Source organism: Drosophila pseudoobscura, chromosome 2, assembly GCF_009870125.1.
Source record: "Drosophila pseudoobscura strain MV-25-SWS-2005 chromosome 2, UCI_Dpse_MV25, whole genome shotgun sequence".
Classification (NCBI taxonomy): Eukaryota; Metazoa; Arthropoda; class Insecta; order Diptera; family Drosophilidae; genus Drosophila; species Drosophila pseudoobscura.
This window is the reverse complement of record NC_046679.1, coordinates 11,935,000-12,413,339: the sequence shown is the minus strand read 5'-3', so window position 1 is coordinate 12,413,339 and position 478,340 is coordinate 11,935,000. Positions and strand designations below refer to the sequence as shown.

Here is a 478,340-nt window from a genome sequence, read left to right as displayed (position 1 = left end):
GTCCTTTGAAGAACCCAAAACAGGGCCACACAGAACAAACTTTTTGGGCACTGGCGAAATGAAACAAAAATAAAAACTCGTTAGGCCAGAGCCAAGACGAAGAGTACGTGCCCAGGACTTGGACGTGGACTCCGACTTGGACTAGGACTAGGACCTTCCCTCCCCCCCGGGCAGCGCCGGACTGTGCAGTGTCAAGTGTAAAGAAGAACTACTAATCAGCAGTTAATTCTTATCTTTAATTAAGTGCACGTTTCACCCCCGACCGATCCAAGGAGCAGCCAAAGGAGTCCAGGCATCGGCTCCTTCGGCGTTTATGGCAGATGGCAGACACAGAGGAACTTCCAGTCTGTCCAGTCGGTCCGGCATTTTGCTCAACACTTTTGTTTGCCCTTCCCCACTTTTTGGCATTGTCCGGGACAAAGGCCACTCGCTGGACAGGACACCAGCGCCGGCGTCGGCGCCTTTTGTCGCCTTTTGTCCCGCTCCGGTCAATTTAATGAAATAATCTAAGCAAACACTCTTCAAAATTAAGCAGTGTTTTTTTTCGGCTTCCTTTCTCGAATTAAAAATGTAATGCGTTTGCTTTTGTTTTGTTGCTGCGAATAATTAAATGTGGATATTTTTCGTTGGGTTTTTCTTCTTCTTTGTGTGTGTTGGCCAATTAAAAAGGCCACGCAACAATGGCCAAGGCGCTCATGCATGGCTTATCCCCAACCCTTGGCTAACCCTTCATCGAAGTAGATGGCCTAAGATGCTGCTGGAATTCGACGCGATAAACTTCGACTTGGCCTGGGTCTGGGCACCTCGGGGGTAGTCCATAAGTCATTACCCCCAACTGGAATGCGCCCACAGGTAGGTAAACGGCGGAGAATACAGCGACAGAAGCTGCTCCTGCTGCTGCTGCTTTTGGCCCTCTCAAGTTGTTTGACAAACAATACACAACCCCCGGCCAAGAGAGGGAAGAAGAACAGCAGCGGCAGATGGAAGTGGAGGTGGAGGTGGGAGTGGCAGGTGAAGATGGGCCAGCAGGAGGGGGGGAGCCATGCTACATGGAGATCTGGGCACGAGAGCCGCACTCAAGCGTACCCGTCACATTTTTGCGCTTTTACATGGCCACCCCCCCTCGCATTCCCCCCTGACAGAAGTGCCCCAAAACGTGGCATCATCAGATACATGAAAACAATTTTTTTACAGCAGTGAAAAGCTCCACTAAAAATAAAATAAAAGATATTTTATTGAAGTGGCGCAGGGGAGCCCCAACCCCATCCACCCACCCAGAACCCCTGCCCGGACTCTGGCAGATTAATTATGCATCGCTAAAATGCTAAGCCAGGTAGCACCACACAGCAGAGAGCACACAGCACCACGGTATCGCAGTGCACGGTAGTGCCCCAAAGGCAAGTGGCAAATGGGAATGATGAAAGGAGGGGAGGGGGGGGGGGGGGGGGCCTATAATACGGTGGATGGGGTGACTAGGAATGGGTACAAGAGCCCGCCCGAGGGGGAGTATGTAAAAGCCAAGTACAAGCCACAACAAAATTAAAATCAAAATAAAATCACAAAAAAATGTTTTTGGCAAATATGCAGATAAAATGGAAGGACTTTCAGATAACCCAACCATATAGGGTGTGCACACTATAAGAGGTTGGTTGTATCTATTATACGAGGACCCACTATAGAACTAGAAACTACTATAAAATGGATCTAGAATGGATTGAGAACAGAATGGATGATCAATGATTGCAAGATCAACGGGATTTTATTGGGGCATACAGATGGAAATCTATACAAATCTTTGAAAGCTTATGTGGGATAATATCGGTTTATAATTTAGTTAATATTTATGACTTTATTACACCCCGATTTGGATCGTTTTTTGTTCTTCCCGGCTGATCAGAGAACCATATCTCTAAGTATTTTGGGCCCTGAACACGAATCCAAGGTCAGGTTTTTTTTTTCTAACCTCAAAAAACCAATATGGTCGTAAAATGGTGGAAACATATTTGAAAAATATATCGGATTCGCTTAAAACTCTTCAATCGGGGGTTTTCGGGGTCAATAATTAAGAATTTGAAGTCACAACTTCTTTTTTTTGTGGGGCTCGGATTCCCCTTTAGTACAGTACCGTCCATTACCTAAGTAATGGCCTATCGAAGGTCACACATTCAACTTAGGATCCTTTATAAAATAATAAATGCAAATCTGTTTGGCTTTCGCTGGTGCTGCCTCAAATCAAATGCCTGTCACAGACAGACCCTACAAATCATCATGCCTCTTCACACATGGCACTCCCTCGCACCCCCTCACACCCACACATACGGCTGCCCACTTGCCACCAAATTATTCACATAAATAAAAAACGGTGGAAAAAAAAATTAAGATTAAAATAAAAATTAAAAGCTACAGCTAAAAATCAAGCAGCAAACGTCAAAGCCAAAAGCGTCGAGCTGTCGGAGCTGTCGTCGTGTCACTGCACCCTCGCCCAGGTGAGGGCTGTGACAGGGGAACAGGGCAGGCGGGGTGTGGCAGGCGGGGGGGACAGAAGTGCTGCGGACTCACACACACACATGACGATGAGGTGCGACACACACACACACACATACTCCCACTAGAGACACACACACAGATGGAGGAGGCAGGAGCCAGGAGCCAGGAGCCAGGAGACGACAGCGACAGCGACAACGACATCATAGTACCCACTTGAAGCGCTTTTAACAAAAATTCTTTTAATTTTTCACTCTTCTTTTTTTTGGCAACACCAGGCAGGACGATGATGATGGAAGTGGGGATTGGGGGGATGGCAAGAAAGAGAGTGTGTCGCGAGTGTGAGGGAATACGAGAGGAAGGTGAGCATCAGAGGGTCGAAGCTGGGAATACCCTCGCAGAACTTGCTATTTCTAGGGGACGTATCAAGCAGGATACAGGCCTTGGCAAGATGTTACCAAAAAAGGAAATTATAAAAGGCAATGGTAAATATTTATTGGCTCAACGGATCAACGTAAATGGGGATATCCCCTTCTTGTATATATTCTCAAAATTAATCAGACATTTCTCCCCCCTATATGGTCGAGAAAAAAGTCCATCTTGCGATACCCTCGTCAAGGGTATAATTAAGAAAAATCTCCGAGTCCCGCTGCAGAGCTTCTCAGTTGCAGAGTTGGTTCTGCTCCGATTCTGGTTGGATTCGGGGGCTCTGTTTGTGCAACCCTCACGGAAAATGAAATTTTCCTGCAAGACGCAGAAGAAGAAGACGAGACCGGCGACAGCGACTGCTGAGGGAGCCGCTGCATTGTTGATGAACAAGCAGCACGCTAACAAGTTGTATGCCCCATCTGAGGCCCTGCCTCATGCCACACACACACACAAAAAAAAGGAGCGGAGTGCACCTTTCAGCGCTGGCGTTGGTACGTGGGCGCTTACATTGTTGTACATGCCACATGCCACCACCCACATCCAGCAACCGCTTAGAGATGGCTGGAAAATTATGATGCCTGCGTTTGTTTCTCGTTTGCGGCGCTCCGCTCCGCTCATTTTAATTTCCACTCGTTTTTTGTGCACCTTTTTTTGGCCTTCGAAAATTACAATAAAAAACAACAACCAAAGCCAGAGAGCCCGAGAATGCCAGAATGGGAGGAGCAGATTAAACAGTTAGAGAAAAATAGGAAAATTCAAGTGCATTTTTCACTTCACTTTACGGTGCATTCACATTTCCGTTGCATTGCATTGCGGAAAAGAGTATAAAAACAGTGCGCAAAAAATGCAAAAAAACCAACACAAAAAACCAAAAAAAAAAAACAGAACACAGTTTGAGGGCATCAAAAACCGAAAACGGAGCTCCTGCGGATTTTCACAATTTGTCGTCTGGAGTGGGAGATGGGGCAGAGACAGCTTCAGGAGGCGAGCAGGTATCCGTATCGTATCGTATCCCGTATCCCTTTGTTGAGGAACCCCAATACCACAGTCTCTACCAACCCTCGAGCCCTGCCTCGGCATCCTCTTTTTTGAAGACCTTTAAGGTATTGCTCGGGCCATGCAATTTTTTGTCATTGTCATCGTTTTGTTGTTGCATGCAACTCAGGGTATGGCTGGTGGAGAGGTCAGTCGTCCCTTTCGCTGGCTGCTTTTAGGCGCTGGTTGCAAGAGTTGCACTTTTTGCGGCGGCTGCCACTCGTCGCCGTCGCTGCACTCGGCCCCCGTCGCCCCGCGCTGCCTGTTGTGTTAAATTTTTTATAAAATTTGCATGCAAAGTGCATTCTCCGCTTTTTTTTGCCTCATTTTTTGGCATTTTTTTTTATTTTAATTTCTTAATTAGTTGCTTTTGTGGCCAGACCAGAAAAAAGGGAGCATGGGATGGGAGGCTGGGAGGCTGGAAGGCTGGAATGGGGGCTTGAAAGCAAAAGTCAAGCCGCCTGCATTTAGGGGTTGCAAGGGTCGCTCCGGGGGTTGCGTTGCGTTCTGGGGGCTTTAAGTCCGAGCAGCTTTTCAAATTAGTCAAATTGAAATAGCATTAGGCTTTTGATCCGGGCAGATGTCCAGCCTCCCGCCTTCTGCTTCTGCAACCCCGCAATCAAAACCAAAAACTATTTAAAATCTAATTTGCATTTCGACTGGGGACTGAAGCAGGGGCCGGGGGACGGGGGCAGCCAACAAACAAATGCATAGAATTTTCTTATCCTAAGCCTCTGAGGATGGGTGGGGGGTTGGGGCGAGGCCAGGAGCTGCATAATCACAAAAATTTGTCATAAAACTTTGGCAGACGCAAAAGTTTTGCGCTGCACAAAGTCAAAGTCGTTGACGTCGTCATCAAATTTCAATGCTATAGAGAAGAGAAATATAGGGGTGCCGAAAGGACTATCGGAGGGGGAATCCAAGAGGGAGGAGGGACCTCGAGAATTAGTCGTGAATCAACAGCATGCCAATAGGCTATCATTCCCCAAAACCTTGCCTTTAAAGCGATTACAATTCCTGTATCAGAGCCAATGTGGTTGCAAGCTGCGGTCGCCTCCTCAAAGGGGGGGAAAGGAGTGTGGAAAGTTTTTAATTACCCTCATCAGCGAAATGCAAGGCTCCACTCAAACCAGAGAAGCCAGAGAGATCTAGGCAGGGGGCTGAGAGTTTGCTTTGAGACAATTTTGTGCACAAAAAGTTTCATTGGGGTGCCACTGCTCCTGAGAATGAGACCCAAACTCCTCTGGAATCTATCTATGAACTTTGCTTGTTCTATGATAATTACATTTGAATAATATGCATTTCAGTCACATATACGATACGTAGACCGCAAAGTGCAACTAATTAATATTAATGACACTAATTTGCCTAAGAGAGTGAGGCACCTGGTGGAAGGGGAGGTGCACTTCCTGTTTGTACTAGCAGACAACCTTTGGGATACAACAGGATTGTTCGGGAGAGATAGAATCAGAGTTCCCAGGCATAGGCTCTGAAGGAGTGGCCAGAATTATGACTTAAATGCCACTAATCAGAGGCCTGCCATCAATCTGTGTCACTGGGCAAAAGGAAAGCGAAATGCCATCACCCCCATCAGAGCGAGCGATCCGTATCTCTCGGATGTGGTGTGAAAAGCGAAATTCTCAACACTTGTGCAAACAGAGGACTGGGCCCGGGCCTCTCAAATGAGTCGATCTTATCTGTAATTGCTTTCGCTCTGAAAGATGCTGCTGCCAGAAGAGAAGCCTTCGCTTTCTTGGACACTTTAAGGAAGTGACCCAAATTAGGCTTAGAAATGGAAAAGTTTTTGCATTAGCATGCGGCTTTCCACTTTGTCTTTAGTTTTTAGATTTTCCTCTGGCTCTGGGGTGGGGCCTGGCTTGTGGGTTCGGTTCTCAGGGCAGGGGGTAAACTTCAAGAAATCGACATTTGCTTGAGCGTTTTTGTGCTGGGAGTCACGTAGCTGCAGCTGCCACGCTTCCAGGTACGAGTACGAGTACGAGTGCATATCTCGGTGCCATGCTGCAACACACAGCATATGCACACACCCGCACGAAGCGAGAAAGAGACAGATTCTCACATCTTATCTGTATCTGCAAACAGACGAGGACATCTCACACACCACATCCCGATGTCCCACTCCTTCTCACACACACACACACACACACACAGGCACACGCACGAACGTCATTCCTCAGTCAACACAAACATGAGATGAAGTTGAATTTGTACTTCCGCTTCTTCTACTGCCGCTTCTTCTTATCCACTTCCCTTTCCTTTCTGTTCCTTTTTCTACCTCTGCTCGTTTTGGCCTCAGGCTGAAAAATCAGTTTTCATACTCTTCTTGAAGGGTATTTCTGTTTTAACAGGAGGAATCCTTTCCGAATTTCGAGCGAACATCACAAATCTAGTCTTAAAGACCTCTGTATAACTAGAAACAGCCAGGACATTATTATTTGATCAATCTATCACAAGTTACACGTTCTTAGGGATACAATCCATAACTGAAAACGGGTATCTATATTCAATGTTTCTCCAAACCCTTTCTCTGGCAGAGTATTCCAAGCCTCTGCCTTTCGTCCTTCCTTGTTTGTTGCTGCTGTATTTGTTGTTGGTCTTCTCACTACTGATTTGTCGCACGACTTGAATTCTTGATTATGCCGCCAGCTCCAGCTGGGCATGAATTTTGCCAGTATGTGCATTAAAAAACTGATTTTCCAAATAGAAAAAAATGGAGGGAAAAACAACAAAAAATCGTGAAGGGGCATTAATTATGCGTAAATGAGCTTAATGCATCAATTAATCAAATCAAAGGCGGCACCGGCCAATAGGCAAATGCATTTGCCCTGCCTAGAGTTACAGCTGCCATCGGGGATCCCCAGTACCCAGTCCCAGGAGCCGAGCCGTTACTCAGGTCCCGCTTCTCATCCTTCGCCCTGCGTGCCTTTGTCGTGTCACACAAAAGCGCGAGCTCGCGCCGCGGAGTAACCTAACCCAACTCTCTATTAGCTCAACGGTGGTCAAGCATCCCGTTCAGTGGTTGTAGGCGGGGTCGTGGCTTGCGGCAAAGGGCGTGGGTGTGGTGGTAGCATGTTTTAACGGTCTACTTAGACCATAGCAATGAGCAAGTGTTAGGGCTGCATCAGTCAGCTTTTGTCAGTGCATATCAGCGAAAGCCTTGGCGAAAGCTTTGCAGTAGATGGCGCTGACTAAATGTATCAGTCTGGCAGCACTATTTGATCTATTTTAATGGTGTGGCTATCCTGGAAAATTCAAACAAAAGCTTAACGATAAATCGAATTAAAATGTGGTTTTGTTGGAGAAGAGTTTTTAATTGGAAATAACCCAAACGCACGCTATATCTCTGCAATACGGCAGCCGATCGGGGTGCGGCATGTCTTTCCGTGCTCGGGAGAGTCCTGCCAATCGACTGCCGTTGGAAAAAAGAACATCAATTTTTTTCTCGATTTTCGCAAAATAATAATAAAAACGAAAATCAAGTAAATTCGCGACAGTTTTGATTGAATTCTGAAATTTTATTAGAAATTAACCTAAGCGCTCTTAAAACTAATATGACAAATGGTTTTAATTTCAGCTAAATAACTTATCCTTTCACAGTGTAAATTAACTCTAATTTGGAACTAATTTGTATTACTTATTACAATATATTTATATTTTGTATAATTTTTCTAGCGCGGTACATCTGCCTCGTTTCAATGTGGTTGAACGGACAAGTAATGAGGAACAAAACAAGTCAAACATTTTCTGTAAGTGCAAGCAGTTTATGAAATGCACTGCTTTTCATGACACATCGTGTAAAGAGCTGGCTGCTATGAAATTCGCTAGTGAGCAGAGTGCTGCCAGACTGTTTAATGAAGACTGTTTATTTCAAAATCTGAATTCAAAACACTGAGCAATAGATGCTAAATATTCTTGTTCTAATGATAGCTTAGATTTTACGTAGATTGATTGATGACTATGGGAATTGCGACGAAAGTATAGTCTATAGTTTATTTAAATTAAAACAATTTTTCATTAAACCATGTAGAGGTGGTAGCGTTAGCCCTTTCCACAGTTCTAGGGATTTCTGATCACTTGAGGATTAAAGCTGAATCCAGATAAGGTATAATGCTTGCTCTTAACAATCTTCACCACTTGCTGAAAGATTCAAGGAAAATCAAGGTTTGGATTAGGAATTACTATAGAGGACGACCTACCATCACCAGCTTGATGAGAAAAACAGCGAATGTAAGGAAATTAATGCTCATGATGGCTGCTTCGGGTGGGAAATCTATTGCGGCTTCGTCCATCAGGCCGCGACGCCTACGTCTCTTCCGCTCCGGTGGCTGCCACAGAACCGCGAAATGTTGCTCTGTCGTGAAGTTGGAGAAAGTCAGGTTCGGCATCAGCTAACTATAAAATTGATATTCTTACCAATCATCCGCATTAGATTGTCACGGAGATTCTGGAGGAGTTTGATCTTCTTTTCAATGCTGAGGGCCGACTTCTTGATCCAGCTGTTCTGCATGGTTTTCAGAAACTTGAGGAAGCCGTGCATGCTGGGCATCTCGATTTCGCCACCATTTTCTCCATCTCCGTTGTCTACCGGTGGTTCCGTAGAGTCCTCCTCCTCATGGCTCTCTGTCGAATGCGACGAGTGCCTCCGCGATGTAGTCTCCACATTGGGAGTGACCACGACCACAGTATGAACAGGTGCCTTGGTAGAGCTCCCTAAAATCTGGGAGCTGGTTAAAATATTCGGGTCATTCGGACCTTCACTGAAGCGGATGCGCTGGTATTCAATCCAAGCAGGACTGGGCGTGGTAAAGCCATCCGAATCCTGGCTTGCGGCTGTCTCCAAACACTCTCTTAAGCTGAGTGCAAACAAAAGGAAGAAACTGAATGGTAATAGTTGCATCTTCTTGATTGGAACGTTGTGGAACTACTGCTGCTGGAAAGTGTGGCACGAGTCACAAAGTGCTGTGCTACGAAAAGAGTGTCAGTCGTTGCAAGCCAGCGACTTTGAGATGGGTTTTTCAGATGAAGATGAACTATTAAATACCCTCTGCGTTGATCAAGATCATTCGAGACCACATCACGAATTTGGATCCCCTAGTTCTTGTAGTCTTCGAGATACCTTGGTATAGTACCCTACAATTAATGGGAATCACAGCCATGATGAGGATGACGAAGATGCACAGATGCATTCACGACACTCAAATGTCAAGTTTGTTGTTTATTCATCAGTAGTTTCTTTTCGCTCTTGTGGCAATTGGTACTGCATAAGATCTGAGCTTGTGGTTTTTTTGTTTTATTGATGAATACATGTACGTGTATGTATTTTGCATGTATATTTGATGTACGTAAGTGTTATTCATAAGAGTTGCCATTAGGTGGTTAACAAATTAAAGCTATCGACTAATTTTGATTCTAGAGAAAAATTTAGCACACAGAGTTATCTTGTTTAGCATTTATCAAAGTTATCGTTATCGTTATCGTTATCGTTACGGAGAGAAGCAGCAGCGAGAGGGAAAACTTACAAGTCTAAGAGAAACATCGAGAGTGCGGGACGAAAAAATGTACACTCAAAGAAAGTACACCCATGGTCTACCCAATTTTAAAAGCTGTACTTAAATTGGATTCTGAAATATGGTTCAGATTAGAAAGCTTTAGAACATGTAGGGTACTAGGGTATAGTTTTCTTCAAGTGGACGTTAAAACAGCTAATTGGAACAGCTGCTTGGCTCTGCTCCGGGACTATTTGATGTGGCGACAGAGATGGAAACGGACCCACTTTAGCGCCTTGCCGCTGATGGCCTCCACCTTGGGGGAATTCTCGGACAGACGATGGCAGTCGGCGCAGTTTCCTGCGGATGGATAACTCTCGGTGGTGCTGTTGGTCAAGATGGGAGTGGGCGTGGTTGTAGGTGTGGTGGTGGTACCCACTGATCCACTCAGGTCATTGTCGAAGGTCACAGGTCACATGTCACCCGCACAATCCCAGCGTATGTCGTCCGCCTCGTGTGTGAGATAGCGTCCGCCGCCCACCTGGGTCTCCAGGGTGCGCAGGTCTCGGTAGGTTTGCTTATCCTGCAGCCAGTAGTGCAACAGGCTCTTGTCCACTGTGTAGCGCTTTCGCTGCTTCACCTGCAGCAGGTTGTTGATCAGATCAATGGCTACGGAATGAGAGATGAGATGGTTAGTCAGAAGGACAGAAGGAACTCCCCAGGGCACCTGCTCACCATTGGAGGAGATCTCTTTCCACGGATTGGGGGGATACATGAAGGCGGCATTCTGTATCTGATCGTTGATGTCCTCCTCCTCGTTGAAGGGAAATGTGCCGCTCAGGCTCACATAGATGATCACGCCCACGCTCCACATGTCCAGCGACCGATTGTAGCCCTTGTTTCGGAGCACTTCGGGTGCGAGATAGGCGGGCGTGCCCACCACCGAGCGGCGGAAGGACTTCTCGCCAATGATGCGGGCATAGCCAAAGTCGCACAGCTTCACCTGCGGAAACTCTGCGTCCGAGGAGAGCAGCACGTTTTCCGGCTTCAGGTCGCAGTGGACGATGTTCTGCGAGTGCAGGTACTTGAGGGCAATCAGGATCTGGGTGATGAGAAACTTGGTGACGCGCTCGCTTAGCCGACCCCTCGCGTGCGACAGGATCATCTCGAGCATGTCGCCCTTCAGCTTCTCCATCACGACGAAGATGCGCTCGGGGGTCTCGAACATGCGCTCCAGGTTGACGACGCCGCAGTGGCAGATGTTCTGGAGGATGGCCACCTCGTTCTTCAGCTGGGCCTCCTGCTTCGTGGGGAAGCGCAGCTTGTCGATTACCTTGATGGCCACCTCGCGCTTCGTCTTCTTGTGCACGCCGCCGTAGACGACGCCAAACTGTCCGGAGCCGAGCACCTCATCGGGAAATATCTGATAGAGCTGTCCCATGTCCTGGACCTGCTCCTCCGATTCACAGCATTCTGTGGTAGATGGAAGATTGGTTAGTTCTTAGCACTCAGAATATGGTATGGGTATAAATATGAGCCACTCACGTGTGTTGTTCACATGCATGAAGGCCTGCCGGATGCTTGTCTCCCAGCTCTTGGCGATATCGCTGCCGATGCCGCTATCCGGGGGCGGCAGGCGCACCGCCTGCTCCTCCTTGGCGCCCACGAGGGGATCCTGGCCGACGTAGTAGCTGAGGCTGGGCATGCACAGCTCGAAGCAGTAGTTGGAGTCGGGACGCGGATCGCGGTGCGCCTCGATGGAGAGGAGCTCCGCCAGCGGCAGCTCCTTGTGGTACTTGCTGCCCTGCTCCGAGACGAACAGCGTGACGGTCTTGGAGTCGAGGCGCCAGTAGTAGCGCTTGACGGCCTTGTCCAGGGAGGTGAAGTGGACCAGCCACCCCTCCTTCAGGGCCTGGCCGCCGCGCTTCTTCGTGTGCTTCACGGACTGCACGATGCGCATCAGCGGGATGTTGGCGCTGGGCGAGGAGGAGGACGAGGACTGAGACTGCTCCGACTGGCCGTCGCTGGACTTCGTCTCCCCTCCCACGCTGCCGCTGCCGCTGCCATCGTCGCCCATCCCTCCGTTGACCAGCTCCGGGGGGGAGTTGTGGGCGTTGGTAAGCGCCTTGGGCGGCTCCCTGGGTCTCCCTGCAACCAGATTTACACCGCCTCCCATCGCCCCCTTGCCGTACTTTCCGTACTCCGGCTGCGGACTGGGTGAGTCCTCGAAATCGCTGTCATCGAACTCCTCGCGGAAGAAGTTGTCCCGCTCCTTGCGCGGCGTCCCGTCGCCGATCTCCGCCTGCATCTGCAGCTGAGAGAGCTGCGCCTCTCCCGTGCAGTCCAGCGGCACCTTGTCCATGCACTTCTTGTGCGTATTGTACTGGCAGTCGCGGCACTGCAGCCCCTGCTTGAAGAGCCCCTTCAGCAGCTTCTTGCACAGCTGGCACACCGTCGGGATCCCGTATGTGTGGACCTGGAACGTGTGCGGGATGCGGAGTGCAGTCAGGCCGTTCCGGCTGCCCGACGAGTGAGTGCGCTGGTGTCGTCCGGGTATGTTCTGCGGGTGGAGGGGAGAGACGGGGAGAGACTTAATTAGCAAATTGGGTTCCTCTGGAGAAGCGTCTTCAGTCGGCGTACCACACGGGATAGTGTACAGTCCACTCTAACTAATAGAGATAATTGACTAAAACTAATAGTATAAATTATGACAAGACTGCCTTAAAATGTCATCGGAGACGGAGTGTTATGAATGCCAACTATCCCTCGGGTAATACTGTGCGGAAGTTCATACGAATATGAAATTATTGCCTTGAGGATTCTTCGTTTGAATTATACAAATAGAACAAATTTTTGTGAAGTGTTAGGAACTACACCATGGGAGAATTGATATCCTTTTAGTGGATACAGAGATCATATATATCCCAGGCATTTTTTCTCTAAGCTTTCGCAGAGACTGAAGGGGTACTCCACGAACCCTAAAGAGTTTTCCCCAGGACCTTTAACTCTCTGCTTCGGACACCCCCCTACGAGTATTTAAAAGAGTTAATGAGCCATTAAATGTAAGCAAAATGAAAATTTATTCAAAAATGAAGAGAATACAAAAAATAAGAGGGTAAGTACAATTTTAAATACTCGTAGGGATGCCCCAAACTGTCAACCGTCACCACTACGCACTATTCATTCGCAACACTCACTGGCATTCACACAGATACTCGGTACACACACATATGTGCGTATGTATGCACACTGGAAGGACGAGGGTTAGGACGAGGATAGCTGACGTGCTTTCCCCACACGTCTACACGTCTGTCCACGAACGTGTCAATTCTTAATAATGTCATTCATAAGGTCCGACATGCGCTTTACCAGAGAACTGCTGGAGTCATTCCGGCCCGTTGACTCCTCGGCGGAGGAGAGGAGCGACTGCTGTGAGCTGCCGGACGGGCTGCGTGGCGTCTGCAGGGTGAAGGAGCGTCTCGATGTGGCGTCATTCGAGCGGTTACAGTTGTTCGGTATTTTCACCACACATCGCTTGTGATAGTTCTGACCGCAGCCTGTGGGGGGGGTGCGAGAAGAAGGATATTGAACAGGCGGATTAGTCCGGCCAAAGGAAAACAGTTGTCATAAATGGGCAACATACCATCACACTTGAGGCCCTGACGCACCAGGCCGAACAGCATTTCACCGCAGAAATCACAGAATGTCGGCCCCTTGTAGGAATGCACATTGAGGCTGTGCGGCTTCAGAGTTGGCATCTCGGACGTCGGATACAGGATGGCTGTGGGTGGCAGATAAACGTGGCGGTCAGTCAAAGCCCAGATTGAGGCTCGGTTAGGGTCTTACGGCTGGCTGTCAATACAATTTCCACCAGGGTCTCGTCCACCACTTCCGCTGCCGAATTGATAATGTGCAGCACATTGGGTGTGCTGTAGTCGTGCACGAACAGCAGAATCCGCTCCGACAGATACGTGAGTCCGCTATCCGGTATCTGAAATGTGCCACAAGAGTGTTGGAGTTTTACTGGCCATGTCCATGTCCATTTGCGGTGTTTTGCTTCATTTAACGCTCATTTTTGCATACGGGAGTGCGGGCCTCCCCCCCATTATCATATCATATTCGTATTCGTATCTTAATTGATTGCCTGATAAGATTCAGCGGGCCATATGCACAAAATATCATATCGATTTCAATTGATAGCCAACAACAAAAGATAAATAAAATATGCGAAAGCTAACTGCAGTGGAACGTCGCTTGGAAAACTCTCTTGAAGCTTTTCCCAATGCGGAGGTCTTTTCTTCATTTTTCCTGTCAATTCTATACTAGTCGGATACATATATTGATCCAATGGATCCTCCTGTAAATAAACCTTATCGGACACAAAATACGAGTACGCATTTCCATTTGGGGGGAGGGACCCTTGGCTATGATAGAAGTGGCGCGTGGCTCGTGGCGCCCACATGGTCACGAGAGGAGGTGGAGCAAGTTCCAAGTCAGGAGCAGCTGCCGTTGGCAGTGCCTCGTTATGGGTCACCGGTTGCGGCTTGGTTAATTGAATTGGCCATGGATAGCAGCCCTGCCTCCCCACCACCCCATCTCCCTCACGAGAAAGTAAGCGAGTCATGTCTATGTTACTTGGACTTAATGAAATAAAGCAATTATTCTGCACACATAGACATTTATTAATCTTCCCCTCTCTATCCACATGGCTCTGGCCAGGGATTCGGACTCGTAATCGGACTCGGAGGAGCTCCGGAATGGACTTTGTGTTGACTTGACCGCGTTCCACCTCTGCGCAGATGGCAAATAAAAATATTTACTTATTGACATGACCAGCTCCCAGCTCTGGATCATGCATAATACACGAAAGCAGATGGTGACCCCGACACCCTTTGGGGTTGGCCCTAGTTCTTCCAAGACTGCTTCCATCCATGCAGACTTCCATTTCCCACATCTTACCTTTGTGTTGATGAAATCACAGGCCATATCCTTGAGTGATTTGAGCGTGAGGGCGGTTACGGGCACGCTAACTGCATCGCGAATGCTGCCAAATTGGAACAGAAATGTCACCTCGGGCCCCTCCATGATGACGGGGACGCTGCCAACGCCAACGCCAGCGCCACTGCCAACGCCAAGGCTGGCGCCGCTGCTGCCGTTGGAGGTGCTGTGGTGTCGTTGGGCCACGGTGGCTGTGCTTGCGGAATGGGTGGCTCAATAAAGGATTCTCCCTGCTCCTGCACTGATTCCTCGACCTTCCGCGACCTCCTTTTGCGCTCTGCTTGAGGTGCTTCCTGTTGTTGCAAATGCCAAGGACGCAATAACTTTTGTAATAGTTGCCACCGCTATCCTGATTAGTCTTTCTCTGGCGTTGCCCCTCCTCGGGTTTGCTTCTGGACGATTCCGATGGCTGGTTTTGTTTGTTTTCCTTTGGCTCTGCTCTGACTCTGCGATTGAGGATACGGCGGTCTGCGGTTTCAGGGGTATTTCAGTCGGTCCCGGCTCTCCGTATAGATCCAGCTATCGGGCAGAATTCCCACGACAGTCATAAGAGCAAACTGAAAGGATATTATCGAATAAGCTTTTAAGTTTGACGAAAAATGCACTTTACCTAAGTAAGGGCGTAATTACTGAAATTGGAATGCAATTGGTAACTGTATCCGAAGGGAAAGCCAAAGGGTTGGTCTGGGCTGTGGACTGCTTCGGGTCGTGGTGGTGGGATGGAGTGTCGCAAACTGAATCATTTTCCTGCCTTTGAAAGAGTCATTTGAAACTTTCAATTGCATGCAACTTTATTGCAACTTTTCAGACAAAGGACAGAGTGCAGAGTGCAGAGGACAGAGTGCAGTGGGCGGAACAAATAAATGGCTGATAATTAAATATACAATATGTCATTTAACAACTTTTCCTGCTAAACTCCCTGAAGGATATTTTGGGGAAGGAGTAAATGGAAAGCTTGTGATTTGTAAAATGTTCACAGAAACTGCAGAAACAACCATCTTTTATAGCGTTAAAGCATACTGCAAGATATAATATCTCATTAAAATATCCAACTGCTGATCCAAAAACAGACATATATCATCTTTACAACATTTTCTTACACTGTAAAATGACCTGAGGAGTCATTGAAGCGAGTTTTAAAGCAAAAATACATACAAAAACTCAATTCTAAAAAAAAAAAAAAAAAAACAAACAATAAAAAACTATTATTCATCACAATGATGTGATCGCATACTTCCAGAGTCGACTGTCTGTTGCTTTTTTGAGGAGAGTTAGTAAGTTAGGTCATGGAGCACGGATCATGGAGAATGGAGCGTGGAGCGTGTATCGCTGAGACAATGGGTCGATAAATAATGCGGCAATCGATTCAGCAAGCCGATTCCATTACGTATACCTCAATTGGGCATATTAATAGACATTATTATACCTATTTATATAAAAAAACAGGTTGTTAATGGCGATGAGAAAAGTCGTACTCGTACGAGATTACACAGATACGCGATCGGGGCTGGGAAAATGACAGGATGATTTGAGTTCTTTCCAATTATTTTCAAGTGGCCTCTGTGACCCATTTACAGAGAGGGGAGTGTTTGTGTGTGTGTGAGGCATTAAAAAATAATTTATAAATCACGATGGAAAATATGTGCCTGGCCATGAAAGGAATGCCAGATGTAAGCGAAAGGGAGGCGGCAACAGAAGCGGAAGAACAACAAAACGAAAGCCGAGAAAGAGACTCCAGAGAGCGGCCGCCAAGCAACTTTCTAAATCTGTTTTCTGATATTTTGTTGTCTCTTAAGATACCCTTGGAGAGGGTATTATACATTTGTTAAGATGCTTGAGACAAAAGACTTAGACAATCTACATATTCGTATATAATTAAAATTGTTCTAGGCATATTATTACTAAGGAATGCAAGATAAGTCATAGAATTTTCCTAGAAATGTATAGATACTAGAAATTTTCTAAGTTCAAGCCAGTTCTTCATCCATTCTCATCCTAGAAATTAGGCCAAAAATCGAAGTACTGTATCGCTAGAGGTATCTGGTGATTCGGTACTCGAATTTATCGCTTGCTTTTTTTTCTTTTGTTATTTCTTGTAAGTAAGTAGGTGTATCAGTCAAAAGTTGCCTCGCAGCTGGTAGCGGAGTGCGTTTTGAATTTCAATGGAAGCGCGGGATGGGGGAGGCGGAGTGGAGTGGAGGCTGGATGGCATCTGGAAGCGGAGGCCGCTTAAGACCTCAAGTGTCGGGCACAAAAAAAAACCGAGAAATAACAAAATTGGAGCAGAAAATGACGCAGCGCAGAGGCCTAAAGTCAAGGCTAACACAGACGCTGAGAGGCAGACACACACACACACATAGACGAACACTGAGGCACTAAAGATATTCATCCAAATTGGCATTAAGTCTGCTTGGTATCCATGAGATACAGATACATTTGACATTTACATAACAACAAGCAACAAGCGGCCTGCGAACGGAGAGCCTCCACTCTCCACTCTCCGCTCTCCGCAATTTGTTGTTAATAATTTATTAAGCAAATACCCGCGCACACACTGGGCTAAGTGTTTTCACTGTCTTGCATCCGATGGATGCCACTTGGCCATGCTGACGCCGACTAAGCCGTGCTTCTCAGATGCTTCTTCTCCTTATGCTGCTTCTTGGTAATTGCTTCTTGCCTCTGTTTTTACTGTTACTGGTGTGCTTCTATTCCATTCTATGCGCTGCAATCGGATGTCACTGCCATCGTCGCCGCGGCACGTTCTGAGTTTGTTAAGCCAAAAGAGCAACTGACTTGACTTGGCCAACTGACTGCCAAAGCCGTTGACGATGCCCCTGCCGACCAGGCCCGGACCAGGGACCAGGGACCGGGCAGGGCCAGACCAGGGCAGCGAAAAAGCAAACTCAAAACCCGTTTTACTACACGCACACATAGAATAATGTATAGTGAGCGTGAGAGAGTTAGAGAGCGGCAGAGAGAGCGTCCCAGACGAGTGTGTGTGTGTGTCATGAACCAAAGCACTCGACCCGGCATGGTCTCGCCTCTCTTCCTCTCTCCCTCCACCCACCTCACCATCTGCTTTCTCCTCTCTGTAGTGCTATCCCCTTTATCGTTTGTTTGTTTCCTTTGTTTGTTTGTTGTAACGGCCGCACTCTCACATCTCCCCCCTCTCCCTCTCCCACTCCCTTTGGGCTTTCTCTCTATCGCCTCCCACCCCCCCTCAGCTATTGGCATTTATGCACTCTTTCCACCGCCTTGAGCCAGCCCTGCCCCGCACCGTCGCGCCCATTTAGCGCCCATTTTCTTATTTCTCTGTCATTGTCAAGGCTGTGCGAGAAACTACCTGTGGGGGCTACGGCTTCGGCTACGGCTCTGGCTCTCGCTCTGGCCCTGGCCCTGCCTCTGCCCGTGGCTCTTTGTGCTCGCGTTGATGAGCGATTTTCACCGTCGGTCGGCCCCACAGCCAAGGCCCAAGGACCAAGGGTATGTCCTTTCCTAGAGATTGGCAACAATTGTTATATTTGTGGATGTTCTATACGAATGTGCACCATGTTTTGATTGTTTTAACTACATATGTATGCCCTAGTATTTGCACATGTATTGAGAGCAACTATGTATATGGACATGTATGTATATAATGATTGCTTCATTCGGAATCGTAGGTCTTCTGTTACATATTGACTTCACTGAGGGTTTGAGCTATACAGGACTGTCTTAGTCTTCAAATATGAACACAATATAACAATTCAAAATGGTAGCAAATATTTGAGAGCCTTAAGAGGAGTCCAACACTTAAGAGGCATATCCTATATTCCATAACCTATAGTCCCATATAGTGCTATACTCCAATACTATCATCACTTTAGTATAGTGGCCCTTACGTTCTTAGGGAGCTGTGTGGTCTCCTAATTCTATAAAAACTATGTATTTCCCAATTTAAGGCTGATTATTTTAAAATTGTATTTCAAAACAAGCAAAATAATTATTCAATTACGAAATATTCAAACTATTGCCGAATTTATTTACAAGTCTTTCGGAATTGAGTAAATCAACAAACATTTGAGTTTTTTTTTTTAAATTATATGAAAATGTTCTTGAAATATTTTTAGACCATACATTTTTCCGTTAATAATTTTGAACATACTCAAATAAGTGAATAGAAATGTTCTTGGTATTTTGCAAATGATTGTTTCTATTTTTATTGGCAGAATTTGTCTTGGCCCAGCATGAAATATTTTGATTTCAGTAGTAAAATAAAACAGAATATGGAAATAGTTTTCTGAGGTTTCGTAAGTGTTCTTTATGTGCACAAGCCATTGAATATGGTAATCTATACCGTTTCAGTACTCACGCTACCATCTCTATTCGGGTTGAAAGTTCAATCTTTGGGCAACCTTTGTTCGTGGTAATGCCAAAGGACGGCTGCCAAATAAAAAGTTCGTGGAAAGTTTGTTGTTTCTTTCTATTTGTTTGCTTTTTTTTCGACTCTCCGTTATCTGTTTTTTTTTTAGAGGTTGCGGTGCTTCGAGTGGTGGCTCACCCGTGCTCACATGTTTATTTGTTGGAACATTATTAGAATTCTCGGTTCAGAGACAAAATGCAAATAGCCGAAGACGACGCAAAAGTCGCGCGCTGTGCCCTGATAAGGGGCCGCCTGAAAATGGCATCATCATCATCATCATCATCATCACCATCGATAGATAATTAGTAAGGTGATAATAATTTGAGGGCGCTGAGGGCGATAGCGCGGTGCGATGATGATGCCGGGCTGATCCGAGGCTGATGCTGCCACCACGAGCGAGTCCAAACTCCACCAATGTGGGTGGAGTCCAAAGGGAGGCCCACTAGTCATGAATACAACGCCCCCGGCTAGAAAGGGGATGGGCAACGGTTAACGATAGCAGGACCCGAGCTCATGTCAAGTGTGCGACAGGCTGACGCACTGGCCATAAATACCAAGGCCAAGGAACAACTTGAACGTGTTTTTGTTTGCCTTCCTGGCTAAAGGATAGCTCAAAGAGGGCGGCATTCGAACCGCTACGGGTCTGGGCTCCGCGTCCGGGGCTGGTCTGGCTTGAAGGAGAGAATAAATATTAACAAGCACGGGGGCAGGCAAACATTTGCATTGGAGCGGGCCGGAAAAGATCCCACTTATGAGTGGGGCCACAAAAACAACAAGTGAAACGAACCCCAACATTTTGGTACCTTTGAAGGACCAAGGGTATTGTATGGTTTCTGATTGGTAGCCATTTGATATAGATGAAACAGAAAATAGCTTCAAATATTGAAAGATGCCTCACTTTTCGAATATCTGCTCAAAGAAGAGACCAACAGTTCATTCCACTTATGCTCAAGGTGCTATATGTAACAATACTGCGACCGGAGCCCGAAGAAGGAGAAAACCAGGACAATCCAGTTATGTATGATATAATAGAGCAAACTCAGACATCGGTGAGGGGAGGGGAGGGGTAGAGGCAGCACTGAATTTGTAATGTACATATGTTCGACGGAAATATCATTATGCTGCTGCACGAGTTTTCCCGATTATTTTTGCACTCATTTAAGATGCAACACTTTCGGTCTACATGTTGAATATGTATATATGTATATATAGATGTGTTGAAAATTTCATGCAATTAATTCAAATAATAAATATGCACACACGTACACACACAACGAAACGTTCACGGGCACGGAGACGGAGACGGAGACCGAGACGTAGACGGAGACAGAGAGAAAGGAGCTAGGTACCAACACACCTTCAACTGTGCCACATTACGGCTGGCGCTTTTCTTTAGAATTTTCAATATTTGCTTCTGTGTGAGTGTGTAGTAATTTTTCTTTTACGAGCACGAGTCCGAGCAAGGGGATGAGGATGAGAGTATGTGCCACGGCTAGTGCCAGGTTGCCCGCTGTGGCAGCATCGTCGTCTGCGTCCACGTTGTGTCGCTGTTGTCGCTTCGGTTAACGGTAGAATTTCGCACGTTTTCACTTTGCCTCGGCCGCCGCGCAACTGAAACACAAACTGCGAAAAAGCATTGGCAGAGGCAGCAGCAACAGCAATCGCAAAGCCAGAGGCAGGCAGCAGAGCAGCAGAGCAGCGGAGCACAGCCGAGCACAGCAGAGCAAAGGAAAAGCATCCGAAAAGTAAAATCCAAATAATATGCCAAAGCTCAGCTTTGCTCCCGCTCCCAAATGAGAAACGGGCTTCCGGCTGTTCGTTCTCCCACGCAGAGTAGCTCTCCCAGATGAGAGGCACACAGCCAGCGCGAGAGGAAGGGAGAGCATTGCCATACGACTTCCACACGCTCTTGACGCGTTTCCCTAATCTGTTTTTATTTTAATACGGATTCTGTTCATCTGTTTATTTACTCGTTCTCTTCTCCGAGTTTCGCTTCCCTTCCTTTTTTGTTGCTATCGTCTCCCACTTGGCGTTGTTTACATCAGAGCCGCCAAAGCTTTCGCACAGGTGTTTAAAGCTTTGAAGTTGTAACCAAGAGAGAGGCATATGATTTCTGTTGAGAGAGAGTGGGAACAGCAAAGAAGAAGAACACAAAATGCTTTAACAGGGTTGTCAGGTGATCTAATATGAGCTTTCCTATTGGAAATCCCACGATTTGGTTTAAAAAATAAACATAATTGAAGATAGATATTTTCGCGAATAATTCAAGGGAAGTATAATAAGTTTTATATTTTATTAATATAATAATACTTACTTGTTTAAACAACAAAAGATACCATCGATGGACCACGGTTTATGAAGAATAAACGCGCCAAATATTTGGCGGTTAGAAATAATCCGATTTTTCATTTTTACCACATATGCTTTTCAATTAAACATTTGGCGACGACCAAGACCCAAACTTGTTTATACCACAGAGATATATGGATATATACATATATACTCGTATATATGGAATTGATTTATATATCTTTTCGTGCACATCAAATTTCAAATCGCTTTGTCTGTCGCGCGCTTTCAATTATGAAATATATTATGTACTATACAGTCGCGATCATTTCACTTTTCAGTATAAACGCCTGTTGTGATTTTCATACCTCAGAGAGAGTATAGAGGTATATTAGGTTTGTGTGAAAGTAGATGTGTGTATAGCCCAGAAGGAAGCGTTTCCGACCCACATTGCTTTATTTATCTATTCTCTGCCATGGCTAATTCCAGTTACTTTTTTTCGGCACTTAATACTAGCGATGGTTAAGCCCTAGCATGGTTAGTGGTCTTACGTTCGATTTATCCACCAGTATCCGTGGTAAAGCGCCCGCACTTCTATTAACAGCAAGAACAACACATCATATCGAAAGGTTTACTAGTTTCTACTACCGACTATATAAATGCCATCGTCCTCTTGAAAGTCAAGGTAAGATGCATAGTTCAAAACATCTGCGAAATGGCTTTTTATGGCCAGACCCAGTGCATTTTTATTTAGTTGAGAGGGCCGGCTGGTTGTGGCTCAGCATACTGAAGATGTCGCAATGCTTCAAACCATCGAAGTAGCGTCTCCGGCTCAGTGGCTCGTCCGGTGAAAACAAAACCTTCTTCGACTTCTTCGGGCTGCTGTGCGGGGCCATAAAGTGCTTCTTATGGGGATTTGGAATGCTCTGCACTTGCTGCAGGTTAGGCGTCCTATAGGGCTCGTCGCAGCTATTGATGCTGCTGCTGGCGGGGATCGTCAGCGGGTATTTCTTGGTCCAGAGTTGATCTCTCGAATGGCTGCTGAGCGACGAGGCAAGGCCTTTGGGGATAGCTGTTGCATTGCTGTTCGGACAGTTATCGGTTGCAGAGTTGCATTCCAACAAAACTGGCGCCTCCTCGTTTGAGTTGTTCCGCACTCGAGAGGACATGTAGCCGGACTCGTCCATCTCGGCTTCGGAGGGCGCCCCCAAGCTGGGGCTCTTCTTTTTCAACATTTTCCGACTGTATATTTGCTCTAATATGGTGTACTTATTCTTACGTTTTAGGCATTTGTTACTTGAGCTAGCGAAGAATTTATTTTTGTTTAAGCCTACCAATCGGAAGTATGTTCCGTCCATTTTAAAACACCATCGTTTCAGAGTTAATTTTAAAAATTATAAACAATATTTTCTTGTTTTACGTATAATTAATATTTGATTTAATCAAAAAATCAGTAAAGAGAAACAAAATTAAGAGCAGACGCAAAGAGAGTCAAGAGATTGAGCTTTGGGACTGTTGCTCCGCTCCCTATGCTCTTTAAAGAAAGCTTTTCCTACACTGTAAAAAACAACGCCTGAGTTGTCTCCATCTGATGTTCGTCATCCTTGTGGAGCGGTGCTTTGGAGCGTGCCATGCAGCAAAATTGAAGCGCGTAAAATGCATATTACGCCAACACGTCACGGCGGAAAGGTAACCGGAAACGCAAAGCTTTTGCCAGATGGAGAAATGGGCAACAACGTAATCGCTTTTCCACTCCAGGAGCTTTTCATTTCAGCAGCTAGAGAGCTAGAGCCAGGAGGAGGAAACAGGGAACAGAAAATGGGAAAAGGCAAAGGGAAAAAGAACTGGGGCAGTCCCAACGAAGCAACTTCCAAAAGGGAAGTATAAAATTGCTCTAGCAACACATGGCGCTTACCCGTACTGGGCGGGGGGTTGGCTCCGGATGCCACCTAGAGGGTGGTAGGGTCTATGGGGCTGCCAACTGACAACAAAAGCGCCGCACGTAATATAATAAAGAGATTTTCCATAGCATACAAAGCGGGGCTGCGTCGAGACAGTTGCATGTGTCCTGGTTATGTCCTGGCCCACGTCCTACTGGTTGCCATTGCCATGCCCTGGTCCTGGCCACGTCCGGGCCTAAGCCACGCATTGCACACTCATTATAATGGAAATGGAAATCGGTTCTAGCTGAACTACAAATACTATAATTGGCCTTGCATCTCTCGGCGCACTCCTATAATTGTGTATATGTACGCAGATCTGTATCAACGTGGGTTGCTCTTGTTGGGTGGTAATCAACAGTTTGTTGGCACGCGTTGCCGGCTTGCCCAGTGGGATGTTGCGCCACAGCTAGTGATTGTCCGAAGGAAAGGCATTTCTCAATTGGGGGATTCTATATGTGAAATTCTTGTCTCGGGATTTACACATAAAATTTACAATTCCACAAGAATTCGGCAATTGAAATAATGTTTAGATTGTATTGGTGCACATATGTGTATATCATTTATGAGTTATGAGCTAAATACTGGCTAACATTAATTTCAACATCAAAATCGAGACAGCTATCCCATGGAACATGGTCTTTACAGTATCAGGTCCTGTGATACCCGATTGAATCACAAAATATTCGGTATCTAAGGTCCAAAGCTTCTAATTGATTAGAGTAATCAGTAATCAATGGGTCTTTTTATTACTTGGAGTACAATAAAGTGTATCCTTCCGTTGTCTTTTCTTCTCCAAAGTCCTTCTTAAACATTCGGTTCTTTCGTTTAAGCAAATTGCTTGCGACTGCCCGTTCAGGTCTGTTCGGGGCTCCTTCCACTCAACCGAAAGCATTTGAAATTGGAAATAAATCAAAGACAGCACAGCAGCGGCAACATATTTTGCCTGTTGGATTCCCCATGCCCCCACAGGCCAGCCCTCTCCCCAGGAGAAAGAACATCCCAAAACTGGAACAAAGCACAAACTCAGCAAGTTTTCGCTGCTCGCACATTAAAGTTACATTTATTTGTAGAAAATAGAACCTCGTAAAGTCGGGTAGCCAGTTTCAAAAGGCTTTGGCTTTGGCTTTGGCTTCGGTGGCAGTTGCTGTTGCAATTGCAGACCCATAAAAAGTCTCTCCTAAGTGGCCCGAGTCTGGGCTGCTGCCTAATGCGGCAATTGTTAAACCAAATGCAAATAGACGTTGCAGTGGCAGTCTCCGAAGACGACGGGCCGCGTGCCAGGCATAAATCACTCCAACGGCTGCTGCTCCTCCCTCTCCATTTCCATCTCCATCTCCGTCTCCGTGTCCATGTCCTCCGCCTGGTTCGTTTCCGTTTCCGGTGCTGTCTCTAGCCTCAGCTCTGGCTCCTGCTCCAGCTTCACCGCGTACGCCTCCCTGTCGACTGTTAGTTTGGTAACGCTCTCGAGTGTTTTTATGGTTTGCATATACAATTTCTTGGCCAGCTCCTTGTCCTGGCCAGGCTCCGAACTTGCCGCAATTTCGCAGTCACTGAGACAAAAAAGACGAAAAGATGTAACAAAAAAATGGCTAACAAAGTGCCACTAATGCGGCAAAGGCAACAGCAACAGCAAAAGCAACGACAGTGGCCATGGCAACTCACTTGAAGTACTCGCCGGTGACTAGCTTCAGCTGGGGATCCGTGGCCAGGCGGATGGCGCACTGGGCGCCCTCGTACGGGTTCTTCATGAAGATCCACATCCACGGGAAGGTGACCACTCTCACACAAATGGACGACATCAGAGGCGAGCTGTGCCCAAAACAGAAATCAAAAGTTAGCCAATTTAGTTTCCATTCCAATTAAAAAAAAGATAGAATATGGCAGGTATTACAGAGTGAAGTCTTGCTCACACACATCTTGTTTGCTTCTGTTCCTCGAGTACCCAGCATAAAAAGGACCAACCAGACACGTGCCACAAAATATGTGCAGACAACGACAAGGAGAGGACTTGTTTATTACATGTCGAAATTTGCCAGCTCATCGGAAAAGTTGAAAAACAGCTAAAGGAAGAAAAGTGTCACTCTAATTTCCTTACTCTCGTTTACCCCATAAACTTGAGGACGAAGTACATAATTCACAACAATCCCCCGTATCTTTGCTTCCCTGTGCATATGTTTTTATGGCTTGATAAATAATAGAATTATGCTTTGCTTAAAGCCCCTGCCTTCAATAGGAAAGACTGGATTCAATTAGTTATGGAATCAAAGTCATGAAATTCGAAGGGAGATTACCAAACAAAAAATCACCTCCGCATAGGGAATATCTTCCAACCATTAAATTAAATCAAATCTGTTAAGCTATATTTGGTGAGAATTTAAAAAGATGCATAAAATTATATTTATATATTTCCCTTGCAGTTGGAAAACCAGATAGAAGGTACGAGGTCTAAGGTATGTATGTTCTCGTCCTTACAGCATGGTTCAATAAGTCACCGAGCTCAAAAGTCACAACACACCCATCTGGTAAAAGGCTTTGTAATACTTCCCAAAAAATCTCGTCAGCCGCTCATCATGTATATTTTTTGGCTATGAACATTTTTTGTGAGTTTTTAAATTAAATTACATTGTTTCCTTGAGTTTTTGGCATGGACTGGCTTTACAGTACCCATCGCGCCATCGCTCCAAATGATCGCGTAAAATTTTGAAGACGGATCCTGTGGATATCTTTATAATCTAGCACAGGACTGTACTCTCAAAGACTCTCTGAACTCTATAATTCTTTACTATAAACATATACATATATTATTAATATATTATTGATAAGCGCTGTCGATTTCCAGAGTCTCGGGCCGAGTGATAGCCCATAGTCTTCCTGCTAACAGCTGGAGGCTCCGCCCAGGAACCATTTCTCCAGCAGGTAAGATATTTTTGTCTCGTGCAGTGGACAAAACCACTGTCGCACAGTGTAATTTATATACTTCAATGTTTTATTTGTATATGTCCCTAATAATGAAAATGATATGAATATTCCATTGAATACTTAAAGATAATAAGACCTTAAACGATTAGGGACGGTACACCCATTATAAGGGTAGCCTCATGAAACGCACTGCTTTATTCCGGTGCGAGTAACATAGTGTACAGTATGTGAAACAGCTACTTAAAGCCTTTTGTTTATTCCCTGAAAATGTAGTAGCCATGTCAGACTTGAGCCAATTTGTTTTCGGCATTGTTTTAATGACAATTTCAAGTGCGGCGATAACATTCAGTCGCAGGAGCAGAATGCCGGTTCCGACTCGCATTTCAGCATTTCAGCCATTCGCAGCGTTGATCTCCAGCCTTAGCCAACTGCGAACCGGGCCAATTTCAACGGCTGAGTCCAACGAGTTGTGTAAAATGGTTGGCTGCTCTCAATCCCCCATTCTCACTGCCTGTTTTCCCTCCTGCCAACTGTTACTCCTGGCCGGGTGCCTGTTCCCGTTCCTGCTACTGATGCCGCCTTTTCACGAAGGATTACGAACTTGCGCGCAATTTGCTTAGTTGTCGTTGTTAATGTTTTTCCTTTGGTTGCTGCTTACTCCATTTGCTTTTGTTCTTGTTAGCGGCCAACGAACGGGAAACGGTGCAAGTTCACCGACACTTGAGCATCGTAAAACGATAAATAAATAATTAATGCGCTTAACTTTTCCATTTACGCTTTTTCCGTGACTTGAGCATTAACTGCTTTTCATTTCCATTCATTTCATAGTACACACAGATACGCCGCCGCCGTCACCCACAAAGATCCACACCTACACACGTATAAGTGTAAGTGTGTGCCTGCCACTATCTGTCGGACCCTGTGCCCCGTTCTAGTCCCGCGCGTGTCCCACCGTTCGGTCTGGCTGGGTCTCCTTGCCTTGGGTCGAGGCTGGTGTTGATTCCATTCATCGTTTTACGCCAACGTTTTCATAGATGCGAATATCTGCCTCCACACCCAACCACTGCCCCCCCTTTCACTCTTCTCTGTTCCTGGCCGCACACCACCTGGCACCCAGCACCCACGTTGCCTGCAGTTTTAAAGTGCATAGAAAGCTGCAGGGGCTGCAGATGGTCTGTGGGAAAAAAGAGGAAAAACAAATGGTTGTGGCTGGCTTGGGGTTAGACTTGGGGCATACTCTACGCGTACATAGATCCGTTGATTAATGCTTGTTTACGTATGGAGAATAAATTGAGGTGTTCTCTACAGATTTAACACCAAAATATGGTATATGTGCGGTACATATATGGTGGGAATAGCAACTCGAAGGTGGTATATCCTATGCTGATCACACTTGCAAGTTTCTAAATATAAGTAAATAAAGATACTTTTAAAACGTTTAAGCCTAAGAAAAGATGGGTAAAAATGTTTTTAAATAATGGGTGAAAATGGTGCTTTTATATATCTGAATATGTATGTATATGAGAGACGAATCTATAGCTGAAAATTCAGTCGAATTAAGTATATAGCCTTCTTAAATTATTCTCTATATTCTGTGTCCTTTGGGCATGTCCTTCAACTAGCCTGATATGCCTCTCATGGCCAAGAGGAAAATACAGCCTGACTCGCTAAGCTGTGGCTGTAGCCGGGCAAAGTTCATTTTAAAGCACCGACCTGCACCTGCCTTTAATAGGGTAAATCTTTCACCTCTATGTGTGTGCTTTGTATGTGTGCTGGTCGGGAAATGAAAAACAGCACAGCTAAAGGGCTTTGAGCAGTAAAAGAAAACGGGGTTATCGGTGTATTTTCCTTTAAATCCGCAATAGATGGGCCACGAGCGGAAATTGAATCTGCCTGGGACCAAAAATTAATTGCGTATACGCTCCGTTGTACCTTAATTGTTTTATTAGCCTGCATACTGAGTGGAATGGGAATGCAATAGTTGTGGGGATTATTTATCAGTTGGATTGAAATGAGTGTGAAAACTTTAAGTGGTTATTTTTTTTTGCATTTTTAAATTTACACCAGTATCAGTCCAATCATCATTTACGACAATGACTGGCAGATGCACATGACGAACCATAAGCCACAATCAAAAGGAATAGCTCAATAAAGCAGGATTGATTTCCCACAGAGTGACCTTTGGCGCTCATGGGGCAGGCATCATAAAAGCGAAGCCTGTTGATAAGCGTATGAACCCCAGTCTCAATGGCCTTATAAAAGCCCAGCAGGTATCAGCTTTTCAATCAATGGCAACTGCACAAACTATCAATGGGTGTCGGCAAGGGATCCGGAGAGGAATGGCACTGCATAGATGCGACTGACAGTTGCTTCAGCAGTTGCCAAGACCCGGATACGGGGCAACGAGAGTCGCAGTTATCTCTGGCATATGCAGGAAGGGCAGAGGATGGGGCGGACACGTACTGGGAATCGCCGTGATGATGCTGCGGGAAGCACCAGAAGCAACAAAAGTTCAATTTGGCGCTACAAAGTCTGTACAAAGAAAACAAAATCTACTTGCAAAGGCAAAACATGTAACAGAAAACGTGGAAAACGAGAGCCAGTACCGTGGATGGGAAGGCGAGGGCGAGGGCGGGTGCGGAGGCGGAGGCCAGTGGCATCCGATGGACAGGAAGCGAATGCATGTAAGCTGCATACAATACATGTGCATTGAGGAGTGGAGTCCAATGCATTCGTGCCGGGCCTTATGGCCCACTCACACATACCCATGCATCCACTTGAAGTTGCTTCCGCTGTTCATTTGCCGTTTTATTGCCTCTCCTCTGCCCGCAGTCAAGTCCGGGCCAAGTCCGGGGCCAAGTCCGGGGTGGGCTCTCGGCCACTAGAGGTGAGCATGTAGTGGCTCCTTTCGTTTCATTTGCATGGGCCTAGTTTCCGTTTGTTTTTACAGCCAAGTTACAGCCCAATAAAATCGAGAAAATTTAAGGGGGAATATTAAAAACGTACAACTACAGGTCGTAATAGAGATCATAACATATTTTGATGTTGCAAGTTTCACAAACGAAATGAGTATCAGAATCACTTTTACTAAGATGATATGTCCTTAAAAGCCACTCTTCTATGGTGTGATTGATTCCTAGTGAACATAAATGAGGCCAATCACGAGCCTGGTTTCACGAACGCTGCTCATCTCTTTGACATTTGCTTCGTGGCCATTCCGTGGTTCTTGGCGCAGCGCCTAGGTCACGTGCCACCGACACGGCCAGGACCTATTGCCGCCTGCCGTGGCTCCTGGCTCCATCTCGACGTCCACCCTCACATGCCAGTCCGCCTACCTGTCAAGGTGCTGCGTTTTATGTCCAAATGATTTGTACCTTCGGCAAGGCATTTGATTTCTTTCTTTGTTTCGCCTCTGCTCCACGCCGTCCCTCTTTCTGTGGCCCACTGGGAGGGCGCTTTTTCCTGCCGTACGAGTGCTCGTATTGTTATGGCATTTTGCAAATTGTAATGACGCATGTTAACAATGTTTCTGCTCCGGCAAGGAGCTGGAAATGGAGCTGTATATGGAGTTGTAGCTGGCACTGGCACTTCCATCCGGTAGTTATACATATACATACGAGTATGAAGACATTTCAATTTGTGTCTATGATGGATTATGCTTTTCTGGCTTGTGACAGCTATACTTTTGCCCAATTTCGGTACCCAAATTGTATCCAAATCTTTCTCTCTTTTTCTCTCTGTCTCTCTTTCTTATTTTACATCGTTTATTGCCATTGAATTGTGTAATTTGCTGTACGTGCTGGTCCTGTTAACATCTGCACTTTTATGCGTCTGTAGCTATGTCTGCCACACACTTGAGCACCTGCTCCATTGTGCAGGAGTGGTGCTTCCATTCCACTATTGTCCCTTGCTCGGGGCATTGTTGTGGGGCATTCCCAATCCGCATTTACATGTGTATGCCGCCACTGCTTACACAGATTTTTCTGTATGTACTTGTGGGTGGGCATAGTACACTCGAATAGAAACTTAAAGATACCATTGTATCAGCAAAATCTCACCCAAGCAATTACCCAACGCATAACTAATGAAGGGAAATGAGACTGTGTCAGCCCCATCTAGGTGATGGCCGAAATATTCGGAGGACAGGACATGCCTCCTCTATCCTTCCAGCCTTCCATGATTCACAACTTTACCTTGGATTAATTGACTAAAGCACTGTTTGGCTGTAAAATTGTTCAAGCGCATTAAGGTAGTTGGTAAACTTCTTCACATTGTCAATTAATTTAATCCAATCATAAGTTGATAATACCCTAAATTACAGCCACTTCAAAAAGTACTCAAAATATGTGTACACACGCTTGAATGTGGGAGAATCCAAAAGAGGATTTAGGAGACTTCATCTTTTGTCAGGACAGATAGCCTTCTCTGAGCAGAAAGTTCGAGTTAAAAAAGTTGGGTATGTGCCATTAGAGGAACTATTTTCTCTTAAAACGCACGTATATAACTCGGTGTAATATCCATAGAAGTATGGACAATTTTCCCACACTTGAAATACCTAAAGCTCGTGACTTTTTGATTCCTCATTAATTTTCCCCAACATTTTCATTAAAATCTATTTCAGATTCGCAAGAAACAAACAAGCAGTCATTCATTTTGATATTTAGATAAATGATAGAAAAATATTTATATTCACAAGTGAGTAAGCATTCATACAAATTCATGACTGAATCACCCACGCTGGACATTCGAATAGATTTATTTTCTTGGAAATAATTTCGCAGGCCAGGGCGAACCACCTCCTCGAGGAAATTCTAATTTATAACTGACAAAAAAAAATCGAAAAGAAGGAAAAGAAGCAAAACTTTTGTGTTGGTCGAGAGCATCAATAAATTTCGCATTAATTCCGGGCCATCATTAGAAGATTGAGCCACCGCCAGGAGTCGGTGCTCTGTTCTCCATTCTCGGACTGTGTCACACCAACTTGATGCCGGCGAAGGCAACAAAAGCGGCAACTGTCACCAGGGTGTGCCCGGGTCATAACTCAAAAGAAGAGACCGGGCCGGCGACCAAGTTGAACTTCTGCTCTGACCCAGAGATGGACCCAAGCAGGCAGGCAACATGAGCACGCGCCTGTGTTTGACCCGTGGCCATTTCAATTGCGGCCTAACCCGCGTCTCTCCGACTTGGCCGTTTTAATTACCGCATTTCACTCTTGTTGCACAGCATCCTCACTCCCTGTGTCTCTTTGTGTGCACTGAAGAAAATCATTTCAAATCTTGCTATATATTTTCTGGGCTTTTCAAAGAAATGTATATGCAAATCACACTATGCCATAAGATGGAATCAAAATAGTCTTCTCAAAGCTAAAAGCTGCAACCAGGACACTAGGACTATATCACTTGACCATCTATAGGTTTTAGAGTATAAACATTTATCTTTTGGAGGACTGGTTCTATCAGAGAAGTGATTTTCTTTAGTGGCGCACATTCAGTGATTATTTTTCTAAAGATTTTTTATTCTCGATTTCGTTTGTTTGAACGTTTTCCCTCAGTGTGCGAGTGCCACTCGATGGCAGCTCATCTGCATTTGATGATGAGATGAGGGCGTGGCCGGGCGTAAGTTCATTGCAGATGTTGTCGTTGGCCCCCACTCCGCCGCTCCAGTCGGTTCCTTTTACTGATTGCTGCTCTTGCTTTTGCTGCTGTTGCTGTTGATGTTCCTGATGTTGCTGATGTTTGCTGGCATTTTGTCCTTCCGCAATTTGCAACTGTTTGTCGTGTTTGCACGTCCTTTTCTGTGTATTGTGCAAATGTCCCTCTTTGCTTTCTTTTTCCACCAGCATAAGCCACCCCCCTTCACTACTTACCCACACCCACTGCTGAATGGAAACCCCAGTCCCAAATATTTTGGATGCCTTGAAAATGGATTTAGAACCAAAAATTTAGATATCTCATTTGGAATGTGTTAGGCTAAGTGCTGGCCACTAATGGGAATGGCAATGAAAATCGATGCCAGCCAGAAGTGACCATGAGCCAGGGTGTGAATCCTTTCCCATTGTGAAATCATTCCCTTTGTGTGCTTAATGTGGAAACATACTCGGAATATAGTATATTCCTTGCAAGTCCATGCTCTGCATAAATGAATGCATTATAATTCAAGGCGTAAAGGAGCTCTCCCAGTTAGACAGATCCTAGCTTATGTAAGAAAATGTTCCTCAGGACAAGGAGAATACCGAATATCTGAACGAGTTCTAGCTGAATGCAATTACAAGACCTTCAGCAGATTATAAATATTCATTTAAGAGTAGTGTGCCTTTTTCTATATTTTTTTTGGAGGGTATATTTTAACCAATCCCTTGAGCTACATGGAATTCTAGATACACTTCTCCCGCAAAGTACAATCCAATTTGACAGCCAGACGGAGGCTGGCTCCGTCTATTTGTTTGGCCAACTCATTTGGGATCTTAAATGAATTCGCCCTTCGGCTGCAAATTTTACCTTGATGCGGCTGCCAAAAACGCGGCTACCTCTGCACGGCTGCCTCCCAAATCGCGCCACGCCCAAATGACTTGGCAACTTTTTGATTGCATCAAACTGAGCCGCCCACTCGACCCGACCCCCACGGAGATGGTGGGGCTGGTGGGCGTTGGGAGACGGGAAAAGTGTGGTTGAGCTCGGAACATAGTTCGCTTTTGCTTAATGAAAGTGCAAAACTTTCGCGCGGCCACGGAATGAGCTTAAAATTTAGTTAAAGTTTCAGTTGCAGTTGCATTTTGCACTTAGCTTTGGTTTCGTTTGAATTTTAATTTGGGTTTTGGGTACTGTTTGGGTGCTGTTTGGGCACTGTTGGGTTTTTCGGTGGCGGGTTTGGATGACTTACTTGCGAAAGTGGCGCGTGCCGCGCACGAGTCCGGGCGTGCAGCAGTTGACCGTGACCGAGGTATCTGTGGGGAAACGAGTGGATTTTTGTTTCAGAAATCATGAAAACATGAATGCGTGGCCCTATCGAAATGAATGCATCAATAATTCACACTGCAAACTAGGCAAATTTCAGCAGTGCACGGCGAGAAACCTCACAAAAGGCAAAATTACACTTTAATGAAGCATTCAAAATCTTGTTACCTTCTGGACGTTTATCGGGTATTTTAAAAAGTTATGAATTTCCATTCTTGTGAAAGGTGGCCGCGCCGACTTATCGAAATTAAATCATTAATAATGCACGAGTACGAGTACAGTGCAAGCAATACCATTTTCAGTGCTGCACAGAGACAAAATGATGTGGGCGAAACCTTTAAAACACTCAATATATAGCGGCTGATTGATACGAATTACTGTTGGATGTGACAATACATCTAATAACTAAATAAGGAATAATCTCATACAAAGGTACCACATATTTACTTGCTATGAACACCCTGTATTATGAAGACCTTTACAATAAAATGAATAATCTGTTCTGTTCTGTTGCAACCTTCTTATAATCTTATGCATATCATCATCCAACGTCCAAGCTAATTGTCTTCAAATCCACCTTAAAATTTCCATTTTGTTAGTTTGAAGATACAAATTTTACTCTTTCCAAATGGCAACCCTTAAAATACCAATTGATCTTTAGAAAATGTGAGAGTGATCTTTCCATATTCAATCTAAATGGATTTTCGTCAAAGAAAACTTGTCACTACTTAAAATACATAATCTATTTTGTTGCCAATTTCAAAACACCCTTTTGTCCCCGTTTCTCTCAGTGTAGGGCCTGTTCTTTTGTACCTTTGGGTTTTATCAGCACTTACCTTTGAGCTCCCTGGCCAGCCAGCGCGTGGCCAGCAGAACGGCCAGCTTCGAGTGGGCGAAGGCATCTCGGGCATGGAACTTCACCGCCCAGGTGCCCACATTGAGGGGATCGTCGAAATCGATTTTGGCCGACTGGTGGGCGTGGGCCGACACGAACACGATGCGTCCCTGCTCCGACCGCTTGAGGTGGGGCAACAGCAGCTGCGTCAGCAAAAACGGAGCCAGATAATTTACCTGGCTGTGCTGCTCGAAGCCGTCCGGAGTGGCCAACTGGGTGTTGGCGAAGACCAGGCCGGCGTTGTTGACCAGCACATCGACGCGGTCGAACTCGGCCATCAGTTGGCCTGCGAAGTGGTGGACACTCCTGAACGAGTTGAGGTCCAGGTAGCGGGCCTCCACAAAGTAGCGGTCCGCCGGATTCGTGTCGTCGTCCGGATAGCAGGGGGTGCGGCAGCCGAGCTCCCGCTTGATGACGGCGGCGGCCCGCTCGGCGGCCTTCATGTTGCGGCAGGCGAGGATTATGCGACCCCCCCGGCCGGCCAGGGCCTGGGCTATCTCGTAACCGATGCCGCTGTTCCCTCCAGTGACGACGACAATTTGCTCCTTGATTTGATTATCGTTGGGACATCGTTGGCCGCTCATTATGGTCCTGCAATGCGGGTCATGCAACAGACAAAGTCGTCAAGGGGCGTGGTGTTAGTGGGTGTGGTTTTGGTTTATGAGCCTGGAATGACGTGCCACCGCTTGGTTGCGGCCTGCATTCTTGTCGCTTGTGTGGCATCAACAGCAGTGCACGAGGGCGTGGCAAGGGGCGTATGGGAAACTTGGGTTATTGATAGGCGTTAATAGAATCAGTTTACTCATTTCCATAATGCCTGCGGACAATTAAGGACGTACTCATTCGAATATAACCCCGGTTTCTGGCCTTGTTCGTAGACAATAAATGTTAATTTATTTGATTAATTGCCTCAGGGAACACACTTGGATTAGTCTAATTGAAACTAAATATTTAAGGTACTCCTTTAACCAACTATTAACGCCAAAATCCTACACGATGATGCTCTGAATGTGCTCTTATTAGGCTAAAGAGTGTGTCGAATAGTGCATCCAATTTAAATGTAAACGTTCTAATTAAAAATAGTCTCGTTAGGCCTTCATTAGACTTAATTATTTTTTGGCGAGTGTAAAACAATTTTCAAAAATTAATATCTGCATATATGTATTCCTGTCTCTACTGGGAGTATAAATACAATAGTTCTGGTGTTGTTTACTGAACTTCTGCTACTAATGACTATCTAATTACTAAGGAAAATAACAGATACACTCCGAATATTCATATATTTACTCTAAAGCCCCTGCAGAAGAAGGGCTATAACCACTAATTGAAATAACATCCCAGAAACCCCCCAAGATTTCCCATCCCTCGATCGAGGCTAGTCAAATGTTTTCAGTTTTTTTGTACTTTTCAGATAGTTTGGTCCTCTTTATAATTTTTGCCATGCTCCATTCGTTCCACTTCATTTGTCTGAGACTTATTTTGGCACTTAGCTGTAAGTTCTGGCCCCCAGCCCATCTCGCATTTCGGAATTCATTTGGCATTTCATTTACTTTGAGGCAAAGTTGCACAAATCCACTTTGTAAATATTTTGCAGGGCCAGCCAGTGGCTGGGGTGACGGAGGAGGAAGAATAGCCGCAGTGGCCACTTGCCACCGACCCGCATCCACGCCTCCATCCGTCTTTGGCTTACGCTAACACCTGCAGTGGAGGAGCAAGAGATATATAGGGGTCACAAAAACCGCGAGCAGAGGGAACAAAAAAGAAATGAAAATAATCTTTAGATATTACATATTATCCGACCCTTCTTCGCTTTCTCCATCTCCATCTGGCTCTCTCTCCCCATCACCCTCTATCTCTTTATGGAATCCACTTAAAAAGTTTACCGCGAGTGGCGGGAGTTTTTACTGGGGCTGCTGCGACATTTATTTACGTGTGTCCAAGGGTAAAGTTTTTATTCCGCGTCAGGAGGGGTCTTGGGCTCTGGTCGGGGGTCTGGGGTCTGGGGTGTGGGCAAACAGTTTCCGTTGACCCATCGCACTCACCGCACTGTAATCACGAGGCCCACCGCTAGGGCCGCTATCGTGGGCCACCACGTGGAGAAGGGATCCGCCTCTTCGAACATGGTCAGCAGTCGCTCCATCCTGGCTGTGTTCTCCGCCGCCTCCTCTTCTTATGCACTTATGAATGCTCCCGTTCGGCTCTTACTCTTTCTGTTGCTGCGGCCCTTTCTTTTCCTGTCACCGCTTTTCTTTCTCTTCCTGTTACTGCCGCTCTTTATTGATGAATGAATCTGGGACTCAACTGTCGTCTGCACTGCACAAATGTTGAACGCGAACTGAACCGGAATTGTAGCTATAAATATAAATTCTCATTGCGTGGTCTCTCACTGTCCCACCGTCCACTCCATAGACCCCTAGTATGTGTGGGTACCCGCACCCACACTTGAGCTGCCGTTGCACGATACTTCTTTCTGTCGGAAGCAGTTGCCATTCACACTATTCACAATGGATTCAATGCGTCCCTTAGGTTTTTGTTGTCACGGAACGCGATCTTCGCTGACAGCTTGGAACAGTGTAATTGTGTTTTGCCTCAACATTTCATGGGTATAAAAGATGTCCCCAGTTTTGTCTAAAAAACTCGTCGGTGGAAAACGTATCGTGTTGGAGTACCTTAAGCTCTGATTTCCAAAGCAGAGCGGAGCAGAAGACGCTGCTGACAATTGAATTTAAATGTCCCCCCGAAAACCCACACCCCTGGATGGGATGCGCTTCCTACCGCTTCCCCCCTCGAAACGTCACCGGCATATTTTCAATTTACATAAATGCTTGTTGCGCGGCATACAAAACGAGTGCTAGAACGAGATGGCTAGAGATAGCGGGACCATGCTTCCCCCACCCCTCTCCGACGCTACCTGTAGCCGCGTTTTAAGGTTATGTGCAAATTTGCACAAGCCGCAATAAAGGAGCCTGCGAGATAGAGAGATAGGGAGAGTAGCGAGGAGAAACTCTGTTCGCTATTTACACGCGTTTTCCATTTTTATACACGATACCCAAATGAGTATACGGGTATATTAGATTTGTACTGAAAAAAGATGTGTGTAACGTCCAGAAGGAATCGTAGAGGATGACTATATCTTCGAGAGTGAAAAATCTGAACCAGATCGTATAATTATTATAGCAAGAATCAAGAAAACAATTTCATTCTCTCCCGCTCTGTCTCTTTCTAACACACAGGTTTCATGGTCGGCTTTGCCTATTGCAAAATTTGAGTTCAAGGATCTCAGAGACAATAAAAGCAAGAGCAACCAAATTTGATATCCACACTTCTGTGATATCGGACCTTGACAAGTTAGTTTCAAAATCTCGACACACCCCCTTCCGCCGCCGCAAAATCTGTGGCAACAATATTGAAGATACGAGAAAATATACGAGAATGCACAATCATAGACAATTACCATATCTATCAGATTGCTGTATCTGGATCGGATCGGATTATTATTATAGCCAAAAGTAAGAAATTAGTCGCTACGCAGCGCCCGACGACACGCTCAGACTGATTTTCTGTCTCTCTCGCACGCACTCTTTGTCGTGTCGTGCAATGTTAGCGTCGTCTGGTGGAGGAGAGCCAAGCTGACTGAGTATCGGGTATAAATGTAGAGTTGCGGTCGCCGCAGCAACTCACAACGTACCTCCTCGTTTAATTTGTGTTGGCTCCTTTTTTTTGTACAATTTTTCTGCGGTTTTACGCATTCAGTATGCATATTTTTGTGTGTAGAGTCGCCGACTAATGTAATTCAATTAATCTTCCGGCGTCGGCGTTGGAGTCTGCTCTCTTCTCTCTCCTTCTCACTTCTGTAGTAGATTTTGGTCAGACTGCGTGGCCACAAATTTTAATTACCGTTTAACAGCTGTTGGTGCGGAACAGAACGAGCGTGGGAGAGTGCAGGGGCACGGTTTGGGATTTTTTGAAAGGGATGACATGGGCAGAGAGGGGAAAGCTGATGGTCGGTGTGGATTTATCGAGTTTTTCTTTTAAAAATATGCGGCTTTCTCGTTATTTGAGGGACGACTTTTCTTTGGATCCTGAAATGACTTACCATGAAATGGAACATACTTATCGATGATCACATAGTATGTACCTATGAAGAAGGTCGGTTGATGCTCGAAAAACAGTTTCATTAAGCCTTAAAAGGCAAAACAAATGCACAATGCATTACATTTTTAATTCCCCTTAGTTTCTTTCTCCCTTCTTTCACCACAGAAGTCTTTTGTATTGTCCGTTCAAGAGTATAATCATGCTTTATAATATATCATAGCTTCATGTTTGTGCACTCTTGTGATTCTTTCATTTAATTTGGTTAATTTATGGATTTTCGTTCATTAAGTTTTCCTTTTTCTCGCATGCAGTTGTTTATCTTTCAAACATGGGTTCTTTAACAAGCTGTACCAACAAATATGCACTTTTAAATTAAAAACACTGAAGAGTACATTAAAAACATTTTTAAATATGAAAATATCAACAAAGTGAAATTGTTTTGCATGGAAATACATGATATACACAAGCGACTTAAAAAAAAGGATGTTTAATAAATGAAAATAAATTAAATGCCAATAATTGCTTAACCACCGTAAAAAATGTGCTGAGTTATGAGCATCAGAAAAACAGAGCAGAGAGAATGGTTGGCTGACAAAAAGAATGCTCAATGAAATATTTCAAAAATTTGCATTTGTATCCCCACTATTGAACGGTCTATCGATTAACATGGACTGAATTTTTAGCCAGGTATTGCAGTCATTCAATGCCTCTTTCAAATATTTGCATGTGCATCTCCAAGACTATCCAGCTTCTCCCGCACCTGTCTCGATGCATAAAAGCGTAACGTAATTCCCTCATAATAGAGATAATCTGACATTTCATAGGATGGTGAAATTCGATGCCCGAATTGCGACACAGTCGTCGTGCACAGCCCCTCGAGTCACTCACCCTTGCTACTCCCATTCAATTAGAGCACATCCATTCCGCTCGTACAGTGATAGCATGCGTGCGCGTATTTTCCAGTAATTCAGTTGATGGCCCCCATAGAGACCACGGCTGCAGTCCATATCCGGCTTACCAATTGATGGAGCGAACGGGAGTACGGCCCCTGCCCCGGCCTCTGCCCCTGCCAGAACCAGCAACCAGCATCCGAAGGGGATTCTCCCAACTAAAATAAATGAAATTGCACACACAAAATGGATCCGTACATATGTTTTAATGTTTTTGTAATATTTTCTGTTCGTTTATTTAACGTTTCTTCAATTTACATACTCTCGTATCTAATGTCGCTTATTGGTTGCCGAATTTGCATTTTTATTTGCATTTGCATTTGCGTTGCATTTCGTTTCGCTTCGTTTTCATTTTCATTTTCATTGTTATATATTTAGTTTGTTTTTGTTCCTTTTGCCTAGTCATTTGCTTTAGTTAGTTTGCTTTTGCTCAGACAGTTTTTGTTCATAAATATGTAATGCTAATTGGTAAATTGTTTCAGATATTATGCCTTCTGCATTGATGTGCGTGTCCATACATATGTAAGTGTGTGTGAGTGTGGCATATAGAGCGTAAGATTGTGTCTGTTAGATTTGCTTGGAACTTGTTCACTTTTATGCTGCAAAAGAGAGTCTTCTTAGGCGAGTGTGCTTGAGTGTGTGTGTTTCTATGTATGGGTGTGTGTTTGTTTGGTATACTGACGTATGTGTGTATGTAGGTACAGTACGTTTCAGAGCTATACAAAAGTCAAATCGATATGGTATAGTAGAAAAACTAAATTAAATAGATTTTTCCAAATTATATGCCATAAACTACTTTTTATCTATCAAATAATCTATTGAATCTACTGAACAAAGATCTTATTCCATATAATTTTCATAGATTATGTATTTCAGTCATCGATTTGAATCATTGGCTTTAAGCACCTCAATAAGAATTGCTTGCTGTAATTTTGTTCAATTAAAATATATTTCTGAAACGCACTGTTTGGTGTATGCTTCTTATGTGGTATTCCGACTGCCGGTTGTCTATTAATAGCTAAAGCAGCTTATCGTATGGATGTGGGGAAATAACGCAACTCTATTTACAAATGAAATCGGAACTCGGTTTCGGAAATCAATGTCGAAATTTCATAACAATGTAAACACTTGAAGATCCGCTAAGAATTATCAAACATGGTTTGTTTTACAAATATGTATTTAGTTGTGTTGTTTTTCTCTTTTGTTCATTTAAAATTAGTATCACTAACAAGCTTTTGTTTTATATTTAATAATTTCTGTCTTCAGAGGCGAGTGGAGGAGGCGTGGAGGAAAGTCAGGTACCGTCGTCGAGGACTGGTCCTTTGTCTACTCTTACAGCACTCACGTGTCCTCTCTCTGGTCTACGTTAGTTTGTGTGTCTGTGTGTTGTGTGATTTAGGCTTGATCCTGTCACTAAATATAAAGTTTTACTTTTGCTTGGTCGTCAATTGTATAAATAAGTTTATGCATAGGCAAAGCATTTGTGGTTTCTACATATGTATGTGTGTATATATCTTTCCATATACAATATATGCATGACTAACTCGAAGAATCTATTTAACTTTACTTTCAATTTTCCCATTCTATACAATTTCAAAATGTTCGCTTTTCGTTTTTCTGTGTGTTTAATGTGAGAGTGTTGGCTGTGTGTTTTATCTTTACCTACTTAGAACCTACTCTTAAGAAAAGCAATCTGTGACAGTCACGCCGCCCAACGACACAGCCCGCCCCACAGACCGACCAACATCGTCCAGGCCTCGGTCTCGGCCATACCTATTTAAATACATAAATGATTTACTCGTACTTTCTAGAAATTGTAAATTTTATGCTACATAAATCCGAAAAGGACAATAAAAATAATCTCTCGAATATTTACAGCGGCCTCCAGGGGGTGGGAGTGAGGTGGGGTTGGGTTGGATTTGGGGCTAGGGCTGGGACGCGGTCTTTGGGGGATATGTGAGAACTACCAGGGCGGCTATCATCATCCTCGTTCTCATCTGCATGCTAAACTGGAAAAATGTTTTGCAATATTTGTGTTTGTATGAATAAATTTCATTCCATTCCTGGCTGATGCTCTTGTTTCTGTTCTGAAAATTGTTTTTTCCTGGTTGATGTCCAACTTTTGATGGTGACAACTTTTTTATAGCTCTGTTCTGTTCGTTTGTTTGTCCGCAGAAATTTTTATTAATAATTTATTGATACAACAATCTGTGATATTTTAGAATCGTTCCGTGCCATGCTATTTTATTTATTTATTTACGCAATTTAGTTTTCAGGCTCGTTCCCGTTGACGTTGCCGGGCGTTTTGTCTATGTATGTGTCTATATAATTTAATAGTAATGCGGGGGGATTCAATATATGTACTAAACTACATACAAATTGTTCCGATGCTGAATGCCGCAGACGTCCGCCCCCTTTCGGTGAGGGGGCATGCCGCTGCTGGTTCTAGTCCTGTTGCGGGTGGTGTGGCACCTTCACATCGCTGATATAAGGGTCATATAATCTGCAAATATAGCGAAGCGAACAAATATGAAATTTCGATTAGCGGTCCTCAATTCAGCGGCATAGCAAATACATTATTCAACGGCCAGTCAATGCCATTTTCACTCGATTGAATCAAAAATTCCATAGGTACACAGAGCGGTATGAGGCCCCGTGTCCTTTCAGTGAATATCAAATGCAATTGTATGGAAATATAAAGTCCGTGGTCAAATTGTGGCCCCAACAAAGGACTTCAATGGAGGTCATACTGTTTCTATTTGCTCGTTGGGTAGGTAATAAATATATTATCAGACAGAAATATGCCGTTTCATCGCTATAAATGGTTATCAATTCTCTTCAAACTAATGAACAGCGTAGTTGAATTATGTATCTGAATATACAAATTTAAGATAAGATAAGCTTGAAGTGATTTTGTGGCTTCTCGGGATCATTACCCTAGCTGCTCGACGGGGAAGCTATAGGACGACACCTGCCTCATCTTAATAATAAATAAAAGGGTCTTGATATGGGCTGGCAGCTTATATTGTCCTCAATCTTGTTTATAAACATGTCATTATTGATTGGATAAAGATTAGAATATACTGTGTAAAAATACCCAATTTGTCCAGATAATTTTATACCAACACAAAATGAACACTTCTGTTATCGGTTCATCCACATCCACCACCCCATTCACACTTGTAAAGTAGCTTTTTGTGTTTACGTACTTTGCCGCACCCATGACGGGGCCGAACATAATCATTATGCTATCCAGAACTAACAATATTTAATGGGTTAAATAAATTTAGTTCATGGCCCCCAAATTAATGAACTTTCGCCAGCAATTAGCTCATATAAATTTATTACATAATGCATGAGAGCAATTTCTGGTTGTGCGAATGGGGGAAGCCCTGAAGCCCGAGCCCTGTTTTGCCACTGTCAATACCGGTTGCCATTAGCTCTCAACACTTGCTGGCCCTGGCTCTGGTTCAGACTCATTTCGTATAATGGACCATTCAGTTATTTGTTATTAGCCCAAATGGGCATTCAGCAAACCTAAAACCCGGCCAAAAATATGGCTTCACTCGGGCAGTGCCCAAGCGTGGCACTTCCAACCAGAATCCAATCGATTTTAATAGTCCCAACCCAAAAGGTTTTCTCGAGGGAATAGCGGGTGGATGGATCTACATAGGTACGGTGCAGCTCGAAACTATAAGGCTAAGTCCTACTTCATAACATCTTTTTAAGACAGAAAAATTGAAGTAGCTTCCTCAAAACTGCAATAAATGGTTTCGTCTGAGAAAAAAATGGCATAGTAAAATTAAATTTTATATTTTAAAAATTATATTTAAATATTTTATTTATATTTATATAAATTTATATATTATTGTCAAAAAGTATGAGCAAACATTTCCATCTTAATGGCATAAATTCGGGGCTTATGTCTTTTTTCTTTGGGTGATTTAATTCTATACTAAAGGTCTCGTCTGTTTACAAAATAATCACCGGAAAGTAAAAAAGTCTTAAGTGAAAATATATCACCTGTATTTCCATTTATGGAAACAATATTTATTCTAAGATTATTAGGGTATATTAGATCTGGGGTGGAAGTAGATGCGTGTAACACCCCGAAGAAAGCGTCTCCGACCCTATAAAGTTTATATTTTCTAGATCAGTATCAATAGCCGAGCCGATATAGCTACATCTGTCAGTGCAACCCGATGACCGCCTAGATTTCAGAGACTACACAAATTATCCACAAGTATCCAGACTCCTATGATATCACAAGATATCAGTTAGCCTCCACAAAGAACGAAAATATGTGGCGTCCACGATTTTGAAAATGCAAGATCATAGAAATTTACCAATGCATGAAGGAACCCATGAAATTGCAATGTCTATGCTACCCCGTCCAAGAGCTGACTCATTCTCTGTCTCTCCCGCTTTCTTTCTCTCACACATACTCTTCCTCGTGCAGTGTGCGACATCTGGCAGAGGGGAGCGAGAGTGAGCGAGCGAGTATCGGGTATACACGTTCAATGTTCCCTCTCGTTTCAGCTGTAGCACTGTCCTATTGTTTCGTAACGCACTGTAGACCCGTGGAGAGCTGTGAATAGGGCTGGCTGACAATTTTTTAATCAACACGAGCCGGGCAGCAACAACTGGCACTGGCTCTGGCACTGGGACTGCGACTGGGCAAATACTCAGCGAGGAAATGTCGCTTACAAAAATAAGTAAAAACCAAATGCAAAATATTCCATGACCATTTTGGCACGTGCTCGCCATCCATTGTTGTTGGTGTTGTTGGTGATTGTGTGAACCTTGATTAACGCAACAGGAGATGGAAGGAGGCTTCCCGGTGGGTGGGTGGATGGTGTGGGTGTGCCGTGGGCGGGGTATGGAATATTGTAGCTGTTTGCCAAATCTCTCGGTGGCTGTCTCTCTAAATTTTAACTATGAATGTCGTGGGCTGCCAGTGCCATACAACAGTAACAACGAATGTGTGGTTATGTGTGAGTATCTATGTGTGTATCTGTGTGTGCATGTGGGGGCTGCTTGTGTGTGAGTTGGCAGTAAAATTTGTTTACCAAAACCTTCTTAGCTTGGCTTAGTAGCCCCGCACCGCCATTGTTTGTGTATTTGCATTTCGGCTCCTCTAGTGTCTTGGGCACCCATCATCCGTGTCCTGCCCCCATGCCCCCTATCCACTACCCGCCCCTCTGTTGGTCTGTGGCGGGGTGTGAAATTTCATGCATATATGTATCTATGAGATACAGTGCGGGTGCGGCTGCCTAAGTGAACGTGTGTATGGGTGAGCTGGGTGTTCGTGGAAGAGTTCGTGCCTCGCCTTTGGCCTTTTTGCAGCTTTTACTTTTTACCCGCTTTTGTTTGTCTTGCTGTTGTTGCTTGTTGTTGCTTGTTGCCTTTGTTTGCTGCTCCCACAGCCGCTGTTGTTGCTGCCGCTGCTCCTCCTTGGCTTTGGTTGTGGACAGCCTCGAGTCAGTCGCAGTCGCAGTCGCCGTCGCCGTCCTTTTGACCAGGTCGGATTCGGGAAGGCGCGGCGTCGCATTCAAATATCTCAGCGAGTGAAATGTAAATCGTTTTTTCCGTTTCCCATTCCGTTGTCTAGGCAACTGGCAAATGGTATCGGGTGGGCGCTGAAAGTGCAACAGGCAAGGGAAACTTGGATTGCGGAACCTTGAGATCGTAACATTCTATATTAGTCTCCAAAGTGTATTAATTTTCTCTTTTTTTGTGATCATTTTAGAAGATTTCCCATCCGATTCGAATCCAAGCAACAAGTTGGTCTGCATCATTGGGGTTTTAGGATTCAATGCTCCATTAGATAGGGTACAACTGGATCGGGAGCCCATCCGTTCGGGCTCGCTGCTTTATGGTTATTGCTAGAATTTTATATGCCACCACAAAGAGGGGCAGCAGCTGCGAGCAAGTGAGACAGCGAGAAAGCCAGGCACCGTGGCAGAATGGTAAAATATCGCGCCAACTATTTTCTGTGTGTCCTGGAAGGGAACGGGCACCGCAACGTGTTATGCAAATCTGGCAGCGTGTCTGGGTCGGGGCTGTGGGCGGAGGTGTCCCCGGCCATGTGGCGCACGGGCTGCTATTTGGATTGCCATGAGCTCTGTTGACCATCTGCAGCGCCGACGGTGGCATCAAAAACAATTTAGAAGCTTTGCTTTGCCGTGCCCTGCTGGGTCTTGCCGTGGGTCAGCAGTTTTTACCAAGCGACTAACTCTTCACCTCTATTTGATTCACTCAAAATGTTAATTTAAATTGCAAAAACTCCATTGTTTCGTGCTCATTGTTCTTTTCATGTTTACCTTCCATCTTTTTTTTGCGCTTTCCTCAATTAGCATAAAAGGGGTCAAGTGGCAGCAGGAGGTTGTCGCATTAAAAATGATATCCTAAGTAGATTGTACAAATTGCTAGCAATTAGATTTAATAGCCCCTTCAAATGAGGCCCATAAACGGGGAGCGTCCAGTCAAAGCTTTCAGCAAGCGATGGGTTCTTAAGGCATTTTCCCCCCTTATTCTATCTTTTTACTTTTCAAATTATTTATCAAAAAAAATCGGTCAAGAACACTCAGGTTTCAAAGCTTTAACCGAATATAAAAGTACCAATATAAAAAGACAGAAGCGGTAGGGAGAGCCGTGAGAATGTTTAGGTATTCAAAAGCTGGTTTTAATGAAAGACCAACCAGCGGATTTTCACCGGTCTTTTCAGGCACTAGTCATAACAGCTACGAAAATACGAGAATATTCAGACATGAAAGTCTAGAGCCCCATGGTTGTCGTGTCGTGAAATGACATTGCACAGAATGGCCACAAAAATAACGAATAAAAGAGTAGTTTCTGTTTATTTCTAGTCTTCAGCGCAGAATATTTCATTAAGACGACGAAATTCTTCTGTAAACTCTGGCACTCTGGCCTTTCAAAGCTAGGTTTTGACCTGAAAAGTTCCCCCAATTAGAGATCAGGCTTTAAAATTTATAATTTCCAATAAATTTCATTTTTGTCGCAAAAATTGTCGACATAAATCGCATTCTATTCATGGGGCCACTGGTTGTACAAAAATTCAAGGGCTATCCATTAATAATGAATTATATTTAGAGGTTTTATAGAGTAGTTTTATTATATTTGAATAAAATATACCTTAATTTAATAAATGTCCACTGAAAAATAGTTTCAGTATGCTCTGTATAATATATGGCTGTTTAACAATTTAATATAATATATATAATATTATTTAAGTTTGATTAATTGTTGGCAGCTCCTAGAAATAATTATTATTACCCACTCATTTGGCAATTGGTTTTCGTCTACTCCAAGGAGCCATCCTTGAACCATTTCGGAATAAATTTTTAATTTAAAGCCAGAAAAATGAGTGCCGCTGTCTTGAGTGCTTGCTTTATGCTGTACTTTGGACCTAAGTATCAAATGTTCAATAAAATTGCCTCTAGAACCTCCCTTCAGCTGCACAATGAATTTTACTCTTTTATGAGAAGTTTTTTAACCAAGAAGTGGAACCGAAGTGGAAATTTTACGACTATCTAAAGTACATATTTAAATAGTTTTACGAGTACTTTCCCCGCAAACAGCTCCATGCTTCCTCGAACAGATTGCAAGGAAATTCCAAGTTAATCTAACAATTCAGTCAACTCATTTGCCAATTGTCAAGGAAACTTGCTCCAATTAGCAATTAAATTCGTTCCCAAAGTTCCCGGGGCGAAGCCTCCTGGAGGAGACGTATCCCAGCATAGTCCTTGCCATATATAAGAAATGAAGCACATGTCCAATCACTTGTGCCATTTTGTAGGCCAATCAAAGTTTCTATGGCGCTTGAAAAAGAGCGAAAACAAAAACCGAAAACTGAAAAGTTCGAGAACTTTTGCCCGATGCCTCAATTCATCGACGGTCTCCGGCCACAAAACAATCAAAACGGCCCCAGCTGTGGCCCATGGGGCGTGGCTCTTGCACGCACACACATACTACTCGTACTCGTACGTAGACCAGACCAAAGTGGGGGCTGGGGGTGCAAACAATAACTTCAATTATGAATATTTCAGGCAGCAGAGCAGTGGAGCTAGGGTCAGGCAGCAGAAAGAGTTGGAGCCCGCTCAAGGTGCTGCAGCAGGAAAAGGACAAAGTTTCGTTAGTTGGGGAAACTTTGTGACTGCTCGGCTGAGGTGAGGACAGGTCAGGAGAAATTGACTTTGATCTTGGTCCTGGTGTTGGACGTGCCACCGGGGCCGTGTCCTTTGCCGTGTCTCCGACTCGAGCGCGAGCTCTGGCTCCGGCTCCGGCTCCAGCTCGGGCTCTGACTTTGTTTGCAATTCAAACGCAATTTAACTGGCCCTGGCCTTGATTCTGGCTGGGGGCAGAAAAGAGAAGGCAAAATTAAGTAAACAACTCCTTCAGATGTCCTCTGGCTGGGCAGTGGTGGGTGTGGCACAATTAAATTGGCTTTGCGCCTGGTTTAATAAGCATAATAAGCCGGATGGCCGGGTCACAAGGTCGGGCTAATTAATAATTAAATTAAAGTTCCGTCAGAGCTATAAAAGTATTAATTGCTGTCCACAAATCTGGCTTAAATCAAGGCCCATACAGGCGGCTACCCGTCGCAATCCCTCAAGTGGCCAGGCCCCTCCCCCTTCCAGAGCAACACTTCCGCTGCCAAACCTCGCCGAAGTGTTGCCATGTTGCTTCCGGTGGCAGCTCCAAACCAATTGCAAGCGGAGCGGGGCAGGGATCGGTGGCAGCCCGAGATTGGATTGAGCGATAATAAAAAATGAGCAATGCCCCCCTGATGAAACACGATGCATGTAATGTACGAGTAAGCAAAGAAAAGGCAGGTCTTCCGCTTCCTACCCTCCTCGCCCTGTCACCCTGCCTGTAGGACAACTTCCGGTGGCGGCATTTTGGCGCCATGTCATATTGACAGTCTGCCCCAGCTCTTCACTCCACTCCACTCCCCTCTCCGTCTTATTAATATTGAAGCAACGTGAAACTGTCGTGTGTTTGTCCTCCCAATGGCCGCATAAAATGCTCCAGACGGAGAGTGCTGGGGGTCTGGGTCTGGGTCCGGGGCAAGTGGCAGTGAGAATGAGAGTGGATCTGTAACTGGAGCGCGTGGTAAACATCCGGAGCCAGAAATTGTATTGCAATAAAATGATTTATTTGCCCATATTTCCGTCAAGCAACCGGGGGCAGGGGCTCCAAACAGGAGCCAAGGCGAAACTAAAAAGAGGCGGGGGAGTGGAGGAGGAACATGAAGTGGGAACTCAGTGACATGTGGAAATATGCCAAAGCCTCATTCTTATTGTCTTATGGCACGCGTCAAGGACATGAGCAGGACGGGCTCAGGCATGGGCCCGAGCTCGGGCACGGGCACGGATTCCTTGTGTGGGCTACGGCGTGAATTCCTCATAAAATCGTAATAATTTCAGTCCCAAAAAGGCCTGGCCAGGGCCTAGAGACAGGACATGTGAGTGTGTTGATAAGACCGCCGGACCATAGCAACAGATTTCCCATCCTTCACTCATCCTTCCTACTCCTCTCCCTCTTCCGCTGATCCTGTCCTGTCCCGTCCTGTCATCCGCCTCCGTTTTTATTGCAGCCGCAACTTTTATTAAATAGCCATGGGGAACATGGAAGCAAAGGAGCAGAAGCAAAGGAGACAGAGAAAGACCGGGAGAAAAAAACCATTTCTGGACTACCCAAAAATGTGGAACCTTATCTGCAAATGTCGTTTGCCATGCTCCGGACCCAACGATACTGAGGGAAGGATGCGAAAAAAAAGTAAAGCAAAGCCAAAGCCAGAGCCAAATAAAGAAAAGGAAAGGATTCACTTTGGCCCGCCTTTAATGGCCTTAAAATAGCTGGCATGAATGCTATTTACCCTGTTTATCACAGGCAATGCCGAGCCATTGATGTAGATAAATTTAATTTACCTTCTTTTGCTTGTCTCTATGTATTTATTTAGATGCTGATTTTGAAAACGAATTTGCTTGATGGAACAATAACAGCGTAGCATTGAATTTTACGCAGCTTATCAGAGGCTAAATTGAGTTGGGCCTTCGAAAGAAGGAGACGGCATCCCTCCGACACGCCCCGGTGGCGTATGCGTAACGCACGCACGGATACATCACGCATACACCACATGCGCCCACCCGTTAGCTGGTGGGGAGGGTGCTGTCACGTCTCATCCATATCGTCGCCAGTGTTCGATGGCATTTCAACGAGCAATAGTTGTATTCGATTGTCCACTTTCTGATTGCATTTACATAATTCTTGTTTCATTTATCATCATTCGGCGAGCACATTGGCATCAGCAGAATGCTGGCCCAATTGATGTTCTATTCATTTTATCAATAAATTTGATTACACACCATTGTGCATATTCTATTTGGTATATCTATACGTAACTTTTTAATTGAAATTTAATTTCCGGAAATGGTAATAATAAAACAAATGAACCGAACGAAAAGTCGAATGCTTGATTCAATTACACAAAAAGAAAAAAAATAAGTCTTTTTCGACTGACCCAATCAATTTAAATCGAACAATTTTCTAAGCACTTGAATTTCGATTGTAATCCTTTTTTATTTTATTCAATTATGCAAACCTATTTCCTTTTATGATATATAACAGAATCAACTCAAAGTCTTGTGTTTTCAAAAACCATAAGTCCATGTCTAATTGAATGAATCTATGAATAAGTGCCTCGAATCGATATTGACCTTTTCGGTACACTTTGGAAGGCTCAGACATTCCAGCAGTTGTACTGTTGAAGGTTGTTTCAGTATCGAATAATTGACATGGTAACCAACCATGTAATGTTCTGGTCTGAAGGATTAAACTCATTGCATGGGTATAATGGTATGTTGTTCCTTTGGCACGCCGTGATCCCCATGGATCTCTGTGTGATCCCATTAATCAATGTTGAATTGATAAATATTGATTACATTTTCAATGGCTTTGTCATTTGTCCATGGCTAATTTTATGCCTGACAAACCCACCATTCAAGCTTCTAACCCAATCATTTAATTGCAATTAGAGCTGGCCTTCAGCGCGGGAGAGTGAATGGGAGCGGGAATGGGAGTGGGAGTGTGGCCCCACTTGTCAATCACTTCTCCCGTCCTTAATGTGTGACGCACCGGCCACTCGGGTCACTGCCGCCTTGACGGGCCAATTAGTTCAGTGAAAGAGTTGAGAAACGAGGACAAGAGCACTGAAAAGTACTCTGGAAGGGAAATCATTCAATCAATTTGTGACCAGAATTCGACCCAGGGAAACATTCAATTTTTTCCATAATTAATAGCCCGGCAATAGCCAGCAAGCAGGCGATGGCCCACGGCCCTGATGCACTGAGGGGTAGGTAATCTAATGGCATTTTAATTACTATTTGAAACGCAAAAGGGCAAAAGACCTAAAAACAATATCAAGGCTTCGACTCGGCTGGATTCCATTTTCAGCCCAGAATACACGAGTATGTGTATGTACGTCCATATTCTCTGTTGTTGGTGTTGGTGGCAGCGTTCCGAATGGGCGAGCTATAAATTATCAGAGCCATAGTAGTGTCCATCACGTTGAAATGCTTGAATTTTTCATCGCTTGCATTTCAATTTCATGGGCAGCCATTAAAATTGACAGCCCACACACACACACACACACTGACATACTGACACTGACACCCTCGCTCGCAATGTGTTGATGTGGGGGGCGGCAGAGAAAGAGAGACAAAGAGAGAGCTTAAAAATATTGAAATGTCGTGTCTACGAGCAGAATGCCCCAAAGGGTTTGCCCAAAAAATGACTCGAACCTGATTCGGCTTAGCCTCTTCTTTTTAACACTCGGTATTCGAGGTACAAAGAATACCCCCTTGAACAATATATATTCCTGATCAGGATTAACAGGGTAGGATTCCGCTCCTTCAATTGTGGCTCCCATTGCAATGGGGACTTTTGACTTTGAATTAATTTGGCTATATAGATCTCTGAAGATTCGAGTAGCAGGTATCTTCTGGTCGTAATACTCGACCCCTTTCGCTCTTAGTTATTTTCCCTGTTCAGCTGTTGTCAAATTTTCTGTGTTTCCCTTTTGTGCTGCCATTTTTTTTCTGGTCCCAATTTTGTCTTTGTTGCTGCTCTCTCTTTCTATTTTTTGTTATTTTTTTACAATCCCAACGCGATTGAGTTTCCGTCGTCGTCGCCTCTTCTTCTGAGGCTCTCATCTGCTCTTTTCGCTGCTCGTTTTGTGCAATAATTTCCCTGCGTTCCCTTTTCCGCTGCCACTGCCACTGGCTTAAAAGCATGTTGCATAATTTACGCGCTGCGAGCTGCCAAACATAGGGGCCTGGAGTGGCGGGAGGGACTTCAGTGGAAGAGGGTTCAGCTGATGATTTGCTTTTTGCTTGGTTTTGGGATTTAGATTCGGGTTCCGGATCGAGTTTGAGTTCGGGGTGGCGTCCGGTTGGGTTCTGGGCCCACACGCACATTAAAATGTTTCTTTGCATTTCTGATTTGTGGCTGCAACAACTGCCGCTTCCCCCACGGCAGTCCAACAGCCGAAAAATTCGTCAGAGCCATCATTTAGAGTCAAACTGGGCGTGGAAGCGGCTAATGTCATCGGGCATTACCCATTCATGGCCTGGCGATCCCAGAAGGAATCAGAAAGCATTGGGAGAGGCATTTACTAGCTGGCTGACTGGCTAATTGATTGAAAGACTGATGTACTGACTAAACTAATGGCTACATATGAAATGTGTATCTTGCTGAATACACAACTCCTTAACTATCCGACTTGACTAAATGAAAGGAGTACTGATTCATTCATAAATCATTGGAAAATTTGCTTGACTGAAGAATGTGGGGGCAGATTGGTTGATTGAATAAGTTTTGAATAGCTACGTTACGGTCTAACCAGCAGACTAATTGCAGTATTTGATCGACGGATTAATTCATTGAACGATTTAGTGGCTAACCAATTGTCGGGCTTATTGACCTATTCACTGTACGACTATACGGTACGGATAAAGAGACGCCTTCAGACTCTGATTGATGGACTGAGGGCTGGACATTCTCTATGACGAAGTGAATATCGGATCTAAGGATTGACTGACTGAGTGACCTGAAGGATTAATTGGTGGACACATTGGCTACATGACTTTCTGATAGCACTAGCCACAACGAGCTCTACATTTACACCCCATACTCAGTCCGTACACATGTGAGTACTATACAATGTATTTGATAGATGATCAGATGACTGCCCCATGCTCTCTCGCTGTCTTGTCGGTTAATTCTCGCACTTCGCTTATTCCCCTTCCACCCAATCACCTATAATCACCGCCCCCCATAATTCATATCCATGAAAACAAACTACCGGATCGGAAAAAAATGAGAAAGTTCTGCGACGACCTCATGGGAGCTGAGAATTACGTACTAAGCTACCAGGATGACGGCACAGTCACAGTGTTGTAGGACCCTATCAACCCCTATCAGTACAGCAGCCCCATATTAATAATCTATAAATGTATTGCCACACTAGAGAAATACCGAATGTACGGCCACTGAGAAAAGCATGGAGATCGAAAAGAAAGACGTGTCCGGAGAAGTAAGTATACATTTAAAAGTACATCCAAGTATTAACTTTACTCCCAAATGTAAAACAGATGAATTTGGAGCCGCGGCCCGTGCCACGGTTCACAACGTTCCCCCTTGTTTTCAGAAAAAGGTAGAATGGCATGACTTTCTGACTGATGGACTTAATAACCAACTGGCGACGTGTCGAGGTATCCGACTGATTGACCTGATTATTAACCAAGTGACAGACTGTCGCGGTATCAGCCTGATTGACTGGCTGACTGATTTATTCAGTGATTGACATATTTGGATTGCTTCTCGATTGATTTATGCCAGTGCCAAATATCAGCTAATCGTCCTGCGGCCTTCCAATATGTCACATCAACGCTGACCCACAAAGCTGTTGGGTTATGGTATTACCCTCTAGCCACCGCCTCTGGGGACTGTGCTGTACACCCGGCGGGCTGCCAGTCGCGAACGGAATTGAAACAGTGAAATTCTGCGCGCTAAACTTTATAATTAATTACATTCGCATAATAAACGAACTTAAATATGAAAATGAAGTGCAAATACGAGTACGGGCAGCACCGCCAGCAAATGGAGGGGCTTTGATTGAAGAGGAAAAGAGGGGAAGAGGATGGTTAGCATTCTTGTTAGTGGTTCGGGCCTTGTTTATGCAACAAAGCAGGCCTCAGCGACACCCACAAAACGACAATTTAATGCCGCTTACACGGAAATCATTTGCGCAAAATCAATTTCAATTTGCAGAGCGAAAAAATGTCAAGACATCAGGGGAAAAACTAAGGAAAGACGGGAATCGGAAGCAGCATTAGCCGCTCCGTCCTGATGGCTGATATCGTGTCACAGCGGTTTCGCCGGATAATTTGTTTGCTCTTCTGCATGTCATGCTGTGAAATTCATTTTAAATACTAAATAACCAAACACCGAACACACATTTGGAGCAAATCACACTCGTTCATCATCAGCACACTCCCGGGCAATCGAATGGGTAGATGTAATCTTATATTGATAATAATTCAAAGTAAATTGGAGGACATACCTATGTAGATGTCATTCCAGTCTACTCGTGTGTTAGGCGAAAGAATTTTATAAATAAATTGTATATGAAACTAATTGCACTTTAGTTTCAGAATTAACCGATTGAATATACATAAATATAAAATCAAGGAGCTCTATATATTGTATAGTTTCTTTGGTAAAATTAAAATCTTGTCCTATTGATCTTCAAGAGATCCAAAACTAGCCTTCCATCCTTGTTTATCTTACTGAACAAGTCCTCCTAGTACAAGCTTAATACAATATTTTGAGCCTATTTATGTGAGGCATGCCGTATGCAACACGAAACTTTGATTTAGTGAGCCACATGAGCCGTACAATTTGGGCTCTCTCCCGCTCTCCGTTGGGGCGTAGTATGTTCCGTGTGTCGGGCCAACAAATAATAGAATTTGTCTGTTTATAGCCGTGACAGGTTCTGGCCCAAGCGCAGGATAATGTGCACGTCAGAGAGATGTGGGCCTGGCTTAGTTGTGGCATGACTGCTGCGGCCACGTCTGCCACAAGCGCTCTCCGCCTCTCTCTCTCTCTCTCTCTCTCTCTCTCTCTCTCTCTCTCTCTCTTTGTTCCCCTGATAGGCGCACGTTACGCGTATCATCATCAATCAAGACGGAACGGAACTGATCTGATATGCATGTTATATGTGAAGCTGGGACATTTGCAAACGACGCTCTCGGGCATCCAAATTTGTAGGCACGAACCGAAAGGTCCTTCCTCTGGGGAGATGGGACATTCAAGTGTCTCGAGCTCTACGGTAATATTATTCACATTTGTATTTATTTGATTCTGAGTATGGCATTCCTAGGGGACTGTATCCTAATTTATAGAGAAGCAGTATTATTTTGTGGGGCTAATTTAGTATTATTATTATTTGATTTATTAAGGTATTCGTATTGGCTTTTAACTCTAGCGGTTTGGGTGTATTACCATTTCAGTTAATTATAATAAAAGTCTTAAATACCTTAAATGCTACGGGAGTACAAAATCTGTGGTCTTTTTGCTCTCACTTCTCCAAGGCTTATCCTTAACGTGATAAGTAATCTTTTTGTTGTTTTATCAGCTGCAAAAAGTGGAAAGTAAACTCTGATTTTCGCACCTCCACAGTCCACACAATCACTGAAGTGGAAGGCAAATAGTACGAAATGTAGTTAAATTAATGCATCAGAGTGGCAAGGGCACTCGAAATTGTTGCCCAGATTGCTTTCGTGGCAGGTTTCAAAATGGAGAAACTACTCAAATATGTTGTCTGTCTCCGTGTGCGTGAGTTTGGCAGTGCGTGTGTGTGTGCACTTAAAAATTCCATTGCCTGCTTTCAGGCTGCATTCGGTTAAAGTAGAAGCAAAGGCTACGGAAAAGGCAAAGCGCCTCGGGCCAAAGCCTATGCAAATGTGATCCGAGAGCGGGCTTCCAAGCCAGTCATGGTAATTGAATCACACTGCGAGTTGTAAGCGAGTTGTAATGCACCCCCGAGCCGAGTCCCCGCACAAAGCCCCCCGGGCTAGCCATTAGAAAAGTGCACAAGTGGGGGACATGGCATAGGGGCTGAGTGTTCGTGTTTGACAAACAGCATTTCAATGCTTTCAACGCACACGCAAACTAACAAACAAACAAATAACAAATATCATTACAGCGACTCGCAAATGTATGCAAACGGCAGGCTGACAAGCATGAAAACACACAGCCATCGCAAAATATTCGTGGACCCTCCACAGCCAAGTCTTTGGTCTCTCAGATCTCTAAAGTGGAGAATAATCGTTTCCAAAGCCAAATCGTTACTGAATTTAAAGTGATTTTTGTTATAAATTAAACGTTTGGTCTATCCTTAATACAATGCTGTATTTTAAGACGGTATTTGGGATTTAGCTTGTCTTTTAGGTGTGTACGAATAACTTTTGGCCCGACTGTATATGTATGTACATATATGTATGTCATGTACACTTGAAAGGATATGAAAGCCTGCGACGACAACTTACATACATAAAAGATGAAGAAAAATTGCATATAAATACGGAAAACACATCAGTGGGTTTCGGGAAGGGGTACACCGCATACCGTACACCATATATATATGTACGTGCAAAGATGGAGATGGAGATGAGAGAGCTGCTTGCGATTGTCAAGTGGTTGTATGTATGGGAGACAAGCGCCCAACCGCTCTTCGATTGAACCAAGCGTATACGTAATTTATGCATCAGCGTGCACATACACACAGACGTACATATATGTACGTATAATGTATGCATAAATATCATCTTGGCCGCCGCATACATCTTCATTCAATACTCATACGTACACACATAACCCTTGTCGCAAGCATTTTCGCGTTGATAGCAACAACAATAACTGTGAAATAGCATTACCAACAAAAAGAATGTCATCGTATGAAGAGGCGAAAAGGCGAAGACATGAGGGTGTGGTTGAGGGACTGGCGACAAACTCACAAAAGTCATCAGCGGCTGGATCACGTACCGAAGGGAGATTCGCTTAACCCTTTACCAAAAAGTCACTAGCGGAATATTAACAGAAATCCTCAAGCAAAAATATCTGCTTTGATTCGTAAGAAGGTCGTGTGTAATTGATGAGATGATGAGACTTGTTCGGAACTATTCAAAATACTATAATGATATCTTAAAGATGCAGAATGGGATGCGGCATGGAGTAATTCCTCGTTTTATAACCGCCACTCTTTATATGCTTTTTGAGAGATATTTCGATACTTTAATCTCTAAAAAGTAGTCTTAGACATACATCTATACCGTATAGTATACATACATAGGTATAGGTAGATATGCAGATTCTTGAATTTTTAGCTAAAATCCAAAAAGTTTCACTTCATAAGAGCGGTTAAAAAAGTTAAAAGAATCTGAGCAGTCGCTATCGTATATCCGGTCTACTGCAATGTACAATTTTCCCCTTTTTTCTTCTCTTTTTTCCTCTGCTTTTTCCTCGTTTTTTCCTTTCTTTTTCACGCTTTTGGACAGCATCGTGCTGGCAGAGGTCCACTCTGCATGTTTTAAGCTTTTCTTATCTGTCTTTGTCAGGCCTGTCGCCTGATCGCCTTTGCTTTCATTTTTTCTCCGCTCTCTTTCAGCCCTGCCTCCTTTTCAGCCTTTGCTCTATTTTATTGTTTTTGCAAGGAGCTGTCATGAAAAGTTTGCCTTCAAAGGGTTAAGGCTGTTACATTTTGCTGCATTCTATTTTTGCGTTTAAATGTTGTTGCACTTTACAAGATTCTGTAGCTACATGAGAAGCAAGACTTGCAACAGCACTAGCATCAGCAGCTGCTCCAACGGTTCTATTGACATTGCGTAAACTTTGAACTGCTGGTGGGAGAGGGGGCGACGAGGGGCAAGGCGGTGAGAGCCGAGCGTTGGCGGAGTACATTTGTGGGGTAATCTTTGCATGCACAATGAACTCTCGATGACGTCGCGTGTGTGCTCGCGGCCTATCTGGTGGCCACAGTGGGAGGCAACATTCTGCAGCCGCGTGCAACACAAACAAGAACGAAGGAGTAGCTTCAGGGGTAGAAGCTTTCATACCCTTCTATATCTAATGGATAATAGCATGTCTAAGCCAACATCTACAAAATTTTAAAGTTTTATTGAATAGTTTTTAGATTGATATAAGAAATACCATTCACATGGCAGGTCTCCATTATACTGACCCGATCTTGGAGGCTTCTTCGGATGAAAGAGATAGACTCCCCCTCTCTGAAATAGTACATTCCTATGCAAAATCAGAACACCCTCATATAGGGCATTACAAACCGTAGAGAACGAGGAGACCCTCATAGAGGGCGTAGGGAGCATGTGAACGAGGTAGTAGGTGTATAACAGCCAAGGGCCGATGCGTGGGCGAGGCCCGCTTACCCTGCAATTAAAAGTCTGGCAGGAAAACAAATGCGCTGCAATTTGCAACTCGTTGGCCACGTCGGCATCAGGCTGCAAAACCTAATTAACGTGAATGAGACAAGCAGGATTACCGGCCGGCCAAAATCAATGTTCAGTCTAAACGCGCCACCAATAGCAGCCCAATTGTTCCAGTCCGATTACTTCCAATTAGTGATTTCATGGAGTAGTATACCGTCCGGAATAATTCGGGTTTAATTCCGGCATACAATCCTTACCGATTTTTGCAGATTTTTATAAAGATTCACCCTGACATGGTCACAAAGCTTCAAAGAGGAATAATTTTCACCTTTATTTTCTTTCATTTTGGGAGAGTGTTTGTGCAGATGAATATCGAAGGATTAAGCTTCCTTTGAAATTCGGTTCGAAATCCTCGGTCGACCCAAATTCATTTGGCCGTGCTATTGGTTCCATTTTCGGGAGCTGAAATTAATTTGATGTGGTATTACGATACCAACATCCCCACATACGTATATTTGGCATACTTTTTTCTGCTTTTAGCCCAAAATTTCAACCACAATTCACGCTGAATAGTTTGTAAATAATTTAGTCAAAGGAACCAACCTTTCCAGCAACTCAACTCAATGTTCGTTTCAATTTTGCATACATAGAAATTATTTATTTAATCAACGTGTACATACACAAAAATAAATAAACTCTTGGAGAACATTTTTATCAATATCTAACTATGTTAAACCAAATATTTTGAGCAAATAAAAAACAAAACTTCTAGTGCAGAAAGCCACTTTCAAACGAGTGAAAATAAGAGTACATTTGTGCGTATGTATTTGTTTTATTTGTATTCGATTTAGGAACTATTTTGTTGATGGAAAAATATGTGTGTGCATTTAATCAATTTCATGAAAAATTAGACGGAAAGTTTGAGTCGACGGATACGTGTCGCGACATTAAGATAGTCAGTACTAAAAGTATATAGGCAGGAGAGTAATTGATTCACTCGAGCTCTAATAGTGATTGGGCCGCAACCAGATTATAAAATTACAAATAATTCTTTGCAGGCCTGCTTTTAGTCGCCTTTTTTATACAGAAGACAGAAACAAAAACATTTGAGCCACTAAGACAAATGAAAAGCCACAAGAATTCGTATTAGCTGATTGATAAAAGCTCAGTTATGGCCATTGAACTTTATGTAGAGATACTTATATACGCATTATCCAAGAATCTCGACCACATTCGGCGGGCACTCAAGGGTCTCCGGTTACCAGCTCGGCTTTAGTGCCTTGATTACCAATTCAATCCGCAAACGAGCTGACATCGCCAGTCGGCCCTACCTGCTGCCAAAACACAAAAAGGCGCACTCAAAGTGCCCATAAAACACTTACACTCACTCGCACTCGCACTCGTACTCGCACGTACACTCAGGAGTACAGTAACTGGGGAATGGGAATAATTAAATATGAAAACATATGTATGTTTCCCCATTGTTTTTCACAGAGGCCCGGCAAGGAAGGAGAAAAATCAATAAAAACCCCCGATTCGGAGTCCTTTTACTATATTTACTACAAGTGCGAGGAGATAGGCTGGGCCCAGGCCCAGCTGCATTGGGTAATTTGTATTTAAGCAAGTTAAGTAAATCAGCTGACGAGTCGGCGAACGCAAATCGTCAAATATTTATAAGCCCCGGGTTGAGTACGAAGGAGCGACAGAGACGAGGGGCCCTAGTGGTATTGTCAATTATGGGAATTATGAGCAGTGAATGCGTCATAGTAAGGGCTGTTCAAGCTCATCCACCGCCTCCTGCTGCCCTGCTACCCTGCCCCCGCCATCTCCACCGTCATCTCCCCTGGCAATTGCGTCAGCAGTTAATTTTTATGTATTTTTAAAGCGCTGCCAGCCCCCCTTGACTGGCTTAATAAGTAGGCCCTGGCATATTAACGGCCATGAGCGACAAGCAAGATAAATACTCGTATCAAGCAAAAGTCTGAGCGAGACAAGAGATAGACCCTCGATACACAACTTGACGATGAGTACAAATTTATGCACTCCACTCGAGTGCTGCCCGAAAAAAAATACACAAAGGAGCACAGGAGCACAGGACGGCGAAACAAGAGAGGACGCATTCAACGGAAATGCCGACTACGAGGATACCCGCTACCGCTACTCGGAATAGTTTATTTCGTAATAGAATCTCAAAATTCATATAATTTAAGCAAGGATAAAATGATAACATCATCACAAGGAGAACTGACTTGCCATTACAATTTTTTCCTTGTCAGAGTAAAATATCTTGAAGATTTTACATAAACTTGGGTAACTAAAAATTCCAAATTGAGTGATTTCAAAATCGCATTTTTTGGCACATCCAAGGGTGCTCAATAGGGTTTGCGGTTCGATAAGAGAGGGCGTTGCGACTAGCCCAATTTGTTGTTCTTAAGTAGGTACATCTTTCATATGAACGTGTGTGAAGTTTCATTTCAATCACTCAGTTCTTTCTTTTTTTTACAAATTATTAGGTATCGACGTTTCACAGTACTTTTTCACAACGGAAAAAATCAAGTAATTGATTGAATATTTATTTTTGGAATGTTTAAAAGAAAAGGACATTCATGAACGAATATTGGAAGTGTATGAGGTCTCTTGTGAGAATGTAGATCAGTACATTTTTCAATTCAAAGTTGTCCTCTGTATGCCATATACAATACGAGTATTTAGTATTTTAGAGCGTAGGCATTGTGAAGTATACTTTTCATGATTCAGCTCTTAAGAACTTATAATCTGTGGATCCGATGGGTCTTGCACTCGACTGTTGAGGCCTGTTATACGTGAACGTCAGGTGTTTTGGGCGAAAATGAGGGCATACCCTTGCACTCTACGTGTAATAGGTACATATAAGAAGAGAAACTTTTTCACAGCGACAGCAAAATCTTTGTTGGTGTTATCAGCGTTTAATTAAACCATGTGTGAGTGCGAGAAAAAAGGAAATAAGGCAAAGGAAAAATAGAAAGGAGGAGAGCAAAGCTCATTTCCAACGCACTCGAGAGTGCAGCAAGAGGGGGCAAGGATGTTGTCGATATGCCAAGATAAAGCCTGCAACTTGTTGTTGTTGTTGATGTTGTCGTTGTGGTTGTGGTGGTGCTGTATCTTGAAGTTCATGCACAGACAATTACAAGAAGAGTGAAGAACGAGGAGGAAGAATAGAGGAAATGAAGGCTTCTCCCGTCCCCCCACCACAGGAAAGCATCCGGCAGCTGACTCATTTATACAATTGTTGCATTAGATAAATGTTCGCAATGGCTCGCCAGGCCCTGGCCCTGGCCTGGCCTAGTCCTGTCACCCACTGAGAGCACTCAACTTACTCAGACGATAGCCAGAAGGCACAGGAATAAGTCTACCATTGAGAAAATATGGATTGTGGGGAAAACTCAGGATCTGTGCTGATGAATTGCATTCAACCGTCCTTAAAAGTACGCAAAACACTTACGATAATGGAGTTCCCTCTATTCTATTGTCAGTTACCAAACACCATGTGTTTTATACACATATTTCGAATCGTTTCAATTAAAGTTGGCAAACTGCTTCCTCTCAGTGTACCACAGTAGTGGCAGCAAAGGAAGAAGAACCCTTCCAGGCACATATGTACTTATGTACGTTGATAGATTTGCATGCATGCCCAGGCCCAGGCTCAGCCCCGGATCCGGAAATGGAAGAGTGGCGGCGATGGAGATGTGGATGTGGATGTGGATATTTAGAAAGCTCGCTGATGGCATGTTTGCGGTACAGTGTGCAATGCGTTTTAATGAGTTTTTTGTTCTCCCGTAATTATTTTGCAGTCTGTTATACTTGTATGCGCAAATATACGCTTTCTCCAAGGACCGGCAATCAAGCCTCCAACCATTTTAATGAGAAAACGGAACATTTTCCGCAGCAAACGAAACTCTTTCTCCAACAACCAACACTGCACTTGGTAATTGTGGGGAAATCGTTGCTCTTTTTATATATAAATGAAATAAATGAATGCTTGGGAATATGAAAAATGCACGAAACTGCAGGTCTATTAATCTTAAGTGAAAGTGGAAGTCCGGGAAATGCACTGCACACGATAAAGATGTATTGTTGAGCTCTCAAATTAATCTGACGTGTCTTTTGCAGTTTGGAATTTATATTTGAGTTTTTCACTCCATTTAAAGAGTGAATTGCATTTGTCTGTCAGTTTTCCTTGACTTCAGGGAAAGCTACTCTTAATATTATGTTACTGTTTATGTCTACTCGGTTCATGGCTGATAAGAATCAAAATTTGTTCCCTCCCCTCCCCAGTGAGCACAAAAGATACTTGAATTCTCGTTTGAACAATTCATTGGCCGTCTCGGATTCCCTTCCCCCTGTTTCTGTCAGCATAAAAGGTATGCAAATTGAGCAGAAATAACAAATAAAATTGTTGCCAATAAATACAAATTGCTAATCCCTTTTGTTTTCGCTTCAATTGCCCTTACAAATTTCTCTCGAAGTAAGCAAAATCCCTCTTGGACAAATATTTACAGTCAATAATCTACGACCTGCCCAATACCTGAATGAAATAATTTCATAAATCATAAATTACTATCGAGTATGCTCTGATTAAGGATGCTGCTGCCATGCAATTAGTAAATTAAAATGCAAATGCAGATGCCGTGCAACAATGGGCTGATTTCGATTCAGAATCAGATTCTGCACCAGTATTAATCGCCCCCACATGTTCGACTCGGGCATTATGTTGTTGCCATTTCATATTTACATTTGTAAAGTTGTAAAATAGTAAAATTGAACACATGCTGCCACTCCCCATACCCATCCACAGCCCCATCCCTTTGTGAGCCCATTTTGAGCGCTGCCTGCCTCGGGAGCTGCCACTGGAAAAGCATCTGTCTGGCCAACGTTCCGCCCAACTGGCAGACTGTCCAGCTGTCCAGAGCTGTCCCACATCCCTGCTATTGTATACATTAATTTGATTTAAAATGTACAGCCGCAGTCCCCGTCCCCATCCATCGCGAGGCATCGCTCTGGTGGCATGTCGTCCCTCCCTAAATTGCCATTTGTAAACAATTTGTGATTTGCGAAATTCCGCTGGCTGGCGGGCCATGACGGATGTTTGGTTAATTAAAACGCGATTAAAGGCATCGACAGACACGGCTGAATGTGCAAAAAAAAAAGATTCGACGGCGTCAGGAAAATTTATTAAACGCCATTTATAACGAAGTCAGCGATTTGGCACGACAGAATGTCCTGCTCCTCCTTCTGCATCTCAATAATATTTGCTTAATACATATTCACAGGGCACTTATTTGAATTAAAGTTGGCTTCGCTTCAAGTGCAATGACCCCGAGGGCTTCAACAAAAGATGAAATGATTTTTTAAGCACGAATCAAAAAATCAAATGCGATGCTTTGAGAGATCCATTCAGCCTTAGAAATGCAATCATATTTTTTTAGTATTGTGATTATAATTTGGAGCTTAGTACCAAGTACATTTAGTGGGGATTAAACATGTCTTTTGTATATGTATGTATAATGGAGTCTCTGTATGTGAGTTTCTACCCAAAGATGTTATTTCTGAATTAAATAAGATGTAAAAATGATTTACTTATATTATATTTATATTTCTATATTCTTCGTTTATTTCTTTACGCTGTGGTAATTGGAGCAGGGGGTAGCAGTAATTTTTTGGTTCACTTTAGCACAAGTAAAGTCTCTGCAAATTGTTTAATTCCTTAGCAAATTAAAAGGGAATAATTGCATGTTTTTTGCATATGTAGCCGCATACCCTTCGCCTGAGGCATCTTATCTTTTTTTAATTATTCATAGTCCATATAATGGGATACATGAATGATATCATTGTTCAATGATAATATTACGTAAATCGTTGGGGCATTAACGTATATCGCTTATTCATATCATCCAGTGGTTTCGATTAAATCTGCTTGTGCAACAAAGACAAAGACAAACACGAATATATACTCGTATACTCGAACGAGTACTCGCCTGCACACCCCTCGTCCCTGGCCTCTTCTGACCAGAGAATGCTATTTCCATATTGTTGCTGCTGCCGCTGCAGACGAACCGAATTTTGTTTTCAATTTTCAACACTTTTAATAGCCAATTAATTAAACGGCCAAACAACAACAGACGACGCTACGAAAGTATCACTGAGAAAAAATAAAAGCAGATATCGAAATCGAAAAGAAAATTGGTATAAAGTAAGAGAACTATAAAGGTCCACCAAGGGCCTTCAGAACTGTATTGGCCAAGAGGGATTTCCGTAGTGCTGGATTCGAGTTTCTAGAACTTATTTTAAGTTTTCTTTGGGACAACATATTATTGGAATATCCAGTGGGGCAGACACTGTTTCCTCTACTCCACTGTCTCCACTGGTTTATATCTCCTAAATTTGTTTTCTCTCGGTGTACATGTATATATATGTGTATACATATATATATACATATATGCGGCTTGTGTGTGTATACATATTTACTATGTGGAGAGAAAAAATTTAATTCCCCGCCGGCTTTTGCAGATGTAGCAAACATTTTTATAATTGCTGGCGGAGCTTTTATTATTTCATTGCCAGCTGCCAGCTGGCCGAGAGCCTCCAGCCCAACGGATCTCCTCTTTTCCCACCAGTAGGTGCCATAGTTTGAGCTGAGAAACTTTTCGCTATCGCTGTGTGCATAAATCGTTGAAGTTTCTCATAATTTACGAGTCTGCTGGCCAACAATTGCTAAATAATGATTTTTTAAACAAAAGCCCGGAACAAAGTATAAATTATGAATAGAAAAGAAAGAAGGCAAGAACAGGCGAATCGGGGAGAGAGTCAATTAGGAAGATTACTATTTATGAGATTTACACGCCACACACACACAGAACCCACACAGCTACTGCTAGAGAGAAGAGGACCCCTGTAGACCCCTGGAGATTAGTGGTAATTTGCAGTTTATCCTTGGCCTAGTCTTGGCCCGGCCAGACAGAGAACGGAACGGAGATGGAGTCCCGTCAAAGTTCCGTATTTATTTCTACGCATGAATTATTTATGCGTCAAGAAGCCTCCCAACTGTGCGGACCCAACTTTGGCTTTGTTAATTGGTAAGGGAAAACTTATGCCCTCATACCCTCGTTGACACTCCACGTCACCCTCTACCTCTCTCTGTCCCTCTCTCTCTGTCTGTCTCTTACGTGTTGAAAGTTAAAAGTTTTCAGCATGTGTCAAACGCTCTTAATTTTCTCCGAGCTTTCATTAACGGTTTGAATGAATGAATCAAGACAATACTCCAGAGTTGGAGAACTTGACATTTTATTACGTAGAAGAGGAGACCTGTGACTCGATTCGCACTCGAAAATGCAATCAGACGATATTAAAGGACAACAAGTGGCAGTAACAAAGGCCACAAGGGTTGACAGCCAATCAAATACACGAAAAGGCTGTGTTCTCCAGCAGATATATACATATATGTGTGCACAAAAGGAAACCGAGAAAAAGGGATTTGCACACAGGGCGTATGAGCAACCAACTACTTCAAAAGCGTATCAAGCGGTCAGCCATTGATTTAGTTTGGTCCCCAGGTGGGCGTAACCCAACGGCCAAATGGCTTTGGGCCATTGCCCGGGCAGCAATTAAAATCAAAATCTCATATGCACAATAAAAGGCGGGCAGCCGGCATCCGGAATGCCATCACGGAATCACCCATCAAGGCTTACCGAAGCGGCAGGGGAGGGCCCCAGGATGTGCACACATTTCTGCCTGATTAGAGAAGGGAAAAGGAAAACCTTTAAAGGAAATTGGCGCCACCTGCGACAGGTGACAATTTAATAAAGCCCCTCCAGCCAGTCAGACAATGACAATTCGCATTCATATTGACTTTTGCCCAGAAACAGATGTCCCAGCAATCAATCCGCGAACAATTTTTGAAAGAATATAACAAAAACTGTCAGTAGGGATATTAGATATTGCTTAAAGAAAGCTTAATAAGCAGGAAACAAGCGTTAGGGCGTTGTATTGGTATACGAGTACGGATGAATTTATGAATTTAAAACCAGATTCACTTCTTCATTTATTTATAAATTTCTTTTCAATGACAGTCGAAGGAATACATGTGAAAAGTTGTTGTAGTTCCCAAAACAAATGTATAATTATCCAAAAAAAGACTCACAAATATCTAATTATCCAAAAAAAGACTCACAAATATCTAATGGCAATAAGAGTGCCTGGGTAAAGCTTCAAGCTGCTTTCCGTGTATCTATTTTTATCATTAACTTGATAGATGGTTAGATTTGGTCTACATTCTGGACTTTGGCAAGAAAAAGGACTGTGGGAAATCACATATGAGACATCCACGAAATCGTTTGAGAGGGACTTGGAGTAATAGAACAGATACAAAATGTGGCTACAAGTATCTAAGATTCAGGCAGGAGCTCATAGGGACAGACGGGCATTTCTATGTATCATAATATTATATTGTAGTAGCATAAATCTATTGTTTAAGTAAATCAAAACTGTACTCACACATTGAGAATGGCTCTGGCTCCGAGTGGCCATCGAGGGGCTGTCACTATGTGCTGGCCGAGTCGCCTAGGGGCGAGGCTATGTTGCTGTTGCTGTCCGACGTGGAGAGTGGCCGACAGATGCCGATGCGCGTGAGGCCAGGCGGCATGGCCTTTAGAATGGAGACTGCCTCGTCCAGTTCGAGGCCTTGGAGCAGATGATCGCCGACGCTTATGAGGCGATCGCCCGGATATATCTCGTTGGTTGCCTCCGCAGCACCACCGCGTATCAGGCCGCGTATCACAATCACACTGCCCTCCGAGTCGAGCGGGTCCTGGTAGTCGAGAATGGAGAAGCCGAAGCCCTGCTCCGTCTTCTCGATGTCGATGGCCGTCACCTCGCAGCTCCACAGTGCCAGACCGGACACGTTCTCCAGCGACTTGGAGCGCTGATGACTGCCGTTGCCCGCTCCTCCGGCGGCCTCCGTCAGCGTCGCCGTGCTGGACGTATACAAGGAGCTCTCCGACTGCGCCTTGCTGAGCAGGTTCTGCAGGCTTTGGTGGCCGCCTGGCAGGAGGCTGCGCGTCTCAAAGGCCTCCGCATTCTGCGAGGTGTTGATGACGGAGGGCACCCGCGTGCCCCGGGCACAGACGAGCTTGACGCGCGCGGGCAGCTCCTTTAGGATCTTGACCACGTCGATGTGGCGCAGTCCCTGGAGCTTGTGCTCGTTGACCTGGAGCAGCTCGTCGCCGGGCCGCAGGATGCCCTGGCGGCCGACGGGACCGTCCTCGAGTATGGAGCGTATGTAGTGATGCGGACGCTTCTCAATACCGCACTCGACGTCGACGGTGCCCTCGAGGCTGATCCCTAGACCTGAAAGTTTATTTATTTCGGCAACTAAAATTTCACTGTCGGGAAACTCACTTTTCCAGGCCACCCGCAGCGAGGCGGCGCTCGGGCTGGCAGCCTTCTCGACCCGGTCAGCTTTCACGACTGCTGCCCCACCCTTGACCCCTATCGCCGCCCCATCCAGCTCATTGGTGGGCGTCCGACTCTGGGCGGGATCTGCATCGGTCTCTAAGTCGCGCTCCGGCTCGGGCTCTGGACACTGCTCGTCGGTGTCGTTGCCACTGTCATCCGCCGCCATCCGCCCGTGGCCTCTGCTCCGCACAAGCTGGCCATTGGTCAGAGTCGAAGGGGGAGGGGTACTTGGGACTAGATTGGGAGATTTGGCCGGCCGGGGCCCACTGTGGTCGCTGCGGTCCAGCACGTGCGACATGTTCGACTCGACGGTGTCCCGCGAGGGCAGATCGGCCAACTCCAGCGGCTCATCGTCCGCTGCTCCGGCCTCGCCTTCCGCCTCGCCCTCGGTGGCAATGGAGTCTGCGTCGAGGGACTTGGGTGGCAGCCAGCTGAGCGTGGCTATCGAGGGTGATCCTGGCATCGACAGCTGCGACTGTCCGTCGCCGTCGCCGTCGCCATCGTTGTCCACAGTGCAGGGGGCGGGACGGCCCTTGATCTCGGTGAGGGCCACCTGCAGGTGCTCGAACTTGCGGCCGCGCAGGAAGCGCTCGAGTGTCAGATGCACCTCGATGTCCGTGTTCCGCAGCAGCTCCACGGCCTGATGGTTCGTCACGCCGGATAGGGAGCGGCCATCGACGGCGACGATGCGATCGTTGATCTGGATCTGGCCGCTCGTCTCCGCGGCGCTGCCCTCGATGATGCTCTTCACGAAGATCCCGGACAGGTCCTCCTCCTCGCACACATAGCCGGCCACTGTAATGCCCAGCCCGTAGACGTTCTTGTGCAGCTCCACAACGTACGTCTCCGTCTCCGGGGAGTCCATGTACGAGGGCGAGGCAGAGGCGGAGTCGTCACCATCGCCGTCCCCCTCTTCGTCCTCCTCGTCGGCCAACAGTTTGCCGGCTATCACAGTCTCAATATGCTGATCGTCCTCCTCCTCCTGCCCGTCCCGGTCCCTCGTCCTCCAGCGCGGCTCCAGGGCTAGCTGCAGGGCGGGACGCGGCGGAGGCGAGAGTATGGAGAAGGGCACAATGTCCAGGTCTCGCGGGCACTGCCGCCCGTTGGCCTCCATCGAGCTGCTGCTGTGGCTCCCGATCATGTGCGGGGGAATGGGTGGCAGGGGGAAATCGGCCAGTTCCGTCAGCTCGCCCAGCTGTAGGTGTCCGAGGCCCAGCGGCTCGGCCGTGGCCAGCTCGGAGCCATCTGTGGGTCCGCCCCGCACTAGACCCACCAGATTGGCGACGTCCACGGAGCCCGCAGCTGCAGCCGCAGCCGCAGCGGTGGAGAAGCTCGGGTTCTGGAATAGATGACGCGACAGTTCTTCCGGGTCGGAGAGGAGCTTAGTTGGTATAATCGGCGCATGACTGGCCAGCGTTTGGTAATCGATGGCAGTCGGCTCTACCGGCCGCGCCACTATCAGACGCACCTGAGCTCCGGTCTGACGAAGAACTGTGGCCACCTGCTCCGAGCTGAAGCCGCGCAGGTTGACCTCTCCGATCTGCAGGAGGTGGTCGCCTAGCTGGAGGCGTCCGTCCCTCTCGGCGACGCCACCCGGCGTCAAGGCCTTGATCACCACGCCCGTGCTGCGGCCGCCCACCAGGATGAATCCGAGGCCGTTGCCATCGTTGATCAGATCGATAACCTCCACCTGTGACCATTCGGTGCTCAGGACCATCTTAGGATTGGTTTTGGTGTTGGTATTGTTATTGGTCTCTGGATGGTAGTCGTTGCTGGTTTAGTTAATGTTGCAATTGCTCTAATTACTGATGTGGCAGTTTCTGTTGTTGTTGCTTCTGTTATTTTAGCCTCTAACATGACGCGGAGTCCCACTCTGGTTTTTGGCCGTTATTCGGGTGGTGCTGGTGGCAATACTTTGTTGGTTTTGTCGTTGGTTGGTGTTATATTGTTGTAATTGTTGTTGTTGCATCAAATGTGACAATGATGAATTTGTTGCTACTTTTATTGGTATCGCATAGAGAGTCATTCGAGTGACAATTACGGCCTGGCACGGGAACTGGCACGGACTCCGCTCCTGGCACAGCCAGCGCCAACCGCATTATCAACGGCATTGACAACGACTTTCAATGCGACTGCGACTGCGACGACGACAACGACCGCAACAGCACAGCGTACCTGTAATTATGTTAAGCACGCCCACACGCACCCGAACACGCACGCACACGCAGGCAAACAAAAAGTTAGTGGAGCACGAGGCGTATACGCAACGCCAGGGAGTCAGGGAGTGCTCTCGTTGGAGGAGTCAGGAAAGCGCGATGCGATGCGTAGCAAAGCGATTTGGTGAGACACGGGTGTGAAGCGAGAATTTAAATTGCTGCCCCGCCAGGCATAACATTCTTCATTACTTTCGGTATGCCCTCATTCGAGGTATTCGAAAACGATCAAAAAGCTTGTAGAAATGGCAGGAAATACCCGTGCTTAGGGAAGAGAGGCTACGGTAATGCTTTGGGGGTTCTCTTGATTATAGTTTTCCCTTAGTAAGTTGCTGGGGAGCTAGAAAAGGGGATAGAGATGTACATAGAAGAGATAAGAGTGGAAAGCGAGAGTCGTTTTGGTTGGCTAGAGGCGGCTGTCGGGCTCACTTGAATCAGGATACACTTTGCCCTGGTAGGGTGTTTCAGTAGTAGAAATTATACAAATTATATATTATATTTCAATAGTCATTGGCTCCAACAAATATGTACATATAGGTAGTTACGGAAGCTTGAATTCCGCTTGGAACATAATAGAGTGTTGAAGGTTCCGCACATTTACAGGAAAAGTTTCATGATAGAAGAATTCTTTTATGCTGTTCAACATATGTAAAAAAAAACTGTTTTTACGCCCAGTACTCATAGGGTTCAGGGGTATATAAGATTGTGTAATTGTATATTGCTAAAGGGAGCGTATAGACTTATAAAGTATATACATTCTTGATAGCCGAATTAATTGCCTATAGCCCAATCGATGCAGCGCCTAGATCTCAGAGACTACACGTACGAGTACGAGCAACAGCCATAGGATAAGGCTTTGAAAATCCACGACATGGTCTTGGGCTAAATCGTCCGTACACATTCCGATATTCACTTGAAAAGAGTGCACCTTCGCTCGTGTTCTGGTTTTGTTTGTTCAACTATCTTTTTGAAGAGTTTTCATATAATAAATCACGAAAATCATCTAAAGATTTCAAATGAAATACAAAATACTATCATAAATTATAAAATTATTCAGTTTCAATTCCACCTTTTAAACACACATTATCCTTTTATTATAAATTTCCATTAATGACAAATAGGTTCGTCTTCCCATTTTGTAAGTTCCAACCACTTCAACTTTGGCCACAGCTTGATGAATCTCTTTACGTTCTTATGGAACCTTCCACAAATGTTCCAGCAAGCCTGCTAGGGTATGCAGAAAGCGGCACTCGGTAGGTGACAAACTTTTCACATGTGTTTGCGCTGATGTTTCTCTTTTTTCTCTTTTTTTCGCTTTTAATGGCGCCTTTTTTGCACGATTTTGTAATTTACATGCACACACACGCACTGGGTGAACGGATACTGTGTGTGTGTGTACGTACCTGTGCCGCTCACGTGCCACGCATGTTTGCCACCAAACACCCGGACTCCTGCTCTGTGCTCTACCCCCAAGGCCCAAGGTAGGGCAGGAGCCCCATCAGCCCCCTGGCAGTTCTAATTGGAAAATACCATGCAAAGAGCCTCGCACTAGGTTGTGGTTCAGTGGGAAGCGAATACTTAGTGTTGCATACTTTGCGGCGCCGTTTCAGGCAGTCGGAAAAACAATCTGCAATCGAGCGATAAGTTTCGAGCAGCCCCTCCCCTGCGAGTGCCACCAATCCCTGACAAGCCATATGGCCAATAATCAGGGGAGTGGATTGAAATCGTTCTGCGGTTTTCAATTTGCTTTCTATCGGCTCCTGGCTGCTCCATGAAGCTCCTGGGGCTGCAGCCCGGCTGTTGGTGATGGCCAATGTCAGAGACGTTACCACAGTCACAGCTCTGCGAGGAAGGTTATGAAAAGTATTTGTCTCCTAACAGAAAGGAATAGTGGAGAGCTATAGAAGGCCCCCTTCAAGGCTACCGAAATTAAAGCAGATTTTTCTTCTTACAAAAACAGCCATAATTGAACGTGACTCGATGGATCCTACAAGTTCCTGTTGAAGTCTATAGTATGCTTGTTGTTTGGTATATCCTCTTGCCTAAGTCCTACATTTATTGATTAGAGCAATTAATTGCGAAACAAAGAATAAAACCCTTTGCTTAATGGTCTCCCAAGAGAATTTTTGTTGTGGAGAAAGTTTAGTCAAACAAAAACGAACTTTTGTTCATGTTCCAGCTAATTTACTTGTCATAGATCGATAGATGTATACACTATATAGATCGTATAATTTCTAATGCAATTCAGCAACCAGTGACGACTTTTTAAGCACTTTCCACTAAGGACGAATACACTTCAAGACCAAAGAAACACCACTGCTCCATGTGTTGCTCATCTCTGACCGCTAATGGCCTCCCTCACAGCAGTGGGCTAAGACCTCGAGCAGGGCCATCAGCCTCAGCCGCAGTCGCAGCCGAGCTCGAATCATGGCCAGTTGGTTGCCGTTTTAATTGTTGTTTTCGGCTGCTCCTTGCTGGGCTTTCCGAGTGGGCACAGTGTGGGGCCGTGAGGCTGGAGCCATCCATTGTTGGCCATGTCTGCCAATGACTGCAGCTGTCAATTAAACACTGATTGACTTTGCATTCACTGGACACGGATTGGCACACGATGCGTATGGTTAACGTTGTGCCTGTGCCGGTGCCTGTGCCTCTGCCTATGCCTGTGCCTCAACTCGAGCCTGTGTCCATGTCCGGGCGGCTGTAGTGTAGTCCCACACCGCAACTTTTCACTCTTTGCCTTGGCTTTGGTCATTTGTTTGTGAACATGCCCGCTTGCAGTCTGTGCCCCACTCTAATCCCCCTTTGCGTGTGTGCCTCATTTAACTTGGTTGCGGTCCGGCGGGTGCGCAGGAAAATGGGCTGTGGACGGACGGGTATTTGTGGAGTAGGAGTAGCTGGTGTCCCAGGCCCATTACCTAGAAAGTAGGCCAAGCGCGTTTGAAGTTTGCACTGCGTTTGTGTGAGTGTGTGTGTTGGCTGTGTCTGTGTGTGTGTTGGCTATTTTTATCCGCCTCAAGTTGAGCCAGAGGGTACCCGCTCCCTGCCTGTTAATGCTACTGCGACTGTGACTGCGACTGCTGGCAACGACTGCTGGCTGTGCCAGTTCTCGGTCTTGTTTTCGCTTTCCGCCAACTGCCTACTGCCGTTGGCCACTGTTGCTTCTAACGCACTTCAGGCTGCCGCGACGCTGACCTACTGAGCGTTATTAGCCGGCTCACGGCTCGAGTTGGCCTGCGCTGGCCCTGCTAGCCAAATGGCGACGGCGACGGCGACTGCGATGGCGATGGCGCTGACGCTAGCTTCCATGGCTCAGTCAAGCGTCGAAAATCGATAAACAAAAAACGCGGCGAATAAGAAGCAAAGGTTATGCGAAACATGCCGCACCCCTGCATACCCTGGACAGTACTTCTAAGTCCAGAGATACCCTAGGTACACCAGTACCCTCCAATTTCGTACTACATATGGTAGTATTTTTGTTGTTGGTGGAAAGAAATCTGCACTACAGTCTTTTTCAAGAAGACAGCATATTTCAGACACGATTAGGAAAACCCATTATATATATTGCAGAAAACCTCTGAAATTCACCTTGGAAGCATTTGTTTCGAAGTATGACCGAAACAGACTGCTGCCCCTCAAATCAAGAAGTAAATTTAAGCTCAGAGCAGCACAAAACATCAACAGAATATTGTAGATTTCTTTTCTCGCGGGGCAAACTTATGCTCAGATGTCCAATGCCCCTTCAAATATATTTTTGTTGGCTATAACTCTTCTTTCTAGGGTTTCTAGGGTATCGTCCGCGAGGCGGTTTAATCGTACTCCTTTCAGGGACGGAGTGCACGCCCACGCCCAAGCCAAGGCAAGTCAAGACTTGTCAGCCATCGCTCTTGCCGACGGAGCCTGGTCTAGCCGCATTGTGGCTGGTTTCTGGTGGCTGGTGTCGTGTGGCTGCGCCTTTTGACCTCCTACCCGCCCTGGCCCCACGCAGGCTCTTAGCCAAATTGCTGCAGCCAAAAAGAGAGGCGAGCAGCAACAACTGGGGGAAAGAAACTTGTAAACAGGCGGCACGCAATTCGCAATTACTTAGGCGACTCCTGACGCCCTCCCCCCGCGCGGCAGGGACATTAGCTCAAGCTGGGGACACAGAAATTCCTCCAAACTATTTCTATTGATTTAACAAGAGCGGAAGCGAATCGATCTCTGAGACTTGGCCGCAGCCGGCACTGGCCGTGCGTTGCCTGACTCCTCCTGGGATGCGTATGCGTGTGTGTGGCGGGGATGTTTAATTGGCTGCCGCTTTAAGGCCGACTTCCACTCTCACTTCTGGCCCGGTTAAGGCAGGCAAATGGCAAATTACCCGGACTGGCTGGCCAATTTATGGGCCAGCAAACGGTTTCCGCAACGTTTTGTGGCACTTCATTCACGCACTTCATAAACACATAGCCAGGCGATGGATAACGAGGGATCGGGGGGAGCGGGAACAACGGTCACGGGAGAACGGGAGTACGGCGGAACGACGGAACGACACTCGTATGTTTGCTCTTTGTTCTGGCTCTATTCTCGGTTGTGCTTTGTGCTCTGTGCTACTCATTAATCAGTTTACGCGCGCATTTTCCGGCTCTGCAACACGCCCGCACGCCACGAAGCTTCTTCGCCAAATGAAGTGCCCGCTGGCCAGATAGCCCAGCGCTCCGGTAGCGCTCCCAGCTCTCTGCTGTCCTCTCTCCATTGCCCCGACTTGCGGCACGTGGCGGCCCGGTGGGCTTGGCGGTCGGGGGCTGGTCGGAGGCAGCGGCTCCTCCGCTCTCCGCCCATGCGCAGTCGCCTGCCACATGTCTCCGGGATGCACTGCGAGAGATGTGGCCCGACTATCGCTCGCAATATTTACAAAATGAAGCTGCCATGCGGCGGCATTTGACTACGCTTTGGCTTTCATTCAACTGTCAGTCGGTGGGAGAGAGCACCGAAAAGAGAGCCTGAAAGCTGGCGAGAGAGCCAAAGCACTTCCGCACAGAGCCGCTGGGCGAAAGCTTTCAAAAGGGGAGACAATTAAAGCGAAGGACTCTAAATTGTTGAAAAGTATTCCAACATTATGGAGCTATGTTAGTCATTATTAATATTATCATTATCTGTCAAAATACACATTACATAGTGTTTAATGTGGCTTTTTCCGCCCCAGAGTCAGCGGAAAAGAGTTCGATTGCCAAACCACTATTGACGAGTCACTGTCCAAGTGATCACCATCACTTCGGGTGCTTCCAAGGTACGGAAATCGGTTGTTGTTATCAAACTTGGAGCCAACAAGTGCCGGACTACACGGACATTGGCGACAGCAGTGCGGCTGCTGAGGCAACCAACAAACCGCCTGCGCCTGCTCGGTTGTCAGAGGCAACCGATGGCGAAAATAAATAAATGGTCAGGCGGCAGGTGTCGGGTGGCAGGCGACGGCAGGTGTCCTGCCTCCATTGACCGACCAGTCGACGGTTGGCAGGGCCACCGCAAGGCCACCAAGAATCAAAGCCGAAAGAGTGTGAAATGTGATAAGCTTCCTGGAAAACAAAGTCTCTCAGTGAAAAGGGGAAAATTGCGGTAGACAGTGCGGAGAGGAAAAGAGCAACTCTGGCCAGCACCGGGCCCAAATCGGGGGCAGGCCACACATGCCAATCAAAGCTGTCAAGGGAGTGACGAGTGACGAGAAGGATCCAGGAAAAATGGAAATCGAATTCAGTTAGCAACAAACCACCACACAGATGGCCCTGCAAAGTAAATACTGTATAAATTTCTAGGTCTCCCCATAATACTTCGCAGTTTCGGCAGTTTTTGATAAATAATACAGAACGATACACGTATTCCGAAAGTTCTCTCCGGTTTGCAAAATAAAAAAAATATATACAAGAAACCGAGAGACTATCTATCTAAAAAACTTTAACTAAAACTATTAGCCGTCATCGGAAACTTTCTCTATTCGATTGGCCGAAAAATGGCTGACGTCGATGAGGATTTTTACGTGGACGAGTCCTTTGAGGACGACTCGGATATCGAGGAACAGGAAGACAAAGCGGAGAGGGACAAGGGCAAGAATGGTGATGATGACGAGGACAACGACGATGACGATGACGAAGACAAAGACGAGGACGAGGACGATGACGATGACGACGATGACGACGACGACAACGACGACGACGACAACGACGACGACGAGGACGAGGATAGTTCTACGTTAGAAGATAGCGAAGATAGCGATGCCGACCCCAAAGTGGAGTTCCTGCTCGGCAACGTAAGTCGGGAGGCTGTGCCTCAGGAGGACCTAACCATTAAAGAGTTTAGCCTCGATAGCAAAACCAATGCCCTATCACACCCACAGCCACATGCCCGGCGACAGCTGCTTCGCTCCCTCGTTAGTGCCCGCACTTACGGCCGCAATATTCCAGCCTATTCTAGCTCTTCGTCCGATGAAGAGAGTCAGGTGGTCATTACCAAGACGGTGGCCGAGGTGAATTCGTTGGCCCTCGGCAGGAACGCGTCGGCGGATGATAGCCCGGAATCTGCGCGTACCCTCAAACCAGGCAGTGCCAGGGGCAAAGACGACCTGGACAGTAGCGAGTCGGACGAGGAAGTGGACGATGAAGAAGAGGAAGATAAAATGAAGTATGGGGACGCTATCGAAAACTTGGAAGAAGACGATGAGGACGTGGAAGAAGAAGAAGAAGAAGAAGTTGAGGACCAAGCGGAATATTCGGAAAGCGATGACGCAGTTGACTCTGACGAGGAAGCTCATGAGTCGCCCGATAAAGATATATATGGAACCGATGTCGAAGTGGATCAACAGGAACTGGAAGAGGACGAGGAGATACATCAGGATTCGGATCCGGAAGAGCCTGAGACCAAGACCAAGACTGATCCGCCGACAATTATTGCCCCAGCAACCCAGAACGTCATCACTGTGGAAGATGCCAGCGACAACAGCAGCGAGTGCAGCACCAAGTGTACTCGCAAAGCCTCCCCCCGAGGTTATGAGACGGACATGAGCCTGATCAACAAAAAACATCCGTCACAGCTGCCGGTGGAGGCGAAGCTCGAGGCAATCACCGAGCTCGAGATCGAGATCGACACCGAGACCGAAACTAAGATTAAGACTGATACTAAGACAAAGCCGGTAATCGAGCCACCAAATTTGATCTACGATCTCACTAATGAGCAACTCGCTGCGGCCATGCCGCCCATGTCCCAGCTGGAACAATTTATCAGCGAGATGAGCATGAACGTGCCAGACAATAGCTTTATGATGGCGCCGGATGTGGCGGCCGTCAAGCTTCTGGAACGCCAGATGACGCAGATGTCTGCGATTATAATGAAGTCAATCCGCATGAACGGTGGTGCGGCCAACAATCGAACACTTGATGGACCGTCTATGCCAGCGGACATGCTGCGGGAACGAAGCCCACAAGTGGAAGACGCTGGAGCGGAATCGACTACAGAATCGAGCCAGACGAGCGCTCGCAGCTGTGATACTGGCGATTCTGGTACTACTGCTGAAAAGATGTGGACAAAAAGAATGGATCCTCAGGGCTATGAGGAGAATATGAGCTCAGTGGGTTCGCGTTCCCATTGCCGTTGTCCTTCAACCACAGACTGCATGGAGACGGACCCCGAGCCAGAGACGGTGATGGATGCAGCTTTCTATATGGACGAGTGCGGCCAGGGGGACGGCCTGATGCGTCATCCGCACCAGCGGCGCCCACCCGAGTTTCAGCACAGCCTATGTAGCATCACCCCGAGCAGCTTCACCAGCGATGACTGTGCCCGTGTCATCAATATCCCGCGTTCCCGATCGTCCACCGAAAAGATAAAGTGAGTAGAGTAGAGTTGACCGGTTTGTTTGACTAATGAACTACTAATCCTCTGCCTGTTCGATAGCTACAAGAATCTGGGCCGCAAGAGCTTCAGCTTCACCAATGCACAGATGCGAGAGATCGAGCGGCAGAACCAGATCTTGCTGCGAAAGATGATGACGGTCAAGCCCACGGCCACGATCAAGGCCAGCACCAGCGCCATGAAGTGCAACAACAACGCGACTTCCAAGGTGAGTAATCCACCCATGTCTGATATGTACCATCATGGCCGCCTATTTCTGTTCTATTCTATCAGCTCCAGCCACCTGCAGCAGCGCGTCTGTCCAGTGCGGCAATCAATCGGAAGAAGTACCAGCGCCAGATCGATTTGGAGAACGATTTGATCAAGCGCAAGTTAAATGCTATACACACACGTCGTCCGATATTCAAATGAAGCCCCGTTGCGGCAGCCCAAACTGTGTTCATAGTTTCATGTTTAGTAATGTTTTATAAGAGTTTACGAATTAAAATTTATTGCAAGTTGAAAAATTTATAAAACGATGTAAACTTAATCTAGATGGGTGTAGATGGCTAAATTTGTTAGCTGTTCCTATATTAAAAATTGATTGCAGTTTGAGAAAATGATTAAAAACCTCTAGGGGAATAAATAAATTTGATACAAATTGCCTAAATAACAAGGACAGTCAATGAAATTCGATAATAAAATACGAGTCCTACGTTGCAAAGAGATATAGGTAGATTAAGTTGATCCCATCACAATGTTATTTCATTGATTTTCGAGAGAAACGTTTCCCCCAGACCCTTGACTGCTTTGAAGGCCGCCTCTCCATTCTGTTCCTTGAACTGCAATTCGTTTATCAGTTTTTGCTTTTCGCGCTGCTCCAGGTCGCGATAGATGACTTGTCCAATCTGAAACAGAAGCTAATTTTGAACTCATCTGTTTATAGAATGCTAATGGCTCTACCCACATAGACATCAATGGCGGCGTACATCAGTTGGTTCTCGTCGAGGGGAATGACATGCCATTTGCTCATTCGCACTTTCTTGCTCTTGTCCATGGCCTTCTTAGCTATGAAGTTGGCCAGTCGCTCCAGACTCCAGCGGCCGCCAGTCTCGCAGATCTCGTTGCACCACACGCCCAGATCCACGCACTTTTCGATAAGTGCATCGGCGGACACCTCGGGAAAGTCGCGCTGCAACTTCCGAAAGTCCCTGCAAATTTGGAAAATCATTGGATTAATCAAGTTCAGTTGCAACTTTGCTTTAAAATGTTACACTCACGCTTTTATGTTGACGCCGTGCAGGCGCACTTTGGGATGATTGATCAAAGCCACCAAGGCCGCCGGCAGTTTCTTCAGGTTAGTCAACTGGTAGACGTAGCAGCACTTCTCGTCCACGCAGATTTGAATGACTGAGGATTTGCCAGGTCCGGTCTGGAAGGAGAAGGGCCACTCCATGTCGAATGCCATGGGGACCACATCCACATCGGTCTGTTTGTCCACCCATTGCCTAATGAACAAACGAATAAGGCAGTTAAATATAAACTATCTTTGATTCCATGTTTTGCGTTGCTTACATCACATCATCAGCGGATGCGGCAATGTCCTGGTTCTCTGTGAAGTACTTGATCGCTCCGCGGTACTTGATAAACGGCAGCTTTTCGGGCTTCACCTTCTCCGGCGAGGGTGTTCCCTCCTCGGCCATCGATCGTGTGCTCCGAGTCAAGCGGCCACTGCGACGCTTGGGCGGATTCTCGCTCTCTGCGGTATTCTTTTCCTTATTCTGCGATTCAGAGGGCTAGATAATGAGGGCCCCAAGTCATTAATTGCTACGCTTACCACTTCGAATGTATCTAGATTCTTTCGCTTGGCCGCTGGCTTTGCCGATCTTCCCGCTCTGCCCTGCTTTGGCGTATCGTTCTCCTGAGCGTTTTCCTTCTCTTTAGCCTGAGATGAAGAAATAATAATTAAGATAACTGAAAGAAAACTAAAATGAGCAAAGATGTTGGTGCTTGCCTGAATAGGAGTGTTTTTATCCGATTGTTTAGCAGCTGCCTTGGGAGTCTCCTTTTTGACCATCGGTTTCTGCAACATAAAAAGTTTAACCTGCTCTTCTGTTTCACTTCGACAATGATTAAGTTCATACTTGCTCTGGGGTTTCATTGTTTTTAGGCTTAATAGGCATTTTGATCAAGAATTTATCCATGATCAGGCTACTTGTTTGCGTCGTTTCGTCGTTTCTTTGTTTATATTTTTTTCCCGCCAATAACACATACATACGTCGGTCAAATGAACTAGCTGAACTAAATAGTTCATTCGATTTTCATCCCCTCTGCAGCTCACACACCTTGCTACTTTCTCATATTCCGCCGGTATACTGAAAATATATTAAAAAATACTAATACTACCTACCTACCTAGCGAAATACTACCTATTTCGCTAAAACGTCTTTATACGCAAAATGCAATAAAAACAAGTGGTTAAAATAAACCAGTTATGAAGAAAATTGATTCATTAATAGGATTAAATTTTGTGGGTATGGTTGAAAGTTCTATCTAGCTAGTAATATTCCCCGGAAGATAAAAAACGAGGAATATGTAAAATAGAACTTGAATTCGTCAGTATATTTACGGTATATTTTTTAAATGAGACGATATGTTTCGGTATATTTCTGAGGTTCGGTCACACTGTATACGATAGCAAGCACTTTTGTTTATATTTTATATACCGGGTTAAAGCAGCTAAATATGTCTTTCCCAACGGTCTCGTCCCACTTCGTATCGGAGAAGATATCCGCCGTCCGGTGGCTGCCGGAACAACTGCAGCAGAGCGATCGCTTCGTAACCGGCAGCTGGGACATGGACCAGAATTTTGTTCGCTTGTACCGCTTGCAATCGAACCAGTATGCGGACACCAACGTGGATTTCGTTCCGCGCTGCAACGACAAGGTGGCCATAGAAGGAGACGTCACAGCAATGGAGTTCGCCGACAAGAACACATTGGCCGTGAGCTGCGCCGATGGTGAGTTCTGTCCATTTCATTTAAAAACAAAATTAACTAGGACCCTCCAATTACCAGGCCACCTCAGTTTGCTGAATATGCAGCGTGCCGTGGAGGAGGATCAGCTTCAGCGCACAGCACGCAGCGAGCGACTGCACTACTTCAAGCGCACCAACAAATCCTCACCGTGCACCGACCTTTCCGTGTATGGCGGGGACATTGCCACCGTTGGCGAAGACGGCTGCGTCAACATAATGAATGCCAGCAACATAAAGCAAGTAAAACGCACGATAGAGGCAGATAGCATGTCCCTGCTCTCGGTGTGCTATATCAGCCAGCAACAGTTGGTCACTGCCAATCGCATGGGCGTGATCCGCATCCTCGATGCCCGCGCTTCCACCGCGGCGCAGGAAAAAATTTCCATCATGGTGGGCAGCAAGGACGAAAAAAGGTCCAACTTTGTTTCCGCCCTGGGTACGCATCCCATGCAGCACCACATTCTTCTTTGCGGCACTGAGGAGGGCACTATAACGGTGTGGGATCTGCGCAACTTGCAGTTCCCTGCCTCGTATCTTAGTGCACATGAAAGTGCCATTACCGACATCGCCTTCCATCGTAACGATCCCTCGAAGGTATTCACAGCCGCCGAGGAAGGCGAGGTCTGGATGTGGTCGGAAAACAAGGGGATAGGCGACCGAAACCTTCAAGATGGCAAAAGCGCCTGGCTGAGTGGGGATCGTTTGCGTTCGCTGGTCAATGTGGATGGCGTGTTGACCAGGATTCGCAAGGCCATCAACTCCTTTGATATGAATGGGCCGCGCCTCATATGCGGCGGGGACACAGAAGCTGTTTATTTAGTAGATAATATTTTTTGAAGCAATATCTGTTTACTGCCATTCAAATACAATTTTTCTGTTACGCCTCCTCAGTATACTATGTATTTTTAGAGACAATATCGCATTTCTTTGATTTTGAGTGTGCCATTAGCGATTGGGAATTCGGGAAAAGCAGCTTGCAGCGGCAGCAACTATCCTTCCAGTTGTGGTGTCCCATTATACGTTGGTGTTTCACCATATTGAGTCTAACAAAAGAAAAAGAAAGTAAGCTTACTATTTCTTTTCCGACCGAAAGACTATTTACTCGGTTTCGAAGCCGCGAGAGCACTGCTTCCACGCACATCGGAACTCCTTGAGATAATTATCTTTGTGGTGACACTTCTGATGTTTATTGCGATCGTAGCGGCTTGCGAACACCTCCTGGCAGAAAAGGCACTCGTAGAAATGATCCTCTTGGTTCTCTCTTAGTCGATTGCGGTAATGTTTTTGGCTGGTCGGAGCCGAACCTCTTGCCATATTCGAGTCCTGCACCAAAGGTAAAGGGTCGGGTGGCTTCACCTCCGGCGTGGCATAAACATAATCCAGCACCATGCTCAGGCCCAAGGACATGGATACAGCCATACAGCTGGGAAAAGACGAAAATTCCATACTTCAGTTCTCCTAAAGCCCCGTTTCAAGTAGTCACCTTTTGCACTCAGGCTCGCTGTCTGTCATTGTCATTAATTGATTAGTAATTCCTTTCGACGAAAGCTGTCAAAAATAAATTACGGGTACTCTGTGTTGTAATAACTTTATAAATACTTTTCGATATTTATTATTCATACTTTGCTTCGGTATACGCAAACGTTGGCTTAGATCAATCAAAGCACCTGTCCTAAATGTAAACTTAAACTCTAAAACTATTTATATGATTAACTTGTAAGTGTGTCTGTGTGTGTTTAAATTTTCTCATTTTGGGTGCTGCTGTGTTGTGAGTGTGTATCCATCTGACTTAATGTCTACTTCGTTGGCTAATTTTTTTGAATAGATTTATGCGTGTTTTTCAACTACCTTACATGCGTACGAATGTACTCTATATGTATATATGAATGCTATGCGAATATAATAAATACAATATGTATATATGTCTATATGTATGCATGTATGTACAGTGAAGCACTTAGGGCTAGACCGGATACGGATCCGTCGCGATATTTGCTTAATTATCCTCGATCCAACAGAAACATCAATTTGAGCATTTTCAACTGCATTCTGGGGCGGCACTTGGAGGCTCTCTCTCTAACTCTCTCTCTCTCTGAATATTTAATGTTTACCGTTAACAACTTTTTAAGTACCTACTTGATTTATCCCTTGCAGTGTAATGATATTCTATTAAACAATCCGAAATAATCCATAATCAGTGTGGCTCATTTGAAATTTGAAATTTAGGTTAGAATAATCCAATGCACATCAAATGCTGCTTCAAGAATACCTTTAATATTTAGTTCAGTTTGTGTTTGAATGACTTTGCTGAAACCAATGAAAACTGTTTTTTGCAAGGATAAATCATCTCCACCATTCGAATTTGGCTGTTGGGCCATTGTTCCATTGTTCCATTTTCATGAACTTTGTTCTGGGCGTGTGTACCTGGTAGATGCTACCTATATCTGTATGTGTATATTTATCCCTATAAGTATGTCCCTATATCTCTTATGGGGCTCTAGTAGAAACGCTCGAACTTGGGCGGCTTGTTGAGTGCGCAGAAATAATACCCTGAATAGTTTTGTGTGGCGCCGGGTGGAGTGTAGTCGCTGATGCTGTAGTTCCCGTAGTCGTAGTTGCTCATGTGGGAGTGGCCGTGTGCGTGGGCCTGGTGGTGGTGCTGATGTGCTGCGTGCTGGTGGTGCACATGATGTAGATGATTCGGGTGCTGGTGCGGGGGGTGATAGTGCTGAAAACCGCCTGCACTGCGTGGCTTTTGTCATGTGAGGAGGCTGCTGCCACCACCGTTGCTGCCACTGCCGCTGCTGCTGCCATTGTTGTTGTTGTTGCCATGGACGCGCATGTGCCGATTGAGGTTGCCCGACTGCGAGAACCTGTGTGGGAGAGTGAGGAGTGGTCCGGTGGTACGGAAAAATCAGTTCCAGTCTAGCCATTCGGCAGGGGATTCCCCGGGCTTACGGCACTTACCTGAGCAGGCACAGCTTGCACTGGTAGGGCTTCTCGCCGCTGTGGATGCGCAGATGCTTGGTCAAGGTGGAGCTGTCCGAGAAGGACTTCTTGCAGGAGGAGCAACGGTACGGCCGCTCCCCGGAGTGCGTGCGCATGTGCGTGGTGACGCTGGAGCTCTGCGAGAAGCGTCTATCACAAATGGGACAGCGGAACGGCTTCTGGCCGGTGTGTGTGCGTACGTGGGCCGTCAGGTTGGCGGCCTGGGAGAAGCTCTTGTTGCAGTCCGGACAGCGATACGGCCGCTCGCCAGAGTGGGTGCGTAGGTGCGTCTTCAGTGTGCTGGGCCGGGCGTACGTCTTCCCGCAGAGTCGGCACAGATTCGGCTTCAAGTCGCCGGCGGCGCTGCCGTCCCCATCCTCGGTGCTGTCCTCCCCATCGTCGTCGAAGGCAGACAGTCCCAGCCCCAAGGCCGACGCCCCCACCTGGTACCCGCTCCCGGGGCTCTTGTGGGGCGGCGTGTAGCTCTGGCCTCCACCCACGCCCGCGGCATAGTAGCCCAGGGCGGCGGATGTGCTGGGGGCAGGCGGCGACGGCGACTCCTTGTCACCGACGGCCAGCGGCGGCAAAGACCCCAGTCCAGTGGGTGTCGGGACAGGCGCACGGAAGTCCGCCGTGAAAGAGTAGGTGGCCGAGGCAGGGTAGTGGGTGGGACTCAGCAGCGGCGGGTACAGCACATTCACCGCCGAGGAACTGCTGGGTGGCGTCCAGTTCATCTGTGAGCACTGCATGGGCACTCCTGTGCCGTCGGCGGCCCCGTAGCCGTGGTGCATGGTCATGTTCATGCTCACGTTCACACTCATGCTGGGGTACATGGCCGCTGCGGCTGTCGGGGCACTGGGTCCCGCCTCATAGTAGCACGAGCCGCTTCCGGGACCGCCTCCGTTGCTGCTGCTGCCTTGGAGGAGCGTGTTCCCGCCGTGCGATGCCTGGTTCTGCGCTTGCTGCGAGTGCAGGTGCTGGTGATGCTGGTGCTGGGACTGGTGGTTGCCATGTCCGTGCTGCTGGCCACCGTTGGGCGAGATGAGCATCTGGTGGGGATGGACGGTGTAGGAGAGCGAGGCCTGGTGGGGATTGCCGGCGAAGTTGTAGGAGGCGCCGCACGGCGAGAAGGGGAACAGGCTGGGCAGCGGGTCAATGTCCAGGGGCGGCAGGCCGGGGAAAGTGGAAGCCATCTCGTCGGTGCTCCAGTAGCTGTTGCTGCCGTTGCCGGCGTTGTTGCCGCTACCTGCACCGGTGCCAGTTAGGTTACTGCCGCTGCTAGCCGGCGGAGTGGTGTTGATCTGGATGTGACCACCGCCGCCGCTGATACCGATGCCGATTCCAACGCCGATGGTGGGATCGAAGCAGCCGCCGCAGTCGAAGTCGCTGCTGGTGAGCGAGGAGATGGGCAGGGCGGTGTTGCCTTGGCAGGACAGGCAGCCGACGCAGGATGCAGCGCACTCTTGCTGTGGATGGACGGATACGCGACCGGTTAGGACTTGACAGGACGAGCGGAAAAACGGAAATACCTGCGGACTGTCCAGCGCCAGGCCGAATAAGGGATTGTTGGGCACATAGCCCGTCTCTGGTTCCACGGGACCTCCGTTTGAGACATCGCACGATATGTACATAGCTCCACCCTCTTGATCTTCCAGGGAATCTGCGCAGGTGACAGGACATGCAAAGGGGATAAGAAATCGAGTGGTTAGGTTAGCCCGCTGGAAAGCTGTCAGAGATGCCCGCAGGCCAAGCGTATTCCCCAGGCACGTTTCGCGCGCGTTCCACCGCTGCCGCAACCACTGTGCGCTCAACGAAACTCCGCCCCTTCAGCCGCGCACACAAACGCAGCCACAGAAACGAATACAGATGAATGCCAGCCCGCCATTTGCTTTGCTCTCCATGCGGGGTCTCTGTATCTGAATCTGTGTATCTGCGTGTGTGTAGCTCACAAACACACTCACCCAGAATTATGTTCAAGAGTCTGGAACCTTTATATAACAATCCCATGACATGACTCCAGTTCTGGAACGTTTGAAATCAGCGTTTGGCGTTTTGTTTCTGCTTTTCCTACGTTTCATGTTGCGGCCTTAGTTTCCAACTGAAAAATCAATTAAAAATTAATCAACTGAAAATGATCAATCCTTTATCCGTCATTTGTATTTATTTATTGGAAAAAGGAATGGCTTCTGTATTCTTAAAAAAAAGGTATATACATATATAAATTAATAACAGGGCCCTTCTATCATTCTGGATTGTGCTCGGAAATCCTGAGTGAAATTTTACGACTACATTTTTCATTTCACGTCTAACCAGAAATACTGATATTATTATATACGATTGTACGAATTAAGGTTCGTAAGCTTATTCGTACATGTATGTATATATGTATAACCATTAAGATGCAAGATTGTTTTGAATAATTTGTACTTATATTGAAGAAAGGAAAGATTACAATGGGTAACGAAGCTAAGTAATAAACCCGATTGATTTCATCCGCGTTATGAAAAAATAAAACAATATAATAGACTCTATAGACCAATCCAACAAGCATCCTATTCTGGTTGCGGCCTACAAACGCCCTAGAGCCTTGGCTTTGAAAATGTCTGCCTGATAGCTGTGATACCACGAAATTTGTTCTTGAATATATAGTAGGTATTCTTTCGAATTACATTGAACAATTTTATTCAAAACTATAATATAGGAGGATCCCCTAAACGAGAATTTAAGTTTCAGTACCCTGCACAACCGCCCCAAGAGGAGTCGAACGAAAATTTAAATGGAATATGTTCCTGATGCAATATCTTTTTTGTTGCATAGTATAATACATAATAATTCAAAATAAATAAATAAAAAGCATTCAAAAAAAATTGAATATCATTCTGAAATTATTTTAAAAAAGGGTTCCAAGGTATTTTCTTTACTAAATTTAAATCAAAATTACCAAAGGAACGGTACAAATTTAAAAATGTTTCTAAGTAAGTTCAAGTTGTAATTCCCATTTTTCTTTGGTTTAGTCAAGGATCAATTCGTTTTCTATTTAGCCCTGCGAAAACAACAACAAAATGTCAATTTAAATGGCTTAAATAAAAATACAAAAAAAACTTTTCGTCTCAATATGGAAGTTTGGGTATATTGGTATTAAATGGTTTTCTGGTTACAAAAATCGAAAAAAATATATAATAAATATTTGAAAACAAATTCGTATAAATTTAAAGACTCAAAGACTGCCATTTTAAGTCGTGGTAGTCTATGAGACTCCGATTCATACATATAACAATTTGTATTTCCTCCATCTAATTCTTTACAAAGGCTAAACAAAATATATTACTTTCTCAGTTTTTCTTAAATGTTTCTTTTATAATTATTAATTCTCCCTGATCTAGCCCAACAAACTGAACCATAGCAATTCGAGCATATATCTGTTGTTTATTTAAATGATATTCTTTTTGCAAGTAGCTTTGGTTTTTTCTCGAAAGAACAGTATCTCCCTACAGAGATCCAAAAGATCTTAAACCAGTTATTTTAGTTGTAATCCATATGTCGATCAGGTTTGTTCTTGTGTCCAGTGATTTTTCACCGATAGTGGATGTGATTTTTTTTTGGATAAAACACTTTTTTGGTTCTGCTTTAATTTAAGATTTCAATACTTTTCCATTTTCGCACCTTCTGAATAGATTTGTCGATCTCATGATCTGTGGCACACAGAATATACACTTTATTACAACATTCACAGGTTTACACGAATTTGTTGTAGAACTATATTAGATGGTTAGATTTCGATTATTTTGATGTCGAATTGGGTTTCGGAATATCACACGATCGTTTGGGGGTTCTGTGAGGCTGTGGCTGTGGATGTGGAACTGTGTGGAACTGTTGTGCAAGCTTTGAGTTCTGAGTTGGGTTCAGCGCCGAGTGCGGGGCAAGAAGCGACGACTTTTGGCGACGAGCAGAAGACGGCAACTAATTGTCAGTCCCGGCTCGAGGCGTCTCAGCCCAATATCGTATCGACTGGCAGCAAAGCGACAACCACAGAGGAAGAAGCAGCAGCAGCAGAGGCTAGCGAACAAAAAAAAATACTCACTTAATTACAAACAAGCGACAAAAGGGCGCAAAAGACAGGGCCGCAACAACAGTCTCACACTCTCGCTCGCACTCGCACTGGCACTCGCACAGGAGGAGGCAGATACGAGTGCGGTGCGGGTATAATGACACAAGTAGCCAAGTACCGAGCGCTACACATGAGTGGCACACACATCCCCTGCCTGCCACATACCCATCCCTGGCCGGCAACCACCACAAAGACGGCCAACCAATGCGCTCCAGCAACGGCAGTGCCGGCTTTTGCGGCTACTACCCTGTACCTCTACCCTCTTCCGATACTGACTCGACCCGACCCGTCACCGATCCCGCCCAGCCCCCGCTCAAGCCAGTACCAGTGGCAGTCCCAGTCCCATAGCCCGTCCCAGGCCCATTCATACGTAGAAGCAACAGCAACAGCAACAGCAGCAACAGCGGCAGCAGTTTTCAGTAGTTTTTATTTGTCACCCAATATCTGTACGGCTCGACACCAGACACCAACCAGAGCTGGGATGTGGATGTGGAAAGGAAGGGCTGGACGGGGTCTGGCTCTGTGCTGGCTCTGTACTGGCGACCATTGATCGATCGTCTTCGTCGGCATTCTGCTTCCTTCGTTCCATTCTTTTGTGGTTAAATGCGTTTCTGCCGCCTGACGACAGTCCATCAGGCCAAGTCAGCCACGCAACCCCCTGGCTGCCCCCTGACTGCACCCCCCTCTCTGCTTATGCTAATGCTTCTGTATCTTTGTATCTTTGGCTGCTGATTTCCATTTGTAGCTCAGCCAATGACGATTGTGCATAGGTCTGTCTGTCTATCGATCGTTGCTCTTGTCGCACGGCGAGCAATTGCGAATAGTTTGACTGACATCTGATATTCCGATTTGTGGTTGCAGCAGCCAGAAGCCGGCAGCCGAAGAGGAAGAAAACAGCAGACAAGACATAACAAGGAATAACGATTATGAAATTCGATTGTATTAAGCTTTGAGCCGAGATATTCCCCATTTGAAGAGAGATCCCTGTTTAAGCCAAAAAGTTCACACGCCCAAAACCGAATTCACTCATTGACGGAATCAGTTGAGTGTAAAGGCTTTCAGTGATCTGATACACACATACGAGTACATGTATTGTAAAGACTCCCCCATATCATTTTACATCTGCGATGAGAATTTCAGGTCAAACTGAACATCAACGCCGCGTCGTGTGTGTTAAAATCAAAGTCTGGCCAGATCCGAACCAGTTTTCGGTTCAGCCTAAGTCTCGGTTTCAGTTTCAGTTACAGTTTCATGTCAACAACTTGGTAAGGACCTGCCCGAATCCGCTCCGAGCCTGGTTCTACTGCTGCCGACTGTCAGAACGCATTAGGATCCGATCACGGATCACGGATCAAGGCTCGCCTGAGCTCTGGCGCTGGTAGCCACGTCTGGCCGGGGTATCAATAGCAATTAGAACGCATCTCAGGTGTGTTCAGGTGTCAGCTGATCAAACGGCTATAGCATCACCCTCCGCTCTCACTCCCTCTCTCTTAGTTAACCACAAAAGCCAAAGAATCTGTGAGTTTGTGGCAAATTAAGCAGAAGGGTAAACAAATTTGACCACCCTCTCGGGGACCTGTTATCACACCAGCTCATCAGCATCATCGTCCACCTTATCAACCACCTCATCATCCACCTTCCCTCTATCCGTGGATGAGCACGTGAACTTGTTTGCTGGGAGGCTGAGCCTCGGTTGCTTCTGTTTACTTTGCGTATTTAACTTTGCAAACAATAAGAGGACATGATCCTGCTCTGCTGCTGCTGGTCCTCCGCCCAAACCACTGCACCACCTCCTCCTCCCACCCAGCCGGGACTCTAGTGTTGCCACCAGCAACACGAATTTTCACTCATTTTCCTTTTGCCTTATATATTTCTGTTCTGTTCTGTTCTGTTCTGTTCTGCTCTGTTCTGTTCTTTTCTGTTCGGTTCTGTGTTCTGTTGTGTATTGGCGAGGCTTCAAAAATCAATGAAATACTTTTCGGGTGGCACTGGTGTGGCTTCCCTGGGTTTTGGCTGCGCTTTGCTTTTTATGCTGGCTGGCACTCAAGTCATTCAACATGTTAATGCCATTCGGTCATATTAGATGCCGGCTAAAATGAGCCAAACAGGCGCCCCCAACAGAGACAGGGTGGAGAAGGAGGAGGAGGAGCAGGAGAAGCAGTTGCAGAATGAAGGCAATTTGTGGCGCTTATTTCTACAATATTGTAGGTCTAGACTCTAGAGTAGCACTCCTTTTTCTAATTAAGATTTGTAAGATACAAATTCTATATATTTTATTTTAAAAGCAATCGAAAATTCAGTAACTAAACAGTAGGGTGTAAGGGTATGGAATAAGGGATCCCTATAAATGAATATTATTTTTCAACCCATTTAGTTCCTAAATTTGGAGTCTCAAAACTATGCCGATAAACATTATTAAAGGAATATTTATCACACGTATCCATCACTTGCTTTAGACTTTTAAATCGAATGCATTTTTTCAATATTCTGCTTCTTTCTCGATTCTTCTTTTGGTTCCATTATTAAATAGTTAAAGAGTTCTCCGAGAAACGCCATCTTTTGTTCAGACATACATAGTATATGGTATTTGGGAAGCCCTCGTCAAAATATCTACAACTGGAGTGCAATATATGGTTTCTATGATTACAATTTTGAAGTTATTCGACGCATCCAGTGAGAACAACTGCTCCGACTATACTACACCCCCGCCTCCAGGGAGTATCGATGACCGCTTGACAGGCACAGCCGTTGCCAGAACCAGGACCGAGCCTGATGAGCAGGACGAACAGAAGTCAGCCCTGGTGCCCTGACAGCTGTACGAGCCGGGTTTGGATCGGATCGGGACTGTCGCATAACCCACTTCTTATTAAAAACCTAAGCCTGCTTATTAAATGCGCGCGACTTATTCAAAACCAGAAGGAGAAGGAGAGGGAGCGGGAGTGGGAGGACTGTAAAGGACTCTCTCCCCCACTCGAACTCGAAAAGGAGAAAACTACTTGAATTACAGTTGAACTTGGCCACAACAATGTCCGTCCTGCAGATACACTTGAGTGGAGCGCGCCAAATTGAATTTCTGTAAGTCGATACTTTCTGGGGGGGATATTCGTTGCCAGAAGGAGCAGCAGCAGCAGAGGAAGGAGGAGCAGACCAGAAGGGTTTGTTCGTGTCTTAGTTTCCCTTATCAATAGACGAGGTCTGCTCCGTGTGACAGATACAAGCCAATGCAGCAATATAATGGGATTCTCTGTTTATTTTTTATTAGAGAATCACTTCCGCAAACAACTGAGGAGGAGATGCAATAGAGACAACAGGGATTCCCACAGTAGCGGGTAGAGGGCGTGGACAGACAATTATCTGCGGTGCTGACGTCCGTCAGTCACGTTCCGCTTTCAGCGATGCGTTTTTGGCAAACCGCAAATGATTATCCTGTAATCCTTTGGATAAATATTAAGTTTCAATTAGGCCTGTTAACATATTATTAGCCACCGATCATGATTATCATTATCATTATATTATCCTTGGCGCCGACACCGCCACCGCCATCGCCACTCACCGGCAGCACAGGACACGTGCCAAACGGGGCGAGGCGGTGATAACAATCTACCGCAACCCTCTTCTGGCCCTTGAGCGAGGGAAAGCCGCAGCCGCAGCAGAAGATGCGACTGCAATTTTGTCAGATTATGTCTGCCAGCGAATTCCCCAGTGTACGGGTATATCCCTTGCCTGCCTCCTGCCTCCCCCGACCACCCCTGAATCGCTGGTCCTGCGCTGCCTCGCCTCTTCAACAGGTGAGGAGAGCATTGTGTGAGAATTTTTCGGTCAGCAGTCCAGGTCTTCATCGCTTTCTTCTGTCCTACCATCCCCATCGGATCGGATATATCGGATTACATTACCCGATTGGCGCTGTGATTTGTCGCTTTTAATAATTCTCATGAACTGAAATTGAAACGATCCAACAGTCCTGTCCAGCAGTCCTGCCAGGCAATCACAAACCTCTCTAGAGGTGTTTCACTAGATTTTAATGTAACTAACTAAAAGATTGTTGAGACAGGTACTCGAAGAGTTTAGAGATATATATTGATTTTGTGGCGAGCTTGTCTGTGTTTAAAAAACAGAAGGAATCGTTTTGGATATATTCTTGATATATGCCTAGATCTCAGAGACTATAAGAGCTAAAGAAACAAAATTATGTATTATTTGTGTGCAACTTTTTGTTCCATAGATATTTTTATACCCGATACTCATAATGAGTATTGGGGTATATTAGATTTGTGGTAAAAGTAGATGTGTGTAACGTCCAGAAGGAATCGTTTCCGACCCCATAAAGTATATATATTCTTGATCAGCATCAATAGCGGAGTCGATTGAGCCATGTCTGTCTGTCCGTCTGTCCGTCCGTCCGTCTGTCCGTCCCCTTCAGCGCCTAGTGCTCAAAGACTATAAGAGCTAGAGCAACGATGTTTTGGATCCAGACTTCTGTGATATGTCACTGCTACAAGAATATTTCAAAACTTTTCCCCGCCCACTTCCGCCCCCATCGGTAAGCTACAAAGTGTTTCGGTCTGATTTATAGTTGCATTCATCAGCTTTTCAAAATTTTAAAGTTCAGCACAAACAGATTTAAGATAGCTACGTAAAAAACATAGAAAATAGCGTAATTGCAAAAAAATGCGTCTGTAATGACCGCGTATTCATATTACGTATTCTGTACATGTTGGCGTCTGCTTCTCCAGCTTATTACTGCCATAATACGTAGTCATCTTTCAAAGCTAACCTGTTAATTTCAAAATACTAAATATAATACAAACTACTACATTGAAATAATTACTGATGGAATGTATGATTGTATAGAGCTATACATAGGCACATCCATTGGCTTGTTTTCTTTATCCAGTGAATAATTTTGAATACCTTGAACCGTGACCTTTGATTTGTGTCGAACAAGTACTCTTCATTTCATCACAAACCCAGTTGAATATTTATACAGAACTTTATTTTTTTAAATGAAAAACTTAGGCTACATTGAACTCCCCCTTAATTACAAAAAATCAAATCAGTTTAATGGGCATACGTGGAAAGAATCTATTGCTATGCATTAGCAGACGTAGGTGCTGGAGCCCATGCCAGCTTAGATCTTGGGATCCTGGGGCGTTATCTTGGCGATCTTGAGGGACTCCTCCCAGATCTTGCGGCCCTTCTCCTCGTCGAGGGCTGCGGCATTGAGGGTGGCCTCCTTGCAGTCCATGAAGTACTTGCCGTTAACGTTAGCCACCTCATCGGACGTGGCCAAGTAGATGGTGGTCTGGGCACCAGCCTTGGTGGTCTTGAAAAAGCCCTTCGTGATGGCCATCATTGGCAGGTTAAGGGGGAACGGCACGTTGCGCCAGATGCCCGAGTCGATCATGCCCGGATGCAAGAAGTTCACGGTCACCCTGGTGCCCTCCAGGCGCTTGGCCAGCTCGCGGGCAAAGTAGATGTTGGCGAACTTGGAAACGTAGTAGAGGTAGGCGGCCGGGAAGCTGCCCACGGGGTTAAGCTTGTTGAGATTGACCGACGACAGGCGGTACAGCTCCGAGGCCACAATGACAATGCGAGCTGGGGCGCTCCTCTTCAGCAAATCGATGAGGAGGTGGGTCAGCAGGAAGGGTCCGTAATGATTGGTGGCCATGGTCAGCTCTACGCCGTCCTCGCTGGTCTGGCCGCGGAAGGCCAGAGCCATGCCGGCGTTGTGGATGAGCACGTCTATCTTGGACTCCGTCTTCACGATGTCGGCGGCAAACTCGCGCACCGACTTTTGGGAGCCCAGATCCAGCTTCTTGACCACAATCTTGTTGTTGTTCGTCTCCTTGACGATTTCATCTGTCGATTGGTAAGCATCTCTTAGTAAATAACTTGATTCTACATATTATTTTTAGATTGACTTACCCTTGACTGCATTTGCCGTCTCCAGGTTCCTGCAGGCCATAATGATGCGTGCTCCGCGACCAGCCAGATCCTTGGCGGTCTCCTTGCCAATGCCGCTGTTGGCGCCAGTGATGATAACGGTTTTGCCCTCCATTTTTGTCTATAAACGATGTCAAAAGTCAATCAGTTAATACGGGACCGGCACTGGGACTGAGATGGAATCAACAAGGTCTGGGCGGGTCTGAACCATCTAAACAGCAACAATTATCAAAATAATCACAGTCTCTGACTTGAATGAGGGTCTTCCTGTTTTCATACCCATTAACGGCGCTTTTAATTGCACCCCAGTGGGGAACCCGAGAGCTGAGAGCTCAGAACTTTCCGCTGACTCAAGTTCTCTAATCTGGTAATAGAGACGCAGATGCAATGCATAATATACTGGCGAACAGGTGGTAACTGTATCTATGAGATACAACTTGCGAGTAAATTATACACCTCTCTCTGCACCCAAGAGATGTGACGTACTCGCATCTGTCCGAAGTACATATGTACTGAAATATATGCACATTTAAGTTGGCGCGTCACAGCGGGCAAGGCAATTACGAAATTGCACTGAGATTCGTAGAGAATGCGGTTAAGATTGTTTGGATTGTTTACAGATCGAATAGCCGAGTTCCAGATAGAGGCTCTGCTAAACTCTGATAAATTCCACAATCGGATATCGTTGGTCGTTGATATCGTTATAGATATATCAGTTTTCCTAATAATACTATGTTTATTATCGAAGAGAATCCAAAAGCTATAGTTATAGTAGTTATGGCATGATAACTAATTAAGAATATTGAAACCAGTTCATGTGTCAAGCAACGATTCACTCCGAAACATTAGGCAAAACAACCCCATTGAACTCAGTTTCATGGGGGCCTTTCCACATTTAAAGCCATTTTCCTCAGCTATATGGGTATGGTATAGATGGTATAGATATGCATGTGTGTGTAGATATTTAATACACAGAAAACTCGAATTTTCACAATCTATCTTTAGCATTTAATCCCTATCTGTCTAAGTCTTAGTCTCAGAGTGCATATGAAAGATAGATTCGCACACCGGTCTGAGTATGGAGCCCCTGCCCTGAATACAGAATCTCAAAAGAATTTCAAACGGAAGTGGCTGGGACACAAAGTCCAAGTCCAAGTCATGTCACGATTTGAACGATCGGGGCTGTTTTGGGGGGAGTTTGGGCTGGCTGTTTTGGCTATTTGGATATGTGGGTGCTTAGAGGGGGGGAGGGGGTGGTTGCGTTACCTCGGTGAAACAACGTCCCGCCGTAATGCGCAAGTAGAAGCGAATGCTCATCAGGGTGGCCGCAATGGCCGCCGAGAGTGTCAGGAGAAAGATGTCGCGCACATAGTGCTCGGTTGGCAACCAACCGAAGACGAAACCCATCCTATAAATATGATGGCGTGTTATGTATTTGTGACAATATGGAAATCAGTTTATATAATACTTAGTTTTGAGGCAACACAGGCCAGACGACGACGGACACGACTCTCTTAAGGTAACCCCAAAACCCAAACCAGTTTGTCTTTGGATTATTTGGATTTTTTTCGGTTTACCGGTCCGGTTCGTCTGGACCCAGACATCTATCAGTTTTACAATAGCTATGAAATCGATTTGTAATGTCGAAATTTACACTTTCACTTTGCGTAATTATGATGGCTTATTATTACGTATTTTTAACGCTGTCTGTAGCCGAAATCAAAGTTCATTGGCGTCCAAACGAAAGAAGTTGGGTAAGAAGAGAGAAAGAAAGTCTGAAATTTCATGTTGTGGAGTGGAGTCGAGTTGTGTTTTCGTTTGAGTCGCTGGTGTTTGGTGTTGTGTTTTTCCCTGTCCACGTCACAAAAGATTTCTTTAAGACTGGCTCTGGTTACGCTTCCGTGCGCCGCTCGCTCCCCTTCCAGTGCGCCCAGGCACCCCGCCCCGCCCCTGAGTGCAGTCTCAGCCAGGCCGAGAAAGAGAACTGACCCGTTTTAGTGTCTTGTTGGCTGAATTTGGCCCAGAAGATCACTTGGCCAGAGCTCACGACAAGTTTAATGAACACTCACCTGTTTAGGTCCGGACTGATCTATAGTCTGCTGCAACTGCTTGTGGCCTGCACTTTGGACTAGCTCTAGCTTCGGGGAGCGGTACTGATTGGAACGGAACTCTGGGGATCCACACTGAAATACTGAAACAACCTTCGCCTTGAACGCTCGCTCAGAGACTGACGGATCGGAGCCGAGGCTGCGGATCGGATCGTCTCCACTTATTGGTATTGTTATAGTCGCTATGATAGTTGCTTTCGCTGCTCTTTCCTCTGCGGTTGTTGTTGCTGGCTGTCGTCGTGTTGGCCATGGTAACAGGTTGGCCGGCCCGGCGGAACAACTTAAAGCTTTGATTCAACGCCGCTTCTGTGGCGGAGAGTCGCTTCTCTGTGGATCCTCTTTGTGCCAGTCTTCGGCCAGGCCAGTCGGTCGGCTCTCCCAGTGGGGTCGCGAAGAGCGGCCTCAAAAAGAGCCAAGGTGAGCGAGTCTCAACGGGGGAGAGAGAGAGAGCTCAAAAGAGCCAGACAGAAGCGGGCCCTCTGGCGAGAGCTTTTGCAAGCTTGGAAAACCTCTTGGATAATTACGGAAAAATTATGTTGAAAATAATGAGGTATGTGTCAATTAAACATGGTTATAGCCGTGAGTACACGAGTATCACAGAATGAAACGCAGATAGAGAAAAATAGAAGGCGAGATTGAGAAAAAATCTGGTAAAACTAACTGAAAATGTATACAAATAATCCAAACAAGCGCATTTAAACTTTATTTTAGACACAGAAAGACTGGCCCTGGAGCCGTAGACTGTGAGGTGCATGATCAGTGCTCTCCAGGCCCCATCAACACAGACAGACCTTATTTATCGACAAACAGAATTTGTTTTGATATTTCACTATGTATTGCATATTTTCCAAATTTCGAATACTTAAACATCCAGGTACAAGAATTCTGAAGATTGAGAATTTGGAATTCTGAAGTGGAAAACTTGAAAATGGAAGGGAATCATGGTAACGGTAAAAATTGCTCTCTCTCTCTCTCTCTGCCCAAAGCAATGAAATCCACAACTGAAATAAGACCGTGCGGGAACGTTGTGAGTGACAGTCTTAATTACAGTATAATTATACTTAAGCGCCGGAATTGGTATCGGAGCCCAAGACTGCCGCATACTCTCTCAAACTCTTTCAGCGATCTCTCTCAATTTTGCTCGCACTTGTCATGAAAGATGGGAAAAACATGGAGAGAAAGAGTGGAATCACCGACCGATAGTTGTGTTATGATGCAAATTCTTGCACTTTGTTTATCCCACAATTTTAAAATATTTTTCCTGTTTACATTTTTTTGCTACATATCATCTCAAACCAAGATGTAGCTATATCGACTCGCCTGAACAGAAATATGTATGTATACTTTATAGTGTCGGAAATACTTCCTTCTCTTCGAGTATCGGATATAAGAACCCAGTACGGATGTAAGATCATAGCAATCTAGAAGTCTGACGACCCATAAATCACATTACCCACACCTTTACCAATGCACACAGCTTAGAAGCAGTTATTCTTCCTATGGTAAATATCAATCTTATTAGATTTAGAAACCCCAGAGGTCCCATCTATAAGTACATTCTTTTCCATACATTTTCCAACATATATACGTTCGATACATAGAATTTCCTTCTGACATAACTGAATGGCATGGCAGTTGTTATAAAGCGAAATAGTATGTTAATGTTATAGTAATTTTTAATTGTTTTGTTTCGTGTACAGTGGCATAGTATCTTCGATCTTCGAACAATATAAAAAGCCGATCGACCTAGCAAAAGCTTAATCAAAGCTCACCTAGTTCTCCGGCTTGTTGCTGCGTTTTTATTTGAAATAGATAATTACGGTTCCATTATCTAAAAAAATAGAATTCCACTAAGGTTGTTTAGGTGGTAATGTACATAAATACATATTTACACTAATTGCTAAGTTCACTCTGTACTTAATTTCAATTCCAATCTTCGAATACAAATAGACCACTTCAAGGACTCCTTTTGATCGCATATTAATCGATGGAGTTACCGCTGACGCTCAAGGCAGGCCGGGATGGACCGGTTTCGGTGTCCAGGTGCCTGGTGAGGGTGTTGTACCACTCGCTCATGTGCCGAGAAACGATGTTCATGAAGCGGGAGACCTTCGACTTGACCGTCGACACCAGGGTGTCGGAGAGCGATGTCTTGCGGCTGGTTGTCGGAGTTCTGGTCTTGCTGATTCTCATGATTTTGGAATCTTTGGGTGGCTCCGTGGACTGTTCTGAAGTGGGCTCCTCCACCGGCTGATCAACCTTGTATTCGTAAAAGGCGTAACGTCCCAGGGGCAGCATATCGTCCCGATCCATTTTGTCGATAGCGTTGGAGCGCACCTCATCGTCAGAATGATCGATGGACAGTGCGCGTCGCCGGCGCATAGAGGGCATCTCCCACCAGGACGTGATGCTCTCGTCCGCCTTTTGGGTCAGCCGCTTAGGCTTTGGCACCGGTACTAGCGCATCCTTGGCCCCAAAATATTTCTGGTTAGTGGGTTTTTTAGCTGGCTCAGCCTCGAGGGAACTCTCCTGAGCATGCTCATCGTCCAACGGGATCTCATGCTTGTGGATGTGGCTGAGGAAGTTCTTGCCAAGTTCTCGCTGCGCCTGCAGGAAGTCGTTGGCTGCATGCCCCATCTTCGCGGGACGACGCTTGGCTAGAGGCTCCACCTCCTCCTCAGGCTCTTCCTGCGGCATGGACTTGGTCTTGCTTATGCTGGCCTTGCTAGAGAAGGGTTCGGGAAAGAGCAAAGAGTTAAGGGTGGCTCCGAGACTCAAGCGTTTGCTCTGCTTGGGTGCGGGTAGGGCCTCGAAGAACTCCGTGGGAAGTAGTCGCAGCTTTCCACGTCCCTCAGCCCTCTCCTGCTCCGGCATGGGCGCCTGCTCCCTATCCTGCTCGGGTTCTGTATCCTCTAGAGATCGTTGGATAATTTTGAGCTGTGTCTTGGACTTGGGCTTGTACTTCCTGTAGACAACTGGCTCCGCGTCTTGCTCACTCTCCTCCCCATCCACCGACTCGATGTGCCGCAGAAGGACATCGCCCTCGGGCAGGCGGGTGTAGGACGGCGGCTCCTCAGTCTGTTCGCCGAGCTTCTTGAAGAACTTCTCCTCGTCGAACTCATCGAAGTCGAACAGGGGTTTGGCCTTGCGCTCTGGCTTTCGGATCTCGGTGATCTTCTTGGTCAGCGCCGTCTTCTTTCCGTGCCGGTTGTAGAAGTAGGGACCGCCATAGTTGGCGGCACTGCGCCTGCCGCGTCGCTTGGCCACGTCGCGGGTCTGTTCCAGCACCTGGTGCAACCAGGCCATGGCCTCGTGGGGCCTTACCTGCTGACTGGCTGACTCCTTGTGCGCCTCTCGCTTCGCAGGAGCCAACGCTGTGGGCTGGTTGAACGGCTGCAGCAGCTGGTCCAGCAGGGAGTCCGTTTCCTGTTTGTCCAGCACGAATCGGCGGTTCCGGTTGATGGTGCTCTGCAGGGATCCTCTCGAGACGGCCGTCTCTTCGATCAGACGCTGGAGCAGTCGGTCCGCGGAGCTGTAGCGATTGGAGCGGCGTGCCTCCGTCGATGCCTCGCCGCTGGCGTCGCCAGTCTCGATCTCGGTGAACTGGCAGTGCTCCAGGTCGGCCGTGGGCAGGACCCAGAAGCCCACCGACATGCTCGGCGTGATCAGCTGCAGGGGCTTGCTGGCATCGTTGGCCTTGATCAGGGGCCGCAGTGTGGAGTTTAGGGTCAGCCTCACATTATTCAGCTGCACGCGACCATCCAGACCGGAAAGGACATACTGCCAGATCTCGCTGCTGGCGAGGCGTGTCATGCTCCTGACAGTGATCGTCATGGGCTGGTCCTCCGTGTTGACCACCATGAAGGCCAATCCCCCGGAGACGGCATTGGCGCAGTGCGTGTAGAGCTTGTTGCTGGGGGCGAAGAGGTTCAGCGGCCTGGCCGGGAACACCCTTGAACCCATGACCTTCTTGAACAACGCCGTCACATACAGTGAGAAGGTGGGGCGCTCAAAGTCTACGAGGGACATCCTCTTGAAGATCACATCAAAGCCGCTGCTGGCCGCATCTCCCAGGGTCTGGGCCCAGCGTAGAGCAGCCGTGGTCTCGTCACCCAGCAGTCGCTTGCTGATGGCCTGGGCCGAGGAGGACCGCTCCTCGGGCAGAGTCAGCCACAGAGGGACGCGCAGCTGCTGAAGTGCCCTCAGAGCCGGATCACTGTCGTAGATGTAGCTTCCCAGGCTGGATTGCGGAAGCATATTGGCAGGCCTGATAGAGAAAGGGAAGGGAAAGAATTAGGATCGGTTCTATGGGAACCTTCAATGGAAACACTCACTGCGTCCAGCCAAAGGCTGCATTCAAGTCCTTGGACATGTCCACGTATCTACGCGTCTCTTCCGCACTGCTGCCCGCGGAGATGTCTGCGCCCATCACCCGCCAGTCGTCCACGTACGGCTTGAAGGTGTCCGTCATCAGCTTGAGGGTGCGCAGCTCCTGCACGTAGTCCTTGGCCCGCGAGGTGCCAAAGTCCGTGCCCAGCTGCCAGATGCAGTCCGTGATGCCCACCATGTAGGAGCTGTTGAGTATCTTCAGGGTGTGCATCGAGTCCCACTCGTCCGGGGCATACGGCACGGGGATGATCATGGTCCAGTTAACAGCACTTAAAGATGGGAAAAAGATGCTTCCATTGGAATCCGGAGTCGGAGCGCTAGCCACAAACTTACCGCGTCCAGCGATTGAAGCCCTTCCATATGATCTTTGTGGGATTGCGCAGGCGGGTGGGTGCATTGGTGGCAAAGTAGAAGTCGCCCACGAACTTGATGTGAGCATCGCCGAGCAGAGTGGCCATGCTGGTCACGGCCTTCCTGTTCTTCCCGTCCAGAGCATCGTACAGATCCTCCGGACGCACGGCGAAGCTCACGAACTTCTCGTTCACGTCGTTGTAGGGACGATTCACGTGAAGCTGGACCAGGGTGTCCGCCCTGCAGACAACCAGCAAGGAGCACAGCAGCACAGCCAAATAAAGACACCGCATTTCCATGTATAACATAAGAGAGACCTTTCCGGAGCTCGTTTGGCCCACAACTGGCCAGAGCTGCACTCTGGTCCAAGCTAAATAACCTCGAGCGGGGCGACATTCGCGGGAAATAGTTTCGGATTCCGCAGCTGTGGCTCCACCAATTCCACTGAAATCTGCGGCCCTCGGCAAGAATTTTCCGCTGAGCTCTGCCCTCAATGCGCCGAGATGACCTTTTTACGCTTCGAGACCGTAACCAAAACCGAAACCCGAATCCAAACCCAAACCCATAGACCAAACCAAAAAACCAAACACGTCGCTGAAGTGGGCCGCCAAATGAAAGAACAATTTTTATTAATGGGTTCTATTCGGTGACCTAATAAGGTTACGGTTATATTGGCCAGACCTTCCTAATCGTCCTCGATCACGGTCAAAATATATACAAAGGTGATGGGAGTATGCGGCTGACCTTAGGAATACCTGCTTCAAATAGGTGTTTTCTTGCTTAAAAAATGTTAAGAAATTCAGGGTCAGAATTCTTTGAAGTTGAGGGATAAGTACTTCTTTGCAAATTTCAATGTTTCTACTATCGGAAAGGCCTTTCTCTGTGCATTGCGAAATCAATGAAGTCTAGGAAGTTCTAGAATACATCGGATGTACTCGATGTACTCAGGATGTACTCTATGGTGTGGATAGCCTGGTGTATCCAGATCTCGCTCATGGGCTCGTCATTCTGCTCGACCGATCCGATCAATGGTATTCAGATAACGCTTTACTGAAGGAGAGACCATACCCATGAATGAATTTACATCATCAGTATTGTTACGATTCTACGGCTCGTATTTTCCGGATTGGGAATATAAAAATAGGGAGTACTTTCTACTATATAATCCACTATATGTGTTATTGGATACGTTGCAATATCTATGCCCAAGAAAGTATTTCCTTCCCGAACTAAATATTCTACATTCATATATTAGTGATATGTGAGATGATTGCAAGGTAGGCGTATACCCATTCTCGAGATCTCAGTCCTTCTTCCGTCGCGAAGAATAGCTGTGCATCGTCGATGAAAGGGATGGTAGATATAATAGTATTTTCTATTATCGAGGTTTCACTAGCTTGATTAAGAATATTCTTAATAAACCTAACTAATAATGTAAAGAAATCATGTACGATTATAATTAAAGCGTTAGATAACATACATATATGTATAATCAATCAATTAATGTCATGAAATTCTTATCAAAGAATGCAATATTGAATAAATGTATATATCATAAATGAACGTAATCATTACCATTGATATAGTTTGTAAGCGTTTCGTTGATGACACCTCACAGTAATGATATAATCATATGCTATACACAGGCCCGGCTTTAAGGCCCTTGGCGCCAAAAGTCCAGACTTCCAATATCAAAGCGCCTCGTCTCATGTATGTCCTCGGCATCATAAACAATAAAACCGGCCCTGGCTATATAAATTGATAAAGATTGATTATGATAATGGTGTTCATTGGCCCCAACTCCACCAGATAACTACAAAAAGTTATAATTAATCATTTCAATCGATATTGGCATACATTAAAATAGGGCCTAGGATTATAGACTTTTATAAAGTCGTAATTTGAGCATTATTTATAAATGATTCATAACCATATAGACCATACCTCACACACACACACACGATGATGAGGTGTACCTGGTCCGGAATGACTTAATTGAAAAATAAATAAACAATTGCTATTCTCTTCGTTGCTTTATATTTATTAGAATTATTATTTATAACAATGAATATCAAATTATTGCTTTTGAAACTGTTCCTTTGAGAATACTAGGCACAACTCAGGTGAATACTTGGACCCCGGATGGAATACAAAGCGGAGAATTGGGTACTAGAACGGAGGGAGGGGCACAAAAAACATGGGATGTGGGAAGAGCACCACAATACTGACAATGTCCGAAAAAAAACAAAACAAAAACATTCAACAAAACAAATTAAATAAATTGGAAAAACAAAGCTCGGCTAGTTAATTATTCATGCAGTGGCTTGAACACTTTCTGGTCAGTTTATTCCTCCTCCTCGCCATCCAGGATGGCCTTGAAGCTGAATGGCTGGAAGGCGTAGCCCAGGCCCTCGTAGAACTTGCTCATGAATTCCACCCAGTGAAGACGCAGGGTGTGCAGGAAAGCGGACAGACCCTCCATCAGGACGAGAATGGCCAGGGTGAACAGGCACCAGGCGCCGAAAATGATGTACAGTCCAATGATGCCGCCAACGCCGGACATCTTAAGGCCCAGCGACAACACCATGTTCCACAGCACTTCGGACAGCTCTGTAAAGTGGTTGGTTATTAGCATTAGATGGCTGTAATAGTATGAAGGTTCTTTTAACACTCACGAGCATGGGCCAGGGACAGAGCCCACAGACGGAGATAGGAGGCCGTGTGCGAGATGGTACTGAGCACATATTCGATGGTGTGGATGGCCTGGTGGATGTAGATCTCGCTCATGGGCTCATCGTCGTGGCTGTTGCCGCCGCCGCCGCCACTCTCCTCGTTGCCAGAGAAGCCCGTTGGAAGGGGAGTCTCGCCTTCGGCCACCTCCATGTTGCCAGTCAACTGGCCATTGTGTTTGGACTAAATAAAAGCAGAGAACAAACAGTAAGTAATCATATTAGTGAAAGATATATGAGTGTGCACTCACGTGGGCATTGCTCTTGCGAGTGAATTTGATGTAGAGCGGCTTGCCCAGCAGCATCCATGGGATGCAAATGAGGCCCATGATGACGAAGGTCTTCTGCACATCAGGCTGAGACTCGAACATAAACTCCTTGCAGCCCTTCGGTGGCGGCGTGTTCTTGAACAGCATCATGTTGATGAACATGATCAGCACTGAGGGGGCGCATCCGGGAGTATGGGGCTGGAAGTCTGTGTGGGAGTCGTAGGTGACCCACTTGAAGAACCTACACAGGTTGAAATAACAATTATGTTTTAGCGGATGCTGTGGGTGGGTTTTTTTAACGTATAACTCACATCATGAACACCATGTAACCGAAGAGCAGCAGAAGGAAAAGGATCTGAGGCACGAACTCCAGGAAGATTGAGGCGTACCGCTTGAAGTGTGTGAAGTTCACAACGGACATGCTTACGCCAAACACCATGTGGAGTACACCGAAGATGATCGACAGCTTCATCTTGAAGCTGTTGAGGAAGATGATCTTGTTGTCCGCCAGCTGCCAGACGGGATCCAGGCCAAAGGGATAGACACCTACAGCGGAGCTGTTGGGCGGCAGCTGCAGGCTCGGATTGGTCAGAACCGTGGATCTGTTGTAGTTGTTTACCCATCGCGAACCGAACAGATTCATCGACTTGGAGAACACGTCGTTGTATACGATGCCGGTGTAGACGGCAAACAGACCCATGAGCAGGATGATGTAGCGACCGCCGAAGAAGATGTTCCAGATCTCGCCGCCGTTGCGGATGCGGGCAAGCTTGCGCTCGCAGAGCACCATCCAGGCGCCGAAGAGAACCAGGATCAGGCCGTGGCCCAGATCGCCGAACATCACGGCGAACAGGAAGGGGAATGTAATGCACGTGTATAGGGCCGGGTTGCACTCGCGGTACGAGGCCACTCCGTAGGCGTCGATCAGGTTCTGGAAACCGCGCGTGAACTTGTTGGTGCGGTTGAAGGTCGGCGGCTGCTCGTTGGTGTCGATCACGTTGAGGAACGAGGGAATGGTGCTTCCCACGGCCGCGGAACCGTCGGAGAGCGCCTTCTGCACGACGGGCAGATCCTTGGTGGGCACCCAGCACTCGCCAATGAGGCACTTCTTGGTCACATCCATGTTGAACAGGTTCAGAGTGTGGTAGATGGCCTTCATCTTCTTGACCATGATCGACCACGAGGGCAGATTCTTGGACACTGTGGCCAGGACACGGCTGCGGTGATCCTCGGTCTGGCTAAGCACCAGCTTCAGATCCTCCAGGCGCGTGCGCACATTCTTCACCATCTCCTCACGCTCGTTGTGCGAGCTGGGACAGGGATACAGCGAGGCGTGGAACCCAGTGCACACCTTCTTGATGCGGTTCTTCAGCTGCTCGCCCTGGAAGAAGGCCACGAAGACCGTCTTGTAGATGGGATGACCGGTGGCCGGATCGTTCAGAGGCTCATCCAGGTCGGAGCGCTTCAAGAACACATTGCCGCGCGAGATGCGCCACAGCATGCGCTCGAATCCAAACACACGCTCCCGGTTGATGACACCAGCGACAAAGCCGAGGCGTCCACGATGCTGGGCAGTTGCCTCGTCACCACCGGCACCGCGGTTGCTGGAGTCCAGGTTGAGCACCTCCTGGTCGGAGAAAAAGCCCTGGGTGTTCTCGAGGACCTTGCGCAGCTCGGTCAGCTCCAGGTAGTTGGACTTCATGTTAACCTCGTTCTGGGCCAGCTCGATCATCTCCGACTCGGTCTTCTCCAGATGCGCCTCCAGGTCGATGATCTCACGTGGGTTGGGCGCCCGCGGGATGTCGTCCTGGATGTCGGGCAGCACGATGCCGTCCTTCTTGATCTCCGTCTCGATGTAGCGGATCTTGCGCTCCAGCTCATCGCAGCGCCTCACCTCAGTCACAAACTTGCGCTGGAAGGCGTTCACATTGATGTTCAGCTGTGGAGCAGGAAGCAGCAGACATTAGTCAGGGGTCTGGCAAGGCATTGAGCTAGTCTGAACTTACGTCGCGGAACTGCACACAGCCGGTTTCTCCCAGCTCAGAGACAGAGGTGTACGCAGCCTCTGGTTGTATAAACATCTGGCAAAGTGCCATTTCCTCACTACGGAACATGTCCCCCATCTTGGCGACTTCTTACGTTCCCTGCAGAGAGCGAGAGATCGGAGGGGAGAGGCGAGAGATTAGTAAAGCATTCCGTAGACATGCAATTAAAATAAAGCATACGAATAAGAGAATCGAAGACGTCGCCGCCTGCTCTAGTGACGGGCTGATTCTTTGTCTGCCCCATTTCGGAGGGGCATACAATAAGCAGCTGGCCATACAAAATGTAGATGTGGATGGGAATTGAAAAGCGAAGACCCCCTCATATACGTAATAAGCGACGACTGGTACATATGTTTATGAACAAATTTTGTTGATTTGCTCTGCCGAAGATTCTATTTATTTGTCTTTCCTTTCGTTTCCTTTGTTTTATGGAAAAGCAATTACTCTATTTTGAGCTCCAGCTGGCTGCCGGCACTCTGACTTTGCCGAATGTCATGCGGGAGACCTGAGAATCGAAGAAGCTCTAAGCATTTCGTTTGCAAATCTGTTTTCCTTAAGCCCTGACGGAATAACAAATTGCGACGTCGAGTCACGTTCTAAAGCAATTATAGCCCAAAAACCACGTAACTCACAATACCATAGGTAGTACGAAAATGTACCAGACTTTCGGTCTTACGAGTAGTTTGAAGGACAGGTACACAGCCCAAAAAAGTAGTGTGTTGTTAGAAAGGAACCGATGCTTTCAATACCCTAAGATATCAATAGTTCCTATGGTAGTTGCAAGATATTTTGATCCCATATCGGCAGCTCTTTGCAAATTTGAAATATGTACTAGTTGATAGCCTCAAACCTTGAGAATTCGTTGATGTACAAAGCCCCTCTTTACCAAAAGAATTTCTGTGGACATGAGGGACCAACGTTTAACCGAAACACTTGCTACAATTCAGATTGAAACCCGTTATAGAATGGTCACCAAAAACCATATGGATAAGGATATAATATGGAATTTATATTTCATCTAATATAAATTACACATAGTACATATGTATGTATAAGTACACGAATTCGCGTTCCAGTTCGTAGAAACGACTAATTTATGAGCAATAATTTAGATTATGGAACTTGCTTCTAAAATTCTTTGTTTATTGATGACTAGCCTCACAGACCGCGCCATTACGTACATATGTATGTTTCTGTAACTAATTTAGAAGTAAATTCTTATATTGTTTCCTTGAATCCAAGCGGTCAGAACTTATTATCTACTCCGATCTTGACCCTAAAATTTCATATATTCATTCACATGTGTATGAAGCTCTACAAGGTCAAATTCGTATATTGCATCGTATATTTCGTAGCAATCTGCTGCTTCAGTTATTTGAAGAGCCGATGCAATATTGTTTACAGCCCAAGAAAACAATTCTTATCGCTTTGTTGGCCCCAAATGCAGTACCCGCCCCAACCCACCCATAAACCCACTTGCGAGACAGCTGCGGCACGTAAAACCCACTGAAAATATGCGGGAGATCTGAATATGTTGCCCAAATTACTGATAATTACAATAGTCGTTTAATCAAGAGCTGCCAGACCATATGTAAACACTACAGTTGAGTAGAGTTCTCCCAAAATCGGTGGAACTCGGATAATGCAAGTAATTAATGTTTCTGATTTGATTAGGTCGAAACAACAGTGACGCCCTGGGGGTTGGGCAGGGGTCGGGTCGCGGTCCCGGTCCCAGTCCTGGTCCCGAGTAGGGCGACAGCTTTTGGACAGTGTGTACACACAGACATCAAGGCTTTCTGTGACATCATCGGTCCAAGCAGTCAACGACACGGAGACGTCAAAGTCGACGCTGACGCCGCACATTATCGAGCATTAATGGGCCCCGGACCCAGGATAGAATTAGCTTTTGCTTTTTTGCGGTAGATAAAACGTACGATGATGTACTACTATATATAGAGAAACGGTGCTCGAATAATTTGTAAATTTGCCATGGACATAATGGGCAGCAGCACCCTAGAATGGGCGATGACTCCTTGGCCAGACGCCAGAAAAAGAATGTGTAAAGCTGGCCCACGGAGGAGGGGCTGCATTGCAACGAAAACCAGCCAAAACTAGCACGAGAACCAGCTCGGTGGTTTCCATCGATCAATCACGTGGCAGACTTCTGAGGCAGCCGGCAGTCAGACAGTAGCCGGTTCATATTTCCGCGCGAACTGTGGATATCAAGTGCTCCACCCAATCCACCCAATCCAGTCGCTGCCACTGTTGCCCCTCTCGCCTGTTGCTGCTGATGCTTGCTGTTTTGGACAGTGCCATGCCGGCATATATATGTATCTTGAGAACGGTTTATCAGCCAAACACTTGAAACTCAGCCGCAGTATACAGTCATACTTAGACCAATGATAATTGCTTGTTTGATGGCTCTTTTCGTACTAGCTTTTCGTACTGTCCAAGGCGACATTCATTGTTGCCCACTTGCTAAAAATAGCAATGATATGAATATTCCAGTTCTAACAGCTCTAGTTAATTATTTATAATGCACATACGAATATGGGCTATTGATGTTCATTTTTTATGGCCTTATAAATGACCGATTGGCGTGTGCCCGAACAGAAGCGGTGGGAAAATCCGTATAGACTAACAGACTAACCAATATGCCGCGGATCCCAGTTAAATTTACAATTCCCTAGGGAGCCAGCAGAAAGGCAGGGAACTTCGAGCCATTCAATTAGTTTATAACCTTCATAAATTTAATGGAACAAAAAGTGGAATGTAGAATTTGGCTTTGAACCGTTGGAGGTATCAGAATGAAAGATATTTGTTTTGTTTGCGAAGGATGTATAAAGATTGTGGCTTCGATTACACAGAATCTCTAGTAAAGTTTAATTGTATGTTTCCTGTTTTCGCAATATGTAACAACAAATCTTGAAATATTTATGTGTTCCTGGAAGAGATCGCTGGTTTGCAATCTTTGAGGTTTGCGTGGCACTCCCTTAGCTCGGACACGAACCTATACAGTGGCAACCATTGTTGTTAACTCAGCGATAATGATATCGCTATAAGCATGACTATGAGTGTACTTCAGTACATACAACAAATTCCTCACTACCACACACTGTCTGATGTATGTACATATGTACATAAATACATTTAATGAAATTATGAAAACCTACGATGTTTTTCCTTTTCAAAACCAATTAATGATATGTGGCATTCGCGTTCAATTGAAACTCGCCTCGCAAACGTGGTTGAATAAATTTGATGAGCGCACTCTCGTTAATAATACCGAACACACGCACAGCACGGACCAAGGCGCGGGCCCAGAGTACTACGAGTAACTGTAAACCAGTTCAACTTCAAAACAGCAATCGAATGCGACGTTGCTTTTGGCGTTAGCTTTTCGTTGGTCATTTTCGTGATGTTTGTGCGTGTGTGTGTGTGGGTGTTGGTGTTGGTGTGAGGCGGTATACAAATGTAGGTGTCGAGTGCTTTTCCCTATGTTGTAGTTGTTGGTCCTGCATACACACGCAAGATGTGGGGAAGAGCGAGCCTTAATCACACATCGGCGGGCGGAAGGCAGAGCGCCGGCAACCCCCGTCACAGTGCACGCCCATGTCTGGGCTGGCACCGTTAATATCGCTACCACTAAAGTTTCGTTGAGTTTTTTATTCTGTTTTGTTTGTTTCTCTCTCTCTATTTCTCGCTCTTTGTGTTTCTATCGGAGCTCTCTTGGTCTTGAAACGTTTGGGCTACGTTCTATTTGTTGTTAATTCGAATTACTTCAACTTTTATTGAACAATATTGCTGTGCCCGATTTTATGAGAATTTTTTCCCCATTTTCCACTACGCTTTGTCATTCCCGTGGTGTTGCGGCAATTAACAGGCGATCGTACAAGGCAGACAACCAGGCCACCCCCAGACCCCAGAACAGGCCTGGCACACACTCATCTCATCGTTTATTAACGACAATTGCCGATACAGCAATTGACTTTCCTCAAAGTGCTTCAGCCCCAGCTCCAGAGCCCTCTGACCAGTGCGAATGATAAGCAAAGGGTGAATTGGCAAAGGCTTTGGAACCCCCCCATTCAACACGATTCCGAGTGCAGTGCTCCGCCCATTCGCTGATAAGCACGCTGAAGTTACGCAATTGGAGATCTGCGACTCGAGTGCCTTAATTCCCCAGACGCCGTATACTAAATACTTGAAAATCTAGGCTTTCTAGATTTCTCGACCAGTTCAGATTTTCCCCATTCATAAACAGCTGCATGGCGGGGGCTAATCAGCCAGTTTGATTGATTGATCGGAGTGCTTGTGGAAACGAGATCATAAATCATAATTAAAAGGAATTTATGGATCGGAATTATTGAGTTTGAGTACTACTTGAGTGCTGTTTAAGTTCAGTTCTGTGGAAGATTTTCCACTGAACACTGCAGAACGACAGCAGATCACATGATACGCGATTGCATAAAACTCAAAACTCGACTCTCCGTAACGCCTCTGGAGCGGCGAGCATGACCCACCCATACACACACGCGCAAAATAACACTCACACTCGTGCAGCGGCCCTGACGTCTGTGCGTAACGGAGAGATACTCGCGGCCAGAGACAGAGACAGAGACAAAGCTACGGTAGCAGGTATCTCTGGCTGGGCAGGTGGGAGCGGCGCAGCGTTTACACAATGGGTCCCATGACAGGCGCTCCCACTCCCGCCTAGCAGCAGTTACTAGTATATCACGTGCCGGGGGCCTTGCAATGGAGAAAATGCAGTCAATTTCCATGAAAACTGCCCGATTTCTACGGACACGTGCTTGGCTTGGACTCTGTTCTTCGTTTTTTACCCCCAACGAGACACACGCACACACACAGACGGAAGCACTCTCCCTGCAGTAGCACTTTCTTTCCAAGTCAAGATCACCTTGAACTCGATCGCAAATAATATTGGCCTGTCTGGCACTACATTGTTTGAATTGTGTTTGTGCTTTCTGGTTTTTGATTCGCTTACCTTCACAGCTCCGAAAATTGTTTTAATGCCAAAGACACCAGAGTCCCCAGAGTATGTGAGATAAATTTAGAACTTGTTTTCCTGAGTATGTTGCCGATCACACGAATCCCAAACGTCTGGTCAGTGCCAGCGTTTTCTTGCTTTTAAATTTGGCATTCGGAGAAGCAAGTAAAGCGCGATATAGCGCGGCACTCTGTGTTTGTCTAGCTCTCTCTCACGTAGCGGGCTCTCTTTCCCTCGCATGCTCACTATGTATGATCAGCGTTGTCTGTTATCAGAAATCGGAATACAAAAGTCAGAATGCTCGAAAGTTACATACATACTTACATGTACATAAGTACGTCCGCGTAGTGTAGACATTATCAATTTAAATTAATAACGCTTCAAGAACTAATTCTCGTGTCTAGATAAGAGCCTTTGATATTGATAGTTCTTTGTTTTGGTTTTGTCAGCCTTATAAATCGCCCCCATTACGCGCCTTGGCAACCAACTTATGAACATATGTGTGTATGTATGTATGTATGTAGAACCACCAACGTAGTTGTACCAGAATTTAGAATTAGAATTTTTAGTTCATGGGAGATCTTGCATCAAATTCTGTTGGTACGTTTTCGTTGTATACTGTATATATGTATGTATATCCTAAAGACGTTACACTCGAATGTATCTACCCTATATCGTAGATCTCTTTGCAGCAAGACGGTAACCAAAAGCACATTCCACTCAAAATCGATGGGCTCTGCTTAAAAAAGATTGGCAAAGTACGAGTCCGCACCAAAAGCGCAGGGCATTAGACAAAATATAAAAAAAAGGTATTCATTTAACAAATTTCAGACTTACAAAAGATAAATTTGAATATTTAATTATTAGATATTTAAAAAAGCGGTAAAACCCGAGTCTTTATAGCTTTGACTGTCTGTCCGCCTGTAACTCTTATTTGACGCCTCGCTTTCAGAGACTATAATAGCTTAAGCTTGAAACCAGATGAAACAAATTTCTGTTCTGTTTATTTTCAAAAAATAACGAGCGGTTACGTTCTGATCCGCAGCCACAAAAAACATCAGCGGTGAATTTGGTGCCACCACAGAGCGAACGCATTACTGCCTTTTTGAAACGCGCTAGTGGATTTTCCGAGTATCCCACCAACGGTCCTACCCGTTCTTTGTTTTGGTTTTTTTGCTGCTTAAAACGCATTTAATTTGTCAAAAAACATGTCATACGCCGGCTACAGCCAGCTGCCCAGCGGCAGCGACCACGAGCAGCGCCAGCAGCAGCTGGCTGCGAACACTTACGATATCCTGCAGCGTACGGGCGACAGCATTCAGCGCTCCAACCAGATTGCAATAGAAACTGAGAATATGGGGGCGGAGGTCGGTGCAAAAAAATATGTTCAATGAGTTCCCTGCTATTTAGATAATGCTCAATGCTACATCTACAGGTGCTCGGCGAGCTGGGAGAGCAACGCGAGTCTTTGCTCCGCACCACGCGTCGCCTGGAAGATGCCGACCAGGATCTGTCCAAGTCTCGCGTCATCATTCGCAAGCTCGGCCGCGAAGTCCTGTACAACAAGATTATACTGATACTTATAATCATATTGGAGTTGGGCATACTCATTGGCCTGCTGGTGCTAAAGTTCGCCCACCTGTGAGAGCCACTGGAAGCGGACCCTTGTTTTTATTCCAAAGTTATAATACACCCAGCGATTAATTCGGGCATTTGATTACGTTTATTTGAATTGTTCTACCTGTAACATCAACGTTAAGCCCATGCCTTAGACACACACTAGAGTAAGTTATATTTCGCATTATGATAATAAACACAGATAATATAGTTGGAAGTTCTCCGCCCCGCTCCCATATCCCAGTCCAGTCCAGTCCCATCTCTGTTCTACATCCGGGGTTTGCAGGAACTATGAGAATTCGAATATGTATGTATAATAACCACGACTATTTGGCATAAAAGCAAAGTTAGTTACACTCAGAGGGCGACAAATTTGCATGCGACTCTAAAACACTTAGAACAATGTTTGTATGTATAATACTGGATCTATGATTATGGTTACACATAAGAACGAGCCCCGAATCTAGATCTAGACAACGAAGCGCGGATGATTTGTTCGAGAGATATTCGGGTTCTTAAAGCGGTTATTTTAGATCATAGTTTTCTCTTCTTTGGGCCGTATGACTGCGGCTCAATTTTTGAGTCACTTTCAGTTGTCCTTCGGCAGCACGATGGACCAACCGAAGACGCGCCGATCGAAGCCGCACGAGAACAAATCACAATTCAGCAGTGGCTCCTCTGCCCAGACCACCGACGACACCATGCGTCGATGCCCCTGGCGGCTGGTGCGCGGTAATCGGGCCACGCGCTGTCCATTCAAATCGAACAGGCGAATCTGGCGGTTGTCGTGGGGTATTGCGATGATTCCTCCGGTGGAAACGGCCAGGCGGTTGACGGACGAGTCGGTGCGTATGGTGGCCAAGGCCGAGCGCATGTTGCGCAGCTCCCAAACCTTGACGGTGCGATCGTCGGATCCGGAGACCACCTTATCGTCCCGAGCAAAGACGCTGGATGTGACGGTCTCTGTGTGTCCCTGGAAGACGGAGACTGCTGGTATGGGATCCCTGAAATCCCACAAACGAAATGTAGTATCGCGCGAGGCGGTCACCACCAGGCGCTGGGTGGGATGAGCCGAGACGTGAGTGAGCTCGTGATCGTGTCCCGTCAATGGCTGTAGTGGCTGACTCGTCTCCACGTCCCACAATATGGCGGTGCGGTCCCAGCTGCCGGTGATGATCTGATCCATGCTGGACAGCCAGTCGGCAGCCACCACCACGGAAAGGTGGCCACCCGGCCCGGTAAACTCGCAGAGTGGAGTGCGTAAGGTGTCGACGCGATCTCGGTCCTCAACCTGCTCATCGCTATCGTCGAGTTCCTCCTCGGACGAGTGGCCTTTTCTGTTGAGAAAAACAGAAGGAAAGGATGATGTCAACGTTTCACGCTTATTTGTCGATTACTTACTTGGGCACCTCCCAATTGACGGCCGCTTGCCAAATGTGAGCTGTTCCATCGCCACTTCCAGTCAGCACGAGGTCCCGATTCTGATTGAATTTGATGGAGTTCACGGACCCGGCGTGCCCCTGATACTGCAGCAGGCAACGGGCGCTCTCTATTCCCCAAATACAGGCTGTGTGATCGGCCGAGGCCGTGCCAATGATAGGTTGACCCGCTTTGGCAGCCACCTGCCTCGAAGCTGGAGACAATGCGACTGGTCTGGGCTTTAATTTTGTTGCTCGCCTTTACCTTGCTGCCACCAGTCAAAATTAGCACGAGAACCAGCTCGGTGGTTTCCATCGATCAATCACGTGGCAGACTTCTGAGGCAGCCGGCAGTCAGACAGTAGCCGGTTCATATTTCCGCGCGAACTGTGGATATCAAGTGCTCCACCCAATCCACTAGCTGCCCTGTTGCACTGTTGTCCCTCTCGCCTGTTGCTGCTGATGCTTGCTGTTTTGGACAGTGCCATGCCGGCACATATGTATATGTATCTTGAGAACGGTTTATCAGCCAAACACTTGAAACTCAGCCGCAGTATACAGTCATACTTAGACCAATGATAATTGCTTGTTTGATGGCTCTTTTCGTACTAGCTTTTCGTACTGTCCAAGGCGACATTCATTGTTGCCCACTTGCTAAAAATAGCAATGATATGAATATTCCAGTTCTAACAGCTCTAGTTAATTATTTATAATGCACATACGAATATGGGCTATTGATGTTCATTTTTTATGGCCTTATAAATGACCGATTGGCGTGTGCCCGAACAGAAGCGGTGGGAAAATCCGTATAGACTAACAGACTAACCAATATGCCGCGGATCCCAGTTAAATTTACAATTCCCTAGGGAGCCAGCAGAAAGGCAGGGAACTTCGAGCCATTCAATTAGTTTATAACCTTCATAAATTTAATGGAACAAAAAGTGGAATGTAGAATTTGGCTTTGAACCGTTGGAGGTATCAGAATGAAAGATATTTGTTTTGTTTGCGAAGGATGTATAAAGATTGTGGCTTCGATTACACAGAATCTCTAGTAAAGTTTAATTGTATGTTTCCTGTTTTCGCAATATGTAACAACAAATCTTGAAATATTTATGTGTTCCTGGAAGAGATCGCTGGTTTGCAATCTTTGAGGTTTGCGTGGCACTCCCTTAGCTCGGACACGAACCTATACAGTGGCAACCATTGTTGTTAACTCAGCGATAATGATATCGCTATAAGCATGACTATGAGTGTACTTCAGTACATACAACAAATTCCTCACTACCACACACTGTCTGATGTATGTACATATGTACATAAATACATTTAATGAAATTATGAAAACCTACGATGTTTTTCCTTTTCAAAACCAATTAATGATATGTGGCATTCGCGTTCAATTGAAACTCGCCTCGCAAACGTGGTTGAATAAATTTGATGAGCGCACTCTCGTTAATAATACCGAACACACGCACAGCACGGACCAAGGCGCGGGCCCAGAGTACTACGAGTAACTGTAAACCAGTTCAACTTCAAAACAGCAATCGAATGCGACGTTGCTTTTGGCGTTAGCTTTTCGTTGGTCATTTTCGTGATGTTTGTGCGTGTGTGTGTGTGGGTGTTGGTGTTGGTGTGAGGCGGTATACAAATGTAGGTGTCGAGTGCTTTTCCCTATGTTGTAGTTGTTGGTCCTGCATACACACGCAAGATGTGGGGAAGAGCGAGCCTTAATCACACATCGGCGGGCGGAAGGCAGAGCGCCGGCAACCCCCGTCACAGTGCACGCCCATGTCTGGGCTGGCACCGTTAATATCGCTACCACTAAAGTTTCGTTGAGTTTTTTATTCTGTTTTGTTTGTTTCTCTCTCTCTATTTCTCGCTCTTTGTGTTTCTATCGGAGCTCTCTTGGTCTTGAAACGTTTGGGCTACGTTCTATTTGTTGTTAATTCGAATTACTTCAACTTTTATTGAACAATATTGCTGTGCCCGATTTTATGAGAATTTTTTCCCCATTTTCCACTACGCTTTGTCATTCCCGTGGTGTTGCGGCAATTAACAGGCGATCGTACAAGGCAGACAACCAGGCCACCCCCAGACCCCAGAACAGGCCTGGCACACACTCATCTCATCGTTTATTAACGACAATTGCCGATACAGCAATTGACTTTCCTCAAAGTGCTTCAGCCCCAGCTCCAGAGCCCTCTGACCAGTGCGAATGATAAGCAAAGGGTGAATTGGCAAAGGCTTTGGAACCCCCCCATTCAACACGATTCCGAGTGCAGTGCTCCGCCCATTCGCTGATAAGCACGCTGAAGTTACGCAATTGGAGATCTGCGACTCGAGTGCCTTAATTCCCCAGACGCCGTATACTAAATACTTGAAAATCTAGGCTTTCTAGATTTCTCGACCAGTTCAGATTTTCCCCATTCATAAACAGCTGCATGGCGGGGGCTAATCAGCCAGTTTGATTGATTGATCGGAGTGCTTGTGGAAACGAGATCATAAATCATAATTAAAAGGAATTTATGGATCGGAATTATTGAGTTTGAGTACTACTTGAGTGCTGTTTAAGTTCAGTTCTGTGGAAGATTTTCCACTGAACACTGCAGAACGACAGCAGATCACATGATACGCGATTGCATAAAACTCAAAACTCGACTCTCCGTAACGCCTCTGGAGCGGCGAGCATGACCCACCCATACACACACGCGCAAAATAACACTCACACTCGTGCAGCGGCCCTGACGTCTGTGCGTAACGGAGAGATACTCGCGGCCAGAGACAGAGACAGAGACAAAGCTACGGTAGCAGGTATCTCTGGCTGGGCAGGTGGGAGCGGCGCAGCGTTTACACAATGGGTCCCATGACAGGCGCTCCCACTCCCGCCTAGCAGCAGTTACTAGTATATCACGTGCCGGGGGCCTTGCAATGGAGAAAATGCAGTCAATTTCCATGAAAACTGCCCGATTTCTACGGACACGTGCTTGGCTTGGACTCTGTTCTTCGTTTTTTACCCCCAACGAGACACACGCACACACACAGACGGAAGCACTCTCCCTGCAGTAGCACTTTCTTTCCAAGTCAAGATCACCTTGAACTCGATCGCAAATAATATTGGCCTGTCTGGCACTACATTGTTTGAATTGTGTTTGTGCTTTCTGGTTTTTGATTCGCTTACCTTCACAGCTCCGAAAATTGTTTTAATGCCAAAGACACCAGAGTCCCCAGAGTATGTGAGATAAATTTAGAACTTGTTTTCCTGAGTATGTTGCCGATCACACGAATCCCAAACGTCTGGTCAGTGCCAGCGTTTTCTTGCTTTTAAATTTGGCATTCGGAGAAGCAAGTAAAGCGCGATATAGCGCGGCACTCTGTGTTTGTCTAGCTCTCTCTCACGTAGCGGGCTCTCTTTCCCTCGCATGCTCACTATGTATGATCAGCGTTGTCTGTTATCAGAAATCGGAATACAAAAGTCAGAATGCTCGAAAGTTACATACATACTTACATGTACATAAGTACGTCCGCGTAGTGTAGACATTATCAATTTAAATTAATAACGCTTCAAGAACTAATTCTCGTGTCTAGATAAGAGCCTTTGATATTGATAGTTCTTTGTTTTGGTTTTGTCAGCCTTATAAATCGCCCCCATTACGCGCCTTGGCAACCAACTTATGAACATATGTGTGTATGTATGTATGTATGTAGAACCACCAACGTAGTTGTACCAGAATTTAGAATTAGAATTTTTAGTTCATGGGAGATCTTGCATCAAATTCTGTTGGTACGTTTTCGTTGTATACTGTATATATGTATGTATATCCTAAAGACGTTACACTCGAATGTATCTACCCTATATCGTAGATCTCTTTGCAGCAAGACGGTAACCAAAAGCACATTCCACTCAAAATCGATGGGCTCTGCTTAAAAAAGATTGGCAAAGTACGAGTCCGCACCAAAAGCGCAGGGCATTAGACAAAATATAAAAAAAAGGTATTCATTTAACAAATTTCAGACTTACAAAAGATAAATTTGAATATTTAATTATTAGATATTTAAAAAAGCGGTAAAACCCGAGTCTTTATAGCTTTGACTGTCTGTCCGCCTGTAACTCTTATTTGACGCCTCGCTTTCAGAGACTATAATAGCTTAAGCTTGAAACCAGATGAAACAAATTTCTGTTCTGTTTATTTTCAAAAAATAACGAGCGGTTACGTTCTGATCCGCAGCCACAAAAAACATCAGCGGTGAATTTGGTGCCACCACAGAGCGAACGCATTACTGCCTTTTTGAAACGCGCTAGTGGATTTTCCGAGTATCCCACCAACGGTCCTACCCGTTCTTTGTTTTGGTTTTTTTGCTGCTTAAAACGCATTTAATTTGTCAAAAAACATGTCATACGCCGGCTACAGCCAGCTGCCCAGCGGCAGCGACCACGAGCAGCGCCAGCAGCAGCTGGCTGCGAACACTTACGATATCCTGCAGCGTACGGGCGACAGCATTCAGCGCTCCAACCAGATTGCAATAGAAACTGAGAATATGGGGGCGGAGGTCGGTGCAAAAAAATATGTTCAATGAGTTCCCTGCTATTTAGATAATGCTCAATGCTACATCTACAGGTGCTCGGCGAGCTGGGAGAGCAACGCGAGTCTTTGCTCCGCACCACGCGTCGCCTGGAAGATGCCGACCAGGATCTGTCCAAGTCTCGCGTCATCATTCGCAAGCTCGGCCGCGAAGTCCTGTACAACAAGATTATACTGATACTTATAATCATATTGGAGTTGGGCATACTCATTGGCCTGCTGGTGCTAAAGTTCGCCCACCTGTGAGAGCCACTGGAAGCGGACCCTTGTTTTTATTCCAAAGTTATAATACACCCAGCGATTAATTCGGGCATTTGATTACGTTTATTTGAATTGTTCTACCTGTAACATCAACGTTAAGCCCATGCCTTAGACACACACTAGAGTAAGTTATATTTCGCATTATGATAATAAACACAGATAATATAGTTGGAAGTTCTCCGCCCCGCTCCCATATCCCAGTCCAGTCCAGTCCCATCTCTGTTCTACATCCGGGGTTTGCAGGAACTATGAGAATTCGAATATGTATGTATAATAACCACGACTATTTGGCATAAAAGCAAAGTTAGTTACACTCAGAGGGCGACAAATTTGCATGCGACTCTAAAACACTTAGAACAATGTTTGTATGTATAATACTGGATCTATGATTATGGTTACACATAAGAACGAGCCCCGAATCTAGATCTAGACAACGAAGCGCGGATGATTTGTTCGAGAGATATTCGGGTTCTTAAAGCGGTTATTTTAGATCATAGTTTTCTCTTCTTTGGGCCGTATGACTGCGGCTCAATTTTTGAGTCACTTTCAGTTGTCCTTCGGCAGCACGATGGACCAACCGAAGACGCGCCGATCGAAGCCGCACGAGAACAAATCACAATTCAGCAGTGGCTCCTCTGCCCAGACCACCGACGACACCATGCGTCGATGCCCCTGGCGGCTGGTGCGCGGTAATCGGGCCACGCGCTGTCCATTCAAATCGAACAGGCGAATCTGGCGGTTGTCGTGGGGTATTGCGATGATTCCTCCGGTGGAAACGGCCAGGCGGTTGACGGACGAGTCGGTGCGTATGGTGGCCAAGGCCGAGCGCATGTTGCGCAGCTCCCAAACCTTGACGGTGCGATCGTCGGATCCGGAGACCACCTTATCGTCCCGAGCAAAGACGCTGGATGTGACGGTCTCTGTGTGTCCCTGGAAGACGGAGACTGCTGGTATGGGATCCCTGAAATCCCACAAACGAAATGTAGTATCGCGCGAGGCGGTCACCACCAGGCGCTGGGTGGGATGAGCCGAGACGTGAGTGAGCTCGTGATCGTGTCCCGTCAATGGCTGTAGTGGCTGACTCGTCTCCACGTCCCACAATATGGCGGTGCGGTCCCAGCTGCCGGTGATGATCTGATCCATGCTGGACAGCCAGTCGGCAGCCACTACCACGGAAAGGTGGCCACCCGGCCCGGTAAACTCGCAGAGTGGAGTGCGTAAGGTGTCGACGCGATCTCGGTCCTCAACCTGCTCATCGCTATCGTCGAGTTCCTCCTCGGACGAGTGGCCTTTTCTGTTGAGAAAAACAGAAGGAAAGGATGATGTCAACGTTCTACGCTTATTTGTCGATCACTTACTTGGGCACCTCCCAATTGACGGCCGCTTGCCAAATGTGAGCTGTTCCATCGCCACTTCCAGTCAGCACGAGGTCACGATTCTGATTGAATTTGATGGAGTTCACGGACCCGGCGTGCCCCTGATACTGCAGCAGGCAACGGGCGCTCTCTATTCCCCAAATACAGGCTGTGTGATCGGCCGAGGCCGTGCCAATGATGGGTTGACCCGCTTTGGCAGCCACCTGCCAGATTCCGTCCTTGTGACCACCAAACTCCCGTACCACCGAGCTGACGACCGTCTGCGCCTTGAAGCTGGAGACAATGCGACTGGTCTGGGCTTTGATTTTGTTGCTCGCCTTTACCTTGCTGCCACCAGTGGCACTGCTAAGTTTAGCCTTGAGGCTCTTGTGTGTGCTGGAGGCGGCCGCCAGAAAGCTGGCACCAACTTCGTCTGCTTGTGTGCTCGTCGAGGGTGTGGCGGCGGTGACCGAAGAGCCACCAGTTGCGAGGGCGGGAATGACTGTGCCTGCTGCAAAGCGCTCACGTTCGCGTGGCTCGTGCGAGGTCAGCGATTCTTTGTTGCTGGTGGCGTTCTCAAGTTTCTCTTGCACTGCAACAAAGGCGGAGTTCCCTTGGGTTATTGAGTGGGCTCAGTTTTGCAATTACAATTACTCACAGTTCAGATTCTCCAAATAGAGCTGCTCGAACTCCTTTTCTATCTGCGAGAACAGATAATGGAGGCGAGTTCGGTACGGGGCATCCTCGGGTATGTTGGCCATGTCTTCGGTGAGGCTCGTAAGTCGGGCCGCGCGAGCCTTTGTTGCTGTTGCTTTCATTTTGTGCGGGGTGTGGGTGCACCGTGTATTTGTTTTGTGTATCTACTAGATATTTTTCCTGCCTCCCGCAAGCCGAGCTCTGCCTGTCACTGTGTGTCACTCAATCCAATTAGCAGTTTTGGGTTAGTTTTAGCTTCAGCGTTATTGATCCACCTTCATAAGGCCGTGCCGTGTCGTGTCGGAATTGTTTAGTGCGGAATTGGTTTCTTTATTTTTGCAATGATAACGAAACAGCTGGAGGGTTGTGTGTTTGTATGCTCGTCCGATATCGTGCTGTGACTATCGTTTGTAGCTCATCTCTAACTTGTTGACACGATACCCATGAAAATTGAAACTTGAAAAATTTCAGCGCAGACCAGGTGAACAATTGTTCTGTTTTTTTTAAGTTCAGAGGAAATATGGCATGGATAGACAACTATATAATGGTATATTTGATCTATTTCAGCAATCTATAAAATTTCATTTTCAAAGTTATTTTTAAGAAAATTTTAGAAACTTCTATACGCAGGTGCTTTGAATTTCCACTCTCAAATCGAACTTACGTGCATAATTTGTTTCAATGGATTGCACTTAAATCCTTTTCGCTTATTCACTTTCAAACCATGATGCAATTATACAAGCTGGTCTCGTGGGGAGCCGAAGTTCGTTCGTGTTGTCCCTTATCGTTAGTGCGTGATTGATTATTGATGTAGAAGGTTGTTCGCGTTCGAATTTTTTATACAGTTTTAACCCTTACGTGCCACCAACAAAAATGACATACTGCACTTTTTGCCGAAATCATGTTCCGGGAGTAAAATTTATTCATGCTCCGAAATGTGCAGTGAAGCGGAAGTTGTGGGAGCAAAGCCTCGGGTGCAGCCTTGGCGCTCATTCTAAAATATACGATACTCACTTCAAAGCTTCCCAGTGGAAGTCTGCACCTAACAAAGGGCAGACTTATAAAAGGAGGAGATTGATTGATAACGCCGTTCCGGATAGAGAGGACGAAAGTTTAAAAGATGGTTTCGTCAATTCGAACACGCAAACAGAGTAAGTTTACCGTGTGAAAATATATAAATAAATGTAAATAATAATGCAAATGCTCTGCAGGGACGAAATGATAAATCATGCAATGTTCAAGGAAAACGAGTGCCTGAGACAAAAGATTCGTGCTATGGAGGTGGAAATGCATCGCGTAAGCCAGCAGCTTGAGGACTCGCGCCAATTAGAAAAGTCTCTTGGAAAAATTTTTACGGATAATCAAATCAAAATATTAAAGAATGGTGGAAAACGACAAAAATTTAATTCGGAGGACATATCTGCGGCAATTAGCCTTCATACCGCAGGCGCTAGAGCGTACAAACATCTTTATAAAAAAGGATTTCCTTTACCTAGTCGTGCTACGTTATACAGATGGTTATCTGAAGTAGAAATAAAGACTGGCACCATGGATGTGGTCATTGACCTTACGGAAAATGAGGAAATGGTTGGGGCCGACAATCTTAACAAATAAATATCCATGGAAAGGCAAAAGAAACGTTTGCTTGCAAATCCAAACCTATTAAATATAAAACCATAAAAAACTTAAACTCTTTGTATTATAGGAAATTTGAAATCCCACGGGCCTGTTAAGGGTTAATCAACATCAACATATGCCGTCTCACTCACAATCACTATACTATGTGCCTTTCACTCGCACCTATTGCTAGCATACGTTAAGGGACTGACTTTTACCGACGAGACCACCTTGTATATTTGCATCATGTTTCAAACAATTTCAGTTTGGCGCTAAATTTTGACACTTGCTCTCTTTTTTTGGGATTTGTTCTCTATTTTGTGATGGGATTTTTCCTGGTAACAATATCCCTTTTCAGCTCAATAATGTTTAATTCCACAGAATATAGATACAGGAATCTTTATTAATTACGTTTTAAAACAGTATCTTCATAGTAAAATAAACGAAATAGGGTATGCAAAGGCCCATACTCGGTTGATAAGCAACAAGTATTCAAATATGTATGTATGTACCAGCAGCATCGACGTGACAACATTTCGACCGATTTTTTTAAATCTTTTTTTTATAAATCTTGTTTTAGTCAAAATACTTGTATAAAATTATGATGGCATGGTTAAATGTTCTATATAGCTAGTAATATTCGTCGGAATATCAAAAACGAGGAATATATAAAATAAAACTTGAATTCGTAAGTATATTACGGTATATTTTGAAAATGAGGCGGTATGTTTTCGTATATTTCTGAGGGTCGGACGGTATATCTTATCGATAAATCCGCGGTCACACTGCGTACTTGTGTGTTTGTTGTTTAAAATATGTACGAGGTTTTAACGATCTCGACCACCATACACATCAACAGCTGTGCAATAGTACGCCGTTAGCTTTCCTGGGCCCCTTTCGAGCAGCATTGCGCATACCATTGAACCGGTTTTCCACTGCCGCTTCTCGATTTTTCGGCGTGCTTTGCCCCACATGCATTTCGTTGCACTGATAATTGGATCTCTGAGCCCCACTGTCGGTGCCAACGAACTCCCTCGCTTACATTTCGGCATCACTGTCCGTGCTACCGTCCTTCAATCCTCTATTTGCACTGCTAATAAGATGAAAAACGTTTTAGATGTCATGTCTCTGCAGCAGCACGTGGAGTCGAGCAAAGCCCAGGCCCAACTTAAGCCCCTTGACTACCGGTAAGTCCAAAGCTTAATGTCCAACCAATCCATTCTTAATTGCAAGTCTTGCAATTGTTTGCAGCAAGACGAACATGCCTGGTATCGTGCCTCTTTACATATTCGAGTGCGCCACCAAGCTAAAGATGAAGCCGCTGACTGCCGCGTGTGCCGCCATTGTCTACCATCGATTCTTCAAGGAGGTCAAGCCCACTGATTATGATGAGTTCGTGAGTACAAACTTAATGCCCAGCAAAGTGATATCTCATGAGTACCTTCCTTGCCAGCTAATTGCCGCGTCTTCGCTGTACCTGGCTGGCAAAATCAAGGATGACGATTCGGTGAAAATACGCGATGTCATCAACGTGGCATACTGTACACTGAACCGTGGCAATGCTCCGCTGGATCTGAACGACGAGTACTGGTCCATGCGCGATGCCATTGTTCAAGCAGAGCTGCTCATAACCCGCACCCTAGGGTTTGACTTGAACATAGATCTAGCTCACAAGGTAATCCCTTTGTAAAGATCCTTGTCCTCCCTTTTTAACTGATTCTATTCTGCCTTCAGTACCTTCTCTACTATATGAAGACCCTTCAAGACTGGGTGGGTGCCGAGGTGTGGAACTCGGTGCCGATAGCCAAGGCGGCCGCCTCGTACCTGCAAGACTTTCACCACAGCGCCAACATACTTAAGTACAAGCCCACTCATGTCGCCATTGGCTGCCTGTCGCTGGCTATGCAGACGTACGGCATACAAGTGCCGCTCACAGATGAGGCGGAAGAGGGTTCCATGTGGTACAAGCCACTCGTAAAGGATTTTACCAGGGAACAGCAGTGGGAGATCATCGAAAATGTAATTGAAGTGTACAAGAACGAAGCTCTCCTGAAGGCTGCATAATCTCGCATCGAAGGCAGGACTCTGCTGTAATTGGCATTCCCATTTGAATTTATTTATTATTCGGTCACAAATCATCAAACACTGAAATCTTATACTTTAGTCAGCTGGCTCAAAATGTTTATTACATGCATACCTCCATAAAAAATAGGAAATAGAACCCGGTTTAAGCAAAATAAAGTCTTTTGTATGTATAAAAACCATTCTTTTTTCGATAAGATTTTTATATTTTTAAATCTAATTTTGGTTAAGAAAATAGAAAATGTTTATATACCTTGGAAGGATACCTTGGATTCATTTCAAGCCACTGACCAGTTAGGCTTTGAATTTATTTGTTTAAATCTTATTTTAGTATTTCTTGTAGAAATTACATATATGTTCAGTGCTGAGGGTTCTATCTAGCTAGTAATACTAAACCGAATATCAAAGTCGAGGAATATGATTTCCGATCATGGACTGAAAACGATTGTCCCATTTTCAGCCAGTGGACATTAAAATACACTCTTAAAGAATTATAGCGTTGTTCAGGTGAAAGACATCTCGGTAACTTATGTTGTAAGAAAAGAGAAGGGATGGATATGCCACGAAATTTAAAAACAGTATTATTTTTCGCAGTGTAACTTAAGTTGGCCACCTGTTTAAAGAGAGGGGGTAGAGTGGGCTAGATTCGTTTTTAATTGGTATGGGATCGAGTTAGCTTGAAAAATATAATGTTTAAATTAATGAAAGAAAACAGGGTGTACAAATTTCCATAGTACCGGTTGACGCGCACCAATTGTTCAAATACCAGCAACATGTACAATAGTAAGAAATTCCACAGACACCTATGTCTTATGCTGCTGCTGTTTGTACGAAGTGCCTTGTGCGGCATGCCTACAGTGGATTTGGTTCATACCACCGATCTAAATTAAGACCTGGTTCTTTAATCCAAGAAAACAGCTGGTATTCTTATCGATACATCGATGACGTGTGCCCCGCAGGTGCCTTCACTAACCTCCAACAACAATACAATGCTTCTATAAACAAAACAGAATTTAGTTAACAAAGAATTTTTTATCAAATTAAAATACACAATGCGAAAGACATGGGTGAAGCGTGAGAACATCTACTACAAGCCATTCTACCGCCAGAAATCGAAAATGTTCCTGCTGCTGATCTTCCTGGTCGGAATATCGTTCATCGCCTATCAGGTACAGGTACCCCCCCATTCCGGCATTCTGGCCGGCGTAAATGTGTAAATGTAAATGCGAAATGTGTCCAAAATGTGTATAATATATAAACGAATAATAGGCCTTCTCGCTGAACCAGCTGCCCGCCGTGCCCACGCCCTGGAACCTGCAGCAGCTGCGTCGCAAGCACAAGGAAATGATGCAGTCCCTGGGCAGCAAACAGCGCGACGTGGACCCCTTCGATGGGGGTGGGGCAACGGAAGCCAGAGCTGCGGCCGCGGCTGTTCTGGACGGGTCATCCGCTCCCGATGTGGAGCCCATCAAAATTATTCGGTATGTCCCGTCCGAACAGTGACCTGTTGCACGGCCATTTTTTATGTTTTCCTCTTATCCCGCACAGAGGGACGCGCCTCTTCGACTATGACGCGTACAAGCCGAACTTCGAGGGGAAGTTCAAGTGTCTGGACGGCAGCAAGGAGATAGCCTTCAACCGTTTGAACGACGACTACTGTGACTGCGAGGGCGACGGCAGCGACGAGCCCAGCACGAATGCCTGCGCCAACGGGCGCTTCTACTGCCGCTACCAGAAGCGCCACATAACCGGGCGCGGCCGGGACAAGTATGTGGCCAGCAGTCGGGTGAACGATCACGTATGTGATTGCTGCGACGGCAGCGACGAGTGGACGACACATGCCAAGTGCCGCAACGACTGTGCGTAGTTCCGGGCCCTGCATAGCAGAGCCCTGGATTGGATCGACGAAGTTAACGCGAAGACCTCCTCCTCCTCCACCTCCGCCAAGGACACAAATCTCAAGGATGAAGCAGTCTGGCGAATCACACGCGATATTTTTTTACAAGTACAATAGAATTGTAATTTATTTTAAAGTAAGTAGTAGATTGAATAAAAGAAACAAACTGAAGAGCAAGTGTGTGTAAATGTATTCGTATATGCTTATTCATTTTATTACCAGACTCGCATGGATCAGTAGAATTTACATGAGGGAACTTTATTAATCGTATCATTGGGAAGTGGACTTCACTTCCATTTACCTTAGCACGTTTACTTCGCAGCTTTTCCATTTATAATGTTCATAATAGTAGGGTATAAACACATACACGTTGTGCATCTGCAACTGCAACTACATCTGTATCTGCAGTGCAGGTGTATTGTATGACTGTTTTTTGTTTTTTTTGTTACTATATGTATGTAGTATCTTGTATGTATATTCTTGCCTAAATTGTCCATGTGTGCGTGTGTGAATTTTAAGCCGTACAATTTACTTTACACTGACAAACTCTAAAGCAATTTTGAACTGCAAATTCTACCAAGGTACGAAATTTTGTGTTGTGTATGTACGGGGCCTGGGGTACGGTGGTACTCTCCCTTCTATGCACTATATAATTTAACTTGATTTCTCTTTAAAATGGGCCCCAAGATGGGATCATGACGGGCCACTCTGTCATCTCTTGTCTCTGGGCTAAGCGAAAGCGGTAAGATCCCACATGTTTCCATTCACTATAGTATAAGGAACGCGCGCCACACTATGGCTTGACAAATGTTAATCTTATTCGCATTGAGTAGTACTTCCTACTGCGCAGCACAACCAGAATATACACTACTAGTACACAATACAAATATCAAGGAGATTGACGATTGATTGCTGTCTCTCTAATCAGACGATCAGACGATTTAATATTGCTCCAGGAATGGATCTAGATCTGGGGCTAGCCGCACAACTGATTGAAGCTACTGAGGTTCGTCCTACATTATAAAGTACATCTTCATCTTGGTTGCAACTTAAGAGATATCATTACTAAACGCTAAGTAATACTTAATCAGAGGGTTTGCTTGTTGTGGTTTTTTGGGGATGGTGGAGTGTAGTTTGGGGTGGGGGGATCTACACTGAATATAGCGTATGCGGCGACTGTGCCGGAAGATATCGAATACGTAAATTCCTTGGGAGAGGAGAGGGTACTTAAAACGAAGATTGCTTGATTGCTACACTTACGATTTAGGCTGGATGAAGTTAATTAATGTGCGCAAATCACAAATCTTTCTCAATTATCAATAAATAGCTTGGAGTGTTTGTATACATAAAGTGATGAAAAATTCGATACATACATATATATATATATATACTCGTATTATATATATATATAGACACATATATATATATATATATTTAGGTGTTTGTATATGGTATTGCACTGATGAGATTTTTGCTTCAGTTTTTTGGGCCAATTACGCAAATGAGATATGAGCGGGAAAAAAATTTGAATAAATAAATATACAACATAGAGATACGTATCTTTCGACATGACTTTGAAACTTAAATAGACAAACGGGACGCGCACGATACACATGGATGCGAAGTACTAGAGTACGAGTAAAAGTAGAGGGCTGGCGACGGGGCTGGGGCTGGGGATGGTCTTGGATGCTTCGACTTAAGGTAAGGTTCTAAGAAACATTCTCTCATACAAGTATACATATATAAAGTTAATTAAAAATAAGGGGAGGGGGTGTACGAATCTAACGGCAAAGCGTATAATACAATTTTTGTAGTTTGCGTTTCGAGCGACACTGATGATGGTTGTGGTGATGGTGATGTCTGTGGGAGTGCGACTGCGACTGCTGTTGTTCTTGTGACTGCTGTGGATGTTGCTGCTGCTGCGGCTGCTGTAGATGCATATGCTGGTGGTGGTGATGATGATGATGATGATGATGGCGTGGCAGCACTTGTCCTGGCGGCAGTAGCTGCGGTTGCGTATGGCTATGATGATGATTATTTACATTGGCCGCTGCTGCTGAAGCGGCTGACGACGTAGATGCGGCGCTGAGGGCCACCGCCGATGAAATCAGGGCCGCCGCCAAGCGCGACGAAGACGACGACAGGGACAGGTCTGCGGCCAGCAGCTGCTGGTGGTGCCGTCGCAGCTGCTGCACCTGCTTGCGCTTCAGAGCAGCGGTCCCCTTCCTCATTGCATGCAAGCGACGCCTGTGATGATGTGGATGCAGTTGAAGCTGTCACTTTGCCTCTTCGCTGGCATCCAGAAGATTGTTGCTGCCATTGTTGGTCGCCACCGTTGCCACTGCAGCTGCTGCCGCTGCCGCCGCCGCCGCCACCGCCACCGCAGACTGATCGGTGACTCCCTGCTGCTGTTGCTGCTGCTGAAGTTGCTGCTGGTTCAGGGCATGGACGTGTTGGCAGAAGGCCTGTAGAACCTCGAAATGGGTCATTAGGTTCGCCGGCTGGTTGTCGTAGTGCAAGTGCCTCGTGATCGGCGCACTCAAGCGCCTCAGCATCTCTGTGAAGAGCTTCTCCTCCTTCCGTATCCAGGGTCTGCGGTCATCCTGTACCTGGTAGGGTGTGAGGTGGACGTGTATGTTCATGCCTGGACGAAAATCAGTTTTACTCAGTTAATAATCAACTTTTTGAATGCCCTGAGGGCTCGATCAAGCGCCTACCCATGCGTGTGAGTGTCTCCAGGAGACTCCGGGACGTGATCCATGTGTTCTTCTGGCCCCCGTGTCCACCGTCCAGCCAGTACATGTCCGTTATGCGAGAAAGCAGTCGGCACATGCTGCTGTCATCGGGCGTGAGGGTCTTCAGATAGTGGAACTCGTAGATGAACTGCAAGGAAAGCGAACAAGGAAGAGGACCGTGGTCAGTGAGGATCATGGAGCTTCCCGCTGTTGCGGGGACAGAGCCAAGTATGTCAACGACTTAACGAACCAAACGCGACTCACTTGATTGAGCACGACGCAGCCCTTGCTGAAGCCAATGAGCACCAGCTTGGACTTGTCTAGATTGAGGTTCTCCCGCCACCACAACGGATTGCTATCAGTCGCCACCGGCGCTGTCTGCCGCGCTTGTCCGCCCAGTGCGGCCTGCCCCTGGCCCTGTCCCGTGGCACATTCGCTGTTGCTGTTGTTCAAATTGTTGTAGTGCTCCACGTTGTTGGTGGCTGGCAGAGCCACGGGTGCAGCTATTTTAACTGGCGACGACTCCTGCTGCTGTTGCTGCTGCTGCGGCTGCTGGTTGTTCGACTCCTGATGATTGTTGAGGCCGACTTCGTTGTTCCCGATGCTGCCGTTGTTTCCGCCCCCATTGTTTGTGCCGGCGTCCGCCGTCTCGTCCGCCTCGTCGGGGAGCATGGGGAAGACCACTTCCCCGTCCGCATCCACTGTGACATTTTCCTGAACCTGCAGAATGTCAATGTCCATGTCCTGGCTGTTGTCGTTGGCCGCCAAGGGCGAGTTGCTGTCCGAGGGGACTGTGGTGGCATTGGACAGAGTCAGAGCAGCGGCAGCAGCTGCAGCTTGCACGGCAGCCGCGGCTGCCGCCGCCTGCGCAGCCTGATCGAGTATCTCGTTCTCTGGTATGGAGATCAGACGTTGCGACAGATTCTGCAGCAGTCTGTGAAGGAGAACAGAGAGGGTTAGTGCTCCTCAAGCGTCTGCGCCACTGAGCCCGAACTTACTTTTCCAAGTGTTGCAGCGCATGGTTCATGGGCGTATGGTCCGGGACTCCAGCATTGTTGCCGCGCACAAAGTTGTCAAAGCAGCTAAATGTCTTGAACTCCATGCTGAAGCAAGAGAATCGAATCCCTTTAGATATACGAGAGATTTGATGGCCGAAGATGTACTCACCGAACCGGCCGGATGACAATGATGTGGGATCGGGGAAACGCCTCGCGCAGCAGGATCGCCGAGTTCTCCAGGTTGTACTTCATGTAGCCGCGACTGTCCCGGTTCGTTTCCATGCTCTCCGGAAAGTCCTGGACGTCGCCGCCAAAGTAGACGATGGCCGTGGAGTCCTCGACATGCTGCGACTGCTGCCGCACAATCGGCGGACAGTAGACGATGTCATTGGCGCGGTTCTGGAAGCCGGCCACGGAGAAGATGCGGAACGGACCGGCCGAAGTGCTTGGCGTGCATAAACGCTCCCCGCTGCCGCCGCCAAGCATGCCCTCGAAGTTACGTATCCGCTCTTGAAGTTGCAGAAATTGATCAATGGTGAGCTGCGGGGGGCAGGGCAAACCATATATGGGGGATTAGGCGACATACTATTTGACATTCATCCGATCCTTCCTACCAACAACACTCTCATACACACACACCACACACACACACACACACCACACACTCTGGCCATTCCGGCCTAGTAGTAATCATTCTCGTAGACATCACGCGGATCGCCACAGCAGCCCACGAAACGCAGACGCGTGTCCTCGACACACAGCTTGGCGTCCTCCTTCATCTCCTTGAGCTTCACGTGAACCTCCTCGCGCATCAGGTTGCGACACATGGCCACTAGGCCCATGCCGAGCAGCATGTAGACGAAGTTGATGGCCAGCTTCGAGTGCTGATCGGCTATGGACTGCAGCTCCGAGAGCTCGTTGGGATCGGCGGCGATGTCCTCCTGCAACTTATGCGTGGCCGCATCCACATCGGCGGCGGTGGTCAGCGAGGCCCCAGGCACAAAGTCCCCAAAGCCAATTTTGCACAGCGACGTCATGCAGAAGTAGAAGCTGTTCAGAAAGCTCCACTTCTCCCAGTTGGCGAACATAATGGTCCCAGTCAGCACATAGAAGATGATCACCCACAGGCAGGCGGTGGATGGAACGATGATCTTCTTGCGCAGCGTCAGGGCGCCCAGGCTGCCGTTCTCCAGGGCATCCAGTCGGGTATCGAAGTTGCGCTCCTGTGTACAGTCGTGCATGGAGCGATAGAGAAACTTGAAGGAGCGTGCCAGGACGCGGCCCATGTTGAGGAAGTACAGAATGTACAGGGGTATGCCGAAGGTGGCGTAGATTACGGTGAAGCCTTTGCCCCAGGGGGTGCGCGGCACCATGTTGCCGTAGCCAATCATTGTGATCACCGACAAGCAGAACATCAGGGCCGCCGGGAAGCTCCAGATCTGCTCGGGACTGCGGCCCACGTAGCCGTTCTTGATGATGCCCGCTATCTGGGCCTGGTACTCCCGCAGCACCGCGTTCGTCTCGTTGACCCACATCCGCTTGTCGATCAGGTTGTGCTCCTCGGTTATGTACCACAGAAGCTGCGAGCAGTTCTGTCGCAGCTCCAGCACATGGGCCGCCGTCTTGTCCACGTACTCCCGCTCGATGTTCATGAAGGCGAACGCCCCGCAGATGGCGTAGAGCACGATCAGGGCGCCCACGCCCACTTGCGTGCACATGAAGGTGACGAAGTTTCGGCAACAGCGCTTCACGCGCTTCCGGGGCTGGTTGCTCGGCGTTGAGGAGACGCTCGATGCCCCAACCCCCAAGCCGCCGGGCGCTTGTGGGGAGCTTCTTCTTTGAAATTTGCTGGGCATTTCTGTTCGGTTTCTGTTTGGTTTTTCTAATTTGATTTCCGTCTCTGCCGCTCTTTCTCTCTCTCTATCTCTGGATGGCCCGACCGTCAATCCATTTCCATGATTATATAATGGATATCTTGGGAACTGGACGATGATGGCCCATCGATCTTATCTTATGAACTGGCTGAATGTTTATTGGCAGGCTCCTCGCATTGGCAATTAATTTGGCAGTGCTCTTCCCGATCTGCGATCTATTTGCTGCTGATTTGCGTTTTATATGGAGCGTTCGAACATTTAAAATCGGCACGAAGGCTAAAAATAAATCCACGCGTTTCCACACAGCATTTTCCTTGGACTCTACGAATGCTTTTGGGTTTCCCGAGCCCCAAACTGTTAGACGCGGGCGCCAAAATTCAACTGAGCTACGGGGCTCCAAGAAAACTATTTGGAGAGAATATTGTATCTCTCGGATACAGAAAGAGCGAGTGGGAGACTGCAAGTTGAGGCGAATGAAATTCGTGGGGGGTTGCGGGGTAGAGGGGTGTTTTATTTGATGGACGAAGTAATCAAAATACCCCAGCGAGACAGGTGCAATACACACAGAGAGACAGAGAGACGAGCAGGGGGGATGGGAATGCCGGGCAGAGTGCGCGGAAAAGTTCGTTTCCAGAGTGGGAGGCTTGTCTAAAAATTGATGGCAATTTGATTTATGATTCTGCGGCGGCAGCAGGCCAGAGCATTTCAAGATTGTGTTTTAGTATTTTTATGGGGTTATAAATTATTTCGGGGTGCGGAGCATCGCATTGGGTCGGAAGGAGGAAGACGAAAAAAGAGGAGCAAGCAAAACAAAATACAAGTAAATATAAACAAAGAATTAAAAAAAAAAAACAAAAGGCATAATATTAACGCACACACGCGCAGAGGGAAACGGTAATGCGGCTACAGTGATACACAAGAAGAGGAAGAAGATTAAATGAATACGCAAAAACGGGGGGTGAAATGCGTAGCGAAGAGATAGATTTTTTCAACACCAATACACATATACAGCTGCACTCTGTCCAACACTCGATTCGCACACACACACACAGACACGACGCATACAAAATTTCACAAATTTATGCACAATTTTTCGGTGCTTTTCGCACATTATTTACTAGCACACAGGGTTTTCACTTCTCATTTACTTACGCTGTTTATTGTTGTTAACACAGACGCGTTAAAATAATGGCAATTTATCTGCACTTCCCGCGTATTTTGCTACTCTTAATGTTGTGTCGTGCGTCGCTGCACGGTTGGAAAAAGGTGGTAATATTAACAGTTGCTTTTATCCCTCCGCTCTCCGCCGAATCTAGATATTGGCCTAGCCAAATGCAATTTCTCTAAGATTCTATTTCACTCTTTTTATTTATTATCATTTTGGCTTAAACGCAGAAAAAATTTCGACTTGTTTACGGACGAGCAGTGTGAGCAGTCGATAAAATATACCGTCCGACCCTCAGAAATATACCGAAACATACCGCCGCATTTTCAAAATATACCGTAAATATACTGACGAATTCAAGTTCTATTTTACATATTCCTCGTTTTTGATATTCCGACGAATATTACTAGCTATATAGAACATTTAACCATGCCATCATAATTTTATTCGATTAATGAATCATTTTTCTATTTAACTGGTGTATTCTTAATACTTGTTTTTATTGCATTTTGCGTAAAAAGAGGTAAAAAAGAGGTAGCGAAATAAGTGAAACAAAAAACAAGTAGCGAAATAGGTCAATCAAAACAAACGAAAAAGGAAATTGCTCAATTTTGATATTCCATTGAATAATGCCAACTAACTAAATCACTCAGCAATGCCCACATAGTTTTATCCTAATGAAGAATAAATTTTCTGCAATATTGGATAGTTTTTAATCCTTGCTTTTATTGTATTTATTGTAAAAAAAGGTTTAAACGAAAAAAGAGTCGCTATATTGCGTGTAAGCCGTAGTATAGGTTTTGTATACCCTATTTTGTTAAGTTTATATAAAATTATAGATATTGATATGAAGATAAAACGTAACTTATAAAGACATTTTCTCAAATTGACATTCTTTAGACATATTCATGTATATGATGAGTGATTTGTATATATATGTATCTCGATCCTGATACCTGTTCTTGGTCCCTACAGGAAGACAATAAGCTTTAAAATATCGTTGAAATATTCAAAATAATATTAAATAATATTGAATAATATTAAAATATATTGAAAATAAATTGTTTTTTCCTGGGATGACAAACATATTCACAATTCTATAACATCCATTTTCCCCAGGGTATGTGTGCATGGAATTAGCAACATGTTTGTAATTATTTGTAATTGCTGTCAATCGGGTAAAAGAGGTCCTTACCCGATTCAAGTTCGGTTATCGATACTAGCAACTGGTTACGAGTGGTGCGCGCCAAATCTAACTTTTTTGAATGTGAGCGACAAGGATTTAAATGTTGTCAACCGGGCCATTACCGATTCAACAAATATGACGATTCCCTCAATTTTGATCTTCCATCACTCCTTTTATTTATTATCATTTTGGCTTAAACGCAGAAAAATTTCGACTTGTTTACGGATGAGTCTTATCGATAGCCTGATATCGGTATAGACGGTGTAGCGTCGGTATTTTTGGTTTATGGTTGGTTACTTCGGTCCCATCAACGAACAAAGAACCCTAATTGGGAATTTCATTTTGCCATTAGATAGGAAACTGTATTTTGTTTTTGTTAGCTAATAAGAAACGGTTTTGGAATTTTCGAAATTCTATTGCAGACAAGAAGTCTATTTTCAATGGATTTATCGATGGTGACCCTCAGAAATATGCCGAAATATACCATGTAATTTTTTAACTATACCAGCATCAAATGAAGAACGATCTTAGCCCACTTAACCCCCCTTTATTTAAACAGGTCGACAACTTCAGTTACCCGCGAAAAAATGTACTGTTTGAAGAAAAAAGTTAAGAAAATACGCTGTTTTTTTATATTTCTTGGTTTCATTATAATACCATACAATTTTTTCAGTGGAGAGGTAAACATAGTATTGCACCAACGACCTCAATATATGATTTGACCTCAATGATACTCAATACATTTAAAATTTAAATCCTTCACGGAAGTTAATTTTTGTTTCAGCTGAGCCCGTGTGCTTTTTGAAAACTGAATAGAGACTACGAATTTGGAGAGCTTACTTCGGCTAATCTTCTGCTTAACGACGCTTAATGTTTTTTCGGCATTTCCACCCGTCCAACTTCTTCTTGTAGTTGATCATAGCAAGACAAGCTTGCGATTTCCAATTGTCTTTCTCCTTCTCGTCCATCCCCCTCCAGATCTCGCCCCCACGTTTGCCCATTTGGGGGACGGTGCAATTGGGATGCTCCATCTTTATGCGCTGACGTCCTTCGACGTTCATCCACATCACATATGACGGAGCGGGACGTTTAGGTCGAGAAGCCATGCTGATATTCAAGCTCAAGTTGTTGGCTTTAGGACATTTGGTGGGAGAAACGGAAAAATATATATATATATATTAGTTTTGCAAACTACTAGCCTACTGTGAAATTGAAAGCTATAAAAATTCGTTTAGTTTTGTAAGAAATAATTTGTTGGTCGAGGTTACAGATACTAACGTTATCGTTTAAAATTGCAAAGAATGATAAGCAGCCTACTGTTTATCCAAAAAAGGACTAAATTAATAAAACAAAATTTTTGAAAAAAAAGTTTGTGTGGAGTTTGCAGTGTTTGTTGAGATGTACATATGTTGTGTTCCCAATGAACGCTAACGACATACTGAAAAAAAATAGTGAAAATTATTTTCAAAGGCATCGGATAATCATAGACACAGCCTACTTTTGAGTAAAAACTGATCTACGAGTATCTGGCTGAACATTTTCACAGTACCGTTTTTTTGTTGTGAGTTTCGAAAATTTGATCACACTCAGGTTGCCATTAAACAATAGAAATACATTTATGATGACTGTCAAATCTCATCTGTTTTAATACATTTTTGTCAAATATGGATGATTAGTGCCTTGGATTGTAGCAGAATATCCTTCCTTCCTGGTCTTCCGCAGATCCAAACCGTTTGGGCGTCCAAGAGTTGTTTGTTGTTGTAGGTGAAGAAAGCGATGGCTAAAGATGGTGTACTTCCACTTGGGGGCGGGATTTATGTCGGGAGGAAAGAGGTAAACTGATTGTATATTCCCCTTCCTGGTGTCGGACAGATCGAGCACAATTAATTTCCAGTTACTGCGGTCAGTTCTCTGGGTATTTCATTAATCATCTACTATAAAATCTAATCTAAATAAATAAAATCTAGCTCGCTGCAGTATAAGATCACAGCAGAAACATTTTCTGGGAAATACCGTATACTGTGCGTCATTTAATTGGTCCCACCCAAGCCACCCTTTTCCCCTACAATCACAATCACACCTTGTGATCATACTATCTGTATCATACTATGGCAGCTATATATTAATCAAAACTTTGCGGGCTATGTACGAACATATAGAAACAATAAAGACTTTCTCAGAGTAGCCTTTTTATACCCGATACTCAAAATGAGTATTGGGGTATATTAGATTTGTGGTAAAAGTGGATGTGTGTAACGTCCAGAAGGAATCGTTTTCGACCCTATAAAGTATATATATTCTTGATCAGCATCAATAGCCGAGTCGATTGAGCCCTGTCTGTCTGTCCGTCCGTCCGTCTGTCCGTCTGTCCGTCCGTCCGTCTGTCCGTCCCCTTCAGCGCCTAATGCTCAAAGACTATAAGAGCTAGAGCAACGATGTTTTGGATCCAGACTTCTGTGATATGTCACTGCTCCAAAAATATTTCAAAACTTTGCCCCGCCCACTTCCGCCCCCACAAAGGGCGAAAATCTGTGGCATCCACAATTTCGACGATACGAGAAAACTAAAATCGCAGAATCGTAGAAGATGACTTTATCTTCTAGAGTGCAAAATCTGAACCAGATCGTATAATTATTACAGCCAGAATCACGAAAACAATTTCACTCTTTCTCGCTCTGTCTCACTCTAACACACAGGTTTCATGGTCGGTTTTGCCAATTGCAAAATATGAGTTCAAGGATCTCAGAACCTATAAGAGCCAGAGCAACCAAATTTGGTATCCACACTCCTGTGATATCGGACCTTGACCGTTTCGTATCCAAATTTCGCCACACCCCCTTCCGCCCCCGCAAATGACGAAAATCTTAGGCAACCACAAATCTCAGAGACTATTAAGGCTAGAGTAACCAAATTTGGTACACACACTCCTTTAAGATGTCACTATAAAACGTATATCTCAGAATTTCGCCCCACCCTCATCCGCCCCCACAAAGGACGAAAATCTGTTGCATCCACAATATTGCAGATTTGAGAAAACTAAAAACGCAGAATCATAGATAATGACCATATCTATTAGATTGCTGAATCTGGATCAGATCAGATCATTTTTATAGCCAAAAGGAACAAATCAATTTGCAGTGGCTACGCAGCGCCCGACGTCACGCTCAGACTGATTTTCTGTCTCTCTCGCACGCACTCTTTGTCGTGTCGTTAAATATTAGCGCCGTCTGCCGGAGGAGAGCCATACTGACTTAGTATCGGGTATAACCGTAGAGTTGCGGTGTCCGCAGCAACTCACAACGTTCCCCCTCGTTTATGTTTAATCTAGTACTCCTCAAGGAAGGGTATAGTTATAATAAGAATATATTGCTTTATTTTGCTCCTGGTACTTTCGGAGCCCCATAACCATTTTAAATACAGTTAAAAAAAAAGTTACAAACCATAAGCTTTCACGCTCCCAGGATTCAGCAAATGCCTGTTAAACGTGTGAGATTTCTAGCAATAAAATCGTGTGGCTCGCAACAGAAGGTGTATCCGGCCGTCCCCTCGTTCCGTAATTTAAGTCCTAAGCTTCGGCATGACAATTCTCTGCAAACGTTCGACACGGCTTGTCCAGTCGGCCGTGTGGTTGCATGTGCGTTGTTGTAGGTGAGGAAAACGAATTTGCGGCCTGATATGTGGCTTACAATTTTGTATATCCACTTGGGAATGGGATTCTTATTGTTGTTAATCAAAAACATTGGTATGTCAGCGCGATAAGTGCTCGAGTACAGCTCGAGCACCCCCAATACACCAGTGCAGACCTTTAAAGCATCGAAGTGTCTCTCAGACAACTGTCGGCGTACCCAGTTCTCGATGGTTTTCCAGTTCCCGCGGTTGATGGTTTTGAACTGTGGTATCAAATTGATGTACTTGTTGGTCTGTCCTCTGCTTGCCTTAAAGGCAAAATCAAGGGATGGCGTCAGATGGCCCCGATCGAACATATTTGTGCCAGCTGCAAAATAAGTCTGGCGTCCCAAGAGTGCATTGTATCTGGAATAGATCTGAGTGTTCTGAAAGGATGCCGCAGCTGCTCCACTGATTATGCGGTCAGTATTAAAATGCATTGGACGCTCCACGGCTAGACAGAGGCGCAGATTAGTTGATATTTCCAGTTAATGACCGTTGATCGAACCAAAACTTACCCGAGGTGCTGGTCTGGGCCATGTAAATGGTAAAATGCGCTTGAACTTTATCAGGGTTGTAACAGCTTCTGTAGATCTCTAGAAATGCTACATTTTCGAACCTATAGCCCACACGATACATCTTGTAAGGGCAACTGGCATCGTTGACCTCTTCCACTATTGGGGTTGTGGGCTTTTTACAACCAGCTGTTTTTAGTACTGGATGGAATCCATTTGCAGTGCATGTGGAAATTACTATATCATTGTAATTGCAAATCGAGTGTACTTGTGCACTGTTAGGAACTACATCCTTACGAAAGAGATGATAGCTCAAACCATCTCGTGTGGCAAAAACCCTATTAGTCTGCGATAGGTCATGTTTGCTAAGCACGCAATCAGGCCGAGCACTTCCGAGTACTGCAAAGATAACGGCTCTCAAACAAAATATATGTATGTACAATTTACAGAGAAACTTACAAACAAATAGACTAAGACTTAGACAGAGACACCGCACGTAGATCATCCTCACAGCTTGGGCTTAGAGCTACAACTGATTACCACATGAGAGATTGTCTTGATTTTATTGAACTACTCAAATTCTTGAACCTGATGATAAACTAAGTTTCGCGGAAGTTCGGAAATTCTTTGCTCGGTTTCAAGCAAGGCACAGTGGGTCAAAAAGCTTCTCCTTGTACGAATAAAACTCCCCCGTTGTTAGGTTTTACTTTGGTGTTATATTGTTCGATGTTTTTTACGCGATTGTTAGAAGCCGTGGCAGTTTAGAGGGAGAAAAGCTGTTCCGCTTTCGACGATGTTGTGGACTGCGACTAGCAAGAAAAGTTCGAAGCAATGGAATATAATGTGTGTAGGCGTATGCACTGAGAGCGTAATTAGAATGAGCGCGATAATAGACTATTTAAGAGAATTCGGATACAAGTGAAAACGCAATGACTCAGTCCGAGTGTAAACAGGTGGTCGTTCCATGTTGTAAGCAATATTGGCTCATATCCATATTGTGGTTTAGAAAATATTCCAGTGAGCTAATCGAAAAAAGATTTTAGCTAGTTTTTGAACAAGAGAAATCTAAGTTGCATAATGTTGTGAAGACTGTAGTAAATGCAGAGAATGTAGTGGAACTGAGCATAATGAAGATCTTCAAAGAATATAGATCATAGCTGCGGTATTTTTCTAGAAACTCAACCACTGATATCTAAGCATGATCCAAATACGCTGTTACATTGAGTCCAAATTCCAGGAGATATTACGTGTTATTCAAACGGGGCTTAAAATTAAATGATAGGAATTCTTTCTCGTTATTGGTCATCGAACCTAACATAAGTATGATGCGGATGGTGCAGCTGTAAAGCTCATATTTTCCAAATATTTGGAAAAATATTCATATTGCTAAAAAAAACTTCTTTAAATTTGTCTACATCTTCCTGTAAGCTCCAATTTATGTTATATTAAATACTTTAGGAGGTATAGGTTTTGTTCTGATATATTGATCATTTCACACACTTTGCGATATCGGTGTATTCAGAGGCACCGACAGCGTCTTCGAATCGATCCAGGACGTAATCAGGATGTAGAAACAAAACGGATTAAATCAAATCAAATTGGATCGAACCAGATCAAATCACAAAAATACTATAGCCAGAATGAAGAAGAAAGTTTCTTGTGGCACAGCCCCTTCTGTGTTTATTCGATTTTTGATCGTAGAAACGGTTGAGAAGTCCGTATTCACCAATAGAATTCAGAATTTAGAACTCAGTTAATAGTCATCTTTAAAACTTTTTCCAAAAACTTCCTTTTGCAATGTGTAGTTCATTTGATGAATGTGGTACAGATCAACAATGGACCTACTATTTTGCAAAATGGAACATCGGCTGGGGGATATTTATTCTAATATTTTGCCTAATCTTCATTGTTAGCACGAGCTCGGATAAGTCGATAGAGATAATTTCTGAGAGCACGGAGAATGGAGTATTGAAAGAATCGAGATTCAATATACTTCCAATTCTTTCTTATGGGTCCTGTATATTTGCGGCATCATACATGGTGTCTGGATTATTGATTATAATTGGCGATTCGAAAGTGAGCTAACAATTTCTCCTTTCCAGCTAATATTCAAACATTTTACTCTGTAGAGTAAGAAAACCATGTTCACTATAGGGAAGTACTTAAGCCATTTAATGCCGTGTTGGGGTTTCCTCACCGTATTTTTACCAAGTATGTATTGGATCGAGTGGTTTTTGATATGGATATTGATTCCTTGTATCTGATTCAGTTGTGCATTTCATTGTCTTGCGCAGAGTGTGCAAATATTACCGTGCGCGCTGGCGATGATCCTCTGCGAAATTCTTCGTCTTCAGAGTACTGATATGGCTACCTCCGGTTTCAAGAATATCTGCTTCATGTTCCGAATTGGCTCTTTTATTCCTTAACAAGGAGTAACTTCAACTCAAATGTAATTAAACACCCCCGACAATGGTCATGCGATCATATTCCTCAGCGACAAACCGCTGGGCATGTATTTTTGACCCACACAGGAAGGTACTCGACACAAACAAACATACTCTCTCATGTGAGCACACTCCCTCCCACTCAGAAATGTTTGTATCTTTCAATACACGAGAAATAATAGGTAATAATTTAATAACTTTACCTGGCGGGGTAAGAGGCGGGGATCGCGGCATAGAAGTCTGTGCCCAAAGAGGGTCCCAGCAAGACAATCGATGCATGACGCTGCTTGACGCTTCGAGCACCGACACCTGGTAGCGAAACCGAATTTTAACAAACTTGACCATCGGGGGCGCCCCAGTGACAAACAATGTCATTATTAGTTACTTCTTAAATCAGCTTGGAAAGCTTGAAGTCCATCGATCCACCGTACCCATATTTTGAAGTGGTCCTTGTCCCAAAGGTAGAATCATTGCACCCCCGCAACGATCATCCCCCTCGGAGCGTACTTGAACCTCCGCAACGATTTCAAAAAGCGGTTAGCGGTTGGTCGCTTACAAAATACAGATTTCCCCTTCAGGTGTCGCTTTAGATAATTACATACAAATGTAGTTATTATGTAGCGAATGTGTATATATCGTGTAGTTACCATTCAAGGAAATGAATTTTAAATTCATTTCAAAATTAAAACACTTTAAATTAGCCTTAGCCAATAGAATAGCTTAGTACTTAGCTATTTAGTACAGTGCCCTGCCAGTGAATTTTCCACCATTTTATAATTGTTGTGCTGACGACATCATTTGAGCATATCGCCCAGTGCAGTATCTTCCTTTTGATAATTTTAATTGTTTGGTTTATATAGTTTATTCATCATGTACTCTTATGTTTATATGAGAGACTGGCAATGACTGAGACTGACGGCAATATGCATCAAGCTCTATGGAACGACACAAAATTCATCTATGTCAAGTATTTCAACGTCGATCCCACTACCATCCTTTGTAATATTCGACGCTTGTCGTGCCGTTTATTTGAATTATGAACGGCTAACTCCCAAAATTACAGCCTAAAACTAGGCAGAGAAAAAAAATTCGAGTTGCAGAGCTTGTGAGCTTTAACCATACATAGAGTATCAGCTGTTTTGCGACCAAGTGGCAACACTAAGATATGCAATTTTTCTGCTTTGCACTATATTTCATTAAATATTGCTGTGGCTGGATTCTGTATAACAGAAAAAGACCATAGAAGGTGTGGAAAAAACGTGGGTTGCTGTACCTAGTAGTCCCAGCCTCTGTCTTTGTTACCTCGTGGCCGTCAGAGTGACCGGCAGTGAAAAAAAGAAGTCTGCTTGAGCTGACCCAGTTCTCTAAACAAGGTCAAGCCCAAAGTCAAAGCCTAGTGCAAGTGCCAAGTGCGGCTCAAAGTGATCATTGAATTTGAGTGGACGCGCCCATTTATATATCGCCAATACTGGGGCAGCCGTTCGACCATTTGGAAACGAGCGCCCCCAGTGTATCAACATTTTTCGAAACAGTGGTGCAATTCTGTTGAGGTAATTATCCACCCAGCTGCAGCGACCCGTTGAAAAATGTTCTGTTCTTTCCGTGTAGGATTAGCACCACTAGTATCCACGTATTGAAACGCTGGTCTAGAAGATACGGATTGGTTATTCCCGGAGACCTCTTGGCCACGTGCCCGTACCACCGTTCGGTAGCCGAGGGCATGGACTTGCTCCTCAAGTAAACCCGATCGGTGTGCTCTGCAATCTTCGCCTGGACACGTTCGACCCATGGGGATGAGCTGAGTGACTCTTCAAATAAACCAGTCCCCCCCCACGAGCAATCCAGTGGGCGAGGGTACCTAACCTCACGCCGCAGATGGACCGCGGTCATTGACCCCTGGCATCGGAAGCAGCTGATGTTACCTGCGCCCGGTACAATCGTGTGCCACCTTCAGACCTCGAGTAGGAACTCGGTCTCCAGCCGGGAAGCATCGAACCCGCATCGGATTTAGTTATATTCTCTATCTTTCTTTCGAAATTAGACCCGATATGCGAAACCCTGTTTTTTTTATCCGCTTTCTGTTTAACAATGTTCTTTTTATACGGCAAAAATGTGCAAAAGCCAAGTAAATACGGTATAAACCAAAAGGGAATTCCTGTCCATGGGCTAAGTCGAACTTGAACAAATGAGTAGTGTATTAATACCAATTATTTTTACAGTTTTTGATTTTGGTTGCCACGCATTCATCTCATCATCTATGCAGATACTCATCACAATCACACACATCATCATACTCATCCACCCATCAAATCACCTCATCCAACACACAACGAAAGATCTTTCTGCGTGGGAGTCAAAGTTATTAATCGTCTCGTAAGTGATTATAAGAGAAAAAACAAAACAAGTAAGCAATCTGAAAAGAATGAATGTGCGGTAACTATTCGTTGGTCTTCAACCATGATCACGGTTTTACACACGTAGTACTCATGCCTTTAAACGACTTTCCATATACCCGATTTTTGTCTGGTTTTGGCACTGCCCAAGTACCGTAATGACATATGACGTTTCCTTGTTCATATGATGAACACGTACCTATTTCTTGCCTTTATCTATACATACTACTAATCATTTTTATAGATTTAAGAACCTTATACGCTACCTCGCCCCTATGATACTCTTAATACTAGTAATACCCTATAAATGTAAGACGATACCGAATAGCAGGCTTATATTAGGGACTAGGTTCTATTAGCGTTAGGTTTTATAGGAATTTAAATGAAGAATTATGGATTGTTTAAATAAAGTAGTTTTGGAAATGAACCGTGGCTAAATAGATTATATCGGAACCATGCAACCTCGAAAAACGGAGATGTGACCCACCGCAGTCTTTGTTGGAGGGATCCTGACGATTAATAGGTGGCCCTGAAGGATCATGGTAGGGTGGGCGTTCTCGCCAATGGGCGATACCGCAGCCGACAAAGATCTGACCGGTGATCTTCTTCGTTCACGTGTACATGCTGATCTGTCCCTTTGACCCCCCTGTATCCCGTTTCCTAGTATCCTTTCCCTACTCGTACGCGATTTTTTTTTATAAATTCTTATCTCGACCATTTGCCAGAGCTATAAATGGGTAGTAAAATTTCCTCCATGCCCACACCCCGCCGACCAGAGACAAAAGCCGAAGCCAGCGCGTACTTCCTACTCCCGTTTACTTATCATCAGCTCCTCGACCCTGTACGTTGTATGCTACAGGTAAAGACAAATTTTAAATGGCAATTGGTTCGAAAAGTCTGTCACGATTTTATGGCAGGGTTTCGCAAAGAATTTGTAAAATTTGGCGCCCAACGTGGGGCCCTTCTTCGGCTTGCCCCGACCAAGAAAGTTTTATAAAGTCATCAACACCAATGCGAGCTGCATCTCAATGCAGTGGCACAAGACTTATTCCTTCATCCATTAATTCCCAACAGATATACATGGTCGTGCATTGTCTGGGTGATTGACTTCGAGTAGCTGGATTGCGTAGCAGTTTCTAAAAGACTTTAAAGCCCCGCGCTCGAGGTTAATCAAATTACTAGGCATAGTAACGAACCTGTAGTATCTGGCCGGATAGGCCACTCCGCTAAATAGCGCGTTCTAATGTTTCGGTCGGATTTAGGTTTCAAAGTGGATTAGCTCTACTGCCTACCCACCAAGATGGGAGCGTGTTGTTTGGGGGATGAACTTGTCCATACCGTTGCTGATCATTGTCTGCCGTTTTGGCCTGGATCAGGTTAGTCAGTGGTTTAGAGCTACGGCCTGCCCGCGAACGAAGGCAATAGAATCGGAGATGGTATATTTCCTGGGTCAGCATAACCTTGTCTACTTCTTCAGTTTTTCTATTGTTGTTCCGTTTTTTTTTGTTTGACAGACGTAGGTGGAATGGCTCTACTGTATTGTGGTTCTGGACGACCTACAGTTTTTGCGACCTACAGTATAAGTAGAGGGCCATCGGTTTGTCAGGGTTTCGGATTGCTCGGATATCCGTCAGTGGTGTAGAACTACCGAACGGTCCCAGTTCATCCGATGACTCATTGTACTGCTTGTTGATTGTTAATAATATCACCAGAGTCAGTGGGGGACACACTCCTATTAGACGAATGTTGCATGGTTTCCGAATTTTGTGGATACAGAGTAGATATATCGATCGTTAAAAGTTAATAATCGAGAGTAGAAAAGAAAATCATATATTAGTAAAATTAGGATAGGATGTCATTGGATTGGAGTTTTGACGAGATTGATCAAAACGACCATTCCGATATTATCTGTTGTATTTGCGTAAGACAGGTAGAATATCGGACACAGCTTTTAAGAACAAGTTGTAACCACGTATTTCATTTAGTGTGTTTTAATACGAGAAGAGGTGAAAAGACCGTGTGCCCGGCGTGCAACAAGCCCCTACAATCATCTGCTCCTAGCTTAGCTGAGGAATTAGCCGTAGCGCAGGCGTCCGCCTCGAACGTAGAGTCTTCTCAGCTTCGAATGAGAACCAGATCACAGCGTGTGACAGCAGGTCCAGCTGCGAACACTGAAAATTTACCTTCCGTTGGTCCAACTGAAGTCGGTGTACCAATCATGCCAGTTCAGAGTAGCGAGCCAGCGAATGAAGCAAGCCCAGGCTTGGCTCAAATGGCACAGGCGTTGACGGACGCTATGGGTCAAATCGGGTTGTTGTCTCAAGCCATGACTCAAATGACTCAGACTATGGAAATAGGATTCCAACGTTTGGCAAGTCCAACGGTACAGCCGCCGAATGACCAAGCTGCTGGATCTTCACAGCCTAGTGGAGAAAATCAAACCTTCGAACAGTTGTTCCAAATACCAACTCGAGAGTCCGTAGGTGCCCCGATAAATCAGGCTAATGAGTCTAATGTCTCGGTAACCCCATGGGGATCCCAACAGATAGCGGGACTACGACCAGATAGGATTGGACAAATAATCGCAGGATGGAAGGTGCGGTTTTCCGGAAATTCGTCCATGTCGGTGGAAGATTTCATATATCGGATAGAAGCGCTAACCAAGCAGACCTTAGAGGGTAATCTCGATCTAGTGGCCAGAAACGCCATTTATTTATTTGAAGCCAGTGCGAGCGAGTGGTTTTGGCGTTACCATAAAAGCGTACCATCCGTGACCTGGCCGCAGCTAAGTACAGCCTTAAAAACTCGATTTAGAGATGGGCGTACCGATCTGGAAATTCGTACGGCAATAGTGCAACGAAAGCAGAAGCCGCACGAACTATTTGATACATTTTACGAAGCCATTGTAACCTTGTCCGACAAACTAGTCAACCCCATGTCCGAAATGTCGCTGTTGGAAGTGCTAAAGTCGAATCTCTTGGCCGATATCCAACATGAAATTTTATACATTCCCATTCTGTCAGTAGCACAATTGCGCAACATAGTGCGTACTCGCGAACGGTTTTTGCAATCAGTGGCTAAGCCTATGGGCAGCGCTGAGCCGAAGCGTAATCCTATACGACGACAGGTGCATGAAATTGTGGTACAGACAGACAAGGAAGGCGATGAGGTCGATGAAACAGAACAGCTAGATATCGCTGCAGTAACCCTTTCCTGTTGGAACTGTGGTTGTCAGGGGCATCGGTATCAAGACTGCGTAGGTGATCGCACCGTCTTTTGTTACGGCTGTGGCAAACGGGATACGTATAAACCGTCGTGCTCTAGGTGCAACGATCCAAAAAACTCGTCAAGCCGTGCACAATCGACAGGTGCACGCAAACCAAACAGTTCGAAAGCAACGAACACCATTTAATGGACGTTTCGACAGTTCCATTACTCCCTGACTTAAAAAAACTCTCAGACATTCCTTCACCCACTTGTATTTTACCCCCAAGTGAGGACCGAAATCCATTACCGACTCGATCTCGAAAGCGATTGCTCCAATATCGGCAAACTGTCAAAACCGAGCGCTCTAACGTATTGGCGTCAGTCGTTAATACGTCTAAGGACTGGCGACCCTATGCGGAAGTCACCGTACTGGGAAGGACGCTCAGTGGACTGATGGACACCGGTGCATCCATAAGTTGCATAGGTGGGAAGTTTGCGGCCGACCTGGTTCAGAATCCGAACCAGATCAAGCCTGGGAGAGCAGCAGTACGTACGGCGGATGGGCAGAGCCAGCCAATAATTGGCAAGGTCACCACCGAAGTGGGTTTTCAAGGCCAGAAGAAAGTCTTGAAATTGTTTGTAGTCCCATCCTTGGCGCAAGACCTATATCTAGGCATAGACTTCTGGTCTCGTTTTAATTTGTTACCTGCTTTTCTAGCCAATAAATCATCCAGTCCAGAGGTGTCAAGCTTAGCATTTGATAGTACGTTACATGTGTGTTTGTCGAAGCATCAGCAAGCTCAGTTAGCAGAGACGGTCAACTTGTTTCCCTCCTTTGCAAAGCAAGGTCTGGGAAAAACCGGCTGGTTGTCGCACGATATTGAAGTGGGCAGCGCAAAGGCAATAAAGCAACGACATTATGCTGTGTCTCCAGCCGTTGAAAAGCTAATGTACGTAGAGGTAGACCGAATGTTAGCTCTTGGAGTAATCGAAGAATCAGATAGCGCATGGTCGTCACCCGTGGTCCTCGTTCGTAAACCGGGAAAGGTGCGATTATGCATCGACAGTCGGAAACTGAACGAAGTCACTGTTAAGAATGCTTATCCCATGCCATTGATCGATGGCATTCTCAGTCGGCTTCCTCGAGCTGAGTTCATTTCAAGCATCGATTTGAAGGATGCCTATTGGCAAATTCCGCTGGAAGTAAGCGCTCGTGAAAAAACGGCGTTTACCATCCCAGGGCGCCCGTTGTATCAGTACACGGTCATGCCCTTTGGGTTGTGTAATGCACCCCAAACGATGTCCAAGTTGATGGATAAAGTGATACCGCCATCTCTACGAAATGAGATATTTATTTATCTAGACGATTTGTTGGTGATCTCTGAATCCTTTGAGCAGCATATTCAAGTCCTCAATGTCCTGTCTGCCCGATTACGCGAAGCTGGTCTGACCATAAACGTGGAGAAGTCCAAATTTTGCCTAAAGGAGATCAAATACCTAGGACATATTATAGGCAACGGAACGATCCAGACAGATGTTGAGAAGGTCCAAGCGATTCAAGAGTTTCCGGTCCCCCGATCCGTGAAACAAGTCCGTAGGTTCTTAGGTCTCACTGGTTGGTACCACAAATTCATAAAAAATTATGCGGGTATCGCAGCGCCAATCTCAGATACACTTAAGAGCAAGCGAAAATTTGAATGGACCGATGAAGCACAGATCGCGTTCGATGCCTTAAAATCACAGATGTGTAACGCTCCTGTGTTGCACAGTCCCGATTTTACCATTCCTTTTTCAATCCATTGTGATGCGAGTCACACAGGAGTGGGTGGTGTCCTGATGCAATCAGATGAAGATGGCAACGAGGTACCCATCGCTTTTATGTCACGCAAATTGAACCAATGTCAACGTAATTATTCCGTAACCGAAAAAGAGTGTTTGGCAGCGGTCATGTGCGTCAAGAAATTTAGAGCGTATGTAGAAGGGCATCAGTTTTCCATTATTACCGATCATGCCTCATTAAAATGGCTGATGTCACAGGCTGACCTAAACTCGAGACTAGCTCGATGGGCACTGAAACTGCAAGGCTTCACCTTTCAGATTTTTCATAGAAAGGGTAGTCAGAACATCGTTCCGGATGCCTTATCACGAGTGCATACCGAAGACTTATCGTATATTGGCATTGATAGCCTAGTGGACCTTCAATCGGAAGCGTTTAAATCCACTGACTATCAGGAACTCATTGCGAAAATTCAAGCTAATCCAGATCGTTTACCTGATGTAAAAGTAATGGATAACCTTCTGTATCGTCGAGCTGAACACGCCACTGGTGAGCAAATTAGTGACGACATGTGCTGGAAACTGTGGGTTCCCAGAGCTCTGGTGACAGAAGTGCTTAAACAAGGCCACGAACATCCCTTAGCTTCTCACAGTGGGATCAATAAGACGCTAGAACGAGTTCGACGCTTCTATTATTGGCCAAATTTAGTGGGCGATGTAAAAGCGTTTATCAACAATTGCGAAGTGTGCAAATGTTGTAAGCACCCCAATCGTCCTCTACGTCCCCCAATGGGCAAAGCAGGAGAGACCTTTCGGCTATTTCAGAAACTTTATGTCGATTTTCTAGGTCCGTACCCCCGAAGTCGATCTGGAAATATAGGCATTTTTGTAGTACTCGATCATTTTTCTAAATTTCCTTTCCTAAAAGTGGTAAAGAAATTTACGGCGGATGCCGTAATTCGGTTCATGGAGGAAGACCTGTTTCATTGCTTTGGAGTCCCGGAAGTGATAGTGTCAGATAACGGTGTTCAATTCAAGTCACACAAGTTTAATGATCTGTTAGCGAAATACCAAATTCGACATTCGTACACCGCCGCCTACGCTCCCCAAACCAATGCCTCAGAGCGGGTAAATCGCTCAGTACTCGCTGCTATCAAAGCGTACATTAAGCCCGATCAATCCAATTGGGATGAGCAGATTAGCTTCATTACTTGTGCGTTACGGTCCAGTGTGCATGCAGCCGTCAAAAGTAGCCCATATCGTGTTGCTTTTGGCCAAAACATGATTACTGGCGGTTCCACTTATCAACTCCTACGAAACCTCAGTATGTTGGAGGACCGAACTGTGGTATTTGATCGCGACGATTCCTTCGAGCTAATTCGCAAGACCGCTGCAGAAGCAATGAAACAGCAGCATGTTCGAAACGAAAATATCTATAATCTTCGAAGCCGAGAAGTAAACTTTCAAGTGGGTCAAGAAGTTTATAGACGAAATTTTGATCAGAGTAGTTTTGTGAAAGGCTTTAATGCGAAACTGGCACCTACGTTTCGGAAAGCCCGCATTAAGAAAAGACTCGGGAACAGCTACTATGAGCTGGAAGACTTCCAGGGTCGCTTTATAGGTAAATATCACGCAAAAGATATTAAACAATAAATCGTATCAAGCACTCCAAGTGTGGATCACGCTTTGGTTAGCAAGACCCCAAAGTGTGATTTCAGCGGGGGGGTGTAATATTCGACGCTTGTCGTGCCGTTTATTTGAATTATGAACGGCTAACTCCCAAAATTACAGCCTAAAACTAGGCAGAGAAAAAAAATTCGAGTTGCAGAGCTTGTGAGCTTTAACCATACATAGAGTATCAGCTGTTTTGCGACCAAGTGGCAACACTAAGATATGCAATTTTTCTGCTTTGCACTATATTTCATTAAATATTGCTGTGGCTGGATTCTGTATAACAGAAAAAGACCATAGAAGGTGTGGAAAAAACGTGGGTTGCTGTACCTAGTAGTCCCAGCCTCTGTCTTTGTTACCTCGTGGCCGTCAGAGTGACCGGCAGTGAAAAAAAGAAGTCTGCTTGAGCTGACCCAGTTCTCTAAACAAGGTCAAGCCCAAAGTCAAAGCCTAGTGCAAGTGCCAAGTGCGGCTCAAAGTGATCATTGAATTTGAGTGGACGCGCCCATTTATATATCGCCAATACTGGGGCAGCCGTTCGACCATTTGGAAACGAGCGCCCCCAGTGTATCAACATTTTTCGAAACAGTGGTGCAATTCTGTTGAGGTAATTATCCACCCAGCTGCAGCGACCCGTTGAAAAATGTTCTGTTCTTTCCGTGTAGGATTAGCACCACTAGTATCCACGTATTGAAACGCTGGTCTAGAAGATACGGATTGGTTATTCCCGGAGACCTCTTGGCCACGTGCCCGTACCACCGTTCGGTAGCCGAGGGCATGGACTTGCTCCTCAAGTAAACCCGATCGGTGTGCTCTGCAATCTTCGCCTGGACACGTTCGACCCATGGGGATGAGCTGAGTGACTCTTCAAATAAACCAGTCCCCCCCCACGAGCAATCCAGTGGGCGAGGGTACCTAACCTCACGCCGCAGATGGACCGCGGTCATTGACCCCTGGCATCGGAAGCAGCTGATGTTACCTGCGCCCGGTACAATCGTGTGCCACCTTCAGACCTCGAGTAGGAACTCGGTCTCCAGCCGGGAAGCATCGAACCCGCATCGGATTTAGTTATATTCTCTATCTTTCTTTCGAAATTAGACCCGATATGCGAAACCCTGTTTTTTTTATCCGCTTTCTGTTTAACAATGTTCTTTTTATACGGCAAAAATGTGCAAAAGCCAAGTAAATACGGTATAAACCAAAAGGGAATTCCTGTCCATGGGCTAAGTCGAACTTGAACAAATGAGTAGTGTATTAATACCAATTATTTTTACAGTTTTTGATTTTGGTTGCCACGCATTCATCTCATCATCTATGCAGATACTCATCACAATCACACACATCATCATACTCATCCACCCATCAAATCACCTCATCCAACACACAACGAAAGATCTTTCTGCGTGGGAGTCAAAGTTATTAATCGTCTCGTAAGTGATTATAAGAGAAAAAACAAAACAAGTAAGCAATCTGAAAAGAATGAATGTGCGGTAACTATTCGTTGGTCTTCAACCATGATCACGGTTTTACACACGTAGTACTCATGCCTTTAAACGACTTTCCATATACCCGATTTTTGTCTGGTTTTGGCACTGCCCAAGTACCGTAATGACATATGACGTTTCCTTGTTCATATGATGAACACGTACCTATTTCTTGCCTTTATCTATACATACTACTAATCATTTTTATAGATTTAAGAACCTTATACGCTACCTCGCCCCTATGATACTCTTAATACTAGTAATACCCTATAAATGTAAGACGATACCGAATAGCAGGCTTATATTAGGGACTAGGTTCTATTAGCGTTAGGTTTTATAGGAATTTAAATGAAGAATTATGGATTGTTTAAATAAAGTAGTTTTGGAAATGAACCGTGGCTAAATAGATTATATCGGAACCATGCAACCTCGAAAAACGGAGATGTGACCCACCGCAGTCTTTGTTGGAGGGATCCTGACGATTAATAGGTGGCCCTGAAGGATCATGGTAGGGTGGGCGTTCTCGCCAATGGGCGATACCGCAGCCGACAAAGATCTGACCGGTGATCTTCTTCGTTCACGTGTACATGCTGATCTGTCCCTTTGACCCCCCTGTATCCCGTTTCCTAGTATCCTTTCCCTACTCGTACGCGATTTTTTTTTATAAATTCTTATCTCGACCATTTGCCAGAGCTATAAATGGGTAGTAAAATTTCCTCCATGCCCACACCCCGCCGACCAGAGACAAAAGCCGAAGCCAGCGCGTACTTCCTACTCCCGTTTACTTATCATCAGCTCCTCGACCCTGTACGTTGTATGCTACACCTTCCATCAATCTTAGTAAGAGCTGTTTCGGTCAATCATCGATACCATTCCTAGGTGATATGAGAAATGATATAGATTAGAATATATTATAATGTTTTGCAAGTAAGAACTTAAATTTATATGAATATTAGCGGTTTCTCTTGGTACCTCCGGCTCCCGACGCAAATCTATCTTTGAGCACGGATGCAAGCGACACAGCTGTGGAGTACTCCATAAAATCTTCAACGATGAATTTCAGCCAAGAGAGCAGCTAGCCATATTTCTATATGTATTCTCCAAATAATTTGTAACGCGGAACCGACACTATATCAAATAGAGCGTTCATAAGACGTTCTGTGTCGTTGTGAGAAAGTCAATTAGCTGATAAGGAAAGACTGCGATTCATCGACAAGGGCCGGGCAGCAAATCATCAGGGGGATGGACGTTCTGAAAACTTGATGGATCGGTCAATTATGCACCGTGTCCCCGGGTTTTTGATCCAGCAATTATGCAAGGCAGGCGACTTGACGACTGCTGATAAGCCTGGAAGTTTGTGAAGAACCTTCCTCGTGGCAGTCACTTGACCGGTCGATCAGTTCATCAGCTGCGCCACAACGGTGCGAAGCCCACACCGGAATTGTACCTCGAAAAAAAAGGATAAAAAAAGTAGCTAAAATGCCCAAGTGGTGGAGTTCCGGCCCCAAACAGGAGACCGACAGCATCTTCCGCAGCGAGGTGATGTCCTTGGTGCAGATGTTTCTGCAGCCGGAGGCAGCCTACGACACTATTGCCGAGCTCGGCGAGGTGGGATGTGCCCAGTTTCGTGATGTAAGTCGGGATGTGAGAGTTGATTGAGGGTCCTTTGTGCTTACTGATCCTTATCCCTGCAGATGAACACGGGCGTGAACGCCCAGCAGCGGAAGTTCATCGGGGAGGTGCGCCGTTGCGATGAGCTGGAGCGGAAGATCCGCTATGTGACCCACGAACTAGAAAAAGACGGGCACAAGGTGCTCGACCTGATGGACGATTTCCCGCCTGCTCCAAAGCCCCGCGACATTATCGAGCTGGAGACGCACCTGGAGAAGACGGAGACAGAGATCATGGAGCTGGCTGCTAACAACATCAACCTGCAGACCAGCTATCTCGAGTTGACAGAGATGATCCAAGTGCTGGAGCGGACCGACCAGTTCTTCTCGGACCAGGAGTCGCACAACTTCGACCTGAACAAACGCGGCACCCACCAGGACCCGGAGAAGTCAAACGGAACCCTGGGTTTCGTGGCCGGCGTCATCAATCGCGAAAGGGAATACGCCTTCGAGCGCATGCTCTGGCGCATCTCTCGCGGCAACGTCTTCGTCCGCCGCGCAGAAGTGGACGTGCCCCTAACAGACCCCCGCACGGGCAGCGTCCTGCACAAGAGCGTCTTTGTGGTCTTCTTCCAGGGCGACCAGCTGCAGGCCCGCATTCGCAAGGTGTGCACCGGCTTCCACGCCCACATGTATCCCTGTCCCAGCTCGCACGCGGAGCGCATGGAGATGGTGAAGAGTGTGCGCACGCGCCTGGACGATCTGAAGGCCATCATCAGCCAGACGGAGGACCACCGCAACTGCGTGCTCAACGCGGTGGGCAAGCAGCTGCCCAAGTGGACGGCGATGGTCAAGAAGATGAAGGCCATCTACCACACCCTGAACCTGTTCAATGTGGATCTGGGCAACAAGTGCTTGATTGGCGAGGCCTGGGTGCCCAAGCGGGAGCTGGAGCAGGTTGAGGCGGCACTCGCCGCGGGATCGGCCACCGTGGGAAGCACTATCCCCGCCTTTCTCAACGTGCTGGACACCAAGAAGGACCCGCCCACCTACTACAGGCTTAACAAGTTCACGCGTGGCTTCCAGAACCTGATCGACGCCTACGGCATTAGCAGCTACCGGGAGGTGAACCCGGGCCTGTACACCTGCATCACCTTCCCCTTCCTGTTCGCGGTGATGTTCGGCGACATGGGCCACGGCACCATCCTGTTCCTGCTGGGCCTGTGGATGGTACTGGACGAGAAACGCCTCTTGAAGAAACGGGGCGGAGAGATCTGGAACATCTTCTTTGCGGGTCGCTACATTATCCTTCTCATGGGATTGTTCGCCATGTACACGGGCTTCCACTACAACGACATATTCTCGAAGTCGTTAAATGTGTTCGGCTCCCACTGGGTGAACGTCTACAATCGGACCACCGTGCTTACCAATCCGACGCTGCAGTTGAACCCCTCACTCGCCACTCGCGGAGTCTACCCCATGGGCATCGATCCCGTGTGGCAGTCGGCCTCAAACAAGATCATCTTCCTCAACACGTACAAGATGAAGCTGTCGATCATCTTCGGGGTGCTGCACATGACCTTTGGCGTGTGCATGTCGGTGGAGAACTTTGTCTTCTTCAAGAAGTACGCATACATCATCCTCCAGTTCGTGCCCCAGGTGCTCTTCCTGCTCCTGATGTTCGGCTACATGTGCTTCATGATGTTCTACAAGTGGGTCAAGTATAGCCCGACCACCGACATCTTGGCTGACTCCCCGAGCTGTGCCCCCTCCGTTCTGATTATGTTCATCGACATGGTGTTGTTCAAGACCGAAACCGCAGTGCCCGGCTGTGAAGTTAACATGTTCTCCTTTCAAAAGGAGCTAGAAATGATTTTCTTGTTCTTGGCCATCATCTGTATTCCATGGATTCTGGTCGGCAAGCCCCTCTGGATCAAGTACCAGCGCCGAAACAGGGTGAGTTATTCGATTAGCTCCTTACAGAAGAAAGTTATAGGAAGGGTCCATCAACTCTATTCCTTAGCCCGCTGAGCTCGTGATACAGGTCGATGAAATCGTGGAGAAGATCGAGGTCACTGGGAAAGAAGTAATCATCACGGAAGTGGCCGAGGCCCACGAGTCCGGTGGCCACAATGAGGACGACGAGCCGATGAGCGAGATCTGGATACACCAGGCTATCCACACCATCGAGTACATCCTGAGTACCATCTCCCACACAGCCTCCTATCTCCGTCTCTGGGCCCTGTCCTTGGCCCATGCTCGTAAGTCCCACAAACTGTATCCGAGTTGGGTCAGCAATCTATTGAAATATTCCTTGCAGAGCTCTCGGAGGTGCTGTGGACCATGGTCTTGGCGATGGGCCTGCAAATGCAGGGCTACACCGGAGCCATTGGGCTGTTCATCATCTTCGCCGTCTGGGAGTTCTTCACCATCGCCATCATGGTGATGATGGAGGGTCTGTCTGCCTTCCTGCACACCCTGCGCCTGCACTGGGTGGAGTTCATGAGCAAGTTCTATACGGGAGCAGGTCATGCGTTCACGCCCTTCTGCTTCAAAGACCTGTTGACCGTGGTCGATGATGACTAAAAAGGGTACATACGAAAAGTATTCCTAATCTAAAAGGGCCAACAGGTCCAATAATAAAAAGCATTCCAGAATTAACAATGGCTGCTTTTTTATCATTAGCAATACAAAAAATTGAACCATAGCTGTTGGTCTTTAAGGGGTTTCAAAGGTTTTATTTGCCATTTATTTGCGTGGTCTCAATACAGCCCTCGTGTTGTTGTTAAGTAATTTCCATGACCAAGGTTTTGTTACCTTAATATCCCGTCCATTGTTAGAGCAAGCCAAATCCTGTAACAACAAAAGCAAATGGCTCGAACGGCACTCGATTGAATTAACTTACCAAAAGACTCCAATTACTTACTTCTTTCAATTAAAATCAAAGCAATCCACTGATCCGTGTGTTGACTGAAAAATGAAATGGAAGAGTTCCCCGACAAACCCGAAAACCTCCCCCCGAACCCAGGCCGAACCTAACGATTTGAATTGTGCTTCCAAGTAAGGACGTGGTCATGAAGGGCCAAACATGAAACGAGTGTTATTGATATATGTAATAATAATAATCATAAATTTTTATTTGGTTTTACTTGTTGGTTGTTTGACATTTAAATGCTGCTAGTGAATTATATATTTTGATTTTAGCTTGAATAATTTGAAATATATATTTGCCTGTTTAAATATATATACTATATATATATATATCTTAATGGATTGATTTATTTAAACTGGTAGACGACGAAAAAGTGTTGATAATATTTGCCACTGAACGCATGGGCCATTGTGGCTGTACGAGTATGGCTGTATGGCTGTATATTTGCATATTGATTAATCGAATTTGTAAATGTAGAGCGGAAAAAATAGTTGCAACTCGCTGTTGTTGTTGTTGTCGTTGCGGTTCCCTGCGATGCACGATGGTAGTGGTGGACTCCACGGAGCAAACCCAGCTCTTCAGCACACTCCGTCCGCCGGAGTAGGGCCCTGCCTGCCCTTCAATTAGCCGATTACAATGATGTATAAAAATACTTTGTGTTCGATATATGTTCGTATGCTTACGGGTATGTAGGGGATAAAGATTTTAAAAAAATCCAGCTACGCTCCTCTACTTTTCTTTTGGTTTCTGCTGGTCTTTCTTTTTTTGTGGTTTTTTTTTATATAATTTCATATTTATTACATTTTTGGTACATAAATCTGTGTGTAGTAGTGATTTGCCTTAACATCTGTGCTGTGTTGTGGTGATTCTGTTTCTGTTTCAGTTTTCTTGTGTGTGTTTTTCAGTAGTTTATTGGCTTAAAGTGTCGCAACTAAATCAACGTAAAACTAAATAAAATTATCATCTTGCGCGCATATGTATGTATATATTTTCTCGCAAATATATGTATACAGTACACACACACATGCATACGAGTACAACGAAACAGAGCACGGAACTTAAAATTAGGAAATCAAGTATGTATGTATGTAAAATGTAGGGTCTAAAGTTAAGGTAAAAGTAAATTTAGGGGAAGGGTTAACTAGAAATAATTTTATACATTTTGTGCTTTGGACCGAAAGATAACAATTTTGAATAAATCTATAACAAAAATCTTCACCTAGATAAATGTCCAAAGGGGCAGCAACCTTAGCCAAATGTTGCCTCTCCTTTTCATTTGCCATTTTTTTATTATTTTTTTTCAAAAGTTTTTATGTAAAGTTTTGTGCCGAAAATATCACATTGAATTTTATATGTTATTTTGTTATATTATAGCTTGTTGCTTGTTGCCTACTTGTTTTGCGCCGAAACATAATTTTGTCTATCACAAAATGTTTAAAATTAATTACTTTTGCCGTCTCTGCGGGGACGTATCCAAGAAGCCGGGAAGTCGTTAAATATATGTAAATTGAAAATTACAACGAATATTTTCCAATTTTGTACCGATTGAGCAGACAGTTAAATTTAAAGAATTTCAAAACATAATTTTTATGGTTTTTTTTTAATATTTTTTTTTTGTTACTTTAGCTTCCCATATCATCTGATTTCCATTCTCATTTCTATATGTATTCTTGTGTACTTTAACTAAATAATCATTTGACCATAAATATAAACAAAGCTTAACAAAAAAAGTGAGGTGGTTCAAGTGGTTCAACCTAAGCCTAAAGAACTTAAACTTAACGGACACGATAAAATCAGAAATTTGAGGGGAACAGATCGAACAAACTAAAAAAAAAAACAGAGGATAACTTTGGAGAACTATTAGCTAGACACAATCGGAAAAGATTGAAATAATATGTATAAAGTGCTAACGATTACATAGATTAAAATTAAGCAATCAACAATAAAACTGAAATGCATTTGAGGTATATGAAAATTTCTTTGTAGTTGGTTGAGTAGCCCCATCGCATACTCCGCAGAACGTATTGTTAAAATTACATCGTATCGTATATATATAGTAAGATAAACTAAGCTCTAATGTGACCTTTATATGAGTAGTAGTTGTGGGTGACTGTGGTAGTTCTTGTTGCTGTTGTTGGTGTGTTGGTCTCTCCAACAAAGTAACGCCTACTGAATCAACCTAGTGTTTTCTCTGCTGCGACTCCTCTTCATTATAATAGTTACTACTTTTAGTTAGGAAACAACATTTAGAAACCTTAAAGTTGGTTTGTTGTACCCCTAGAATATGGTTACATCCGTTCTACTTGAACTCCTTTTGTTCTGTCCCCGTCGTGTTTCGGGGGAACTCCCTCCCTTAGTTAGCAACTGAAACCTTTCCTGGTTGATATTGTTTAGTTATACACATTCATATAGCCTGGTATATATAGTATCTATAAGTTGATGGGATCATGTTAGAAGGACAATCTTTCAAAGTTTATCAATAGCTATAGTTAGTGTTAGCATTATCGCTATAATGTTTATGCGTAGCGCAGCTGTTGGCCTGCCGTAGGATTAAGTTTTAGCATCTTCGGTTCTACTAGTTTGGGTTATTGCTTGGGTAGCTCGGATGGGTCTGGGGCAATGTACAGACGACTAAATGCAAGAAGATCCTCTAACGAATTGCGAGAACCCTAGGAAAAATGACATCCTATACTTTGGAGAGGAGCAGCGATCTACACGAATCTTTCGCTCTGTTTGAATCTGTATCTATAGTTGCTGTTGTAGTAATCCTGTTGCTGTTGCTGCTGCTGTGGCTGTCGTTCCTGGGGGTGATGGTGGCGTTGGTGGTAGCTGCTTTGGCCCGGATGGTGGCCCCGGCCACGCCCTTAAATGGACGAATTCAGCTTGAGCAGGCGATCCGGGTGCTTGACGCGCAGGTGCGACCGGAGCGTGTCGATCCGACTGTAGGTGGCCGGGCAGTATGGGCACATGGACCGCTGGGCGGTGTGGGAGTGGAAGTGGTGCCAGCGGTTGGTGACCTCCTTGCCGCACGAGCGACAGCGCCACATCGTTCCGGGGTCGCGGGACGGCGTGAACATGTTGTGATAGGACATGGTGTGATGTGAGTTGTGGCCCCCACCCCCGCCGGCGCCGGTGGGTGTCGAGGCGCCACCCAGGGCGGCGGCCGCGGCCTGGGCCGCGCTGTATCCGTGCGCAGGCGGCGTTCCGGCGGGATTGTTGTGGCCGTTGCCGGCGGCGCGTATGTAGTGCAGCGGATGGTACTCGCTCTTGAGGGCCGCGGACAGGTGCATGCCGAAGACGGCCGGCGGCGGCGAGGCCGACGAGGAGGTCGAGAGCGGTGTCGAGAGGTGGTTCCGAGCGCTGGTGCCTGTGGTCGAGAACGAGAAAGAGAAGAACAGACACACAACAGCCCGTCGAGCGGGACGAAAATCAGCCCAGAGAAATAGATTTCGGTTTTTTTTTGGTATTTTTTTTGGTTTCAATTTTTGGTTTTTCGTATAATAGACAGAGATAGGAGAGTGTGAGAGTGAGTGTGTGAGAGAGAGAGCGAGAGAGACAGACTGATAGATAGACAGAGAGAGAGAGAGAGACATATGGCATAAGACAGAGGTAGAATTTCCTTTTTGTGAGCAAAAAATAATATACTTAGGCGGCGTAATAAAAAAAATATCAAACTAAGAAAAAAATACTAAAAAAAAAAACTCAAACAAACTGGTCTAACTACAATCAAGCAACTTAGGTCAACAGAAAAAGATACAATTAGATATTTGGCAACAGATCGTGAATAACGGGAAACTCATGGCTCTTTATCCTATCTTATCGGAGCTGATCTGTGGGTCCCTCCAACATATTCCAACGTGCAAGTGAAATATTAATTTCGTTTTAAAGTATAATGCATAATTTACCTGCCTTTTCAAAGTAAGCATTTATATTATATTTATAGTCAAACAGTGCGCTGCAAAAGTAGGCAACAGTTGTTGTTCGTGGATTTTATGGGAATTCCGAATTTCTGAAATTGTCCAACTGTTGTATACTCTCCAAACGCACTGTATAATTTACTATTCGTTATAGTTAACTTATAAAATGCCTCCGTTTGTTCCTGCAGAATCCTTTTAAGTTGGTATTTTTTGTTTATATTCAGGTATTTTTTTTTAAATTGTATACAAATGAAATTAGTCACAATCGGCGCATACATAGAGGTGTATTTATGATATATTCAGTTATATGTAATAATATATATATTTGTAGCAAACAATTCTTGTACGAGTCTAGGCGTAAGAACAAGTTCTGTAGGGGCTCTTCTCTTTCGCACATTTTTTCTTTCTTTTTTTTTTTTTTTGGGTGTAACTCGTTTGTGCGATGAATCATCTGGCTTAAACATAACCAATTTTTGGGCTGAAACTCAAGGTAAAATTGCATACATAATAAATCTTAAAAACATATATATTTAGTTGGTAAAATTAAGATATTCGTAAAAGTTAAAAAGAGTTTTACAAATTCAAATTAGAATAGAAAACAAAAAAAAAAACAGGAAATTGGGCCGAGGTTTGAAAATTTTCTGTGTATGTGTTTGTGTGAGTGTGTGCGTTTTCTCGCGCATGTCTGTGTGTGCATGTGAGTGTGTATTGGCATATACTCGTTTATTCTTAGACTCTAGGTTCGACTTTTCATGGGCACCCCTAACGTCTTTGGAAGCACAATTCAAGGCGCACAGCAGAACAGGATTCGTAGTCAGAGGATCAGAAACAAAAATAATAAAGAAAAGTGATCACCATTTCGTTTTGTTTCCATAAAATTCAATTTATTTGATTTAGTTTTGATTCTGTTTCATTTGTTATTTATGTTTTACGAGTATTCTTCTCGCGCGTGTGTGCGTGTGTGTGTGTGTGTTTGTCCTGTCTGTTATGTATATGTAGGTATGTATGTATGTAGGTGTATATGGTTCATCTGGCTGTTCTTCAGTTTTTATTATATTTTTTATATGTTTTTATTAGGGTTTATTCTGGGGTTTAGTAATTCAATTTCAATTTCAATTTCTTTCATTGAAAGGCTGCCATAATGGATAGAATGTTTATTAAAAATCGTTTTAAAAAATATTGTAATATATATTTATGTATAAATTGTAACAAATGCTGCAAGCATTCTCTGGACTTGCTTCAATTTGCTTAACGTTAATTAATCTGATTTTCATTTTTTTTTATTTTTTCCTGCGTTTTCGCTTTGTTTTTTTATATTTTGTTGTTGCTGCTGCTGTTCTTGTTGTATATAAATAAAACTAAAAATAGTTTGTATTGCATTTATTAATACAAAAATTAGATTAAACTAGGTTTTACATTCAAACTAGCACGTCCTTAAAACTAAGGGTTCGAACCACTCTTCATCGACTGCAAAATGCTGTTAAAATTGGTTAAACGAAATCAAAGTCAAGTTCTAAATCGAAATCGAAATCCAAATCAAAAAATCAAAGAGAGAGAGGATTCAAATGTCTCACGGGCTCCCAAATAAATATGCTAGTGTGTGTGTGTGTGTGTGTGGGTGAGTTCTGATTTGATGTGTGTGTGTGTGTGTGATCGATAATTTGATAGGCTTTATGACATTTATTGTAAATAGACACAGAAACTGTAGCGAAAAGTTCTCATTAACTAGCTGCTCTTCCGCCTGGTTCTTCCGATATCAGATATACATATATTTATTTAACCATAATAATCATATTCATGGTGATATGCTAACATTTATTTAGTGTTCAAGCGGCGTCTGCACCAAGCACTGGACCTCCGACCAAGTCCTGGCTGCACTTGGGGCACAACGAGTCGAGTGCATGGGGCAAGCACCGCTTACCGCTTTATACTATATACAATTAGATCTCTTTTTTTTGTTTTTGTTTTTTGCTTTTCAAATAATCTGCTGTGGCCTCTCGTCTATTCCCTATTCTCCCCGCTTGCACCTTAAACGAAAACGAAAACTAGTCATATTGCACATACGATACGATTCGGAGAAAGCTCTCCTTCTACACGCTCCTATTACACTGTTCCTCCTGCCACCCAACCGTCGTCTGCTTGGGGGGATACTTTATCGTTCCTTCGTCGTCTCTCGTTCCGTCGCCTCCGCGCATTTAAAGTATATTTGGATTTAGCACCATTTTGCGTACCACACAAATTATAGAACGTTTTTTTAAAAAAAACCTTCCCTCAATTCTCCAGCTTAATTAACATAATTTCAATCTGTAATGTTTGTGTGTGTGTGTGTGTGTTTTTGTGTGGGTGTGCGTATGTTTAGTTTTACTATAGTTATCACATCATATATAGATAAATTTCTTAAAATTTTTTTTTGTTTAACAAAACAGCGTTAAAAATAAACATTAAACAAACATTAAGTCGGGGGCAGTATTTGATGTAGCATTATTAATAATAATTAATAATAATTACTAAACATTTCATGTTAAGAAGTAGAACAAATAAATATTATGAATATGTGTGTATAATATATATAACTATATATATTTCATAGATTTATGCATTAATTCTTTAGGCAATTAGATGTTTGTTTCATGTGTGTGTTTTTTTGTGTGTGTGTGTTTGTGTGTGTGTGTTTGTGTGTGTGCGCGCACCAACATCGGGGATTTGGCAATCAATGTACAACAACAAATTACAAAAGAATTGAATTTAAATATACATTAACTAGCAGAAATCGTGGGAGAATCATCAATCATATTTACACGGTAAGAAGAGTCTGTCTGCCTGTATATCGTATGTGGGGTATATCGTATAGACTGGATAACAAACACGAAAACCTCAGCTGGATCCGGACCATCATCTTCGTCAGGGCTAACTACTCGTATAATACAACAGATTGGTTCGATCAGCTGCCCAGTCGCCCAGTTCGAGACTCTCCGAATGGTTATAAATAAATTAACATTAGTTTAGCATGTATAATCAATGAATTAGTTTAGTTTAGTTTAGTTTAAAACTGCTTGTCTAAGATTAGGGCTTGCTGTAATGCATGTCTTCAAAGTCAACTAACACGGATCAAACGCACAGATTTGTACATCGTAGATAAATATTTGCAGATAAGTTTCATGTAAATATCGATTAAATTCCATTTCCGTTTCCGTTCCCATTTCATTCTATTTAACAGTTCTCTCATGTACGTCTATTGGCTAAGTGTTATGCATAGGTAACATCGAAACGACATCCACTAGATCGCATATATATAGTATGTATTTATATATAAAAAACAGTAAGATGGTTAGCAGCACAGAAATCTCTTGTACGAGTATGTACGAGTAAAATGTCTTCAATGTTCGTCGCCGGCTCTGAGTGTCGGAGCCACTTCCGGGTGGGTTAAGTATGTGTGTGTGTGTGTGTGTATATGGGGGTGCACATATCAGTGTGTTAAATGCAACAACAAACAGGTGCAAAGAGAGTGCAGCCAAAGGAGTTGGCAATACCACCAAAAGAATTTTTGGCACAAGAGTCTGACAGGTCCAACAATTGCAGTCAGTAATTCGTAAATTTCTAATTCCATATATACGTATGAGTAGATCTTGAAATACATTTAGATTAGGTTTAGTTTAATATTTGAGTGCTTCGATTTCAAAACTGTTTCTCATCTCTAATAGCTTTTCCAACTACCGTCTACCGTCTACCTCCTGGCTAGCTGCCTTGGAAACCCTTTTGCTTGCCCCACGAACAAGACGTTACAATTACAATTGGTTTATGCATAAATTCTCTTACGATACTCGTACTCTTGCCTACAATATATACGACATTTGGGGATTGGCTTTTTGTGTTGTGTGTGTGTGTTGTGGGGATGACTGCAACATCCGTATCCAGTTGAAACCATGATAATGTGTCGCCTCCCGCACAGATCAGCTTTAGATTCCTTCCTTTCCGTTCCGTTCCGTTCCATTCCGTTCCTTTTCCGTTTCCGCTTACATAATTGACAAATAAATTTGGCTTACCATTCAACGTTTTGCATGGTCAATGGTCAACATTTAAGATTTCTGTTTGATTTCCTTATGTATTTTGAGTATCAATTGGTTGCTGTGCTCACGGTGCCGGCTGCCTTTTGCTGTAGTTCCTAGTATTGTTAGCATAACTCTGATTATTATTATTATTATTATTAGCATTATCGTTACTATTAGTAGTAGTTGTAGTAGCTTCCGTTTGATTGGCATTTGTTGCGTTGTTGCTGTTGCTGTTGCTGCTGATATTGCACAATGTCTTAATGGCCTCATGGGGATCTTCTCCGCCGGAGGAGTGGCAGGGGCCAGCAAACTGCTTCATCTGGGCCATATACTGATTAAAATTCTGCCGCTGCTCCTCGTCCACCTCATTTTCGTCGCTCTCATCGATGATGATCGTCTGCGGCTGTTCCCGATGTTGCTGCTCCTGTAGATGTAGATGTTGCTGGTGTTCCTGCTGCTGCTGCTGCTGCCTCATGTTGCCATTGCTAAGAGTTGTTTGGGGCGATTGTTGCTGCTGGTGTTGTTGCTGTTGCTGTTGCTGGAAGTAGTAGTCGCGTGCATAAAAGTTAAAGGGCTGGGCCCTGCGCTGATGTTGCAGTTGTGGCTGTGGCTGTTGCTGTTGCTGATAGTTGCTGTTCGTGGCAAAGTGCGGCGTCGGCTGTTGCTTCATGGACGTGTCATCGAGGCGCCAGGCGCCATAGTTCCAGCCAAGGTACTGACTATATCATTCACTTGTCGCGTTGTGCTGCTGCTGCTGGTGCTGCGGCTGCAATTGTTGGTGCAACATGTGCTGCTGCGCCAGGGCATGGGCATGTTGCTGCAGTTGCTGATGCGGCGATTGTTGCTGCTGTTGGGATTGCGATTGCGATTGTTGCTGCTGCTGCTGTTGTTGCTGTTGCTGCTGTTGCGCTGCACTGAAGGCCGCGGCGGCCGCCGCTGCCATGGCAGCCTGGGAGGCGACGGCCATGTGGCAGGCCGTAGGCGTAGAGGGCGGCCCCACCGAGGAGCCCGACAGCAGATTGTCAAACTTGCGCGTGTCCGGATTGTACATGGGATGCTTGAACTTGCAATGGGTGCGCAGGTTGTCGCTGCGCGTGTAGGTGGCCCGGCACAGCGGGCACTCGAAGCGGCCGGGGAAGTGGACGTGGTAGTGGTTGCGGATGTGCGTGACGACCTTGCCGCACAGCTTGCAACGGTGCAGGTTGCAGCCGCCCGAGAGGCGCTCGAAGGTGAGCCGCATGTGCCAGGCCTTCGAGCCTTTTTATCGGTATTTTTTGATCAGAGTTTGGAATTTGGTTTATTTAGCATATTGCATTTGTTTTGCGGTATATTCGGTATTTTGCGGTATTTTTGGTATTTATATATTTTATTTTTTGGTTTGTTCGTTCAAACGCGCAAAGAAAAAAAGAAGAGAAAAACAATGTTGTTGTTGGTGATTCACAGAAACAGAAAAATCATTTTTATAATAATTCTTAAACTGTATAATTAGATGGTTTCATAGTCTGTGTGTGTGTGTGTGGTGTGTGTTTGTGTGTGTGGTATTTCTGGTATTTTTTCTGGTATTAGATTCGTATTTTTATTCTTTTTTTTTTGTTTTTTGCTATGGAAGGAATGATTAAAACTTAAACAAAGTGTTATTAAATCAATTTGCTTATCCCTGAGACAGGAGACGATGGCTGATGGGGATGTTTGGGAGTGGATTGATTTTAAAAATTAAGCCAAGAATTTTTATTCGTGGGAGAAGCCATTCTCTTGGAGGTTGTTCAATCTCAGAATTCATACATTTTTCGCAATCAAATTTTGTTACACCCAAAAAATATCGATATATAGGGAAATTTGTGATTTAAATTTGTTTTTCTTTCATTTTTTGTATCGGTGAATTTTGAGAACATGAGAAATGTTGACAGCACCCGAACGGGAGGAGGAAGAAAAATAATTACTATATATATATAGAATAATGATGTAAATCAATCCCCGATTCGGGGAGCACTTCTCTGCCCGTTTTGCTTAACATGTATTCACATATTTGGTGGAGAATTATTTACAATAATAGCTAAGAGTTAGGGTTCAACGGGGGACGGGACTGGCTTTTATATAAAAGAACCCATACCAAATTATATATATATTTGTATATGTATATGCAATGATTTGTGTGGTGTGGGACACATAACTAGAATCTATAAATAACTATCTATGTTTTTAATAGATGATTATGTGTGGTTCGATTTTATTCGGTTTCTTTTTAAGATTCGTTGTTAATTTATTCGTCAAGAGAGCCCAAGAACCGTATTAGGGGCTTCCGGGGTGGTGGTGGTGTTTGGTGTTGTGGTGTGGAATGTACATAATTCAGAGAGAAAGACAGAGTGAGAAAGAGAGAGAGAGAGACAGAAAGAGGGACAGAGAAAGAGAGAGAGAGCAAGGGCAGGGACAAATCGAGGATGAGATATTGCAAAATAATGAGACACAAAACAAAATCAAAGATAAGTAAATGACTGATTCTGGATGAACACAAGACCTAGCGCAGCAACATCGATAAGAAAATGACATCGAACATCGAAAAGAACATCGATAGTCGCATATCGTTTATCGAACAGAGTTCATTCAACACCCCTCCTGCCTGACAGAACGAAAACAAATATGGAACATCGCCCAAAACGGAGCGAGAGCGAGATCGAGATCGAGATCAAGTGTGTGTGTGTGAGAGAGAAGGAAATATGTATATAGCTAGAGAGAGAGAGATATCGAGTGAGTGAGTGAGTGAGTAAGAGGCAAGTGTTTCCATTTATAAGTATACAAAATTAAATAAAATTTTCAATCGTTTGGCCAATTCCTGTTTTCTTTTTTTTTCATTCTTTTTGTTTCAATTTGTAGCTTTTCGTTTTTAAAAGTAAATAATTAAAAATACATATATATTTAACTTAGATGACGTAACTTATGGATGACTAAATTATAGTGGGAGGATTTGTGCTTAAGAAGATCTTAGAAATTTCAACTTACCGTTAAGACAGTGCGCTTGATGTTTAAATTTTATTATTGTTTAATTTCAATGTTTTCTTTTTTTATATTCAATTGGGTGTGGGTTTCATTTAGTTTTAATTCATATTTTGAATTTTGTGTAGTTTAGTTATAGTTTTTAGTAAGTACCTAAGGACGGGGCTGGGATTTCTTTTGATTTTTTTTTGTAATGAAAAGAACTGGAATTTGATTTGAAAGAGATTTATTAAGTAAAGTTAAAGATTTTAAAGATTGATTTATCCTTTTTGCATATATATATATTCATATATATGCAGGTGTATTTGTATATATGTTTATAAGTGTTTAATAATTGGATTCATTGCTTGATTGGCTTCTATGGCTAATGTTTTAAGTACATTTTCTCCGATTTGTTTGATTGTTTATTCTTTAGCAAAGCACTGAACTCTTTCGATATATCGATATTCGATAAATTATGATATTTAATCTGTTTGCAACTCTAATCAACATCGGTGGGTGTTTTGCCAAAGATACGGTTACGAATACGGATCAGGAGAGCGCCCCATTTCGTTGGCGGGCTCTGGCCAAACGGCTCGGAATCGGGCGCTGTCCGCGATAATTTCTGATCAGCAAGACTTGTGATATACTCGGGGGATTTCGAGAGAGAGATAGAGAGGGTTTCTCAAAAATAGTTCTGCCTGACAGATATTGCTTTTGGTTCAAGTCTTGTCGTTGCTTGCCTCACTCGATGCATTTCATTTAGTTAATAGTTATAGTTTGTATTTATTTTGGACGTTATGGCCTATGGACTAGAAGAAAGATTAGCTAATATGGCACAAAATGACACGAACAATAATTAGTCAACATTCACTACAGCACATGTTAAGAGTCGAACTAAAGAGCTAAAATAATAACTGACTTGGAAATCGATTGGAATTCTACATATAATACTTGTCAAAGTTTCCCTCCATTGAGTACTGGTCTCGGTATACATAATTTGATATCGTGATATCGTAATATCATTATCTTTTTGGTTTCTTTCTTTCTTTCTTTGTTTGTTGTGTTTTTACTGATCTAAAAAAGCGTCTAAAGGTTCATACGTTTTAACGATAGAGAATTCAATGTCTTGTCTACGATTAGCATTGATATATGCATATAGTTTATAAGATACATAAGTACATCCTCGCTCTAGAGTTATTTATTTATGTATGTTCGTATATTACGTATTCGGTTCTTGGTTTTGATTCGATTATTTAGATAGTTCTGAAAACCTTTTTGATTTGTTTCACTCTTCTTCCGCCCTAAACATTCGTCTAATGGGAGAGAGGGGACATAGAGACTGGGCCCTAGAGAAGTGATCACATATGTACATAGTGGCTGAAGAAGCGGTCCTTGATGTCCGCGTGCTTGATCTTGCAGTGGGCCTTCATGTTGTCCCTGCGCGTGAACTTCTGCCCGCAGACGGGGCACTCGTGGCTCTGGGGCCGATGGATGTTGGCGTGGTGCCACCGGTTCGACACGATCTTGTTGCAGCTCACGCACCGGTACAGGGTGGGCAGCGTGCCCGACAGCTGCACGAACAGCGTGGAGTAGTCGATGTTGTGATCCCTCCGATTGGCCGCTGCGGCGGCGGCAGCTGCGGCTGCGGCTGCTGCGGCCGAGGAGCTCGATCCGCTCGAGCTGGAGCTGGGCTGGGGCGACAGCGGGGCGGACACTGAGGCTGGTGCGGACGAGGATAACGATGCGGATGCGGATGTGGAGGCTGGCTGATAGTGCGGCGAGGCCTGGGTGTGGCTGGGCGGCGGTGGCAGGGGCAACGGAGGCGCATGGTGATGTCCATGGTAGCCGTGATTCGACAGGTCCAACTGCTGGCCGGTTCCATTAGTGCTGCCGTAGCCCTGGTCGCGGTACCCGCTGCTGTGGCTGCTGCTGCTGGTGGCGGGCGGCGAGTAGGCCGCCTCTGCGGGGCAGTCCACCAGGGAGCGGTGCAGCGGCTGGTGGGGATGCGAATGAGGGTGGGCATAGTGGGTGGCCATGTGGTGCTGCTGGCGGCTGCAGCGGATGGCGCGCATGTTCAGCTCCTTGCACTTGTACTCGCAATTGTAGTTGTTGTCCACGTAAATCTCCGAGCCGGACCCAGAACCAGAACCAGAACCCGAGCCGGAGCCAGTACAGGGCCCGTCCTCGTCTGGCGGTGGCGGGGCATAGACCACGGCTCGCCTGTACTTCGGCGGCGTGGCATGGTAGGAGGCGACTGCTGCCACTGCCACGGCAGAGACTTTGTCCTCCGCCTCTTCCGATTCGAGCTGATCCTGCTCCTCGTCGATGTCCATGTCCCGATCGACATCCACCTCGTCGAGAGCCTCCTGCTCCTGCTCGAGGTCCGGCTCCCTGGCCTGATCCTGCTGATCCTGCTGATCGAGCTGTCGCGGATTGTTAAAACACTTAACGCGACCTGCAAACATTTGCTTGTTTCATATTAGGCGTCATCACTGTGGGGGTGTGGAGGGGGGATCGGTGGGGGATCTGGGGGATCGCGATTCCCTTGCATTCCATGCGCACAGTGGGCTAAAGCCAATTGTCTGTGGGGTGTCTATGGGTGGGTGTCTCTAGGTGTCGCTAAGTTCAACGCTAAGTAGCCAGAGTAGGAAGTAGGCAAGAAACTCGTTTATAGGGTATATAAGATATGTGTGTATGGATAGTATATATATAAATATATACTACGAATATATATAGTATATAGGCTGGGTGTGTTTCTGTGTGTGTCGGTGTCGGTGTCGGTGTCTTTGTGTGTGTGTGTGTGAGGCTGTGAGGGCTATGCAAAACGACAACAGACAGCTACTAGAGTTGGTTCTTTTCGGAACAATCTTTGCGTGTACGGGCGTGTGGGGGGGCAGAACATAACGGTAAGAACGAAGGAAAGAAAAACTCAATTCAAGTGAACGGCATTGACAATGACGGTTGGGGTGGGGGTGGGGTGGGGTTGTGGGGAGGCTGCGGCTGCGGCTGTGGAAATCATAATTTACAAGATCGCTCGCTGGCAGGTGGCGGGTGGTACGTGGAGGTCTAGGAGGAAACAAATCAAGAGTCTTAATCTAATTTTGTGGTGTGGTTTTTGGCAATCTATTGTATTGTAAACTGGAAAAAGTATAAACTCAAGTTGTGTAAATCAAGGCTGGTCTTAAAGCTAGGGCGGCATCTCGATTCGGTTCGGCAGGACATTATAGCTCTAAAGTATAACAATTCAGCTAAATTAATTGTACTTTTGCATCAAAGCCAATCAATCAATCAATCAATCAATCAACAGTGTGAAACGGATCGGGAGACTGGGATAAATCATAAATGAACTAAATGTAAATCAAGGTAAAATCAACTTTTGTCTCGTGTCATTTTGTGGCATCAACAATTTTGTTTTTTTCGTTTTTTTTTCGTTTTTGGGCGCTCTTATCTTATAGTTCTGGCATTTGGTATTCAAAACTTTATAATACAGTTCTCATCGTACACAATGATATTATTTCTTGTTCGTTTCATGAGGTGGTGGGAACGGATCTTTCGGGTCTTTTAGTACTTCAATGTTGCAACAGATTTTTAGCCATACTTTGTGGTACACATCAATATATATATATTTATATGTATATGTATATGTGTGTGTGTGTGTGTTTATTATATTATTACATATTTATTTTATATGAGCAAATTCCAGTTCTCTTTTTTCAAAAAAGGGTGATGGTAAAAGGGTTTGGGGGCTTGGTGCGGGTTCTTTTAGCTGTAAGGTAATTTCAATTTTGGTTTAAATTTCGTTTTAATATTTCTGTGATTTTGTGAGGTTTTTTCTTTGTATTTTTCATTTCGTTTGTGCGCTATCTGGAGCCAATGTGCGTGTGTTTCTCTCTGCTTTTTCACTTTACCGTTACGTTCGAGTGGAGCTGCTCTCTCGCTAGCGATCTTTGGGGGCAGACACAGAGATGCAATCAAACAAGCACAAACAGACACATACACAGACACAGTTAAACATAGAGATTGAGAGAGTGACAGAGAGACAGAGATACAGAGAGAGAGAGAGAGAGAGAGAGAGTAGGCAAAAGAAAGGAATAGTGGAATATTGGAATACACTTAGTTAGCTTTGGAAAATACCAATTGGAATAAACAGACAGTCAGAGTTACGGTTATCTCGTTACAAACAGTGATCTTCACATCAAATCATAAATGCAACAAATGTTAGTAGAAAATATTCAAGGGAAGAAAAAGTACAGGTGTCTGTAGCTGTGTGTGTGTGTGTGTTTCTGTGTGTATGTGTCTGTGTGTGTGGCAGTTAAAAAAAAAACAAATAAAACGACATCGATTTGGAAGCTGTTTTGAGGAGGCGTATTCATAATATTTTCTGTGTTGACCAACACTGAAATTCTATCGATAGTTGGCTTGCTTTTGGTTTCGTTTTCATTTCTTAGACAATAAGTTGCAACATTAAAGACGAACAGAGAGATTTTGGAAAAATTTTGTAGCGATTTTGGTTATGAGATATGTTTTTGTTTTACATTTACTTTCTTAAAAAAAATGATGGATAAAAACTGAATGAAATTGGAACAGAAAGCGCGGCAACTTCTACGTTTCGTGTGTGTTTTTTATTGTTTGATTATTCTTTATTATTTATAGATTTTTTTTGTTTAATTTGTTTTTTTGTGGTTTTTCTGGATGTTGTTGTTGTTGTGTGCGCCAATTGATCTATTAAACTGAAATGTTTCATTTGGATTGGATCGGTTCGGGGGTTGGGGATGGCATAACGGAGGCATTTTCGACTACGAACTAATTGGGGGGTGGGGGAAAATTCCGATTGGTCTTAGGACTAAATTATGATAGCAGCGGCGGCGGAATGAAGAAGATGGGAAATCGATAGGTCGATAGGTTAAAAACTAAAAATTATACGTATAAAATTAAAATAAATCGATACATAAACGATAATTGTATGTGTGGGAGTGTGTGTATGGCTGAGGTGGTGTGTGTGTGTGTATGTGTGGGGGTGTGGGGTGTCTATGTCTAGGTCTAGGCGTCTTAAAACATGCAACATGCGGCAAACATACAGCAAAAACTAAACCGTATTTACGATCAAGTCTCGGCTCGAGTGGGGAAACTCATCCTAAAAGCTATTCATACAATACGAGTATATATATATATGTAAATATCAATATCAAATATATAGAAATACCATACGATACGACAAACAACGAAATAATATTTATATTAAGATATGTACGAGTATGTATAGAGAGAGACAGAGAGATAGATAGAGAGAGAGAGATATTCTGGTAGGAGGAGAGGTGTTGATCTGTTGCTCTAGCTAGCACTTTGGGTCGTACTCCTCTTAGGGTCTATCATTCAGAACGAATAGGCTACGGTAAGGCAAAGGATATAGTACTGTACTGTGTGGATAAAACTATGTAGGATTCTGTACTTACAAAGCATAAAAAGAAGTGGGATACTTGTCTCAGGGTAACAGATAAATATATAGAAATGCATGCAGGAACATTCGGGGGAACTACATGTATAGAGTGGAGACAGGCCTTAGTCGGGTTAAGATGAGCAGAGAGAGAGAGCTCTCTGTGTGTAGGATAAACCCTCTCCATTATATACATACATGTACTTCCTGGGGGGCCTTGGGGGAGTGGGTTGGGGGGATCTCTAGGGGGTTTACTCTACTTAATTAAATTAGGATAGTTTGCTCGGTTTGGTTAGAAGATAGTTATGGGGTGTAGAGTGGATGGAGGAACGGAAATTAAGCTACAAATTTTCTACAATTTTTTTTTTAATACAGTTTGTCTTCGTTTTCTTCTGCTTTTGAGTCCAACGTTTGAACAACGGAAAATATATATGTACGTATATGTTTCGACCAAATATATAGCCTTAACACTATATAGAGGGTAGATATATAGTCTTTTGGTTTCGATTTCGAGTGCGTTAGGGTTTAAAAGCTCAGAGAGAAGAAGATCTTGTGTGATTGGTTGGTACTTGTAGTTGTAATTGTGCTAGCTTTGGTTCTGGCCTGCTGATATTCTGATCGGCTGATCTGCTGATCTACTGATCTGCTGATCTTCTGATTCTATGGGGCAGTACTCACCGTCAATGTTGTCCGTCTGATCGAGCTGCATCTGTTTGGCGTCGTTGTGATCGTCGCGCGCGTCCGCCGCCTGCAGGGCGTGCTGCGACAGCAGCGTCGACATTTCCTCCGCGTGCAGCTTCTGCACACCGAAAGGGGGACAGACAGAGGGGAGAGCCAGAGAGGGGGAGAGAGAGAGAGATAGAAAGATGGGGAGAATTGTAGTAAAGTTCTGCTTTTTATTTGACCCAATTGCAAAATGCTGCCAAAGCCGACGCTTATCCTAGATTTACGTTACACAAAAACAGAGTCTAGTCTAGGGCCTAAGGCTAATCCTGAGCGGTGTGTGGGTGGCCAGCCGGCCCAACCGGCCTGGGGCTAAGGGCCGTCCTTGCCCACATTGATGGTGATGATGTCGGGGGTGGTCGACGGCTGCTGCAGCTCCTGGAGCTCCCGCTCGTAGCAGAGCCGGTGCGACTTGCACTTGTTGTGGTGGTTCACGATCTCCAGCCGGAAGTTGGAGTTGCCCTCCACGAAGCTGGTGCGGATGTCGGCCAGCTCGGGGCTCCACTTGCGGCAGTGCTTGCAGAACATCGTGTTCGCCCGCTCGTCGTACTGCAGCCACTCGAACTGGTACAGCCAGTTGGACCGGAAGCGTCCACTCTTACGGGAAGAGCTCCCCGTCGCCACCACTCCGCCCCCCGTTGAGGATGGCGGCAGTAAGTGCTTCCTCTGCTGCTGCTGTTGCTGCTGCTTCTGTTGCTGCTGCTGCTGTTGTTGTTGCTGCTGCTGCTTCTGCTGCTGCTGCAGCAGACGCTGCACGGTGGAGTCGAGGCTCTCCTGCTGGTAGTGCTGCTGCAGGCTCTTCAGCTGCGCCTCCACGGCCTGGTGGAGGAGCATCTGGTGCACGGACTTGCTGCCTAAATACGCCTCGCTCTTTTTCACCTACATGCACGCCGGGGGAAATCAGCTTGAGAAAACATTGTTCTGATAGAAGGAAGGATTTTCTGTTCTTTTGCGTCTTCTGCGTCTTTTTCGCTAGAGACGTAGCATTGTTGAGATTTTTTCTTTTCTTTGTTGGCCGATATTCCGATATTTTGGAAAATGCAAAAACGTTTTTTCTCTACGACAAAACAACCAATCCTTCGTTCTGTTTAGACTCTGCTTTGATTTTCTTAAACAAAAATATACACAAATTTGGCAGCAGCTCTGTGGCTGCTTTGGGAAGCATTTTGCAATTGGCTTACAGTTAGATGGTCAAAAAGCTTTACAAGAATGTTCTGTACTGTACTGTATTATTAGCTGGAACCATCGAACCGGTTCAAAAAAAGAAAAAACCTTAACAAACTAATGCAGCAAAACAAAACAACGATCGTCGAAAGAGGTTCGGTTCATAGATTGACTGATTGACTGCCCCCAGAGTGGGGCACTTACCGGCAAGTAGTCGGGCGGCAGGCCCACATGGTGCTCCCGGTGCTGCTGCTGCTGCTGCTGGGCGTCCATCAGCTCCTGCTTGATGCTCAGCGACTGGCTGAGGCCGCTCAGGGCACTGGTCGCGCCCACATTGCCCCCACCGCCGCCCAGGTGGCCGCCGGTGGTCATCGAGAGCGGCGAGTCGTGACGGCCGCCCGCATCCTCGGACTCCGATGTGCTGCCACCTGTCTTGGGCACGGGGCTCGACTTGAAGTTGCCCTGCAACACGTAAAAGATACGAAAGGTGACATTCAGTAGGCGCAAAAAAAGTAAACACCCAATAAGCAAGCCCAGCATACTCTCCGCCAGGGTATCGTATCGTATCGCTATGACAACAACAATTTGCACGTGTGCCAGCGGTGGAGAGAGCGGCACGTGCCTAGGCCACAAAAATTTCACTCGCTGATAACGGACAGAAATAGCTGAAATACCACACACGCAAACAATATTATTTGATCGTAGATCACTGGCCACAGCTGATAGCAGCCACAGCACACCCCATGGATGGGCAGACGCCCAAGGGGAAGGGCACTCTCATGTGAGGAGAGCGCGCGCGAGGCGCGAGGCAGCTACGCCACAGATACCCGAAAATGTTGATACTGTTTGTTGTTTGTTTGCCTGCCGCCCACCGCCCACCGCCCACCGACTGATAAGCAAAGTTTGGCAAAGCCAACGGCAATGAGGAACGAAGGCCACCCTGTGGGGGTGGCTCGAAACAAGGCATACCCAGGGAATATGCAGTTATTATAGGCTCATCGTATTCGGAAAACGCTAATTCCCAATCGATCTCTTTTGGGAGACATCGATCAGTCGATTATACCTATGACAGCAGCCAGATATGAGTATGTTTTGGCTTTCTTTGGCTTCTTTTTGTCAAGAAATCTACTCAGGTAGAGTGCAACACATATATTCCTCCTTATACTCGTAACATAACTTTATGAATGAACTGGAGAATCAAAATTAAATTGGGGAAAGGTGAAAGAAATACAACGAATACAGATGATATATTGCTGTAGTATCATTAGCATATTAAAGCCAGAATGAAGAAAACTCTTTGAAAACCTGGTTTTTATTCAGCTACTCGAAGAGTATAGGATATACCATGTACATACTTCTCTATTAAGACCTTCCTACAACAAAGTGTTCTATATATCGAATTTAATTTCGGAACACTGCATTTTCGTTAAAAATTTGTTCTATGCGTCTCCAAATCTCCCTATAACGAATATATATATTTTTTTAAATTATCTACGAAAGAAAAAATGTATTTGGGGAAGTCCCAAATTATAAATGTGACGCTAGCAATCGATAAACATACTTTCAGCACTAGTTATTTTTGCGTTAGTTCTCAGTTTTTAGTTAATCTAGAGGTAGAGGTTAAAGCGTATGATAGAGAATAGCCAGAAGGAACAAATAAAAACTGCAGTGGCTCCGCTATGCCTTCCACGCGCTTACTCATTCTCTGTCTCCCTCTCACACAAAACCTTCCTCGTGCAGTGTGTCCGCTCTGGCGGAGGAGAGCGAGATTAAACGGATGTTTTTTTTGTGAGAATGGGGAAAAACAGATAGATACTGAGCATCGGGTATCGAATATCGGCCGGGGCCGCGTATCTTATTCCCTTAGAAAAATAGCATTAAATATTGACAGGTTTTCTTTACAAAACGTCTGATATTACAAAATAAATAAACAAAAGTTCTACTTTTGATTGAATTGATTATAAATTAACTAAAATCATCAAGACCTTGGAATCGTTTACAAAAAACCTACAAAAATCAAATTCAGTAAATTGCGATAAATTAATTAAGAAATTCAATATGGAAATCTGCAAAAAATAATTTCTACAAAAAAGAAAAGGGCAGATATAACAATTTAACAACTTCATTGTCCTGTAACTAATAAATATTTGACGCCTGATTTGATGTGAGATAATTTCTAATTAAATTTAATTGTCAGACAATTAAAATTCCCGAACAGAAAAAAACGCATCAACTTTAAATTGCGGAAGTGCTGAACGCCGGAGCTGGCAGTTGTTTAGGTTTGAGCGCACAAAGAAAAGTCAAACAATTTAATTACAAATACAACAATTATGCGAGGAGACAGTTAATAAAGCAATTAACGAATACTGGCATGTGGGACAAATGCAAATGACAAAAAAAACTGGGGATATGAGCTGTAAGCTGTACGGGATGCATCAGTGCTATCCATCAAATGGGTATTCCATTTCTATCTACGAGAACATATCTTAAACATATTTTGTCAAAATATTTGGTCTTCTCCTGACGATCGTCCCCTTCTATGAAGCTATGATCCATCGTTCGATCGGAACACATTACAGCTCTTCGATTACAGTTCCCTTGTGGATGCTACAAGGATAATAGTAGCGACCTATTATCGATAGATTGCTCACCTGAGAGTCCTGCGGGTAGTGCCTGTCCTGGGCATGGGCCGCGTTCGCATGGTGGCTCGAGGACAGCGAGTTATCACAGTTGGATGATGAGTTCTTACGTCTGCGCTTACTACTACTCAGCTGGTCCACCGGGGTGGTGGAGAGCTCCCTCTCGCGGTCCCTGCTGCTGTCCCGCTCTCGTTCTCTTTCCCGCTCTCGTTCCCGCTCCCGTTCCCGCTCCCGATTGTTGTTGTTGTTGCTGCTGCTGTTGTTGTTATTGTTGTTGCTGGTGTTGCTGATGTTGCTGTTGTTGTTGTCCTTGGTGCTATAATCGAGCTGCAACAGCTCGTCGCGACTGTCGGCCCGCTCGAGGGTGCCCCGCTCGCTGCCACGATCGCTGCATGCATCGCCGCGACTGTTGAGGGCATCGGCGCTGGCACTGCGACTGGCAGCAGCGGCCGCCAGAGCAGCAGCAGCCACCGCGGCCGCCGCTGCCGCACTGGCGCTGCCCACGCTGGGAGATCGTTCGCCGGCACTGGGCGTCGTTAGGCCCAGAGCCGCGGCGGCGGCATTCACGCTGCTGCTGCGCTGCGACAGCTCGTCGCGCAGGTCGCGTTCGCAGCGGGAGCGCAGGGAGTCGCGTGAGTCTCGCACCCCGTCGCCCACCCCGAGGCCGCCGCCCCCATAGCTGGAGGAGGGTCCGCGGCCGGTGGGGGAGCTGGCGGCCGAGTCGCGCAGCTTGTCGCAGTCGGACCGATAGTTCAGATTGTTGTTATCTGTGAGACCGCGCACCTGAAGCAATGCAGAAGGTAGATATTTGTTGTATTAATTTATATTCGCGGATTTTGCAGTGCGACCGGAAGTACAGTCACCGCAGCGAGAATTTAGGAGAATTTTATTAAAGGTAGAGCAGGCCTGTTCAAAGGAGAACTGGTCGGGGTCACCAAAGGTGTCTAGACCAGTATCTTTGCTCCTTATTTGCTTACTAAAATTCTCCTTTTAATTCCCAATTAGTGACTTCGTCTCCCTTGGAGTGTAACCCACCTGCAGGCTTTCGGCCGTCTTGAGAAACATGGGCAGCGAGCTCTGGCCCACATTGACCTCGCCCTTGTACATGAAGTCGAGCAGAGATCGCATCTCTGAGTATCTGACATCTTTCAAGTATATGATGGGATGTGGATGTTGATTCTGTAGGAAAATCGTCTCGAAATATGGACTGCAGGCGGACAGTATGGTCTGATGGGCCTGCAAAACGGGAAAATACATTCGTTATTGATCATCGTCTTGGGGATTCATGACTGTAAGACGTTACCTTGACTGTTTCGCCCTCGCAGGCGAGCGTGACATCGCAGAGCGCCTCACGCTGCAGCAGGGAGGTGAGGACGCCGGTCAGATTTGTGGGATGATTGTTCCAGCGTAAGCAGAATTGCTGGTCCATCGCTCCTTGGTCAGTGTTGTACCTGCAAGAGGTGATAAATGGGTGGAAATTCCATTAGATATCGTGGGATTGCTGATGGGTGTTAACACATTGGACTGGTTTCAACCGGAATCGATTAAGTATTCGCTTGATTAAGTTATTTATCAGTAACATGGTTCGGTTAGGATTGTATTGGAGATTGGTAGGCTCTCTATTTTTGGCCACAGACTGTGTTCTCCCTCTAGGAAACGGAAGCAATTTACTGCTTAAACTGTTATCGTTATCACTCCGCCCATTCCGATGCCGATGCCGTAGCCGATTCCGAGGTCGATTGCGTGGGTGTGTAACAAGAAATGCCAATGATAATTTGTCATTAAACACAATTGTTCATTACAATTGCTGGATGCTGTTCTCAATTATTTATTGCATTTCCGTTTGCCGATAACAGGGACCGCACCCCCCACCCCCACCCCCACCGCACACTTGTGTGGCCAGACTTGGCAGCAGTGTGCGTGGAGTGGCGTGCATGTGTGTGTTTGTGGAGTGTTAATTGCCATTTGTTGCCGCCATGTTTTGCTGCTGGCTAACTGTTAATTACTCAGCCAAATAGACAAGCAATCCATGCAAATTTAGTTGTAAGCCAACCTGAGAATCAGGGAGCGAGGAGCAGCAGGGCATAATTAATGGCCGTTCGGGCTTATCTATGGGATATTTATGGAGCCCTCCGCTCCCCCCGGCCCCGCAAAGAGAGGAAGGTGCACTCGGTGCAGGGGCACCCGAATCTGCTCGATCTGCCCTCGCGCCTACGTGCCTTACACCGGGGCGTAGCCTATCTCTGTGTGCGTTTCTCTTTTACAATTCCCTGGAATCTATCCCTAATCTTAACGGTCTGCGGGCAAAGTTCTAATGGGAAACGTCAGTCCGTTGGCGGGGGGGCAAGGTGGTGGCTGCCGGAGGGGAGCCCGATTTGATAAGAAGCACTTTTGCTTTTCTTTACAATCCATTCCGACCAACGGGCGAGCGTAAACAATCACAACAAGAGAGAGAGAGAGAGCGAGCGAGCGAGAGAGCTTTGGCTTGCGAGAGCTTTTTGCCGGCGACGAAGAACTTTTTCGCAAACGAACGGCAGATGAGAGCCGAAGGCGGTGTGAGGGGTTCCACGTGCGAGAGAGAGATTAGATCGAGTGAGTGCGAGCATAACAATAATAATAATTACAGCTACAGCTACAGCTACAGCTATAGCGGGTGCGTGCGTGTGTGTGTGTGTGTACGTGTGGGGGGCCTCAGCGCTGTCGTAAGCGTTTTTTATTGGCCCGCCGCCCTGCCCCGCAGCCACTTCCACATCCACCGATTACGTTCTTTGTTTGTGTTGCGTTTAGAACCAACGAAAAAAAAACCACACACATCAGCAAAAGCGACTTTCATTTTCATTCGCACAAATCTTAGTTTTTTGGGAGGGGTACAGAGCCCTATATCTGGCGGTAATATGGTAGATTTTGATGGAAGGTTATAGATCTCACTGTTTTAAGAGCTTTTCCAGCACGATTTTCAAAAGAAAAATCATTTTATCTGATTAATCAATCAATTTTCCCTAAGTTTGGCTAATTTGTATAAGCGTGACTTTATTGCATTATTTTTTACAATTTTCTCCCATAAATTAATCAATTTTCCATAAGATTGGCTAAGCGTGTTTTTATTGCATTATTTTTTTACAAATTTTTCAAACGATGGAGTCTATTATCTACTACTGAAACTATAGTTGTTCAAAAGTTTCCAGAAACAAGATGATTTTCCACTCAATAGACAGCAGATAGCAGGTATCTCATAGTCGAAATGGGTGCCGCCTGTCTTGGCGCTCTCTTGTAAATGTTTTTAAATTGTGTGTGAAAACGAATTGCGAATCATTCTCATTTGGTAGTACAATTCGTTTGCCAGATATCTATTTGCATATATCTATATATTCATATACGTGTATATACGTAAATCTTTGCAGGCATTTCACAAAATAGATCTTGGATCTACTATGAAATGCTGTAAAGATGGATATATCGTGGGAGGAGACTAGAAAAACTATAGCATAAATTATTAGTTTATAGATAAGAGGTTTTTGATAACAAATAATATACGATGACATCATAAATCGGTTGTAAATTTCACTAAAATAGGTCTGGGAAACCCGAAAGTTATCTGTGAATATATTTCCGTGGTTAAACAAATCGACAAGCAATGACTCAGTGAATATTAACTATATAACAAGGTACCTTTGGAAGGTTTTAGAGGGAATATACTGGCTAGCAAACCGCTCTGTAATCACTATTATGAACCGACCCACAAAACCCAATTAAATATCCCCTAAATACATCACTTAGAGCCCCACTTCTGGCTGTCATTCTATCCGCCTGTCCCCCCCACCAAATCTTAACTTTTTGTTTGCTTTAATTACTTTACTTTTGGCATAAAAACCAAGGGGGGGGATGGGTAATAAAAGAGATCGCAACTTGGCCAACGCCGGCGCCAACAGCGACACAAAAAAAAAACAACAAGCCAAGCATTTTTTAGATACTTATACCCCCTCCCCCTCCTCTGTTTGCATTCGCTGTCAGCACCAACGCCGGCGTCAACGTCAACGTCAACGCCAGCGTCAGCGTCGCATGCGATTGCAGTTTTTATTTTCACTTGCGCTTTCAATGCAAATTTGCAATAAAAGCAAACAAACTTTTGTTGCCGCTGCTGCTGCTGATGCTTTTGTTTAATTAATGAGAACTTTTACTTTCGCTCGACGCCGGCTGCGCTGCGGGCTGCGCTGCTGCTTACGTAAATTGTTTAAAAATATTTACGCGCTTATCAGCCGGAGAGAAAGAGGGAGGGAGGAGAGAGGAGCCTGGGCTGCAGGGGCAGGCGATCAGCAAATTGCGCAATATGTTAAATGCCGCTCAACTGCTCCCCCCCCCCCCTGCCACACTGCTGTAACGCCGCGAATCAATATCAAGCTGCAGATACAGCGGCAGCGTCAGATAAAGATAAAGATTAAGATAAGAATAAAAGAAAAACATTTTGTCACGCGTCAACAGCATACTTAGATAATCAACGCTAACTGCCAGTCATACAGGCACAGCCACAGCCTCACACAGATACACGCACACGCACACAGAGGCACAGATACACCCCGAGAGCGAGAGCGGACCACGGGGCGTATCAGTAATGGCCTTCAACTTTCAGTTAGTGGCGCCTTATCGTCCGAGGCAGCGATGCCGCCGCGCTGCCAGCGCCTCTCAGCTGTTATGTTCCGCTGTAAGAGCGCGTCCCCCTCCCACCCTACCCATCCCCCTCCGCTACTCGCACTCGACTCGTAGTTTTTCAATTTACACGTTCTAAATAGTTTGAGCAAAGCCGCACGAGTATGAGTGTATCTGAGAGATACACGAGCACTCGAGAGTGGGCCCCGTCGGCAGAGGGGACAGTGGGGGCAGCGGGGGGGGAAAACAGCGATAATAATTATAAATACAAAGTAGTTTGTTGACGTTTGAGGTTCGTTTGTTCGCTCGTTCGTTGTTCGGTTTCCAATTTTCGCTCCGCCGCTGCGCTGCCGCTGCCGCTGCCGCCGTCGCTGCTGTTTATCTTTCGACTTAGAACTTTACATGTTGGCGTAGGTTGACCGCTCCCCGCACCCCGATTTCCCCACCGCCTGTGAGCGCTGTAAATTTACCGTTTGCCGTGCCGTGCTGTGCCGCGGCGGGGTTCAACGAACGCTGAACGAGACGACGGCGCCCACATGGCCATTACGACGCTGGTATCTGTCAGATACAATTTGGGCCTCAGAGCAGATCGATAATTGCTTTCGTTACGCGGCTGCCCTTCAGAGAACATAAATCAATGCTGAAAATCGCACAAAGATGCGTTTAAACCGATAGCCAAATGAATAATTTGAATTTATTAATACACACACACAGATACAGATGCACAGCTACAGATACACTTACACTTACACATATGCAGAAGGCAAACGAGATCAAGATTAGCGCCCCGGTTCGCGGTTCACCTTGACTCAATGGTCAAATGTGCAAAATGAACAACAACTTCATAGATACGTAGATACATAGCTGCTCGGACTACGGGCAGCATGAATCAGCATTTGCAAAAGGTTTGGCCAGCCTCAAAAGCAGCTTGTAAAAGATGAAGGTCGCCTGTTACAGATACAGATACACACACATAGATAGAGATGGAGAGATAGATTCATGATTGATTAAGCTCGGCCTGTAAACAGAGGCCAAAAACTCCATTTAGCCTTTGGCTTGGGGCTTGGCCGGACCGCGAAAACCATACGAATGTTGAGCAAGGTCAAATGTAGGAGGTTGCTGGGCAGAAAGGCCCAGCCGCAAGTGGGTCACGATGCCAGATGCCAGATGCCGGACACCCGATGTGGGGGCGGACTGGGTGTGTGCGGTATTAGGCTAATGGGTCTTACAGGTTTTCGGAATCAGTTACCTTCTTTTTTTTGGGGCCCACTTGGGATTTCCAGTTATTCCAGTCTACAGAATTTATGGCAGGTCTTGAAGGGAAGCCCAGCACAGTGCCTGCCTATTGTTTTTTCTAAGACATAAAATCCTAGGGATAGGGTGATGAATCGAAGACTGACCGTATCTTGGCCCAAATACAGACCAATCTTGGAATGTAATGAGTGTTTTCCCTGCCCAAAGAAGCCATCAAGAGATGGAGAGGCCTTTTCGAAATGATTTCAATTCGCATTTCCACTGTTGACCATTTGTTTTGTCTCCCTGGATGCTCGGTGCCAAATAAAATGGAAATTTCCATGGCATTTACATGGCGACAAGCGGCCAAAAGCTAATAATTTCAGTTGTCGCTCGTTGAGAGATATTTTTAGTGGCAAGCAGAGGAGGAGGAGGCGGAGGGGGTCGACCATTGCAGGCCAGGCCACCAAAAGATACATTTTACATTTTGTCAGATACAAATGTGTTAATTGCCTGGCAGTGCGTGGCCAGGAATAGAACGCCCACACGCAGATGCATCCCCAGTGCACACAGGAGACACCAGTGCGAATCTGTGTCGTGCAGCGGCGTGTGGGCGGCCGAGAAGTGCGAAATAGTGTAAAATGAGCGACAAATGAAATTAGCCGCCTGCTCGCAAGTCGCGACTGTGTTTAGGGGCACGGTGCACAGTTCGTGCTTCCCCGTGGAGATGATGTCATCTCTCTCTCGCTCCCTTACTTTCTTTCTGTAATAATTACAGTTATGCGGTGTTACTCTTGTGGGTGCCCCAGAGCCATAATCTGGAATCCGGCCAAGCGGCAGCCTCTCGCTCTCGAGTGCCTGGCTTGGCTTTGAAGCTGTCCACGCATCTCGAGGAGCTGTCTTTCAGCTGTCTGCCGTGCCGTGGGCCGTACTCGAGATTCGATTGGAGACCCCAAACGGCAGCCTTGGGGTTGGACGGATCTTTGGGGCTTCCTTTAGACAGCGACCAAATTTTATTGGCTGCTAAACGAAGAGCTTGTCATTGGGTCGTGCTGTCGAAATTAAACGAGGCGTATGCTTAATATATTATTGCGCATACGTCACGTGGTGCACGGCAACGCAACTCAATTAACACACGGCGAAGCAGAGGCGTCGCCAGAGCCTGTATGCAAATTGCATTTATCGAAATAATTAAAATTTATCTTTTTGGCAAAGGCAAGGAATTACAAGAAGTATCTACAGACATATGTATCTGCTCGTTCGAGCAGCTATTGCGCCTGGCCAATTGCGTCAAGTGTCTCTGTGCCAGACACTTTTTAGGCAATTAAATTTCGCTAATTTCCCCTTGATACTCGCGCATTCAGTAAGGATGATGCACAAATTCTGACAGTTGTTGGCGTGGGCAGCCGAAATGCATGTCACTCCTCCGCCCCTCCCCGCCATTCCGTCCGTCCCCACTGCCTGCCTTGCCTCGGATATTTGCAATTACAATGACACTCTGGTGGATGGTGGAGAACGCTGCTCGGCTGACCCAAATTCGAACTGACGAACACACTTAGAAATTGTCTGCGAGAGAGCAGCGACAACAACTTGGATGGCACTAAGTACACGCAAACAACATGACAAAACAAACAGCCAGCGAAGGCGTATATATCTTTCTATACTGTGTGCGTGTGTGTGTGTGGGCCCACTTAAACCCGGCCAAAAGCAACCTCAGGCGGCACATGAGCAATGAGCAGCGCGCGCCTCCGCGTGGGCAGACCAAAGCTGCCTCGCAGTCGTGTCGGTGGCAACGTCGATCGCCGACATGTGGCCCTAATTCATGCGAAAAAAAAGAAAAACCTAAACCTCAAGGTATTGAGTGGTTCGAAGGGAAGGGCTCCATGGAGGGATCATCTTCGTATCCTTCTAAAGGTCATCATCCAAGGAGATCAAAACAAAAACATCCCAGTTCTAATATTAAACTTGACCAACAAAACACGCCCCAAAAACAATACTTATAAATAGATGGAAGGAGGCAAGAGGAAGAGCGATTATAAATATGCAATCCATTCGGGGCAAACAAAATAATTTATGTTTTTGTTTGCAAATACTTGGGAGGTATTCGGCATTTGGCGTGTCTTCCGATCTGTCCAAGGTGCGGCGGCGGGATGTAGGTAGAGGTCCATTTCGAAGCTTTTTTTTTCCTTCAGCCTACCCTCTCCCTCGGTCTGCCTCTCTCTTTCACTCTCGAAATTTATTTATAACACACGAAAATAAACTGCAAGAACAAGCAGAATTTGCTAAGGGAGCAAAAAAAAAGGAAGGAAGGCAAAGGCAAAGGCAGCGTAATGGGCACAAACGCTAGAGATGGCAGCGTGAGGCACGAGGCAGCACGATAGAAGATATCTCTCTTCAGACGGTCCATCTCTAGGACTCACAGAAACAGCCGCAGATCCGAGAGGCAGATCATCGTTTCTCTCCCTCTCCTACGACGATGGGTGCCTGGGTGCCTAGGCTGATATGTGTGCCACACACAGAGGCATAACCCAATAGGGTTGAGTCCCAGCCCCCCGGCCCCCTGCCCGCCCTCCTGCTATACTCTTATACATCTTATACAATGGCAGAGTGTGCGGCGGGGCAATATTTGCACAGTTGGTGCGAAACAAAGCTCGCACAGAAAAAATGTTTTGGCTGCGCTGCCTCTTGCGCAGCGGCAGGAAAAAATCCACAAAAATCACACAAAAAAATGTATAATAAAAATATTGCATAAATATATAAATAAATAAATAACACGGCGCAAAAAGGTAACAACAATGCAGTGCCTCTGTGTCTCTGTGCGTTGGCCGTTGAAGCGTTCTGGTTCGGTTCTGTTCGACGTATTTTTTTATTATTTTAAGGCCCCAAATATGTATTGTAGAGCCCCCCACCCCACGGGGGGAGAGTCACTGAAATTTGTCAGCTGTGTGGCGAATGGAACGAGAAATGGGTGTGTCTTGGGGGGCTAATCCTTCTCAAAAATGCAAGCTCTATATAATATTTTGTATTCCATCTCTGGGTAGGAATATCTTGGGTATCTGTAGCACTTTCATAGCTGAAAAACTTGATCAGAACTTCCCACAATCATATTTGTGGAATCTATTGACTCCCGATGAAGAAAGAGAAACGAAAGATCTTGTATTTCTGAAAAGATAACCCCTAGAGGTGGTCTGAGGGTTCCAGCTAAATCTGTCATCGTTCAGTTCCAAAAATATGATCCATAATAAACTTACGAATTCTTTGGAATTCTGGCAAATCAAAACCCAATTTATTCCCAAGAAAAACATCTAAACCGACTAAACCCCAGATTATATAATAAATGTGGAATGAACTCTGACCCCCAGTGCCATTCTGATCAAAGTTAGGGCTTGTAAGCGCCCCCAACCCCCTTGGGCACCCTCTAGATAACCTTTCTTTAAAGGGGGGTTTTATTTTTGTGCTCATGGGTGGGTCGCACAGGGCAGGGGCTGTGAAGGGGCGTGGTCCGTGCTCGTTTGCCTTTAATCTAAATTGGCACACAGTAATGACCGTGTGTGTGTGAGTGTGTGTGTGTGTGTGTGAGCGATCGCCCATGTCTTCCATATACAAATGTTCGTACAGATATCTCTCGCGATCTCTCGCACTCGCCGATCGCCTCTCGCCCTCCCTCTCCCTCTCTCTGTCTCTCTCTCCACTCCTTGGCGCTGTTCTGCCTGGTTCGTGCACACCCTTAATTGTGTAAAATAAATTGGCGCTGCCAGCAAAGCTGTCGCTGTCGCCGTCGCCGTCGACGTTGCCGTTTGACGTCAGCTCAAAGCTTTTTTTCTTTCTAATTTTTTGTTGCTTTTTTTTTGGGTAGCACTCTTTTTGTTGCTATAATCGCGCACAGATTGTAAAAATTTAAATTTATAGATAATTTTCGCATGTTTTAGGTTTTTCGTCCACACACACACACACACACTAGAACACTCACACACACACAGATACTAGTGTAAGTGCTGCGCTGTGTGAAAATATTTCGTGTATATTTTTAGAGATAACTTTTACGCATGACTTGATATGCTAAATTGAATTGTGTGCCAGTGCCAGAGAGGGGGCGGCCAGGACGGCGAAATACCTTTATTTTACATCGTACACATACGCGCACTGCCAGATACGTAGGTAGATAATAGATGGCCATTCGGGCAGATAGTTGGGATCGTATGGGACTCTGATGTAAGTGATCCGAGGGCTGCCACGTCCCTGGGTGTCTGCGGTGTAGTTGTGTTCCACAGATAAGAAACGTCAAATATTCGGAAATTTTAGTTGTAGGACAGTTGAAGGTAGCTTACAAAAACACCCTATCTATAGGGAAGCGAATGATTCTCTTTCAAGAAGGGAAGAAGGAGCCAAACCTAGAGAATCACGATCAGATATTATTTGTAAGGGTTCCTTTCATCTCTTTCGAATATTCCCGATTACATAACACTCGCCCGGCGATGCCCAAGTTCCACGGATTTGTATGGCTCTAAGGATTTTCCCACCCGCACATAGACACTGACCCAAATCGGATGGAATGCCCCATTGAAAATTCCCAGGAAAAATAAACCTTATCTGCACTTGTTCGCACTCTGTATATGCAACACTGTGTATCTCTGTGTCCGTGTGGTGTGTATGTGAACGTATTACTTAATGCGCCGCACACTCGGGAGGGAACTTTCGCTTTCATTTCGTTTTCATTCTATCCGTTCCGCACCGCACCGCTTCCGTTCCATTCCATTCACATGAACATTCCCATTCAGCCAGACCCGCGACTCGGGGCCGGGACTGGGTTGAGACAGGTCGTATACTTGATGTCCGTACGAGCACGGCGGATACTAACCTTTCCCAGAGTGACTGCAGCAGCCAAAAGTCTGTGTAATCCAATTTGATGGGTTTTACTTGGCGGTACTCTGTCGGTGTGTGAGAAGTACAGTTGGTTCCGGAAATGCTATAATCCGTTCCGTTCCTCTTTTGATTTGGCGGCTATCCTTCGGTCTGGGATCGCAGTTTAAACATAAAACTTTACAACTACTACTATATCAAGGCACCACATTTTTCTCAACGATCCACAGTGATCGCTACAGAATTTTGATTTGATTTTGTATTTTTATGGGCAAAATATTTTGGGTATTTTAAGGCACAGATTTCGATTTTAGCACTTTTTTGCCGAGCAGTTTTTTTTTGGTGGAGGGGGGGGGAACTGCAATTTCTTATGAAATTTGAAATTTCATTCAACTTTTTTGTTGTGTATATTTTGGTTTGAAAAGTATCCAAGTTTTTGTTTTTCCGTGTTTTCCCCAGCGGTTGGGTTTTTCGCGCGCGCGTATTTGTGTGCGTGTGGGAGTATGCACCGAGTACGGTGTGTTGTGTGCGTGTGTGTGTGTGTGCGCGTGTAAGTTTGTGTGAGTGTGTGCTTAGAATCCGCGCAACCGCAACCCGGTGTCCGACGCGTATCTGCCGCGCAACATGTTCGTAATGTTCAGTTCGCGAGAAAATAGGTTAAGAGTGCCGCAAAACGCGCCACGGCTGCGTTGACGGCGACGGCGACAGAGGCAGCGGCAGAGCTATTTGTGAATTTTGAGCAAAAACTAGAGGCACGCGAGAGCGTATGTGTAGGCTGATCTCGTGCTGAGGCAGCGGCAGCGGCAGCGGCGGCAGCAGTGGCAGTGGCAATTTGCAAAAACGTCGCCGCAGTCCAACTAGAAAAAGGCGACGCGACGCAAACGTAAACGCAGCAGCAGCAGCAGCAGCAGAACACAACACAACACAACAGAGACACGACGCTGGCGTTTGACGACGCCGCAACGACCTACCAACCGACTGAAGCGGCAGACACGAACCAAATTGCCAAAAACCTTGATACCGATCGTAGCAGCAGCGCAAACACACACACACACACACGCAAACGCACACAGAGAGGGAGAGCCACAAAAATGGCAAACACACAAAATTTGTAAATTGAAAAGAGCGGCAGCGAAGAGAGCAGTCGTAGCATGAAAGAGCTTTTGCAAAAAATGTTTGTGGCCGAGTGCCGACCGAAGCGAGGCAGAACAACGATCTGCACGTTTGCAAAAAAAAAAGAAGAAAAGGCAGCGCTGTCGGCGGCAGCAACATGTGCAGCAACAGCAGCAGCAGCAGCGCCCCCGCTCTCCAGCTATCTCTCTCCCTCTCTATCTCACTAGATAGAGCGTCGACGACTCTCTTTGTAAAATGCGCTCACGAAATTAGATTTTTATGAGACAATATCAACAACAACATATGCACCATAGCGTCATCGTCGTTACTGCTACCTCATCCGCAACCCCTTCCCCGGTTTCTGCGCATGTGTGTGTGTGTGTGTGTGTGTGTGCATGGGCGCAGCCAAAGTTAAAACTTGCAATTTTTTTGGCCAATTTTTGGTGTGGTTCGTCTTCGGCTTGTCGTTCGTCTCTTTTTCTTTTTGGTGGCTGCCTGCTCGTATTTTTTCGGCAAATGTTGCTGTTTGAAGGTCAACTTTACGACCCATAAGCGCAAAAAAAAAATTGTGTTCATGTGTGTGTGTGTGTGTGTGTGTTTTGTGTGCTTTTTTCATGTTTTACTTGGCGTTAGTTGCGTCGATGTCGGCGTCGCTGCCTTATTTTTGGCACATTCAAAAAGAGCGCTGGTGTCTGTTGTGTGTGTGTGTGTGTGTTTGTGTGGGCAATTTTACAAGCGCGTGTAGGGCTCGCTCGCTGCTTTTTTAACGGCCGCTGTCGACGGCACTCACTGCCTTGATCACTCACACATGCACGTCGAGATGGGGCATGCGTTTGTATGAGAGCAAAGAGTGAGAGAGATACAGGCAGGCAGGCGGATAGCTTTGGCTGCCTAATTTGTTGTAGCTGTTAGGGAATTATAATACATACTCGCATACACACGGACATACATATGTACATACATATGTATGTAGATCTGTACATATGCGAAACACATGTACAAATTGGCTGTTGGATGGATTGTTGCTTTTTTTTTATAAATTTAGAATTTTTGCAATTTTTCATTCGCTTTTTGATATGAAGATCGAGCGCCGATCGGTCTGATATAATTAAAATTACGTGATTAGAGTCCTTTTTCCACAAGCTTTTAGTGGTAGTAATTATGATTGCCATATCCTGGACTGGATCTTGCAGATCGCTCCGATCAGGCCATATCAAATGAACGTCATCCGGTTGAAATGAACTTCCATGAATGGATCCATAATCTGGAGGAATGTGTGTATTTGTGCAGATAACGGTACACCATAATCCGTTTGCGTAGGTTAAAATTGTAATCTCAAGGGCCTCCACATGATTATCATAACAGAACAACATGGGAGACAACACGGCAGGGGTTTACCCATACAGAAGCCAGTTATTTGTATGTGAAATCTTTGTTTGACAAATAGAGAGACCCACAAGCTATTACCGTTAAATTTCAACTACACCGGATATCGAACAATCGCTATGCAGTGGTCTTTAATTATTTCTTTCGTAAGAAGTACTCGCGTTGAACCAACTGGACCTGGTCTGTAATCGTTCATCATTCCCCATCTTATACTTTGGAATCGCTCTCTGTTCTTATCTGGTCCGCTGGTCGTCTGACCCTTTTTTGCACACATTATCTGCAGGCGAAGGCGATCGCTTGATGTAAAGGGGGGCCGCATTAATCAATCACGATTGATTAGGCGCTATAAATACGCATTATTATCGATTTGGTTTCGCACACACACACACACACACAGACACACACAATCACGCACGCGTCAATTACATGGCAACGATGTGGGCGTCATCGTGACAACTTCACTTTTTAGCACCTACGAGCTTTGAGAGCGCTTTTATTACCGTAACCGCAGCAACAATGGAACAATGCAAAAAGTCCAATGTGATTAGAAGAGAATTACAACCGCATGCCGCTTAGAAAATAACGCGACTGAGCGACTGGCGCAGTCGGCAGCGGAGCAGCAGCAGAACAGCAGCAGAACAGCAGAGTCGTGGCAGCGACACGCAATAATGCTGGCTACGTCGACTGCGACGCTACGTCTCACTCACATAATCGCAAAGAGTGTGAGGGAGAGGCAGATCCAGAGAAGACAACAACAAAAGCGAATTATTGAATAAACACTCACGCACACAGCGAGAAAAAGTTATGCGAAAATACGGCAAAGACGAGACGTAAAGGCACAGCAGAAGAAGGAGCAGCAGCAGCAGCAGCAGCAGCGGCAGCGGCAGAAGGGAATAAAAGAAAGAACGGTATTTGCGTCGCAGGCAACGCTGCGAAAGGGAGAACAGTGTAAGAGTGGGAAGCTCTCTCTGGCGCGCGCTCTTCAGATCTCTGCGTCAGTGGAAAGCAGAATTAGGACAGCACGAAAGAGAGACACAATGCGATTTCAAATGTAACGTGCGCCAAAAGACCAGCGAGCGAAGAGAGGGACTCGTGGGTGCGAGTGAGTAGGGGAATCGTCCCAAGGAGCACGTGAGTCGCGATGCCATAATCTGCTCTATCTTTCCATCTGGGGCGTGACTGCTATAAATTAGCGAGCATTAAATATGAAATCCAACAACTAAATCCCCTCCCATAAAAGGCAGTTAGACAGATCACAGAATGACTGAGGGAGAGGGGGGAGGCACAGAGGGGGAGAGCGAGTATCAGTTGCAGTTCCAATTGCACTTGCAGTTAAGGCTTTTACGGTGCGACACTGCCTTGACACACTCGCCCAAAACATGTGGCGCATGCGCCGTGCCAAAAAGTGCGACAACCTGAACATTTTTTCAAGCTTTTGTCAAGCGTCGAACCTTCTGGCGCCCATAAACGGCTATTCTCTTGCCTTACAACATGACCCCCCTCCCACCCCGCACAACAGCAACAACACCACGACAATGAGAACAACAAAAACCATATTTTCAAGCGTGAGAAACTGTTATGGCCATGCCATATAGCAGATATAGCCCGTTGATAGTTGCTCCAAAGTTCACGTTTCCCCAAAAAGGCGCGTGGGCGTCTCATTTGCGCCGCTGCAACAGCAGCATATCGCTCCTCCGATGGGGGTGGCAGGGCCCAGAAAAAATAATAAAAAAAAGCGCTAAAAACGCGCTCCACCCGATACCGTTGCTTTGCTGCGGCACACGTACGCCTCGCAGCAGAGATAGAGGGGCGAAAAAATTCACTCGAACCGCACGCAAAAGGTAAACCACAACCTACTCTGTGGCATGCTGGATAAGAGAGAAAAAACTGCAATATAAGAGACCTAGACTAGGTATTACGACTAAAGGATACTCATTAATCAATGTCTAATGAACTGAAGTCAACGTCAAAAGAGAATCCCTCTAGTACTTCCTTAAAACCAAAATCAATGTACATATTTCTTCCTTATCAAATCCTAACAGGATATAGAGATCCACTACAATGTTGGCAGTGTTATGACAATTATAAATATTATTTTAAATTTTAAAATCATAAAGAAGTACATGATACATACATATATCTGGAACGAGTAGCCATAATGACTAGAGTCTTATGGTATGGTCTATGGTCTGGTGTTCTCCTATCGGATATGTGTTTGGTATGGAGCCAGTTCTCTAGCTCTTTCTGTTATAACTTCTTTCCCCCGATTGCATCCGTCTACCCAAAAACCATATACCCTTCGTTCTCAACGAGTACCGGGCACATAAATACTTAATCGTAAACACTCTACTCTATAAAAATGTATAAAAATCTGTACTTAATGAGCCAACATAGTCCGTCCGGTTGGGTCTTTCATATTTACATGGCCGAATGGGTTCCTGGTTGAACTCCACCGCAGAAATGGCTTCATATTTGCACTAACAATTTGACCAAATCAGTGGACAACGTGGGACAGGCCCAGCTGAATAAATTGTAAGCGGAATTGAATCAAATCAAACGAAATCAAATTAGCGTCTCGCTAATAAGCCAAACAAAATGGTTGCGCTCAATGCAATTTCTAATTAACTGCCAACATATTTATTTATTGTCAAATATTCATTCCGGCCGTGTAACAGCCCTGGCTCCCCACCCTATTCGCCTTTCGCCACTCGCTGAAACCCATTCACACAATCAAAACCTAAACACAATAAATGTTTAATTTTCGGTCGGGCACCCGTCTGCACGGTAAATAAACTTTTGGCTGCCAGCGTATTACATTCATCAATGGAAACTGGAAATTTTGGTAGGGTCAATGTAAGGTAAACAACGGCCAAATTGCGATGTACATTTGTTTTCCAGAAACGGACGAGAATTTCCATTCAATGGTGGGGGGAAAAGGGTGGCAGGGTGCGGTATTAATATTGATCACCTTGTTCAATTTATGAAATGCCACAGAAATCATTCTCTATCAACATTGAGTGGCCATTCGATTTGTCAAGTTCTAATACTTCAGCAAATAGTTTGGGAAATTGTCTAAAAACCTTATCTTTTAGATACTTTTTAATTATATTTCCAATATTTACAAAATTCCCTTCTATGCCTATTTAGTTTATGTTATTTTGAAACCGATTTGTTACAACTTTAAACGTAATTCTAAAACATTTAAATACCTTTGAATTTGGTCGTTTCAAAGAGCTTAAAACCCCATTGAAATTCAAAACGAGACCCAGTGGACTGTTTAATTATTTTATACAAATTGGTGGGTCAATTAATTTTCATGCCATGGTCTAGAATGTAAATAAAATGGAAATGAATTGCAAATTTCCGTCACTTCAGAGCCCTAATGAATTTACAAACTTTTGAAGTATCCTAGGGAATAGACGTGCGAAAAGTTCTCGCAAGAGGACGGGCTTTATTCCACTCCATGATACTCGTATTTGAAATAACAAAAACTCTAAAAAAAACTAGTTTAAGTAAATGTTTTTTTGAGAATTTTTAAATACACATTTGTAGTGGAAGAGCCCTTCAAAACTATTAGTTAATTGAAAATTATAAACTCTGGGGAAATGTTAATATATTAAGACTTCTGTTCAAAATAGTTGCACGTTGAATATTTAAACACGTGTTAGATATTCTAGCAATTTTTTATTTGCAGAATAACAATAGCAGCGTTAGTGTACCTATTATTTTGACCACAAGTGTGCAAGAATATAGGAAAAACTATTTTGATATGGGCCAACATTATTTTTATTTGAATAAAATCAACAACAAATTTTTGGTGGCCCACTGAGCAAAATGAGAAAATAAATAAATACCCAAAATGTCTGAGCGTTCCCTGACGAGGCTTTGAAAAATGTTTTTACAACATTTGTACATATATATATAAATGCATATGTGCATGTACGTATAGTATATTTTGGTATTTTTGTTGCCGCTTTGCATTGCATTGCATATTTTAAGGCGTGCGGGAGGATGTGAGGAACGTGTGGAACCCCCTGCCGACTGTCCCTCGAGGCGGCGTCGGGTTGGACAGTGTAAAAAGCAATAAATAAAAGACAAAAAAACCATGGCACACACAAATGCATTTGCTTGTTTAATTTAATTTTTAATGCCCACAAAATATGCATAAAATATTAAGAGTGCGGTTTTTTGTTAAAGTTCTACCGCTCTCAGTCTGCTCTGCGGTGGATTCTTTTTTTCGGTGGCTCGGCCTTTCTTTGGCTGTTGGAAAATTTGCATTTGGGACTCGGCCGGCTCCCTTTGCCACGTCCGATGGAGACCAAACTCAAATACAAACACAATTGCAAATGGAAATGCGAAAATGTGAAAATGCGATGGAAACGGACTCGAGTCGGGCTCAGTTCAGTATGCACATTAAAATCAATTAAATGACAAATTGAATTTCGGCAAAAAATGGCGGGCCATAAAAATTACATGTCCTTCTGCCGGGAATTGCAATCAGCGCGTCATCCAGGCAGCAGGAATGTCAATTTAATAACTCCAACAACGACCAGAACCATAAAGCCCTGGCCCCAAACCCAGACCAAGCCAGGCCAGCCCAGGCCTCACTGTACGGTATGACACTGTCCACAGTGCTGCTTCCCCGGCAAATTAACACAACAATGTTGGCTCATTAACAGCCCAATCCTGGCGCCCACTCCAGCGGCGAAGGCTCCTCTTTACAACTCCACAAAAGTTGGGCAAATAATTAAAAAACAATGCGCGAAATGGACGCGGATTGTGGGCAGGCACAGATGACAGAAGGCCATGGAGCATACAATCAGAAAGGAACAGAACAGAACAGAACAGAGAGGCGTTGACAGAGCAGATCAAAGCAGTGCAAAAGCAGAAGGCAGAAAGAAAGCAAAGCCAGGAGAGCCCGCACCACAGCGGAGAGCGAGAGATGGTCCGGATATGATGAATGATGAGGGCTCCACAGAGTCCTTTAATCCTTGCACGATCCCACATGCAGTACAGGGCCCTCACGAGGCCGCCACTGCGTGACACGAAGAACCGACACTGCCCCTGAAGTCCATCTCTCGCAAAAGCAGCGACAGAACTCAGCTGGATGACACCGAAATTATGGCGTAATTAAAAGTCGGTGGGAGGCCCAGCCCCAGCACCAAACCCTGTCCCCTGTCACAACGGGAGGCAATCGACGATTGCTGTAAATCCCTGTAACCAACTGAAAAGCAACGAAAAAATAAGGACGCAGAACGACAAACAGTTGCCGTTTCAGTTCCGGACAAGTCAAGTGACAGAGCCGGCCATTAAAAATGCTCCAATGCAGCGCCACGCCAGCAGCGAGGGAAAATTGACTTTAATTCCATTGCATTTAATTGTCAGCACAAGAGATTTTCAATTGCCCCCGCCATGGAAATCGTTTATTATTTATGGTTTTCCCTGCCCCCAAGCAAACACACACACAAACGGCCGCTTGGGCCGTCTCTGTTGGGCATTATCGAAAATTTGTCAAAGTTATAACCCGTAATTGACTTTAATGGCTTTTCAATTTGCCCAGACACACACACACGCACAAAATAAAAACCTACCCGAATTTATTGTACATCAAATCGTTAAAATATTGTAATAAACAAACATAAAATTTAAATCAAATAAATATACGTGTAATCAACCAAAAATTGCAATGTAATTTCATTTGCATTTGGTAGAGGATGGTTTTTGTGTGGTTTAATCTGTGTTAATCTTTTGAGAGAAAAGGTCTTAGCTGAAGTCCCTGAGAACCATTTGATAGTCGAGGACAGGACTTAAGGACAGATAGATCCCTGAGGTCCCATGATATTGGGCAGGTTTTTGGTAAGAGAATTCCTTTCTTCTTCCTTGAAGCTGAACATTATTCAAATAAACTTGGATTAATTTATAATTTTGCACACTAGATGTTGAATATTTATGCGAGATAATTTTGTACTCGTAAATCAAATATTTTTTTGTTGCTTGTCTTTTTTTCAGTAATGAATATTCCTGATGGCACAGATAATATATCACCGATATATTTAGACGTACAAATTACAATTCCCCAATTTGTAAATCGTTTTTATGGACGAATCCGCAAATTAAATAATCCGAAAAACGTAATTATAATCCATTATCATGATTTCCATGTTCTGCTGTGTAATATTTATTGTTAAGGTCATAAATTTTCTCTGACCTGGCCATGGCGGAAGGGGAAGTGGCCGTGGAAATGGGGGAAATGCTCGTAAAGGTTTTCTCTTTGAAGGATATGGCAATTCTCAAATTTACATGGCGCTGAAGGCAGCTGCTGAAGTGATGCCGGAGCGGCTAAGACTCAGAGACCGGAGGAGACCGGAAGTAGGGGCAAAACAGCGTCAAAGCGACGCCGCATTGAACTTCCGTTTAGAAGCCAAGGTTGCATTTTGGCCAACAAACTAGTCGGACTGCCAGCCACCCGAACAGCCCGCTTTGTTGTCTTTTGTTTGGCTTAAAGCACAGGGGTTGTCTAACCACATGGCTGCGTGCGACTTGTAAATGGGAAAGTAAGTACAAAACTCTACAAACATATGTACTCAGACAGTGTAGGACATAACTGTAGGTGGGGCGGGGAATACGATTCGACAAGAGACACACTTTTAAATCTTGTTTCAGGGCGGATAGTGGGCAGTAATTCAGATAAATAGATAGACAATAGATAAATATATTCGATATCATTCGAGAAAGTCGATTACTCACTTAGATCGATATCTGAAGCCTATTGGTATTGATTAACTGGTCTTGCTGGATAGTGCTACCAATAAAACAACTCCCAAGATGCTCTTAGCCGATCATGGGGTTCTATAATTCGATAGAATATCTAATTGTAAAGTGGTTCTAAGGTAAATTCTTTCCACCTTTAACCATCTCTGAAACCCAAATTGAAAGCCTTCTTCCGCTATTACTGAAACGTACTGTACCTACCTAAAAAATGTATAAAATACTTGTATACGTAGAGATACAGATACCGTACAACAAACATTCATATGAGGGTGGGATGGGCGCGTCTAAGCCGCGATCTGCTCGCCCCAAAACGCGCTGAACTGTGAAATTAAACTACGCAAAAATGTTGAACGATTTTTTTTCTTTTTTCATCGGTTTCATTTGTTTTTTGCTGTGAAAACAAAAGGCGGATGATTCCCGGCTGAGATTGCTGTGTCTCTGGAGGGAGGGGTTGCTTATGTAAGCCAACGGGCTTAGGGTTCCGACTCACAGGTAGGGCAATCGATGCAATAAATAAAACTATTAATATTCGCCCAATCTGGCAAATTGCCGTCGGATCGAATGCATGGAGGAGGCTGTGCCAGCCCGCATCCGATGAGCGATTTGCCAAAGGAAAGCGAAACGGCGAAAACCTCAAGCGAAGGCAGCAGCTCGTACAACAATACCGCTATAAATTAAATTTGCGGCTCTAATTTCCCATCAACCAGGAACAGTGGGCAGAAAGTGATTTGATTTCGAGCAGGTCTGAAATGAATATTCATTGGATTAAAGGTTTCTCTACCGTTGTTTGAATTTATATCTTTATAAATTCGTTAATTGGGAGTTCGGCTTAGTGTTTACTTTATCCAACTCGGATTCAATTGAGGAAGAGAAAAACTTTCCGGAGCAGCATTCGACACACATATGTACATATGTACAAATTTTGCACACCAATAAATACTAATCAGTCCCACTGTCAGGCGCAAACACAATCATTATCAAGTGACGGGCTGGCTACCTTGACCCCGAGAGCGCCGAGCGAAAAGCGAACAAAGAAAAAAGAAACAGAAACACAGAAGAGAAACGGCGGTGCTGAATGGAAGCGAATGCGAAAACGGGAATGACGGATTGAGAGAGCCACTAAATGGCTGAATGAATGACTGAACGATGGACGACCGGGCGGACGCGGACGCCGACGAGGACGGGCTGTGCTGCGCTGTGCTGTGCTGTGCCTGAGTGTTGGTGGGTGGGTGAAAGAAGCGGGCTGCAAATGAGCAAAACGTGGGTCAGGCGGCCCATGTTGCTGATGGGAACGCTGAGACGAGACGATGACGCTGCTGCCTAGACACCAGGCAACAATGGCAGCAGGAGAGGCGTGACCTTCAGCTCGAGCTGTGGAGCGGAGTGCCGTGGCGGTAATCTGTCTGCTTTGACAGACAACATCAATGCGGGGCGAGTCGAGAGGCAGTCGACAATTGCATTGTTCGTCAGTCGCTCTCGCCCTCCCTCTCCCTCTCTCTCTCTCAGGATGTGGTGCCCCTGAATACGGCGCCTAAGCAGGCGAAAAGTTTCTTTGTTTGCTCTCTGACGCTTGTTGTTGTTTTTGATGCCTGTGTTGGCTCTCTTGAAACGTTTTCGTCGCTCTCTTTGCTGGGCGTCAGAACTTGTTGCACTCAATTAAGCTGCAGTCTGCCGGAGGAGAGAGGAAGAGAGAGAGAGAGAGGCCCTGTAGAGTATGTAACAGGCATTCTCTGTATCGTAAGAGCAACACAGAATAAACGAAAAAGCTAACTTTATTCCTTTATAAAATCATACGAAAATCTCCTTAGCGTGTATCCTAAAGTCGGCATAGCTTCGACTCTTTTCGGCTGTGCATTTTTGTTAGTGGCTCTGCATTTGCCGCTTTGCACTCAGTCTCGTCTGGCTTTTGGCTTTGTTTGCTCTCCTCTCCAGCATCACTTCACACCGAATGCTGTTGTTGTTGCTGTGGCTGTAGCCAGCAGCAGCTCTTGTTTGCTGACGTTGCTGTTGCACTTTATGAATGATGTGCGGCACGTGCCAGCATCAGCACCAGCACCAACAACACCAACACCAACAGCAGCCATTCAGTTCACGCTACAATTTGCAGCTTAATTATCTGGGCTGTGCTGTGCTGTGCTTCGGATACTCGTATCTTGTGCTGTGTGCTGTGAGTGGCTTTGTTTTTGCTGAATTCGGCTTTGATTGCTGGTCAGTGGCCACTTTTACACGGCTCATTGACGGACACGTGTCGACAATGGTCGACTGCCGCATTATCTGACCTCAAAATATGGCCAAATCATTCGGTTATATTGGCCAAAATAGAGTGTTTAATCGGTACAATTTCCTGACGGCTTATTTGGGCTGATATGTATATTGCGAGTACAATGGAAATGTGTGGCAATCAAATTTGTTGTGGGAAATAACTGTTAAGTGCTGTTAACAAAGTTTAGAAGGTTAAATATTGTCTCAAATGGAACAAATATGTTTATTGATAAATAGACATTCTAATGTTGGTTACCAAGCAGTACTATCGATGGATTTTTCCACTAATATCCCTATTATAACTAATCAATGACTGAATATCTAATGCCCCTCTACATATCATCGTAATGGGAACCACTTCTCGTAATCACATTTTATCTTTCAATTGCAATTTGCTCCTGGCACTAATAAGCATTTGATTAACAATCAATTGATCTTCCTTTTGTGATAGTCGGGACCTGGACCAACAGACAACAATGGCCACAGCCACAGCCACTGTTCATTACACTTAAGCTGGATATTAATGCCCAGTCATATGGCGGCCCATTAGCGGACAGCACACAATCCGAACGCAAGCGCAACGCTCTGCCAATTACACATAAATTAACTGCTTACAGCAGTAGCTACTGCTTACTGCGCTGCTTTTTACTGCTTACTGATACTGCTTGCAGACAAGTGCAGATGGATATAGTACTAGTATGTGCGAGTGTGTGTGTATGCACATACTGAACAACCGTTAAGTGGCTGCATGAGATGAGCAAATATACGACTGCAGAACAGACACAGGGACGGTGGAGTGGAGGAGTGGTGGAGGGGAAGAGGGAACGCTGTGAGATATGCAATGTTGATGCGCGCGTTGATTACACGGTTTCCTACTGCTGATTGAATGAGTGCGCCGCATTAGCAGCAGCCAGCAGACAGACGCACGGACACGCGGACAAACACCGGGAATGTCTGCTAAAAAATAATAATCATAATAATGAGCGCAAAGTACGAGCAGAAACAACAACCGGTAAAAAGCCAAAGCAGCCAAGTGCAGCCGCAGCCAAGTTAAATCATGAAAAATCTACAGCCATAACGTGCTCGATGCCCTCTCTCTCTCGGCAGTCGTTCCGTCTCCGTCTCCTTCTCCTTTCTCTCACTCCCTTAACTCTCACCAGACTCTGACGGACTCGTTGCACACGCCCGGTTTCGTTTTATTGATGGATTACCTTCCCAACTGCCTTTTGCCTTTGTGGCTGTAAAAGAAATGTGCCAGCTGTGGTCGTGGCTCTGGCTCTGGCTGTGGTACCCTTTTCCCACTTTTCCACCTCCTTAACCATTCCTCCACGGAGCTTAGTTGACGTTGCATGTGCACTCCCATTCGACACTCTTCAAGGGGGCATCATCATTTTCGTGAGAAGAAAGGATTTCCAGAGCGAACAGCGGAATTTTATATTTTGAGAGCTCGAATACTGATCAGAAGGAGTATAGCTTGAAAGCCAAAAACTTGGGAGATTTTTTATATCATAATCCTACCGATAAAAATAAATAAATTATTAAGAAGAATAAGCAAAAAGACAAGACTTTAAAAATGTCCATTGGAAATGTACTGCTTGAATATCCTTTATTCTATAAAAACTGTTTAGGTCGTCGTCCCTATATTTTACTCAAGATTAGGAGGCCCCCTGCACACGTATGGTAATCGGGAACAAGCCCAACCCCTATCAAAATAAAACTGAATAATATAGTAGAGAGGGATGTAGTGTTATAAGAATTAGTTAGTAATACAGCAGCGACATTTGAGGCATAGGTCTTTGGGGTGGCATGAGAATCGAGTGTGACCTACTCGCTAGTGTACGCGACCGAAGCTAAGCGAGTAAGCCGAGCGAGTGGGTCGGGGTTTGCCCACAGACGAAGCGAGTAAGCAGGGGTCCTGTCTCTAAGTGTCTAGAGTGATAGAGTTATGTGCTATCAAATAAAAGTTCTTCTACATGCTGCTCAATAAGAGCGAGCGAGTGAGCCGGGTGTTTGGACACGAACAAAGCGAGTAAACAGATGGTCGTAATATGTATAATTCATTATAATGATGAGACAATTACATTCCCCTTAAACTACACCACGATTGAGATGTTGCCCAATATTTCCCATAGGAGCAATCAACCTGTAAGTATTTCCCGCTTCGTTGTGGCTGAGCAGGGGTTTTCCTAGCGTTTGTTGGTCGTGTGTTTAGGTTTTCCACCTACCTGGCTCGCTCCCGCCTCTGATATATTTCATTATGTGTGGTGTGTGTTTTTTTTATAAATACTCATATTATTTCGGCGAGCGAGCCGGTGCAGTTCTTATTGTTGTTGCAGCAGTCGATGCTTCTGCCACGATGCTTCGCCCACTGTTGTTGCTATTGTTGTTTTTTGGCTTTTTTCGCCTTGCACTCACTTGGTGGCAGTGGCAGCAACTGGCAACCGGCAACTGGCTGCAACTGCAACTGCAACCGCTTTTGACCCACGAAGCGTGTCGTGGCGCCAGCGATTATGTTTGTTTATATGCCTGCTTTGGTTGCTGTTGTTTCTACTTGCCCCTACTTCTCCTGTTGTTGTTGTTGGTTTTTGGATCGTTGCTTTACTGTTTTTTAGTTGCCACTCGTACTATTGTTGTTGTTGCACGTTGCTGTTGTTGCTGCTGTTGGTGGTGGTGGCACGCTGCAACGGTTTTGATGGCGCGCATTACTTCAGCACCGTTAAAAATATTTACAAGCCGCGTTAATTCTTAAAGTGTGGCCTTAATTTGATTAGTTTGGATTTGCTCCGCTAAACTTTGGGAAGTTCCAGACGCGCACTGGCCTTAAAGGACACGGTTTAAAGAGGACTTCATCTAGGACTCTGCGAAGCGGCACTTTAAAAATAATTTTGAATCATCATCTTGGTATTTCCAAGACCTATTTGTATGCAAACTCCTGAGGATTACCACAATTGCTCTTTGATTTCCATCATGATGATCTTGAGATCTGGAGATCATGATGATGCCGATGATGTATGGAAATGCATTCCCAGAAGCAGCCCCAAAACGATTTCAATAAATCAAAATTATCGGTCACGCAGATCTCGGACGAATATCGATGCTGCTCACACCTAGATGCACACGCACACACACACACACACACACACTCATGGGGGGGGGAGAGGTGACTCCGAATGGGGCAATGGAGAATAGGGTAAGGCCATCGCCATTCGGAGTGCGCACATATGGCCAAAATGGCCGCAGCATATTTGGCCACGTTGCACATTTGGCTGGCCCAAAGTTAAAAGTCAAATGTGAGCTTGAATTACCAGTAACAGCAGCAGGAGCTGCATCAGCAGCAGGCACCACCAGGCAGCACCAGGCAGCACCGGGCAGGCAGGCACTGAGAGAAAATGAGAATTCTCTGGGATTTATGAGCGGCATGCAAAAACAAAACACACACAAAAAACCGGCCCAGAAGGGGAGCCGTGGCGGCGGCGGGATTGGGGGTTTGGGGGCCTCTGGCCTAGGGCGATGTCTAACCAAATACGAGTAAGACTGGCAAGTCAAGTGGCGTGCAATGGATTTTTGGCCAGCTCAGCAAATGCAGTCTTGGCCAAATATGGTGATGTGATCGCATGCTGCGACCCCAAAAGTGGCCAGCAGCGACACAGATACGAGAACTTGGGCTTAGACAACACCGCACCGCACCGCACCGACTCTGACTCCGACTCCGACTCCCGCTTGGACTTGGACTCCGTCTCCGCCTCCGACTCCAACTCAGACCCAGGCTTAGGCCTGGCTAAATGCCGCCGCTGCTGCTGCTGCTGCCGATGCCGCCACTTTGGCCAATTTTTGCACTTGCGCAAAAGGTCTCAAGACAGGTTACGCGCCTGCGGCGATTTAACCGTTTTCATGCGAGCGGCCACAGCAGCAACAAAGATTGCTAGAAAGGCCAGCTCTGGCCAAACCGAAGAGCAGATGCTCCTCCAAGAAGGGGAGAAAGTCAACAACCCAAAGAAACATACAAAAGGGAATCTAAGCTAAGTATTCCTTGTAGGAACCCTTTGGAAGGGAAGCCACGGCTAGCTTACATTCCTTCCTGGCACTTTGTATGCTACCCCTTGATAGGGTATATCTCGGAGGAAGAAGGCATTCTTTATGTTCGTGTCGAGTGGTTTGCAGCAGAGGGCAGCATTAGGGTCTCCTATGGTCACGGCAACGTCAAGCCGTTGGACAGGAGGCAGTGGCAGGCGGCAGGCGGCAGGCGGCAGCGGTCCGAAGGCGGGATTGCTATGCAAAGGGTCAGGCGGCATCGGCTTACATTTGGCATCCATTAGAAAGCAATCCGTCAGTGCGGTTTTCGGCTTGGGGTCTGGGACTAACAAGAGCCGCTGCGGCCCAGCACCCAATGCGGTGTGGTGCGGCTGCGGCTGCGGCTGCCGTTTGTGGCACACCCACGCTATTAGGCCATTGGGCTGGGAGAAGAAGAAACCGGTCGAATGGTCGAACGGTCGCCCAGTGGCCAGTGGCAGTACTCAATGTTCTCCTTGACTCCATTACGAATCACGAGCCTCAGTCCGAGTCCGAGTCCGAGTCCGAGCCCAACCCCCGGCCGGCCAGCGAGAACAATGCCAAAAAGGAGCCTGACTCGGCGGGGTCTCAGTCTCAGTCTCAGTCTGGGTCTGACCCAAAAGCGACGCCAACGCGAGTGGTCAGAAAAGGTTCTTTTCTGGCTTTGGGGCCAGGTAGATGGGCGACACATTTATGAGTAATGCGAGTGAACAGCAACAAGCAACAAGTTGGAGGCCGATAGCGATCGCCGAGGAATCCGTTCTACGTTCTACGCTCTACGGTTGTTGCCATTCCGAATACGTATCTGACAGATGCACGCAGCCCACGCCAGATCCATGTGCACATAATCGTAATCCACTGACTTCTCTCTCCCTCAGTTTTTGTTTTTTTTGGACGCTGACATCATGCAGATTTGCATAGATTCCATCGACTCCACACTCTCCATCTCCATATCCATCTGCGTCTTGGTCTTGTCTTGTTTCGGTTTTGTTTATTTGTTTAATTAATTTGTAGCTGCCACTGTCGCTTTACGCTTTACGCTTTACGGCAGGGGCAGGCATTGGGGCGGGGGCTGCACTGCCCACGTTGCAGTTGCATTTTTGGATTATTTACAAAATGAAGTCATAAAAGAATGGCGGCCATAAACCGAAAGTATGACAGCCAAAGGCAGACCCGTCACCCTACTTGTCCCCTGCCTCATCAGTGCATTAAAAGTTGTCCATACGCCGCGTGGTCCCCGCCCCAAAAGAAGACGGCACGAGCCACCTCCTCGCTTTTGGCTTAAACGAAAATTTATCTGCGCGCATTAAACTTTATTGCATTCAAAATTACAGCAATTATTTGACCAACAATTATGGCAGATGAAATTGTTTTTACCCGCTCTTGTTCTTGGTGTTCTTGGGCGTGTCCAAGTGGGGCAAACACTTTATTATGCGCTTTTTATGACACTTTACTGTGGCTCCTCTTCGCTGTCCCCTTCCCCTTCCCCCTCCGCTCTGCTCGTTTTGCGTTAAGCGTTCTCCTGTTTCCGTTCGGTTTTTGTTTGCCCTTCAGCTGTTGCGCTTTTCTCCACCCTGCCCCTCCCCCCAGGGGGCCAATTCCTTTTTTCCACTCAAGCTATTTTTTACATTCGCCATTTTTTTCGCATTTCTTTTTTTTGGCTTGTGGTCAGCGCTCTCAGGGGGCGTGTAAAAGCGGAATGTGAACAACAGCAAAGGGGAGCGAAATCCTTGGCCAAGGGAATTTCGCGTTAGGGCCGGACACCAACAAAACAGGGGGCGAAATGCCAGAAACTGTTTCGGTTTTGTCTTGAATGTTCATCCTTTTGCAATTAAATTAAATTTGTATGATAATTTACTGTGAATTGTTTCAGGATTGTAGTTGGTTCGGGTTATTCATAGTCACGCGGGCTCTGCCTTTCACTTACTTTTGCGTTTTGGGCTTTGCGTTTTCAGACAAAATGTTCCGCTTTCCCTTTAAGTGCTGTTAAGCGCACAATTTAGTGCATTGGGCACACAACTTCCTCTGTTATGTGTAACAGAGATTGTATTCTGATAAATATTTGACTCATATCGGCGCGAGCTAACATAGCGAGTGAGCCGGGGGTAGTCGCACGAGCGAATTTATTTCGTAGACGCTTAAATTGTTCAATGTATTTTTGTATTTTGTATGTATTTTTAATATTATAATATTCATCTGTTACCTGTTGATATGTCGATTATTTAAGTCTTATCAGTTTGTATTTATAATTACTTAATAGTTTCTAGAGAATCCATCCATCACAAAAACTTACCTAGAAATATAGAAAATTCAGAGTTAGTTTATTCGTATTGCAGATAAATTCCTTTGTGTTCAAAATCAAATGAAAACTGAATGCAATATTGAACTTAAGACTCAACAATGATATCTAAATGGGTGTTGATGCTGTTCGTATGAAGCTATTTGTATATGCGATATATGTTCGATTACATTCAATATCTATTGGTTTTTATTCGGGCAAGACATGATATGGTTTGTGTGGGCCTTTAGGCCAGTTGTATCGCGATCAGCTTAGGACTACACTATAAACTATAGATTAGCTATGTATTTATATATTTTCGGGGCTATCAGGCTCGATCAGCTCTAGTCTTAAGCCTAGGCAACGTACCAGGTGCTACCACGCCCCGACTGCTACAAGCATCGTGTAAACGGAGTGCAAATTACAATCATTTCGTTTATGTCTACTGGTTTTTGTTTTACTTCTTGTTGCTGCAATTGTTATTGTTATTCTTATTTTTATTTTTACAGGCGATGGCTACTTGTATTTCTAAGATCTAAGACCAGACTCTAACAGGCTTGGCCAGCAACATGCAACTCAATTTCCCTCAAATCAAACGATCAAACAGCAGCAAAAAGATCAGGAAACCGAGCAGGAAACCTCTTTTTGTGCCCCGGCCTCCCCCCTTTCCAACACTTGCCCCCTGGGGGTTGGTCAGGACACATTGAATACCCGTCAATCCTCAAATTGACAGCTTCAGCTGCAGATACCGATAGAGATACAGATACAGATACATGTGTTTTTACAGCTCCTACGGTCACCAAACTGTAATCGAAAGCGGGCAAATGCCTGGGAACATGTTGCCCTAGAGGAAATGGGGTCTATTATGGTGTTGTAAGAGCGGGAGATTTTTCTTGGAATTTTACAAATGAGTAAACGCTTGATACTTGTTTTAGCGCAAGCCCTCTGCGCACTCGCTCCGACTCACTTGCTCCTTTTTGGAGGAAAGGTTTTTCATATAATGGAGAGTTTACACTGTAAGAGATCCTACCAATAACCGGATAAGAAATTCCCTTATTAAAACAAATATTGGGAGAATTCTATGCTTAAGTCTAGGGACCCCAAAAAAACTCTACATAATAAGTAATTCTTAAACTTATTCCTAAAACTATGGACCCGCAAAAAACTCCTTATCTTATCTTTCTCTTATCTTTATTAGCAGAGTTTTTCATAGTCATATTGTGATGGATTAAAGTGTTCCCCAACAATCGTTACTGATTGGCATATGTAATCAATTCAAAATTGAAAATCGAACATTCAAATACTTTCCACCCATGAGTGTGATACGTATACTCGCATGTATATCCATTGACCACATTTCAACCAAAATCACTTTTGCATAATCCAACAAAACTGACAACAAAAACGCAGTGCACAAATTGTCGTGTGAAATTCCACAAGCTGGTCACAACAAAGCCACTCGGAGTCGGTGCTGGAGTCGGAGTGGAAGTGGAGCCATGGAGAGGTGGCAAAAGTCAACTCCCAAAGTGTGCACAAGTGCTGCTCGAGTGTATCTGTGTGCGGCAGCAGCAGCAGCAGCAGTAGCGTGTATCTGTGTGGTTGTATCTGGTCTTCTCCGCTGGCTGTTTGCACATCGCATCTCGTTTCAATATTGACTTTCAAAATGTTGCGGTAGCTCAGATTTGCAGCCCACTTGGATACGGAGCCAGATGCAGCACTCGCAGGCCAACAAGACACTCAGATACTCGTACTAAGCCAAGTCCCCCCCCCCCCCCCCCCCCCTTCGCGGCGGTGTTTGCCAAATTAATTAATTGCCCAAATGAAGATTCCTCTTTTTTTGCTGCTGCTGCTGCGATTGTTATTCGCATCAATCAGAGAAGTTACGAGCGGAGGGGGGGAAAAAAACTTGTCAAACTGGCAAATTATTAAAAGGAAATTGTTGACATTCCTGGGTAAATATGCAACTGCAACGGCAACGTGCAACGGTAACTGCAACTGCAACCTGAAGTAGCCCGAAGAAGTCGCTGCTTGATTGCCCCTATAAGGAAGCCAAAGCTATCTCTATTACAACAACCAGTCCGACCTGCAACGGGCTGCAACAAAACAACAAAGCAACAAGACGGGCAGCCAGCCTCGATTCAGCTTTCTTCCTTCGCCTCCTGCTATCCCTGCCACTCCTTCCACTCCTGCCACTTGGGCCTTTGTAGGACAAGCGATTTCCGCTGCCAAGAGAGCTTGCCCCAAGAGCTCGCAACATTAGGAATAAGTTAAGGAATGCCAACCTTTGCAGTTATCATTATTTGATTTCTTTGACTTGTTTGTGTTGTTAGTCTTTGCTTTACAACTCGATCGTGTTTGCCAGTGTTGTGGGCCAAATAAATTCTTATAAATAATAAGCCCAGACCTGGGCCAACGTGGATGTGGATGTGGATGTGGACGTGGCTGCTGCTGCCGTTGCACTTGCCCCAACTGGCCGCAGCAAACACAGTTAGACAACAACGACAGACTCGACTGGTTTTCGAGCCGAGCCAAAAGGCAGCGAACAAGTGCGGCCACCCCACCAGCCAGCCAGCTTCCTCCAGCCTCGTTCTGGCCGCTTTCCTCTCCTGGCTGGCCTGGCTTCTCGGCCTGGCTGGCGCGATACCTTTGGCTGGCTAAATTCTTGGCCAAAAGGGTATTTCGTGCAGCGGCAGCAGCAACAACTTTTTTTTCCGCTCGAGAGCCAGTTCGTGCAGCTCGTTGCAGTTGCAGTTGCTGCTGCTGCTGCCGCTGCTGCAGCTAGATAAAAATGCAGTTAATAAAACTGTAAAAACTGGACGCATGCGCAGCACCCAAACACACACGCACAGAGGAATCAAAGATGCAGATGTGTGCCTCTGTGTATCTGTGTGTCTGTGTGTATACTCGACTTGAGGACGGGGCCGGATCTGGGCAAGTGCAGCCAGCAACGCCATTTAATTGCCTGTTTGCATTTCACATGAGCCGCAACCCCAACGAGGGGCAAGGGGCCGAAGCAGAGAGAGAGACAGAGAGAGATGGCCAATGCCTTAGGCCGGAATATTATCCCAAATCTCTGTGCTGGTATATTTATGGTATTTTCTTGTGTGTTGCTGCATGTTTGCCGAGTGGTCTGCGGCCGCTTTGAACCATCTTTGGATTTGATAGATCGCATGTGAAAGGTGACTTGACGGGGCCCAGTCGTAATCTATGGCGCAGAAGTGAGAATCCAGGAAGAGGCACTGATTTTTTTGGGATCTGTAGGGGTACAACCGAGGACATCTGATGCTGTTCTATATCCCTCTTCCCCTCTTATGTGTATCCACTCCAATAACACCAATTCCCTTGACAGATCTAGCTCATCAATGCTTTAATTGGATCCCCCTCCCCTCCGCCAAATGAGTTATGGTATTTTCTTGGAAATTATACCACATATTCGTGTAATATCCGCTGATACCCGCGGTTCCCAGGCAATAAAAAACCCCCGCGAGTGCAGCTGTTGCTTGGCTTTCCTGTTCGCATAACTAAACCGTGCAAATTAGTTGCCAAACATATTATTTCATATTTCTTTTTTTGTTTTTTTCGGTCCAGCTCAAGCTCGAACTCGCAGCGGACCGGCATAAACATAGACTGACCTTCGTTCATTAACGACGCGACGCCACGGCAGAAGGCATAAACCCAAAAAAAGCTCCACTTTTGGCCAGAAGCAGCACCAAACCAGTTAACTGCAGCGGAGGCAGCTGCTGTTGCCAACAACTATCAAATAGTAAAATTAGCCGGGGTATTTCGCATTTGATTAAATGATTTTAATTTGCCAGTCGGCCAGCCAGCCAGCCAGACAGTCAGTCAGCCAAAAAGCAAGAACAAAGATTACAGAAACGAGCAAAAAACTCGCTGAATTAATTTCGCATTAGAACACGCGCTTGCAACGCGGCCAAAACGCAGTCCGCAGTCCGCCTTTGCCAAATGTCGACGGGCATCTGTATCTACCAAGTCGTATATGTATCTATTTGTTCTTTCGAGAGCGAACCCAAGATGGACGCTCCGCTGGTTTTGCAGGTAAACCAATTTCAAACTTGTTCTCAAATACAAATACTCCAAATATAACTATGATATAAATTGGTCTCAGCCATTTAGTTGGGCTTGAGCAAGTTTTGAATAAACTCGTATGTTTGTGGGCATTGACTTCTCGTAGTTTTAACTCAATGGTCCCAAAAAGGTACAAATATAACTAAAAACTCAATCAGAAATTTGTTAATTGACTTAAATATATTCTGCAAATATTGCAAATAATATATATATTTAAATTCTCAATTTTGAAAGCATAATTGGCTCTTTAGATTGGTTTCTGAGGCCACTAAGTACCCAATGAACCGTTGTACTTTAAACAATGAATATATTTTCTGTGTGCACGAGATTACTATGTATATTCCAACCAAGTTCTCAGCAAAAAAAAAAAAACAGATAAAAACTCGAGTACATTTTTTTGGTCATTTTATGGCCGCATAAGCGTCGCATTACAGCACTTTATGGCCTTGTTTTTGTAACACTGCTTGACCCAATGGGCATATACTCGTAAAAGCATATATATATTATGTAGATATATTCTATGAACGTGTGTTTGGGTAAAATTATGGTTTGCATTTTTGCCGGCGCCTGCTCAGACCTTCGCGGGGGCTGGCGCCAACGAAAGTTGGGAGGCCCCAAAAAGCGGCCGAGCTGTGTCAACAAAAAGCCAAACAAAAAATCACAAAAAATTTGCCGAGAAAGGTGATAACTGCGTTTTTATTTTGAGCTAATCAGCAGAATATTTTTTGTCTTGTTTCGGGCCAAGTCTGCTGGCGCTTGTAAGCGCATTTTGATGACACACAAATGCAGCAAAAAAAAACACAAAATAAACATAAAATCAGCTTTAAATATTTACACTACGAATCGGGTTTTCAATGGACAATTGTTCTGATTTTTTTCGCATCGATTCAGCCATTTTGTTTGCCTTTGTGATAAGTTTTATTGATGTTTGATCTGCATTTATTGGCCATTTAGTGCAGATTGGAGGTAATACTCGGAGTATTTAGTGTTGTAAAAGTCAAAAAATATTCCGCACGCATTTCTCAAGGTCACTTTTGAAAACAAAACAAATAAAATTTAAAACAACAAAATGTAAATATGCCTATTCGCTCGTCGAGTGTAAGTGTGCGTGTATTTGTTTTTGGCAAATTTCGAAGGTTGTCCGAACTTGAAAAAAAACCGAAAAACAAATTATTCACGATGCAAAGTAACACAGACACAGGGAAGTTCCCATTGCCGAAAAAGCATGAATAGCAACAACAAAAGCAGTACTTTCAACAACTACGCCAATTGAACACAACAAAAACAGATATGTGGCACAAATTATATTAGAAATGAGCATATGTATATCAAGATTATTGATTTTGGAAACTACAGAAACAATTCCAACGACACCAACACCAACACCAACCCAGACACAACCCTCACCAACAAACTTAAGAGAGACATCACCAACATACAAATAAATCAACAGTAAAAAAGACACACCAACACCTTGAACAATCCGGTGGCCGTTACCGTCGGCTGCTTAGCATAAAATGTGTGTCAGCAAGGTAAAGGGCGTTCGTTACACCCCCCCAGACCCCCCCCCAGACCTTCCGGTCCCACGCCGGATCGAGCTGTAAACATTTGAATACCTAAATAGGTATACCGCCACCGACTGGCCTATTTCTCCCCGCCTTTTGTTGCTTTTTGTTGGGTTTTTTTTTTGTTGGGCTCCAACGCATGCAAAATTGGGTTTTCATTTTGTTTTCGAATTGAAATTTTACGAGCGGCTTTACAACCAAAAATATATTGTTATTATTGTTGTTAGCCAGTGTGGTTTTTGGCCTGAAGTTAACCTTGAAAAAGTTTGGTTTTAATTATCATTGCTGTTTCTGTTGTCTGGTCAAGAGAGCTTACAGCTAAATGTGGCTGTAATCTGTATGAAATATTTATTCAAATTTAATTTTTGTGCTTGTCGCTTCGTGCTTTAAAGTATGGACTGCTTCTAAGGGGACATTTATTGGCATTTGTAGACCTTTTATCACTTGGTTTTGTTTTATTGAGTTTGAGTTTCAGAATCAAATTCATTAGAGGTAGATAAAAGGACCTGCAGCATCACGAATATGAATCGTTCGGTTAAATCTATTTTGCCTTTACATCTAGCCCCGAAAATCCTTAAAAACGACACATCCCTGGCTGTATCCTGTCAAAAGTTGACCCTTGGCAGAGAGCGCTGACAATGTAACTGAGTTTTTGAATAAAACTAAAACTAAATTTCCTCAGACATCGGACAGCGGACAGAGAGTGAGTCCATGAGTCCTCTTCCATGTGGGGAAACTTTGGCAGAAGCCACAACATTTATATAGCCAGAAGAAGCTGATGCTCAGGCTGTGGCTGCAGCCAAACACTTGTCAGATGGATGCTGCTATCTGCAGCCATGACACATGCCACTTGCCGCTTGCCACTGCGCTGCAACTCCGCTGCGACCCTTAAAAGTTGCCACAACTTGATGCAGATGATGCCTGAGGCTGACGATGATTGCCGAGAGTTGCGGCTTTTGTTTTGTCGTGGCTTTGATTTGCCAGCGACTTGCAGATTTACCCACATTCCCGTATCGCTCCAAGTTGCCGCAAGTGGCAGCCACGAGCCGGCATCTCTCCGCGGCTTGTAAGTGGCTTCGCTCAGCGAAGCGAAGCAGTTTTTATTGGCTTGACTGACTCATCATCACGGGCACCGCGACCGCACGGAGAAGATCTGCTGAAGTGTGTGGGGTCTGGCATGAGTCAATTAATTTATATGCCACAATGTCCAGACGAGTGCACAACACGCCCCGTCTGAGTCGGAATCGGATCAGAGTCGGGGTCTGAGCCTGCTGCAAATCCTTTAAGTAAAAAAATCTCTAAGTTGACAATTCCTGAGATTATGAAAAGTGATCCAGGCATCTTTATAGAAGCTTTTTGTGATTCATTCATCCCAGCAGAAAACAAATACACAAAAATATAACTAAATAAATGTTTACTCATAAAAACCCAGCTGCCCTTCCCTCTCCTCCAAAAATGTGTAATAATTGTTTCCATAAGCAAAAACTGTGGCACTTTGATGACGGCGCTTCCGGTGCAATTAAGCCAACTCGAGCGGCGCAAAATGTTGTCCAGCAACTGACAAGAAATACACACATTTATAAATAGAATCAAATGCTTCCCTTTGGCATAGTTTGACGGGGCCCGAACATACGACTATATGGAAATACTTGTAGAATACTTGCTGGCTAATGACACACGCGGTGGCGGCAGCAGCGGCGGCCTCTCGCTGCCACTTCACACTTAATAAGACATAATTTGATGATTTTTATGAGTTGCAGCCATCGCCCGGTGCACTGGCTGGCGCATTGCCTGCCGCGTGGGCCGAGCCTCCTTTGGCCGACAAAAAAACACGTAATTAAATGGTCAGCAAAGATTGTTTTGCATTTACATCCACTCGCAGAACAGTGCTCCTCTGGGCAGAGCAGAACGGACCAGAACAGAACAGAACAGAACAGAACGCCTTCGCTTTGTGCACTCGTTCTGTCAGCCGCAGGCGACAGGTTGGCCCCGCCACTTAGTTCGGGACAAGTTAATTTTGTTTGTCTTTTGTCTTGTCGGATGCCGAGTGCTGGGTGCCGGCTGCTGGGTGCCGAGTGCTGATGTATTTAATTTCTAATTGTGCCAGACATGGGGATTTTTGCACAACTCGAATGATAAATTACAAGCATGGGCCTGCATGTTGTCTGCCCCGATCTGCTCTCCTTCTGGGGCCATCCTTCACATGACCGTCGACCGTCTTACGCGGCGTATGCGCAATGTGCAATTAATTATACGCCGCGTTGTGCGCGGAGAGGTGTGGCCAGCGATCAGAACCACTCAAAGCCGCTTTAGTTTGACAATTTAATTAAAATCTCAAATGTTAACGCATATATCACACATCAAGCCGCATCCAATTGACATTTGGGATAATTTGAGTAAATTAGCATGTGGTCGGTCGACTGAGTGCATCTTGCGATGCATCTTGCGCTCGTCTCTCGCTTTCATCTCTCAAATGATGCGGAAGAGGCTGCCTGTCACAGCTAGCTGTCATTTGGAAAACGTATCTGACCACTTGACAAATCACCCTACGGCTGACAGTCAGCCCAAACACTCAAACAGCGTCTCTCCCTCGCCCCCAGCTCCCCAGCGATGGCCCAGAATATTTGCACACTTTTTCAGCTGTCAGCCGAATTGGGGTCAAATTAATAACGTATAGTTTGCCCGAGTAATGCCAAGCGGCTGAAACATATTCGGCCCGGCCAGAAGCACTTTTCGAAACGATGAACAAAATTAAAAACTAAATTAAACGCAGCCCGCCAGCTAGCCAGCCAGCCATTCCGAGGGGAAGCGAAGACGTCGACAAATTTACAAAAGAACCAACAAGCTGCCGTGACACTTTCGATTTCAATTCCGTCGCTCTTCGCCCGCTGCTTGGTGTTTGTGTATCCGTGTATCTGTGAGCATCTGTATCTGTGTCTGTCTGGCCGAATTGTCAGTTAAAAGTTTTTATTTGGTTCTGGTTGTTTTTCGGTGGTTGTTGTGGCCATGTCGAAGGTGGCAGCCTGACGCGGCGACAGGTGCAAAAGTTGGCGACAAATTTTAATGAGCTGCAAAAGGCAGCAGAAAAACATCAAAACAGCAAAAACAACAACAAAACTTGCATCGGGCTACATAAAACTATAGAATATATATTTAATAATTAAGTCAACATGACTTGGCCGTGCCAATGTCTGTTCTCTGCTCTGCCTCTAGATGAAAGTGTTTTTATGTAATTTCGAAAATGTTTATTAACTGTAATTACACGAAAATATTGTACCACTTGGAAAGGAGGAGGGAACTAAATGAAACGGGGCGGTCTGAATTGGAAAGTGGTACAAGAAATACGTATAAATATGGATGCGACAAGAGTAAATATAAGTATGTCTATAGGCCATAAAAGGCGATCAAACAAAATGTTTGTAAGAGAATCGAATATTTGTATGTGCCAAATGTAAACCACAAAAATGTGTATGCTTCTGTAAAAAAGAATCACTAATTCTATGCTAGAAATATATGGATTCACATTCAAGAATTTGTAGGGAAAAAGTTGAATACAAAATGAATTTTTTTTTAAGACTTTATCCCGCTGAAAACCTTTAAGGGACGAAGCTCCTAAGTGGACCTGATAAACCCATTTATTTTAACACTCGAGACCATTTTTGGATAATCTACGAAAAGAATTTTTGTTATGTATTTATAAATATATGTACATACATACATACATATATCTTACAGATAATAATAAAATTACAGGTTCCCCCATTGAGAGTCTCAGAATAAATAATCTAGATACATATGTACATATGTAGATATGTAGATATATTATAAATTTAAGGATTTATACAAAAATTGCTTGTCTCGTGTTTACCGTAATTAATTTCAGATTGAACAAAAAACAATCTCCAAAATATGATATATGTACTTTAACTCCAAAAATTATTAAATATCTGATATAATGAATTTCCTGTTTCCTTAATATCTCAATTTTGGTAATAAATGTTTTTGTTTTTTTTGAACTAAATTAATTTAAATAACATTGCAATTGGATATCCAATTAAATGTCCCACGCCTCAAGCCGGGCTAAGTATATGTTGTTTTTTTAGAAATTTAATTGCAACCAAATTAAAATCGGGTTATAAAATGAATAATTATAAAATCCGTAAGCAGAGCGTGCGCTCCATTGTTGTGAATTTCATTTATTTTTTATATATAATTTTTATCTTTATTATTATGTTTTATTATTATTGTCGCCTGATGTTTTTTTTTTGCATTTTGCTTCCTCCTTAACGCACACACACACGAACGCACTCAGGTGCACGTGTGTGTGTGAGTATTCAAATAAAATGTAAATAAGACGAAATCAAAAACAACAGTAACGCAACAACAATGACAAGCAGCAAACAAAACGCAAAAGCAAAAGCAAAGAAAAAATTTCAAGGTCAGCGCCGAAACGTGCATGCAAAAATTAAGCGCACAAAAAGCGAGCGTATAAAATAAAGTAAGCAATAAAAAAAACAAGAGGAAAATAAAAAAGAGAGAAGCACCAACAACGGAATAAGCCAAAGGAGAAATCAAAACAATTTCGTTGTTTTTGTTGTTTGTGTCTTTGATTTCTCTTTCTCTTGTTGTTGTTGTTGTTGTGGCTACGATTTGAAGTTAAAGAGAAAGACAGGAAAGATGAAGATGAGATCGAAGAGATGATGCTGTACATACATATGTGGGAAGCATTTACAAAGGGCCATCAGACCATGTAATGTCCATGTAACACCCTTACATTCAAGGAAATATCTCCCTTCTTTTATTTGGATGGAGAACATCCACTCATTATTTTCGTAATTTTTTGTTTTAATTTAAATATTGCGAAACTCTCTTCAGGCGGAAGTCGATGTTGTTGTTTATCATACATATAACGCCTTTGGATTACAAATGTATTCAAATCCCGGCATGCGTGTGTATTGCTTTGCCAAGAAACCAATTTTCAAGCAAGTCTCATCTTGACAACCCTTTTAGCTCTCTCGACACCGCACAGCCTCCGCTCCGTTCCGCTGCTCCCTTGCTCTGGCCGACTCCAACTTTGAGTCAGAGCCGAAGCGAAACCCAATCGGCACGGCACGGCACGGCACTTGTCCTTGAACGCAGAGTAGCGGCGAAGGAGGAAGAAGAAGATCGGCAAACGCCACGAAATGAGCGATGTTGGCAGCGCTGCCAAAATGCAGTCAACGGCGACGCCATTAGACGACGTTCGTTGCGATGTTGATGTCGTCAGCAGCAGCGGCAGAGGGGCCCTCGTCTTTTGGGCTTGGCTCTCCCGCTCACACTCTATCGCTATCTCTCTCGCCCTCTCTTTCAAATGAACAACTGTCGCTGGCCTGGCTGATGGCTGCCTGTTGTTATACACTTACAGAGGGTATGATTATTATCTTCTTGATCGGATATTCGTACAACATTGTGCCTCCGTCTGTTTGATTGTATGTAAACTAGTGTCCCTTAGTAATCTAGCAGTACGTAAGTCTTTATTGCCTTACTCTTCAAGCAAACACTCAATCGACATTCCATAGTTAAATGATTTAGATCTGCGTTCTACAAGGGTATCAAAAGCTTCGACCCACGGTTCCAGTCCGCCCTTCTTGTTGTTGTCTTTGTTGCTCAGCATAAATTCGCAAAGTATGCGAAATTTATTAAGGTTCTGCTCTTCGCATGTGCCCGCCTTCTGCTGCGGCTGCTGCTGCTGCTGTAGTTGTTGTTGTCTCTGTCGTAGCTCGTCTAATTTAAAGTTCACGGCACACACACACACAGAACACTGCTGCTGTGTAACTGTGTGTGTAACTGATTCGATGCGCGAATACACACACGGACCCATGTTCATATAAAAAAACCCGAAATAGCTAACAACAAAAGCAACAGCAAAGAGCAGCACTACAACAACCAAAGAGAGCCGAGCCAAAGAGAACAAAACAGAACAGAAAAGAACAACAACAGCAGACACAACGGCAGTGCAAAAATGTTTATATTAATTTTGTTGTTGTTGTTGTTAAATTGGTTTTGCTGTTGTTCTTGTTTTTATTTACTTTGCCTTTTTTTATTATTGATATTTGCTAAATTTTTGGCAAAAGGCAAACCAACACAACGGCATCGTTGGACTTTCTGTGTGTGCGTGTGTGTGAATGGAGCTTTTTTTGACAGTTTTTCTGTTAGTGTGTGTGTGTGTGTAGCGATTAATTTTTGCGAATTGATCGCGCGTGTTTAGCTCCGCTCCGCGCTCCACGCTCCACGCTCCACGTGTTGTAAGTAGTACCTGCGTCAGACCCCAAAGAGTGTGGGAAAGTTTTTATACCCCGTAGGTCATCATTCAGGCGGAGAGTATGCCACAGGCAGAAGGATTATTGTATGTAAGCTTCTCTCAGGGAAATTTAATCATATCCTATTCCCATCGAACACTAAAGATGAACCCTCATTACAAAGATTGTTCAATGCACCCTATAAAGATGATACAGCGAATCTTCTTTGGACTCCTCCACTCTCCTACGGAAAATAGCACATTCAGCCTTAAAGAATCCATAAAAATACTTATTTGACTTAGTGCAAGTGCGCACGTACTCATGGTAGTTTTTTCATCGATCAAATATCAACAAATCAAGCTATTGATAAGAAATATTTTCGCTATAAATACAATTTTATTTAAGTAAAAGAGATGCCGTGTGGATTGGGACTCTTGGACTCTTAATGTTATCGGATGGTTTTGACGTGGGAGTTCCAATGAAATGATTGCTGATAGGGCAGTGTTTTTCGAACGTTTATGTTAATAACAAATACTTGGTAGAATGATTAATAAATCTGTATGGGAATAGCCTCTCTTAAGGCATTATAAGGGACTCTCTCAATAGATTCAGCATCGATATATTGTAGCTGTTCAAATACCCATCACTGGCCCAATCATATGCTGTCCACATTTCAAACAACGATAGATATCCATTGAAAAGACTCTTATCGAGTGGCTTTCGTGTCACCTTGCATTGGCGGGTAAAATTGCTGGGCACTTAGGCCACTTGCTTTTAGAGCCTGGTCATTACATAATCGCTTCTTTGGAGGCATGACTGCGGTCTGTGCCACAAACAGGCCGTCAAGAGCACAGCCACAACGTGTAGTAGGCCATTAGGAGCGACAGCGTCAGTCGAACGAGCCACCTAGTTCAAAAACATGTTTTAACCTTTTTCGTGAGCCGAGAAAAGCCCAAGCCAAACAGCCAACAGCCAACAGCCAATAGCCAACTTGGTCAAGCGGCACAGCAACTTTACAAGCTCCAAAATTAACACAGAAAAAAATAAATAAATAAAACATAGCACACACACACACACACACCAGCACAGAGTTGGCAACAAGAACTTGGCCAAAAAAAAAGGGTAAGCGAAGCACGCGAAAAATTTTGCAAAAATGGGCAAGACGAAGTGGAAGCCGAAACCAATTTCTGCGCAGGCGTCGCTGCCAGCGCTGCGCCGCTGTCGTCGCTGCTGTCAAACCTTTGAGCGGGGACTTAGACGTGACTTACAAACCAAATGCGCTCGCTCAAGGTTAAAGCCGTTTATTTGTAAGCCAACGGCAAAGGCAGCGGCAACAAAAACGAAACTGAAAACGCCAAAAGAATCTCGCGAAAAAAACACACACACTCTGAAGTTGATATTTGCCGAAGTTGTTTCTTTTTTAGGGGAATACATTTAAGTGTGAGTATACAGCGCGTTTCAGAACAGTAAAACCGTTGATCGATTGAAGACTTTTCGGATAAGCGATTGATTAAAGATTGATCTATAAGCCTGAATGTTGTAGATCCTCGTCTTTACTCTCTCTAAGCGATTCCTCTGAATTCTTCGATTAGAGGTATGTATAGTGGAAATAGTAGGTAGATCTATAAATCTAAAGAATGATCTATAAGCCTGGTTGTTGTAGCTCCTCGTCTTTACTCTCTCTTAACCATTCCTCTGAGTTCTTCGATTAGAGGTATGTTTAGTGGAAATATTAGGTAGATCTATAAATCTAGAATCTATCAACTGGAATAGTATCAATGCCGTTAGAAATATGGCACAGAGAGACGAGTACCCTTCGTTTTTTGATATAGGCCACATCTAGTCCAAAGTCCAATGTCTTGGGGGACCTACTGTGCTTCGTATTACTGCGTATTTCTATGCCTATGAGACGCACTGTAAGCCGCTATTGTACTGCACTTTGGAGGACTTCCCAACGAGCCTGATCAGCTCCACTCGTATTGGGGCGTGTTCGAAATGCTAACAAAATGCTGCCGCGCATTAGAAGCTGTTGAGGCTGCTGAGGCTGCTGGGGCTCTTTGTTGATCGGTTGGGGGACGGGACTCTAGTGTCCGTTAATAAAACGCATTGAGATCTTTTGTTGGATTTGGATGGGGAATTGATTGCCAGTACGGCTTTTGTCTGCGATAAAATGGGACTCGATTAATTAGCGGCCAAGTCCGCAGCAGCATATCAATGCGAGCTAAGAGAAAAATCGTGTTGCGAAATAAACAAATGATTCAACTTTAACCTGACCCTGCATGTCTGTCACAGATTCGCAGCAGCACCAGCAGCAGCAGCAGCTGCCGATCTGCGGTATGACATCATTTTGGAATCGCGTCTCCGTCTGAGATGCCTGGCCATTTGTTTTAATCGCAGCCAAACAAAAGTGTTTAAAATGCAATAAATTACAATCCGCACAATTGACCAAAAATGTGCATTCGCATTGATTTCACTCCCGGTCGTTCACAATGCAATCAAATCCGATACGGAGCTGTTGCTCTGTGCCAGCCACCCACCCAGAGTGCACCCACCCACGCTCGGACTAAGTCGAGGCTGTCAAAATATCTCCAGAAACTAAATTAGTGAGCCTGACAAATGCCAAACAAGCTGTTGGCTGCTGGCTGTTGTAGGTGCCACAATTCAAATTATTCAATTAGCATGCATTGCGTATTTTCATCTATTTCCAATTGATGACGTCGTCGGCACTCGACTCGACTCGACTCGAGTCTGTCTTGCAGTGGCTGCTGCTCCTATTAGCCAGCTTGTACATACACGATCGAGTCGCATTTGTCCTTCACGAGCCGCTGACTAAATTGGCATCGATTTGGCAACGGCTTAGCGGCAGTCACTCTGACCATATGGGCGCGGGCAGACGACTTACCAAAGTTTAATGGCTTGGCAAAAATCGATTCGGAAAAAGAACATGGACAAAAATCAACTTTAAAAGGCAGCTCAGCTCAGCTCAGGGCAGAGCAGGGCAGGGCAGGGCGCGCCAAGCGGAGCAATCAAGCTGACAGATACTTTTTGGCAATTAGCAATAGTTTTGGGTACTAAAAAGCCAGGCAAACAAACACTCGACCCGCAAGCAGACGGCCAGCCATGGCGGCGAGCGTGGGATAATTAATACTCAAAAATGCCACTAAACCCGAAAGATTGCAACAAAAGTTCGCAACTAATTCGATGACTAAGAGATCTTGGCCATGCCCTTGACAGTGAGTTTATGGGCAGCTCAGCGACTAATCGTCTATTGCTAAAAGTCCTAGATTGTTTAAAGAATAGTCTAGAGACCTGGAGATTATCTTGGGAATGGAATCTGGGTTATGAAAAATATTCTTTATACATCTGGAGATGGTCTTCCTTTCTTCTGTTCAGGTTGGGTTACCTTATAACGATTATATTAAAACATCAACGATAATGATATTCCCAAAACATATGTTAAATGTATTCTAATGTTTCTACAAAACATAAGAACATATCTGCAATTTTCTGGTATTTTTATGGGATCTCAAAGAGATATTTAGAGTCCCTATTTAAAACAGAGTCCCATTCAATGGTGCAGAGTTAGCCAGAACATATAGTGAAATATGTGAGTATTTTTATGTACATATATTATCTTAAAGTATTTGCATAAACATAGAAATGGATTATCATATCAATTGACGAAGATCTCAAAGTTATTTTCCACCTCAATGATTGAGCGATCATCTCAACAGAGGCTTATCCATATCTAGATGATAAACAGTGGTATGCAACAAACCTTGTCATTTCCGTAATCTAGAGTGTGAGTGTGAGGGAGAGAGCCCTTGACATTTGCACTGCGTTTGTGGCCGGGAAAAGTATCTGTTGGTTTTTTTTTTGGTATTTCGCTTCGATTCACGGTTATCTAGAGTATTCAGCTCTGTCAGTATCTCTCAAGTTCGCGCTGAAGCATTTGCGGATAGATTGGGATATTGGGATTTGTTTCGTTCCAAGAGTATCAGTATCAGTATCAGTATCTTTGTATCTCACACACTTTTGTAGCAAACACTCGCGCCCGTTCTCCGTTTGGAATTCTTTTGTGCAAACTATTACACAATGCCTGATGATGGGCCCAGAGAAAGGCCGCAACAGAGTGAGAGGAAGAGAGCCAAAGAGGGAGAGAGAGCAGATGAAAGACTGGTTAAGGTTAAAAGTGTAACCCACTCGAAGCAGTTCGAACCGTCGACTGTCCCACCAAGCGGCAGGCAGCTTAGCCCCAGACCCCTGCCCAGACACAGACACAGATACAGATACAGATACAGGCCGAGTCCCAAACGAAACCCTTAGCCTGCCTGCTGCTCAAGTAAACAAAATAAATGAAATGAAATACTACGAGTATAAAAGCGAAAACTGAGCAAAATATCTAAAGGCGAGAGACTCTTATGTTTTTTTTGTTGTTTTCTTCTTTGATGATCTTTTTGTGGATTTATTTTGCGTTGCCAAAATTCGCCGAGGGGCCGGGAAAGGGATGGACAAAGCTTACAGCGCTGCGGCCGTCTCTTTCTATGCTGCCACGGTCTCTGCCCGCTGCCGCTGCGCGACATTTTGAGGCAAACGATCAAGGGCACTTTGGACACGATGTTGCCGCTGTCGCTGCCTCTGCTGCCGCTGCTGCCGGTGCTGCCTCTGCTGCTGTCGACGCCTCACCCTTGAAGCGCTTACAGCGATCATGCGGATGTATCTGTAGCCGTGGCTGTCTCTGTATCTGTATCTGCCTTCGCAGTATCTGTATCTCTCTCTCATTGGGGTGACTGGGACCGCCAGTGTGTGTCTGTGTGTGCGTTTGTTTCTTTGGAGGGTTTTCGCTTTCAAACGAGCAATTTGCGAATTTCGTCGGCTGCTTATAAAATGCGGTATTTATTCCTCGTTTGCCTGGTTGCCTGCTAACCCAGTACCCCGAGAGCTTTGCCTCTCCATCCATCTTCCCTCTCAGTGTGTAAGTCTCGTTTTGTCTCTTTGTGTGTCTGCACATCCCCATTCCCTGCCCTGCCCTGAACTGCCGTCCCCTTCCAGGTCCCGTATCGCTTTTGATTCTTTGGAATTGTCTGAAAATTAAGCACACACCGAAAAAATGAAAAAAAAAACAACTGCTCAAGCTGGGGTCGGTTCTTTCTTTCGGAAATCGGAAATGTGCTCCTCACATGTTAGACATTCGGCTATAACGATAATGAAGATCGTTGACGATGATCATCAGCTGATTTCTTGTCCCTGCAAAAGTCTTCCTCAGTCTCTGTCGCCATTGTTTGTCCACCTTTGTTATGGCTCTTTCTTTGAACAATATTAATTGTGAAATTCCAGTTTTTGCTTAATAGTGGCATATAGCATTACATTTGAAGTAAGTTCTGTGATATCGGGATTGGATCCGAATCAGTATGCAAATTGGTTACTGCGAACTTCTGGCCCATTCAAATGATTTCCAGGAAAAATGACTAAACGTTGCACTTGATTTCTCTCTAATCGAATGAGTAGAAAGCATTCTAACAGTTCTTTGTGTGTACAGATGTGGGGTACTCCTGAATCCTAGAACCATCTCATATCGTATAGGGTAGATATAGGGATCCACTACCTAGAAAAACTTAGTAGCTTCCTATTTACTTGGTCACTCAACGATAGGGTGGGTGTCCGTCCGATGTTTCTCTCTCTCTCTGGGACTAACAGATACCGTTAGTTGGAATGGATTCTAGAGAGAGGGTGACCCATAACTGTATTCTTTTCCTCCAAGATATCTCCCTTTGAACCCTCACATACTTTGCTTTGATTTTTGATTTCTGTTTTCCGCTTTTGGTGGATCGATTGGATCGTATCGATTTGCGGTTTCAACAAGTTGCGCGGCACATGTTGCACTCTCGTTTGGCTTTAGCATACGATTGTTCACAGTTCACAGTTGTTGTTGTTATCGTTGATGGTAGCATATTCACATCACAAGACGTTAAATGATTGTTTTCTTCCAGTTTTTGGGGAGGAGGATCGTTCTTTCCGTTCTTTTCCGTGGTTGTTGCTTTTTTGCTGCTCGTTCTGCACTAGCAATAGAAACGCGTGCCACAACGTTGCGGTTGCAGTTGTTTTTAGCGAGTGTTCGTTGCAAATGCTGCAAATAATGCTAAAAGTCTAAAAAGAACACGTCCAGCAACAACTTAGACGACGCGACGTCGCGTCGCTGCCTCGGCCGTCGCAAGCAGCCACAGCAGCGGCGGCAGTTGCAGCCGACGACGTTTCGCATGTGGCAAATGCTGGAGTTGCTGCCGAACCGATGCAGTTGCTCTCTCTCGCTCTCCCTCCTGCTTCCTCCTGCTGTCTCTCCAGTTGCGCGCTCCGTCTCTGTCGCACACCTGGCATTAGAATAGGCTTAGACTTAGATGGGCAACGAACGCGGATCGTTCTTGAGACTTCGGGTCTTGGTCTTGGACTCGGGCTGGGCCCTGCCCTGCCCCGTCTTGCCGGTTTCCAGCTGAGCAATGAAAAGCTGTCCCTGTGTGAGTGTCTCTATCTCTTCTTATGTGCATGTGTGTGTGTGTGTCTGTGTGTGTTAGAGATGCTCTGTTCTTGCGGCACATGTGCTGAGCACTTAAGTGGCTCTGGAAGTGCTGTTGCTGCTACTGACTGCACGCACACACAGGCAGAAAACGTGGTCTTCGCACTTGACAGGGCCACGGAAGGGAGAAGACAGGAAGGGACGGGATGGGCTGACAGCGGCATCAAATGCGTAAACTCTTGCAAAAAGCCCACAAAGCGAACGAGGATCATAGCGCGACGCAGGACCGGAGTCCAGTGACTTGGGGCCCAAAAGTGCGGCGCTGATAATCATTCTCTTTAGATGTCTTGCTTGCACCCCCTGTGCCGCAGAGTCCGCCCCTGGCCTGCTGCCAGTAAAAGCAACAAGAAATGTGTGCAAAAATTTACGCGCGAGCTTGCTCTCTCACTCTCTTCCTCCCTCTCTCTGACGACACGACACTCCCCGCTCTCGATCCATCATGTAAAACAATTTGAACGCCCAACACCACACACACACACACACACACTCACAAATGGAGAGCGATGGTTATGCGGTAACCGCGATCGCACGCACGCTGCCGAAGGCGGAACGCAAACCCGAAGCCCAAGCAGAGCGGCAGAGCAGAGCAAAGCAGAGAAGCGAGCGTTAAATTTGCGCTAATTATTTGCAAGCTTTTTGCGAGTATCTCTCTCCATCTCTCGCTCTCTTAGTTGCGGCCGAAGAGAAAGCAGCTGCTGGTTAAATTTAAGGTTCGCATTTAACCTTTAACAATACTAAAACACACACGGAACAACGCAACCACTCACCCACCACACAATCCCACCCACTCAATATGCGGCGCTCATACGCAAACAGAGGAAAGGCTTAATGCGGGACCAGGACCAGCAGGAGGATGGGAACAGAAAAGAGAGAGAGGGGGCAGATGGAAGGAGTGGCACACCGACCATCAGTAATTGGCAAGGTCGTTCCCTCGTTTGTCGTAATGATTGGCAACGTTTACGGATTGGCGCTACGTTTGCTTTTGCTTCGGTTTTTTGGTTTTCCGTTTTCGGTTTTGGCCAACAACGATGACAAAAAACAAACTCTGGATCTGTTAGCATTTGTTTGGGGCGGGGGTTTTTTTTTTCTCCTACAAACAACCGCATTACGTATTAGCCAGTGAGTCGAGAGTGGGCAAACATCAAAGAGTGGAAAAAATATAATATAAATATTTAAGAAACTACTTCAAAATGTAACATTTGACATTGAACTCTGGCGAATAACCATAGTCTGTGGACGGAATGAATTTCAGCTCTGTTTAAGCTTTGACTAACTATAATATTCACGATTTCGAACATCGACTAACAAATTATGTGCTCTAATAATAAAAGGCCATTGACATAAGCTGATTTTTTTTAAATATTTATAAATATTAATTAATTAATGTATACCTCACGCATGATAACAAATACCACGAAGTTTTGTTAAAAATTAATTAAGAAGAATTTATTAACTTTAGGCCGCTTATTTTAGAATTTTCGAATGACGGCTTGCATTTGTCATCTATCACTTTTTTCAATGAACTATCTGCAAGCTATTCCACTCTATTCCACCATATAAAAAGAGACCTTGCCTTCCATTTACTAAAAGTATAGAAGTTTAGTTAGTTGACAACATTACCCCATAATCCTTCTGGCCCAACCTCTCTCCCTCTCTCTCTCTGTCTAGCTGTCGGTGCAGGCGATTTCAGCCATATCTTATCGGAGATATCAATCAGGTGGCACTGCAGCTTAGCGCAGCTTTTGGCCAATTGAAAGTGAGTTTGTTTACCGTTGTTGTTGGCCATAAAGGGGTAATTGGTTTCCGAGACAAAGGCTGTGTGTGGTCACGGCTCACGCTGCGTATGCGCTATATTCTGCCCCTGGCTGGACTCGTGTTTTGTTTTGGCGTTTAGATTGGATTTGCCACCGCCAATGGGCTGAAAATTTCCGCACATGTGTTTCGTTTTATTCAGCAGCCGAGCAGAGCCAAGACTCAGCTAAGACATTAACCATTTTTGCTTTACAAATAAACCCAAATAGATGCCCTAAATTGCGCCCAAAGTTGTATAAGAACCAGCACGGCACACAAATACCTGCGGAAAGTAGGGCGCCATCTGCACACCTTCCCCTCCACTCCGCCTTTTTGCGGATCGAGAACAATATGGTTTTTATCGGGGGTGAATTTTGTTGTTGTTTTGGATGTTGATTATAATGCAAATATTACACGCTGCGGTGATCTGTTTAATAGAGCTATATATTGTACATAAATACCCGTACATAGCAATATGTATGTCTTACATACATATGTAGTTCTTTGTTTACCCGCCTCGTTGTGGGTGTTTAGCTTTTGGCCAAATGCGCGTAATTTACTTAGCCCAATTTCCGATTTTCGGAATATCAAAATTTTGCCGTAAATTTCTTGTTTACTCAAATTATAATTCCTGCGGGTTGATGAACTCCCCCACTCCCCCACAAATAGAACTCTTGTGGCTGCCACTTACTCGGGACTTGGGAGCAAGGCTCCAAGCTCTGGGCTCTGGGCGCTGGACTCTCTCAATTATGTCACCCTCCACCCAAGTATTTTGGGCCGCTCATAAATTACGTTAAATGAATTTAATTGCCACGACGCATAAATCTAAAGCGCTTCAGTTGAGTTTTCGCCGAAAGCGAAGCGCTTGGGGCTTGGCGCCGGGCAATTTATTAAAAGTATTAAGCGAAAATTGCCAAAAAAAAAACCCCAACAAAAATGAGCGGAAAATCGAACGAAAAAATGACGAACATGAGATGCGCTTTGCACATCGAACGGGCAGAATTCAATTTATCTTAGGAGCATAATGTAAATAAATAAATATAATAATAATAATAATAAATAAGTATAAATAAATAAATGTAAATAAATACTATAAATTTGCATTTTGCACAATCTAAAATATTTAAAAAAATATTAATTGTGAAGTATTTTTATAAATGAATATATGTAAGTCTTTAATTAAAAATTATAACAATCGAAATAAAAATCTAAAATATTGTTATGTTGTTATTAATACAAAAAATATATATAAAATATAGAAAATTTCCATCAAACAACAAACGGATAATACATACATACATATGTATAAAGTCAAATAAATTTTTGTTGGCTTTATTTTTAATTAACTAATATTTAAAATACAATATATAAATTGGGGACATGTGATAAGGTAGTATAATGACTGATATGCATTAAAACGGATTAAATATACAAATTAAATTAATTGTATGTGTCACTAAGTCCTCCCTAATTAAAATATCACTTTTATACGTTGCTCATTAATCCTAAAAGTTTCCAAACGAGTCTGAAATATTTGCATTTCTGTCTCTCTATCTATCGTTTTCTTGAAGAAGAGTATTATATTAGTCGAATCACTTGGAGTGGTTCCCAACTTTGTACCGAAGAAACCCCACCCTCAAAATGGCAGTGTATTGAAAACTCAAGCTGATGACGACGCACTGCAACACAAAAAATACAACAAAAAATTCGCGCATTTGCCCTTGAAATAAATTTTAGTTTGCGAACAAAAAATATAAAAAAATGTGTGCGATTTTTGTTGCTGTTGGTGCTTTGTTTTTGTGGCTCCACTCTTTTTGTTGTTGTTGTTGGTTTTTTGTGGGTTTCATGCTCTTTGCATTTTGCTTAAATTTTTGATACACACAAAAAGCTTAAACGCAGGAAGACAACAGCAGCAAAAGCAACAATAAAGACGAAACGACAACAAATGAAAGAAAAAATAAAATCAAATAAAATAAAAATAAATGTTTTAGTTTGCATTTGGAATGCTTTGCATGTAATTTAAAAACTGGTCTAGCGGGGCCCCGGCCACGTCTCCGTCTTCGTCTCCGTCTCGGACCTTCACCCGCAGCTAAATTTGCCAAAATTATGCGAGACTGCCCTCAGCCGCGAATCGTCGTCTCTTGCCTCCTCGTACCGCTCCTTGGCCCAGTCACAGTCCCAGCAACAGCCACAGTCCCAGACACAGTCCCAGCAACAGCCCCAGTCCCAGACACAGCCCCAGACCGTCCTAAGGTTTTCGTAAGTTATTGTATCCACTGACGTAAAATAAAAAAAACAACAAAAGTTCATAAAACATTTTGGCAAATACGGAAGTTTATGCTCGTGTTTCTGACTGCGTTTTCTCAGCTACAACTTCATACGACACCCTACCAAAGGGTGCTACAATTTGGCTCAGAGGTTTGTACAATTCAGAAGGACACAGGTTTAGGCCCGGTTAACTAATTGTACACCTTCATGTGCAATAATTCAGACTGAGTCACTCGTACTGTTATTCCATTTCTGATCTAATTTTCCATAGTTTGAACCCTTCCATAGGTTGTATCTCCCCAAAATAGGGTTCTTGCTGAAGAACCTGTTTGTAATTTATTCAATTCCGACCAAAACCTACGGCAAAGGGTATCCAAACTGCTGCTGTCGAGGCGCTTCTTTGTTTCATTTTCCTGGTTGTTGGGCGCCTTGTTTGGAATGTAATAAATTTTAGTCAAACTCCGAGCTCTGCTGCAAGCCAGTAACGAATTGATTTTGTTGTTGTTTTTAATTATTAACTTGGTTAATGAATCTGCTTTGGCCGCGGACGCAGATTTTGTGTTGGATTTGAATGTGGACCGCGGATCGGACTGCATGAGAACAACCTTCAAAGCGTTGACGTTTCATGCTCGGCCTGACCTTTGCTATTTGGCAAGAGAGCGTTTCGATTTTTGCATATTTTTTGCGATTGGCCCAAAACATGTTTGCCGTTCGCTGGTTGCCGTTTGCCTAGGCCAGGAGGAGCAGCGGATTTATAATTGGCTCGAGTGTTTAGCGGGCTTGGTTCTTTACTGGTTCATTGATTCGCTCCCTGGGCGGATTCCTGGACAAGTGCTGGGCGTCTCTGGTGCATTCACCTCTTGCGTAATGAACACCAACAGCGCCACCAACAGAGCGAAGGACTGGACCTGGTTCTGGCGCGCAGCTGCGTTGTAAAAATTAGAATTCGCCTGCCCCGGCCCGGCCCAGCCTGGCTCCACTCGAAGATGGCCCAAGCCGGGCAGCTGATAAAGCCATGGACAAAGCCAACGCCATAGTAGTCGTCGTAGTCGTAGTCGTAGCCATGGCCAAGTAATTCCTTTGCGCTACAAAAATAATTGCAAATAAAATGCAAGCGCTGCACCTGAGAGGCCGAAGTGGAAGTGGAAGAGAGAAGCTGGCCCAAGAAGAGAAGACATCTCTTGGCCAGCACCTGTGCACCAAGGCGTTTAATTCCATACGAAAACAAACAGCCCAAGTGAAGTGTTGCTGTGTGTGCAACAGAGGCAGAGACAGAGGCTGTGGCAGAGGCATCAGCAGCAAATGTTGCATGATAGCAGCTATGGAGGGGTCTCAGTTGCAGTTGCAGTCCCTGTCCTCGGCCTAAGCAATGCGGCTGTTAAAGTAACAGCATCGAAGAGCCGTTATCAATATCTGGTTTGTCCACTCAGCGGGCGCTGCAGATGCAGCCCAGCATCATCATAGAGCCACAAGGAGAGAGAGAGAGAGGCAGAGGTGGATGGGATTGGGGCAGGACAGGATTGGGCCAATGTACCTGAGTGGCAGCCACTTTCAGCCAGAGGAATGCGTTCAGCAGCACTAGCAGCAGCAGAGGTAGCAAGAAGCGGTCTTAGGGTAACTGCAAATGTTGCCATTTATATAGCACAATAAACATTTGGTGTTGCCTGCTCTCTCGCATGGGTGTGCTGTTGTTGTTCCTGTTTCTCGCGGAGTGTTATCCCGTGCCGGGGCTTAGTTAGCCAACTATTTCTACGCCCAACGACGGGCTTGGACCGTGGACTGGGGACTGCGGACTGCGGACTGCCGGCTGTGGACTGCGGCCTGGGCTAACCAACGGTTTGCCTCGATTTTTTTCTATTAAAATTACCATCAAGATTTACATTTCAGTAGGCAACAGGTTTGGGCTCCTTTTAGGCAAATGTGGGCAGCAGCCCCTTGCCTCATGCCGCATGCCGCATGCCGCATGCCTTCCCCCCCCTCCTTCGCTAAATGCCTGGGCCAGCATCATCTGCCCACTCGCTAAATCTAACGCTCAAGTCAAGTGGAAAATTGTTGCTATTTGCGGTTGCTCTCATTTTGCTTTGTTTAATGTCCATATTTAGTCGGGAGTAGGAGGAGGAGATGCCAAGCCACAGCCACGGCCAAAGCCACAGAGAGCCATGAATGAATTACCAGATCAATCTGGGAACAATGGCTATAGCAAATATAGCTTATCGTGGGCTGGGACACCACAATATAGCCAAGGATTTGGCCTGTTCTCTGCGGCTAATTGTGTTTGCCTCTGCAAAGTGGGGCCGATATGGGTCCGTTACTTTGCAGAACATTGCGATTCAATTACTGATGCCACGAAGACTTAAATAATATTTATATATAGATAGAATATAAGTTGAGATTGTCATACGATCTGCCTCATCAGGTTAAAATTCAGCTTAAAATTTAATGATCTCTCCGATCAGGTTTTACTATTAAATGTTTGGGTAATCAAATTTTGGATTTTTAAGGTTTTTAGAGAACATCTTAAAATTAGCAAATGATTCATATATAATGCTGATATAAATATATGTAAATACATACATTGATACCATAGGTGCAAACTTTATGAGTATGCACATAGAAATCTATATAGTTCCCAGTCATTCTACAGTCATGGGCAAAATAATAAGCACACTTGGCTGTGTTTCAGCAGAAGCTATATAAAATGACTATTTTTTATTTATTTTGCAGGGATTTAATTTTTGTATGTTGGTTTATGTTTGCTCTCCTGAAAGTTAAAGTAAAAAGTAAAGTAGTGGTGGAAAAAATAAAAAAATAATACAGTCTTTTGGCTGTGCCAAATGTTGGTTTCTTGGTTTTAAACTGATTGAATCGAGAGACTAGTTTGCAGAATATTTTATATAGGTAAATACCTCAATAGAATGTAATTGGTATATAATATAACTATTTATTGAAAAAAGAAGACCATGTGATCATGGATGGGAATCATTGGACCTATCTGAGAAGAGGCTAGTACGGTTATCGTAGTCTTTTGAGGCTTTAGTTCAGTCTACCCCACAAATGTTATATGAGCTTACTTTCTTCTTAGTCTTTTACTACTTTTATCTGCATATTGTTAGTATATTAATTAATTAACCCACGCTTCGCCATGACTTCCAGATAAGTGCTTTATTATAGCCCCAATTTAGAAGCTCTAAGCATTTGTCGTACACTTATCCAACCAGCTCTTCGCTTTACAGCCTACAGATTACAAACTGCAAAAGTTAAGAGTATCCGCTCAGTGTGCATAAATTCGCACTCAGGCACTTGGCCAAGTCCCCGAAATAGTCAATAAAGACAAAATACTCTGGTGTTTTAAATAAACAAGTCTAAAAGGTTCCTCCTCGTTCTCATTGCCCAATAAACCTATCGGGATATCGGGGAGTACAGTTAGGAAGGCCAGGCAGTAAGCGGCCAAGCGGGCCTTTTCAAGCTGCAACTCATAATCGCCTGGCACAGTAGTCCCCGCCCGGGCCGAGAGCATTTGGCCATCTCGGTGCTGGCCAGGCCTGGCCTAGTCATGTGCAGACGTCAATCGCTGCCTGCCAGGGCAATAAATTTTAATTTCATTTAACATTTTACAAGCTTTCAAAAGGCATAAACGGAAATTTAAAGCAGCTACAGGTACAGCCAGCCAGCCCAACTAGGAAGCAAAAGCCACGTCCCCATACCCATCCCCACCTCTCCACGTTGCAGCCTTACGCATTAGGACATCCATTGGCCCAGTCAGTGAGGGGCCAGGAGACGCATACGACGACGCAGGATGCTGGGGCACAGGGAGCAACGAGGCGGCAGCTAACAGCACAACGATGTATAAAACAATTTAAATATTGCCGCTGCACTTGCAACAACAGCAACACCAGCCATGCAGCAGGCAGAGAGGGTGAGGGGGAGGGGGTAGGGGCAGAGGGAGAAACTTGTTTGCCAGATAAGTTCGCGGATGCATCTGCAATCTGAATCGGCCAGCCAGCCGACGCTAATCTTCATCATCACGGCGGCCAGCATCATCATGATGTTCGTCAACGGTGTCAGCAATGGGCAACCTATCTGCAATCCTGATCGAGCTATACACAGTTCAAAATTCCATCGGACTTTGATTCAATAACCAAATCCTACTACCAGTACGAATCCTAATTACAGTGATCAGTGATCTCTTTCGAAAACCACTAATGATCAGAGATCTAAAGTCAATAAGTTATTTTACTTCAACAAAATATTGATATATTCCCTAAAAACCAACGGCCTTAATGGGTATTATTTTATTGTAATTTTTTTCTGTGTACAAAGAGACGGGTAGAGAGATGAGAAAGAGCGGGCTAGGAGCGGAAGATCAACACGCATGGGCCTGGGCATTAGCCGATGTCTTGTTGTCCACTCGGCCAGCGCCATGTTCATTTAAATCTACAACTTTTGGAGGGACAACTTGACTGTGACTCGGACTGAGAATGAGAATGGGACTGACTGCAGCAACAACGGCAACGGCAACGGCAACGGCGACCAAGGTAGAGACAGCGACTGCCATGTGAGAAAATTGTGCACTTCGCAGTGCAGAAACCTTCGGGGTTGGTCCGGTTCACTGCGATTGCCTCTTATATAAAATGAAAATTCCTGCCAGCGTATGTTCGGAGGAGGCCTGGCATGCGAGTGAATGGCCCCAACCTGGGGCTAGACAGCGGCCTGGACCTGGACCTGGACCTGGACTTGGACCTGGTACTGAGCTTGGGCCTGGGCCATGGACAAGTGAAGCCAATGCGCTTATCTCGAATTCATTATTGAAATACTCGTACTCCGGCTGGCCCTAGACCTAGACCCGTTCTGTAGGATGCGGATGGCATAACGGTAAATGGCAAGGGATCAGGCAACATCTTAATGAAAATTGAATTTTATGTTTATTACGCAGTGCAAACACTTCAGCTCTTAGCCAGCCAGTCAGCCCTGTACATAACCTTTTAGTGCGATCCGAGCAGGCCCCAAACCCGGACCCGGACCCTGGGCCACGTCTGGTCTGTGTGTGTGTGTGTGGAAGGGGCAGAGTGCAGAGCGAGGGGCAACATGTTTGTGCCTGATAAATGAAATAAAACTAATGGAATCCGAGCGACGACTATCGATAGACCACGAACTGCTAATGCACTTGGAATACTGAAAAAAGGAGAAACACATTAATCTTAAACATTAAATGAAACCTTGTAAGCAAATAGTAGGCTGCACAGAGAACGATTCTTGATAGACAGTCATCGAGTTTAAACTGAAATTTATTCAAACCGCTCTAAGATACATAATTGCAATTTATGACTTCATTCATTACAATTTTTATAAATTAAAAAAAAGTAAATAAATAAAATGCCAATTGAATACATTTCAATAAAATTAAGAGGAAAATAGGATGAAGTGTTTTCTTAATAAAATAAATATTTGAATAAAATTAAAATTTTGTCTATATTTTACTCATATCGACACCAGCGAGTGAGCCGGGGGTTGGTGCACGAGCGAGGCGATTGCCTAGGAGCCTTGCCCTCTAATATAATAAAAACATCAATAAATATATTTATTTATTTATCGTTAATATTTAATAATATTTAATATTATTTAATAATATTGAATATTTAATCTTAGTTTTGCTCAAAGCATAAAATAATTTAGAAAATTATATAAATAATGTCAATAAATAAAATATAAATATATAAATAAAGTAAGTATTCGAAATATCCTTCACAATGAAAAAAAAGAGCTGACAATATATACTGCTGGTCCCCCAAAAATATCCCCACTTTATATGTTGATGCAAGTTGAACCTTTTGAAATCGGGTTGCCCCGATCAGAGCCCACGGAATGGGACTGGGACTTGCGCTTGCGCTTGTGGGATCCCACCTCGACTCGACCTCAACCTGCCTGTCCAACTGTCATGACAAAGTGAATGCATCCTAGGAAATTCGATTAGCCGGCATACCGAGCCAGCCCAAGTCGAAGCCAGCCAAGGGACAGCGACATTCAGAATCAGAGAGCCAAAGAGTCGGAGCCAGAGCCACCAACAGCTAGGCCAAGTCACAGCGAGTGGCCAAGTGGATGCCCCTCCCCTTCCGTCCCCCACCCCCCCCCTCTATGTATCAGACACTCGCACACACACACATATGGACACACAATTACATGGGCCACATGCAACTAGGAAGCAAAATGATCTGGCCTGCCAGCCAGCAGCGGCAGCGGCAGTTGCAGCAACACCACCAACAAGAACCGCTCAAAGACCTTGGTATGGGGCCAAAGCCCATTGCAGCGAGCAACGGGGAACGGGCAACGGCTCCAACGGCAACCTGCCACACGCGGCCTACGTAAGTGGCAAGATCGCACACAGCCTCAGCTCTAAGGATGCCAGGCGAAAGGTGGGCAGGTTGGTTGCTTGGCCGCTTGGTCGGTTGCTAGGTAGGTAGGTCCATGTGGTACGCCTTTATGCTGCTTGCTGCTGCCTGCTGCTGCTGCTGCCATGCCCCCAAGTTGTTGCATTGATTTAGCAAACATGCATTTTTATAGCCTTACAACGCGCCCAGCTAACAACAACAGTAACAACAGCAAAAACAGCAACAACAGCAACAACAGCAACAAGTTTCTCTATTATTTATTCCAAGCTGACGGCCAAAAGACTGACACTGCAGAAAATTTGAATCGAATTTAAAACATTCCATTCTTGATACTTTGGTAATTTAATAATAGAAAAAACTATCAAAATTATATAAAACATAACTTAAATATATTAATTAATATATTCAAAATTTTTAAATATATTTTATTTAAATATATGGCCAGCACAAATGTGACTAATAAATCCATGTTTTTTCTTTTATTTCACGAGAATTCTGAAAGCTTTATATGTTTAAAAATAAACACGTACTGTTGTACCCGAAGATTGACGGCTTATACGTATAAAAACGTTCTCTAAAAGCAGAAAATAAATCAGTCAAGATCACTTCTTGGCTAAAATGCATTTGCCATTTAATCATTGAAATCTAGTTTTTAACTTAACAAGAAATATAAATCAAAAAAGCATCAAGGACTTTGTAGGAAACATTGCGATCAATTCCCAAAGCGGTTTTGGTAATTATTAAACAATATTCCATGTATCTATGATATGGTATTTCAAGGACCGCAAAAAGGGATTATTTTTTTGACTGGTCTGAGAATAATCCATGAATGTCCCCGAAAATGTTTAAATATATAAGTTTACGGTTAGTCTTCCGTGATCTTTAAGATGCATTCAATTTTTCGCTCAGTGTACGAGTGCACTGCTTTAAAGGCATCTATCTACCCTGTCCCTGTCGTTTGCCTGCTCTGTCGCCTATTCCGTCTTCCTCGCTCTCTGATTATTTTGATAGCGCTGGCGCACAGCTGCAGCCGCGCGCGGCATGAAAGTCTCCAACTTGCGGCTTCAATCTTGCATCTCTCCACATGCCACATGCATTGAGCGCATCCCCCAAGCCGAGCGGTCCCCCACCCCACAACCCGCCATGGATTAAAGTGTTATTAATGTTTATTATGGCTGAATGAGTTTTAATGTTCGTCGAGGTTATCATTAAAATGTTGTTAAAATTTGAATACCACGTGAGAACAAACAGAGCCGAGCGAGAGAGAGCCTTTTTGCCTTGGCCTGCTCAAAAAAAACCAGTGGCCCCCAGAGCTGGCCATGGCCGAGTCCGAGTCCGAGACCGAGACGGAGACGGACACCAAGTTTCAGTTGCAGATGGAGATGGAGCAGGAAGAGCGCGTACTTTATTTTGATTGAAGCTGCCATGGAATTTCTTTTGTGTGTTCGCAGAGATTTTTTAATGATCGGTGACAGGATTATTAAAGTCATTAAGCGGCCACTTGTAGTTGCTGTCCGAGCCAGTACGGGCCGGGCCGGGCTGTAGCTGCTCGTGTTGTTGGCGGGGCTGGATCTAATAATGTTAACTGTAACTGGCAATGGCAGTCGTAAAAGTTGCCACTTGCAACACGGCTGCCGCACAGCGTACAGCGTCCAGCTGCAGCACCAACACCATATGCTGATGCTCCAGCCGATGCTGCAAAGTCGCGGTCTGATGTCTGATGCGGTTTGTGCCGCTGATCATAAAGGCCCCAACCTGGCTCACATCTCTGTGGCAGTGGTCTAATGGTCTGGCTGGCGGTTCGTGTGAAATTCTGTTTGGGTTATGGGGTTGCTTTTAATTAGGGTCATCAGCGGTAAACTGGCCTCCAGCCCGAAATTACAGGCAACCGGCCACGGATGAGTCCCGCCAAAATGATGTCTGCATAAAAATAAATGCCCTAATTGCTGGTAATACACATTCTACCCACAAAACTGGGGTGCCACACTGCCAACAGTTTTAGCCGTTTCGAACTTGTCACGAGATCGGATATGAATTATGAGCACTATAACCCAGGATATACATATAACCCCAATTGAGAGGTGATAAAATAGTGATTCTGTTGTCGGGAAAAGATTGCAAAAAGGTGCCATACATATGTCCGCTGATGGGATGTGGTTTTATTGGGCTTAATGTAGTTGTTAGATCTTGGCTAAGGTTTTTGAGGAGTACAAGTACAAGGTGCCTGCACTGAGAGCCACAGATAATTGAGGAGTACTCGGATAGAGATGATAGAAATTATTTGAAATATCTTAAAAGCCATTAGAAGCTGCTGCTCCAAACAGTTGTTTCAAATGCGAGCTAAAAGACTCTGAAAACTCAAGATTCCCTTGAGATGTCTTCCCTCTAGAACTGACTTGCAGCCTGGATAGACCTTTTACCCAAACAATTTAGAGGTAAAGAAAGGGTGAGTATCATCTGATTGCCAACTATTAAAAAAAGGTCCTGAATTCCTTAGCTTTTTTGAGATTTTTGAGTGCCTATGAGATACTTACAGCAAAACCTTCTCAAGTCGCTTTTGTTCTCTACGCACAAAGCACTGAAACAAGCCATGAATCCATGGTCCAATCGGGACCTTTGAAAGGCGACCCAGTTTAATAACGCTGTTGGGGAAAATGCAATAAAGATTCCTTTAGCCCGTGTCCCTACCAAGGGAATGTCCACTCGGGTAAAAGAAACGATGCCCAGCCCAAGGAGGTGTCTGTCCTTGAAGCTCTTGTTTTGCACTTGTTCTGGTCCTTGTTCCTGTTCTTCCTTCCAGCTCCTGCGCTAGCGTCCTGGTGGTATTTTGTGCAGCAGCTTAAAGAGCAATTTTCCCGACAACTTCAGCGCTGGGCGGCTGGCTTTTCATGTCAGGCGGCATTAATGTCGGCACGTTTATCAAATTGCAGCTTAAAGCGGTGCTGCGACGCGGTGGTGCCACGCGGTGGTGCCACTGCTTGGCGGTGCAGCAGCTAAAACCGAACTACGAGCGGGCCAAGTGATTACCGTGAAGCCGTCAGATGACAGCCGAACACGTACACGTGCACGTACACGTCAAATTATTGACACTCAACTTCTGCTCGATTCGATTGGGGATGGATCTGTGGAAAGTTTCGGCAGCTTTCCTCGAAATTTGAAGGTCTGTCGCAGCGGGTTATGTAATGAAAAGTTTCCAGCTCACGCAACTGCCACGCCCACACACGCGCGCACACACACACAGAGGGGCAGAGGGAAAGGGGAGTGCAGTTTGTTGGTCAAGGTCACGAACAGGAGTGGGCGGAATCAGCGAAGAGTAAAAGCCAAGAACTAAAATTACAAACACAAGCCAAACGGGCGGCCCAAGTGGGCGGCCAGCCAGTTATGTTGGAAAATGTTGGAATAATATGGAGAGCATACCAATGGCAGGGGGGGGGGGGGGGGGGGGGGGGGAGAGGAACAGTAGCTGCTATCGATTAAGATTTCAGCCAAGGAAAACAATTGATTTACGAATGAGCGAGAGAGCGAGAGAGCCATCGCAGCCCAGACAAAGGCGGCCCCCAACAGTGGTGGAGGAGGAGTCGACGCCGCCGCCAAAGGAGTACGGGGCACGGAGCCCGGAGAGATGTGGGCTTAGATGGAGTCCGGAGTCGGACTTGGAGTCGGGTGCAATTAGCTGGCGAACCGACTGCAGACTGCAATTTTAATTGCCCATCGCTGGGGCTGTTGGGGCTGTTCGGGCAGCTGGGGACAGCATTTGTGCATTTTTCCTCTTCTTTTTTGACCGTTAGACGCCAACGAAGTGGCCAAGGCTGGGATCGGGATCGGGATCGCTGTCTCATTTTGCAATAATCAGCGACAACGAAATGGAGCACAAACGTGGCTAATTGTAAATTGTTGCAATTTAAATTGTTACCAGCGAACAGTAAACAGAGCCCCACTAACTGGTCGTAAAAGCCACGCAACAGAACAGCGGCAGAAGCAGAAATGCTGTCAAGGCCCAAAAACCAATTGCTGCACCTCAGCCATTGCCACTGCCACTGCCAATGCCACAGCCCCTCCGTAGTAGCCTCATCAATTGGAACTGGAAAACAGTATTTAGTATGGAAGAGACATGGGACGTTAGGTGGGATCGTAAAAAGGTTCCTTCCACTTCGGATCGTAAAAAACATTATGCAACAGGCGACTCTCCGTTCCATTTGCAATCATCTCTCTCTTGGGCTACACTGAGAAAGGATTCACACTTCAAGAGCTGACAATGCACCTCAAGTACCTCTGGAGTTTTCGCTCAGTGTGCCTTTGGTGTTCCTTTGGGCCCGGTTGACAAAGCATCTGCAGCTTGACCCCCCCTGCGGTGTGTGAATTTTATTTTATGTAATAAGCAGTTAGCGGAGGGATCGAATCGGATCGGATCGTGGCAGAGGCGGCCAGTTATAACGAGATTCACTTCGGTTTACGGTTTTTGTCGCTGTGGCAGCGGCTGCGGCTGCGGCAGTGGCACTTAACGATGCGTTTATTAATGCCAGAACGGAGATCGTGATCGGGACCAAGAAGCAACAGGAAAAAAAAGCGACTACAAGGAAGAGAGAACCGCGAACAGAGAGCAGCGAACATTTTTATGTGCCGCCTCATTGGCCTTTATCTATGTTATCAATACATTTAGAAATTGATTTTACGATCGTGTAATTAATTGGAGGGGGCAACTAATATTGCCAACATTGTTGCAAAGTGGCGGCTTCCAGCTCGCGACGGGATGTTCAAAGCCTTTACGGCTGCATTAAGGCCGAGGCAATTTAATGGAGTGCCGAGGGAAGCCTCTTCCTGTCGCTGAAAGTTGCCTGAACCCTGGCCACATTTAGACTTTTTTCCTAATGACAATTGACTCGGGCCATTTGGCCAATTTTTAAGCATTTTATATGGCAAAAGTTATGCAAGCGATGCCCAACCCCAGCAAGGCAGCCGATACATTTCCCAGCCGCATCTCAGCGTCAGCGTCAGCGTCTCGCAGATGCCACAGAGAATTTCTCAGGCCAGGCCATTTATGGCATATGGATTGTCGATGGCATGGCCAATTGTCGATGGCCAAGATCTTGGCGAGATCGATGAACAATTTAACGGGCAGACCGAGTCCGAGACCGAGTCCGAGTCCGAGGCCGTGGCTGCCTTCAGTTCTAACTGTCCCTCTGACAAAATGCCGCAACCTGCAAATGTAACTGACAGAGCGGCAGGCAGGGCCGAAAGATAGAAAGATGTGAGGCTCGAGGAGGAATCGTAGAATGGGAGAAGCGAACGATACTAAGTATACGATGTGCAGGCAGAGAAAAAAAAATAAATCAAATTTTCTCATCAATCTCATCGAACATGAAAATGCACTTTCAAAACGCATTAAATAAACCATAACGGCACGCATGCGCAGCCGAGAAGTTGTATCTGAAGCTGAAGCTGGAGCTGGGGCAAGGGAAGCCGCAGCCGAAGCCGAGTCGAGGCTGAGGTTGAGGCCGCGTAAATCTTTCACTTTGAGCCAAAAGCAGCACAGCACAGCACAGCTAACTGAGGCTAACTGGAAAACTAGCGGCCAAGAAATAACGTAAACGATAAATGCGCATAGGCAAGTGCAGAACCAGCCAGGAGAGGGCGAGGGAGAAGGAGGACTCCAAGTCGAACTCCAAGTCGAAGGCAGCTGGCCAGTGCAGACTCTCTGCATTCGCCATGGTCTGGCCATATTTGGCATTGGCTTTGCCCAAACTGCACGGCAGACACGTTGCGACTGCGCTGACAAATTGCTGTGGTTGTTGCTGTTGTCGCCGGCACCAGGCCGCCGCATCGGATATGCCAGCAGGTCCTCCGGGCAGCCGCGGCACACAAATTTGGTAGCACGCCGCGCACGGCGGCACTCAATAGTGTCCAATAATTCATAACGCAGCCGTCGCCGTTGCCAAAATTGGCAAGACTCTTGATAAGCCGACGCTGCTGCTGCTGTTGTTGCTGTTGCTGCTGTTGCTGTTGTTGCTGCTGCTGCTGTGGCTTCTCCTGTTGCTGCCGCGCGTAATAAATCTGAGCAATTTGTTGCACACTAATCGCCAGAGCTAAAGCAGCGACTGAGGCTGCACCGAAGCCTGATCGGTGGCCAAAATGGGGTTTCGTTTCCCATTTTCAATTGAAAGTATCTATCGGCTTATGGGTTGCAGGTGTTTCGCCAGAGTTGCGCCCAAACAATCGCCGCAGCAGGAACATCAATTAGTGGGCCAGATAAATCAGTTTGGTAATTGCGAAGAAGATATTTCTAAATGTTTTTGCGCTTAAACCATGACCAGTAATAGCTGGGAAAATATCGATAAATCGTTTGAACATGCAGCATATGGAACATCGATTTAGGTGTTCCTAATGAATGCTCGAAAATACATAGAAAATCGATACAATCCGATTACATTTAGAGCAACAATACCTGCTATATTCTTCTAGGCAACCACCTTCCGACTGAAGTTTAGCTTGGCTCGTTTATGGACTGGCTAATAATAGCCATAATTTGGCGGGTAAATGAAATTAGCATGCATTAGAGAACGGCAATGGCCAATAACGGCATAAACCTGCCATTGATCCTTGGGGCGTCCCATTGGGCAACTTTGTGCAGCAATTGCTGCTTGCTTCGTCGCCGCAAAGACGAAGTCGTCGTTCAAGTATTCCCTGCGCATGTCTGACTGACTGACTGACTGCCTGATTGACTTGGCCTGGACCTGGACCTGGACCTGGACCTGGGGGTTGGACTATGACTGAGACTGGAACGGGGACGGGGACGGGGACTGTGACTTGGACCGAGCATCAATGAAACTTGGCGGATGCTGCTGCAGATGCCTCACGCTGCGGCCTAACGGTATCGCAGCAGTTTCAGACCCAACGAGCCATCGAAGCAAGTTCCCGTTCCCGTTCACGTTCCCTTCCATTCCTTCTCGGGCCTTTCCCATTCCCCCATTGGGGATCTTTCTAATGGCGCACGCATCTGCATCTGCGTCGCATTTGCCGCTTCAATGGCCAGCTGAGTGACCATCGAATGGACTGTTCTCTTCTCTCTTCTCTTTTCTTATTCTCTAGCTGTTTATATTTTCTTGTTGTGCTCTTCTCCTCACCCATTTCTGGGCGCCATGGCGTATGCATTTTTTATGTAAATTGATTTTTTCCCCGAGTTTTCTTGTTCTGCCCCATGGACTGTCATTAGTTATGATGGATGATGTTTGGAATTATTTAAATATATTCAATTAATATAAGCAGACACAACATAAACAACAAACGAACGCGGGAATGGAGTACCAAGTGGAAGCGTTTTTTAATTGGAAAAAGTCTATTTGCAGAAAGCACTTTTGAGCACAAAAATATTACTCATGCGCCCAGTGGCCTCCAATCCGCAGATGTTCGATTCCCATTTGATAATTGAAACATTTTCATCTACACTCCGACACTATTAACATGTGGAATGTCTTCATTGGCCTGGGAATAAGTTAATAAAATAATTGAAGTACATGACAGCAACAAGTGCAGTCCGGCATAAGTCCAGATCCAAGAGCAGAAATGGAAGCACGATGGAGAGATGGAGACAACGGTCAACAAGGCGAAAAAGGCGAACAAGGAAAGCGTGAAGCAGACAATCAATAAATTTCTGGCCAAAAGAGTCGGCCTGCAAACAGTGGCAACAGGCAGAGGCAATTACCAATTGTAGGACTGCCCTAGACTCTGCCTTCTGCCTTCTGACGCTGTTGTGGCTGTTCCTTCTGTTGGGTTCAATTTCAAAGATTTCTCTTGAAAATTGAATACCAAATAAAGCGCAATAAAACAGAACAAACTGGAAAGGAAAATTGGCTGCGGAAGGTCGTATCTTTAGATACCCTTTCAGATCGGAAGATCATTGTTTAATCTTGGCCAAATAAAATACAATAAAATAGTAAGCTGGAAGAGAGATCATCGCCATAAATATAAGAAAATTGTGTGATATTTGGAGGACCATATACCGGCTCTATGACCCTGTAGAAGATCAAACAACTGTGTGGCAGACAGACGTGGTCATATCGAGTCAGCTACTGATGGTGACCAATATCTGAGTTCTTCACAGGATATTACAGATTACTTTATTGTGTTGCAACCTTCAGAGAAGAGTTTCCGTAGCCTTTGGCAGGGGGCTTAAACCCAAAACCAGGCAACACACAGACACAGAGGCACAGCGAGAGAAGGAGACGGAATGGCTGGAATATGATTTACATGCGGCACTAACTTGGGAGCGAGTTGAACTCGATGGGAGCAGGACCAGGAGCTGCAGAAGCAGCAGCAGCAGCAGCAGCATCAGCATTTGCCGTTCTTTCATCGTTTGGTCGTGCAACGTTTGCCACCTGTTCCTGATCCGCATTTGCGCCTCTTGCCCCCAGATGTTGCCTCTTCTTGTTTTCTTTCTCCCGTTATTGTTGCTTTCTTAGCCTTGCCTTGCCTTGCCTTGCCTTTATATCGTTAGCTAATTTTATTGTTACAATAACTGTTGTTGCTGCTGCCTGCCTCGGCTTCGGCTGCTGCTGCTGTTGCTGCTGGCATAAATGGCATTGCTTTTGCTGTTGCTGTTGCCTCTTGGCTGTTGGCTGTTGATGGTGGCTATCTTTCGCGTATCTTATGGCCGGCCTTGCTTCCACTCGTATCAATTCTATTAAGCTTGGCAGCAGCTTCAGCTCCCCTCTCCGACTCGTTGCCCCTCCCCCCCTGTGGCTCCATTCAGCATGTGACTAATCATGCAGACCCAATCATGCCACAAGTTTATTTATTTTCACGTTGCAACTGCACAGCTTAGAGGAAGCAAAAAAGAGAGAACGAAACGAACGAAAAAAAAAAACAAAAAAAAACTGGGTAATCCACTTGAAAATTCCTGGATTTTTGCTTCCTTTTCGCTCGGCACCCGTACATATAGATTTTCCATTTTCCATTTTTTGCTGCTGTCGTTGTTGCTGTTGCCTCCCTGTTATCGCCTGAGTATCAAGGCTGCTGTTCTCGTTATTGTTCCCTGTTATGTTGCCTGCCTGGGTTCCAGGGGTTCCAGGGGTTCCAGGGGCTCCATCGGATGCATTAGATGCATTGGATCCATCCATGTGGTTCGGTGGCCGCTTGTTTGGCTTCGCTGGCTGTTCAAATTTTTATAAAGTGAGTTATCTGCTGGGCTGTCGTGTGGCTGGCCCGAAGACGACATTGCCATTGCTGTGGCCATTCCATTCCCAGCTGCACTTGTTGTTCTTGTTCACTCTCCGAGTGCATCTGTGCCTCGGTGTCCCGGTGCCCCTGTGCATCGTGTGTGTGCGACGTTTACCGCTATCATTGCCTCAGCACAGCTGTCACTCGACTGCCCGTTATGTGTCCTTGAAAGATCTCTAACTGGCTAACTGTATCTGATGCTCCACAGCCGCCCCGGCCCACCTGATGCCTTTCCTGATGTGTTGTCTGTGCAGAAATTATAATCCACTCAGCACTCCACTCCACTCCACTCTCTCTCTGCCCCCTGATCGGAGGTATCGTTTGTCCTGCCCAAAACGCTGGACTCCATCGAACATCATCCATCATCTATTCGTGGACGTGACCCGGGAGAGTGTCGTGTAACACAGATTTGCGGATGTAACATTTATATTGCTCGGATCCGGACAGCTTATAACTGGATTTGTCGGGCCGAGTCTGAGCTCTGATTAGATTGGGAGATGGGGATACACGTACTGGTAATGCATTTATCACTTGCCCTTAAAGAAACATTCGATTTTTAGAAAAGGCGCCTCCCTTGTATCCTTTTTTCAGTGGATTTCTGTCTGGGTTTGTTATGGGGGGGGATGCTAGCCTTTTCTACTTTATCTTGTAGAAGCAGATTCCATCTCTAGTGCCGTCAACCCACAAGTTTCCCAAATAAATCTCAATCACACATCAGCTTGGGCTGTCAGCGGGTTGCATAGCGGGGATTAGACATCCTACCTGGGCAGGCAGCAACATCATCTTCGATCTTCGATCGAGAGGAATGGAATCGAGTGGAAGGGGCTCTCGAGGCCTGAGGCTGTTGGAGAGATGTCAAAGTCGATGTCGCTGTCGATGCCACTTGCTGTACTCGCAACTGTGGCAGAGATGCAGAAAGCGGAGAGAGGAATGCAGAATGCAGAATGCAGCAAGCGTAATTGATAAAGACCGACAAATCCGTTGATGGCTATGTTAATAAATACGAGAATGCCCGATCTGGCTGGAAAGGAGGAGGATCAATGTCGTTGGCAAACGATCTTATTGATGGCAGGAAGACAAAGACCCAAGACTGTCTGCTAATGCCACAGTCGGGGCCCTGCAGAACCAGTTGCAGTGCCACTCGATGTTGCAGGTAGCCATGTGGCTGGCTGGCTGGTTGGCTGGCTGCTGTTATTGAGTCGCGTTCGATTTTTATAATGATTATCGCCATTACAGGAACTGTTGTTGCATCTTTGTGATTGCGGTTCTCTGATCTGTTCTGATCTGATCGCAGCTACTGCCACCACACCACAGCACAGCACACAAAAGGCAGCTAACAATGCAACTGCAACTGCAACAAGCTGGCTGCAATTAGGCTGGGCGTGGGGTGTGGGGTGTGGGGCGAGGGGCGCGGCCGGGGCGCATAAATTGCGTTAGGATAATGATCGCGCTTTGGCACAGTAAATCGCATTTCGAAATGCAACGGACACCAGAGATACAGTTCGAATGTGCTTGCTCCTCTTTGGCCGCTCTCCCCGCCAAGGCTGAACTGGTTCTGCAACAAATTTGACGCGCGCTGCTACAAATGAGCGAGCCCCAAGAAAGCAAGATGGAAAGAAAGAAAGAATGGGGGAAAACAGAGGCAAAAGAAAGCTGAAGGAAAACCAGTAGAAGGCCAGCATCAGGCATCAAGCACCGTTTTGGCCACGCATGCTGGGGCGCCATTTAAATTGAGATTTATTGCCAGCCACTTCTGCTGCAGCTGCAGGTGCATCAGCAACTTGCAACTTGCAACAATCGCTGACGCAGCAGCAGTTGCAGCGGCAACGGCAGAGACAAAACTGTAAAACGCTACCCGCTGTCGGCTTCGTCCTGGCCAGCGTTTTGTCGCGTGGCAAGGCTGATATATAACAACCAACAAATCGCCGACCCGGGCCGGGCCGGGACGGGACGGGCCGTCCTGGCCAATGAAGATGAAGTTATTAGGCGACTTATTTCGTGGACGTGTCACCAGCTCTCTGGCCGAGGAAAATCTGAGCGCATTCTTTCTGTTTTTCTCTCCGCTGTGGCGGCAGCCTGCTCGGGAGTGGAGGCAAGATTTAAAGTAATGACAATGCTTAAGAAGAATTTTAATTCAATTTGCTCGATGGCAGGAAATTGCTCTTAAATATTGTCAGCAAAGATTTCATGGAATCCAACAGGAATTAATTTGGAAACATACATTTTCCATGCACAAGAAAACCAGGAAACTGACAGAAATTTCACAGCCCACATCTAGAACTTGTCAAACATGTCCCCAAAAGCGTAGATTTCTAGGGTCTTTCGCTTGGGCAAATAATAATTTAATATAGGAATGGTACATTAACTCTTAAAATCTGTTCGGGTTTCGTTGGACATAGAGACCTTCAGCTTTGGTCCTCTCTTATGCCCGTGCATCTTCGGCATTCTGTTTTTCCATCTGTTTCGCCTTGTTTTTGTTCAGCAACTTTTCCCACATAGTCGCTGCACGAGATACGCGATCGCGTGAAATTGTGCTGCCCGATGCCCGACAAGCTGTGGCACCTATAGCCCTTTTCCTTGGTCTTCTCTCGTTACTATTCTGATTGGTGGCCGTCACGTCGATGAAGCTGTCCTTGAGGGAGAACGTAACGGGCTCCGCATCCATGCCTGCTATCCACTCTTCAGCCGTGATGGCGGCGGTCGCCGCCAGCGTGTTGGGGTAGAGGTCCTCCTGGAAGTGATCCGACTTGCGCGGCACCGTCATCGAAACCACCTGGCACTGGCCGTTGCTCGTCAGGCGATAGAACCTGGCCACTTCGCAGGCGATGATGTCGCAGCCGCGCTTCGGCATCATGGCAATACCGCGCTGCGGCTCCGTCGTCTTGAAGCAGCTTATGTAGTGCACGTAGGGCGGCTCCGGCGTCACCTCAAAGAACTTAATGACGAGGTCGCCCTTGCCGCACAGATATATCATGTTCGTGTCCGCATCGTATATCGGAAACAGGACACCACTCGCCATGTCCAGGTTGCCCTGGGCAATGGAGTTGCACAGATCCTGCGGATCGCGGAGCGAGTACTGGCGGTCCGAAGCGCGATTGAAGCCCGTTGTGAATACCAGGCCCGAGCGCAGGAAGATGGCGCGCGAGGCCCTGGCGCTGTCGTGGCATATGGCTTCGCTGTACAGTTTTGCGGTGCGAGGGTCGAATATACGGATCTTCTTGTCTCTGCAGGTGGTGACCAGCATCGTGCCGTCCCAGTTGAAGCAGGCACTGTACAGGACTTCCGGATGGGAGTCAAGGTGGACCAGAATCTCGCCAGTCCCCACATTCCAGATGACGACCTTCTTGTCCCATCCGGCGGTGAGCAGAACATTGTGGGCCGAGGGATGCCACAGCAGAAGGGCCACCCGACGCTCATGGTAGACCAGGTCGACAGTGGGTTGAGTCAGGGTGGTCGTCAGACCTTCGTCTGGTATCATCCACAGCTTCACCGAACAGTCCTCGGATGCGGAGGCGATCAGATTGTCGTCGTGCGGACACCAAGCGATGTCTAGCACTGGGCTCGTGTGTCCGGACACCAGCGGATAGTCGGACGGAATGCGTCCAGTCTGGGACAGTGGCAGAACGATGAAGGCCCCGCCGCCCGACGTTTCCAGAATAATGGCCAGGAATTTGGGATTGGCGCAGCAGAGAGTCGAGTCCCAGCTGGTTTTTGAGACGCGTATGTTTTCGAAACCGTCCTCTCGCTTCTGGGCCTGTCCAAAGACATGCCGGAATTTCGAGTTCCGTACCATCCGTACCAAGGACATTTCCATGAATCAAGGACGATCTCTGTTTGCAAGTTCTTTGGTAAACGGAGATTTGGGATTTACGGAAATAGTCAACTAAAATTTCGAATTTATCACTTGCTTTCGTTTTTGTTAAGAAATAAAATTACGAATGTTTAGATGTAAATAAAACTTTAAAAATATAACAGCTCTGAATAGCTCGAGTACCAGGAAAATTATGATATTCACAATACATGTGTGACAATGTACTGCTTTTTTGCCTACTTGTTTGGACACACAATCTAAAATATAAAAATCTCGAGTGCCAAACGGCTAGACCGATTTTTATGAAAATGTTTTTGTAAGATCAATGATTTAGTCGATTTGTGTGTGTTTGAACAATGCCATTGGGCCGTCAAATGAATACAGAAAGACGCGTGAGAAATTGTAGAGCAGAAAGAACGAAATGTGTGTGTGAGCATGTCGCAATGGCGTGTATCTTTGGACCGCATTTGGAATTTGGACCGGAGAAAAGTGCGTCTGTTCGTAATTGACACTCACTCACATTTACATCCGCTTCGTTTCTTCGTCTCGCAGTCCAGTACGAACTAGATATTGAATATTCCGCTCATCCGAAATTGATAATTGTTGTTAAGGACAAAGAATGTCCAGATTGTCATGAGTCAACACCAGAGCTATTGAACGACTTGCTCATTAGCATGGATCCAGATTCAAGCCTGTTCCTGAAGTCAATTCGATAAATCAGTTCATGATTCCAAATGACATCTTTCGCAGGACAGAAGTAGTTCACAGTACTTTCAATCAGTACATTCAAAAGTTTCTATAAGAGTTATACTGCTGTTTCACGCTCCCTAAAACACGTAATGTTGGAGTCCCCTTATTGTCCGGGAAAATGTTTTGTTTTCGAATTGTGACTAGGGGCTTAATTGCTCTTATATTTCTCGCTAGCAAACCCTTTCAACTCCTACAATAATTGCCTTTAACCCTTTTTGTAGCCACCCCATCTCGCTCTGGACCCTTTCAAATTACAAATCGCATACCGCTACTTGAGTGGCAGTTTCTATATAAGAGAAATTGAAATCCCATTTGGAGCAACAGGGATTGAGTACAACTTAAACCACTCACAACACAACAAAAAACACTGAAAACCTTAAATTTGTTTATTAATAATTAGCTTTACCAATTTCTATGACATTTTCAAATCCTTCGAAGAGGAATTGAAGTTATTTCAAATAAATCTGGGCGTTGTCTGAATTTGTTAAGAGAATATGGAAAAATCTAAATTGCATAAGTTTTTCGGTGGATCCTGGACCAGTGTGCCCCACACACACACTTAATTGCAATTGACATTGATTAGCATTTGCACGCCAATGCGGCGGGGTGTTAAGTAGCCAAAGGCATCTAATGAGTTTGCCATGTGGCAAAGCATAATTTCTGCATGTCAGTCACTCAGTCGGTGAAATGTGATGGGGAGGAGGAGTAGCAGAGCATCAGAGCGTCAGATGGAGGAGGAAATGCCGGAAAAGTGTGGTATGGGTGCGTTGTCAATGTTGGGGCTAATCCTGCTCATCATCTACATCTACAGTTGCCAGCACGAATGCGATTTTGAAAAATCACCAGAACCGGTTGTCACCATTTGACGGAAAAGTCTTAGCCGGTGCTGGTGCTGTTGCTGCCGATGTTGCTGCTGTTGCCTGGCTGGCACCTGCTGATTTTATCCTGGCCGTTTGGCCGCTTGGCTGCTTGGCCGCTTGGCCATTTGCTTGGCTCGCTGTTCGGGGCTGCCTCTCCATTTGATTGTCTGCCGTTGATTGCCGCTGATGTTCTGCAGCTGTGTAGTCGTCGTCTTCGGGGCCTGCTGGAAATTAAGTTGCTGCCTGACAACATTTACATGCTGGCAACTGGCAGGTTTTGATGTTTTAATGATAAGATTTGCGCGATTGATTTTTCCTGGGTGTCTCGGCTGCTGCTGGACCATCCCAGCACCCACCTCCTACCAACAAAAGAGCTGGAAAATGTGGCGCAAAAACGTGCCACAAACCGATTGGGCCGCAACGCCTCCCCTAACAAGGTCAATGGGTTAATGCGGCATCAGTCGGGATTCGGTAGTCCCAGACCACACGCCCACCTTGTGCCTGGATTACGATAATTGCCTCTGCCGGCCGTTGCTGCTGCTGCTGCAGCGGCGGTCCCCAATCCCCAATCCGCAAGTGCAACTGTAAGTGCCACCGTTTGAGCTGGCGGCACTGGATGGCACGATGACGATTGACAGCGGTGCTGGAGCTGCCACTCAACTGCAGACGGCGCATGTTGGCCATCAAATGTCTAGGCTAAACATTTAGATTAGACGACGAAGACGAAGACGACGACGGCGAGGAGTCTTCCGTCTTCCGTCAGGAATGCCATTTTTATGGAGCAGCAGCCAGTGCTGGATCCATGTAGTCGAGAACAATCGACGCGACGATGGGGGCTAATCTAGTTAAATTGTTGCATGCAACAGTTGCACACAAACACACTTAGATCCAGATACAGATACAGATACACAAACAGATACAGCTACACGATAGCAACAGATACTCGGATAATTTCGTTGAGCTAATTGCGAAAAGTGCTCCCGTGGCTGTGGCTGTGGCTGTGGCTCCACACCGCCCGTCCAGACAAGTGAAAGACAAGCGGGCACGTGCGGCGGGGGCAGGTCGAAACTGGCTCCCGAACTCGATTAGCCAATCCTCCCATGCCAGCCAATGCCAGCCCGAACCGTTGGCCATTTATGTAAGTGACACCTACGTGGAAGTGGATGTGGATGTGGTAGCCGGGAGGCAGCAATTGTGTTCCCTGGGCCCACAAATAATAGCTTCATTGGGCAGCTATGCAGCTAGGCCGCCGTTGCCGGAGCAATTTCAATGCCAGCGGCCTCTGCAGTGGCCTGCAGGCTGCCAAAATGGGCAACCATGTCGGGCAATGGAATCTGGTCTGAAATTTGCATTGTCTTGCTCCGGCCAGAGCCAGAGCCAGAGCCAGAGCCATAGCCAGGGCCGACCAAAAATGGTCGTTGGCATTGCCTGACATTATTATGCTGCCGATGCCGATGCCACTGCCACTGCCACTGCCACTACTGATGCTGATTCGGACCCCTAATGGCTCCGACCGGGCATTTAAATGTCCATCAATTTATCAATTAAGTTTGCAACTAAACAATTAATTGTCATCCAGACCCTGGGAAGCTCTGCCACACTCACTCTGCTCCTCTACTCACTTGGGCCTCGGCATTGCTTTTGCTTCCTTCCCAGCACGAGTATTTATCCATATAGAGCAGGCGGTTTTATGGCCGCGACGTTCCGACATTTACTAACCATGGCCTGGCAGTCCATCCACAGTTTCGCTTCGAATGCCGCAATATGCAGGTGACAATAAGTGGCGAGAATATGTGCATAGTAAAAATTTGTTGAGCTTGTCGCTTGAGCGGAATTTATGGGCCGTGCACATGGCGCCAAAGGTAATGTGGGAGACCAGGTAACTGTGACAGCCGCCTGGCTGTGCCGCTGAAGGTTATGCCTGGCTGTGGCCCAGCAGTTCCAAAACTGCACCGGAATGGAATGCCCCCAGAAATGGGGGGCACTGCAAAGTGTTCAAAATTACTAAAGCCGCTTATGGAGAACTCATGCATACGAGTATTTGTTGGCAGTGTCGCGGAGGTTCTCTCTGCGGCCCGTTAGCGATGCGTTCGTGAGTTGCCAAATGGCCCAAACGGTGGGCGGAAAATGGGTTGGTCTGGGAACACTTGAAGTGCTGATACGAAGAGGTTTTGTAACTCAAATTTGATGGCAAAGAAATTTATCATCTATTATTTTCATTTCAAGAATTGTTACTGTTTTTTATTGAGTCTTGAAAGAATCCAGACAATATGCTGATAATAAAGATAGCCAATAAACAGCTGATAGAATCCTTCATGAATGATAGTCTAAAACTGCGGAATGGGATCGTCAAGTAAGCTCGTACTTCCTTTGAGCCATGTCATATGGTTATACTCGCATTCATATCTCTTATTCAATAAACTTTTGCAAGCACACTCTTCATGTTCACAAGCATCGCTGCTTTAATGTCACCCACTTCAAATGCCATTGACAGAAAGTTATAAATTACAAGAGGAGCGCGTCCTTTGTGGCTGCTAAAGGAAGAAAGATCCCCCTTGAAAAGTAGAAAAATATGAATATTGCTGGGGGAAATCCAATGAATTCATTCATTTATCCAGTCGTTTCTTACATTCAGTCAGTGAAATTGGACTGAACAGCTTCTAAGTAGTCCGTTTTTTCTGAAAATTAGTTATTAATGTTCCCATTTCTACGCCAAAACTTCTTCCACATGCCATGGACTGCCTCTTCCAACGAAGAAGTTCTGGGGGAGACTTAGTAGTTTTTAGTCACTTTTGAATTTGATTATGCCAAATAATAGAAAATCAGATGTTTTGAGGCTGCTTCTCACGGACCCCTCGCCATTTGGCGGTTTTTGCCATTATTTTTGTTTGCTTTTGTGGCACAGTAGTTCAAGCCACGGGTAAATGTCATAAGTTAATTAGATTAAATTGCAGCCGCAATATTGTTACATGTTCGCCTGCCTTCCGCTCCATTCCATTCCACTCTGCCTGTTCTTCTCTGTTCTGTTCTCCTCCTCCTTCGTGCTGTGTCTTTTCTTACTATTCATTTCTCGTTCTACCGATTCCGCTACTGCTGTCAATGTCAGTCGCAGTTGCAGTCGTGCTGCATACTTTGCGGCTGTCACGGCTTGCGCACAAAAGTAGGCAGCAAAACGTGTGGCCTGAGACGCCAAACAAAAGGCGCACATTTACATATGTTTGTATGTACCTTAATGACTGTGTGTGTTTGTGTGTGTGTGCAGGTCTAAGTGCAACTGGCTGCATTAATTAAAAGAAAAAAAATCAACTAAGCCATGCACTCGAAAATTCAATAAGTTGCATTCGGCTGGGGCTGAAACAAATGCAAGCAGCTCGTTGGCCGCAAGTTTTGCATGTTCCCAAGTTGCTGGGCCTCTTGCCAGGCCATGGAAAAAGTTTCACACACAAACAAGAAACAAACAAACGAGCAAGCAGCAAGCAGCAAGCAGCTACGAGCAACGAGCTGTTTGCGAACCGGCAAACAAAAACAGGGGACCCAAAGGCACGGCTGAACCCATCTCGAACGCCCACGCACAAATGACGGCCCGGCCATGGCGATGGCGATAGGGTGGCGATGGCAATGCCTCTCGACTTGCCTGTTAACGGTGCTGCCCACTTACGCACCGCACAACCCTCCACACGCACTCACGCACTTGCTGGCAAGGCGCTTAAGTGTTACGCATGTGTGTGCATTAGTGTGCGCCATTTTGTACTAGTTCAGCATCGGTCTCCGGTTTACGGTCTCCGGCTAAGGGATCGGAGCTCCGTCTGGGCTCTGGGCTCTGGGGTCTGGGGATGCACTGAAGCAGCGAGGACTCCAACGATGGCATGCAATATTTTTAATGAAATATGCAACAGCAACACTCAGACGCATCCCCACAACCCCGCATGGCGCACATGGTGCATGAGGCAGAGCCTCCCTGAGGGCAGACTGCACTGTCTGCTGCTGGCTGGTTCTTTTTATTTCCGTGTAATCATTCTTAACTTGCAACCCGAATGCACGTGCCTGTGTAAGCTGCAAGTCAAGCGCTTGTGATTTGCCATTGTCGAGTTACTCCTCACGCATTTGTCTGGCAATTTAATAACCTAGACAGACGCATATTACATTCCGAATCCGACTCCAACACTAAGTGACCCAAATTGTTGTCAAGCTATGTAATTTATGTCTGTATATATTTCCCTCCCATTCGCCACGAACGAAGGCGCACTGTGCGTATGCGTAATCACGACAGGAGCACCAGCCAGCTCAAGTGAAAATCTTTAACTGGCCGAGGGGCGTATTATAAATAATGTAATTAAATTTCCAATTGCACGCACAATGCAAGTGCTCTCCACGACCGGCCGTTTTCCATTTAATTAAACTAATTCAATTTGCAAATAAACACCTTATTAATACATAGCATGCAGCCCCATTATCTCGCTCTAATTGCAAACTCTTCCGCCCAGACATTGCGTTGGTATGGAATCTATTTGTTTGTTCTTCCGCCTCCCATTGCATCCCATCAGAGCCAAGCCGAAACCGATTCTCCAGACATTTGCCGCAAATAAAATGTAATCAGCAGTAAATCAAGTGCCGCATCAACGGCAGGTGAAAAGTTGGATCCGTGCGGCAAATGTGACAATGCAGGAGTTGACGAGGCAGCCATGGGGGAGGCGTTGCTGTTGACTCTTCTGCCAGTTCATTTGGCCAAATGATAAGTCACACTGAGCGCACATACAGGGAAGCCTTTTGCTCTGCTATGCTCTGCAAAATACGTATATATTTGAAATTATGATTTGTGCCGTTGGCCACACTCAGGCGCACTCGAAGGAGTCTCCACCCGACACCCGACAGCCTTCTGTGTCTTGCGTGTGTCAACGGCATAAAGCCCCAAGACCGTCCAGAGTGTGAACCTTTACTTGCCAGTTGCCAAAAGTTAATTATAAAGTGCACTTTTGTCTGTCTCTCTGCTCTCCCAACGATTACCATTTTCTATATTCTATTTTCAATTTGTTGTTCTGTGCTTAAGCTCCTCTTTGATGGCATTGCTTTAATGAATTATTAAAAGGACCCCGAATAGACTGGCAACTTGGAATCAAATTCATCGGCAATTTGTTTAAATAAACCCCTACAAATTTGAAAAGGCTTCTTTTCACAAGCTGCTAATCTGCAAACATATGAACAAACAAAAAATACTAGTAAAAATGTAGTAAATAGAACTCTGGAGTGGAGCGTTTTGTGAAGACCTGTGCCACTATCTACTTCAGAAAATAAATTTTTTCGAAAATTTTCTAGCCTTCTTTGAACAATGAACAATGAGCCAATGACAGCCGATATCTAATGCTGCCACGATATGTCCATCTCATAAGCATACCTTGTCCTCTACCTTGCCTGAGTTTTTCTGGGTCTATTCGTGAAATTCAGTCGCTTTGACTGGTCAGGACAGCCAAAGCAGACCGCGATCTCATGAGAGATTTTCAAAAAAAAGGAGAGAAAGAGAGAAACCATGACATGAAGTAACATCCCAGTAGAACCACTAACAGTAATGAGCCGTAAGACTGTGGTATTTGTATTTGTTTATCCACCTACTGAAGCTCTTGACCCATCACGAATTTTTCACGACTTTTTTTAAAACCTTTTAAGAGTCAAACTTCTTTAACGACACTGACCTTTTTTTTGTTTAAGACAAACGCTCAGCCAAGGACTTTGTTGATACCATCCGACCCCATTCCCATAATGAGCAGGCGGCGTCGCTTTATTAAGTGCCAACATCTGATTCTTATCCAATTAGTGGGGAATGGCCGACGACACGCTGCGTTTAAGCCAGCGAATGGGACAGACAAACTTTCACCCAAAAGGAAGTGCCAGAGGATGCGGAAGGGCTAAGGAAGGCGGTGGCCAAAACAAAATGGCCCTTTGTGGGTTGGAGGCAGTGCAGCTGGAAAAAAGTTAAGCTGTTTGGCTTGCACCGAAAAACAATGTGGCAATAGCTGTCTTGCCACAAAAAAGTGTAAGCAGATTTAAGTCCGAGGCGGACAGAGAATGCTTGCTAATGAAAAATGCAGTTGGCCTTTTCCGGGCTCTAAGTGCGGGTTTTCATCCTGAGGCTCTCTCCTTCTTTGGGGAGGTGACTTATTGAAATGTGATTTACTGACTTGGCTTTGGCCGCAGGTGTAGGGTGCATCCGTTAGGAGACTGCATCCGCAATTACATTTGACACTAGAAAGTGTTTCCGGCAGGTCAATAACAATTTGCCAGATATTGGCTCAGCTTCCTAACAGATAAGTGGACATAATTCTGGATGGAACACTCAATGAGGGCACACAGTTTTTAATTACAGGTCTTCTGCTGGCCATAACCATGGGCAATTCCTTTCCGAGAAAGATACTCGTGGAGACAGTGGAACAACACCCACATTCCTGTCTGTATCCTGTATCGGTGTCAGTGCGTGCCTGTTTGCCGCCCCAACAACACGGAACTGGGTGTACAACCGAGTCCTGCACTGCCTTTTGTATGCATCCTGTGCCAGTTCCACAGTCTGCTGCATTCATTAGACTAAGCCAAGTGGCGGTGGCGCTCATTGCCTCAGACTCAGCCTCGGCAGCTGCCCTATCCTGGAAGCAGGTTTAAATTGCATTTACAGGCGGACTCTGGGCTCTGGGATTCTACTCCACTAATGGTGTTACATGACTCGGGGCCATCCTCCCGCTATTATGATGATTATGATTACTCGCGGCCTTCAGCTATTAGGATAAAGATGCGACACTTCCAAATTGTCGCTTAGCCCGGCTTATGCCAGCACTAACGAGAAGCTTCTGGCCATGGCAGCCAAGTAAATGAAAAGGAATTTACGTATTTCATTCAATTAAACAAATTGCAGGCTGTCTTGGCTTTAGTCGAAGGACAAAATCAAAATCCTTCCCCTGCTCTACAATTAGCATGTCCCAGTGGACACCTGAGCTGGAACTGTGCTTTTGACAGCTACATATGTTACTTAATCGCACGGCAGCCGTCTGCCACTGCCACTGAGCCGGAAGTGCATGACCATCGCTTGCCACACGACATGCAACACGTCAGGGCTGCAAGCGTCGCGAAACAAAACTTCGCCTCACATAGAGCACAGGTTAAAAACAACTTTTCCGTAAATGAAAATGTTCTGGCAAAAACTCTGTCCCCGTTCCCGTCCCCGCAATGGTAAAGGTAAATTGGGGGCACCCAACACCGAAGACTGTGTTTACTTTTCTATTTGAAAAGTTATAAGTGAGATTGTTTCTTTCTTGTATTCTTGGGGTTAATGCAACACTCCAAGTACTCCGTAAAATTATGACAAGCCGCCGATTTTCATGTTTCTTGAATTCAATTAGAGTTTGGTAATAGATGTGGGAGGGATTCAGGAGGATTGTGGGTACATTGATAATGTTAACGATTTTGTAATATTATTTTTTGCACTGACTCAAACTCTCAAGATATCCAGATACCGGTATATGGAATAGATCGAAGGAATTTATAAGTTTAAATAACGATGTAGAAGAACTTTATATGTATAGAGTTCTTTCTGGGGATCGTGAATGTCCAATCACTGAGTGAGATTGATTTTTGTGTTCCCTTAGGACCACTCTCACCTTTCGGCCGTTACATTTACCATTCTGTAGGTCAAACACGATCCGTTTAGAGTTGTATGTCTTAATTATTATAATCTATATCACACCCTATTCCTTGAAATATCCCTACCATATATACAAAGGTAATTTCAAATAAATAAGAAATAAAACATATAAAAGTGAATGTATTTCACTATTTCTGACCACCATATATCTTAGATCTATGTAGATTAATATGCAAATAATCCAAATTCTTTCCCCCTTAATCTGGAATAATTTCATGCAAGTGTGTCCAAAAATTCCCCATAGGGCTAACCTCACTCAGGGTATCGAATTAATAGTATTATCGCATGCCTGCTTGCCATTGGTCGGCGTGCACATTAAAGACGGTTGTTGGGACATTTCCGCTAGATTTGATTATCGCCTGGCGGGGAGGATCAGTTTCATAACGCGATGGGTCTGATATTGGGAAAGGGGCGCGTATACTCGTAAATCGACTTGAGCATGGTCCTGGCAATAGAATGACTTAATCTGTAGTTGCTGAAATTGCATGTGTAACTGTAACTTCCAGGACTGGAACTCTCCTAAGTATCGTTGCATGTGAGAACTACTCGAATTTCGTTGCATGTTGCTGTGGGTAGGCCTTTTCTTAGAGTTAAGTTTTATTGTTAGTTTATTGTTTTTAAAGGTTCTTTTTTAGGTTTTTTTTTTTGTATGATTGTCATGCGCACAATGCAGCTAAGTAAGTAGTTCGATGGCCTAAAGCCAGTCCGCTACGGTTTGCTCATCGCATGCATCACAGCAGTAGCACGATCATCCTCATAGTCATCATCATCATCATCATCATGAGTAGTAGTAGTAGTAGCGAAAGCAGTATCCACCGTATCCACAGTATCGGCGATGCAGTTCGAGTTTTAGGTGGCTTCTAGGCTGTTCTACATCACTGATGGTCCACTACTTGGACTAGTCAGTGGCTAGTGGCTAGTAGGGGGCTTACAGTTAAGGTAAAATGGCTTCTCACTTACCGCCTTGGCTGGATGGGTGTGTGGGGTGCATGTTGATTGTTGTTTAGTTTTGTTTTTCTTTAGGTTTATAAGAGAGATAGAGAGATGAAAGCTACTTTTTTGGATTGATTTGAATACTAAAATATACGTTGATGGGTTGCCCCGGTTCGGGTTGAGTGTTGATTGAAGAGCAGCTTCTCCGGGGTGGCGTTGATTGATGATTCTCGGTTGCTCCGGGTTTGCGTTGCTCCGCCTCCACACTTCATCGAATTCTCACAGTTTGCTTGATTTGGCTCTGATTAGTTGTATCTTTAAGTCACTTGAAAAGTGTTTGCTTTACAATTTCTTAAGTCTTAAGTCTAATGGGGGGTACTACTGGGTAGAGTTTTTTGGGCTGGCCAATTGTTCAACTTCTTTGGGGGACACTCCTTCACACTTTGTACTCTTGGTAGTTAAATTTTTGCATTTTACATGGTGCATCTCGCCTGGTGCTCGGTCTATGCCTATGGGCTTAGGACTACTAATAGTGATTAGGCATAAACTAAGTAGTCTACTACATATATTCTATATATATTCATTCGATCTACCTTAACTATAGTGTATATAGTGTTAGTTATTGTTTACCGTATTGCTTTGAAAGAGTATGTCAAGAGTGGTTATTAGGAAATTCTTTGATTGCGATTTACGTATACTTTGAGTTGGGATTAGCTAGGATCGATTAAAGTTATCGTTGCGCTACTAACTTGAATATTTAGAATATCATTCGATTATTGTAAGCGATTAAAGTATTTGTTAATGGGTATACTGTGGACCCGTTCAGTTAGCTGTCTGTAACTACTAAGTATTTAAATGGTAACTCTATTCTATGGCTATGGCTATGGCTATGGCATACAACTCCTTGGTTTTGGCTATATAATACTGTATAATATATTTGCTATATGTTGTGTATATCTTCTATATAACTTGTAAATATTCTGCATATGTGTTAATCGAAATCTAAAGCTGATTAAACTGACTGATTCGAAACTCTAATAATTACTAATTACTTGAATCGTATTGGATTGCTAATACGTATACTTCTGTTTACTGTTTACTGTACTTAATCCTAGAACGGTACAAGTGCTTTTCGAAATGCTCTGCAATAGTTACTTGTTTTCTTATAATACTCTCATTACTTTTATCTTTAATCTTTACCTTTTCTTGGTGTCAACTCTTACAGTGGTAGTAGTACTTATCGAAGGAGAAAATACATTATTAACTAGGGATTACATTCTGTAGCGTAGCAAACACTTTCTCTTGCGATTCTCTCTTTATTTCTTTGGATTTGCTTTTACTTGATTTGATGGGTTCAAAGTCCATTGGCAAATGCTTGTGAATAAAAGCTAATATATCCGATATTTGAATGACTCTACATTTTAACTCTAGCTTTTTACTTTATGTTTGATCTTGGGCGTGATATTTTAAGGGCATTTCAACTTTAAACTTTAAGCTTGAATCTTGAATTGCATTGTATAGGAAACGAAATTGGGCTCTTGCGTTTTTGCTGGGTGTCGGTGTTGGTTGATTGAAGATGTGGCAGAGAAGTGGGCTTGACGTGTTGCGGATGATATGCATATCAATTGGTTGGGGGTTCGATTGGGGTGGGGGGCTGGGGTTCACTTCGTTTCTTTGCTCGTCTCGCGCCCCTCTCTCCGCTTAATCCCTTGTGGGGCTTACCTCGGCGATGTGGGCGGCAGCGGCGGCGGCGGCAACGGCGGGGGCGGGGCCCGCACATCTGTCTCGATGTTGCGCTTGTGCGGCGTCTGCAAGTCGAGGGCTGCATAGCCGTGTCCGCTGAGGGCATGGCCATGGCCGTGTCCGTGGCCGTGACTATGCCCATGGGCGTGGGTATGCGCGTGTCCGTGGATATGGCTGTGGGCGTGGGCGTGGGCATGGCCGACGCCTAGCGGGGACTCGCGCGGCCGCAGAGTGGTGGGTGGGCCGCGGAACAGGGCGTACGGATTGAAGTAATCCTGTGACGTGGCCATCATGTTGAGTGCGGTGAACGTGACGCTGTGGAGAAGAAGAAAGGAAAACAATTAGCTCGCAATTGACAAATTATGATAGAGGTATCATGGAACAGGGAGCGGGGAGCGGCAGGGAGCTGCTGAAATTAAAAGCAAACATTGAGCGATTGCTGCCATGTCAATAAACCATTATTATGGCTTACACTGCCCGCCATTCGAACTGACTAAACGATGGACCGTATCCATGTCAGTATCCATGTCCATTATGTCCACGTCCTTTCATGTTTTTTAATTTAATAGTCGTGTCATGTAAATGGGCCCGGCACGCGAATGCATTTAATTCCCGTTGTGAAATGAAATTATTTTAACATGTTCGCTGTGATTGATACTCATGCCAGGACCGGGCCAGGACCCTATATACATCTATCCACTGGCCCCCCCACTCCACTCCACGGAGCCTGTTGCAGATGCAGTACACATGTCGGACACACCATAATTGACAGCAAAGGACATGCCACGAACGGACTGGACTACACATGTAATTAAGTGCCGGCTTGTCGCTTAAAGTGCCAGCCAATTGCCCCCAACACATAACGAGGCGACAAGAGCCGCCGATTTCGAACCAAACGCTCTCCGCAGACAGCCCGGGGCTGGACGGGCCCAAATGATAGATGGCCTCGCCCATTAACAGTTTCAAAAATGTGCCTTTAAGTTCAAGGTTCTCTGTCGGATGAGCTCTCGTCGGCCGAAGGCTCGCTTATCGCTTATCAATCGCTTTCAGGATAGTATTCAAATTAGTATCGCTTTAGGCATTGCCATTACAATTGCAATACCAATCGCTCACCCACATGAAATATAAATTCCTGCAAATTAACCAGCAATCCTGCTAATCCCTCTGATTGTGCCGATTCTGTTGATGTAATCACAAACGGCTCATTATTTCCTGCCCATCAAATCGACCAACACTTGAAGTCACTTGCAATTAAATGCTTACATAGCTGGACAGAGCCCACTTCCCCGACCACACCACACCCACACCCACTTGACGTGTGTTTACGCAATTTCCAACCAATTGGCATCAAGTGGCAAACACATTTGAGCCGCTTTCCGCATGCAAGACGGGCTGTGGCGAGCTCCGGGCCCATTTCTCAGCCGCAATTATGGCGCCCGGAACGGTACGATTACCCCAACAGCAACAGCAATAACAGTAAACACTCGGTGGAGTGACCAATGCGAGCTCAGCTTTTTTAATGAACTCTTCCTTCCTTCTTTTTCTGCACTGCTCCTCGTCGCATGTCGCATGTCGCGTTGCATTGCGTTGCCTTTTTGCATAATTTAACGCGACAACGACAGCTCAAGTGCTGACTGATTTTCCGCCTCGCTGACTGCCTGGCGAGACGTCAGCGATCTTGGGAATGGAGGTGGGGGATTCCTGAGAGGGACTCCGATGGCGACTGCGACTAAGGAGAAGTCGATGATGGTTGCTTTTAACTTTTGCATAATTACGTGTAAGAAAAGAACATTTTCAGCTCTCGGATTTGTCCGCAAAGTTCGGAGATGGTGGATTGTAGATGGTAGATGAAAACTTTACAAGGAGGTGGTGGCAGCCCCAGCATATCAAAGAAACACGCTCCACTCAGCTCGCGGCACGCAGCGTGCGAATTGTTTTAACTTACTTGGCTCAACTTTTTTATGGCAACGCACCGCGACACTAATGGCACACCCCCAGAGTGTCATTGGGGAAGGGGACAGATCGCACACACACTCCCACAAAAAAAAGGGAAAACTATTACGAAATCCATGGTCGACTACAGGTTACCTGGTGCGCCGACTTTGTAAAGGCTTTAATAGTCCCCAGAATTCAAAGGTTCTCCACAGACAGGTTCGCCGAGCAGGGTCGGAATGGCTTCCTTTTCCTGCCGGTTAAATACATCTACGCGAATATACTCTTCGAATACCTGTTAACAAAGAAAAAAAACCACACACATGGGTAGGGGTGCACACACTCTCATGGCCGGAAGAAATGTGGAGCAATAGCGTCAAGTGCACGCAGTCTGCTGCACTGCATCGAGTGTGCACGGGCAGGGGCAGCGGCAGCCGGGAGCCGGGAGCGCCTATATAGGCCAGACGATGTGTGGCAGCAACAGCCACGGCAACGGCAACACCTTCGCGCATTGGTGTCACCTACTAAACTGAGCATTGAGCGCCGAGCACCGAGCACCGAGCACAGAGCACATAACACTGAGGCCCAGCAGAGTACTCGGGAATCAGGGTATCAGGCAAAGTAATCTCTGTTCTGGAACGCTTTTTAGAACGCTGCGTCGCGTCGGGAGACGCTGTGGGGCTGTTAATGAGTCAAGATATGATGCATTTGTATGCGTGCATATACACAGCCACAGTGTATGTGTGTGTGTGTGAGGTAGGGCCTAAGTGCGTTGGCGTCAAGCGTTGAAAGCAGGCAGACGGCAACAATGGCAGCAAACAACGGTGCCGCCGCTTTTTGTTGCCTACATTTGTGCGCGGTAGAGATTGAGAGTTCTGGGCAGACAGACTGGCACACCCACACACATATTTGCATACGTACAACGTACGTGCACTCACATATATTTGGATGAACAGTGATGCGGCCTTTGGCATGAGTTTATTACAAAATAGCGAATTTCACGGTTACTGGATTTCGTTTTTTATTGCTGTTTCCTGAGGATTGTATGTATAATTAAGGAATTTCTTAATTTCTTTAGTGACTTCATAAGGGATGACTTTAAGTTCTAAATCGAACTCTATATATGAATGCAATACTGTTTCGGTTTAATTTAAATTTAAATTCATCAATAAATGCGGCGCTTAGCAAATGAGACACTCCTCTCAAATGAAAATACGAATTCTGAGCCAATTTGGAATCGATTTGGTACTAGTTTGATACAATAGTTCTGCCCTTTGCAGTGACTTGTCTATCCCCTGAATGTGATCACGCACTCATCCCTAATTCGCTCTTGAGACACACTCGTTGCCGGCTTTTGTTGTGGCATCGATGAAGGCGTTTACCCCACAAGGTCTGCATAATGCATGCAGGGAAATATATAGATGGATATTATTATTAAGGGCTCTGCCTCGTGTATGGGAAGTTCGCAGTGGGCTGTCATTATGCCTTTGCCTGAGCTCCAATTAATTGAACCACTTGAGGGGCTGGCAGCAATTTGTATAAGTAATGTCAGGCGTAAGGCCGCAGAGAACTTTCCCAGCATTTAAGAATTGCATTTGTTATGTATCATTATATTCCCCTTAGCTTAAATTTTTTTTTTTGTTTAGTTACAAAAGTTATTTTTTGCTCGCTATCAGCGGGCACAGTGCAACTTTGGCTGACTTTTGCTTGACTCTTTGCTTGTGGCAGTAACTTGGCTGGGGACTCAGGAAGGAACTGTTGCTGCCCCAGGGAGCGGGGAGATAATCCTTTTTAGTGCTTTATTGCTTTATGCCGTTATCCCGTTGCTGGCTGTGGCCTGGCTCTTTAAGACTGCAATAAATTGAATTTGCGGCCAAGGAAAATGTCCTTTCTCAAAGCCAAAAGCCCGAGACCGACCCCAGGGCCCCAGCTGTGGGGCCGTTCGTCAGCGGTCTACTTGTTTAGTCAAATGCTTCAGTTGTTAGCTGATTTGTACTCTCTGAGCTCTGCCCCAGCTCCAGCCCCCGCTGTTGATGGACTCCAGCACTCTCTGTTTGTGGCTTGAAGCTTGGTTGCCAAACGGCTTTGACTGTTTTCCACTCGACTATTTGATTAGTTTTATTGAAAATGTTGTTTTGTTTTCCTTATTACATCATGACAGAGTGCGAGTGCTGCCACGTCTTTGTGCCACCTCCCCACCACCCCACACGCCACACTCCACACGGCTGGGGTGTCGTCACATTTTTGGACTGCAGCAGGACCGCATGTGCGTGGCAGCCAGTGGTGCTGCTCGGTTTGTTTGCATGCAATTCCGTAAAGTCCTGTGCGTGCATTCAGGTTATTCCGCCAGCTCAGGCGTTTGACATGAAAAATGCATTTTATTGGGATTATTTTTATATCGTGCTCGGAGGCCCTCCGGCCCGTCGCTTGCCGCAATTAAATCAGCGTCGCTCGGCACGTGGAAAGCCATTAAAACATATGTTCAAAATGCAAATACAATTAATTTTACATTTATGCTTAGTCCGGCGTATCCATGGCCGTGTGCGTATGCGCTGCGGGGTGCTGCTCATTATTTTAACACGATTTCAGCAAGTTCTCACTCAATTTTCGCACTTTTTAATTCAATTTCTCCATTTTAGCAAACAATAACCATATCTACGCATAACAGAACAAAAAAAGGTGTTAGTCCTTTGTGGAGCGGTCGCTGTTAATAGCCAATTACGTGCCCGGTTTTCACATGCCTGTGTGTGTTTGTGGGTGTGTGGGTGTACGGGCGTATGTGCTCTCGTCCATTTTGGCACACGTCCATAGCCGGATCCGTATCGTGGTCGTGGCCGCGTCCTGAATGTCGCTACGTGCTTGCCTTTCAAACTTTGCGATTTCATCAGGAAATTTATGCCCCCCGGTCCCCTTTTCCCTCCATCACTTTAAAACTATAACTTTCATTGTTTTTGTAATTTCATTATTAGCTTTGGACAAAATTCAGCAGAGTTCCGTTAATGGACACTCATAAATAGGTATACTTCTATATTGTACGCTTTAGTCACTCCTCATACGGTCAGAGGTAATTTTTTGAGCTGAAAAGTTCGATTAGTTCCTACATTTATGAGCAGGTTTTTAGTACATTTAAGCGAATAACAACTATTCAGATCATAGGATTTATTGGGAACACACTAAATCGGACACAAATTCAGCATCACATCACTTGAAAAAACTTGTTACCGACATAAAATCTTGATCAGTGCGCGTTGCAAGCCATGCCTTGGATGTATTGTTCAGGGTGACAGCTGTAACAGAGCGACAGCGATGCAGCGCGCTGTTAGCATTCCAGGTTAACAGCCTGTTATCGCTTCCGGCTTACAGCCTGTTATCGCTACCGGCTTACATCCTGTTACCGCTTCTAGTTACAGCATTTCGTTAACAGCGTAAGGCCTAAGCTCGCAGCTACAACGGATTGTTAACTCTCGCACTCGACCTGCTCTCGAGATCCTCTCTGTCTACCGGCCGGCATTATAATGCGAATTATAGAAGGTGAAATCCGGAAAACTAAGGGCCATATTGGCCTTTGCGTGGCCCTGCTGAGGGCCGTCCGGGTTAACCTAACCTAGAAGGTGAAACATACGACTTATATATATAGCTACACCACCCAGATTTCCTCTTGCGACAATAATTCGGACTCATTCGTCATCTACGTACTCATCGTTGGATTCCGACGAATCGATCCGCCCTCCTACAAAGAACTATTCCTGTGGAAAATCAGTAACTGATTTCAAAGGTTTTTCCATGAAAGTATATAAGATATATAAGATAATATATTATTAAGTGCCAAAAAAGGTACTTTAACAAAATAAATATGAGGGCAAGTATTAAGTTTGTCTAAAATATATCTAAGAGATGGAGTGAGTCCCCTCCCGATATGAGTCGAATACCAAGAGTAGCCACAACTTTTTTAATAAAAAGTCCATCAATTAGGCCAAGGTCTAATTTGGTCAATGTTTAAAGGTCGAAAGTCATCCAATTAATTCGAAAGAGGGAGGAAATCCAATTGAAAGTTGCCAAATATTGGCCAGGCTAGGCGAGACGAGACGGGTCTTACCCCAGATGGTCACAAGTGGTGCAATCAAATGGTGGCAGCCGACGCCGAATGCAAAGACGAAGCCGTTACTTGACTTTCAAATTAAGCGCCGGGGGAGCACGAATCGGCGCTTGGTGCTACCCAACTTTTATCGATAGATGCCTGCCAAAGTTTGGCCATTGCCAATTTGTGAAGATTCCCACACTTACAGCTGTCACAGTCCCTCTAGTCCCTCTAGTCCCTCCAGTCCCTCCTTGAGGCCCTCCTGTTCAGCATAAATAATGTATTTGGGAGTTGGAAAAGTTTGCCAGCCACTGATCGGGGCTAACCAAACACAATCTCTACTCGTCCGAACGACATATTCAATTCGCCTTATTTCGTATGGATTGTAAAGCGATTTACAGATATGGCGTGTGTAATTTATTTTCAAGTGCCAAACTATTTACAAGCTCCCTCAGCCAAGGAGCAGTTCATTTAACATGCTGACGGCCGTGCTCTCTCTGCTGCCCCGGCTCAAGAGCCAGACTTCTGCCGCCCTGCCGCCCTGCTGTTCCTTCTGCCAAATTGCAGTTGTTGCCGGCCAACGGGCGAGGCTTCTGCTGCAGCTGCAGGCTGGGCTGCCGACTGCCTGGAATGGCGAAAGGGTGGGCCAGGAGGCAGCGACCATTACATGTTGCCACAACTGTTGCCATTGAAAATCATTGCAATGTCAGGCAAATCGTTTAAACTCCCGCATAGTGCTTTAAAGCCCGTTTTAAGTGACTCTTGATTCTTGCCAAAGAAGCTATTCCATTGGCTTGGTACTGGCAGGAGCTTGGACTAAACGTTTCCACAGACTTGCAGTAAGTTTTTTGGACGACCACCTAGCCTCAATTTTTTTTCTTTAAATATGTGAATTGATAAATGTATATACCATCTTAAGAATTTACTAATTATATACAACCAATTAAGAAACCAATATAATAAAGTAAAAATAAATATATAAAGAAAAAAACAATAATCAATTAAATCAACTCACACTGTCACTATCCCCCATGCGTCAAAAAACAGCTGATGAGCATCCAATAAAAACATTTGTCTGCATTGTGAAATTTCAACAAGCTTAAATTGATACATTACCGATTTTATTGGCTATAATAAAACTAAACATAAACTGTCAAAACTTCGATAATTTCTCTTCCCTGGTAATTAATGAAAAGCTGATAATCGCCTTTAAGGGAGAGTTGAAACAGTCTAATTAAACCGGAAGTAAATGTAACCTCAAGAAGTTGAGTAGGACGTCATGCGAGTTTTAATGGTAGTTCCGGAGTAGGGTTCCAGGAACATCAATCATGGTAAGGAGAATCACGCAATTTCGTAATTTCGAAAGTCGCCACGCACTCAAGCTATGGTTAACAACGATCAGCACTCAACTTGTGTTGAAACTTACATTAAAAAATCGACTCTTACAGTAGCTTCCTCCTCTGCTTGAGGTCCTTACAGCTCTGGCAACTCTGACTTTGCTGGGCAGTGGAAACGCTTAGTCAGATGACGCCTGGCAGTATGCAATGCTTATGCATTGCAAAATATGCATTAATGGCTTTGTATTTGCATTTATATGGAATACCTCTTTTATTTTGTTGGAATTTGAGAAATGCCGGCACGTGGCTAATAAACCGCAAAGGCAGCGCACCCATAAATACTCGCAAGAATGCCTCCTGCATGTCCGATCAGGCATTTGCATGTCTGTGCGTGAGTGTTTGGGTATCGGTATGGGTTTGGGTATATGTAGGTATGGGTGTGTCAGCTTGCGTATTAACACGTCAAGCGGGGTCTGCATTGACAGGTCCAAATAGTTGCCACATGCCACAGTGTGGGGGAATGGGTATGGGTATGGGAAGCGCCTTCTGCTTTGGACAGCACCTCAAGGAGTCACTCGCCAGGGATGGAGGGGAGAGACGTGGTCCTTGTTAACTGAGTAATTTGTAATGCAAATTACGAATGACGTGTCAGCGTCATCCTTTAGAACTCTCTTTAACTTGGACCGGAAGTACAGTACAGTACGAACAAAAGGAGCGGAACTTCGCGGCACATATTGACAAGGCAATTACATTTTTAATTACCATGTGTGCAAATAGTTGGAAACTTTACGCATTCCTCGGCGCGTGCAGACATTAAAAATTATTAACAGAATTAATGCGAAAAGTTGTCCAAAAGACAAAGGCAGCGGCAGTGGCAAAGGCAAAGGCCGAGACGCAGGCACAGAGCGGCCAAAGCCGCAAGAAGTTGGCCCCGACGCCGACGTCAAAGCAAACAGAAAACAGCAAAGAGAAATTGAAGGCATCAAACAGACAAAGAAATGAGTTAAAGTTTTCCTTTCTTTTTCTCGTATTTTTATCCGCTTTTCCCAAAAAGCAAATTGTGTGCGAGTGTCGTGTCTGTCTATACATTATTCATGTGACCAGCAGAGTTTTCAGCGCTCTGCGATGTCATTTTCTTTAAGAGCTTTCCGCAATTAAGAGGCGCCAGCGGGTAAACTTTAAATCGATCAGTTTCAGAAAACATTTAATTTCGAAATATTTGCGGAATTTCGGAGATGGGTAGGAGAGTGGAGGCTGCGCTTTTGCTGTGACTAAAGTTTAACAGTGAAAGTTTTGTTGAATCAAACCAACCAAAGCAAATGTCGCGGAAAAGCTATCGTAAGCTCTTTCCTACGAAGACTTTTTCAAGCATCTTCCTCGTAGGATCTGCTTTGTAGCCTGTGTGATTGTGACTCATTCAATGAAACATAAACAGTTCCCATTACTATGTTCTATCCATTCATATTCAACATTATTCAGTTTGTGAATACTTCTATCAATGCTGCACCAATGCACTATAAATCAATTAAAATCATGAATCAACACCGCTACGAATACTGCTTGTTCAACAGAACAGAATAGCCTTAACAGAGGAACAAACCTGTTAACACATTTCGGTTAACAGCCTGTTATCGTTTCCAGGTACTGATTCCCGTTAACAGACAGTTACAGCGCTCTGTAGACACTCTCTGCGCCTTGAGCCTTGGGCTTTCCTTACAAGCTAGAACATAAGATAAATTACATTTGGACTTACCTCCGCAGCATCTATTAAATACGAACTCATACTATCTTTTTATGTTAGTCAATACGTTAGCTATGATGGAGACAAAACGGATGGCGAAAGAGAGCGGCACCTGACTTTAACACGAAAGCCAAACACAAGCCAAGTACGAGACAGAAACGCCTTTAAGTTGATTATCTTGTGTAAGGTGTTTACAGCAAGCATAAAATGAGAGTACTTGACGCCGTTTTATGGAAGCTCATTGGCCTGTGGCATCCCACCAGCAAGCCTCTTTACATCCTTGCGCCACTCTCTGGTCCGTGCAAATAAACACCTATGTCTGTAGCTCTTAAGCCCTCAGAATGCCTTTATAGGAGGAACTCGACTCGTTTACGTAATTAAGCATGTAATATAGAGAATATCACGGATACCATGTCAAGCTTAATCCTACAGAAAAGAGCTAGTTTCAAGCTGACTAGCGATTAATTTAATGCTAGCTAAAGTCGCTCAACAAGTTTAAAACTTAAACTTATTTTTTTGAAAAATATTTCTTTCTGCACCACTCGTACATGTGGTCATTCCCACAAAATAAAGGTCGGAAACAGGAATAAATTCCGTGTTAATAAAAATTCGCCACAACCAAATCAGATTTGCATTTTTCAAATATTTTACAAAACTAACGAAAATGGCAGCTAAATTGCACACGCACGCAGGCACCCAAACACAAACACAAACAAAAACACACAAGAGGGTGGGGGGTGAGGGAGGGTGACATTGCTAACTCGTGGACGTCGACAGCGCTTGCAGCCCCGCCGCTGGCCAGGCACGCGCTCTGTCCGCGGACGGAGGACGGAGGATGGAGGAGACAGAAAAAATATATGGCAGAAAACCGAGAGCTCCGAAGCCAGACTGACTGACAGGCCCGCTGTGGATACCGATTGGTGGTGTGGTGTGGGGTGGGGTGGCTTGGTAGGGGGTGGCAGTGGCATAGGTGGAAAGGGTGAAAAGCGGCGTGTAAATTTTCCAACTAAGCCACAGCAAGCAAAGCGCCTGACACTCTCACACGGCCAACTCTCGCGCCTCGCGCCGTATATCTTCATTAAAATGCAATGCATCCTCGGCATAGAGAGCGGGGTCGCCTGGTCGCCTGGTCGCTCGGTTGCCCGGTGGCCTGGTAGCTGGCGGCTGAATCCGAGTTCCGAGACTGAGTTTGGTCTTGTTCCTGTCAGGAGGCCCGAGTCGATCCCAATCCCAAAACTTCAATCGTGTAAGCGTCCGCGCGTGTAATGACAATGGCGTCGCGTGGCTTTGACTTTGACGTGGCCATGGGGCAGTGGAAAGTGGACAGCGGACAGTGGATAGCGGCCACTGGGCCGTGGTGAAGGACCAGGGACGAAGGACAAAGGACGCTAGGCTGACACCATATTTTTCAAATGCACTGCCCCGTGACCAAAGCTGTGGCTGTCAGCTGCGGCTGCTGCTGCGGCTTTTGCTTGCATCAACACGTACGTAAAAGTCAAATCAACTGAAGCTGTAAAATTGGGGCTAGAGATGGAGATGGAGATGGAGCAGGAACTGGAGCATGTGGATGAGCAGCATTAACGAAAATAAACAGCAAACATCTAGACTGGCAGCTAAAAGCAGCCAACAGCACCTTATAAACTTTAAATGGAAAACAAGCAGCAGAGGCAGGGATCTGTGAAAGGGCGTGACATGTGGTAAGTGCAGCAGCAGCCGAACTCCTAGGCGGCGGCAAGGAGGGGATGGGATGGGGAAACGTTTGGGTATCAGGGAGCCATCATAAAATGATGCACCCACAAAATTCACATCCTGGCTAGGTGTAAATCACGTAGCACTCTGACGCCTTTTACAGTTCCAGTTCCAGTTGTTTTACCCACAATAAAATTGAAAAGCAGCCAAAACAACACACAGCACCCAGAACCCAGCACCCAGCACCCAACACCCAACACCAACACTGCAGAAACGAATAACAACAACAACAACACCCGAACAACGACAACGACAGCAGAACGCAAAAGTTTTATAAGTAAAATGACAAGAGCACGTGCGACCTGTTCGGAGAGAGAGTCGAAAGCGAAGGCAAAGTCAAAGTCGAAACTGAAGGAGTTTGTTTACGTCGTCGTCGTCCTCGCCCTCTCCTACCACCCAGTACATCCCTCCACCACCAGCACCACCACCTGACCCAATCCCATCCCTTTCCACATCCACATCCGAACTGGCTTGCTGGCTGACTCCGGCTCTGGCTCTGGCTGAGTTATGGTTAGACATCGATCTCCTGGGAGCCCAGAGCTGAGGCCCTGAACCGAAGCCAGAGCTCCTTCCTTACCTCCTAAAGCCCAAAAACTTTTTGCATTTCTCGTGCGGCTCATTACAACTCCGTCAGAGCAGTAAAAAATACTCATATCAGAGACTGGAATTCCTTCCTTTACTTGCAGTCAACCCGGAAAGGGGTTGCACTACCTACAACCCACACACCAGCAGACACGCAGCGCCCCCTCTCAATCCTTGGGGCTGCTCGTCCACGCGCCGAGTATTTTGTTTATTAAAATTAAGTGCCATGGGCATTGGTCAGCCAGTACACAGTGGTTCGAATATCGCTATAAAGATGGATATCCTAAGATTTCTGATAATTAATTTAAACAGCATTACGTTCCTATACAAAATAAGGGCAGGCATAGATTTGCAGATCTAAATCAATTATCTAAAGTACTCTTATATGCAATTTTATGCGAGCCAACGGTGGCCCTTCGTAGGTATTACGAAGGGTCCCTAAATAAGGATGATTCAGACTGGTTCGCACTCTAACTTTCTGACTAGAAAACTACGAATTATTGACTGAAGCTAACTAGGAAATTCTCTCAGCTTTTCAACACAAATGGTCCACTGTTTGTTGACCAATGTCCAGAAGGATGCACCATCGGCTAAGACCACCAGGTGGTCTGGTCCTGGTCCTGGTGCCCTCCTGGGCTGGCTTTCTCATAATATTATTGCTGGTGCTGGTGAGGTGTGGTGCGGTGTGGCTGCTGTTGTTGTTTGTCGACAGTTGCTATTAATGCCACACGGCAGCCGTTGCCCCATCCCATCCCATACCGTACCGTACCCCTGCTCCAGTGACTGTTGCAACCTGATGCACACTTTTTTACGAGCTGCACACGCACACGTGCCGGGTCCAAGTTCGAGTCCTGGGAGGAGGTAAGGAGGGCTATGTGAGTTGTCCTAGACAGGGCAGCTACTGACCAGTGGATGCTGGATGCTGGATGGTAGATGCTGGATGCTGGATGGTGATGGTGCCAGTGGGCCATGGATACGTGCCTTTTTGCTTTGCCATTAGCCATCCGCTGAGCCGCAGTGGCCACATTAAGTGATATTTGTTTTACATGAAAATCAACTCGTCCGTGCGGCTGTATCCGTATCCCAGTTTTCTGCAGTCCGTGGCTGCCTTTTAAATTTAAATTTCAATTGCAGATCTTGATTGCTAATTGCATTTCCATCTGATTGACGAGCGCGGTTAGGCTGCACTCATCATGGTTACTTAAGGCAATTTTAATCAATCATCAATCTGTGCATAGCAAATCGATATGATTTGGGGCGATGCCTTGAGAGGCCAGGCATTGAGCTGCGTTAAAGCTGGCACATCCATAAGTAAGCATCCATCAGATATGCAGACTTAATGAGCACCAGATGCAAGCCTCGATACAGATGCTCGAAACCATAAACCTCACCACAGCTCCCAGTTGTTATATTTGTGTCAAGCATTACAGCCAGCAGCTGTCAGAGCCATCTCAGCCTCCGAATGGATGCTCATCCAGATGCATCCTTCCCATCTGGATCTGGATGTGGATCCTCATTACCATTACCACAACCTGGCTGCCCAAAAAACTTTGCCTAACCTACATCGCCTGTGAATGCCAGAGCGGAGTGAAAGTTTTCCACTGCGCCAAATTCATGCCACTAAATGCTAATGCACTAATTAGTTCACGCTCTCATCTCCTATCATCTGTCTGCCTGTCTGGCTGCTCAAATTGCACTCCCCTCTACCAACTCCCTGAATCCCTGAATTCCAGCCATTTAGCACTGAGCACTCGCAGACACATAGCGACCGCAGTCACCAGCCCCAGACCGGCACAAAATGATTAAAAATTCGCAGACGGGCCAAATAAAACTGCAAATCTCCATCTCCCAACTTTTGTCTGCCAATAAAAGTGAAAATTATATGACAAAACAACGATTTTGGGGGCCCAAACAGGAGATTCAGGAGCTGCTGGCTGCCATGTTAAAGAGTTGACATGGGATTGAAGCATTTGGCAGCTGCGTCGCCTGAAATGGTACATTTTTAAGGGATTTAGGAACAGTTGGGCCAAATACAGCATAGAAAACACTAACAATATACGTATTCTCGCTGTTTTGAGAATTAAGAAAAACTTAAAGCTGAACATCATGAATCGGAGATCGATGACGAGACGAGAAAAATAATCAGCTGTGGAAAGTTCCAAGTGAATATATGCAAGTGCAGTTTTTAGAGGAGCATTATTCTGAAAAAGTCGTCGTACCTCCAAGGATCTAAGAACAATTTTCCCTGAATATCTGTTATCACAAAAAAATGTCCCACAATTCCTGGTTATTAACTCTTAAAAATTTCAAATTCGATTTGTTAATTTCAATGCTAAATGAAGTATATCAGCCCACTGTGCATCCACAAAAATAAATGCAAATTTTTGTTCGCTGGTAGCCATTTTTATTCCGCCTGAAATGCCATTAGATTGGCTCTGTTTGGCCCATTGAATAGCTAGAGGAGGAAGTGCAGGCAGCCCGTCCAACCAAATATGATTATGTCTGCACTAGGTCAGAGTTTTTATATCTCAGTTAGCGGACTATTCAGAGAATGAAAGATTTATTAATGCTCTTTAAATCGTGCTAAGAATTTACTCTGATTTTACTGATTTGGCATTTACAGAGCATTCGCTAGTTCATGCCAAAATATTGCGTGAAAAAGATTTTAGCTTAATTCTGTTTGTGTTTATTGTGTGTGCATTTCGTTGAATCGAAAATGTGTTGCTAAAAATTGCCAAATTCCAAATCAATTTTGGCTTTACAACACACCAAAATCCACTCAATAAAATTTTTAATTGAAACTAGCGCAAAAAAACTGTTAACACTCCGATTCATTCATACATACATATGTCTGCCTATACTATACGATACTTTATTTATATATAAAATACATACATATTGGTGGGGTTTTTTGTGCTGGAAAAACCAATTGAGTGTTGGGTGCACAAGAATGAATTGGCCTATAAAAATTTTAAGAGTCCAATCGACTGATGTGCCAAATTTTAAATATTTTCCCGCTTTCTATGGTCAGTTTTTTTCCTAAATACTCTTCAAGTTCATTTTGTTGTTCTTGTGGTGCACGTAAAGCGATGCTCATAAAAGCGAAAGGCATTTAAAGTGCCTCAGGTTGTGGTTCGGAACCCGGAAGCGGGGAGCTGTGTGGCGTGAGGTGTGCTGGAGCCTGGCTAGCCAACCCATGTTATAAAGATGTCCAAAGGCTACAATACAAAAGTTTATTACAGTTCGAGGAATGGGTGGTGGGTCACTGGCAGGAGGAATGGATGGAGGTGTGTGTGTGTGGCGGCTGCCGCAGCGTCCCTTTGCACCTTTATTGCTTTGTTCCTTGTCCCGCCGTCACGGTGGACGTTTTTTGTTGCACTTGACTTTCGTGGCACTTGGCTGGAGACAGTCAGACCAGGAAACCCGGCGACACTTTAAAGCCTACACTACCCACAAAAAGAGTGAGCAAAAGTGTGGTAAAGAGTAAATGAAGGAGAAAATGCGTAAACAAGGAAAATAATTTTATTTTTCTTCGTCTGGAAACATGTAGATCTATTCATTCCTTTACTGACTAAAGGGGTATGCTACTTTCAGAATGGTATAATGGCATCTGTTGCAGAGCGTTTCTAAAACTATGCTGTAGCAGATGATCGTGATCTGATGAATGAACTATCGGTTCATGTGACTGAGGATTTTGGCTTGGAATCGATCTAAACTGTACCGACAATGAGGCTACTGATTCTTTCTCCCTAATCCAAGGCCATCAGCGTCTTTGCGATTTCTCTCTACAATATGGAGGGGAGTCGATAAATTCGTTTGAATTTCTGGCACAAAAATGTACAATAATAGTAATACGATGGGCTAAAGATTTGCTAGGTATTTCGTTAAGATCAATGTGCCATCTTTAAGCTTAAACTTTTTTCAGTAATTGTGAAACTAGCTTTATATTCTCCCTATTTGCATAAACTAAACTCAGTCAGTTCAGTAAGTGTCACCACCGAATGTCACTGCTTGTATTCCCAATGTTAAAGCTGCTGTTAGTGGCGCTGTTGTTGCTGTTACCATTGTATGTAGCTGTTGTCTCGCATTTGCCATCGAGGTGTCATAATTAATTTCCATGCCAATTTGTTGTCGCTGTTTTTATCGCTGTTGTTGTCGCTGCTGTTGGCGAGCTGCAAACAAAATTGCTTGTGCATTTGCTGACATCAGCGGATTTGGGTCTCTGATTTATTGAAAAGGGCCACCAGGAACACAGCTACGAGTGGGACATGAACTCTGTGGTTTGTGTCGTTGCCTCTGCTTCAGTGGGTTTGTGGGTAAAAGATGCACTTGCAGTCAATGCTGGCACTCAGACGGCTTTGAGTAGTGCTCCAGTCTTGGGGGCTGGCGGCAACTACGACGACGACAACGACGACTACTACTCGGATTCGGAGATAAGCCAGTAAATGTGAATGGGATGGGTGATGGGCGCCAGGCTGGGGAACACTGTCCTACATTTTCTCATTAGATTGCCATGGCAAATACTTGGAGTTGCCATTTGCCATAAACTTGACGCTAACAAGGCAAATGGAAGGCCAAAACGGTACACGGAAAGTGGCAAGTGTCGAAACATTTTCGGCCACCACTTTGTTGTTCTGTCGAAACTTTTAATTGGCCCGAGCAAAATTGTAATTGTTTTCTCGGGTCCCCTGCCTCATCTAGTCGAGCCTGGAGCATCTTTGGCTTATGTATAATGGTCAGGAGTGAAATAGTTTTTGATGGCACTGTATCATCATATCACACTCACTTATTTCGGGTTGTGCCGCCATGTGCTCGTCGCCTTTTTGTTGGTTAGGTGCGTGCACATCAGCATCAGCGTTCCCATTGAAATTGCGGCCATAAATTGCGTGACACAGTTGGGTGCAAGTGTCAATAAGTGCAATGGGATGGCAGGGGCAACATTGTAATGGTTAAACTTTCCCCAGCCTGTGCCTGGGCGCATTAAAAATGCATAAATAACGGCAAATTTACGGGTTACAATCCACTTCCTCTGCCCCTCTGTGTCCTTTTTGTGCTCTCTTTCTAGCTCGTCTGTCAGAAACCTTAACAGCGCACTGTAAATGCATAGCATTACATCGACATGCATTAACATTAACAGCGCCCTGAAACCAAAGCGGCCTGCCACTGTAATCGTACATTACAGTGCTTCCCCCCTAGCTGCAGACTCGGCTGAGCGAAAACTTTTGTAATGAGATTGCTTTCAATTTGCTAATCTGGGCGCATATTAAATGGATGCCAAGTTAGAGCGACTACATACTTACATTGAATAATATTTAGATTACAGCTACTAGAATTTAGTATCCTCTGATATTATTTTAACTATAAAATTGTGTCTATTTAGAAGATGAGCATGTACCACAGTACATAGTTGTGATTTATTTTTCCAATTTATCTAATTTATTTTATTAAAATATTGATATTTATGAATTCGTAGAAGCATTCAAATCTACGCTCAGATATTGCGCAGATACGATACGTATATTTTGAATACTGACTTTCATCATTTTGGGGTATCCTCTAAAAAAAATATCTAATATATTAATAGAATAGACATTCCACCATAAGTCATTCAATATTCGAAAGAAATAAACCCTAATCGGACAGTCGGATATACTATCTATGTATTCTACCATTTTCATATGAGATTGGCAACTTTGAAGTTGATGATTTAAAGACTTTAGTTTGGTCATCGCAGTGACAAATTCCTCCAAAACCACCGTGCACTTACCCATACACCCATTTTCTGTGGAAAAATTGCGAGCCTCCGCCCTGTCTGCCGGTGGTCTCTGCCACAGGACACGGCCAGCCCGTCTGGCCGACGACACCGATGCATGCCGGCCACGCGCTCATTTCAGTTTAAATTGAATTGAAGCCAAATGCATGCCATGATTTTAAATTGTTTGGTTTGGTTTGGTTTACATTGCATTACGCAGCATGCCCCCTACTGGGGAGGGGGTAAGGGGGGGATATGGAATACGGGGTAGCCGGTTTCATTGCATTTGCTCAGGCGTTGGCTTTCGAGGGGTCCTTCAGAGTGGGGCAGAGGAGCTTGGGGCGCATTGGTGCACAAAACTACACAAATTGCTGACATATTCAAATCAATGAGAATGGGACTCGCAGTCAGAATGTGTGGTGGTGTGTGCCTGGAGCTGAAGCTATAGCTGTGGCTGTAGCTGGAGGATGCGATGGTTGCATCTTTTGCCATTCGCAGCACTTGCGAAAACAAACATCGAATTAAATAAATTGCAAACTGCTCCGATGATGAGCGGAGGTTTATGGAAGAGAACAGCCCTGTGTTTTACCGACTATTTTCCGCCATTTTTTTAAACGAATGCAAATGTGATACGAAGCGATAGTCGTTCGAGCCGATAGTTCGCTCTAAGTTAAGTACGATAGTTGAAACCGCCCCCCCACAATTGTTTACTTCACTGCCACATGCCACAGAGTGTCGCCGCATACCAAGAGGTACACCCGGGGGCACAGCCAGGACGGGGCAATCAATGCACCCGAAGAAATAAAAAACTTTTACGTTGGTGGCTTGTTAAGTGGCATATTTATGTAAGGCGAAGCCCGCTTGATTCTGATTCTGTGCCAAAAGAACTCCGACCGGAATCGAAATGAACCCTGAGCCGGGACCGGGCCCGGGCCCGGGACCAATTACTTGCTGTGGGTGGCGCCCGTCGTGCGGTTTTCTTTTCTCTCGGTACTCTTTGTTTTTCTCCGCGCTCAAATAAAATCTATATAATCTATGAAAATCCGGGGATGAGCAGAGAAGCATGGAAAAAACAAAACAGACAGTAAACATGTCAGAAAATGCAGCTTCTTTCGACGGCAAAGAAAGTTTTCAACGGAAAATTACTAATTTCGCTTGAAGATTTTTGAATACTCTAACTAATTGGCTACGAAGTTTTTTTGTTTTGAGTAATAACAAATTGAGGATTACATATAAACAAGACTACAAAAAATAAACAAAAAGAGCAGATGATAATGAGCAAAAATCTATATTATTCATTGAAAGACCTTGAGTATGGTTCGAGATTTATATGTAATACTAAATAAATAAATAGACAGCGATTTATTGTTATATATTGTAGAAAGATGACTACTTTTACACACATAGATTATGAATAAGCGGACAGAGGACAATCCTCTGCCTCCGGATCACTCGCTTCGAAGAGACTGCACTCGCAGAAGAGTATAAAATACAAAGTTGAAGACGACAATTTATTCAATAGAAGTTGACGAATTTTAGTATGTAAATTATGAGATTTTTATAGGAATGTCTTCCAACGACAACGAGCACAATCGAATCGGCAAAAACGTTCAGGCCCCTGCCAGGATAATTTATAAACTGTAATATTCAATAAAACTAAATTCGTTGGCCAAAATGCAGCATCTTTAAACTCGTAAACAAACAAAAAGCCAAATGAAGGCACCGTAAGTTCCAGCCAGAATGCAACGGAATGACCCTCGACAAACGTCTGACGACGGATGACAACAGACAGGAGAAAGACGGTTAAGCAGCTCAACGGGAGATGCAGAAGGAGAGAGAGAGATGCACTGAGAGACGGAGTGGAGCAGAAAAGAAAGCAGACAAGCAGTATTTTGGTTTGACGAACTAACTGACGGAATGACTGACTGCCGCGACAGCAGCGGGCAAAAAAAGTTGCAAAGGCGTCCACGGCCCACTGTGAAGCCAAACTTAGAAAGGTTTGACAGAAATCACAAACTATCACAGATATAATTCATGTTTTAGGAGATGTTGTGTCCACTTTAAGTATTTTTGGGGGTCCAGAAGACAGTCCAGAGGCCCATCCTAGGCTCCTTTCTTAAGCCAGTGAGCCAAAATTGTACTTCAATTATTATACATAAAGGATAGGGCCGCAGGGAAAGTGAGGACGCCCAGGCAGCACTTACTGAGCCCTTTTTTGAGTATAAAAATATCAATAATTTCACGAAGTTCCTAATCATATATGTTAAGTACACCCTCTAACCATTTGCTACCAGTAGTAATTTGAATTTTTGCAACCTCTTTTTCAAGCACTATTCCCACTGTGCGGCGGCTTCGTTGGCACATCACATACGCCCGCCAATGAAAAATGGCTGCCCTTGGCGCCACACCGACGCCCAACTGCCAGACAGACAGACAACAACAGTGGCAGAAGGGAAAGGATATGAAGAAAAAAAAACATTGCCGGGCAACTGCCGCTGCCGCTGCTGCTGTGCTGCTGCTGCTGCTGTTGCTGTCCCTCTCTGTCGGTTCGGCCCACACTCGACAGCAAAGTTAAAATTGCAAGTAAAGCTTTTATCACGTGTTTATGCCCTCCGTGCCCCTTCCCCTCCATGGCCGGACTCCGCAGCGGAGAGTGTGCCCGAAGTCGTAAGTAGGTTGCTTGCAGCGGCTAGGACTTCGTTTTTGGCATAGAAAATAGCTGAAAATCGAATTCCTTTTGTCTGTCTGTTTACTGTGTCTCCCCGCCCCCGCTCCCTCCATCACCCTCTTCCTATTTCAGTGTGAGTAAGTGTGTGTGCCAAGGAAGCAAAGGGAACAAAGGGAGACTGCAGTCTCCAAAACCAAATACCAATAAAATTTACTGCACAGTCCTGCTGCCTGTCAGTGCTGAGACTCTGTACGATGCAGGATTGGCTTCCTGGCCTTTTCTCCACTCGACAATCAGTTGGTAAAAATAGGAGGAAAATAGCGATTTAAGAGAATTTTATTTCACATTAGGTCTGCTCAAAACAAAGCCAGTCTCTGGGATTTCTTAATTACCAGAAATTCAGCTGTGTTCATGTGAATGCGCAGATAGCCTCAATATCTGTAATGATTAGAACAACGGACGACCCCATTTACATACTTGTAGGAAAATTGTTATAATTCATATTATTTTAGTGGATTGCATTTCTTAATTCATATTAAAATGTTTCCCTTGGAAGTTTAACAAGTAATGAAATCCAAAGATTATATATCTACAGATACCGTGTAATTTTATAGAAATATATAATAATATTTTTCCAAGTGTAAAGATGATGTACTTTCCTTAATTTCTTGTTAATTCCACAACTAAGCGCCTGTTAAATCTTAAATATATCAACCAAGGACAAGTTTTCAGTTTTCTTCCAAACATACTTTGTGTCGATTTGGCAACACTGTCTTCCCTTGGCCATAATCGAGTTGATCATCATAATGCGCTTTGTGACGTTGCGTCAACTTCAAGTGGTTTGGTGCTCGGTGCTCGGTGCCTCAGTGCTTGCCGCTTTCTGGGCGGCCCCAAAGCTGTGCATATTTTACACAATCTTTTGGACTCATCCCCCTGCTCCACCCTCAGCCTCACCGTCAACCTTCTATCCACAGTGTGGACCGCACACAACACAACTTTTGGTTGAGATTTATCGTGCAACTTGGCCAAAGAGTTGAACAAGTGCGATTCGGGCAGAGTTGTGGGACCAGTAGGGTAGGTAGGGGGATTGAGTGGGAATGCCGGCAATGCCTTTGGCTGGCCTGGTCTTGGACCCGTTCCTGAATCCAGATCTGGGCATACTTTCATCCTTTACGACAAAACGTTGCTACCCGTTGGTACCGTTCCGATGTATTCCATTTGAGGCTGGCATTCAGTGGAATTGGCTGCCTTCGCTCATCTCCTCATAAAGCGGGCAATTTGGCGAGCATCGAGAATGATACTGATACTGATACTGACACTGATTCGAATCCCATCAACGATGGGCAAATGAATTGAAAGTTATTTTGATTGCCAATCGATTGGGTGGGATAGGGTTAATTCGGGATTGGGGATAGGCCCGGCCTGGCATGCATAAATTTGGCAAATACGGGGGCGCTGCGATTATTGTATGCATATGGTGTAAGATTTTAGCATTTTAATGACATATTTACGCCATGGACAATCAGCTGGCCAATCTATCGTATTTTCATCTAATTTTCATGTAAATAAGCCAATCCATCCGCTCCGGGACACCGAGCTTGTGCCCACACAGTCAGGCCCCCCGGAAAGTTCAATTGCAGGTCGGCCACAGCTTAGGGTCGTGGCGAGTCAACTGGTGCCATAACCTGAGCCTGCTAAGCATCCTTTCTGGCTATCAAAACTGGCAACAATCCGTTGTTTGACCAACGCACAGCCTGGCCAAGGGGGCTGGGGCTCGCATACCTGATCCACAGTGACTGCACAAAGTAAACTCATACACACACTCATGCAGCGATTCAGGCGCACAGTTTAGTCATGGCTCGCCTTTCCAGTTCCGACTGCTTGCCTCCGAAAAAAAGCAAAGAAAAATGAGGCGAAATCCAACGTAACATGGCTTGGCTAAAAGGCATACCAGCCGGCAGCAGGAACAGCACACGGCCAGTAGCCAGTAGGTAGTGGCCAGGTGCTCTCCCCTCAATTCCCGCTCTCCCTGGGCAACTACTTCGCAGACCGTTTCACAAAACGTTATATGCAAATCGCATTTGGCATACATATTTAGCAGTTCTTGCCACACAGTCAAAGGAGTCAACACTGAGCAAAAATTCAGCCAGCATTGATTCATTTTCCAAGAGATTTGAGCATATGGCAAATGCAGGCACACTTTTAACAACTTTCTTTTATGGGTATTCGATCGGATTGCCGTCTGTGAAGCGAGTGATTCGAGGCTTTCTGCCTGAGATCCGCGAGTAACAAGCTTCGGCTTGGTGTCGCTGCGTATTACTTTCTGAACTTCAACAGGAAGGGTCCGACAGTCTCATATTTGCATTTCTCTCAGTGAGCATTGAACAACCGAGAGCAGAGCCTCCTGGCATTAGCATATGCCAGCGACAGTTGCCTCCTGCAAGGTTACACAAGCAGACGCACACGATAAATAGGATATTCGAGTCACAGTTGTAAGGACTGCAGAGATACCCACTCCGCCCTCTCTCTCTCTCTCTGACCTCCTCCCGAGCTCACATTAAAAGTAAAAGCAGCCTTTTTGTGCCGCTTGGTATTTATAAATGTCCTGGACATCGATCTGTTCCGTGATACGGATATGGATATGGATGAGATGAGGTATCTCTAGCAGTCGGGATAATTGGCTTAACTTAGCCTGATGAAAAATGCAGCCGGCTTTTAGGCGCACCCAAATTCCTCAGAGCAGGGCCCCAGAAGGGGAAGAATCTGGAGCTGGGGCCAAAGCAGGGAAATTATTGAGCTGTGGAACTTTGAGTTGTGCTAATTGAAAAGCACAAGACGGGCGGCGGAAGAAGCCGTTTGGTCAAAAGGAAATTAATTGCAAATGACAAACACTTGACCGTAGGATATCCTCTCAATTTGAAGTTTTTTTTTCTGCCTCCATCAGATATCCGTGTGCCATTTGCCAGGCTCCGCCTCGGTCCGGGGTATCGATGCCATTTAATTTCCGTGCTGGCACCAAACTTTAAACTGTCCCGGGTCCGTGTCCGGGTCCGGACTCGGGGCGTTGCTCAAAGTTTCGGTGAAAACTTGGCGCTCCGGCAAGGTGAGCCAAATTCCGGGCTCTCTCTCACGTTCAATCTCTCTCCCGCTCTCCGTGTTGCCTGAGCCGCTAAACTTGTATAACTAACGGAACAACAAATCATCAGGCATACCTACTATATAAATAATCCAAGCAAACAAAGAACCAGCGCAAAAAGGTGTCCATCTAGGCCAGAGATGAGGGAAGGGACACACACACACAGTAAATGAGAAGGGGACGACTGGGATGGGGTGCTGCGGGGTATCGACATGACATCTCTGTGGCAATCAGGCAGCCAGCCACCTAGTCGCAGTCGCAGTAGCAGTAGCAGTTGTTGGTGCTGTAATTCCGGAAGGGAACCGCTGACAGTCGCGACAGTTTTGTGCTCTACCTTTACACAGACACGCCACCCACGCCACCCACGCCACCCACTAGCTCACCCGCAGCCACTCGCTGTCGCCGCCGTCTGGCATTGCGGTTAATGAAAACTGCGATTTTACTTGGCGAAAATTGGGTCGCTCTGTTCTTGTTTCAGTTTCCAGTCCCTGTTCCTGTGCCTGTGCCTGTATCTGTCCCTGTCTCTTTCTATGCGCCTTTCGCTGTCTCTGTCTCTGTCTGGGTCTGCTGCTGTGTCTGTGTCTGTGTCTGCTGCTCTGTCGGTTTTTACTGCTGTTGCAGCATTTGCCTGTTTTGCATTTACTTACTGGCTGCCATTTACTGAAGCTTTTTCGACCCGACAGAGCTCCTGAAGTGCAAGGGTATGCTCTCTTCTTGCAGCAGTATGTGACCGTCACCGATGGAGATGTGCAGCAGTAATAAAAGCCGAGTCGATATGGCAATATATCTCTCAGATATGAATACAGTACCTCTGAATATTTATACATGTGGCCCATTTGTGTCAGTAAATGCACAAAGCAGCCAAGCCCCAGAAAAGACTTTATTTCAATATATTTTCCTTAAATTTCAATTACATTATTTTCACATTATTTAGCGGGTATTTTATAGTCGGACTAGGCGACTAAACAGTCCTTATACATATTTCTTGTTCGTCTTTGTTTCTCTTTTTGTCGCTTTTTTTTGGCTGGCAGCCGACACCAAAGAGTTGCACGAGGCAAGAGGCAGCGCAGGCAATGGAGGGGAAAACTGTCTGCAGGGTTTTCGCCAATTTCCATACCATTTACTCTACGCGAGCCGAGTATTTGGTTTTTGGAGGAAGAACAAATATGCCAACGGATTCGGGTTAGATCATAAAGCGATATGGAATGCCTGAACAAGCAAATAAATGCTGGATATGTTTTCCGATGCAATCTCTGGGGCACGTACAGAGCGTTTCAGGACTGTAACTGCCAAAACTGCGGCACTTTATAGGGTGAAATTAATCCATTTGATATCAATATCTAAGCCAGGCAGCTCTTGGATATGTTATAGGGCTTAGCTTTCAAATTGGATCTTCAAATAAGTTGGAATATTGAATAATACATATACAAAAACTAAACACAGCTCGTGGGCCAACCCCCGGCTTACTTGCCGACGGACGACGACGACGAATGCCCAAAACTTTATTTTTATATAATAGAAAGATATACATATATGTGTAATTCGAATTTGAATCTGATTTAATATTTAAATGTAAAATAAATTACAGAAAATATAATACTTTTTTAAAATAATACCAATTTTACCTCACAAGCTTCTTAAATTTATTGAGCACATTAATCCTTAGAGTCATTGAAAATGTCAAACATAATCTCAATAAAGAGGTATCCATACTCAAGGACTACTATTCTTTGATCCTAAAACCTTCGCATCCTCTAACGAAATGTATTTAAACTTAAAATGTTTTATAGTTTCGAAACGCATTGTACATATGTATGTATATCTGTAGATGGGCCTGTAGTAATAAAAACAAATAGTGATAGGAATAAAAACGAGTGTACATTGACATCCCAATGGACCCTGTCTGTCGGCTTACTGCACTTACTGAACCATAACTCTGTAAATCTTTTCAATTATTTCATCGCCATGATTTTACAGAGCATTTCATGACGTGGTCAGGACTCCACTTGTACGAGTGCCACAAAAGAAGTTGTGTTTTTGTGCCACATCCCAGTCTGGTTCTGATCACGGCGCCTTTTAGGCTCCGTCTGGCATTGTCTCGACTGTCCTGTCCCCGACTGAGTGTTGGCCTTCCTCTCTCACTGTATGCCTCGGTCCCTGAGGAGGCGATGCTGCAGTTAAAGCCAAGCCACAGTCAAGGCAGTGGCCATAATCAGTGTCGAGTTAGCGTCCACTTTAGTGGCTGCATTAGGTCATTTCCATAGATAATTTAAGAAGTTTCTGGCCAAGGCCATAAATAAACACCGAGCGCCCACACTTTTGACACGGAAAATTACACACGGCTTTAAGAGAAAGAGAAAGAGTAGAAGAGGAGAGAGCGGAAAGGCTCCTCCTTTTGTGTCTCGGATGTATGTTTATAGTGGAATATTTTCACGCCTCAATAGCGCACATTTGTCTTGTGTAGACGAGCAGCGTTTTCAACGTTATCATTTTAAGCAGGCGCACAGGCCCTGGCCGAGTCCCAGTCCCCCTGCCGCAGGACAAGGACGTGAACAGGCCAGCAACAGTGGCCAGAAGAGCTGGAGCTGGAGAGAGCGTGAGGGGGGAAGCTGAACATAAAATGCACTTGGCTGTGTCTCTGATGTCTGGCTGGGACTGGCCTGGATTGGAGTGGACTGGACTGGACTGGACCGGGGCTGGGACTGGACTGCAGTTTAAAGCCCGAACGACACGTGGCAGAGTGCTTAAAATTCTGTAAAATTGGATAAGGCAAAGCTGACGCTTTACACCCCAGCCCCAGAGGTGTAAATGGAGCAAACACAGGTGGACAGACACCCAGAGACAGAAAGGGAGAGAGAGAAAAGGACACTTAGCTGAATGTTATTTACAGGCATTCAATGTGGCCAACTAATCGAGCTTGGCCAGGACTCCGGCCCGGCCACAGAGACACAACACGCATCTAATAGACTTTGACCAGAGCTGGAAGAGCGCTCCTCCAGATGGATGTAGATATTTTAAATAATTTATCAAATGCCATGTCCTGCTGTGGCATTGTGGATGTGGATGTGGATGCTCTTTCGACTTTTTTGGCTTGTAATGAAATTAAATATTGATGCTGGTCAAGAAAAATACTAAATGCCGAAAATTCCCAAAGACGGAGGAAGACACATGCTAAACCACAGGCCTAATAAAACTGCTCATGGGCATTAGGTAATCAAAATGTTAGCCAAGACCGAACATTTTACGCAATTTTACAAATTCAACTCGTCTCGCCCCCGCCTTCGCCCTCCGCAATATCCCCCTATATCTGTATGGCTCTATCGCCTACACTGTCTTGAGGCCTTGTCTGAGTCATTTTATTACTTTGAGCATTTTTGAGCACTTGGTCAAATACTTTTCATGCATTTTTGAATTGAAGCAATTATGAAGCAACTGGCTTAGTACAGACATTTTTGTCTCCTTTAATTGGCAGCCAAGCTGCAGCCCGAGCCGAGTCGCACCGTTCCGTTCTTATGTAAGAGCCGAGTGGATTGTAAAATGGTTGCTCTGCTCTGCGTTGGGCATAGAAATTCATTTAACAATTTGCGGTTGCCGCACTAATTGTTTACCAAAAGGAAAAAACCCAAGGAAAGAATAAAGAATAAATGAAAAGTTCAGAATTTGTATCCACAGTTGAGGTGTTCGAGCAAACCGACAAATTGGTTGGCAATTATAAGCCAAATATTTGCATATCTCAAGTGCAGCCACAACACAACACGATCTTTTATTCACAATTCGAATAGAATTAAAATAAGTTTTTGGAAAGTTGTCATTCAAAAGTTGAAGAACCAATAAAACAAATACATACATATATTGTGAGCTTTCCCAAGGGGGGACTGCTTCATAAAGAATGGCCACAGAACTAGAGGCAAGTTTATCGCACAGCAGATCAACATTAATAGCAACAGCAGTAACAGCAGAACGAGATGAGCAGCAGGTCAACAGCGGATAACCAGGAGATAAGCAGTAACTTAACAGCAGACAGCACTAACAGCAGATCAACAAAAGATAAGCAGCAACAGCAGAGCAACATTAACAGCAGACAGCAGTGACAGCAGTAACAGCAGAATGAGATCAACAGCAGATCAACAGCGGATGGAGAGCACAGCAGGGAAGAAGAGGATTAGCGAACAGCGATCAGCGATAGGAAATGTAACATTCAGCGGTATCAGCAGAAATCAGCCGAGAGTTTTACACTTATCAGTAAACTTTGTGTAGGGTTACGCTGCCCAATATTAGGAAATTATCCATAGATTATAGCCAGTGATGCAGCAGTAAAGTAAGTCCGTATTATTGTTTGTAGTTTGCACTGCCCACTGCGCCTTCTGTATCGCTCTCTTGATCTGTCTAGTTCTCGCTTACATTAGGGTCCTTAAATTTCGTCTTTATCTAGCACTTACTGCTCGTAGTTCGCATAACTGATCTTCAATCTGACACAGTCTTAAATCGATCGATATTGTTCTACCGCTATATTTACTTTACATATGCTATTAGCTACAATAAACCATAATAAGCTAAACAACGCTGCTAAAAAAAAAACTCAGTTGCTCAACACTATCTATTATAAAACATCTTACATGTACATTCAATAATGGCATCACTTAAGTGAAACTACACTGATAAAATCACTGTAATCGCATTTAATTAAGACTTTAAGGATGAATCCATATAGTCTCCATTATACACGTATAATCGGAATTCTATTAATTTAACTCAATCTGTTTCATTTTGTAATGCAAATCGGATGATTAAATATTAATGAAAATAAGTTCATTTTCTTGATGGGATAATTTGGGAAGCTTAAACACTCTCTTAAATCCCAAAACCCTCACAGCTCTTTAAAATCAAGAGCAACTCGCAAGGTCAAAGGGTAGATGGGGGACGAACACTTCAGACAATCCAAACAGAAGACAATCGTTTTGTGCTTTCAACTGCTTTCATTCCACCATATTCCCTTTATGAGGGCAGGGCCTCGGTCGTCAGCAGTCTTCAATGCACACACAAGGAATGGGAGGACATTTTACAGTTACTTAGGCAAGGACATAACATTTTCCAGTGGGCGACGAAAAGTATGCTATCACAGAATATTTAAAAACAGACTTACGAGCTGCTAAAAACTTTATAGACTCTAAAAATGTTATCATCAAATTTATTTGATATTAAATTATTTTAAGGATGTCTGATGTTATATTTTAATTAATTGAAACAGATTTTTGTTCTATTAGCGTCGCTCACTGTTTTTATGGCAACTTCACTGCACTAAATGTAAAGCAAAACTAATTTCTATATAATGAGTGAGGTAATAAAGTCATCGAATATCACAATTAGTAAGTCTCGCACAGAATATTTCATACGTTTTAATCGGTCTTTCCGGCACTGCATTTTCTAGGTCAAAGAGCGGACAGAGCGGATGCCCAGTCGCGCTTATCCGCTTTAAGCTAATAAGCTATGCGAAACTTTAAACGACCGCAAAAACAGAACTTACGAGTATCTATGGCAGGACATTGCCCATTTACGAGGCGAAATAAGAACAATACTACGAGTATAGTGTGTAGTTCATGGTAATCTTTTAATTTCGAAAATGTATTCAAAGTTTCCGTTGCCTTGAAAGAGAAATGAAGTTGTTTTCCATATTATAATCTTTGTATTTTTGCTTCTGCAAGTTGTTTGGTAGAGCTATTTTCTTGAATTATCCAAAGGATAAAAATTCAGATTATTTCGCGGCAAGACATTGTTGTTAATAGAGAATATACTTTAGCCACTCTGCCAGCTTTCCAAGCTCTCCTTTTAAGAGCTGTCTTTTATGTGCAAGACACTTGGAAAATAGTCAAAGAAATTTGAAACTTTGAACTATTATTGAAATACTCGTAGTAAATGCAGGTATTCATAATCGCAGATATTAGGAATGTAATGCAAAATGATTAGAACGTTTATGTACACACATTTATATTTTAGGAATAAAGATATGTTTATATACGGCCCACATTAAAACTAAATATCAAAAACTTTAAAATAAATATATGTATTATATCAAGTTTATAGGAAATAGATTTAATTTGAACATGAAATTTGAAATATATTTAAATCAAATATTTTAATTTTAATATGAGCTCTCGGGGCATAAATATTTAAATCTTGGTGTCGAAATTTGGGTCTTAGCGCTTTTTTCTGTATTTACAGGATATAAAAATATCCCCCAAAATTAATTGAATTTCAATGGAAAAAACGTAATTTTCGCACAAATAAATGACTAATTTGATTATTCAACGTGTAGATTCAATTGCGTGGACACCATTTACATTTACAGTATCCGTTTTTACGATTTGGTAATTTGTAATAAATATCCTTGGGTGATTTACGTGATTTTGCAGAAGCTTTTATCTAATGTGCCCTGAACAAATGGCCTACAACACTCGTTTTATGACAATTTCCGATTCGGCTAAACCACACAAGCAAACAGAACAGTACACACACACACACACACACACACAGACACACATGGAGGTGGAATAAAATCTGTTAATGACAATAAAATGTAAAAACATAAAATGGTATAATTGTCGAGTGCATGAAAATGAAATTTGTAAAGCCCCCGCCCAGCCACAGGATATTTCTGCCACCTCTCTCCGCACACTCGCTTCCTCTCTCTCTCTCTTACCGTCTGTGTTTTCCCCTTTATCTAAATAGTGTAATTGTATAATTTGTACAATGTGTCGCCTGTGGACCGGATTGTGTTTGTTAATTTCCATGTTGTAAATAAATTATTAAATTACTTTGACTTCCATAAGGTTGCCAGGGTCATCATAATGGGCTCTGTGGAGGATGCACCGGAAGAAGACTCAATAAAATACACAACACAGATATTAAGTTGTTTTTAATGTGCACGAAATGTTGTCATCCTGTCGATCTCTGTCTCTCTCTGTTCCTTCTCTCTCATGAATATTGCCTGGGGCACGGAAGCAGGACCTGTTCTGAGAACAATACCGAGTGCAACACTGTCACTGGGGCCCGGCCATGCCATCATCATCAACATGCCAACGAAATCGAATTACTTCCGTATGCTGTGGCTGCACTTACAGGCTCACGCATAACGGCATACATATGTACGGGAATATACCCAATTCAGGCCCAGCCGCCGCACAATTGCAACTCCTTCTCGACACTTCACTTGTCCTTGTCATATTTCACTTCCTACCCAGACACCCACACACCCACACACTCACAGACCCACACACCCACAGAATGGGACTGAGTCGACTGCTAACTTGTTGGACTTTTGTAACGGTTCGTCTGCTTGTTCATCAGACAGCAGCACAGCACTGCACAGCAGTTCGGCTTACACACAATTTACAGAATAACCTCAACCCACTCACTCACCCACACTCCCTCCTTCCCTTCCACTCATTCTCTGTCATTCAGAACTCAAACTCGACCGTTGCCGTCGCCGTCGCAGCCGCCGTCGTCGCATGATGACGTGCTGTCGGGCCCTTCGTCAGTTAGTCATTCAGTCGGACTGCCATTCCATCGGCCTGGGTGAGTGTGTAAATTGTCTTGTGTAAATATGCAAATTTTTCTTATTTTTTTATGTCGTTGTTGTTGTTTGCGTGGGGGCGGTGAAGGCATGGCAGTTCGTGTAAACAAACCAAGGCGTCGGATTAAAAAGTTTTGCATTACAAAGCGCTCGAGAGGAGGCAGCAGAACGGAAGCTTGGGAAAATGTTTTGATTATTTAACTGCAAGTTACGATAAAACTAATTGCAATTACAACTGGTTTCTTCTTTCGGCCCTAATGAAATTGCCAATGCCACTCGGCAGTCGACACAACTCAAATTCGGAGCACAACTCAAAGTCCGGTCGGTCTCTATTGGCTGGGACTGTGGCTGGGGCAAACAAATTCAAACAGTTTCCATTCTTTGCTGACCTCTGCATAAATTTACAGGCATCGCCCGCAGGCAATATTGATTTCCATGAACCCATAAACCAATGCAAATCCAATATCAAACTATGCCCCTGAGAGAGATTACCTCGATTTGTACCTCTTGCTTGCTCAACTAAACCCCTTGTAATTCATCTAAATTGTGGACACAATACACCTAGACAATCTCATAGACTCCTGGCTGAGGCTCTTACAAAAGATTGTTACACTACGGCAACAATTTGTGTTAAAATATGGAAAGAGCTCGATACTGCAGCTGCTTGATTTTTGTTGCCTTTGATAGTTGTACCACAAAACGGTATGGGGGTTTTATTTATTTTAAAATTTGAGTTTATCTCTATGTATTTTTTTGTATGATTTAACCTGCTTGAGGTAATATTTGAAATGATGGGCTATTCAATTTAAATTTATATCCTTAGACTTCCTTAGGAGTGTGACCAGAAATATTAAAAATTTTGTATGGTTCTCATAGTTATAGTTTATGTACTTAATTTGGCTCCCAATTGTTTTCCAAAAGTTTGTTATATTCTTCAATATAGTTTTTAAATTAATTAAAATGGAAACACTTTCTACAATAAAGAAATCACATTTTGAGCTGTTGATTGTCTGTCTATTCATTAATCTGTTTTTAAGCAAATCAAACTCAATATTAGTATTATTATTTTAGAAATTTTTGTCTGAGTATGGAAAAGATTAATTTTAAGATGTTTAAAAAAACGTATTGGAACTATTGCCTTTTATTTTTTGAACATATGGGCATTTTCATGATTGCACTCGTCACATTTTATGTGAAATAAGAAAAACGAATTTTTATTCTAGCAATTGGGAATCACACTTAACTCCGAATTAGTTCCACAATTTAAAGATAATTGTAAAAAACCACTACACAAAAAAAGCGGTTTTCGCGGCCAACGATTCAAATGCCACTTTTAGGACAACTTGAGGCAGGATTTGAATGTAAATTGAATCTCTTAAAAAAGGCTTGGATTTAACCGAAAAATTATCATCCTATTTGTTTTTATTTTATTCTAACCTCATTCGCACGGCAAAAATTTATTGGGTTAGTAAAAGCTACAAAATTTTTCGTTAGTCGATATTTGGCAATTTTTCTGGATTTTTTTTTATATTTGAATATGTAAGAAAGTGTATGTAAGAAGTTTTAATAAAAGAAAATATAATAATTAAAATAAATTTGTTTTCTGATTTTAATATTTTTGCACATCAAAGTCAAAAAACTATAGATTTTTTAAGTTAAATAAGCTTGAAATCATTTAGAAAATAATGTCGAGACAAAATAACTACCCATGGAACTGCCCAATTGCCTTACAAATATTTCAATAAAATCTAATGAATATTAATAAAACATATTTTATTAATAACTATTCTTCAAAAAAATTATAATTCTTTTGTTTCTAGATATCTTAAATTGTGGCAGATCATCCAGGAAATATTTAATTCATGTAACAAATTCCTGAATACTATAAGAAACCCAAGAGAAAAATAGAAAATTGAATTTTTCACATTCCCATTAAACTATTACTCCCACTATGGAAGCCATCTACACAGAAAACTCTTGTGAGATTGTTAACCATATAGCAAACGATATTACAGACACTTCAAGTAACTTCAAGCCCTGCTGTGGCTGTGGCTGTGGCAACAAACGCAAACTCACCTGCTTTTATTTGACGTTATGTGGCTGCAACTTGTTGACTTTAATGAAAATGCACTCTGAGGCTGCACGGGCTGGATGGCAGGCTGGCTGGCTGCACAGACTGGGGCACACAACAAGTTAATATGAATTAGTTTTTCTCTAGTTAGTAACACAGTAGCTCAGTATTTCAGTATCTTGGTAATGTTCACAGACCAAATTGCACACGACACAAAAAAGACAAACAAAACGAGCGTGAGAAACACTGATACAGACTCTGTATCCCTACATACACAAGCGCGAGTCACTAAGGCTAGGATGGTGGAAAGTGGCAAGTGGCAAGGTCTGACTAATTAGCTACTGTGATTCGCTGGCGGAATCTTAACGAGTCTATCTGCGGCTTGCTCGCTTAGCAGTGCCTTAGCATTTATGTAATGCAGGCTGTAAACTGCTTACAGCGTCCACTGCTTGCCGGCTTAGCTGTCCAGCTGTGCTGCAGGACATGGCCGGAATGCGGTCTTCTCTGCTGTTCCGCCTAGCCTTATCGCAGGTGCCACTGCTGAGTGATTTAGCAGATTCCAGTTACAAGTTCGTTTTACACTGCACTGCTGAAGTGACGTCTGGCTGTGGCCTGGCCTTAAGGGAGTGCTGTGCGTCCTTACTGAAGGAGCAGCCGCGTACAACTGAATGCTGGTGGATGTGCAGGCTGCGATTGTTGCAACGACTCTGCCATGGCAAGAAGCGCAGCATTGCCAGTAGCCGCAGACGCAGCGGCAGCAGCAGCACCAGCACCAGTCCAACACATAAACGCCGCACATACAATACATATATACAGGGATATGTACAATGGGCGCTCGGGCACGAAGCTGGTGGCAGGCGAAGGGTTGTGTAGCATGTAGTTGTAGTTGCAGGCGTCGTTGTCCCTCGTGTTGCAACCCACACAACGGCAGTGGCCACGAAACAGTGGCAACACCGACACGACAACGACGTCAACGTCGGCCCACATTGTGCAATTGGCTTAGTCCCAGTCAACTACAAGGTGCTTTACAGTTGCAGCTTACAGTGGAGAGACCTTCGTTCGGCCTTTCTCTCTGCCGTTGGGCGCTCTCCCCAGCTTTGCCTCTCTCTCTCACTCGGTGGATGTTAGCGACCAGCTGTTTGGTTTGCCGGCTCTTATCAGAGCTCTGTTAGAGTGCAGTTGCACTTCCGCGGCCGGCTTCCTCTCCGCTTCCATTCGTTTTCTTTCCTTTCCTTTCCTTCCGTTTGGTTTTGATTTATTTTGTAAAAGTACAAGGACACTTTTATATACATATGTATGTATATCGATGCGGGTCCGCGTGTGCGTGCCAAGTGTTGGGCAAACAAGCCGAGCACTAAAGCCGGAATACATTTGAGACATTTGCAATTGACTTAATTTGATGGAGAAGCAGCTACAGTGGAGTAGCCAGTCAGAGGGGAAATCATTTAATATCAATCGAAGAAATAATCCATCCACATACATTCAACCGGACATTCAAAATGCAAATCGAAATTGCCAATTGCCTCAGCAAGCACGATTATCTGGTCCATCTAGCCAATGAGCAGCAATTAATTACATAATGCTAATCCCATCAGCCCTAGTCGTAAATCGAAAATCCCTTAGAGGATACAGTCTTCCTTAGGGTATCCCCTGATATCTATTATTAGAATCCAAGCAGCGACTGTCCGTTAGTCCAAGCATATCCAAGCAGTGGAAAATTTTCCATCCTGCTTGTTGCCAACGGACCGCCTTAACAGAGCGCTGTTAAGATGGCGCTGTTAAGTGTGCCGGCACGTGTTTCTCTCACACGCACACAGAGGCGCAGATTTTTTGATTCTGTTTTGATTAATAGCTTCGTTGCAGGCTTATCAGGCACACAGATACGCTCAGGAACGCACACTCACAAGTATGATAGACAGGAAATGCAACAATGTCACGTGGCCGGCATTTCGGCGCGCTCGCTCAGTGTTCTCTCCCGCTCTCGGGCTCTGTAAAGTAGGAGAGTCAACGCCTGTGCTGTTTACAGCACAAACTCGGCCACAGTTAACTTTTTTGGCGCCCTGCCCCGCCTGCAATCGAACATGTTCGAACATGCAGCTCTCCCGCTCTAGCATTTCCCCTTCTGTTCACCAAGAAAACAAAAAAAGCAATTCGAAAGCATCAGCAAAAAACAAACGAAAATTGTGCGAACAACAAAAAATAAACTATTACATAAGTCGGTGCTCCACCTACGAGAATTGTTGGGGGATTTATTTACGTATGTGTTTGTGTCGCTCTATATGGCAGATCGGTTTCGGGGGTTATCGGAGCTCGGTTTTTCTGGTTTAACGAATGAAAACGGCGAAATTCGACTGTTCGTTTTAATTGATTTAACTGTCGTCAAATGTAGCATACATTTGGGGGCCTTACGAATCCAAATTGAATTGGCATAGGTCCGGCAGAGAAATCCAAATATTATTAATTCATTAAAGATTCGAATATGTTCGGTCCGCTAGAGCTACATTCGAAAAATGATCCACGAAGCCTAATTCCATTATAGAATTACATTTCTATGACATATGCAAAGGATATTGCATTTTTACCCAAACAGGATAAATTCTAGATCCAGTCTACCTTAAATAGTGTAAAAAACAAATATTTGCTGCTATAGACAATGTAGGTACAATGTACATACATATTTTAACATCACACTTTTGTTTAAGAACAAGATTTTCAAAATCATATCGTTTTGAAAATAGAAACAATTACAATACATCATCAATCTACAAATGTATCCTTTATATTATGTAGATTCTATAGAAAAATCTATAAGCAATGGTATCTTAGCCTCGCCATCATTGGTTTCAATTTAATGCATAAATTTCGGAGAATATAAAATGATACGCAAACTTTTCTAATAGCAATTCAGGAACTTCAATAACATCTTTACAGTGAAATTTCTGATGCAATATGATGTGAACCTTAGAATATAGGAATCATTACAAATCTTACTATAAATAATATAATCAAATAGAACCTTATCCAACATTTAATTAATCATTAGAATCAACAGAGGCCTCTGCAGTTGAGGGTAACAATACTCTAGCTTAAATACTCTACTGCTTACAACGTACAAAGCAGTGTGCTTTAGACTAATTCTTTCAGGCAAAGAAAGCTGCTTTAAGAGCTAAGGACAGTATTTTAATTGAATCCATTGTCAACTTAGTACCGATATAAGAGAGACATTGACCATTCCCACAATATTCTTGTGATAAAATTGAAAGCAGTCAGCCTGGAATCTTCAAGAAGAGAGAGAATTTGTTAAAACCTTTAGCTTCAGCTACGGCATTATACAAATTGACAGCTTTTCGGTTCCATTTAAAATGTATCCAAGGAAAATATTGTCTTAGAAAAACTAAAAAAAAAAAGTACAAATTATCAATTAAACCACAAAATATGGAAGCAGTACAAAAAACAATGTTTGTTTGCTTGTTTTAAATAAAACTAAAATACTATTTACAAAATCAGAAATATTTGATTTTCTATTTGCTGGGTAATTTTGGAAGAAACTGATTTAATAGTAACCATAAGATCATTCCTTTCAGACTTTAATTTACTATTCAATCAATTGGTAGGACTTCTTTCTGACTGGATAGCTGCACTTAAAAATATAAATGTAGTACAATGCAGGAAGATATTTGGTAGAATCTTTCATGGGTGAAATATATATCATTCCAATCCTATAATATTAATTAAATTTCTATAAAACTGCATAGCGTAACTAATGACAAACTAATATTTAGAGAAATGTTTTAGAAAATCAAATGAAAAGAAAATCCATTTAAAATAAAGCCCAAACGCAGCCAAGCTATTCGCCTGGACTCCTCCCCTTGCAACATGTTGCAGCGTAACCGTTTCCCCTACTCGTTGACGATGTTGGTTCTGGCGTTGGTAGTGGTAGTGGCAGTGACAGTGGTGTGGGCTCCCTACAGATTTTGCATTTACTCCGCATGGCCTTTTTGGCCATTGCCATGACTCTTGTTGTAGTACATGTCACCTACATACACACAGATACACACCAACACTAGCACCAACAGAGACACGACGAGTGCGTGCGTGCGTCGTTTACATAGGCTCCATTGGCCGTGGCAGCCAACCAACGACGTTCAGCCATGTCGCCTACAACGCCCGATACATATGGTGGGTGGGTGTTGGCGCGGCGGCTGGGGTGGGTGGCATGGTGGGAAGGTTCGTCATTTTCATTCGTCGGCCGCTGTACGGCCCCTTCACGCCCCACCAGCCCTCGGCCCGCATACAATGTTGCTCGTCTGGCCTCGTGATCTGGCTTTCGTAACCGAAACGCGACGCGACGCAACGCAACGCCACGCAACGCAGGGCAGCAAGGGGCGTAGCAGGACGGACCCGAACGGAGACGAATCCGTAAAGTTTACAAAAAATATTCCTGCAACAAAATGCATTTAAATCTCCTGCTCTTTGGTTTCGATCCTTTTTTTGCATTTGCATTTGCTGTTTGCTCTTGTTTCCCCTTGTTATATACACCCCCACCCCACCTTATCCAGGCATCAACCCATTTATTTCGATTGTTCTGCTCTTTTTGGGTGGCATAAATTTTAATCTTAATTAAATGCGATTTTAATAGCATTTTAAATTGCTTATCCAGTGACATGGATGTGGATGTGGCTGTGAATGTGGCAGAAATGAAGCACTTTTCCTTCCACTCTCTCTCAGAGAACTTTCCAGTAAATCCAGCCATGTTCTCATTAGGAAATTTTCCAATTCCCCGAACGCATAAACTAATTTAGCTGAAATGTTTTTGCTTACAAATGGTCTCCACATCCGAGCATCGTGCATCGTGCATCGAGCATCGAGCAGCCACACAAGCCTTTCATCATCTCATCAGAGGAAACTCCAAAACTCCATTCCATCTCGAACTTGGCTGGGCCCCAGATACTTGGCAGCGTGAAAAACAAGATATTTCTGTTTACAGCTGAGGCAGGAGCTAGGAGGAGCTTCCAGAAGCCAGGATTCAGATGGAAGGCATTCCTTGCACTCGCATTACAGGCGACGACAAGCAAATGAGTCGCCCGACGATGTCGAAGCTGATGTCGAGGATGACGAGGACGAGGACGGGGACGTGGACGGGGATGTGGATGTGAGTTAGTTCCTCCTTGATGAAAATGCCAAATGGTTTGTGTCTCTTTATGGGAATTGTTGTTTGTTGTTCCGGGTTTTAGTTCTAGTTTTGGTTTTGTGTTGTGTTGGGCTGCTGCCTGTTTAGCTGAGCAGATAAGCAGCAATGCAGTTGGAGTGAGCACTGATGATGGAAGTTGGCGGTTTTTGCCTTTTTTTCTGGCTCCAAAAGTTCAAGGGTGCACTGGACTGGAGACAGATTAGATTGGGATCTGCAAAAATTACCGATTGCTGACTCATACTGAACTTCATAAAGGAAAAGAAAAGATGAATGTTTAAACGATCGATTAAAAGTCCACATCCACATACTTCAGGCTTAAACACACATACAAATAAAGCCAGAAGCACAGACTGGCTCCACCATTTTTAATTCAAAGACAAGTGTTCTCTGCCTACAAGATACAAAATGAGTTTTTAAAATTTTTCCGATTGTAGAGACCTGAACTGGGAGTCTAAGATATTCGGCATCGTTTGTGCTTGTATAGCCACAACGAAACTCAGTTAATCACTTTTTTACCATTGAAATTGATAATGCACACTTTTTTTTCTATATTTTCTCTTCAAATTACGAGGAAGTTTGCTATCAAACACAAACAAAATGGATCAGCCTACTGATAGATGCTAGTGTTAATCATTTTAGAGGTCAGCAATTGAATAGCCCTCGCATTATAGACCATTTCAAACGTATACGTATCAATGTATTTTTTCAGACAAAAGAGCCAAATCTCCCTAGATATTTATTCGCAATTAATGCTAGCCAACCTGCCTCTGCCTATAGATTATTCCGTCTGCTTGCCGTCTAGGTCTCGCAACGTGGATTTCGTTGAGAAACTTTCCCAGCCAGCGAATTCGTTGGAAAGTGTTAAATGGAAATGAATTTACAAGCGGCGCATAATTAAAATTAAGCAGCCGTTGCTGCAGATTAAAGTTTTGCAAGTGTTGCACTTCCGCAGACTTCTGTTCTGTTCCTCTGTGGCCTTTGCCGAAAAATTCTTTTGTGTGGCTTGTATGTAAGTTTGGTCTGCGGTTGTGGATCCGCTGGACGGATGGGCATTGTTTGTTCTCTGTTCCCGTTCCCGGATTAATGGGGCGTGCTGCCCGAACCCCCTTCAGGATATGATACTCTCTTCTAGAGCTAGAACTTTAAGATAATAATTTCCACATCAAAGGGGTAATACCAACGACATATCTTTTCCATGGGAGAACTTATCTCGCTTGGATGTAATTTAAATTGAAATAAAGCTTTACAACATATTTCTTTGGAAACATATTACTGCTTATCTGCCAAACAGGCAGGAGCCCCAACCAAAACTAAAACAAAATCCCGGAATAACAAACAACAATTCCCATAAAGAGATACAAACCATTTGACATTTTCATCAAGTAGCACCTCACTCACATCCTCATCAGCCTCGACATCGTCGAGCGACTCATTTGCGTGTCGCCGCCTTTAATGCGAGTGCAAGGTCCTGGCGGAAACCTCCTAGATCCTGGCATCCGCTTAGGTCCATCTAGCTGGGTTTGCTCCTTCCGTCTCTGCTGTAAACAGAAATATCTTGTTTTTCACGCTGCCAAGTATCTGGGGAATGGAGCTGCCTCTGATGAGATGATGAAAGGCTTGTGTGTGACGACCATTTGTAAGCAAAAACATTTCAGCTAAATTAGTTTATGCGTTCTGGGAATTGGAAACTGTTGTCATGAATATATTTACCAGACAATTCTCCGAGAACGGGAAGAATTCGCTGCTGTCGCATCCATGTCCCTGAATCAAAACAAAAAAGTAAGGAAAACATTAGGAAATCGCCGAAAAAGATACGTTTCAGGTTAAAGGTTCAAGTAATTTTTTAAATAAACGAAAGCAATGTTTTCCTTCGATCTGTAGCAGCAGAAAATCATTACATATGTACTTACATATATAAAAGTTTTTAAATCACTTTTGAATAACTTTTCTGTCTGCTAGAGTTACTGAAAATAAAAACAAAAAGAAACCGAAGTGCTGCCAACAAAAGTGCAAATGACATCAACTGGGGGACAATCTGTTGCTGAACCCCTCTATGGCATTTTGGCATTGAGAATATCCACATTGTGAGTGTCAAGGGCTCCGTAAGCCAAAAATTGCTCAGTGAAGGACAAGAGAAGCTCATTGGGGTACGGACCCTCGGCAAGTCCCACAAAAGGGGAAATATTGTCAAATTGGCTTAATTTCCTGATAGCCAAATAACACTTCAGTGCTTTAAAAACACGTGTGAAATTATCTCACACTAATACAAATATCATTCAAGAAGCTGAACCTTAATGAGTCCTTAAATTTCGAGATCTTCTTAACAGGAACTTAAGCTGTTCTGCCTCACGCCTCATTAATCCTGACTTAGAGCAGCTTAGAGTCCACCATGAAACCGGAGACAGGACACATCCGGCCAGAAAACTTACAAGCCACTCAAAGGCGAGTTTCCCTCCGCGGAAGTGCAACACTTGCAAAACTTTCATCTTCAGCAGCGGCTGCCTAATTTTAATTATGCGCCGCTTATAAATTCAATTCCATTTAACAATTGCCAACAAATTCGCTGGCTGGGAAAGTTTCCTGTGCTCCAGACACCCAGCTAGACGCCGAGCAGACGGAATTTTTACAGGATTAGTGGCTGCCAAATGGAAAATTAATCCCCCACTTATGCCAGGAGGACGGGTGCCAAAGACAATGGCCGGGCAGGACAAGGACAAGGACAAGGAGGACAGAGACAGAGAAAGAGAAAGAGGTTGGCCTGTTAAACATGACTCTTAACGTGGCTGGTAAGGCCGCAGCTACTTCAGTTAATGATGCGACAATTGTCCAAAAATTAAATTATTCAAAATGTAATTTGAGGGCCAGCCCTCGACACAAGCACCCAGACAAAGGGCACACACTCTCGTTGCAATCCCAGTTGCAGTCCTCTGAAATAATATTTATTTTTGGGGAAATCCTTTCACTGCCTTGGCCTCAACCTTGATAATGCGGCAATAGTTTTCTTTTCGTTTCCAAAGAAGCCGCGGAAGGGGAAGACGGGTCGAAAATTAAAATTCAAATTCATGTCTGCTAGCCCCAGGCATGGGCCCGACCACAGCCAGCCAATGAAAACAGAAAATGCAGCCACTGAAAGGAAAAGCGAAAAAAAAATGGAATATAGAGTAAGCTTTTGCTGATCCTGGACCCCAAAAGAAATTGAAAATCGTGCCTAAAATCATAAAATATTAACCGGCATGCGAATTGTATTTGGATTAACTCTCGAGTGGCGAAATTTATCCGCTTTCATTGAAGAGACGGGCCCAAGTTTCGCTCGCCGCTTCCGGGGGGCCAATTGAGATTTCCGCCTTGATGAGCGGAGAAAAGAAAAACTAATTTCATGAAAATGGTTTCAAGTGTGAACTAATTTCCACAGAAAAAGCAGCTCGGCCAGAGACCTGGACACAAGGCGGAGGAAAGTCTTGTTATCGAGCAACAACCGTTTCAGTGGCCCTCGGGCGGATGGAATCCTTATTTTTTTGCTGGCATTCTTTGACTGTCACACGGGATCCCCTCTCTCCCAATGGGGATGTTTATAAAAATGTGTGTGCATTGAGGTGACTGGAAAGTTTTTCCATTGCCGCTCAGCTCTGGGCAAAGAGAGGTGCTCAAGTTCTGCAAAATACTGCTGCAGAGGCAAATGAAGAAGTCCACAGGCGGGTATGAGGAAGGCAGGAACTGCATTCAACATCGGACAGCATTCGGAATGATTCTGCTAGCTCTGGAAGAGTATAAGTAACTACAACTCACAGAAAGTTTCAGTTTAAATTTAAGTAATTATTTATTTCAAATGAATCGAAATATTCCAGCGGAAGCTAACTAAATTTAATGTTTTATTTTATATTATAGGTAGAAAATGATAACTATTCTTTCACGATAAATCGCATTAAATTAGCATGTAAATTATAGCACAAATGTTAAGCATGTTTTAAAGACAGAACGCTGGAAATAGAAGAGTCTTAAAGTATCTCAAAGCTGCTCAAAGACCAAGGCTATGCCTCTGTGGCGCTGTCTGTCGAATAGTTTTCAATTTGAAAGTTTTGCAGAATTTGAATGCATAACAAAAAGTGCGGACATTTAATTTCTCATTAAACTGAGAGGAGGAGCCGCCATGGCCGCCGCAACGATGACGCCGTCAATTGTAAAATATGAAAATATGCAATTATAATTTACAGTCTTCCTCTCGCTTCCGCCCGGTCTTTTGCCATCTATTTTTTCGGGATGCTGCCATGAGCTTGCCACATAAATTGCGGAAATTTCTCTCGCTGAAGCAACTTTGTGTTGAGATACTCCCATCTGCCCCCCATCCCCATACCACCTTCCCGATCCGAGGAGCATAAAAAGCGATGGCCAAAGTTCGCCTGCTAATCCCGAAGCTGAAGCTACACTGCAACAAACTGCCTGTCGGCAAACACTTAACAATTAACTTGCCGTGCAACTCTGCAACAACCAAGCCCATGCTCACACACACACACACACACGCACGGGGCACACCTGACAGGATGCGTAATTTATGTTAAGCGCCGCATTTTTATGTTCAAACAAGCGAAGAAGCTGCTTATCATACGAGGCGAAGCCTCAGCTGCATTCTCGACGCACTCTGCGTCTTTGGAGTCATGGCAAAAAGTTAATTGAAACACACGCAAGAATGAAACATCACGTGGATACATCCGCCAACGGTCGTTTATGCGGCAAAAAATACGCGAAGACAATCACGAAAAGTGAGAGGTGGACTATAAAATTTTAAAAAGTGAGGGCTAAAAAAAGTATTTATTAATTTAAGCAGAAATTAATTGCAATTAATATAAGCGATTGAAGCGATCTACATGGATAGACTCACAAGCGACAGAGAAATGCTTTAATAAATCAAATTAACATAATGGTGGTAGTTCGATAATTATGAAAGGACAGTGTTGTAAGTGGATTATAGATCATTGCGAATTTCTACTATAGTGCGCTATGGACTTGAGGCACAACTGAGATTCATCTTTAATTATCATTAAAATAATTTTTATTGATTAAAATGGAAAGCGTATTAAAAACATTTTTGGAGTTATTAAAAATTACTCCCGTACCCTCACTAGAGAAACAGCAACCCTTACTAATTAAGGTAGTGCTTTAGAGTATCGATTGTGATATTCGAAGAAAAAATCGTGGCATAAACACTTCCTCGAAGCTCGAAGAAGAGCTCCATTGTGGCTCCTCTTCCTCCGCCTGTCCCCGTTATCGAATGCAGCTTAATCCTGGACCTGCACTCCGAGTGCGAGAGCGCAGACCAAATTGGGTTCAGGTTGGCTCGATGCGTCTTTGCAGCTACAAAAGCGAATATTTTTAAAGCGAATAATGTGCAATTCAATTATGCATTGGGCAACAACAAAAGGACGGTCGGACGGCGAGAATAATGTAAAAAATATGCAATCACCGCAATGAACACAATCGCCGGATCGCATTTATTTAATTAAGAACAATATTACGCGAGAAAGTTGGAACTGGGGGCCAATTATGGCAACAAAGTGTCTTCATTAAATTATAAATTCACGAGCTTAACATAATTTGCATGCCAATGCATTTTATGAAGTACTTTGCGGCCATGAAAAACACGAAAGCCCAATGAAAAAAAAAATCACTGCATAGCCATGCGAGCAATGGAAAAAACACAACGTGGTCTTCGCTTCGTAATTGGATATGGCCAGCGGCCTGTTGACACTTGCGGCATGTAAATTACCAGTTATTATTGCTGTTTAAAACTACAGTGCAACCAAAGCAACAGCCACTGGCGGCAGCCAGCTTTAAAGTGGCAAATTGATAAATCGCTAGCAGTCCAGGTCCAGGTCCCGGTCTCGGTCCCGGTCCAGCCAGCCACTAAGCCCCGGCGAAATGAGGATTTTTATGCCAGGCCATAAATTATTTGGCCCGATAAGCAAAAACAAATGCGCAACAGATTTGCCAAAACAAATTCTATTTATTGTTATATATGCCTCCCCCTGCCACTACGTTAAGAACCCAGGGCTTTGGCCCACGCTTTATTATTTTATTTATGGTCTACATTTTTGATTTTGGACAACGGTTTTTTTTCTCGTGTTCGTGGTCCTGTCCCTCTCCCACCATCTCCCTCTCTTTCTGTGGCTGCAAAGCCGGAATGAAATTATTAATTTGCATGTGTGATTATTTTCATATAAATAACCACTCATACACAAACACACAGTGAGAGAGAGAAGCAAAGAGTTCGCAGCGAGACTCTATTTTTTCATGCCCTGCGGCGCTGAAAAGTATGCTACGGCTGTGGCTATGACCAGGGCTAACAGTGTGTGTGTGTGTGTTTTCAGTTGAGAGTGTGTGAGCAAATTAAATTCCCATATGCGGCGTATATTTTCTTTACTGTGGGCAATGCAATAAGCAAACACACAAAAAAAACGCCATATTCGTATATGACTTTTTATGTTCACTAAACTAGCCTTTGAATGCCCCGTTTCCACTGAAACACATCTGACCAGTTCACCGGAAGCAGTCATGGCAGTAGTGTTCCCCTGGAAATAAGAGATTCTGGATTATATGGGAAAATTAGCTAGAACTATACGTCCGACATCGAAGCCTGGGCTATCGAGCTTTACTTTTCGTATTTTAAAATTCATTGTACATCTAAATAATACAGAATTTGTGTAGGTTTTAAAATACGAACAGTACCTAACTATTTAAATGGTTATTGTATGGATTTTCACATTAAACAAAGGCTAATTTAGACCCGTGACAATTGACGCTCAGCGATTGATCGAGAAGTTAAGATTACTCGTTCGTTTTACTCGTTAAACAATTTAGATTATGATACCAACGAATATTTAACGTCTATTGCCGATACGAGATCTTAATTACTATTGAACCATACGAAAGCCTGTCCAAAAACCATTCTTCAATCGTCGGATCTGAACCATAATCATTAAAACTATAGCTTATGGATATATAAATTTAATAAGTGTAAATAAATAAATCAATGAAACTATTATTTTAATCTCTTTTTTAAACGGTTGCTAGTGGAAACAATGAATTTCGCATTTTTTTGTTGTTTGCCAACAATTTGTAAAACAGAAACATAAATCCTCTGCGCGATAAGAACTTCTTGAGGGCCACTTTTTCTGGTTAATTCAATAAATATTTATTTGTCATTCGTAAACATTATTATTGCTGTGTAAATTATCAAGCGATTAATGCAATTGCCAATAGCTGGCAACCTTCGACCTCATCCCCAGCCCCAGTCCCAGCCCCAACCCCAGCCCCAATATCCTTGGCCACAGGTCCGCAGCTGCTCTCAATGAGCTAAGCAAACAAACTTGAACAAATAAATTTGGTACGTGCCAGCTATGAGTTATCGCCTGGGTCGGACATGGGCGTGTCGGGGAGACACGGAGAGCATACAAATGGATCGTTGAATAGCCAAAGTACAATGCCAACAATAATAACAATTGCAGGAGCAACAAGCATTTGTCATGTGACAATGGCTTGCAAAAATCTACGAACAAGCCAACCAACCATCCAAGCCGCCCTCCACCCAACCAACGAAGCCATTTCATGGACTAACCACAGAGATAGCGAGTGTTGCACTGGTCGGGTTGGTTGGTAGCTTGGTCCACCACACGGTTGGATGCCATATTTTATTTATGGGCACAATTTCGTTGCACAAATTTGCTGCCTTCTCTCCTGGCCCTGACCTGGCCCCGGCCTGGCCTGGCCTGGCCTGGCTTTCCCCGAGCTGAGCTGTGCTGAGCTGCCCGTTTTGCTGGCCAAGTAATAGACCCATAACGGAGATACGTGTTGGCAAATTTGCTTGTTTGCAGCTTAAATTGAATTTATAAACTACACAAAATTCGCTGCAGTTCGCTTGGAAGTCTCTGTATAACTATGTAGGCGTAAAATCAATTTTAACAAGCAATATTCAGAAAACGACATGGATAGGTGGATATTACTTTCCTTCTTTCCTTAATGATCCTCCATTAATTTTAAATCATTTGCAGATCCATATGTAAGTACTTCCAAACTCTCGTTCTGCTCAACGTAATCACAGCAAATTATATTATCATTATAGTGAGGAGAGTGCCAACAGGTCAGGACCCGACTTCTTCTCATATGTTCCCATCCGCTCCACTCGTTGGCCATTGTTTATGCCGGACACGTATCCCTGGCCCGGACAAATGCAGTGCAAACTTTTGCACAAATTATCAAATTTTCGCCAGAACACACACACACACACACCCAATCACAGAAAACAGTGGAAAATAAAGTTATATTTGCCTATGTCGCAGTTTGTTTATACTCCGGCCCCGAGGTGGGGGCGAGCCTGGATTAGAAGGGAGGCGGTGGTTAGGCCGCAAATGCAGCAAACAATTGTGTTTTTCTTCAGTAAATAACCGGAAAAGGAAAACGGGCTTTGACACTTTTTTGCAGGACACACTTTGCGGCATGCAAATTTAATTGCCAAGCGCCTGGAGCCGAGGCGCCTCGGCGCTGGGGAATTTCCGTCCCTGCTGTCTGTCGTTCGTCCTGTGACGTGTGTCGGAATTTGGTGTACGAGTATTTGATTAAATTATGAATTTTTATTTGGCCAGGTTTTGTTGCATATTAGATGATGACAGAAAAGCCCAACATTTATTCATGATATATTTTCTCAAAGAAAAATTCGGGGCGCATGCAAAATGCAAATGGAGATTCTTATCCTTATCCAGGGAAAAACAAAAATAATTACATTTTAAATGGGAAAGCTGTGACACTGTGAATTTTCTTTCCAGTTGAACGAATCCTTTGCGAGTGCTTTACACAAAAGAGACCTCAAATCTTGCTCTTGTTGATTGGCCTCAGCGTGACTACTTTTTGGGCATCCGGACTTCGGAATCCAGGGATTGACGACAGCCATTGCTTCATTTATATGTTGATGACGAAATTTGAATGCAATCTTAGGCGCTGGCCCTCTGGGAGGCGGCGCACATCCTTCGATTCAGCTTGGATTACCTCCGCCGAACGACACTTGTACGTGGCCTGACTTGGACTTAAAGAAACGATTGGAGTACATATATCCTTAGGCTGGCTCTTGATGACTTTGACGTGGCTGTGACACAAGGGAGCAGAGACAGTCCCGTTTGTCAGAAAGAGACACAAAAAACCACAAACGAACAGCCCCTCTTTAATCCTTTAAGCCTTAAGGGATTACTCGTATGATAGCTAAGTATTACTGCAGATAGCTTGTGTTCCACTCAATAAGTACTATGTATGCTAAAACATTCAATAATTATGCGTGAATAAATACACAAAAGATTTATTTCAGATCTCAAAAATTAGGATCCAAATTGGTCTTGAATTGAGGCATAGCCATAATTCTAAATATATATTTTCGGAATGTACATTTAAACATGATCTACTTCCCTTCCAGTTCCCGAAACTGCTTTAAATAGATTCCAACGAGTACAATTTTTTGCAATCTTAAAGAGAATTAGTTCAGAAAAAAAAGTCTCCAGTGTGCGACCCAAGCTAATTATATTTTTTGCTGTGGGCACCAGCTCATTTGCGGACCATTGTTGACACGCATCTTTGTGGCTGGGGCATTGAAAGAGAAAAGAAAATCTGGAAATCTCATTTGTCATACATGCATATTTAATTTGGAGTCCGACACGAGTATTACTGGCCTTAGAGGCAGCCCAAGAGCTGCAATAAAATGTTTTCCGACTGCAATAAAGCCCGGGCCCGGACCCGGATCCAGACCTCTACAAACGCAATTTCGATGCATGAATGTGCCTGTGCGTCTGTACTTGAAATAGATTTTTAATAGTCCAACTGACATACACAAATAAACAGAGCTGGAAAGCTCCTTTTCAATGGCATTGCAGTCCTCCTTTTATGTCGGCATTTGTTTGGCAGTCGAAAGCATTTATGCGATTTTGTCGTTAGAGCAAAACACAAAGATACACGCACTGCCACCCATCCACCTACTCGTATTAGACAGTCTCTGTGTATGGTATGGCAAATATAAGTTTATGAAAAATGTCATTTGTACGGTCCTACGACGAGTATCCGTACTTATGGAAACGGAGATGCGAGCACAGAGAAAATTTGCTGTTGTCAAAATGAATTAATGTTTAACTGGGACATTTTTGCTTTTGTTTTGTCTGTTTTTCTTGCTGCCATTTTTCGATGTTCTTTTTCTCTTATTGATGCAGTGCGTTTCATAAATGCATACAAGTTTTAGGATGAGGATTTTTGAGTTGTCTTAAGAGTAGAATACAGTCATCTCCAATCCACAGAAACTAGGTAATCATATCTTTACCACAGAGTTGAACTTATATATGGAATTTATTTATTTAATAAATGCGAGTATTTGAGACATGTATATACCAAATAATATCTTGATAAACTCAAGCCAATTCCACAAATTTTGCTATGACAATTTTCACACTTTTATTGAAAATGATCGATCGCTGGAGAGTGTAATATTCAGCAGTTTGGTGAAACGCACTGTAGACGAGATTGATGCACTCCGAAATGACCCAAGTAATTTGCTCGCCCAATATTTTGTGGTCCTTTTGGCCATTTAACAGCCGAACAACGAGCTGGAGGTAATAAAGTGCCAAATAAATGCAATAAAGCTGTTGGAAATGGCTCGTTGTCGGAGATGTCGGATGGGGATGGGAATGAGAATGGGTATGTGGGTGGAGATGAGTACATAAATGTTTTCTCTTCCGGCTTTTATTACAAAACACACTCAAAAACGGCAAATAAAAAATGCAAATAAATAAACGGAGAGCAGCCAAACAATTGAAAACTTCTTCACAATAGTTGAGACTTAAGTGCTTACTGAAGGAGCTGCTCCCGAGCAGAATCAGCAGCAGCGGAACAGCCGAATCTGAATGCTTAAAGCGGGTCCAAGGCGGTGCCAGACCTGGTGGCCGGCCACGGCATGGTGTGGGGCACAGGATTACAGGCAAATTGCAAAACGTCTTTGCATGTCCTGCTCAAACAAACTCACACACACTCGCGGACACAGACACAGACACAGGCACACATCCCAGCCAACTAATTTTATTGCTCAACACATTCGTTCTCGGGATATTGCCTGGCTACTGCCTCGAACCTCAAACCTCCGACCTCGACTCTTCTTCTCATTCTCTGCCTCACCATGAATATCGTGTGCAAAAATTTTAACAAGAAAATTGTTGAAGTGTTTCGTCTTGAGTGGCCCGATGAAAGCGATGACTGAATGCTTGCTCCTTTAATGCCTTTAAGCTTGAAGTCTGTGCACTTGAAGATGGCCGGATATTGATTCGTGGCCAGTAATCACCCCGAAGGGGTCAATGTACAGCCATCCTTAAAGAGCGCTTAATTTTATTAGCCATCAAGCCAGGAAAAAACTCGTAAGATCGCTGTGGTTACCTGGCCACTAGACTAGGTACTCTTATTGGTTTAAATACTGATTGGAATAGGAAAAGGGACATCATACATGTATCAGCATGATATGATGGGAAAATGAAACAAATTATTTTCACATATAGCACGGATAATTAGGTAAACATTCTTAAACAAATTAGACTAATGATTAGCGATGCTACAGGAGTCTGAACACAAAATCGGGTGCCTATGCTCTCTTACACAACCTCGGGCTATACGAAAGTGGTTAACCATTCTTTAATCATTTTGAATGCCTCTGAAAATTTCGTTATTTCAGCCTTCGAATGTCTTCATGAATGAAGGAATGAATTTTGATAGACATGTAATCAAATGGTGCCTGTTTCGTCAGTCTCTGATCGGCACTGCTGAAGGACGATTTCACGGAGCCCCTTGCATCCGGCGCAACAAACCCTGGACATTGCTTCGCCAAGGATGCGCGATTGTTCCTCCTCGTCCAGCACTCGGCTCCCCAGCTTTAACTCGTTCTGCAGACAGTCGCGCAGATCGTCGCGTCCAAAGAGGCGAAAGCTTACGATCCCCGTATCCACTGGAAGCTCCTTCTGCAGAAACTCAAACTGCCGCCAGTAGTCCTTCACGTCCAGATTAAAGATATACAACACCAAAACCGATTTGTTCTGCAAGCCATTGAGGATCTGCCGGTTGAAGATGGCCACAATGCTATGATCGCACGGGGCGAGATTGTCGATGATCAGCAGGTTCTTGCCGCAGTCGGACAGCTGTTCTAAAATCTTCCGTAGCACTGGGCAGTGACGCTCCTCATCCGGACCGCATGAGCTCCCGAATAAGGCATGCATGTTTTCCGGCCAGGGAAAGTAGAGGCGGAGAGCCGAAACCGTCAGCGTCTTGCCCACACCGGGCGGACCGAGCAGCGCCATCGACTGGAACTGGTGATCGCGGCTTAGGGTGCGCTCCATGCCGGCGAGCGCCTGCTCCTGGTTGAGGACCTGTTTGTTTATCAGCTCAAAAAGACGCTTTGTGTCGAGTGGCTGATTGCAGTACTCGCCCGTCGCTGAGAAGCCAAAGCTCATCCCGTCCGCCAGTAACTTTAGCAGTTTGTCCAACAGTGCCTTCATATGGCTGATAGTCCCAGGAGCGTTAGAGTCTTCTGCTGCCACGTCCATGCCGATGACGATTAGCACTCCCAGCAGCGCTAAGCCGCCTGTTGCAATGGCTACGCCTTGAAATAAATAAAACTTCCGGGTGGAGCGTAGCCTCTCGCGAAAGGCTCGGCAGCTGGTGTTGTGTAAGATACCGCGCGTCCGGGGATCCTCCCCGAAGTCCCCCAGCCCGATTGCCTGGGAGGAGCGATATTTAATTGGCATTGCTTTGAGACTTTAAAAAATTGTATACTATTCACGATCTACATATAACTAACTTATCAATAAATATATGCTCTACCTACAGCCTGCTTTTGTGTTTAACAGCATTTCTGAAATGTGGCTGTAGCTTTTATTGTCTTTGAGCACTAGGTGCTCATAGAGACGGACAGAGGGACAGACCGAGTCTGTGAATCGGCGTAGTCTACCAGAGTTTAAATATATATCTGTTCACAAATATATGGGCCCTCGATATCAGAAGATTAAAATTTAAAAAAAGGCGAACAAATAGGTTTGGTCGTGTGTATTCTTTCTAGGCTCGGGTCTAGCTCGCCGGATAGTCGGGGTCCTTCCTCAGCTTCCTCACCTAATTGTCCTATCTTACTCCACTACATACTACTCCACTAAATAGTGCACTTTTACGGAGATTATACAAAACACTGAACCCGCTTCTATTTGGAGGAACTAAGGTGTTAATTGTCAATGAGCTCGAATTCTTACATTGCGCCTTGACCAATCCTTTACTAAGTTTTACCACATTTTATAAGATTCTGGCAAGGAAACTCGACAGACCATTTTTATAATTTTAAAGATTCATTTGAATTTACAACGATTAATATTTTAATATAACGCTAGACTCTAAAAATAACGTAATTTCAGTCTTCAAATGTCTTAATTAATTCCATTAATTGAAGGGACCATGACTTAAAATTGTATTTAAATGTAAACAATATAAAATTCGATTATTTTCTGATCCGATCCTTTCAACATGTAATATTTAAAAAATAAAAATAATAATATCAGCTGCTTAAATTCGTTTTTTACTGGTATGCTAGATTTTTAAAGAAGCATTAAATAGGCAAACTAAAACTCCAATGTTTTGTTTATAATCTTCGTTCTAACATATTTGGATCCATGTCGAATTGTTGTTTAAGTTCATGACCTTTCTATTACCAAAAATGTACTTTTAACGCATTTTCCTGTCTTTAGGCAGAATCTGGCTTGTCCAGAACCATAGGGTCCTCCAAAGTGCTTCCTTTTTCCACTGTTGGCAACGAGTCCGGAAATCCTGTGAAATTGTTCTGCTCCCTGTGCCTCTCATTGGGTAAGACTCCGAGTGCTTCCAACACGTCAATGGCACTCAATGCTCCCGGCGGGTTCATTTCGATCGATTCGACCTGGGGTACCTTTAGCTGCAAATGTAGCACAAGTTAGTATCTCTATGGTTTCCATCAATAAGAATTTCCAAGATCAGACGGACGGACGGACGGACGGACAGACAGACAGGGCTCCATCGACTCGGCTAATGATGCTGAAACGATTCCTTCTGGACGTTACACACATCCACTTTTACCACGAATCTAATACAAATCTAATCCAATACTCATTTTGAGTATCGGGTATACAAATAATGAAAGAGAGAGAGACAGAGAGAGTAAATATTCCTTGCAGCAAACATCTACACACAAACCGAGAGGTGACGTCAATCGCATCAAACGAAGACCTATAAAACATCCCTCCATTGCACAGGTTTCGTTTAATCAGAATGTTTTTTGGTACTCGGCACTTACCTTGGCCTGGAGGTAATCGAAGCTCTTGGATGCGAAGACTATAGACTTAATCAGGGTGTGGCGCACGTCTTTGGCGCTTTTCTTCTTGTCCTCACTTAGTGTCTCAACACGTGGCCTGTCCTCTGGGCCAATTGCAGAGTCAGCGCACCATATCAGAGGCTTATAATGTTCTGCATTGAAATTTTAATTAATCCTAGCATATTTTTTTAGCTACGGAAAGAAAATGTTGGCTTACGACTCATTTTCTTGTTGATGTCAGTGCTCTTCTCGAGTGCTGCTTCGAACTCGTCCATAGTTTTGCGGATTTCCGGACTCGATTTGCAAAATTCAGTCAAGTCATTCCCTACAGATGGATCGGAATTCATTTTGGTTATATTTATATTTTCTTAGGAAAGCTAGACCAGGGCCACTGGCAAGAACGTCAAATGTGTATCGATACTGGTTTCAGCAGTACTGGTTCAGTGTTGTAAAGCGGAAAAGGGCAAAAACGTGCTATAAAGCGAGTAAGACTAGTAACATCGCAAGCACCCGCGCTTTTTGTTGCTTTTGCTTTTGCAGTGACCATATACTCGAATAAGGAATGTGCCAAAAAGAAACTGTACACATTTTTTTCTTTTAAATTCAATGTTTTGGTTCCGATTTCAATTTTTATTTTAATTAAAAAAAAACCTAAACTTTAAATTTTGTTAAAAAATTTAAACAAATGTCTAGCCTCTTATTTTTGATGAAATCTTTTGCTTAACACGGGTTGCACTCATCCAGTTTTTTATACCCGATACTCAAAATGAGTATATTAGATTGTGTGTAACGTCCAGAAGGAATCGTTTCCGACCCAATAAAGTATACATATATATTCTTGATCAGCATCAATAGCCGAGTCGATTGAGCCCTATCTGTCAGTCTGTCCCTATCAGCACCTGGTCGACGTAATCGTTGTTGCTATAAATCATAGCAGGCCTAGAGAAAAGATTCTTAATATTAGAATATCAGAAATAATATGTGATATTATATCTGAAAAGCAATTTCAGTGTTAAAGTGTCTTTGAGTTATAAATTTTCTTAAAAAATGCCAAAACTTTTTTGTGGCTTCCGCAGCTGGGGTAGGTACAGCGGCAATGACGAACGCTTTGAAGATGAGACAAAGACCTCTGAACCCTGAACCCTGAACCAAAACTACTCGTTTGTATTTCTAGACGGCACACGGCAACACGGCACAGTTGTACCCAACGTGGAACCAACGACGAAACGCAATCACGGCAGCTCTAGAGTGATAAAAAACAGTGCCAACACAAACAAAAAATCGAAGCTGACCTTTCACTATGGCAGCATAAAGCCAACCGACAACTGGCTCAAGAGCGACGATCTACCCATCGTAGAGAGGCGCAAGATGGAGCTACGCCAGGGTAACCAGCTGATGGACATCCTACCGGAGAGTGAGAGCCACGAGGTCAGCCACACCATCTGGGAACTGGAGAAGCCGTACCAAGCCCCAGATGCGGGCAAAAAGAAAAACGGTACCAAAATAAGCTACATCAGTGTGACCAAAGGCAACAAGCGCGTCTGGACCAAAGAGAAGCAGTCCAAGCTGGTCCCAAAGCCATCAGTCATTGTGGAACCGCTTCCGACCAAGACCACGCGACGCACCAAACAGAAAGGAGAGCTGTTCCACTGCAGCGAGTGCGAGAAAATCTTCAACCATTCCTGGATGCTGGTAGCCCACATGCGAACCCACACGGGCGAGCGTCCATTCACTTGCCCCGAACCGAAGTGCCGGAAGTCTTTCGCCGATCGGTAGGAATTCCAACAAATTTAAGTATAAATGAGGGAAATCTTTAACAAAGGCCATTCCCTATTGCAGCTCTAATCTGCGCTCGCATCAGCGCACCAAGGGCCACCACTCCTGGGACTATCAATGCGGCCAGTGTGGCAAGTATTTCAATCAAGATAACTTCCTGAAGCGTCATACCTTGGAGGCCTGTCGCAAGTATCTGTTGAATATTACCCATAAGAAGGCATAATGGGGAATCCGAAATGTATTTAATTCATGGTATTGTACATGGCTTAAAAAAAATAAATGCACATTGTACTCGTTATAAAAACGGCTATGACCGTTACATATCACATTCATTGTATGCATTTTTAATGTGTATTTTTTGTGCCGTGCAACCAGATCGATGAGGTTCCGTTTAGAGTAGTGCACCGCCTCGAACCACATCTGCACATTGTTGTCTTGAAAGACTCTATGAATCAGTGTAGTGCGTTTAGAGAGTTTAAATATATGTGGGTTATTGTAAAATTTGGTACGTAAATTCCAACCAAATGATACGATGACCCATCCCTTGAAAGACAACGAGCAGCGAGAAGATCCCTACGCGAGAGTGTGTTTTAGGGCTGGAGAAACATCGATAGTTGCACACGTAACAGTCGACCGAGATCCATGCACGCGTTGCTGCCGGTCTCATGGGTAGTCGGGTAGAGTGGGGGTGGGGTAGGGAGAGATCGCATTACGAGCTCGAGCATTAGAAGCAAAGACGATACCTTATTGATGGCCTTAAGGCCATCCTTTCCAAGGATTACCCAAATTGGCGAACAAAACTCAAATATTAAATGCGATGGCTTGGGATATGTGGCTGCCCGAATTATTTCAGTTCCAGTTACTGTTTATCTGCGACCCATTCTATTACGGCCAATACCTAGCCCAGCATCAATTTTCCAAAGGCCGCAGCCACTTAACATTTCAAAGCGCCTCAGCCTGGCCAGATGCATTGGCCAAGTTTTAAGTGCGTGGCCCAGACACACATGCCGGATGCAATTTCGTTCAATGCAACTAAATTGGCTCATTAGCAAACAAGGTGGGGCACTACGCAGAGACAGAGGCAGAGAATGAGAATCGTTTCTTTGGGCAGGCACCTCCACCTTTACCTCCACGTCGATTGGCAATGCTCAAAAGTTCGAAGTGCTTCGCTCAACGACTAAATCAAACAAAGGCAGTGGGCACTGGGAAAAAATGGTGTAAATTAAAGGATATATTTCCAAAACCAGAACCAAAGTAAACAGAGGATAAGAATTTTAATAAGTTTTGTTTGGAACACCGAATTCTTTAAGATTCTTGATGGCAGATGAGGGCTGCCATTTAACATAAAGCCTATTTGACTGTTTTTAGTGTGACCAGTTTGGCAGTTTTTGTCCAAATCATGCTAAGAACTTGACCTTTGCAGAAATATGGAATTTACACAAGAACATTTCCACTTCATACGATTTTCAACGGGTATCTTCGAGACAAGATTGCTTCGATCAACTTAGTTAAACTTTTTTTGATGAAGCATCATTCATTACCCCCTGCGCTGCAGAATGAATCTCGTGAGGGTCGTCCAAAAACGTAAAAAAATTGCAATATTGTCATGAGATATCCCATGCGATAAAGACATCTTTGGGCATTAAAGGAACCCAAATACATTCATCATTGCATTGGGACCTTTGACATTTTTCCCCAGAACACTCGTAGATTATCCACTTTTTCGCCCAGTGCAGCGTGTATCTGGATACAATACACACTCGTATGTGATTGGCCGCAAAGTTTTGGCCACACCCACACTTCTTCTCGACAATTAAAGATCAGGGCGGAGGAGTGGGTGCGTGTGTGGAGACGACTTCGATTGCGGTCAGGCCCCGCCGCAGTGTAAATCCCACATTTGGCGGAAGCATCTGCACGGCCGAATGCGACGGTCGCTGTGCAAACAGTTCGATGCGACCAGGGCAGGGACGACGACTAATGCCTTAATTTATGGTCACCAGATAAACACGGAATGATTTAAGGTCCCCGTCGCCGTCGTCGTCCCCGCCCCTCCATCGACTCGAACTCGAACTCGGACTCGGACAAGTGTAAAACGTGTGTCCACTAAAATGCAATTACTTAAACGGAGCGGATCGAACAATGAAAAATGCCACTCGGCTATAAATGTATCTTTTTCGAGTTTAAATATTTGATGAGCTCGCGTCACCTAATAAAATTGTAAAACACGAACATTTTATTGGGCGAAACTCTTGCCAGCCTTGCCAGTGTCTTCTCCGTAGTTTCTTTTGGGCAACTTGTCGCTTTTATTGAACCCTCCTCGGGGGAGCCGGCTGGGGGCAAGTTGAGCTAAGTGAATTTTTACGCCACCCCGAACGCAGCCGCGTGCTGCTGCCACAAAAAAAAACCCGCACACACAGACACAGGCACCCAAAAGGAATGCCATCATTTTGAGGCCGAAGTGTTGAGTACCCTTGAAAACACACAAAACTTTAGCTTTATTCAAATGATGTATCCAAAATCGAGCCATTCCGACCCCTAAAACTGCCCGTATGGAAATTTTGGATACGTACAAAATATCTCATAAACTAAGGAACTTCTTAGCTGTTTGTTGGTAAGACAAGACCCTCTACGAGGGTATAAAAAGATGAGCAGCAGCCACGACTTGCTTGCTTCCTTCTCATACAACTTCTGCTGCTGTTGCAGGAGCAGATGCCGAACGTATTTTTAAACTAATTTTCCAACTGGGAGCATTTCGATGGCATTTAACGTGCCAGCCATCAAGCGGGGCATCATGGTCAAGGGGAAAGAACTGAACTAGAGCCGAAGATAGAGCAGTAGTTGGAGCCAAAGATGGGGCTGAGGCTGAGGCTGGGACTGGGGCTGGAGTCCAAGTTGTATCCGGCTAGCCCGTCCGTGTGGCTAGTTGAGCCGTAAATTATTTTAGCGTTTCAATTTGGCCAGAAGGGTGACAGTGGCCATTCGCTGAATGGTTCCCCTAATAAAGAATATATATATGTAGATAGAGCCATCGCCAGCAAGTATTCCAAAACGAAGAGCAAATAAAGTTGGCTAATTCGATTTGATTTGCATTTAGAGCAGGCAAATTTCGGGCTATTTATACCCGATACTCAAAATGAGTATTGGGGTATATTAGATTTGTGGTAAAAGTGGATGTGTGTAACGTCCAGAAGGAATCGTTTCCGACCCCATAAAGTATATATATTCTTGATCAGCATCAATAGCCGAGTCGATTGAGCCATGTCTGTCTGTCCGTCTGTCCGTCTGTCCGTCCGTCCGTCTGTCCGTCTGTCCGTCTGTCCGTCCCCTTCAGCGCCTAATGCTCAAAGACTATAAGAGCTAGAGCAACGATGTTTTGGATCCAGACTTCTGTGATATGTCACTGCTCCAAAAATATTTCAAAACTTTGCCCCGCCCACTTCCGCCCCCACAAAGGGCGAAAATCAGTGGCATCCACAATTTCGACGATACGAGAAAACTAAAAACGCAGAATCGTAGAAGTTTACTATATCTTCTAGAGTGCAAAATCTGAACCAGATCGTATAATTATTACAGCCAGAATCACGAAAACAATATCACTCTTTCTCGCTCTGTCTCACTCTAACACACAGGTTTCATGGTCGGTTTTGCCAATTGCAAAATATGAGTTCAAGGATCTCAGAACCTATAAAAGCCAGAGCATCCAAATTTGGTATCCACACTCCTGTGATATCGGACCTTGACCGTTTCCTGTCCAAATTTCGCCACACCCCCTTCCGCCCCCGCAAAGGACGAAAATCTGAGGCAACCACAAATCTCAGAGACTATTAAGGCTAGAGTAACCAAATTTGGTACACACACTCCTTTAAGATGTCACTATAAAACGTATATCTCAGAATTTCGCCCCACCCCCATCCGCCCCCACAAAGGACGAAAATCTGTTGCATCCACAATATTGCAGATTCGAGAAAACTAAAAACGCAGAATCATAGATAATGACCATATCTATCAGATTGGTGAATCTGGATCAGATCAGATCATTTTTATAGCCAAAAGGAACAAATCAATTTGCAGTGGCTACGCAGCGCCCGACGTCACGCTCAGACTGATTTTCTGTCTCTCTCGCACGCACTCTTTGTCGTGTCGTTTAATATTAGCGGCGTCTGCCAGAGGAGAGCCATACTGACTTAGTATCGGGTATAACCGTAGAGTTGCGGTGTCCGCAGCAACTCACAACGTTCCCCCTCGTTTTAAACTGAAATAAAACTAAATTAGACTCAAAAAAGAGTCCTTGCTCAACTGTCTTAAATACCAATTTAAATTTTATGCGCATTAAATAGAAAGGCTCATTGAAGTATAAGATTTCTGGCGGAGTTACAACCAAAGAAACACCTTTTAAAATTCCTCTAACCCGCGTCTAAATTTCTTTTTATTTAATCCCATTAAAAGGTTCCCATTTTCGAGCCTTACGAGAGAGAAAAAAGTAGTTCATAAATAAATAAATTGCCATTTATTATTACTCATTTCCGCTCATTAAAGTTCACTTTTTACTCGGGCTTGTGGCAGCCAGTTCAATTTAATTTTGCTTATTACCTTGGACTCGAGTCTCTCGTCTCTCGTCTCTCGGAAGTTTACCTCTCCGTCAGGTGTATGAAAATGTCATTTATTAGCGCATCTCGTCCTGCCGCTGAGGGCCATCAAAAACCGCCGTGCAGCGCTAAATTTTGCAGGTCGTGAAAGGAAACGTCAGCGAAGATGCATAGCCAAGTTTTTGGCCAAATTTATGACCCCGCCGTAAGCAAACCAACAACATACGGATACGAACACCCACACACACACAGATAGAAGTTCATATATGTATATGTATTATGTACCCATATATGAACAGACAGACATCACGTACCCACTTTAAGCTCTATTTTAAGGTGGTCGCCGGAAACTCATCAAACATTTTATTACTCGGCCATGGAAAAAATTCGCTTGGGTCTCCATTTAAAGCAGACAATTTACTTGGAATCAGGAGAGTAGAGAAAATTAATGATTCATATTTCAAAATTAAAGATACATATCTATGTATAATACGTATCTCACAATCGATTATTGTCTTTCCAGCTTTTCAAATGTTTCCAAATATTTAGTAACTTTAAAATTGTATAAATCTTTACAGATTAATGTATTATGTGTCTATGGTATGTTACAGAAACTAAATGGGCGTAAATAAATATATTTTTTGTTTACTTTGCGTTCCATAGCTTATTATTAATTTAAACATTGCAATAAATAATACTAAGAATTTCTAATTGATAAGCGTATTAAATTCTTGGCGTACATATTAATATATACAATGAGCACTTTCCATCCGGACCGATAACTACAATTTTCTGAGTGATTCACATCCAAGCCGTTTATCAATAGACCTCCACTTGGAGTATGGCCTCGCGGGCTTCGGAGGGCAGGGCCTTTCGGCCCCTGGAACGGCGGCACTCGCGGACACTGAGCCAGCAGTAGTAGAAGTGAACGATCATCAGGGATATGAAGATAGGTGCACCCACCAAGTACACCATACCGATTTGGTTATCTCTCAGCAGTTCGCCGAATCCCATGTTGAAGGCTGAAACTGAATTTTTTCCCTTTATACTTTTTTATATATTACAAATTTAAAATTTGTTTCATGGATTTATTCGATTTATTCCATTAACAAGTGTACAAAACCGTGATATTTCAAAACCGTGTAAAAATAGAATAAGGCAGATGCCGAGTAAAAGTAAGGAAATCAAGGTTTTTGCGGATAGATTGCAAATTTGAAGTATAAGAAAGTGGTATACTCATCCAAGTCTTCAAAAGTTTTCATTTTGTAGCACAGGGAGGTTTGACACATGCTTATAAGTGTATAATCACCATAGCTCGCAAATAACTGTTGACACTGCCGGCGTGTCTGATAAAAACCTCTCATTGACGGACACATTGAAAAAAGGGACTGAAAAGGCCCGATCGAATCTGATTTTGCTCAACTCGATCTTCGCTCAAGCAAAGACCGATGGTCTCTGCCTGGGTCTTTGGAAATTCATGATCAGCGTTAAGTGGTTTAGACCTGAGTGCTTTTGGGTTCTGCCTTTCCATGGATGGATCTGATGTCTTATATATATATATATACATAGGTACATATGGACTTACATGTGGGTTGTAGATAGCCTCCCAAAAGCTTAAATGATGATCTCCGGTTCTGCGTTTAGTAAGCCTCAGCGAGATTTTTGGAGTGGGTCAGCTTGGTGTTGATGATGTGGGGGCAGCCCGGGCTGACCGACAGACGTACAAGGGGTTGAGGCAGTTGCCGATTTTGTGATCGGAGCCGACGACGATCGCGAATAAACTGATAGCAATGGCAGCTGTAGCAGACGAGCGTTACCGCGACTATCGCGCCAAATAGTATTAGACACCACGGGCTTATGTTTGGACACTGATAATAATAAGCCAATAAGTGGGACTTCATCGACCAATCCATGACACTACCGATGCTCGATACCAGCAGCGCACAAATGAAACTAAATCCCCCGGAGTCTGGGATTCTTTTTGCGGTCAAACTGTGATATGAGTTTAATTTATCGTATAAGAATACGAGTATGACTGCATTTCATATGCTTCTTATATTTATACATGATTCATCCAAGCGTAGCTTGAATCACTCATGTAAAGCGTTGAACTCCCAGAGCATTATCATATAGTGCTTGTTTGTGTGTTGTGTGATTTTTTCGTTCCGAGTCTGCTGCTGAGGACTGGCTGTGGGATTGAGATTGGTTATAGAAGTGGGAATTCCCCAGCTAGACAAAGACAACTCCTGCTTTGGTCCTGGTCCTAGCTCTGGCTCCACTCCAACTGGAGCGAGACGCAACTCAATTCAAACTTTGAAATTGTGCGTCGCCGTTCACTGCGACTGCGACTGCGGCTGCGACTGACGTTTGATGCTTTATGATGGAGACTGCCAGAGAGATATGTGCCAAATCCCAACAACAGCAGCCACTCCGTGCCACCTCATATGATGAGCAAAGTTTTGGTTTAATTTAAAATTTGGCCGCAGAAAAATACTACAAGTATAACCGCACTTTTCTCTGAACCGGGGGCCAACTTAAAGATGCCGCAAAATCCAAAAAACCTGAACTCAATTGAATATTCGGTTACCCAAAAAACACAAAAAATAAGGAAAGGAAACAACGGGAAATAAGTTGCAGTTCGGGCATTGAAAATCCTTTTGTATTGCTTAAAATTCTTTCTGTGAAATAAAATTGTTTTTGGCCAACTATGTTCGGGCTCTGTGTTCCGGACTGGTCTGCTGCTCACTCAATGGGGCTGGGGAAAATCGGTGGTCGGAATAAGTTTGAAACCGTAACAACAACTCCTACACACAACGCACACAGAATGGATATTTCTCATTCAATTTCGCAGGTGTTTGACTCCATGTCGGAGGAGCCTTTGCATCGAGGAGTGGGCCAGGGGCCAGGGGCCATGTGCCTTTGTCGATTGGGGCGCACGTGGTTCGGTTCATTTTCGGTTCGTTTTGGTTTCCATTCCCGTTTAAGCGGATTTTCAAATGCATCCCAAATGTGGAATGGTAAAGGGAGAAAATGCTCAGATACTTTGTGGACTCATGCTTGGATTCTCTGCTGACTGAATGGATAAACAGGACATTGAGCAAAGTGTTAATGACAGATAGTAATGTGACTATGATGACATATGTACGTACTATGATTGATTGTGGCTGCATATTGCATGGAGTTCTTTGTTTTCACATACAAATGAATGAGAATTCACTAAACTTATCTTGAGCGCTACTATTTCTCGAGTATTTTCCTTTGTTTATAGATCTAGGAGCTCATCAAGATGGACAGACTGACATGGCTACATATAATCGACTAATTATGCTGATCAAGAATATATATACCTTATGGGGTCGAAAACGTTTCACTTTCACGATCTTTGGGTACCGGTTGTAAAAATAGGAATACAAATATTGTATAAAATAAACTAGTATAACACTTTTTGTCGTATAAAACTCTCATCATTGTCGAGCTTCTGGTCTGAGAACTATAAGAGAACTTTTTCTTTTCTTTTTAAGATCAAAATTTCAGCTCAATCAGTGCAGTTCTTGTCATGTTGTTAAAAGATGAACAAATCAAAAGAACAATTTCTATTAATTATCAAAAAAATATTCTTAATTAATAAAGCAAACTCTTCAATGATCAATGAACTGCTGGATCGGTGTTTGGCATTCTCAGATGATATTCTGGTATATGTTAAAAAATAAGAAAATGTCAATGTATATTTATTATGTTTTAATTGGCTTGAATAGTATCTTCAAATGAGTTCCTCCAACACATCTTTATCTTTTAACATTCCCTTGGAGTGGCTTTTTACTGCATTATTAACGAATAAAACTTAATTTTTCTCATTATAAAGTTCTGGTTTTTAGTTTGTAAATAAACCCTTGGTTCTAATATAGATACTTTAGTCTGTTATTTACCCTAATGTTTTGAATAAACTCTTATCTGAGGCCAAGAGATAAAAAGATACTTCGGTATCTTCATTATTAAAGATAGCACTGGTATTTTTGAATTTCTTAGGCTGTGAGGGAAGGTCGCAAAATCGAAGTTTTGATCAAATTGTACGTCAAAGAAGTTTACAGAAATATACTTAGATTATTCAGGTGGTCTTCAAGATCGAGATACGCGTATAATCAGCCCTCGCCTCTTCATTAAGTGATTTTTGGATTAGCTTACGCTTCTAGTTCTTCCAAATACTTGCCTCTGTGCCTCGTCTATTTTCCATAAATATTCATGGAATTCAATGAAAACCTCTTCAAAATATAATTAAAGTCCAAAACTTGTAAATAATTCGTAATATTTAATGTGTGTAAATGCCCGCATTTCCTATTACTTGTGATATTGGTTTGCTTTTTGTGAGAAAGCCTAAACCTTAACCCCACCTGGAACCGTATCGTGTATCCACATACAGACCCACCCCCCAGCACCATCTTCACCTTCACCTTCGCCGCACTTTAAAGGCTGGGGCAAACGTGTTGCATACTTTGCGGCGGCAGCTGCCGTTTGTTTGCCTTCACCGCTGCCTTTCCGCATTTTATGGAGCCACAGCCGCACAGCCACCCCCCCTTTCCCCCCCCCCAATGCTTGTTGATGATGCTCGCGATAATGATGGTTGGCCACAGACACATTACCCCCGTCCCATGCCGTCCCCTGCCGCCCCCTTACACCTTGCCCCCAGCCCCCAGCACCTGTAATTAGATGCGCGAGTTAAGCTCGTGTGTGCGAAATTAATTAAAACTTTCGCTGCTTAAAGAAGAGCACAATAAACTTGAACTTTCATATGAGGCGTGAAAAGATGCAGCGCGGGGCTGCCTGGGTATCCCCCCTTACAAATTGCCAAAAGACCACACAATGACGGGGCACAAAGTCAAGTGCAAGAGTGGCAAGTACATAAGCTCCCAGTCGCCGGGTTGCCACACTCGTAAGTTACAACATAAATCAGAAATGGTTTACCCCCGTCTGTCTTCTCTATCATCGAAGGCCATCAGCAGACGGGACTTGTCCGTGGTGCAACCGCTCAAGTACGGACATGACACTCACTTCAAGGGACACAGGGATTCTGTAGATGGATCAAAAAAAACTACGCCTAAGATTCGAATGGTCAAAATGGTTAAGGATTGTTTTGGCCTTGTTCTGGGCCCTTCTCCCACCGATAAGCCAGTCAGGGAATGGCATCTTAAGATAGTGCTATACCCGTGTTACCATTTCCTGGTTGAGCTGTTGTTTTTTTGTTATTTGCTCTTCTGGTCGGCATCCCTTCGGCATTTTCCTTGTTGGTTGCTGCTGCTGCTCCTGGCTGCTTGTTTTCTTCGCTGGGCTGCCCCAACATGCTGCATATTTATGGCATGCCACAAACGTTTATCTAAACTACATAAAGCAATAAAAGTTAAAAGTCAAATAACTGTACTCCGCTTCCCTCAAAGTTATCCTTTCTGCCCCCCCATTCCGATGCTGTTGCTGTTGCTGTTGCTGTTGCTCTTTCGGTTGCTGTTTCTGTTATTGTCTTTGGGTGCTTTTGTGGCAACTACTGAAACAGATGCTCCTGCAGGAGTGTGTATGGGGGATACTCTCCATCCTTGTGGCTGGGTCTGCGTCTGCCCTTTGGGAAACTGCAGGAAGCTGCCGACAACCGGCAATGATGAGTCTAGTTATGGTTTTGGTTTTGGTTTCGCTGGCAGCACCTACGGGAAAAGGTATATCTAAATTATGTGGCAAGTGAAATATGAGAGATACATAAGAAGATCAGATGTATCCATTACAAGAGTTCTGACACTTGCATTGGGCAAAAACTTAACTATTTCGAAACATTTGCAGAACTCTCTTCATTAGAATTCCTTTCCTTTATGATAAAATGATTTAATTCAATCATTCTTAAATATTTTGTAAAGTGTTATCCCAGAAGACGACCTTCGCTCTGAAATGCTATACCCCTATAGGTTACCCTTTCGCTTGGCTGGCTTCGTCATGATAGCCCTGTCGAGTCCTGCAGCGCATTGCCATAGTCGCGAGGACCTGTTTTATGTATCTGTTTACACTTACAAGCTGTCGATGCGAGTCCTGGATAACCGTGAACTGTGTGCTGCAGTCTGGCAGGGACCGACAATCGAGGACCGAGGACCGAGCACACTGGATCACTGGATGGAGGTTGACCAATCGTCGAATGTCATGCACGTGCACTGCCGCCTCCTGCCTCCTGCCTCCTGCCTCCTGCCCCCGTTCCCGTTCCTGTTGCTTCTGCTTGTGTGGCATCCTTTTAATCCTTTTGCCAATGCATTGCATTGCCTTGCATCGAGTTTGATTTCACACGCGAGCACAAAAACAATAATATTATGCCACAAACACTCGCTGCCAACGAACATGGGCCATGTAATCACACTTGAGCTCCGTTCCCAGCCAAACACTGGGGGGGGGGGGCTGGCTCCCGGAGACCCACTACCGGACTCCCACTCCCACTCCCACGCAGATGCAGTGCGATTGCGAAACTTCATTATATGTCCGTTGGCAGACAGGAGGAGCCCCGGCAAGAGGCGGAGGTGGCCAATACTTTTCCATTTCAGTTTCTATTTCTGGCTCGGTTCGGCTTTGTTCTCCGGGTCTGTTGTTGCGCCTTTGGCTGCTGATGGCTCTGGCTCTGGCTCTGGCTCTGGCACGGGCTCTGGCATTGAGCTTGAAAATGTGTTTATTTTCGCAGCCAGCCAGGAGATGCTCGACTCGCCTCGACTCGACTCGACTCGCCTCGAATCCTAGTGCTGCCATAAAATCGCTGAATCCATCCACGCCGACGACGCAAACAAGCTGCCATATGTGGGGGGGTAACAATCGTGGTGGCCCATCCCCATCGAAATCCCCATCAGCATCATCATTCCCGTCTCGAGGCAATTGTTGTGCATGTTTTTGTTATCTGCTGGCTGGCTGGCTGTAAGGAATGCTAATGCCAATGCCAATGCCGTGCCATAAGTGCACCTCAGGTGTTGGCCAACTCCTTGCCTCGGCCGGCTTTACTTATGCTGATGCTGATGACATTTGCCAGGCTATTTCTTAACTTGCCCCGACTTGAAATTAAATTCCAAGTGGCTGCAACTTCTCGGTCTCGGGTTGGATTCTGGATGTGTGGCTGTGTGTATGTGTGTGGGGGGGAAGGGGGGGCTCCTGACGACGTGTGCGGGTGCCAAATGAGGCAACTTCGAGTGGCAGTTGGCTAAGGCGGGTCCTCAACATTTCGAGTCACGCTTTCATTTGCGGCGTTGGCCAATATATCAAAGCACTCAAAGTGATTGCATTTAGTAGGGTCCAATCCCAGTCCCACTGCCAAACCGAAGCCGAATGCGATTCCGAATCGGACGCACTGCCGTCATTATGAGCCCCATGCGTTGCACCGGCACGTTCCACACAAACGCACCGTCATCCCCAAGTGGCAGCCATCATCCGGTAGGAAGAAGTCTGCTTGTTTGTGCTGGTCAAACCCACATCTGTCTCTCCTCCTGCATACGGCATTTTAATTGTCGTACAACAATGATCCACATCCACCTCTCCCGTACCAGCCTTAATTGGAGCTTGCATGTCCCGGCGAGGACACTTGGTGGGTCGCCAGAAGTGGACATCACAGGCCGTTGAAGGGCTCCTCGTCGACCGCCCTGCCAATTATCTGGATGAGCTCTTTCTTTCCAAACGATTGGCGCAGCTCCAGCACAAATTGCCCCGATAGGAAGACACTTTCCGGTAAGTAAATGCCGATGGGCATGGACAGAAATGAATTGCTCTTAATCCTTAATCCTTTTTCGTTCAGAAGAGATAATTGTCGAGTCCATACATTTCTTTGAGTACAATATATGAGTACATAAGGGAGATTAACTTATAACTAGTACATTACTTATCAATAGCCAAGACTTACCCAAGAAAAGAAACCGCGTCCCGCCCTTTACTCGGCTTCATCTATTCAGCTCTTCTGGGCAGCTGAGTCGGTCCCAAAATCCTACAACAAATACAAAGGCGCATAAAATAAGTATTTTTCAGTTCCCTCACACAAGCGAATGGTTCAAATAACAATTTGTTTGTCTTGGGCATGACGCGTCATATTTTCCCCGCGACTGAGACCGACTGCGCCTCGCCAAAGACTGTGACTCTTGGACGGACTAGTCAAAAACGAAGGCTAGCCTAAAAGAGAATTGAAGTACCATTACCCCGGCGTTGATCAAAACTTTAAATGGTATTTGTTCCTGAAACAATATCTTGGTAATTATATAGTCTTTGGTCTTACCTCAAGCTCTTGAGTCTTACTTATTTTTCACTACTCTTATCATAAGGGCCGGAGGAAGAACATTACACTTCGGATAAGGTGTTGTGCGGAAAAGTAAGTGATTATTTTGGTTTCTTAGATTCTAACAATAAAACCAAGAACATAACATTTCCATTTTGCCATTGGTGTTGTGCAATACACAGCATGACGAGTGCAGTAAGTCATTTCAAACAGAAAAATGTCTTGGAAACTATTGTAGACGATATCTGGGTATCAATGACTGGCTCTCGTGGCATCTCGAGTTATAGATCCAGGGGGAGACGGAGACTCCGGCTGCTGGAAGAATGACCCCGGAAAGGCCGGAAACGGCAACGGCAGTGGCATAGCCGGAGGAGAAAACAGGTCTCTGGGACTTCTGTAAAAAGCCACTACATGAAGAACACCTTCAACCAGATAGGCCTGCCGGTTCAGAACCAGGAGAATTTCCGCCCAAGTCTGGAAAAAGATTAACCAGCTGCTGACTAAGAAGAAGGCACTGCTCCCGAGCTCAACAATAATTCCATTGACCCATTGGGTTCATTGGATCCATTGGGAGGAGCAGAACTTTGGGGCTGCCAATGTAATGACTTTTACGAAGGACAACTAGCCCAGGCCTATCTGCTCTTCTAAGAAAGGATTTACTATTAAACCTACATTGATCTGTTGGGTTATTATTCACCGATATCTAAGACCCGCGTCACTAGGGCACGTTCTATCGCACCCTGGGCTACGGCGAGTGCCTCAGTAGATGCTTCTATCGGCTGCTTTATCTTTTCACTTGGGACAACATCGGAGAGTACTTTAGTGTCTTTGTATCTGCACTTGAATCTCAGTGCTGGTCGATGTGAAAGTTTGAAGTTACATATCAGATATATGTATACTACTACATATACTAATGGAACCCAAGCCATTACGAACTGTTCTGATCTATATAGTACTAACCTTTCTTAACACTTTCTTTGAGCCAAATTTTCTGTGTGTGTGTTCTGTGTGAGTGTCCCAGGACACAACAATCCAGCATCGAGAGTGCACCACGCTCTCGCATTACTTGTAATACCCTTGTCGGGTGTCCCGGATTATGCCGCACTCAGATTTTGCATAACTTGGGGATGGGGTTGGCGCATCAGCAGCTGACATTTAATTACATGCACCGCTTTGTTGATTTTCCTCAATACAGCTGCCCCATGCATCCAAGAATCCGTATCCACAGCACCCATGCCCGCAGCACCACCTCCACATACTGCCACATTTGTTGCGTGCGCACGTAACTCAAATGCCAAACACCTGCAGTTAACACGTTCGCAGTGCTTACAGAGCGGGCAAACAGATCCCTACCGTGCTCGCAGTCCGTGGCCGTATCCCTGTCTGGGCGCAGAGACGGACAAAGCAGCGTTAAAACTGCACTTAAGTCAAACTTGCCAGACAAGTGCCGAGTGCTGGAGGGTAGGCAAGAGGAGTACGGGTAGTGGGGGTAGTACGGAACAGACAGAACTAAAACAGCAACTGGCAAACGGCTCGCTGACGTGGTCGTTTTACGAGCGCCCTTCGGTTGTAAAATTTCATTAGGAGCTAAACGGTTTTCCCTGCACATTGCACAAGGCGCCCACACCCCCCCTGACCCACACCCAAGCCCCCTGCCACGCCGCTGGCACTACTTAGGACAGACTCTGCCTCTGTCCGTCGTCTGATGAGGCTTTCTTATGCTAATTCTTGGCGCTTGGACACTTAGTTGATTGGTTTTTGTCAGAGTCGTCGTCAGCGTTGACTGATTGGATTTTGGTCATTTGCGTCGCTCGTCCATTCCCCATCACCCCATCTAATGGTGCATGATTATGACTGGGTGTAGCATCAAGCTTAAAGCGACACAGCGGATACCCCACACTTTAGTGTAAGTAAACTCGTAGCAGACAGTGTTCCTGTACATAAATCACGGCATCACAGTATTTGCCAAGGGCGTACGCCGGCCTCTGTGGCCTTGACCTAGACCTAAACACCGTTACATAGCGGTGGGGAGGCGGGGTGGCGTGGTCTGGTGGCTGTAACATTCCATTAACAGCGCCCGCAGCTTACAGCCGTTGAGTGGAGCTTGCGGCCAAAGCTTTTATTTCGAGAAAGTTCGCAAAGGGATTTCTGTGAACAAATATTATAGATTGACCGCTCATTGTAGTTCCTCTATAAAAATATCGTGGATATACAAAAAACCCATTTGACCCTTAAAAACTCAATGTTTTTCCTCTGAAAATACTATCTAGCGACAGTCTCCACTCCATTCCACATGAGATGGAAAAGTCTAGCGGCATCATTAATATTTCTTCCATTTGATGAGGTTTTTCTATTAATTGAAGTCCCTCAAGGGTACTATTCTAGAGCTAGCTTGGAATACAGTTTTAGATTTTAATATACGGCTCGCAGAATAGATCGTATAGCGGTCTCGGAAATACACTGCCGATGAATGGAATAGACTCAATGCATTTTCTACGAGTATAGAAAAAGTATATTTCTTCAATATTCCATATTCCATTCCCTAATAAAATTGAGCATTAATTCATAAATCAAATTGTAAAACGAAAAATGCATTGAGTATCTTCTTTTGATCGGCAGTGTATTCATGCTTTTCCCATTATTAGACTCTTTTTCAATGAAATCACAAATTTTCCTATTTATTTCCATTATTAATGGACCTACATACGTCAATGCTTCATCCTTTGAAAATGACTTACCTCAAGTCATATTTATTTTCTTTTAATTGGGATTTCAATTCGATTATTTGATTTTTGAACATTTTTTTGATGTCCGCATTCTGAGTGTTGTATTGAAGTCTTTTACGTTTTTTTTCATGAAAGAAACAAAAATACGAATAAATATTAAATTTGTTAATTTGGAACTTCATTTGGACCATTTGAAGGAGCAACGCCAATTGACAAGCTTTCAACATAAAGGATAATCTGACGACCATACGGCCCAAACTCAGCCATCCGGCCGGAATGATTATGTTTAGTTATGTCACTTTAATTCAATTAATAAAAACAGACAGAATTTGAGTTAATGTGTCCATATTTACCTCTATAAAGATATGCAGCACCCACAACTTGTCTCCTTGAAATAGAATGATGGAAAAATGTAAGGGACTTAAGATTCAAATTCCCCGCCAAACTTAACATGCCTTTATGTTAACAGTCTGAAGTGTTTCATTCCACGCGCCAACATCCACTCTCTCTCTCTCTCGCAAGCTTTTCGACATGATAAACAAAGAGAACGAACGGCAACAACGAAACGGGATTGAAACACGGCCACCAAAAGTTGTTGTTTTTTCGTGCCGTCGAGACGTTTCGGTTTGCTGATTTTTTGTGCATTCGAAGAGGAAACTAAGATATTTTCTGTGCTTCAGAAGATCGGAGTTTCTATCTGAAGCGGTGAATAAATCAATCACAGCGGTGCCGTCGATCCAAGGAGCAGAGAGGAGAGTGAGTGCCTATTGCTTTTTCATCGATTTTGCCCCAATTGTTGCCTCACAAATCAGCAGTGCGCAGTGCCACTCCTACAATTCATCTCTTCCTCCTTCCCACTGTCTTTCTCCTTATCCTACTTTGTTCGTTTTTTATGCATATTTTCCATTTGAATATCTCTGTAACTGGTTCTAGCAAAGTGCCGCTGACTTATTCTGTTTTGTGTAGTTCTTCTCCCTCTCTCTCTTTTTGTTTTATTTGATTGCCTTTTAGCCTCTCATTCGTTGCGGCAACCGCGAATATACCGGCTTGTTGTCATCTGTGCGGAGAGAGAGCAACCAAATAGGCAGTGAGAAAGAGAGAGAGAGGCTGCTTGAGAGAGAGGGTGACTCAGTGAATAAGCTTGTGGTTGTGTGAGGTTATGCGTGTCACCGTTTGGAATTGGAACACGCGCGTGTATTACTGGAGACACTGGCGTCCAGCAATATTGGGCCGGCACACCCTCGGTCTGATTGAATTGCTGCATTTCTCTTAATTGATACGAACTTCAAATGGACGACTACGCTACCCAGCGCTCGCTCGCCAACTAGCCCCAATTAGAGGTTTTTCTGCTGCTTTCCACCCATTTCTCTGGATTGTGGGTGCACCAGAGAATGACAGAGAGAGAGAGAGAGAGCGCGAGAGCAGGGCAGCTGTCCCGGACCAGCTGTTCTTTCCAATTCCCGCGCAATTTGCATTTTCAATTGCAGGCGACAGCAAGAGAGAGACAAACACATTATGCAATACGCATTCATTTAGCGTGTTATCATTTTTTATTACCGCTGCTGTAACTAGTTTCTGTCGGAACACATCACTAAGGTTAATTTTCACACACCAATTTCTGAAGGTTAACAATAATTCCACTAGGGGTTTGGGGTTCAATTAAATTTCGGCCTCACAAAAGATGGCTCGCCCGCATAATCCTGGGTATTTCCTCACGTGAACCAAACTTACAATCCCCCTCTTATCAGACCACTTCCATTTAGTGGAAATGGAAATATGTCAGATATGTAGATATCGATTTTCACTAGTTATTGTAGATTTTATTTGTATTTTATGTTATTAAAATATAACTGGGGACTGATATACCCGATACCTATTTTTTTTACGGTTAAATTGGGAAAACTAGACCTGGTTTCGATATTTTTAAGTTTCCGTCTTCGTGTACGGAGGTATCGGTAGAAGGAGAAGATTTCTTTAGTATACAATGATACAATACGAATACGTGTTTCGCCGGTGTAATAGTTCTGGTTCATGAAGTCAAAATATGGGGAAATATATGGATAGTAATATGTAAAATGGCCCGACCCCATATGGTATCCGACTATTACATGGAAAATGGCTTATAATTGAATTGTAATTATCTTACAATCTTTACATCAATACGTTAATTGTCAGATAATTATTGCAAGTAAACGATAACAAATTGCAAAACAATAGTTAATAAAAAATATTGTTGCGATATTGTTTATCGGTATTTTGTTTAATATATACATATGTGCATAGATATTTGCTCCCTTTTTGCCTTTGAACACGCTGAAAACGTGTACAAAAATGGGAAAGCCACTTTTAACAATATTATTTATATATTTACAGTATTATTATTTCCATGAACAGCAGATTTGATGGGTTCTTTTAAAAATAAATAATAAAAAACAGAAGAATGCCAAGTGCTATGGGATTTAGGTATTTACAATTTTGAAGATTTGGAAAAAATTTCCCAAAAACTGTTTTTAAAGCTGTGAAGTGCGGCATTACTCTTTGCATGAACACAGCTGTATGTCTGAATTTTAATCGCTTTTAAATTCATTTAAAAACTGGTAATGCAAACAGCAATTAAATCACTGCAGGGAAAGAGCAAATGTATTGAAATTCTTGTAGGGAAAACAATTGTATGTACAAATTCCCTAAAACAATTTGTTCCCCTTCGAAGCCTTCTTCGGGGCCTCAAAGTAGTTGGAACCTCTGAACACCTATGCATACTCGTACTCGCATGAATCCTAATTGCTAAGGAATTTCACAAGTGGGCCGCATGCCACAGTCGCGTGGCTGTACCATTCCTATAGCCGTCAGCAGCATCCGATAAAATCGATCACAATGGAATGGGATGGGATTGGGTGGGGAAGGGTGAAACCGTGTTGCTAATTCGATTGATCAACGGGGCTTAATGCTAAAGCGGAGTGGCTATCATAATGGAATAATCGTGCCATTTACACCTGTGGCCTGGCCAAGTGGCAATTGGCAATTTGCGTTTCTAATTAGTTGCATCCGTGCCTGCAATTTATGCTCGGAATGCGACTATTGGCAATTGTTTAGATAGTTGTCGCCCATGTGACGAACCATCGTGCGGACCACGTGCAATCGTCGCCTCTGGCGCCCCATCTTAATTGCCGATTGATTCCGAGTACAGTCTGCATCACTTATTGATTGGCATTCACATACTGTTGTCGTCTGGTGACCAGGCAAGACCCTTCCTTGGGGATAGTCATGCCTAAATATAGCAGCACTTGGAATTTCATTAGTTCGATTAATGATTGCGATAAGATTAATCCCCAATGTAATGCAAAACACAGGGATGGCAGGAGATACTCATTGCATTTGTTCTATGGAACTCGGAGGGGATCGAGGACTACAAAAAACACTTTAAAAATATTAGAAAATATACACCCGGAGAAAAAAGCCCTGAGATGAGAATTATTGATACCATTATAATAGAAAGGAAGTTTTTTCACTGACATTTCACCATTAATATGGAAATTGTTTTATGTCAATATATATCATATATAAAATTAATACATATATGTGATATTTAAAATAAATATATACTACAAATTCAATAAATATTTATATATATTTATATATAAATATTTGAACATATTTCATTTAAAAGTATATTTCAATATTATTTATTACATTAAAATATTTCCATTAATGATAAAAGTTACCTTACATATATTTTATTTTATTTATTTATTTACAAAGACTTTTTTTCATTTATTTTTAAATTTTGCATTTAAAAAAATATATATATATTTAAATTAAATATGTTTTTAATTCATTTTACTCTGCCATTTTTCGCTGAGTGTATTGTTTGTAATAAATTTTTGTTAAGGGAGTAAAATTTAAAATTTTTGCGACAAAAAAGTTTAGATTAAATTAATTGATTTCGAGATAAAAAGTTGATTTCTGCAATAAAAAATATATCAAACTATTAAGATTTATTCTGAGCATTTACGAGCTCATATTCATGAAATGGGAATTTTATTAGCTTCAGGCTTACGTGCTTTTTTCTAGCATTGAATCAGCTTTCTATTGTTATCCATTAAAAAGCCGTAAGATCAACGAGGACATGCCCTAGTGGAACGACCCTACGAAAGATCTAGGGACAAGGCAAGGAGATATGTTTTCTAACCTGGTTTTAAAAACCTTTAAGATACAAAATTCTTTGGCAGAATTTACTGTCTTATATGCAATCTTCCAAAAGAGAGAAATGGGTACTTCTTTGGCTTTAATATTTGTACAAAATACTTTAGTAATTTGTTGAATTTTTTGCATTGAACATATTTTATTTTGGTGCACTCGTGTGTCCGATGTCGCATATGGGAAGGCGGATGGATGGGTCTGGGTATGGGTCTGTGGATGGGACAGAGAGCCAGATCGAGAGCGAGTGCCTGTCATAAATTTAAGCGCAATTTGTTTGTCTTGCATGTCATTTTGTTGTCCACAAAGATTTCATATTTTAATACGCTCTCAGTTTTCTATTATTTATTCTCGTTTCATGACTGTAGGAAAATATTTTTAATGGGTTTTACAGCACGTGCCATGCCGTCTGTTTTTATGGATGTGAGAGCGTGTTGACGAGAGTCTGTTATTATTATCGTGTTGTTATTGTTTTTAGAATATTTGCAAATATTGCAGCATAAATTGTGTTTATAATTTATGACAGATTATTAAAGTCTGCAGCTGTTTTTGGGCCTCTGCTTTGATTTAAAGATTGGGAAATATTTCTGTGTGGAATTTCAAAGCCAAAACAAACCTCTTCCCGCCCCCTTGACTGTCTCAAAATTTAGAAGAAGTAGCTTTAAAAAAATACCAAAAGAGGGAATATTTTTTTTTAAAATAATTTAAAGATTATCCACAACATGCCCTATTAATTTTTGTTAAGTTTACTCTCTGGCCGCTTGCTTGATAAAAACATCCTTATTTATGTTGTCGTTCGCCTAATTTGTTGCAACAGGTGCCACACCAGCACCTACCTCAGCTGCACTCCTCTTGTGGCATAGAAATTGGCGGCATCTCGACGGCCCGTGTCGGTGGCTGGTGGCTGGTGGCCGGTGGCCATCGGCTGCTCATAATTTATATGCATGCGGGATAAGTTTTATATTTATTGGCATGAAGATAAGTTATGTGGCCGGCCGCATATACGAGACTCATTTATTTTTGGGCTGCCTTTTTGGGGCAGGCAAAAATAATAATAAATTATTTGAACATTTACAAATCAAAATTTATGTGCTCTAATTATTTATTATTGCTTCCCCATCTCTTTGTCATATCTCTTAAATGTTGAATTTTTGATGGAAGATTATTGCTTAAATTTCGTAATCCCTTATTTAAATTGTACTGAATTTTCCCCTCTTTGAAGCTTCTAAAGTGTTTTTTATTTGTTTTTACAGATTTAAAAGGATCCTCTGGTAAGTAGAAGAAGATTCTCTGAAGGAACCCCCATATGACGAATGTAGATCAAGTATTTTTGAACAAAAATTGCAAACATAACTGGCTTCTCACACATTTAGATTTCCAAATTATTTATTTATGTATTTATAAAAGAGCTGCTCAGGGTTTTTGTGGAACAATGTTTTTATATTGCCATATTTTTATATTCTCAATAAATCATTATCTCCAAAAACTACTATTAATCTTTTTGTTAAATACTTTTTTTCTAAAGAAATATTTTATCTTTTCCTCATGGAGGTACATATTTCCGTTTAAGGAACAATTTTAATGGCCATAAATTGGAACTATTCAGACCTGCTTTTATTGATAATTTTGGCATTAAATTACATTAAAATAAAAAGATTTAAATCTGGGGGTACGCTCCATTTCCATGGTACCTTCGAGGACTATTTTCTGTTACTGCTTCCACTTTAAGAATTCCTTCCAATTCCTTAAATTTTTTTATTGGAAATGTAAATTTTTTTGATTTTTGGTTTGCTGTTAAGCTGCTCTGCGAGAGAGAGAGCGCGTGGCAGGAAAGGCAACCACGGGACTTTGTTGTCTTTAGTCTGGTACTGAATGAGCAGCGGATTAAAGGATTCCACACTAAATTTTTTTTAAACATTATATTTAAAACCCGATTAGGAGAATTTTAAAATGATTCCCGGTAATCATTTTGTAAATAAAATTGTAGTATTTATAGTAAAAATGTAAATCAACACGTAATTAGTCATCGGTATGTGGGAATATTCTAAAGTCATCAAAAGAGCACGCTTCGGTGGGATAGGATCCGATCGGATCGGATCGGGACGGGACGGTATGGGGCCAGACAGACGATGAAACGCATTAAACAGAATTGCATTGCACAAAAGTCGAATCTAAATGTTGATCTAAAATCGAAATTAAATTGAGATGGCAGATGGGAGATAGCAGGGCGTGGGGGTGGTTGGGGGGGGTTGGGGAGTAGACGGGTTCCTGGGTCACGTTCTGCTCGGCGCTAATCGCTCAATTTGCCTCACTGCTAGCACGCGGAAATGTGTGGGAGGGCATGAGACCGAGACCGAAACAGAGACAGCGGCAGAGACAGCGGCAGAGACAGCGACAGAGACAGCCCCAGTGATTCGTACAGTGGGGCCATGCTAATTAAATTTCACTAGTCGCTATTCCGGGGCACGGCGCCGCCCTCAGTCTTAATTTGTTTGCATGCTCGGTCGAGCGGAAAAACAACAACAAATTGACATAATGATCATGTTTGAGGATCGTCAGGGGACCGGGGTACTGAATGAATGGGTCGGTGTCTGCTGACAGACATACGTTTCGAGATCTCTCTCTCTCTCTCTCTCTCCTTCTCTGCTTTTGTTCAATTGGTATTTTGACTTTGAACTTGTGTTGTTTGCTTGTAATTTACAATTTCTGCACAGGAGGGTCTGCCTGTCAGAGAGAGGGCTGACCCCATTGTGCACGATCGCTACAGAATTGTGTGCACCATTTCCTACCCACTCAACGTGACGTTTAACGTTTTAAATTTAGCCACAACAAAAAAAAAACACGGCGAGTGAAAGAAACCAAAACCCAAGTATAACTGTGCTCCGGGGCTTAATATGGACCGACATTTCAATTGCGATTGCTATTTTTAGGCATTGTCATCTCTCGCGCGTCGCGGACTTAACGATTATTTTGCATATTGACGAGGCATGCTGAACAGAGAGAGAGAGAGAGGGGTACGTACGTGCCCCGGGCCTGTGTGATTTGTGGCAAGGTTAACCTGTATTGTATAACAAATATTTTATAATTGAGATGTGAGCATCGGTATTCTCGTGTTCAAAGTGGAACTGGAGATATTGTGAATATTGTAGATGGAACGAATGATTTATACGGATTATATTCGATGAAGCGTGTCTGAAATAATTGTCATTTAATTGTGTTTGGTTTTAAAAGCAGACATTAAAAGCCTGTCTTTAGTGCTAAGCCACTCTGTGAGAGAGTGTAATCAGCACTATACACTTTTAAACACCTCAAAAATGTATCAAAATCGGAGCATGTGCCATATAAAGAGATACATATCTTATAGATTTTATTTTTATACCATTTTAATCAATTTAATCAATCAAAAAATATAAGAATTAACAAAAAATAATTTGAACTGATTCACAGTCAAATCTTCACAAAATATTTAAATAAATTTCTGAGATATGTATATAGTTAAAAGACTTAATTTTTATTTCAACTAAAACTATAAAATCTCTCCATTTTATTTTCGTATTTACCCCGAATAAACAAATTTAACAAATAACTAAAAATCATTTAACCTGATTCACAAATATTTCATTAAATTTCGGGCATGCAAATTCATTATTTCTTATAAGAAATAAATACATTTTTAATTTTGAAGTTTTAACTTTTGTTTCATCTTTATATTTTTGAACTTTAAACAAAATATAAAGTCTCTACCTCGTATAAAATAAATTAACAAAAAACTAAAAATATGTTTTTAAATTAAAATTTGTATCCGTTTTTTCCGAATTTTAAACAACATATAAAACCTCTACCCCGTAGTAAATCTTTATAAATGCTTGAAATTCCACTGAAAACTTGACTAATTATTATTTTTGTCATATCTGAAATGTGTGCAGCACAAACATTTACTTCCTGCACTTGGACGGCGCATTCTGTGGCTCATTGAACTGCAATACCCTCGAACTCTGTATAACATTTTGCTCTCAAGAATATTGATTTATTTTTATTTTTTCGCGAGTGCAAAAGACCCAGGCGTCCTTGCCTTGACAGATGGAGGCAGACCGAGCGGAAGATCACATGAAATCTTGACCAGCAAATTGAACTGAACGTGTGAGCTATGATTTTGGCATATGAGACATGGCACATGGCAAATTTGTGGCATTTTTTTGAAAACTCAAAACGTACTTTTGTTTATACAAAATGTATAAAGTTTCATGAACCCCAATGGTGCACAAGGGTATGATGTATGTATTACCGACAAGGCTGTAGATAATGGCTGTCCATTTGTGCTTGTGGGGATCCAAGAGAATCCAAGGCCGCTTTGGCTACACATCTACCGGATTCTACAACGACTGGATTGGTTTTCGGTAGTTGTCCCAACAAAAAGATACAATTAGTATCTTGCTGTACAAAAACTCGATTGTGTGGTTCTTAGTTCTAGTTTTTAGACTCTCATGTCACCGACACCGACACCGACGTCACGCCAGCGAATATTTGGGGAAAGCTTCCACGGAGGTGCCAGGAACGCACTCAACCTTTGGCCCGCCCACGCACGTGTCATATAACATTGGGCGCTAATTAAATCGGGGCTTTCGGTCTTTTGTGTGTCAACATTTTTGAGGGCGTTCGATCACTTGACTCGTGTTGCCGGTGCGCATAAAAAGTAACCTCCTACGTTTACAGACACAGACACAGATATACGCGTGTGTACATAGATACAGATACAATTTGCACAGCCTGACAAATTTCACACATTTTGCTTATTCGCTTTTGTTAGCTCGAATACAATAAATCCCCCTCGAAAATGCGCATACAAAAAAAATGGAAAAAGAAAGCAACTTGAATTATAAACAAGAATTTAAAAATAAATTTCCTCTAATTGTTAAAATAATACAAACATGAGTTAAATGCGCATGCCTTTCCAGAGGAATGCCTTTCCAGAGTAAACATGGGTTAAATTGGGTTTAGGTAGGGTTAATGCTTACCAGGGAGGGGGAGGAATATAACGTGAAGCTAAAAAGGAGTAGAGATAAAAGCACTAGTTCCATATGTACAATTTTGGGGTAAAATATAATCCGATTTAACTCTAGAAACGCAGGAACGATACAGTTCGTTTTCGAACCAGTTCAAAATTTGAAAAACTCAATCTCTTGGAAGGTTTTTCGAAAAATTATGGAGTCTGCTAGCTACATCGGTTTGATTCCGGTAATACCAGAACTGTTTTCATTTGGAACAATTTCCAAACTCAATATTTCGGTACCAGTTCTAAAAAATCAGGTATTTGATTGATAGATTTTGTATGAACTAGTTCCAAAATACAATATTTGAAGAATTTTAGAATTCCCAACAAAGAAGAAAAGGCACTTCACATTAAGCAAAGCATAAAAAGCGCTGATGTTTGAATCAAAGAAATCCTGTGTTCTGCGCACATTTGTGCGCTTAACAACACCCTGTTGTTCTTTTTCGTTCCCACAAATTACAGGCCCCGAGAAAGCCGAACTGATTTTCCCACAAGTTTACCGGGTCGTCAACTTTTTAGGACTTAAAACTAACGGGCACCTTAATTCGGAGTCGAGTAACCTATGGAATCGTTGAAAAATCAGCTAAAAATCATGCATCAAGGAAGCAAAGGCGTTAAATGTCCAATAAAGTGTTGGAAATAGTCTTATTCGAAACATCAGACAGATAAGATTGCCTGAAAAAACAAAATATATTTTACAAGATTTACAAAAATTTGTTTTTCCAAATTCACTGATAAAAGAGAACGACATGCTGAACGTTTACCACACCAGAAACTCAAATCCTTCGCAGAACCTGTCGCGTAAGGAGATCATAAAATGGATAAACAGTACCCTGAACATCGATATCAAGAAGCTGGAGGCTCTGGGATCCGGCGCCGAGTACTGTCAGCTGTTTAACCAACTCCATCCGGGCACCATAAACCTGAAGAAGGTGAAACACGGTTCACATCTCCAGGCGGACTACCAGGCCAACTTCCTTTTGCTACAGCGGGCCCTGCAGAAGGTGGGTGTGGACAAGGACATCCAGATAGGCAGGATGATTGTGGGTGGCTGTCGCGAGAACTTGGACTTCGCTCAGTGGTTCAAAAAGCTCTACGACCGAAACATTGAAAAGCAGGACACAGTCTTCCAGGATGTCTCGGAGCCCAGCAAGCCGTCGTTCAGCAAGCAGTCGTCCAGCAAGCGGTCGTCTAGCAATCTGTCGTCCAGCAAGCGGTCGTCTAGCAATCTGTCGTCCAGCAAGCGGTCGTCCAGCAAGATATCGTCCATCAAGCGGTCGTCTAGCAATCTGTCGTCCAGCAAGCGGTCGTCCAGCAGTCTGTCGTCCAGCAGTCTGTCGTCCAGCCAGCGGTCGTCCAGCAGTACTGTAGTTCCATCTGGGCCCCTCAGCCAGCGATCGGTGTCACTCCTTTCCCGAAAACATCAACCAGACTTCGTTGGTGTATTGATGCGTTCGATGTCTGGATAAATCTATCGAAAAGGAAGCTTATCTTTAGCGATATTTGAGTTTAAATCTCCTTAGAATAAAATTGTTTTAAATTCTTTTTCCAAAATGTTCCGAACTGGAACTGGAACCGAAATATGCAAATAGGTATTCCCCAGCCCCAAAGGAATTTCCATTTCAATTTGAAATCAAAGTCAATCACTCATTCATATTACTTAATGGGGGGACAGCCGAGCTTTAGCTATAAAGCAGCCGCCGCAACAGACACGGATACAGTTACAGATAGAGCTATAGATACAGATAGAAACACAGATATAGACTGGGAACTACTACCACCAACTAACTAACGTCAACGCCAACGCGGCCCGGCAATGGAGGCGGCAAAATTTCGCACATTTTGCACAGGTTCCGTCCCCGTCGATCGCCACCATCGCCACCGTCGCCACCGTCTGTCTCGACGCGTCGCTATGGATCGTTATGGCTGTTATTGTTGCTGTTTTCGTCGTGTTCCGCCATTTGTAGAGCTCATTTAATTTTTATTGTTGTTTATTGCTTAACGAAAAAAAAAAACCTTTTCATTTTAAATGTTTGATTACAACGATTTGTGAAGTTCAGTCGAAATTGTGATTTGCGCGCTGGAGGAGCGACCGCCGCCGTCCGTCGTCAGCCGTCGTCAGCAGTCCGATCGCGAGCAATGCGATTCTGAATTGCATTCGGATCGAATCTCCCCAATCAATCGCAATCGCCAGTTGATAGCCGCTCTGGCCAGGACGACGCCTCTCCTCAAGTGTCCTCCTCGATTGTCAAGTGTGAAGAAACTACAGAAATCTCAAATCAAAAATCGTGAAAAACTCCAAAATGCAGCTACTCAATTTTATGTGCCTCAAGCAAAGTGGGTTTGCAATTTTATTTGAAGTAAACTTCAATTTTGTGTGTGTTTTTGGTGGAAAAAAACAGAATGCAAATTTCCATTGTGTGACTAAATTCATTTTTTATAATTTCGTGCCCCGCATTTGTCATTTTATAAGCCAGGAATATGTACATGTATCTAATGGAAATATCAAAATTTATGATCCCCGGGTTATAGATAGATTGTAGAAATGAGTGGCAAGTGTGGAGTGTGGGGTGTGGAACCCTAAGAGGTGTGCCACCGTTTAGGGGAATCGCTGGAAAAACTCATCCTCTGACAGTGATTCATAAATACCTCAACTAAGGATAATTAAATTTGAAAATTATTGTTGTTATCCGATGATAAAAATGTCAATAAAAAGTGGATTGCTATTCCACATTCCGTTGAATATTTCAAATAAATGGCATCAATAAATCAGCTAGGAAAACCATGAGGAAAAATAGATTTCAAAACTGATTTATTTCAGTTTTGATTAAAAAATATTTCCTACTAAAATTTAATTTTAGCTATATGAATTTCGAAAAATATTGTGGCTGAACAATTTCCAAATTCCATTAGTCACTTATTAAAAAGATCAAGTTAGATATTTATTCCCGATTTTAATATTTTTGATATTAATTTCTTGAAAGGCACACATTTTATTACACTCCAATAGAAATACGATAGAAAATTATTATCCTTGCTGGTACGTTCCCATATATCTACAAAGTCTTAAGATTTAAGAGATTTCCAAGTGGCTCACCATTAAAAAGTGTTTTCTCGTTGTTGCTTTCATATAATTACATATTTCTTGAAATCTTTGATTTGATTGATCGTTGAAAATACACAGAATGTAATGCCAAGATCGAGACATTAAAAGATCTTAATTCGCTTTCAAAATGCATTAATCAATGCCAGTGCTGAAAGCTGTAAATGCAAAGCCAGATAATCAATTATTTTTCCACACGAAAACTGCTGAAAATTTGCAAAAACCAGAGATAAAATCCAAACAAACAGTCGCTGAGGCACTTGGCACGACCCAGCACTCATATGTAATATTAAAACATATGTGATGAGTATATATCATTCTTAGCTGACGATTACAGTGTAAATTGTGATGATAATACGATATTGTATGGTACGATATGCCATGCAAAAGCTCGTTAAAGTGTCAATATTAACACCATTATATGCCTTTAAATGAATTACAATAACCACAAATTAAACAAACATATAGCGTATACAATTTATTTCGTTTCATCCATTATAATGAAGCTGTCGAATATTTGTAATTGCAAATCCAAAATCTCATTTGTTGTATAATTTTCCACTGATTTAAGGGCAATAAATTTGCTCAAGTGTCTGGTAGATTCGATTTTCTACGTTAAATGGCTAATAATATTTGCTTTAAGTAGGTATAAAATAGATTTATAGTCGAGAGCTTCACATGGTGAAGTGTTTCCCTTAATGGGGGTTTGTGGTAAACCCCTCAACCCCCCGGAGACAAGTGGATCACGTAGATTTGAGTCACCTTCTGATTTGGGAAGACTAATCAAGTTTAATAGGTATTACTTCCGTTACTAAAAAGCCATCAATGTGTGATTCAATACTTCCAGAACTCTGATTTTTCGTAGCAAATTGTTACATGCATTATTCTCAGTGTATGAGCTTCTCTTCCGTGCTTTGATCTTGGTGCAGAGAGCGTGTTGGTGAGAGAGCGCGAAGGGAGAGAGATGATCGAAGGAGCGAGGCAAAACGAGTAAGCTCGGTGTTGCCGAGAGCGACAAAGAGAGAGAGAGAGAGGGTTATGTCTTCAGGTAAACAGTCGTGGGAACGAAAAAACCTTCACAAAGGCTCAAAGAAGAGTATTCATTTTCATTCATTTCTACCTTTCCCGATTCCGATTCATTCCGTTTCATACTCACGCATACCTACGCATATGACGCTGATGACGATCACCTTTGCCGGCCGCCAACCCCAGACGTCGGCCCATCCTCCTCCTCGGATCATACACCACCCCTGTGATACTCCGCCATGGCCGAACTGCATTGGAAATGATATGCAAACATCTATGGGAAGGAGACGATCTATAAATAGAGCCGCCACGCAAAAAATGGGAAATGTGTGTATGGGTGTGTGTCTGCCTTTGCGTGTTGTGTTCGATTTTTATTTTTATATGTCTTCGGGTCCAACGATGGCGCATTTTCATGCACAGCAGAAAAGAATTTCACGCCATGGCCAATGCAGACTACTGATCCTATAATTTCTCTACAACCACAATGTCTGAAGATATACATATGTACATACGTATATATGTATGTGTGCAGAGTAAAGCCACACGAAATTATACAGATATGTAGATATTTCCATATGGCTGGTGTTTCTCTGACTCCCCCTTTTTTGAGGTCTAGTCTACTCTCTACGGGTTTGTGAATGCAATTTACAAATTTTCCATGATGGCTTTACGTACGTATTTTTCGGGCTTCCCTCCACTTGTCCCCACCACAACACAACACTCCCCACCGCCCCACCACCGAATGGAACAATTAGTATATTATCCAACCCACAGAGAGATAACCAAGTGGTAGGGACTGGGAGTCCATTTGGGGTCTGGGTGCGGTATAGAAAATACGTCAGCTGTATCTATGCTCTACTTTTTTTTTGGACTCTTTATTGTTGCTAATTGTTCCCGTTTGTTGTTGTTGGAAACGTTTTTCACTTATCGTGCGCGTCAGAGCAAATAAAATCTGAGTACAAAAAAAGTGGAAAGAATAACCAAAGGAAAGGAGAGAAAATACTCGATGGTGAAATGGTCAGTGGGAATGAAAGACAAATGTGACATAAAAAGAAGAAACGATTTTTTATTCCAGAAAAATGCCTAATTCTTTGCATAATATTTCTTCTAATAAATTTTAGTAAATGGAAATTTATTTTAATTCAAATTACAATAACATATATATATTTAAAAATTAACTATTTGTTTTTACTAATGAAAAACAGTTCTTACATAATTTATTTCAAAGAAATGGTTTCCCATAATTAAAAATGTCCAACATTTATCATGATTATGCCCACTGTGCGGACTATCACCGCTCTGCTCTCACTTGCTTGGTTTTCTCTCTCTCGGTTTCTCTCTCACTCTTCTTCGTTTCGTCTCTTTTGCCATGCCAAACGGCAGCACAGCCCACCCCCCGCACCACCCCTTGCCGTAAACGTTGTTGCTGTTGATATTTGCTCAATACATTTATTTTTGTATTTTCTAACGAATGCTTGTTGTTGTTGCTGTTGCCACATGCCTGCCCCGCCGTCCTCTGCGGCGGCCCTCCCTCCAATCAGGCCGTTGGCGCACTTGTTACGCGCCGCCGTCGCTGACGTTGTTGGACGGCTTGGCTTGGCTGCCGCTCCGCTTCGAGCAAAAGCTCATTTGTTGCGCGGCGTTGGATGAAAACGCGTCGAAATCGCGTGAAACGAGCGGCTGAACGAACGAAACGAAAACGCCAGCACCCGAAGAAGGCGAAGAAAAACGCGCGCGTGCGTCGAGAAGGAGAAGAGGAGGAGAACAACAACAACATCAAACACAATGTAATGGTTTCTTCATAATTTTGCGTAAATTGTTTTGATTTCTTTTGCGTGAAATCAATAAAAACAGAAATGAAAATTTATTGAACTCTCCGCAAGTGTGTGCAAGTTTTGTGTGTGTGTGTGTGTGTGTGTCTGTGATGATGTTGAAACGAAATCAATTTTTTTCCACTGTACGCGGTCGTGTGACAACGCAGACTTGTGCTTATCATTTGCACATGATCGTGTGACTGCACCTCGCTCGCTCGCTTTCTCTCCATCTCTTCCCACTATCCTCCTTTGGTCTGTCACTCTCCTCCTTTGGCCCCCCGCCATCTCTTCCTCACTATATGCACCCTCGTTGAGGGTATAATGACTGCCACGCACTGAATGTTTTTTTCATATATTCTTTCAAAAAATATTGTTGGCAGGTCTTGTGATAAATGTGGTTCCGAAAAAATGAAACAAAACTTAAACCTAAAATATTACAAGGACAAATTTGATTGTCAACTGATGAGTGTAGGTATCCATCGATCTGTAAGGGTATTCAAAGCCTTGCCAACCTACGTTTCTGGTTTGGGTTTTGATATTGATTTATTTTGACATTTTCTAGGCGCCTCTTGGGCAACATTTTACTTAGAAATATTTGTATTTGCTTTGCTTAAATTAGCAGCCACAGGTCCCGTTCTCCCGCTATCCCTCCTTCCCTATTGACTGTTGCCAAGTGTTTTGTTTTTGTTTTTTTTTTTGTCTCTGCCGGTTTTAGAGGCGTTTCCTGTACTCTTCGTCTGCGTCGCCGTTTTGTTTGTTGTGTAAACATTTTTTATACCTCCGCTTCGCATTTTATTTTATTTGAGTTTCCCATTAGAATGCGGTCCCCAAAAAAGTGTTAAATTGCGAAATTCAGTTAACCCCCAAAAAATATATAGTATGTGTCTTTGTGTGTAGTATCTATGTATGTATGTGTAATAACAATTGCTGTTTGCCTAGCTGATTTCGGTTTTAATTAAGTGCCAGGCCCGGGCCCGGACCCCGGCACATGACACGTCCGATAACTGGAGGCTTTATCGCAGTTTTCGCCTTGTCATAGATATCTTCGTGGAATTTTAGTTGCACTCATTTGCTACCCATTGATAAAAGGGGATATTTATAGGTAACAGGGAGAAGGAACAATATGGAAAAGCCTGTGCCAATGGAAGAGTATTTTCTGTATTTTATTGTCTAAAGTACAGTCTAAAGTTCTTTGAATTGAATCAAATAAATCCAATGAGAAGGTATCGAAAAATACATATGTACATATATATTTTTTATGGGCTTTCTTCCAAGTTTCATCGCAATTTCGGGGCAGGCCTTATCTCATTATGGGACTACCGAGTGGTACACTCCAGCGACTAAGTGGAACAATATCATTATTATAAACATTTCAGCTCAAAAGCTAATTACGATTTCCACACGTTACTGTTGTTGTTGTTGTTGTTGATGTTGCTGCTGCTGCTATTTATAGCTCAATGCGGTCATTGGTCCCGCGCTCACCTCCCCGGCTCTCCGGCATTCCTCACATTCAGCTGAGAGTAAAACGCTTTTTATGCTACATGGAGCAAAAGAGAGACATACAGAGAGAGGGAGAGCAAAAGAGAGCACGCTTACAGTTGACCGATCGCCAAACAGTCGCGGGCCAGCATATGGTGCACACTGCTCTCGTCTATTCATAAAACGAAACCTTATCAGCGAAACGTGGAAAAATTTAGCATAAGAGCGGTTCACAGGGGGGTGTGGAGCGGGGGGAGCTGCCAGTTTGACATGTGTTGGGCGTTAAAATATTATTTATTGTGCCAAAACGTGCGGGTAATTCCCGGCTTCATCAAAAAAGTCGCAATAAATTTTCACACAAAATTATTATAAAACAAAAAATATTGAAATATTCTGAAAAATGAAGTTTGTTTTTTTGCAAAAATTTTATTTTCAATAGAAAATTTAAATCTTTTTTAAGGAAAACCTTAAAAAATATTGAAATATTCCGAAAAAATTCACTTTATTTGGAATAATTGAATTTTAATAAATATAATAAATAATAATAATACATTTTCAGCGCTTAATTTAATCCAAATTTAAGAGTACAAAAAAGTAATTTTTCTAAAAATTTTAAACATTGAAATGCTTGAAGGAAATTGTTTAGCAATGAATTAGCATACAAAAATTTATCAAATTAATTTTGTGAATAAGTATTGGTTTATGGCTAATGTACCCCTCATCGATGATGCACTGACTTTCCCTGGCCACATTTAGATAATGACTAAGAGAACCAACCATGGAATAGGCCCTGACTAATACTTTCCCCCAACCCCCCAAAAATCAATTCCCATTTAATATTTTGAAATCAAAATTCCAATCAATTTCAAAATCAATTTCGGCTCCTCTTTCCAACGACTCGACATTTTATCCATGAAATGTTCAAGAATTAGAGCTCGTTTATCTTGTAGACTTGTTGTTTTATGAAACCCATTGACGATAACCAAAGGCAAGGCCCAAACTTTACCCGAAATTTACTCTTTGCTCTATTGCAGAGGTTGCGCACATCGCCAACAACAACAACAACAACAGCAAACCCCCTTCGGAAGCCAACGAATCAGTTGCCGATCCCCGAGATAGCCGCATCTTCGGTTGCTTTGTCAAGAAGGATAAGCACCAGGAGGAGCGTGAGCAGCCATCAGAGGAACAGCAGGACTCAGGAGCCAGAGAAAGTTCCCATTCGGGCAGCTACAACGTCCAGCAGGAGGAGAAGCGATCCAGCGTCAATCTAGCAGGAGGATATCCATCCATTTATCGGCAGCAGGACGAGGAATTCCACCCACCCTGTCAGGAGAAACCTCTGCAAAAGAGAGACAGTTTCGTGGTCTGCAAGCAGCCCAAACCGAGAGGCAGGCAACCACAGCAGCGCTCCCAGAGCCAACCGGCGATATCACAGCAGCCCCGCCGACGTCCAGGGACACCGCCACCGCACGCCGCCGCCACCGCCAAGAGCATGACCTCCATACCCGCCACCCTGTCCAGCAACAATGTGGCCGCCGCTGGAGCGGCCAATGTGCCGGAGAAGCAGCCGTGGCCGAACTCCAAGGACGACTACGAGCTGCGGGACGTGATCGGAGTGGGCGCGACCGCGGTGGTGCACGGGGCGTACTGCATACCGCGGAACGAGAAGTGTGCCATCAAGCGGATCAATCTGGAGAAGTGGAACACGTCGATGGACGAGCTGCTCAAGGAGATCCAGGCGATGTCGTCGTGCAACCACGAGAACGTGGTCACCTACCACACATCGTTTGTGGTGCGCGAGGAGCTGTGGCTGGTGCTGCGCCTCCTGGAGGGCGGCTCCCTGCTGGACATCATCAAGCACAAGATGCGGACGTCCAACTGCAAGCAGGGCGTCTTCGACGAGGCCACCATTGCCACGGTGCTGAAGGAGGTGCTCAAGGGCCTGGAGTACTTCCACTCGAACGGCCAGATCCATCGCGACATCAAGGCGGGCAACATCCTGATCGGCGACGACGGCACCATCCAGATAGCCGACTTCGGCGTGAGCGCCTGGCTGGCCACGGGCCGGGATCTGTCGCGCCAGAAGGTGCGGCACACCTTCGTGGGCACCCCCTGCTGGATGGCCCCGGAGGTGATGGAGCAGGACCACGGCTACGACTTCAAGGCGGACATCTGGTCGTTCGGGATCACGGCCATTGAGATGGCCACCGGAACGGCGCCGTACCACAAGTACCCGCCGATGAAGGTGCTCATGCTGACGCTGCAGAACGATCCGCCCACCCTGGACACGGGCGCCGATGACAAGGACCAGTACAAGGCCTATGGCAAGACATTCCGCAAGATGATCGTCGAGTGCCTCCAGAAGGAGCCCTCGAAACGGCCCACTGCCAGCGAGCTCCTGAAGCATGCCTTCTTCAAGAAGGCCAAGGACCGCAAGTACCTCACCCAGACGCTGCTCCAGTCGGGCCCCAGCATGGAGACGCGGGTGCACAAGGCTGCCAAGCGGCAGCCGGGAGCCTCCGGCCGTCTGCACCGCACCGTCACCGGCGAGTGGGTGTGGTCCAGCGAGGAGGAGGACAACGGCGGCACCAGCGGCGGACGCAAGCATCCCTCATCGGACTCCGATTCGGAGGATCGGCCCATGAACCGGCTGGAGCGGGCCGACTCCTCGGACAGCGATCGAGAGGACCCCTCGCCCGAGATCACGCACAGCGTCTCCTCGGCCACTGTTACGCCAGCAACGGCCGCAGCAGGAGCACTGAATGCCACTGCCGCCCCAGTCGCCGCCGCCAGCACCCAGGAGGTGACCGCGGGCCTGGCCCAGATGCCCCTGCCCAGCGAAGAGCGGGGGGGCGAGGAGGCACCACCCGTCAATCTGGTGCTGCGGATGCGCAACCTGCGCCGCGAACTGCACGACATTCGCTTCGAGTTCATGGTGGGCAAGGACACGGCCGAGGGCATTGCCACCGAGCTGGTGGATGCTGGCCTCGTGGACGCCCTGGACACACAGCCTATGGCCCAGCACCTGGACCATCTGATAGCCCAGTGCGCCACCATGAAGACGATCACGTTCCAGCTGAGCTCGGGCGTCCAGCCCGGCGAGGTGCCCGACGAGCGTTCGCTGGTGGGCTATGCGCAGATATCCATCACGGACTAGGACGGGCTGCCCTGCGGCCCAGTGCCTTAGATGCAGCTCTAAACCCAGTCCGCCCGCCCGCACGCTCGCTCCATCCCTCAACCAAACACACACACAATCCTCGCCACAAACACCTCCCAATCAAGCGCGCCAGTCTCTGATACGTAAGGCCAGAGGAAAGGGCCACCAGGAGTGGACCGGAACCGGAACCGTAACGTTGCCGTTGCCGTTGCTGCTTTTAGCACTAGACTAGAACTAACTGTAAATGCTAGTGATAGATGTTAACGCGAGCCGATCGTTTACTATAGAAATTATCGATGTATACACATATGTATCTTCTCTATATACGCCCTCCTCCCTATATACTATATATCCATATATATATATATATGTATATCTAAAGCGCATTGTAATTACTCCATGTGTACTCCCCCCCACGCATAGCTACCCTTTCCTCCTCTGCTAAAGTAGCTAAAATATTTCAAGAACCGTGTACTTATTCGTTTTCGTTTCGTTCGTCTTTAAGTAGCGCGCCCTCCCTACCACCCCCCCACCCACGCCCGCTCTGTATATAAATCTGTTTTTTCGATTAGCCCGTTGCCCGACCCCGACCCCCGTCCAGCCCTGCCCAACCACCCACAATCCTCCCTCCCACCAGGCGCCTCTAATTTATTCTCTAGCAATCGTAAACACTAATTTGTAAAGCCTAGCGCCTAAGTCTTGTTTTGTTTTACTCTCTCCCCGAGCCCAACTTTTATTTTATACTCCATATATTTTACTCCACTCGTACTCTGCTCCACGAATCCTGCAAGCACCCTTAGTCGATAAGCCTGCAACAGATGCAACACTACACTCTAAGAGAAACAACCAGTAGGGCGCCCCCAGGCACAGTTGTGGCGACCAGTCTACCCTTAGTCTAAAGAGTAATACATACTTTATATAATTCAAGCTCTGTAACTACGATGAAGTACCGTAAACTACCCATAACTTTACAACACTGAATATTATTAAAAAAAAAAAACAAAAAACACATCATTTAGTAAAGAGAAAATCACAAAAAAAAAACAAAAACAAGAAACGAAAAAGGAATTTAATTTTTGTGTTTTTATTGGTCTCCCTATCTCTTCCCTTTTTTTTGTTGGAAAAAACTGGTTAAAAATTCGATCGATTCCTGCTCCTATTTTGCATCTTTGTATCGCATTGTTCCACACATCTTGGGCAGCTCCCCAACCCATCTTATATGTATCTGTGGTCCTGAAATTGTGTGGTGGAATTTAACAAGAAGCCAGTATATGCCTGTAACTTTAGACTTATTAAATTTTAAATTGTTGAAACGAGAGTAAAACTAAAACTAAAATTAAACATTTTAAATGCAAAGACCTCTTAGATACTTAAACAATTATACGATTATTTAATCGAGCAATTATTATAGTAGAGGACCGACTGGATTGGGATGTCCCCATTGTATACGAGAGAATACGAGAAATTTCGAAATAAATATTGCATTTGGTTCCCTGAAAGAAAAAACACCTACGATTGTCCTGTCAACCTCTCAATTTTTATTGTTAATTGTTTGTTGAACAAATTTGCAGCCATGTCCGACTATTTTGAGGAGCTGGGCCACGAGCCCACCGGTCCGGAGGGGGCCAACGACTTTGCCAAGCACTACCGCCGCCTGCAGGTGCTGGCCATCATGAACGGCATCGACATCGACATAGAGGTGCCGGAGGCCTCGAAGCGCGCCGTCGCTGCGCTGCCTGTGCACAAGGTCCTGGAGGCCGAGGTGGGCGACGATCTGGAGTGCGCGGTGTGCAAGGAGCCGGCCCAGGTGGGAGAGGTGTACAAGATTCTGCCGTGCAAGCACGAGTTCCACGAGGAGTGCATTCTCCTGTGGCTGAAGAAGGTAATCGTTTGGGTATTCCATTTGTACTATTTGTCTAGTACTTATCCGATCCACCTGCAGACCAACTCGTGTCCCCTGTGCCGCTACGAGCTGGAGACCGACGACGTGGTCTACGAGGAGCTGCGCCGCTTCAAGCAGGACGAGTCCAACCGCCGTGAGCGCCAGGACAACCTCATGAATTCCATGTTTGGTTAGAGAAAGTGCTGAAATTGTCATTTGGTTAAGGGAAATAAAGATTGGTATGGTATAGGCTCACGTTTTAATGGCTGGGTGGAACATGGGATGCATGGATTGAGTTGCCTTTTCCAAAACCGGAAGTTGATACAGTACTCGTATAGCACTCGTATATGCTAAAACACAAAGCAGCTGTGGCACTTTCCGTTGAGGCGTCACACTATTTTGGCAGGTCGACAGGGATCCGGGAAATCATTTACATTCGTTTTCTAAAGCATTAAACACATACCAAAACAAAAACACGTACAGTCATGTCTGACTTCAATGGCGATCATTTCCCCGGCCTAACCGCGAATGAGAGATTCAACAGGCAGTACCACCGCCTGCTGTTGCGGGCCGTCATGAATGTGGACATCGAGATAGGCATACCGAGGGCCACCCAGGACGTCATTGATTCTCTACCATTTCGCACGGTTCGGGAATCGGAGCTGGTGGGCGTCGACCCGAAGTGCTCCGTGTGCATGGAGTCCCTCCAGGCTGGTGAGATATTGAAGAGCATGCCGTGCAAGCACGAGTTCCACGATCAGTGCCTCATCCGATGGCTGGAGGAGGTAACCACGTGTGTGCAATACGGGAATATTAATAGTATCCGATCTTCCACCTGCAGTCCTACTCGTGTCCCTTGTGTCGCTTCCAGCTGAACGCCCAAGACTTGACCTTTACAAGAGTGACCCAGGGGCACCTGGCATCGGTCAACCACCCCCTAGTCCACGTCTACGGGCCCTTCCGCCGCAGCGAGACGGGGTCCCTCCGTCGCAGCCTGAACGGGCCCAACAGTCGCAGCCTGAACGGGCCCAACATTCGCAGCCAGACCGGGTCCAGCCGCCGCAGCCAGGACGGATCGAGGCACCGCTTTCAGGACGACTCCAACAGCAGTGACCAGGACGACTCCGACAGTAGTGACGAGGAAGAGTCCGGCCGCAGTGACCAGGACGACTCAAACCCCAGTGGCCAGGTCGGCTCTAACCCCAGTGGCCAGGCCGACTCTAACCCCAGTCACCACTCTTACCGCAGTGATCTGGACAGCTCCAACCGCAGTGACCAGGACGACTCCAGCCGCATTGACCAGGCCGACTCTAACCTCAATGACCAGGACCACCCTAACCTCATTGACCAGGCCGACTCTAACCTCAATGACCAGGACCACCCTAACCTCATTGACCAGGCCGACTCTAACCTCAATGACCAGGACCACCCTAACCTCATTGACCAGGCCGACTCTAACCTCAATGACCAGGACCACCCTAACCTCGATGACCAGGCCGACTCTAACCCCAATGACCAGGCCGACTCGGACCGCCAATTTTATTAGACTGAGTTACATTCGTTGTCATTTTGTATGTGAGAAATTTCATGTTGAATAATTATACAGGCAAATATGCTATGGTAGAGCACACTAATGGGTGGGCGGAGGATCATCGTTGCATTGTGTGTATGCAACGAATAGGGGCCTATTTGCGTCCATTTGGAATTTTTAAATATCTTGTGATTTGTATAGTTTATCATCGCAAAGATCACCACTAATAAATATCTAAAATTAAATTTTGGCGCCTAAACAATAGACAAAGGGTTGACACGTACATAATTTTGATAACAAGTATCGCAAAAGCTGTCTATTCTGCGTCTAGTCCGATATCGATAGCAAATGCGCAAATCTGAGCAAAAAATTGATGGATGGCAACGCTGGCTGGCGCAAAAGGTTTAAACAGTGCGCAATAATTTAAAAAGTTACTAATAAAACTATTAATTAACTTATGAATATTGATCGAATACATAGAAATGTAGGAACTTGCATATAAACATGCAATCGATATTTTAGAGCTTCACAAAATACAACCTCGAATATTGCAGCCCTGTGCGGCGCAAGGTGGGAATTTCTGAGGTTATCAATGCTGTTCAAACGTTAAACAACAGAACAGAATATCATATAATATATCATATCGTTGATACATCCCAAAAAATATCAATATATCGCCAAAGAAATATCACTTTCAACAAAAAATATATATCGATATTCTGATCTATGTTTATTAGCAACCCTAAAAGTGCGGTTATTTCGCATATTTCTATCTCGCCCTCTACTTCGGCGTCGTTTTGCTACTACGCCTGAAAGTGTCGCGATTTTGATGCAAACTTTGACTAAAAAAGTATTTATTAAGTGAATTATTAAGCCTCAAGTAAACGTTTAGTGTTTTGCTGGCAAGATGTTTGCCGGCGAGATCGGCATGCAGCATTTTGATCGCCAATTTGTGGCGGGCCAGCTGAAGAAATTGCTGCGCTGCCCAAAATGCCACAGCGACTATGCCCTCAAAAGTGCTAAGGGATATGGTAAGTGTTTTCTCTGAATTAACTATTAGATTAGTTTTCGTGTTAGTTGGGAAGCTATTGAAAAGTATTTCTTTGTGTGCCTGGGTGCGTGTGGGTGCCTGGCGCCCATGAGCATGTATGTGTAGCGTCTGTTTGTCGAGTGATAAAAGTCTAGCCAGGAAAAAGCCAACATAAAAACCGCTGCGTACAAAGTTTTTTTTCTTAAAAAGCATTTAATACACAAACCCATACACAAACATAAGCATATAGCTGTTGATATACATACATATGTATATATATGTAATATTTCCAGTGGAAAGGGGAAGCGCATTTAACAGTTGCGTAGAATGTTGCCGAAGAACTTCGTGCTCGGCATCAGTGTATGTGTATATGCATGTTTCGTTCCAGTCTAGCTACATATGTATGTAGAAAGAAACCACAAATAATTCGCGGTATTTGCTGGGAAAAAATGTATGCCCTTGAAACGCATAGCATCTCAAAAAGCAACAAATACATTTTAGCGGAAAAAAGGCTGAGCCGGCAGCACATTTACCGTTACACACATATGCGTCGTTTCTCTTTGTGGCGATCTTCTAAACATTTTTCGCTTATCTTTGGCAGAGAACCACCGTCCCTTCCTGCTGCCCTGCGGCCATAACCTGTGCGAGAACTGCCTTAAGAACGGCGAAAAAGTGCATTGCGCCGTTTGCTCGGAGCCGGCGCCGCCGACCATTAACGAACAGGATTTGAAGGCCAGCTCCTCCGGCTTGCCGTACCAACTGGACTACCATGTGATGGGGGAGCTGGCTGACTTGGAAAACATGCACCGTTCATCGGCGAGTCATCAGCAACAGGTGACGCAAAGCTTTGAAGTGACCGTCAAGTCGAAGTGCTGCGAGTGCATCAGCAGCGTGGCCACGCGCCTGTGCAAGCAGTGCAACGCCTTGTACTGCAAAGGCTGCTACGAGGCAGTGCACAAAAACAGTCGCGTGCTGAAGGCGCACGCCTTCAAGTCCCTGAAAGAGCTCTATAATCCACACAAGCGCATATTTGTGGGCAGTGACGTCTTCCTCATGCCCTTCCAGATGAAGTGCAAAGTCCACCTCACGCAATACAACACCTACTGTCGAGCTTGCAAGATAACCATCTGCGGAGAGTGCGCGGGCAGTAATCACGCGGGACACAAGGTCCAGCAGCTGTTGGAAATAGTGAGCACATTCCCCTCCTGTTAATCCGCTGCTAATCGCTCTGTTGTTCCCTTGCAGAATCTCCACTCTGTATCCGAGATACCGGCCTGCCAGCGCTCCCTGGAATCTGCGCTGCGCAACATCCACAACGGCCAGGCGGTGAGTACACACTAGTCAGATTTTATTTCACTATCGCTATAGGTCTGTCTGCATATACGATTCGTTTACGGCTAGCTATTTACAGTAGGTACTTGCTTGCTAAGAATAATTTAAGGCATACGATTCTCATTACGAATATGGCAAGCTTTTGCTCCGCTCTCAACGGGGGTCCTCTCATAATCAGGCACTGGGCTCCTTGATGGGCATCAGCTGGCCCGTGTCGCCATCCGTTTTGATCTCAATCACCTCCAGCTTCTCGACGCTTACTCTGGTGGTCTCCTGCTTCTGCTCCGCCGCCTTGGTGTCGCGCAGACTCTGCAGCTTGTCCTCCTGTTCCTGCTCCTCGCTGCTCTGCAGGGCCGTCGGCTCCACGTCAAAGTCAGCGTCAGCGTCAGCCTCTGGTTGCGGCGTGGAGGACACGACTATGGGCCTGAGCACAAACGATTGCTGCGTGTCCTGAGTGCTGGTGGGGGCCATCACAGTGGTCGGTGTCTGGTCGAAGGTGTCGTAGGAGCCGCGCTCCGAGATGTCATCGATCTCGTCATCGATCAGCAGATTCCTCTCGGAACTCTGCTCGTACACCTGGGCATTGATGCCGCTGCCATGCTTGGGCGATGGCTTGTGGTTCTTGGGCATCGCCGGGGTGGACGGGGCCTCCACGGGCTTCTCTGCCTGCTGGTTGGTCTTGCGCTGCTTCTCCTGCCGCATCTTATCCTCCATTTCCTGGAACTTCATGGCCAGATATCTGCAAAGAATCGGATATTAAACTATTTTAAGCTTCAAACCACAACCATCTCTCACTTGTCCACAATGGGTCCGTTGTAGTCCTCTGGGAACTTCGGATTGAAGGGCAGTATGTACTTGTAGAGGCGCTCGTTCAGCACATACAGCTGCGCCGTTGTCGAGCACTTCACATTGAACCACCAGTCGCAGGTGAGGGCAATCTATGGAGGATTAGCAGAAGCGTAAGGAATGTATTGCCGATTTCTACAGCTAGCCAGATCCCACCTGACTGAAGATGGTGCCATTGGGACACAGGAAGGAGGCCTTGCCCCCGTTGAGATCGCAGTAGTGCCACACCTGGCAATTGGTCTCTGGATCGCCGAAGAACCCCTTGTAGCGTTGCTTGGTGCACTCGAAGCTGGTCTGCGGTATCACCGAATAGTTGGGATAATCGATGCCAGCCCGCCCAGTGCTCGGGCCTGGATGTTTGTCTGAAAGGAAGATCATCTTTGATCAAGTCTGTAATGAGATTTCTGTGGCAAGCACTCACTTGGTCCCTTATCGGAGCCCGTGGCTGGGGCGTGATCCTCTCCGCTGTCCGTGTTGTAGTCGTAGTCGTCGTGGGAGGAGCTGCTGAGCTTCGTCTCGTGATGCTGCGGCGGATTGTGGGCAATGGTCTGGGTCTGCTTGAGGTTCTGGAGAATGCGAATCAGCGTCTTGATCGAGTTGTCAATGTTGTCCGGCGTCAGGGTCTGCGGCAGGTGGTTGCTGGCCTGCAGCTTGTGCAGGATCTCAGCCAGCGAGGAGGTGCGTATGTCCGGCAGCTGGTCGTCATAGACGACGGGGTGTCCCTGAACGGCTGGCGTCAGTGGAGGACGCTCGTGGGCGTACTGGTAGACGGGCTTCAGCTTGATGGGCGTCACAGTGGAAGGCTCTCTGCTGGCCCCTTCACTGGGCGGAGGCGGTGCCGCCGACTTGGGGGCTTTGCTGGACACATAGACGTACTTGGGCGTGATCTCAACCGTATGACTGGGCGTCGGCGAGGGCGTAGTCACGTAAATGGGTCGCCGGGTAGCCTTGTAGGTGTGCACCGGCTGCAGCCGCAGCGTTGGCTGCTGCTTGTAGAGCACCGCCGGCCGAGGCGTGGATATATCGGGATGGAGGTGGAGGTTCGGCCCAGCCGGTTGGTGCTCTGTATGCGGTGCCGTTGTGGTCACCAGGATGTAGGCATGCTGCAGATGTGGCGGCCCTACCTGAGACTGCTCGTGTGGATGCTGCTGCTGTTGCTGCTCCTCCTCCAAGGACTGTCTGGGTCCGTCTATCAGGTAGTCTATGAATTGTGGCGGTGCTGGGGAGCTAAGGACAATCGATTCGTTTTATGATTTGTAAGGAATTGATTTGAATCAAACCATTTCATGGATCGCAAAGGAGGCTTTCAGTTAGGAGTTAGCAGAATGAATGGGGTCTGAGGTATGATTATGGATTATTTATGGATTTCGATCAGCGGTTATTCTGTACTTGGTGGGGTTTGTGTGTACGAGCGATACGAAAAATCAGAAATCATAAAGAATGATTATCTAAATCTATTCGATTGCGATCGGATCATTATTATAGCATTTTTATGGACCCTCTATTCATAAAAGGTAACACGTCCAATTAAATTTACTCCTGTGGCTATTGGAACACCTGGTTTTCAAACTTGTGGCTTTTTCTACGACATTTAATTTAAAATCAAAATTTGTATACCCAATTCTGGCTCTTTAAAAAATCTCTAAAAATGTTTAGCGTTTTGTATAACTTTTGGTTCTTGCTCAGGCATATACTAGTGAACGAGTAGGTATCTTGGTGTCGCGCCACGTGTGCCGCGAATCCAAAACGATTTTTTGCTATAGTTATCCAATATCTAAGTAGACATTCCTTTGCCTCCCTACTTACCCGAGCGGCGCTTCCTTAACGAACTCGTGCCGCGGCGGCTGGGGCTGTGGCTGGGACTGGGACTCCGACAGCGACTGCTCGTTTACATGGGCCAAGAGGGCGCGCAGTGGAATGTGCAGCACCTGTTGACCAGCGGCCGCATCCGGACGCACATACAGCGCGTCGTACTTGTGCGGATGGTGGCCCTGGCTCTGGGACTGTGACTGTGACTGTGTCTGGGTGTGTGATGGCTGATTGGGATGCAGGTGAGGCGTGTGCTGCTGTTGCTGTTGTGCTGATGGTGGTGGGTGTGGTTTCCCAGCTAATGTATTGCTTTGCGCTGGCCGAGCCGGATGATGGAAGTCGTAGTGTTGCTGCTGCAGTTTCTGGTGTTTCATGCGTTGTTGTAAGTAAAGCACATACTTCTCCTGGGGCGTCATGTGCCCCTGACTCTGTTGGTGATGCTGATGATTCGGATGATTCTGATTGGGATTCGGATGATGGCTACCGCCACCGGTCGAGTGGGACGGTGGGGGGGCCATGTTGAAGTAACTCTCGTACTTGCTGACATGCCCGAATGGCGGCGATTTTTGATGGATTATCAGTGCGGTTTTCGAGGCTGGACGTTGGCCTGTCCCTGTCCCTGGCCCTGGCCCTGGCCCTGGCCCAGTGTCGCCGCCAGAGGCGTCAGCGTTGGATGCGGATGCGGATGCGGATGCTGGCTCGCTGTAGACACTGTAGCCAATGCTGTGGGTGGTTAATGCAAAGCGTTATGGTTGGGTTTGAGTGATGTCATTGTGGTTGTTGGTTGGGTGATTGTAAGAACGGTACCCCTCCCCCCCCTACCTCCGCCCGTTCGTACGTTTTGTGGCCGACAGATTTTTGAGCCGCGCCCGGCGGCTACTTATGACATGAATTTGCCATTTGACAATTACTACAAGAACATAAGGCCTGCCCCCCCAGCCCCCTGTTGCCCATGGGCAACCGCCACATGTGGTACATCGAACTGCAATTGGGGCCCCCGATCTTGCGACATTTTCGTCGATTCTCACACGAAGATGTGCGATGGAGGGGGAATGGAGACACGGAGACACGCAGACGGAGGCTGCTTGTGGATTGAGTCATTGCATTTAATGCAATTGATTTTTCTGCCCAAGGGCATTGCACATGCAACGTCTCTGGCGTCTGTTGCGGCCACAATAATGATGTTGCTGCCGGGTGGCTGATGCTGTCCGAGATGTCGTCGGTACCCAAGGTGTTAGGGTATCTGTAGTGCGTTGCACTCGTTGGAGTGCAGCTCCCCACCGAAAATGGCAACACTCTTAATTGGTATTCTACATGCAGCTCCAAGCGGATCACATCACGAGATAGTTGTGTGTGTGTGGGCGCTTGAGGGCGTGGCTGTGAGAACAGAGCCCCCAAACAGCTGTGTGGGGAAGCCATGCTCCGACTTACATATTGGTCGCCTAGACTTTCACACAGAGAGGAGGGAGACTCTGTGGCTAATAAATCTTACCTTGGTGTTGGCTGTGCCTGGTGTTGCTCCTCCACTGGCTCTTGCTGTTGCTGCTGCTCCTCGGAAGATTGCTGCTCTGGTGAGGCAACTCCAGCTGCCTCGACTGCTGCATAATCCGTAACGATTTGTGTTTGATGGGAGTTTTTATGTGGCGCTGCTTCTTCGAAGACAATTTCTGGCTTGTTGTTGTTGTAATTGATGGTATTGCCATTATGCTGCTGCTGCTGCTGATCATTGTTGTTGCTGTTGCCCACTGGCGTATAAATAATGGGTACAAACTGTCCCGGCAATGTGTTCTGCGCTGTAAACGGTGTTAAATTGATTTTTGATTGTTTGCCTCGCTGTCGATGGTGATGGTACTGCTGCGACGATGCCACCAAACCAGCAGGCGATACTATCTCGTACTGTGGCTGCTGCTGTGGCAGATACTGCTGCTGCTGTTGCTGCTGCTCCTTCTGTGCTGGCAACGGCGGAAAATGCTGCACCGTCTTGTGCTGTGTGTGTGTGTGTGTAAATTATGAATTTGATGATTATTTCTGCTTATTTATGCTCTACGGAATCAAATACTGCCTTGTCTACTTGCCTTGTGCGTCGGGTTCAATGGCTTGTAGGCTATAAAAGTGGCGCCCGAATCCGTCAGCGGCGGCTCCTTTCCCTGGCCAGGTGGCGGATGCGGATGCTGATGTGGATGCTGGTGTGGATGCGGGTGCGGGTGCTGATGGCTGCCTATGGCCAGGGCATGATACACTTCGCCTGCACCCGACTGATAGTGCGCCGCATGGTGGTGATGGTGGGGATGTGGCTGGTGTTGCTGCTGATGCAGATGCTGCTGCTGCTTCTGTTGCTGCTGCTTCTGCTGCTGTGGCATGTAGGCCAGCGGCACGGGTATACGACCAGCTGAGGGCGCCTGCAGCTGTGCCCCGCCAGCGGACGCCGAATGCTTGGCGGCATACTGCTGATTGATGGGCAGCTCCGGTGCCGGCAGATAGAAGGCCATGTAGGGTATCAGGCGACGACTGCGCTCCGAGGCGCTCAGCTGCGAGTCGCCCAGAAGGTCGCTGCTGTTGCTGTTGCCTCGACTGTGCCTCTTGCCATTGTCTGGAATGGGTCCTGCAGGACCTGCTGGACCCGCCGCTTGGTTAAACGGCACAAGGCAGGCAGCTGTAAGGGAAAAGAGTAGACTATTAGTGCTCTCCCTTATTGATTTTTGGAGATTTTTTGAAGAGAAGTTAAGGTCACAAATAATTACACAAATGCAAAATGTTCGTTCTGTATTTGCTCATGTTCGTATGACACTATCCTTTAAGTTAAGTCGGTGCGACCGGGCATAAAGACCTTATGGGGAGAATGTAGGCAGTGCGCGAGCTTCTTCTCTCGCTTGCTGGTAGCAGCAGAGCACAAAATCCACCAATTTTACGGTTTGTCTCATGCTATCTTTGTCTTGCAGTCTCGATTGAATATACGACGATAGGAAGAGAAGATCAGCATAAAGACAAAAACTACGCAGCAAAGTAGAGCGAGAGAGAGATAGGGTCCCGTTTGTTATTCTCCCACCCTCACTAGGGTCGCGTATTTGTGCCGAGATCGAGAGCCGTCTCGGTCAATGCTGAGAGAGCGCTAGAGCGCAGAATAGAAGGAACGGGGGAGAGAGAAATATACTGAATCGATTGCGACAGCATTTATTGCGTGGGCAGAGCAAAAGCTTAAAGCGAAAGCTAAAAGCAAAAGCTGGTAGCTAAAATGAGGATCAAAATTGCTTTCTATGTATTTGTTTTGTATATAAAAAAGAGCTGTGTAAATGTTCCAGTTTAGGAAGAGGATTGATATGAAATATATGGTAATATCGTGGTGGTTACGGAATGAACCAATTCCGTCGGAAGCTCGCAAAACAACAGCAAAGAAGTGAGACAGTTGACTCTTTCTGTTCCTCTTGCGTCCAAAAGGTGCTAAAAAATGACAAAAAGATTAAAGTAGGAGGTTTTTGGCTCCAATTGAATGCATATGTCTGGAGAAAACCAACCACAAAATAGACTTACTCATAGATAAGGACATGGCCATGGTTGGGCCCGTCGGTCAACCGCTGGTGTTTGGTTTTCTTTGATGGAAACATGGACAGAGCAATGTTATCTATCGGTAACTCATAGAAAACCTCCTTCGAAAAACTCGGTATAAAAGATAGTTCATCAGTGGAAAAAAGCTCAAACGCCACCCTTTGGCGTTTCCAGATACTGTACGCAGGACAATAGGCATCTCAGGGCCTACTGATGGACTGCCGTTCGTTTCGAAACACTCTCCCCCATCGGGCAGGCGGGGGGGGGAGAAAGTATTGTTTTTAGTTTTTGTGTGTAAATCAGTAATCGTTGGTGGATCTGTCCAAATTCATTGTTGACACCGTTTTGTTTGAGCGACTTTTTTGTTCTGTTTTCTTTTTGTGTTTCGCCTCAAACACCTACACACGCCTCGTACGTTTGTTATTTTGTCAAAATTTCTGGACTCGTATAGTAGGAATATTTCGTCAGCTCAATTAATTACACCCATTGAAATTAAAAAATTTGTGAAATCAACCAACGCCAAGGTAAGTCTAAGTCGTCGCGCAGTCGTTGGCACTCTTCAGCACAGCCCTAAAAACCCTTTCCGATAGTTGGGGGGGAAGAAAGACCACAAGACACGCACGCCCAGTCCCCGCCCCGCCCGAGAATCGGTATCGCCCTAAGAAGAAGAAGAAGGAATCATGTCAAAGTTCAACACCAGCGTGAGCGGACGCCAGCTGAGCACGAGGTCCTCGGACGTGGATGCCCTGGCCCAGCGCGGCTATAATGTGGGCCACAAAATCGGCGAGGGATCCTATGCCACGGTCATAACAGCGGGCTACTCGGACGACTCGGGGCACGGTGTCAATCTGGCCTGCAAGATCATCGACAAGGCCCGGGCGCCCACGGACTTTGTGAACAAGTTCTTTCCGCGCGAGCTGGATATCCTGACGAAGATCGACCATCCGAACATCATCCAGATCCACAGCATCCTGCAGCGCGGGCCGAAGATCTTCATCTTCATGCGGTTCGCCGAGAACGGGGACCTGCTGTCGCACATCAAGAAGATGGGCCCCATCGAGGAGAAGCAGTCGAAGATCTGGTTCCTGCAGATGGCCAAGGCCCTGCGGTACCTGCACAACATCGACATCGCCCATCGGGACCTCAAGTGCGAGAACATCCTGCTGTCCAAGCGCCTCAACATCAAGCTGGCGGACTTTGGCTTCGCCCGCTACTGCCGCGACGACGGCGGCATCGAGATGAAGTCGGACACGTACTGCGGCTCGGCTGCCTATGCCGCTCCCGAGGTGGTCTCCGGACGGCCCTACGACCCGAAGCTGGCCGACGCCTGGTCTTTGGGCGTCATCCTGTTCATCATGATGAACGCCAAGATGCCTTTCGACGACAGCAACCTGACCAAACTGCTGGAGGATCAGCGCAACCGCAAGTTCGCCTTCCGTCGCAAGCTGCAGGACAGCATCACGGCCCCGGCCAAGGCCACCGTCTCCGTGCTGCTGGAGCCGGAGTCGGCCGCCCGCTGGAACCTGCGCGAGATACTCAAGTGCGCCTGGCTGCGCAGCGTCGATCAGCCCGAGACCACGGACCCCTAGGCGGTGCCTTGGAGCGTGCGTGTCGATTTCACAGATCAATAGTGTATTAGATAGATAAATTCCTTGGTATTTATCCGATTATCAGATCAGGCCATCCATCCCTATATCCACCTCCAAAATGTAATGTCTGTTAATGAAACAATAGTCCAGTAATAGTCCAATCTCAGGCTGCCTTTGACTTTTACTACTCGTACGAAAAGCCTTCCAAATTCCAAATTGTGCAATCGATGCACAGCCCCGTCGCCCCTCCCCCCCAGACCCAGAGCCAGAGCCAACGAAGCCTAACCACACAGCACTCTGGCGGGTTGCTGTCATAACCCGCAACCGTAGGAGAGAGAGAAAAAGAAACCTATTATAAAATAGCATTAGGTAAATTTTCAAAGCAAATTTTTCTTGCATCTTTCCCTCTCTCCGTGTCGTCGTCGTCGTGGTTTATCGTGTGCATTGTGTGCCACACTCTTATCCCTGGGGGTTGGGGCTGTGCTTAGTGAGGCACGACGCCACCGAAACATCGGCCAAGGCAGGGGCCCAAGGAGGGGGAGCGCACCACCGACAATCCAAAGAGAAAGACGGCAGCAAATGATTTAGTTGTTTATTAAATAATTGAATGGTTGAGTAAACCTCAGTTCTTAGTACAAGAATGGAAGTACTTCCGCCCTTTTAGCCCTTTGGGAAGTTGCTAGGAAAACAATCCATACAAAACCCTTCAAATTGTGGTAAATCTTTCGACATTTAGGGTGCCTACAGGATATAATTTAATTATAGTTCGCAGTTGACTGGGGCTACTGTACAAGAATACACAATTTATCTCTTACGGTATATCGATTCTAAACAGCTCTTTTTTGGCTACTCTCTCTGCGATCTACTCTCTTTCTGGAGCTGCTCTTTCTGCTATCTACTCTCTCCTTCTGCTTCTGGTGCTGTTCCGTTCTGTCTGTTAGGTGGTCCGCTTACTCTCTATCGGGTCTTATTTTACGCTCAGTACAACTGAGAGCGCTTTGACGCCGTGTTTAATGCGAGAGAGAGAGAATAACGAAGTTTGCCGAAGACCCGAAAAGAGAGCGCGTTGCGGGAGCGGAGCACCTTGTGTAATTTCAACACGGCTTTAACGCTGTTATTGGTCTCTGCTGATGCTCTTTCAATGGCCCATTCCTTCTTATATCCAGTACCAGACTTAAGTGTTGGCACAGCAATAACTCTTTTCTCATCAATCTCTGGAGTCTGCTGGCTCTGGCTCTTCGAGTCGCGACCTAACCATCTCTGGCTGATAAGAAAGCTATCGTAGGGATATGCCAGGACACATATCATGGATACCATGAGACAGTGCCCGGTCTGGATAAGACCCCTTTCGTGCCCTTGCAGCCTTAGATTTTTAACCAAAAGCCAAAGTATTTTCTGAAACATAATTCTAGAAAAATTCCCAAAAATTCGGCTGAATCTCTAACCCAAAAATGTTCTCAAGAAGTGGTATCAAAAGGTGGGAAAATATTTCCACCCGAAATTCAAATGGAGCGAATATGAGTTATAATTTGATTTGATTTGATTTTAGTTTTGGAGCCGTCTCTCTCCTTTGAACCAAATGCCTATGTTGCATGTGTGGCATGTGCTGCAAGCTGCAGACTGTGGCTGAGGCTGAAACAGAGGCTGCCATGGCGACCAGCAACAAACTCTCTAGACTTTGAGAGTCAGGCCACGACTGTGGAGACAACACAATAAGTGTCCGAAAGTACGGGGCCAAATCAGAGCTGTGGGGCAGATAATTTGCATTGCATGGAGCATGGAGCATGGAGCATGGAACATGGAGCGGGTGGCTTAAGTGGCAGCTTGGATGGGGTGCACTTTGCATGTGACATGTGCGATACAGTGTCCACCCACTGGGGTGCATTGCCTTTGCCAAAGTTTTGCCTTTATTTTGTATCTATCGAAATGGCCGGCCGCCACAGCTCTCCGCTTCTAATTCTGCTTCACGTTTGTTGTTTTGTAGCTTTTCTTTATTGTCAATATGTTTTCATTTTACGACTCTTTTTCATGGGTTTCTGCTGCCAACCTCCGGACTCCCCGGGGAAGACCTGTGCACCTGTGCAGCTGTCCGTATCCGTATCCGCATCCGCATCCGTATGCGTATGCATATCCGTAATGCAATTTTGCATTAATTAATATAAGTTGTCTGTGGCACGGACTGTGGCACGGACCATGGTCCATGGTCTCGTATGCCTGCGGGCACTAAAATGTTTTGTGATGGCTCATCTGCCATCTGTGGATGCTGCTGCCGATGCTCCGGCCAGTTCCAGTCTCAGTTTCAGTTTTCGAGTGGCGTCTCTTTCCCGAGTGGCTCGTACGGAATTAATTTTGAGGCAACGTGTCGGATTTATGATGCCTCTTCTGCCTGTGTTGCAGTGCTGCAGCCATGACTAGAGCTTATTGGACCTGCCTCTTGGCCTTTGCTTGCAGATAGTTCCGTTCTGGATAAATCCTTTCAAAAAGGTGAACATTTTATCCATCACTTACGCATATTATAATACCCTTTTTGCAAGCACAAAATAAGGCATAGCCGACAGGCCTTTGGAGATCTATAGAGTTTCCTTTCCACTTTCAGTCGGATCTTTCTTTGAAGTGGAGAAAGAGAAAGACACCTCTGTCTAATGGGATGTTTCTCTGAACTGTAGAGACCATATAAATAGGTGCTTCATAAGTGAAAACCTCTTATACAACTCTAGATACTTCTATTTCGGGAATGATCGCTCTCCCAAGCTACAAGGCACCATAGGACTGCCATCTCTAGCCGGGGATCATCTATCCATCCCTTTCTGCCCTTCAGGCTCTCGAAATTGCGGGGCCGACTGGCTCTCTTAGCACTACTGAGAGCTTTCTGACGACGTTTTTGAGGCGAGAGAGCCCTGACAAGAGAGCGTCTTCCTGGAACTGCCTTACGCTGCTTGCGAAATTATACAAGGTGGTCCGCTAACTCCCGTTCGGGTCTTATTTTACTGGGAGCACTTTGATGACGTGTTTAATGCGGGAGTGAAGCAAAGGCCCTTAAAGGAGAGCCGCCTTGTGGAAATAAAAGAGGCTCGTAAGATTTCCTAATGGTCTGCAGGACAATCAGTTTGGAAATGATCAGTCAGTGGTCCTACGACCATCCCTCACGTAGCCAACCATCCCGTAACACCATGATGGCCCCGAAATCAATATATTTCCTTTTTTCTTTAGTGCCTTTATTCGGTATTAAAATACGTAACTTTTAACTGTAAAATTTGCAGAAAGGCCCACACATTCTTGCTTTTGCTGTTCATCTAGGCTGGTCCCACGGCGGGCATCAGTTCTAGGCCCACCAGCTTCTTGGCCAAAAGCACACCCGTAAAGAAGAAGGCATAGCTCTTGCTCAGGGTCCACTGGAACTCGTTGTGGTATATACCACGAGCAATACACAGGAGATTTGCTGTGTTCAACATTTTGATAGAATGTTTTTCGTTTTTGTACTGGAGTTTCGATATGTTTTGCGCGAGGCGAATGGTGAATGAAAATTCCAAGTCTATTTCGATGAAATCTGGTGGATATGGGATACAAATAAGTCATGGAGTAGAGTGTCTATCAGTTCTCATAGGAGCCAAGGCCCTGGCGGCCATCTGCTTCTTCGAAAGGCCTTTGCTGTCCCCAAATCCGAGTCTAAGTAGCCACAAAAGCAAATTATATTGCCAATAATATAATTAAAGTGCGGTTACCAAAAAACCAGCAGCAAACGAGAGACAGACAGGGCTACCCCCTCCACATCCGCGGCTGCAATTAAGATTTTTTTTTAACCATTTCCCAATGCAATATTTTCTCACGCAAATGTGCGAGTATTTTCTTCAGGGTTTCAGGGGGCGGAGGAGGAGGAAGTGCCTCGCCTAAATGAACTTGTCATCGACTCGGAGGATGCCGCACCCCGAGTGCGATTTCAATTACAATATAAACAGGGGTGGCAATGGGGAGAGGGGAGTGCAGAGAGTGCAGAATGTTGAAAATGCAATTAGGCGGCCGCTAAAACAAATAAACGCCGAAACAAAAGTTTTGAGAATGATTTCTGATGGCACAAGGAGGAGGAGGAGAGACGAGCAACCGGGCGACCGGGAGGTGCATCGCCAGGAGCAGAGAGTGCCGGATTCCTGTCGCTGGACCAGTTTGCCAGTTGTCAGTTGGTTTATGGCCAAAAACACATTAAGCGAACCGCATAAAAACATTTTAGCCGCCGCCGGGTGCTCCCGCCGTCATCATCCACTCGAATTTCTGGCTCATTTGGGGCCAGCATTCGCTGAAGCGTTCCAAAAATGTGCGTGCCACCCGTGTGCCGTGGCAGGGAGAGACAGATACAGATACAGATACAGATACAATTGCCGGCTAACAGATACCAGATACCAGATACCGATCAGGCCATATTTGCCAAACACTTTTGCATGTATTTTGCATAAAATTTGCAAATGATTTGTTGAGCGCTTCTTATTTTGTGCAATTTTGATGCGATTTTCCGTCGGATCTGAGAGAGAGAGCGAGAGAGGATGTGGCATGCAGCACACAGGTGCCGCCAGACATGGGGCATCATCCTCCAGGTCTGGGGCTAATACACGCACACCGGTGGCCGGGGCGGGGCGGGGCTGGGGGGCGCCCCGGAGCCAAACATTTCACGCTTTTTTGACATTTCCGGCGCATAATTTGATTAGATTTTGATGCGACGAGCAAATTGTTTTGGTCTGTGGAGGCAACAGGATGCGGCAGGATGGGGACCCGGCCTGGTGGATTGTTTTCTAATTTGATTTGATTTGATTTGAGCGGGGGGCTCCAGCCCAGTCCAGGCCAGTGTTTTGTGGCTCTCTCTCGAATGCAATTAAATGCAAATTTATTGCGTAAATATTTACTTGAGCGTGAATGAATTTTAATTTTGTCGTCGGTTGCCATTTCCATTATCATGTTTTGGTTGTTTTGGCCATCATCTCATCAGCGACTCGCTGCCGAGTGCCGTGCCTGAGGTCCCCACTCTCCTGGCTCTGTCCACGCGCGACTCCGGACAAAAACTTGGCGCCTTTGGCCATTTATGGAGCACAAGTCGCCGCCATATAAACCATACACTCTCTGCATCGATCAGACGGGCCCCGGACATTATCCCCATTCGGGCTTTGGGGCCAAGAAGTCAAACTCAAATTACTGGCTTTGGTTTTTCGGTCGAGATTTGCCTTCACTTGGGAGTCAGCGGGCACCGGCCATAGGACAAATTATAGAGGCCGTAAAATGCAATAAACCAAAGCAATCGCACAGCATAGACACAGACATAGACCATGTTTCGGGTGGTCCAGATATTAGCCAACTAAAGTGCGAACTAAATTGCTACTCCAACTGGGGATGGAGAGCGATCTTTGGGGATCTCCAGCAGTATCGTTAAGTGAATTTTATGCTTCATTTCCACACTAATTTTGATGAAAGTTTAACTACTTATTAAGTGACCTCCGATGGGTGTTGAAATTTTGTTAGGGGCTGATGCTATTTGGCTCAGGGGAAGCCACAAATTTTCATTTTGATTGTTCCGTTGAAAGGTTATAAGCGAAAGGTTGTCCAATAAAGCATAGACCCACCATTAAAACCCGCCTTTACAGCTAAGCTACTTTGTGAGAGAGAAGGAGAAAGAGATAACGAGTGTGCTTTTTGAGTATCGGGAAAAAACCACTAAATCCTCGAAAACCTGCTCCACTATGAAGGATTGGGAGAGATTTTCAGGGTTTAAATCTAAAATGCCTGCAATGCCATATTCTGCCAAATAATTTGTAATATTACTAATTTTTAGGTTAACGAATTTCCCTTAAGATTCGATATATGGGTGCTCGACTGTATGATATTTTCTGCATTTATTCCCCTTTTTACTTCAACTTTTTCCTGTTACGTTCTTCAAAATACTTTTAGGATGCCCCTTAAGATCCTTCGTAATGGTTTCGAAAACCTTTTTCTTCGGGAAAAACTGCAATTCGTTCAAGTCATTCAAGTATAGTGACTATAAATATTATAATCAATAGTAAAGCTGCTTCACTTAGAGTAATATCTGCCACTATGCGGATCCACTGCTGTGCTTGTTGGAATAAAAATGTCTGATTTATTTGAGCTAGTTTGGAAACTAATATCAAACTACGGCATAGACCCAAAAAACCCGATAGATAAATGAAAATTTCAGCACGTCCAAATCGGTCTTAAACATGAGAGAGGCAAAATAACCATTTGGTTGTATGTATAATTGGAATCGGAATGATCCATTAAATAGTTACATGTAAGACTGTAAAGCAAAAGTAATCGTCCGATGTTTGGTTCTTTTAGTGGATTTTGTTTACTTGATATCTCAGATCAATGGTGGTCCAGCTTTTGGAATTTTGGAGCTCGGTCGGCTTGAGTCCGATAATCGATTAATTATGTAGGAACATTAATTAATAGAATTTATTGGTGTTTAGTTTAAGAGTTTAAAAATAGTTCTGGAGTGTTTTTTAATGATAATTAATGGCTTGACTACAACTTTTCGACGGACAACCGACTAATGAGAGTCCTCTCTCGGGCGTTAGATGAAGCTCTGTGACGACCACTCTCGCGCTCTCGTGATCCGCTCTCTGCTCTCTCGCTATCGGGACAGCACAGCCTTCATAGTACATGTATGTATTTTGTTTTTGCATTCTCGTGCCCGATGGTGATCAAACACAGAGGAGTCTGCGTAGGGCTCTGAAGAACACATCTCGGGGAAAAGGCAGAAAAGCTTGTCAGCAGTGCTCATATTGGGTAGAGCCGGCTGCCAGTCTTCCTGGGAGGCCCGTTTCGATCCGTTTTGGTACCGCTTTGAATCTTCCTTTTTCTACATAGTTGGACATCATGTCTTTGCTATCTTTTTGGTGCATATTGTGGGCATTTGTGAAATGTGAGCTATGAGGGGCGACCCCAAGTGTTGTAGCCTCCTTCGCCTGAGATCTGGACGGAAGCAGAAGAGGTGTTTCACCATCTCCTCCTGTTACGCGTCTCTACAGCTACGGAAAAAGCCATTAAATGGGGCGTCCAGCCTATTAGCCAATGTCCTGTGAGGGGAGGTATGACTGTGCTGCACCTTTTTCCTCCGAGTTTGCAGAGCTGAAGAGGTGCGCTTCCCATCTATGTTCGGGGATGCCACATAGTGTATGATAATCGCTCGTATTGGTCTTTTATGATAATCTTACATGTGTTCATGTGTTAAGCAAGTTTTGTATTCCTATGTTCATTATGTAGACAATTTTTAAAGCTCAAGAGGATTATCCCCTAGAGAGCCTATTAGTATAAAATGCATTCCATAGCAACAAGTAATCATCTGATGTTCGGTTCCTGTTGTGGAATATGTTTACTCGATATCTAAGATCGCCTGCCGCTGGAAGTGATGATCGTATGGGCCCTCAGGTAGTCCATTCTTTGAAAAGAACAGACCATAAACAAACCCACTTCCCATTTCAATTTCGTGTAATAAAATACAGATACTGATCCAAACTGTTTAATGGCAGTGAAAGGCACTGCAGAATCGATCTAGAATTGGTTCTTGGCTTGATTTTATTTCACACCAGTTCACACCCCAAAGGCGGTCCTCTCTCGGCCATTGTTTCAGCTGGATGCTGACCTTTAAGCTGCATTCCAGCCAATCGCTGAGAACTCTGGCAGTCATAAATCACAGCTAAGTCGCAGATCGAAGAACAAACATCCGCTTTGAGGGGATTGTACGACTGTACCGCAGAGTGCAGGCGCGTGGCGTTTGCCATTACAAATTTGTTTAAAATAATACATACTGAAATGTGCGACTTTTTTTTTTGTTATTTTGCACGTTTTCCGCTCGTCGGACGACGACAATTGCGACAGAGACAGAGACAGCGACAGACAGAAAAGTGAATGGGTTTTCCTCCTCCCAATCCGAGCGGTGATTCGTTCGCAAATGTCGCAATCTGGCACTGGCACTGGCACTGGCACCCATTATAAGCATTTGAACTGACAGACAAACCTCCCATTAAATAAACATCGGCCTGGCCCACCAGTGTCCCCAGTGTCCCCTCCCCTTCCTGTGGCTCCTTTTTGGCCGCAATCAAACTGCGTTCATCAAAGTCCCAATCACGTTGTTGGCACGTTGTCAACTCTGAAACTGGGCAGGAATTAGCTGCCGATCGCCCAGAGCCCAAGATCCCAGACCCCAGACCCCACAGACCCCAAAAAGTGAACGATCGCAGCTTGTGGCCCCAAGCCTGGTGGTGGTGGTGCCTCCCTCTTTTCGAAAAATATTTTCGCTGGCCAGCGATCCATGGAAATGCTTTATCCGGTAATTGTTATCATTGGCCGATCCGAGCGTTAATTGTATGGAAATGCTGGAAAAATGTTATTCATTCCGCCTTCCATTCGATCGGACAGTTGCATCTCATTATGGCATTTGCATATACATTTCACGGCCAGTTTGGCCAAAAGAAAAGACCTACCAAAATGCTTCCTCGTTGCCGAATGTTTCCGTTATTGTTATTCCATTTAACGTTTACATATATTCAAAGTTTTTATATTGATTTTGGTAATAAAAATCCAGACTAGTGGGTGGATTATGCTGTGGCCTAAATGAACTTAAATTAGAATGTTTCACCGCCTAAATAAAGATCTACCGCACAGATTAAACGTAAATTTAAGAGTCTGAACCAGTTTTAGGAGTCTCTTAATGTAAATTTCCTCCACGATTGAATCTTTATGTATTACGTGGTGTCCATAGATATCGTACTACCTTTTTGGTTGAAAATTTTCACTTTTGAAGTTTGAACACTTTGCTGAATGCTAAATGTGTACTACACTCTTTTGTTACATATGTATGTTAACAAATATCTTGATCTGGGTAATTGTTTATGTAAACGAATGGAAGTTATTTTTTGTAGAAAATGATGGTAGATATAGTGGGTAGATGTGGACTTTATTCATTCGTAAATTGGGGATAGAAAACATTGAACCAATTATTGAATAATTAATGGATTAATGCATTTGCATATACCCCTGCAGTTCGTTTGGGATAATTTATTTGAGAAATCTCACTCATAAAAAAAAGTACAGATAAATATTAAAGGATTGCAGTTTCTGTATTTAAAATGGAACTTTATTTGTAACTACTTTAATTACTGAAATATCACTGGTAGAAGCCCCTTTCCACTCCAGAGCCGAAGCAAGATCATGCTTGTCGTGCTGGCATCTGCTCACTCTCTCTTTCGCTCCTAGAGAGACCGCCGATCTGTGACGCTTCTGCTCTTTGAATGTGTGTGTGTGTTTGTCATATCGACTTTCAAGAACTGAAACGACCAACAGCTTTCGCTCTCATTCTCTTCGTTAGATTTCGCTGCCTTCTCGGGCAAGGCCTCAGATCGAAATCATTCACTATTTGACTCGCGTTTTATTATGTGACTAGAAATTGTTCTAACAAACTTATCGATCAAATATACCGATTCGAGATTAAATTTACCTCCTGCACATGATGCATTGGCTACTGGCACTTGTGTGAATTAATTGTGATAATAATATATTTAAGCCTGCTAAAATAACACAAAAAACATCAAAAATGCATTAAATAAACCATTTGTTTAAAGGAAGAATATATCACCTTGTCTAGGAAATAGCAATTCACGAATTGTTTAATAAGTGATTTATGGCCGAAGCAGCCCTAATCTGTCGCAACAGCAGCCGAAAGCTCAGATCAAAGCGCAAGAGAAGAGCGATCAGAAGAAGATAAGAAAAGTGCGCAAGCTTTACGGGGGGTGAAAGCTTCATAGAGAAACGAGTAGGTAACAGCAAACAGTAAATATACTAAATATACCTCTAAATAATGCACTAAATATTCCACTAAATGTACCAAAAATATCCTTTAGTTGAATTTCGACTTCAAAATATACCAAAAAATATATACCGCACCTAGGGAGCAGGCGTTCACCCTGGTTCTACCTTGCCTTCTACTAGATATTCTACAATTTAAATTGAAAATATATTTCAATGACTCGATTCCATGACTGGTATCCACAGCCTGCATTCAGACTACAAACAGTCCCCAAGTTGTGCAATAAACTATGCTCCAGGGGAATTATACGTCTAATCCATGGTTAATCAATTACGTGCCACCCACGAAAGTCGTAAATTTATTCCGACAGAAAGTCATATGACTCGTAGGAGTACTTTGTTGCTGCAAAAGGGTAAATTGATCCATCTGAACTTGCAACGAACCCTAACGACTAATGACTCACAAAAGCTGACCGAAATTTGTCTCACACATTCCCCATGGCTGCCGTTTTCGGGCGACCCAAACGCTTGACCCCCATGGGGTGGGGTGTACGGAGCACGATTTGTGCGGTGGCGCCTGATCTGACCCGGCGACAATCGCCAACGATCCAGAGTAATTTATGAAGGCTTTCGCGAAACAATCGAGGCCGGAGCTGCTGGAGTTCTGGGCCTGTGCGACGGCCATTATGCAATGAACTTCTACACAACAAATGCCGCAAGAGCCGGAGACCATTAAGATATCTTTATATCCAATGTTTGCCATTGAAAAATGATTACGCAAATTAAATGTAATTTATTTGTGCATGCCAGAGAGTAAAAGCCACGGCAACACAGCCACAGCCACAGCCACAGCAAATGGCTCGCAACAGATTTTTATCACTCGATGCTCAGCGAAGCCGAGCCAAACAAATTTTAAATATAATTCATTTAGTGCAGTAGGCCCACAAATGGAAACAGTAAGGGAAACATTGCATAAATTAGACGACTTCAGTTTGGGTTTAGTTTTTATGGCTCTGCGGCTCCGATCGATCGCCACAGCAATCGATCGACAGAGATCGCTGGAGATTGGTCCGGCAAGGTCGGGCCAGCCAGCTGCTGATGGCTGCTAAATGTGGTTCAGCGATCCCCGCCACATTCTGAGAAACAGAATTGCGGTTGCCTGTCTGTCCGATGGCTTGTGGTGGAGAACATGGCTTACTTGGAGGCGGAAATCGGTTGGCGGAGGTTAAAGCCGAGTACATGACGAGGCCGATCAGCTAGCAGCTGGCAATTAATACCAACCCACAGACAGAATTAATCGCTAACTACTAGAATTAGCTCCCTTTGTGGTTTGTCTCTCTCTCTCTCTCTCTCTGAAAAAAAAACAACACACCAGACAAAAACACTGGTCTCTTGTTAATTAGACCGTCAGAGTCACGTTTCCCGGTCCTGTTTGGGCTTGGACTTGCCCCGACTAATGAAATCTATAACTAATATGCTGCCACTCGAAGGGGAAGGCGAAGGCATTGAAAATGTCATAATCTGTGGCACGAACATGAAACAAACGTGCCCCAACAAAAGGCAAACATTGATGGTTGATTGTTGCTTGTAACAAAAACAGGAAAGGGAACCGAATGGATTCGTAACTCTTGTAACTCTTGACCTTAAGTCAGACACTCGACGATGATTGCACATTGGCAATGGCTGGGCATAGTCGTTGGTTCTTATTTAAATTCTGGGCGTGTTTTGATTGATTGCTTTACCAAGTACTTTATTCTAGTACGAGTAAATCGTGCTACCTTGAGACATTTTCAGCAGAAACTAGTCTTAATTCTTCTTTTGATAAATCTATAATTAAGAAGCATTTGCTGGTGGCAAGCCGAAAAGATACCCCTCGAATCTTTCCTGCTCATCTACAAAAATAAACAAATGTCTTAGCCATTGAATCTCGGCGTCAGGGCCAAAGCAGGAAGCTATTAGTGCAACTAATGCCACAATGCGGCTTGCGGTGGTTCCCCGGGTAACACTATGGAACAAGTTTTTTTTTTGAAGATGGAAACTCTGTTTATCCAGCTTTAAAACGCAAAGCACAAGATTGTGCTTGGAAAATTCTTGGTATAGAATTTAATTTTGCAGAAGTTAGCATTGCAGTGTTCTGGACATAAATTCTTTATATAGAAAGTTCGTTGTATGGAATTTCGTAATAGAGAATTTCGATTATACATATATATAATATATATTATTTTCTAGAGACCATTTAGAATAAAAATTTATAAGGGGATACAGTATAAGGAAGGTCTTGTCTGTTTTGTCGACTGTTTTACTTAGATACTTTTTATCCAGACTGATTTTAAGGTATCTTATCACTTATTTCTTTCTGAAATGTAAACTGCTTGTAGAAAACTCATTCTTTTTGCTGCCTAGTGTAAAAATGTAAACACTACTATTTAAGTTTAGTGCGTGTTTGTTTTCGAAACTGCAAATTGCTGAGCCCAAAGCCAAGCTCCCACCAAGTGTGCGCTCTCTGACCCAAAACGGTCAAGGGCGGGGTCAACGTGGCGGGGAACAAACCGTATCTTTTGACCATCACGAATTCGCCAAACAAAAAGATACGACTCTGAAGCCCGCCTTTGGAAAATGCCCCGTGGACCACGGGGGGAGGAGGAGGAGGAGGAGACAATTGAGGCGCTGCCCCAAAAGACGGGAGCTTAAAAGGCAATTTCCTGCGCACAAAGTCGCAAAGTTTGACAATTTTTTTAGTGTGTGTGTTTTTTTTTTCTTTGCTGGTAATTCGAAGCATTTTAATTAATTGCCGTTGCATTTAGTTTGGGACACATTTTTGGTGCGGCGTTCTTGGACGTGGCAAATTTATGGGCTTTAGAGGCAGATCAGAAGCCGCGAAGGCGATTTAATTGTTTGTTCGAGATCTTTTTTTGGCCGGGCCTCATGCCGAGATAGCCGTCTTTACGAGCCAATTAATGGGCTTAATGTCTCCGCGCTGGCTCCAAAGATAGGTGTCGAACAATCTTGTTTTGCATGTTGTTGTCTCTATATTTCTTTGGCTTTTTAGAACCCGCGAACCACCCAGCAAACTGTTGCCAAATCGTGTTGCCACAAGGCACACGACCTTCGACCTTCAAGCAATTAGCGAAATCATTTTTGATAACTATGCACTGGTCTGGCTCTTAATTGTTGTTAATTTATGTAAATGTTACGATAGCCCTGCCATTCCCTTCCAAACCCATTTTATTAATTACAGGGTAACATTTCCTCAAGGGAAATTCGGACAAAGAGAGATGGTAGAAGGGGAAGGCATCACCCTCAGGCCCCCCAGTCAATAGGGTTTTGATTTTGGCTTAATGGGGTTAATGTTGATGAAGATTCCCCCCCGCAGAGCTCTGCTGAGATTCGAGTAAAAGTGGCCATAAATTATCACCCTCTAACCGCAAAGATCAGCCTTGACTAGCTCCCACAACGAGTATCCGAGTCGTGGTTGACAAATGAGCCAAATCAACGAATTAGTGACAATCGAAGATTAATTACAGCCACATCAGAGGCGGTCCGGGCGGGCAGGTTGCTGGGGATATCGGAAACGCAGTCGTTATGTTAATCCAGATCCATATCACATCCAACATTTGTTCTCCTTTGCTCCATCCGACTCCGTGAATCAAAATATTGGCCAATTTAGAGCCAGGCTGGGAGCCAGTTGGCGTGTCCGATTCGTCATGTGCAATGTCCAACGGAAAATCTAATCTCAAATTGTAGCACTTTGGCAATGCCTGGAAATCAGGTCAGCTTTTTGATTGGATTTTCCTGCTCCGTCTTATATTGCCAAGATTATCACAGAATAAAGAGTGAATGATTCATAGAGTGAAGATCGGAATCGAGTCGGAGATCAGGGGGTTTTTAGCCGAAAGATTTATCATTTCCTAACGCTTTAACTTTATTAACATAAAGTCAAGATTTTAAATACCTAAAATGTGTTTTTCATTGGAATCGAATTTAAATTGAATGACGTTGAAAAAAATTTACAAAAAAAAAAATAATACTAAACAAGAACTAAAAAAAAAATATTAAACAGGCAAAAATATTAAAATAGAATTATACAAAAAAAACATACAAAACAATTAAACAAAAAATATTTAACCTTAAACAACATAAAATATTAAACATTACAATCAAAATGAAACAATTTTATATTTAATTTAGAGAATATTTTAAACATGTAAAATAAATAATTATACAAAAAAAAAATACAAACGACAAACAGCAATAAACAATAGACAAAAAACAAATAAAATTCTGTAAATTTAATTTAAAGAATATAAAGATTAAAACTTGCTATGATTTACATAAGTAAGACACAAGAAAAAACTGTAAGAAGATATATTTTGTACCTTCTTATTTGTTTGTTTTGTTATTTAAATATTCTACAAGCTAAAAGGTTAAACCTTATATTTAATGCACTAGTCATTTCTTTTATATTCATTTTAAGAAACTAGATTGGCCGTTTTACCCATTGTGAATGGATCTAATTATTTCGGAATATTTCAACCTGATATTAATATTCATATTCCATTCTTAATATTCAACTAGAAAATCTGATGAATATTATGAAAGATCCCTCCAAAATAGATTTTTATTCAGTTTTGAACAATTTTTGTGCCATAGGATAAATAGGAATTTTTTTCAAAATCAGATACCTAGAATTAAATGACTTTCTCCCAGATAAACTCTTATTTGTCTTCCGATTTCTCCTTAAGGAAATAATTTTTAAAATTTTGGGAATATTCCTACAATTTATGGTGGTCTTTGTTCTAAGACTTCAGTATTTGAGCCTAGACTAGGCCTGTTTGGTATCTAATACATTCTAGTCCTAAAATCCTTTGTATAGACTCACTCTGAGGGTATAGCTTGGTGACGCAATCCGCGTGCTGCGACTTTAACGGATTAACGGGTTCCATTTCGAATTAAAGTTGAACATTAAAAGCCAAAGTGCAATCAACTATCCTCTACGAAGTATTTGAACTATGAATGAAAGGAAATTCCCAGTTTGATTGAGTCTACGTACCATTTCCCCCCCCCCCCCCCCCCCCCTGCGCCATCTCCCGATCAAAACAATTACTCGAATATCAATTGAATGCCGACTTTCCATCGATTAACCAGAGTCCGCGTCCGAATCCGAGTCCGAATCCCAGTCTGAATCGCATCACTGATGATGATGTGCTTATTGTAAAAACTTTATTTGCAATGCTCGTAAAGCAAACAATTTCTGCTATGCATTATGTGCAATCAATTGCTGCACCGGCATCGGCGCCGCCACCGACCACGGTGGCTCCTCTGTTGGCTCTTGGCCCGCGACGAGTTTGCCAGTCCTGGCCATATTTGACTGGGCCAAGATTTGGCCTGTGCTTCGCTAATCCAAAACGATTCGATCTATGCAGGTGACGGAATATTTGTTACGATTTTAATACAACACGCGCCCCCCTTCCCCCTTCCCCCGCCTGTGGCCAGAAAACTTTCACTGGGCTCAGAAATTAGGCCATTAATTAAAGAAAAAAATGTCCAACACTTCTGAGTCGACAGGTGGGTCTATAATGAACTGCAACAGCAGCAACAATGCCCAATTATGTCACGCTGTCAACAGTCGAGAAATGTATCTTTGCATCTGAGGCGGGGCGAGGCGAGGCGGGGCGGCGCGGAGAAGGTGGCTTCAGAGTTACGCACGAGCCCCTCATCGTTGCACTAAGTGTATCAGCAATTTCTGGAGCTGGAGCGCGCTCTGGGCTCAGTTACAACAATGGCCATAACAATAACCACAATGGAATGTCTCTTACCAAATTCGGTATTTTGTTTTGGCTTACACATACACCCTCCCTTCCGCCACCCTCCTGCCCTGCACTGCTTGTTTTAATAATCACGAAAATCTCTCGTCTCATGTGTTGACATTTTTCTTTCAAGACTTTATTTGGCCCAAAGGCTCGTGTAGTTGCCAAAAAATAGAGAGGGCTACCGGCAGAAGAGGGTTTAAATAATAACAAAATGCGTGTAATAACCGAAAAATATTCACACAGTTTTACACCTCGACAACCGCAGCGAGCCGACTACTGTTAGTGTTTTTTTTTAACCATTTTCATGCTGGTTTTATCAAGGTAGTACTCCCCGTACTCCAGTAGCGCCAGCCATCTGCTCGTTCATGCAGTTTTGTGGCTTTTGCTTTTAGCCCAGTTTTTTTTTGTGTGGCAATTTGTGGACTTGGGCTTGGAGTCTAAGCGGCGGGCTTCTCCCTGGGAGGGCGTGTGCTTTTTCAATGTTTTTTTTTTCGGTCATAAACGTTCGCAAGATTGCAATCTTCAGATGGAGGCGATTGCAATTGAAACTCTGAACTCTGGAATCGCGAGTGGAGTGTGAACTAAAGTACTGCGATTGCCACTCCACGAATTTCATATGAGTATTCATACGAGCACTGAATATTAAAACTTGATTTCTATATTTAATTTTTTTTTTATTAATATTTGATTTTTAGTGGTAATTTTCTGGCAATTTTTAAAGGGTTTCTTGAATTTCTTTTGGCAATTTAACACAAGTTGAATTGGTTTGGACAAAACTTAAAAAATATTCCACCACACCACTTAATTAATTTTTGTCTAAATCTTCCAATATTCAACCAATTTTAATACATTTTGGAATAAACAATCAATATTCCAATATTCAACGTAATTCAATCAATTTATTTTAATTTATTCTGGATTACACCAAAAACAATATACCAAAAAGATTATATTGTACCACTAATTAATTAATTATTATTATAACAAAAGACTTCGAAAAAACATTGATAAAAGTATTTCTGTTTTTTTTTTCTCTCTAAATTTGGTTTTCTTTGGATTAAAATGGAAATATTGAGTCCTTCAACAGTCATTATTATATTCGATTTAAAAATCAAAAGCATTTTAAAATGCGTGACTTGGAAAACGAATGCCCTTTAGATTTTCCTTCTACTTCCTTTTCCTTCGTAAAACGTGCACGTACGCCATAAAAATTCTGTAATTTTATAAGGCATTTGTGAAAGTAGAACATTTTAAAGGTTTTTTCACAAATTTAAGTTGAAGAATTTGGTCTTCTATTTGTTTTTTTTAGAATCCCAATCGTACTTTCGCAGAATGAATTGCTTGAAGAATTGTTTGAAAAGTGTTTAATGATCTTCTTCTATAGTGTTCATTCCTGCTGTTTATTCACCATTTCTCGAAATAATCAGTTTCAATTAATCGATTTTAAATTGGGTTTCTTTTAGGCATTTTTTGTCATGTTTCAAATACTTAAATCTTATTGAATATCGAACAAATTTTGCAGACAAATTGAATCGTTTTAATTGGAGCTTTAAGCAGCTTTGCATGAAGGCCACACTTTAAAGGCTTTTATCGATGCAAAAAACTTTATTTTATGATCACAAATTTTTAATTATTTACGCCAAGATTAGTTAATGTCTTTAACATACATAGATTAGCGATAAATACGTGTTCATTGAGCCCAAAGATCTAGTAGCTACGGCTGCCACCCTCCTCCCTGTAGCCTAAAGCTCACAAAGTAAAAAATATATAAATAAACATGTTCATTGTTCAGGTAGCTGTTAAATGTGTCTCGAAAAGTTTAAACTGTAGCTTTAATGTGGCAAACAACATTTTTGTTCGAAACTGGATTCCAGTTCGCAGCCAAAAAATAGTTGCAATCAAGAATTTGAGATTTCTGTCATGTATTGGATCCATTGGAGCAGCTGTTCTTAACGAAGTATCGATAGAAAAACATCCAGTGTTTGTCGAATTCATTTTGTACAGCTCAATGAGAGTGGAGGAACTTTTAGATAAATAAATACATATAAGCGCATGTGAGTATGTCAGAGCAGGACAACCTGACTGTTCTCCTTCTTTCATTTCGCTTGTCTTATGCGTTGAGCGGCAGTGCACTTGGTATTGTCTTCTCTTTTTTTCTACGAGCCAAAGCTTCTCACATGCAATGCACATACTCTCGCAACTTTTGCATTCTATGCCTATCTCATTACTTCCTTGCTTTGCTCTCTCAGCAATTCCTGTCTTCGCTCTCTCAGCTATTCCTATCGTCGCTCTCTCAGAAACAATTGCATCTATGCCAGCGCAAGGGAGAGCTGAGCTTTTTTTTTTTGTTCACTTTGCTGTTTCCCGATCGGAGCGGTGCTGCTCGCAGGCATTGCATGCTCTTCCAATTCCTTCGTTCCGTTTCTCTCACAGCAACAAGAAAACCAACTGTTCTCCCTCGCTCTCGGCAACAGTACGGGACCATTGAGTGAAGCATCAAACGAACGGGACTCCACTTTGCTGAATTCTTCATACTTTAAATCTCCGACACGAATAATAATAACAAGCCATTAAAAGGGATTAACAACCCTTTAAAAGGGAATCAATTTGAATCGAGTTGTAAGCTTACCTTTCCCTTCAATTCACTTAAATTGAATTGAATTGTTTATGGCAGTCACTACTCAAATACGTTGTACTTTGCATTACTCAAATGAGTTTGTCCCAAAATTTTCGTTACGCCCTTCTGACGTAAACAAATACGAGTAATGATAATAATGAAAATATGTACATATGTTTCTAGTGCTGAACCAGCCAAGCGGTGGATTTTCCCCGTGGAATACTTTGTTTCTTTTCGGTTTTTCTTATGTAATTTCGATTTGTACGGATTGTGATGCGTCTCTTTGTTTGTTAATTAGAGAGCACAACAAATGAGTTTTTAATATGCCAAGCGAATGAGTTTCGGAGCCGAGACAAAGCCTGGCCTTTTTTGTATTAATTTAATTACCCGAAAGGCGATTCTAGGCACCGGTTTTGACCAAAAGAATGGCCATATTTGGCTGAGAGAGCTGCATATCAATTATGTCATTATCGAAGGCGTTGAGCCAGTTTCTTGTGTGTCCAAAAGAAGAAATTTGAATTTGCCTGCGATTCCAGAGCCACTCCGAGGCACTTGTCTTGACTGGTGGCCCGCTCTTCGGACAAGTTGATAACTGCCAGTATTTTGGCCGGGGATTGTGTAAATTTGCCTAAAGGCCACTAAACAATCAAATGCATTGGATTGGGTGAAAAGTGGTCGAGAGAGATGGAAAACTCGACGAGAAATGCAAATGAAAATGAAAATCAGGAAAAAAAATACCCAAGGTAATTCAAACGAAAGCAAAACTGTGGTCTCAAACTGGAACCGGCGGGGACCCTGAGGAAAAAGTGTTTTGCAACCAGCAACACAGCCTGGACATCGCGTAATTGCAAAATTGCCCGCAGGAGGGCGGTTGGGAGGTGGATTTGATGAAATTTTTACATACATTTTATGTACATATATTGGAAATGCAAAATTTGTCTTTAATTAAATTGGATTACTCGCGCAGCGGCAGAGGCAGCGGCAGCAGCCAATCAGGAAGCGAGAGTGCGTCTGTGGAAAAGCCAGGCAACATTGAACTTGAGGCCGAGTCCAAACGGCTGCGTAAATGTTGTGCAACTTGTTTATGAAGCCAGTCCCCCTCCCTCTTTCTCAGTGATGATTGCAACATCTGTGGCGTGCTGTGCTGTGCTTTGCTGTGCTTTGGTTGTGGTGTGGCAAGAGCGAATTGTTGCAAATCCTGTTTTTGGTCAAGGCGCTCCAAAATAATTGGGTTAAAATGCATTTAGGGAACGAAAAGTACGTGTCATGTCCGGCAAACCAAGTAATGGCCAAATCGGGCTCGAAAGTGGCTCACCGCACTGGCTGCTTTCTATCTATCTATCCATTTGAGCATCTTATTATGTCAATTATCCCATCGCTAATAGAGTCCACGTACGGGACGACGACGTACGGGACTGTCGCTGACCCGCTGCCGCTGCCGCTGCTGCTGCTGATCGGTGAAATGTGAAATGGAAACGAGAAATTCGCGCTGGAATCATTTCAAAGTCATTGACACGGGCCAGCCAGCCGCAGACACAGTGGCTGCCACAACGGAACCGTTGTCCGCCAACGTCTCACGTATAACGTATGTTTAACTCTGGATTTTATTTCTTCTTTTTCTTTTTTTTGGCAACATTTTACTTTTTCTTTCGACTCCCCCTACCCCAGCGAGCGCCTCTCTCTTCGCTCTACCAGTGGAAAATCTTGTTTCGAATGAGCTCCGCCCGGGGATTATTCGTAATGTATTCACGTATTCACGGTAGTGAACCGCTGCCAACCAGATTTATGGACCCTCAAACTGTTGGCCTGCAACTGTTGGCCACACTTTGGAGCCGTAATCCGCCACAGAAAGTTGACAAAAAAAAAAAACCACTCGCAAATTATGTAAAAATTTGGGAAGTCTACTGAAGGTTTTCCACCATCCCATCCAGGTGCCATCCATGGTGGCAATTAGTCAACTTTTTTGGGTGTTAAATGAATGACTGGCGCGGTGACAGTAATTGGTTTTGGTTTCGGTTTGGTTTGGGCATTAGGTAAGCGTCTTTTTCGGAAGTTATTAACGTAATTGCCCGAGGAAGTGCCAATATCCATAGAGCCGCAGCATGTGGCTGGGGCCTACATATTTCATCGAACTTTGCCCACATGCCGTCCCTTTTTACATTGCCAACATCGGCATTCCGACTCATCTCCCATCTGCCGGATCTCCCACGAAGTCAGTGCCAGACAAATGCACACATTCCTTCCATTTCCAACTCCATTTGTATCTCCATCTGCATCCCAATTGCGATGGGAAATTGCATTTTCCCCAATGCAAATGCCTCGCACTCGAACTAGAGCACGTTTACCTCAACCAGGAGGGCACCGTTGGTACCACTCCACCTCCAACAACAATCCATCCCCGGGTCAGCGTCCAGTTTAGATATCCATTTCGCGTTGTAATGCCCTGTCATGTCGCACCGACTCTGAATGCCGTCAATACTGGATGCCGATGATGATGATAATAAATTTTAAGCCATTCCATCAATACAGAGTACGAGGCGACAGAGCGCCTGAACAGTGGGCAAATAGATTGAAAAAGGATTGAATAGGAAGAGGAGGAATAGATAAAGAAGAGCTCAGTATTGTATTGCAAAGGTACAGCCAGTATAATGTTGATGGCAATGATTTTTACCTCCTAACAATGGCATTTTCTATAAACTCTTATGGAAATACGATCTTATATTCAAGTCTTATATTTTTATTGATTTCAATGTGAAGAGTAATCCTTTTTGATACGATTTTCAATGACAGTCGATCCCTAATTGTTAAGAAATACACATTTGGGGCAAAACCTGATGTTTAGTGATATTCTAAGCAGCTGTGGATGGGTTATCTCTTTTGGGATCTGTCTAACAACAACATCCACAAAAAAACGCTTATCAGCAAAACTAACCTCCATCAATATTCCGAGTCATGCACACGACATGTATGTTGTTTCTACTACTCTCGGGGATTCTGTTTGGAAGCATTCCCTTGTGCAAGAGCAGAAAAGCAAAAGAAATTACTCAAAAATCCTTTCATGTAAAGAAGACTAAATGAAAGATCTTCTAGAAACTGCAATATATTACCAAGCAAAATTATTGAATAATTTTTTAACAATGTCCAGAAGAAGTCTAATTGAAGTAAGGCCCTCCTGGAAGGCCTTGTAGCTTTTACTATATATTGTAAATTAGGATTTTTTAAAGGGATAAAAAAATTTGTCTGTTTTTCCATTTTGTGGCCCACTGTGCGGCTTAGCCGACACTCAACTGACGCAGATGGAGTGGGGGAGGAGGAGAAAGGGAACGGGAGGACGTCATTGCAAACCGCGACGGATTCGCGCATACTTTCGCCTCCGATACACAAAAATAAACGCAACTTTGCGCACGTATTCGGGATTTCGGATGTTATCGCATCCAAAGGTATTTAAACATCATTTTCATATTGTCAAATACCGTCAACGAAAGCCCGTATTTCCCTAGTCCTATGCGATTCAGCTGCAGATTCGTGGGTTTTTTGCGGGGGAGGAGGAACAAACATACTTCGATGATTGCATAATTTCTAATATTCCGTTGGCAAAGCAGAGAACGACGACACTTTTGAGTGCAGAGTGCCAGTGCCGACAGTGTTGAAAGTGTTGGTGTTGGTGTTGGTGTTGCTGTTGGTGTTGTTGAGAAGCTACGACCTTGCTCCCGTTCAGTCACCCAATCAACAGGGGAAAAAAAAGACACACTGCGAAACATGGAAACTGGTTCCGTTCGATTCTAACTAACTTGGCTGAAACGGGGCTAACCTAATGGATGGATATGCACTTACCAAATGCCAGTGGCAGAAGCCAAAAGCTCGATCCTCCGCTGGGAATCCACATGATTCGCTGGTTTATTTTTTTGTGGGGAATTTTGACACTCTCTTTATTGTCTCGTATTCCTGTTTGATTCCTAAAGAACCATATTCGTTGAACAACTGAAAGTATTTATCATCGCCCAATAAAAATTAAATTAATTTATTGACTTTGTTGACCAAATGGAGAGAAATGTATCTCCCGTGGCGACATTCGTTTTGGGTTTAACATAAAAAGTTCTAGAACAGGGCGTTGTCTCACACGAAAAGAAAAGAATGTCTCTTGTCTCTTGGTGTAATTTGAGGAGACAAACTTTGCCGGAAAGGTTTTCTTTTCTGGGTGAAATCTGGCCCTAAGCCTCTATTAACATAGATTTCTTTGCCAAAGTATTTTTTCTTCTCTTTGAAACATTTCCTATTAACACCTCAAAGATTTACACTAAATGGTCTTTCATCTGCGGTCGGCATCTCTCTCTTTGGTGGTTAAAGCAAATTGGGGCATAAATCTAGATACTTTTGAAAGGGTCATTTGTTTTCTGGTTTGTGGTTTGCAGGTCACAATATTTTTGTTCTATTTCAAATCTCTGCTCACAAAATTTCACATTTATTTGGTTTTACACAATATGCAAATTTGTTCTTCTAAGAATTCTAATCGTTTGTGCGCAAACTTTCACATATCAAAATATTGTTGGGGAAATACCCAACGGCGGGGGGTTGACAGTTTATAATTTTATCAAAAATATTTCTATGGCATGTAACTGCATTTTGGGGGCAGGCAACAAAACGAACCGAAAGCGAAACCAAGACGACGACGAACGATGGAGAGCGGCGCGATATTTTCGTTCACGGCGCACGCGCAACGTTCCAATTGAAACTGAGTCTGATCGTGCGGCGGCGCGATTGTTTATTTGAATGTTTGCACTGCTTGCCGCAGTGCGGGACTCGAACTGCTTGCTTGGCTCTCTCTCTAGCTCTAGCTCTCTCGCTGCCGCAGCTGTTTGCGGGCCAGTCGCGTGCTTGGGCAGGGAGGGCGGCCTGTGTGTTGCCTTAGGTCAGGTCTCTCGGCTCTGCCTTGTTTCTGCTTCGCCTCTAAATTTAACTACCGTATTCGCCCGCTGCCTTGTGGCTTGTAATGAAGACATTAACCGACAATTACCAGGGTGGCCATCTTATTACAGCCGCATGATGATGGTCCCGGCGTGACAGCTGGCCCTTCCTTGGGCTATGGGCCTTGGGAGTGGGTCGTGTGTTCTGTTCGGTTCAATCATCATCTTTGCATTCTCCTTTCACCTTTGCACTTTCTATCGCTATGAAATTACCCACAAAATATGATCAGCTCATCCCACATAGTTATTTGCGAAATTTTCAATTCAATTTCGCCAAGCCACGCGATCGGAGAGGTTTGCCATGCCGTTACCCTATAACGTAAGGTGTATCTGGGTGTATTTGACAGATTTTGTTTCAGGGGAAATATATATTTACATATATAATATTTACAAAATATATTCTACTATTTTTATATTTTTTTTAATTATGTTATAATATCAATATAAAGAATTATTGGAACATTTAAAAATCATTTCATCGTAACTTGAATTATGGCCTGAATATTAGTGAATCTATAAAGTCTTCTGGACCACGTCTCAGAGAAAGCCTTTAAATCTATTACTTTGTACATATATTTATGCTCCATTCTTACCATGTTTCATATTAAATATGTATATCTTCCTTCTGAACATTATAAAGTTATGGAATGATCCCAGTAGTAGTAATTTAATAATTTAAGGAAGGGTATTCTTACTGTTATCCTTTTGTTCTACACTTTTCGAACAGCATTTCTTAGGTCCAAACTACATTCAGACAAGTTGCCTCGAGATCGTTGGGAACTATTTCTCCTTGCTTATAGCGAGAATAAGGAGAACTCTGACTCTTCAGCCTTCACTCTCTCTTTTTCTCTGTCAGTGTGGAAGAGCAATAAAGAATTCAATTATATGTCCCTTAAGTACTTAAAGAGATCACAGCACCCCTCTTTTTTGATTGCTAAGTTTATATCCCATTTATATCCATAAATATTTTTGTACAATCCCTATATCTGTAGAGTACTTATAATTCGTCATAAAACACCCCACATATCATACCCATTTCTCTCGTAATGTATGGGTCCCATCATATTTTAGCATATATTTTGATATCTTGCCAAGCCCCCACTTCATTGTGCGAATTTTGAAAAATTTGATTTAATTGAATTTAATTTAATTAAAAGTGTTATAAATCATGTGGTGAAATTTTGTGCGGGACACGCATTGGATTTGGCCTGGCCCAATGACTTGGCTCCATCCATCCCCAATGCATTGTAAATTTCCTTTCGTTTTTTGTAGTTAATGGATGTCGCTCATTTCCCCAGCATTTACATAATCTGCCAGTTTTTCAAGTTCAGCGAAAAACAAAAGAAAATGCAGGCGAAACGGATTTCAAGTTTAAATGAATTGTTGAATGAATTGAATGGAATAGAAATTATACATAATTTCCCCTGTTCACCCATAAATAATTAATGAACCCCCCCAAGGGGGTAATCGAATGAAAGTGCCAGTCCGAGTGCCAGCATTAAATCGCGTGATAAGTGCTTGAGGTCGTGTTGTATGGGAGAGAAGACTGTTGCTGGCTGGCTGGCTGGCAATTTATTATCTCTTATATTTCTATGGGCTTATAAGTGCCCAATCCTCCGGTATGGTCATTGTCTGTGGCGGCAGCCCGAGGCCTTCGTGTACAAAGTTGTTGGAGAGCCTACAAGCCGAGGAAGGATCATGCATATGGGAGTACAGGGAGTACAGGGAGTACAGGGAGTGCATGGAGAGTGGAGCACGTGCCAAAACATGGTTTAGAAAGTGCCCGAAGGCACTTCCTGCCTAGGCATCGGAGCCTGCCTGTGTGTGTGTGCGTGTGTGTGTGTTTAGTTTGAAATGGTCGATAAAAAAGCGATTACTAAATTCAATTTAGTCACAAAGCATCGACGACACCTTTGTGGGATTTTCAATTATATTGCCCGTCCAGAGAAATATGCCCGGCCATGCCAGTCAGCCTGTGGACTTGTTTCCCTACTCCCCCCCTTCCCCAGCTCCAGCACCAGTTCCGCAATGGAAAATGTGGCCAGCAAAAAGGCAAAATGCAAAGCGCCAAAGGCGTGAAAATAATCCATAAAAAGGAAAGCCATAAAAAGAGAGAACTCTCGAGGAAAAAAAAAACAAAAATGAAAGAAAAAGTAGCCAACGAAGAAGAAGAAGGAGGGCGGGGTGCCCACACAAAAGCTCTCTGACTGAAAGAGCAAAAAGCGCGCTTAAATGATTTTGAATTGTGGACAAACATTGGCGACATGGAAATAGACGGTCGGACGCGGACGCGGCATGGACAAGGATCCGGGCGGGGACACGGACACGGGTTGACGTTGTCAACATTGTAGCTGCGGCTTCTGGCTAAAATGTTTGTGGCTGCTGCTGCGGTTGCCGCTGGGATGCTGGTTAAAAATAGTGCCAGGCAAAGCCCCGAACACAAGCTGCAAAAATCACGCGCCATGAATCGTACAAAGCGCAATTGAATGGAACTCCTCTTCTCTTGGTCAGCGCGCGGGCAGGGGACCGGGGACCCCAGTTGTAGGGATAGATGGCTCTCTGACTTTGACTTTGGTTTTTCCCTTGTTGGGCGATCGGGTCTTTTCGGCTTGGGACTCTGTTTGGCAAGTCCGCAGAGCTCGTGTGAAGATTCATTTGGCAATTTAATAGTATTGGTGCAGTCGCTATTGTCGTTTGTTGTGCTTCTTCTCTCGCATTGCATTTATTGCATTTGCTCTCTCACCAACAACAAAAACGGGACAAGCGCAGGCGAACTTCGTTCTGTCCCGATCTTGTCGGCAAACGATAGCAGCTCGTCGTTTGATTTCACGAGCGTCGCTCCTAATCGTACGCATTCCAAGCTCTCGTTCAATCCCTCCCTCTGCAACAAAAACAAGGGCAAGGGCTTTGCCAACTCTCACTCTCAGGCCGCGCTCTCAGTAAATATACGGTACCTCGTGTGTAGCATATAGAATAACGAACGGAATTTGTCTTTGCTGCGTAGTTTCTGCTATGCTTAGGCTAAACTTATTCATCATTCGAACACACTGAACCCTCCAGGGTATTCCCAGCTTCGCTTCGTTCCACAACTGACCCAACCTTCTCTCTCTCCCTTTCTCTTTCTCTCTCTGCATTCTGTTTCTGTTTCAATTGCAGCGCTTTTTTTTTTGTAGAGCCGCATATCCCTGGAAGTGCCTGCAACTAACAAGTCGTCGGGATTGCCAGCAGAAATGTACATACAATGTTGTTGTGTTTTTTGTATTCCGGGCTAAATCAATTGGCATTTCAAATTGCACGCCTTTGAGTGTTGCGCACTGCGTTTGCCATTCGTTTGAGGGAGTTTTTTATAATTGAAAAGTGGCCACCGGTAGATGGTGGGAGATCCATTCACCTTGTTGTGGCAACAGCAGCACCAGCAGCAGAGGAAGAAAACGAGGCAAAACATTGAGGCTATTTAAGTTTGGGTTTCGTTCGGCAGTTTAGGCAAATAGAGCCATAAGCCGTAGCCACAGCCAAGCCATACAATTAATGCAGATGACGATGCCGATGTTGTCTGGTGGAGGAATCCCATCCATGTGGCACAGTCCAGGTGCTGCTGATGTTTGTGTTGTGCAGACACCACCACCACCAGATACTTCCTTCATTAGGCACATGCCAAACGGCCGTGCCACTCTGCCCCCCAGGGGGCTCCTTTGGGCCACTAAAAATCTCATTTGGCAACAACAACAACAACAGCAACCATTCTGTCCCAGTCTGGACGAGTCCCCAGGTCCATTGTATGCCTCGTGCGTGTCGCTCTCGGATCGGTTTTTGGTTTGGCACATTGTTTGCTGCATAAATAACTTTAGAGTAAATTAATTTATTCGTTGACATGTGTCCTGCGTTTATTCCAAATTGCATTGTCATTATGCAAATGCACTTTGCTGCACTCTTACCCTATTTTATGCCTCCCATCACTCCACTCGGCTCCATGTCTACTCTACCCTTCCCTCCCCTCGCCACCCTCCCCTCCCTCCGTGACGAGTTAAGTTTTTCTGTGTTGCAGCGTGTCAGGATTTATTTGTTTATTCAAACGAGTTATTTACACTTAATTTGACAATGCGTGTAATGCTTTGTTAGGCACACACTCCTACATCTATCTATTTCCAGAATTTGTTAGAGAAACACACACACACACACACACACACACACACAGACGGGCACTGATGCAAGTGCATGTTGCATTGATTTGCATCTGCCCCAAAGAGTATAGGATTCATTGTGTCTCCTGGCAGCATGATTTGCTGCCTGCTAATCCGGAATTTATTACTGGGTGCCTTTTGAGGCACGGAATATATTATAAGCATAAATATCATAAATAAATGATACTTCTGTTTATCACGGACTTGAAGATTCTCTGCCACTCGAGGGAGGTGGAGTTTCCCTTGTCTAATGGAATATTTATCAAAGTTTTGGGGGGAAAATTTCCAGGTATTAATTTTAAAATTGTTTTGTAAAAAAGGCTTCTGGCATGCACATCTGATTCAATTATTGCCACAAGTATGTGGAGACTTTACCTAATCTGGGAATTTCCGAAATGGAACCATCGAAATTTAATTTTGTTTGAAAGCATTTACTTATAGAAAAAAACATTGTGAAATCGAACAAGCTTTGCTCCTTATTTTGTTGTATGTATTCCCTCATACGTTAATCGATCTATTAAAAATTATCAAAGAATAATACATACATATTTTTATAGAAGTACCATGTTTCCAATAAGCCATAGCGTGAAGAGGTGGCAGTAGTAATTCACAAATTATAGCATTGTAAACTTAGTTAATTTTAATTAATTTATTCATAAAATAAATTTAATTAATTTTCTCCTAACCAATTACATTTTACTTAAATATTTATTAATTTTATTTTGTATTAAATGTTTATTATGCGTAAAATCGCACTATTGAAATCTAATTCCTTCCCTATCTCGTGGCAAAGGTAGAATCCATCTTAATTACAAGTTTAATATATTGTTTTAATATTAATTTATTTATTAATCAAATTAAAACCACATTTGGGACTTACATTCGACGTTCCGTGGTACTAACGCGAACAAATTTATGAATTTTATGTCAAATTTATATCCCATTTACATAACTTGTTAATTATGCAATAAAGAGATGCCAGAAGTTGTTTGTTAGTCGGTTGTTGGTTACTTGCACCGTTGATTGTTGTGTGTGTGCGCTCGTGCTTCAATCAACTACTGACCAAATAACCGACATTTCACGCCCGCTGGTATTACATCTATGAATCCTCCACCCCTACCCCCACCCCCCACTAACTATGCACAACATTCCGCCGCACCCGCAACAACACTGCGGTGGTTGCCTCATTACAAGAGGGAAATGCTCACGCTTTCCTCAGCCAGCAGCAGCAGCGGCGGCAACAGCGGCGGCGGCAGCGACTGCATGTTGCATTTTATGAATGAAGAAAAATGTAATTTTACACTTGAATTGCGTGACTCGCGGAGTGGCTGGTTCTCATATTTCATTGCAAGACTAGACGAGACCAGAGACACGAGAGCAGAGACCAGAGACCAGACTAGAGCAGAGCACAGCTTGGGGATGCCGCAATCCATCAAGTAAATTGAAAAAGAGCATTGATAGGCAAATTGACTGCCGTCTGTGGCGGTTGCACAATCGCATAATTGTGGGAGTTGTTGCAGTTGCAGTTGCAGATGAGTGGCTCCCAGAATGCCCTTCTCATTAGGCGGTGATCCTTTCACCAGAGATCATCGAACATTCACTTTCAATGGCCAATGACATTCACTTGGCCAGCAAACAGGCAATTGATCAGACGGCTGGCTGGCTGGCTGGCTAACTGGCTGCCTGCTGTGCTGTTGTGGCACTCATTAAATGTGTTTCTGCACTGCACTGCACTTTGTGGCCGCCACCGAAAGTCATTAACAGTTATGGAACCGCCACACCACACCACACCTGCCTCCGACTCTGACTCGGAGTCCAACCCCAAACTGCAGCTTGTTGCCAGGCCATTAGCCGATCTAGTTGGTGCTTCTTGCAGCACCAGGCAGCAGCAGCTGCTCGTGATTTGTTCGACTGCAAACGTATTGATTTCATTCCATGCCAGTGTGCCACAAAGCACACAAAACATTAACGTAGACAACGAAATATTGCGCATACGCCACCGTCTCTGCACGAAAAGAATTTCGATTTATTTCCCTGGTGTTTGTCATATTTTTCCTGCTTCATAACTGAATCAAAACCATTCAACTTCTGCCAAGGCATGTCAGAATGCCGACTAGTGATGGCAAACTAAAGTCATTTTCTGTGGGGGGAATGTCTGAAATACCTGCGATCTCTTCGCTCTTTTCCTTTCGAATACTTGCCTCGGACACTCCAAAGAAATTGTTGCACATAAGTAATTTAATTGCATTTAGTCGTTGGATATATCGTTAATGTATTTTTTAATTGTTGGAAATTCGAACACGCTCATTTCACTCAAGTCCCATTTTCGACAATTACTACTTGCTTTTTCTCATAAGATTTTTACCATCGTATGTAATACGTTTATAGACGGGGGTATGGGTTTCTTTGTACAGTCTTTTGGTATGTTTGGAAAGCATAGTTCTCAATGAGATTACTATCTTAGGATTAGGAGTAGGATTACACAGACCCACAAAAAAGTGTCGTAAGCGGCTGACCAGAGTATTATATCTCTAAGTAATTTGGGGCCCTGAGCTTTGTTATTTATAAGATCTCTGTAAGTTAATCTCTTTGGTGGCTGTAAAGCCCCAAGTCATGGTAGATATTCTTCTGTAGAGTGTGAGGCATGCACATAGGATACTTCTCTGCATATGTTCCCATGTTTCTTGCTCCATTTCATAGAATCTACACATGTCGTATCTCTACTAGGTTTCCATTTCTTGAAATATCATGAGATATCTCATGTGGTAATGCCCTGTGACATATCCCCTAATGTCAAGGCTACCATCTTCTAAAAATCATCATAAAACACACAAGTACTTGGGAAAGCTAACAAGTACTCCAAAAGACTTACTCCAAAGAGAAAACTGAATAGGGAATGGGATTTATTTGATTTCCAATATTCATAGAAAAGCAAAAAAACCTTCCTATATGTACCATTATAGCTATCAAAGTATTACGTGACGATAGGCAACATATACAGATCTTGATAAACTAAGAAATGAGGAGGTTATCATTGGATCGCCGATATTTATATTAGGAGCTTTTGAAATTATTCTTACGATGAATAAGTCAATTTTCTTTCAATCAACCGCCTGTATGTTCAATTTCGAGAATTGAACGCCCTCAACCTTTCGTTATTATGGCAGCTATAGAAAACAGTAGTTCGATTTAGGGACAAACCCATGGGCACGACTTTATTGAGCTGGATTCTCATGCCTATCAAGAACCTTGAGTTTTTTATGATCTAAAAACCTGCGACATCGTTTTATGCTGAAAACTATCGTATAAATCGGATTTCTAACGCACTCCACACATCTCCAATAGCCAGCTGCTGGCCTGGGTCTTAACTGGGTCTTAACTGAGTCTTAACCGAGTCAAGTGAATACTTGGTCGCTAAATTCGGGCTGCCGAGCTGCTGGCTGACAAGAGTCTTTTCGATTGAGCTGCAGGTTGACTGCCCCGGCCTGGCACTTGTTGCCGTCTGGGACCGTGCGGCAGCTGCTGTTGATCCGTGCAACGCGTCCCGATGCGAAGGCCATCGATCGCCGGCAGTCAGAAAAAACTTGTGCATATTTCTGGGTGATTTTGATGTCGAGATGCCCCAGCGGATGCTGATGCCCCGGCAGAGTGAAAGTAGTTTTGTGTTTCTGAGATGCATCGGATTAAAATTGGGAAATATTCAATGCGAGAGAGGCGGCTTTTACAAATACCAGTATGATGTCTCTATTCTTTCGCCGAATTATTCATTAGATGAGGAGCTTTGTCCCCAAATGTCCCCCACATAAAAGAAGATAAACTGTTTTTGTGGGGGCTTACATCATAATCAGGTCTCTTTCACACTTTCTGTGCATGCCACTTGGCTGCGGGGCATTCCACAGGCAGAGGCTTGGCCTGGCCTGGCCTGGTCGCCGAGCAACACTCATTGTTCAATTTTTCCCAATTGTCGACCATAAAACACACAACGACTTATCGGCCAAGTCAATCGTAAATGCAGCAAACAAGTTGCATGCAGGCTGGCTGCCTCCTGCCCCCAGAGTGGAGTTGGCTAAGGCTGTGTATTAGCCATAAGCCATCCCCAACAGGCCGGGCCGCCTTTCATTATCTTCTGGGTCCCGGTCCCCCCAGTGCGACTGCCACTGCCATTCCGTGGCATGCCATCCAATCAACCCGATGCCATCGCCGCGCCGGTCGTTCATTTGTTGGCCAAAACGTCGCGTCGCCTATCTGCATTTTCCGATCCTCCATCGTCCATTTCGCTTCGCCTTTGTTTGTTTAATTAACCTTACCATAACCGGCCAGGCCGGGCCATAAATATGTTTTCTTTGTTGCTACCGAACAAAAATATTTCGACCGGGCTCAACCGGGATTTGAACCCGGGACCTCTCGCACCCAAAGCGAGAATCATACCCCTAGACCATTGAGCCTCATGCCGGGCAACGGGCCAATGCCTGCTCTTGAGCTCCGCCGCCGACTGCTGCCTGTTGCGGCTGTTTTGGCCAACAGTGCTCTAGCCCAGTTTCGGCTGCCACATGCATTTCGGCCAGACAGCGGAAAGTATGCAACAGTCTCTGTTCGTGCCGCCTGTTTGCCCCGTGCGCCTGAACGAGTGCTGTGGCAAGAACTGGTTGCCCGAGCAACGAATTTGTACGATTTAGAGACGCTGGGAGGGTATTTTTTATGAACTATGGGATGGGTTTTGTTATTTTGGTGGGGTTTTAGTAGTGTTAATGTAAGCTATAGCAGAAAGGCAGAGAATTTTCCTGGGATGGAACGAGGGAAATCACTTATAAAACTTGTATTGGATCTATTCTGAGCCTCCAACTGCAGATAGCCTCGTTAAGCCGAATCAATTTCACCACATAATAGTTTCATTCGCTTTGTGGATTAAATTAAGACTTGTATGTATTATTTTTAGGGTTCTGTACGGACTTCCACTATATGTAGCACATTTTATTGTCTTCTAAAATGCTAACAAACCATTGATCATTGTCCCTTCCAATTTGTAGATCAAATTATTCCTTTAATGAACTGCCTTATGGGTCTTATGCTCGGTTTATAATTCCCTCTACCGTATAATATCTACAACTAATTCCTTTCCTCTTCTTAAATCAGTAATATTAGCTTACCTTTCTCGTAGTTAGAACTAGTGGCTATATTTTGAATGCAAACTTAGTTCTTTTAGCAAGTGTGGTTCTCATTTTCCTCGCATAATAGTCTAACAGCTACATATCTTTCCTGCATGTTCGCGGCATGCAGCAGCACCCCTCTGTCGGCTGGGTGGTAGGATGGCTAGGATTCGGTTGAACGTGTCGTGGGTCGCAAGGCAGAGCTCCTGCATTTTCCTGCCTGCTTCAACTTGAGGTCCCTTTTGCCACTTGGTGGTGGAGCCATTGCAAATCAACATCCCAATTCCCTTAAGACACTGAGGTTTACTTTTCGTATAACAAAATTGCCACCTAAATGTGGAATGCTACCCTGAGAATATGTATTGGGTTACGCAGCCCAATATTTCCCAATTAATCCATAGATTATATGTATGTAGCTATTGGTGTACCAGTAGAGTAAAATCCTATTATTGTTTGTTATTTGCACTGCCCACTGCACCGCATTGTCATCTGGTTAGGATTTTCCGGGGTTACGCGTAGACCAATATGGCCCTTAAGTTTTCCGAATGGGGAACCATGGCTATGGTTATGAACCATAGCGGGAGTGCTGATGGGATTGTAATGTCCTCGATAATCGAGGTGTTTTTCTCGGAGGCTAGTAGTTCCTGGGGCGTCTTCTTGGAAGCATCTTCCAGTGCATGTACCGCATATGTACTCATGTATATTTATATTCTCCCACCCGGCAGCAGCCCATGTAGCCGTTCTCTCTTCATCTCGCGCCTTTCTTTCTTTCCTTCCCTCTCGATCTGTCGCGCTCTTGTCGAAGCTTCGCTTGCGTTCGGGCCCCGGCACTTCGGCCTCTCGGCACCTAGCGCTCTCTCGGTATTACACATCGTCTTGGATTCTCGCTCTTCAAACCGACACCCTTCCTTAGATCCTCCTGCATTCGCCTCTCAGTTCCGAAGAATTTCTGAACTTTTTGGCCTTTCATAAGCTAAGAGTACCTGAAATTCTGTCCCACTTTGCAGATAGGACCAAAACCGTTCGTAGGAGTCCTTTAAAAGCTGTTTTTGTTCCAGTTTTGACTGCTTTGGGACTAGTCCCAGGGATCAACCTTTTTGGATCTCTATGTCACTGTCAGATTGTAAAGATTGTACTGTAAAAAGTGCCTGTAATTCCATGTGTACCCCATGGAAGACCACATTTCCATAACCTCCAGAAGGTTGATCTCCGAGAGAATCCATATTGTTTTTTGTTTTTTCTTAGATATAATCTTTATTTAAATTTGTTTTTAGGAATCTTAAAATATGTACAATCCTAAAGGTAGGTAATACGTGTATTTTACAAAGAAACTCCCACTAGAAATTAAGAACTTAACCTAAGCAAAATGCAACTTAGCCAAGGAATGCCTGCAAAAAGTAAACTAAAATATGTCTGCATCTAGGTATACGAATGTGAAGAGATTTATAGAGCCATTGCTGGGGACAAAGCTGATGAACAGTTGGAGAAAGCTATGATTGCCAGAGATACGCTTAGGAGTTCCATTTAGGGTGGAGTTTGGAGTGGAAATTCTTTAATTTGCGGATATATGAGATGTCAAAATAAAGAATGGTATCTAATCAGATCTTTAAAATGTAAAGGTACAAACTCTAAGCTGAATCTTAGCCTAAGGGATTAACTACTCGCCTAAGACCTACTCTACAATCTAATAGGCATCGGCAAACGGGGGCTATCCAGGGGGGGGATGCTGGCCCAGGACCTAGGTGAAGATGTCCTCGACCAGCTGCTTGGTGATGATGCGATGCGGCCGCGTGGGGTTGACCTTGGGGCGCTGGTAGAGCCGGGCGTTGATGGCGTACAGCCGGGGCGAGAGATCGCATCGGACGTTGAACCACCAGTCGCAGACGAAGACGGCCTGCGAGAACTGGGTGCCGTTGGGGCAGAGGAACGACGCCTGCCGTCCATCGATGTCGCAGTAGTGCCAGCCTGGAAGGGGACGGAAGACCTCTCAATGGCGATTGTGTTGGGGGGGTATGGGGGGAGGGGGGAAATACTCACCCTGGCACCTGGTCTCCATGTCGGCAAAGAATCCGGGATACTCCTGCTCGTCGCAGTAGAAGTTCGTGTAGGGCACCGCCGACAGGATGGGATAGTCGACCCCAGGACGACCTGTGAATGATTTTGTTATTGCAATTAGTGCGCTTCCAGCAAACAAAACAAAACAAAAACAAACTGCATGTCACGCAGTCGGTTTCCAATCAATTTCACTTCATCCAACCTTACGGGCAAGAAAACCGCCAGCAAAAAAATGTGTACCCCCCACAGGACTCACCTCTGCCTCCCTGCCCGGAATTGTCAAATGCAGGCCCCAGTGCCGGTCCGAGCCCAAAAAACAGAACAGAGGCTCCCCCTCCAAAAAAAAAAACGCGACATAAACAAATCCCCGGCACTCGGATCGTGGCGCGGCGGGTCTCTGGCGCTAATAAATGAATTTACGAGTAGATGCACTTCTGTGCCAAATATTCATTCCGTGCCATTCGGAGGGAAAATAATTTAAAATCTCGCACTCTTTTTTCGAGCCGGATGCTGCTGATGGCACCCGAAATGCATTTCGCCTCATCTTCAGCTTCGACCCGAACAAAAAACGGAACAAAAATATATTTTGGCAGTGGCCGGATAGGGTTCCGGCGAGTCCCAGTGCGGAGGCGCCTCCTGCATCGCTGGGTTAGGCCGACCCATTCCCATACCCTCGCCGCTGGTGGTCATGGCTGTGGCATCCTTAATGACCAGGCAGGGGCCGTGCATATTGATTGACTTGTCATCGGCATCAACAGAATGCCACCAGGCACCCAGTTCATAGAGTATGGAGGGCAGGCGATCTCTCCCAGTGGGAGGATGGGTGTAATTTGTAAGTAAAACCTACGAAATCGAACAGTCTCTTACAGGATGGTTCTGAATAATCTAATAACCATCTTTGGGGAAGCAAAACATTGGGAAAACTTCTAGGAATTTTCCATGGAACACAACTCCATTAAAAGACCTTCCTCTCAAGTCTCAAGACCTTCCTTTACGGACCAAAAACTTACCCGGAATGGACTTTCCCAGCTCCAGATACTCCCGCACCGAGGGACTCAGAAAGTTCTCTGGTATCTCCGGCAGATCCTTCTCCTGGCTGCCGCTCTCATCGTTTTCCAGATCCTGCTGCGGCTCCGGCTCAAAGTTGACCGGTTCCGGGGCCCGTGGGCGTTTGGCTCGCTTCGAACGGACCGTTTCGCGGCAATCTGCAAGCACATGAGACACCATTATGAGACATCCATTACTCGACTTTGCCAAGCCTCAAATCTCTAAAGTTCAAGGTTTCGCCGGGGGCAAAAACCGTCAAAGTTAACTGCGATTCGAGCATTAAGGCGCTAATGTCAAGATACAAATACGAATGTGTTTTGCCCAACCACTCCTAACCCAGTTCTCGAGACTACTGCGACGGTAGCCAAAGCCAAGTTAACTTTAACCTCAACGGCGTCTGACCCGCTTTTGGCTTTTGCTTTGCTTGGCTTTGCTTTTGGCGTTGCAAGCAACTATTGTGCAACATTTGTTCTCCCATTCTGTGGCAGTTGCAGTCGCCGTTTGCCTGTGCTGCTGCTGCTGCTTCTGATGACAAGTTTCGTGCGGTTTCCTCTGACCTTGTGCGCTTCTTTGGCAGTGGGAAAAGACTTGCCGCTGAGTAAAGAGCTCTGCTGTGGTAATTGCTCAATATTTATTTGTTTTCTTACACCCTTTCGGAGAGGGGAACTTGCTAGTAATAGAGGGTAAATCATTAATATGATCCTGTAAGGCAAGTCCCTTTCATCAGAGATTTATTCAACAAAATACAAGCCTGGTGTGCACTCAACTGAAGATCGCTCCCGCGACTGTAATAACAAAGTATACCAAGTAAACTGCTGCTCTGAAAGTCGAGACTCGAGACCGAAGCTAAGCACCGAGAATGCAAAAACAAAATACAGTCCAGTGTGCCTGAAGTGGGCAGTTTTTCTCATAAAAATTAATTCAAAAGCCTGTCTAACGATGCTGTAATGTGTGGTGATCACAATCAATAGCTAGGAACCCAGATATTGTATCCTGTTATATGTGGACAGACCCATCTACAGACAGAATTACCATCTGATATATGTATTATGCCGTGTCTTCCTTTTGATAGGCTAGAACACTGACTGTTTAATTCTTCGGTTGATATAGTTTATTCATTCGATTTGGTTTGTCTTGAGTTGAACAGAATATATGCCTATATGTTGTGTGATTTGTAATCTACGAGATTCTGAAAGCGACAGATACTGGCGATACATTGCCACTCTTTTCCTGCCTTGTACTATCGATATATGAGAGCAGAAACAAAGGATCAATAGGTTAGATCGCTTTTGGTGTTCTTAGTCACTCCGCTACCACCAACACATGCTACAGATATTCAATTTCAATATAAATTATCCCTCTGAGTAGATGCTTCTTTGCGCACTTTTTGCTGGTTTTTAACTACTTAAATGAACCGATTAAAAGAATCGGAGGGACTAGTATTTGAGGAAAGTATTACCAAATTGTGGAAAAATAATTAGTTTTGTAAGATACAAATTTTAATTAATAGGTACTCAAGTTTCTCATCACATAAAAATGCTGCATAGAATATAATGAGCCTCCAAAATTAACCAAAACTTTGTAAACTTAGTAGAATCATCCTTCCTTTAACTGTTGTATTAGATGCTCAATCATTTACAGTAAACAACATAATTGTATTTTATTTCTATTTGTGATATAGTATATTTTAATATTATATGTTATATTCGAATACAAATTACACCCACAAAAAAAAAAGATATAGAACCTTCAATGACATACATATTTTGTCGAATTTCCGAAGTAAAAGCCCAAACTAACCCACACTGTAATGAATAACAAATAGACCCCCCCTAGTGCTCCACTGCTGGCCAGGGTATAGCAGATTCGGTGCCCCCAAAAGCTTGTGTTAATTTTGTGCATTCTGATTTAGCTTTTCCGATTTTGCATAACTCCGTTTCGGGGCTCATTAGCTTGATTTGTTGTTGTACATAAACTTGATTCATTTGCGGCTCTGATCTCAGCTCAGCTCTGAGCTTGTCCGCTTCCTTCAGAGCTCCCCCACCCCCACACTAATTTGGCATTGCCTTGGATATCTTTTTATGTGTTTTTTTTTTCGAGCGAACCTCTTGAATTTACATTTTGCATGCACCGCAGCTGGAAGCGGACTCGACACAAAACTAGTTCTTGAATTGTGTATTCTACAATGCATTTCACGCGCAATTTATTCACATTGGTTGGCAGTTGTCGTCGTCGTTGTTGCCTGTTGTAATTGACCTTAACCTTGTTCCGGCGCTGTCTGTGCTCCTCAGTTCTCGGTTCTCGGTTCGCGGGCCGTGTTTTGGGTTGTGTAATTGCTGTGTTGAATTATGGCATAGCCATGCCCGATCGTTTATTGTTGCCTTTCATCTGATATTGATTGTGGTCGGACAAGGGAAGGCGGCGATCTCAATGCAGCTGTGCAAAGCGATAGTCGATGAGTAATCGGTCTAACAATCTAATTACGATTTTAATCGAAAACTTTAAATATATTTAGTGAACATTTAGGCATAATTGTAATAGCATTCGTCGGAGACTACCACCCATTTTAGTCTTTGGTTTCGGTCAAAGAAAAATTTACATTCCCCTAAAATAAATGCCAAAAAGTTTTCTTATTCTGAAAGTAATCTATGGGCCCATAAAAGTCGTATCCGTCGCTAAGGCAAATCTCCAATAAATCGTCGCCCAATTATAAACATCGTTAAAAATTTGTTAATAAATATTTTATAGTCTTTTTTTGATTGCAATGCCTTAGGACCACAATATACTCGTATGTAGGTTTTTTTTAATGGTTTTTGAAGGAAGTGAGAGAACTGTTGCAATGCCGGAGTAGAGCAATGGGACTTGAAGCCAGTTTCGGGCAGTTTTGATCACGTTAGAGGGAGTTTTATTCCAGTTTTATTCGTACCTGCAACTCGTTCCAAACGATGTGTTTATATGAATGGTAATCGATAGGAATTGTGTGCATATGGAAGTAAATCTAAATAATAAACAAAATAATATCCCCCCTGAAAATAATCCAATTTACATAAGTATTCACACAGCCACAGACCAGCTAATTATTTGGTCCAAACGGGGAGCACATGGCTCAGAGAGCAGAAACCAATTAGGCAGAGACACGCCCCCCCCAGGCTGCTGGCTGCCGGCTCCCACTCCCACATAGCGGCCAATCGAATGCAGAAAGCATAAAATTAAAATTAAATTATTAGCACACACACACAGAGAGCACTGCGGCCGACAAATTGCAACATTAAATCGTAAAAATTTCGCAAAAATAGCAACAAAATGTATTACAATTGAAATAATTACTGCGAAAAAGAAAAACAATCAAATCGTAATTAGAGTCAAGAGAGGCCAACCAGCAAATGCGATGACAAATTGTAAAAACTTGGCACTGATACGCGCAAGTATCTTTGTATCTTTGTATCTCTGTATCTGTATCTAAGCCGCGTCCATTAGCCACGCATTTGTTTGGGGCCTAATGTCAAAGAGTTTTGTGCGTGAGAGCAAAAGAAATCCACAAAAAAAAGGAGTCTCTTTTTTTTTGGGGGGGGGGGGGGGGAACGGATGGGGAGTGCGTCGTCATGGCCTGGCTCTGGGGGCACACCCCTTTGTCACGGCTCGGCCCGGCCCGGCCTGGTTGGGGCTTGGGTTAGGTAACCTGGACGGACGTTGGTGCCGCCGCCGCCGCCGCCACACTCTGCTCCTTCCACGGGTTGCACCATCAAATCTGATGATTTCGTTTGGTTTGCCCCACCCCTCCTGCCCCCCGTTTCGGCCCCTGCTGCTGGGTTCGTTTTAGTGGCCTGTCGTCGCCTATGTGATTGGGTTTTCTTGCTCTTTCTGTTGCTATTGCTATTGCTGTTGGTTCGGTTTGGCTTTGGTTTTCGGTTTTGTGCAGTCGCATAATTAAAGTAATTGCCTTTCGTTCGGTTTGGTGTGGAGTGTGCGCGAAATTGAGTCAGCAGCTGGGGGAAAATTAAACAGAAACACACAGTCCCAGCCACAGCCGCAGCCACAGCCACTGCAACGCATTTCACAATTGTGTAATTGTCGTTTTGGGGCTGAGTTTGCGTTGAATTTGGCACCTTTTGTTCCACCACATCGCACCACCACCGAACGACTGATAAGAATCGCAGCCACTTCAGGCCTCGGTTTGGCCAAATAAATCACAATTGCCACAAAATATGTATCAGCGTAGACGCATCTGAGAGTCGGGCACGCCATGTGCCATGTCCCTCCTGTGCCGCTCTGCCTCTGTCTGAGGATTATAGCCACGGAATAGGACTCTCACGACTCCGACTCCATGGCTGAGCTCCCCATAAATTAGGCGACTTTTCTCCTTATCAGTTATCAGAAGTGTCCTGTTGGAATTATTAATGTTTTGGCACTCGAAAGGTAAAGTTTTGAAGAGAAAGTCTGACTAACTAAGTATTGCAAATTGTTTTTGCATTTAAATTATACAAAACTTTCGATATAACAGCAGTAAATCTGTTAAGCCCTCGAAATTGGTTGATACTTGCTCGAAGGGTAAAGAAAATAGAGTATTTTGAAATACTTTTTAAGAAAGTAAAGTATTTTTTCGGGGTTCTATAAAAGGAGTTTAGTTTTCAATCATATTTTAATTCATTGGCATTTTCTTAACAACTGAAACCTTCTTCCTTAGACTATGGTTTCCTTAATTCTTAATTGAGGGGCAGACACTTTCCTCTTTGTTTCTGGACTACATTCGACGTCAGCCTCTTATCGCCTAGGTCTTACGATCCTCTCTAAACGAGCCTTCAATACGCATTCCCTCACGAATACAGCCTTAGGAAAGGCAAATGACAAGAGTAACGGACAGCAGAGTGATGGAGATCAAAGCGCAGAAGACAAGGGTGGTACATCATATGATGGATTATAGAAGTAAGAATATATTTTTAGAACAGATTTGTTCTGGTTTCCGTTTAAGGAATGTTCTGTTTCTGACAGTGTACCGTCTTTACTTTGAGAGAATTCTTCTGGCCACAGTGTTTTTAAGAGCCTTCCATATGCTTGCGTGAAGATTTCGCAATCAAATTCACCGAAAACCCAAAAACAATGCCCGTTCTTCTGGGCCTTAATCGGTTAAAGGGTTCAAAAAGCCAGCCATCGAGCAGCCAGAGGGGGGGGGGGGGGGGGGGGAAATGCGAGGCGACAATTATGGGTAAATAAATCATTTATAAAAAGCAAAAGACGACGCCACGGCACATCCTTCCACATCAACAGCAACTGCCGGCGGGAGAGGCTGCCCCAACCACAGCCACAGTCGGGGATGCAACGGCGCTCCGCCAGCAACAACAAGATACATAATTCAGTTGCCATGATGAGCCCACGATGATGGTGGGATCTCGTATCCATGGGACGGTGTTGTCCTCCTCTTCGTTGTTGTTGTTGTGGCTGTGCGTAAAGCGGCGCAAAATAAATTAAGCTCATTATATAATTGAATCCTTGATAGGCTGATTATCCACACGGCTTGGTCAGCGGTGTCTCCTGCCCAGTCTCTGCCTCCCCCCCGCTCCATCCACTCATCCGCTTATTAAAAGGATAATGCCCAGTCAAACGCAAAGGATGCGAAATGGCCAAACGCAAAAATTATGTAAATGAATTTCCTGTTGCATGCGGCAATGCGGCATGCGGCATGCGGCGCCCGCGATGCACGTTGAACAGCCGACATTTCCATAAATCTGCCAGGTAGTGGCGGCACAGCCTTAAAATTTCGCCATAAGAAGAGAGGCAGTCCCCAGTGGGAGATGCTGTGACCCCACAAATATGAACTCTATGGAGTTCTTTATTAAACAAATGTGTATTTAAGGGACTTATAGATCTATAATTATATACGATATATATATAATATATGTACGATTTATAATAAAGTATCGTTTATTAATTATGTTTAGATCGAATAACAGTTCCAAGTATATGCTTCAAACGAGTCTGTTCTCTCGACTTTAGGTTCAACTTTTCCAAAGAACGAATGTCGTAACGATAGCTCCTTATCGGTTATGTCTTTGAACTATCGGTTAAGTCTTTTCGGTGGCATCTTAGGCAGGACAGCGCCAACTACTTCATACCCTGATCTTTACATAGATATAGAATACTGTTAAGACCTTCAAAGCAAAGTCCACACATTTGTGAGTTATGAATTCCAAACTGAATTTTATTCTTGAAGTCCGAACCTTATATATGATTTAACAATGAGGTATGAAGTACAATTTTTTATTCAATTATTATCGCTAGGCACATCGCCTAGCTATGATACATCGTTACTTCGTGTGGCAGTGATATTTTGGGGACTATATTGGATAAGTGCTCCTCCACTTGTGGATCTTACAGATGGCTTACAGATCTCCGCTAACACCCTAGCACTCGAAGCTGATCGAACACTCAGATCCCTGGAGAGAAGGCGGAAGGAGAAGACGGAGACCAGAGTAGTCCACGCCACTACGAAGCAATGCTTTGCCGCCGTAACCCTGGCCGTTACTGCACTTTAATTTGATTGTCCAGATATAGCATAGAGGACATAAAAAACCCCAGAACTCTTAAATTGTCACTAAATTTTAGAGATTGGGTTTTTTTTATAGCCTTTTGATTCCCGCAGATTTCAAAACAATGTCTCTTAAACCAAATAATATATAACTTTTACAACTGCCAGAAGGAAATAAACTAGATTTCTGTATCCGCAAAAACAATCTACCGAATGAAGGAGATATGTGGAGCACTCGTACGAGTGCCATAATCAATGCCACTTCCATCTTTTGGGCCGCCAAAAAATCAACTGAACCATCAGCGAAAAAATTGTCGCGGGCTCCACCTTAAAAACGGGCTAACAAAAAAAACGGAAAAAAAAATAAAATAGTTTTTATGTCGCTGGATCGCCAGTTGGGCTGTGTTGTGGGGCCAGTCGTATATTTTAACGGCAACTTCATGCAGTCACGATTTGTTACACACACACACACATAAATCTAGATACATACAGGTATACATACGAGTATATAAGTATAGAGAAAAGTGTGTGTAGTCCACAGCCTCCTTAATCTATTGACTAAATGCATTGCATAAACTGTCGGGCCAAACCTCTGAGCCAAAAACCTAAAACAATGCCACAAAACGAACGAGTTCGTTCGTGCAACGGCAACGGCAACGGCTACGCTTTCAATGGCCGCAAATAGCTCAAAGGCAGGCGCTTTGTCTAGCCAGCACCCATTCTCCAGTCCTCCTGGTCCCCGAACCCTGCTCCACTCCACTCCCTGCCCCACAGCATGGCTGCAACGTTTAAATTATGAACGCAGCCGAAAATCTATTCGGATATGGCCAAAACAAATCCCCAGGCCCCAAACGGTTTACAAGAGGGAGAACATTTGGCTTAAACCCGCATCAAATTTAATACGAAACTCCGCTAGAACAGCTCGCTCTCGGTCTTTGGATTGTTATCGCTGGCCACAAGACACCCACCATAACTACATACCTATAACTATATCCCATAGCCAATATCCAATCCAGTAAACCGCCTTAACCGATTCCAGTTAACTCTTAACTCTGCCACGTAACCGGGCCAACGCGGAGCTCGAGGCCTACGATTTCATGGGCGGTGGCCAGAGTGGAGCGCAAATATACAAACCGTTTGCAACTCCTCTCTCGATGGCATTAATTTATGGGACTTATACAGGTTTCGGTCTGCTCGACGGCAGCTCATTACAAGCATAAATTTGCATTTGGAGTGGTGTAGGAGGCAGCGCCGGGAATTTCGCTCAAGGAAGGGTCCGTTGCCAGTTGTGTGATCAATCTTACAAATTACATTTATTTTTGTGGGTATTTTGATCGCGTAAGAAGTGATTCCAAGCCGAAATCGATGGGGTTTGACCAAGTCTTTAAAGACTTTTCATAGAAATACTATGCAGTAGGATTTTGTATAAGAAACAAATCAAGAAGAACAATATGTAATAGCCAGAAGTACCTATAGCCGAGGCGGAGATTTTCTCATCCACCAGATTGCAGAATCTAGTCGGAAACCGATCTTTATTATAGCCAGAATCCAGGAAACCAGCTCTTGTGTATGACTCCCCTGCCTCACACTCACGCTCTCTCTCTCTCCCAGAGCGGAGCTTAGAAATTAAGGGTGAGTTTTCAAGCGAGTCTGGCATGTACTCAAGGAGAGCTACACTACCTATTTTTCACCTTTTCTTCACTGGTAGCTCTAGCCTCTATCTCTCTTCCAATAAAATATACTGAAGGGTTCCAGTAAGGTAAGGTAAGGGAGGGGTTTTCCTTTCCTCTATTCAAAATATTCCCACAATATCATCGTAAATTGCTAAGATTCCCAAATATTCTGAAAGAAAATATCACTTTTGTGCTCTTCCAGCATATCCCCCTGTACCTGTATCCCCCATTAGTGCTCGAATCTCTCTCTCTCTCGCCTTCTTTAAGGCACAAAATAAACAATCATCCCCAAACACTGGTGATCCGATCATCGTTGTCTGCTGCAAACACACACAGTTTAACAAGCTTTTATATGTAATTATGCATTTTTATTTCATGTTAATTGCATTGAAAGGACACGCGGCGACTGGTTCCCACAGTTTTCCAAACCTCCGGACCGACCGTCCGACCGTCCGTCCGTTCGGCTTTCCGCCGAGGTCGCTTTCCGCGACTGGCCGGGCCGTTTTTCATGTCGCATGTCTCATAAATATAAATGACTGAATTTTTCCGCAATTTGTCGTACACAAAACAAATTTCATTTTAATTGAAAATTATGCCAGAGCATTAACATGAGCCCGCGATTTAATGGACTCTATGGGGGCTTTGGCGTGGATGATGCTGTCGAAGATTTAATGCCAGTTCGTAGAGTGATTCCGAAGGATGATACTCCACAGGAATGTGACAATGAGTCAGCAGGGAGTTCTATGGGTTATAGTGGCAAAGATGCATTCCAGATATCTTAGAATTATAGTATTGAGGCCTCTACCTACGGAAATTTTGTGGTGGACTCTGTGAAACATTCATTAAAGCAGACAGTGGCAGATCAAAAATGATGCTAGGATCATATTCTATGATTATTTGATATTAAACAATGTTCATTTCCACTTTGGTGTTCTTGGATTATAGGATTAGGATTATAGGATTTTATAGCCCAGGGATGTGCACTCTTTTGTGAGGATAGACCCAAAAGATACAATTTGCAACATTTTTTTAGTTTTTAAAGAGCTACAAACTTTTGTATACAAATTATAAATTTAATAACTTGGGCACCATCTTTGTACATAATCTTTGTTGTAATTTCCATACATCCGATAGTTCGAATAAAGCCAAAGGAATCCCCTTGGTTTTATTAAAAGATGGTGTAGGGAATTTTCTACTTTCTACTTTATCTTTCTCTTTTCCGGCCCATCTTGGAATATGGTTCCTGCGTCTGGTCTACTCATTACCAGAAATATATCAAGATGTGCTCGAGTCTGTTCAAAAAGAATTCCTTGTCTTTGCCCTAAGCGGACCTCAAGATCCTTCTAGACATCTTCCTTCTTATGAGAGTCGGGTGCGTCTTATTAAAATCCACTCTCCTGAAAGCCGTAGGACTAGCCATGGAATTCTCTTTATTTTTAATCCTTCTTCAAAATTAATTTTTCGTAAATAATTTATGTTGTAGATTTTTCTTTCCATACATTTGAACTGACCATTCTTGAAATTTAAGCAATAAACCCTATAGATGTGCATATAATAAATTTGATAAATAGTTTTAAATATGAAATAATATTTAAGCGAAAGATCCACAGGCTGCCGAAGTCTGGTATTGGATGCTTAATGTCTGCAAAGGATATCTGTATTCGAGTCTATAATTATATTGTTATGGCACAATTCCAAAGAAGAGCATGTGCCAGATTCTACTAGTTTTTTTCTTTTGTAAGAAATATTGTACATATTTTTGTTGCGTTTTTGTTTTTGTTTGACAAATTGCGAAAAACTCTATTGAAATCGAAATTAAAACTTGGGATTAGTATTATGTGTGTGGCACACCGCATACCGTTTTTGCGTTTTTTGTGCAGTTTATCGCTGGAGCGAGCTGTTGTCTTGGGCCGTGTTCGAGCGAGCCATTTGCATATGTCAGCGCTGGGGAGGTGGTCCCGTCCCGTCCCCATGGTCCAATGCAGTCCAATGCAGTCCGATGGCCGATGGCCGATGTGTTGGCTGTTGGCTGACAGCCGCATAAATTGTTTTCTCGTGTGTACCAAATGTTTGACTTACGCGCAAAAATGTTTGTGTCTTTTTGTCGGTCTGTACTTTTTTCTGGGTGTTTGCATTTGTTGTTAGCCATGCATATAAATCAATTAATATGAACATGCAGATGCAGATGCAGATGCAGAATTTTTGTTGCGTGTCTGGGACGAAGCTAAATATTTCCTGCACCTGGTGCCTGGTGGCTGGTGCCACGGTGGCTTTTAACCCACATCCTAGTGCGACAAAGAATTTATTGACCCATAGAGTGGGTCGCATATGTGACCGGGGGCCGAGACTGAGACTCGATATCATAAAGGCATCCGCTTGGTAATCATTTGCCGTTTTCCCACAATTAGCTGTTTGGCATCGCATCTCGCAATAATTGAAAATCATTTGCATTCGAATGGCAAATCATTTGCTGCGACCGATGATTCCTAAAGCGGATGTGCTGGCTTTTAACCCAACAGCAGCAGCAGCGGCAGTGGCAGCAAAAGGTTGTTAAGCAGTTAGTGGCATGCATTACGTATACGCCGTGGTGGCTGGCTTGGTGCGGCTGATTTGTGTGGCGGCTGCCTGTGTCGGATGAATGCTTAATGTGAGTGGGAAGCCATTCGTCTCGAGATGGGCCCCTTAGCTTGAGGAACTCTGCTGCATTCCCCAGATCCAAACAGAGAGCTAGATCCGCCGCTTAATCGCGACTTTATGAAGCACTTGGCATTACCAGTCACTTTCAAATTTTAGATTGTGTGTGCTTGTCGAGTGACTGTCTTCAAGAGGAGTATGCAGTCAGCAAAAGTGATAGCAAGTCTAAGAACTCCCACATTTATATAGTTTCCAAAGGGTTATTCGCTCTATAACACCAGGACTAGGACCATGGTACTGCCCTTTGGGAGATTCCGTAGAGGAATTTAATATTTAAATCCAGACTCGACTTTTAGATGCCTGATGTATATGCTAGATATATAAAAAGCATTTCCTTCTTGAATGGCAAAAATACTCTATGATCTATGATACTCTATATTAATGAACAATGCCAGCACGACGCAAGTTGGCCCATTTTTGGCTGTGGAATGACGAACGAATCCAAAAAGATAACGAAAATGTGCGTGTGAGCATGTAGCAATTTCATGAATTTCAATCCCAAGAGGCACATGATGAACGAAATGAGCTACCACTATTGGAACGTAGACAAAAACAACGCCAATAAGTACATCGAGCATTTATAGCCGCAAATGTTGAATATTTCGCTCTTCTGACAAAAATTACCCCATCAAACATGAGTCAGAAGGTAGGACGACACATCCAGATTAAATGTATGTTTCAAATGACATTGTTCGAAGGGGTTTATCATCTAGTAAGTATACAGAAAATAAGAACATCTACAAAGGTTCCCACAGCTTCAAATATGTTTAAAATTGAATGAATTTGATGGCCAGCCTAATAGTTGAGTTAGTCAGGGCTTTCTGAATATCCAATCCCCATTTGAATACACCCCGGAACTGCTGGGTACAGGGTATATCCGCAACAATCTTCCACGCTTTGACATTTGCCTCGTCGGCTGAGTGGGCAACAGCTTTTGACATGAAATTTGTATTAAATCCAAGTAATAATCACAACACACAATGCCAGAGCGACCGAGGAACCGACGGTTAATTAGAGGCAGCCACAAATCGCACCTCATTGAAATGGCAAACAGCGCAGAAAGCGGACCAGACGACGGCGAAGGCGGATCACACAGCCTTCGACTTGGTCTCTTAATTTTATTACTTTTTGTATCCATACAAATACCTAGTAGATGCAGGTATGTATATACATGTTGCTTTTGCATTTGCCACAGAAAATGTCGTGCAGCATTTGGTTCGCTTTGGGTTTTTTTTGGGGTGCGGACTTGGGCAACCTTCAAATCTCTGGCAAATGTCAGATGCCAAATACGAGTAGAACTTTCCTGTCTGAGGGAATGTGTATGCGGCTCTCTGTCTGCCTAATGGCTAATGGCTAATGGTGATGATGGGGCTTGGCGGATTAGAAAGTCTTGGACAAAAGACGTCTCATAAATAACCTGAACTTTTGCCGCATTGGCCAATAAAACATATAAATACTCCGCCGCGTTGTTTCGTGTCGAGTCTGGGGATGTTGCAAGGCTCAGCTCGACGCGGCGCGGCTCTCCTCCCAAACGCCCCATACGCTACGCATGCGCGCCAAGTGGTCAGACAGCCAGGGGACCGGCGCGGACTGCGGACCATAAAATGGAGAGACACGCAGCCGTCGCAGCCATTTGGAGGCAGTTTCGGCTTGCGGTTTTGTCGGGGCTTGACACGTCAAGGCACTCGTTCAGTCTGCACCTCCCACCGCCGCCAGCATTCATTCACACACTCGCACTCAAAGATACAAAGATACACGAGATGTACATGCGGAGATACGTATGGAGTACGTCCATCAAAGTGGCGTCGCTGTCGTGTAATCTGCTTGAATTTATTGCGCCTAACTTGCATTTTTCTGCTTGTAATTTGATTTAACTAAATCCGAGCCGAGCCGAGCCGAGCCGCACCAAAAGAAGCAACGTGTGGCAGGCTGGTGTGGCCATAAATGCGGTTCTTGCTGCTGTACTCAGAGATACCCCCATGTGGTTTCAGCTTAGACTTTGGAACTAGGAATGGCTGTCCTCCCTCTAATACAATATCGTCTGATCAATCCCATAAATCAAACAGCCCCAAAATCAATATGCCACTCAATCATATCACCCAGCGAATGATTGATATGCAAATTCCTGCATTCGATTTCGATGGGGGTTGAATGATTGAATGAGCCCGCAGCAAGTGGCACACGCCACAAATGTGCCACAGTGAATGGTAAGACTCCTAAATGGCGAACGTTCCCTTTTTTAGGTTCGTCTACGAGAGGTCCTATTAATCTATCCCTACTATGCTATACTATTGTATATCCAGCTGAGTAATTCTCGTATTTATCAAAATATAAGTCCATGAATGCATTCAGACAGCACTTTAACGAAGAGGCACGATTGACAATGAGAAGGAATGAGCATTTTTTGAGAGTTTATTTATCCATTCACTTGCAAGATCAACTACTAGGGCACTGGTAACGCCAGAAGATCACTCTTTGGAGGGAACAGTCGCTGCAATAACCGGAAAGATGGCTCTTAACAGAGCAAAGGACTCCTGCAATCTCTTGTTATCAAGTCTCTGCGTAAATCTTTCAACGAAAGAAAGCTTCAAGAAAATTCATTCCACCTCTACTTATAGCTCTCTCAGAGCAGCAGAGCAGTACTCAGCAGCTGACTCTTATAAGGAGGAAGATTCGGTGGAGACCTCCAGTGGAAGCGGAAGAAAATCCCAGACAAACTCCTCACAAATAAGAGCATATAGAAATATATGTATGAAGGGTAGGCAGACCTTTAACCAGCTAATGACTACCGATCTATCGTTATGGATAGTCACGGGTATGATAGGAAGGTATATCGGTAGTAGAGTAAGTGTTCGACTTCGAAAGCGAGAGACGGACGTAATAAGATATGAAAAGGAACTTAATTGGATTATATTTGAAACTAAGAATAAATATTATACCCGATTAGTCAATACAACGACGTGTGGCGTACTTGTTTATGGAGTTTCTTTGTAGGGAGCTCACTGAGGATCACCACATATCCCTACTATATGTATACGTACATTTAAACAGGGCATTATGTACAGCAACGAGAAGATTAGATCGAGTCCTCTGGCGATCCCATAAACTGAACACTCTGAAGTTCATATGTTAGCAGCCCAAGATCATCCGACAGACTCTACCACCTGATATCGTAGTCGCACGTACATATTGAGAGAGTGAAACGAAGTTAATACTTGGATGTTCTTGTTATATCTTTATTCATCCGAACACGACTTCCTAGAAGCTTCATTTAGAATGCTCGAGTGTCTATCTGTATCCTTTTCTCAGTGAACGTATATTCGGTATTATTCTAGTATTGCCTTACATTTATGGATTTATTTATTATATATGCCAGGGATTCCGTATTGGACTGCCGTACTGATTGATATGGGTTATCCTACAACAATATTTACATGAAGAACTTACACATTCCGGCTATCTATGCCGATGCACTCTATGTACTCTATACAATTGAGGAGCTGGACTTGGATACTCTGCTGCCTTGCTTAAGCTAAGGCTAAGGCTAAGGCCTAAGGAACAATCATATAATATATCTGACTAAAATCTGTTCTGAAACCCAAGAAACCAAGCGGTCATTCATATTCTGTTCTTTAAGTCTACACATCTTTAAACAGTATACTATTGAAAGAGGACGAACCTAAGTCTGAGTAAAAAGTAAACTACATTTTAAATTGCAATGAAGGAAATACTTATGCCAATGGGAGCTGAACATATGAAAGAAGATTCGACCGAAGATTCCCAGTTTTCAAAACATTAAAATGGACGCTTCAAGACCTTCTATGGGACTTCAAATTTTGAATGATTTCCAGACTCCTGTACTTTGTGCTGCGTCAAAGTCTATGCAAATCATTGAGTGGCAAGTAAAAGTACTTTCACCCCCAATCATCAGCCACAAAAGGCCTGACTTCGAGTCCCCTTGATGGCATATGGAGGGTACTCTTGATTTATTTGCACTTACCCGTGTATAATAAATATCCACAAATGATGATAAACACCAAAGTTATTCTCGGCAACATGTTGCGGCTGTTTTTCGACGCCCGGCAGCAGCTCTCTCTGTCTGTCTCTCTGCACTGCACTCTGCACTGCTTGTCTCCTTCCTTTGACTCGCTCTCCACTCGATGGATCGACTGTTTCTCACTCACTTGTTGCGCTTGATGATCGATGCTTGGATGCACTTGGAGAACACCGATTGGCAAAAAAGGCCGCCAAAAACCGCGATCGTTTTTCACACAATATTAACGGATAACGATTAACGATGTGGTGTAGACGCGTGCTGAGGGAACGAGCTAACGAATCGTTAAATTTCGTTTTAAAAAACAATTACGATCAATCCGTTTTTATTGGCAACAGCCGCCTATTAAGACAATTTGCAATTGCGGCACTCGTTTGTTTCTCTTTCTGCTTTTATTATTTTGTTGTATGTGTGTGTGTTTTCTTGTTGTTGTTGTTGCTGGAGCAAAGCGAAAGATTGCCTCAAATTTGCATGAGGCCTGGCCTATAAAGCGGCTGCACACGCACACACACACACTCGTAGACACTCGTATGTGGGGTTGCCTAATATGCCACCAAAATAGCGGGCGGGTGCTTCACGTTGCAGTGGCAGTGGCAGTTACAGTTGCCGCAACAGCAGCCAGCAGTTGCCTCAGTTTTTCCTGTCGCGTCGAGACAATGGGGCACGAATATGGCACAACAACAAACACAAAGGCAGGGCAGGCGGACGGACAGAGCAGAGCCGTGATCGTCGTCGTCGATCTGCATTTGTTTCACTTTTATTATTATGGCCCAAAATGTATCTCGACGGGTGTGTATCGGCCGGGAGATCGGTTAATGTGTGCTGTACGCTCTCTACGACGCTTCAACCTCGACTGACTGCATTCGCTGTTCAATTGAATCGAATACCTGGTCTACTGGCTCCCAATCGGGTTGAAAGCTCTGGCTCTGAGTCTCAGTCTGAGTCTCGGTCTTGAGTGGATCCGAACTCGTTTGTCGTGCCTCCGAAAATGTTCGGCTTGAGCGCATTGCGGCTAGCCCGCTTTTAATTGTACTAACTAGCCTGCTACTAACTGGCCATGCTCCGATCTGCTCCAATCTGGCCAGGCTGCCGGCCTTACGCAATTTCCAATTGGCCGATGAATCACAGTTCCAGTTCCCCGTGCGACAGACCCTATTCCGCGCAACCTTCGCGCACTTGTGCGAATCGAATCCCTCTCGCAGGCCATAAAGAGTCGCGAAAGAACAAAAAACAGACATGACCCGCAGTTGCAGCTTTTTAATTAATCATGTAACTATGTTTTTCCATATATTTTCAATGGATTTTCTTGTGGCCCTGTTTTCATGTGGCCTTTCATTTTTCGGCGGTTTCGCATCAGAGTGTCGCGACTCGCGAGTGACCTTGTTGCTGCCACAAAGGAGAAGCTTCTGCCACGTTTGCTGTCATCGCCTCTGGTCTGGGCCTGCATTTGAATGGCTACTGGGCCCGGCACGCTCAATTAGCCTTGTCCGGATCGGACAGCCTCTCAAGGCCTCCCACACATAAATCATAATCACATTAGGCCCGGACAGCACTCCTCTCCTCTCGCCTCGCCGCCGAGGCTTGCAGATACGTCCGCTTCCCCGTGGTTAATTGCAAAAATAGATATAAGAAAAGCGTACACAAATTATATAAAACGAGAAACAATTATTAATGGCAAAAGTCGAACTGGCATTACGCATTACGATTTCTGAGCCGAGAGTCGAGAGCTGGCTAACGAGGCGGCACAAAACGCCACCAAATTGAGTGTCCGTGCAGCTGTCCGCCCGCCCCGTCCGTCCGTCCATCTGTCCGTCCGTCCGTCCGTTTGTCTGTAATTGATAAACTGGCCAAAATGAACTGTCTGCGGCGTCTGTCTTTCTGTCTCTCTGATGGACTGGCGTCGGCTTATTTTACCACAAAAGTTTATTAAACAAAAATGTGTATGTTCACTTCGGTGGAATGAAAATTGCGTTTTATAATCGCATATTTATTTGGTTTTTTGTTTAACTTTAATTACGCGCTAATAGGTTCAATGTTTTCGCTTCAAAGTGTTGCCAAGAACTGCCCGAAGATCGAAAGATCGAAAGACCGATTAAATGTCGTCGTCGCAAGGTTATGCAATCCGCGAAGGCATACTAAATCATATGTCCAGAGGCCGATCAGAGCAGATCAAATTATGACAGCATCAGCTCAGCGTTTATCTCCCTAGCTTTTGGAGCAATCCAAAATGATTGATGTGCGGGCAGGAAACCTGCGATCGAACGCTAATCCATTAGCTAGAGGCGATCGTTGAGTGTCTCTCAATTAAGATTTATCCCAGGCAGGCAGGGAGCTAATAGATCCATAAATGCTGCCCAAGAAACATATACAGTCAGCACAACATTTATTCGGACACTCGTCTATGTCAACTTTCTTTATAAATAACTTGAAAAGTATTTAAGTTTGACAAAAAATTTTTATTTCATTATGAACATGGATATTTTTACTACTAATTTCAAAACTAAAAACAAAAAAAAACTTCTTTGGCGTATCAAAAAAAATTAAAAGTATCAAAAAAGCCACTTTTTTACGCACAACAATTATTCGGACACATTTTATTTTGTACGAAAAAATCTTATTGTCCCCAATTTTTTCTAACTTCAATATTTGGTGGGGCCGCCCTTAGCTTCAATAACAGCTTTCAGACGTCGGGGCATACTTTTTACCAAATGATTGGTTTCATTTGGATTAATTTTCTCCCATTCCGTCATTAGAGCCGTTTTAAGGGTTTCCTTGGAGGAAATTTTATGTTTCCTAATTTTTTTTTCGAGCAAATCCCAAACATGCTCTATGGGGTTCAGATCTGGTGACTGCGGCGGCGTTTTTAACTGTTTGCACTGATACAACAGCCATTCTTGAACCAAATACGAGGTATGTTTGGGGTCATTGTCTTGTTGAAAGAAGAAATTCTTCGCTTCAAGACCCAATTTTTCGACACTCGGCATTAAATTGTCAGTCAAAATTTTCTTGTAGATGTGTTTGTCCATCTTCGTCTCAATAAACACCATTTTACCAGGTCCAGCTGCTGCCATACACCCCCAAACCATTACATTTCCACCGCCATGCTTCACTGTTGGGATGAGGTTTTTCTCTTTCATGGCTTGATTCTCCTTTCTCCATACTTTGGATGGTCCATCATGTCCGAATATATTATATTTAGACTCATCACTAAATAGAACATTCTCCCAAAAAGAATCTGGCTTATTTAAGTGAAGTTTGGCGAACTCGAATCTCTTTTTTTTATTCACATCGGAAATAAATGGTTTTCGGCGAGCAACTCTGCCATGTAATCCAGCCCTATGTAGGCAGTTACGAACAGTTTGAGCAGCAACTTTTTTTTGGGTGCTTTCTTCAATGGATTGGCAAAGTGCTGTTGACGAAATTCGTGGATTTTTTTGAACGTTCGACACGACTTCTCGCTCTTCCCGAGGTGTTAAAATTTTGGGTCTTCCAGCGAACTTGTGATTTGCAGCCAAATCTCCTGTGTTTATGTAATTTTGAATTACGCTGTGTACGGTAGAATGCGCTTTGCCAATAAGTCTTCCGATTTCACGAACACTACGATTTTCCAAATACAATTTTAATATGGTTTTGCGCAAATCTACTGACAAATCTTTGCCCCGACCCATTTTGTCCACGCTAAGCCAAACCACGAGCAAAACTAACATCAAATCAGAGAAAAAAACAGATCACAAAGTGAGATAAGCCGTCTGCAAGAGAAGTATGCAAAAAGAAACACCGATTACCGTTGCATTTTCTAAGAAAGAAGAATAACCGAAAATGTGTCCGAATAATTGTTGTGCGTAAAAAAGTGGCTTTTTTGATACTTTTAATTTTTTTTGATACGCCAAAGAAGTTTTTTTTTGTTTTTAGTTTTGAAATTAGTAGTAAAAATATCCATGTTCATAATGAAATAAAAATTTTTTGTCAAACTTAAATACTTTTCAAGTTATTTATAAAGAAAGTTGACATAGACGAGTGTCCGAATAAATGTTGTGCTGACTGTAGATATCCTTACTGCTGGCTATGGATCGTGGCATCTCCACCTTTACTCTATCCTGGCAAAGGCTGACGAGGGTATTCGAGGCTTCGGCCTGGCAGTCTCATTGTGTTTCTGGCTTCTAAGTCTCACATTTGCTCACATTTTGGCCAGAGCAGATCAATGGGCCCTGGTGCTGCGGGTTGGCCGGGTTGGGTTGCTTAATTTCTGCTTGGCTGTTATTATTGTTACGTGGCTGGCCCGGCCTGGCCTGGGAGCCCACTCGCAGAGTTCTTTAATGCGGTCATAAAACCCGTGGTCTGTGTAGGAAGTGGATAGGCAGTCGCTGGTTGGTCGCTGCTTGCGATAATTCGAAATTGGGGTCCGAGATTGCGGATTATTGAAAAGTAAAATACGAGGCTGGGCGACCATTAAAACTAATTGGCGAGGACCGTACTATATGAATATGAATCGGTCTTTGAATGGCTCTCGACGTGTGGTGTTTGGCGGATGGTTGGATGGACAAGGTAAACAATGAATATGTCTATGTCCCACACCTAACGCACGTCAAGTGGCGGGACCCTTGACAAGGTCAAGTGAATTGATTTGGAGTGGCAGATCCAAAACGATCCAAGTTTCGTTTTAATGATGTGCCAGATTCGGGCTCCTACACGGCATAAGCATCGGCATCGGCATCATTTACACGACAACTCTTGAGATGTTGTCGAGTCTCGGATCTGATCGGATCGGATCGCATCGGATTGGCTGCCCTTTTATGGGAGAACAGGCCATTGGCGCGAACTTGCCTGTCATCTGCTACAAATCAGCTGTCATAAGCCAGCTAGCTTTTAGTTTTGGTTGCTTTTACAATCACTTTCAAAGCCCCCAAACAAGCGCCAAGCAATTTCTGATAATGATCATTGCAACTCCAATAAAGAGGCGAGGAGGATGAACAGGCAGCGCAGCACCATTCGAGGCAGAAAGAAGTCGCCTCCGATTGCCGATTGAGAAATGCACAATTAAAAGTTGAGCCGCAGACAGCGCCGTTCACCTCACCTGTTGAGAGGCGGCCAAGTCATTAGAATGTACATCGCTTTAATCTGCATTCAGTATCTTTTCATTGAAACGGAGTTACTTTTTGTCTTGCATTCGCAGGTGGTGCGCGCGGCCGATGCGAAGCAGAGCGGCTATGCCGCCGAGGCGCTGGCCGACATAACGCAGCTCTTTGGCCATCTGCATGGCCTTCTCCAGATGTCCGAGCTGAGGCTCATCCAGGGGCTGCGAGAGCCCAGCGTGCCGGCCCAAACGGAGCTGAAGAGAGCCATGGATATGCTGAACGGCTACGAGGCTGTGATCACGGTAAGAGAATGCCTATTTATGAATGATTTATGCAACTTCTTCTGGTATTGCAGCATCTGCAGCAGTTGCTGCAAAATGAAGTGCCGAAGGATATGTGGCTCAAGGAGCTGTTGCGTCTGACCTACGAGCATCTGGAGAAAATTCCCAGCAACGTGAAAGTGAGCAAGGTGGACGGCAATCCCTATCGGTATGTATATAGATTGTATGCATATATTCAGTGGCAAAGTGGCAGCAACGATTATTCAACTCTTTTGCTTATTTTCAGCTTGCCCAGCAAAAATGTGTTTTTCCAAAAGGTCGAAAAGTGGGCCCAAATGATCGAAAAGCATTTCGGGTGCGACTACATAGACCCCCGGATTTTGGTGCTCTTCCAGACCGAGGTCGAGCGCCACAGCAGCCTCAGCGTGTCCAGCGAGAATGGCGAGAACTCGTTCTGCCGCAGCTCGAGAAGCAGCAAGGAGGATATGTGCCAGCAGCAGGCTGCTATTCGCAGACGGATGCGGGATCAGAATAAGAATCCCAAAAGCCAGAGCCAGGAGCAGAACCAAAAGCGTCAGTTCAAGATTGAGTTCGGTGCAGCCCAGCCAAGGTTCGATTCGAGTGCAGAGGTGGCCGAGAAAATCCACAGACAGCCACAGGATGAAGAACTTGAGCGAACCTTCTCGGCAATGGACATCAGCACGAATCAAATCGAAGCGATGGGGGGGAATCTAACACGCCCCACCGACTGGTTCAAGTCCGATGCCTTGGTGAGTGTTCTTTCCATCAAATCGCCAGAGGACTTTTACGTTCTGGGCATCGATGCGGCCGAGGAATTGCGCCGGGAGATAGACTCGTATGTGCCGACGCTCTCCTCGAAGCCCACTACCATTGTGGTGGGCCAGCACTACATTGCCTACCAAGAGGGCCGGAATTTCCTACACCGCGTCCTTGTCCGCCAGAAAGTGACGAATATACCCGACACCTACGATGTCTTTCTGCCCGACATCGGCCTTAATATCAATGTGCACAGCAGAGAGTAAGTGAATTCCATGCATACTCGTATATCGCATCGTCCATGCTCTTGAAATGTTCCGAATTCTTGCAGCTTCCGTGAACTTCCCTACCGTTTGACCCTGTTTCCATATGTGGCGGTCCACTGCAGCCTGAGCGACCTGAAGCCCAGGATTTGCGAATGGGATGCTCAGGCCAGTGCCCACTTCAAGATGGTCGTGAAGAAGTAAGTGATAATTATGCAACTGATTCAGAGACACTGAGCCTGAGCCAACGTCCCTTGCAGCCGTCCCGCACATTTGGTCGTGAAGCGCCAGGGTGGCACGCAGCAACGGCACGAAGTGGACCTGATCACCAAGTCCAACATTTCTGTGCGCGAATCCTTTTTGTACTCTGGACTGGCGTGTACTCGTGGCGGCGCTGCAACGGACCTGGAGATATTGGTGGCCCCCAAGGACCAACGCATCCCCAAGGCTAAGCACCAAATCGGGGACGTGCTGATCATACAAATGCTCCATGTGCCTCATCCCCAAGAGTTCTATGTGATGCGCCACAACTGTGAGCGTGAGCGCTCCGAATTGGACGACTTGATGAAATTCACCATGGACAGCATGGAACTCGCAGATTTGGAGACCATCTTAGTGGGGCGTTTGGGAATGGCCTGCGCAATGCAATTGGAGAACCGTTGGGTGCGCGTTTGCATCGTGAACTTGCTGAAAGATGGTGAGTGCTACGATAGTGGTGGTATGATAGCGTGCTTCATTTAACGTTTCGAACTCTAGGGTACGTGATGGTGCGACTCGTGGACTTTGGATCCACCCAGAAGGTATACTGGGATCAGCTGTTCGCGCTGCCCAAGCAATTCATGAATAGAGAACTATGCATCAAGTGCTGTCTGGCCGATGTGGAGACACTGCAAGCGAACGAATACCTGTGGACGCCGGATGCAATCGCCTCGTTCAAGCAGCTGACCTCGAATCCGAAGATGCAAATGGAGGTGATCAGCGTGCACGAGGATATGCACTATGTGGCGTTGGGCATCGTTCAATCCGATTCCGAGCCCCTTAGCGTTGGTGTCCTAATGGTGTCCCTGGGACACTGCGCTTCGAATGGTGAAAGCAGCAGGAAGGCAGACCCCGTTAATGTGACTAAAATGCGCCTCGATATGGACACCCGCAACTTCATCGATCTGCAGAAGGGGAATGCTATCGGGCCATCGTCGCCGTTACAGCCAGACGAGTATCACAAAAAGCAAGTGCACGTTGAAGTATTGTACGTGCGCCATCCACACGAATTCTACGTGACTCTGCCCAGCTTCAAGGACTCAATACAGAAGCTCCAGGAGGCTGTGCAGGAAGACGCTGCCGATAGGTACCGGAATAACCCCATCAAGTTCGACTGGAAGGAGGGCGATATGTGCTATGTGAAGGCGCGGGCACAGGGCGATCTGACAGAACTCTGGCACCGAGGCGTGGTGATGCGCATCTTTCCACAGACCAATGAACTCACTTTACCAAAATACGAGGTACAACTGCGCGACCTGGGCGAGCTGGTGCGGGATGTGGAGAATGTGAGGCTGACCTCGATTTCCGAGGAACAAAAACTCATCGCTGGCAGTGCCCAGCGCTGCCAGCTTCATGGCATTCGACCTCTGAACGACCAGTGGACGGATGACAACATTGATTTCTTCAAGGACCAGCTGCAGGCCTACGATCGGCTATACACGGTTAGCCAAGGTCGGCATGGACAGACGCTAAGCGTTGTCTTGTATGGTTCGCACACGGTTATTAGCGGGCCCTTTATTCCGTCGCGAACCAGGTATGTCAATGTCAACGAGACACTAGTCCTCGCCAGAATTGCAAATAAGGATCCCGAGCAGGACTGTAAGGATGACAAAGACCTGATGCTGGATGCTGATGATGATGGAATCACACATTCTGCGGACATAGACGCGTCCAGTGAGGAGCTGGAAGACCAGTCGTTGGTCGATGAAATCGAATATTTAGAGACTGTTGAGCAAAAATTGAAAAAAATAAAGTCGGCCTTTGAGCACTGCCAGGGTATGCCACCTATGGAGCTTCTCAATGATCTGGGCATGTCCACACCCACCACAGGACAGGTGGTGCCGCCCCCGGGCTGGATGACGTCACGCCCATGCAACAAATACATTTTCGCAGGCATTGTCACGAGCGTGAACTACGACTGTGCCCCCTATATGACCCTTGCCTCAGATAATCCCTTCATGAAGTACATGCGCGACCTGCTGGAGATATACTTCGCACCGATGAAGGAGCGTCGCGGCCCCAACACGATCACCTATGCGGCGGGACAGCCGGTGCTGGTCACCTATCATATGGACAACTTCCTGTATCGTGGCATTGTGCAGAGTTCCAAGAACGACGATGGAGAGTATGCAGTGTACTTCGTGGACTACGGGAACATTGAGTTGGCGACGGCGGAGGAGCTGTTGCCATACGCTCCATTTCCCAATCTGAATGCACTCTGCTGGCTGGTGACGATTCACGGCGTGCGGCCCAAGCGCGGAAAGTACACCATTGTGGAGATGGACACCGTGCATAAGAGCCTCGTCATGAAAATGTGCTGTGTGAGCGTAAAAGAACACCATGGACCAAATAAGATACCGTCCTGTGAAATAAAAGTGGATTCCTTGGATATAGCCACCATAATGGTGGAATGCGGAATGGCGGTGCCAGTCGACACACAGATAGAAAAAAAACCCATTTCAATACCTCGGGCGACTTTGGATGAGTTTAAGGTCTTCGAGGAGCTACAGACCTTGGCATCAGGTGGTCCAAAAAAGGGGTTGAACGACAATACCAATTCAACGATCCAGTCCCCACCGGTTAAGAAGAAGTATAATGCAAAACAAATCAATGGACAGTTCTTCCAGTTCGATCAGGACGTTGACTGCCGACAAGCGGCAAAGGAGCTTAGCCCAATCAGCATTGGGACACATCTCGATAACTTCGATGTGGAAGATGGCATGAACATAGACCCATTACGCCCCCAAGATACCGACAGCAGTGTGGCAACGGACTCTGAGTCGGCCGACACTGACGTCTATGAGAATAACGATGACGACATGCAAAGCTGCCTTATCGAAGACATCGGTGTGGATGCAGACAATGAAAATGAAGACATTGTGGATGAGGATGACGACAATGAAAATGAAGACATTGTGGTTGAGGATGACGGCAATGAAAATGAAAATTCAAATGAAAAAATGGTCGTCGAGGATGGCGACTATGAAAATGAAGAAATTGTCGTTGAGGATGACGGCAAGGAAAATGAAAACATAGTCTATGAAGATGAAAAAAATGCTGATCAGGTGAAGCCAGACTTTGCTGTTGCCAAGGGTCAGTTGGCTCGCCGCATTGAGCTGCGCCATAAGGTATTTATATCCCCTAATTAGAGAGGAGGCCATGTTTATAATGCTTTTACTCTTTTTCCCCAAGGAAATGATGGACAACGCAGGATTCACTCCACTGGACACATCCACAGTTCGGTCTATCTATGGCGGGGTGGGCGCCTTCAAATCCCGCATTCTGCCGTCTGGCGTCAAAGAGTTCCAGTGTTCTATCGAAAGCCTAATCTCAGCTACAGAAATTCAAATTTCGCCATGTCTCTGTGAGTTTACAAAACGCGATATTAGCCTGATCCAGGAAACAAGCGCCTTGATAAATAAGGCAGCGCCACTTCATCCGAAGCCGTATGCTTTGTGTCTGGCCCGTTACTCCAAAGATGAGCTGTGGTACCGTGCGACTGTCAAGGAAGTTCATAAGACCACTAAACAAGCTACCGTATACTACATTGATTTTCATGACACCGAAACGGTGTCCTATGCAGACCTGAAGGGGATTCCCAAGGAACTGTTTATGTTTCCGTTGCGTTCATGCCGCGTTAAGCTGCACGGGGTTAAGAGGAACAAAAAATTCGGAGACAAGACCGTTTATCAGGCCCTGCAAGCTTGCCTCTCTAAGTATACGACTGTCTACGCTAGAGTTCATTACCCCTCGAACTACCATGCCAGCAAGGGCGAAAATACCGAAACAGTTTTTGACTCATCCAGCGACTCTATTAGGGATGGTCAGAACCTAATCGAAGTCGATCTCTACAAGGATAAGCACTCGAAGAAGCGACTGTATGAACCACTCATTGAAAATTGGATGTTCCTGAAAAAGTAAAAATAATCCAAAACATAAATTCAAAACTTCCAATTCCCTACAGCATTTTGAAAATGCGACTTTACTTAATTTTAATGGTTACATACATAAAGGAATATGTATCGCAGCCTTTAGTTTCAACATTTTCTCATTATATTAGACATACAAGCATACAAAGTTTTCGTTATATTACATTGCTAATCGGATTGGGATCAAACGAATAAAAGGGTACAACTTTGTACTCTATTGAGAAATTACATACAATCCAAAACCTAACCTCACAATTCACAATTTTCTAACACATTTTGAATATTCGCCTTCATTTAAATTTTATGAGTACATCAACGAATATGTATCACAATATTAATTTTATTTGTTCTTAACTCATTATCAAGTTAATAAAGTCACCAAATGTTATTACACTAACAAAATAATCTAAAAGGAGTGTGGATACCAAATTTGGTTGCACCAGCCTTTATAGTCTCTGAGATGTTTTTCGTTCTTTGCGGGGGCGGAATGGGGGGGTGGAAATTTTGAAACAAACTTGTCAAGGTCCGATATCACAGGAGCGTGGATACCAAATTTGGTTGCTCTAGCTTTTATAGTCTCTGAGATCTAGGAACTCACTTTTAGCAATAGGCTGAGCCGACCATGAACCGTGTGTGTTAGAGAGAGACAGAGCAAGAGAAAATGAAATTGTTTTCATCATTCTATAATAATTATACGATCTGGTTCAGATTCTGCATTCTAGAGATATAGTCCTACGATTCTGCGTTTTCTGTTTTCTTGTATCTTGGAAATTGTGGATGCCACAGATTTTCCCCCTTTGTGGGGGCGGAAGTGGGAGGGGCGACGTTTCGAAATATTAATATAATAATAATATAATATATATAATAAATATACCCCTATACTCATTTTGAGTATCGGGTATAAAAATGAAAAACGAAACGAAAATACGGCAAAAGGCAAAAAGTTGGTGACGAAGCCAACAACACGCGGTGTTCCCAAGCGGTCCCCCATCTAAGTACTAACCGCGCCCGACGCTGCTTAATTTCGGTGATCGGACGAGAACCGATGTATTCAGCGTAGTATGGTCGTTGGCGAAAGCCTGAGAGCTGAACGTCGGTTTTCCTCTGTGTTCTGCCTTTGACTGGAGCATTCGGTTTGACCAAAACTAACAAAAGGATGTGATTTAGTTCAAACGACTAGACTAGGATCTGCTGGTAGGGATTGGATGTGATATGGGAGGCCTGTATTTATGCATTTATTTAGAAAAAGAAAACCAAATGCCATTCCCTTTCGAACAATAGTAATTAGAAATTTTAATTTCATCCATGTCCCTTAGCCAAAATATAATTAAAGGAAAATAAAAACGAAAAAAGAAAAAATGAAAAACGAAACGAAAATACGACAAAAGGCAAAAAGTTGGTGACGAAGCCAACAACACGCGGTGTTCCCAAGCGGTCCCCCATCTAAGTACTAACCGCGCCCGACGCTGCTTAATTTCGGTGATCGGACGAGAACCGATGTATTCAGCGTAGTATGGTCGTTGGCGAAAGCCTGAGAGCTGAACGTTGGTTTTCCTTTGTGTTCTGCCTTCGACTGGAGCATTCGGTTTGACCAAAACTAACAATAGGATGTGTTTTTAGTTCAAACGACTAGACTAAGATCTGCTGGCAGGGATTGGGTGTGATATGGGAGGCCTGTATTTATGCATTTATTTAGAAAAAGAAAACCAAATGCCATTCCCTTTCGAACAATAGTAATTAGAAATTTTAATTTCATCCATGTCCCTTAGCCAAAATATAATTAAAGGAAAATAAAAACGAAAAAAGAAAAAATGAAAAACGAAACGAAAATACGACAAAAGGCAAAAAGTTGGTGACGAAGCCAACAACACGCGGTGTTCCCAAGCGGTCCCCCATCTAAGTACTAACCGCGCCCGACGCTGCTTAATTTCGGTGATCGGACGAGAACCGATGTATTCAGCGTAGTATGGTCGTTGGCGAAAGCCTGAGAGCTGAACGTTGGTTTTCCTTTGTGTTCTGCCTTCGACTGGAGCATTCGGTTTGACCAAGACTAACAATAGGGTGGGTTTTTAGTTTAAACGACTAGACTAGGATCTGCTGGCAGGGATTGGGTGTGATATGGGATGCCTGTATTTATGCATTTACTTAGAAAAAGAAAACCCAATGCCGTTCCACTTCAAACAAAAGTAATTAGAAATTTTAGTTTTATCCATGTCCCTTAGCCAAAATATAATTAAAGAAAAATAAAAACGAAAAACGAAAAAAGAAAAAACGAAACGAAAATACGACAAAAGGCAAAAAAGTTGGTGACGAAGCCAACAACACGCGGTGTTCCCAAGCGGTCCCCCATCTAAGTACTAACCGCGCCCGACGCTGCTTAATTTCGGTGATCGGACGAGAACCGATGTATTCAGCGTAGTATGGTCGTTGGCGAAAGCCTGAGAGCTGAACGTTGGTTTTCCTTTGTGTTCTGCCTTCGACTGGAGCATTCGGTTTGACCAAAACTAACAATAGGATGTGTTTTTAGTTCAAACGACTAGACTAAGATCTGCTGGCAGGGATTGGGTGTGATATGGGATGCCTGTATTTATGCATTTACTTAGAAAAAGAAAACCCAATGCCGTTCCACTTCGAACAAAAGTAATTAGAAATTTAAATTTTATCCATGTCCCTTAGCCAAAATATAATTAAAGAAAAATAAAAACGAAAAAAGAAAAAACGAAACGAAAATACGACAAAAGGCAAAAAAGTTGGTGACGAAGCCAACAACACGCGGTGTTCCCAAGCGGTCCCCCATCTAAGTACTAACCGCGCCCGACGCTGCTTAATTTCGGTGATCGGACGAGAACCGATGTATTCAGCGTAGTATGGTCGTTGGCGAAAGCCTGAGAGCTGAACGTTGGTTTTCCTTTGTGTTCTGCCTTCGACTGGAGCATTCGGTTTGACCAAAACTAACAATAGGATGTGCTTTAGTTCAAACGACTAGACTAGGATCTGCTGGTAGGGATTGGGTGTGATATGGGATGCCTGTATTTATGCATTTACTTAGAAAAAGAAAACCCAATGCCGTTCCACTTCAAACAAAAGTAATTAGAAATTTTAGTTTTATCCATGTCCCTTAGCCAAAATATAATTAAAGAAAAATAAAAACGAAAAACGAAAAACGAAAAAAGAAAAAACGAAACGAAAATACGACAAAAGGCAAAAAAGTTGGTGACGAAGCCAACAACACGCGGTGTTCCCAAGCGGTCCCCCATCTAAGTACTAACCGCGCCCGACGCTGCTTAATTTCGGTGATCGGACGAGAACCGATGTATTCAGCGTAGTATGGTCGTTGGCGAAAGCCTGAGAGCTGAACGTTGGTTTTCCTTTGTGTTCTGCCTTCGACTGGAGCATTCGGTTTGACCAAAACTAACAATAGGATGTGTTTTTAGTTCAAACGACTAGACTAAGATCTGCTGGCAGGGATTGGGTGTGATATGGGATGCCTGTATTTATGCATTTACTTAGAAAAAGAAAACCCAATGCCGTTCCACTTCGAACAAAAGTAATTAGAAATTTAAATTTTATCCATGTCCCTTAGCCAAAATATAATTAAAGAAAAATAAAAACGAAAAACGAAAAACGAAAAAAGAAAAAACGAAACGAAAATACGACAAAAGGCAAAAAGTTGGTGACGAAGCCAACAACACGCGGTGTTCCCAAGCGGTCCCCCATCTAAGTACTAACCGCGCCCGACGCTGCTTAATTTCGGTGATCGGACGAGAACCGATGTATTCAGCGTAGTATGGTCGTTGGCGAAAGCCTAAGAGCTGAACGTTGGTTTTCCTTTGTGTTCTGCCTTCGACTGGAGCATTCGGTTTGACCAAGACTAACAATAGGGTGGGTTTTTAGTTTAAACGACTAGACTAGGATCTGCTGGCAGGGATTGGGTGTGATATGGGATGCCTGTATTTATGCATTTACTTAGAAAAAGAAAACCCGATGCCGTTCCCCTTCGAACAAAAGTAATATAAATTTTAATTTTATCCATGTCCCTTAGCCAAAATATAATTAAAGGAAAATAAAAACGAAAAAAGAAAAAATGAAAAACGAAACGAAAATACGACAAAAGGCAAAAAAGTTGGTGACGAAGCCAACAACACGCGGTGTTCCCAAGCGGTCCCCCATCTAAGTACTAACCGCGCCCGACGCTGCTTAATTTCGGTGATCGGACGAGAACCGATGTATTCAGCGTAGTATGGTCGTTGGCGAAAGCCTAAGAGCTGAACGTTGGTTTTCCTTTGTGTTCTGCCTTCGACTGGAGCATTCGGTTTGACCAAGACTAACAATAGGGTGGGTTTTTAGTTTAAACGACTAGACTAGGATCTGCTGGCAGGGATTGGGTGTGATATGGGATGCCTGTATTTATGCATTTACTTAGAAAAAGAAAACCCGATGCCGTTCCCCTTCGAACAAAAGTAATATAAATTTTAATTTTATCCATGTCCCTTAGCCAAAATATAATTAAAGGAAAATAAAAACGAAAAAAGAAAAAATGAAAAACGAAACGAAAATACGACAAAAGGCAAAAAAGTTGGTGACGAAGCCAACAACACGCGGTGTTCCCAAGCGGTCCCCCATCTAAGTACTAACCGCGCCCGACGCTGCTTAATTTCGGTGATCGGACGAGAACCGATGTATTCAGCGTAGTATGGTCGTTGGCGAAAGCCTGAGAGCTGAACGTTGGTTTTCCTTTGTGTTCTGCCTTCGACTGGAGCATTCGGTTTGACCGAAACTAACAATAGGATGTGTTTTTAGTTCAAACGACTAGACTAGGATCTGCTGGCAGCGATTGGATGTGATATGGGAGGCCTGTATGTCCTTAACAAAGTTAGTCCAGTTTAACATGATTTCTAGTTATTTCCAAAGGACTTCCATGACTGTGGTATTTTTTAAAGGCTTGTTCTGCGGAGACACTCACCTCTGTTGGTTTTTGATAAATACAACCATTAATGCGATATAATAAAACATGTAGGCGGTTTATTGTTTTGTAATTATCCATAAATTGAATTTATTTCCTCCATAGAATGGGATTCTTTCCATTAGTTCTCATTGAAATTTGTATGTAATTTGTAAATATTTTAAAATTGTTTGGTTTTCATTTTTTTGTATTTTTTTTTCTTTGTTATCATTATGGATGCATGGATGCATATATTATTATGAAATTTCATTTAGACTTAATGTTGTGTTCACTTAATGCTAGAAATTTTAACTAATTGATGCTTTAAACCATTGAAACAATCCATTAAAATAGCCTAGAGAAGTTGCAACTACTATAAATCAAGAATATTCTACGTACATCGAAATTGTTTATCCAATATGACAGTTGTGTTCGCTTACGTTCGATTGCTGGCAGAGAGTAGTAGTCTCTTCAATTAGAAAAATACAAATTATATAACAAGTTGTTAGATGGGATTCGTTTTCTGTGTATTGTATGTATTGTATGTCCTTCGCTTAGAATGTGCTCAAGTTTGGATAACTCGAAAGTTGTAGAACCAATTGTGGCTAACTTAAATTAACTATGTGTGGGGCTTCGCCTCCCGCATACCCATAGATACATACATAAATGAATAAACCTATTGTGAACTAAATTACAGAAACTAAAGGGGTTTTCCGGCATCATAAGTAATTGATGTATACTTATATGTATATTGCACTGACCTAGGTATGCCATATTTCACTAAAATGTGTTTAAACTAAACGGGATTAAAGCAGGCAAAACGATTCCGCGATTCACGTGCCCCACCTGTCGCACGTCGGCGGGGAATTTGGAAGATGGGGTCTGGGATGGGAAAGAAAAAACACTTTACATTTAGCTAAGTTCTTAAACCACATCCAAAATGTACGATTAGCAAAATGTTGTTATTGTGATAATTGTTTGTTTCGTTTAGTTTCGTTTCGTTTGTCTGTCTATCTGTCTGTCTTGTATTTAAAACACGACATTTTTGTTGTCTGACATTATCAAGAATTGGCATTCGCATATGTAAACTAAATATATATATATAGTTCGATAAGTAATACTAATTTGTTGTTGTTGTGGTTTTGTTTTGCTTTTGTATCAGCAGAGACACACACACACGTAGTACACACAGAGAAGAGTCATGAACAACTACCTAGTTAATGGATTATATTAGACGTTAGTTGGATTATTATTCATTTAGACCTCCACGGTGAAGGGATCACGCGAGTGATGGATTTTCAGATGCTTGTTGTGATTGGTCTTGGTGGTGGAGCTCTTGCCGCATATGGTGCAAGTGAAGGGTCGCTCGCCGGTGTGCATGCGCCGGTGCTCGATCAGATAGTAGTGCCGATGGAATGACTTGTCGCACTGGTCGCAGGTGAACTTCTTGGTGCCGTGGTGCTCGCGTCGGTGCCGCATGTAGTTGTACTTTCGTATGAACTTGCAGCCGCAGTACTCGCAGGTGTACGGCTTGATCTGCTTGTGTGCGTTGATGTGGTTCTTGAAGTCCAGCTCTCGCACAAACGCCTTTGGGCAGTACTCGCACTTGAACGGTTTCGCCGTCCGATTGGCGTGCACCCACGAGTGTATCTTGAGATTCCATTTGGTGGAGAAGCTCTTGTTGCAGATGGCGCAGTCGTACTGCGGATCAGTCGAGTGCGTGGCCATGTGCGCCTTGATCGAGGTCTTGGCAAAGATCTGCTTGCACATGGGGCACTCCATCGGCTCGGCGTAGTCAAACTTATCCGAGTGAGCCAGCCGTATGTGGCGGCGCAGCGAGTTGGCGTGCACGAATCGATCGCAGCAGTACGGGCAGCACTTGGGCTTCACATCGTGCGTCTCCTTGTGCCAGAGAAAGCGCGCCTTCGACGGCAGCACCTCGCCGCAGTGACACACGTACTCCTTCTTGCGCACCATCACCTTTGTGTGACGCTTGCGGTGCTGCGTCAAATTCGAGTACCGCTTAAACTTTTTGCCTGTCAATCAAGGAAAGTTTTATTAGGAACAATTCTAGGGGCTACGGCTGTGCCGGTTGTGGGACTCACCGCATATCTTGCACTTGAGCGGCGTCTGGCCCGTGTGCATCCGCATGTGCTCCACGAGAGCGCTGCGCACGACAAACTTCTTGTCGCAGACATAGCAGCCGAACTCCTTCCAGCCCAAGTGGCGCTTCAGATGCAGGGAGAAGTTCTTCCACCTATAGAATTTCTTGCCACAGGTGAAGCACTCGGCGGGATGCTCCGTGAGATGCGCATCGTAGAGCTTAACGGAGGGGAAGTCGGTGCGGCAGACATAGCACAGGAAGATGGACTTCTCCATCGCCTTCTGCTCCAGCTCGTTGAGGTTGTTGCGCTCCTGTCCCAGCTTGGACTCGTTGTAGGAAATAAGCATTCGATATAGGGCCGCCAATTTGGCGGCCGGCGTGGTCATCGCCAGTGGCGGGAGGGTCATTTTGTGGTCCAGCTGGCTGGGCGGCTTGATATCACCATCCCCATCCGCATCGCCATCGCCAATGCCCAGCAGCTCGGCATCCTTGACATCGGTCAGTAGCTCGGGGCTGGTCTCGATCTGCTCCACATCCGGCCTGTCCTGGCACTGTTCCTGCTTGATCTTGACAATGCCATCTTTGGAATCCTCATGCATGGCTTCATCGCCGCCGTTGCCCACGCCCACGCCCGCGTGCATGAGCAGCTGCTGGTGCTGTTGCTGCTGGGACGGGGGTGGCGGTAGCATCGGGGCGCTAATCTGCGGCTGCGTGCAAATCAGGCGTCGATTCTGACGCACATAGTTGTGCTCGCCAATCATGTGCGCATTCCGGTCCTTGAGCTTCTCGAAGATGGCCTCGCAATGCGGACACTTGTAGAGCTTGCGACGCTGCGGCTTGCGCTGCGCCAAAGCGGCCGAAGCTGCCGCCTCCGCCGCCTCAGCGGCAGCCCTGGACGTTGAAGCGATTGGTGGACCAGCCAGCAATGCCGAAGACGCTGAGGAAGTGGTGGCTGCCGGCTGCTCATCAATTAGATGACTCTTTCTGGAGCTGGATGAGGCCTCCTCGTCGACAGCATTAAAATCGAATCTGCAAAAGAGTTTCAAGAGCATAATGTACTCTGGTTTACTCCGGATTCGTTCCGCATTTACCGCTTGTGCTCCCGCTGCTGGCCGCTGAGATCCTGCACCGGATAGTAGTCCTGCCGCCAGTCGGGGTTGTAGCCGCCAGTGAACTGATTCCTAAAGTATCGCTGTGATATGTCGCCGTACACCTAAAACAATTATTCATGAGAAATATATGGAGGATTCAAAAGGATCACCAAGGATCATCACTTACCGACTGACTCCACGAGTTCTCGATGTCGCAGTTGCTCTCCTGCTCTGAGATTTCGCCCTTGGCGGGCATTTTCTCATCGGTGCGTATGTTGAGGCCCCCCACGAGGCTGCTCTCCGTGGCCGCCCCAGCGAACGATGAGGATGTTGTCGATGTGGAGGCGGATGCCGATGGCAGATTGCTGCTGCTGCTCAGCTGCTCCCGCTTGCACGCGTCCAGATCCAGATACTTGACATCGCCATCGACGGCCACACTGCAGCAATCGACGGCAGCCAACGCGGCATTGAAGTTGGTGGGCTGGGCGCCTTCATGGTTCTGGTTTTGGCTGGAAGAGGAGGCTCCCGCTCCCGCTCCCGTGCCCGATGCTGCTGCGGCAGCGGCTGCTACTGCAGACTCATGCTGTGGATCGTGGTCTTGATCTAGCTGATACCAGGACTGAAGCGACTGCGTCTTGGCCACCCGAAAGGTGGCGTTCATCGAGTCGTGATCCATCGCCGAGGAATTGCTGGAAGAGGAGGCCAAGGTGGCTGCATTCGTGGCATCGCTGACTCCGTGCTGCGTCTGTTGCTGCTGCTGCTGTTGTTGTCGAAGGGCGAAGGGCGTGAAGTAGGCGCAGTTGGCGGACGTCGTGGCCGTGCTCGTGGTCTGCTGGTATAGGAAATTGAAGTCGTTAATGGATGCGGCCGCTGCGGGCGGCTGGAGCGACAGCGGCAGCGACGGATGGACCTGCGCCACGGATGAGGCGTAGGAGGACGAGGAGGATATCACAATTTCGTCCACCTCCAGATTGTTGTCCGGCAGAATGTACTCCTCGCCCGGCTTGGCTTGGCCCGTCTTCTGGCCCGTGCTGCTGTGCGCTGTGCTGCTGGCAAACACGGAGCCCGCTGAGGGGAAGCCCGAATTGGCATTCACCACAAAGGTGGTGCTGGAGGCGGTGCCTGCGAGCGTCGCCGGCTGCTTCGAATTGGCAAACTCCAGCAGCACGCGAGCATCGTCGTCGTTCACCGTCGAGTGCTTCCGTGTGGTCAGATGCTTCTCGAGGATGCTGCTCGACGGCATCTCCGTGATCTCGCTCTTGATGTGGACCAGCTCCGTGCCGGATTTTGATATGGATAGGGAGTTGCAGGTGGATGTTGATGTTGAGGGCAGCAGCGGATCCGCGCTCGAGGAAGATGGGGTGTCAGTCTTTTGTTTTGTTGTCGCCGTCGCCGCCGTCGTCGTCGTTGCCGTGGCCTTTGGTTTGATGACTAATTTCTTGGGTCCACGAAGCTGGGCAGGAGTCGAGAACCGCTGAGGTAGCAGCGTCGTTGGCTCGACCTCGACCTTCATGGGCGGCGGCTGGGTGAAGTCCTCCGTGGCCGCCGACATGCCGCTGGCCATGCGGATGACGCTGGTGGTGCCATGTCCTCCGCCACAGCTCTGCTCCAGGCTGGGCTTGTGATCCATCAGCAGCATGGGATCCGTCGCATCCGAATGCCCCGAATTGTCGTACTCATCTATGGGCTCCTCCTTCTCGACCTTGACCAGTGGTATGGGCGCCACGGCGGCAAACGGGCGAGAGGTGCCGATGCGGCTGGAGGCCACGATGTTGCCCATCAGATCGAGGTACTCGTTCATGTTGAGCGGCACATCGCTGAGCACTGTGATGCGGTTCTTCTTGGACTTGGTGTTTGAGTTCGAATTGGAGTTCGAGGTGGAGTTCGAATGGCCGTCTGCTAGGGTGGACGCGGAGGCCACTGCGGCGGCCGCCGCGGCACTGCTCGTGGAGGGGGCCGTGCACAGAGGGGGTAGCGCCACCGCCTGGACCTCCACCTTCGTATCGGACTCGGACTCGGAGTCGCTCTCGCAGCCGCTGCTGATGCTCATGAACTCTTCGTCCGAGTGGTGTTGCCGGGGGCTCTTCTTTGAGGGTCGCTTGGGCTTTGTCTTGCGCGACTTCTTCGTTGTTTTGGTCAAGTTCCGGCAGCGGCTGTTCTCGTCCCGCTCATCGTCCCCATCCTCCACATGTTCGTGCTCGTCCTGCAGGGCCGTCTCGTTCTCCTCCTCCTCCTCTTCATCGTCGTCGTCGTCGTCGTCGTCCTCGTCGTCGTCGTGTATGTGGAGCACACTCGGAGGCGACTGGTAAATGCGCTCGATCACGGAGAACTCCCCGTCCTCCTTCTCGACGCACTCCACAATGTGCTTGGGCGTCTCCTGGACAATGAAGTCCCCGTTCTCCCGCTCCAGATAATGGGCCACCGGCGACTCCGCGTAGCGCAGCACCGAGGCGGCCGATGCGGACGAGGGCGAGGAGCTGGCCGCAGCCGCCGCAGCATTGAGCAATGCCCCGAAGGGAGAGTTGGTCTGGCGGCTCGTTCGACCAGCCGTCGATATGGCGGGCAGGGAGGAAGAGCTGCAGCTTCCCACACTCGATCCGTAGGTCTGCAAGGTCACCGGCTGCTGTTGCTGTCTGGTGGCACCCGTTGTTAGGGCCACTGGCATCGCGGACTGCTGTGCCTGCTGCTGCTGCTGTTGTTGCGGATGGTGATGATGCTGCTGGTGCTGCCCGTGCGCCTGCGGTGGCAGCGGCGGTGGTGGGGGATTCAGGAATACTTCCGTGTGTGCTTTGCCGCTATGCTTTCCTCCAGCGGCTGCTGTTGTGGTCGTCGGTGGTGCCAGGGTAACGTTATGATGAACGGTCACATGTTGCTGCTGCTGCTGTTGCTGGTGTTGCTGGTGCTGCTGCTTGTTTTGGTTGTGCTGAGATCGTATTTGACTGATGGCGGCTCCATAGGCGGGAGGAGGTTTCTGGTGCGGTTGTGCTCCTGTCTGCTGCTGCTGTTGCTGCTGCTGCTGCGTGAAGAGCTGCAATAAAAGAGGAAACTTTGTGAGCGAAACCAAGGATTTGGTTGCCAAATGCAAACCCTTTTGCATCTGATGGAATGGATCTCAGGGGCAACATTTTGTGGCCTTGGCACTCACCTGCAGCGGCGGAGGGGGCGGCAGCGTGGTGGCGTAGGTAAATTTCAGGCCAGGATGCTGTTGCTGCTGATGGGCAAAGTGGGTCTGCTGCTGCTGCTGCTGCTGATGGCTGCTGGCGAGGAAGTGCTGCTGTGGCACCTGCGGTATTACCAAAGTGGCGGTGGCGGTGGCTGTGGCGGTGGTGGCACCACGCCCAAAGCTCGTCTGCTGTTGTGGTTGTTGTTGCTGCTGCTGCTGCTGTTGATTAGTGTAGCGATAGTCCGTGGTGACCAGCGGTGGCTGGTACAGTGCGGCCATGGCGCTGTTTGTGGTGGGTGCGGATGTGTTGTTGGCTCGCGCCTCAGTCGTGGGCGGTGCGCATTTCAGTGCTTTCATCGGTGGATTGCTCAATTTGCTGCTGCTGCTGCTGCTGCTGTTCGCTGTGGCAGCAACGGAGGAGGAGGAGTGGGAGTGGGAGGGGGAAGTTAGTGAGGAGGAGAGGGGCGGCGGCGCATTAGAGGCTATCGATGAGCTGGCGGACACAACAACTGGCTTAACATCAGCCACAGTTGGAGACGACGTCGAGGCGGTGGCGGCGGTGTCGTCGGAGCCACCGGCAGCATCTGCACCACCTCCCGCTGCTGCTGATGAGCCATCGCCCAGCATGGCCGCCGCCAGGGCATTGCCCATGCCAGTGTTGCCCACAATTGTCATCTGCACCAGCGCCTTGATGACCTGCTCCTTGGGATGCGTCTCCAGATGGTCGGAGAGGTTCATACCCGCATGCAGGTACAAGGTGCACACGGGGCACTGCACGCTGTCGACCATGATGGCGGCCTTGGTTGCTTCCTTCTCTCTGGCTGCTAATTCACTCTTGGACTCTCTCTTCGCGCTCTCTCGCACGTTTGATCGCTCTCTGGGATCCCCCTCAGAGTCATAAAACAGTGTGTCCTGCTTGCGTGTTAGCCATCTTGCTCAATCTTTAGGTTCCGTCCGCGGGCGAGTCGGTCGAGCTGTGAAAAGAAATTGAAATGTGAGTGCCAATCCATACAGTGATCCCAGCCCAAGCCCCAGCCCCAGCACCAGCTGTTGTCGGATATCTGGGGCCTCCGGTAAGCTGATACCAGAAGAATGCAAAGCTGCCGCCCGGGGAATGCGAGAAGCGTAATCTGCGTGCGCGTGATTAAGCGTAAGCCACCGAATGTTGATCTCAGGCTGGCTGCGGAGATGATTCCCACGCCACAGGAGCTATGCCGAGCTTGCAGAAATCAGAAGAAATAGAGATCTCAAATAATGCCGAAGCTAGGAATATCCTAGAAGCCGACGCTCTGCCATGTGTCAATCCGTTTCCATGGAACTCAATCAGCCTGCTGCCCAGAGCCCACCCTTCTATCGCATATATATTACACATTCTGTCGAGTGGAGAGAAGGGTCTGTGGGGCCACACAAATTCTTTATAAATAAATGAGTGTTCGCTGACATTTGATAATTAATAATTATAATACAATTTTCCGAATATCGCTTGAATTAGTTGAAAGGTCGGTGAGTCCTCTTGCCGAAAAGCAGGCAGTGCGAGCGCGACGACTATATATGCACGCCCTCGTTTGGAGAGCATTCCTATTGGTTGCCACCAGACCAGCTCTCTCGCTCTCACTGCATGCCGTTTCTGCTGTTTTTTGACAAAATCGAATGTCATATGGCCATAACTACTCGTAAGTGTCCATTAGGGGTATCTTTGAAGGAGTACCTCCTATCAATTATCCTTTTAATCACTTGTGAATGCAGGCAGGCACCTGCCTAACTTTTAATGGTTTTTTTTCCATTTTACAAGAAACACATTTTATTTTTTCCCAAGTCTTTAACAGCTGTTTCAACAGGCTTTTGAACTAACCAGCTGTTCGAAAACTAATCAGAAGGAAATCTGTGTCGTTGTAGCCGTTTAAAAACCTTTCATTATTAGTGGGTGTTACTAATACATTTTAGGCGGATTCTTTTGGGGTGACAGTCAGCTAAGAAAACAAATCTCGTAATCAGAAAAATACAGAAAATACAGAAAATACTATAAAATGGAAATCTCTCCAAGCAGGACAACGTATCAGTGATCAGGTATCAGGTTTTTGCATTCCAATGGACGCCTACGATACATTCCCTACTCTCGCGTTGACATACAATTTTGTTCCGATTTCCCTGAGGAAATGGGGTGATAATCCTCAGAAATCATGGGAAATATTTACATATACGTAAATCGAATGCAAGAGTTTTGGATTTGGAAATTTTTGAGTATTCGTTGGCCACTCCATTCCCAGGATATGAGACACCAGGTCGCAGGCGATGAGAGGAGCAGAGAGGAGGTGCAAGGGCTGCCATGCGCAAGCTGGACGCGAGGCAGAAATGGTCGACTGGAATGCCAACCAGAGATGTGGCCGACAACTTATGGAACAGCTTTTTGCTCAATGAACGGCGGCAGCGATGAGCAGAGGCAGAGGCAGCAACAACAACAACAACAACAGCGACGACAACGACCCTGCCTGACGGTGACGATTTTTTACGGGCCCCGTATGGCTGTCGTTGTTGCAGCACAAGAGCTGGGAACTTTTCCTTTTATTTATAATATTTGTTCGTTTTCCTGGGCATTGTTTTTTGAGAACTGGGTTTTGGACTGGGTTCTGGTTCTTGTTCTGCAAGGGTTGCTGTTGCTGGCCACGGCTAATGCTGGGAGGAGGAAGGAGTACCAGAGGACGCCAAGGGCTGCACACATACCCGCATAGACAGCGGCAAATAAATGTCTACGTCTGTTGCTATTGATTTTTCCTTCGCAAAGGTTACACACACTTTAAAAAACAAAACGGCAGCAAAAAGTGCGTAAGAGTATCCCCAGCCTGGACTCCGGAGCAGGCTACCGGGGGCACTTAATTAATGATGAATGCACACTTGAAACGAATTCAACAAAGAGAGCCGAGCCGAGACGAGCAGAGCAAAGCAGAGCAGTGCAGAGACGTCTGCTGCTGCCTGGGGTTTGTCGACGAACCTTTTTCCGCTGGGTGCAGTTGCTGTTGTATGTGTGTGTGTGTTCTCTGGTGTGTTTGTATGCGTCTGTCTGTGATCTTGCCAGTGGCTTAATGTCTTTTTTTTTGCTTTGCTTTAATTTTCCACACGCGCAGAACGCGTTTCACTGCGTTTTTTTTTTGTTATTATGATTGCACACACACACTCGTAGGCACGCACCAAATGTAGACACAATTTGGAAAATACATATTTCCGCTTTATTCCACGATGTCTGTTCACTTTTCGTTGCATTGATTTTGTCGAGCTAATGGTATGGGAATTGGACGGTCTGTTATGTACCCAGGAACTGCTCAAGAGGAAAAAACTACTACGAAAACGAGAACTAATTGCTGCTATATCGATCGTAACACAGAGAGAGAGAGAGAGTGTGTGGAGAGAAGAGCAAGTTTTTCTCAGAGAGAAAGAGAGAGAGCTGGGTATCCTTGAAAAGTTATGCACCTGCAGCTGCTCCTAGGGGAGGAGGAGTTTATTCCTTGTTCTGCCTGCCTGGTCGTCGCCGTCGCCTCGTTCAATGACACAGAAATCTTTCTTCTCGTCTTCTGCTTTGTGCGCTCCTTCTCCAATATACAACAGAGCTTTTATATATGCTTCGAATGCGAGTGCGAGGCCATCGCTGCGTTTATCTCCATATGTGTGTGTGTGTGTGTGCGTGTGTGTGGGGGTTTGTGTGTGCGTATGGGCCTCGGCTACACACAAAGTAAAATTTTCAGGCCCGTTTTCTACTCAGTTCTGTTTGGATTCTCAACGAGCCTTTATGGAATACCGATAAACGGCTCAATCAGCTACGTTTAGGTGTTCGATACAAGCATATTTGTTCACTTTTCACTATTAAATAGCCGTTTAATTCGTTTTCACCTTGCGACAAGAAAAATTACAACACCAGCGTTGGATATCGATGTATCGATATCATATATCGGGGCTAAATGCATAAATATACTAAGATAAAACATCGATAAGACTAACAACTTTTTTCTTAATAAAAAGTGTTTTGAATTTTGAACTATTTTTACGATGTTGAACTTTAAGCTTTAATTAATAAAATAACTTTTCATTTTAGTTTGAATAAATCATACTTCTGGGGTAATAAAATCTTTTCTGGTAAATATTCATTCAAAAAGTTTTTAATTTTCAAAGTTAACTTGTATCAAATAAATTATTATTATTGTCTATCTGATTTATCCAATAATTTTAATAATTAATAAATTAAAAAACTGTTCTGTTACGTTTGTATAGATATATTTATGGTATTTCGGTATATTTCTGGGAGCTGAGAATATACTGCATCGCGAAAGAAAAGAAGAAGAAATTAGTTGCAAAGGGGGAAATTTATTTTTTAATTCAACGTATTGTTAATTTAATTCTTGTGTGAGGCGTAAATCATCCAACGAAACCATGGCGGACAAACTACAGGAACAGAGCATCATGGACAAGTCCATGCGCTCAGTATTCGTGGGGAACATCCCATACGAGGCCACGGAAGAGAAGCTCAAGGAAATTTTCAGCGAAGTCGGCCCGGTTTTGTCACTCAAGTAAGCCGCGAATCCATATAATGTGCGTCTTCATATATAGTATTAATGCCCTGCCATTACAGACTCGTGTTTGATCGGGAGAGCGGAAAGCCCAAGGGGTTCGGCTTTTGCGAGTACAAGGATCAGGAGACCGCCCTAAGCGCCATGCGCAACCTCAATGGCTACGAGATCGGGGGACGGACGTTGCGTGTGGACAACGCCTGTACGGAAAAGTCGCGAATGGAGATGCAGCAGCTGCTGCAAGGGCCCCAAGTCGAGAATCCCTACGGGGAGCCCTGCGAGCCCGAGGACGCACCAGAGCTGATTACAAAGACGGTTGCTTCGTTGCCGCCAGAGCAGATGTACGAGCTAATGAAGCAGATGAAGCTCTGCATTGTCAGCAATCCATCCGAGGCACGCCAAATGCTTATGCTGAACCCCCAACTGGCGTATGCCCTGCTCCAGGCCATGGTGGTGATGCGTATCGTGGACCCGCAGCAGGCCCTGGGCATGCTCTTCAAGGCCAATCAGATGCCGCCCGTGCTGGGCGGCAGTGCCCACCCGAATGCGCCGAGTGGCATGTCCATGGCTCAACAGCAGCAGCAACAGCAGATTCCACAGCAACAGCCGACACAGCCTGGTCCCGAGAGGGGTCCCGGACCAATGCAGCCGATGCCGGTGCCCGGCCCGAACTTCAACAATGTACACTCCAACGACATTGATCTGCGTATGGGTCCCAGCGGGCCCATGCCCATGGATCCTCGCATGATGGCCCGCAACTTGGACCAGGATATGCGCCAGGTGATGCCGAATCCGGTGCCGCCACCACTAATGGACCCCCGGACTCGCGCCCAAATGCCTGCTCAGCAGCAGGGACCTGCTCCGGCGCCGACTCCGTATCCAAGCGATCCGCGCCAACGCCCCATGGATCCGCGGCTGAGAGCCGGACCCGTGCAGCCGCCACAGCAAGTGGCGCCCCAGGTGCCGCCGCCAACACAGCAGCAGCAAACCGCAGCCCAGCAGCTGCAGAGTCGCCTGGGTGCCCATGGGGTCTTGCCCTCGGACGCTTCCGACCAGGACAAGGCCGCCCTAATCATGCAAGTGCTGCAGCTGTCCGACGAGCAGATTGCCCAGCTGCCGTCGGAGCAGCGGGCCAGCATCCTGATGCTCAAGGAACAGATTGCCAAGAGCACTCAGCGTTAATCGCCGCCGAATATCCTCTATACATGTTTTATTTTGACTGGAAACCGAATAAAAAGAGCATTCGCACATTAAAACGTTTATTATTTTAGGAATTGGAACGTGACAGTCCGGGATTCTTGGATCAGTGAGCTGAGACCAGGGTCTGGTGGAGCTTATGCACTGTTGTGTTGAGCATTTGGCGCAGAATATCGTCTTCCGCACAATGAACAGCCTAGAGAAAAGGCAGAAATAATTAAGTGATTCGAGGACGCCATTTGCTAGGCACTCACCAGGGTCTCCAGATTAATCTCCGCCCGCTTCCCACTCACAGTCACTGGGAGCAGATCCCCCTTGAACATCTTTGGTACACAGCTGTCGCCGAATGTATCTTGCAGTGTCTCAATGAGGCATTCCCGGAAGCGAGAGCTCTCCGACTTGGTTTGCTTGGTGGCGCCTTTGAGGCTGGTGCCGCCCAGCTCGGACTGCATGATGCAGGCGAGGACCGCATCGGCGTAGACATCGTTGACATGCGTTGCCTGCCACTCCATGACAATGATCTTCTGCTCGACGGTCAACTCAATGCAGTTGAAGACGCGCAGCTTGCGTTCTGGCTCAACCACCTCCACACAGCCCGCTCCAATGCGATCCAGCAGAAGCTCCAGGGTGCCCAGAGAGCTGGTCCAGGGTATCGACTGCCGCTGCGTCACCACCGACATGCTCATGTCCGTGTACTCTGTGAATTTTCGTTAATAAACTGTCTTGGGCGGCAAATAGTCACTTCAATACTTACTGCCGAGATCGGAGGGGGCCAGAAGATGATACTTGAAGTCGCGCTTAACCAGCACGCCGGAGAGCTTGCTGCCAACTTCGGGGTTCTTGGCCGCCAGATTGCCCATCACCTTGGCTGTCTTCTCGCCCCGGAAATACAGATCGACGGCATGTGTGTTGCGGGGATTGTAGAACTTGATGTCGGTGCTGGCATCGGCCTCGTACTCGCGCTGCAGGGCCAGCTTCAGGCGCGACATTTCGTTCTGTTCCCCGTGGACGAGGACCACATGGGTGGGCCGCAGAAGGCGTATGAATTCGCTGGTCTGCTGGTAGTCCGTGTGCGCCGAGAAGGAGATGTAGTCGACGGACATGTTGAGGGGCAGCTTCTGGCCCGAGAGCGTGGTAATCTCCTCCGGCTCCGAGAGAATGGTCTTCGCCAGAGTGCCCTCCACACAGTAGCCGGCAATGATGACGCCATTCTTGGGGTCTGTGCACCAGCTCTCGAATAGCTCGCGCGACAGCCCCGACTGCATCATGCCGGGCGATGCCATGATTACACAGGGCCCAATGTCCTCGAAGTGATCGATGCCCTTCAGGTTGGAGATGTGTCGAAAGACAAAGGGATTGTTGACGGCTATCTGCCGCCTGATTCGGTCATTCATGGCGTTTATATACGTTTGGTAGACGGCCATGCACTTTTTGGCCAGCGACGAGGCATAGTAGATGGGTATCTCGTGTAGTTCGGGATTCTGCGACCAGAACTCGTCCAAAATCAATAACAACTCCTGGGCTCGGCCCAGGGCGAACACGGGAATCAGGCAGCGACCTCCTTGCAGAACGGTCTTCTGCACCAGCGATGTGAAACGATTCTCGCGGTCCTCGCGCTTCTCGTGGATGTGCGTGCCGTAGGTGGACTCGGTGATGAGGACATCGGGCTTCATCGGCGGCACCTCTGCGGCCATCAAGTGGCGATCCTCCTGCCGTGAGAAGTCGCCAGTGTATAGGATTTTGATGCCCGCAATTTCAATCATAAACATCGCGGCCCCCAGCACATGGCCAGCATTGTAGGCGCAAAAACGGACGCCCATGACATCGCGCTCCTCGTGAAAATTAATTGTCTCGATTTTCTCCATCGAAGCCTCCAGGTCGGCTTCTGTGTAGAGCATCTGCTCCGTGGATATGTTGCTGATTTTAATGTAATCCGAGAGCATCCATCGGTAAATGGCCTTGGTGGCGTGCGTCATGAAGCAACGTCCTTTGAAACTGGTCTTCATCAGGAACCAGGGCAGGGCCCCACAGTGATCCAAATGGAAGCTGCAATTCAGAGGAAGTGTTAAAGTAAATCCGAACTAAAAATCTTGCCGCACGGATACGCACTGTGAAATGAAGAGTAGGTCGATCTCGTCCGCCTCTATTAAGTCCACGTAGGGCAGCGCATCCATGCCGGATAGCCCGGGGTGGATACCGCAGTCGAGCATGATCTTCTTTCCCTTAAACTCCAACATGATGCAGGAACGTCCCACTTCTTGACCGGCGCCACTTAAAAGAATGCATTTCTGTTAGCTTAGTTTTTCCATATCCATGGCATGATCTCGCTTCGGCTTACAGCGGTTTGATTTGCAGCAGATCGCTCTCCTCGTCCGGCACGCGGACATCGTTCGTGGCCTGAGACATTGTTTTTTTAGAATATAATTAAATTTCGCAAATAGCCGGGAACAGCAGGAGATGAACGCAGTGTGACTGACCCTCAGAAATATACCGAAACTAAGTCAACAAAATTTCAAATTATACCGTAAATATACTGACGAATTATTTGTATTGCAGTTGTATCAGTGAAAAACCTCCGTTATTCACTTTTTGACATGCCTTTTTCCGAATTTTTTTTTTTAAATCTACAGATTTGGATGGCAAATAAAAAATTGTTTAAATCATTAATTAATCTAAACATTTTTAGATTTAATTTTGCTTTTTTCAAGCTAAAAACTGCTTTTTCCTGTTGAAAACTTGCCAGCACTGCTTCCAGCTGTAGCTAGTGTTATCGTAATCGAATCTGTGCCACACAAAGGCCCCCATATAATTTCTTCCTGACACAAATGGCTAGTTCCAGCTATGATGGTAAATTTTTTGGGCTCACCATCTGCAAACTGTCTCATCTGTCCCTCTCCTAACCCATTGAACAGTGCTGCGGAAGCAGGCGCGCTCACTGGAAAATGAAATCGACCTGAAGCTGGTAGCGTTCAGTAAAATTGGAGCTGGCAGCGGGGGCAGCAGCGGCATAAGCAACAGCAGCAGCGCTGACACATCACCTCTGCTTGGGGACCTTGTCTTCGACTCGCTGTCCGAGGAAATCGAGCAGATGCTGGAGAAGGTAGGGAGTCCTGGGTGCTTGAGTTACTTACCCCACTTACACGCATCCCTTCTCCGTCCAACCGCAGCTGTCGACCCTCAATGAGTCGATGTCCGACCTGCCAGCAACAGGTGCTGCCGCCATGCACACCCTACAGCGGCACAGAGAGATCCTGCACGGCTACAGGCAGGAGTTTAACAAAATATGCGCCAATCACACGGTGCGCATTGAGCGTGAGGAACTGCTCCGCGGTTCCGGCCTGACCACTTCTGGCAGCCCCTCTATATCGGGCCTTAGTCGTCGCGAGATGTACATGAAGGAGACCGGGCACTTGAGCAGCGCCAGTCACCTGGTGAACGATCAGATCAACATAGCCATCGAAACGCGGGACCATCTGCACGCCCAGCGTCAGGCCTTCAAGCGGCTGCAGACGCGATTCAATGACATATCGAATCGATTCCCACTGATTTCCAGGTAAGTTCCAGCTGGGCCACAGATTACAGAGCATATAAAAAGATTTCTCCTTCCTTTCAGTCTCATTCAGCGCATCAATATAAAGAAGCGGCGCGATTCGCTCATTCTGGGTGCGGTAGTGGCATTCTGCATAATTCTGCTCTTGCTCTATGCCTTCAATTAGCGACCCATCGTCTTGGACAATCCAAAGATAGAGCTTTTATCCAACTCAACTGCAGACATTTTGCAATTTCCGTTTATTTCCCCGATGGTATATGTGTATAATTAACTTGTGATAGCAATAAAATGTAGTATAAGGATGAATAATATAGAACGTGGCTAACAAACCTTAATTTCCAATATTAATATAATTTCTTACTCACCAAAGCAAGAAAATTCCCATCTGGGAAGAACGAAACAAGTGAAGTCAAATCTTATCCTATCAGATCTGATATATAAAATTCATAAAAATAAAGCCTATCTGTAGTCGTTGATCAGTAATTATAGTAGAAGTACAGAAGCCAGAAAGAGGATCAATAGGCAAAGATGGAAACTACGCATCAGAGTAATCCGTTATTCTTTCCATTCGTATTTGCTGAGAGCGTGGCTTCAGAGCTGAAGAGAGTCGTTTCAGCCGAGGGTGGGTGGAGCGGTGAGAAAGAAAAATAGAAGGAAGATCAAAAAGGAGATGAGAGATAGCAACAGTATTGCAGGATCTAAATAAAGCTGGAGCTGAAAAAGAGGTAAGTAAAAGAGTATGCTTCTCTTTTCGCTTTAAATATGTACGGATTTTCAACTCGCTTTGTTTCGCAAAGTATCCTTCAAGTTTTAAATCATATTAAAGCATTCAGTACAACATTACATTCAATAATACTTCAAAATACTGAGAATTTTTGCCCGACATAAAAACAAATTATAAATTTTTTGAAAATGTCCCAGCCATCGGAAGATGCATCCCATGAATATAGAAACTACGATGATGAGCCCGACGAGTCGGTTGGTGAGCGCCTCTGGGGATTGACCGAAATGCTTCCGGAGTCGCATCGCAACGCCATTTCAACAGTCGCCAAAGGAACCGTTGTTTGTGTCCAGAAAGTCTGCTCCGGGTCTTGGATGATATTGTCAGCCACCCTCATTCTGCTCGGGCCCATTATCTTCGAAATCGAACGCAACCACAAACCCAACTAAGCTTCATTTAATTAAATTAGATTAAATAAACATGAATGTACCTAATGAAATCGCAATTGACAATGCATATATTGATGTTAAACATAGCTTTTGGAACATATAGATTTTTGTAATTTGTAAACGGAAAACGAGTAAAAAGTAAAAATGGCTACCAAATTGCAATTAATAAATAAAAAATTGCAATAGAAAATTACTAGGTTGTTCGAAGGAACTGTACATTTTCGTATCTCTGTCTTCAGTCTAAACTATTGGTTCGCCTTATCGATAGATCGATTGTTTAAAGTGGGTGACAGCCCTACAAAACATCTGTTGGGCGATGTGATAACAATTTCATTTTTTTACTCTATACCCTTTGATTTGTATTAAACTGAATTTTCTGAATAGAAATACGAAAACTTATTGATAAACAGAGATGTCCATGCTGCCAAATCCCGCGGATCAGGCCGCAGAGGCGGCCAAGGCCCGCATGTACGGCTCCGAGGACCTCGACAGGTTGGCCATGCAGTTTGTGGGGAATATGCAGCGATACCGCGAGAACATTGTGATACCGAGAACCATGGGACCGGTGAAGATCAAGACGAACGAAGAGAAGCTATTAGAGTCGGCTGTGGAGAGCTGTGGCTTCAAATGTGCAATGGCATGCGTTATGGGTGAGGCTCTCACATGTTTGGTTGGATTGTTTTGGTTATTTATGTACGATTCATCCACTCTCTAGGATACGGTCTTGGAGCTGCCCTTGGCCTGTTCAGTGCCTCCGTGAATCCCAACATGGCCGATCCGTTTGCGAACACGAAGAAGCAAACAGCCCGCGAGGTGTTCCGGGAGATGCGCGCCACCACGCATTCCTACGCCAAGAATTTCGCCCTAATTGGCGCTGTGTTCTCCGTTGTCGAGTGCGCAATTGAGAGTGTAAGTCAGCAGAGATCAATGTTGTAACCCACCTTAATCTGTTTACCTGCAGAAACGTGGCGTCACCGACTGGCGCAACGGCACCTACGCTGGCGGCATCACCGGCGGACTGATTGGCCTACGCGCCGGCATAAAGGCTGGCGTCATAGGCGGCCTCGGCTTTGCGGCGTTCTCCACGGCAATCGACTTCTATATGCATTCTAGATAGGCGCAGCTTTGGATCCCTTTTATCGTATAAATGTTTGTTTCTAATTACCAAAATCGGGCTTTCGTCTTTCTTCAAAGTTGCCGCCCAGGAAATGGGCTCCCCTAACGAGCTCGGCACGATCAGCTCCAGCAGTGGTTTGTTTCCGCTGCTTCCTGCCTGGCTGCCGCTGCACAGTGCACAGAGTTTGAGCCGTGACATTTACAGCGCAGCTGCCAGCCATTAATATTAATCCAATGAAATGTAGACTCGGCCGCGGCATGGCCAGTGCGCTACAGTCTCGGTTTCGAATTCGGCCAACGACCGACCGGTTTAGCAGTGCCTTCGAGGCGGGGGTGGGGGAACCGAGTCCAGCTTGTGGGAACGGGAATCATGATCCAGCTTGGGGCGGCCGCAGAATGCCTTTGCCACAGCCACAGCCACTGCCACAGCACATTTCCAGTTTCGTTCAGTTCGATTTGAGCAACAGGCAGGTAGAGATCGCCGTCGTTCTGCCGAGAGTTTCCGCTTTCAGTTTCTGCCGCAACGCGTTGATTTAAGACGAGTGTGCGATGCGAGGCTGAGACTTCGGATGAGGATGAGCATCAGTACGGCAGCTGCAAAAGTGCAACAGTAATACCGTACCACCAGCCACAACAATAGCAGCAGCAGCCGCAGCAAAAAGCAAACAGCAAACGGGTTTCATTTGCAGACTGAAAGGCAAACGTCGCGTGTGTGCTTGTATGTTTTTGTGCGGTTGGGTCGCGTGCAGTTCACAAAAAATATGCAAAACCCTCAATTACTATATTAAGCATAGACCTAAAGACTATTAAGTAGATGGAGCTCTGGCCTGGAAGTACTACAGTTCTTCTCTCAGCGGCTAGATGAAAGCAAAATCAATTGTTGGCAAAGGCGGGTCGCCCCGCAACGGAGCGACGGAGATCAAATCTTGTACACACTGTGCGCGATCGTGACTCACAAGTGTCTGTGTAGTGTATCCAACAGCCGAGTCCGTCTGGCTGCCTGGCTGGCTGTCCGTCTGGCCGCAATGTTTATGCAACCAATTTCCAGAGCCGCAAGATCTCTTGTTTGCTTTCCCTTAGTTCTGCGTCGGATTCAATTTGCGTGTGTTCGGCGAACAACTCAATTCATGGATTGTTTTGTGTACAGTGTAGCCAACAACAAGTTCAATGAAACCAAGTGACACTTGCATCTAATTGGACTTGGTCTCTGTCCGTCCTCCTGTATTCGTATGTCTGTACATGCGTATGTACGAGTGAATCAAGAGTCGAAGACTCCAGGCGGCTGAGTCAACGGAGCCCAGCGTCGAATTCGAGTCCAACGCCATTTGCTGGTTGCGCCATAGCCCCCGATCCGCTATCTTATCTCCTCGTAATCTCCGCGAAGAGAGTTTTGAGTGCTGCAGTTTATACCCCGCCCCGAACCACTCTGTAACCAGCAGCTGGCCAAGAAACCAAGGCATCAACAGCGACATTGACGACCTTGCTCGAAAGCAAGAAAGTGTGCGAAGGGAGGGAAAGAACCAGGTAGAATCAAAACAGACGAAGCCCAGTCGATGACTCAATTAGAATTCACTTTTACTTTGATGATTTAGCAGATAGCATAGCCCATACCCCACTCTCTCCTCGCTCTCCGTTCTGAGAGCGCTGCAGAGAGACAGAGAGAGCACTCAAGCGAGAGAGCAGCGATATCTAATCAAAACAAATAATGCCAACGTCCCATGTCGGAGCTTGATTCATTAATTTAGTTCCATTTCCCGAAGAAAGCGGTCTGTCGCGCTCGAAACATTAGTCGTAATGAGAATATAGAAAAGCGAAATTAATACGAAAAGTGCCTTTTTAAGAACAGATCCATCCTAAAACAGATTCCGCTCTGATCCGAGATTCGAATACGATATAAAAACTGCAGGAAAACCGAAACAAATACAACGATGAAGCACAAATTTCTGCTGCTGGTGAGTAAAGTATATAATTATATATTTCCAGGTCTTACAAACACTATCGCTATCTTATCTGGAATACTTTTGGCCCGCTGTGTTTCGGTTCAGATAGGAGGAAGAGCACTACATACATACATATGTACATATGTGTGCAGGCCCGATGTGTGTCACTGTGTGGTGGTGGGGAGACCTTTTTATGGAGCCAAATAGTGACCTCTTTTTCTTTTGCGGGACCTAATGTAGGGGGAAGCATCTGCTCCGTATCAGTCATCAATATAAACATATTCTGCCCATCTGCCTCTCGATCTTCTAGATGGCCTCTTTGTAAAAGTGGCCACATTTGGTGTTAGATAAGTAATATAATAGAAAACCATATGAATGCGATTGTAAGAACCAATTCAATGCAATGCCGTCATAGAAGGATCTAGATATGGCTGATTAAAGTAGAATTCCTCAACGTCGTAAACAAATAATCTACAAAAATATTAGGAAAAAATGTTCAATTAAGAGAACAGAAAGTATAAATATTTTCCTTTAGAAGAATGGAATTTATAAACTTGGTAAACACTTGGTTTCAGAAAATAAACAACATTTTTGCGGAACAGCAATCCAAAACAGCAACAGCAAACAGTCAATCCGTTTGCCTTAATCATATTTTTATCCATTTTGTATAAACATCAAAAGTGTTTAGTTTCAATTTTGATAAGCCAAAAATGTGCAAACTTTTCTACTGATAACATTTCAAATCCATTTTGCACTCACACAATTTTGTAGACTTTGTTCCTACTTATAATTTCCCATAATAACATGTCACTACTCAATTAAAAAATATGGTAAATACTCATAAGATAAGCAAAAAAAGAAAATCATGGAGTGTTTATACAAGTGTTTTTGCTTAAATATCAATGTATGTACAACACTAATTGTAACCTTAGTGGTATTGAAAACATGGCATGGAAATGCACTTCGTATCGTGACATTTGAGCACCAATTCAAAAACGGAATCTGAAATAGTGTAAACCCATTCATGGTCAGCACAGCGGGCGATCTTCTCCAGTGATGAGAGCACGTACACTCTAGCCTGACTTCCTCAAAGGTTGATCATAGCTCTTTTCCTGCTAGCTAACAGCACTCTTTTATATATACACGTCGGTATCAAAATGAAACACCAGAGCTATGATTTTATATTGCATTTTATTAGGCCTTAAACGACGCAATGAAAATGAGTTGAACAAAGAATGAGGATAGCTGTTAGCCCTTTAGAATAATCAGTCACGATATCAAATATATCTACATATAAGTGCCATAGACGACGTCGAAGCTTTTTGGGGTTTTCGGAATATATATTCGATATTCAAAGGAACCGATTGAATGACCGAAACTAGGATACCCTCTCCGAGCATATTCAAACAACAGTTATTCTTGGCGCTGCCACACCAATTTAATGAGGAGATTCAGTGTTGGGCAACGCAAGAACTTAACGGCCACTGAGAAATAGGAAATATTAATTCTTGAAAACAATCTTGAACTAACGATAGTTATAAACAAATATGAAATTTCTAAACATTAACTAATTCCGATGCTTGCAGCTTCTCACTGTGACAGCGATGCTCCTAGCATTCGCGCAAGGCCAGCACGAGGACATTCCCTACCAGGCGGTGACGAACATCTGCCATACATGCGTGTGCCTGAGCACCCAGGACAGCAATCATCGCATCCACCAGACCCTCAACTGCGACATGAAGAACTTTGAGCACATTCTGCCCCGATGGCCCACCGAGTTTGGCACCCAGTCGACGGGCACGGAGATTGTGGCCACGTACTCGGGCAACCGCATCCGACTGCTGCAGCAGCTGCCGGCCACGAATGCGACCTTGACACTGTCCTGTCGCCACTGCGGCTTGCAGCAGCTGCAGGCGCCGCTCTTCATGGATGTGCCCAACGTGGAGGCGCTCTATCTGAGCTGGAACGAGATCGCCGAGGACGCGCTGACGCCAGAGCTATTTCGCGGTCCCTTCAAGACCACCAAGTACGAGCCGATTGGGCTCAAAGACCTGGATCTAAGCCACAACCGCATCGCTCTGCTGTATCGCAAACTATTCGAGCACACCCCGCAGCTGATCAAGCTAAACTTGGCCTACAATCTACTAAGCGAGCTGGACGATGCCACTGCCTCAGCCCTGGCCTCGGTGACGACGCTGCAGCGCCTCGATCTGTCTCACAACGGACTGGCGAGTCTGCCCAGCGAGCTCTTCACCAAGCTAAGCAGCCTCCGCATTCTGGATTTGTCTGGCAACGAGTTCACCGTGGTTCCGCCCAGCATCCAGCAGCTGGGCAAGTCGCTGGTGCAACTGAATCTGGCGGGAAATCAGTTCACCGACTTAAATGCGCAGAGTTTCCAGAAGTTGGAGGCACTGCGTCGGCTCAACATCAGCGATCTGCCTGCCTTGAGCACCATTCACCGGGGCGCTTTGGCTCTGCCGGCACTGGAGCAGCTAGAGTGCTCCAGAAATCCGAAGCTGGAGCTCCTGGAGCTTAACGATTTGCTGGTCAGCCGCGGGCTGTCGCAGCTGGATATCTCCCACAACGCACTGAGCACGCTCACACTTAACGTGAGCAGCAGTAACAGTAGCGCGGTAGCTTGGCCCCGACTCCGCAGTGTGTCCATTGCGGGCAATCCCTGGTACTGCAGCTGCGACCTGCTCCAGGCCCTCGAGTTGGTCGAAGTGCAGCGCGAGCAGTCTGGCGGCGCAGCGGAGGCCCGTTGCGATACGCCCTATGTGCTGGCTGGAACTCCGCTCTCTAACCTGACGTCACAGAAGATCTGTAGTATGGTTATCCCGAAGAAGTATCGCGCCGTGGACGAGGAGCCACCGCGTTTCCTGCGACGCCGCTACATCGTTCTTACGGCCATCATTGCAAGCGTGGTGGTGGTCCTCGGTCTGCTTATCGGATTCGTCGTGGTCTGCGTGCGACGCCGTCTCAAGGGCAATGACTACGGCGTACAGCCGATCCGCTACACCAGCGTGAGGGGCAGCAACCTGTCCGCCTTCTCGCAGCTGCAGCCCGCTTCGGTGGCCAGCAAGTTCAACAATGCCGCCAGTGCCGGCACCACAGGTGCAGCCAATGCCTGAGCCCAGTCCCGGATAGGATCAGGATCAGGTTGATCGCACCCGCGTTAGCTGCACGAATTTCGAGCCAAAGATGTCCACGAAAGTGTTTCTGCCACTTAAGCCCCTACCTAAACCGAAAAGACTTTGTGTGCTATCGTGCTATCCTGTACATATGTATGTAGTCCCCCAGTGGAGCTGTTCCCAACTCCCACCACCACCCCTATAGTTTCTAGTGCTGCCATTGATGTATGTATTGTACTTAAGTTTCGAAAACTAGCGTTAAATAAACCATTTTCAAGTAAAATCAAGTTCTTTACTACAGCTAGGGGACGAGGTGCAGCCACGGGTTTTTCATAAATGAAGAACTGTTCGAAGTGCAGCAAATATACATAACATCCCATCATCATATCCGATTTATTTAAAAAGTATGAATTAAGAGGTGAATCTAAAAGATATCTACCGTTAAACCAGGTGTTTAAAGAGTTTAGGGTATACTCGTATATGAATATTATATCCGACTCCATAGAAAATATCCACCAGCTTGAGAATTTATACCAGAAGGAATCCTTATTACAGCCTGAATGCAGAATACCTCCTCCAGTGTGAGCCCTCTGGCGGAGTGAGCGAGATATAATGGCCGGGTGGTAATTCGTCGCCGGATTGCGGGAGTACATATATGGTATAAGTTACATAAATAATAATATTTACAGAGTACCAGGTATTAGTAGTGACTCAAGTTCGTTCTGGAGATGCATCCTGAATGAACAATCGAAACAAGGTCAGCGGAGCACGGATTTTTATCTACTTACAAAAGTTTATTATTTGCGCGTCTTCTTTTTACAGCAATTACTTAAGTATTGGGCTAAATACGCAAACACAGGAACAAACTGAACGGCAGGATGGAGGGGTAGAGTCGCTCGGCGCGCGGCTTATCTCACAATATGGTTAGATAAAAGATAAAAGCTTATACAGATAGTGCCGAATGTGTGGGAGATAGTGCGGAAGTGGGAGCAATGTAAAAGGTAGCCAGTAATGGGGTCTATACAATCGCATTGTCTAGCACTCGCTCTCCAGAAGTTCTTCCTCGACCGCTGCTGGCGGACGGGGCAACTGGGTGGCATTCAGCTTAAACAGGTTGATGGCCTGCTTCTGGGCCAGGAACTGACGCATCTCGGCAAAGTTGTCTCGCTCCTTGTGCTGCTTGCTTCGCTGCTTGAGGTCCCGTTCGTCGGCAGAGTCCGACTCGGAGTCGGTGCCGGAGCTGCGTTCTGTCTGAGATACATCGGTCAGACGATTGTCTGCCTGCTGCTGTTGTTGTTCCACCTGCTCGGTTTGGCCGAAGAGCTCGTCCACGTTGATACCCTTGGAGGCGAGAACCTCGCGCTCCTTCTCCAACATTACTTGGCGTATGGGATCGATGCGATCCTTGAGCTGCTTCAACACTGGCTTGAACTTTCCCTTCGTGATGCGCTTTTCGAAGTTGAGCAGTTCCTTCTCGGGCGTGGGGTAGGGCGCCTGCTGTTCTGCCTCGTACTGCTCAGCCTCGTTCTCGTCGTACATGTAGGCGTAGAAGTCATCCTTCTGCTGCGTCTCGCCCACGTTCTGTGAGAACTCAACGCGCAAAATACTGTCGGGAAACTCATCGTCCGCCTTGGTAGAGCTGTTTGCCTTGGGCAGGTCTTCCTCAAGATCCAGCTTGCTGTGCAAAAACTTGTTGTAGATCAGCATCAGGCGTTGGAAATCATCACAGCATACGGCCAGCGCATTCTCGATCCCGCGCATGTTGCTGGCCACGGCCACAAGTTCTTTGGCATTATTCTTGTGAGCCGCCTCCGTGGCCGTCAGCTGCTGCAGAGTAATATCCAGGGCCTGGCACTCGCCGGCCACGGCCACCATGCAGGCACTGAGCTTCAGCGAGGAGTGCTGCAGTACAGCAATCGGGCCGCTTTGCTGCTGCTGTGCCTTGGCCGCATGCAACTCTGCCAGCTCCATTTGTTTCCTGTTCTGCATGGCAACGGCCAGGTTGCCGAAGTGCTGCTCCTCCTCATGGACTAATTGCCGCACAAGACAATCGATTTTCACCAATTCCTCGCTTAGCTGGGAGATCGACGGCCGCGTCGTGATGGTCAGCGCCAGGCGGAGCAGATATTGCGACTGCACATAGGCAAAGATGTTGTGGAAATCCTGCATAGAATGTGGGATTACCAAGACTGAAAACACTGTGGGAAATAAACCACTGTACCTTTATGTGCTTCGGACTGTAGTCCGTCACATTGTTTTTAAAGTACTCGCACTCTCGCAGCTCCTCCATGGGCGCATAGTATGAGCCGTATTTGGTGGGTAGGGGGTAGTCCGTCTCCAGCTTGCGCGTGGCGTCGTAGAGTATCTCGGTTACCTCTTTGGCCGCCGTTATGCAATCCCAGGCTCGCTCGATCTGTCGCGATCTGTGCATGAAAATAAATAAGCAAGCCATTCAATCATTTTTTGTCAATGGCCTTACTCAATTAGTTCCGCCTGCTTCATGATGATAATCTCCTGAAAGTACGTCATGTTGCGCCTGATGCAATTCCCAAACTCATCAATGGTCCGCACGAGCTGCTCCAGCTTGCGCTCCACAATCTTGTTGCGGCACACAAAGACGCTCTTCACGGCAAAGAGGGCTGTAAAGGTGCCGGTCACCAGGATCGTGGGAAGCATGGTGAACCGCAGCCTACGCGGTGTGACAAAGTGCTCCAGAAGTGTGCCGCCCAGCAGCAAGCAGGCATTTCGTGTGGTCAGCAGTCGCCGGCCGGGACGGGAGGCCGCAGAGGACTGCAGGTCCTGCATGCATTGCTCGAGCGCCTCGACGTGGTCAACGAGCAGGCGCTTCGAGTAGAGTATCTTTTGCAGCAGGCCATCCTGTATTACCTGTGTGTTACGCAGTGCGTTAGACAATTTATAAATAGCATGTGTTTTCTGCACGGCACTCACCTGTTTCTGCTTTAGTTCATCCACTAGCTGGCGACGCTCAAAACGTTGCTGAAAGCGAATTAAAACAACGTTTATCAGTAATCAATAGCACTACAGTTGTCCTATACACATCTACGTACCTTGAGCTCTTGCATTTTAGCCGTTTTATGGTTTAGAAAGTGCACTTTTAAAGTGCATTTTACGAGAAAATCAGTTCGATAAAATATACGGTCTGACCGATAAAAAAACACACTTAGCCCTCTTAGCCCCCTTCATTTAAACAGGTGAACAACTTGTGTGAAACGGCGGCAAATAGCACTACTTGTAAATTCTTCTTGTAGAATTATAATATTCTTCTTTACTTAAAATAAACCCAACGATATCTTTCACTTGAGATTCATTAGTTTCGTGAAGTGCGTTTTAATACCCACTGGTCGACAACGGGTTAATCGTCTTCTGTCAATACTCGGAAATAATATTCCTCGATTTTGATATTCGATTTGATATTACTAGCTAGCTAAAACCTTCAGCCCTGACCAAATAATTGTATCCAATAAAACAATCAATTTTCTGCAAGATTGGCTAGTTTTAGGTACTCCCCTTTTATTGCATTGTGTCTCAAATAAGGTTTAAGCTAAAAAGGCCAACAAAAAATTAAAGCATAACGTAAGTATGTACGTAATAAACGTAAGAGTGTATGAGAATGTACATTTATATATATACCCTATTAAATTTTTGTTAATCGAAATTCTGTTTTCCAAGATTCGTTGAAATGTAATTAATAATAGTCTTTCTCAGATTGAAATGTTTCAGACTTATTTATGCATTTGATTTGTTTTCTGTATATGTACATATATACAGATTCCTCCATTCATGGTCTCTGTAAGAATTACATGGAAAATCAAAATTTCATTAAGATAGCTTTACAACAGAGACTGACTAGTTCCTGCATTCACTGGGGCCTGGTAGATATGGTCATTCTCTATGATGGTGGGGCGGAAGGGGGTGACACCGAATTTTAGCAGTGAGATTTAACAGGATTATGGATATCAAATTTGGTTGCTATAGCTCGAATAGTCTCTGAGATCCTTTAAATATAATAGAAGTCTACACACAAAACGTCGTTGCTCTAGCTGTTATAGTCTCTGAGTACTAGGCGCTAATAGGGACGGACAGACAAACATACATTGCTCAATCGACTCGGCTTTGGGGTCGGAAATGCTTCCTGCTGGACGTTAATACACCCCTATACTCATTTTGAGTATCGGTTATAAAAAACAGCAGAAGCAATCATTATAAAGGCGAGCTTTAGAAGCTGGGGAGCTCGGTTTGACGGGAAGACCCATGTTTATCGATCAGGTAGAAAAGTAAGTTGAAGCACATGCAATACACCAAGACTACATTTAAGTGCTTATGCCTATAGCATTGCAAGGTCGTGCACTCGAGTGGCTCATGTTGGTGTGAGCGTCAGGGTCACCAGTCGCAAGATTGTCATTGTTTTGCGATGCTAATCAGATCCGACATAAGATTAACAGTCGTACTTGATAACAAAAGTTGGGACGAAGGTGGCGTCCCGTCCCCTTCCCGTCCGGAAGGACATATAGCAAAAGGAGAATGTGATCTGCGGCTACAGAGTTTCAAAAAAGAACTTTCCCCAGAAGACTTACTGGCTAGTTTTATCAGCTATAGCTATTGCAGTCGCTTTGAGAGTAATCCGGCTTTTTGTAATATTTACAATAATTAGAAACAGTAAAATCCTAATACTATACTAGATGGATTTCATTTTTTTTGTTGTATTTTATTTGTAGGTACTTAGCCTAGTTTGTGTTTTTCAAGATTACATAGAATTTGTTTACATATCTAGTAGATCAATAGCCCATTTACATAAAATCGACATCATAAAAAATTGTTTGTGGAGTTGGTAAACGCAGTTCTCAAAGTAGGGTCTGGCCAGGAGCTTTAGGAGCCCGTGGGGCGAGTAAATACATACAGATGTGGATAGGCGTGGTACAATTTTGCTATGTGTTAGACAGATGTGAGATTTTATATAATAAATAACATGGTTTCTGCTCGTGCCGGTTTAATATCTGGGGATGCACGTGTTCGGCGACTGCTCGCAGTGGAATGGAAAGTACGCTGCCATGCCACAGCTAGATCTAGGGGTACTTCCATTTACAAGTGGTAGGTGGCAGGCACGGCCCGCGGGTAGTCCAGATCGTACATTTGTGCCTTGATGAAGGCCACCTTGTTGGCGGGCTCGGGATAAACGGTGGCCAGTCCGTTCTTGTAGGCGTATTCCACAATCTTCTCGGCAATGGCTATCGAGCAGTTGACAATCGAGGTGAGGGGTGGGTACAGGCTGCCCCTGTTCAGATCATCCTTGGAGACCAGCTCGGCAAGGCGCTCGGCCGAGACCAGGAACACCTCTTCGGGAATGGTCAGCATGCCGGCGCACAGGACACCGAGAGCCACGCCCGGAAAGATGTACGAGTTGTTGCCCTGGCCAGGATAGAACTTGCGGCCGTTGTACGTCACTGGGGCGAACGGGGATCCAGATGCAAATATGCACTTGCCCTGGGTGTGTGTGTACGCCTCCTCGGCGGTGCACTCGGCCTTGCTGGTGGGGTTCGACAGGGCGAAGATGATGGGGGTCTCGTTGATCTCGGCCATCTTCTCCAGGATCTCCTTGGTGAAGGCTCCACCTTGGGCGGCAGCGCCAATCAGCACATTGGGACGCACGCGACGCACAGCCTCTTCCAGGGTATCGATCGGAACGTGAGTCTGGGCAAATTGCAGCTTGTGCTCGGTGAGGCCACCCTTTGGGCGGTCACGGACAATGACGCCACGGCTAGAAATACGTTAGCCAGTTAGCTTTTAATGTGGATGTGGAATAGAGTATGTTTGTTACCTGTCCACCATCCAGATACGAGCCTTGGCCTCATCATCAGTGAGTCCTTCGGCCTTCATCGCCATGGTGCAGAGCGTGGCAATGCCGAGAGCGGCCTCGCCAGCTCCCAAGAACAGGAGCACATTGTCCTTCAGCGTGGTCTTCTTGATCTTCAGCGAGGCCAACAGACCGGCCACGGCCACCGAGGCGGTGCCCTGAATGTCATCGTTGAAGGTGCAGTACGAGTCACGGTACTTGGACAGCAGTCGGAAAGCATTGGCGTTGGCAAAGTCCTCGAACTGGATGAGGCAGTTCTGGCCAAAGCGACGCACACATCCCTTCATGAACTCTTCGATGAACTCGTCGTAGAGGGCGCCGGTGGGACGCTTCTGGCGCAGACCCACATACAGGGGGTCCTCCAGGATGCTTTCAGTGTTCGTGCCCACATCCAAGGTAATGGGCAGGCATTGCGATGGCTTGATACCGGCCAGAGCCGTGTAAAGGGACAGCTTGCCCACGGGAATGCCCATGCCATTGGCGCCGAGATCGCCCAGACCCAGGATACGCTCGCCGTCGGTCACCACAATGGCGCGCACATCTGTCTCGGGCCAGTTCTTGAGCACCTCGTAGACGTGGCCCTTGTCCTTGATCGAAATGTACATGCCCTTGGCGTGCTGGTAGATCAGGCTGTACTTCTGGCAGGCCAGGCCCACCGTTGGGGTGTACACCAGCGGCATCATGTGGGCGATGTCCGAGCTGAGCACCTTGTAGAACAGACGCTCGTTGCTCTCCGACAGGCTGATCAGGTACATGTACTTGTCCAAGTCGTTCTCCAATCGGTCAAGCAGGATGCGGCTGTGCTTGACCTGCTCCTCATCGTCGCGCACCACGTACGGCAGAAGGCCATGGATGCCCAACTGCTGGCGTTCCTCGTGTGTGAAAGCCAGACCCTGAAGGAGATGAATATGTACATTAAAACTAGCAAAAGATGTCCCTCAACCCTATGATTTGCAGAATTCGAATTTGAAAAGATCACCCGACAATTAATTAGTGCACAATGATCTGCTCTGAGGCTCTGGCTATCACTCTGGCGCTCGCTGAAATGGTGGAAAAGTTTGCTGCTGCTTATCATTCGCCCATCGCCTGAGCACGCGCCATTCCTCCGGATAGACAATCTGACTGTCGTGAGCCCTGCCGCTGTCTCTCGTCTCGGTGTGACCTTGCCATGTTCAGAAGCTGGGTGGTGAATGGGGGAGATTAGCGCTCGCCCAGGCACCAGCCCGATTTCAAGTTCAAAGTCGAATTCTAGCTCTGGCTCTGGCTCTGTCCATGCCGATCGCGATTCGCGAACCGGTATTCAAATGCATTGTGCGGGGAGGGGGTTTGGGGTTTTACTCGAAATGACTCAGAGCTGAGCTGGCCTCGATTCACACGCACGATGATGCGATGGTTTTGAAAGTTTGCTTTGTAATTGCTGCGTCTATTTTCGAAAAAGCCTGCGAGCCATACAATATTACGCGATTATGTTGGGGGCGTTCCTCAAACCCCCTGACTAGGTCATCGCCAATTAAAAAACGTGCCAATTGGCTTCCAAACATATGCATTACGCTGGCTTATGACAGGTTTAAGGAATTTTTACGGATGTACTCGGATGTACCTGCTGATATGCACATTAGGGAATAATTACTCGTGCATTAAATGTAATTATGCGAACACCAAAATCGTGACCGGACAAAGGTATTGTGAAAATGTCAAAGTTTATCGTAAGTTTTTGCCACTGAGACATCGTTCACCTTTAATTTACTGCTGTTCGATCTATTATAAAACTTTTAAAAGTCCGAGACCACTTGTCTTATTTCTTTTGCCTTGAGGGGCAAATAAATTAATTTTTTCCCGGCGAACATGGTATTTCCTCAACTTTCTTTGGTCTTAAATATAGATTGTATCCATCATTCTTGGGGGTTTTACCGAATGATAGAGAATCATTGGATTATCCCAGGTTGGGATGACAAGCAGTATTTTTATGTTCATTCATGCTGACTTGGTAAGGTGCTAATTCTGATAAAACAGTAGTATCTATGGTTTCAGCATTGTGGCTTGGAATGGCTAGAAATAGCCACGTTAGGGTGACGTGCTCGATGAGAACTAACCAACTAATATGCTTTTATTGATGGCCTGTGTGGGACTTCATTTGATTACTTTACTACTTCCATTGCTCTAGACCGATCTAATGGTGCTTGAAGAGTCTATTCAGTAAATTGTGTAGCTCTAGTTAATGTATTCCCTACATCCTATCTGTAAGTTTATCATGCATATTCCCCATGTCCCAAAGAGAAGGCTCGCTCGTCAGTCTGTGTTTATAAAAGTCTAGAAACTAAACACTCGAGCCAAACATGAAAGTTGATCTAAACAAAGCTTATCTGAATCATTTTGAAAGGGAAGCCCATGCGTGAAGTGCGTGGACTTGCGTCAAGTTTCGGTCAATTTAATACAATTTCGTTCGGTGCGGTTTTAGTTGTTCTGATTAGAGGGCTTGTGCGGTGTGAGAATTCCATTTAAGACAATAAACGAGCTACGAGTCGCGTACCATGCCCGAGTGAGCCCCCATAAACACCAATTTCCCGTTATCGCTGGCTACGTCATCGGTGGGCTGGTGAAATAATAAAAAACTTGAGAACGACACCGTTGACATTGAAATCGACAGCACAACGGCACGATGGACGATAAGGGAGCGAAAGTGTGTACCGTCTGGCTGCCTGGCAACAGGTATTCTCCACATCAAGTGCGGCAAAAATTCAAGCTTGCCACACAACGATATGTAGAGGCGGCAACTCTGCGATTACGAATACAAAATTCGTTTGAAATTGCAAAAAAAAAAACAAAACAAAAACCAAAGACAGAAAAAGGCAAGAAAACGTATACGCCACAAACCAAAACACGAATTAGCGCTCAGCTGATATTTGCACCGTCTGGCGCGACCAGTTACAGATAATGATGATCATCATCATCATCATAATTAATGGATGTCTGGGTCAGAGCTCTGAATACCTCCAGATGACGAAAGCGCCGCCTTAATCAGCGCGAGCTCAGGCAGACATAAGAGGCATAATTCCCAGCCCAGCAGATTGTTTCCTCTGCAAAGGTGAGCTGATGAAAGGCCTTTTGTTCAAGGCTTGCACTTTGTGCCATTGTGGGCCAGGCTGTGCGGAATGATGGGAGGATGCATGGATGTGTCAGGGTCTCAAGACAGCTTTGGAAAGGAGCGGAAGTGACACAAGAAAGGATAATGCTACTTATGTGTGGTATTGGAATGGGAAACCAAAAATGTACCAAGAAACGTCTTTTGTGGAATAAAACTTCCAAGTAAATCTTCAAAAATACTATCATGAAATTACTTGGAATTAAAAGTGTTTATTTGAACAGAAAACCATCGAACTATGTGCCTTTAACAGAGCCACAGTGAGTGCCGAACTATATGTTCTGCTCATTCGGGGCGGCACATTGACCGCTTGAATTTGTTTAAATTTTTAATTTCCTTTGAAAGCCAATAAACAACACCAATAGCAGGGCAGCCGAGAATGAAGCAAGAGACAAACAAAAAGGCATACTTATGCAAATTATCGTCTGGTGTGAGCAAACACGCTGATGTATGGTTCGACTATATATAATATACATACATACATATGTATATATGTACATGACTGATAGAGGGCGATGAGTGAGAGTATTATCGCACTTGGTTCTTGTTTTTTTTTTTTGCGGTTCGGAACGGAGTTAAATTTATGGGTAAATGTAGGTCAGTTCTTGGTGCTGGTTCGGCCTTCGGCCTTCTGTCTTCTCTCTTCCGACAGTAGTTTTTTTTTGCGATAAGAACATGAAAACTTTCCATCGGTTTGCGGAAAAGAGAAATGAAAACATTTCCAGTTGGAATATAAACATCAGCTGTTGAGTGCAGAACTCAAGTAGGGGACAGAGACAGGGCACCGCGATAAGCAAGTGTCGTGCTCGGAGCCAAGTAGAATAACATCTCCGATAAGACAAAGATACCGGTATTTTCTGCCTACAATATTAATTTCAGTTTAAACATTTCCTGACATTGTGCTTCGACGTAATAAGAGATTGGGAATATTCATTATTATTGTTAATAAGGGCATTTAGGGAAGAACATTTCCGGAGGGGTTCTTTACTGAAGCTTCTGCTCACGTTGCGAAATGCAATTGATATTTATCCTCCTACTATTATTATTTCGTCATTCTGGCTATAATAATTGTTTGATCGAAGCGCTATTTGAGTACATATAAAACTGTGTATATCCCAATTTCAGGGAGAGGAATGGGCTGTTTATAAAAACATGTAAAACAACATTCTCTGTCTTTTGGCTACTGCATGCAGCTGTATAAAATAAAACCTGCCCTTGTCCCTCTCGAGCACCGGGTACAACTACAGAAAACCCATGCGCCTCACTCTCTTTCTCTCTGTGCTCTCTCAGCAGCAACAATGGAACCAAATTGGCTCTCATCTGCCATGCGAAAATAGCGGAAAAACAATTGCAAGCCGAAAAGCACAAACAGCATCGCATCTCATCTGCAAATTGGCATTGAACTTGAAATGCAATCTAAGAGAACAAGTTGAAAGATTAATTCTGTCAGGTCTCATGTTAGCTGCTTGATAGCCGGAGGATATTTAATTGACCAATTGACCAATTATAGCTGCTTGCTATCGATTTTCTGTGTGTTCCGACGTCTGACATCAGCCACAAAAAATAATGAATAAAAAAAAAAAAACAAATCGTATGAGCTTTGGTCTTCCAGTGCGGCGCGTGTTCGAGTGAAACTGGACTGACAGTCTGGCTGTTGCTCTCCCGCTCTCGCAGTGGGCCCGGCTATGTCATCTAAAGGTCACCCACACCAGACACCACGCACTCGCCGTAAGAAATGGAGCAACTGCCAAAAAGTATATATTTTATTCTCTGCTTTGAATTGTCAGCTGACATTTCCGTTAAATAGTTATTTATGTATTTATGAATTGGAATTTTTGTATGGCATTGCTTTAAAAATAGCCAGCAGCGAATTGTGAAATCCTAGCGGAGTAGGGACTGGTACTAGACTCGTGGCTACCACTGTCATGCCAGTCAGGAAAGCCTATCATCGATTCCCCCTCGGGGCAGATTCACATAAAAAAACCCACCCTGCACGCAACACTTTTGCCTGGTACTTTTCCACTCAAAATTTCTGCTGCCCAAGGGCTAAATACATAAGAAGAGAGCCGCAGCGGAGCGGGGACTCACCTTTGCATAGCGCTTGTCGTGGAGACGGGTTAATCCGGAGATGCTTCCAACGACTTCGTTGTCGCCGGTGCCCCAAAGTCCCAGACGATCGCGGGGCGTATACTGGTCAATGTTGACTAACTTGCTCATGTCGTCGTTGTTGTTGCTGCAGTTGCTGTAAGAACGCTGCGGCGGCTGGAAGCTGTGGCACAGTTGCTGCTGGTGGAGAGCGTTGAGACTCCGGTGAAGCTGGTTCCAGTGGTGCTGCGAGGATAGCTGAAGTCCTTGCGGTGGAGGCGGCAAGTCCGTTGCTTGTAGTTGATCGCTTGGCTTCGCTGCTTCTGCTCGGTCAGCTGCTGCTGCTGGGGCTTCTGATGATGATGTTGCTCTGTCGCCGTCGCTTTGCGTACTGATTTGTGTCGTTAGTTTTGCAAAATTGGAAAGTTCGTATTCGAGTGTTGTCGTCGTTGTAGTCGTATGATTGTTACACACACGACTACTGCGCCATTTTTGCGCCGACGTCGGAGCGTCGCCACATCTACATGGTGCTGCTCCCGCCGTATGGGTGTGTGTGCGAGAGAGAATGTGGGCTGGTGTGGGCAGGGTGGTTGTGGCTGCCGTGCTCTCATTGTTGTTGTTCGCTAGTGCGCCTGAGCGCGGGTCAGCTGTTCGGCAGTGAGAACAGCTGCTGCTGGTGCTCCGAGAGCTACCAACGGGAATTGTGGTTTTGTAGAGGCCGTGCTGTGGCTGTTGTTGTTGCTGCTGAAGGTACGGTGTTATTTGGCCATTGGAAGGGCTGTGGGAATTATTTGCAGTTGGATAGACCGGCGTGCTGGGTGGACGAGATATTGGAAAAGAGACAGAGAGAAAGAGAGAGAGAGAGAGGGGAATAGTAAGTATGTGGGAATGTGCGCCATGTAATTCAATTACGGAATTGTGAGAATCGACTGTTATGTGAAGGAATGCCAGCCATCTGTTCCCTACTTTGTCTTTGACTTTATCCCTCCAGCCGAATCGGAACAGGTGATGCTAGTTCCAGACAGGCTTTCGATCCGATAAGCCGTGATAAGCAATGTCATTGATTAACCCTGCCCCCGCTCCACGCCCACTTGTTCGTTAGGACTCATACGATTATGTGGGTATTATGTATTAGTCTAACACTCACAGCAGCTTGAGCCGTCGTCCAAAGGTTCCGCTCGAGTACGCGGAATAGCGCCGGAGAGCAGAGTACATCGTAGCTGCACCTGATATGGTCTCTATATGTACAAGACACTTGAAGTTCGTTCCGATTCCGCTTTCCTTGTACGTATGTATGTAATTGTCTCTGAGAAACCGTCTCTATTTTGCTAATTTTCACTGACTACCGTGCTAGAGCACTCAAAGGGAACTGAGCTCAACATGCAGCACTCGATTTCTCGCTCAGTCTTTTTGCCATTTACATTTTACACTTTCGCATGTTTTCCTTCCACTGATTAACTCTCGCCAGATTGTCGGCGCTCGGACGGAAATCAGCTGACTGATAAAAGCGGCAAATGTGTACATACATATGTACATATGTATGTTTATATATTTATTTGCCCGTTTATGTGGCATAATAACAACAATACAAGTGTCTGGGCCAAAGAACACAGAACGAAAGCATTTCGATAAAGTTCAGATACTGTCAGATCACAGTGTCGTCCCTATAAAGAGGTCCCCCCTTTCATTGGAACTCAGAAAATCTCATAGACAGAACGATATTTCGCGGCGAGAATGACCTTGAAACGGATGATCGGGGATGACTGTCCCCAATGATGAATACAGATTGGAATTGCAAATACCACTGCTAATTTAACCGAATTAGTAATTCGAATTGTGGAAGAAAAATGTTACTACCTTGAGGCTGAAAATTGGGTGATTAAAAAACAATAATGACTGCAAGGTCACGTTTCAAACGGAAATTGGTCCAAAACGGTTAAAAACTATTCCTAAGTGGGTTCGGTCCAGCATATACAAAAAGGTATGGTCAAAATATGATAAGCTAGCTGAAATCCGTAGGCAAAAAAATATAACCGATATTTCTGATATTATGCTCCAAAAATTTGTTAGGAATTATTGTTTTTTTTGGTCAGACTCTTTTTAATTTGAGAAAAGTCTTATTTTTAAAGGTTTTTCTAATAACTTGAGTTGAAAAAGAGTATGAATTTTGAATTCCGCTTAGAACTTTGTAGATTACAGTCTGGGAAATAGTAGGCTTTCAAATGAAAAATCAATGTAAAATGGAAACTTTAAAATTTCAGAAATTAAATTGGTTTCTTGCTATTTTATATTTTATTCGTATAGGCCCTCTTAGTAAGTTCTAAGTTTTTGCCAATTCTTTTTTCATCTTATGTGCGTAAAATTCTTTTAAGATCTACCTATAAAATTAATAGCGAACCAGAGCAAATCAAACCTTATTCTTAACCTTCAATATTCCGTACCATAGCGATCCCCAACCTGTCCCCAGAGTTTGCACTTGAGGCAATCACATGCCACGTGCGTCAGGAGCGAGTGCGTTTCGAAGTCTGAACCATTCAATTATTACACAAAAATTGAAAGTACGAGTACATGGCATGCCAATAAATTGGTACATTACACACATGTGTGCGGAGCAACCTTCATCCATATTAATAATTCACTGAAGCTTTGTTTCTTTTTTTTTCGAGAACTTTCATGACCGAGCAGCGAAACGCACCTGTCGCTCGGTTTCGGTGTTTTCTGGCTCTCCAGCGATCCAATATAGGTTTAATTCGAAAATCGTTAATTATAGATGCAGACACCTGCTGCCCGCCCCGCCCAAACTATCGATGGACGGTGTGGCGTGTGCCACCCCACTTGTCCGATGCGTCGGGTGTCGATGAGTCGCGCGTAAATCGCTGATAAAACGCCAGTAAATCGCATCGTTAAACACTAATGACAGTGCCAGATGAAGATTTCTGACAGCAACAGCTCGGGGGTGTGGCCGGGGCGTTTGTTTTTATTTATTTCACGTGCAAGTCTAAATAAGCCAACTAATTGCAGGGTGGAGCTACACGTAGGGGGAGACAGATTCTACACAGTGCTACTAATGGATCAAACGAAGAAGCGTGGAATGGAATGTAAAAATGACTCGAGGAATGCTTTGATACACTCTTTTTGTGTTGCTTCGAGTATATGGACTTTTACTCTCAGTTGAACTAATATTCATCTCAATTCAGATGGATTTTTGTAACAAGAATGGAAGTATTTCATGGAGATGGAAATATCTTTGAAGATTGATTTACTTGGAGCCTAATAATATTGTATCACTGTTTGAGCAACTAATCAGGCACCTCTCGCACTCCTCAAGTCCTCCCTTCGTCTGCAGTTGCCTTTTGCGGGGCTTCTGTTTTTTTTTGGTGTTTTTATACCCGATACTCAAAATGAGTATTGGGGTATATTAGATTTGTGGTAAAAGTGGATGTGTGTAACGTCCAGAAAGAATCGTTTCCGACCCCATAAAGTATATATATTCTTGATCAGCATCAATAGCCGAGTCGATTGAGCCATGTCTGTCTGTCCGTCTGTCCGTCTGTCCGTCTGTCCGTCCGTCCGTCTGTCCGTCCCCTTCAGCGCCTAATGCTCAAAGACTATAAGAGCTAGAGCAACGATGTTTTGGATCCAGACTTCTGTGATATGTCACTGCTCCAAAAATATTTCAAAACTTTGCCCCGCCCACTTCCGCCCCCACAAAGGGCGAAAATCTGTGGCATCCACAATTTTGACGATACGAGAAAACTAAAAACGCAGAATCGTAGAAGATGACTATATCTTCTAGAGTGCAAAATCTGAACCAGATCGTATAATTATTACAGCCAGAATCACGAAAACAATTTCACTCTTTCTCGCTCTGTCTCACTCTAACACACAGGTTTCATGGTCGGTTTTGCCAATTGCAAAATATGAGTTCAAGGATCTCAGAACCTATAAAAGCCAGAGCAACCAAATTTGGTATCCACACTCCTGTGATATCGGACCTTGACCGTTTCCTGTCCAAATTTCGCCACACCCCCTTCCGCCCCCGCAAAGGACGAAAATCTGAGGCAACCACAAATCTCAGAGACTATTAAGGCTAGAGTAACCAAATTTGGTACACACACTCCTTTAAGATGTCACTATAAAACGTATATCTCAGAATTTCGCTCCACCCCCATCCGCCCCCACAAAGGACGAAAATCTGTTGCATCCACAATATTGCAGATTTGAGAAAACTAAAAACGCAGAATCATAGATAATGACCATATCTATCAGGTTGCTGAATCTGGATCAGATCAGATCATTTTCATAGCCAAAAGGAACAAATCAATTTGCACTGGCTACGCAGCGCCTGACGTCACGCTCAGACTGATTTTCTGTCTCTCTCGCACGCACTCTTTGTCGTGTCGTTAAATATTCGCGGCGTCTGCAGGAGGAGAGCCATACTGACTTAGTATCGGGTATAACCGTAGAGTTGCGGTGTCCGCAGCAACTCACAACGTTCCCCCTCGTTTCTTTTTGCGTTTCCTTACCCATTTTCATCGAAATTTCTTACGGCATTGCGATCGGCGCAAATGGAACTGGAATTGCCCATTTTCAGTACCGATTCGGATAATTAACTCCAGCGAAACCTGAGCTCGTTAATTGAAATCAGAGCGCCTGTGCCTGACGTTCGTTCATAAGCCAAGGGAGAATGCAACAATAGAGAACCTTTCGTGTTTTGAAGGCAAGTTTTACAAGTCTGGCACCGGCGACACGAAGGTTTGCCTGAAATATTTCGAGCAGCGTTAATAACCAATATTAAAACAGTGTTTTTGCACTCGAATCGGTGTGTAACCCGCACTGCCAAGTTGTTCAATCATCGACTCTGAACCGCCCGAAACCGAACCGAATCAAAAACTAAACTCGGACTGAAAACGCGGCTCGGCCTGAGGCCACTTGTAGCGGCGTTGCCCAAAGGAGAATGGGAGTGCAAGTGAGCGACAGAGCTTGCACACACCAACAGAAAAAAACCCATACACTGAGCGAAAAAGTTCGTCTTAGAGTTAATTTGGAATTTTCCTATGATAATAAACTAGTACTGAGATTGACCAAAAATTAACTTTTCCGTACAAAGCAGCTTCCTCCACATATTTTTGAATATATAGTGTTTTTTTTACAATTTCATATCAGCACAGTGCATGAACTATTTGTTTTCTCAGTGTCCGTTCACTGGCTCACGCAGGTAACACGCGACATTCGTGTGAGCAGAGCGATAGACTCGAAAAGCGGCAGGGGACGGTTGAGTCATTTCTGGGGGCCATAGACTACTGTTTAATTGAACGTTACAGCCTTAGAGACCGGAGACCGGAGACCAGAGACGCTCCGGCGTTGACTTGCTCAAATGTCGGCCAGTTGGCCAATCGCAGCAGCGACCTTTGGGGGTACCTCCAATGCATTGGGCAATTTGTTGTTGCCTAATTAAAACTTAATAATAATTCGAAATATAAGAGAAGGCAACCCACGGACTGACCATCGCGACCCAGTCGACTGCACTTAGGTGGAACAAAGAAGATCCAAATATATAAGAAAATGAGATCCTATTTACCTGTTGGCTGTGGGTAATTTCATCTGATAAGCTCTTGGGCAGGCCATAGACTATTCGCATTAGCCGACCCTTAAGTTTTTTTTTTTTTGTCCTCTGAATAATTTGTTCGATATTTTTCTTGTCGCTTGCCAGATTTAAATAAGATAAGCTTAAAAAATATTCATCAGAATTTAAAACATACAAAATCGTGTTTGGAGCTATAAAAATAAATCACACATTGATTACTTTTTTTATATTTTTTTTTAACACACAGCCTAATGTTTGTAAGTGTAAACACCATTCGTGCTTTCCATTTTTTTTGTGGCATTTTGCGAAATTGTCACATCCCCACAAAATTGCATCACGATTTTTGTTTTGTTTTTTTTTGTCAGGGTCAAATTTTTCTTTTAATCGGTTCAGCCAACGACAATTAGGAAATGTATTCCGAGTCGACGGGCCTGTATTAACCTATGTGTTATCTAGGTTCATCTTCATCGGCAGCTTACAATACGGATACTATGTGTGAGAGAGGGCTGGCATAGATTATTGGTTCAGCAAAGCTCAGACGACGGTGCCTTGGGGTCAGGCCAGCTCACGCATAGAGCATCCATGGCATATTCGTGTATACCTGCTACATAGAACCACGCTTTAAGCAGCAGAGCCTAAAGTCCAAATCATGGGCGAGTGCCATCTCCAGGTCTGTCATAAGGGGCATGTAAGGCAGCTATGGATGAATGGTGGATCGGAAGAAGCAGGCATGGAAGCGTCTCGTACCATGATGGTTCATTAGCAATGGCGTGGCATTCAAGGCCATAGCCGCCCATATCGGAACCAGCCACGAAAAGAGCTAATTTTCCAATTAAAAACAAAAACTCATCATTGAAAGTACTCAAAGCCAAAAAAAAAGAAATTGTAACTTTGAACAGGCAAACATTTACATTTTTAGTTTCAGTTGCTGTGGGAATGCTGCATGTTGCACGCTGCAACTGCCTGTTCCTCACCCCTCCGCTCTCACACAATACATGCAGCAACCACAGCCATAGACTATTTGCGTCAAAGTACAGGGCCCTCCCAAATGCCGGCCGACAGAAAAATTTGTTAAATGTTTTGCCGTTACTTCGTTTATGTCCAGTGGAGATATTTTTGTGGATTAAAGGATTTCAAAAGGAGCGGGTAACTCATTTTTGCGTAGGATTTGGTATCGATATATCGAGCTTTCACGACAAGACAGAATTTGTTCGCCTGTTGGCAGGGAACGCAGGAATGCATTCGCAATTATATCGCAATTGAAAACAGGGTGGATTTAAATTATTTATCAAGAATTGAAGAATCGAACTTATTTCCACATTATGTCCGACCGGTAAATATATCTTAACCGAAAACCAACTAGCCTAGTCTGCCATGATAGAGCTCTATCTCTTTCTTTCAAGCTAAATTGGATCCAATCTCTTCTGCCCGAAATTGAACATGTAAAATGAGTCTCAGAAGTAGAACATATGTCATTTGTCATGTCACAAGTATAATGGAATGTAGAGTAAAATGAAAGAGCCTGTTTAACTTGAAATACTCTAAATAGATGGCGCTACATGTAGTTCCATACTTGGGCGACACGCAGTCATTGGCGCTGTAATTGTGTACCGTTTCTTTTTGGGTGAAAATTGCGCCTGATGGTTTTCAATGGATTACAGGTGGTTTCTTTTAGCCGGCGAATCCAAGCTGATTTAAACATCGGCTCATATGTCTAGATGCATCTAGAGACAGTGATGACGTGACCGCTTGCATCAAAGCAAAATAAGCATTTTTTTTATCAGCCCTGGCCATGCGAAACATCAAAGGCAACTGAAAAAAATTGTGGGCGGGCTGGTCAGTCATGGTGCTACTACTCGGCTTAAGCGAAGCCCAACAGTGGGGCTCAATATATAGGATAGCAATAAACGACTGGATTCTAGTCACTGGAAAATCAAACAATCCGTAGCAGCCTGGCTGCACAATACAAAAAAAACACGCCTCTGTTAGGTTCAAGGACTTACTATATCACAACGGAACGAAGCCGTGTTAAAATATAGCCATAGACTATCCTATATAATTCACTAACTAACTCTTTAGGTGTTGAGGATGTATGGGGATATATGAGCACTTAGTTGAGTACAAACTAGGGCAGTAAAATAACCGTAAATTCAGGATAATAATAATAATACACAAGTCGGCATAATGAATTATGATTATGACTTTGGATGGATCCATTGTGTGACAGCTGCTCTCTGGCACTCAGGAATTCCTCCCGCTCGTACAGGCTTGAATTTAATAAAAAAAAAAAAAAAACTGAAAGAGTTCCGTTGCAGAGCGTTCAGTGGCGTTCTACGAGTACAAGCAACAAAGCAATTGAGAGGCACTTTTATCATGAAATGATTTTCCCCAGCTAAGCTGGGCGCAATTTCCACGAAGATGCATGGGGCAGGCCCCGGACGGTGGCCATGTAGGGGACTGCAGTGCTCTGTCGACTTGGAGAATGTCTATGGAAGACTGGGGCAGGAGGACGATGGGAGTATGGGAGTGCAGCGGTAATCTATCATAATTTTTATATCCTAAAATCCCATTTTCGTATTAGAGCAAAAATGTCTGCGAGCAAATATAATAAAATGGCCAACACATCGACGTGGACAGCGGCCAGAAGGTACAAAGGACGACGAGCTCTGGCGACCGAAACCCTGCTGCAGCACATTCGTGGTCCTTGTCAAAGGATAGTACACACACACACACACACACACGCACACACTGACATGGCCGGAGTGGAGCGGAGATGCCATGCCAACAGTATGAAATTCCACCCAGCGCTTGATTTTCCTCTATTTTCGATTCGCCCTTTGCACCCATTTGAAAGCTCCCCCCCTCCCCCTGTCTGACCATTTGCCAGCCTGCCCTGCCCTGCCTCTCTATCTCTTTTGGGCTTGGCTTAGCCTTTGCTGGTCGCGTTTTATTTTTCAACGCCCAGGCTTTGGCCAGCACAAAAATGTTCCCATAGCCAACAATTTTAGGAGTCACGCGCACACGATCTCACTTGGTCTTGGCCTGGTCCATGCCGGAAATGCCAATCTAAACAAAAACCGATGGCAAAGCTAGAGTCCAGAGTCCACAGTCCAGTGTCCGGGGCAAGATGTACCCTTTACAATGAAAACAAAAATACTTCTAGTTGGGAATAAAAGGGTTGCCACTACAGCAAAACCCTTTGATTATGGCCAATTGTACGATTATTCCATCGAAGGCATCGAAAAGGTACTGAGGTCAGTATTTATTACATTTTTGTTCAAATACTGAACGAAAATACTGAACGAACTGAATCTGAAACAATTAATCTGCCCACTAACTTGAGTCACTAGATCTTCTATCTTTTGGGATACGATTGGGATTATAAGCCAACAATGTACACAGCGTAGCAAAAGGTACATACAGATTGAATATTGGACAGTTCCACAGAATAAGAATGTGAATCCATGTCCACAGAAATAAGCTCAAAATATACCTCATTTAAAAGTGCTAAACGCTAAGTAAACTCAAAAGCTATTGCTGTGCCAAGTCCGTCACTGCTAGTGCCTGTCCAACTGATTAGATCCCAGATATACTGACCGTATACAATGAGACATCGTTGGCCGGGGCTTATTAATTGTAAAGTCATCAAAGAGATGGGATGAGTTGATGGAGGGAGGGACCAAAGTAAATCCAAATTAATTTGAGATAACTATTTTTTAATATATGGTCCCGGCTGTGTTGGCGAGTCAATATTTTATATTTAAATTAAAAACGTCGACGGGCGGTAAAAATGCGACGAAGTAATGCGGCAAAAACCCAAAAGAGCCAACGTGGCGTATAATTAATTTTTAAATAATAATATAAAATGCAGTCAATAATAAAAAAGCGAAGACACAAAACGTAAAAAACCACGCAGCATGTTGTACACTCGCACAGGCCACAGCTTACACGCGTTTAAAGGGAAATCAAGAAAGGGAAACCAAGGGAAATATATACGCGGAGTGCGGCAAAGGGTTGTGCGCGTTTTAAACCGCTTTAAAAAACGACTGCATCGCGATGGGAAGAGCACCCAAGAGCGGCCCAGAGAGTCGCCCGGCTCATTATGCATTAACAACTACATTAAACGGGCTGAGTAGCAGAGAGAACGGTCCCGGGCAAGGCATCCATCTCCTGCCACGCCGTGCTGGTCCGGGAAAGGCCACGCCTGCGGTCGACAATATCTGGCGGCAGCGGCAGCGGCAGATGGCCGGGGTCGACCCCGGCATGCCGGCATGTTTATAGCCATGTTCTGTTGGTCTGTCGCATTAATTGTCAGTCAAGAAGTTAACTCTTTGCCACGTGATTCTGCGCTGCCTTCACGAACGTCAAGGATCATATCTGGATTTAATTGATTTATTGGACGACATTTGTGGGTGGAGCCTGCCTTAAATCACTATCGTTGGTAAATCTTATTGACCGGACCTCTGTCAATGGTATACGCGAGATTACCTGCTGTATATGTGCAACTTTCTCAAAAAAATTTGTTTTTCTGCTTTTCCTAAGTTTTTAAATTAGACATTTCGAAAAAACCACATAAAAATGATCAATTTGGAATTTGAAAGCTTAAAATTGGCCAGACGGTAAGCTGAAGCTCCCAGGTATTTCACAACAAGTTGGGACTCAGCAGTGGTCGAGCATTCTATTAGCAAGGCCTATGCTGTTTTCTGCGAGCCAGGCAGCGTAAGCCTTCTTTGTCCTTTGTCCTTTGGTTAGAAGCGTGCCCCCGTCCGGTAGTGCGAACAGGATGTCGTCGTACATGGCGTTCCATAGGATGTTCCCTACGACCGAGCCCTGTGTAACGACACCGGTGATGGTGTGTGGTTTCCCTCCCTCTTCCCTGTTGCAGTGCAGGGCGTAGCGTTCACAGCGTGCGTATGAGGTACTGTGATATCTCCCTTGTTGTCAGAGACGCGAGTATTCTCCTCCAGCTGGCTGAGTTTAAGACATTCCGTACTTCCAATGTGCATGCTAGGCAGGTTCGCAGGTTCGTCACCATCGAAATGGCGTCTGTGGTGCTCTTCTGCCTTCAAATCCCCAACTGGAGGTAGGAGAGTTCTTCCTATTCAGTCTCCAGGCGATTGCATATCGGTCTCTTGGAGATCTTGTCCATGGTATCTAGCGGTCGGCAAGCCGATGGGTCGTTTAGCTCCTGTCTGAGCCATATCGGATGTTACGCTTACAAGGCCCTCCAGGGAAGTAACCAAAGGATATTACTAGTTTATGGTTTTATCCCTATTCTTCTAGTCCTCTGGCTGGCACACAAATAGGTGCGTGATTCCAATCCAGAGTTTGCTTCCATGGCGGCATGGCTGCAGCTGCAGATTGAACGTGACTTGAAGGATGCCCAGGCGATAGGATTTTTAAGCGAGTAGCGTATTCAAAATAGTTAATGGAGAGGCGGCCGGCTTGCACCCCCACAATGAGATACAATACACAAAACACACGTCTGCAGTGATTGAAAAACAAAGAAAAAATTATCTAAATGACTGATGTACATTCATATATTCGTAAATGAATGAAGGGGATTTTACAATCGGTGCTCTCAAAGGGATGCCCCATGAACATCTGTGACACCAACGCCTTTCGCTCTGCCACCTCAAAACTGGTAAGTCGTGTCCTTTTTTCACTCTTTTTTAACCTTGTTCTCCATTTCAGATTTTATTTTTTAATTCCATTATTTGAAGCTAAAAAATATATAACAAAATGTTACCCTGTTAAAAATATATAAATAGACTACTTTAAAACGCGAAGTATTTGCGATCTGGAGAATCTTTCAAGTCGCTGGCTATTTTTTTGTGTAAAAGCCTTTAGTGGATTTCAAAATGCATGCGGTTCGGTGTGTTTGAACCCGACTAAATTGTTTCAAAATTAATTTGGTTGCATTCAAAGTCGATTTGAAGGCTCGTTGACAACCGCCAGGACAATGGGTTGCGGGTAAAAAAAGAACACCGAGTTAATGAATGGCAGCAAAGAAGCGACAATCAATTTAATTAAAACTTTTAACAAGCTCTGGCTCATTTCACTTTCGAAGGCATCTGTCGCCCGGGTTTGGCGTGTATTGTGTATACGTCGTGTGGCCCAGTGGGCTTTTTGATTCGGGCCATTCGCGGGATGCTCTCGGTTATGGCAACGTTTCATATTTGATATTAATTAAAAAGTTTGCGCTGTCGCTGGCTGCTTTAAAACAAATTGTTGGCACAACCAAAGCAACAGCCAGAACCGGACAAAAAAAGCACCAGCCGAAAAAATGAAATCTGTTCACTGATGAAAAAGCCAAACACAATGGCAGTTGCATGTTATCCATCAGATGGAGACCCCGAGTGGGATATGGGGTCGGGTGTGGCCGGGCCGGGTCGGGTCGGGTCGGGCTGGGATCTGGATGCGGTGGAGTCTCATGTTGCAGTGGCGCCCCAAAAGAGCGCCCGCAGCGACGACAGCTGCTAATGTCACGCCTCTCCTCTGACATCGAACAAAAAAATGGAAAAGGGGGAAAAAATGAGAAATCGCTGACACGACAACAACAATATCTCGACCATAAAAATTGGATATTTGACCTTCAGTCACAAATCCACCAAAAAACAAAAGGAGAGCAGAGTAGTGCATTTTGCCACAGATTGAAATTAATGAAAAGTTGATCTAAGCCAATGGATATGGGAATCGATTAAAAGTGGTCAACTTTTTTGCGCTCCTCGATTTTTATGGGTTACTTCGATGGCTGTCATAAAATGCACAAAAAGGCAAGTGAAATTTCCCAGGGATTTATGCGAAATGGTTACAGGTTATACAGGTTTATGGGGATTATCTTCAGGAATAAATGCAATACAGTAAATAAATTATAATTAATACACACAGAGATGTAACTGAGTAATGGGTATTGGATGGTAACTGGATTAGTTGGATCTTAATAAGTTCGGGAGCCAACATGTCTGGAATCCCTTTTATAGAATTTAGACTGTACTTTTGATCCTAAGGATTGTACAACCTGCTCTTTTATACATATATTTTGTGGTCCAATATTCCTTTAAATCCCCATTGAATGTTCATTGAATTGATATTAACCAGAAGATGATATGCAAATGGTTTCCTCTTTTATAATGTCTACCGATGTAATAGGGAATTGCTTCATTGATTATATTTCCTATTACATCAAAATAATTCATGTATGTAATATTTTCAATTTACATATGCACATATAATGTGTTATCCTTGTATTTGTGCTCTTTGAAAACTTCATGTATGGGACTCCGCAAGGCCGCGAGCAATCCAGTCGATTGCCGACACACAGATACAGAACACAGAATACAGATACAGACACACGTGTGGTGCCTATGACATTTTCAAATCAAGGAACGTCGCGACGACAACTCTCCTTTCACTTTTACCTCATAAAAGTCAAGCGCTTCAAACCTCGATTTCGCGCCATGGCCTAGGCCCCACCAACTACCTACTACCTAGTGCCGCCACGAAACAATATCCAGCACCGAACTGAACCTCACCCAACCGAACACAATAAACGAACGCACTTGACTGAGAATGTAAGCGATAATCCCCCGGGGGCCAGGACCTGTACGTACGAGACGGTGGAAAGCTGCGCGTAATTGAACTCCGCACAGCGCTGGATGTGGGTGCCCAGAACCAGCAGGAGGAGTTGGCAGGGGATGCATATTTATGCCAAAGTTGCGCCTTTTTTCGCAAACCCCATTCAAATGGTCGCGGCACAGTGGCAGAAATTCAATGGAAAGAACATTTAAATATTACCAAATGTAGAACATATTCTAAACAATATTAATCAGAATTATCTTTAAATTAAAATTGCCTGGATTGGATCTTACTATTCTGTAAGTGTCCTAGAAGCAATAAATACCTAAATACGAGATATTTTAACTTAATAATCAATCAAATAAGCTTCCTTTAATGAGCGTAGGTCGGAATTAGCCAAGGAATCAAGGCACCGAAGAATGGCTTAAAAGTATTTAGGTTTTTTTTGGCCAACTATAGATATAGTCATTTTCCGATCAGTTCTCATGTTTAATCGAAGTATTTATCTCCCAAATTTCTATCATCTCTGGAATCACTGTGCCTTGTGTCATCTCCGGGCTGAGGGTGTATCCTGTTGTTAATAAACTCTCACCGTGTTGCCGACTCAACGACTCAGGGACTCAGAGACTCGGAGACTCAGCGACTCTTTGACTCTCCAACGAGTCCTCGACGTTGCCGAGCGCTGGCTCCAATAAGCGCCAAACTTTGCCGATATTTATCGAATTTCATAGCCGCCGGTTAAATTTTGCCGGTTTTGCATGTGTATTTGTGTAGCGGGTAGCGCATATCCTTTGGCGTGGCTTCAGTTCGGGGATGCGTCTGAGGATGGGGATGGGGATGACGATGAGCCTGGCACTTTGACTGGGGGATGTGTGGGCCCACAACATACTTACTCCTGGCTAGGAGGAGACGCGCGAGATGCTTCCTGCCTTGGGTTTATGGCATGTACTGAGGCATGTTTTAAGTGGTTTTACAGGACGCGCTTCATTGCGTCATGCAATCAATTTGCTCAGCTCGTTATGTTTACCAAGCGTTCGGCGAATTGTCGACACACACACATACGCACACGCACACACACAGATACAAATCCATAAATGTTACAAGCCACAATCAGGTGGGTGCTGCCGAGCCCGAGCCCGTGCCCTGCTCATCCCATATAAATTTATTCATATTTTAACTAATATTTATCAATACGAGTTGCGGTATCTGGCTCGCTGGTAAGCAATATTACAGGTGCGCAGGAGAGTGGGTGGGTCCTGCATATTTAGTGCTGATTATGGCAAAATGATTGTTTTTCTTTTAGCCGAGTTACATTTACATACATATCCACATACTCGTCCATTATATTCAGATATACATACATATGTGTTAAATGTACAGAACCAAAAAAAATTTATGCGAATAAATAGCAAAGCGTTTTTCCAGCTTTTACTTGTTTTTCTTTTTAGTTTTTTCATGGAATCCAAACCGTAGATCCGTAGATTTTGTAGATTGTTATTCGATTTTGAAATTTTGCATCAGTTTAAGTTCAGTTTTGAGATGATTTACATATTATACCTATTATTCCTATGACTATACATATTAACCAGAAAAATGTATCCTTAAAACTCGTATTATTGCATCTTAATAAATTATTTGTTAATTCCATGCGATTTTGTATAATATAATATTTATAATACTGCCAGACAATGCTGGCTGCGATGAGCACAACAACTGCAATGTGCATCTTAGGGCTATATGCGAACAAAAAATACGTTCTACTATCTATTAATTTAATAATTCTCTTTCAAACAGGCAACAGACTTAATTGCTATCAGTAGAAATTAATTGAAAACAAATATATATTATTTGCTTTGAAAGGCGGATACTGATAAGAGACTATACTGAGAAATAAATGCCATAGGCAAAGCCGAGCACACCCATATTTAAATGCAAGCCTAGGAAACTTAAATAAATCTGAGTTGACTTAAAAAAATGTATTTAAAAGTCTCTTAAGTCGGCCCATATGTAGATAATGATATTTCTCATAAGCTAAGAAGAGGACAGACGAACGGCAGGAATATAACATATTGTATATGTTGCATAGATCATAATATTACACAAATCCCATGTAAACTCTAGCTATATGTTGGGGTATCAGAAAAGGAGAGGATTCAAATTCGACCAGTCTTACTCCAAAAAAGCCTTATTTACACGTGCGAATATTGTGGTATTGTATTGTATTGGCGATTTATTTGATTTATTCAGTTGACATATTCGATTCAACTTAAGACATTAATCAAATCATAAAATAATGGCAATTAAATCCCAAACGTACAGTGGCGAAATTTCAGATATTCGACACATTAATTCTCCAACCTTACAGAGTAGAGATCTTGATTTTATCCGGCCTTAGCTGAATTATGCTTGGTTTAAAATTCTCCTTCAAGTCGGTGTACTTTCAGGGAGAGTATGACTATTAGTTTCAGTATAAATTATGCTGAAAAACGGGCCGATCTAATCATTCGCGAAGCTAAAATGTTCAAATCAGACGTATTTTTGAGTATTGCCTGCCTCATAATTATCAGCAGCACGGTGAATTCTAATGGTACGCAATCAGACTAAATTTATTATGGTGTGATTGACAATTTCAACTTTCAATTTGCAGATGAACTCGTATGGGTTCGAAATAAGAAGTTCTTCATATCACCTATAAAGAAAAACTTTTATGTGGCACGCGACCTTTGCAAGCAAAATAACGCTGATCTGGCCACCATTGAGTCAAAGGACGAGCTGGTAGCCATATCGAGCCGCCTGCTTCAAGAGGGATACAGGTCGGAGGCCAATGACCTGTTTTGGTTGGCGTACTTTGATGTCGGCAGACCTGCAGGAAAGTTCTATTCCATAGCTACAGGGCTACCACTGAACACCACTGGATGGGCTGCTGGTCAGCCAGACAATGCTGGGGGCAATGAGCACTGTGCCCACATTTGGTTGCGGTTTGGAAAATACGGAATGAACGACAACAATTGCAATGTGGAACTTAGGGCTATATGCGAACAAAAGATACGTCGTACTATCTGTTAATTTAATAGTTCTCTTTCAAAAAGGCGGCAACTGATAAGCAACTACAATGAGGAAAAATACATATGTACATTAAATATTTAGTTTTGAAATCAACTTTGATTTAAATAAACTTTTTAATACTGCACATATTTAATCTAAATATAAAACACTTAACAAAAAATATATAATGTTAAATTATAAAATTTATTTAAGTTATAGAACTATAGACCGATGCAGGAAACCAGCAGAGGTCGTTCTGCTCACAGAACTGTCTTTCGACACTGCCGCGTCGGTTCGAATCCCCATATCCGGATAAGTAAAGGCCACATTGACCCTAACCTAACCTAACCTAAACCTAACCCTAAACTAATCTAATATAGAAATATATGTACATATGTATATGCAAATATATTACTACCAAATTTC

General features: G+C 44.7%; 51 protein-coding genes, 5 long non-coding RNA genes and 10 other non-coding genes across 88 annotated transcripts; 24 read left to right on the top strand and 42 right to left on the bottom strand.

Moving 5' to 3' along the window:
- Nucleotides 1-7,926: 7,926 nt before the first annotated feature.
- Nucleotides 7,927-9,152, bottom strand: LOC6897219 (uncharacterized). The gene is made up of 3 exons (XM_002137355.3): nt 8,380-9,152; nt 8,163-8,317; nt 7,927-8,103 (listed from the first exon to the last, which is right to left on the bottom strand). The coding sequence occupies exons 1-3, from the start codon at nt 8,861-8,863 to the stop codon at nt 8,023-8,025; spliced, it is 720 nt and encodes a 239-aa protein (XP_002137391.3). The 5' UTR covers nt 8,864-9,152; the 3' UTR covers nt 7,927-8,022.
- Nucleotides 9,153-9,235: 83 nt separating this feature from the next.
- Nucleotides 9,236-20,470, bottom strand: PKD (serine/threonine-protein kinase D3). Of its 2 annotated transcripts, XM_002137354.4 has the most exons (8): nt 20,210-20,470; nt 14,412-15,007; nt 13,299-13,443; nt 13,096-13,233; nt 12,822-13,009; nt 10,998-12,012; nt 10,188-10,925; nt 9,236-10,121 (listed from the first exon to the last, which is right to left on the bottom strand). In XM_002137354.4, exons 2-8 carry the CDS (start codon nt 14,535-14,537, stop codon nt 9,925-9,927), a joined length of 2,547 nt encoding a protein of 848 aa, XP_002137390.3. In that variant the 5' UTR covers nt 14,538-15,007; nt 20,210-20,470; the 3' UTR covers nt 9,236-9,924. The 2 variants fall into 2 exon arrangements, with proteins under 2 accessions (XP_002137390.3, XP_033240397.1); XM_033384506.1 differs by lacking the exons at nt 12,822-13,009; nt 13,096-13,233; nt 13,299-13,443; nt 14,412-15,007; nt 20,210-20,470 and adding an exon at nt 12,093-12,235.
- Nucleotides 20,471-21,887: 1,417 nt separating this feature from the next.
- LOC117183404 (uncharacterized) lies at nt 21,888-22,376 on the bottom strand. Its single transcript, XM_033377274.1, has one exon. It carries the CDS (start codon nt 22,374-22,376, stop codon nt 21,888-21,890), a length of 489 nt encoding a protein of 162 aa, XP_033233165.1.
- A 1,739-nt stretch (nt 22,377-24,115) lies between these two features.
- naz (nazgul) lies at nt 24,116-36,181 on the bottom strand. The gene is made up of 5 exons (XM_001358515.5): nt 35,894-36,181; nt 33,793-34,442; nt 32,883-32,946; nt 24,747-24,893; nt 24,116-24,634 (listed from the first exon to the last, which is right to left on the bottom strand). The coding sequence occupies exons 1-5, from the start codon at nt 35,989-35,991 to the stop codon at nt 24,373-24,375; spliced, it is 1,221 nt and encodes a 406-aa protein (XP_001358552.3). The 5' UTR covers nt 35,992-36,181; the 3' UTR covers nt 24,116-24,372.
- A 3,715-nt stretch (nt 36,182-39,896) lies between these two features.
- Nucleotides 39,897-74,189, bottom strand: LOC4801457 (patj homolog). Of its 3 annotated transcripts, none has more exons than XR_001451687.2 (4): nt 73,483-74,189; nt 65,956-69,090; nt 41,273-41,399; nt 39,897-41,217 (listed from the first exon to the last, which is right to left on the bottom strand). XR_001451687.2 is itself a non-coding variant. In XM_001358514.4 (4 exons), exons 2-3 carry the CDS (start codon nt 68,630-68,632, stop codon nt 66,002-66,004), a joined length of 2,580 nt encoding a protein of 859 aa, XP_001358551.3. In that variant the 5' UTR covers nt 68,633-69,090; nt 73,483-74,189; the 3' UTR covers nt 39,897-41,399; nt 65,956-66,001. The 3 variants fall into 3 exon arrangements, 2 of the variants coding, with proteins under 2 accessions (XP_001358551.3, XP_015037259.2); XM_001358514.4 differs by having other exon boundaries at nt 39,897-41,399; nt 65,956-66,807; nt 66,859-69,090; XM_015181773.2 differs by having other exon boundaries at nt 39,897-41,399.
- A 122-nt stretch (nt 74,190-74,311) lies between these two features.
- On the top strand, nt 74,312-77,510 carry hmw (hemingway). The gene is made up of 4 exons (XM_001358513.5): nt 74,312-75,402; nt 75,490-76,976; nt 77,043-77,208; nt 77,274-77,510. Exons 1-4 carry the CDS (start codon nt 75,106-75,108, stop codon nt 77,409-77,411), a joined length of 2,088 nt encoding a protein of 695 aa, XP_001358550.5. The 5' UTR covers nt 74,312-75,105; the 3' UTR covers nt 77,412-77,510.
- Nucleotides 77,458-79,276, bottom strand: WRNexo (WRN exonuclease). The gene is made up of 7 exons (XM_001358512.4): nt 79,124-79,276; nt 78,994-79,062; nt 78,817-78,924; nt 78,555-78,760; nt 78,260-78,487; nt 77,947-78,190; nt 77,458-77,887 (listed from the first exon to the last, which is right to left on the bottom strand). Exons 1-7 carry the CDS (start codon nt 79,253-79,255, stop codon nt 77,732-77,734), a joined length of 1,143 nt encoding a protein of 380 aa, XP_001358549.4. The 5' UTR covers nt 79,256-79,276; the 3' UTR covers nt 77,458-77,731.
- A 373-nt stretch (nt 79,277-79,649) lies between these two features.
- Nup43 (Nucleoporin 43kD) lies at nt 79,650-80,911 on the top strand. Its single transcript, XM_001358511.4, has 2 exons — nt 79,650-79,998; nt 80,056-80,911. Exons 1-2 carry the CDS (start codon nt 79,725-79,727, stop codon nt 80,850-80,852), a joined length of 1,071 nt encoding a protein of 356 aa, XP_001358548.4. The 5' UTR covers nt 79,650-79,724; the 3' UTR covers nt 80,853-80,911.
- On the bottom strand, nt 80,775-86,976 carry gl (glass). Its single transcript, XM_001358510.4, has 7 exons — nt 86,667-86,976; nt 84,965-85,101; nt 84,533-84,663; nt 82,983-84,469; nt 81,638-82,888; nt 81,118-81,563; nt 80,775-81,058 (listed from the first exon to the last, which is right to left on the bottom strand). Exons 2-5 carry the CDS (start codon nt 85,008-85,010, stop codon nt 82,774-82,776), a joined length of 1,779 nt encoding a protein of 592 aa, XP_001358547.4. The 5' UTR covers nt 85,011-85,101; nt 86,667-86,976; the 3' UTR covers nt 80,775-81,058; nt 81,118-81,563; nt 81,638-82,773.
- Nucleotides 86,977-92,082: 5,106 nt separating this feature from the next.
- LOC4801451 (retinol dehydrogenase 14) lies at nt 92,083-95,314 on the bottom strand. 2 transcript variants are annotated; one of them, XM_033385964.1, is made up of 4 exons: nt 95,124-95,256; nt 94,321-94,462; nt 93,037-93,175; nt 92,083-92,970 (listed from the first exon to the last, which is right to left on the bottom strand). In XM_033385964.1, the coding sequence occupies exons 2-4, from the start codon at nt 94,459-94,461 to the stop codon at nt 92,240-92,242; spliced, it is 1,011 nt and encodes a 336-aa protein (XP_033241855.1). In that variant the 5' UTR covers nt 94,462; nt 95,124-95,256; the 3' UTR covers nt 92,083-92,239. The 2 variants fall into 2 exon arrangements, with proteins under 2 accessions (XP_033241855.1, XP_033241856.1); XM_033385965.1 differs by lacking the exon at nt 94,321-94,462 and having other exon boundaries at nt 95,124-95,314.
- Nucleotides 95,315-96,827: 1,513 nt separating this feature from the next.
- LOC4801450 (uncharacterized) lies at nt 96,828-100,258 on the bottom strand. The gene is made up of 3 exons (XM_001358507.4): nt 99,885-100,258; nt 99,497-99,820; nt 96,828-99,429 (listed from the first exon to the last, which is right to left on the bottom strand). Exons 1-3 carry the CDS (start codon nt 100,208-100,210, stop codon nt 97,143-97,145), a joined length of 2,937 nt encoding a protein of 978 aa, XP_001358544.4. The 5' UTR covers nt 100,211-100,258; the 3' UTR covers nt 96,828-97,142.
- A 1,664-nt stretch (nt 100,259-101,922) lies between these two features.
- Vha100-2 (V-type ATPase subunit a family protein Vha100-2) lies at nt 101,923-110,033 on the bottom strand. 2 transcript variants are annotated; one of them, XM_001358506.5, is made up of 6 exons: nt 109,948-110,033; nt 104,907-105,044; nt 103,212-104,839; nt 102,883-103,141; nt 102,578-102,815; nt 101,923-102,512 (listed from the first exon to the last, which is right to left on the bottom strand). In XM_001358506.5, the coding sequence occupies exons 2-6, from the start codon at nt 105,021-105,023 to the stop codon at nt 102,247-102,249; spliced, it is 2,508 nt and encodes an 835-aa protein (XP_001358543.2). In that variant the 5' UTR covers nt 105,024-105,044; nt 109,948-110,033; the 3' UTR covers nt 101,923-102,246. The 2 variants fall into 2 exon arrangements, with proteins under 2 accessions (XP_001358543.2, XP_033232375.1); XM_033376484.1 differs by lacking the exon at nt 109,948-110,033 and adding an exon at nt 108,181-108,389 and having other exon boundaries at nt 102,247-102,512.
- Nucleotides 110,034-111,062: 1,029 nt separating this feature from the next.
- On the top strand, nt 111,063-111,777 carry LOC117183245 (vesicle transport through interaction with t-SNAREs homolog 1B-like). Its single transcript, XM_033376488.1, has 2 exons — nt 111,063-111,317; nt 111,386-111,777. The coding sequence occupies exons 1-2, from the start codon at nt 111,159-111,161 to the stop codon at nt 111,593-111,595; spliced, it is 369 nt and encodes a 122-aa protein (XP_033232379.1). The 5' UTR covers nt 111,063-111,158; the 3' UTR covers nt 111,596-111,777.
- On the bottom strand, nt 111,655-113,147 carry LOC117183243 (WD repeat-containing protein 37-like). The gene is made up of 2 exons (XM_033376486.1): nt 112,965-113,147; nt 111,655-112,904 (listed from the first exon to the last, which is right to left on the bottom strand). Exons 1-2 carry the CDS (start codon nt 113,015-113,017, stop codon nt 112,157-112,159), a joined length of 801 nt encoding a protein of 266 aa, XP_033232377.1. The 5' UTR covers nt 113,018-113,147; the 3' UTR covers nt 111,655-112,156.
- Nucleotides 113,148-117,278: 4,131 nt separating this feature from the next.
- LOC26532833 (vesicle transport through interaction with t-SNAREs homolog 1B-like) lies at nt 117,279-117,993 on the top strand. The gene is made up of 2 exons (XM_015181772.2): nt 117,279-117,533; nt 117,602-117,993. The coding sequence occupies exons 1-2, from the start codon at nt 117,375-117,377 to the stop codon at nt 117,809-117,811; spliced, it is 369 nt and encodes a 122-aa protein (XP_015037258.1). The 5' UTR covers nt 117,279-117,374; the 3' UTR covers nt 117,812-117,993.
- On the bottom strand, nt 117,871-120,363 carry Wdr37 (WD repeat domain 37). 3 transcript variants are annotated; one of them, XM_001358505.4, is made up of 3 exons: nt 119,840-120,363; nt 119,185-119,773; nt 117,871-119,120 (listed from the first exon to the last, which is right to left on the bottom strand). In XM_001358505.4, the coding sequence occupies exons 1-3, from the start codon at nt 119,997-119,999 to the stop codon at nt 118,373-118,375; spliced, it is 1,497 nt and encodes a 498-aa protein (XP_001358542.2). In that variant the 5' UTR covers nt 120,000-120,363; the 3' UTR covers nt 117,871-118,372. The 3 variants fall into 3 exon arrangements, with proteins under 3 accessions (XP_001358542.2, XP_015037256.1, XP_015037257.1); XM_015181771.2 differs by having other exon boundaries at nt 119,000-119,120; nt 119,181-119,773; XM_015181770.2 differs by lacking the exon at nt 119,840-120,363 and having other exon boundaries at nt 119,181-119,324.
- Nucleotides 120,364-120,472: 109 nt separating this feature from the next.
- On the top strand, nt 120,473-121,132 carry LOC117183246 (uncharacterized). Its single transcript, XR_004468378.1, has 2 exons — nt 120,473-121,028; nt 121,089-121,132. It is a non-coding gene; the product is annotated as an uncharacterized lncRNA (long non-coding RNA).
- A 1,212-nt stretch (nt 121,133-122,344) lies between these two features.
- koko (cyclin Q) lies at nt 122,345-123,758 on the top strand. The gene is made up of 4 exons (XM_001358504.5): nt 122,345-122,681; nt 122,746-122,890; nt 122,948-123,169; nt 123,229-123,758. Exons 1-4 carry the CDS (start codon nt 122,467-122,469, stop codon nt 123,556-123,558), a joined length of 912 nt encoding a protein of 303 aa, XP_001358541.5. The 5' UTR covers nt 122,345-122,466; the 3' UTR covers nt 123,559-123,758.
- A 747-nt stretch (nt 123,759-124,505) lies between these two features.
- LOC4801446 (glucosidase 2 subunit beta) lies at nt 124,506-125,644 on the top strand. 2 transcript variants are annotated; one of them, XM_015181769.2, is made up of 3 exons: nt 124,506-124,745; nt 124,864-125,057; nt 125,125-125,644. In XM_015181769.2, exons 1-3 carry the CDS (start codon nt 124,629-124,631, stop codon nt 125,441-125,443), a joined length of 630 nt encoding a protein of 209 aa, XP_015037255.1. In that variant the 5' UTR covers nt 124,506-124,628; the 3' UTR covers nt 125,444-125,644. The 2 variants fall into 2 exon arrangements, with proteins under 2 accessions (XP_015037255.1, XP_001358540.1); XM_001358503.4 differs by having other exon boundaries at nt 124,510-124,745; nt 124,846-125,057.
- A 21-nt stretch (nt 125,645-125,665) lies between these two features.
- Nucleotides 125,666-127,729, bottom strand: LOC117183244 (lateral signaling target protein 2 homolog). The gene has a single exon (XM_033376487.1). The coding sequence runs from the start codon at nt 127,702-127,704 to the stop codon at nt 127,255-127,257; it is 450 nt and encodes a 149-aa protein (XP_033232378.1). The 5' UTR covers nt 127,705-127,729; the 3' UTR covers nt 125,666-127,254.
- Nucleotides 125,707-132,547, bottom strand: LOC4801445 (UPF0565 protein C2orf69 homolog). The gene is made up of 6 exons (XM_033376485.1): nt 132,233-132,547; nt 129,376-129,746; nt 129,207-129,311; nt 128,473-129,142; nt 128,191-128,356; nt 125,707-128,117 (listed from the first exon to the last, which is right to left on the bottom strand). The coding sequence occupies exons 2-6, from the start codon at nt 129,690-129,692 to the stop codon at nt 127,750-127,752; spliced, it is 1,626 nt and encodes a 541-aa protein (XP_033232376.1). The 5' UTR covers nt 129,693-129,746; nt 132,233-132,547; the 3' UTR covers nt 125,707-127,749.
- LOC4801444 (TWiK family of potassium channels protein 18) lies at nt 129,753-132,226 on the bottom strand. The gene has a single exon (XM_001358501.4). It carries the CDS (start codon nt 131,060-131,062, stop codon nt 129,887-129,889), a length of 1,176 nt encoding a protein of 391 aa, XP_001358538.1. The 5' UTR covers nt 131,063-132,226; the 3' UTR covers nt 129,753-129,886.
- A 4,234-nt stretch (nt 132,548-136,781) lies between the features above and the next one.
- On the bottom strand, nt 136,782-138,394 carry LOC6897213 (uncharacterized). The gene is made up of 3 exons (XM_002137349.3): nt 138,072-138,394; nt 137,616-138,011; nt 136,782-137,551 (listed from the first exon to the last, which is right to left on the bottom strand). The coding sequence occupies exons 1-3, from the start codon at nt 138,115-138,117 to the stop codon at nt 136,896-136,898; spliced, it is 1,098 nt and encodes a 365-aa protein (XP_002137385.3). The 5' UTR covers nt 138,118-138,394; the 3' UTR covers nt 136,782-136,895.
- A 939-nt stretch (nt 138,395-139,333) lies between these two features.
- On the top strand, nt 139,334-140,233 carry LOC26533164 (uncharacterized). 3 transcript variants are annotated; one of them, XR_004470604.1, is made up of 3 exons: nt 139,334-139,652; nt 139,715-139,823; nt 139,882-140,233. It is a non-coding gene; the product is annotated as an uncharacterized lncRNA (long non-coding RNA). The 3 variants fall into 3 exon arrangements; XR_001451683.2 differs by having other exon boundaries at nt 139,339-139,688; nt 139,742-139,823; nt 139,907-140,231; XR_001451685.2 differs by having other exon boundaries at nt 139,340-139,688; nt 139,742-139,823; nt 139,882-140,226.
- Nucleotides 140,234-141,151: 918 nt separating this feature from the next.
- On the top strand, nt 141,152-142,266 carry LOC117183364 (uncharacterized). The gene is made up of 2 exons (XR_004468527.1): nt 141,152-141,606; nt 141,665-142,266. It is a non-coding gene; the product is annotated as an uncharacterized lncRNA (long non-coding RNA).
- A 6,988-nt stretch (nt 142,267-149,254) lies between these two features.
- LOC117183363 (uncharacterized) lies at nt 149,255-150,370 on the top strand. The gene is made up of 2 exons (XR_004468526.1): nt 149,255-149,710; nt 149,769-150,370. It is a non-coding gene; the product is annotated as an uncharacterized lncRNA (long non-coding RNA).
- A 1,616-nt stretch (nt 150,371-151,986) lies between these two features.
- Vha100-4 (Vacuolar H[+] ATPase 100kD subunit 4) lies at nt 151,987-154,861 on the top strand. Its single transcript, XM_001358500.4, has 4 exons — nt 151,987-152,219; nt 152,282-154,153; nt 154,221-154,458; nt 154,518-154,861. The coding sequence occupies exons 1-4, from the start codon at nt 152,067-152,069 to the stop codon at nt 154,781-154,783; spliced, it is 2,529 nt and encodes an 842-aa protein (XP_001358537.1). The 5' UTR covers nt 151,987-152,066; the 3' UTR covers nt 154,784-154,861.
- A 445-nt stretch (nt 154,862-155,306) lies between these two features.
- LOC4801442 (sex determination protein fruitless-like) lies at nt 155,307-249,921 on the bottom strand. Of its 4 annotated transcripts, none has more exons than XM_003736466.3 (7): nt 249,827-249,916; nt 177,332-177,479; nt 177,064-177,264; nt 176,041-176,811; nt 173,594-173,851; nt 172,181-172,301; nt 155,307-158,496 (listed from the first exon to the last, which is right to left on the bottom strand). In XM_003736466.3, the coding sequence occupies exons 1-7, from the start codon at nt 249,913-249,915 to the stop codon at nt 157,994-157,996; spliced, it is 2,091 nt and encodes a 696-aa protein (XP_003736514.3). In that variant the 5' UTR covers nt 249,916; the 3' UTR covers nt 155,307-157,993. The 4 variants fall into 4 exon arrangements, with proteins under 4 accessions (XP_003736514.3, XP_033232953.1, XP_003736512.3 ...); XM_033377062.1 differs by lacking the exon at nt 155,307-158,496 and adding an exon at nt 163,778-164,352 and having other exon boundaries at nt 249,827-249,917; XM_003736464.3 differs by lacking the exon at nt 155,307-158,496 and adding an exon at nt 166,845-168,523 and having other exon boundaries at nt 249,827-249,921.
- LOC117183360 (hybrid signal transduction histidine kinase L-like) lies at nt 160,186-163,792 on the bottom strand. Its single transcript, XM_033377063.1, has one exon. The coding sequence runs from the start codon at nt 163,763-163,765 to the stop codon at nt 163,178-163,180; it is 588 nt and encodes a 195-aa protein (XP_033232954.1). The 5' UTR covers nt 163,766-163,792; the 3' UTR covers nt 160,186-163,177.
- Nucleotides 181,335-181,964, bottom strand: LOC117183362 (uncharacterized). Its single transcript, XR_004468525.1, has 2 exons — nt 181,922-181,964; nt 181,335-181,866 (listed from the first exon to the last, which is right to left on the bottom strand). It is a non-coding gene; the product is annotated as an uncharacterized lncRNA (long non-coding RNA).
- LOC13036500 (coronin-6-like) lies at nt 245,097-246,798 on the bottom strand. The gene has a single exon (XM_003736469.3). The coding sequence runs from the start codon at nt 246,595-246,597 to the stop codon at nt 245,206-245,208; it is 1,392 nt and encodes a 463-aa protein (XP_003736517.3). The 5' UTR covers nt 246,598-246,798; the 3' UTR covers nt 245,097-245,205.
- A 6,979-nt stretch (nt 249,922-256,900) lies between the features above and the next one.
- On the bottom strand, nt 256,901-291,892 carry LOC117183361 (sex determination protein fruitless-like). Its single transcript, XM_033377064.1, has 2 exons — nt 291,186-291,892; nt 256,901-258,879 (listed from the first exon to the last, which is right to left on the bottom strand). Exon 2 carries the CDS (start codon nt 258,855-258,857, stop codon nt 258,540-258,542), a length of 318 nt encoding a protein of 105 aa, XP_033232955.1. The 5' UTR covers nt 258,858-258,879; nt 291,186-291,892; the 3' UTR covers nt 256,901-258,539.
- Nucleotides 291,893-308,044: 16,152 nt separating this feature from the next.
- LOC6897209 (uncharacterized) lies at nt 308,045-309,242 on the bottom strand. Its single transcript, XM_002137345.3, has one exon. The coding sequence runs from the start codon at nt 309,172-309,174 to the stop codon at nt 308,158-308,160; it is 1,017 nt and encodes a 338-aa protein (XP_002137381.2). The 5' UTR covers nt 309,175-309,242; the 3' UTR covers nt 308,045-308,157.
- Nucleotides 309,243-309,857: 615 nt separating this feature from the next.
- LOC6897208 (uncharacterized) lies at nt 309,858-311,324 on the bottom strand. Of its 2 annotated transcripts, none has more exons than XM_002137344.3 (3): nt 310,975-311,297; nt 310,740-310,909; nt 309,858-310,361 (listed from the first exon to the last, which is right to left on the bottom strand). In XM_002137344.3, the coding sequence occupies exons 1-3, from the start codon at nt 311,102-311,104 to the stop codon at nt 310,155-310,157; spliced, it is 507 nt and encodes a 168-aa protein (XP_002137380.3). In that variant the 5' UTR covers nt 311,105-311,297; the 3' UTR covers nt 309,858-310,154. The 2 variants fall into 2 exon arrangements, with proteins under 2 accessions (XP_002137380.3, XP_033241880.1); XM_033385989.1 differs by lacking the exon at nt 309,858-310,361 and adding an exon at nt 310,646-310,672 and having other exon boundaries at nt 310,975-311,324.
- Nucleotides 311,325-311,680: 356 nt separating this feature from the next.
- Nucleotides 311,681-312,831, top strand: LOC4801441 (zinc finger protein 626). The gene is made up of 3 exons (XM_001358498.3): nt 311,681-311,838; nt 311,932-312,529; nt 312,597-312,831. The coding sequence occupies exons 1-3, from the start codon at nt 311,805-311,807 to the stop codon at nt 312,754-312,756; spliced, it is 792 nt and encodes a 263-aa protein (XP_001358535.2). The 5' UTR covers nt 311,681-311,804; the 3' UTR covers nt 312,757-312,831.
- Nucleotides 312,832-317,021: 4,190 nt separating this feature from the next.
- LOC6897207 (uncharacterized) lies at nt 317,022-318,143 on the bottom strand. The gene has a single exon (XM_002137343.3). It carries the CDS (start codon nt 318,131-318,133, stop codon nt 317,939-317,941), a length of 195 nt encoding a protein of 64 aa, XP_002137379.2. The 5' UTR covers nt 318,134-318,143; the 3' UTR covers nt 317,022-317,938.
- A 582-nt stretch (nt 318,144-318,725) lies between these two features.
- Nucleotides 318,726-319,120, bottom strand: hemo (hemotin). Its single transcript, XM_033385990.1, has one exon. The coding sequence runs from the start codon at nt 319,030-319,032 to the stop codon at nt 318,760-318,762; it is 273 nt and encodes a 90-aa protein (XP_033241881.1). The 5' UTR covers nt 319,033-319,120; the 3' UTR covers nt 318,726-318,759.
- A 9,556-nt stretch (nt 319,121-328,676) lies between these two features.
- Nucleotides 328,677-350,063, top strand: LOC4801440 (E3 ubiquitin-protein ligase RNF181 homolog). Of its 3 annotated transcripts, XM_001358497.4 has the most exons (4): nt 328,677-328,864; nt 333,559-333,576; nt 349,506-349,816; nt 349,877-350,063. In XM_001358497.4, the coding sequence occupies exons 3-4, from the start codon at nt 349,508-349,510 to the stop codon at nt 350,009-350,011; spliced, it is 444 nt and encodes a 147-aa protein (XP_001358534.1). In that variant the 5' UTR covers nt 328,677-328,864; nt 333,559-333,576; nt 349,506-349,507; the 3' UTR covers nt 350,012-350,063. The 3 variants fall into 3 exon arrangements, with proteins under 3 accessions (XP_001358534.1, XP_033236423.1, XP_033236417.1); XM_033380532.1 differs by lacking the exons at nt 328,677-328,864; nt 333,559-333,576 and adding an exon at nt 343,106-343,271; XM_033380526.1 differs by lacking the exons at nt 328,677-328,864; nt 333,559-333,576 and having other exon boundaries at nt 349,448-349,816.
- LOC6897206 (microtubule-associated protein RP/EB family member 2-like) lies at nt 337,975-338,903 on the top strand. Its single transcript, XM_002137342.2, has one exon. The coding sequence runs from the start codon at nt 338,105-338,107 to the stop codon at nt 338,822-338,824; it is 720 nt and encodes a 239-aa protein (XP_002137378.2). The 5' UTR covers nt 337,975-338,104; the 3' UTR covers nt 338,825-338,903.
- On the top strand, nt 339,443-349,275 carry fray (oxidative stress responsive kinase frayed). Its single transcript, XM_001358495.5, has 2 exons — nt 339,443-339,692; nt 345,812-349,275. Exons 1-2 carry the CDS (start codon nt 339,659-339,661, stop codon nt 347,932-347,934), a joined length of 2,157 nt encoding a protein of 718 aa, XP_001358532.5. The 5' UTR covers nt 339,443-339,658; the 3' UTR covers nt 347,935-349,275.
- A 101-nt stretch (nt 350,064-350,164) lies between the features above and the next one.
- Nucleotides 350,165-351,434, top strand: LOC6897205 (dentin sialophosphoprotein-like). Of its 3 annotated transcripts, none has more exons than XM_033380517.1 (3): nt 350,165-350,601; nt 350,658-351,119; nt 351,168-351,434. In XM_033380517.1, exons 1-3 carry the CDS (start codon nt 350,302-350,304, stop codon nt 351,360-351,362), a joined length of 957 nt encoding a protein of 318 aa, XP_033236408.1. In that variant the 5' UTR covers nt 350,165-350,301; the 3' UTR covers nt 351,363-351,434. The 3 variants fall into 3 exon arrangements, with proteins under 3 accessions (XP_033236408.1, XP_033236407.1, XP_002137377.2); XM_033380516.1 differs by having other exon boundaries at nt 350,167-350,601; nt 350,658-351,263; nt 351,312-351,434; XM_002137341.3 differs by having other exon boundaries at nt 350,167-350,601; nt 350,658-351,434.
- Nucleotides 351,435-352,098: 664 nt separating this feature from the next.
- qin (tudor domain-containing protein qin) lies at nt 352,099-423,050 on the top strand. Its single transcript, XM_001358492.5, has 10 exons — nt 352,099-352,378; nt 352,979-353,565; nt 353,623-353,703; nt 417,236-417,439; nt 417,493-417,626; nt 417,705-418,457; nt 418,527-418,658; nt 418,719-419,155; nt 419,215-421,844; nt 421,909-423,050. The coding sequence occupies exons 1-10, from the start codon at nt 352,255-352,257 to the stop codon at nt 422,635-422,637; spliced, it is 5,811 nt and encodes a 1,936-aa protein (XP_001358529.5). The 5' UTR covers nt 352,099-352,254; the 3' UTR covers nt 422,638-423,050.
- On the bottom strand, nt 353,705-384,470 carry LOC4801438 (trithorax group protein osa). 4 transcript variants are annotated; one of them, XM_033378923.1, is made up of 10 exons: nt 384,372-384,470; nt 383,559-383,705; nt 358,440-359,017; nt 357,857-358,350; nt 356,996-357,087; nt 356,362-356,959; nt 354,977-355,782; nt 354,712-354,917; nt 354,505-354,647; nt 353,705-354,448 (listed from the first exon to the last, which is right to left on the bottom strand). In XM_033378923.1, exons 2-10 carry the CDS (start codon nt 383,608-383,610, stop codon nt 353,884-353,886), a joined length of 3,534 nt encoding a protein of 1,177 aa, XP_033234814.1. In that variant the 5' UTR covers nt 383,611-383,705; nt 384,372-384,470; the 3' UTR covers nt 353,705-353,883. The 4 variants fall into 4 exon arrangements, with proteins under 4 accessions (XP_033234814.1, XP_033234817.1, XP_033234816.1 ...); XM_033378926.1 differs by having other exon boundaries at nt 356,764-356,959; XM_033378925.1 differs by lacking the exons at nt 383,559-383,705; nt 384,372-384,470 and adding an exon at nt 359,106-359,246.
- Tssk (Testis-specific serine/threonine kinase) lies at nt 360,209-361,662 on the top strand. The gene is made up of 2 exons (XM_001358494.4): nt 360,209-360,431; nt 360,498-361,662. Exon 2 carries the CDS (start codon nt 360,588-360,590, stop codon nt 361,494-361,496), a length of 909 nt encoding a protein of 302 aa, XP_001358531.1. The 5' UTR covers nt 360,209-360,431; nt 360,498-360,587; the 3' UTR covers nt 361,497-361,662.
- Nucleotides 364,695-365,021, bottom strand: LOC6897203 (uncharacterized). The gene has a single exon (XM_002137339.3). The coding sequence runs from the start codon at nt 364,946-364,948 to the stop codon at nt 364,790-364,792; it is 159 nt and encodes a 52-aa protein (XP_002137375.1). The 5' UTR covers nt 364,949-365,021; the 3' UTR covers nt 364,695-364,789.
- TRNAP-UGG (transfer RNA proline (anticodon UGG)) lies at nt 393,243-393,314 on the bottom strand. Its single transcript has one exon. It is a non-coding gene; the product is annotated as a tRNA-Pro (tRNA).
- LOC4801435 (uncharacterized) lies at nt 395,252-412,986 on the bottom strand. Its single transcript, XM_001358493.5, has 4 exons — nt 412,009-412,986; nt 397,082-397,276; nt 396,054-396,164; nt 395,252-395,981 (listed from the first exon to the last, which is right to left on the bottom strand). The coding sequence occupies exons 1-4, from the start codon at nt 412,064-412,066 to the stop codon at nt 395,755-395,757; spliced, it is 591 nt and encodes a 196-aa protein (XP_001358530.3). The 5' UTR covers nt 412,067-412,986; the 3' UTR covers nt 395,252-395,754.
- A 549-nt stretch (nt 423,051-423,599) lies between the features above and the next one.
- LOC6897201 (5S ribosomal RNA) lies at nt 423,600-423,718 on the bottom strand. The gene has a single exon (XR_053384.1). It is a non-coding gene; the product is annotated as a 5S ribosomal RNA (ribosomal RNA).
- Nucleotides 423,719-424,051: 333 nt separating this feature from the next.
- On the bottom strand, nt 424,052-424,170 carry LOC6897200 (5S ribosomal RNA). The gene has a single exon (XR_053383.1). It is a non-coding gene; the product is annotated as a 5S ribosomal RNA (ribosomal RNA).
- Nucleotides 424,171-424,504: 334 nt separating this feature from the next.
- Nucleotides 424,505-424,623, bottom strand: LOC6897199 (5S ribosomal RNA). The gene has a single exon (XR_053382.1). It is a non-coding gene; the product is annotated as a 5S ribosomal RNA (ribosomal RNA).
- Nucleotides 424,624-424,958: 335 nt separating this feature from the next.
- Nucleotides 424,959-425,077, bottom strand: LOC6897198 (5S ribosomal RNA). Its single transcript, XR_053381.1, has one exon. It is a non-coding gene; the product is annotated as a 5S ribosomal RNA (ribosomal RNA).
- A 328-nt stretch (nt 425,078-425,405) lies between these two features.
- On the bottom strand, nt 425,406-425,524 carry LOC117183415 (5S ribosomal RNA). Its single transcript, XR_004468573.1, has one exon. It is a non-coding gene; the product is annotated as a 5S ribosomal RNA (ribosomal RNA).
- Nucleotides 425,525-425,865: 341 nt separating this feature from the next.
- Nucleotides 425,866-425,984, bottom strand: LOC117183414 (5S ribosomal RNA). The gene has a single exon (XR_004468572.1). It is a non-coding gene; the product is annotated as a 5S ribosomal RNA (ribosomal RNA).
- Nucleotides 425,985-426,325: 341 nt separating this feature from the next.
- Nucleotides 426,326-426,444, bottom strand: LOC117183412 (5S ribosomal RNA). Its single transcript, XR_004468570.1, has one exon. It is a non-coding gene; the product is annotated as a 5S ribosomal RNA (ribosomal RNA).
- Nucleotides 426,445-426,778: 334 nt separating this feature from the next.
- On the bottom strand, nt 426,779-426,897 carry LOC6897197 (5S ribosomal RNA). The gene has a single exon (XR_053380.1). It is a non-coding gene; the product is annotated as a 5S ribosomal RNA (ribosomal RNA).
- Nucleotides 426,898-427,231: 334 nt separating this feature from the next.
- Nucleotides 427,232-427,350, bottom strand: LOC6897196 (5S ribosomal RNA). Its single transcript, XR_053379.1, has one exon. It is a non-coding gene; the product is annotated as a 5S ribosomal RNA (ribosomal RNA).
- Nucleotides 427,351-427,669: 319 nt separating this feature from the next.
- LOC4801433 (uncharacterized) lies at nt 427,670-437,907 on the bottom strand. The gene is made up of 6 exons (XM_015181764.2): nt 437,411-437,907; nt 433,928-434,919; nt 430,970-433,810; nt 430,783-430,904; nt 429,693-430,720; nt 427,670-429,623 (listed from the first exon to the last, which is right to left on the bottom strand). Exons 2-6 carry the CDS (start codon nt 434,732-434,734, stop codon nt 428,845-428,847), a joined length of 5,577 nt encoding a protein of 1,858 aa, XP_015037250.2. The 5' UTR covers nt 434,735-434,919; nt 437,411-437,907; the 3' UTR covers nt 427,670-428,844.
- A 341-nt stretch (nt 437,908-438,248) lies between these two features.
- Nucleotides 438,249-439,757, top strand: CstF64 (cleavage stimulation factor subunit 2 CstF64). The gene is made up of 2 exons (XM_001358490.5): nt 438,249-438,501; nt 438,564-439,757. Exons 1-2 carry the CDS (start codon nt 438,365-438,367, stop codon nt 439,681-439,683), a joined length of 1,257 nt encoding a protein of 418 aa, XP_001358527.2. The 5' UTR covers nt 438,249-438,364; the 3' UTR covers nt 439,684-439,757.
- Nucleotides 439,748-442,192, bottom strand: Cpsf73 (cleavage and polyadenylation specificity factor 73). Its single transcript, XM_001358489.5, has 5 exons — nt 442,037-442,192; nt 441,808-441,969; nt 440,453-441,744; nt 439,953-440,395; nt 439,748-439,894 (listed from the first exon to the last, which is right to left on the bottom strand). Exons 1-5 carry the CDS (start codon nt 442,102-442,104, stop codon nt 439,805-439,807), a joined length of 2,055 nt encoding a protein of 684 aa, XP_001358526.2. The 5' UTR covers nt 442,105-442,192; the 3' UTR covers nt 439,748-439,804.
- Nucleotides 442,193-442,401: 209 nt separating this feature from the next.
- Nucleotides 442,402-443,583, top strand: Gos28 (golgi SNAP receptor complex member Gos28). The gene is made up of 4 exons (XM_001358488.5): nt 442,402-442,545; nt 442,611-442,798; nt 442,866-443,251; nt 443,312-443,583. Exons 1-4 carry the CDS (start codon nt 442,524-442,526, stop codon nt 443,412-443,414), a joined length of 699 nt encoding a protein of 232 aa, XP_001358525.2. The 5' UTR covers nt 442,402-442,523; the 3' UTR covers nt 443,415-443,583.
- Nucleotides 443,584-444,059: 476 nt separating this feature from the next.
- On the top strand, nt 444,060-444,574 carry LOC6897195 (mitochondrial import receptor subunit TOM22 homolog). Its single transcript, XM_002137338.3, has one exon. It carries the CDS (start codon nt 444,161-444,163, stop codon nt 444,416-444,418), a length of 258 nt encoding a protein of 85 aa, XP_002137374.2. The 5' UTR covers nt 444,060-444,160; the 3' UTR covers nt 444,419-444,574.
- Nucleotides 444,575-444,706: 132 nt separating this feature from the next.
- Nucleotides 444,707-445,582, top strand: LOC4801429 (mitochondrial import inner membrane translocase subunit Tim22). Its single transcript, XM_001358487.4, has 3 exons — nt 444,707-445,068; nt 445,134-445,327; nt 445,380-445,582. The coding sequence occupies exons 1-3, from the start codon at nt 444,831-444,833 to the stop codon at nt 445,533-445,535; spliced, it is 588 nt and encodes a 195-aa protein (XP_001358524.1). The 5' UTR covers nt 444,707-444,830; the 3' UTR covers nt 445,536-445,582.
- A 377-nt stretch (nt 445,583-445,959) lies between these two features.
- Nucleotides 445,960-450,882, top strand: LOC4801428 (leucine-rich repeat and immunoglobulin-like domain-containing nogo receptor-interacting protein 3). Its single transcript, XM_015181762.2, has 2 exons — nt 445,960-447,486; nt 449,061-450,882. Exons 1-2 carry the CDS (start codon nt 447,463-447,465, stop codon nt 450,603-450,605), a joined length of 1,569 nt encoding a protein of 522 aa, XP_015037248.2. The 5' UTR covers nt 445,960-447,462; the 3' UTR covers nt 450,606-450,882.
- A 494-nt stretch (nt 450,883-451,376) lies between these two features.
- On the bottom strand, nt 451,377-453,817 carry dind (diamond). Its single transcript, XM_001358485.4, has 5 exons — nt 453,674-453,817; nt 453,555-453,602; nt 453,085-453,491; nt 452,827-453,028; nt 451,377-452,768 (listed from the first exon to the last, which is right to left on the bottom strand). Exons 1-5 carry the CDS (start codon nt 453,686-453,688, stop codon nt 451,641-451,643), a joined length of 1,800 nt encoding a protein of 599 aa, XP_001358522.2. The 5' UTR covers nt 453,689-453,817; the 3' UTR covers nt 451,377-451,640.
- A 1,507-nt stretch (nt 453,818-455,324) lies between these two features.
- Nucleotides 455,325-466,386, bottom strand: Men (Malic enzyme). 2 transcript variants are annotated; one of them, XM_001358484.5, is made up of 4 exons: nt 466,231-466,386; nt 461,708-462,518; nt 456,442-457,370; nt 455,325-456,381 (listed from the first exon to the last, which is right to left on the bottom strand). In XM_001358484.5, the coding sequence occupies exons 1-4, from the start codon at nt 466,290-466,292 to the stop codon at nt 455,706-455,708; spliced, it is 2,478 nt and encodes an 825-aa protein (XP_001358521.2). In that variant the 5' UTR covers nt 466,293-466,386; the 3' UTR covers nt 455,325-455,705. The 2 variants fall into 2 exon arrangements, with proteins under 2 accessions (XP_001358521.2, XP_003736507.1); XM_003736459.3 differs by lacking the exon at nt 466,231-466,386 and adding an exon at nt 462,852-463,056.
- A 10,960-nt stretch (nt 466,387-477,346) lies between these two features.
- LOC13036345 (C-type lectin 37Db-like) lies at nt 477,347-478,059 on the top strand. Its single transcript, XM_003736458.3, has 2 exons — nt 477,347-477,456; nt 477,517-478,059. Exons 1-2 carry the CDS (start codon nt 477,387-477,389, stop codon nt 477,933-477,935), a joined length of 489 nt encoding a protein of 162 aa, XP_003736506.3. The 5' UTR covers nt 477,347-477,386; the 3' UTR covers nt 477,936-478,059.
- The last annotated feature ends 281 nt before the right edge of the window (nt 478,060-478,340 follow it).

Bases quoted from the DNA above. Each gene is read 5' to 3' on its own strand.
- LOC6897205 (XM_002137341.3), top strand. From the start codon at position 350,302: ATGTCTGACTTCAATGGCGATCATTTCCCCGGCCTAACCGCGAATGAG. The intron at 350,602-350,657 runs GTAACCACGTGT...TTCCACCTGCAG, and splicing joins TCATCCGATGGCTGGAGGAG to TCCTACTCGTGTCCCTTGTG.
- naz (XM_001358515.5), bottom strand. From the start codon at position 35,991: ATGGAGCGACTGCTGACCATGTTCGAAGAGGCGGATCCCTTCTCCACG. The intron at 34,443-35,893 runs GTGAGTGCGATG...CCCGCATTGCAG, and splicing joins GGCCTCGTGATTACAGTGCG to GACCATAATGAGCGGCCAAC. The intron at 24,635-24,746 runs GTGAGTTGCCAT...TTTTTGTCTCAG, and splicing joins GTCACCGGCGAGTACTTCAA to TGACTGCGAAATTGCGGCAA.
- Men (XM_003736459.3), bottom strand. From the start codon at position 462,919: ATGTACTCTGCTCTCCGGCGCTATTCCGCGTACTCGAGCGGAACCTTT. The intron at 462,519-462,851 runs GTGAGTGTTAGA...TCGTCCACCCAG, and splicing joins GGACGACGGCTCAAGCTGCT to CACGCCGGTCTATCCAACTG. The intron at 457,371-461,707 runs GTGAGTCCCCGC...CATCTCCTTCAG, and splicing joins ACGACAAGCGCTATGCAAAG to GGTCTGGCTTTCACACACGA.
- LOC4801457 (XM_015181773.2), bottom strand. From the start codon at position 68,632: ATGGTCCTGAGCACCGAATGGTCACAGGTGGAGGTTATCGATCTGATC.
- CstF64 (XM_001358490.5), top strand. From the start codon at position 438,365: ATGGCGGACAAACTACAGGAACAGAGCATCATGGACAAGTCCATGCGC. The intron at 438,502-438,563 runs GTAAGCCGCGAA...CTGCCATTACAG, and splicing joins GGCCCGGTTTTGTCACTCAA to ACTCGTGTTTGATCGGGAGA.
- LOC4801441 (XM_001358498.3), top strand. From the start codon at position 311,805: ATGCCAAAACTTTTTTGTGGCTTCCGCAGCTGGG. The intron at 311,839-311,931 runs GTAGGTACAGCG...TTGTATTTCTAG, and splicing joins TTGTGGCTTCCGCAGCTGGG to ACGGCACACGGCAACACGGC. The intron at 312,530-312,596 runs GTAGGAATTCCA...TCCCTATTGCAG, and splicing joins CGGAAGTCTTTCGCCGATCG to CTCTAATCTGCGCTCGCATC.
- LOC13036345 (XM_003736458.3), top strand. From the start codon at position 477,387: ATGTTCAAATCAGACGTATTTTTGAGTATTGCCTGCCTCATAATTATC. The intron at 477,457-477,516 runs GTACGCAATCAG...TTCAATTTGCAG, and splicing joins CAGCACGGTGAATTCTAATG to ATGAACTCGTATGGGTTCGA.
- LOC6897203 (XM_002137339.3), bottom strand. From the start codon at position 364,948: ATGTTGAACACAGCAAATCTCCTGTGTATTGCTCGTGGTATATACCAC.
- Wdr37 (XM_001358505.4), bottom strand. From the start codon at position 119,999: ATGAAAGCAACAGCAACAAAGGCTCGCGCGGCCCGACTTACGAGCCTC. The intron at 119,774-119,839 runs GTGAGTAATTGT...CCTTTGTTGCAG, and splicing joins CTATTTGGAGAATCTGAACT to TGCAAGAGAAACTTGAGAAC. The intron at 119,121-119,184 runs GTAAGTGATCGA...TTTTCTCAACAG, and splicing joins GTCAATTGGGAGGTGCCCAA to AAAAGGCCACTCGTCCGAGG.
- LOC117183243 (XM_033376486.1), bottom strand. From the start codon at position 113,017: ATGGAACAGCTCACATTTGGCAAGCGGCCGTCAATTGGGAGGTGCCCA. The intron at 112,905-112,964 runs GTAATCGACAAA...TTTTCTCAACAG, and splicing joins ATTGGGAGGTGCCCAAGTAA to AAAAGGCCACTCGTCCGAGG.
- Tssk (XM_001358494.4), top strand. From the start codon at position 360,588: ATGTCAAAGTTCAACACCAGCGTGAGCGGACGCCAGCTGAGCACGAGG.
- LOC4801435 (XM_001358493.5), bottom strand. From the start codon at position 412,066: ATGTTGCCGAGAATAACTTTGGTGTTTATCATCATTTGTGGATATTTA. The intron at 397,277-412,008 runs GTAAGTGCAAAT...ATGTGCTTGCAG, and splicing joins TGGATATTTATTATACACGG to ATTGCCGCGAAACGGTCCGT. The intron at 395,982-396,053 runs GTGAGTATTTCC...GTCCCCTTCCAG, and splicing joins CATGGAGACCAGGTGCCAGG to GCTGGCACTACTGCGACATC.
- Cpsf73 (XM_001358489.5), bottom strand. From the start codon at position 442,104: ATGTCTCAGGCCACGAACGATGTCCGCGTGCCGGACGAGGAGAGCGAT. The intron at 441,970-442,036 runs GTAAGCCGAAGC...CATTCTTTTAAG, and splicing joins CTGCTGCAAATCAAACCGCT to TGGCGCCGGTCAAGAAGTGG. The intron at 440,396-440,452 runs GTAAGTATTGAA...GAAAATTCACAG, and splicing joins GGCCCCCTCCGATCTCGGCA to AGTACACGGACATGAGCATG.
- LOC4801440 (XM_001358497.4), top strand. From the start codon at position 349,508: ATGTCCGACTATTTTGAGGAGCTGGGCCACGAGCCCACCGGTCCGGAG. The intron at 349,817-349,876 runs GTAATCGTTTGG...ATCCACCTGCAG, and splicing joins TTCTCCTGTGGCTGAAGAAG to ACCAACTCGTGTCCCCTGTG.
- LOC4801450 (XM_001358507.4), bottom strand. From the start codon at position 100,210: ATGTTATACATGGAAATGCGGTGTCTTTATTTGGCTGTGCTGCTGTGC. The intron at 99,821-99,884 runs GTAAGTTTGTGG...CCCATCTTTAAG, and splicing joins GGCTTCAATCGCTGGACGCG to TGCTGTTAACTGGACCATGA. The intron at 99,430-99,496 runs GTGAGTGTTTCC...TTTCTCTATCAG, and splicing joins GCAGCCTTTGGCTGGACGCA to GCCTGCCAATATGCTTCCGC.
- LOC6897208 (XM_002137344.3), bottom strand. From the start codon at position 311,104: ATGAATTCCGATCCATCTGTAGGGAATGACTTGACTGAATTTTGCAAA. The intron at 310,910-310,974 runs GTAAGCCAACAT...ATTTCAATGCAG, and splicing joins CATCAACAAGAAAATGAGTC to AACATTATAAGCCTCTGATA. The intron at 310,362-310,739 runs GTAAGTGCCGAG...CTACATTTGCAG, and splicing joins TCGATTACCTCCAGGCCAAG to CTAAAGGTACCCCAGGTCGA.
- LOC6897213 (XM_002137349.3), bottom strand. From the start codon at position 138,117: ATGATCTACGTGCGGTGTCTCTGTCTAAGTCTTAGTCTATTTGTTT. The intron at 138,012-138,071 runs GTAAGTTTCTCT...TTATCTTTGCAG, and splicing joins AAGTCTTAGTCTATTTGTTT to TACTCGGAAGTGCTCGGCCT. The intron at 137,552-137,615 runs GTAAGTTTTGGT...GCCTCTGTCTAG, and splicing joins GGCCCAGACCAGCACCTCGG to CCGTGGAGCGTCCAATGCAT.
- qin (XM_001358492.5), top strand. From the start codon at position 352,255: ATGTTTGCCGGCGAGATCGGCATGCAGCATTTTGATCGCCAATTTGTG. The intron at 353,704-417,235 runs GTGAGTACACAC...TTGCATTCGCAG, and splicing joins ACATCCACAACGGCCAGGCG to GTGGTGCGCGCGGCCGATGC. The intron at 418,458-418,526 runs GTAAGTGAATTC...GAATTCTTGCAG, and splicing joins ATCAATGTGCACAGCAGAGA to CTTCCGTGAACTTCCCTACC.
- LOC4801438 (XM_033378923.1), bottom strand. From the start codon at position 383,610: ATGTGGATTCCCAGCGGAGGATCGAGCTTTTGGCTTCTGCCACTGGCA. The intron at 357,088-357,856 runs GTAAGATTTATT...AACCACCCACAG, and splicing joins CAGGCACAGCCAACACCAAG to CATTGGCTACAGTGTCTACA. The intron at 355,783-356,361 runs GTAAGTAGGGAG...GATTGTCCTTAG, and splicing joins GTTAAGGAAGCGCCGCTCGG to CTCCCCAGCACCGCCACAAT.
- WRNexo (XM_001358512.4), bottom strand. From the start codon at position 79,255: ATGTATGTGTTATTGGCGGGAAAAAAATATAAACAAAGAAACGACGAA. The intron at 78,761-78,816 runs GTAAGCGTAGCA...TCTGAATCGCAG, and splicing joins ATCTAGATACATTCGAAGTG to AATAAGGAAAAGAATACCGC. The intron at 77,888-77,946 runs GTGGGTAGAGCC...CTTCTGTTTCAG, and splicing joins ACGCCGCCATTGATGTCTAT to ATTGGACAAGTCATCTATCG.
- LOC117183245 (XM_033376488.1), top strand. From the start codon at position 111,159: ATGTCATACGCCGGCTACAGCCAGCTGCCCAGCGGCAGCGACCACGAG. The intron at 111,318-111,385 runs GTCGGTGCAAAA...CTACATCTACAG, and splicing joins CTGAGAATATGGGGGCGGAG to GTGCTCGGCGAGCTGGGAGA.
- LOC4801446 (XM_001358503.4), top strand. From the start codon at position 124,629: ATGCGAAAGACATGGGTGAAGCGTGAGAACATCTACTACAAGCCATTC. The intron at 124,746-124,845 runs GTACAGGTACCC...AACGAATAATAG, and splicing joins TATCGTTCATCGCCTATCAG to GCCTTCTCGCTGAACCAGCT. The intron at 125,058-125,124 runs GTATGTCCCGTC...TATCCCGCACAG, and splicing joins GAGCCCATCAAAATTATTCG to AGGGACGCGCCTCTTCGACT.
- Nup43 (XM_001358511.4), top strand. From the start codon at position 79,725: ATGTCTTTCCCAACGGTCTCGTCCCACTTCGTATCGGAGAAGATATCC. The intron at 79,999-80,055 runs GTGAGTTCTGTC...TCCAATTACCAG, and splicing joins GGCCGTGAGCTGCGCCGATG to GCCACCTCAGTTTGCTGAAT.
- gl (XM_001358510.4), bottom strand. From the start codon at position 85,010: ATGGGATTGTTATATAAAGGTTCCAGACTCTTGAACATAATTCTGG. The intron at 84,470-84,532 runs GTATTTCCGTTT...GTCCATCCACAG, and splicing joins TGGCGCTGGACAGTCCGCAG to CAAGAGTGCGCTGCATCCTG. The intron at 82,889-82,982 runs GTAAGTGCCGTA...TCTCCCACACAG, and splicing joins TGCAAGCTGTGCCTGCTCAG to GTTCTCGCAGTCGGGCAACC.
- LOC6897206 (XM_002137342.2), top strand. From the start codon at position 338,105: ATGCTGAACGTTTACCACACCAGAAACTCAAATCCTTCGCAGAACCTG.
- LOC13036500 (XM_003736469.3), bottom strand. From the start codon at position 246,597: ATGGAAATGTCCTTGGTACGGATGGTACGGAACTCGAAATTCCGGCAT.
- dind (XM_001358485.4), bottom strand. The intron at 453,492-453,554 runs GTGAGTGCCGTG...CGTAACACACAG, and splicing joins ATGAACTAAAGCAGAAACAG to GTAATACAGGATGGCCTGCT. The intron at 453,029-453,084 runs GTAAGGCCATTG...TTTCATGCACAG, and splicing joins AAGCAGGCGGAACTAATTGA to ATCGCGACAGATCGAGCGAG.
- LOC4801445 (XM_033376485.1), bottom strand. From the start codon at position 129,692: ATGCTTGGCGGCGGCAGCGGGGAGCGTTTATGCACGCCAAGCACTTCG. The intron at 129,312-129,375 runs GTGAGTACATCT...CTCTTGCTTCAG, and splicing joins ATTGTCATCCGGCCGGTTCG to CATGGAGTTCAAGACATTTA. The intron at 129,143-129,206 runs GTAAGTTCGGGC...TCTCCTTCACAG, and splicing joins GCGCTGCAACACTTGGAAAA to ACTGCTGCAGAATCTGTCGC.
- LOC4801451 (XM_033385964.1), bottom strand. From the start codon at position 94,461: ATGGGTTTCGTCTTCGGTTGGTTGCCAACCGAGCACTATGTGCGCGAC. The intron at 93,176-94,320 runs GTAACGCAACCA...CATCGTTTATAG, and splicing joins CGGGACGTTGTTTCACCGAG to ACAAAAATGGAGGGCAAAAC. The intron at 92,971-93,036 runs GTAAGTCAATCT...ACCAATCGACAG, and splicing joins GACGGCAAATGCAGTCAAGG to ATGAAATCGTCAAGGAGACG.
- Vha100-2 (XM_001358506.5), bottom strand. From the start codon at position 105,023: ATGGGGGACATGTTCCGTAGTGAGGAAATGGCACTTTGCCAGATGTTT. The intron at 103,142-103,211 runs GTGAGTTATACG...CAACCTGTGTAG, and splicing joins GGTTACATGGTGTTCATGAT to GTTCTTCAAGTGGGTCACCT. The intron at 102,513-102,577 runs GTGAGTGTTAAA...ACCACTTTACAG, and splicing joins TCTGTCCCTGGCCCATGCTC to AGCTGTCCGAAGTGCTGTGG.
- hemo (XM_033385990.1), bottom strand. From the start codon at position 319,032: ATGGATTGGTCGATGAAGTCCCACTTATTGGCTTATTATTATCAGTGT.
- Gos28 (XM_001358488.5), top strand. From the start codon at position 442,524: ATGGCTAGTTCCAGCTATGATG. The intron at 442,799-442,865 runs GTAGGGAGTCCT...GTCCAACCGCAG, and splicing joins TCGAGCAGATGCTGGAGAAG to CTGTCGACCCTCAATGAGTC. The intron at 443,252-443,311 runs GTAAGTTCCAGC...CCTTCCTTTCAG, and splicing joins CGATTCCCACTGATTTCCAG to TCTCATTCAGCGCATCAATA.
- LOC6897209 (XM_002137345.3), bottom strand. From the start codon at position 309,174: ATGCCAATTAAATATCGCTCCTCCCAGGCAATCGGGCTGGGGGACTTC.
- LOC117183244 (XM_033376487.1), bottom strand. From the start codon at position 127,704: ATGAGGAAGGGGACCGCTGCTCTGAAGCGCAAGCAGGTGCAGCAGCTG.
- LOC4801433 (XM_015181764.2), bottom strand. From the start codon at position 434,734: ATGGTCGACAGCGTGCAGTGCCCCGTGTGCACCTTGTACCTGCATGCG. The intron at 430,905-430,969 runs GTAAGTGATGAT...TAATTGTTTTAG, and splicing joins AGAACTCGTGGAGTCAGTCG to GTGTACGGCGACATATCACA. The intron at 429,624-429,692 runs GTGAGTCCCACA...CTTGATTGACAG, and splicing joins GCTCAAGTGCAAGATATGCG to GCAAAAAGTTTAAGCGGTAC.
- Vha100-4 (XM_001358500.4), top strand. From the start codon at position 152,067: ATGCCCAAGTGGTGGAGTTCCGGCCCCAAACAGGAGACCGACAGCATC. The intron at 152,220-152,281 runs GTAAGTCGGGAT...TTATCCCTGCAG, and splicing joins GATGTGCCCAGTTTCGTGAT to ATGAACACGGGCGTGAACGC. The intron at 154,154-154,220 runs GTGAGTTATTCG...TCTATTCCTTAG, and splicing joins AGTACCAGCGCCGAAACAGG to CCCGCTGAGCTCGTGATACA.
- LOC117183361 (XM_033377064.1), bottom strand. From the start codon at position 258,857: ATGATGGCCACGTCACAGGATTACTTCAATCCGTACGCCCTGTTCCGC.
- LOC117183360 (XM_033377063.1), bottom strand. From the start codon at position 163,765: ATGAAGCAACAGCCGACGCCGCACTTTGCCACGAACAGCAACTATCAG.
- LOC4801428 (XM_015181762.2), top strand. From the start codon at position 447,463: ATGAAGCACAAATTTCTGCTGCTG. The intron at 447,487-449,060 runs GTGAGTAAAGTA...CGATGCTTGCAG, and splicing joins AGCACAAATTTCTGCTGCTG to CTTCTCACTGTGACAGCGAT.
- fray (XM_001358495.5), top strand. From the start codon at position 339,659: ATGCAGCTACTCAATTTTATGTGCCTCAAGCAAA. The intron at 339,693-345,811 runs GTGGGTTTGCAA...GCTCTATTGCAG, and splicing joins TTTTATGTGCCTCAAGCAAA to AGGTTGCGCACATCGCCAAC.
- koko (XM_001358504.5), top strand. From the start codon at position 122,467: ATGCATTTCGTTGCACTGATAATTGGATCTCTGAGCCCCACTGTCGGT. The intron at 122,682-122,745 runs GTAAGTCCAAAG...AATTGTTTGCAG, and splicing joins CTTAAGCCCCTTGACTACCG to CAAGACGAACATGCCTGGTA. The intron at 122,891-122,947 runs GTGAGTACAAAC...CTTCCTTGCCAG, and splicing joins CCACTGATTATGATGAGTTC to CTAATTGCCGCGTCTTCGCT.
- LOC117183404 (XM_033377274.1), bottom strand. From the start codon at position 22,376: ATGTTGAAAAAGAAGAGCCCCAGCTTGGGGGCGCCCTCCGAAGCCGAG.
- LOC6897195 (XM_002137338.3), top strand. From the start codon at position 444,161: ATGTCCCAGCCATCGGAAGATGCATCCCATGAATATAGAAACTACGAT.
- PKD (XM_002137354.4), bottom strand. From the start codon at position 14,537: ATGGAGGGGCCCGAGGTGACATTTCTGTTCCAATTTGGCAGCATTCGC. The intron at 13,234-13,298 runs GTAAGACCCTAA...TGCCACCCACAG, and splicing joins AATTGTATTGACAGCCAGCC to CCATCCTGTATCCGACGTCC. The intron at 10,926-10,997 runs GTGAGTGGCTCA...CATCTACCACAG, and splicing joins CATGCATGTGAACAACACAC to AATGCTGTGAATCGGAGGAG.
- LOC6897207 (XM_002137343.3), bottom strand. From the start codon at position 318,133: ATGGGATTCGGCGAACTGCTGAGAGATAACCAAATCGGTATGGTGTAC.
- LOC26532833 (XM_015181772.2), top strand. From the start codon at position 117,375: ATGTCATACGCCGGCTACAGCCAGCTGCCCAGCGGCAGCGACCACGAG. The intron at 117,534-117,601 runs GTCGGTGCAAAA...CTACATCTACAG, and splicing joins CTGAGAATATGGGGGCGGAG to GTGCTCGGCGAGCTGGGAGA.
- hmw (XM_001358513.5), top strand. From the start codon at position 75,106: ATGGCTGACGTCGATGAGGATTTTTACGTGGACGAGTCCTTTGAGGAC. The intron at 75,403-75,489 runs GTAAGTCGGGAG...TCACACCCACAG, and splicing joins TGGAGTTCCTGCTCGGCAAC to CCACATGCCCGGCGACAGCT. The intron at 76,977-77,042 runs GTGAGTAGAGTA...CCTGTTCGATAG, and splicing joins TCGTCCACCGAAAAGATAAA to CTACAAGAATCTGGGCCGCA.
- LOC4801444 (XM_001358501.4), bottom strand. From the start codon at position 131,062: ATGCCCAGCAAATTTCAAAGAAGAAGCTCCCCACAAGCGCCCGGCGGC.
- LOC6897219 (XM_002137355.3), bottom strand. From the start codon at position 8,863: ATGCAACTATTACCATTCAGTTTCTTCCTTTTGTTTGCACTCAGCTTA. The intron at 8,318-8,379 runs GTAAGAATATCA...ACTTCACGACAG, and splicing joins CAATCTAATGCGGATGATTG to AGCAACATTTCGCGGTTCTG. The intron at 8,104-8,162 runs GTAGGTCGTCCT...TGAATCTTTCAG, and splicing joins TTCTCATCAAGCTGGTGATG to CAAGTGGTGAAGATTGTTAA.
- LOC4801429 (XM_001358487.4), top strand. From the start codon at position 444,831: ATGTCCATGCTGCCAAATCCCGCGGATCAGGCCGCAGAGGCGGCCAAG. The intron at 445,069-445,133 runs GTGAGGCTCTCA...TCCACTCTCTAG, and splicing joins TGCAATGGCATGCGTTATGG to GATACGGTCTTGGAGCTGCC. The intron at 445,328-445,379 runs GTAAGTCAGCAG...GTTTACCTGCAG, and splicing joins TCGAGTGCGCAATTGAGAGT to AAACGTGGCGTCACCGACTG.
- LOC4801442 (XM_003736464.3), bottom strand. From the start codon at position 249,915: ATGTCGGAACGTCGCGGCCATAAAACCGCCTGCTCTATATGGATAAAT. The intron at 177,265-177,331 runs GTAACGTCTTAC...CCCGTTTTGCAG, and splicing joins GCGAGGGCGAAACAGTCAAG to GCCCATCAGACCATACTGTC. The intron at 172,302-173,593 runs GTAAGTGCCCCA...TTCGGTGTGCAG, and splicing joins TGCCGCCCGACTACTTGCCG to AAGCTGCACGCGGAGGAAAT.